The sequence below is a fragment of the Tursiops truncatus genome, chromosome 13, assembly GCF_011762595.2.
Source record: "Tursiops truncatus isolate mTurTru1 chromosome 13, mTurTru1.mat.Y, whole genome shotgun sequence".
NCBI lineage: Eukaryota > Metazoa > Chordata > Mammalia > Artiodactyla > Delphinidae > Tursiops > Tursiops truncatus.
In genome coordinates this window covers 41953303-42530018 of record NC_047046.1, presented here as the reverse complement: position 1 = coordinate 42530018, position 576716 = coordinate 41953303, and the positions used below count along the sequence as shown (strand labels likewise).

General features: G+C 40.4%; 5 protein-coding genes, 3 long non-coding RNA genes and 2 other non-coding genes across 20 annotated transcripts in view; 4 read left to right on the top strand and 6 right to left on the bottom strand.

The window, feature by feature from the left end:
• The first annotated feature begins 38130 nt into the window (after positions 1 to 38130).
• Positions 38131 to 38994, top strand: LOC109549187 (S-adenosylmethionine decarboxylase proenzyme 1-like). The gene has a single exon (XM_073790896.1). The coding sequence runs from the start codon at positions 38146 to 38148 to the stop codon at positions 38992 to 38994; it is 849 nt and encodes a 282-aa protein (XP_073646997.1). The 5' UTR covers positions 38131 to 38145.
• A 116285-nt stretch (positions 38995 to 155279) lies between these two features.
• Positions 155280 to 245050, top strand: KCTD1 (potassium channel tetramerization domain containing 1). 3 transcript variants are annotated; one of them, XM_019930471.3, is made up of 5 exons: positions 155280 to 155662; positions 200763 to 200941; positions 223629 to 223773; positions 239675 to 239980; positions 244136 to 245050. In XM_019930471.3, exons 2-5 carry the CDS (start codon positions 200778 to 200780, stop codon positions 244292 to 244294), a joined length of 774 nt encoding a protein of 257 aa, XP_019786030.1. In that variant the 5' UTR covers positions 155280 to 155662; positions 200763 to 200777; the 3' UTR covers positions 244295 to 245050. The 3 variants fall into 3 exon arrangements, with proteins under 3 accessions (XP_019786030.1, XP_019786029.1, XP_019786028.1); XM_019930469.2 differs by lacking the exon at positions 155280 to 155662 and adding an exon at positions 155670 to 157819; XM_019930470.3 differs by lacking the exons at positions 155280 to 155662; positions 223629 to 223773; positions 239675 to 239980; positions 244136 to 245050 and adding exons at positions 155669 to 157819; positions 211193 to 211793.
• Positions 245051 to 258336: 13286 nt separating this feature from the next.
• Positions 258337 to 413680, bottom strand: TAF4B (TATA-box binding protein associated factor 4b). 4 transcript variants are annotated; one of them, XR_004521555.2, is made up of 17 exons: positions 412843 to 413680; positions 401763 to 401908; positions 400163 to 400270; positions 394977 to 395138; positions 394747 to 394869; positions 392768 to 392857; positions 389336 to 389950; positions 381197 to 381329; positions 380431 to 380533; positions 360874 to 361043; positions 356777 to 356907; positions 351745 to 351870; positions 346206 to 346262; positions 320225 to 320335; positions 289129 to 289249; positions 278600 to 283475; positions 258337 to 259486 (listed from the first exon to the last, which is right to left on the bottom strand). XR_004521555.2 is itself a non-coding variant. In XM_019930473.3 (15 exons), exons 1-15 carry the CDS (start codon positions 413183 to 413185, stop codon positions 301708 to 301710), a joined length of 2586 nt encoding a protein of 861 aa, XP_019786032.1. In that variant the 5' UTR covers positions 413186 to 413679; the 3' UTR covers positions 300484 to 301707. The 4 variants fall into 4 exon arrangements, 3 of the variants coding, with proteins under 3 accessions (XP_019786032.1, XP_019786033.1, XP_073646733.1); XM_019930473.3 differs by lacking the exons at positions 258337 to 259486; positions 278600 to 283475; positions 289129 to 289249 and adding an exon at positions 300484 to 301875 and having other exon boundaries at positions 412843 to 413679; XM_073790632.1 differs by lacking the exons at positions 258337 to 259486; positions 278600 to 283475; positions 289129 to 289249 and adding an exon at positions 318984 to 319463.
• Positions 413681 to 413845: 165 nt separating this feature from the next.
• On the top strand, positions 413846 to 469176 carry LOC141276193 (uncharacterized). Its single transcript, XR_012325362.1, has 4 exons — positions 413846 to 414023; positions 436233 to 436366; positions 466478 to 466543; positions 467746 to 469176. It is a non-coding gene; the product is annotated as an uncharacterized lncRNA (long non-coding RNA).
• TRNAA-AGC (transfer RNA alanine (anticodon AGC)) lies at positions 422187 to 422258 on the bottom strand. Its single transcript has one exon. It is a non-coding gene; the product is annotated as a tRNA-Ala (tRNA).
• PSMA8 (proteasome 20S subunit alpha 8) lies at positions 433599 to 465615 on the bottom strand. Its single transcript, XM_019930480.3, has 7 exons — positions 465097 to 465615; positions 450926 to 451052; positions 446078 to 446202; positions 442594 to 442716; positions 437057 to 437176; positions 436879 to 436941; positions 433599 to 434631 (listed from the first exon to the last, which is right to left on the bottom strand). Exons 1-7 carry the CDS (start codon positions 465196 to 465198, stop codon positions 434539 to 434541), a joined length of 753 nt encoding a protein of 250 aa, XP_019786039.1. The 5' UTR covers positions 465199 to 465615; the 3' UTR covers positions 433599 to 434538.
• Positions 458126 to 458227, bottom strand: LOC117307770 (U6 spliceosomal RNA). Its single transcript, XR_004521648.1, has one exon. It is a non-coding gene; the product is annotated as a U6 spliceosomal RNA (small nuclear RNA).
• A 2460-nt stretch (positions 469177 to 471636) lies between the features above and the next one.
• LOC141276194 (uncharacterized) lies at positions 471637 to 477362 on the bottom strand. The gene is made up of 2 exons (XR_012325363.1): positions 477117 to 477362; positions 471637 to 471903 (listed from the first exon to the last, which is right to left on the bottom strand). It is a non-coding gene; the product is annotated as an uncharacterized lncRNA (long non-coding RNA).
• Positions 476206 to 552233, top strand: SS18 (SS18 subunit of BAF chromatin remodeling complex). Of its 6 annotated transcripts, XM_004311165.4 has the most exons (11): positions 476206 to 476493; positions 479365 to 479441; positions 488202 to 488286; positions 513402 to 513555; positions 517587 to 517808; positions 530176 to 530343; positions 531019 to 531123; positions 533974 to 534066; positions 534780 to 534902; positions 537237 to 537370; positions 550480 to 552233. In XM_004311165.4, exons 1-11 carry the CDS (start codon positions 476425 to 476427, stop codon positions 550504 to 550506), a joined length of 1257 nt encoding a protein of 418 aa, XP_004311213.1. In that variant the 5' UTR covers positions 476206 to 476424; the 3' UTR covers positions 550507 to 552233. The 6 variants fall into 6 exon arrangements, with proteins under 6 accessions (XP_004311213.1, XP_004311214.1, XP_019786036.1 ...); XM_004311166.4 differs by lacking the exon at positions 533974 to 534066 and having other exon boundaries at positions 476212 to 476493; XM_019930477.3 differs by lacking the exon at positions 537237 to 537370 and having other exon boundaries at positions 476309 to 476493.
• Positions 552234 to 568816: 16583 nt separating this feature from the next.
• LOC141276192 (uncharacterized) overlaps positions 568817 to 576716 on the bottom strand; it is a 12775-nt gene continuing 4875 nt past the window's right edge. The window contains exons 4-6 of the long non-coding RNA XR_012325361.1: positions 573360 to 573444; positions 569287 to 569421; positions 568817 to 568937 (exon numbers count right to left, since the gene is read on the bottom strand). This is a non-coding gene — a long non-coding RNA (uncharacterized lncRNA). The remainder of the gene's footprint in view (positions 568938 to 569286; positions 569422 to 573359; positions 573445 to 576716) is intronic.

The following is a 576716-nucleotide window of genomic DNA, read 5'->3' as shown; positions in this document are numbered from 1 at the left end:
CCCTGGGAGTAGAATTGCTGGGGGTTTTTTGTGTTTTAATTGGAGTATAATTGCTTTACAATGTTGGGTTAGTTTCTGCTATACAATGAAGTGAATCAGCTATAAGTATACCTATATCCCCTCCCTCTTAGACCTCCCCGCACCCATCCCTCCCATCTAGTCATCACAGAGCACCGAAATGAGCTCCCTATGCCATACAGCTATCTATGTTACACGTGATAGTGTATATGATAGCTCTATATTTTAACTTTTCGAGGAACTATTGATATAGCTATACCATGATCACAGCGGTGGTTACACACTGTATACATTTGTCAGAACTCATTCAATTGGATGCTTAAATTGGGTCAATTTTATTGCATGTAAATTATAATGCAATAAAGTTAGTTTTTAAAGCAAAAACAAAAAAAGTTGAGATCAAACAGAAAAAAAATCATAATTAATCCTGAATTACACACTTTACTGATGCACAGTGCTCAGATGAACAGGGTACTTCCAAATCTCTGTTCCCTGTGTGCTGTGTAGACAGAGCCAAGTCCAAAGACTCCTGTGCCTGTTTAAGAAGTGTGACAGGAACACAGGCGTTCGAGAGAAAAGGCCTAGGTTTCACTCCTGGAGCCATCACCTACCACCAGACGGGTATGTGGTATCGCTCCAAACCCCCTCTGCTTCAAGTACCTTCCACCTCCACTCTCTGTGAGCATTTCAGATTGGGGTTTCCTTTCTTCTGCTTTCCATCTTTCCAGGGTTCCTCAGAGTTTATGGTCACTGAGAAGATTTCTACTCTTGTCTTTGATGTGTGTGTATGTTTTCTAGGTCTGCAGCAGAACACTGTGTGCTTAGTCTACCTTCTTATATCTCTCAAAACTCAGTCTTCTGATCTATAATTATAATATAGCCTTCTCCTCTCAATTTTATTGGAAGGAACAAATACCATAATGATGTAAAAGAACTGTGTAAAAGGAAAGCCCACAAAAGGCTTATGATTAAAGCCAATGTGTTCTCTAGAGTGAGTTAAACACCAAACATGAGATTTCCCACTAAGAATTTAACTTTTTACTAATAAATTTTTCTTGTCTACATATGTTCTACTTAAGGTCTCCCACTTTTCCCAGGAAAATCCTACAGTGTATTGACCCAGAAAAAATTAAATTAGTGCTAGATTTTTAGAAAGATGGATAGCTAGGTAGATAGATGACAGATAGAAAGAAAGAAAGAAAGAAAGACAGATAGATAGATACATAGATGCATAGATAGAAAAAGTTGTTCATTTTCCAATGTGTTTAAAGGTATATGAAAAATACTCATACGTGTTTTTATTTTAAAATGATGAAACTGAAGTCCTTCCCCTTCCCCTGAGTGATCTTCTAAAACTCTGCTTTAAAATACAAATGGAAATGCATCTGTCATCTTTTCTCCACCATATAACACAGATTCAAAATTCCCAGAAGCTCATTTAGCCTCTCTTAGCAAATGGAAGTGGGTTCCCTGCTCCCAGTTACACAAAATGGCACCACAAACACTCACCTGATGGTGTCTGCTCAGTCAGGCTTAAAGTTGCCCAGCAGAGGTTTTCTCAGGACAAGAGCAGGTGCCAGAAGAGAAGGGACTGGCAGGGAGCCAACGTCAGACACCAAGACAAGAATGACCTTGTGGGCAGACCCAGGTCACCCTTGCACCACCCCAAAGTATGGGTTCCCAAGGAACACTAACCATTTCGAATGTTAACAAGTAAAACTTGTCATGCACAAAAGCATGCAAAGATCAGGTCTAAATGCCAAACATATTTAGCTGACAAAGGGAAGGTTGAACTTGGCCAGAATTATCAAACACGAAAAACCAATTTGAAATCATTTCAACATTCCAGCAGATGTTGGACAGAGCCCCCAACCAGGAGCCAAAACACGGTTAGTAACTCACACCTCTGCCCCACTTCCGAGCCCATCAATTTGAAGTGAGAGGGCAGCTGTGACCAAGACATTTGCTCACAGGGCTTCCAATGCAATAGAGACGCACGCGAAGATGAAGTAATAGAGAGTGACATTCCTTATGTTGTGTCAGCTTTAAAATCCAGCGAGACGGAGATATAGATGTCAGCTCTGAGGACAGGCCAGCTTCAATGCCCAGGGACAGCCAGCACCTGTCGACTCAGCAGGTTGTATGCCTTGAAGTGGAGGAATATGCATGATTCCACCCCAGCCTCTCCCCCACGGACTGCAGTGGCTGTAAAGGAGCGCCTCCCCTCACTCTGTGCCAGCACATGGAGAGCAGTCCGGGGAGACTGCACCTAGTTATTTGATGCAGATGGTCACTTCATTAGCATATACGCCACGCAGCCCATTACAGGGTGTCACTGTGCCTACCAACTCCTCCTCGTGCACAAGCTCCCAGGCAATATATATCTATTTTGTGTGTGTGTGTGTGGTACGCGGGCCTCTCACTGTTGTGGCCTCTCCCATTGCGGAGCACAGGCTCCGGTAGCGCAGGCTCAGTGGCCATGGCTCACGGGCCCAGCCGCTCCGCGGCCTGTGGGATCTTCCCGGACCGGGGCACGAACCCGTGTCCCCTGCATCGGCAGGTGGACTCTCAACCACTGCGCCACCAGGGAAGCCCAGGCAATATATTTTAAGCAAAGAAAAGCCTCTCTCACCACCATGGAGGCCCATTTTGTGAGACAGGCAGAGGTGTTTCAGGACACCCCAAGAGAATGACAAGTTCCTGGGTCTGTGTGACGTAAAAGACAGATGCAGATGTGAAGCTCGCCCATTCCTAAATGAGTGTGGAACTTGCATGAGAGCTGGTAGGTTTCTTAGCCCCAGTCCCACGGGTTTAGACCATGTGAACCGTAGCACGTTCTGAATTGTAGAAGCATGCCCTCATTACAACACGGAGCTAAGACTCATCTCCAAAACTCATCAGCACAAAAAAAGGAAACCAGGTGCCCCGGAACGGCTGGAGATTCAGGTCTCCATATTCTAAAGTGAGAAGGGGGAATCCCCTGGTGGTGCAGTGGTTAAGACTCTACCCTTACACTGCAAGGGACAGGGGTTCGATCCCTGGTCAGGGAACTAAGATCCCGCATGCTACGTGGCAAGGCCTAAATAAATAAATAAAGTGAGAAGGGAACTTGAGACGCACCAGGCCAGTGATTTTTCAAACGTGTTTGAGTAGCACAATTCATTTGCAGGTAACACCTCTGAGTGAGTACCCCGGTACAGAACAGGAAAAGCAAAATGGCTTTGAAGGAGGATTTGGGGCCCAGAGCCCAGGAAGCAACAGGAGAGCTCTCAGAGGAAACCTAGGTCTGCTCAGAGCACAATTTGGAAAACACTGATCAGAGATGATGCTCTTATTGTGGACAAGGAATGGGGTCCCGGGGAAAAACACCTCATGGCCTGTGATCTCATCTCCCTCTCCTACCTGGCAGGTGCTCCATACTGACCCATGGACTCGGAAGGGTTACTAGCAAAAATGCAGTGACCTTCTCGAACAGAGAGCAATCGGTTTACCCTCAGCCCTGAGTTTTCCCATACATACAGAATGGGGTCCCCACTGAGGGGTTACAACGTACAGACCACCCAGCACAGCCTGCAAAGCCCCTCAGAAAGACACCTTAACCTCACCACCTGCCCTGATTTCCAACTCCAAGCCACCAGGAGCGCACACACCCAGCCTAGGCTATGAATTTTGTGGCTAATTTATAAGCAGGTCCCACCTTCTCAGGGAAAAAGAATTGTGGAGGCAGGCATCTGAACCCGATCAATAAGGACAGACCATCTCTAAGAATCTATGGCCCCCACTCCTTCCCACCACGCCCCCCTCAGCAGGATTTTGCTCCCTGAGTTATCTAAATCATTGCACTTTGCCTGATCTTCCATAGACACAGCTGAAAAAATTCATTCCTGTTCAGAACAGAAATTTCCTCGGATTCTTATCTCTCTTCGTGCATTTTAAAATCTTTTAACAAAAACTTGCACCGTTCTTAAAAAGTGCCAGCTATCTGGAAAGCGTATCTTCATCTCAGAGTACAAGGTTGATTTATATTCCTGGGCGATCATGACTAAGATACCGTTGTCCCATTTATTTAATGGTTCACATAAGGCTTCTCGCTCAACACAGTCACCATGCATCTTTCCAACAGTCAAGTCAACATCAGTGTCTTTTTAAAAACACAGTCAATCTCTTTGATTGGGACTCGAGGCTGGAATCATTCAATTTGTGTTCAACTAAACTATCTTATCTCCTCATGTGCCAGGCTGTTCCTGGGATGTCTGGAACTGCATCCTGGCATGGCCTGGGATGCCAGTGCATAGAAGCCGCAAACAGGAGCATTCAAGCAAGACAGACAGGCTCTCTCTGGCTCTCCCACTACTGGGATCCCAGTGATGACAGACAGGAAAAGGTCATGTGATCATTACTCTAAAAATAAGAAGGCTGTTCCTCCCATATAGAGACAGACAGCAGCCTGAGCACAGATCTATTAATTTCAAAAAGGAAGAGACAGCTGCACATATGTTGCCTGGGAGTGATCTTAGGGAGAGCTTCCCAAATACCAGGAAAAATATTTCTGTTGGAAACTTTTTTTTTAAGAATAGCAATTTTCCTGCCCTTTTAAGTTTCTTTTTTTTTCTTTTTTATTCTTTCATCCTATCACCTGACATCTATGGAACACCTACGACATGCAGGTTGCACATGGATGCATTTACTCATTCCCTCATTCATTCATTTAACAACCAAGTACTGAACAAATTTTAGTGTCAGCAACCCTGCCAAGTGCTGGGTACAGAGAGCAGAGACACTACCCCTCTCCTGGACAAGGTCAAGGGCATTAGTGCTGAGTCAATGGCTGCTGAGTGCCAAGCTTTTGCCAAGAGCTCTATGGCCGTCATCTCATTTGTGGTTCACAGCAATCCTGGGCCAATTTTACAGATGAGAACTCTAAGGACTGAGAAAATTGAAGGCACCATCCCTGGACTTTCTGATTTCAAAGCTGAAATTCCTTCCAGCTCACTGATTAGAGCACAAGAGGAAAAGGAATGTACTATAAGAGAAATACATAAAGAAAAACATCATAGCACCACCCTTTCCATCCGAAGACAGCATGTGGTTATCATACGATATCACTCATATGTGGAATCTAATTTTTAAAAATGATACAAATGAACTTATTTGCAAAACAGAAACAGACTCACAGATATCGAAAACACACTTATGGTTACCAAAGGGGAAACGTGGTGGGGAGGGATGCATCAGGGGCTTGGTGTTAACATACACACACTACTATATATAAAATAGATAACCGGGCTTCCCTGGTGGCACAGTGGTTGAGAGTCCGCCTGCCGATGCAGGGGACACGGGTTTGTGCCCTGGTCTGGGAAAATCCTACATGCCGCGTAGCGGCTGGGCCCGTGAGCCATGGCCGCTGAGCCTGTCCGTCTGGAGCCTGTGCTCCGCAATGGGAGAGGCCACAACAATGAGAGGCCCGCGTACCACAAAAAAAAAAAAAAAAAAAAAAAGATAACCAACAAGGACCTACTATATAGCACAAGGAACTCAATATTCTGTAATAATCTATACGGAAAAATCTGAAAAAGAATGAATATATGTATAACTGAATCACTTTGTTTTGCACCTGAAACTAACACAACATTGTAAATCAACTGTACTCTAATAAAATTTAAAACATATATATATATATAAAGAAAGAAAGGACAACCCCTCCCCCCCAAAAAGATGGCCTGTGGTTAAAAAGAGATAAATGATGTGGGAAAAGGAGGTTTGGCAGCTTCTCAAAAAGTTAAACATAATTACCATACGACCCAGCAATCTCACTCCTAGGAATATACCCGGAGAAATGAAAACATTTCTTTATAAAGATGTGTCCATGAATGTCCATAGCAGCTCTGTTTATAATAGCCCCGAAGTGGAAACAACCCGAACGTTCATCAAATACTGAATAAATACAAAACGTGGTATGTCCATCCAATGGAATATTTTTCATCCATCAAAAAGAATGAAGTACTGATACGTCCTACAAGTGGGATGAACCTTGAAAACATTATGCTGAGTGAAAGAAGCCAGACACAAAGGGCCAGCTGATCTATGAGTCTATTTATATGAAATGTCCAGAGTAGGGCAAATTATCCATAGAGACAGAAAGCAGATGAGTGGTTGCCAGGGGCTGGGAGGAGGGGGTAAGGGAGAGTAACTGCTCATCGGTGCAGGGTTTCTTTGGGGGGGATGAAAACGTTCTACAATTAGTGGTTTGGGTTGCACAATCTCAGGAATATACTAAAAACCACTGAACTATACACTTTAAAATGGTGGCTTCTATGACATCTCAATTTAGAGAGAGAGAGACTAGGCTGTAAAGAGTCAAGATGCTGGTGAGGATTCTGCTTCCTCCTCTCCTCTGAGCCCAAGAAGAGCTTCGCTGAAGGGCCCCTCTGCCAGCTCCTGCTACAGGGGACGGAAGTCCCTTTGGGGAGAGCCTCCCCCATCCACAATGCAGAGTCACTGGGAGCGCAGCCCTTGGCAGGGTTAGGAAGCAGATGATGTTTATCTCCGGCTCTCAGCTGTCCTTTCCCTGAGCTGGCCCTGGACCAAGTGTCAGCAGATTTTGACCCTGATCTCAGCCCAGCCACTAACTTGCTTTTGACTTCAGACAAGCCTTAGTGCCCCTTTTAATGGGCTCATTCTTCCATTTTTTGCCTTAAATAAATGAATGGGAAGGTGGGGGAGATCATCCTTATCCATGTTTTTTCTCTTCTCATACAATGGCAGCTGCCTATTTGACCTTGGCTAAGACTGAAAATCAAGGAAGCAGCCACTGGATGTGAATGAAAGCCCACTGGCCCTCAGGGTGCCAGTGCTAAGGTGGACCCGCCGCAGACCTGGAAATTTCTTGCCAAGGAAATTCACCTCCATCAGGGGCACCCGGGAAGCTGAGAAACTCACAGCGGCCCAGAAGGGCCGGTTGGGTGCTTCCATTCATTAAGTCATAGATCTTCTGAGCTGGCATAGTCTTCCAGAACGTTGAGTTTAGGCCCCTCATTTTATAAATGAGAATGCTGCACCCTGAGTACTTGAAGTCCTCACCCCCAAGTCACAAGCAATAGAGGCACAATCCCATTCTCTCCTGCCTCCTGCCGGGGGCTCTTTTTACCCAGCACACTGCTTCTCTAGAGTCATCGCTTATCTGTGGAAGTCCTGAGCCCAAGATGGCCAAAATACATTTGTCCTAACACCTGCATCAAATCCAACCCTCTCTCAACCCGCAATAGCCCAGACATGAAATTTCACTCATTTAGAGCTTGTTTGCAGGTTCAAACAAAATAGTATTCCGATTATATGAAAGTCAGAAAAAAAAAAAAAGGTACATCATTTAAGAGAAAATAAATGCTACCCCTAAAATCCTCATCTTAATTGTGAGAGTCTTAATCCACGAAAATATTCTTCATCATCATAATATCTGTTTCATGGGTTAAGCCTATATTTTTTTTTTTTTTTTTTTTTTTTTTTTTTTGCGGTACGTGAGCCTCTCACTGTTGTGGCCTCTCCCGCTGCGGAGCACAGGCTCCAGATGTGCAGGCTCAGCGGCCATGGCTCACGGGCCCAGCCGCTCTGCGGCATGTGGGATCTTCCCGGACCGGGGCACGAACCCGTGTCCCCTGCATCGGCAGGTAGACTCTTAACCACTGCGCCACCAGGGAAGACCCAGGAATGGTTTTTTTATATACTCTGACTATTAGAAGTCTTGACTGAAAGTGAGAGAAAACGCACCTCAAGCTCACTTATTAAAAAAAAAAAGGAAATTTATTAGTGCACAGAGGTAGACTTTAGGCAAGCTTTGATCCAGGCTTCCAAAATGTTACCAAAGATTCGGGGTCCCTTTCTCTAGCTCCTGACTCTGCTCTCCTCTGTGTTGACTCCATACTCGTGGAGACTCACCCCATTCCAGAACTTACACACTCTACCTTCAAGACCAGTGGAGAAGAGTAAACATTCATTTCCCTGAGAACTCCAACAAATTGAGTTTCACTGTCTCCACCTGGCCCAGCAGAGATTACTTTTCTCCTTCCATAAAAATATTGTCTTATTTTCATTCTCTCTGTGATACTGCAGACTAATTAATAAAGGGCCATTAAACATGGAAAAGAATTCTGCTACCATTTGGCCCATATTTGTTAGTAATGATAACTCTTCAGACCCCAGCTTCTGAAGAGTGACTTTCTCACTCAACTTGGACACCAAAAACCCATTAAAGAAAAAAGAAGAAGAAGCAGCTTACAAGAATCCTCTACAAGGTCCACACGCTATTTTCTTTAGATTCAGAGATGATTCTCTGGAGGTTTGCATTGCTAATTATAATACACAGTTTGAGACCTTGCAATTGATCTAGTGTGAAAGCAGACTAAAGCCTCCTGCTATCTGGGATGATTCATCAAAGCCAGAAAGTGTGCCATGTCACCCCATCCCCCAACAAGAGGAAATTGCTGGAAAACACATTATTTTTATAGAGTCATTTGGCTCAGCAAATACATTTGTGTTAGTCAGGGTCAGCCCCAGGGAAAATGAAGTAGCATCCTCACTATTAGCAATACTTTTTACCCCAGTCTCCTTTTTGAACAAAAGTTTTCTCACCTTTCAGCAGCCTTGACCATTCCCACACCCCAACTAGTGCCCCCATGTTGCCCCTTGGATGCCCAGAATTTGGCTCTTTGGAGCCCAGGTATCCCCTCTCTTGGAAATACTTCATCATCATAATCAACAGACATTGGTAGAACATCTAGAACGTGAACACATTCATGCGGTGAGTTGGACATCTGTTACTTTTTTGGCTACCCTGCATCACTTTCTTTGGGGAGCAGGCCTTGGACTGGTTGAATAGCTAGACTTGCTGTCCACAAATCGGATCATTCTCCACTGACCTAATTCTGTCAGAGTCTCAGCCAGGCCAGAACCTGATACCTAGTGTCCTGACAGAACCAGAACCTGTCTTTTTATGGCCAAAGAGGGAGGCAGAGTCATAGTGATTTCCGCGGTGGTACCTTTATCCGTTGCACAGACCCGCCTACCAGAACAGAGGCACAATGGCCCCACCCGGCAGAATGGCCCGGCAATGATTCAGTGCTTGACGGGTAGCAACTTCTGTGGCCTCTGGATCGAGAGACTGAGGACTCTCTGGACAGTAAAAACCAAAACCAAAGCCAGGAAGTCATCAAGCTAAAGGGGAGAAGCAGAGGGCAGAATCCAGAGGATCCAGGAAAAGAGTCACAACAGAAGCCAGGATGCTGCGTGGAGAAGCAGCAGCCACTGCCTCTCCCCTCTACCCGAATTATCCCCTCTCTTCCTCCGCGTCACTGACCTGGTTTCTGCGCACCGCCGACACCAAAGTTGGTAACTTAGATGCGTATAAATGAAAAAATGACTACAACAAAGACAAGACTTGACAAATGAATGATACAGGTAATGAATGTCAGGAATTCAGTTAGGAAGGTCACTTCTTCCCAGGTAGCTCAGAAAATCGTGCGGGAGAAAGAAAAGAATTGAAGTGGGCAGTGAGATAGAGTTGAATTTCAATGACTGCAAGGGTACATTTAAAGCAACAGAATATACATTCACAAAGTCACACAGTCAAGACAGCAGAGGGCCTATGGAAAATACTTTTCCCCAGCCCTTTTTCCAATCAAACCAGACCTCCTATCTCCCATTCCTTGGGGCCCTAATCTCTTTCCTTCCATCTGATAAACTAATCCTTGCTAAGGTGCAAATGGATTGATGAGTTGCATATTTGCATTTTAATAAGAACCTTCTAGACATAGGGCCTTAAACCAAAGAAATGGCTACAACTACTTGTCATTTCTGGTACTGTGATGAATTAGTAGGGGAGAAATTATAGGGCAGGTAAGTCTTCATTTTCCTTCAAATCACTCTTTTTGCTCATCTCAGCATTCAGAGGTTAATAAAATTCACTCTGGTAAGTCACATTTCTCATGGGAATACCCGTATTCATGTACCACGCACCCAAAGCATAGCTATCTAAGTAAAGTTCACTCACAAACCGCTGGTATTTTCCGAAACGCTCCGTAGGACAAATGATAACTTTATGTTGGCCAGAGTTGTCCTTTGTGCCATGGACTTGTCATCCCTGTTCAGCAGGATGGGAAAGCCCCTTAACTACTTGAAACACTATAAATATAACATGTTGCTTTGGGATTTCTTGATTCTAAATGCTCTCAAGTTTGGGAAATCTTGTGTTGCAGCGATTAAGCAACGAACATAAATCACAAAGGAAGTTTTTCAATTATCAAAAACATTGTAAATAGCAACAAGCTACTTTAATTCTCTTTCTTGCTTTCTTTTTTTAAGTTGTAGCATTACTTTGGAAAGGTTGTTTTATCCGGAAGCATAACATGGGAGTTAACTATGATTGTATTTACAATTTTCTTACACTAGCTCACGTTTGTTTCTTTTAAACACGGGTACTTGTCATCAAACCAAAGTTAAATACTAAAATATCACTGATACGGAACTAAACACATTGGTGACCCACAAAACACACAGGACTCTCAGAGTCTATGGCAGAAGGACGCATGAATTGATTTTTGAGACAAGAGAAAACGGTTGGTTTGGACCCTATCTCAACTTCTTTTGTGACATGAGTAAGTTCATAATGTTTCTGGACTTTACTATCCCCCTTAGCAAAATGTAACATGTAGACAACTCCTGGTCAACCACAAAGTAGTATTATAATAGCTTCTTTTTTGAAAACCCAACTAAATACAATGTTTAAAGTACTAATTATTTTGTATTATTTCACTCATTACAATTCAGCTTTAAAATATAAGGGAATATATACAAGGTTACTTTTCTAGGCACTCTATAATGACTTCAAAACCAAAGGATATAATTAAGTATATAATTAACTTTTACCACATCCATATGATAGAAAAATTAGCCTCCACCAGTGGCCTTTATTGGAACATTGATTAAAGTCGAGCCCCAAATGGCTCTTGCTGGCTACAGAGCAGCACCTGATATTATATCAAGTGTCCCTGGTTCTCAACACGGTGATACTTTTAAAGCATTTTTTTTTTAGTTCCCAGAAGAGCCATTGTAGGTTTCTTACTTTCTCTGCAGTTTCACGTATGTGCGATTTCAGACCAAACACATTTCTTCTAAAAACCCACACATCAAAATTTTGCACTGCATCTCAATGCCGTCTGCGTCCCAATATGCAGTTTGTTTGGGGTTTGCTTTTTTGTTGTTGCCTTACTTTGAATAAAGAAATTAACCAATGGATGCCTGAGGACACACAGCACATGTTCAGGGTTTGTGACACAGGAGGGCAGAAAAGCAAGGATGGTAATATCTGCTAATAGAACTTCCCGTCCCATAGGGGGTTTTCATTTCTTTTGTTTGCACAATTTAAATCGGCAAAGCTACCCCTTTCAATGACACGAACCTTTTGTCCCGATGAGATTTCAGTTATCAGGCCACAGTCTGTCAGTTTGAAACCATTTCCTTCCCAATTAGCTTGCAGTGGGGTGTGTGTCCTGCTGTTTTGCGGTTCCTCTACCTTCATTTGACCTTCAGCATTGTCTGCAGTGCTCTCTGCTTTAGCACCAAAAATCACAGACACCTGGTGTGTTGGCTCAAGAACTTTGTGCTTGAAATCTTACAGCAAGAGAGGATTGGGAGACTGTGATTTGTACATAGTTGAAGTTTTCCTTGGTGACCAGGATGCTTTCTCTTCCTGGGCCTCCAGGGAATGAAAACCCAGGAAAATCTCCCAGCCATTTCAGGCATTAACAGCAATGCAAGGAAAAACACCTTTATCGGAAGATTCTATCTCTTCAACCCTTATCTTGTTTAAACTGAGATTTGGGCTGCCTATTTCCCCTGAAGTCAATCCTCTCTAGCTATTCCCCTGTCCCTTCCTTCCTGTTCCAGAGTGATTGCCTGCAGACAGAATACAACAACCTAAACATCCTTCTCACACTCTCCTCTCTCTTCACACCACCATCCAATTCTAAAATGCAACCGACAAAGTTGCTAAGAGAGTCGATCTTAAAAGTTCTCATCACGAGAAAAAAGTTTGTTCGTAAATTTGGTGACAGGTAGATGGTAGCTAGACTTCTTGTAGTGATCATTTTGCAGTGTATACAAATACTGACTCATTAAGTTGTATACCTGAAACTAACATAACGTTATATGTCAATTATACTTCAATAAAATAGAATAAAACTAGACAGAATAGAATAACAACATAAGTGGGGGGAAAAAAATCAATCCAGTGCAAACGCTCCATCTGTCCAAAAAGATCCCAGAGCCAATGCAAAACAGCCAGTTTACCCAGCACAGCTGCAGTTTGAGGTAGAATCCTTCTACCAGTATAGCTGCTACATCTGATAAGAGTCAAGGGCATAATTAAGGAAAGCTTTAAGTCAAAATAAAAAAGAGACCTGTTTCCATGAATATATAAGGGTATCATTAAGGTGCTAGAGGGGATGTAGGAAATATTATAGGATCACTTCTTTTTAAAAAAATTTTTAAGTAGATTCTTTACCTTAAAGCTTTGAAAAAATTCTTCTAAACAAAACAGAAATTTGTTTCGAAGAAATTTGTCTGTCTTTTGGAAACTTCGAAAAGAGCTAAGGCCTTAAATATCATTTGTTTCAGCCTTGCTGTTCTACGAGGGAGGAAGCTGAGGCCCCCAGAAGTCAAGGCAGCCACTCAAGATGAATGCAATGACCCGGCAGCCTGACCAGGCAGCTAAGTGCTAAGGGCAGCTCTCCTCACTCCTGGCTCATTGCTTTTTTGTTGTTGTTTGTTTGTTTTTGTTTTTCATATTGTTCTGTGGGATTCAGAAGAGCCTGGAGAAGTAACAGTGCCAGGAAAGAGAGGTCTAAGTCTTCAAAATTGTTTATTCTGCATTTTATTGGGAGTCTGCCTCTTTTGATCATCAACCTTTCTCTGGGTGAAAACTCTGAAAAGGAAGAGAAATTGCAATCTGGCCTGAGACACTTGACAAAGAAGTAAAGCTAAGAAATGTCACACGGGTTGAAGCTGAGCGTCCAGGCTACACCAAGTAGCCCTAAGAGAGCTTATTGTCCTGGGAGCATAAGCCTAAAAATCGGTACTGCCCCGAGCACTTCCATCTGTCAATCAGAAAACATTAGGGCGGGAACTTAGCCGAAATGATGAGCTTCCAAGTGAACTCTGCGGAGTATCTCCTGTAATTTGTGCTAGAGCGCGATATATCACGCCATCATAACCATCATCATTGCTCTCAACGACACTGTTCTCCCTGATACCCACCAGAATGAATGGCTCCATTTAAAAAGACAGATAACACCAAACACTGGCAAGGAAATGGACGGACCAGAATTATCATACATTGTTGATGAAACGAAAAATGGGGCAACCACTTTGAAAACAGTTCTGATGTACATCTACCCCGTGACCCAGCAATGCTTCTCCCGGGCATTTACCCGAGAGCAACAAAAACATATTCATAAAAAGACCTGTACACGAATATTCAGAGCAGCTGTACTTATGAAACCTGAAAACTGAGGAAAGCCCATCTGTAGGAAAATGGATATACAAAGTAGAACATAGTCATACAGGGAAACACCACTCAACTACAAAAAGGAACAAACTGCCGATATGCACCGCAGCATGGATGACCCTCAAAAACATTACACTGCGTGGAAGAAGCCTCACTCAGGAGTACGCTGGTGGGAAAATCTGAATAGTGGTGGTCTCCGCCCGTGGGGGAGGGGAGGCAGGAAGTGACTGGGAAGAGGTATGAGGGAAATTTCTGAGGCGGTGGTACTATGTTGTATCTTTTTTTATATATATAAATTTATTTATTTATTTTTGGCTGTGTTGGGTCTTCGTTGCTGCGCGCAGGCTTTCTCTAGTTGCGGTGAGCAGGGGCTGCTCTTCATTTCGTCGCACAGTCTTCTTATTGCAGTGGCTTCTCTTGTTGTGGAGCACGGGCTCTAGGCGCGCGGGCTTCGGTAGTTGTGGCACACGGGCTCAGTAGTTGTGGCTCGCGGACTCTAGAGCGCAGCCTCAGTAGTTGTGACACATAGGCTTAGCTGCTCCGCGGCATGTGGGATCTTCCAGGGCCAGGGCTCGAACCCATGTCCCCTGCATTGGCAGGTGGATTCGTAACCACCGCGCCACCAGGGAAGTCCACTATTTTATATCTTGAGTGGGGTTTGGGTTACACAGATATCTGTATTTATCAAAACACAGCAAATGTGCACTTAGGACCTAGGTATTTCATGGCATATAAATCTTGCATCAAAAGGAAAGAGATGTAAACAAATACTAAACTTTAATTAAATATGTGTGTTATGAAGTATTTAGGGAGGAGTATACTGATGTCTGCAGTTTACTTTGAAATGCGTCAAACTCATAGACGCATAGATAATAGATAGATAGATGATAAAACAAGTATAGTGAACTTTTTTTTAAATTGGGGTATAGTTGTTTTACAAGTATAGTAAAATATTAATGGCAGAATGTAGGTGGTAAATATACAAGTGATCACTATAAAATTCTTTCAACTTTGTTGTATTATAAAAACTTTTATAATAAAATGTGTGAGACATCTCAAATCCTTTGAGATTTAGGACTGTGCTCACTCTGTGTTAGCAAATCTCTCTCCCTTTCACTCACCCTACCTTGTGCTCTAGGCGTCTCCAATCCCAGGTGTAAAGTTCACTACTCTGAACTCTAAGGGTCCTGTGAGCACGCACAGGAGCAAATAGAATGGCCCTGCGGCCCTGTGGTGCCATCTGACCAGCTCGGGCTTGCGTCCTGGATCTACTACTTAGAAGAAGTCGTCTAAGCTCTCTTTCCATCTCTACAATGGCTCGTCATCACCCACTTGTGTGAGTTGGGATGAGGGTCAGAGAAGACGATGTAAAGCATCATCTGGTCCCTGACCCCTACGAAGTGCTCAGCATATGGACCTCTCATTGGGTTGGCCGCTCAACAAGCAATGTTCAATTTAGTTTGATGACAGGTTACCTTCAACACACTAGATAGTTCTTCACGTAGGGAGAACTATGCTTGAGAAATGCCCTCTTTGGAAACACACTGTTTTAACATCCGAACCTCCTTCGGAGCTTTTCAGGTACAGCAATCTGGCGGCGGCCTGAGGCTCGGATGAGAAGGAATGTCCGTGTGCTTTGTACATAGCACAGCACTATGTAAAGCAAAGCACAGAAAACAATACGGTCAAGCCGGGGGCGGTCTGGGTGCTAGCGTTCCTTGTTGGTTTCTGTCATTTTTCTAATTTTAAACACACACAAGGCCACATGCATACCATTCCCTTCACCCTGTCAGAAGGATGTCTTGAAGGGCAGGCTAAGCACCCTTATCCGTTTGCTCTCTTCTTTTCTCCTGAGGACCTGCCACCCCTCACCCTTCCACAGAGTAACTACTTCATCAGCATTTCCTTGGCCGGCACAGGGCCCTGACTTGCTAAACAATAAGTGCTCTGTTTCTCACAACTGCGCTCCTGCCAAGAAGAAAAAAGGAAGAAAGAAAAAAAAAGCCCTTTATACCATGCCAAGTTTAAAACCTTCCCCCCCATTTTACTCTAATGCCTGTGTTTCGACATTATGAGTTCTTGGAGGAAACCATAATCGAGATAGTCCAAGTTGTATATAGTCATCATATATATATTACACTTCATGAGGAACTGTACTGAAAAACTGTTGTCCCTGGAGATTCTGCTGCCATCCTCTCCTCTGCAAAGCCAGAGCACCCCTAAGCAATAAAGCCTGGTGTATGGGCAATCATAGGCAAAGCCGCAAGCGTGCTCTGATTAACCCCTCCTTGCCTGGTAAGAACATGCCCTTGGCAGTCTCACATCGCTTTAAGACCACTGCCTCTGATTGAAGGAGTTTGATTATGGTTTCAAAGGAGAGCCCGCAATAAGGAGGTCTGAGAACTGAGAACCGAGGTAGTTTGGGGTTGCCAACAAAGCAGGTGACTTGCGAGCTGAATATGGAGCTGCATGTTACACGAGGGTGTAGCTGGCTGTCTCTAGAGGAGACCCTGTACACTACTGTCCCAGTTCAACGGTGGGCCTGCGTGATCCTCTCTGCTGGGAAGCTGAACCATAAGCAGACATCATACTTTACTCCACCATACCCAGCCCACCTGCCGGCACAGAGAAAGTCCTTGATAAAAGAGGCCTAGACTAAATGATGAGGCTGCAGTTTGGAAGCAGGATGGTGCAGTGTTTGCATGTACAGAATCTAGAGATTTCTAAGTTCAAATCCTGGCTCAGCTACTTATTAGCTATGGAAACTTGACAAGCTACTTAACCTCTTGATTCCTACAAGTATACAGCCAGGGAGCAAGACCAGTGTCTGGACCGGTGTCCAGAACGCCCCCCATTGCTTGTTCCTCGCATATCTGTGGTGCTGACCTATCACCCCAGCTCTGGGCTTGTGGGTCTGTAGGCTGGATCTTGATGTCCTCTGCTCACCCTTCCTGCCTGGTGATTTGTGTGCGAGTGTGTGTGTGTTTCTGTGTGTCTCTGTGTGTCATCCTTGGATATCAGGCCTTGGATTTCTCTAGACTACACGCAAGCTAGCCCTTTGCCTCCCAGCTCCTCCCCTGCCCAGTAGAAACTCCCTGCTCGAGGCTGATTCTCTCAGAAGCAGCAACTAGCACAGGGGCTGCCACAGAGCAGGAGCTCAGTAACCCCGGGTGAATGAAGGAATGTCTTTGGGGTAAGGCTTGTACCTCTTTCCTCAGGAAAGAACAGCTAAAGCATCTCACTGGGAAATTCAGGGGAAATCATTTGATGACGGTGACTTAGCCCCTCACTCTCCGCCATCTGGTGAAAGGGTCTACCTGCCAGGGGGGAGGCCTGCTTTTTTCCAGAGATGCCTGTGCCGGATGGGTAGGTTTGGCAAACCCTGAGTTTCAGGATTTGCAAGCCCATTTGCCCACAGAATAAAGCCATGCTCTCCAAGGTCAGCTTCATCGGCAACCCAGCACCTACTCAGCAGTCAATGGAGGGAGGAGTTCTCCAGTTCCACTCTGAAAACTACAGTGGCCAGGAATGTACAGACATACAAGGAGAGCTCTTTTTTCTTTATAACCCCATGGCAAAGTGACCTACAATTATTCATTTTTAAGGGAAGGTTTCATCTGTCAATTACATAAATCATGCTCATTGTGAAACCAGTTGGAGGACCAAGACCAAGACATGAGTTTCTTGGCTTTCATTTCTTGAATAAACCTCTGGACCAAGCACACGTCCTCCCTGTCTACATGGCACAAAGGAGGGAAGCACTTCATGTAGACACCACGGGAGAAAGGGAGATGAGAAGGAGATGGCGCCATTGTGTTCAAGTGGATCACGCAGGGCTGCAAGATCCAGAAAGTAAACCACCTGGTACCCGTCCCTCCCGTACCTCCCCTGGGACATCTGTGCTTGAGAGTAAAATCAAGGTGTTGGTTTAGAGAGGAAGGACTGATCTTTCTAGAATTAACATGTCCCTGAAATGTATTTGTCTTCTTTGAGGATCACTGCTCCTGCCATAAATCCCAGAACACAATAAGCTCTTCCCTGGAGAAGCGGTTCTCGAACTCTTTGGTCTCGGGACCGCTTTACATTCTTCCCAGGATTGAGAACCCCAGAGAGCTTTGGTTTATGTGCGTAATATCCAGCTATACCAACCATATTCGAAATTAGGACAGAAAATTTGTAAATATTCATGTAGTAGTTTATTTAAAAAAAAAATAAACCCATGACATGTTAACATACATGACACTAAATAAGAGAAATGGCATTTTTTAAAATTTTATTTGAAAAAACTGTATTTTCTGAAACAAAAAAAAAAATTAGTGAGTGGAGTAATGCTGTTTTACATTCTTGTAAATCTCGTTAATGTCTGTCTTCATAAAAGATAACTAGATTCTCATATCTGCCTCTGCATTCAGTTTGTTGCAGTATGTTGTTTTAATTGATGGATTTGAAGAAAAGCCAGCCTCACACAAATAGGTCATTGGAAAAGGGAGGGCCTCATAGACCCCCAAGATTGTCTCGGGGATCTTCAGAGGCCCCAGACCACACGTGAGAACCACAGCATCAGTACACTCTTGCAGTCATAAAGGAGAGGACGGAGGCAGGGTTCTCTCTCCCACCATCTCTCCCTGAATGGTACTCTTTAAGCTCCATCCCTTTCTGCTTTTCCCTCTTCCTTCTCAAAAGTAGGTAGTGAGGAGAAGTCACATCTAAGGGTGTTTTCCACTTGGAGGCCTTCCCAACCCACCCACTGCTGGACTGCCAAGGAGAGCGTGGGTAAAACTAAACCAGCACTTTGCCTGGAATTTTCTCTGCCACGAACATCCCCTGGGAACCAAGGGCAACAGCAGGCAGCTTATTGCATATTCAACCATCCATACACAGGCTTTGTCTTTCCATCAGAAATGTCATTTCTTTTCCTCATCTGCTTTTCCTCTCTTAGTATCACCCAACAGTCTCCCCCGACGTGCCTGTGGGACATGTGGTTTTACAGCGTCTAAGAACCCCTGGAGGAGACTCATCTGAAGAGGTCAAGAAAGTTCCCCAGAAAGAGATACAGAAACCACCCTCAGAGATGTTAAGCAGAGCAAAAGTCAAGGATCCAGGAGGAGATAAAAAGCAAAGAAGCCCTTTGTGTGTGTGTGTGTGTGTGTGTGTGTGTGTGTGTGTGAATTTTTCATGTGTTCCATTATAATTTCAAAGGAATTATCTTGAAAATATTAATTTTCAATAGGTAATATTTTGGGCCCAGAGCAGGAATAAAATTCCAATTAAGAATTGTAGTATTCACGGCAGGGACCATTCCATCTTATAAATAAGCAATCTGTATTGATTTCACAGATAACCCTTGCCAAAAGTTAGCCAGTGGACAACCAAGTCATGTGGATTTTCCACCAGCTTCTCCTAACGCTAGAGTGGGTGTCTACGTCTGTTGGAAGTGATTACTGATTTCCAGAGACCTGAGGATGCCTGGCTTCCCCTTTTTATTGAATATTTAGCTGAATGACTAAAAGATACTCAAATATCTCAAACAAGGCGATCAGCCCCTGCCTCAGATTCTCAGATTCCCTATGTAGTACAGTACGATTGCTGCACTAGCAGAAGTACATGGACACCAGCTCGTAGCAGTGGTTTCGATTGCACGCACCTCACCCCATCACCATGATCAAACTCTAAATTGTGTGCGTTCACACAGACCTCCAGCCACACATCCTTGCTTTCTCAGAGAAGAGGAAGAAGTAGCTTTCCTCCTCCTGCACCCAGTTCATCCCAATCCTGTTAGAATGTCTCTTGTTTGTATCCTCTGCTTTAGAGCCCGGAAGGTTTAATCTTATAAAGAATTGCTTAGGGACACCCTCCCCAGTGTCTGTCCCAGAAAGAAGTTTTTAAACTCTCCGTAAATTGTGAAAAAGCCAGGCATAGGAGGTTGGAGCTGATTCTGTCACCTTTCACCACCGAGAGAATATTATCAGCACCAAAGAGGGACTCACTTCCTCTCTCTCTCTTTCTCTCTCTCTCTCTCTCTCACTCTCTCTCCCTCATCCCCTCCCACTTCTTCTCTAGCTGCAAGTCATCAGAATTAAACCCTTCTTCATCCTGGTTTGTGGGTGAGGATGTACATTACACATACTTGGATGCAGGCATAAATGTGCAAACATTCCAATTATTTTTCTATTACGTCCTACTCAGATGCGGAGGGCGGCCCCAGAGTCCCCGTGCCTCCCTTAGTAGCCAGCCCCACACCCTCCAGGAGAGGAGAAAAGCCCCTCCTGCAGCCCTGCTCTCCCCCCACGCATGATACCTCATTAGAAGGGCATTCAAAGAGGAACATTAGCTGACGGGCTCTCGGAAGAATTTTTTTCCATTCCCAGGAGAGTGTTTTCCCAAAGGGAGAGTCCGATCACCGCTTCGGTTTGTTTAGTGCTTTCACTTTAGTTTGCAGCTAACCCTTTGCAGGAAATCAATCAACAAATATTTAATCAGCACCTACTATGTATCTATCACTTGGAGAGGCTCCGAGTGAGAAACAAGGGGGACTAAAGCATAATCTTCGCCCTCAAGGAGACGGTGACCTATTTAGGAAGAAAAAGCTAACACAAAACAATTAAATGCTACACCGGGTAGATCTAAATAAGGGAGAGAGTAGTAGGAAACTATATCCTAGAAGAGATAAAATTTGTCTCAGGACTTGAAAGATGTATTGGATTTAAACAAGGAGAGAAGAGAGGTCGCTAAAAGCAAGAGGAGACTGTATAATTAGGGGTGCTAAGGAGACTGCACCAATTAGGGAGAAGATAACACTCAGAGAAGTCTTGGGAAATAGGGTGATTAGAGACCAGAGTGTGGAAAGTCAGAGACTTCAGTAAAATTGAACACAATCTTGGAGTTTTTCTGCACTTCATAATTTTTAATTTTCCCTTAGATTCTTTCCCTGGAAAACAGGGCATATTATCAGTAGGTTGTGGTGACTGAGATTTCTGGAATGATGTGATGTACACTTTACCTGAAATCTCATTTAGAGTTGTGAACATTGCCCTTAAAAAAAAAAAAAAGCATTATTAAAACAATCAAACCGCAAAGAGTAAAGACATTCATTTTAATGATTCTTTCCGGCGATTGTTTTCACCCTGGCTCCTCCAGCCGCTGGGATTCCACAGAGAGGCCTCCTCCAGGGCAGCCTTGGGAGATGAGACAGAGATAAAGCAATGAGGGCCTGGATGCCTGAGAGCAACCCGGCTTTGATCCCCTTGTTATCTGGTTTCCATTTAGGATTTTCAAACAAACACATAAATAAATCCCTGACGCAAAGAAATCTCTGGTGACCAGTCATTTGTGTGTCATCAAAAGTACTTATGGATGTATTGGGGTTGAATTCGCCTTTTAAGGAAATACCCCCACACACAAACACACACTTGTAAGTATGATGTTATTGATGGATTCATTCTCTTGTTTCTCAGGGACTCGTTAAGCTCCTGCTGCGTACTTTGCACCCACTCATCAACATCACATAAGGGGTGAAGCCAGATTGGTGGACTTCAGCCTTGAATGCCAGGATAAGGAAACGGATGTGAGGAGACTGATGGATGACGATGAGGTGATGCCAGTGATGATGATGATGATGATGACGACGCCACCGAGCACTTCCTGTGTGTCAAGCCCTGTGCACCACGTAATTGTCTAATTTAATTTTTGCTGCAATGTTCCAAGATACTATTAAACTGAATCTGACGGAGGTTTAAGATATCTGCCCACAGTCGTGCAGCTAGAAAAAGGCAGAAACTAACCTGACGGGTCAGGCTGCGAGTCACAAGGATTACCTGACAAGGCTTTACAACAAAGACAAGTGACCGGGAACATCCGTTTGTTCTTTCAATATTATTTTACGTATGTAGGCATTTTCTGAATATTTGCCCTACACACTCTCTCAGACTTCCAGGTTAAATAACCACGCTCTGGGCCCCTAACCAGGGAAGGACGCTCCCACCGTATTTCTCCTTGCCTTGCCTTACCCTCCTGCTCAAGTGGGAGACAACAAATTCAAACAAGAAACTGGGGACAAGATGGAAGACTACTTTTAGAGAAAATAAGAATTACCAGACCCGAACACTGTATAGTCTTCAAAACATGTGACTATTAACTTCATCTCATCGCTGGTGACACACAACCTGTAACACTGTTAGTCCAAAAGCCAAGCTCAGAAATCACATTATTTGCTAACAGGATTTGGGTACTTGCTGTGGTCACACCGCAATAAAAAAAAAAAAAAAGAAGCATCTGTAAATTGCTCCTGGAAGAGGGGGTTTCTCACAAAATTGCCCGGTTGCACCATAAGTAACCATTACTCTTACAATCACTAGGAACAAAATCAGGCCTACTTTGCAGAAGCCAGCAAAATTAACTGGGCCCTAAGCAGCTTCTTATTGGTTGGTTTTAGAAATACTTTATCAACAGAGGCAAGAGGAGGAAAGTGAGACGATTGGACTCCACCAAGATGTTTCACTGCTGGAGTTATTCCAGTACACTGTCAATTCCACCAGAGAGCTCTCAGAACATTTGCCTTTCTCCTGTGAATCAGGTTGTATAGCATTAAAACAAAACCAAACAGAAGTGCGTGATTAGCATAAAACAATATTAGCCTAAATAAACAAACAGGAGATTGGGATTTTGAGGGGTGGGAGAAAACAGCTCGTCTAAGGGGCCTACTCATTTCAGTTGACTTCCCTGTAGCTGATAAACGGTGAAATTTCCATAATAACGTAGAGTACAGAAAACAAACAGCAATTTTACTTGATAGGGAAATTGCATCCTGTTACTGGATATAAAATTCTACAGCATGTTCAATGGTATTTTCAAAGCATTGAGAGTGTAGACATATGTTTTCATTTTTAAATGCAGTTATAATGTCAATAATAAATCCACCACAATTTGGCTGGTCCAGAGACTGCTGGCATCATTAACTCAGAAACCCAGAGATGCAAACGCTCTACTTACCTTGCTAGGCCCTCAGCCAGAAGTCCCCTGTAACTCTGTGGATGTTAATATATGCCCTCTGTTTCATCTACATTTCTGCCTTGCTTAAGGGTCTTCTGGAGTTCCCTATTGTTATTTGTATCACATTTTAACCACTCATTGCTCTTTTATGCCCTTCTTTCTCCCTTGCCTGTGTCCTTTTACTTTCTTCCTACTTCTCTGCTCACTCATTCAACAACAAATCAAAGCCTATCTTCCCTCAGCTCCTCAGTAGAGTCCATTCTGGTCACTTTGCAGCCCCTGTCATCCGCCAGGCTAGTCTCGTCATTGGCTTGGGCCAGTAAGCATGCAGTGGATGTAACAGACGACTAGACCAAGACAGACCCTCAGGAGGCCTCATGTGTTTCCGCCTGGAAACTCTGCCATTGTTGTGGGAATCAGCTCATGATAGCCTTCGAGAGGATGAGAGACCGGGTGGAGGAGAGTCAGCCAACCTCCAGAAAACTCACCTGGTCGACCCAGGTGTTGCAATAGACACATGAGGAAGAGTAAACCAAGACAACCAAGACTGAGCCTGGCCTAAACTGCCAACACCAGAATCATATGCTAAATAGATGGTCGTTGTTTCAAGCCTCTAAGTTTTACAGTGGTTCATTATACAGCAATGGCAAATGGATACATCTGTATTGTCTTGTTCTCCTCTTATGTCTCTGCAGTACTCACACCTGAGGGTACACTTAACTCTTCCAGAAATTCCAGCACACCTTGGAAAATAATACTCACCAACCAAACAAATCATATCCACCACTAACACCCATTTATGAAGGTATAGTAGTCCCCAAGATGGTAGTCACCAAGCTAAAGGGATACAGATGCTATTCCCAACTTTTTCCACTACCAACCCCCATGGTCTTCTTCCGTTTTATTTTTCTGCCTCAGTATCTTTCAGCATGGAATAGATATTTTATTTATCTACTATGGACAAATTACTAAAGAAAACTATTTTAAAATCCTTCATAGATTACATGACATTCATTAAGCTTCCCAGTTTTAAAGTTGAAAAATATTTACTCTTGTTCAAATTCACGCAGCAATGTAAAGTACCTCTGTGGGGCAAATAGAATTGAATCCATTGATTTCCATGTAATTTATTAATTTCAGCCCTGACAAATACCTGCAGAATCTGAATCACAGCTATTGTGAGACAGGGGTTCTCAGGCAGTATTTATACCATTATACACAACATTTATCCAAACTGCAATATGCATAACACCTTGCTTCTCATTCCCTTCCTAAAATACTCCAAAATTTTATCTTCAAACACGTGATTTAATTGGTTTGTGACTCTAAATTAAATGTGTGTGTGTGTTACATTCACATCTTTATCATTGACCAACCCCACTGGCTTAGCACAGCACTGGGCACATAGGAAGAACTGAATCCTTTTGGCTTGCATTGAACTTAACTTGAATATGGTTACAATTATTTATATAATATATATTGAAAGACTGTATCAACATCTTATGGACTTTGCATACTTTTTTTTTTTTTGCGGTACGCAGACCTCTCACTGTTGTGGCCTCTCCCGTTGCGGAGCACAGGCTCTGGACGTGCAGGCTCAGCGGCCATGGCTCACAGGCCTAGCTGCTCCGCGGCATGTGGGATCTTCCCAGACCGGGGCACGAACCCATGTCCCCTACATCGGCAGGCGGACTCTCAACCTCTGCGCCACCAGGGAAGCCCTGAACTTTGCATACTTTAACTGTACTCATTTTCAGTTTCATGGATAATCAAAAAGAGATTGAAAATATAATTTAGTTTCTTATAAAACATATTCTTAGAACTACCATCAAGAAATAATAGGAGAGGGACTTCCCTGGTGGCGCAGTGGTTAAGAATCTGCCTGCCAATGCAGGGGACATGGGTTTGAGTCCTGGTCTGGGAAGATCCCACATGCTGTGGAGCAACTAAGCCCGTGTGCCACAACTACTGAGCCTGTGCTCTGGAGCCCACAAGCCACATCTACTGAGCCCGTGCGCCACAACTACTGAGCCCGTGTGCTGCAACTACTGAAACCAACACACCTAGAGCCTGTGCTCAGCAACAAGAGAAGCCACTGCAACGAGAAGCCCATGCACCACAACAAAGAGTAGCCCCCGCTCGCCGCAACTAGAGAAAGCCTGCGCACAGCAACGAAGACCCAACATAGACAAAAATAAATAATAAATAAATAAATTTTTTTAAAAAGGAAATAATAGGAGAAAGCTTGACACTAGCAGTGACTTAAAGAAGATAGAGCTTTATTTCTTTCTCAAGTAAAAATTCAGGTGTAGGCTAACGACGTCTGTTAGATGTCTTGCTCCCTGAAGTCCTTGGGGACCCAGGCTCCTTTCAGCTCATAGCTCTGCCATTTGAGCCCCGGCCTCACAGTACAAGATGGTAGTTAGGGTTCCAGCTATCACATCCACATTTCAGGCAGCAGGATGAAGAAAGAAAAAAAGGCAAAGGGTACATGCCAGCTATCTTTTAAGAAAATTACCTGGAGGAGCTGCCTAAATTAAATCCCATTGGCTAGAGTTTAGTCCCATGGCCACACTGAATCACAAAGGCATCTGCCAGTCTTTTTTAAAAGTTGGTCATATGACCAGTTACAATCAGGAGTTTAAGAGGGAAGAACAAATGTCAGAATAGGTAACTAGCAACTCTCCAGAATGTGCTCTATGTTGGGGAGATCGTCTTTAAATGTTCTCAAAGTATAAAATTGCCCATAATGTGCCAGTTTTCCATTTTTGTCCTTGTTTTGCATAATAACCTCTTAATGGACAAGCTCTATCTATAACTCCCCTGGCACAGAATGGTAGAAAGAGATCCTTCCCCAATTAGGATGCTCTTCTGTTGAACAGGAGAAAACAACCCACCAAAATTGGCTTAAGCCAGAAGAGAATTTACGGGCTCACTTAATTAAAAAGTCCAGAATGGGATTCTCTTCCAGAATGGTTTGATTTAGGCTCCAATGTTGTCATCGAGACCCATTTTTGCCCATCTCTCAACTGGGCTCTGCATTCTTCCACTCAACGGCCTAACTCTGGGTCTACATATGTTAGCAAGGTGGTAACAGTAGCACCACTCCACGTGTTTCCAGGTTCAGGTCCCTTGGGAAAGAACAGTAGTCTCATTGTACATAGCTCTGATTGGGTCACACAGCCCGTGGGTGAACCCATCTCTGTAACCAAGGAGAAAGTAGCATGCTGATCTCTTTAGGCCAATCAGCACCCAGCCCTGCTGCTAGGGTTGGATATGATACCTTTTAAACCATGTGGCCTGAGAATGCGTGGTTTCCCAAAGGGAGTTTGGATTATCATTTTACCTTAAAAATAGTAAGTGGAAATTGGGCAAAAAACAAATCTCTGTTATGGAGACATATTTCACACACAATGTGGGATTCAACGGGTGTTTTTCATAACTTAAGATATAAACACTTCCCAAGATATTCGCAGGATAATGAGACTGAAAATAAAACCAAATTCACAGGCTTGATATGATGATTAAATGATCTAACACACTTGAAAATATATAGTATAACATCTCTAAGCAGGAATGAAGATACCATTCTGTGACTGTGACTATTACTTTCTCCACCGGATTAGGCCACTAGAAAGTTGTCATTATCATTATTGTTACTGGTATTCAGTGGTGCTCAGTGAGGGAACTGTAGAAACCCTAAGCCAGGTCTTTTTTGCCTTTCCCTGTATTCTATTCTCATTTCATCATCTGAAGTCTATTTCACCTGCTGAGCCGTTTCTGTATCCTACTCTGTTATATCTCTTTTATGAAAAAATTTACACTAAATACTAGAGAATTATTAGCCCCTCTGTCTTCAGGGGCCCAACGTTCTCATTTCCTGTGCAAAGTTTTCATCACATGAATTTCTAGGTAAATTTGCTGTCTTGCAACACGGAGTCTCTGGGAGAATACTAGCTGTAGCAGTTATCTGGGATGGCTTCCCTCTGGAATTCCTACACATTCTTTCTTTCTCTGTCTCCTCCCAGAAGGAACTCTGGGAGAGGTCTCACAGGCCCCAGGTTTGGGCAGGAAGTAAGCAGTTTTCAGCAGTTTTCTGTGCACCTCGGGAATCCCCCAATATTTCCTCAGCAGCAGCGAGTGTCCCAGCTGTCCACTGCTTCTCCTTTTCATGTGCACCACTTGTGAATTTGACAGCTATTTGGAAATGGTAAATGATAATAATTATTATCTATCCCAAGCACTTCTTGCATATTGTTCATTTTTCTCTCCAACCCAGCCTATTTACAATGTATTATTCCCACATCACAGGCAAAGAAACTGAGCTCAGAGACGTTCGAGTTTTGCTAAACATCCCATAAAGGTGAAAATGAAACCAGGATTGTCTGATTCCAAAGTCTCTGCTTTCTCCACTCTGATATGCTGCTATTAAAAAGCTGTTTCTTAAGCAGACTTAACAGGTACAGAGAACAAGCTAGTGGTTACCGGAGGTGGCGGGTAACATAGGGGTGGGGGAGTGAGAGGTACAAACAATTGGGTGTAAGATAGGCAACAAGGATGTATTGCACATCATGGGGAATATAGCCAATATTTTGTAATAACGGTAAATGGAGTGTAACCTTTAAAAATTGTATTAAAAATTTTAAGCTAATTCTTAAAAATACTGATTAGGTGGAAAGCAATTTTAGCTTTACATCTGATAAATTATTTCAAATAGAATTGTAGTTATGTGTGGCGATTTTTCATAGGCTTACTGTCTCGATACAAATCAGGATCTACTACGGAGTGAATAAGTATGCTTCAAAGATGCCTTTGACCAAGCAAAGAAGGTCAGGGATTGGGAGGCCTTACAGTTGGGAGCCTGTTTTAGTTTGGGCTGAGCTCCGGGACACCATGAAGAGGAGAGCATGTAAACCGCATGAAATAAAGAGTAGACAGAGCGGTACTGTTGACTTCCATATTAGGTCCTGCAAAAGAAGTTCTCAAATGTTAGTTTCTGTGCATCCCAATCATAGGGGCATTTGTTACACAGCAGATTCTTGGGCTGCCTGGGTGATTCTGTGGACGATGGCCCACTGATCACTTTTGGAGAACCACCGTCCAAGATCTCAAAGCCCAATTTAGGATGCAAACAGAAAGAATCAGGAGTTGGCTGAATGGGAAATTGATTCTCCTCTTGAACACACCTTACGTTCGAATCATTTATGATGGAGCATCATTCTATACAAAAATCTTCTGACTTGCAGTGTTTCTATAAGTTTTGAGAAAGAAACACATACACACACATTGATGGAAAAGACTAGATTTAATCTTTCTATTGAATTCAATTTACAATTTTGTAAATTATTACTGTGGGAAGCCTACTGTGGATGATCTTATAGAAAGAAGAACCTTTTGGAAAGCAAATAATTGTCTCTGGTTTGTCTACTTTGAACCCTTGATATTCACTTAAATTGAATGTTCTCAAAGCAGAACACACCTGGTATCTAGTTTGTCTAAATACTTAGAAAGTCAAATTGTCTAATTATTAAGCTCCTTCCTTATTTCCCAAACATGTACGAGTGAGCTTTCAGGAAGCATTCACAATGATGTGCAGAGACAAAAAACAAAAACAAAAAGACCTGTTCTTAAATACATGTTCCAGAGGATCTATGTTTAACTTTGTCTTCTAATAGATAAAAGCAATAAAAATGTTTGAGTCCGGGCTTCCCTGGTGGCGCAGTGGTTGAGAGTCCGCCTGCCGATGCAGGGGACACAGGTTCGTGCCCCAGTCCAGAAAGATCCCACATGCCATGGAGTGGCTGGGCCCATGAGCCATGGCCGCTGAGCCTGCACGTCCGGAGCCTGTGCTCCGCAACCGGAGAGGCCACAACAGTGAGAGGCCCGCGTACCGCAAAAAAAAAAAAAAAGTTTGAGTCCAGCATTGCCATATAGTTTGAAATTCCTTGCCTACTGAAACCCTAGCCAAAAGGCTTTCTTAGTTTTATATTAAATTATCTCCATTTGGTTGGCTGTCTTAATCAACTTAACCGATTATTTACCATATCGCGGTTTCACTCTGTGCAGACACTCTCTCAGGGCTCTTGTGAACAATTTCTTGGGCTCCTTTCTTTCCTTTTTTCTAACCATTAAGATTGTCTCCCATCCCACTTTTAGCCGACAACCTCAGGTTCACAAGACTTTGCGGCTCTGTTATTGCGTTTGTCTAAAAAAATTCGTAATTTCAGATTTTTCTTTCCTATTTGGGGGAGGGCTGACTGGGGCGGGGGAGGGTTGGTGAGGTGAATGAACAAAACCGGTTGAACAGTTAATGCTTTAACCTTGCGTATAATTTATACAATAAACAAAGTCACATGCTCCCCTAATAATTTAGATGTAAGCAAATGTTGATTGATTCAGGAAGGCTAATGCCTGAAGCCAAGCCTGCAGCACTAAAATTTGAATTAAACTAGGACAGAAGCAAGCTAGCCTATAATAACATTTGTATAATTTTATTTTTGCCCTCGGCTCAGTTCATTTCCTCGTACAGTAGATGCATGAAATTGGTTCTTCAGCCACCTTTAGCTGATATTCATTGATATCTGGGCAGGCGGGGAAGCAAGAGAATGCACCTTCCCCAGCTTTTTGTTTTCAATCATAAGGCCTTGAATTCCTAGGTCATTTCTGACAATGATTATCTTTCTCTGAATTGTGTTTTTGGCAAATATCTCCGAATAGCTTCATTTCACCTCCAGATACGGTTTCCCCCTCTCACTGTGAGGGGGCTCTTAGAACGGAGATTGTTAAGTAGATGCAAATGTTGTGCTGTTTTTAGTCCTTTATTCAAGCCTGGGGGCATGAAATCTGAGTTCTCTTACTCTGCTTTCAGCAGCGAAATAAGGGCCTTAGGAAATTCTTTAAACGCTGGTAAAAAATAAACATTAACTTGAAACACTCAGGGACCAAACCCCCTTGTACTATTAACCTTTGACTTAAATAAAAATTAGGAACTACATCTTACCACTTACCACTTTTGTTAGGGACTGAGGCTCCTCTTGAGGGATCAGGTTTAAGCCTGTAAATAATTTGCGAGAGCTTCTGAAAAGTAGGCAAAGTTTTCCATCCAAACTGAGCGAAACTTGGTTTTTCATAGTATTTCCCTGCAATCCGACACACACCAACAGGCACAGTGCACAAAAGAAAGCAGTCTCAATACCCACAATTGCTTTAAATGTCTAACAATTTTTATTCAGCCTTTCAGGCAAAGTAACAGCTCTTTGGGGGTCAAAAGTTCTGAAATAAAGAATTTCTTCCCTTAGGTCAGGAAATCAAATATGCTAAAAATTCTCCCTAACCTTTTGTTTAGAGGGAGCTAAGGGGAAAAAAAAAATCCTGAAAATTAGAAATGAAAGAATTGGTATTTGCACTTTATATGAAATCTGCATTTATCTCTCCCTTCTTCCAGCTGAGAGGTAAATAGCAGCCCTAGTGTTTTGGAAGCAAATATTGTTCTGTCCTATTCTTGGTAACAAAATCTGCTCCCAGGCCCTCTCCAGCCCTGTCTGATTGTGCCCTAGGGCTGTCACAGGCCGCCAAAGGAGCCTTTCAGAAAATCCAGGCCATGTTTTGACTTCATTACAAATTCCAAATAGGACAAGTTTTCGCCTGGCTTAGGCTTGGTTATGAAAGTTTCCCACAGCTCCTGAAAATATACAGAATAATAAATGGCTGGGCAGAGAAAGAAAAGGCAATAGTAATTCCATCAAAGCTTTCGGGTCACATCATAGAGCGCAGTTGCAGAGCCGGGGGAGCTTATATCATTAGGACCCAGAGACAAAATGTTTTGCCTTCGGCCCCGAGGTCACACACTGGGGCAAGAACTTTGAGGTTCTGTCCTTTGTTCCCCCACGAGGGAGAGAAGGACACCTCTTCCCCTACCCTGGCCCCCTGGGCTTCCCTGGAGACACGTTGTGAAACCTTCTCACCCCAAGGGGTGGCTAGCAAGCTTCAAATGTTTTTTGGGGCGTTTCCAGCATAAAAGCAAAACCTGATGAGTTTCAGTGGTATAAGCCACGAGGCACAAAGGCAAAACGCCCAAGGTGGTGGGTGTGAGGGGGAAACTTTTTATTGTCTTGCTGCGGATTCTTTCTTTCATTTTTCTTTTCTTTTCCTTTTGCCTGTCTCTTTATTAAGTCAAGATGTTATAGGAAGGAACCAGTTAAATATGACATGCAAGCTTCTTAAGGGAAGCCTTTCCTCCCCAGTTACAGAGGAGAATCCAGTTTGGCCATATTCGTGATCCCCATCCTTCTTCCTCCCTTCTCCCTTGTTCCAGATTCTTCCTTCTCTCACCTGTTTTTCAGGGCAAAACATAATGAAACACTTTAAGGACAAATTCTAGCAGGCGGTACCTTACCTTCTGAGAACTCTAGTACTGACCCTACCAGCTTCCCAGGCACGCCCTTTTTTCCCCTGCATGTCTCTATTTTAGAAAACATGTATGAAATACTTCAAATAAGTCCAATACTGTGGGACACTTACATAAACTTTTTTTCCAATATAGTCCGTTAACATATATGTCCCTCCCTAGAAGCAGATTTCATTAGCTCCTTATTTTTTTATTTTTATTTTATTATTTATATTTATTTTTATAAATAATTATAAATAATATAATTATTATAAATTGTAAATAAATAATTATATTTATTTTTATTTTTTCCCATGTCATGAAGGATCTTAGTTCCCTGACGAGGGATCGAAGCCGCACTCCCTGCAGTGGAAGCGCGGAGTCTTAACCACTGGACCTCCAGAGAAGTCCCAGCTCCTTATTTTTGCAAAGCCAATAACGATAGACTGACAATTCCTAACCCGTCACTCTGACTTCGGATTGGTGGGCTGTGGCTTTTGGACATCAAAGCCATCTATTACGGCTTTTACATATGTGGTTTACAATGCAGTCATTGCCACCAGCCATACATTATCCACTGTCCTCTTGGAACCACTGAAGTGATGAGAGAGACAGGAGAGACAGGCAGTGGTTGGGGCTTAAAGGCTGGACCCCAAATTGCCCCCAGACTCATTTTTGAAGTCTTTGAACATGACCAAAATTTTATTAATGAGCTTTAGCTGGGAAGAGCACTTTCATGTCTCTGTTTCCCACATTTAGTTAAACCTGTAAACTCATCCTCCAGCTGGCTTCCACTGGTAGCTGGACCCAACGGAAGCATTAGATAGTATCCATAAGAAAATGTTAATACCATTTTTCTGTTCATACATCACCTGGAAGAGAATATACACCTTAAATATAAAAGGGAGATAAGTAGGTATTTCTAATTTGACTAGACTGGAATTATAATATGAAGAGAAACTATTTCACTGGAAAATCTACCATTGGCAGGGGGCAGTCGGCCAGCGTGCGTGTCTGGGTGAGTGTGTCTATATTAAGATAAAGGCAGAAAAGCAGCGAGGAACAAGGTGAAAAGAAGTTCATTCATTGTCTCAAGGAAATAAAGACCTCTGACTTTTAAAGTGAAAATATACCATTGGCATCAGATACTAATCGCAAGGTAATTATTTTTAAAGAGTTTCCTGAGTAACACACAGGCACCCATGACACCCTTAGGCTAATATATGTACCCAGAGACTAACTCTGCCCGCCCTTGGTTGTATGTGCGTTTGTTGTCCTTGGAGTGAATAAAAGCTGCTTTCCATGTTACTCTATCCTCCCGTTAAAAAAAAAAAAAAAATGCCACTTCAGAAGATAGGGATAAAAATGCATCAGATTAAAAAACACTCCTCAAGGGCAATTTGGATGAAAAGTTAAGCTGGGCAACATCAAACTAGGCCCCTTCCTGTAAAATACATCAAATTCAGAGAAGTACTTTTCTTTAAGTTACTAATCTTTCTAATGAATATCAGATTCCATCAGCCAAACTGCATTTTTGGCAAGAACAGTTTTTACCGATGTAAAAGGCGGCAAGGACTGGTTTAACTGAAATATTAATCGATTGCTAAAATACTTATCTATCCTTTGTCCAAGGAAAAAGGCTTTATTCAAGGAATTTCAAGCTTTGTTCAAGGAATTTCCACACTGGAGAGGATGGTCCCTGTCAATCCAGGTAAATTGTTATTGAGGGGGTCTTATCCTTGCGACCCGCCCCCCAGTCAGTGAGCACTCTAAGAGGAACCCCCTCCCTCCCAGCACATCCCCTATAACAGCCCTGGAATGAATGAAACACCAGGTCATCTCCCCAAGACCTCTGCATTAACCCACCTCCAACAGTATAAAATATCATATGCTGTGCCTGATGTCGTAGGGATTCTTTTCAAGTATAAAGAAAATTCCTAGGAATTCCCTGGCGGTCCAGTGGTTAGGACTCTGTTCTTTCACTATGGTGGCCCGGATTCAATCCCTGGTCGGGGAACTAAGATTCCACAAGCTGCAGGGCAAAAAAAAAAGAAAAAGAAGAAAATCCCTGACCTCATTAGACTACATTTTAGACATCATATACAGCCATATCTCATACCCAGCTTCTGAACCATCCAATGTTCTATAACTCTCTTTGGAACTATACTGTAGTCAGAATTCTGCTTTCATTCATTCATTCATTCATTCCTTACTTATTGAAGACCTGCAATGTACCAGGCACTGCTTCTAGGATCTGGGGAATCAGTGGTGAAGGAGACAGATAACAACATCCCGCTCTCAATGAGCGATTTTCTACCAGGCAGAGGCATCAACAAACCAGAAAACAAATGAAGACAATCATTTCAGACGATGATTGGTGAAATAAGAATAAAGGAAGATGATGACACAAAGTGGGCTAATGTGGATAAGAAGGTTCCGTGGGGGAGGGGAAGATATTGAGCTGAACTCTGAATCCCAAGAAAGACTCAGCAGTTGTGACTCTAGGAAGATGAATTCTGCCTGTTTCTTAGCCAGGACATTTACTCATATTATTGTATAGGTTGTATATACTTGGAACACCCACGTGATTCCAAGCAGAGCTCTTAAAACCCAGGTAAGAGAGAACACTTACCTTCTACTTACCTGCAGGACAACTCAGAGCATTATTTCTCAGCTGAGGGCATATTTAATTACCAAACGTTCTGCAAATGTCTTCCGAGTTGTAGAGATAAAGCCACCCAAATTGCTGACTTTCAAAACATATACTTCTTCCTTTATCCCAGAAATGCCACCTTCCTTGATGAATTTGCATCTGCAATGATTCATCATTCATTGTAATTTACAGTTATTTTCTTAAGTTCTTCTAAATGACCAGCTACCTGCAAAGCGTGCTTGCTTTTATTCCATTAGCTAACTAACTTCAGTGCTCCACAGGCAATATTGTGCTTGAGAAAAAAATGCAGCAGTGCTGCTATTTCACTGTGCAGGCAACACGCTCACCACAGCAGCCAGATTGAGAAATGATGACTTTAGCTTGTGGCTTACAAGAAAAGACTTCAGATCACGCATTAATTGTTTAAATGTTGTTCTTAAGCCCCTTTTAGCCTTATGGCAAACCCAGAGGCCAGGTAAAAATGAATTCTTAGAAGATGGTTTTGTTCAAAGGCATGAAAGTTTACCATTGCCTTTTCCCCCCATGTCACATCTGGACACCTCCATTCTGGTTACTTGGGTGTCTGACGGTTTGTCAGAAGGCTAGCCATAACTTAGGTGGAAAACTGGACTCCATTAAAAAAACATTAAAAGCTGAGAGGGAGGCAAGTTGATGTGGCATGGCTCCCAGCAATAAGGAAGCAGGAGTGCACACGGAAGCTTAGAAATAGAAAGTGATGTCCTCATAAAAACATGGCTTCAGGCTGGTGTGCCACTAGAAATTCTTCTGTCAGTTTAGAATATTTAGCTCTAAGGGATTTCGACTTTCAAATGTATCTCTGGATGCAAAATAGGCTGCACAGGAGGATATAGCATTGAAGAGGGGAAAGAAGAATTGCCCCCAATTACGATCAGTTTACGTGACGCTGAAGATTTTTTTTTTCAGGTAGCATATTTGATCAGAAAGCATGCAAGTGGGTCGGATGAGCTACCTCGCTGACATCAAGTGATCCGCTGGTCTTCATAACTAGAAAATGTTGCTGAGGACGGATAGACCAAAACAATATTAAAAGCTTCAGCACTACTGGTTATCAAGGGAAACTTTCAGCCTAATTGGAAAGCTCAGAGCTTCAGGCGTCTGCAAGTTTTGGTTTGGGGCTCTTCCGAGGCATTCCAATGCAGTATTTGCAATCAATAATGGGATGCTACTCACGGCACCATCACGAGGCTTATGAAGTCCCCTGAGATTTGTATTTGACTTGTTAAACTGTAAAAAGAGTTGGAGAAAAAAACAGAAAAGAAATATCTCAGTCCCTAGCTGCCCAAACATAAAACAATCAAACAAACTCTGGCAGTCAAAACTGGAAATGGCAAAATGGAAAATATATAGAGATGCATTTTCATGCACAGGACATGAGCATCTTGGGTGACCTTCCTTAGTGTGATCTATCCTTCTGGGTGTTAGGCAAAGAGATCACCTCTCCAGGCAGATTGAATTATGTGCTAAGATTGAGTTATGATGATGTAGATTATCCCCTGAAACCTACAGACATGAGGTTTCTTCTCCCCCAACAGATTATGTATTTTCGGCCCAACTTAGGTACAAGCAGTAGGTTATGAACACCAGTTAAAGCATCCCAAGAAGATTCAGAACAGTCCCTTCCTCAGAGCGACTGTCCTCTGCACCTGGAAAACATAACAATTTTCTTAAGCAACCTCTTTGCTCAGAACGGAGCAGCAGAATCTTCATATCCTGGAAATGTCGATGTTTATGGAATTGTGTGCTCCAGAGAACTTCCCCTGAAATCACCGGGGAGGGTTGAAAGGGAACAAGTCCAGAACAAGTTCTTTACTGGGTTTGGATTTTCCTTTTCCCCCAAAGGTTCACCCAGATGCCTTCCTCAGAGGTTTGAAAGGGAACATAGGAGATCTGAGCGATCTAGTGAGAGACAGGCAAGGAGCTGAAGAAGTTGAAGTGCACATCCAACCCAGCACCCGCTCCTGCCCTTTGGAGTAAAACATCAGCTTCTGGAACCAGAAGACAAAAGCCTCCTTCGTGTCCAGGATAAGAGAGAGACAGACCTCAGTATGAACCTAAAGATGCATCTTTACCCACATTTTAATATTTCTGAAATCAAAATACATCTGAGAATCGCTGCCGGCCAGCAGTCGTTGGCCATAGTAGTCATTGCCTGTAGACAGGCATAAAACTCGTGGAACGGCCCAGAAGGGAATTCTAGAGATAGTCGTGGAGGAACCTTTTAGGAGATGCTACACCACCCATGCTCTGGATGGCACAGAGGACGAGCTTGCACAGCAAAACATGAATATTGCAGACTTCAAGTTGGAAAATAATTCGTAAGAGTCACACTCTGAAAATGAAGTTTTGTACATTCCCTAGCCAATTTACTTCATTTTTAGTTTTCTTTCTACATATGCACAAGAGATACATAGGCGCGAAATCAATGCCAAAATAAGTATAAGAACATTTCCAATAAAAATTCTAAGGCATAAAATAATCACTGTGTTACAGCTGTAGGAGTACTTTTTGTTTTCTTAGTGGTACATAAAATCATAGTGGGTCTCACAACCGATGACATCTGAAATTCAATGAAATACAAGATGTGTGTCACCCAGAATAGTTTACTTAACAGCCCTGAACTTCAGATCTGTCTTCTGAAAAAGATCATAACCTCTACCTCCTTAGAGAGATGGGGGCTGACCCGGTAGCTAGCCCCAGCAGAATTCACAGAAATCTATGTGCCACAGTGTCTATTCCCAGTCAATGGAAGTAACTATTATTCTCTAGACATTTATCTGCTTCAACCACAATACAAATACCATAAACAAACTTATTTACTCACCACTGTGTGGTTTCCTTTGCTTCTTTAACTTGCCAACTCTGTACCAGGTGGACAAAACCCCACAGATACCTATAAGGCCTTGATGACAAGAGTATTTTTTGGTGATCATCTGTGAAGCAAATGAAATGAAAGGACTATTTGATCCAGTGTTTTAATGATAGAATGACTGTAACATCAAATCCGATTGTTTTTTGTTTTTAATAAATTCATTTATTTATTTATTTTGGGCTGCAGTGGGTCTTTGTTGCTGCGCGCGGGCTTTCTCTAGTTGCGGCGAGCGAGGGCTACTCTTCGTTGCAGTGAGCAGGCTTCTCACTGTGGTGGCTTCTCTTGTTGCATTGCAGAGCACGGGCTCTAGGTATGTGGGCTTCAGCAGTTGTGGCATGTGGGCTCAGTAGTTGTGGCTCGCGGGCTCTAGAGTGCAGGCTCAGTAGTTGTGGCGCACAGGCTTTGTTGCTCTGCGGCATGTGGGATCTTCTGGACCAGGGCCCGAACCTGTGTCCCCTGCACTGGCAGGTGGATTCTTAACCACTGCGCCACCAGGGAAGCCCTTTTTTTTTTTTTAACATCTTTATTGGAGTATAATTGCTTTACAATGTTGTGTTAGTTTCTGCTGTATAACAAAGCTATATGTATACATATATCCCCATATCCCCTCCCTCTTGTGCTTCCCTCCCACCCTCCCTATCCCACCCCTCTAGGTGGTCACAAAGCACCGAGCTGATCTCCCTGTGCTATGCAGCTGCTTCCCACTAGTTATCTATTCTACATTTGGTAGTGTACATATGACCATGCCACTCTCTCACTTTGTCCCTTCGTCCCAGCTTACCCTTCCCCCTCCCCGTGTCCTCAAGTTCATTCTCTAAGTCTGAGTCTTTATTCCTGTCCTGCCCCTAGGTTCATCAGAACCTTTTTTTTGATTCCATATATATGTGTTAGCATACAGTATTTGTTTTTCTCTTTCTGACTTACTTCACTCTGTATGACAGACTCTAGGTCCATGCACCTCAAATCCAATTGTTTTAAATACCACTCAAGGAGAATAGAAAAGAATATATCAATCTCAAGGTGGGTAGAGGAAATTGCTTTAAAATTCTTTTAACTAAAAAAAATGTTTTAAACTTTGACAATCAGATTATAAGCCAACTAAAACACTTAAATATCTTTAAGTTGAATGGCTGAGCAATAGTTATCTTTCTGATTCTAAAAGTCTTTCTTTAGCTCCCAAAGTATGGCTGGTGACATTAGCTAGCGCTCGCTCTACTCTCTCTTACGGGGAAACAGCAGACTACAACAGACTGAGCTGTATCTGCCCCTATTTCCAACAGACTCATGTTCAACTTTCGCTCACCAAAAAAAGAAAAGATAAAAAGCCGGGAAAATTTTATTAACCCTTTTAAAAAATAAGTTAATATAAGATTATAGCAAAAAAGGAACCTGAACTTTAGTAACACAGCTGGAACAATCCGCAGTGGCGGGAGAAGAGATTTAATTTAGTTGATTTTCTGTAGTTGTTGGTCGTTCGCTAGTCTCACGGTGATGGAAGATGCACGTTTTTCTGAAGGGACCGAGAAGCTGCTGGAGGTTTAGTTCTCCAGGCAGCAACCCAATGCAAACCAAGGATCTGGGGATCTTCGCACCATCCCAAGATCCGAGTGGGAAATACTCTTGAAGGATGTGCAATGTTCATAAGTGTGACAAAAACTGACAAGCAGGAAGCTTATGTACTCAGTGAGAGTAGCATGTTTGTCTCCAAGAAATGTTTCATTTTGAAGACATGTGGTACCACCCTCTTGCTGAAAGCACTGGTTCCCCTGTTGAAACTTGCTAGGGATTACAAGGGGTTTGACTCAGTTCAAAGCTTCTTTTACTCTGGTAAGAATTTCACGAAGCCTTTTCACCAAGGGTACCCACACCAGAATTTCCGGGAAGAAACAGAGTTTCTTAATGCAATTCTCCCAAATGGAGCAGCATATTGTATGGGACGCATCAATTCTGATTGTTGGTACTTGTATACTTTGGATTTCCCAGAGAGTCGGGTAATCAGTCCGCCAGATCAAACCCTGGAAATTCTGATGAGTGAGCTTGACCCAGCAGTTATAGACCGGTTCTACATGAAAGATGGTGTTACTGCAAAGGATGTCACTCGTGAGAGTGGAATTCGTGACCTGATACCAGGTTCTGTCATTGATGCCACACTGTTCAATCCTTGTGGGTATTCAATGAATGGAATGAAATCGGATGGAACTTATTGGACTATTCACATCACTCCAGAACCAGAATTTTCTTATGTTAGCTTTGAAACAAACTTAAGTCAGACCTCCTATGATGACCTGATCGGGAAACTTATGGAAGTCTTCAAGCCAGAAAAATTTGTGACCACCCTGTTTGTAAATCAGAGTTCTAAATATCTCACAGTGCTTTCTCCGCCCCAGAGTATTGAAGGTTTTAAACGTCTTGATTGCCAGAGCGCTATGTTCAGTTTTGTTTTTACCAGTTTTGCTAAGAAGCAGCAACAACAGCAGAGTTGATTAAGAAAAATGAAGAAAAAACGCAAAAAGAGAACACACACAGAAGGCGGCGGTGGCTGCTTTTTAGATTGATACCAAGGGCCATGCTTTCCATAACCACCACCTTGTAGTTGCAGAAAGCCCTAGATGTAATGATAGTGTAATCATTTTGATTTGTATACATTATTATATCAAGTAGCTAGATATCTTGCATGAATGCTCTCTTCTGCGTTTAGGTATCCTATGCCACTCTTGCTGTGAAATTGAAGTCATGTAGAGAAAACCTTTTACTATTTGAAACTTTACAACACTTGTGAAAACAATTCAATTTGCTTTATTCACAGTGTAATATTTCTCCAGGTATCATCCAAAATTCCGCACAGACAAGGCTTTCATCCTCATTAGGTGTTGGCCTCAGCCTAGCCATCTGGGACTGTTCTATTCAATTGCTACCAGGATTTTGCATCCAGTTACCTCCACTTTCTAGAACATATTCTCTACTAATGTTATTGAAACCAATTTCTACTTCATACAGATGTTTTTGTAGCACCAATCAAAGTTCTTCTTCCACGAGTCGCGTCCTCTACGAAAATGACTGCAGTTATCCATTTCGTGTATTACTATCTCACTGCTTCCTATACTTGTGTTACTTTAATTGATTCATTCCTCACCATGGTGTCTCCCTCCCAACCACAGCCCCTCCACAAAGCAATACACTGTTACACTGTGGGTTTACACTAACCTTACACCCCAGAGGGGGAATGGGGGGATGGACCCTGGACGTAATTTTCTTTTAAGGTCAAGGGAGTTTGGCATTTTTCATTACCATGAGCTCTTTTGGAATAAGCTGGTGTTGACTAGCAAAGAAGGTATAGATTGATACTAGGGAATATTGGCAGAACTGTATGGAAACTGTATGCCATTCTATGGCCCCCATTAAATGAGATTAGCTTCTCATGAGTACCATGCCTTTATTAACTTGCTAAGTAGTAGTATAAAAGAATTATCGCTACATTTGTTGGCAAGGAGATTTAAGATAAAGGTTGTATTGGATTCAACAAGTCAAGTTAGCTCAGATGATTCACCTTAACTTTTACGTTCGTAGCCATTTCCACTAATTTCTATTAATGATATGCCATAAACTTTGGTTCAAGGCAGAATCGATGTCTTTGCCATCTTGTGACTTAAGAAAGTTCTGTGACTTTGTGATGCATGTGATAGTGTTCTGACGGTTCCTCTTACTGGTATTTCTTCCACCATGGAGTCGCATCAAGTGATGAATGAGAACTGTTCAGGTCATCCAGACATACTACACAGTGAAGCAGAGTGCTATCCGTAAAACATAAGATACAAAATTCCAAAATGGTCAATGGGAAATGACTAGAAATACAGGCTTAAAAGAGTTGGCATCTTTTAGCTGTATTTGCTAATATGGACATTTAAGCAGCTGAGAAAAGAGCAAAGCTGACTCAGTTTTGTATTTCTTCTTGTCCTCAAACAATTTTTGATTCTTTCTGGATTGATGCTGTGATGTTTTTTTCCTTCCGTATTTATAAACGAAACACTTTTTTCTTAGTGTTTCTAAACATAAATTCTACTTGGTTTGAAATCAAGTGGTTGGAACACTTTTGACTTTTAAACATGTTGTTGATTCAAAGCTTCATTGAAGAAGATTTCAATCAATGGATCAGTCCGCTTGTGTAATTAGCGCACAGTACCTAACGTTTTGGGGCTATTATGAGGACCAATGCTCAAAGTGGATTTTGTTCTTGAACAGTGTCCCAGTAGATTTGATGAACAAACCTTCAATCGAGGTCTGATTTCTCCCACCCAATAGATTTAAGATTTCTATTTAATGTTGAAAAACTGCACAAATTTGTATGGAACAAAGCCTAGAAAAATGAAAGCTATAGATTGAATAGTAATCTAAATTAATCCTAGTGTGTATGATAGAGGAGGGAAACTTTTGGTGCCATAATTTCTCTCTTCATGGTGTTGGACTTAAATCAGTGGAAATGTATTTCTGTACCACAATTTAAGCTTCAGTAAAGGTTTGCTTAATTCATTGTCTAGTGACAAAAATAAATAAATAAATAAATAAAGTCTCTCTTGAACAAAAAAGTAATAAGCAAATCAGCAATTTTCAATCTAAACTAAAATTTCTAAAATTAACTTTTATTTTTACTTGATGTTTTTTCCTTCCTGAAAATCCTTTTTTTTGTTGCAAAGCAACAGGCTTTGGACACGCAGGCTCAGCGGCCATGGCTCACGGGCCCAGCCGCTCCGCGGCATGTGGGATCTTCCCGGACCGGGGCACGAACCCGTGTCCCCTGCATCGGCAGGCGGACTCTCAACCACTGCGCCACCAGGGAAGCCCTGAAAATCCATTTTTAAATAGCCACTTCTTTGTCAGTGAATAAACAGAACTTACTGGCTTCCAGGGCTATTTTCTTTCTTTTCTTATTAGTATTTTCCTGCACAAATCCTCACCATGATTCTGTGGCCATCTGCTTGCTGCTTGGGTGAGGTCTCCATTGGTGGAGTCAGAATACAGAGGTGAAAAAGCTAGCCAATTTAAGCCTTAACAAATGTGCAACACTGCACTTTAAAAGGGTAGATGGCTACTGAGAGAGAGATAGAAAGACATCAAAATAGAGCATATCAGGATAAATCAGCAAAAGTTAATGTAGTCTAAGATGCATGGCATTTACTACTGAATTATACAATCCCATACTTTTAGGTCCATGGACACTTCAAACAAAGAAAACTATCTGTTTCTAACACTCGGGGGAGGAAAGATAACATAAAATATAACACCAAGAGAAAATAATTATATGCGGTAGAAACCCGTGGAAGAGTGAAATGAATAAGGAAGCAAGTGGACATCAGTCTTTACCCTGGAGCCCCTTCCCTCAGTCAACTAGGCTGGGCCTCTTGGAACCGCTGGTGCAATTGCAGAATATTCATGAGACCCGTTATTTCAGGCTGTCTGCTGTTTTGTATCTTTACAAATAAATACGCTGCGTGTCCCAAAATAAGCTCTCGTGTTGGAGATGGTAGCACAACCAGGGCAAAGAGCAGGCCCACAAACTGCGAGCCCATGGCTCAGCGCCAATCACACAGCACGGCTGCTGCTGAAGTTAAAAGGGAGTGTTCCCTGCCTCTGCCCATCTCCACGCACCCGGCTCCACACTTCTAGACAAATGTAGCCGCCCGGAGTGTATGCAGAGGCCGTGGAGAAAGATGGTGGAGGCCCTATGCTCCCACGACCTCACCAAAACTGCTTTCATGACGCACACCGATGACGGAGAGCCCAATCCATGGGCAGTTTTCAGCATCTTTCTTTTCCTCTCTCGACCACATGTTCCTTAGAATCGTCTTCACCTGGGGGCTTCAGGACACCATCTTCACTCGGGACTCTTCTGACTTCTCTGAATCCATGGGCTGTGTCTCTGGGGTTCCTTCTCACACCACCCCTTGAATGTTGATGTTCCCCAGGGCATCCTACTCCATGTGGGTTCAAGAGCCAGTCCCATGGGCACTGTTAGAAAAGCAAATGCTCAGAATGAAGCTTTGAGAGTGAGTCTACCTTCCAACACCTCCAGTGGGATGCCACCTCTCTCTCCCTACTGTCTTAGTCCGTGACCTGATTATCTCTCATCTGAAATACTAATCAGTCTTTTAGCTGGCCTCCCTAACTCCCTTCTCTCCTCTTCCATCAATTGTTTAAATGCAAATTTTATCATATGTGGAGTAGGCTAAAGAATGCCACACTCCCCAAGATGTCTACATTCTATCTCTGGAAACTATGAACATATTACCTTTTTTTTTTAACATCTTTATTGGAGCATAATTGCTTTACAGTGTTGTGTTAGTTTCTGCTGTATAACAAAGTGAATCAGCTATATGTATACATATATTCCCATATCCCCGCCCTCTTGCATCTCCCTCCCACCCTCCCTATCCCACCCCTCTAGGTGGTCACAAAGCACTGAGCTGATCTCCCTGCATTATGCAGCTGCTTCCCACTAGCTATCTATTTTATATTTGGTAGTGTATGACTACTGTAGTGTATGGTACTGACTGTAAGAATGAATCAGTAGAAGAACGAATCAATGAGATGAGACGAACAGCAATATTCTCAGGAATCCAGGATGGGAGATGGTTTAGAGAAGACTGTTCAGAGTCAGGTGTTCTGAGATCATTGCTGGTCCCAGGAGCAGGGACATCTGGTTGACCTGAGGGTCTAGGAGCAGGGTCATGTTCACAACTGCAACAGATTATATACTAGACCCAAGTGGTAAGTTCAAGATCTCCAGAATGTTCTCAGGCCCTAAAAACTCCAGGAAAGTCCCGAATATTTTGTATACACTTGGAATAGACTGAAAGATGGGGGGAAAAAAAACTTCTTGCTGGTTTGAGGCTAAGCTGTTCTGCAGGACTGGGAAGTAGTGCCAGGCATTTCTGGAAAGAACGCCCTTTGTAAGAGCTCGGAGTCAAACGCAGAGGTTGACTTTTCAGCTTACCTGGATGACTTGAAGAATGAGCAGAGTCTTGATGCAGTGGTTGGGGCCGGCAGAGAGGAAGATAAGGGGAAAGAAAGCCTAAGAATGATAAAGACACTTTGATTTCCAGTTAAAAGGAAATGAGGGGCAACAGTCATGCTTCTAAGAAGGTAAATGGAAGGAAGGAAGGAAGGAAGGGAGGAAGGAAGGGAGGGAGGGAGAGAGGGAGAGATGGGAGGGGAGAGTTCCCCACAGAATGAAGAAGATTGTTCTAGAAGCCCAAGGTAGCAACTTACTATGACTTTTGCTACCCAGGAACAAGCACCCTTCACCCCTTCACCCCTTCCCCAGTCTCAACAGCCCAAGTTGCATATGTCTCATAGGGGAAGATGCTACAAAAATAAAAAAGCCATTAGGTCTCAAAGCTCAATCATCAGGAAGACTCCTTTAAACATTATCAAAATAGGCGCACACCGAGTCACTGAACGATAACTTGAGTTGTTAAAACTAATAATAATAATAACAACAAAGATTCTCTGGGGGTTTTCCCTAGGAAGCATTCTAGGTGCCACCGGGGAGGTGATATACTGATGCCTTATGAACGACTCCTTCTCAGTATGACTTGCTTGGGGATCATACAAGGAGGAGAGGATTCATCGTCTTACAGGCCGGGTACAGTGGGCAGCTGGATCCCCACCAGAGCCAGGTTTGATGTGGTAATTGAGGGTAACTCCCAAGAGAAAGTCTATAACAGTGAACTTGAGGGAAAACGGCAAAATCCAGGAATAAGAAGAAAATGGTTAATAGCAAGCTGAAAGGCAAAGAGAAACTCAACGTTCAGAATCAGCTGGGGGCGAGTTAAGGCGCCGCATAGAGGGGCTCAAGGTCTCCGTGCCTCTGGGCGCAAAACTGGAGTCTGCAAGAGACAGGGAAATGGGAGACTGCTAGACACAAAAGTGTAGATTTATGAAAGCAGCCTTGAGAAACCGCACACTTTATCGGAAACTAATGAAACAGAAGAATCCTCCCTCTTCTGCCCTATTACCATCGCTAATCAAAAGAACTGACGAATAAAATGAAAGATCGTGAAATTCTGAAGGAGGAAAAAAGAAAAGAAAGAAAAGACAGACAGGGAGGGTTTGGTAAGGGGAGGAACAGCATTCCACATTTGAAGACAGAATCCTACAGGTAAGACTGGGGGCGAGAGTTTCCAATAACAGGGAAGGGTGAAAATGGCAGAGAAGATATGAAATACCGTATTTGTGTTTGTTCTGTACTGAAAATGAGGATCTTCCTACCTCAGGGACAATTTTCACAGAAAGCAAGACGGACTGTGAGGGAGGACGGAGGCTCTTTCCGCGCGCACCCTGCAGCCCCCATCAGGCTGATCCGCTCCGGTCCACAGCGCCCACCAGGGGCCGCACCGCGCACTGCAGCCACGAAGAGGCCCGGCTCTGACCACCGTGGGTCCTTCACAGACTAAATAAAGCATTCACCTGGGACCCAACCACAGCTTGAACACACACACCCACGAAGGCGTCTCCTCTTTTGTCAGCAGCTAATACAGTTCTCTGCTTCTTTTCCCCCTGCTCACTCCAATCCATCCTACGTTCCGATAAATCTGGAAAATTCAATCTTCTCTGCCCTTCCTATCACCCCAAGGAGGCCTCAGACTGCATCGCAGGCTGACTCTGAGCTATTATACGTGATGTTAAACGACCCACCTTGGCGTCCCCGCCCCCCCCACCCCCCCGCCCAAATTCTCTCAAACCCACGGCTCAGCTGCTCCGATCACATGGTCTGTGTCTCCTCTGCTCTGCCAGCTTGCTTCTCTCTACTTGTCCAAATACCTCATGTCTTTTAAGATTCGCCTCTTTTTTTTTTCCCCACAGCTTTATTGAGATATAGTTCACTAGTTTAAAGTGTACAGGCATTTAGTATATTTGCAATGTTGGGCAACCACCACCAATATCTAATTCCAGAATATTTTTATCACCCCCAGAAGGAAACTAAAATCCATTCGCAGTTATTCTCTTCTCAGGACCATCCACACACCACCCCCTGGCAGCCATAAATCTGCTTTGATCTCTATGATGATTCACCTCTTCTGGACGTTGACATAAATGGAATCATATGATATGTGATATTTGTGCCTGGCTTCTTTCACTTAGATTTCAAGGTTCACCCATGTTTTAGCGTGTATCAGTACTTCATTCTTTTCTATTACTGAATAATATTTCACTGTGTGGCTACACGACATTACGTTCACCCATTCATCAGCGGATGGACATTTGGGTTGTCTCCACTTTGGGGCTATTAAGAATAATGATAGTCTGAATGTCTGTGTACAAGTTTGTGTGTATGTATGTTTTCACTTCTCTTGGAGTGGAATAGCTAGGTCATATGGTAACTCCATGTTTAATATTTTGAAAACCTGCCAGACTGTTTTCCAGCGCGGCTGCACTATTTTACATTCTCACAAGCAAAGCACGAGGGCTCCAATTTCTCCACATCCTTGACAACTCTTGTGATGTTTTAAGATTCACCTTGAACAAGAAACACACTTATTTAGCCAATTTGTTGATCTCACTATGTGCCAGAGTCTGTGCTTAGTGATCTATATGTTATCTTGTTTAATCTTTAAAACACCCTGAGAAACAAATATTTTCTTCTTTTCGCAAATGAGGTGATCAAGGATTAGAGTTTAGTGACCAGACAAAAACTACTGGTAGTGGTTCCAGGACTCATTCCTATCTGCTGCCTCCAAAGCCCACTTTCAAATACTACCCTAGGGAGCCCCCCAAGATGCCTTTCCAAGCCAAACCCAGCCCCTAGGACCATTTCTTCTGAAACGAGAGCTAGTTGGTAACGGCTTGCATACCACCTTGTATTGTTCTCTGGTTGTTTACTGTATAAAACATTATTTTTCCGGGCTTCCCTGGTGGCGCAGTGGTTGAGAGTCCGCCTGCCAATGCAGGGGACACGGGTTCGTGCCCCGGTCCGGGAAGATCCCACATGCCGCGGAGCGGCTGGGCCCGTGAGCCATGGCCGCTGGGCCTGCGCGTCCGGAGCCTGTGCTCCGCAATGGGAGAGGCCACAGCAGTGAGAGGCCCGCGTACCACACACAAAAAAAAAAACATTATTTTCCCAACTAGACAGTAAACACCGTTGGCTGGAACTTCTTTCCCTCCATTTTGTACTGGGGAAATAAAATGTTTAATTAACACTTAATGAGTTGACAAAAACTTTTGAGAATTTTTTGTTTGCTTTCTATATTCTGAAAGGTGAGGGATACGTTGAAGACATACGATTTCCCTTTCAGCTTGTTTCCATGATGTTTGAGTGAAGCAAGAACGAATAGACCATGACAATGCTCACACTCAAACTCACATACCCCTAGAAACTGTGGAAATTTGTGTTTCAGAGAGTGTCACCTGTTTTTAAAACAAAAAACAAAAAACAAGACTTTATAATAGAAAGGCTTGGCTTTTTCCCTTTGAAACCCAACACACACACACACACACACCACCCCATATATACACACACACTCCAGGCATACACATGTATATATATGTACATACACATGAGCACTTTTTGCACATGTATTACTTACCAGGGACTTTATATATGTTATCTCTTATCCATCTAACACAACTGCAAGGTAGGTATTAATGACTCCCATTTTATACATAAGCAAACTGCTGTACACAAGTTCATTTGACCAAGGCTACACAGCTAGTCAATGACAGAACCGACTTTGGCCACTAAGCTGGTGTTCTTTTTGCTGCAACATATGCCTCTCTCAGATGTCCAAGAAGGAGGCATGTAGCTTGGTCTTGGAGTTTCACTAATTCGTCTCCTTATCTTCTTTCAGCACTTACCCCATGGCTGCCACAACCCACCCCACAAAGTCCAGCTTGGTGTAATCTAGTTCTGCGTTCCCATCACTTCACCTTCCACAACCAAACATCCTGATCAAACCCCGGAGATTTACATAAAAACATTCTGGGAAAAAGAGCAAGTGCAGTTTGGATTTATGGGCCTGGGGCTTCTGGTTTTGAAATGATACACTAGGACTAGGCGTTGTTCAAGTAAACTCTTTTTATTTATTTACTTATTTATTTATTTATTTTGCCGCGCCGGGTGGCTTGCGGGATCTTAGTTCCCCGACCAGGGATCGAACCTGGGGCCCTGGCCATGAGAGCACCGAGTCCTAACCACTGGACCACCTGGGAATTCTCCAAGTAAACTCTTTTTTTTTTTTTTTTTTATTACTCAAGTAAACTCTTAAAAACATTCTCAGCCTCAATGGATTTCAAAGTGTTACCCAGTAAACACTGTGGGAAGGAAAAATAATAAATTCCACAAGTTAAAATGGGGTCAGCTTGACCACATTCTCATTAGTTACGTCTCCTAGACAAATGGGAATGAGGACCATCGAAAGAACCTTCAACTAAATCTAGATAGCTTGGTTTTCATCCAGTGTGACATTAGTCACTAATTTCCCTGGGCTTCTGTTTCTCCCACTATTTAAAAAAAAAGTTTGATTGAATTACATGATCCCGGAAGTCCCCTTTAAGTATGAAATTATATGATTCTTTAATAATGAGCAAGGACCTCTCTGGGGGGAAGAGGATCAAGAACAATATAATTTACCTGGAGTCTACAGATGTGCTGCAAGGGGACAAGCACCCCTGCAGAGGAAATGCAGAAAATTTTGTGAGTTCTTATTGGAAGAGAGAGGATTCCTGGTTTCCTTGGATTCTCAATAGAATCAGTAACCTGCCAAATCTGCCAACTACTGGCTGCAGACTGGGACTCAAAAGTGGTTGTGGAAAACTCTTTCCCCCAGAGGACTGAATTCATGTGGAGGGCAACTTCAAAGTCCTCTCCTTAACCTCTTACAAATACATAGTTCAAGACATTTAGACAATTCCCTGGCGGTCCAGTGGTTAGGACTCGGTGCTTTCACTGCTGTAGCCTAGGTTCAATCCCTGGTTGGGGAACTAAGATCCCGCAAGCCAAAGAACACGGACTTAGCTGAGCTCTCTAAATGTTCCTCCTCTAAGGCGATGAGTTAGATCAGCAATGCTTGTGTGTGATGAAGAGTACATAAGTCACAGGGTGGGGACTTCCCTGGTGGTCCTGTGGTTAAGACTTCGCCTTCCAATGCAGGGGATGTGGGTTTGATCTCTGGTCGGGGAGCCAAGATCCCACATGCCTCACGGCCAGAAAAGGAAAACATAAAACAGAAACAATTTTGTAGCAAAGTCAATAAAGACTTTAAAAAATAGTCCACGTCCAAAAAGTCTTAAAAATAAAAAAATAAGTCACGGGGTATAATTAGGAAATATAGTCAATAATATTGGAACAACTTTGTATGGTGATCAGTCTTATTGCCGTGATCATTTCATAATGCATAAAAATATTGAATAACTATGTTGTACACCTGAAACAAATATAATATTGTCTGTTAATTATAACTAATTTTTTAATGGCCTTACATGACAGTTTTGGACGCAGATTTTCACCATCACATGACAAATTTGCTGGGTGAGCCTTTTCAGGGCTGGGATCCTGGAAATCTACAGGGGATTTTTATCCATGTTGGAGAGGATCATTCTTCATTCGTTACAATGTTAGAGATTCATATACTAGCTATACTCCTTTGTGCATAATCCTAAGGGAAGTCTAGATTTCGCTTTAAACTCTGTCTTTTGGATTTTAGTTTATCTCTATAGATAAATAATAGATTGGATCTGAGAGGCAATTAAACTTACAAATTCGGAAGACGGAACGCTGAATCGGGTAAGAGTGGCACTTGACGTCAGCGGCTGGATGCAGGAATGGGCCAGTGTGTGAGAGCGAACAAATGCCTGAAGCAACAACATCAAGGGAGTTGTTGACAAGAAAATCCTAATAAAAGGAAGTGATAACATGAGGAAGAATAAATCCATTTTCTATTATTTCAGCCGTGTGGCTGACAGGGTCTTGGTGCTCTGGCCAGGTGTCAGGACAGAGCCTCTGAGGTGGGAGAGCTGAGTTCAGACACTGGATCACCAGAGACCTCCTGGCCCCACGTAATATCAATCGGCGAGAGCTCTCCCTGAGATCTCCATTTCAACGCTAAGACCTCCAATCAATGACCAGCAAGCTCCAGTGCTGGACATCCTATGCCAAACAACTAGTAAAACAGTACCACAACCCCACCCATTAGCAGAGAGGCTGCCTAAAATCATACTAAGTTCACAAACACCCCAAAACACCACAAGATGTGGTCCTGCCCACCAGAAAGATGAGATCCGGCCTCATCCACCAGAACATAGGCACCAGTTCCCTCCACCAGAAAGCCTACTCAACCCACTAAACCAGCATTACTCACTGGGGGCAGACACCAAAAACAACAGGAACTACAAGCCTGCAGTCTGTGAAAAGGAGACCCCAACACAGTAAGTTAAGCAAAATGAGAAGACAGAAAAATACGCAGCAGATGAAGGAGCAAGATAAAAACCCACCAGGCCAAACAAATGAAGAGGAAATAGGCAGTCTACCTGAAAAAGAATTCAGAGTAATGACAGTAAAGATGATCCAGAATCTTGGAAATAGAATGAAGAGAATACAAGAAACGTTTAACATGGACCTAGAAGAACTAAAGAGCAAAGAAACAATAATGAAAAACACAATAAATGAAATTAAAAGCTCTCTAGAAGGAATCAATACCAGAATAACTGAGGCAGAAGAACAGATAAGTGACCTGGAAGACAAAATAGTGGCAATAACTACCACAGACCAGGATAAAGAAAAAAGAATGAAAAGAATTGAGGACACTCTCAGAGAGCTCTGGGACAACATTAAGCGCACCAACATTCGAATTATAGGGGTCCCAGAAGAAGAAGAGAAAAAGAAAGGGACTGAGAAAATATTTGAAGAGACTATAGTTTAAAACTTCCCTAATATGCGAAAGGAAATAGTCAATCAAGTCCAGGAAGCGCAGAGAGTCCCATACAGGATAAATCCAAGGAGAAATACACCAAGACACATATTAATCAAATGATCAAAAATTAAAAACAAAAAATATATTAAAAGCAGAAAGGGAAAAGCAACAAATAAAATTCAAGGGAATCCCCAAAAGGTTAAGAGCTGATCTTTCAGCAGAAACTCTGAAAGCCAGAAAGGAGTGGCAGGACATATTTAAAGTGATGAAAGGGAAAAACCTACAACCAAAATTACTCTACCCAGCAAGGATCTCATTCAGATTCAACAGAGAAATTAAAACCTTTACAGACAAGCAAGAGCTAAGAGAATTCAGCACCACCAAACCAGCTTTACAACAAATGCTAAAGGAACTTCTCTAGGCAGGAAACACAAGAGAAGAAAAAGACCTACAAAAACAAACCCATAACAATTAAGAAAATGGTAATAGAAACATAAATATCAATAATTACCTTAAAAGTAAATGGATTAGATGCTCCAACCAAAAGACATAGACTGGCTGAATGGAAACAAAGACAAGACCCATATATGCTGTCTACAAGAGACCCACTTCAGACCTAGGGACACATAGACACCGAAGGTGAGGGAATGGAAAAAGATATTCCATGCAAGTGGAAATCAAAAGAAAGCTGGGGGCTTCCCTGGTGGCGCAGTGGTTGAGAGTCTGCCTGTCGATGCAGGGGACACGGGTTCATGCCCCGGTCCAGGAAGATCCCACATGCCACGGAGCAGCTAGGCCCGTGAGCCATAGCCACTAAGCCTGCATGTCTGGAGCCTGTGCTCCGCAACGGGAGAGGCCACAACAGTGAGAGGCCCACGTACCGCAAAAATATATATATATATTTATGCACCCAACATAGGAGCACCTCAATACATAAGGTAAATGCTAACAGCCATAAAAGGGGAAATCGACAGTAACACAACCATAGTAGGGGACTTTAACACCCCACTTTCACCAATGGACAGATCATCCAAAATGAAAACAAATAAGGAAATACAAGCTTTAAATGACACATTAAATAACATGGACTTAATTGATATTTATAGGACATTCCATCCAAAAACAACAGAATATACTTTCTTCTCAAGTGCTCATGGAACATTCTCCAGAATAGATCATATCTTGGGTCACAAATCAAGCCTTGGTAAATTTAAGAAAATTGAAATCGTATTAAGTATCTTTTCCGACCACAACACTATGAGACTAGATATCAGTTACAGGAAAAAAAACTATAAAAATTACAAACACGCGGAGGCTAAACAATACGCTACTAAATAACCAAGAGATCACTGAAGAAATCAAAGAGGAAATCAAAAAATACCTAGAAACAAATGACAATGACAACATGACGGCCCAAAAGCTATGGGATGCAGCAAAAGCAGTTCTAAGAGGGAAGTTTATAGAAATAAAATCCTACCTCAAGAAACAAGAAACATCTCAAATAAACAACCTAACCTTACACCTAAAGCAATTAGAGAAAGAAAAAAAAAACAAAACCCAAAGTTAGCAGAAGGAATAAAGATAAGATCAGAAATAAATGAAAAAGAGACGAAGGAAACATCAATAAAGATCAATAAAACTAAAAGCTGGTTCTTTGAGAAGATAAACAAAATTGATAAACCATTAGCCAGAGTCATCAAGAAAAAAAGGGAGAAGACTCAAATCAATAGAATTAGAAATGAAAAAGGAGAAGTAACAACTGACACTGCAGAAATACAAAGGATCATGAGAGGTTACTACAAGCAACTATATGCCAATGAAATGGACAACCTGGAAGAAATGGACAAATTCTTAGAAAAGTACAACCTTCTGAGACTGAACCAGGAAGAAATAGAAAATATAAACAGACAAATCACAAGTACTGAAATTGAAACTGTGATTAAAAAGCTTCCAACAAACAAAAGCCCAGGACCAGATGGCTTCACAGGCCAATTCTATCAAACATTTAGAGAAGAGCTAACACCTATCCTTCTCAAACTCTTCCAAAATATAGCAGAGGGAGGAACACTCCCAAACTCATTCTACAAGGCCACCATCACACTGATAACAAAACCAGACAAAGATGTTACAAAAAAAGAAAACTACAGGTCAATATCACTGATGAATACAGACGCAAAAATCCTCAACAAAATACTAGCAAACAGAATCCAGCAGCACATTAAAAGGATCATACAACATGATCAAATGGGGTTTATCCCAGGAATGCAAGGATTCTTCAATATACGCAAATCAATCAATGTGATACATCATATTAACAAATTGAAGGATAAAAACCATATGATCATCTCAATAGATGCAGAAAAAGCTTTCGACAAAATTCAACACCCATTTATGATAAAAACTCTCCAGAAAGTAGGCATAGAGGGAACTTACCTCAACATAATAAAGCCTATATATGACAAACCCACAGCAAACATCATTCTCAATGAAATGAGAATGAAACCATTTCCATTAAGATCATGAAGAAGACAAGATTGTCCATTCTCACCACTATTATTCAACGTAGTTTTGGAAGTTTTAGCCCCAGCAATCAGAGAAGAAAAAGAAATAAAAGGAATCCAAATTGGAAAAGAAGAAGTAAAATTGTCACTGTTTGCAGATGACATGATACTATACAGAGAGAATGCAAAAGATGCTACCAGAAAACTACTAGAGCTAATCAATGAATTTAGTAAAGTAGCAGGATACAAAATTAACGCACAGAAATCTCTTGCATTCCTATACACTAATGATGCAAAATCTGAAAGAGAAATTAAGGAAACACTCCCATTTACCATTGCAACAAAAAGAATAAAATACCTAGGAATAAACCTACCTAAGGAGACAAAAGACCTGTATGCAGAAAACTATAAGACACTGATGAAAGAAATTAAAGGTGATACCAACAGATGGAGAGATATACCATGTTCTTGGATTGGAAGAATCAATATTGTGAAAATGACTCTACTACCCAAAGCAATCTACAGATTCAATGCAATCCCTATCAAACTACCAGTGGCATTTTTCACAGAACTAGAGCAAAAAATTCCACAATTTGTATGGAAACACAAAAGACCCTGAATAGCCAAAGCAATCTTGAGAAAGAAAAATGGAACTGGAGGAATTAGGCTCCCTGACTTCAGACTATACTACAAAGCTACAGTAATCAAGACAGCATGGTACTGTCACAAAAACAGAGATATAGATCAACGGAACAAGATAGAAAGCCCAGAGATAAACCCACGCACATATGGTCACCTTATCTTTGATAAAGGAGGCAAGAATATACAGTGGAGAAAAGACAGTCTGTTCAATAAGTGGTGCTGGGGAAACTGGACAGCTACATGTAAAAGAATGAAATTAGAACATGTCCTAACACCATACACAAAAATAAACTCAGAATGGATTAATGACCTAAATGTAAGGCTAGACAGTGTAAAACTCTTAGAGGAAAAAAGAGGTAGAACACTCTATGACATAAATCACAGCAAGATCCTTTTTGACCCACCTCCTAGAGAAATGGAAATAAAAACAAAAATAAAGAAATGGGACCTAATGAAACTTAAAAGCTTTTGCACAGCAAAGAAAACCATAAACAAGACGAAAAGAAAATCCTCAGAATGAGAGAAAATATTTGCAAAATATTTGATTACCAGCCCACCAATGTATCAGAGCAGGTAAATTCCTCCCAGGAAGCAGCCTCTGTCCATAGAGAGATCATCACAGAATCTCAGGAGACCTTACAAGGGGGATGACAGCAGAGAAAGTACAAGAGTCAACGTCTTCATAGAAAAGAGACAGCGAAAAGAGGAGGGAGAGGAGGAAGAAGTCACTTTCCTGTTTCATCATTCAAACCAGGAGCTTAGCCTATGGATAAAGAAATTGGTTGACTTTTTTCTCTTGCTTTACTTGCTGAATATTGTGGCATAGAACGAATTATTTGAGAAGCTCATTCGCTATTTCAGTTTATATTTATTTCCTACAAGAGCCTGTTTTGAGTCTAAGAAACCAGAGATGAGTACAGAATAGACCAGATTGAGAGCAAAATGCCTGGTGATGAGTAAGACAAATGCGAGTTCTCATCTGGTGGAGAGAGCACTGGTCTTGGAGTCAGAAGAAGGCTCTTCCTCTTGCTACATGACTGTCTCTTTCTTCATCTTCAGTACAACTGGGTAAACACTCCCAGTTGAGAGGACCAAAGGACATAACGGAGGTGACAGTGTTTGGTTAATTGTACAAATATAACTTCTTATTGTCTCAGTCTGAATGAGGAAAGTTAGAAAGAAAGGAAAGTCTTAAAGGGAAACCAACAGTCTTAGGGTGGAATAATGGCAGAGTTAGTTAAGGCTAAATTTATTGTAGATTGAAATATAGACTCAAATCTGAGAGGTAGGTTTATTCATGCTCCATCACCCCACCCCAATCCTGCTCCCATAAACCTGCAGAGATGTGGGCTGCTTGAGTTGGGTCTGTCCCTTAATTTATTCATTATCAATTTAAAATTTTGTCTTACATCTCTTCCATAAGGCTTAATTCTTTCTGGCCCAAACATGAGGAAGAAACTTCTATTCTGTTCAAGGTTCTCCCTTTTGCTTCTGGGAGACTCATGATACAATTCTGGGAGGAAGAGTCAAATGTCTCAAAAAGGCACTTCCCTAAATGTGATTGTGATGGGCCCCTCTCCCATCAGCACCAACATTCCTTCCAGAGAAAACACAGGAAAGAGTAAAAGATGGAGATTGAAGACAAGTTTTTAGGTTGAATAGTTTAAAAACTTATGAGTGACACTGCTATATAAAGAAGGAAATGAAGAAAACAGGAAAAGGCTGTGTTCTTACTCTTTAAAATCTAAAGGTTTCTTCTGCAATTGCTTCCAGACACAAAAAATTCATTTCTGGGAAATAGAAGGGCACCAATAAAACTATAACAAATTACTACGAGGCTAAAGGAAGTGGGTGTTTAAGCTGAATGGACAGATCCAAGCATCTTCGGAGGCCACAAGGAAAGAAGCAAGAAAACTAAGGCTGTGGCATATGTGATTGACCCAACCCCAAGAGAAATTAAAAAATAAAGACACAGATTTTTAGTTTCATGAATTCTAAAAACAAAACAAGGCATCCAGTTCTGATTCCCTCAACTTCCATTCCATCCATAATGCAAGGCAAAGGATTCCGTTTACTTAATTATTTCATTAACCTGCAAACTGTTTTAGATTTTGCATTTTCAAGGTGCAAGGTACAAGGCCATGTCTACAGAATGACAAACATATAGGGCACATCTAAAATACTGTCAAACAGCAGGCTGTTTTGCCTACATAATTCCAAGGATTCAGACACAGATGCTTTCTCTTTGATATTTCTCTTTACTACATAAAGATAAATTTTAAATTATGTATTTCTTGCAGGCCAAAGATTGAGGCTTTCCCACCTCCCCCAAAAATTTCTTTAAGTAGGATTTACCAAAGGGAAAAAAAAACCTGGGAAAACTCAGCAATTTCCAGGGATTTGACCTGACTCAGAATATCCAAGTTTTCATAGCACAGTGGAGGAATCTTCAGTGAACGTGGGCATTTTCGCTGAGCTGGGTACAGAATGGTCAGGTGGTCTGAGCTCACACTTGAGTTGGTAAAGAGATACTTGTATAGTTTTTCTTTTTTGTTGAGGTAGTGGTGGTAAATATAGATAAGTTACCATTTTAATCATTTTTCAGTATACAGTTCAGTAGCATTAAGTGGATTCATGATATTGTGTAGCTCTCACCACTGTCCGTCTCTGGACCTTTTTCATGTTCCCAGGCTGAAGCTCTGTACCCATTAAACAATAGCCACATTCCGTCCTGTTCACCAGCTCCCAGTAACTACTGATCTACTTTCTGTCTATATGGATTTAACCACTCTAGGTACCCCATGTAAGTGAAATCAGATAATATTTGTCCTTTGATCCATCCCTATGGTATTTTGACATGACAGAGCATCAAAAAAATTAAAAATAGTAAACCCTAGGTGTAAGAAATAAAAAGAAAATGACAGATATACTAATACCGACCATGTTCCAGGTTCTGAGTTAGATGCCTCTTCTTTCTCGTTATTTCTCATTCCCACATAAAGATAAGTTTTAAATCGGGTATTTGTTGCAGACCAAAGATTTCGCCCCTCCCACTCCACCCCCAAAATTTCTCTCAGTAGGATTTTTACTGTAGGAGGAACACCTGGCAAATTCTTGCCCGCCCCCCAAGACTTTGGGAAATGAGGAGTTACAAGATGATCAGAATGCTTTACTGATCAAAAATCTTCAGAAACAAGAAAATAACAGAAAAGACTGATGAGTTACTATCATTATCTTCTAAGCCCTTTCACAGAGCCTTTGTTCTGTTAGGGGCAACAATTGGGGGAAAAAAAGAGACACGCAGGCTTTGTTTTCTCAGCAGGAGCTGCTGTACATTTGGTACAATGGATACGGGTTGTTTTTTTTTTTTTCCTTTTTAAAAAATTAAGATATCCATTATCTACAGAGCAACCTTAGAGGGACAGATTGAGGATTTTAGAATTTCATGTCTCTCGTAGCCAGATGGTCTTTACACAATTGAAGTTCCCTCCCATCATTCATAATTGCTTCTTATCACTACTATCATTAATGTTATTATTAAGAATAATGTTGAAATCATTTAAACCCCCATGTTGAATAGTCCTGTGGCTTTGCTCCCCACCTCCCGGTGCCCACTTTAATGGATCAGGCTTATGTTCAGTAGGACTCTAGAAACTGCTTTCTCTTTTGATAACTTTAAAGAAAGTACACAAATTCTTGCTTCCCGCAGCAATTTTGAAGAAGTCATGTTTGCTTCTTGTTTAATTATTATCTTTTGACCAGATACTTTTTGATACTATTTTTTGACCAGATACTATCTTTTGACCAGATACTTTTTGATACTATTTTTTGTTGTTGTTCTTGGGTTTGCTTGTTTTCAACTAAAGCATATTCACAATTCTTTTTCTTTTAAATAAATGTTGTTTTTAATCATAGGATGATTCCACTGGATAAGTTTTATAGGGTCATTTTCAGGGGCGGAGCAGGGAAAGGTTTCTTAAAAATTGAAATACGACATCCATATCATTAGAGTTTTAAAGTTAGTAATGTGCTTAAGGCAGAATTTTTATGGTTAGCAAAGTTGAGATGTTCTGACACCCAGAGGATGCACAAAAAGATAACTTTACATAAATGTATACGGTGCCCCCGAGGGGCCTCAGTTGTATTACGGGGTTTCTCATGAACAGTCTTGGTTCAGACAGAAGAACAGTGAAGCAAAGCTAAGTGGTTCTGTATGGGATGGGCTGTGCATGAGATGTACCACACTGCAAATAGAGGAAAATTTCAATTCCAGCTAGTTTACTATGAGGCGCAGAAATATGACATGGAACAAAATATCTAATGAAATGTTTACCTTCTTAAAAATGTTTCCTTAAAAGAACCATTGCATAGCTTTAAAATGGATGGACTATGGAACAGTCTGAAAATGATATGGTCTACAGCTTGGGAAAGAAGAATATACATAAACTGGAGAATGTAGAAAATTGGGTAATACGATGAGATTGACTGATTGGACCATTTCTTAAAGATGTGAATCAGCCCTGAAGTTCACCTCTTCTGATTTTCCAAACTGTACTTTTTTTTTTTTAATTTTGTTTATAAAGCACTTGCTTGTACTGATTCTGTAATTCCTGAAAGGCAAGAAGCAAATAATTATGAAGAAAGAGCTTCATGGCAGAATTCTAGCTGAGTCCCTTTTCCTATACAAGCAATTATACAAAATGCTTAATTAACTGTTGTCTATGCATGAGACAGTCTTGTCAAAATCAAGGATCCTCAAAGGAACGAAAAGAGTCTTCCCTCGTGAGCAGCACCATTGACATAGGATCTTTCCTAGCTAATTTCCCTTGGAGAAAATCTCATTTCCCCCATTATTTTACACGAAAAAGTGAGGTGCTTGTGTGGGTTCTAGATGAAATAATAAAATGAAATTTATTAATCTTTAGGAAAGATCAGCCACAACAATTTCAATAAATTAGGTGTTTCCCATTGTGAAAATATCCTTCTGTGCTACTAACTTAAACAGTAATACTTTGCTATGGAGTATGTTATTTATTCAACAACTTCTATAAATCACAAGGGTCATAATTGCTATCATTTACTGAGAACTCACGCTAGGCACAATTCTAAATACTTTCCACTATCCCATTTAACCTCAAAATAAGGCTTCAAGTGGGGCACGTTCTTTCCTATTTTATGCCTACAGAAACAAAGGATCAGGTCACACTGAAAGTTGCAGAGCTACGACTGTAACTCTGAATCATAGCACCTACTTGCAATTATTTTATTTGAAATATACAATGTGACTGTCCAGCAAAGAATTTTGAAGGTCAGTGATGAATACAGGTGCTTCCCAACTCTCTTCTTTACACATCGGCTTCCTTGCCAACGAATGTATTTTTCTATCAAATAAGACGAAGTGGCGGTCAGGGTATTCCATGACGCTTAAGTTTTATTTTTGCATTCACCTCTGCGTTGCTTCAGAATGTGAGATTCTAACCAGTGAATTTTGGTAAAAGACCAAACTGATTTAAGGGCCTCAGTACGACGATTTGTTATCTGTTTCTATTCGGAATCATGGGTGAGATGAAATTGATACCCGTCAGCAGATCCGCCATTGTGAGAAGATCTATCTTTTCGGAAACTGAGATATACAGACTCTTAATGTGGACAGTGATACAGAAAGCTAATCTGTTTCCAGAGGCTAATTATAAACAGGTGGTGGTTGGAGCCAAACCTCCAGGAATCACAAACCCATTCTGTTTGAGCTTGTTAATGCTTCTATTCAACTCCAGGAAAATGTGTGCATTCCACAGTGTTATGGGGAGTTTCAGGTTGGCTGATAAAAAACAGGTGATTTCCTCCAAAAAACTGACTCAAAGATAAAATAAAAGAACATAATTTGCTTCCTGTGTTAAAGGGCCTGTCGTTGTAGTTATAGGTGGATCCCTCTGGAGCAATGATGGAAATATCATCGTTTAGTGACATAAAGGGAGAAAAGTGCGGTGATATCCATGCCTGTCCAGGCTGAACCCAAGCGCTGAGGCTCCTTTCTTCTTCCTAATGGAAAGTGCAATGGAATTTTTAACTTTGATCTGGGTGTTCGGCTGCTTCAGTGGAGGGCTCTTCAATTTCACATTTCATCTCAGCAACTAATGTCCACATCTTGCCAAACGGCCACCAAGACTGTCCCGCAGGGTTACCCCTGGACAAAGCCATGATTTCTGTGCAAACTTGCGATATGAGGGTTTGGTGAACACGAGGCGACCAAACGAGCTGTCCCCACGTTAATACTAGAAGAGGCCGTCGCTCCCCTTACAGAACATCTCGTTTTCTCTTCCCCAGAGGTCCTAGTGCTAAACTTTTTTCTACCAAGCTCCTGGTTCCAATTCAAACTATCCTATCGTTGTTTTATGCCTTTAAAAACTGGTGGAACTCATTCTAAGAGTGAGACCCCGGAAGACGGAAACAGAGGCCTGTGTTTTCTTTTTGATTGTTTCCTTGCTGACAATTTCATTGCCACTGTCTTTCATATGGCTGATGGTTTTTAGGCTGCTGGTCTGGCTTCAACTATTTATTGAAAAAGAAGGTTGGAAGGATTTTTAATATACTCTTTTTCCCAGTTTCTTAATGACTGGCAAAAAAACCCAAAACAAACAAACAAAAAAAACCACACTGTAGAAATCACAGAATGCAGAAGTTCACTTGCACATGTTTTATTAATTAGATAAAAAGTACTTTGGGTAATGTTATGATTGCAGGATTGATTGAGATAAAATCAGTAAGTTCAGATCCTATACTTGGCAAGACATGGACCCTGCTGTTCACGTGCCATTTCATTAAAAATCTATTTTAAAATTTAAAATAAATTCTCATCATCTTTGATTTCAAGGTTGTGACATTCGTTCATCTGTTTATATTGCACAGGACAAAATAACTTTTCACTCTGAATCCGTATAGTCTCAACTTCGAGTCTCCCTCAAAATACAAGAACATGAAGGCCCTCACCACAATACAATAAGACCTTCCTCTGCAGGCTATCTGCCACTGGATTACCACAAATTCAGGGATCAGCTGAATAGGTTGGATCACTTTAAAATGTCACTGACCTGATGCCCAAAAAGTGCATCTTTTGGTGAGTGATGTCATGCTGAAGTAAGAAAACATCTTAAAAATGAACATTTCAGACCTCAATTTGCTCAAATAAATATTATTCCTTTCCAAGTAGCTATCCTGGAAAACAGCCCCAGGAATTCTACTGCTTAAAACGTTTTGAGAATCGTCTTTAATCCATTCAAGTGCTAATAAAAAAAACTGGCATCATTGTTTTTAGTCATATTTTCTTTTTTGACTCTAAAGAGCATAAACTGTCTTCATCATTCACTTATTATTCCCCAGACCTGGTACTAATTTTTTTTTTTTTTTGGTTGGGCAGGGGTGGGGGGAGAGGCATTGTTTCCCAAAGTTAAACATCAAAGGGCAAAGATTTGTTGACATCAGAGATATTAAAAAGAACAAGCTAATAGGCTTTTAGGACAATTCCAGGAAGGGAATTCCGAAAATATGGCTTAAGCCATGTCAGCAGAATTTGGAATGCTGTAAGGTTTCTCAAGGTGAGTGTGGTCGGGGGAGGGGGATAACCATTCACCTTTCTTTTGTCCTGCCTCTTGTGGCCTAGTCTTGGCCCTGTCAGTGGCTGGCTTATGACCTTGGGCAAGCTGCTTTCCTCTCCTCATCTGTAAAATGATGCAAAGGACCACATGCCCTCCCACAAAGGGTCTTCCCAGCTCTCACATTCCAGGATAATGACACACAGTTCTCCAGACTTGGGTTAAAAGTCACTCTAGGCTACACCTTTAATGCATTAAGTCATATCAATGAATTGAGAATGTTTCTTCCATGGTGTCTTTTCTTCTCATGTTCTCCTATATTAACATTTAGAGCCATCTGGGGGCAAGAACAAAGTTTTTACTCAATTGAATTTGGGGTTTTGTAGACATTAAAAAATTTTTATTGCAGATCAGAGACTTTATCTAACTTTGTGTGTGTGTGTGTGTGTGTGTGTGTGTGTGTGTGTGTGTATGTTAGGGGGAGATGGGGAGATTGAAAGAGAATGTGCAAAGAACAGCATAATTTTGTTCTGGGTTGTTTTGTAAGCCACCCTTTTTTTCTTTTTATAGGGTATTGATATTCTCAAACCAGATTCCTATGTCATGGGAACTTGTTATGTTTTTTCTTTTTTCAGTCTACCAATATCCCTGATTCTCCTGATGACATTAATCTCATGTCATGATAGAACTGATCTCATCAACTCTATTTTTTAAAAGCTTGGCCCTTCCCTTTCCTGATGGTATCTCAGGAGTTACTACCTTCAAGGTAAAATGATGGCTAAAAAATACTTCCTGTGAAATCCTGCCAATTGCAGGTATGTGCAGAACATGTCTAGTTCTATTTAGGGTCCCCCCTCCATTTCTTTCTTTTTTTAGTATCCTTGGCCTTGCAGCCTGGTCTTTTTCATAAGAAATGTCAGCAAAGTCTTTGAATTAATGAACTGTGAAGTGCTCAAAAAAAAATACCATTTCAAAAAGTATCCTGCGTGGATATAACACTAATGGGAGGTGATCCTTGAGTTAAAACCAAATATCCCACTCTAACTAAAAAGAATTAAGATAACGACTGGCTCGGGCACAATCTCTTTGAACAAAGAGCCAGAGAGGAAGGAGAAGTGATGGGGAGTGGGGGAGGTCAGAACCAGGGTAGCAATCTGGGGAAATGTGTTTATGTTAGAGTCTCTTTAGCTCTGTTGAACAAATAATGGAATTATACACCCCGCCGCCCATAAAAGATACCAGGTGGAAGGAAGCAAAGACAAGGGAGCAGGGGAGGTATGTTTACAAGGTTGATCAAATAAACCTAAATGTAAGGTCCTTGGCTACACCTAATGTAGGTTTTGTTTTCTTTTAATTTTGCTATTTAAAAAAATGCAGTGTAACTCCTTCAATCTTTTTGCAATTCTGCATGGTTGAACATTTGAAATGAGTTTGTGTATCACCCCCAGGCGCTGATTCAGACTTGATTGGGGCAAAGCAGACTGCATGTGCTTATTTTTATCCACGTCATTTGGGACGTTATGTCGCCAAAGGAACCAAAAATGTGCTGCTCTATTGCCAAATTATCACCTATCCTTTGATCAGAAAGGGCGGTGTTCCTCATCAACAAGTTGCGCGACCTTAGTGTAACAGCAATGTCAGGTCAACTTGAGAAAGTGAAGAGAGAGCCCTAAACACAAACAAAAAGAAACAACCAACAATCCTTATAATTATCATCATCTGCTGCTTTTCCCTCTTTTGGCAAAGAAACACTCCATCCATTTGCAGAAATCGCCTGCGGAAACGTTACATCAAAACTAATCACAACGATTAAAATCAGCTTTTCTGTGCAAGAGGAGGGTAAAAAGGAAGTTGGAGGCTGGAATAAGACTGTTTTTCCACCAAAAAAAAAAAATCTGGAAAAAAATTTCCTGTATGTATATTTATCTATACGTCTATGTAGAGCTTTATTTTTGAAGGAGATCAATTGTCTGCCCTGTGATCAGTTAATTTGATTTAAGTTTTATTTTGGAGATTGATTTAGACTGGAGGTAGAGGCATGAGCTAATTGTATCCTGATCCTTGCCTTGAGGGGTTTCAAAGCCCTGGAGCAACTCTTCTCTGTATTTTGTTCTGTCTACCTTAGCCAAGCTATTGCATTTCTCTCTGGTGTGGCGAGCCGAGCAGATCGCTGGGAGAGAAATCGGAAAAGGGGGGAGAGGAAAAGGAAAAGGGGACTTGGAGAGAGACTTTGTGCTTCAATGTTTCAGGTAAGATCTGACGGTTTGGGTTTGTTATTATTTGCTAAGGAGGGTATGGCTGGGACTTTGGGCGCAACTCGCTTTTACGCATGTGCCAGGCATGGGGCGAGAGCGCGGCACACTCGCACACACACAGCCCGCCGCGGCGGCTCGGGAGCCGCTCGGACCGGCGGCGGGGCAGCGGCAGCCGCCTCCTCCGGGGCTGCTCCCGCTGCTCCTCGGTGTTCCTCCCCGAGAGGGAGCGGGCGCGAGCGGGGCGGAGCAGGCGGCAGGAGCGGCGCGGCCACCGGGGCCGCGGCGGCCCGCGCGCCAGGGCCGGGCTTCCGGATTTGGGGGCCCGGTTCCGGCTCTCGGAGCGGAGTGGTCGCGGCTCTCGGAGCCTGTGCCAGTGCTGCCCGCCCGCCCGCCGCTCGCGCGCCAGCCTCCCCGGCGGCTGCTTTGCAGCCGCGCTCCCCCCCCCCCGCGCTCCCTCCCCCGCCCTCCTCGCCCGAACCGCGCGCGTCCCTTTCTTCCCCTGCGCCGAGCTCCGCTCCCGCAAACCGGCCCCGCCGAGAGCCTCCGAGCGCCGCGGGCCCCCACCCGCCGCCGCCGGCCGCAGCGCCCCCAGCCGAGCGCTGGGCCCTTCGGGGTACGCGGGGGCGGCGGCGCCCGCGGCTCCGCTCCTGCCAGGGGGCACCGCCGGCGCCTCCCCGCATCAGCCTCGGCGGCGCCCCCGGACACCCCGTGAAAGACGCCATTGTGGCTGCCGAGTGGATTGGGTCCCGGAGCGGTTTTTTCTTCCCCCGGTACCCGGGCGGGACCGTGCCGCTCCCCTTTGTGAGCCGCGCCGGGTGCCCAGCGCAGTCCGCCGTCCGTCTCCGGCCGGGCTGATCCGGATTCGCCGCCTCCGCCCACCCGGGTGCCTTTAAAGCCCCCTCCCACCACCCCTCCCTTTTCCAGCCCCCCCGCTTTGGGTTCAAACGTTTCATTTATTTTTTAAAAAGCTCTCATTCCTCTTCCTCCCCACCTCCTCCCCTGATAAAGGGCATGGCACGTGCTCCGGATTAGAACTCTCCTTGGGAGGCGGGGACCGGGGAGGGGGCGCCGGGGTGGAGGAAGAATGTGAGCGCTGCAGGTAATGGCTGTGGCTTTGCAGCGCTCGCCTCTGCTCCGCGGTGCCTGCAGCGCAGAGTCCGGAGCCCGCATCCTTCCCTCCCCTTCTGGCGGCCGAGGTTCCCTTAAAGGGACAGAGTTTCCTGGCCGCCTCCCTTCTCCGCCGTCTGAACCGGCGCTTGGGGCACGGAGGTGGGCGGGAGGGATGCAGTTTGGCTCCTTTCTGACCTCTTCCCCACCCACCCCCCGCCAGCCCACCCGCCCCGCCGCCCTTCTTTACAGAAATTGTGAAGTGTGCTTCCTCGCCCGCCCCCCAGAGGGACTTAACTGGAAAATAGAGTCCGCGCCTCCTGGAAAGTGAACCGGGTGGGGGGCGCGTTCTGGTGAATTTGCGTGAAAAGTGAGGTCGAGCCCCCAAAACATCCAGGAAGAGGAGACGGGAGCCGTGGTGCAGGAATCCCTTACCTGGACGAGTGCTCCGCGCCGCCGTCCCGAGTACCGCAACTTGCTAGCTAGCGCGGGTCGATGGTATCTGCCTTTGTGCTTTCGAACACTTGCACTTCCGTGGAAATGATTTTCTGGTATCAAAATGTTTTCACCGTGACTGTGCTTCGGGGGCCGGCTGGGCGGGAGCCAACTAAGTGAGCAAAGTTGGATGTCGGCTTTGTGCGTGGAGAAAGGCACGCAGGAACTGTCCAGTATCCCTATGCCATTGGCTTCCTCGCTCAGAGGTGCACCGCAGTGGGCAGAAGTAATTTGGTACAAACGCTGCATTACCTCTAAGATCATAGAATGCACTGCTTTCAAGCAAATCCTTGACACGTGTGTGTGTGTGTGTGTGTGTGTGTGTGTGTGTGTGTCCGTGGTGGAACTGGGAGAGACGTAACAGTTTAACATACTCATTCTTTAAGAAACGTTTGCCTTCTGTTTTCAATCAACTAAGCTGGCAGCTAGAGATACAAGTTTATTTGAGAATACCCTCTGGGTCCAAGCATGCTTGGATTGTTTAGCAAATTAAAAATGAGCAAAATGCTTTTACCTTCTCAGCAGTAGACTCCTTAAGAGACCTCCTGTTTTGTGTGTATGTGTGTGTTTTTTAGAGAAACATTTTCTATGTGTATCTCAAATGCGTTTTTGATGGGGAAAAGGAGAAAATAAGAGTTTTAAAGGCTGAGGCTGATGCCATCGAATAATTCATTAAATCTGATTTTACATCAAGGCATTTACCTGCATATATGGGAATCTGTGGAAACTAATCCCTAATCTACTTGGTGAATTTGAAATAGTGGTGGATCCATTTGTCTCCCGGATAATGGGCAATGTGCCGATCTATTCCTTGTGTTTATGTTTGTGTGGCAGTTGGAGTACCATGAGGGGCTGGTGTTCAGAAGACTGCACACTGACTACAACAGTTAGGCTCAGGAGTCCTGCTGCTGCTTGAATGGAAAGAATTGTTAGCAATTGTTCTGATGACAGTAGGTTTCGTGTTTAATAATTAGGTTGCAAAGGTGATCGTTGAATTTTAAAACTTTGCATCCCAGAGAAAACTTCATTGGTTTATGTTTATAAAAAAATCACTCATTAGGCAAAAATATCATACATTTGCTGGGAAGGAAGTTTGAAATGAATCGAGTGTGAATGATAGTTGGCAAAAAATCTCCCACCACAGTATTCAAAATGACTGCAGTGATTTTGCTGTGTTAATTTTGCCTGAAGCCCAATATAAAGTTCTCTGACACACACTAGAGGTCTCCCTTCTAGCTGTAAGATATTCATGTTTGTAATTCTTTGCCAGGGCATGCATCGTAGGGTGGGAAATGATAGCTTGGTTCAGACTTATTTAAGTAATAGTGATTTACTGGCCATTTACATTACTCTGATGTGAGGTATTTATTTTGGAGAATATTCAGTAATTATTGTACAGATTATACCACCTAAGTACTAGGAAAGTTACTGTAATGAGACTTCTACTACATGATGATGAAAACAGATTATTCAATTTGTTGAATAGCATTATGGACCTTTTGGCATACAATTATTTATCCAGAGCAATTTGGTTTTAAATGTAGAAGTAATTAGCAAAAGATGTATCATATTGGAGAACTTTCTGAGAATTAAACTTTCATTTACCTCTAGGTTTAGGAGTAAGTTGCTTGCACAAATACTTTTTTGTCTTGACATTTCTAAAATCAGAATGATTGTTTTCTAATCCTGAAATGTGTTGTTTTCTGCTAAGATATTTTCATTTACATTGCTTTGAGTCATTCAAAGGATGTTTATTTGTGAACCATCAGTTCCCCAAGGCTTTTATTGTTTTGTTTGTTTGGGGGTTTTTTTGCGTTTTTTTTTTGGCCACACCATGTGACTTGTGGGATCTTAGTTCCCCAACCAGGGATAGAACCCTGGCCCTCGGCAATGAACGCACAGAGCCCTAACCACTGGACCGCCAGGGAATTACCCTCACCAAGGCTTTTATTTAGTTGGATCTTAAACTGCATTTCTGAACCTTCTTTGGGACTGCAATTTATAATTTCCCAAGCAAGTGAAGCTTTTATTTTCTTTATCTTTAGGATGAACAATCTTGGGGCAAAAAATGAAATGTTTAGATGCAAGCATGTATGCTTATTTTAATAACTCATGCAGAAGTGAGGAAACGTTTTTAAAAATTAATGCAGAAGTGTGAAACAATTCAGTTTTCTTTGGCACTGTAATAGTGTTCTGGTTTGTCATTCATAAAAACGTACTAGATGTAAATCACAGTTATGCTTGTTTGAGATAATCGTGCAGAGAATGAAACAGAGAGATTATCCTTTAAGAGTAACAAGCCGGTATTCATCAAGTTCATTCATTCAACGAATATTTATTTGTGCCTTCTGTATGCAAGGCACTGTGCTAGATGCCAGAGAGACACGATGGTGAGGAAAAGTATGCAGAATCCCCAGTCTCCTGGAATTTGTGATTCAGCTAGAGAGACGGATGTTAATCAAACAGTTGAACAACGGACAGAGAATAGTGCTTCGAAGGAAAAGAAACTAACCAAAGAGGGGCAGAATTGCCAAGACTGGGGTCAGGGTTCTGAAGGAAGTGTTACAGACTGAGATCTAAGTAAGTGATGAAGAAGCAGGGCAGGAGAAGCAGAGAGAGAACAGGAAGTAAGTTCCAGGCAGAGGGAAGAGGGAATGGCATTTGCCAAGCAGGGAGAGGCGTGACAAAGGGAGAGGAACTCAAGGATTAACTAGCTTGAGCTGAGAGAGGGAAGAGGAAGTGATGAGAGCGCAGGTTGCAGGGAGAGACCTCTAGTCTTAACTCTAAGAGCAGAGTGAAGGGGCTTGGCCAGTATTGGCAGGAGGGCAACAGTAACATAATCAGACTTGTGTTTTGCAAGGATAATTCTGATGTCATCGTGGGCAGTGAATAGAGGAGCCCAGGGTGGATGAAGTATAGCCCTTGGAACGCTATTACAGTTGTCCAGGCAAGAGAACGTACAGCTGGGGTTAGGGCAGTGGCAGGGGAAACAGAGGGATGGGAGATCTATTTACAAAGTGAAATTGACAGAATGTAGTAAAGGATTGGTGATGCCTAAACAAGGGGAGAGAGAGAGAGAGATGTCAAGTGGACACCTAGGTTTCTGACACGTTAATAACTGAATGGCCACTGGGATTCTGCAGACTGCATAGATGTTGTGTTTTTCACTTTATTTCTGGTAGCCAGAATGAGGAGTAATGGCAAGCCTCATTCACATCCTGTGTAACTGAATTCAATGGGAATTTGTTCACCAGTCGTGTATGGGGCACCTAGTGTGTCAGGCACTGATCTCCCTGCTCTTGTCCTGTTGTCCAAGATGCCTTTTCAGTTATGAACTGCACCGCAAAGTTTCGTTTCTCCAGTTCCAGCTAAGTTGGAATTCATCATTTGAATAGGCCAGTGTTTAACCTTCTGAAACAAAAATCAGGTCTGTGCCTTATAGTGCAAATTAATTGTGCTTAAAAATATTATAAACATAAATTAAATGACTATAAAAATGAACTGCTCAGTCATGCTTTCTAAAAGCCCATTTACATACAAATAACTGGCACAATTATTCTGAATCACTCATTGGAAAAAAAAAACTTTTAAGGACCGTAACACAGTAAAGTTTGTTTGGTCCGACTTGAGTCTACTCAGCTCTGCTTGCTCCCAGTTAGTTCGATTTTAGTATGTTTGTCCTTCCCATGTCTCTAACTTTTTGTACTGATGCTTGGCTAATCTTGTCTCAATGCAACATTTTCTTACTTTTCTTAAGTGGACATTGTTTTTGGTATTTCTAATATCTTGTCCATTCTTTCCATTTGTTCTTATTTTTCTAAAACTTTTCCCCTCACATCTGGCTTCACAGACATGTATAACAATAGAGAGATAGTGTTTTGGTGATTACTCAACACCAAAAGAGCACTGGTTGATGGATAATTGATTAATTTTATTTGTGGTTTTTTTTTTTTTTTTTGGCTGTGTTGGGTCTTTGTTGCTGCACACGGGTTTTCTCTAGTTACAGCAAGCGGAGGCTACTCTTCGTTGCAGTGCGTGGGCTTCTCATTGCAGTGCCTTCTCTTTTGGGGGAGCACGGGCTCTAGGGGTGTGGGCTTCAGTAGTTGTGGCACGTGGGCTCTAGAGCACAGGCTCAGCAGTTGTGGCGCACGGGCCCAGCTGCTCTGCGGTATGTGGGATCTTCCTGGACCAGGGCTCGAACCCGTGTCCCCTGCATTGGCAGGCGGATTCTTAACCACTGCGCCACCAGGGAAACCCTGATTAATTTTAAAATAATCTAAAATGAGGCATTCAGGTTTTCTTTCAACATCAAAATTTATTAGAAAGAGGATTTTGGGGGAAAAAATCTTCCATGAATGCTTTATAATTGCTTTTCCCCTTTCTGGTTCTACTCCTTCTAGGAAATTTCCAAGAAATTTGGGTTTTAGTTGTTTCCAGGAAACAATTTGAATATCACTCTCTGTATTGGCGTTTGAGATACAATTGCAATTCCATAAGATACTTTTCTTGGCGGTTCTCCTATGGGTGGCCCTGAGGGCAGGCTCTGGTTGGAAAAACATCTTCACTTTAGCCAAGTCACCTGGGGATCTATTTCTTCTGTATATATGGGAATGATTAATATCTCTGCAACCTGCCTTATAGGATTTTTGAGAGGAAAAATAAGAGTACATATGGCAAACTGATGTGCAAATAAGTAGCATCAAGCAACCCTAAAGTGCAGTTTTTCTGAAGGCCCTCCCCCCCGCCAAATTCTGGCCCCTTGCTACAAGTAACAGAGGCCAGTCTGAACTACCTCACCGAACCCCCAAAACAACCCTGTGCGGCAACCCCATCTCACAGGTGAAAGAACTGAGGATTCGAAAGATCACATGACCTGCCTGAGGTCAAAGCCTAGGCTAGTAGCATAGAGCAGGGATTGTAGCCCAGCAGGCTGACAATAAGTCCGTAACCTGCCATTAGGCACTTTTTTGGTCCTCCACACTCCTGGTTCCTTCTGTCCAGTAGATAGCATCTTAGCACTTTCACAGGTGCTTTCTTCTCTGCCACCAGCTGCTATTCCTCCTCTCCTCTCTTCTTCCCTCCCTCACTCCGACACCCACCCTGGTGTCATCTCCCCACCAGCACCCTCCCTCTAACACCAAGAGTGAGAAAAAATAAAAAGCAGTTTGAGGTTGGTGCTGTCAGACATCTGACTTGCTCCCAAGTTCGTGCTGAGCAAATCCATCCCTCTCACATCTCTATCATGCTGACCAATATACCGATTTGTTTTTCGTCCAACGAGAACTGACAACGATGCAGGTCTTGCTATACCAATGCTGCTGTTAAGAAGGAGAGGTATGAACTGAAAAGAAAGTTAACTAGATAGATTTCAAATGCTTGCTAGAGGAAGGGATATTCTTCCTGATAAATCTTCCCAAAGCATCTACTCCTATCATCAGTTAGTTTTGTAGCACTTTCACTTTGCTGGAAATCTGCTTATAGAACAGAAAACGTGTGTGAAACAGAAGATCCATACTGTGTGGAGGGGGGCGGGAGGCTACATTGGTCCATGTTATCGACACTTCTCTCTTCTACCTACTACCACTACCCCGTGTTCAAATGCCACTCCCAACTCTTCCTAATTCTATTGTCTTGAATAAACTAATTAAATCTCTCTAAGCTTCAGTTTTCTGAGCTGTAATTGAGATAGTAATAGTCACTATAAATGAGGTAATAATATGAGACAGTTGTAAGTGAGATAATAATAGATTCTAGGGTTGTTCTGAGGTTTGAATTAGATTTTATGGGAAGTACATGCCTGGCACATAATAAGCACTCAGAAAATATTCCTATAATATTATTAAGAGCAGGAACTATGTTTATTCATCTTTGCTTCCTCAATTCCTGACACAGTTCCTGGCACACAGGATAAGTGCTTGATAAATAATTGTTGGGTAACGTGAACACAGAATTTCAGCGAAAGCAAGAATAAAACCAGCTGGTGATTTCACTTCCCTGTACGTACTTTTTGCCTTTGACAGGAGGGTCCAGGTTCTGCCAGATGCCCTTGCTGAAGAGTTATGGGCTTTTCCTAACCAATTAGGTCAACCCTTTGGGAGCAGACCAGATCTGATCCGGAGAAGTATTCATGCTAACTAGGACATTGCTTCAAAGATGTCGTCGGTTTACCTTCTGATGACTCACATGAAGGTCCTTCTATGCGCAGTTGTCATGAGCTTTCCAAAATATGCAGACATCTAGAACTGATGCTATGAAATGATGAAACCACTAAGTTCTGAACCCACAATGGGAATCAGGGAATCTGTTTATTACGCAGAAAGGAAAACATCGGAACTGGTGTGATACCCATTCCATCCAGCAGATGGCAGCGCCACACATTCACAAGCCAGTTCTCGGAATAGCCTCTGGTCTTTCTCTTAGCTTCTCGCTATTGCCCCACCTTCAGTGCAAAAGGAAGTCTGAGACAACTTTAAAAACCTCCCTCGGCTCCTCCGCAGGAATAACTGGGCAGCTGGAAGAATCTGCACCTCGGAGTTACCCATTTCCCCCTGTGCTGTGAGAAAGCAGGTACCGGGGTCTGTTAGAATCCACTCACTCCCACAGATAGGTACAGAGTCTGTTTTGTTTGCTTAAAGCAAATCAGTAGAAGGAATGGAAGTGTTATGTGCAACTGAAGACCCACGTGTAATCCTCTAGGTACGGTAGTGAAATGAGCTTTGGCTTTTGAGTCGCTTAGAACTGTGGACTCACCGTTAGCTGTGTGACCCTAAACCGTGGCTTTATTATCTGTACAAATAAGGATACCGACAACCACCTCAGAGGGTTGTTGTGAGAATTACATATGCAACACCAGTACAACGCTTCTACGTGCCAGGCTGTTTTCCAAGGACTTTACAATGTAGTATCTCATCGAATCCTCATCCATTATTCCAAGGACTTTAAAACGTAGTATCTCATCGAATCCTCATCCATCATTCTAGAGGGCAGTATTCTTGGTATCCCTGTTTTTGAAATGAGGAAATCAAGGCAGGGAGAGTTTAAGTATCTTGCCCAAGGTCACATACTGGTGAGTGGGACAACTAGCATCTGAAGGATGCACTCAGGCTTCAGAGTCTGCTCTTAGCTCCCAGGCATTACTGTCTCTTGTCAATAATGATTGTTACCAATAGCCAATAATTATTAAGTGCTTTCCCTGTGCTAGGAACTTCACGTATGTTGATGCCTCTCAGCCGCCCTAGAAGGTGGATGCCACTCTATTACTTGCCCCACCTTGTCAAATGAAGAAAAAAAGTGCCCCACTCTGTAAGAAACACAGGAAAACAAATTAATGGTGAGACTGTAATATGTTAAAGCACTAAGTGGTGAGTCCCACTGTAACTGTCACAGTGATTTAGAGATAAGAGAAATTAACAATGAAAGTGTATGGGGCTACGTTCCAATTGTATATGATAAGGCACGTGGAAAAATGTTAAATGTCTTCTCCTTTAAATTTTCCATCAGGGCCCTTAGGTATTTATAGCATCGGAATCCTTTTCAGAAATGGTGAGTGGCCAGCAAAGGTTGGGGTTGGTCCCACTCCTGTTTAGCACTGCTTTCCTCTGCTGAGAGTCATGGCTCATTATTTTATGAGGTAGGAAGATCCAGGTGCTTTGCTAAATGGCCATCGCCTTCCTCTCATACATGAGGGCCAGCTCTTAGCACAGTTCATTTGCCTGTGAGTTCCAGGAACTCACAATGGTGAAAGAAATTCACCTGCAACATGAACTCACCCAGCTTCTCCCTGATCAGAAACGCCATTCCAAGTCTGGGACGGAAGAGAGGTTTTAGAAACCAGAATATAGTGACTTTGGACTCTACTTTCTGTAAGATGCTCAAATGAAGTTTGGGAGAACAGACAGCTCCTTTAGAATGAGGGCCAAGTTTTTAGAATGAAGGCTTCCTCAGTGGCTGACAGTACTGTGTTTCAAAAATCCAAAATATCTGAGAAGTGGACCATTCTAAGGTTGCAAAAGTCAAACTAGCTATATAAGAACTGCAGGATCACCACTCCAGTGGTGATCATTTGTAGAAACAGCCACAGAGTTCACGATCAGTGGTGTCACGGGGACCCCACCAGTCATGTATATTGCTGGGCACTGAGCCAGGGCTGAGTAAGTGAAAGATAGGATAGAAGTTCTACAAACTTCCACCTTAAGAAATCAGGGACATTTCTTAATCATGTTTTTTCTTCCAAATAAGCCTTTGTGCTCATGCAGATCTTTGCATAATGTTATTCTTTCATTTCTGATTTGTCTTTATGTCTAAATGCATTAGAAACTAAGAATATTTCTAGCTAAAGCTCTGAAAATCTCAGTCATTCGGCTCTGCATAATTGTTCAAGGGGTCTTCTTTGTTTCTTTTTCTCTCTTAAAGAAAATTGAGTCAAATGCATTTTTAGATTTAGACTTAGATTCAAATTTTTCTTTTGAAAAGATGCACCCAAATCCTTTTATAGTCATAGTTTGTTTTTTCATTGTACAGTTGAAGCATTCATATATCCGAGTTATTTTTGACAGCCCTTCTGCAAACTTTAAGTGTATGGTAAACCTGTTTCCAAATTATTCTGCTAAGGAGTACGACAGATACACATTTTATCACTTGAAAATTACACCTTTTGATAAATTTCTACGTTAACGCAATAACCATTTATTATGGAAGTGCACTAAGTGCTTCTGAGCTGATCTATTTCTAAAGCTCTTTGCAAACAATTGCTTTTAAAATCAGTTTTAAATATGAGTTTATATAGCCACACATATAACACAGATACTTAGGCTCAGTTTTGGGGTGATTCAATAGCTGATGACCCAGTTTCCATATGATGTATCTTCTCTTCTCCTTTTTCATTGCTGTCTGCCTTTCGGCCTCGTAATTACTTTTTGGTACCCCTGTCAAAGGATGGAGAAGGGGGAAAAACAAGGAAATACATTTCAAATTCGTTTCTCTTTCTTTCCCGCTCCCTCACACAACTTGACAAAGTATGTTGGTGAGGAGTCAGCTCTTGATTCCTGCTAACGGAGAGACATAACAGAAAGAATAATCCAAAGGAGTCGGTGATCCAGAGTCATTTTTATTAATATTTTGATGTGACTTGTAACTAGGCTAGGATTAAATTTTGCAGTCTTCACGTGCACATTTTCTTCTCCATTTCAACTTCTGCCGTCTTGCTATATTATTTCAGCATTGATGTGGTGACCGAATGCAACCCTTAATGAGTAGTCTTTCCCAATTATGAACATGAATCAGTCTTTTCCAAAGTATTTTCTAGCTCAGTGGTTCTGGACTTCAGTTCGCAGCAGAAGCGCCTGGAGAACTTGTTAAAACACAGATTCCTGGCTCCACCCTGAGTTACTGATTAGACAGGTCAGGTGTGAGGCCTGTGTAGTTGCATTTCTAACAGGTTCCCAAAGGCCGCTGATGCTGCCGTTCTAGGGACCGCAGCTTGAGAATCTCTGTTCTTGGAAACAGTCGACCCTAGAGATACTCCCGGAGGGAAATAAAAAGGCTTCATCAGTCGCGTAAATTTAGGAACAACGTCCCTTCTCTTGAAGTCTTTTTAAGTATTGTAAAGATTTGTAGAAGTCTTGCAGTACGTGAATCCGTTTTTAACTCGTGTTTTCTAAACTTATTTGACCATAGAGCACTTCCTTCTCTTGGTACCCATCAGCTCAGAATGACTGTTCCTGCAGCACGGGGTGCCTCCCTGGTGCCTCGATGGCTACACTTCAGTACCTCCCACCTTCCACTTCCTGTTGGCAGCCACCTGCCGCGGACACAGCTAGGACAGTTTCATCACTCGGCCCCTCTCCAACTCGGCAGTCTCCCACTCAGCTTTCTCCTTTTGACCAGAGTATCTCATCCTCCTACTGACGCCCACTCAACCTGCTTTGGACGCTCCCCCACTTCCTCTTTTCCCACCTCTCTGATCTTCCCTGTCTTCCTCGTCATCTCTCCCTCCTTATCCAGCCCAGGCTCACTGGCACCCTTACTTTCTCCCTTGTCTTGCCCTCTCTGTCATCTCCACCTTGCCAACACTCAGTCCTGGGAAACCTTTCTTTTGCCACACTTTGGACCCTGGGAGCCCAGGTGACACTGGTAGAATGTCAAATAATTCTTCTCATTGGCGCCATTACACAATCATTCAGCCAGCCGAGGCTTCTTTGGGTTTTACTGGGCCAGGCACTACCCTAAGTTTTGGAAATACAGCCACAAGCAAGGCTGAAAAGTCTGAGGTCTCATGGAGTGTACATCCTATCGAGGGTGAGTAAGAACTGAACCAGATACGATTAAGTGCTATGCAGAAAATTAAAACAGGGTGGTCAAGCGAGACTTCCATCAAGAGGTGACACTGGAGCAATCGTGTTATCTCAGTGTGGCTGGCCCTTTGATAGTGCATGGCAGTCCCCAGTCCACTTTTTTTTTTTTTTTTAATTTATTATTTTTGGCTGCATTAGGTCTTCGTTGCTGCACGCGGGCTTTCTCTAGCTGCGGCGAGCGGGGGCTCCTCTTCGTTGTGGTGCGTGGGCTTCTCATTGCAGTGGCTTCTCTTGTCGTGGAGCACGGGCTCTACGCACGCAGGCTCAGTAGTTGTGACGCACGGGCTTAGTTGCTCTGTGGCAAGTGGGATCTTCCCGGACCAGGGCTCGAACCCATGTCCCCTGCATTGGCAGGCGGATCCTTAACCACTGCGCCACCAGGGAAGTCCCCCCAGTTCACTTCTTATCTCATTGCCCCATGGAGGCTCTTCTGGGTCTTTTTACTCTTCTTAAATTACAAACCCATCCCCGCTTATCAGGAAAACTGGCCTTATGATTTACTGAGAAGTCATCCACTCCCTGACGCCAAAACTCCCATCCGTGGCTCTCTGAGGCATCTCTTCCATTCCCACTGTCCCTTCCTCAGTGTCTGATTCTTCCTCTCTCCACTGGCCCCTTCCCCTTAGCTTTTAACCACTAAACAATCCATCTGTTTGTGTCCCCCCAAAATTCCCAGTTTCAAACCCTAACTCCCAATGAGACTGTATTTGGAGGTTGGGCCATTATGGAAGTAATTAAGGGTAAAGGAAGTCGGAAGGTAGGTCCTGATCTGATAAGATTAGTTCCCTTATAAGAAGAGACACCAGAGAGCTCGCTCTTTCCTCTGGAGCTCAAAGAAGTCATGTGAGCAACAGCTAGAAGGGAGCTGTCTACTATCCAGGAGGACAGCCCTTATCAGAAGCCAGATCAGTCAGCACCTTGACCTTGGGCTTCCAGCCTCTGGAACTGTGGGAAATAAATTTCTGCTGTTTAAGCTACCCTGTCTATATAGTATTTTGTTATAGCAGCCTGAGCTGACTAAGGCGCCATCCTTCATCGTGAAACAGAAAACTCCCTGCTTCATGCTTCTGCCTCCCTCGCCTCCCCTCGCCGCCAGCACACAGCCACTTCTGCACACACCCCACCTACCACAATCTGGCTACTCACACCTCCTTCCTGCCTCTCCTCCCTCGCAGGTTGTACTTTTCAAATCACCTTTTATTTTCGTGCGTGCTCCTGTGTCTTTTCAAAATGGAACAGTGTTGCAAAGCCTAGGATGTTCTAGAAGGCTTTATTTTTAACGTCTCTTGGGATCAGAACGTCTGTAGTCTTCCTGTTCTTCATGCCCCTTAATTGTCCTTAAACACCAGATTTAATCTCTGCTTGTCCCCCAGACGTAATCATATTTCTCAGTGAAGTTCCCTTTTTTCTTATTTCCTCACCTGAATGTTTTTGCAAACAATTTAAGGAAATAGGGAGTAGTGATTGCTCGATTTTGTATTTTTCTACATGAACACTATTGGTTTTCTGCCACTTTCCAACTGACATGGTAATAGCCCTAAGTAGGACTGGAAGTTTAAAAGTCAAGACTGGGAAGGTGGTTTCTTCTTCTTAAGGAAACTTTCCCTGAACTCTGTCTTCTCTTTTAAATTTAATTAGAATTCCATCACACATTGCTTATTTAGTGGACTATTGTCACAGTCACATGCCCCACAGGCACTGGATCTCTGGGGGAAAGTCAAATGTCATTACTTCCTCAAGTGGACCTGTGGCTTCCAGACCCCAGTCACTCTCTCTGAGGGAAAGGTGATAAGAGGTAGAGCTGAGGCAGGATCAGGTTATCTCACTTCACTGCTGCCATGGATTTCCTCCAAAGCCTCCGTGCTGCTCATGGAAAGTTCCTGGGTCTACTCCCATCACATCCGCAAAGGGAAAGCCAAAAATTCGTATCTAACATTGCAGTGATTTAAGAGTAACCCCAAGATTCCACAGGGCGTGGAAGAGCAGCAGTCAGGGAAGGGGGGATTAAGTGAAACAATGTCTGTAAAGCACTTTGCATAATGCCTGGCATGTGGTAAGTGCTCAGAAAATGGTAGTTATTACTATCAACACCATTGTCATCCTAAGTATCTCTGTGGCTCATCACACACACACGCACACCTATAGACACATATATACACCATATGAGTGAGGATCCTCTCTGGCTTTACACGGAACCTATGAGTCTTGAAGGAACTCAAGATGAAGTTGTGAAGCTCTCGGTGGAGATCTGTTGCCTGCCACCCATTATAGTTGCCTAGAGGGCTGGTGAAATATGGCTGAGTTCTGTGCCAAAAGAAGGGGCATAGAGCAGACTAGTCCCTTCTTAACCTCATCAGAGTTACTTGGTTACAAAGAGTCCAATGGTTAGGCAAACATGGCACATGGGAAGGAAGGCACCGTAGGTTCTAGGATGAGGGGATGACATAAATTGGGAGTGAGGAAGATCGAGGTGCGACTGTGACACACAGCAGCGGGGAAGTGGGAAAAGGAAAGTGAACAGAAGTTGTCTCAGCTCCCGGGCTGCCTCTGAGCCTTCAAGTAGCAAAATGCCAAGCCAACAGGGAAGAATCTGCCGTGGGAAGAATCCACGGAGTTGGGACTGAGCTGAAAAGGGCAAAGGAGCTTCTGGTGCAGAGAAAGTGTATTTTCAAAACTCCAAGCTATACAATTAAAATAATATTCTCTCTGCTGTGGGTTACGAACATCTAACTAATCAGCGCCTTGTTGTCAGGCACTGTGGGGCTCCAGGGAAGGCAGAGCCTTGGCCCCAGATGCTTGGAATCTTGGGGGAAACAAGATCTATGATGGGGGGTGCGCTTGTAGGGGGAGCATGTGAACAGAGAGCTGGAGGCTCAGGGGAGCCGGCTGGGAAGGCTTGCTGGAGGAGGTGACAGTGTAAATAGGCCTTAGAGACGCAGAGGCACAGCACGACAGGCTGGGACAGTAAAGTGAACCAGAGATGAGTATGCAAATATAATTTCGAAGGCTGCTGAGGGGTTAGCCCGAAACTGGGGTTTGGGGAGGAGAGCAGTGGCTCCGGTGGCCTTTTCCTGTTCTCATCCCATCCTGTTCTCATCCCATCCTGCTCTGTGGTCTCTGAGTGTTGACCACTCTGGAACCTAACCGTCTGACCCTGCTGTCCTCTCTGCCCGTGTCCCAAGCTTCCTCTGCAGATGCCTCCTTTTTATTCTGTCCTTTCTTCCCAGGGAACCTCACGTCCCTTGACTTCAGTACGAACGCGCAGCGACGCCCCTCTGTTTTGCCCCCTCTGCCCCTAACTGCCTGGCAAACACACCCATCCGGCAGCCAGCACCCTCTCACGGGGTCTCAAGGGGAGCTCATCCCCTTCCTGGTCTCCCAAACGCTTCTCCCTCCCACCCAGGTGCTCAGTAAAGAATCTTCATGATTTTCCTTCACGCCTTCCTTTCCCTCGACTCCCGCCTAGACACACGCAGACACACACGCTCTGAGTCATCAAGGTCTGTTATTTCTACCTCCTAAAGGTCTCCCTGTGCATCCTCGCCCCCGCGCCCACCCTTGCTGCGTCACCCCTGTTCGTCATCTTTCACGTGACCTTTGCAGCTCCGTCCAGCTGTCTCCCTGCCACCACACTTTCTGAACCGCTCCCCACCTACGCAGCTCCTTCAAGCTCTCACCAAAACTCTTTTTAAAACCCCAATCCAGAAAATTAGGGTGCCAAACTCTATTTTAAAGGAAACTTCACCTCTCTCTGTGCATGTGTGTGTGTCGACTGTGTAATCGCCGAGCAGCTTAGGGGTTCAGAACTCGGGGGCCGGAGCCCCATAGTCTGGTCCAAAGTCCAACTCTGCCAGGTACCGACCACGAGACCCAGAGAAGCTTCTTAACGCTTCCTCGCCTGTGAATAGCTCTGTCTACAGCAAGGAGTTGTGGTGAGATTACGTGAGGAAAGCTCTCCATGCAAGTCTCATCACGCCTGGTGCAGTTAGCCCGCGGTCACAGTAGCCACGATGAGAGAGAGAGAAGGAATAAAAAGTAAATACGATAATGTTATCCATGTTTATCTCTGGGCCATTAAATTTTTATTTTCTTATTTTTACTTTTCTGTATTTTTCCAACGCTCTGTGATAACCATGACATCCTTTTATGACCATTAATCTGATCTTGTCTTTGGAAATTACACGATGTTACACCCTTGCTTAAGATTGTTCAGTATCCTCCCACCGTCCACAGTCTACAACCCAAAGCCCCAGGCCGGCCTTGGGAGTCCTGCGCCGCCCACCTAAGCTCCACTCCCACCGCCCCCCATCACCCCAGGCTTCAGCCTCTCCAGCCTTCTTTGTGTCCAAATGCTGTGTCCTGCCATCATCTCCTCTTTTTATTGTGTCCTTTCTTCCCAGGGGACTCTCATCTCCTGTGACTCAGACACACCCAATAGCCCCCTGTTCACCGGCAGAGACACAGTTCAGACCTCAGCTCCCCTGGAGGCATCCGTTTCTAACTCTGGGCTACCCAACAGCATCACACCCCGCCCACTGGAGCGAGTGCTCCCCAAGTCTGAGGGCTGGGTCGCAGTCCTGTTGACATCTCCAGATGTCTGCAGGGTCCCCAGATGTTTGAAGACAGGTGGAAGGAGGGAATTGTGAGGCTATTCCAGGCGGAGCTCTCCACACAAGACTCGTCAGGAGGGCATTTTTGAAGATTTTTTGAGTCAAAGGACAAGATGCTAAATGTCCCATTTTAGAAAGAGAAGAAGGCAAAATAGTTTGCAAAGTGGAAAATGTGGGGAGGCCAGAAAGATGAGATGAGGCTTTGCTCTCAGGTGGACTGGCCCTGCCGCTCCCAGTCCTGGGCTCCTGCCGAGGGCCCCCCACTGCCGAGCCCTGCCCCGCTTGGGCCCAGGGACCCCCACCAGCCTTGGGCAGGTACCAATGTCAACCCACCTTACTGACAGGACTTGGTCACATGGCTGACTGCTAAGCAGGAGCGATATGATTCAAACTAGATACATCTGACCCCCAAACGAGGGCTGCTATCTAAGCCTTTCACACCCTAAATGGCCCCCAAAACACCTTCAGAACAGAAACACCAGGGGTGTTAAAGAAAACAGGAAGGTGTACTCAGCCCTGGAGTATTCTTGCAAGTGTACTTTAAGAAAGTCTTAAGGTTACCCGAAAAAATGAAGTGAGAGATAAATAAAATGTATAAAGAGGAAGAAGATGATGTTCAAGTGTCTAGGAAATGATGAAGGTTAGGAAGACAGTGAACTTGGACCCCTTCGCCATTGAGCTGTGAGAGTGGGAGCTTTTGGGGAAGTGAAAGAAGTTTCTGTTTTACATAGCAGGCTGCAGAGCTTTTGAACTTTATTACGTGCAGGGATGATACAGGCTGGAAATAGAAACTGGATGCAAAAGGTTTGGACATATAGATGGATGATTGATTTGAAACTGTTTTTTCAAAACTGGCTACACATACGTGGGAGGTGTTCCCCCAACTTTTTGAAGTGACACCAGGGAGAGCCAGCCCGTGATCTCAGACTGTCCTCCAGAAGACCACATAAGATAAAAAGAATAATAAGAGCTGCAGTGTCCCTTGTACCAGGCACTGTACAAGCATCATCTTATTCAATCCTCACAACAACTGTTTGAGGAAGGAATTATTATCCCCACTCTTCCGATGAGAAAACTGAGGCACAGACGGTTTGTGTAACTTTCACAGGGTCGCACAGCTACTATACTGGCAAAGCTGGGATTCCAGCCCAGGTCAGCAGACGCCAAAGACAATGCTGTTTCCATTACGGACACTGCTTCTAAGGTAAACTCAACACTGGACTCACACAGAGGAGCCTTCCTAATAGTTTTGTGCTCTAGATTCTTCCAACGGCAGAAAACAAGCCTCATCCCACTGAAGCGACAGGGCTCCCTCTCTGTCCTGAAAGAACACGGAGCCTCTTAGTCATGGGCCACCTCCCCGCTGTTTCTAGCTCTTGAAACCGGCAGTGGGGAGGGTGACCACCCTAGATGGACGGACCCCATAATAGAAGACTTAACACACCTCTCTTTCCTGCCCACACGCAGGCACCTCCTCCTCACAGCCAACCTCCGCACCACCCGCAGCAATCTGGAGAGTCCCCGTGCCATTCGAGAAAACATCCTGAGCTGTTCACAATCTCTGCTGTTCACAGGAACCCAGGTTAACTCTGTAGAGTTTCTATAGTCCTGTGACGAACCTGGACTGGGGCTCAGATGGCACAGATGGGGGTCCCTAACAGTATCAGTTCAAAGGACGTGCAGTCGGGAAGAGAAAGGAGCAAAGGAGCAAAACGTGGAAGATGCAGGGAGATTTCCGAGTACCACGCAGGGGAAAAAAAAAAATTTTAAACCATTTAAGGGATTTGAAAAGCAGAAGCAGTGTTCCATTTGTTTATTTTTGTGTTTATTTTCATTACTCTCAGAGGGGGATCAAAAAGAGATCTTGCTGCAATTTATGTCAGAGAGTGTTCTGCCTATGTTTTCCTGTAAGAGTTTCATAGTATCCGGTCTTACATTTAAGTCTTTAATCCATTTGGAGTTTATTTTTGTGTATGGTGTTAGAGAATGTTCTAATTTCATTCTTTTTACATGTAGCTGTCCCGTTTTCCCAGCACCACTTATTGAAGAGGCTGTCTTTTCTCCACTGTATATTCTTGTCTCCTTTGTCATAGATTAGGTGACCGTAGGTGCGTGGGAGTGTTCCAAACGTCAGCACAGTCACTGGGGCAGGACTCATCCGAGGCGCCCTCGCAGTTGGCGGGTGGGCAAGGGAGGGTGTGGTTTGGAGCACCAGCCCCAGGAGCAGATACACCGGAGTCCACGTCCCTGCTGCACCACCACCACCAGCCGGAGAATCGCTGGGGCGTTGCTTAACCTCTGTGAACCTCAGTTGCCTCTTCTTTGTAATGGGGGCAACAACAACTGAGACAGTGAAAAATGGCCCCAGGCAGCTGCTGGCTAGGCTGTGATGCGTGCAGCCCTTAGATATGTGGAGCCCCAGGCAAATATATTTTGTGGGACCCCGTCTATATAAGCAATTTGAGTGGAATCTAAAAAACAAAGTCAAACTCATAGAAACAGAGAAAAGTGGTTGCGGAGATGTGGCGGGCAGGGGATAGGGTGGGGGAAATGGGGAAAGTTTGGTAAAAGGGCACAAACTTTCAGCTATAAGATGAATAAGGTCTGAAGATCTAATGTATAACATGGTGACTGTCGTCGAGAACGCTTGTTTGTGTAATGAAATTTGCTGAGAGAGGAGAACTTAAATGTTCTCACAAAAAGAGAGAGAAATGTGAGGTGATACATGTGTCAATTAAGTAGATGGGGGAATGCCTTTACAATGTCTGCATATATCAAATCATCACGATGTACGTTTTAAATATCTTCCAAGTTCATTTGTCAATTACACCTCAATAGAGCTGAAAATTTTTTAATTAAAATAATTAAAATATGCATTAAAAATAAATAAAACACTACATGTAAAAAAAAAAAAGGTTACTCCAAATCTGGCAGCTAAGTTTCACACAGTTCTGCAGAAGGAATGCTGTATCAGCCCATGGGAACTATCTGCTCACTAGGCTGCCCTCATGGGACAGGCGTCCACACACAGGCCACGGATGACTACGTGGGCATGAGTCCTCGAGCATCTCAGGGCGTCAGGATGTTCCCTGAGCTGGGCAGAGTCACAGGGTGAATCTCTGAAGGGGAGAAACATGAGTACCAGGCCAGGCTTAGGGCGCCCCGGGGGTGATGGCGCTGCAGCCCTGGCCGGTCTCGGACACCAGCAGGGACTCAGAAAATCCCAAGGAAGTTACTCCCACGTGAAGGGGGCCCAACTTGGGCAGGTCTGGACAGCACTGGCTGCAGTGTTCCTAAAGGAACATAAACATCACTCGCAGAATAAAAACAATAATCAGACAAGGTCACTCCATGACTATGTTGGAACAAACCAGCAACATGGTCACTCGTGACACAAAACAGAGATAAGGACACTCTGCAGACACAAACAGAATTAATGCCCCCCTCTTCTGACCAACTACTCCTCTGTAATGGCGGTTCTATCCATGTTAACCCTCTGTCTTCCTGGGCCAAAAAGAAAGAAAAAAAAAAATTACAAGGTGCTCAATCATCAAGTTGCTCTTGTGCCTGGAGGGCACCCAGGCCAGAACTGGCGCCCCAGCCCTTAACCCTCCTGAGATTCCCCCAGTGGAAGACCAGATCCCATAATAAACCCCTCCAGCTCCCACACATGGTCCCTGGGTGTGCGTTCAGCTTGCAGCAAGCTGAATAAATCCTTGTGCAACTAGAGGTATGTTCGTGGTGGGTTTTGGCTGGTGGGTTGTTGGCATAACAGAATCCACCTTACAGGGCTATCGTAAGGATTAAAATGCTCACAGTGATGCTGGTGGGTAGTGCTCTTTCATTATTTTGGTGCATTTTAGTCTTTCTGACCGCTCACCACGTGCCCTGACCGACAGCTCCGTACCACACAAAGCAAGTAAGATCCACGTGCCAGTACCACGGGCATCAGCTGGGAGCTTGTTAGAAATGCAGCCTCTGATGCCCCATCCCAGACTGACCGAGGACCGAGTCCGAATGTAGTTTTGAACAAGTTTGAGAAGCACTGCTCTAGCTTAAGAGGTACCTCCTTGTGCCGCGTATTCAGACAGGGGTGGATGGGGGGGTGGGGGGGCAGCATGACTGACGATGACACTTACCTCATCGTCATTTAAGGGGGCACCAAAAACATTTACAGCACCTGAAACTAACACAACATTGTAAGTCAACTATACCTCAGTATAAAATAAAAACTAAATTAAAAAATAAAAGGGGCTTCTCTGGTGGCGCAGTGGTTGAGAGTCCGCCTGCCGATGCAGGGGACACGGGTTCGTGCCCCGGTCCGGGAAGCTCCCACATGCCGCGGAGCGGCTGGGCCCGTGAGCCATGGCCGCTGAGCCTGCGCGTCCGGAGCCTGTGCTCCGCAATGGGAGAGGCCACAACAGTGAGAGGCCCGCATAACGCAAAAAAAAAAAATCAAATTAAAAAAAAGTAAATAAATATCAAAACCCTCAATAATCAAGATAAATAATATTCCAATGCAATATTAATGTGATTAATCAAAATTAATGTAAACATATGTATCATGAACAAAGTATCAAATTTTTCAGTAAAGACAAGGTCCAGTGGGGCTGGGATTAGGGTGAGGCAAGTTCAGGGTGGGATCCTGTCTTTATTTAAAATTTTGATGTTTTTGTTCAATGTGGATTATTTTTCACGTTTTTTTCAAATATTATTTCTCCTGCTCTCTGAGTCTCTCAGCACCCCTTTAAATTGTTCCTTAAGATGAATGTCCCACTCACTTCTCCTAAACTGTCAGAAAGCATTTAACAAATACTGAGAGTTGTGCATGTGGCTTGTGGAGTTGGGCTGCCTGGGTTCAAATTCATGGTCTGCCACTTCCCAGCTGTGTTTGTTTGGGCAAGTCAATTAAGCTTTACAGCTTAGTTTCTTCTCTGTAAAATAGAGAGGGCTGAAGTTCAATTCAATGTACTTTACTTTCAAGTGACAATAAAGACTGATACGATGTAGTCCAAATACATAGCTCTAAAGTTCGAGTTTAATCCAGTGATCAAATTTAAAATATGTGCAAGATGGACAGCATTTTCTTTGAGTAGTCCTCTGTAAATATAAATTTTAAATACACAAATGAACAAATGTAATCATATATACTGTTGTTTTTAGCTCATTCTTTTGTCTTTTAGTTTGATGCCCTTTCCTCCCTCTTTTCCTTCCATTCCCCACCCCTTTTAATTCACGTTAACATACCTAATACGTATCTTCCGTATCTTCCTTTGTATTCCTGTAATGAGATACAGACACTACATCACAGGTATATACATGGATACACATTTAGATATGGGGGTGGAGTCATTGTTTTACGAACATGGGATTATATTGTTAATGCTTTTCTGCCCCTTGCTTATAAACAATACCTTGTAGAAACCCCTCCAAACCAACTGGTACACATACCTCTATTCTTTTTCATTGTCTGTGTACTAGTCCTTGATGTGGACTACCATGATTCAGTCAGTCATTCTGTATTAACGAGGATTCAGTTTCTTCCTAGTGTTTTTACCACTCTGCATAGTGCTATGATGAAGCATCTTGATACATATGTCCTAATACTGTAGATTAGTTTTTCCTGTTTTGGAAATTGGCATAAATGGAATCATACAGTCTGGACTCTTTTGTGTCTGGATTATTTTGTTAGAATAATGGTTTTAAGATTGAACCATGTTGTTGCATGTAGAGTAGTTCCTTCCTTTTTATCGCTGAGTGGTATTCCACTGTATGCATAAACCACAGTTTGTTTACCTATTCTTTTGAGTATGTATATTTTAAATGTTAATAGATAATGCTAGATTTCTTTCTCCAAATGCTGTAAAATTTACATTCCCACCAGTCACATATTTTGTAGTTGTTTTTAATTTTGACTGGCTGATCATGAAGTGATGTCTTATTATTACTTTCATTTGCATTTCCTCAACTATGGTAAATTCAAGCATCTTTTTGTATGTTTATTGCCTATCAGGATTTGTGCTTCTATAAATTGCCTTTTCATATTTTTTGATCATTTTTCTACTGGGTTGCCAATTTATAAAAGCTTTCCATATTATATAAGTTAAATTAATCCCTATATTAATTTCTATGTAATTAACTTCCACATAATTAGTTTCTATACTATATGAAGTAATATAAGTATTATATAAACTAAATACTTATTACAAGTATTTTTTTCACAAATCTATCATTTGAGTTGTGAACTTGTTTATGTCTTCTACCATATACATTTTTAATGTGACAGATATATCTTTTATAGTCTCTGGGTTTTCCAATCTTGTTATGGTTTCCTTGTCCCTAGATTGTACACAAAGTCTCCTAGATATTAAGGCAATATTTTGTTCTGTTTTGTTGTTTACTACTAAGATTAATCTCTGGGGAATGTATTTTGGTATATGGTGTAAAATAAGAATTTTGTTTTATTTCTGTTGGATAGCAGTTATACTGGTATCCTTTTAAAAATAATTTTTTATTTTCCCACTAAATTGAACTACTGCATTTGATGTATAATATATATTAAATTCTCATATACAAGATTATTTCTGGATTCTCTTTTCTTTTCCACTGACCTATTTCTCATTCTCATACGAATACCATGTTTATTTCATAATGGCTTAATAATATACTCTGATGTCTGGTAAGGCAATTTCCCCGTTACTGTTCTTTTTTATACACTTGAACATTTATTCTTTCATATAAGGTTTAAAATCATTTATCCAGTCTCCTCTCTGACTCAAAAAAAAAGAAAAGAAAACCTGAGCAACTGTAATTATAATGGTATTATATTTATATATCTGGGGGGAGAATTAATAATTTTATGATATTTCACATTCTCATCTAAGAAGGCAGTATTATCTTTCCATTTGTTCAGACTTTGTTTTGTGACCCTTAACAAGATTAGTGCCTTTATTACTAACTGTATTCCTTGATATTTTTGCTCACTATTTTATGAATAAAATATTTTCCCTTTTCCATTTCTACATGTTTATTATTAGAATAAATAAAAGCTAATATTTTATGTGTATTTATCTTATATTCTCTGATTCTTAAATTCCCTTATTAATCCTAGTGCTTTAAGAAAAGAGGATCCCTTGGAAATTCATATCATCAGCAAAACTACCTAGTATCCATTTCTTTTCAAGTATTTATTTCAGTTATTCATTTTTAAAAATTGCGTTCACTAGATCTCCCCAGACGAAGTCAAAGTGTCATAACAGGCTTTCCTGTCTAGATCTTGATTTTAAATGAAATGGTTTTAATGTTGCCATTAAGATATTTGGTGGAGGGCTTTTGTGGAAATATTTTTATTATATTTAAGCAGTTTCCTTGTAGTCATATTTTAGTGAGTTTGACTAGGAATATCTACTATGTTGAATCAAATGCCTTTTAAGTATCTATTGATAAAGTCATATTAAATTTTCCCTTAATTTGTTTAAGGAAAAATATGGTAACCGATTTTGTGATATTAAAATACTTTTTCCATTCTTGGAGCAAACGCTAACTGGTTTATTGACATGGTGTTTGCTTCTATTCCAATTAGAATTTTTGTATCTATATTTATAAATATAATACAGTTTTCCACAAAGGACATTTTAATAAATTTCCATGGAAGAATTAGAGATTATACTGTCTGACAGCTACCTGAAATATTATCACCATCAATCTTATCAGAAAGTATTTATAAGTATTGGGAAGATATCAAGATCACAGTAGCAGATAGGAAGGAGTCTTCCAAAATTCTAAAATTTTCACATGAAAGCTTGAATTTTATCATTGGCAACAAGTACATATGTCGGTTGCTTTCCTTAAAGTGATAGGCATCCTTCATTCAGTTTTAAGCAAATGGTTGCCAGTCCCCCACGTCTTAATAACCATGGTTTGCCTGCTAATTATTTTTTCAAGTGAAAACGGCGTTCCTTGAAAAAGTAGCGAGTGCATCTCAAAACTCAGTCGCACCGATGCTTTGTCGTGAGACAACCTTCATACGTCGGTGCTCAGCAGGAGTGCTCGCTACATACTTTCCAGTTCTGAACACAGAATATTAAAAAGATTTGTACTCAAGGGTCAAGATTTAATAAAACTAATAATTTGTATTGCCTCATCAAGGACGTTCTTAAGCAAACAGGCACTTTTTTAAAGCGAGTGTGCGGCAGTGAAAAACTAACTGCGGGGACTGTTCAGTGTTCTTCATTATTGTAAGGCACCAGCAATCTTACCCACCCTTGCTTTTGCACCATTCCTGTCAATGTCAACACACACAAAAAGCAAATAGCAAATATCTCAGTGTTATTATGAACACAGTTTTGACCTTGCCGACTTCCTGACAGGGTCTCTTTGGGGCCGCACTTCGGGAACCACAGCTCTAGACGTCTTGGGCTCCTTTTTGGTTCCTTGGAAGGGCCTAGCTCTTTCCCACCTCAGGGACTTTGCCCACAATATTCCCTCTGATTGGAATGCTGATCCCACAGCACTTTGCCTCGTCAATTTTCCTCCTCATCTTTGAGATGCCACTTTATTTTACTTATTTATTTATTTGGTTGCCCTGGGTCTTAGTTGCAGCAGGTGGGCTCCTTAGTTGTGGCATGTGAACTCTTAGTCGTGGCATGCATGTGGGATCTAGTTCCCTGACCAGCGATCGAACCCGGGCCCCCTGCACTGGGAGTGCGGAGTCTTAACCACTGCATCACCAGGGACGTCCCGAGATGCCAGTTTAAATGGCTCGTAAGCAGGACAATTTTTCCTGGGCCCACTGCTCAGCTAGACTCAGTCCACGCATTCTGTGCTGTGAGTAAACCTTGACATTTCTATCGTAGTTCTTATTAGTTCTTAGTTTTAATTAACATATTACCTGTATGTTTATCCATTAACGTCTGCTCCCCCAAGAATGTAAGCTTCTTGATCCTGTGCACATTTTCTGCCTCAGTATCCCCTTCACCCAGCGCCTTGCACTCAATCAAGATTGTTAAGTGAATAAGAACCTACTGTACAGCACAGGGAACGCTACTCAATACTCTGTAATGACCTATATGGGAACAGAATCTAAAAAAGAGTGGAGTGGATATAGGTGTATGTATCACTGACTCACTTTGCTGTACAGCAGAAACTAACACAACATTGTAAATCAACTATAAAAACATAGTATATTGAGATTTGTGAGTTGAGCTTAAATTCTTAAGGGAAACTGGGTCTTAAATATGTAATGTTAAGTAGATTTATTAAAAATATACAACTTAAAAAAAAGATGATTGAATGAATGAATGAATGATTTGTTTTGCCTGTGACTGGTTAGCTCAGTGGGTTCACTTGAAAGGCTGAGGCTAACGTTGTGGGTTGGACCTACCTTATCCTTTTCCCCTTTACTACTCCAGTCATCAGCTTTTATTTCCTAAGCCCACACTGCAGATGAACTGGGATGAAGGATGCAGGTAAATAAGGGCGAATGCATCACCATTAGTAGGAAAAGGACTCAAAACTTCCTCCTTAATAATGTGTCGTGGGTTTGTTGTCATCTGCAAAGTCAGAAAGACAAGTACAGCACTTCCTGATCATCTTCGTGATCTCATCTCATCTGAGACCTACTTAAACTTCCTGAGACTGTGAAATCTTCCTTATTTATTCATTTGCTGCAAGTCCCCTGGTCCCCCAGCAAATACACACGCGTCACAGAACCTTGGAATGTCATCGCAAACTCTCCAGCAGTTATGAACCATAGTTTAAAAACCTCTGAACTAACAAAATTATCATTCCGTCCCAGATTTAAACTGAATTGTGGTGATTATAGCGTATACGCTGCAGTTCTGGTTGAGAGGGCAATTTAATTAGAAGCCTCTATCTTGAGGCTCTTATAACTCCACCCCATTTCCCCCCCCCAAAAAAAATAATTCTTTAGGATGAAATTTCTAATGCTGTCTCTCAGCCTAAAGGTATGTTTTCTTGTAGAAATTTGAGTAACATTCCATTTAGGCTATTTTTAAAACTCAAGAAAAAGGGAGATTTCACCACTTAAGAAATCACTCAGATACTTTTTTGCTATTTTTTTCCCCCAAATGCAGACTGCTTCCTTTAGAACTTTTGAGTTGTCCTTCTTAGTGCCTTTGGCATGTTTGAAGAAATTTGGTTGAGCTGTAATGAAATTGTTCACAGAACGTGTGTTGCTCATACGAAGATTTATTTCTACTCTTTAAAAGAAATTTGCAAGGAGATGCTACATGGGGAATTATGATCCAAATCAGGTCTGTTAATAAAAGTGTGTGTGTGTGGTGTGTGTGTGTGCGCGTGTGTGGTGTGTGTGTGTGTGCGCACGCGCACGTGCGTGTATCTACAAGAGGTGCGTTCACACCCTACCAATAAAAAATTATTGGTCAGGGGCTGCCCTGGTGGCGCAGTGGTTGAGAGTCCACCTGCCGATGCAGGGGACGCGGGTTCGTGCCCCGGTCCGGGAAGATCCCACATGCCGCGGAGCGGCTGGGCCTGTGAGCCATGGCCACTGAGCCTGCGCGTCCAGAGCCTGGCTAGGCCCGTGAAAGTTATTGGTCAACCAAAAGGTATTTGCTAAAAACAAACTTCGAATCAATGTGTAATAAAGCTGTTCAAAATATATATATGAAGATTTATTTCCACTCTTTAAAAGAATCTTGCATAGAGATGTTACATAGGGAATTACAATCAAAATCAGGTCTAGAATTAAATATGAAAGGATGTAAGAGATAGGAAAGAAGTAAGAACAAAAGATTAACCAGATTTGATGACTGTTTAGATATAGATGATGAATAAGAGGATTAAATGAAAGATGACCTGCCATGTCCCTGAGAACAAAACTGTCCCTAGTTGGCCTGGAGGGCCCCGTGTGCCTCTTGCACCTACATCTGGTCCCTGTCTTGCTCACTCACTACCCCATGTCATCCAGGCCTTCTTTCACCTCCAGATGCTCCTCGGGCATCCCCTCTCCAGCCCCAGGGCCCCTGCAAACATTTCAGTCTCCCATTTCTGCAGCCCTCATCCTCCTGTTTCAGATGTCAGATTAAATGTCGCCTTCTCAGAGAAACCTTCTCTGACCACCCAAATTAGGTCCCTGTCTCTCACAGGTGCACGTGCTCGCAGGCGTGCGCGAGCATTGTTTTCAACTGAGTCTTTTTTTTTTTACCTTTATAGAACTTACGACCACTTTTTTTTTGCGGTACGCGGGCCTCTCACTGTTTCGGCCTCTCCCGTTGCGGAGCACAGGCTCCGGACGCGCAGGCTCAGCAGCCATGGCTCACGGGCCCAGCCGCTCCGCGGCATGTGGGGTCTTCCCGGACCAGGGCACGAACCTGTGTCCCCTGCATCGGCAGGCGGACTCTCAACCACTGAGCCACCAGGGAAACCCACTTACGACCATTTTTAATGGCCTGTGTGTTTACTAACCCCTTATTGTCCTCCCTCACCAGACTTTAGTTCTAGGGTCAGTGGATGGGAAGGATGCCTGGGTTTAGGTCTAGGTGAGGAGGAGGGAATTTAGTGAGCTGTCACCAGGCGAGGATGCTGGAAAAGACAGACGGTTTATGGGGAGAAGATGGCGGTTTTGATGTGGGGCAAGCAGAGGCTCTGGCAGACATCTAAGTGAAAATATAAAGTAGGAAGTACTAGAAGGTCAGAATGTAGAGCTTGAAGAGACCTTAGCCCAGGGTTTTCCCCAAACGAGGCACATCTTTCTCAGCCCAAGCCCACTCGCCTCCTCTGCTTTTCCCCCTATAGCTCATCAGGGCTTGATTCCTCTTTGCCTTCCCCACCTCTTTCTTTTTCTTACTCCTGTGGCCTTTGGTAGAGAATTTAGATAGCTTGCAATCCATAGTTTTATTGGATTGAGAAATGTTGGCCCTAGTAAGTCCTTTTATTTTGCAAATAAGAAAAATATGTCCCAGAGATGCTAAATGACTTACTCAAATCCACACAGCTAGTTAGAAAACCTGCACTAGAATCTTTTTTTTTTTTTTTTTAATTACAGTTCACTGACCTTTCATTACTCCATGCTCAGTACAAAAGTGTAGGTCAAGCCTTGGGAACTGACTGCCTGAAAAAAATCCATGGACTTCTTGGTTCCTTTCTGGAACCAATTTAATTCTCCTACAACGAGCCACAGAAAGCAAACGAGGACCCTCAAATGAGTATTTTGTTCCTATTTAAAATGGATTAAATGTGCTTTCTGGAATGCCCGATGACACTGTAAAAGAGAGATTTGGCTGTTCCAGTGCCTTTTAATAAAAGAAGGTGAATTTGCAACCAACTCTGGATTAACAGATATTATTAAAAAATAACATTACCAAGGATCAAAATATTCAACAAGGGGCTTCCCTGGTGGCACAGTGGTTAAGAGTGCACCTGCCAATGCAGGGGACACGGGTTCGATCCCTGGTCCCGGAAGATCCCACATGCCACAGAGCAACTAAGCCCGAGAGCCACAACTACTGAAGCCCGCGCACCTAGAGCCCGTGCTCCACAACAAGAGAAGCCACCGCAATGAAAAGCCCATGTACTGCGACAAGGAGTAACCCCCGCTCGTCGCAACTAGAGAAAGCCCGCACGCAGCAACAAACACCCAATGCAGCCAAAAATAAATAAATATATTTACTTTTTAAAAATTCAACAGGTTGGCCTTCACTGCCTATCCGAGCTGCCCCCTTGTGCCTATTTCATATTAGTGCATTTTGTTAGAACAGCTGACAGGGGATGGGGGTGAAATTGGGATTCTTCCTTTGCCTTCAGGTCCTCCTCTCCCCACACATCAACCCTCCTTCTCCCGTTTCTCCATCTACAGTCCAAATTACAGAATCAGTTCATGGACAGCTTGGATTTTTGTGTGAACCTGAATTCCCCCCTCAGTTTTTAGCCATCATTCAACAAATTGTGGAGGAACTAGAAAGTGCTGAATTCAGGGGTTGAGGGCAAATGTGGTCTCTGACTTCACAGAGCTTGCAGTCAGTCTAACAGGGAAAGCATGTACAGAACAAGTGGTCACTGGCAAGATTGCTGTTCTGAGAAGAAAAGGACAAAGGGTGAGGGGAGCAGTTATTAGGGGGCCCATCTACATTCATCCAAACTAGTAAACCTCATATATATATATATATTTTTTTTTTTTTTTTTTTTTTTTAACGGTACGTGGGCCTCTCACTGTTGTTGCCCCTCCCGTTACAGAGCACAGGCTCCGGACGCGCAGGCTCAGCGGCCATGGCTCACGGGCCCAGCCGCTCCGCGGCATGTGGGATCTTCCCGGACCGGGGCACGAACCCGTGTCCCCTGCATCGGCAGGCAGACTCTCAACCACTGCGCCACCAGGGAAGCCCATAAACCTTATATTTTTTAAAAATGAATTCTTAGACACAGCTTTGTGAAGAATTCTTTTTTCAGTGAGGCATGGGCATGAGGATGAGTGCTACCCAGCACACGAAGTCACACCACGACCTTTCTCTCTTCTTTTCATATTCAGGTTTCAGTTTTGACCCTGATCATCACACAGTTTCAGGTAAACATGTTGTAGTTTCTCCCTAAGATTTACCTTCAGCAAATGCAGGCCCGGTGTGACTTTGGTAAGCACAGCTTTCTGTAGAGCAGCTGAGGACTCTATGTCCATGCTCAATAATTGTCACCTACTGTCGGGTGGCTTTTTGGTCATCAATCTCCTCATTCCACAAAATCCTAGTGCCTGCGTTGTGCCAGATATTGTACTAGGGTCTGAGCCTGAGGGCAAAAACGAACGAAACAAAACAAAACTCACAAAACAAAAAAACCAACGAAACCCCTAATCTGTGCACTCAAAGAGCTCAAAGTCCTTTGCGAAAGAAGCAAACCAATCATTCCAATTTTGCAGGGTCTGCTTTTGAAGACTATTTTATGACAAGGGAAGTACACACAATATACTATTGAGAGAGTGAATGCATGGCGGGTAGGATGACTTTGGCTATAAGTAACAGAAACACAACTAAAAGTGACTTAAACAAGACAGCCACTTGTTATCTCACAAAACAGGAAGTCCAGAGATGTCATTCTGGAACCTGTGAATTTGGTGGCTCATCAAGAAGGGAGGTGCCCTTCCTTCCTCCATTCTGCCATTCGCAGTGCTGACATTGTCTCCCTGATGACCTGAAGATGCAGAGAGTGCCCCCGTCAGAGTGCCCCTCCCATGCTCCCATTTTACAAGCCTCCACCCATCTGCAGCTGTCTTCTCTGGTCCCATCACCCAGGCCTTAAGGCAATCGTTGGCCCAGCAACAGGAGACTTGAGAGTGGCTCCAGCCAGCCCCCTTCAAGCACATAGCTTTGAAAAAACGTGAACACAACCAAGTTCTAAAAGCAATGAAAATGGGGAGAAATGGCTGTCTTTAGAAAACCTGTAGTATCAACCACATCACATCTGTATCACCTCCACAAACAGGCAGACGGCATGCACCGAAGTGTTATCAGTCGTATTGCTGGGAAGTAATAGTATGGGAATTTTTCATTTTCTTCTCTTTACTTTTCTATTTCTAAATTTCCAAAAGTGAGCGTACAGTCTTTTTATAATCAGAAGTAAAATCTATTTTAAAAGTCAAGTAAAAAAAAAAAGTCAAGTAAAGAAATAAGCAATACTTCAGGACAACTGTTAAGGAAACAGTCTAACAGGAAGAATGGAGTAGGAACACAAGTAGCATCTGATATATTTCTTATCTAAAAGGAATTCAATTGTTTGTAACAACTAGAAGGTTCTGCACTCAACTCCAACGTGTGGGGCTTGGGGATTTCCCTACACCAACAAGCAACTCTCAGATACCAGCTGGGTGTCCTATAATTCAACTCAACTCTACTGGGAGATAGCACCATATCCCACAGATGAAGGGCTCAGTCCGACAAGATTGCCCCCAATCTCCCCCCATTTCAGACACTAGTCACAACCCAGGTTGTCGACCTTCTCTTTGGGTTAGATTAATTTGCTAGAATGGCTCACAGAACTCAGAGAAACATTTTACTTACCAGGTCACCAGTTTATTATAAAAGGATATAACTCAGAAACAAGCCAGATGGAAGAGACGCATAGGGCAAGGTATGTGGGAAAAGGGCACAGAGCATCCTCGTCTCTCCAGATGCACCACTCTGTCAGCATCTCCACATGGTCACCAACTCGGAAGCTCTCCGAATCCCATCCTTTTGGGTTTTTTGGAGGCTTCATTACATAAGCATAATCGATGAAGTCATTAGCCACCGGTGACATATTCAACCTCCAGACCCTCTCCCCTCCGAGAAAGTGTCACCCCTCTAATCGCATGGTTTGTTCTCGTGGCAACCAGCCCCCATCCTTAGGTGAGGCCCCAAAGTCACCTCATTGTCATAACAAAAGACACCCTTATTGTTCTCATCGCTTACGAAATTCCAAGTGTTTCAGGCTAAGTGCCAGAAACGGGGACGAAGACCAAATACATATTTCTCACAAATCACAACAACAAAGGCATATATTTATAACATATATAGGCTAAATTTTTTCTAGTACTGAAAATGAGTATCAATTGTGCTAATTATTTCAACTGGACAATAATTGTGCAGGAATCCAAAGAGAGCAGAGGATGTATAGGACGCCCGTCTATGGCAAGAAGAAACAGGCACTGGCTTTTCATGGAGGATTGTAAAATACTGACCTTCCTGTTCTTAAAAAAAAAATTGAAAAGTCAGCATCCAAACAGAAGTGCCCTTCTTCTATGTATAACTTCCCAACGTCAATAGAAACGCAACTATACTTTAATTCTAAATAATGACAATCCTGATTTGGAAAACAGTTGAAACACTAAATGGATCTGCAGCACACCGAGTCCTGTATAGGACCTAACAGAATGGGTACACAGGGTCATTCCTGAAACATTTCTTTAGGTCCTTTTCCATTCACATTTATCTTTGTCAGAGGATCTGAGTGTCTGAGAAAGATGAAGATAGAGGCATTGTTTATTTGATAATGTGTTTCCTTGAGTCCTTGATTTGTGGTCCTTTAAAGATGGGGTTAGAGGTGGTAGGTGGAATACACTCAGTTCCTGGGGCGTGAGCTCCAGTCCACTGGGCAGCGTTCTCTGAAATCACGTAGACACCGTAATTTATCATAAAGGAGTATTGACCAAACGAAGTAGGCTGCTTCATCTCCCTAATCCATTCAGTTAACTTCCATGAAGGTATTATCTTCTGAACCTGTGAGAATCCCTCACACTTGTATAACACTTGAAAATTTCCGAGGGCACTCACCTAGTCTGCACACCTAGTCTGCACGATCCCTTGTAAGATAGTTGTCCCACCTATTGTACCAATGAGAAAAAATACGTTTTAGAAAGAAAGAAACAATTTTCTCAAGATCGCATGGCTCTGAGTGGCAGAACCTATTTTTCTTAACTGAGGTTTTCTTGTTCATCCAAGTTCAGGGTTTGTCCCTTCATTAACACAGTCTTGATACACAGACTTAGGGAACCAGTCCACAGAGAAGCACTAGGTACTTGGACTGTGTGGAGGAGGGTTATATTTCAAAAGTTCACATAGACTTTCCTTCTTCCTTTCTTACTTTTTTTTTCCTTTCTCTTCTCTTTTTTCTTCTCTCCCTCCCTCCTTGTTTGTCCCTCATTGTTTAACACCAAACTCAGAGCTACAGTGTTTGGGGTAAAAACAAATACATTAAGCTAAGTTCTCTTTTCCACCCACACCCTATTATTGCCTCATCCAACTTTTGGTTCAATTACAACCAACATATGGGAGACTTGGACACCACATTCTAAAGGCCAAAACCATTCTCTGCCACACAGGAGACTGTGGCATCGTTTGAAAAATTAAATACATTAAAATTATATTGTTGGCTCCTTAAAATAGCGCTCATTATTTATAAAACGTTATCCCCTTTGGTTTCTCATATTTTTAGCTTTGTAAGTATCCAGTGGACCAAAAGACACTTACTTACTTATCCTGACGTTCCCATATCACATTTCAAAAGCTAAATTGTTAGTTACCCTATTGCAAGACTTTCCTCCCTGGACAAAGCATGGGAGAGAATTCTGTTGAGAATCTTCAGCTATGATAGGCATCTTTGTACAATGGTTGACAGCATACATTCCTCGTGGCTGATATAACTAGCTCTGTGGGTTATTGCAATGCCTGTTCCTTGACCCTGAATTAACAGTACTCCAGACATAATCTATTTCTTGAGCAGTGTTTTTGAATGGACTCAGTCTGGAGAAATGACCTTGAAAGATTATCTTGGGATGTCCAGTTGGTTTACAACGCATGGGTCCACCACTCAAAGGTGTTAAGTGAGCAGAGAAAGACAAACTCAGCAATTCCCACCTTCTTTCCCTTCCTTCCTGCACCAAGTCAAGGTCAGGCAGGGTATACATAACAGTCTAATAATAATAGGACAGGTTTTGCTTGTTCTCCACATTGGTGAAATACAAAGAATTGAATTTCTATAAAACCCTACTGGACTGGATTGAGTTCCCACCAGGCATTCTCTAGGTCACGACTGGGAGGATGGATAAGTAAGGCATGGTGGAGTTCTAGGTTGCTCTAGAAGTAATGGATTAGACATAGACATAATATAATGGATGGACCTTGAAGGAATAATACAGAGTGCAAGAAAGAAATAGGCATATAAAACAACAACCCATAATCCACGTCTGGCAAGAAGGCGTACAACAGAGAAGTACATCTTAAAACCCCTGAGGAAGGTGGTCTGTGGTGGGAGGAGTGATGGGGGAGGGGATGGAGAGAAAAAGTGCTCAATCAATGCACTGGTCACCCAATGGAGGGAGGGCCTGGCACAGACCCACGATGGTAAGCCAAGAACTGAAGAGTACGACTAACTTCAACTCAGCACCTGAGGTCCAACTAGGAAAAGAAGAGGACAAAAGAAAGAAAAAAATTTTTTACATTATGGTCTTCCATGACAATTAAAAACATTGATGATTTCAATTTCTACTGCTATAGGCTAGTGCTGCAATGTTCTCTTTTTTCTTTTTCTTGCCACGCCGTGTGGTTTGTGGGATCTTAGTTCCCCGACGACCAGGGATCGAACCCGGGCCCTCGGCAGGGAGAGCTTGGAGTCCTAACCACTGGACCGCCAGGGAGGTCCCCTGTAATGTTTTCTTTAGAGTCCAGGGCGTATCCCTGGAATTTCCTTTTGTTTCCATCCAACAAAAACACTCCCATTTAAAAATAGGAGGGTGAGTGTTCAGTTCCAGTCACAGTGGAGTAGGATACTCAATCTCAAACTTTTTAAGCGACCAGTACTTTAAAGGGACAGAGTAGTAAGCCTGGAAGAGCCTATCCAAAGCAGACACCTCCTGATCCAGATTTAAAACCCAAGTAGATTTTGCACTCCTAATCAAATAGGTCCTCATCTGAACATTAAAATGCTCAATACTACTAATTTCTTAAATTATTTAACTCTCTCTCCTGCTCCACTAACGGTCCCCTCCCCAAAACTCTGAGTAAAACTGACAGACTGGAAAAGTGATCGCATCCGTGCTGTGGTTTCCAGTAGCTCTGACGTAACCCACTGAGCCACAGAGATGAGGGGAGAAAGAGTTCTGACCTGACTCAGGTTTGGTTCAGCCTCTGAGCAGCCGGGCACCACTGGCCCCACCATTCCACCGGGCTGAAGCTTAGGTTGTCATCTATAAAGTGGTGGGGTTGGTTTGATCTGGATGGGGTTGGGAAGGGATAGGAAGTTATTGACAAAGCTCTGAGAGTCTATACATTTTCCATCGGCTCATGATCTTTCCCTGCTTAGGTGGGGAGAATACTATGATTTACGTCCCCCTTCACTGTTCAGTCCTTCTTACATCGATTGCATGGAATTCATTGGGCACATGTAACCAGATCCAGAGGCTTCCTTGAGAAAATGCCGGGTTCATTTTTATGCCAAAACATAAATGAAGATCCCATGTAAGGTAAGTTTATTATTTAAAAAAAAAGTAAATAAATCAATGAGCAAATTGCCAATGAAAGCCCTTAATTACGCTTACATGGTGCCACACTTTCATGGTGTATCCCTGCTGAGAGAAAATGTGTCAGTACATATGTGTAGGGTGTCATGATAAGCATAGTCACCACATTAATGAGCTCAGGTTCAGTGGTACGCTGATAAACACCCAGCTTTCCTGGATAGGAGATGGACTAGCTGAAGATGGTTTTAAAATCCTACCTTACGGGCTTCCCTGGTGGCGCAGTGGTTGAGAGTCCGCCTGCCGATGCAGGGGACACGGGTTCGTGCCCCGGTCCGGGAACATCCCACAGGCCGCGGGGCGGCTGGGCCCGTGAGCCATGGCCGCTGAGCCTGCGCGTCCGGAGCCTGTGCTCCGCAACGGGAGAGGCCACAACAGTGAGAGGCCTGGGTACCACAAAAAAAAAAAAAAAAAATCCTACCTTACTTAATGCCTTTAAGATAAAATTCAAAAGCCTTTGCTGGCTTTCCATGATCAGGCCCCCAAACCTGCATTCTTGCCTCATTTCCTGCTACCTCTTCACAAACCAAAGGAAAACAGGCCTGCCACTGCCAGGACTCCAAATGCCTAGGACTCACTCTGTGTCTTCAGGATGGACTCCCCAGCCCTCCCCTCTCTGCCCATCAAACTCCTATTGTTAAGGGTCATCTCAAAGCCATTCTGCCTCCTTCCTTTGTGCTTCCAAAATACATTATTTAATCCATCCTTCTGCTTTGTAGCATAGTCCTGGGTTTTGTGCTTGTCTTCCTCCTGGAAGATGAAGTCTTCAAAACTAGGGATTGGGGGGATTCATACCATAGTCCCTCCAGTGCTTTTGCACAGAGTAGGAAAGCAGCAAATATTTGTTCATTCACTTAACAAATATTTATTGAATGCATACTGTGGGCCGGACACTGTCCTAGATGCTGAGACTATAGCAGAAAAAGTTTCTGTTCTCATGGAGTCTACAGCCTAGCCAGGCAGGGGACAGACGATAAATAAATGCTTATGTGTTGGATCAACATGTATGCGTACTCATACATACTTTTTTCTGACTGTCGGATGGTGAGTGATCAATGTAAATGAAGAAAATAAAGCAGGGTAAGTGAAAAAACAAGTCACATGGAGTAGCAGTGAGGGGCTGAAATGCTCTTTTGATAGAGTCATCAGGGAAGGCCTTGCTGAGAAGGTGACCTTTGAAAATAGGCTTGAATGTCGTGGAGGAGTGAGCCTTGTAGATAGATAATCTGGGAGAAGAACAGTCCAGAGGGAACAGTAAGTGTAAAGGCCCTGAGGTAGAGACCTGCTTGGTGATTCTTGAATAAATGTACAAAATTTTGTTATTAACACATTCTGTCAGCAGTCTGGTCATATAAAAGTGCCTCTTTTCTCTTTGTTGAAAGTGGGACAGAAATTCCTGCCTGCCTTGTAAATGTTATGTTAAAGTCATGAATCTAAAGCTATGTAATTCAGTTTATACTTGGAAAATCTTAGACCAGTTTCTTGTGTATCTTTACCTCTCAGTGTACAGCTTCCTTTAGCATTACAATAAAAAAAACTGAGGTTTTTTAAAAATTTATTTAATTTATTTATTTTTGGCTGCGTTGGGTCTTCGTTGCTGTGTGCAGCCTTTCTCTAGTTGCCGCGAGCGGGGGCTACTCTTTGTTGCGGTGCGAGGGCTTCTCGTTGCGGGGGCCTCTCTTGTTGTAGAGCACAGGCTCTAGGTGCACGGGCTTCAGTAGTTGCAGCACGTGGGCTCAGTAGTTGTGGCTCACAGGCTCTAGAGCGCAGGCTCAGTAGTTGTGGCTCTCGGGCTTAGTTGCTCTGTGGCATGTGGGATCTTCCTGGACCAGGGCTCGAACCCGTGTCCCCTGCATTGGCAGGTGGATTCTTAACTGCTGCACCACCAGGGGAGCCCCCAAAAAAGTGAGTTATTTTTGAATCTCCAGAAAGAAACCAAAAAATCTGATTCCCTGTTGTTCCTTTCATGCCCTTGTCTGGGAAAGCCTGGGTACCAAATAGCATTCCATCCTTCTTTGAAAAGAGCTGAGAGACAAACAGAAATGATAGACTGGAAATCCAGATGAGCAGTGACAGGCTGTTCATTTTCCTTCACAGTCTGTGTGGCTTGGGCCCAAGAATTCCTTCCACAGCTCTGTGCTCTAATGTATGTGGCTGTTAATTTTGAAAGGAAATAGAGTGTCACTTCTTTGACAACAAGATAGGAACAAAAATATTTTCATTTTAGGCTATTTTTCACACACTAAAAGTAGCAAGTTGAGTAAGAAATTTCACATCTATTGATTTTCCATCATGAGTCAATCCTCAGTATGCTGAGTTCGAGGAACCAAAAATATGCCGGTCAACTCAGATGTGTGTTGCACTTTTGTTGTGTGCGGGGCACTAGCCCAGGCATTGTGGTTGGTACAAAGAAGTATTAGACGTGGCCTCTCATCTCAAGGGTTGTGATCCCATTGGCAAGGATATGATCACAAGAATATTAAAAAGTGATAGTGGGCACCACGCAGTCAAGAATCAAATGAGGAACTTTTCTGGTGGCTCAGTGGTTAAGGATCCGCCGGCCAATGCAGGGGACACGGGTTCGATCTGTGGTCCGGGAAGATCCCACATGCCGCAGAGCAACTAAGCCCGTGCGCCACAGCTACTGAGCCTGCACTGTAGAGCCCACGAGACACAACTACTGAGCCCACGTGCCACAACTACTGAAGCCCGCACACTTAGAGCCCGTGCTCCGCAACAAGAGAAGCCACCACAGTGAGAAGCGTGCACACCTCAACGAAGAGTAGCCCCTGTTGTACACAACTAGCGAAAGCCCACACGCAGCAATGAAGACACAACGCAGGCAAAAATAAAGAAATAAGATAAATAAATTTAAAAAAAAAGAATCAAATGAATGAGGACTTCTGCTTCCAGCTAAGAGGGGACCAGAGTTCCCCTTCCATTTGGAACAACAACAGCAAAAAATCAAAGACGCTGGTTTTTAAGACACTGGCTATCAGACAACAAAGGACTGTGATCCCTGAGAGATGGGAAACTTACCCTATGATTGTTGCAGTGTCCTGCTTTGAAAGAGTTTCTAGAGCACAGTGCAAGGAGGAGGTATTACTTTCCTAGCACTGCCTTAGCGAAGTATCACAAACAGGTGGCTTCGCTTACAGAAATGCATGGGTCACAGTTCTAAAGGCTAGAACTCTGAAGTCGTGTGGGCAGGGTTGGCTCCTCCTGAGGGTCATGAGGGGCATTCAAGTTGGCTCCCTCACATGGCGGGAGGCTCAGCTAGGGCTGGCTGCTGGGGTGCCTTCAGATGGTCTGGGCTTCTCACGGCATGGCAGCTGGGTTCTGAGACGGAGCATCTCAAGGACAAACAAGTCAAGAAACCCAGGTGGAAACAGCAAGCCTTCTTGATCTAGTTTCAGAAGTCCTGCAGTTTCTGCAGTAGCATACTTCTGTTCGAAGCAGGTCAGAGGCCCAGGCCAGATTCAAAGGGAGGGAAAACAGACCCCACCTCTTCCTGGGAGGAGTGCTAAGGAACGCTTCATCATCTTTGATTACTATACCCTCCGTTCCCTGACACTCTCCAATGTATATTTATATTTACTCATACATAGGGTTACAGGGTGAATAGGGACAGGAACCACACATATCTTATGTCATGCCTCATTCTCTTGGCTTCTCAGATTTTTAAATAAAGCACTTTTGAATGAGTTGTTCAATGTTTAGTAGATAAAATACTCACAAGGTGGGCATAGTGCAAATATCCCCATTTTGCAGCTTACAGACCAAAACAGCAAGTTGACTCCTTATATGTATTTTAGAGGAGAAATTTAGCTCACTCTTGGCGATACCATTTTAGAAGTTTATGTCATTGGAGCCTCTGGAATTTACATGAACGATCCCAAATGAAAGGCAATTAGTTTTATGCTTGTAGAAGTCACATTTAGAAGGCTTTTTCTAGAATTTCAACCACTGAGAGAGCAGAATATCCTGTTGGTGGTTAGATTGGCAGACATGTTAACAGTTTAAGCATTGGAGTCAATCCAAACTACCCCATTTAGAGCTCAAAAGCAAGGCTTCCATACCATTCTGAGAAATAATCTTAATGGGAAGAAAATCAGTCCATGATTTAAAAAGTAAATTGTATCCCAAATTTTAAAGAGCAAAGAACTCTATGTACAGGGAGGCATCCCTATCCTTCAACTCTTAGCGAGATCCCACTTTTAGATAAGGTGGTCCATCACCAGGAAATATGGCCCCATTAACCTCCTGAGGGCTGAACTTGGTACTTGAGCAAGAAGCCTTTTGCTTCAATGCAGTTGGCTTGATCCGCCCAGCATGGTGGTGTACGGTACCAGGGATGCAGAAGCTGAATTCACTTTAAAATCACAGCCCTTTAGAGAGAATTAGGCCATGATGCACTAGTGCCAGGCACTTAAGATGTTTCCTCTTTTCATTAAATTTTTTTCTTCTTAAATATTGAATGCTTAGAAATTTGTATTTAAACGTATCAGACAAAAATGCAACGGCTGATGTGGCAGGACTTTTTCACTGCATTATATGACGTCTTGGTACTATTTAAAAATTTATCCTATGAATCCAGAGAGGTCTAGTGGACAGGGCACAAGAGTCATCACCTCAATTTTGACATCATCTTCTCAGCCTTGGGCAAGTCACTCATCTCCTGTCTGTGTTTCAGTATCTATAAAACAAGCATCATAATTTACTGAGCCTCACCAGAATACAATGGAGTATAACTAATTAGTGTTTACAGTCTGGTTTGATGAAAGGCATTAAATGCTATTGTTGTATTTTTATGTAAATGATTGTTAACTTTGACATCAGAAACAATTGGCTTGTGACAGCAAAGGTTTCTGGTGAAATCAGATCTTACAAGAGGCACACAGAACACTTCTTGCCAGTAGAGTTCCTTCTTCAAAATAATTAAATATACTGTGATCAATGTAAAGTCAAAGAGGCATCCCTGGAGCTTCCCTGGTGGCGCAGTGGTTGAGAGTCCGCCTGCCAATGCAGGGGACACGGGTTCGTGCCCCGGTCCAGGAAGATCCCACATGCCGCGGAGTGGCTGGGCCCGTGAGCCATGGCCACTGGGCCTGCGCGTCCGGAGCCTGTGCTCCGCAACGGGAGAGGCCACAACAGTGAGAGGCCCGCGTACCGCAAAAAAAAAAAAAAAAAAAAAAGGCATCCCTGCATAATAAGACATAGGACGAGATTACTTATGTGTCCAGATGTTTGGGGTCTGACACGTAAAATACAGTCATGGGTAATGAATGGGGCAGTGGTTTGGGCCGGCAGCACAGAAGAAGAAGAACAGCCCACAAAAGTCCTTCTCGGATGTGGACTGGTATCTACTCCCAGACTCCTTCCAGGAATGCTACAGTTATCAGCAGGATCACTTTCATGCCTTTCTTCAGGCCCATTCTGTCACAACTTTATCATTTTGCACTAAGGACTGACAACCCATGTCCAACTGGCATATAACAAATGAAGGAATGGGGTGAAACGTAAAGAATTGGAAACCACAGGTCACAAAATCCTACCTAGTTGCCAATAAACCTGTGGTTAGAACAACTTACTCAACCATCACTACTCTCACTTAGAAAATCAGTGAGGCAAAACAGATGAGAAAGCAAACAGACAGGGTGACTTTTAATCACTTTTAAAGAAGCTCACAGTGGGACATTAAAAGCAAATGTGGGGACTTCCCTGGTGGTGCAGTGGTTAAGAATCCGCCTGCCAGGGGCTTCCCTGGTGGCGCAGTGGTTGAGAGTCCACCTGCTGATGCAGGGGGCACGGGTTCGTGCCCCAGTCCAGGAGGATCCCACATGCCACGGAGCTGCTGGGCCCGTGAGCCATGGCCGCTGAGCCTGCGCGTCCAGAGCCTGTGCGTCCAGAGCCTGTGCTCCGCAACGGGAGAGGCCAAAACAGTGAGAGGCCCGCATACCGCAAAAAAAAAAAAAAAAAAAAAAAAAAAAAGAATCCGCCTGCCAATGCAGGGGACACAGGTTCAATCCCTGGTCCACAAAGATCCCACATGCCGCAGAGCACCTAAGCCCGCGCATCACGACTACTGAGCCTGTGCTCTAGAGTCTGCAAGCCACAACAACTGAGCCTGCATGCTACAACTACTGAAGCCCATGCACCTAGAGCCTGTGCTCTGCAACAAGAGAAGCCATCGCAATGAGAAGCCTGCACACCGCAATGAAAACCAAATAAATTTATTAAAAAAGCAAATGTGTGGGCTTCCCTGGTGGCACAGGGGTTGAGAGTCCGCCTGCTGATTCAGGGGACACGGGTTCACGCCCCAGTCCGGGAAGATCCCACATGCCACAGAGCGGCTGGGCCCGTGAGCCATGGCCGCTGAGCCTGCGTGTCTGGAGCCTGTGCTCCGCAACGGGAGAGGCCACAACAGTGAGAGGCCTGGGTACCGCAAAAAAAAAAAAAAAAAAAGAAAGTGGCTAGATCTGTCCAGATGGGGACAGGAAGCATTCCCACTTAATATTATATTTGATCTGCATCTTGATAGATGAATTTAGATGATTACTGGACTCAAGAAATAGGCCTTTCAAGGAAATGAATAGCACAAGCAAAGCACTGTATATTTGAGCTATTGCCACATGAACATTACGGACAAGCCTTCCCAAAGCTCAGTGGCTTAAAACAGAACCATCTCATGAGTCTACATGTCAGTGAGGCCATTCTGCTGATCTGAGTGTGGCTTGGCTGATTTTGGCTGGGCTGGCTCACTGGTCTAAGGTCAACTGGCAGGTTGACTGAGGGCTGGATGGCAGAAGCAGCCTTGGCTGGGATGACTCAGCATCACGCCACTTGGGCTGTCATCACCCACCAGGCTAGTCCGGGCTTGTTCTAATGGCAGAGACAGAGCCAAGAGGCAGCAGAAGTGCACAGGCAGCTCTATAGGCCTGGGCTCAGAGCTGGCACACAGTGATTTCAGATATATTCCACTGGCCAAAGCAAGTCACAAGGCCAGCCGAGATTCAAAGAGTGGGGAAATAGCCCCCATCTCTTGATGAGAAGAACTACAAAGTCACGTTGTAAGCAGAAGGTGTTAAAAAGTGTTGTAATCAATCTACCACAGTTACTAAGATGTAAAAGGATGTGGTATACTCAGGAGAAAGCCACGGTTTAGGTATGGCTTGAGCATGAAGTTCAAGTAGAGAATGAGATGAACCAAAGCTGAAGTTGTAAGCTGGAGCTAGATCCTAAAAGGACTTCATTCAGAAGTAAACCACATTTAGAAGTTTGGATTTTTTATTTTTAAGGCAACTAGAAAGTTATCGTGCAATTGACATGATTACATCTGTATTTTAGAAGAAATATAATACACAATTTTCTAGAGGAAAGAAAGACAGGAGTTGGAAAGACCAGTTAAGAAGCTACTGTGGGGGATTTCCCTGGTGGCGCAGTGGTTAAGAGTCTGCCTTCCAATGCAGGGGACATGGGTTTGATCCATGGTCCGGGAAGATCCCACATGCCGCAGAGCAACAAAACCCGTGCACCACAACTACTGAGCCTGTAAACCACAACTACTGAGCCCACATGCTACAACTACTAAAGCCCACGCACCTAGAGCCTGTGCTCCGCAACAAGAGAAGCCACCACAATGAGAAGCCCATGCACCGCAATGAAGAGTAGCCCCCGCTCACTGCAGCTAGAGAAAGCCCACGCACCGCAATGGAGACCCAACACAACCAAAAATAAATAAATAAATTTTTTAAAAAGAAGAAGCAGCTACTGTGGGATCACCCTGTGACATCTGCAAGCCTCACAATTCAGAGGCAGGCAGAGTTTCCAGTTACAGGTGAATGGAGCGCAAATCCCACGCTCCTCACGTTCCCACGGGAGGGAAGAACTTCCCTCCACTCTATGACTGGTGCTTCCCAGTGGCAGAGAAACGTCCTTGAGTCTCCTCACAGACTGTTGCAAAGGGAAAAATAGTACTCATGTGGTGGAGAAATCAGACAACCCCTTGATGGAGTGGGGTGATCACAGTCAACACCACCAGGGAGGGGTAGACGAACTGGGTGCCTCCAGGAGGGACACCCTGAGCCAGTTACCATGTCACCTAGGTAATACTGAATTCCCTCCTGACCACGACGAAATGGCAGTGAGCACGAAATGAAGACAGCCTGTCTTAGTTTCTAAAGGTGGGTGAAATCTATTCTGCAAAACTGTCAATGTTACACCAGACAAAGGAAGGCTATGAAAGGTGTTCAGGTTAAGGAAGACAAGAGAGACCCAATAACTAGATGGAAAACGTGGCACTAGACTGCACCCCACCCTGGAGGAAAGAATCAAGGACATTATTGTTGGGTTAACTGTCGACATTGAAATACAGACAGTACCTTAAATAGAAGTACCTAATCCATGCTAACTTGACCAAAGTTGATCAATACTCTGGTTCTGTAAGAGAATATTCTCATTCCTAGCAAATATGCACTGGAGTATTCTAGGGTAAAGGGCCACAATGTAGGCATTGTGTTTCAGAAAAAGAATTTTAAACATCTTAATAGCAAGTGAATCTCAGTGAAATGTGCTGTCCTCATTTTTATAACTTTTCTGTAAATTTGGAATTATTTTCAAATAAAAAGTTTAAACAACAACACAAAAGAAGCTACTGTGGTAATATGGGTGAGAATTGACTAGGGTTTAATACAAGGGAAGGAGGAATGAAGAAGAAAATGGGGGGACAAATTTGGAAAAATGTTGGGGACAGATTAAATGTGTGGTAGGAACTACTTGTTATCTCTCCTCTTTTCCCACAATAATAAACCTCCTAATTTTCGTGAGCCCATATCAACTCAGAATAAAGACCACATTTCCCAGCTTCCCTTGCAGCTAAAGGAGACCATGTGAATATATTCTAGTCAGTGAGATGTAAACAGGTGTGTCATGGCAATCCCCTGGCAGTCCAGTGGTTAGGACTCCAAACTTTCACTGTTGAGGGCCAGGGTTCAATCCCTGGTCGGGCAACTAAGATCCTGCAAGCCGTTTGACATGTCCAAAAAAAATTAAAAGCAAACAAACAAACAAAAAAACACGTGTGTCATATAGCAGTTTCCTGGAACCTTTACTAAAAGACACTTGAGGCTTGCCCCTTACCTACTTTTTTTTCCTTCCCTTATGTTATTGCCTGGAATGCAAATATCCATTTTAGATAAGGGATGAGGGCTGCACCTGGGAATGGCAGAATAGTGAGCTAGAAGGAACCTAAGTATCTAAAGAGTTAATTGAATGAAGCCACCAAACTATCCCCTGGGCTGCCTGCCCGCTTTCTGACTTTTAAATGAAAAACAAATAAGCCACTGTCGCATTTAGGCTTCTATATATTATTTAGAGTCTCTGTTATTCACAGCTGAGCCTAATATGAACTGATACAGATGTGGAAAGGAGAATTTAAGGTTTGAATTGTGAGGTTATTAGGCCAGGAGGAGGGAAGTTCATGAGTTCTATCATGCAGATGATAAGTTTATAATGCCTAAGGAAGAAACGATAAAGGTCTTTATCTCTGGGAAGAGGAATTGTGTGATGAGAACCTGAAAAGATTTATCTGATGCTAAAAACATTTTGGTATCTTTGATATGTATTTTGTAGCATTTGCTTGTTTTACCTAAGCATAAATAAATATCAAGTGTCACAAACACTTCCAAAAAATAAAAGAGAACGCTTCCCAGCTCATTCTATGAAGCCAGTATTACTCTGATACCAAACCTAGATAAAGACATCAGAAGAAAACTACATCCATATTCCTAATAAATATAAATGCAAAACTCCACAACAAAATGGTAGCAAAACGAATCCAGAAACATATAGAACCACAATAAAGTGGGATTTAACCCAAGAACACAAGCTCGGTGTAACATATGCAAGTCAATTGTGTAATACACCATATTAATGGAATAAATGACAAAAGTCACATGATCATCTCAACCAACACAGACAAATCATTTGACAAAATTCAACACCATTTCATGATAAAAACACTAAACAACTTCTTCAACTTGATACATAAAATTTTTATGGCTACATCCATAAAAGGCCACAGTTTAACAATATACTTATTGGTGAAAGACCGGATGTTTTCTGCCTAAAATCAGTAACAAAACAAGAATGTCTGCCCTCACCACTTCTATTTAACATTATACTGGAGGTTCTAGCAAGGGCAGTTAGACAAGAAAATAAATTTAAAACATCTGGACTGGAAAGGAAGAAGTAAAATGCTCTCTATTCTCAGATGACATGATCGTTTATATAGAAAATACTAAGGAACTCACCAAGAACTATCAAAATAAATGAGTTCTGCAAGGTTGCAAGATACAAGATCAATATACAGAAATCAATTGTATGCACTAACGATGAACAATCTGAAAATGAAATTAGGAAAAAGAATCCATTTACAATAGCCTCAAAAAGAATAAAATATCTAGAAATAAATTTAACATATGAAGCATAGGACTTGTACACTGAAACAAGTCTGCACAACAAAATTGGAAATTTTCTTTCCAGTGGAAAGATCCCATGTTCATGGATTGGAGGACTTAATTTTGTTAAAATTGCAATTTTCCCCCAATTGACCTGCAGATTCAATGCAATCTCTGTCAAAATCACAGCTGGTTGTGTTGCAGAAATTGACAAGCTCATCCTGAAATTCACGTGAAAATGCAAAGGATCCAGAATAGGGAAAAAAGAGTAAAGTTGGAAGATTCACACTTCTTGATTTTAAAAGTTAGTACAAGGCTCCAGTAATCAAGATAGTTTGTTACTGGCATAAGGATAAGATATAGATCAATGAAATAAAATTAGGAGTCCACAAATAAGCCTTACGTTTATGGTCAATTAAATTTCATTGATTGCCAAGACAATTCAATGGGAAGGGATTGTCTTTTCAACAAATGTTGCTGGGACAACTGGATATCCACATGCAAAAGAATGTTACGAGAACATTAAACAAAAGGTATTCTTCCTCATACCATACACGAAATTATATACATGCCATATGCAGGATACCATATATACAAGTTAACTCTTACACCTAAATGTAAGAAATAAAACAGTAAAAGTTGTAGAAGAAAACACAGAACTAAATTTTTGTGACCTTGGATTTGGCTGTGGTTTCTTGTTATGACGCCAAAAGCATAAGAAACAAAGGAAAAAATAGGTAAATTGGCTTGGATCAAAATTAAACATGTTTTTGCTTCAAACGAGACTGTCAAGAAAGTAAAAAGACTGAACACACAAAATAGGAGAAAATATTTATAAATCATAATCTGATAAGTGACTTGTACCCAGAATATATAAAGAACACTTACAATTCAACAGTTAACAGATTAAGAAAACAATAAAAAGATAAATAAACCAATCAAAACATGGACAAAGGATTTGAATAGACATTTCTTCAAAGAAGAGACACAAATGGCCAATAAGCACATGAAAAGATGTTCAACATTAGTTATTAAGGAAATGCAATTCAAAGCTGTAATGAGACACCACTTCACACCTAATAGAATAGCTATAATCAAAAACACAGGCAATCACAAGTGTTGGTGAGGATGTGGAGATTTTGGAAGTCTCAGATGCTGCTGGTGGGAACATAAAATGGTGCAGCTGCTTTGGAAAGCGGTTTGGCATTTTCTCAAAAAGACATGACATTACCATATGACCTCACAACTTTATATGCCCGAGAGAATTGAAAACACATGTCCACACGAAAACCTGTACACAGATGTTCATACCAGCATTATTCATAATAGAAAACAGTGGACACAATCCAGATGTCTGTCCATCAGCTAATGAATGGATGAACAAAATGTGGATTATCCGTACAATGGAATATTATTCCACCATGAAAACAGATGAAATTCTGATACATGCTGTGACATGGAGGAAACTTGTAAACATTTTGTTAAGTGAAAGAAGCCACACACAAAAGGCCATATGTTGTTTAATTCCACTCATGTGAAAAGTCCAGAATAGGCAAATTCACAGAGACAGAAAGCAAGTTATTGATTGCCAGGAGCTGGAAGGATCAGAGAATGGGGAGTGACTATTAATGGGTACAGTGTCTTATAATCAGCCATTTCTCCAAGGAGTCCTGGTTTCTTGCACTTGCGAATAGTATTTAGAGGCCAAGATCTCAGTGCTAGGTATGCTAATTACTACTGGAATGGTGTTGCTCCCAGACAGTCTCAATAGAAAGAGGGAACTCATGTATGCACACACACACAAAATTTGCACCTATATTTATTTCTGTATCTACCTATGTTGAAAAACGTGAGATTATACAGGTACCTTCATTCCCAATCCCTCATCTCGGAACTTCCCTGGTGGTGCAGTGGTTAAGAATCCGCCTGCCAGTGCAGGGGACACAGGTTCGAGCCCTGGCCCTGGAAGATCCCACATGCCATGGAGCAACTAAGCCCATGTGCCACAGTTACTGAGCCTGCACTCTAGAGCCCACGAGCCACAACTACTGAAGCCTGCACGCCTAGAGTCCATGCTCCACAACAAGAGAAGCCACCACAATGAGAAGCCCATGCACAGCAATGAAAAGCAGCCCCCGCTCACCGCAACTAGAGAAAAGCCCGCATGCAGCAACGAAGACCCAACGCAGCCAAAAAAATTAATTAATTTTTTAAAAAGTGTGTAGCCAATCCCTCATCTCAGGGTAGTTTTCTCCCTTCCCGTATTTGTTACCTCCCTTCTCTGATGGTGAGAATCAACTCCCATTATCCTTAATGCATTTATGTGATCAGTCCCTTCTGTGCGATCAATATCCAATCACCACTACTGCCCAACCCTGCATAGATACGCTCCTCTCAGTTTTCAGCACTTCAAGGCAGTCTACCCTTCCCACATGGATATCCTTGTCACCTTGCTCAGGTTCTGACAACCTACACCAGGTCACTCCTTTGCAGAGCTGCCCTCCTGCCCCAACTCCAGGCTCTAGCTTCCATCTCAGGCTTCCTGTCTCTGGATGTGTCCTCCTCAACCCTGCTTGGGCTCCAACAACGTGCGCCAATCTGCCTCTCCCTCTAGACAACCACTTCTACTTCTTGAGAGTGAGGGTGCGAGAGATGGAGATCGAGGCTTGAAGAGAGAAGAATGTTTAAAACAAAAACCATTCCTATGTGCTGGGCACTTCGATTTAATTTAGTCTTCACAACAACCTTGTGAGTTGGATATTAATTATTATCTCCAATTTGCAGAAGAAGAACCTGATGCTTAAAAAGGTAAAGCAACTTGGTCAAGGTCACTCAACTCTCAGAGACAAAATGGAATCCAAACGTAGATCTACCTGAATTCAAAGCATGAGCTGTTTAATCGCTAAACTCTCTTGCTAGAAATCCCTTACCAGGTACAATAGTTAGGATTAGGTTACACTGCATCTTTAATATTAAAAGTGTCTCTTCTTAAACATAAACCTTGGGGAATTCCCTGGCAGTCCAGTGGTTAGGATTCCATGTTTGCACTGCAGGGGGCATGGGTTTGATCCCTGGTCGGGGAACTAAGGTCCCGCAAGCCCCGTGCCACAGCCAAAAAAACCTCCAAAAAACAAAAAACATAAACCTTGGAACTAAGAGGGTCTAATTAAAAGTAGACGGAAGCCCAAGGTGTCCAGTGGTGTTGAGCTCAAGGAAGGTGACGTTGCCGCAGTGCTGGACACCCAGGCTTCTTGTGTGTGATTGCTCCCCTGTGCATGGCTTGATTGTCCCAGTCACCCCACGGAAATTGAGCCATCACATCTGCATTATGCCAAAAAGAAGGAGGAAGGAAGACAGCACCCGCAAGCTGCACAGACCACTTCCTCTCACACCCCATTGGCTGGAACATAGTAACATGGCAACTCAGACCTGCAAGGGACACTTGGAAAAGCAGTCTTTATTCTAGATGGCCGTGTTCACCTAAAAAGTAAGGATTCTGTTTCTACTGAAGAATGGAGAAAGGTTATTGGCAGTGCACTAGCAGCTCCTGCCACAGCAGGGAATGAGGAATCCTAAAGAAACTGAGGGCTGAGCTGAAGCCGGAAATGAGAAATGTACAGATGCTCAGAGTCTATCACGGGAATAGGGAAGCGGGGAGGGGGAGGACCCTGTGCCAGGCCTGACATCATCATGAAGAGCCTCAAATTTAGACTTTACGTCTATAGTTATACACAGGGTCTGTATTAATCAGGGTTCTCCAGAGAAAGAGAGCCAATTTGATGGAGAAAGAGAGAAAGAGAGAGGGAGAAGGAGATTCTAAGAAATTGGCTCATGTGACTGTGAGGGGCTGGTGGGTAGGCTGGAAATTTCAACAGGAGTTGACATTGCAGTCTTGAGTCCAAAGGCAGTCTGGAGGCAGAATTCCTCCATCTAGTCTTTACATTTAAGGAACTAATTGAATAAGACCCACCCATATTATGGAGGATAATCTGCTTTACTGAAAGTTCACTGATTTAAACGTTAATCACATCTAAAAAATACCTTCCCAGCATCTTGACTAGTGTTTGACCAAACAGCTGAGTACCACAGCCCAGCCAAGTGGACACGACAATGAGCCATCCCAGTGAGGTTACACTGGCAGGATTGAAATACTCACTCAATAGTGTTTGTGCTGCAGTCTTCCAGATCTTGCTACCTAGAGAACCTAGAGTACACTGTGATTTTTTTAAAATTTTATTTACTTATTCATTTATTTATTTTGGCTGTGTTGGGTCTTCGTTGCTGCCCGCAGGCTTTCTCTAGTTGCGGTGAGCGGGGGCTATTCTTCATTGCTGTGCGCGGGCTTCTCATTGCAGTGGCTTCCCTTGTTGTAGAGCATGGGCTCTAGGCGCACAGGCTTCAGGAGTTGTGGCACGTGGGTTTGCTAGTTGTGGCTCACGGGCTCTAGAGTGCGGGCTCAGTAGTTGTGGCGCATGCGCTTAGTTGCTCCGCGGCATGTGGGATCTTCCCGGACCAGGGATCGAACCTGTGTCCCCTGCATTGGCAGGCAGATTCTTAACCACTGTGCCACCAGGGAAGTCCCACACTGCGATTTTTGTTTCAATTTATCTAGCCTGTGGATAGCACGATATGTGTATATATTTGGGGGGGGGGTGCCAGGGTTTTTTTCTCTTCCAGTTTTATTGAGATATAATTGACATACAGCACTGTATAAGTGACTTACGTACATCATGAAATGATTCCCACAGTAAGTTCAGCGAACATCCACCATCTCATATAGATACAAAATAAAAAGAAAAAAAATGTTTTCCTTGTGATGAGAACTCAGGATTTACTCTCTTAACGATATGTAACTTACAACGTACAGCAGTGTTCATTATATTAATCATGCTGTACATTACATCCCTAGTACTTGTTTATTGTGTAATTGGAAGGCTGTACGTTTTGACCACCTTCATCCGATTCCTGCATCCCCTTTGCTGTGAGTTTGTTTGTTTTGAAGTATAACTGACCTACAGCGCTGTTAGTTCCTAGTGCACAGCACAGTGATTCGATATGTCTCTACATTACAAAATGATCACCACATAATGCACTATGTTTTTAACATTAAAAATCTAATTTGTGAAAAAAAAAATCTAATTTGTGGGACTTCCCTGGTAGCACAGTGGTTAAGAATCCACCTGCCAATGCAGGCGACACAAGTTCGAGCCCTGGTCCGGGAAGATCCCACATGCCACGGAGCAACTAAGCCCGTGCGCCACAACTACTGAGCCTGCGTTCTAGAGCCCGCGAGCCACAACTACTGAGCCTACGTGCTGCAACTACGGAAGCCCGCACGCCTAGAGCCCGTACTCCGCAACAAGAGAAGCCACTGTAATGAGAAGCATGAGCACCGCAGCGAAGAGTAGCCCCTGCTCACCTCAACTAGAGAAAGCTCCCCACGCAGCAACGAAGACCCAATGCAGCCATAAATAAATAAATAAATACTTTAAAAACTCTAATTTGTTAAATACAAACTTTAGGATTTTTAAGGGAACTTAGAAGTCTTCACCTGACTACTAAGCATCAATTAAGAAACAAGAGTCAGGGGCTTCCCTGGTGGTGCAGTGGTTGAGAGTCCACCTGCCGAGGCAGGGGACACCGCTTCGTGCCGCAGTCCGGGAGGATCCCACATGCCGTGGAGCGGCTGGGCCCATGAGCCATGGCCGCTGAGCCTGTGCGTCTGGAGCCTGTGCTCCGCAACGGGAGAGGCCACAACAGTGAGAGGCCCGCGTACCACAAGAGTCAGCATATGGATGCTAAAATTATACCTTTACTGCTGAATACACTTCTGTCGGGGAATGCAGCATACAGCCACAGGTGAATAAGCTTCCTGATGTCTTTTAGGCAAATTTACCTAAGCTGTCACTGGCAGCACTTGACCTAGGCCTTCCCCAGTTGGAGTGGGTGGAAGCAACCCCTTTAAGGTGGTGGTTTGAAGGAGCACAGGGAAATGCCTGGAGGACAGAAAAGGAGGAACTGCTTCCGAATCCTCCTAGTTGATAAATGGCCACTTGTTATGTTAATGGGGTTTCTGGACCAGGGAGGAAGTATTTTCCCAAAATGTAAACATTTAAATAGTCCACAATCTTTGGACTTTTCTGTCTCCTATTGCTCTTCCTCTCCGTCCGCTTTACTCTCCTCCTCCCCTCCCGCCTCGTCCTCCCTTTACCCCTCCCTTTCTCCCTCTCTCTCCCCCCTCCGTTAATAAATATATGAGAAGCTTCAAAACACAGAAATGCCTAGGACCTCCTGGCCTAGCTAAATGCCCTCGGCAGCCAGGAAGCAAGAGTGAGCCATGGAAGTGTGGCATCTTCCCAGGGGTAAGTGCTAACCAGGACCAGGTGGTGAGACATCAGAGGAGAGAGTGAATAAAATGACTGACTTTGAAACCCAGGGAGGGATGAGAGACTGGAAGGGTCCCAGGACCTGCCTTCTCTTTGAGATCAAAGAAGAAAGTTGTAGGTGTGAGCACTGCAGAGAGTGAAGGGGAGGGGAGAAACCAACTTTACTGAGCACCAACTAAGTGTCTTGCTTGGTGCTTTCAGTCTCAGGATTGTAACCCACATCACCATGCTGCAAAATCGGAATTTTCTCTTTCGCACATAAAGAATGTGACGCTCAGAAATATAAAGTCATTCGCCTGAGGCTACACAGCCAGCAAGTGGTAGATCCAATATTTAAACCCTCTTCTCTCTGGTTCCCAAACCCGTGTTTTATTTTTTTGTTTGTTTTTGGGTTTTTTTGCGGTACGCGGGCCTCTTACTGTCGCGGCCTCTCCCGTCGCGGAGCACAGGCTCCGGATGCGCAGGCCCAGTGGCCACGGCTCACGGGCCCAGCCGTTCCGCGGCACGTGGGATCCTCGCGGACCGGGGCACGAACCCGCGCCTCCTGCATCGGCAGGTAGACTCGCGACCACTGCGCCACGAGGGAAGCCCTGTTTCATTGTTTTATTTGCCCGTTATATCAGCTCCCTCCAGGGACATGAGAAAACTAGAAAATAGGAAGTTGCAGAGGAAAGAAGATTATAATGTTTAAGCTTTCAGAGCTGGAGCAGTTTCCAGTGAAGACAAACTCAAGGGTGTGGCCTTGGGGTGGTTTGCTGAAGTGGAGTGGAGGTCAAGGTCAAGCTCTTTGGAGTAGAGAAGGTCACCATGATGGTTCATGTTGAATGGACTGTGGTGAATCCCCCTAGGAGGCTTGTCCAAGTAGAGACAGAGTAACATGTCAGGTAGAAACCCCAAACGTATGTTGAGGAGGGAATTAGAGTTTGGTAAGCACGGAATGATGGGCACAAAACCCTTACAGCTTGGTGATATGGTAGCCGTGGAAATATTGTAAATGAACACTCCCGAGGTAACCATGGAATTCGGAGATTTTATCCTTTTCATGTTTTTCTCTGAAAAGGACATGTTTCAGTCTCACAGGACCACAGGCATCTTCATTTACTTCATTGCAGGAGAACTAAACGTGTTCTGCAATGAAGAACTAAACCGTTTTGAAGAATTATTTAAATCATTTTTCCAGCCAAGGTAGCGGGTGCAAGGGGGGGGACCCTGTTTCTAAGTTTTTGTAATATAAGAGATTTTTTTAAAGGATGGGTTTTAAGAATGAAGATAATTCCACTCTTAATAGATAGAAACTGAGAGCTTAATCCTTTGTTACTGGAGTAACAAAGTAACCAGTAGTCATGGTTACTGTGTAAGTGTGTGATTTTTCGGCTCTAATGTTAAAAATAATTCATTGTCCCAGGATCTTTATTTAATTGCTTTCGATAGATAAGATGTAAGGGTAACTAGAGAATTAGTACCGCTGATTACTGGGCATGGAGATTATGGAGTTTCTTTCTTCCACCTTCTCCTTCTGTGTGCCTTTTGAACAGTTTGCTACTTATTACAATTTCTGTAGACAGGAGACCATGGTGAAGGCAAGGGGGTAATTCTAGCATGCTGGATGGAGTTTGGGGTGCATTGGGCTCTGCAGTCAGGTGAACCTGGAGTTCAGTCCCAGTTCAGGGCCTCTCCTTTCCCAGCTGGAAGGCCTTGGGCAATGTGCTTTAGTTTTCATCTTCAAGTACATTTGCTGAAAGAAGATAACATAAGCCTTTAAAGACATGTAAAGGAGGTTGCAAGATAATTTAGTTTTTCAAAATATTTTGATATACTTTAATCAGAACCATTGATCTTTATATTCCCCTTAGTGTGGATATCAACAGTTAGCTTTCCCGGTCTGTCAGATAAACCAGCAATGACTTGGAGTTTACCATCAGGACTGCTGGACGTGGAAAAAACATTTTTTTAATCATTAATTAGATTGTTTTCTTTTAAAATTGGTCCCTGTAAAAGGGAAAACATGGGATCTGGCCAAAATCTATTGCACACATGACAAAATGGATATAATAGATCCAGATTTCTGGAGTGAGAACTACCAAAAATGCATGAAGGCAATTTTCACTTGTTAAGGAACATAAATAGTAACTAAATAGCTGAATACCTGCAGCTGATCATGTAACCTTTTAACATTGCTCTGCAAATATCTATTCATTTTTCAGCAGGTACAAGGGTATCAGATAAGCAGAAAAGAAAGCCTGACTGAGTTTATATTTTCTAAGAGAAACCTTGCTAAAACAAAAGGAATGTATATTTTTAAGGTATTGCTTGATCAGCTACCTTTCTAAATAGGGCAATATATTATAAGCAATCATGTCATTTAGGATGCTTTGGGCTACAAATAATGAAAGACTCAAAAATGATCTAATACATTTCTAAGTAAGAAGAATGTATTGTCACTTAAGGACAGAGGTTGGGTGGTTCCAGGGTTTGCTAATTCAGCAACTCAACAACAAAAGCTTTGCCTGCTTTCAGTTCTGCCTTCTCAGATCAGCTTCCCTCATGGTCACAAGAAGGCTGCCACAGATCCGGGTATCACATGTAGAATGACTACATGAAGTGGGAAAAGAGGCTGTTTCTTCCCATGTAACTATTTATCAGCAGGAATGCATAACATTCCCCCAGGAAACATCTCGTCATATCTCACTGTCCAGAATTGCCTTGTGTGCCTGTATCTGAACTGTCAAGGGGATGGAATCACCCTGCTGGGCTTAAACCAGTCAAGATTGGTCCTTTAGGGTCAGGGAGGGGCCCAACCTCCCTTGATATCTGATGGTCACCAGATATCAGAATAAAATTGGGGTTCTGTTAGCAAGAAAAGGGGAATGGCCAAAAGGTAGACCATTAATAGTAACTCCTAGAATGACCAAGGTATTTTGAAAGCATTGTGGCCATGTCTTTGATAACTTTATTCAAGTTTATTTAAAGTCTGAAAGACTTTATATGACTTGTTTTCCTTGAAGATTTCAGAAACTTGGTGCTAATAATATATGAATATTGATTTTTTTTAAGAATATAATTTAAAATACCAGGACAACACTTAAATGGCTTTTCTAGGGCTTTCCCTAATCACTTATCACTTCAGAATTTTTTTTAATCACAATCTTTTTTTTCAGCTTTATTGAGGTATAAATGACAAATAAAATTGTTATATATTTAGTGTGATTTAATGTGACGAGTTGATATTTTGTTACACATATAAATTATGAAAGAATCCCCACCATCAAGCTAATTTACACACCTATCACCTCACATATTTACCGTTTGTTTGTTTTTTTGATGAGAACATTTTTCTCTCTTAGCAAATTTCAATTATACAATACAGTGCTATCAACTATATCATCATGTTCTATATTAGATGCTCAGACTTTATTCATCTTAGAGCTGAAAGTTTGTCCTCTTTTACCAACCTCTCCCTATTTTCCCAGTGCCCTGGCACCTGGCAACCACTTTTCTACTCTTTGTTTCTATGAATTTGACTTTTTTTTTTTTTTGAATTTGACTTTTTTTAAGATTCCACATATAAACCATGCAGTATTTGTCATACAATCATCTTCTGTTGTCTTGGCTGTGGCCTAACTACATTTCCAAAGCTGTGTCTCCAGCTCAGACTCTATCCTGCTCTCAGTTTTCTGACTCAGGCCACCTCCAATTAGATGTCCTATAAACACTAAAGATTATATGTTGAAAACTAAGCTCCCTGAGGGCAGGGACCATGCTCGCTGCTCTGTCTCCTGTGAGGTACTTAGTGAGCACTTCACAGGTATTTGTTGAATGGATGGTTGGAGGAATGGTAGAAACTGCAGGCTCATCACCATCCTTCCTAAACCAGGACAACTCAGTGCTTCAGAACAAGGGCTCTGGGATCCCATTACTGAGTTCAGAGCATGGCTCCATTGCTCACACCTGTGTGCCTTTGCTCCAGTTATTTAATTCCTTCAAGCTTCAGTTTCTGTAAAATGTAGATGTGATAAAACCACATAGAGGTTTTGTGAGGGTTAAACAAGATCATCCTTGAAAAGTGCTTAACAGGATGCCTGGCATATAGTGAAGTTCTCAGTCCTAACTGTTACTAATCCTTCACTCTTCACAGTGTCCTCACGTGGCCAATTGGCTGGCCCAGGGTGCAAGACTCAGACACTGAGCCCCGGGTCTGAGCCCCATCTCTCTGTGGCCATCCTATCCTCTCCCAGCTCCAGTCCCGCAGCCAGGAGTCTAGTCGGAGCCTTTAATTGTGATGTAGCCTCCCATAGATGTGCCTCCCTTCCAAGTCTTCCTGTCCCTATCTCCCCCCAACACGGGCTCAGCGGAGGGGAGCCTTGGACCAGACACTCAAGAGTATTTACCGATTCTGCTGATGGTTTGCAGTTAGATGAGAAGCCTCAGTTGTGATGAAAATATAACACACCTCCTCACCCCACCCCTTACATGCTTCAGAGGAAGGCAGTCCTAGCCCACATTTCAAATTTAAGTCCTGATTAATTTAAAACCATCAGAGTAGGGTTGTTCCCTTTTCAGTGATTGGCTTGGGGCTTGACATGTGACTCTCTTCTGGCTAATGAGATGAGAGGGCAGGTGGGCTGGGGTTAGAAGTTCTTTCTGTATTTTTTTAAAAATAAATTTATTTATTTACTTTTGGCTGCGGTGGGTCTTCGTTGCTGCGCGCGGGCTTTCTTTGGTTGCAGTGAGCGGGGGCTGCTCTTCGTTGCAGGCTTCTCACTGCAGTGGCTTCTCTTGCTGCGGAACACAGGCTCTAGGCAAGCGGGCTTCAGTAGTTGTGGTGTGCGGGCTCAGTAGTTGTGGCGCACGGACTTAGTTGCTTCGCGGCATGTGGGATCTTCCCGGACAAGGGCTCGATCCCATGTCCTCTGCCTTGGCAGGCGGATTCTTAATCACTGTGCCACCAGGGAAGTCCTGGGTTGGATGTTCTGAGAAAGCTTTCATTCAAACTCCTAAAGGGGCATTGGAAAAGACAGAATCCCTGGATTTGATGTTTCTTGGATGTGATGCCTGGAATAAGTGCATCGTCTTGTGACCTGAAATGACAAGGTGGAGGGACCGAAGAACCAGAGCCCATGATGACACGATTGAGCCACTGGCTTCACTAGCCTCGAAGTTACCCTACCTCCCTCCAGACTTAGCAGGTGGGAAAGCAGGTTCCTATATTGTCCTAAGCATTTTGAGTCAGGGTGGTATTTCCAGATGAAGACATCAAAACTGACCTCATCATGTAGCTGAGAAGTGGCAAACCCAGATCTCATCCCAGGTCTGGCTCTGAAGCCTGTGTTCTTTCCACTTCATTCTACTATTTTTCAGAATGTGAAATTGGTTAAAACAAGGGCTAGAAACTTCTGAGTCCTGTGGGAAACAAAACAATGGCCATTGTTCTAAACCGCTCAACTGTCTTCTCTAGCACGTTCTTCATACATTTGACAATAGATTTAGCCACTGCACAGGTAGCTGTGCAGTAAGTACAACATACTGCTTAAGTATATTTTGTACTTTCTTCTGTACTGTCCATTTCCATATGAATCATAAGTTCTCTGAGGGCAGCACCCATGTCTTGTTTTTCCATAAATCTATATTTGTCAGTTTCTTTTTATTGCAAGTGATAGAAACACATAGTGAATTAACTTGAAAGGTGAAAAGTGAAGCTCTGGCTCCTGTAACCAAACCACAAGAATGGTGAAGCTGACCTCATGCATGAATGGGCCCAGGACTGGCTTGTGACTCATACCCAGTCAGGCCTCTCTGCAACTCACAAGGCTTTCCATTGAACATTATGCCTTCACGTTTCCCTGCTCGGCTGGGAACACGACTGCTGGCCACTTCCAAGTCACAAACGGAGAGCTCCTCGCAAGTGAGAAGTGATAAGGGTTTCTTCAGCTTCTACAGAAACCTCCTGGAGAAGCCTTCTGATTGGTTGGACTTGGGTCACATGCCCATCCCCGGACCAGTCACTGTGGCGAGTGTACCATGATTGGCCCATCCTGGGCTCTGTGTCTGCTCCCTCGTTCACAGGGATGAGTATGTTAAAGAAAAGTATTCTGGGCAGATAAAGAAAGGGGATACCCTCCCCTCCTCCAGGGCTTCTTTTCAAACTACTAGCTGAGTGGTGGGTAAATAGTGGTCACTCTGCAAATACCGAGAGAGCTTATGAACACAAACTAGTCTCTCACTGGTCATTAATGAACACACACACACTCACGCACGCACCACACACACACAGTGCACCCTCACTAAGCTCTTTCCCAACTTCAGAACTCCACGCAGACACCATGGGAAGAGCCCTAGCTCTTCCCATATGGGAGCTGGGGCTCTTTTTTTGGCCTTAAGTCCTCACGTGTATTTTACACTTACAGCACGTCTCAATCTATGCTAGCCATATGTCAAGGCTAGTGGCTACTTTACTGGACAACGTAGGTAGATCCACTCCAAGAAATTTCTGTCCTAGGGTATTTCCAGGATACTGATGGCCCATTATAGCTCTCCCTCCAATCCCAATATTGCTTCAGAATCCTGGTCTTCCAGACCAGGAATGATCTCAACCTTCTGGGCTGGTACCAGACCCATCTGGCATCTGGAAAATACAGAGAGGCCACTGTATAGGACTTGCCCTTTGATCTTTGGACTCACGTCAACTCGAGGATGTAAAAAACAAGTTAAACTCAAAACTGAGGAAAGCCTGATGTTCCTTTGGAGGGAAACTGGGCGGCGTGCTGTCCTGTACGGTGAGAAAGTAGACACCATTAGGGAGATTATCATAAGCTTCCCCCAGGATCCTTATGAGCTGATTTTGTATTTTGTTAGACTGAGAAGTCCGACAACTTTTCTTAAACAGAAAGGATAGTTCTAAATTTCCTAAAACAACCGTTAAGAAAATGTCATGTAATCAAAATAATAGCTGACGTGACTGACAGGTGACCTCACTGTATCTTTGTTGTGCCAAAGATTGAGACATAACAGGATCAGATGAGAGAAATTTTATCCATTTTAATTCAATGTATCAACAGCCAAGTGCTTGTGAATTCCTATAAGATAAAGCAGCATGCGTTAGATAGTACCCACTTGCATAGAATAAAGTCACATGGAGCCAGATTACATATTTTAGATGATATGTAAATCGTATTCAGAGTATATGAATATACTCTGAATACGATTTACATATTTATGATTTAGTACTTGAATAAATAGAAGCCCATGCTCACTTTTGCTGTCTTATATCTTCATTATGACTTATTTTTTAAATTACTATCCACTATTACTATCTATCCACTATTAAACATTATAGAAATACATAATTCAAAAGTGAAAGTTCCCTATAATGTTAATTGTATACATTCTTTCAGATTTTCCTATGTATGTTTGCTATTTTTTTCAAAATTAAATTCATACAATTCATAGTTCAATGTTAATTACATTTATTAAATATGATATAAAAGGAGCAAAAGGTATGAAGTAAAAGTGAGGCTTCCTTCCTCCCTGTTCCCCAGCCAAACAGTTCCCCTTTCCAAAGGCAACCACTGTTACCACTTCTGTATTTTTCTAGAGATAGTCTATGCAAGGAACTCCATATAAATCCTTTTCTTTTTTTTCTTTTTTTAAACAACTGGTATCATTCTATACATGTTCTTTATATCTTTTCCCTTAATATAACTTAGAGATCCTTCCATATCTGTACATGAAAAGCTGCCTCATTCTTTTCTAGGGCTGCCTGGTATTTTTTAGCCTGAACATTCATTTATTTCTCCTATTGATGGGTTATTTCCACTATTTGGGGATTGCAAACAATGCTGCAATTTTTAAAACTGTGTGATTTTATCATTTCAAATGTGACTGTTTCTACAGGATGACTTTCTAGAATTAGAGTCAATAGGTCAAAGGGGATATGCACTTTAAATTTTGGTTAGATATGTCAAATTGAACTCCCTAGAAAGCTTTGCCAGTTTACAATTCCACTAGTACAATGTGTCTTAATTAGCTGAGAGATAAGATGGAAATTTTTAGTTAAATTTGTTTTTCTCTTATAAGTAGCTTGATCATCGATTTGCTGTTTCCTTTTCTGGGAATTGCCTGTTAATATTCTTCATCAACTTTTCTATTGGGTTGTTGATATTCTTATGGATTTGTAGGAGTTCAATAAGGAATAGATTCTTGGTGCTTTTTTTTTTTTTTGGTGCTTTTTTTGAGGTTTACCAGTAGTCTGTTGACTGCTCATGGTGGTCTCACCATGCAAAAAGTATATTTCTTATTTTTTAAGTTTTTATGTAGCCAAAGTTATAAATCTTTTCTTTTGTAGCTCCCTAGATGTTGCATTATATTCATTCAACAAATATTTACTGGGAGTGTTCCACGGATCACAAGGTTCTAGGTACTGAGGATACAACAGTGAACAAAACAGACCAAGGACTACTGGAGAACCCAAATGTATTGCACTCAAATTGTTTCGGTCTGTTTTACTTAACGTATCACAGACATCTTCCTGTGGCAATAGATAGAGATTTATCTCATTCCTTTTCATGGTTATAGTGTTCTTTTTTTTAGCATATACCATAAACATTATAGTCAGTTCCTTGCTGAGCCCATACTCTTAACCAGAGGTCAGCAGACTTTCTTATAGGGCCAAATCACAAAGACTTTAGGCTTGGTGATACAGTCTCATCACAATGTTCAGTTCTACTGTTGTAGCATAAAAGCAGACATGGACAATACTTAAAAAATGAGCATGGCTGTTCCCATAAACAATATGACTGCTGAAATTTGCATTTCACATCATTTGCATATATATATATATATATATATATATATATATATATATATATATTTTTTTTTTTTTGGCGGTACACGGGCCTCTCACTGTTGTGGCCTCTCCCATTGCGGAGCACAGGCTCCGGACGCACAGGCTCAGCAGCCATGGCTCACGGGCCCAGCTGCTCCATGGCATGTGGGATCTTCCCGGACCGGGGCACGAACCCATGTCCCCTGCATCGGCAGGTGGACTCTCAACCACTGCGCCACCAGGGAAGCCCACAAAATATATTTTTAAAATTTGTCCCAGGCATTTAAAAATAAAAAAACTTAGCCCATGGCCATATAAAACAGAAATAAAAAAAGGCAGTGGCCTGGATTTGGCACATGGGCTATAGTTAGTTGATCTCTGCTCTAAGCCAACAGTGGTAAGAACAATCGTTGTAGTGATAACCATAGTAATAAATCACATCCTCAACCGCAGAAAACAAAGGCCTGTCCCCAGCCGCTGTTTCTCCTGCAGTGTTGGTCAGCATAGTGTGCCTTGTCCCTACTAAAATGTAGATCTGATTAAATGATTAAGGTGCCAGGTTCATTCCGCAATCACTGCTCATTGAGACCTGTGGCCACGGGGCACCCCAGGGCCCTTCCTTTCCAGAAGCAAGCCCTGCCCACCCCTAGCTGTTTCCCCTCATCTCTATCCACCAACCTTGCTTTGTTTTTGCTTGTTGCAATGAATACAATTGACACCTGACAGTACATTATATATTCACGTGTTTCTTGTTCATCTCCCCCACCAGAAAGAGGGCAGAACTCTGCCTGCTCTACTCGCTGTTGATTCCCAGAACCTAGAACAGGCTTGGCATATGGTGGGTGCTCAGTACTAATTTGTTGACTGAATGAATCACCTCTCCTCGCAAGTCACTCACTTGGCATTGGCCAGGTGGAGCCGGAACTCTCATAAACACAGAAAGTCTTGCTATAAATGGAACTTATCTGCTTCAGAGAGAATCACTGAGGACCACATTACTGTTGGCGGGTATCTCCAGACAGCCGGATAGAGGAGGAGAGGGGAAAATGGTGGCAGCTCACACTTTCTTTATTGTCCTACACTTCCTCCGTGACTCAAAGGATAGACAACACTCCTCGCTTTGTCCAGAGACCTAAGCACCAATGATGAAATAGTTCAGAAATGGCCAAACTAGAGCCTGAGAACAAGAGGTAGGCAACTAAGTGCTTTGTTTTGACTCTTAAGCTTGAAGGAGAAAACCAAAGCAATTTCTCTGGTTGGGCCCCTGCTTAGCTTTCCTCCTTTCAGTTTAATAGTGAAAAACAAAGCACTTCGGTGCCTACCTATTGTTCTCAGGCTCTGGACTATTTCATCATTACTGAATGTTTTCGCATGATAATAAAGAACGGGAATATGAAGTTTCTTTTGTCTTGCTCACCTATTGTTTTAATTGAAGTATAGTTGATTTACAATGTTGTGTTAGTTTCAGGTGTACAGCAAAGTGATTCAGTATATATATACACACACACACATTATATTCAGTATATAATATATATATTCATTTTTCAGATTCTTTTCTATTACAGGTTATTACAAGATATTAGAGTTCCCTGTGCTATACAGTAGGTCCTTGTTGTTTATCTATTTAATATATAGTAGCGTGTATATGTTAATCCTAAACTCCTAATTTATCCTTCTCTCCCCTACTCTCCTTTGGTAACCATAAGTTTGTTTTCTATGTCCATGAGTCTGTTTCTGTTTTGTAAATAAGTTCATTTGTGTCATTGGGAATATGAAATTTTGATGACGGGAAATAACTTCTGGTTTTTGCATGTAATTTATGGGAAAATCTCTCTTCTAAAATATTTCTATATAATATTTATATCTTAAGTAGAACACAACTAAATTTGAAGAAGAAAATTAAGCTTCCTAGAGGAAGCAGTACAGAAAACCCTAAGTAAACTTTATGTAAATCAGGTTGGACACTCCAGACAACAGTTATTGAAGACAAATGTACAGTTTGGTTTTCTCTATAGTCATTTGCAAACAGTTGTCCAATTTAATTAGTTCCTAAGTTCATGCCAAAAAATAAAACAATTACCTATCACCAAATAGCTTGTGATTGCCAAGTGTGTAAGACATTTTTGGAGACTAACTGGGAGTAAATACAGGTGAGGTCCAGGGCAGATACAAGAGTAATGTTTGATGATGTCTTTGCCTACAGGGTGACTGTAGCCAAGTGGAGATTGTAGAGCATAAACCTAGGAAAGGGGCTTTTTGGCCTTGTAGTCACATTGTCACACTGAGCCTTATCCATACCCACTGTGAAATTTGGTGGCGGGGAGGGGAGGAGATTGTTAATCACTAAAGTAATTTCCAACTCTAGGGACTTCCCTGGTGGCGCAGTGGTTAAGAATCTGCCTGCCAATGCAGAGGACACGGGTTCGAGCCCTGGTCCAGGATCCCCGCATGCCGCAGAGGAACTAAGCCTGTGCCCCACAGCTACTGAGCCTGTGCTCTAGAGCCTGTGATCCACAACTACCAAGCCCGCATGCCTGGAGCCTATGCTCCACAACAAAGAGAAGCTACCGCAATGAGAAGCCTGCACGTCGCAACAAAGAGTAGCCCCCGCTCGCCGCAACTAGAGAAAGCCTGCACACAGCAACGAAGACGCAACGCAGCCAAAAAATAAAATAAAGAAATAAATTCACATTTTAAAAAAAGTAATTTCCAACTTTATAAATTTAAATGCCACCCTAGCATATTCAGGCCTTTGGATGCTTTTTTTTTTTTTTTTTTGTGATGGCATGAAAAATCATACTGTAAAAAAATTAACTTCCTTTCTACTCTATTTCTACTATAGGTATTTAAAAAATCCAATAGTACATTTAGAGCACCTACAGTGTGCACAGCTCGGTGCTGGAGGTACAATGGAATAAGACAAATAAGGAGTTTGTGGTCTAGTATGTTTCTTATTTCCTATTTCTTTGTCTTCCATATGTATTCAGTATTTGGTGGAGTAAAAAAAAAAACCAAGTAAGAACAGATCCTGTGGGAGCTATAGGGGACACATAAAATAAGCCTGGCTTTGTTGAAAGGCATTCTTATTTCCTATGCAATTGGCACGTGGTAATTATATTTGCTTTCTAATTCCTAATGAGCACTTCTTGAGTAATTGGCAACCTGTTCATGCTCCCCAGAACTAAGAATTACACTGGATAACCTCCACGGAAGTGGTGTGTGTGTAATTTGATGAACTGGAAGGGTAAGGCATCCACTGTAATTGAAATCAGTTTCCCTGTTGCATTTAATATTGGCATACTAAGAAGGGGAAGAGAAGTCATGTATAATTATGATTAAAAGGGAATCTGTCAGTCATTTCAAGGGCTCCTTCATACAGTGACCTAAGGAAGAAATGGGTGAAGTCTTGCTATTTGCATGGCATAGAGGCCAGAAGTCTGCAGTGGAGAATCTACTGAATCAGTTCAATTAAGTTCAACAAACGTAGTCGAACACCAAATACATGGCATGCACTTTGCTAGGTTCAAATTAAAACAAAAAATAAAAATTGGGAATTTCCCTGGCAGTCCAGTGGTTAGGACTTTCACTGCTGGGGCCCAGGTTCGATCTCTGGCCAAGGAACTAAGATCCCGCAAGCTGCAGGGTGCAGCCCCCTCCCCCAAAATTAATAAGATGCAGCTTCAGAAGTTCTTCGTGGGGGGGGGGGATAAATTAGGAAGTTGGGATTAACATATACACACTACTATATATAGAATAGATAACCAAAAAGGACCTACTGTATAGCACAGGGAACTATACTCAATATTTTGTAATAACTTATGAGGGAAAAGAATCTGAAAAGAAACACACACACACACACACACACACACACACGTATAACTGAATCACTGTGCTGTACACCTGAAGCTAACACAATAGTAAATCAACTATACTTCATTAAAAAAATAAAATAAAAATAAAGCAACAACCAACAAAAAAAGTTCTTTGTGATTCTTCAAAGAGTTTACTGTCTACCTGGGAAGACAGGACATAAGAAAAACTGGTGACAATAGTTCAGTTCCTTGGTAGAGTTTTTGTTTTGTTTTGTTTTTGTTTTCGTTTGTTTGTTTTGTTTTTTGGCTGCCAGATCTTAGTTTCCCAGCCAGGGATCTGATCTGTGCCCCATGCAGTGGAAGCCTGGAGCCCTAACCACAGGACCACCAGGGAATTCTCAATAGAGTTTTAACTTTAGTGTAACTATGCTGCATTAAAGCCAGTTCAGGTCTTTTATAAACAACATGATGCTACCAAAGTTTGTGCAAGTGATTTATGGAAGAGGAAAAATGCATCATTATTTATAGAAGAGCTTTGCTGTTATTGCTTATTAGGAAGCAAAGTAGACATAAATAGGAGAAGCTGTGGTGAGTACAGTGATGGCATGGAAATAATAATCTTGACTGACATCTTTCCAAATCCTTAAATTCTTTCCAACACAATTCAAGTCACATACACAATTGTACTTACGGGCAATTAGAGTTAAGAGATGCTGATGAATTTATCTGAAAGAAACAGAAAAGAGCCCAGTTCAAGATGGCAGGCCAAGTATTTATCTCTGCTACCTCCGCAAGCCCCACGAAACAATAAAAAAGATATCCTAAGGGCTTCCCTGGTGGCGCAGTGGTTGAGAGTCCGCCTGCCGATGCAGGGGACACGGGTTCGTGCCCCGGTCTGGGAAGATCCCACATGCCACGGAGCGGCTGGGCCCGTGAGCCATGGCCGCTGAGCCTGCGCGTCCGGAGCCTGTGCTCCGCAACGGGAGAGGCCACAACAGTGAGAGGCCCACGTACCGCAAAAAAAAAAAGATATCCCAAAAAGAATTGGTTTTTAACAACTCTAACAACAAGATAGGTGTTATTAACAGATTAAAAAGTCTCATTTAATTTCTGGATGCCAAAAGCAGAGTACAGGAGAAATGGAAACCATTAAAGTCCAGATATAAACATCATAGACCTTGACAGCAATGCTGTAGGTGAGAGACATTTGAAGGAGTGGAGGGGGAGGAAAGTACAGATGCTCTAACATCTGCCAAGCACCAGCAGAATACCAGTACTTGCTGTCTAAGGTTCAAGTAGCAAGACAGAATTTTAAGGAGTTTATATAAGGCAATCAATATAACTGCTAAAATAACTAAACACAAGGACAGAAAGAAAATCAGGAGGTGGAAGGGGGAATGAGATGGAGTGAAAGCACTAAATTCCTCAACTTTCTTATCAAGGAGTTGATAGATACTATCTAATGTTGAGAAATCAAGAAGTAATTTGGAGTTGTTGGGATAACCACCAAAAGTAGTAAAACTAAGCACAATTACAAGTGTTTGCCTCTGAGGTATGGAATGGCCAAAAGGATAAAGACAGTTTTACTTTACATTTTATGCCTTCTGAACTGTTTGACTTTTCAAGCAAGCATACTGAACATTTTTATAATGAACAAATAAGAAGATAAATACCTGAACAAAGAAATATTCTGAGTTTAAAAATAAACAAGAATGAGATATTTTATATATTAGGTAGAAAAAAAGCAAAACACAGAACAATACCTGAAATATAACCCTGTTGTGTTAAAATATTTTTGTTGTTATATTAAACATATGTTTATAAATGCAAAGAAAAATCCATAACAGTGGTTTTCACTGGAGGAATGGAGTGGGATCGATGAGAAGAGATGAAAGGAGAATCATATTTTCCTCTCAATATACTTCTGAATTATTTGAAATGGTGATCAGGGGCCTCTGTAACTCTTGAAAGCTCAAAAACAATTTATTAAAATGAATACATTAATCAAGAAAATGGCAAAAATACATTAAAATCTTAATATAGGTCTACACACGTATGTATCCATTCGTCCACTTAACAAATCATATACTGAATTCCTACCGTGGGCTATGCATTGTACTAACCACAGGTGAAAGGGCAATAAAAAATGCAATCTCTCGCCTTCAAGGAATTCATAGTCAAATGGCTCAAAGGACAACAAACACGCAATTACAATATGGCGATAAGTGCTTTGATGTGGGCAGAATGCTCAAGAAGGGTATAAAAGGGATATCTACCCTAAAGATGGATGGGGGGAGAGGGGGGAGGGGCAGTGTTAGTAAGGCTTCCTGAAAGTGAGGACGTCCAAAGGGAGGACAGGTGTATGAGAGTCGAGGCACACATGGAGGGTGCACTTCTGTAGGTATTTTATGCGTTAGTATTTTTATGAAGTAAAAGCAAGCAAGCCATGCCAACAGCAGGGTGATTCCATATATCGCCATGGCTGACATTAGAGCCTCAACACTTGGCTCTGTTTTAGGAGCTCCAATGACCCCAAAATAGGTGTGTTCAGTGAGGCTTTGGGGAGGGTCTAAGGGAGAGAAGATAAATTCTCAAATTTCCAAGTGCTCCAAACTCCCTGAGAAATTTGGGGCCCACGATGAGGTGTGACCAGCACAGCCTAAAACACGAACAAATGTTTTCTTAATGGTTGAGCCTTCCCTTTGAAGATCCTAAAGCACTTCTGCAAATAAAGACTCTCCTCTTACAGATGGTGAGCCTGAGGCTAAAAAATCCATTTCCCCAAGTCACAACAGACAGGCACTCGGAGAAACAAAACAGACCACACCGTTTCTGGCTTCCCTCTGGTGTTGAGATCAGGCCCCTCCCTCCGCCACTGAAGACACGGAGAGGAAAGTTACAAGTGGTCCTGCTCAGGGGGGTGGTCACAGAATTTGGTGTTAACAAGTGTTTCCTGAACGCTGATCGCAGGCACACCTAGTTCTTCAGGACACGGCGCGTGTGGTTTCCGAGGAAGGCAGGCCTTGGCACAGCACTTAGTGTTTCAAGTCTGCGTGCGCATCTAAGTCGCCACAATCGGCAAGGCTTTTCCGGCAGGTTAGTTATGCCCTGCAGTACTTTCGGTTGGCTTTTCTGATCTTTAAAGCCACCAAGAAAGTCATTGGGCCTGGAATTCAAAGTTCTGAAATATTTGACTCTGTTGCTGAGATTTCAGTGTTCACACCTGTTTCTTTTTGCAACAGGAGCCTCAGCGTTTGAGACAAGATAAACATGATAAGACAATGGCAGAGGAAATTGTGCGTTTATGTCTCCAGGTGGGCTAATTTCCAAATTACACTAGGGAAAATTGCTCAGGATAATTTCACAGGTTTCCTCCATGGCTCGCGGTGGCAGGATTGTTGCACCTGCAAAATTTAATTACAGGTGTATTTATTTTTTTCCGCAGCAAAGATATCACTATAATTGGGAGTTGCTTGCCTTAGCCGAACTTGGTTCTTGTAGGGCCCAGGAGAAATAGTTTTATCCTGGGAATGAAGAAGTGATAACGTGAGGCTATCTGGCATAATTAATCTGCAGATTTCAGGTTAGTTCATTTTATCTGCAATGAAATCACTGGCAGAATACCTGCATGAAGAGTTTTGATCTTCATCACAACCATGAAGCCATGTTTGTCTTCACTGACTGTAAGATGATGATGTACTTGAAAGTGAATCGTACATTAGAGTTCCCTCTGTCTGGAGGAATTGAAGCGAGGGTGTTTTGCTTAATTTCATATTGGTAGTGACTATAAATATCTTACGTGGGCAAATTCTAATCATTTTCATAAGTATTTATTGAGTGCTTTCTGGGTTCAAGGCTACATGGGAGGCACTGTGAGAAACAAGAAAATGGAGAAGGCCTGACTGCAGGGCATTTGCATTCTTGAGAATTATGATTTTTTTTTTTTTAAGTGAAGAGACAACAGTAAAAGTTTGTTTTAACTCAGACCCATTCTGAATTTGAGTTAATCTTCCTTAAATGACTGGAGGTACTTCAGGTCACTGCACTTGCCCAAAGGCCAGTGGTGAGGAGTCCCTTGGCAACGTGCACCAAGAATTAATTTTTAGAACCAATATCTGATATTGGCTTGTTGGTCATCTTTTATAAAAGTAGAAAGGAGAGTGTTTATTTAAGATTCTCTATTATTTGGTTTTCAGCTAATTGGGCAATGCTCTTAAAAGCCATTTTATTACTTATGATCGATAAGAGAAAAGAGAATTATGACTCCAAGAAGGAGGAAATCATAGTGGGAAGAGAAATCTTGAGACAACATCAGTGAGAGCATGACTGGGTCTGGGGCACAAAGGACGGTCAGCATTTGTCAGTGGCTGTCCAGAAGAGGCATGATGAAATTTGGGGGGACTTTCAGTTGTCACAATGACTATGGGGCACTACTGGTATTTGATGAACAGGGGCCAGGGATGGGAGATGTCCTGCAGTTTTAGGAACAGTCTCAAACCACAAAGACTTATCCTGTGTCCTTCACAACCCAATATGTAAGTGAAAAATCTGTTCATAATTATCCAAGGATCCAACTTGTTTTACATATAAACACAACGTATCTTTGCATGCTTCTAAATATGCTGAATTTACCCAAAATGCAATTCCCATATACATCGAGAGAAAATTGTGCTTTGTTTTGTAAACTTCCTGAGAGTCCTTCACCACTTGGTAAATGCCATCCTCAGCGTCACTGCTCTGGAAACGCACATATCAGACCGAATGTGTACCACTCACATCATGATGATTCCGTGGATAGCCAGCTGCTAACCAACTCCTTATGTTTTCTAACATAGCTGTGGCCAGGCATTAACTTTTTGTTATTTGTATAATTTCAAAATGAATTACTTTCCCTTTATTTCTCTTGTACATTACAAGGAGGTCAACATAGTGATATTTTTTTAAATTGTGGTAAAAGACATTTACCATCTTAGCTACGTTTAAGTATACAGTTCAGTGATATTAAATACACGCACATTATTGTGCAACCGTCGCCACCATCCATCCATGAAACTCCTTTCGTTTGCAAAACTGAAACTCTATACCCATTAAATAACTCTCCTTTCCCTCCTTCCCCTACCCCTCTGGCAACTACCATTCTACTTTCTGGCTCTATGAATTTGACTACTCTAGTACTCACAGTATAATTTTTCAGAGTCTGTGTGTAGATAGGTTATAGTATCTATGACTTGTGTTGCATCAGAACAGTAAGGAGGAGGTACAAGATATTTGTTACAGAAAGGAGGCATTGAGTCTGATAGGGTTAGAACTACCAGTATCTATGAATCAGCTAACAGTACATTTGCATGGTCCGTATCTTAGAAAATCAACCTTTAACTTAGTAACACGTTTAAGATAAAATAAAATCATTTCCTCCAAACCTAAGCTGTTTTGAGGAGGGCCTTTGTTTACTTGAGCTTTTCCAATATTGTTTCAATTCCTACACTGGCTTGATATGATCTAAAATGACAACCATCTTGAAATTGAATTTAATCAACAAAAATGGGAACTCCTTGCCTAGACTGTGGTCTACTTTATTTAGTACCTCGGGGTTCTCCAGCATACTGAACCATTCCTGAATAAACAATTGCAGTGTGGTTGACTGAAAGACTTTTTTTTTTTTTTTTTGCGTTACACGGGCCTCTTACTGTTGCGGCCTCTCCCGTTGCGGAGCACAGGCTCCGGACGCGCAGGCTCAGCGGCCATGGCTCACAGGCCCCGCCGCTCCGCGGCATGTGGGATCTTCCCGGACCGGGGCACGAACCCGTGTCCCCTGCCTCGGCAGACGGACTCTCAACTACTGCGCCACCAGGGAAGCCCTGAAAGACATTTTAAAGAGAAGAAAACTGGAGTGCTTGGCAGCCCTAACCCAAAAGGCTCATCAGTATCAATCCGTATCCCACTTCGCAGTTCCCGCCTTCCTTGCGCCTTCCTTGTGTTGTGACCCCGCACACTGATCAGTTTGTTTGTTGTTGTTGTTTTTTTTTTGGCCGCGCCTTGCAGCATGCGGTTCCCAGACCAGGGATCAAACCCACGCCCCTTGCAATGTGAGTGCTGAGTCTTAACCACTGGACCTCCAGGGAAGTCCCCTGACCAGTTTTAATAGGAGCACCGTACTGCCACAGTCATCCTGATGTGACATCCCTTAGGCCCTCTGATAACTCTGGCTCTAATAAATTACCACCCAGAACCAATAAAAAGAACTTGGTATAATCTGACTCACGCCCTGGTTTGTACCATGCCTGTGACTTCACTCTCTTTGAATTACCTGAGATAATTTTCTCACACAGAGAGAAATCTCATTTGTCATTCTTTAATGGCGCCAGCTAAGAATAAAAAACCTTACCACTAGCATGAGGTTCGCTTTTTTTAAATGGTTGCAGAATTAAGTACCATCTACTATTTTGCGTTCAGTGTAAACTCACTGAGTTTCTTTGTTCTTCTTGGCTACTACATCAAACATTTCATGCCCTTTAAAAAAAAAAAAAAACAATATGGAACATTATATATGTAGGTACGTTTTAGCAAAGCTTACATTTGCTATCCTGTGATTTTTTTTTTTTTTTTTTTTGGCGGTACGCGGGCCTCTCACTGTTGTGGCCTCTCCCGTTGCGGAGCACAGGCTCCGGACACACAGGCTCAGCGGCCATGGCCCACGGGCCCAGCCGCTCCACGGCATGTGGGATCTTCCCGGACCGGGGCACGAACCCGTGTCCCCTGCATCGGCAGGTGGACTCTCAACCACTACGCCACCAGGGAAGCCCCTATCCTGTGATTTTTTTCTGGGTTATATTATGACTGCCAGTTAATACGCATGATCACCATAAATGATTCCAGAATACCAATATATATAACATTAACTTTTTCATTCAGATGTGGGCATTTTTAAAAACTGCAACATGGAGTGTTCTTGATTGTGTCTCCTCTTTTTGTTAAGGTTATGCCAGTTTTCCCAAAGTTTGGAATATCAGATCTCTGTCACTCATTTATTTATTCTTCCCTTCAACAATATTCATTCCTGTTACTGCACAAATGAATGGGACTCAGTCCCTGCCCACCAACCAGTGAGAGAAAGAATTTTTGTTTTCATATTCAGTGGTTACTTGAAAATTTACTGTTGAGCCCTTACATTCTGTAAAGGAAAGCCAGGGAATTTTAGATGCAATGGATATTCAACAGTAAAAATAGTTTATGATTAGTAGCAATAGAAGCAAAGAATTTGGAAATTTCATCTGGCAAAAATATCCTTTGAACCATGGTAGTGCCTGGAGCCCACTCAGAGCGTAATGGACTTATACCCAGAGTATGACTGGACATCTTCGCAGGTAATGGAGTTACTCAGAGGATGATTAAGACATCCTGACAGAGGAAGGAGCTACCAATGACTGGGCCATCCCCACAGAGTAATGGAACGGTATGCTCAGAGCCTACAGGGTATCCTCAGAATGTAATTGAGAGTTATAATCTTAGTAAGACTAGAACATTCTTAGACAGACTGGAGTTATACAGTCCCCTTGATGAGAAGCTTTTTTTCGAATTTCCTCATTTCAGTCAAGTGAAGCACCATTTTCCGTGTCTGCAAGGTGTGAATCACCAGAATCAAAGAATTCTTTCTTGTTAGAGAAAGAAGGCAACTTAGTCATTTTCAGATGAAGTCCAGAAAGGCTTGATTATTTGCCCGAAGTCAGAGGTCACATCATAAATAGGGAGAAGCGCTCATGCTAGAGCCCAGCTCCCCTGACGAAGATGTCCTCACTGGATTCCTTCTAATCAATCGTCTGTTCTAGAAGCTGCTCCTTGCAATCTTCCTCAGATTTTGCCCTTCCTCATCTCTGCTTCTCCTAAGCATCTTTCTCCTCCAAATTTCTCTGCACATTCCTACAAAATTAGTACTCCCGGAACACAGCTTTCTTTGTGTCACTCCCTAGTATGAAATCTACAGTGACCTTAGCAAACACTTCCTGGAAGAGTAACACAAAGCCCTCCCCGCCTCCATGAAGCCCTCCCGGGTTATTCAAAAGTGTATTTAGTTCACCCTATTTGGAACTGAGTTGCTTTACTACCTAGCATGTGAGTACAGCCTGATTGGTATTGTGGGTCAGTGATTTTACTAATATGTCTTTTCTCAGTATTGTTGTCAAGGATCTTTGGTTTCAGAGAAGTTAAATTCTCACTACACAGGGACTTCCCTGGTGGTCCAGTGGTTAAGACTTCGCCTTCCAGTGCAGGGGGTGTGGGTTCAATCCCTGGCTGGGGAGCTACGATCCCACATGCCTTGCGGCCAAAAACCAAAACATGAAACAGAAGCAATATTGTAACAAATTCAATAAAGACTTTTAAAAAATGGTCCGCATCAAAAAAAATCTTGAAAAAAAAAATTCTCACTGCACATGGATTGTCTGTTCTGACTCATGGGCCCTTGGCTTCTCCCATAATTTTAACTCGCATGTGACTTTGGTTGACCTTGGTGTCAAATCTGCATGATCTTTTCCTTAATTGACTGCTAATATCTAATGAATTTAGTTTCTCAGTCAATATATTACTCAGTTATTTGTGAGTGAATAACTTTATAAGCTATGTGTCTTTCTGTCCAAAACTAAGTTCCAATCGGTGATTTCAGGTCTGAGCCAGGAGAGGGTTGAGATCCAGTTAGAGGAATTATTTCATAACCAGAGGTGAGTCGGGAATTTTCTGTTCTTTGTGAATAATCTGTGTCCTTACTTCCCCCTCAACAATGAATGCAAGTTTAGTTGCCATTGCCATGGGAATCAAGGCAAAGTGCCCTCTCCTCCCCGATTGGAGTCCCAAATGCTTTGCAAGAAGAATCTGACAGCCTAAATTGAAGAGAAGAGTGCTGTCGGGGGCGGGAGAAAGGCGAGAGGGGTAGGAAGTGTTCCTTTTCCCTGACATTTGAGCTGTGAATTGTCAAGAAGAAAGAGATCTTGAGTGGGTTTTATCACTGAGTGAAGCTCTGCTCAAAGCGCTAAGCTTATTTCTCAGAGCCCACGGGATGCTGTAATTTTTTTAGGTGGTAGCTGTAGTAGTGAAGGAATACAGGATTTGGGATCGAAGTACTGGGGCCACTGCACCTGGGTTAAATAATTTTGGGGGGCAAACTATTTAAATGCTCTCTGCCTCCGTTTTCTTCTATGTCAAGTGGGGAGTAACAACAGCACTCCTTGGGATTTCCCTGGCGGTCCAGTGGTTGGAACTCTGTGCTTCCACTGCAGGAGGCACGGGTTCGATCCCTGGTCAGGAAACTAAGATCCCACATGCCCCGGGGCATGGCCCCCCAAAAAACAAAAAAACTAAAAAAAAAAAAAAAGCACTCCATTCTTTTTTGTGAAGTTGAGATGAGAAAAAACATATGAAAGTGCTTTGTAAACTCTTAACACATCAGACAAAGATCAATGACACATTATTAAAGGTACCTCAGCTCTGTCTAGTCTGTATGATAAAATGCTGTTTATGCAATGGAGGTGGGATCAATGAACAGGCTAATTGCCTTTTTAAAATGTTAAACAGTAATTCCTCTCTCTTCCCCCCAACCCAAAGCAAATTTTTATGTCGAAAAGAAAAATAACACTTGTATTTTCACAAAGAAGATACATTTGGAACGCAACTTTTGGTTTTTCAACAGTACCGACAAAGGCCCCTTTAGCACAAGAAGATATCAGGGCCGTTTGCTGGGCTCCCAGGGTTCAGCGTCCATTCTATTGAGCTCAGTCTCAAAAGTATATCAGCGGCAGCAAATTAGTTACAAATTAATAGGGAGCAAACCCACTGTTGGCCTTGGTTAAACTCTCAATGGATCCTGTTAATTACTCTATTTTTTACTTGTATTAGTCTATGGTGTAATGGTTTTAGATGGAATGAGTATACAAATGGATTGCCTTTACACCCTACCTACCTACCTCCTTTTTTTTTTTTTTACTTTGAAGGAAAAAAATCATTTAAAAACGCATGAGCTGGTTCATTTATATTGTTAACTTCTCTACTCTTTCCCCCTTGATAATTCTACTTATATTACTTTTGCTGTATTTGGGGTTTCATTTAGCACCACCTTTTGGAATCTGTTAATCATGCCTTATTAAGTAGAGAGGAAACAGGTACAGAATGAATTTTCAGGTGGTCAGAGAAGAAAACGATCTAAAATATTCTAACTTAAAATCCTACAAATGTTTAAGAAAGTAAGGCCTTGGTTATCTCGATTTTGATTTCATAAACAATATGTTTCTGAAAAGATATCACTTCATTGTTGGTTTTCTTCTCATGGGGTCGTAACACACACACACACACACACACACACACAACTGCTCTTTTACATAGATTAGACGAAATCTTAATCATCATCTTCAACATGTGTATTCAATTCCTATTTGCTATGGATTTAAAAAAAATTATAATTGACACACAATATTATATTAGTTTCAGGTGTACAATATAGTGATTTGGTATTTTCATACATTACAGAATGATCACCATAAGAAGTCTAGTTACCATCTGTCACCATACAAAGTTATGACAACATTATTGACTCTACTCCTTATGCTATACATTACATCCCCGTGACTTATTTATTTTATAACCGTAAGTTTGTACCCCTTCCGCTGTGTTGCCCGATATGATGGGTATTTTCAACGGAGAAGTACTAGATCTGTGTCTCTAAAACAACAGCAGTTCCCTCTCATCACCCCTAAGACAAGTCTTCCTTTGGCATTATGACAATGCCTCTGCCCCCTTACTCTCAAGAGAGCACGCTGGAATTGCAAATAGATTCCAGGGTTGTAGTTATGTAACTTGCATGTAAACAAATTTCCAATGTTCACATTTTAGCATTAGTAACTCATTTCTTGAAACAATGAGAAATGCCTGGACATTTCTCATCCTTACACAGAGATGAGCAGAAACCATCCAATTCTAGAGACACTGATGTTTGGATACATCTCTTGTAAAAATAGTTTGTGGACTACTAGGCAACTGGTGTCAAGGGAAACCTCAACAGCATTTGAACTCCACTGGGAGACAGTGGGTTTGCAGGAGACCCTCTGAGTCATTCCCCTTCTTCCCTGGCTCCCAGAGGGCCTCCTGCAGCAGGGAAAATGTTCCCTTGATCTTTTGCCTCAGGAAGTGGCCCTTTGTGGCACCAACCTCTAAGCTGTTGCCTGACCAGCCCGAGGACACAGGGGCACAGATTCCTGGGCGGAAAGGAACAGATGGCTTCGTCACAACCCTACCATCTCCCCTTCAAGATCTTGCTTCCAAAACAGCACTTGGGGATTATTGTCTAAGATTCTGCAAGCCACCACGGGCAATGGCAGCTGTGCGGGCTGTGACTTTGGAAGCAGACCACAGAGCCTGCAAAGTCCAGGTGAACCCACCCCCCCCCACCCCCGGTGCCAGCCTTGTGGATCTCGGCACAGAGGCTGCTCCAGCAGAATGTTCCTGCAGACGCTCCACGAACAAGCTCCCTCCCCCAAATGCAAATTCAGACCTCCCCAGCAGATTCGTCGAGTTGGAAATCTCTACATATACCCACTGTCACCCTCTGTAGGCAGGAGCAATTTCAGAGCTGTCTTTCTCAGTGAATTGTTAACCAACTCAGAGTCCGGCAGTGCACCCGCAGTGGCAAGCTTTTGTTGGTTTGTTTTGGAACAGCCAGAAGGAGCTCGGTGGAACTGGTCTGGTGCCTCTGTAGTGCAGGTGTGGACCTGGATGGGCGGGGAGGGGATTGGAAGTGCAGCCAGGGAGAAAACTCAGATGCAGCTGTCCTAGTGGAATCTGGCTTCCTAGTTCCCTACCCAGGCCATAGATATAGCGCTGGGATCCTTGGACAGACTATGCAAGCTTGAAAATTGGAATTTCAGGAAGAAAAATAGTTTAAAATGCCAAACTTCTGAGTTGAGTTAATGGAAGAGGAAACAACATTTAATGACAGCTATTTGATCACATTTCAAAACGGCAAGTCATTCAGATTCAATTCAGTTCAACCAGTGGTTGTAGGTCCCTACTATGTGCTTGGTTTTATGTTAGGCGCTGGGTAGGAAATGAAGACACAGACTGTATCCCATAGGGTTCATACACTACTAAGATAAAAAGCTATTTTGGGTACAAAATGCAAAGAATACTTGTGAAAGAAACATATTTTTCCTAAATAGAACTTAAGATGTCAGAAATCAGGAGAGAAAATTATTCAGTAATAAAATACTCTTTAAATGGCAAATTCCCACAATAATAACAAAAACAGCAATGACATGTACACTTAGTGCAGATCTAATTTTGCCTTTCATCTAATGATTTCAAAGGGTTTAGCCACCACTGCTGAGTTAATCCTCAGTGCTAAACCTGACTCTTCCATTTTCTTTTGAAAAAAAAAAAAAAAATTGGCACTAACACTTAACATCCCACAGGGAAGAAGTTCTGGAAACAAAGAACGCTCACCCCCACAAAAGCATCAAACAGCGAATTAAAGATAGTCTAATTTATTCAAAAAAGTAAGCTGGGACTCAGAAGAATCAAACCAATGCCCACAAAATGAAAGTCACTGGAAAAAGGAGTGCAAATTGTTCTTGCAGATGGAAATGACCAACTTTAATGTACTTTTAGACATTCTTGTTGGGCTTTCTGTATTTCTCAGGGACCTAAGGTCCTGAGTATATTCTGAGAAGTCTTGCTCCATATTCAGAGAGGGAACTGCTTCCTCCTGTTTTAAAAACAGAATGGAAGATAAAGACTTCATTTCCATAACATAATATATAGAGGCAACCTGATTCAGCTGATGAACTCCAAGCGCTTTGATGGGTCCCCTTAGAACCATGTTCATATGAAGGGAAAGGTTATGAATGAAAGAGTTCAATTGTCTGCAGAAATAAAGTGAGAGTCTGCCAAAGATGGAGGTGATCTGGAACAGATCTGATGGCTAATTATATAGTAAACTGATACTTAGCACGCTCACCTGGCAGTCTTTATCTTCAAAGGATCGGACCAATATTAATGAATTCTTCACCTCCTTACCTCTTATCTACTCCCAAAATAGCTACTCTTTCAAGAAAATTGGTCTAACTTTTTTAGCAGACCTGACTCTCATTAGCATATCGTTCTAGGATACAGTTACAAGTATCTCTTTTTCCTTTTGATGTTCTGTGATGTTGCCTTTTGGCTTGTTTTGAATAGATATTATATAGTCTATGACGGTGTTCAGACTGTTCTTAAAAAGTACACACACATATGGGCACACTGGAGCCTCTCTGTGGAGATATTATTCTGACAATAAAATAATATGCAAGTATCAGCATAGAACAGAGATCAGAGATGGCTTCATAAAAGCCTCTAAGACATGAGTTGGGTCAGATAAGTACAGATCAGTGGGAACATGTCAAGTAGGAGGGAAAGGCATCCTAGGCAGCGCGGAGCTGCGCAAAGACCCAGAGCTAGGCACAATGCATGAGCTAGAGCCCAGGCTGTGGATGTGGGTAATGTTCATTGGAATGAGACTGGAAAAGTGAGTTGTTCAAGGTTACACAGCTCGGAAGTGATGCAGCCATGATTTAAAGTGGGCTGTCTAGCTCTGAGTCCACGCTCACTCTAACCTATGCCTCACCACCCCTCCTTATTCAAAGAGTAAAATGAGTGCAGGGAGCTCACAGACTAATGGGTGATGCAGCCAACTAAATTCATATTAAATTAAATTCATTATAATACATGCAACAGACACCCATTGAATATCTTCTATGTGCCATAACTATGCCAAGCAAAGTGAGTTAAAAATAAAAGAATCAAGCTCCTTTCTTTTAATGAAGGCAAGGAGTCTGATTAAGGAGAGAATAGCAATCATAGTACATGCAACTGCTAAACCACAGGTCTGTCCAAAATACCAGGAAGCGTAGGGAGTCAGAGAAGGTGCCTGGGAGGACTTGAGTTGGGACTGGAAGGCTCGCCATTCAGTAGACGGGGCCATAGGTCCTGCGCAGGGTCACCATCAACGCTCACATTTATTAAGCACTTACAGTGTACCAGCCACTGTTCTGAGCACTTTGCCCATATAAACTCATTTAAATGTCACAACAACCCTCCACTCTGCAAACAAAGACACAGGCATAGAACGGTGAAGAATTTTGCCCAAGATCCCATAACAGGTAAGCAGCAGAGCCAGAATCTGATCTGAGTCGTTTGGCACCAGAGCCCAAGCACTTCACACCCACACTACACTCTCTTGATACAGAGAAAGAAAACCCAAGCCTGCTGAGTCACGGCAGGCTTCCAAGAGGGGGCAACATGTGAAATCATTCCCAAAAGATCTCTGGGAGTTCAGCCACTGGGGGAGGGGATGAAAGACACGTGAGGCCAAGGGAGGAGGAGCTAAGGTATGCGGGAGAAGAGGCAAGCGTGTGTTCAAAAAATTACTTCCTGGGCTTCCCTGGTGGCGCAGTGGTTGAGAGTCCGCCTGCCGATGCAGGGGATGCGGGTTCGTGCCCCGGTCCGGGAAGATCCCACATGCCGCGGAGTGGCGGGGCCCGTGAGCCATGGCCGCTGAGCCTGCGCGTCCGGAGCCTGTGCTCCGCAACGGGAGAGGCCACAACAGTGAGAGGCCCGCGTACCGCAAAAAAAAAAAAAAAAAAAAAATTACTTCCTGGTAGGTGGAGGGTGGAGGCAGGTATTAGGGAATGGGGGGCCACTCACATTTCTTGGTTTTCAAGGAAGAGAAGCTTACACAAATAAGCCAAGTTAAAGGATATAAAGGTATCCCGTGGACATCTATGGACAAGGCACTAATCCCAGCCTGGACTCCAGTGGAGGCTGCTCCCTCTTCCGTGGTTGGCACTGCCTCAGTCTTGGCTTCTACTCTGTTCCCTGAATCACAGAACTGTGGAGGAGATGCCTGGATTAGGATGAAGGCATTGGAACTGCAGAGCACGGGCTGAATGAGACGGATAACACGAGGGAACAGTGATGGTGATCGCTGGGTTCCTAGCTTGGGTGCACTGCAGAGACAAGAAGTATAAGGAAGAGCAGGTTTGGAAGGTATTATGGACTGAATTGTGTGCCCCCAAAGCCATATGTTGAAGCCCTAATTCCCAGTGTGGCTGTATTTGGAGATACGGGCTTTAAGGAGGTAATTAAGTTACATGAGGTCATAAGGGTGGAGCCCTAATCCAATAGGACTGATGTCCCTATAAGAAGAGGGAGAGAGACGCCAGAGATTTCCATCTCTCTCTCTCTCCACACATGCACAGAGAAGCAGCCAGCTGAGGACGCAGCGAGAAGGCGGCAGTCTACAAGCCTGGAGGAAGAGGTCTCGCCAGAAACCAACTCTGATGGCACCTTGATCTTGGACTTCTAGCCTCCAGGACTGTGAGAAAATAAATTTCCACACTTGGTCTGTGGTATTTTGTTATGGCAGCCTGGACTGACTGATATAGAGGGAAAGACAATTAATCCACACTTGGATGAAGATGGATTTAAAGCAGATGGTGACTTAGAATTAGCAGGTCTTGGTGCTTCGCCGGAAGTGGAGAGTGAGACAGAGCACAAAGGAGGAAGAGGGGGAAGGGATGTGGTCTAGGTGGCAATCTTGGATAGAGGATGAATTGTGGTGACTTTCTGAGTCTGAGGTTTGGGAGCTGGACCTGGGCAGAGGGTGAAGGTGTAGAAAGGATTTCTTGGTTGTAAGCACGAGAAATTAAGTCAGGGGTGATGAACTGTAGGGATGTAGTGTGCTTGTAATGGAGATGGAAGTTCATTGAAACCCAAGGTCAGGATTCCAGTAGGGTCACCCTCCTGGAGTCTGGAGAAAGAGCAGCTCCAGGCTCTCAGCAGATGCTCACTCCACGAGCAGGACTGGGCTGCCTCAATGGTCTGTCTTCTCCCTGCTGGCTGACTTACTCTCATCATAATTCCTGGAGAGATAGTTTGGCTCAGGAGTTTCAATGCTGGGTTCTAGGTAGCTTAGGGATTGGTTGTATAGGGACCTATCCTTGATCCAATCTGTTAAGGCTGTTGGTCACGTGACAGAATGAATACTTGGCTTGACAAATCTGTCCCTTCATCAGTGGCTGTGAGCAAAGCAGCATCCTTTAGAAAGGTCTGGGGTATGCCAAGCAGTGTCACTGAAACATCTAGAATGGGGGGGGGGCGGTGGGTAGTAAGAAGATCATTATTTTGGTTTCAGGCTTGTTAGGTACACTCGTAAAATGTGCATATATCATTTTAGTTCAGTTTTTGCAACAAATGAACTCATACTTTACATTAATGTTCTTTACTTGTTTAAGAAAACGTCTTGGAGATCCTTCCACTCGGAACCTACAAATCTATGGAGACATAAATTTTTTTATTCACCATCCACCTCTAGAGTTAGATGGTATCTGATGAGTCTTTATCACAAACAATGCTTCAAGAACATCCTTGTACATTTCTCTTTGTGTGCAGCCTAGATTCCTAGAAATGAATTGCTAGGTTGAAAGGGATGTGCATTTTGCATGCTGATAACTACTGCCAAACTGTCCTCAAAAGACACTGTACCAGTTTATACTTCTAGCAACAGAGCATGCATGTGCTTATTTCTCCACATCCATATGAATGTTTCTTCAACTATTTTGAATCATAAACCCCTTTAGATTCTGCGGAAAGCTATGAATCCTTGTTGTAGGAAAATACACAGATGTCCCTATACAGAACATTTTGCATACAATTTCTATGAGTTCACAGACCACCTGAAGACCACCCAGGAATCCCAAGGCTTCATATTAAGGGCCTCCGAATGGACATGTATGAATGGGTCTCCCAGTCTAGGTCAGTGAGTCTCAATCTTAGCTGCACATCTGAATCACTTGGAAAGCTTTGAAAATTCCCCATGCCCAGGCCACTTCCCAGACCAAGTCAATCAGATTCTCTAGAAAAAGATCTAGGTATTAGTAAAATTTTTTGCCAGTTTTCTAGATGATTCTAACACACGCTCAGTGGCAAGAACCACCTCAGTTTAGGAGAGGCCTAAAGAAGGATGAAAAGAAGTCATTTGAAGACAGAAAACCAGAGTCTACAAGGGTCTCTAGGGACCTCAGACCTGACTGCAGGTGTTTTTATTTTCATGGGTCGGTGCGGGGGGCAGGAGGGACGAGGACATGGCATTGATGCACATGTTTTCACTGAGGAAATGTTCCACGTACACAGAAGTAGAGAACCTGAACACCCACATGACCTAAATTGAACACTTATTAGAATTTGCACATTTGCTCTGTTCTTGGGAGCGCGGCGGTGGGTGAGGGCTGACCCTTCTCCCTCAAATAATTCAGTGGTGTTGTTACTTTTTAAAAGCTGCCCCTGGTGACTCTAAGGTGTAGCCAACGTTGATAATCACTGTGCATTGGGAAGCCTCCCAAAGAGAAGAAACCCCAGGAAATGAGAGTAGAAGGAAGAAAAGCTAAATGCAACCCTGAGAACTTGCGACTCAGAGCCAACGAGCAGAGCAATACCCCCGTGGGTGGCACTGACGAAAGGGCTCAGCCAGGAGCGTCAAAAGCAGGGACAGTTGGCTTCAAGCTGCAAGGGTGAAAGAAGGCTTCATGGGGAAGGAGGATTTGGAGGTGGCGCTTAAAGAATCCAGACAAGTTAGATCAGCGGAGGGGATGAGAAGAGGAGGTTCCCAGTCGGAAAGGAAGCTGGTAATTAGGGCTGGTTCAAGCCTCCTAACTGTTTCTCCCATTATAGGCTCAATCATAGGAGTCATACGAGAGGTTCCCTCCCCCCTGATCCTGCCCAATCAGCTCAGGGATGCTCACCACGTTCCACGCCTTCAACCTCTAACCCCATCTTTCCTCCCTTCCTGCGCTGATTCTTCCCTTTAGAAATGTTGATCTACCTTCTCCTAGGACGGTGGTTCTCAAAGTGGGGTCTGGGAACCAGCGCATCTGCGCACCCGGGAGCGTGCACATTCCTGGGTCCCAGCCTTGACGTGCTCCATCAGACACATGGGAAGGATGGGGGGCGGGGTCCGACATCTATCTTGACGAGCCCTCCGGGGGATTCGGATGCACACTCAACTTCGAGGATCAATGTCTTGGGGACTCCCAGCCACATCTCCAGCACTGTTCTCTCTGGAGTCCTCCCCAACAGAGGGCTGGACTCACCGTAGGGAGATGCAAGGAAGAACATTGGGAAATTAGCCTGGGGCAAGACTATAGGGCATTTGGACTTGAAACTAACCTAAGGAAGGAGCCATGAAGACTTGACCAGGGGAGGAAAAGTACTCAGATGGTGCTGGAGACCACGCAACAGCGTTTTCAGAATGCAGGTGGCCCCCACCCTCCCGAAATGGTAGGCAGAATTCAGTGTGAATGTGCATCTTCTGAGGAAGAGGTTTCATAACTTCCATTCAATTTTCAAATGAATTATGGCCCCCAAATGATTTAGTAATCATTGCTATAGAGAGGAAATTATTTTATTGCTTGCTACATTATATTAGCTTTTGAGGCCATGTTTCTCAAAGCATGGTCAGATTAGTATTAGAATTATCTGAGCTGTGTGTTAAAAATATACCTTCTTGGGCTGTATCCTGGACCTAGTAGTAGATCAGAATCTCTGCAGTTGGCACCAAGAATCTGCATTTTAAAAAAGTTCCCTAGGTGATTCTGATGCATTCTGAGGTTCACGAACTGCTTCAGGCTTTCAATTCAAAAGCCAGATACTTCTAGGAAAGCTAAATTAATAATGAGTTTGGAAAGCATGTGAGCCATTAAAGCATGGTGCTAAGGCACAAAAAGTCTTACAATGCCCACAGTCCCACAGAACTGGGAACAGTAGCCAGAGCAAAGATTTTCCTGGGCTGTTCGGTGATCATTTAAAGCTAGGTTCTATTGGGAGTTTGGGAATGACATATACACACTACTATATTTAAAATACATAACCAACAAGGACCTACTGTATAGCAAAGGGAACTCTGCTCAATATTCTGTAATAACCTAAATGAAAAAAGAATTTGAAAAAGGATAGATACATGTATATCTATAACTGAATCACTTTGCTGTACACCTGAAACTAACACAACATGGTTAATCAACTATACCCCAATATAAAATAAAAATTTTTAAATAAATAAATTTGAAATAAAAAATACATAAAAATAAAATAAAATAAAGCTAGGCTCTATGTGTATTACTATATGGATGGCAAAAAAAGATCTGAAGCGAGAGTCTGAGTCCAACTCAACTTCCCACTGTTGGATAAAGAATAAGTTAACGTGTTTCAGGGACTTCCCTGGTGGCGCAGTGGTTAAGAATCCGCCTGCCAATGCGGGGGACAGGGGTTAGAGCCCTGGTCCGGGAAGATCCCACATGCCGCAGAGCAACTAAGCCCATGCTCCACAGCTACTGAGCCTGCGCTCTAGAACTCGCGAGCCACAACTACTGAAGCCCGCGTGCCTAGAGCCTAGAGCCTGTGCTCCGCCACAAGAGAAGCCACCACAATGAGAAGCCCACGCACCGCAATGAAGAGCAGCCCCCGCTCGCTGCAACTAGAGAAAGTCCACACGCAGCAACGAAGGCCCAACACAGCCAAAAATGAAAGGGAAGAAAGAAAGAAGTGTTTTTTCTGTGGCAGATAGAAATAAGGCAGAAGGAAAACTCTCGACCACCGGGACCTACTGAAGGTTCACCCCTCCCTGCAGTCAGGCCAGTCATGTTCCTGGAGAGAATCTTCTGCTTATCCTGCCTCGTAGCATGTACTTGGCAGTTTGCCAAAAATCCACTGATTACATATTTTGAATTATAGATTTTGAAATATGTAGTACTTAAACAGAAAACCACATAAGATCAAGTTCATGGAAATATACTCGAGTAAAAAGAGTGTTTTTTTCTGGGCAATGGAAAACAGAACTGAAGGATCTGTTCTGGTGGATTAAGAAAGTGTGTGTGCTCAAGTCTGACCCCCATTAGCTGTGTGATGTTGGGCAAGTTATTGAAACTCTCTGGGTTTCTACTCATCTGGAAATTGGGAACAATGCTCACACATATTCATGAGAATGACTTGACAGTGTTAATATAAAAAACCAGACCTGCAGCGAGCACTCTCTAAACCTCAACGGGAACGAAATAGGGTGCATATACATTTTTCCAGATTTCTAGACTTTCTGAACCTGAAGACCCACTGCTTTTACGATCAGGAAAGACTGATAAACCACAGTTTTGCCGTGTTGTTGTTGTTGTTTACTTGAAAGTAACAATGAGCCGTAAAGAGAGAAAGGATAGTGAAACAAACAGATGCTATCACAGTCAGAGGAGTCTGTTTTTATTTGGAGTAGTGACAACATGTAACCCCCGGGGTATCCTAATCTAAGCACAGATTGTAGGAAGAGTAAACACCAAGAATGATGAGTTCTGTACTGGTATCTCCCATGCCCTGGCTCTACAAATTTAGATCCCAAAATAGAGGGGTAAAGTCACAATGTTTCCTGTTTCCCCACCCCTCTCCAAGGCAGTCTTCTAACATCAGGTTCAAAGCCTGGATTTCCAGCATCAAATTAAAGAACTAGAACAAACCCATCCCAGGGCTTCTTTAAATATTCAGATAAACCCATGTGCCCCTATCGGTTAAATTAAGCTTTCCTAAGAAAAAGTAAGTCAATTAGTTCAAAATGTGGGTTAGTGCTTCTGGGTATTTAAAAGGGGATTTTTTTTTTTTTTCCTTTTTAGTTCATTTAGAAACAGCCACGGGGCAGGTACATACCTACTCCTCAGCACGTCCTGTGAATTGCCATGACATACCTAGATACTAATTTCTGATATCTAGAGCTTTAAAAATCTGGTCCTTAAACTTTCTCCAAGTCATGAAGATATTGAAATATGAGCTTTAAAAATGTATCTTGCTTTGCCCTTTTAGTTCATATGCTTTATCTTCACCTTCATTACTGTTATTTGTCAAAGGGTGCTTGGCATTGCTATAGAACATGAGAAGACAAGATTCTACCCTTATTGAACTTCTTCCTTCCTTCATTCAACAAATATTCTGTTGAATATTTGTTGTTCATTCAACAAATATTCTAAATGTCTATAAACAAAGGTCAGTGCCCAAGACACAATGAAATGTAGCTCTAGAGCACACTTTATGACGTATACTGCAAAACTCATTTGTCCGAGTGGTCCAGATGCAATAAACCAAACTTTACCAAAACACAATTACATATTTCTTAAGATGAATTTCCAGAAGCAATTTCTGGGTCATAGAATATGAACGTTTTTGTGGCTTTTGAGAGGTTGCCTACTTGCTTTCTTAAAAGGCTATCTTAACTGATATTGACAATAAAAATATATAAGAATAACATTTTCATATCAACATTTGGGGGTAGAGCGATGTTAGACATTTTTGTTGTTTGTTTTGTTTTGCTTCTACTAATTTAATAGGTTACTCTTTTGACATGTAGCTAATAGTTTCAGGAATATTTTATCTTCTGAGACAACTGTAAATAGCTGTTCCGTTATGTAAAATACATGTATTAGTTACATGACATTAACACATATCTTTATCTCCTTTTCCACCTTAATTAGTATTGTAATGGCATTGAAATAAATGTTATTTAATACTAGGACTAACATCCACTTCAGTCCTACATGCTCTTTAAATATATATGACTAGAAGATAAAGAAAGAAATGACTATCATTATTAATTTTATGTTTGACTTAACTTTGACAGCCTTTAGGTTTGACTTCTTTATTAGCCAAGAGGAGTTTCATTGTCAGAATATTATAACAAAGAGAAATAACAACACACTTTTAAGCTCTACAAAAACACGATTCTCTTATGCAAAACTGCATTCTTCTCATACATTATTCGTTTTACAAACAGCGTAGGAGACTGGTAGGTGATTATTAGGTGGAAAGATCAAGAATTATAGTTACCAGGTGGCAATTAGAAACTAAAAATTCTACTCCTGCCAATCTGTGTGGTAAGTTCACTCTGACCTGTTTTCTGACAAAACATCAAAGATAAAAATAGGTAAAGCCCTCCTTACCCCCAGGAGATTTATGCAGGACAGCCCAGGGTGTTTCAACAGAAAACACCTAATTCTAGTCTGATTGAGTTTGTGGGCGTTCCTTTTGCCTCTAAAATCTTCACCATCATTTCTTCTAAGACACAAATGGGTCTCTACCTCCAATAGCCCAGAAAAATAATCCCAGTTTTTTTGTTGCCAAGTGACAAAGGTGACAGCGTCTTAGGCTGTACTCACAGTCCAAGGACGTGGCTTGGTACTGTTCTAGCTTTCCAAGATTCCCAAATCAAATGACACACAGAAGTATTTTAATGGTAGGAAACTGTTCCCTTGAAGATTTTTATTTTTTGCATCCTTTGTTTCCTAGAAACTGAATGTGGTCCGCTAAGCTTGGGCTACAGAGCCAAACTTCCCTGCCCTAAGGAGGCCTGGGAGACCTTGGGGAAGTGGCTTAACTTTTGTGAGCCTTTCTGGCCTTGGTTTTCTTGTTTATAATCAAGCCTGGAAAATACTAGAGTCTTAATAACTAAGAGCTAACGATATTGAATATTTACGATGTTCCAGACACTGTATTACGTTTATTCATATTAACCCATTGAATTCTCACAACAACCCTGTGAGTTAGGGGTCATTATTATTATAATCCAAGATAATAAAATAATGAGGGCAGCTGGTAAGGCCAAATTAGGATTCAAACTCAAAGATGCAATTTTTAAGCACTCTGCTCCGTGACCTTTTGTGGTGGTTAGCTCTCTCCCCACACATAAATATTTGTATGTTTATTGAGTGTCTACTATGTACCTGCCACTCTGCTAAAATATGTGAAGGAACTGTACTGGAAATGAACCGGAGTTGAAGTGATAAATAAGACACAGTTTCTGCTCTTATTGAGTTTTCTTCCACCTCGTGGAGTTAGATTACATGGGTTCTATTTTCATCTGAGTTCAAAAAAAAACATTACTCAAGACGATCTTCGATTAAATTCAACAGAATTTAGTAGTAATACTCTGAAACAGACATGTCAAAACAGCCTCAATTTGAATTCATATTTAACCTCCAAAGTTCTTTATGAATCTTTTAGTAATCAAATCAAGAAAGCATGACTTAAAAGTGACAACTAAAAACAGTGATGAACTAAAACGTGACTTAGACGAGGAACTAAATGCTTTTTCTGGCCTCTGCCCTCAAGAGCCCACAAAATTTCTTGAATTTATCCATCTAAATCCTCCCCAACTCTCATCTCTTGATACATAGCTACCTCCCTTCCCTGGTCCCTTGCTCCTCCAATAACTGCCTATAATGTGGTCCTCTAGAGAGGGAACTAATGGCAGGAAAATATTAAACCAAAGCAGGCATTACATTCATTTTAACTTGTAAACATTATTGCAAACAGTAATGTTGCCTTATAGTTACTTTTCATCCTACGAAATTTTTTTGATATAGAAGTTCAGATGCTTGATATTTCTGATTTTTCCCCTACATGTTCCTTCCTTAAGATAGGGGTTAACTAAACACAGATCCTGTTCACGCATTCATTCATGAAAAACAACTGGAGTGTTCACCACGTCCCCGGCACCAGCCTAAACTACACAGGTATATCGGTTTAGGAGAGGAAACATCAAAAGCAACTACATCAATTATGTAACAGATGAGGTCAGAAGGCTGCAATCAAAGAGGAGGAAGAGCTGAATCTTCTTCTTTATGGCGTAACTTTTCATAAAGTGTGAACTGAATGGGAGTAAGTAGGGGGGGTTATAAAATGAGGAAAAAACATTTGGAGTTTTTCCTTCCAGAATAACCATGTCACTACTTTCAAGTAATCTTAGAAATGGAGAAGCACGGATGGTACTTTATAATGATAATGAAAGAGACAAAAAATGTGGAGCATATTGTTGAAGTTGTAAACCTCTTAGGGTCGCTTACAGTAAAGAGTTCTGACAGTTACATCATTGCAATCAGTGTGCCATACAGTACTGGGATCATTTTTATATAAAGAAGATACGTGTTTTATATGTGCAGAAGCTATGCTACACAACAAATAACTGTCCTTGCAAAGGAGTGAGGGACAGCTGTCAGTTTCAAGTGGTGAGCTAAAGGGACTTCATGATAGGCAAAATCAAAGTGGAGGAATCAGGCTGGGCTGATAGGCAGAAGATAACCAATATTCCCTGTCTACCACAATAATTAGAAGAAAGCTCTTTTGATTCTGTCAGTTTGGAATTGAGTGTGTGGAACGACAGGATGTTTTTAAGGAACCATTTATTAAAGCTGGAATTGAACTCCTGTATGAACTCAACTGTAATTCTGTGTTATTGGGTTTTAAAAATTAAGCAACATTTGGGTGGGGAGCGTTGGTGTGTGTGTGTGTGTTTGGGGGGGAGGTGAACAGATTTATAATTTCTTGGTTTCCCTGGGTGCTCTTCCTGGTAAATATTGTAGGTACTAACTTGAAGAGGCCTTTTCCAATATTTGATGAAGTATCATTACGGGGAAAGAATTCTGGTAGCGTTTCAGGAGCTGGTGCCACGAAGCAGATTCACAGTCGCCCGATAATCAGTCAGGGCGTACTTCCCAAGGTGCGTTTTTTCGTCTCTAACATTAGCGGGGGTCCTGCCCGTTGTTTGCAAAATATCCAGGCAGCATCTGAAGCTGCTGTTTTTCCAACTCCGTTAAAAAGTTATTTGTGCTTGGGGTTTTTTGGTTCTGCTTTTCCCCAACCCCGCCCCCTGGCTTTTGCCAGTAGAGACCTGCCCTGAGGGGGAAGGGGGGGAGGTTTGTCCTGGGAGCACAAAACCATTTTCTTTCCTGGAAATAAGTTGACGTCAACTGGGAGCTGTTTTTGGTTGCTTTGTTTCCCGGAGCGTCCAACCCAACACACTGCCTTCGGCAAATTGCAAGCAATTCAAAGCAGCTCGCCCAGCAGGGAGGGGAATCGGGGAGGAGGGAGCGGGGGACCCCCGCCGCCTGCAGAAGTGGGGAGACCTGGGAAGCGGCTTCGCTCCTGGACTGGAATGTGGGTCCGAGTCCCCAGGCCGAGCCGGGAGCGCAGCCCCGAGCCAACGAGGCCCCTAGGTTCACTGCGTCGGCGGTGAGGGCCGCCGGGGAGCAGCCCCTGGTAGGTAACTTGCTGGGCGCCCACCTGAATTCTCAGAACCGCTGAAATGCCCCGCCGGAGAGTTCCGGCGGCCCAAAAACCTGGGAACATCCCGGGACAAAGAGGCTTCCGGAAGTAGCCGGTGCTACTGGTGTGTGCCAACTCGTGTGCGCGGGCCCGCGTATGCGACTAACTTAGCTGCCTACTGCCTTGGGCTCCTTTCTACACATTTCCGGGGGACAATGTATTTTGAACAAAGCGGGCCGCACCTCAGGGACGATTCCCGAGGAATGCCACCTCCGGATTCCTCGCGTCCCGAGACTGTTCTCTGCGGAGAGGAGGACGGATGAGGGAGGGAGAGAGAGAGAGAGAGAGAGAGAGAGAGAGAGAGAGAGAGAGAGAGAGAGTGTGTGTGTGTCTTTCCCCGAAGAGCGGGAGAGGGCCCGCGAGGCAGGGACTTGCTCTAACTTGTTCACACCTGGCACGGTTTCCCCAAAGCTCGGCAACGTCCAGGGCCGAGGAGGAACACGGAGAGCGAGGACTCATCGCTGTGGAGACAGTCAACTCCCACTTAGACGCCCATGCGGCCCAGAGACCTAGTCTTCCTCCCTTCCATCCTCCCTTCCTTCCTCCCTTCCTTCCTTCCTTCTTACAAATGGACAGATGTGTTACTTTTTATGCGCAAAATTATAAACTGCCCTGAAAGCAAGACAGAGGGCCCCGGGGAGAGGGGGTCCTCGGGGGACCGGCAATTGACAAGACTCTCACAGCGGAACTGCTGAGAACTCAGACTCGGAAGGAAATCCGAGGACGCCCTCGAGGAGCTGGCGAGCAGCCGCACAGGCTGGCCGGCTTGGGCCGCGCGCTGCTGGTACCTGACTCCGTAGGTTCCCCTAGCCCCTGGCACTCGGAGTTGACTAGCGCGCCGGGGGGACACTCAGACTGCCCGAGGAGGAGAAAGTTAGAATACAGGGCGAAATCCGTAGGTGGCCGTGGCTGTACGTCCAAAGAAATCAGTCGAGGCCTCCGGAGGCTCTGGGGGCGCTGCCCCTGGGAGACCTGGAGGCGGTGACGAGGACGTGCCCGGAGCCTGGGCGCGCCGGGGGCGGGCCTTTGGCTGGAAGTGGGACAGTGTCTCCGATGGGAAAGCGGGACCCGGGCGAGCTCTTTGGCCGCCTTTCCAGTTTCGGAGGTGCCCGCCCCCGCGCGCCGAAGGCAGCGCAGCCCTGAGGGCAAACGAACGGCAGCTGGCAAACTTGGAACTAGAGCACGCTCGGGATCCCAATTGCCGGAATTGTGGCGGCGGCGGGGGCGGCCGAGACCCAAGTTCACTTTTTCCGCCCTCCTGCCCGACGGATCTTAGGGACCGGCATTGCTCGCTCCAACTAGGTGGAGCGCCTCGCCGGAGGGAGTTGTGTCAGTTTGCTCCGAGGCAGGAGGGCGGTGGCCTGGGCGAGTGGGGAGGGGTCCCTGGGGTCCCCAGCGCCTCTTCCCGCGTCTCCCCTCCCACCCGCCCCTCCCAGTCTTTCTTCCTCGCTCCTTCCCCAGGCTGACTGGACCGGCGCGGACTTGCCCCAGACCTACGGGGAGCGCCCCCGGTCTTTAATGACAGCTTAAAAGTGGCTGTTGGAAAAGTCGAAAGGGATGAGGCTGACGTGGGGCGTGTTTCGCTCCTTTGCAAGAGTCAGAAAGGGAGCTGGGAGCCTTGCGGCTGGCCGCAGGCCCCCGCGCCTCGCCCGCAGCAAGTAGGTGGGGGAGTCGCCGCTGCCGGCAGCCCCATCCCGCTCCCAAGCCTCGCCCGCTGCGCCCTGGCCGCGGGCGCAGAGAGGGTGCGGGGCCCCGCCGTGCCTCCTCCACCCTACTCATTAACCTGCCTGCTCCGCTCCGCTCCGGGCGGCCCCAGACACAGGCTTCTCGAAGTAGCATCCGCGGCCCACCGGGTGCTGCCGCCTCCCGGAACCCCCGGCTCCGGGGGGCAATGAGGGGGCGGTGGAAGGGGCACTGCTCCTCGGGCATTACTTAGAGAAGCGGCCGCCCCTCCCTCCCGCCGGCCCTCCCTCTCTCTCTCGCCCGGGCCCGCGCGCCACTCAGCCAGAGGGTAAGTTGGGAGTGTTTCACCCCCACCGACAGCTCTCCCTCCCCTTCCTTTTTTTCCCTTCAAAGTTTTCTTCGGAGTGGGGAGAGAGGTGGGGGAGGAAGAGGGTCCAGCCAGCCTCGGTCCTTACGCTCTCCCTGTCTAATTTACCCCCCGCCTCCCTACCCCTCCATCCCCTGCGCGCCGCTGCCCCTCCGGAGCAGCGCTCCGAACTGACAATTGGAGCGCGGCTCCTTTAAGAGCCCGGCTTTGCCTCCCGGTAGCTGAAGGTCATTAAACACAAAAGCTCTCAGCGCTGCGGTCCAATATAGCGCATGCGCCCTGCCCGAGGACTGGCAGAGAGACGGCAATATGGCGAGAATGCCTGGCAGCGGGGACTGTAACACCAGCGCGGGCGGCAGCGCCAGCGCCGCCGCCGCCGCCGCCGAGAACAATGGGGAGCGGGGCGAGGGCGAGCGCGGTGCGGGGGGCCGAGGCCGCCGCCACGGCCGCCCGCACTACTGCAGCGCGGGCGAGGAGGAGGAGGAAGAGGAGGAGGAGGACGAGATCCAGGAGGTGCAGATAACGGGGGACGAGGAGGAGGACGGAGGTGGGGGGCTGGAGGAGGAGGAGGAGGAGGAAGAGGAGGAGGAAGAGATGGGTCTGGACTGGGACGAGCCCCTGGAGCCCGAGGACTCGGCCGGGGAGGAGCTGGAGCCGGAGCCGGTCCATATGATCAATATGGACCAGAGCGCCGCGCTGGAGCCCGAGGCGCCGCCGCGGCTGCTGGCGCCCCGGGCCCGCGGCGGGCCGCCTGGGGACGGCGCCGAGCTGGACCCCGACGTGCTGCAGCGCCCCGAGCGGGCCCGGCTGAGCGAGAACACCCGGCTGGCCACCCGCTACGCCGTGCGCATCTTCCGGGAGTACCTGAGCGAGAAGGCGCAGAGCCCGGACTTCGAGACCATGGACAAGGGGGCGCTGTGCCGCGTGCTGCGCTCCTTCTACGCCGAGGCCCGCTCCAAGAGCGGCCAGCTCTACAGCAAGTCGTCGCTCATAAGCATCCGCAGCTCCCTCAACCGCTACCTCAACGAGCCCCCGTACTGCCGCACGCTCGACCTCACCAAGGACCCGGAGCTGCGCAGCGCTAACCTGACGCTGGCCGCGGTCATCCGCAAGCTTGAGGAGCAGGGCGCCGGGCCGGTGGTGCAGAAGCAAGCCATCACGCGCGCCGACCTGCGCAAGCTCTACACCTCCAGCGTCTTCAGCACCAACACGCCCTTCGGGCTGCTCAACAAGGTCTGGTTCGAGACGTGCATGTACTTCTGCACGCGCGGCCGCGAGAACCAGCGCGAGCTGGAGGAGGACTCCTTCGGGCTGGCCATGGACGAGGACGGCCGCAAGTTCGTCTACTTCAAGTCCCTCGGGCCCTACCACAAGTCGCGCTCGTCGTCGTGGAGCAAGAAGCGCGCCGAGAGCAGCGACGAGGAGAACTTGCCGCGCATGTACGAGACGGGCACCGAGTTCTGCCCCTACGCCAGCTTCGTCAAGTACCTGTCGAAGCGCAACCCCCTCTGCAAGGCGTTCTTCCAGCGGCCCCGGGACCACTGCAGCGAGGGCGATGTGACCTGGTACGAGAACAAAGCCATCGGCAAGAACTTGCTGGGCACCAGGATGCAGATGCTGTCCAAGGCGGCCAAGCTCTCCAAGACCTACACCAACCACTGCATCGGCGCCGTCTCCATCGCCACGCTCAACAGCATCGCGGGCATCGGCACCAAACTGGGCTCGCCCGCCCCGCAGGGCTGCTACGCCGAGGCTCTGAACGGGGCGGCTCGCCACCACTCCCCCCATCCCCCCACCCATCCCTCTCACCACCACCGCCCCCAGCCGCCCTCGCTGGGGAACACCTTTATCCTCCCCAGAGACAGCCAGGTCGGGCCCGACGTGAAATCGGAGGCTGCGCCCAAGCGCGCCCTGTACGAGTCCGTGTTCGGGTCGGGGGAAATCTGCGGCCCCTCTTCCCCTAAAAGACTTTGTATCCGCCCCTCCTCGGAGCCTGTGGATGCGGTGGTGGTGGTTTCCGTGAAACACGACCCCCTGCCTCTTCTTCCAGAAGCCAATGGGCACAGAAGCACCAATTCTCCCACAGTAGTTTCACCTGCTATTGTTTCCCCCACCCAGGTAACCAAACCAAACTCTATGCATGAAATGTTTCTCTGGTACCACTTCGAGACTAACTTGTGCTAACTCAGGTCTGGGTTGGGGGGAAGTTTTTCAAAGTAGCAAATATGCTGAGTCGGATTTGATTTCACCCTTAGAAGCTTAACTCTCTTGATGCTTTTCAGGACAGTTTACACCTAACCTTAAAGGCTGTGAGAGGGCAAGCTACCTAACAATCCCTGCTGCGCAGTAACGCTGAAAACGTCAAAGTTCTCAGAACAAAAGGGTCAGCTCAACCCTCGCAGCCTCTCTCCAATGAATGCCTGAGTTTATAAGGCAAAGAGTGCAGGAATACTGTGCATATAAATGGAGCAGTTACTTAAAATATCTTTGAATAAAGTAACCATTAAAATACGGTATTACATATTCGCCCTAACTTATGAAGGTAGAAAAAGTTACAAATTATTTAAAAAGAAAACATGCCAATCCTACTTACTGTAAAGGGGCGGGTTTTGGAGAGACTGGCGGTTGAGTGCCAGTTTATACCATAAGGTATAGTTGAATGTAAAGCAACATTTGGGATGTAGTTTTCATAAACGAAAGTCACTTGTTAAAGCTATGGAAAGGTAGTATGTCCACTGCCAGCCAGGCTCCCAACTGGAGTGTGCCCCATGGTGCCCAGCAGAGTGGGCACTGAAACATTGCTGTCTTTCCTAGCACCATGGAGCTCTCTGTCTAGGGGGCAGATAAGTGGTGGGAAGATAGACTACTGAGATAACAACACAGTAGAGTGGAAAGAACACCAAAGTAGGAGTGCTAGCCCAGAAGCTGAGCCACCTTGGGCAAGTCAGGTCACCTCTCTGGACTTCAGTATCCTCAACAAAGATAAGGAAACTGTTTTCACACAAAAATTATTTATTTCTAAGCACTTAGAAATCTGGGTGGAGATTGGGGATTCGATTGGATGCCTGTCTTATTATTTTTCCTGGAGGAATATATTCATATTATTAAAACTGTATTCATCTTTTGGGTACTGTGCTGTAGGAGCCAGAAAGCAGAGTCCTTGGGGACTCTGCTCTATCTTCCAGGCAGGAGTAGCCACGGGGGGTTTTACCGCTTTGCCCTCCCTGCCATCAAGCAGAAGTAGGAATTTCAGCTCTAAGTTTGGAGGTGTAGTGCAGGTCTTTCAAGGAACAGATGTCAGGTACCTCTGTGCTTTTTCCAAAGTGGAAATTCCAGTTCTGGACACACTGACCCTTTCAAACGTTTACTTGCTAATCAGCAAGCCTCAAGGCCAACCGAGAAAGGGGCTGTGAAAGGTACTATAAACACCAAAGTTCTCTAAAATACACGAGACCAGAGGCTTACGTGGCTTTCTGCACTTGTAGTGTGCACGGTAGTGCACAGACCAGGAGGTGGTTGTAGGGCGTTGTAAGGATGGACAGGAGAGTTCTTTCTCCTCTTTGGAGAATTTGGGTTTGCTTTTTCTTTGAAAGCAGAAATAAACGATCACATTCTTCTGATAAAGTAAAAACCCTTAAAATGCCCTGGTTTCAAGTAGCACCTGATTAATTAAGAGTTAAAAGCCTAAGAGAGTTTATTAAAGTATCTATCTGCTTGAATTTAACAATGAAGCAGTTTGTCCCCTGGCATTTGTCTACTGGTTTCTTGACACCAGTGTCACATAGAATAATGACATGAGATCCATGAAAGATTAGGGGGGTTTGTTTAGTTGGTTTGGTTTTGTTCTAAGAATTGCAGTCACTCTGTCACAGTCTTTCATTTTAACTGAGTGAGATCAATCATTTCTGTAAACCTGAACACTGATTCTTTTATTCTTGAGTGATTGTCAGGTAACTCCCAGGTTAAATGTAGATTTGAGGGTCCATATATTGGTTATGTTATCATTATGCCTCTCAAACAGTATCTTAGCTAAGTCTCTTGCAGTTAAAACACTACAAAAAGTTGCCCTCTTTGCTTTCACTAATGTTAGAGTGAACATTTTTTTTTATCAGCCTTAAGAAGTTTAAGGGAACTCTTTAGTAACTCCTGTAGAACTCACTTTATGAAGTCTGAGCATTCTAAGTATGAAACAGGTGTTTAATTTAAGTACAAAGCTGATATTAAACTTTTTCCTCCTGTATTTACTAAAATCACTGTTGAGGTTCAGGGCATTTCCTGGGGATTAAGGACTGGCTGGGGTTACTGGCCGGAGGCTTTGCTTTAGGTCGGCAACTCCTTTGGCTGGTCATTAATCCCCAGGAAATGCCCTGTGTACCTCGAACTTCGGTCATTATCACTTAATTATAAACATAGGCTGTCTAACTTTAATACAGGCTAGACCCTCATCAAGTGGAGTGGCGCTGAATTCCACTAAGGACCACTTGAGGCCACAGTCCCCCCCCCACCCCCGATGTTTGATTCTTTTGTAACATTGCAAGTTTCTCAAAAAAATGAAGAGCCTGTTACTATCGATGCATTTACTGTTTTTACTTCTTGAGGGTGTTCGTAAGTGTATCACTTATGGGACTGGTTGAAAAATGAATGCACTCAAGGATTAATGAAGATTATGGAATTGGTGATGTTTTCACTCATGTGGAGTGCCTGGTTTTAGTTGGTTTTGGAGTGGGTGGAGGGCTTGGTGGTTGTGTTGGTTACCTTAACTGGTTCATTCATGAATTCTCTTGAAGGTCTGTATTCAAAGTAAGGGATGGTTTTAGTTCCCGCCCCTCCCCACCCAAGGCTGTTGTGATTTAAGTGATCCAGTTGCTAGTACAACATCTAGCTCCCAGGTGGAGATAACGTGGTATTTAAAGGCTTATTAGCACGTCCCATATCCTACCTCTTCATAGCTGTTCTCTTTGCATGAAAATGCAGCATTTTTCCTGCCTCAGTCAACGGTACTTCAGCCTAGGTGGGATGATAGAGATCTGTAATTTTAGTCTTTATCATTTACAGAAAAAAGAATACTAGTAGGAGTTTAGATTCTAAATATCATAGTTTTGTTGCTAAAGCTTTTATGGACTGTACCTGTCTTGGTACCAAACGAAAATGTGAAAATTAGCTCCCTAACGTATACCTAAAGTATACTTGGCAGCGTTTGTAAGCTTGTGACAAAGGTGCCTTCAGTTGGAGCTACTCGACCCTAACCCAGATTACTTCCAGAAATACTTTTAAGGAATCCTGTAAGTAGGAAATCTATTAGTGGAGAGATTCTGGGGTTGGTGGTGCACGTCCAGTGTTTCTGTTTCATCGACTTCACTAGGGGCCAGAGTCTGTCCTTAGAGTCTCCAAGATGAAAATTAGAGCAGCTTCCCTGTGAGGCACGCCCAGTGGTTCATGACCTTGCCTTTGAGGAAGCCGGATACTAATAGCACTTGGGAAACCACTCTTCATTCAGGTGCTGTCATGTGGGAAGGGAGAAGGAATACTCATTCTATCTCCTTACCAGAAAAAACATGCATTTTCTGTATTATTGAAATTATCACCAAAATCTTATTTTGAATTTGGAGACTAGGCAGGAGGGATACACTTTTTTTTTTTCTTAAAGATGGAATCAAACTTCTGTAAACGTGACAGAAGACTGTGTTTAACAGCTATGGCAATTACAGGTTATCTGGAGCAATTAGGATTAACCACCTTGTTTAAAATGGGTATTTTCCTGATTTTTAATAATATTTTGTGGCTGTATTATTTTTTCTGATGCAGGAATGTTTGCTCTCCTTTACAGAAAGTTCAAATTGGTGAAGAAACTAAATGGCATTAACATAAGTGTGGAACTTTCTTCATTCACTCAGGAAACAATTACTGAGCACCTACTATTTTGGCTTGGGTACCAGGAATCTTTATAAACTAATCATTTTCCACTTGGCAAGTAGTCTCATTGGCAAGATTTTGGCCTCATTAAATATTAAAACGAGATTAAAATAAAGAAGGTTAAAAGGTGACGAAAGAAATCTGTAGTTTTACTCTTGCATATTCATATTGCAGTGAGTACTCAGGTGTATTATTTTAAATTGATATGAACCTACATATATGTCAGCTCACTATCTATCATATCTGATCCAGGAAATAGAAAACGAAGTGTTTGCCACCAAAGGAGAAAGTGGATGCCATTCATCTCGAACGTAAACTCTGACTTAAAATCTGGTTCCCCTAACAAATGTCACCTCTAAGGCCATCCTCTCGTCATTGTAGATGGATTTCAAGCAAGAAGAGCCCCTTCTTCAAATAGGACTGTGAGTTGTGCATGAGACCTCTTAGGTTTTCACCTTGATTTAGGCCAAAGCTCCACTTCAGTGATTTAATAAGTTGACTTTCAAGTTATCTTTTGGCATCTCCACTGCCACTTCAAAAGCAGAATCGATATAGGAGTTGCTTTGTGGTTACGTATGTTGAAAATCTTAGGACCAGACGTAAACTAGTATTCTAGAACTTTTATTTCTAGAACCTTTTTTACTTCTCTTGATTGATCATTCACTGCATTGTACCAATTAGTCAGGATGCTATTTGAAAGACTTCTTTGGAGAATTTAGATAGGGGATAGGTAGTGGGAATTAATTGGTCCAAAAAGGGAGATTGATTGACTTTGATAAATGAAAATGAAAGAAAATGGAGCTTTAGAATTTGAAACCTTGTGCTGATAAACATTTTTATTTAACACTAGTAATATTCTAAAGAAGCTGAATTCAGCTCAACCATTGTTTTTTGTTGTTGTTTTTCTTGGCCCCACTGCAGGGCATGCAGGATCTTAGTTCCCCGACCAGGGATCGAACCGTGCCCCCTGCAGTGGGAGCAAGGAGTCTTAACCACTGGACTGCCAGGGAAGTCCCTCAGCTCAACCATTGTTACCTGAACCTCTTGCTACCTGCTAAGTAGTGGCAAGAGGAACAGGATTCAGTTTTTGCCCTCGGTCAGGGTTTGCAGAGGACGGGCTTCCAAGCTGAAGTGATTCTCTGTTTGATGCCTGAACATCACAAGGGAAACAGATGAACTTGTCAAGTTTTAGGCCCTTTGGGTTTCCAGATCTGTGAAAGTTTCTCTTTGCCTTCTCTTTCAAGAGGGATGGTCTCTGAATGGTGTCGAGTCTTTATAACAGAGATTGAGCTTCTATATGGTCTAGAAATAAATGGGCATTTAAGCCATTCAGGATATCTCGCTAATATCCCCTACGGGCTGGGATTGAACCTGCATGTGAGGGGATATTACCTAGCGCCCATGGCTGTGAACTAGACACTGGACCCCAGCGCGTCCTGTCAGACTACAGGAGGCCCAACCTAATTAGACGTGTTTTAGGTTTTCAGTAATTCTGTTCAACAGTTTTTTTTTTTTTTTACCGTCAGACTTTCTTCCTTTCAGCTTTTGCTATAACAATCTGATGGAGTCTTTTTTTCCTTAAAAAAAAAAAGATCCATTTATATCTGACAGCAAACTTTCCTTTATGACTGAATTTTTTTTTTTTATTCATATCCTATCCTAAATTTTTCGCATCTTGGGTCACAGAATTTTCAAAACAAATGGAAGTGGGAACAAATGGAAGTTTGTTTTCAAACAAATTTTCAAAACAAATGGAAGTGGTCTTCCAGTATTGGAAGGCCAGAGTGAGCTTTAATTGTAGTTTTTGTCACAGCAGTTTGCTCTCGGGCAGCTTTGCAAACCCCAGTGGGAACTTCCTTTTTCTGGAAACCCACTACTTTCTGAGATTTGTGATTTGTGTTTAGCAACTGGAAACAGTTCAGCTCTTGTGGGCCCTCCAGGTAGTTAGTTCGGTTGTTTTTAATATGGGGGGGAGGGGAGCGAAGGGGGAGGGGAGCGGGGGGGGGGAGGGTGCGGTGGGGGGGAGTACAGGGAAGTCCCACAGGCGTGAAGGAGCGGGGATGGGGGGCGGTAAGGGTCTCCTGTGTCGAGTCCATTTCTGGAACCCTGGGAAACTGCGGGAACCTGGGGAGGCCTTGGAGGGAAGCCCCGGGCACCGTCCAGGGCCACTCTGTTCTTCCCCATCACCAGCCCCATCTCCACCTGAGTATAGACATTTGAAACTCATCTTTGTAATGCAAGCCTTTCCTGGGAGTGTCTAGACTCCTTCACACCCTGAATTACTGCTTTCCCCTGATCACCTGGCAGTGAACCCTGGCAGATGGGCGGTTTGATCCGGTCTGTAAGGAAGGAGGCAAAAATGTGCTACCTACGAAGGGCTGACAGATTTAAGAGAGGTTAGGCTGTAGGCTTCTGGGAAGAAAGAGGAATTTGGAAAGGAATGCTGGAGAATGACAGAGATAAGTGTTGCTTCCTTTGTGATAATTGGGTTACCGAATGTCAAGACTAGTTTGGAAGCTTGTAATTATCAATTTCTAGTTTTAACTACATGTGCCCAGTCCAGGGTAACTCACCCGGTTCAGTCCGCGGTCTCACCACTCAGTCCCCATCCTTCCTCTCTTAACAACAAGACAAAGGGAACTGTTATTTTTAGCACCGGATCCCATAAGGGCTCTTTCCACCACGTTTCTTCAGCTTGTGGATTCGTTTTGATACCTAAACGTGCTGTGGCTCTTGCCATGTAGTTTTTGGTTTGGGGGGTTTTTTGGCTGCGGCGCGTCAGGCAAGATCTTAGTTCCCCAACCAGGGATCGAACCCGCACCCCCTGCATTGGAAGCGTGGTCTTAACCACTGGACTGCCCGGGAAGGCCCTGCCATGTGGTTTTTAAGGAACTTACACAGGTGAACTGTTTCACCATCCTGGCTTCTTCACTCTTCTGGGTCAGGGAATGGACATTTGGACCAGATCCACGCAGGAGTGAAGGGAGGGAGTGTGTGGCCCCGAGGCTTCCACTTTACTGGGCTGCAGTCCAGAGACAAACGTGCTTCCCTCCTTGAAGAGTCTGATGTCAACTGTCTCAGCCTCTAACTGACTCTGTAGTTAGGAAGTGGAATGTCATCATGAATAACAGAGGGCTTTAAAGTGGTCCCCCGACCGGCAGCCTCTGCATCGCTCAGGAGCAGTGGGCTACTTGGTCTCCTTTAATCCTCACACAGTCCTTCAAGGAGTTATGGTTATTATTTCCATTTTACAAAGGAGGAGTCTGTTAATAGATGTTGACTTAATTTACTGAAGGTCCAACAACTGGTTAGTGACTATGCTGGGATTTGAGTCCAGAACTGTCAGATTTCAGAGTCTGCTTTTAAATCCATGGTCTGTTGATTCCAAAATTCTCAGCTGTTCAAATAAACGAATCCATTAAAGAGAAGATCATATAACATTAGATTCATATCACTGCCCGAGGTGCTTTCCTGGAGCAACTTAAGAAGAGCAAACCTGTTAAAATACAGCAAAAAAAAAAAAAAAAAAAAAAATTGGGAACACAGAAGAATATTCCAGTGCTTAACATGCTTCCATTTTGCTGTGTGTGGTCCCAGCCTCTGACGAGTCTGGGGACAGTATCAGCCTCTTTTGAGAAGCCCCATCACATAGAACATGTTAAGAGTAGACTCCAGGGCCTGACTGCCAGGGCCAAAGCTCAGCTCTGCCCGGAACCAACGTGGTCTTCAGTTTCCTCCTGGGTCAGATGGGGACAGTGGTCATACTCACCTCCTAGGGTCATCAGCGTTAAATGAATTACTGTTTAAGAAGTGCTTAAAACAGGAGTGGTCGATGAACATTTTCTGTCATTTTATTATCTTAGCACAGAATGTTTGACGTATGAAAAACGGCTGATCTTGCTGATAAAGTCCCAGTGTCCGTCTTCAGTGTTTCTCTTGTGAATAGGTCGTCCAGGTGCTGCGCGGGGGCCTTTCTGCCGTGTCTCCTTCTGGGGCGTCTGTTGCCTTGGGCCAGTAGCACCCCCTCTGGTCTCCTGGGAGATGGGCAGTCTCAGGAGGCCTCTGGCAGTGTGACTCACCCAGGCCCCTCCCTCTCACTGTCACCTCAGACAGCCCATCCAGGTGGATGCTTTATACCAAAGCTGGTTTTTCTCCGCTCTACTTTCCTTTGATACTCAGCTCCACAGCTTCTTCTAAGTTTGTTCTGCAGACCCTTCCCATTGCTAGAGGGGGTAGGAGGCACTCTCTGAGGGGCATAATTGCTGCCCAAACTCCAGGGGATTCACAAAAGTTGGCTTACAAGGAGATTGACAGCTTTTCACAGGAGTAAATTTTATTTGGAATGGTTTGGGATTAGGGGAGCAGTCATAATACTGGGGTTCTTAAAACATCATGAAGGTCGTCATGGCAATGACTTTAGTAAATTTTTTTGGAGGGGGTGTAATTCAGATTGTATTGCTTATTATGTCATTCCATACAACTTTAAGTAAACAGACGTTGAGAAAATATACTGGAAGTATTAAACAGATGATGGCAATATTGATGAGAATGTTCAAGTGTTTTACATAAGGTAGTAAGAGGCACCGCTGCCACTGTCACCCCCCCTCCGAAATTTGTACATTTCGTATAAAAAGAGTAAAAGTAGTTCAATGGCATTTAACTAGCATTATTCTTTGTAATGACTTTCGTAAATTTTAATTCCAGTATTCTAGAAGTAGGGCCTGTATTTGGCTAGATCTTCTGGTATATTGTTTGCATTTCCCTAATGCATAATTGGATTATAATTTTCTAATTCTTTTTTTTTTTAATTTTCTAATTCTTGACTTCTGTCTTGGAGACTATATAAAATCAGTAGAAGTTTTACTTGAAGTTGATGTGTACTAATATATGCTTTGAATAGGCTGCAGAATCAGGGTAACTGGTTGGTGTTCTGATGCGGCATTGCTGACCAGTTAATGACCTCTTCTGACTTGTTCTTAGTTTGACAAAGCGAGCACTCGTATAAAATAGAAACGATTGCTGTGATGATGCAGGGATCTGTCACCTCTAATTTAGTTTGCTTTTCAAATAATCACAGTATTCAGCCACCATATTCCCAGTAGTATAAGTTTGTGGGTTTGAGAATTATATTAAATAAACTAATAATAGCTTTAATTAATAATTCTATTAATTTCATTAAGCCAGCTCATCTGGAATGTTGGTTTCTATTTTGTGACATTTTTTTCTGACAAAGTTATATATAAATAGATTTTAGATATTTTCTTTCCATCTTGAACAAATATCTCATTGTTTTTTACTCCAGAAAAAAAGAGACTGGCAGAAAATTTATTTTACAGTGGAAAGCATGTTGCTGCAGAAACACACAGACCTAAATAAAAGTGTAACAAGAATATTAGAAAACGGATTATGCTAGCTTCATTCTCTTTTCTTCTCAACGTGGTGTTCATTCACACGTTGAATTTTTATAATTAACAGTAGGATATTCATAGTGCTGGTGATTTCACTATTTTCAGGATTATTTTACGGGTGGGGTGGTAAAGTTCAAGGTATGTTTCTCAGGTTTATGTTTTTAAACTTATGAAGAGGGCTTCCCTGGTGGTGCAGTGGTTGAGAGTCCGCCTGCCGATGCAGGGGACACGGGTTCGTGCCCGGGTCTGGGAAGATCCCACATGCACGGAGCGGCTGGGCCCGTGAGCCATGGCCGCTGAGCCTGCGCGTCCGGAGCCTGTGCTCCGCAACGGGAGAGGCCACAGCAGTGAGAGGCCCGTGTACCGCAAAAAAAAAAAGAAGAGGATCATGGAATCCTAGATCCTATTCATAGCATTTAACTACTATCTCAAGTGATGTATTTTAGAACCACCTCTTGGGATGTGAGTGGTGATCTGAGAAAAGTCAAGATGAAGGAGACTGCTGCTATACAGAAAAACTCTGAAAATAGGATTCATTTATTGAGCACTTACTGTGTGCAAGGGCAGGAATTTGGAGGTAAAGAATAACTTAGAAATAGTTAAGAGAAGATGCTGGAGAAACGACAGTGGCAATACCTGGGGCAAGTCAGAAGGAGGACCCAATGGAGAGGATGAGGGTCTTGTACCATCTGATGACTGTTCACAAGTAAAGCCTGGGTAGTAAACAGTGTGTATTACTTTCTAAGAAATGGGACCGAAGGTGGCCCGACCAAACTGAAAGACTAAACATTTAAGCCTTAAAAGTGTGTGAAGAGAAAATGTAAAAACTCAGAAGAAATAAAATCTTGCCTTATCAAAATGTAAGCCTTTTCCTTGCTGTGACATTGATCTCTCTTGGGAAGGCCTTAGTATACTATTTTAGATGTCCCAGCACGACGTAGGCTGCCACATCTCTCTCCATATCAGCCCCTCTAAATGTTCACCCTGTGTTAATCCTCGTGTTTTAAGACTGAGTATTTACGCAATAACCCAAAGAAATTCAGAACTGGTACTGTGTCCTAGTTTACATTTCAGTTCCAGCTCTTTGAATTACTAAAGCCTGGCTCCTTTGGTACCCAGCAGTATTTCTTTCACATCTCGAGTCCGGGACCATGCAATGAGTAATCAATTACTAAGGTCCATGAGAATAGTGCTTAACGATTTGCAAATGGCTTTCTTGTATGTGACTTCATTCTAAGGAAGCTTTGCAGGGCCCTTCGTAGTGTCAGGTACTGGCTTAGATAGATGGTGCTGACGTAGATAAATTCCTTGTCCTTGGAGGACCCAGTCTCGTGGAGGGGGCAGACAAGTAACCTGAAAGATAAACTCCGATGTGTGCTAACTCCTGTGATACTCTGTCCACACAGTATAAGCAAGCTGAAGGGGGAGGGGAGGCACTGGGATTATACCCATCCTAGGTGAGAAAAACGGACCCTCAGAGAGGGTAGGCAGTTTCTCAGGTTCACCTCACCATGGAGGAGTGAAGTTCCAAGTCCAGGGCCAGGCCTCTTATACAGGGCTGCTTTGGGGGCTGTCATTTATAGCTGAAGTTTTGTTTTGTTGGTTTTTTTGGCTACACTGTGTGGCTTGTGGGATCCTAGTTCCCCAACCAGGGATTGAACCCGCACCCTCGGCAGTGAGGGCACAGAGCCCTAACCACTGGACCGCCAGGGAATTCCCTAGCTGAAGTGATAAAAGCAGTGCAGTTAGGCATTAAAGAAAGAAAAAAAAAGGACCCTGAAGCGCAAGCATGTAGATGGATGTGTCTTTTAAAAACTAAAAGAGGCTTAATGTGATTTTCATGCTTTTGGTATTTTAGGAAAATCCAAGGGAACATTCTGGATTAGGGTGAAATAGAATGGCCCAGCACAGGCTCCAGACGTCAGTGGCTGACAGCTCTAGCCAGACTGTCAGGGGATCTTTCCTTACAGTGAAGCCCAAGCTCCTGGAACCCTTTCTGCAGTGGTTGAGGGCTGACCCCCACGGGGAGCTGCGCGGTTCCGTCTGATCCCTGACTGGTTGGCAGTTGAAGACCAGCTCCCCAAGGCCTTCGGTCTTTCCCACTTCAGCCAGAGCACTTAATTAAAACAAAAAGTGAACACAGCTCTGATGCAGGTATGGCTAGTACAAAGAACCAATAAAAATGACAGTGGAGTGCCCGGCAAATGGAAGATGTTAATGATACTAAGGCGCTTCATGGGGCAAGTCTGTACCTCTTGGCACAGGACGACAGGCTGCCCACGGAGGCTCTTCCTCACAGCGGCCCTTGGCCGCCAGCTCCCACCCAGACTGCACAGGCGAGCTGCCCGGGCTCTGCCGACCTGGGGCCACCGGACTTCTCCCTGCAAGAACATCGCTGGGAAGTGGCCACCACTGACATGTAGCCCTTTTCGCTGGTGACAGCAGATAACACAAGGTTTCAAGGATACTTTTGTGACACGGGAGCAAAAAGGAGACAGGGAAAAGACACAGGATCAGAAAAGTTAAAGGGGAGGGAAGTAGCCAGGGTACCTCCAAGCTTACTGGACATTTGGAGCAAACTCAGCATTCTCATCAGTTCTAATTAGACTTACCAAAGGGTAGACCAAGTTAAAGCTAAGAGAATAATAACTCTGAATTACCCTTGGGCAAGTTACTTAGTTTCCCATCGGTTAGTTGGGAAGAGTGGGAATCCATTTGTTCCTCGGTATCCTTGGAGAATTGGTTCCAGGACCCCTGCAGATGTTCAAGTCCCGTATGTAAAATGGTGTAGTATTTGCCTATAACCTGCACACACCCTTCCTTATACATTAAATCATCTCTGGGTTACTTATAATACATAATACCACATAAATGCCATGTAAGTAGTTGTAAATACAATGTATTGTTATAGTTATAAACACAAATACTATTATAAATACAGTGTAAATGTTATGTAAATAATTGCTGGTGCATGGCAAATTCAAGTTTTGCCTTGTGGAAGTTTCTGGAATGATTTTTTCAATATTTTCGATCTGCGGTTTGTTGAAAGTGTGGATGTAGAGCCCATGGATATGGAGGGCTGACTGCACTCCAGTTGTGAGTGGTAAAAGCCCATAGTAAGTGCTTAATAACTGACAGCTTTAAAAACTTTCAGTTGGTTAGAGATTGCTGACGGGCTAGAGGAAAAGCAGAGGGATTGCATACAATTTCCAGCTGATCCTCAATATTCTCTTTTAAAGCTAAGACAGTGGATCCAAAAAAAAAAAAACCCCACAAAATATTTATAAACGCAGGTGAAAGAATGGAAATATGCAAAGAAACCAGCTGGAGGACCCACATCTATGATAAGAACAAAATAACAATAACCAAAAGGCAAATAATAAAAGAGAAAAATGCGTATTAAATTCTAGGTATCCCTGTTTGAGCCAGTGTGTGACTCACTGAAGTATAAAAATAAAATTAAATCTGCAAGCTTTTATTCTCTCCTTTATACCATGAAGAGGTTAATTTAAATATATATAAAATGTTTCACAGATTAATTTTGGACTACCTTTTAAGTAGATCTTAGAAAAAAGTTGAAATGACTTACAAGTATTGACAATATGTCTTCAGTGTTCAATAAAATTATCCATCTCATTAAAAAGTACACAATTTGATTTCTTTTAATTATAAGCAGTAAATTTATAGAAATTGATCTTTTTATTTATAATTTTCATTAGAGTGTCGTGATTCCAGTAAAGTATATTCTAAATTGATTTGAATAAACAAAATATCTTTATCGTATAGAATATGCAACTGAGATCTTTTAAACTTTTATCATTAAAAACAATACATGTGACCAGATGATAAATTGCAGGTTTTGTTTTTTGGTTTTTTTTAATAATAGTTTAAAAAACATTCTCATGGCCACTTTACAACCAGAAAATATCTCATCCAGATACAATAAAGAATATGAAACTTTCTGGCAAGTATTAAATAGAACAGTGGCACTCTTTGTGTCAAAGTGCTAATTTGAGAGAGATTATGTCATGCTTTTAACTCTCTTTTCCGATGTGGCAATAAAGTACTTGCTCAACTGACATAAATCATCAAATATTTCACATTTTAGTCTTAATTTAGTTTATACCAACATGTTTAGAAATGAAGTCAGTAAATATTATTTGCATCATGAAGTACGAATTATAATTAGAAGATTAGCCTTCAATGCATTGCCTTTACTAAAGATACACATCTCATTCCTGAAGAATTTATCCCCATGATCCATTCAGGAGCTAACACATATGTGTGGAACTTGTTACCGTACATACTCAGCATACATGATTCGATCCAATCGCATAACAATCTTGTACCCTAGAAAGATGAAGTAGCCTGCCCCAGGAAGTTCAGTTAGTAAATGGCAAACTCAGGGCGTATCCCAGGGCTCTCACTTGACCATTTATTCAACAAATATTAATTTTTTTTTTTGACTGTACCATGCAGCTTGTGGGATCTTAGTTCCCTGACCAGGGATTGGACCCGGGCCCTCAGCAGCGAAAGCGCAGAATCCTAACCACTGGACCGGCAGGGGATTCCCATCAACAAATATTGAGTACCTACTATGTGCTAGTCGCAGACGACCCAGTAAAGAACAAGACAGGTCTCATTTCTCATAGACTTGACATCCAAGTGGGAGAGACAGACATTAAAACCAACAAAACTATCATCGAAATAGACTGAAGTGACTGCATCAGTTGGGTCCCACCCACAGAGGAGTGGGCCACACACACTGAGCACAGGGGCTCTCCTAATCCCAGAGGAGGCCCTGCATGAGCCCAGAGCAGATGGACCCGTGACTGGTCTTGTCCACTCTTCCAGGTACAGGTGGGCACTTTTAAATCAGACTTACAGTTTCCCGAACTAGAATATTGGGTTGGCCAACATGTGCGTTCGGGTTTTTCCCGAACGCACGTGTTGGCCAACCCAATGTTAGGGGAAGGACGGTGACCTGTATAGAACAGGTCTTAGTATCGTTTCTTAAGAGCTCAGGGTGGACAGCACATCTGAGCACCTCAGCTTGTTAGGCGGGGAGAGGATACGGACGGCCAGAGAGATGGGTAGCAGAATCTGATCCGGAGTCAGGAAGCGCTCCTTATTCATAGGCTCAGAGTCTCCTTGCTGGTCAACAAAGCCCCGGTTCTCACTTGCTAGGTTATGTGTAATCCTTACGATGTGACAGTTTCAGACTTTATTCAGTTGATTCCCATCCCGGGCAAGGTCCTCCCATGCCTTCAAAGGACCGGGGTCTTTCTCTCAGGGACACACTTCCCCACACTGCCTCACTGAGGATATCTGTCAGAAAATCTGTGCTTTTCTCCCCACTTCTATACTAGAAAGCAGCCAAGGTATTATTGATGGAATCAAAAGAAAATATCAACATGGGTGGGCACTTGTTAGTCCATATTTGTGATGCTGAAGGATCGTGGGATTAGCATTTGAGAGTGAGATCACCTGGCATGGCTGCTGGTTACTGCTGAGACGGGCATTACCGGAATACCTGGTCAGGTGATCTTGAGAATCCCTTCTGCCCTAAGAACCTAGGATTCCATCGTGGCAAAAATGTCTGCAAATCAAAATTTTACAAATCAAATGTTTGTAAATTAGATCGCAGTTGAAAGACACTGAGTGAATTCTTTTTTGGAGCCCTCATTTGTCCTCGATGTGAATTCCGTTATTGGGTCAGGCTGTTTAACCTTAACCATACCTTGGTATACTTTCTAGTGTCTGTTGCCATTTCTGGTTGGGATTTATGTTTCAAGGATGTATGTCTTTTTCTACAATATTCAACTTAATGTGATGTATAAAGTTGTGTATCTGATTTAATGTATCTCAACCTGCGGTTGAAATTTTCTTACTGATTTAGGGTTGTTTTCTCTTTTATTTGCTGTATGCAGAGTAGCCTCTCAAAAACTAATGGTTGGATATTTTTAAAAGTGAGAGTTAACATTTTCATGATTTTTATTCATTGGACCCTTTGCATAAGGACCATTCCTGGGACGTTGCTTCCTTTTCTCACTGCTCTATTCTCAGTGCCTGGCACAGTAGTTGGCACATTTTAGGTGCTCAAAAGTATTTGTAGAAATGAATAAAAATATTTTGTAATAACAGTAAAGGTGAGTTTATAACCTTTGCCCTCCTAGCCTTGAGCAGAACGGGTCTAGATATTTTACTCTCATTTGAAAAAATGAAAACTGATTCTTCAGCTGTGAAGGTTAGAAATAAAAAGCTCCTCCAATGGCACATAAGGAAAAAAAGTTTCCTTAAATATGTGTGGCCCACCTACTGTGTGCCTGGCACTGTGCTCTGCTCTGAAGGTCAGACGATTAAGACAGTGCCCTGAAGGTTAAGTCGAGTTCTGTCCTGCATATATTGCAGAAGCAGTTTGTTCCCTTCTGTTGATTTCTTAGCACACGACAGGGATCACATACAGCCAAAGAAATCAGCAGCTGGGTTAAATGCGGTAGTGGTAGCTGTGCTGTCCTAGTAGAGGTGCAGGTCCGGTTGGTGAGTTGTGCCCTCTGGGGATGACGGTGGGGCGAGACGAAGACGGACTTGCCCTTAGGTCACCACACCTGGACTTTAGCCCCTTCTGTGCCTTAGGTTTGGACCAGTGTTCACCTCTCCACCTCAGGCCTACTCAGGTTTTCTTTTCTTTCTTTTTTTTTTTCTCCCAGAGCCCTCATTTCTCCTCTGCCTTTCCCTGGCTCAACCTCCAACCCCATAACAACTGAGAGAAACCCTTTTACAAAGGAATCCATTTGATTCCGTAGAATCATCCAGTGTGTAGTATTTGCTCAAATTATAGAGTTGACAGTGCACAACTGCGAAATTCTTAGGGGACTCCAACTTTAGGGGGTCAATGTTGTAATTTGGATTTAGGGAAAAGAGTTCCTTTTGCTTGTCTGTCTGTCCAGTTGTCTACGTTGGGCTTTTGTGGTTATTCTGCCTCTTCTTGCTCTCCTATGTTAATTCTATCAATATTAGGATGTATCATGTACTGTATTAGGAAATATCAATGACCATTGTCACTAATACCATTTTCCTTTTTTTTTTAAATTTTATTTGTTTTTGGCTGCGTTGGGTCTTCATTGCCGCGTACGGGCTTCTCATTGCAGTGGTTTCTCTTGTTGCAGAGCATGGGCTTTAGAGTGCACAGACTTCAGTAGTTGCAGTGTGTGTGCTCAGTAGTTGCGGCACGTGGGCCCTAGAGCGCAGGGGCTTCAGTAGTTGCGGCACGTGGGCTTAGTAGTTGTGGTGTGTTGGCTCAGTAGTTGGGGCACATGGGCCCCAGTAGTTGCGGCATATGGGCTCAGTAGTTGTGGCACGTGGGCTCAGTAGTTGCGGCACATGGGCCCTAGAGCACAAGGATTTCAGTAGTTGCGGCACGTGGGCTCAGTAATTGCAGCATGCGGGCCCTAGGGCATGAGGGCTTCAGTAGTTGTGGCGCGTGGGCTCAATAGTTGTGGCTCGAGTGCTCTAGAGCACAGGCTCAGTAGTTGAGGCACACGGGCTTAGCTGCTCTGTGGTGTGTGGGATCTTCCTGGACCGGGGATCAAACCCGAGTCCCCTGGATTGGCAGGCGGATTCTTTTTTTTTTTTTTTTGTGGTACGCGGGCCTCTCACTGTGTGGCCTCTCCCGTTGCGGAGCACAGGCTCCGGACGCGCAGGCTCAGCAGCCATGGCTCAAGGGCCCAGCCGCTCTGCGGCATGTGGGATCTTCCCGGACCGGGGCACGAACCCGTGTCCCCTGCATCGGCAGGCGGACTCTCAACCACTGCACCACCAGGGAAGCCCTGGCAGGCGGATTCTTAACCACTGTGCCACCAGGGAAGTCCCATTTATCGTTTATGAGATTTGATCGTGGACTCCAGATGCCTTTGATTGATCACAGTTACAGAAAATAAAATCAGTGCCCTCACAGTTATTTAATTCCGTTTGAGAACTTATATCTGTTCTGGTTTAGGCACAACCTCCTTGGGTTACGTTTTCTTTTAAACTTAAAGAATACTGTCTGAGAGGGCAAAGTACAGTTAATAAAGGGATATAAACCAAACTGTCTGTTTTTCCTTCTTGGTGCTTTTTTTCAACTTACCTATTTCTCTTGGTTCTTATTCTCCCTTGGGCTTTACTCTTAGTTTTCACTTCAAGGGGGTGTAGAGAGAACAGAGAAGGGAAGAAGGAGTTTGATCTGAGCGACGTGGTAGACACAGGGAGGTGTGTGAGCAAACACCTGTGATGGGAAAGAGCATGGTTCATTCCAGAATATTCCAGAACAGAAAGGAAGTCTGTGGGCTTTGTGCATAGAGTGATGGGGAAGGGGTGAAAGAGAAAGCTGAAGGGTTCGGCTCCAGCGCTGTGACATCTAGACCGCGTTAAAGGTTTCAAACCTCATCTGTGGTCTGGGCAGTTGTGGAAGGGCTGTAAGCAGTTGTGGAAGGGCTATAAGCAGGACAGGATTCAACTTATTTGCCTTGTTTTGTTTTGTTTTGTTAACAAGTTCTCTTTGGTTGAGAGATGTGGACCTTGGATTGCAGAGGAACTAGAGCAAGGGAGAGGTGATGGTGTCCAGGGACTAAGGTAGCAGTAGCGGGAGGGGGAGAAGTAGTAGATTGTTCCCAGAAATATATGGGTGGTGTACTCCACAGGACATGGAAGTCGGTGTCGGGGGGACAGGAGTTCAGGTGATGGACAGGTGAATGGTGGTGCTACATATTGAAACAGGGGCCCCTGGCGGGGGGGAGCCCTGGGGGTAGATGGTAAGTTCTGCTTGGGAGGTGTTGGATTTGAGAGGCTCTGGGACACCCGAGGGGAATGTTGGCTAAGCAGGTAGATAAACAGGTCTGGCAAAAGTCGTCTGGAGGATAATATTTGGAAGTTCACCAGTTTGTGGATGATAATTGAAGCCACTTGGGGTGGATTATTTTGCTTTAAAAAGAAATCCTAGCTGGAGAATAAAAGAGAGCCCTAAGGAACTTGAATATTGGGTAGAAGGGGCTTGCTGGCATAAAGCCAGGGGGGCGGAGGGCACTGGTAGGTTGCAGTGTATTGGGACCAGAGGGAGTAGTGGGCTTTGTTAACGCGGCTGAGATTGCCGGTAAGACGAGACCACGGTGTACATCCTCTGGCTTCTCTGCAGAGCAGTTCTGTGAGGTGGTGGGCAGTGGGCAGAGGCCATATGGAGGGACCCGAGGGAGGGAAGAGAGGCGAGGAAAAGGGGAACAGCTGGGCTGTTTTCAGGTTTGACTGTCCAGGAGAGGGGTCAGGAGAGCGGGAGCTGGAGGGAGCTGGGGCTGGAGACGAGTTTGTGGGAGATTTTGTATATTTTTAACATGGGAGACACAGGAGCATGTTTACATGCTGATGGGGAGGAGTCGATAACAGGAACGGGGGGAGTCCCCGAGGACAGATGAGGTGGCTGGTTTGGGGTGGTCTTGTTAATATTTTATGTACTTTTCTAAAATCACAGAAGGAAAACACTGACCCAGGTTAGATGCAGATGACACTGCAACCTCAGCTCCCCTCCGGCCCTCAAAGCCCCTCCTCCTTCATCTGGCCCAGCGTGCTCCCCAGGGAGTCTGGGATCCTGATCCTAAAAGATCCTGGCTCCCACTTCCAGGGCGTCCCTCATTCAACCGGAGAACATCCTTTGTGTTTTAATTGAGTCAGTGACAAAGTGGAGGATCACATTCAAGGTAGGGGCCCATTTTATCGAAAGGAAAGCTAGATAGAATAGGAACACTCGGGCTTCCCCATTGGCGCAGTGGTTGAGAGTCCGCCTGCCGATGCAGGGGACGCGGGTTCGTGCCCCGGTCCGGGAAGATCCCACATGCCGCGGAGCGGCTGGGCCCGTGAGCCGTGGCTGCTGAGCCTGCGCGTCCGGAGCCTGCGCGTCCGGAGCCTGTGCTCCGCAACGGGAGAGGCCACAGCAGTGAGACGCCCCCATACTGAAAAGAAAAAAAAAAAAGGAACACTCTCCGGAAATGTTTCTCAGCCAGGGAGGGAACGAACAAGTTGCACGGGAATGAACGTGCTGGGTCTCAAGTTTCATAGCATGAAGATGGGCGCTTTTCGGCATCACTTGACCTGATGTCGAGTATTGTGCCTGTGCAGAGAGACTTTCTAGATTTCAGGCTTCCATTCGCTGGCTTTTTTCTGGGGGAAAAATTACTGTGACTTGCAGCAAGTGTAATTTTTTAAATTTGTTTTTTTAATTGATAAACTTTATTTTTTAGAGCAGTTTTAGTTGCCCAAGGAAACAGAGCAGAAAATTCAGAGAGTGCCCATGGATACCACGTCCCACACAGTACAGCCTGCCCCACTATTGATGGTACGTTGTTATAACTGGTAACCCTCCACTGACACCTCCCGAGCGCCCAAACTCCATAGTGTACATTAGGGCTCATTCCTGGTGTTGTACATTTTATGGGATTTGGCAAATGTCTAATGACATGCATCCACCAGGTAGTACCACACAGAGTAGTTTCACTGCCCTAAAAATCCTCTGTGCTCTGCCTGTTCATCCCACCCTCCCCTCTGTTTATTTCCATGTGTGTTTGTTGGCTTGTCTGCAGACTTCTTCTTCCGTGTAAGCACAGCAATTAGATTTTCAGTCTCTCCTTCTGAAGATCTTGATAGAACCTTAATAACAGCTTTGTTTGGGTTTTGAGTACTTTTGTACCTAAAAGAAAAATTCAGTCCTTGACCTGGAATTATGATTTTAAAGCAATGACATCTAATTCCGGCTTTATTCTCCTCTCTGCAAGTATTCCCTGCCCTACTTTTTAAGCTCTCTGTAGTTAACATTTCAAGGAAACTTTTTTTCCCTGTTTCTTTGCGGGGTGGCCAGGAGGGCAGAGAGATTCGCCCTTGACCCTCCCAAACCACCACAGGGCAGCCAGCTGAGGAAGTGTTGTGGGCCTCTCCTGAGTCTTTGCAGAGTAGATTTCTGTTCCTAAAGGGCCAGAGGAGAAGCAGAGAAGCAGCGCTTCTTAAAGGTACTGGCAACAATGTTGGCAGCAGGGGCCTTAAGAGATGGAGAAAGGTAGTTTGGGGATTAGGGAGTTAAAGCATTAGCATTCAGCGTTCTGCTTTCTACTCATTGCTACTTTGTGCAGAAAATATGTTGCTTTAAAGCCTAGGGAAACTGGTCATTGTAAATTAAGCGGTTTGAAAACTGTTGGGAAAAAAATCCCAAAATGTGCAGGGAGAATTGGACTGAAAATACCAATGCTTCAGAGAAGAGCCCCCTGGGCGCTAAGCTTCTTGATCCTTGCATTGTGTTTCCATTACCAAGGCTTTACCCAGGTCACCTCAGTTTCCAACATCCCTCTGGATGCCTTGGAGGAGACGGGGTGGGGCTGTAAAGTGGGGATGGCTTCTCCGACGTCGCAATGCAAGGACGTTGTGACTTTTGATGTTTCTCGTTTCGCCAGTGTTCATGTTTACCTGGCATTTTCTCTTGACTATTTCACGCTCATCCCAAGTGACAGTAGCCATGAAATCACAGGTTTGATGTGCTAGCTGTATATTCTAATACTCCCTAAAACACCCAGAACTATTTAGAAGCAAGAAGATGCACGGTGCCCTGTTTGGGAACACCGGTGTAGACCACAGCCTCATAGAGCTGGAAGGTCCCCCCCAGATCTCCTGAAGCCCATGAATCGAGGCCCCCCCGGAGGTTCATCGTGCACGTGAGGCACGGTCCCCCTTGTCCAGTCGCTCCCCGGTGCCCAGAAGTGTCCAGGAAGGGCTGCTTCCTTGCTGGTCTCTCCTCACGTTTGGCTAACTCGCAATTATGTGCATTCTTGGATTTTTTTTCTTCCCACCCAGAGGAAAATGCTCTCAAAGACTGGTCTCCAGCATCCAGGATTGTGTAAACAGAGGGCCCCGCCCTGCGGGGGGTGGAGCTTAGAGATACCTAAATTGTTTGCCTATTTCTCAACTACGCTTAAACACCTATAAACAGGTGCTGCGTGGGCCCTGGAAAGGGCAACTGTCCGTCAGACTGACAAGGACGCTGCCTCTCCTGAGCTTATATAGTCTAGGGGGTGAGACAGACAAAAAGGGGAAATAGGTAACAACAAGAAAATGGGATATAGTAGCATATAGTCGGATATGTTCTACAGAACATGAAACCCTGGGGACATGACAGGTGGTTATGGGCACGTGGGCCTACTTAGATGGGGCACAAAGAGACCCACCCTGGGAAGAGTGTTTCAGGCAGAGGGAACAGCGTGTGCAAACGTTTTGGAAAATCTTTGGGAAGTGCAGGTTAGTTTAGTTTAATTCTGGGTTGCCAAGAAGGGAATGAGGTGGACAGTAGGTTGGGCCTTACTGGAGACAGTGGGGAGATAGGGGCACCGGCTTATACAGGGTAATCATGTCCCAGAATTTAGCACGGGACGAAGCAGCTTGCAAAGCGGACCAGCGCACGTGCGTTGGTGCAGTGTCTGCGGCCTGAAGCAGGTTATTGACCTCTAAACTGCACGTGATCTGTCCGCGATGCTTACTAGCAGCGCTGCCTCATGCAGGGGTGTCTGTACCCCGCTTGGCACAAGGCCTGGCACACTGAAGTACCCAGCTGCAAAGGTTTTGCTAGCCCCATCTTCCTCTTCACCCCGGAGGCCTTGTGGAAGGTCCTTATGGGTAGAAAGAGATGCCTGGTGAGAAATAAGCCAAGATTTAAAAGTTGTTTGGGTAATTCTGCTCTTTGCCAGCCTCATCAAAGGACGGGTCTGGAGAAGAGTGGCTGGTATTGGCTGGGTTTTATAGGAGAGGGATGTTTTTTGGGGAAATGAACTCTTTTTGATATTCAGCATTCTTTCCAGAGGACCTTTCTGGGCAGAGTTGATCCAGGCAGTACGTACAAACAGTGAGATCAAGGCATTTTGTTTGGGGAAGAGTCAAAGCCGTGGCTCTAACAAATAAGTCTGGAAGGGCATATGTGGTTTGTGTCTTTAGATTCTTTTCTTAATTTAAAGAATGTTTTATAATCTAACACATGCGCATATTAAATGTTTTAAATATGCCATGAAAAATGGCCTTGCGTCCTACTCCTGACTTCCGGTTCCCCACTTTCCTCTCTAGAGACGGCCACTGTTACATTTTCTTACAAATTCTTACGATTCAGCCATTTAATATGCATATTCAAATATATTGCATGATCCCATACGTGTTTTGAAAGGTAGTGCTTTCTTAAACGTTTGGGGGCGTGGCAGCTACTGAAAGGTTTGGGGGAAAATCAGACGACATAGAAAGAAGATGGAATAATGTCATTGGGGTATTGATTCCTGAGCATGAGTGAATTGGGGGGTTCACATAAGTAATACAAATCATTGCTAAGGGAAAAAATGAAAATCATATGTACAGTACAATGGAGCTCATTCTATCTGTAGAGACAGATTGTTCTGGAAAGAAAACAGAGCCTTGAATATCCTGGTTATGTATACTCTTGGGGCATCTTTTGGAGTCTTCTCTTCTCTCTCTCACCAAAACCTGAAAGTGTTTGAGCTGCTTGTGAGTGCCTTCATGTTAGCGCCTATAGCAGGCAAATGTGGTCCACGAGAAAGTGGAGGTGTGGGCCTGGGAGCTGTCCTCAGGCCCCCTGCTGGAAAGCAGGCAGTCTATGTGGGTGAGGACCAGCGTCCTCATACAGGTGTTAGGGTGAGCGCCTCATCTCCTGGTAGCCCCTAGGGGCATTAGAAGCCGCCAGGGTAACAGCTGGGAAGCTCGTGAGTTAATGCCTCCCTGCCCCCCAGCGTTGTGTCCAGTGCAGCTCCTGAAGCCCTCGACTCCTGTTTGGCCGAGGTGTTCCAGGACTGCAGCTTCCATTCTGTTCCCAGCTTGGAACCACCCTGCTACAGCTGGGTTCCAGTGAGAGTGGGCAGACCCCGGAGCCCGGGAGTGGTTCTGAATGGGGCCAGCCACAGTTCCATCACCTAAACCTTTATCCTTCTTCCACAAATGGCCTTTGCCAGTCTGCCGGCAGCTTTTCTTAAATTAGCAAAGAAGAATCAGCAGTAGGTAAAGGAAGATCTCCCCGCCATGTTTTTTCCAAACTCAAAAACTGGGTTAAATGCAGGTAAGTAAGATTTTTCACGAAACCACTCAAGGCTTGCCTTAAGCTTATGATTGTTCAGATTTTAATGTCCTTTCATGTATATTATATAATTTGACCCCGACAACAACCCACTGTGACCGTAAAACATTATTATCCTCCTTTGATAGATGGAAAAATCGAGTCTTGTAATAGCCAAATCGCATAGCAAGTTCGAACAGAAAGTAAGACATTGTACACAGTGGACTTTCCGCAGAGGAAATGAAGGGAAACACTGGTTCTACAATAGGTTCCTAAAAAGTCAGGTTTCCAGGTCAGGTGCGTTTGGGGGAACATTGTCATCATCTTGGAACCCTATGTAAAGACACCTATTTAATTCAGTGTTTTCCAGATTTATTTGAATTAACTCGTCATCTTCCCCCACCTGGGATAACTAGCACTACTACTTTTTTTTTTTTTCGGTATGGGGGCGTCTCACTGCTGTGGCCTCTCCCGTTGCGGAGCACAGGCTCCGGACGCGCAGGCTCAGCGGCCATGGCTCACTGGCCCATGTGGGATCTTCCCAGACCGGGGCACGAACCCGTGTCCCCTGCATCGGCAGGCGGACTCTCAACCACTGCACCACCAGGGAAGCCCAGCACTACTACTTTTTATAACATTTTGGGAAACACAAGTCTACGTCACCAGGGAAAATGTAATTTTTTTGCAACTTTAAAAAAAATGCATCTCTGTAAATTTATTTGTACTATTTAAAATAATTTTAACTTTAACAATTTAGAAACTGCAAAAGATACCCACATGGCTATCAGCCACCACTAGTATTTTCTGATTCAAGGAGCAGTGGACAAGCTGTGGGAGATGCTTGAAATCTCCTTTAGTTCTCAGCCACTTACTGGCTTTGTGACTTGGCCAAATTACTGAACTTGTCTAAACCTCAGTTTCTCTGTCTGAAAATGGTGTTATATTAATTCTTACTTTAGGGTCATTGCAGAGGTTCAGTGAGTTGACTCACATAAAGCACGTGGCACATAGTAAGTGCTCAGAAAACACTAACCTTTATTATTCCTGAGATCCACACAGATTGCTGTTCAGCAGAGTCTGGTAGACTCTTGTCTGGGGGATAGATGCCATCAAGATTTGATTAAGCTTGAGAAAATTACAGTTGAGTTTCCTAGGGCTGCCATAGCAAAGTACCATAAACTAAATGACTTAAACAGCAGAAATATATTATCTCACAGTTCTGGAGGCCAGAAGTCCGAGATAAGGTGGGTATCGGCAGGTCTGGTTCCTTCTGAGGGCTACTGGCTTCTGGTGGTTTGCTGGCAATCTTTGGTGTTCCTTGGCTGTATAGTCACATCACCCCGATCTCTGCTTTCGTGTTCACATGGGGATCTCCCTGTGTGCTTGCCTGTGTCCAAGTTTCCCCTTTTTCTAAGGATACCAGTCATACTGGATTAGGGCCCACCCTACTGCAGTTTGACCTCATCTAAACTCATTACACCTTCAATGACCCTATTTCCAAATAAGGTCATCTTCTGAGGTACCATTCTGAAGTTAGGGCTTCAACATATGAATATTTGGGGGACACAATTCAACCCTCAACACCAAAATAGTAGGTCAGTCCCACTGAGAACGTGCAAGAGGAAAGAGATCTGGTTAAATATTTGGTTGTGAAATTTTGTACTTGCTTTCTTTTTTTCTTGGAACGACTTTTTTTCAATCACCTTCATTTTTTTTTGTCTTTATTGAATTTGTTACAATATTTCTTCTGTTTTTTGTTTTGGTTTTTTGGCCACTGAGGCATGTGGGATCTTAGCTCCCCAACCAGGGATCGAACCTGCACCCCCTGCATTGGAAGGCGAAGTCTTAACCACTGGACCACCAGGGAAGTCCCTCAATCACCTTTATTAAGGTGGGATTACATACAACAAAACGCATCCAGTTTAAGTGTAAGTTCAGTGAGTTTTGACAAGTGTATACACCTATGTAACCACCACCCAGGTCAAGATACAGATCATTTCCAACATCCTAGAAAGTTTCCTCTGGTTCCTCCCCAGTCAGCCCCCTGCCATAGCCCAGCCCCTAGGCAATTGATCCCTGGTCTGCTTCCTGCCACTGTGGATTAGTTATAGTTGTATCTTTTCTAGTCTTTCACATAAATGAAATTTTACAGTATATATATTCTTCTGTGCTGGCTTTTTTGCTTGTGTCTGCTTTTGAAGTGAACCATTAATCTGCAGGAATCTAGTGTAGAAGTGTTTATTAACTATAAATCCAGCCCTTAGAATTCTGTAGCTAGATGGAGCACAATGTTGATAGATCTTTTTAAAAAAACATTATTTCCTTACTATGCCTGTGGTTCTTTATTAGAGACCTTATACCCTCATTAAATCCTTAGATCAGTCTTGTGAGGTAAGTATTCCTTTCTTCATTTATAAAAGAGGCAGTTTCTTGGTGCTTTTTTTTTTTTGTCTTTGATTACTGCTACCTGGAAAATGTGTTTAGTTGAGGGAAGTCGAACGTCAGAATATTGGAATATGGCTGTCATGGCATTTTAATTAATTTATTTATTTTTTACAAGGAGAATTTTTTTAAAAATTTTATTTATTTATTTTTGGCTATGTTGGGTCTTCGTTTCTGTGCGAGGGCTTTCTCTAGTTGCGGCGAGGTGGGGGGCGCTCTTCATTGCGGTGCACAGGCCTCTCACTGTCGCGGCCTCTCTCGTTGTGGAGCACAAGCTCCAGATGCGCAGGCTCAGCAGTTGTGGCTCACGGGCCTACTTGCTCCGTGGCATGTGGGATCCTCCCAGACCAGGGCTCGAACCCGTGTCCCCTGCATTGGCAGGCAGACTGTCAACCACTGCGCCACCAGGGAAGCCCTGTCATGGCAATTTTAGTGAAATATCACAAGGTCATTATAAAGATTAAGTGAGATAGTACGTGTCACGTGTTGGGTATAGTGCTTGGCACACAGTGAGGGCCCCCAAGTGCTCCTTGTCGCTATGGTTATTAGTGGGCTCAGGGGCTGTCACAGCTGGAGCCCCTCTATGATAATCGAGGCCCAAGCTTTTTCCCCTTCAGGGCCCAGGGAGGGGTGGGCCTGGTGGACAGAAGGTGGTCCTGTGCCCCTCCCTCTCCCCCCTCCCCCAGCGGCACTGCCTTTTTCTGCTTTTCAACTGCAACTCAAGTGTAAGCTCTCTTCTGAAAAGTAAAGGTTCCACGTGAACAAATGTGGGCGCTCCCCTGAAGTTCAGCCTCCTCATTTTATGGCAGGAGCACTTGAACTGAGCTCTCCAAACTTCCAGCCTTTAGGAAATTAAAACAGGGGCAATGCCAACCCAACACTGAGATTGTAACATTGTGCCAGTTCAAAACGAGGACTGTTCTTACCCATCTCAGCATTTCCCGTGCCAGCCAGGCTGGAGTAAACGTTGATAGGCATACATATTGAAGTTACTCACCTTACAGTTTGTTTGGGACGTATTAAACATTTTAGAGCTAAAATATGGAACTGGCTGGGGCTTCCCTGGTGGTGCAGTGGTTGAGAGTCCGTCTGCCGATGCAGGGGACACAGGTTCGTGCCCCGGTCCGGGAAGATCCCACATGCCGCGGAGTGGCTGGGCCCGTGAGCCATGGTCGCTGAGCCTGCGCGTCCGGAGCCTGTGCTCCGCAACGGGAGAGGCCACAACAGTGAGAGGCCACAACAGTGAGAGGCCCGCGTACCACTAAAAAAAAAAAATATATATATATATATATATATATATATATGGAACTGGCTGACACCATCTTTTTAGCAGTCATTTTCATTTTGTTTTTTTAGTTCTAATTTGTCGTATTTTCCTCATTCCTTACCCTTCATATCACTTTTGAAATGCGTGTGAATTAAGGTCAATTAGCGTGTGTGTTGACACCCACCTCCAACTAAATCTCCGAATTATCTTCATATCCATCTTGAAGAGGTGGTAATTTCAGCTTAAGTGGCAATTAAAAAGCAAAGAATTACACTTAATAACCTCCGCGGGGGTACCTGAGGTCTTCTGTTGTGGCGTCTCAACAAATGCTATTGGTCATCAATAATTTAGGCGGGATAGCCTGTGACTTCCACGTAGTTTTACAAGGTTTCCAAGGGTGCCACGTCTCTCTGGGGAGATGGCAGAGAGAAAAGAGCCGTGCTGAAGCCCTGCTCACCAGATGCTTCTTAGCTGTGGGCCTGGAGCAAGTCTCCAAGTGTCCCTGAGCCTCAGTTTCCCTTTTTGGGGAAAACAATCGCATACCAGCTCTTTTCCAGCCCTGAGGTCATTTGCTATTTATTATCAAAGTAGTAATGTACTAATTCTGTTTTAGAGCTGCTACCTCAAATATGATCCCATGTTTAGGGATTAACAGTAATTTAGTTAAGCGTACTGTCAGAGTTGACAGTGAGGATATAGTCATGCTAATTAGAACAGGTACAGTGAATAGGATCTTGCTAGAGCTGTCTCATTAAGAGAGAGAATTGAATTGATTTTTATGCTTTTTTACAGATTTTTAAATTAACAGTAACAAATGACAGCTCCAAGTATATAGACTTTTATCTAGAACAGCCATAGTCCCTCTCCACGATGGTTATTTTTTTTACATTTCAAGGATGCTAATTTCTTACCTCCTATCTCCTTTTTTATCATCCAACTAAATTTATTATTATTTATCTAGAGAGAGACGTGGTAGTCACTGCTTAATTTAACGTTTTAATTTCCGTAGTCCAACTACATGCAACAGATCTATCAAGTACATTATAAGCAGATAAAATAATTCCACTGATGAAATTTATTTTGAGTATTATTTTATATAAATGGTTGAGTGAATATTAATACTGAGATCATCTTCCCCATTATTACTAACTTCCTTTGATTACCTTTTAGTTTGGGATTTCCATTAGAAGGCCAGCACGTCTTTAAATGTAAAGATTTAGAATATTTATTTGTTTCAACATAACACTTTCCCGTACAATACTGGACTGACTTACAAACAAGTAATTACTATTTTAGCATCACTCTCATACCAGACTCTCATCTTTCGCTTGTTTGTCATACATGCAAGCTGCAGAAGGAGGCATGTTATCTACGTGTGAGGGCACTTAATTCACGTGGGAATTCTTTAGGTCGTGGCTAACTAAGCCCCTCATCAGAGTGAGGAGTTTCTGAAGACATGTGAAAAGCAATCTTGGGGGATTTAAATAACGTAATTGTGAAAGTCGGGCAAGTTTTCATTAGCCAAGTGTCTTCGTTGAGCTAGAAGTTGTACTTAAACAGATTTGAGAATAAAGTAGTAAAAGTGATACAGTAATGAAAAATAAACTAAAAGCAGGAAAAAAATGAATTTTTACTGCTTACTATTCTTGTCAGTTAATAATATCAGAAGTTCATCAATATACACTATGTGTATCAGTTAGAGTATATTCACTTTGCTTAGCAGAAAAGATACTACTTGTAAAGTTTAAGTTTCTGGGTATTTGGATAGTACTGCATACTATACAGTATAATGTAAGCTGGGACCTCACAGCAAGTTCAGAACCACTAAACAGAGGGAATGAGAAAGGTTGTATGAGCGACGTATGTGTAGACAGGTATTTTGTAAGTATCTCTTAAAATAATCATTAAATCCTTTAGAAATAACATCATTTGTAAAGTCTTTAAAACCATCATAAAAAATAATAGCTTACTTGTGGACTTCCCTGGCCGTCCGGTGGTTAGGACTCCACGCTTCCACCGCAGGGGACACAGGTTTGAACCGTTGTCAGGGAACTAAGATCACACAAGCTGTGAGGTGCTGCCACAAAAATAAAAAAAAATAGCTTACTTTTGTTAAAGGTTATATTCCAGGCACTAGGTAAATGCTTTTCATAACTGTCTACTCTTATACATGAATTATTGATTTTTCACAATAATCACAAAAAGCATTATTATTGCCTTGTTAAAGATGGCGAAACTGAGGCAGAGAGTGGTTAAATCGCACAGCAGGCACGTGATGGGACTAGGAAGGAAGCCCAGCGCTCTGGCCCTGGAGCCCTCCATTCCATTCTGCCTCTGTGCACCATTGCTGATGTGTTAGTAATATTTTTCTAAATAGAATTTAGAAAGAATAGCTGTCAGTTCATAAGATTATACTGTAAAATATTTTACTTCATTTGAAAATGTTATTCTATTACCGAATAAACGTTCACCTAAGTTATTCGTAACATTTTTCATAGTGTCTGTGTTTAAATAACGTGCGGCTCTATGTTGCTCTATTATGTTGCTTGAAGCGTTCTGCCTGTTCCAGCCCCAGGTTCATTTTTTGTTTCCCCTTCTGCTTCTATTCTCTATACTAAAGCGGTTTCCAGTCCCTTCAATGGTTAGTGCAGCCATGGTGCTCCCACATTTCCCAGCCCCTCCTGGAATTCAGGATTAAATTATTCATCAAATGGTTATTAGTGCCTGGTAAATGCCGGGCTGTGTGCTGGAGACTGTCAACAAAACACTGTTCCGATCCCCACGGAACCCGTAGCCTGGTTGAGTTCCAGGGGTGACTTTGAGTACATCTCATTTGTGAAACGCTTCACCCTGGACTGGGAATTGGTGGCGTTTGACTCTCTACTCTTGTCCAGCCTTACCCCACCGACCCTGAGTCTGTACGTCGGAGCTGCAGGAACCCAGAATCACCCCCACAGGGCTGGCCACCTTGTCATTTTATGTTAACCTCAGCAAAACCAAGACTCCTCATGCCCTGCTTCTCCGAATGTGGACTGCTAACCCCCGAGGTTCCTCCCGGCGCCGGTGTTTTTATTGTGCAGTATGGCCGCATCGAGCTTCTGTCTTGGGAAGTATGCGTTTACTTTATTTCCACAAATTCCCTATCGCCTCATTAGTGTTTAATTTTTCCTTAATTGACATTTATGCCTGTTAACACCATGGGATGGTGGGTTTTGTCTTTTCTTTTTTATTTGATGAATGGGATGGGTAAATAACAAATCCAAAAGTGTTTGGGGCCCCGGCCCAAAGGGAGAAATCACTGAGGTCATTTACCGGAAGGCGAGCAGAGCCCTCAATTATGGAGCCTTATAGACTTGCTTTATCGTCATCAGTACTGTTTATTCATTTTCTACTGTGTGCAAAAATAAAAAAGTATTTCATTAAGTACTGTGGGGGGGTGGTAGGAAAAGTAACTGGGCAGTGCTTACCCCCCTCATTTCACTCTTATTGTGGCTGTAAGCTTTCGTTTGATGCCTGTGATCTTCCATCCTGCGGGCTGGAGCCGTTGATCTGCAAGCTCATATATGGGGCCAGCTTTCCATCAGGGTCAAGGATCTATCTGCTTGGTTCTCTAAAAATTAGGCTTCATCTCCACAATCTTCAGAAGGAAGCAGTACATAGTGGGATCATTCAGACTGGTTAGGAAGGAGACCAATGCAAACTGTAGGACGTAGAGAACGCTTCAAACCCTCCCCGCAAACCTCTCTCGCTGCTCCCCACTTAGAGGGATCAAGTAAGATCTACTGTGGAATAAATAAGAGGACCTGTGGGCCAGCAGCCGGGCGTTAGAAACTGACCTCCTGAATAGAAAAGTGGACAGGTGGTTGGGAAATGAGGAGATGAAACTAGTCCGATTCACCCCACTCTCCAAACACACACACTTTTCTTCCTGTCTCTATGGCATTTCCCTTTTCATCAATTTCTCTTCCCGCCTCCCTCCCACATCACTGGCCTTTTCTCCCTTCCTGCCCCTCCTCCATCCTTGTCTCCTCATTTCTTCTTGGCTTCTGCTCTTGGGCTATTTTCTGTTCTTTTCCTGCTGCCCTAAGGGCGACCGCTTTTCCCCTTCGACGACATTTCGTTACCCACCTCCTCACTCCGCCACCCCCTCCGTTGCGTGGCATTATATAGCATCTTGTGGTTAAATAACCATCTAATATACAAAATTAAACCGGGGCTTTTAAGACTACCAAAGGCACTCTGCTGCACGTTGCACTTCCTTAAGTGGAAATGCTCCAGTGCAGTGCTGTCTGCTGCTTGCAGGCAAACAAGAGGGCAAGAAAGGATGGAGGAGGGGCAGGAAGGGAGAAAAGGCCAGTGACGTGGGAGGGAGACGGGAAGAGAAATTGATGAAAAGGGAAATGCCATAGAGACAGGAAGAAAAGTGTGTGTGTTCGGAGAGTGGGGTGATTCGGACTAGTTTCATCTCCTCATTTCCCAACCACCTGAGTCTGATCCAAGTCCTAGTGGGTCAGGCGCTACCAGATTGCCCCAGACCGAGGCAGCACATTTGAGAGGGGAAAATGCAAGCTTAGATCCTGGAATATTTTGCTTCTGACTTCTTAATCAACTAACTCTTTATGACCTCGGGCAACTATTGGGCCATCTGAATATTCCTGCTTCAGTTTCTCTTCTTTGCAAAAGACAGTATCGGCCTTCCTTCCTCTCTGGACCTTTTGGAAGGCTTATGGGTTGTGATTGTTCATAAGGTCTTTGGAGTTCTGGGATCTCATAAGTTAACTGCTTCATGGGCATAAGGCATTATGTAAATTCCAGGTATGATTTTTTTTTCTAATGCATTTCCATTTTTGTACCATACTTTTCTTGCCAATCAGGTTGATCTTTAAAAAGTTAGTTTTTTTACTCTTGTTGGTATTTATTTTAAGATACTTCTCCAAGAACACAGACGTCTCCTCCTTTATCGTGCGAAAACTGTAAGGAATCGCTTGTTGCAATAAAATCCGGAGGAGGGTGACTGCCTTGCTGCTGCCTTTACTGCTCATTCACTTTCTTCTTAGTCTGTGCTTTCGGAGCTATCTCCTCACCCATCTGCTCCTAAGCAGGAGGTTTCATCAATGTCCTCTCTAAAATTTCCCGAGAAACAACTCTCATACCAGGACCAGCAGTTCAGCTGCAGGCACTGCTGTGCCTCCCAGGGTCACTGGCCACAGCTGGCGGCTGCCAGATCCGGCTTCAACCACGTCATCAGGGGCAGAGTTGGAGCATCCACAGAGTCACCTCCACTCTTACGTCATACCAGGGACTCATGGAACTAAGAATCGGGATGACCCAAACAGCCAGAATCCGTCTCCATCTTCTGAGGACAAATATTCCACCTGGCACGAGATGTCACCTGGGAGAAGCATTTTTGGCAAGCCACTCGCCCTCTGGCATGCCTGTCAATATGACACGCCACCCGTTGGTTCTAGTGTGGAAACCTCGAGACTGTTACTCTCAATTGCCCCGATTTTTTAAAATTATTCAATATGGCTTTTTGAAAAGATGACACTGATTCTGCTTATAAGAGATTCTTACTTTATTAAAAAGCATTTGTTTTCTATCACTCAGATAAATGTTTTCTATTCTATAAGGGAATCTCAGATAAGCTGCTTTCAGACCACTCTAGTATTTTACAACAGTATTGTTTATAAATATATAAACAACACTGCAGTAAAATATTGCACCAAGGAAAGAATATCTCTGAAGTAGGCGTTCTGCTCATTAAGCACCATATTTTATTGGCCATTTCCTCCTGTCAGTGAAGGCAAATAAAAAGCAGTAGTGATTCAAATTTAATCTTCCTAATCAGCTAGAGAAAATGCTATGATTGTTAAGAAATCTCTCTGTGTTGGCTGCTTCTTCTTCTTTTTTTTTTTTTTTTTGCCCTCATAGTTTTGGAATGCCTTTCATTTCATGACCAGTTCTTCTTTCTTTCAAAAGAATTTTGAATTCCAATTCTGACCTCCTAAAATGCTAACTTTCTTAAAACATTTGAATCTCTATGGTTTATATTTTTAAAAATCATAGAATTATTTTTAAAAAATCAGGATTGAAAAAAGCGCTATAGACCAGCTGGTTCAATGGCATCTATTACAAATGAGGAAACTGAAGTGAGAAATGAAATAATTTGCCAAGGCCACATAACTCATCAGTAACACAGCTCAGCCTAAAACTTGGGCCTCCACTCTGTCACGTCCTCAGGAAAACATCTCTGAGTTTAGAAACTTCAGGCGATGTCAACACTGTTAGAAACACTGTGACTGGTTTCCTTTTTAAAAGGTAATTGGGTCAAAAATTAGGAGTATGATCCTTGTAATGTGGAATTACTAAATAACAGGTATGTCTTATTTAAAAATAATGTACTCTGGGCTCATAAAACCAAGAGTGATTCATTCCTTACTGTACCAAAGTATTGTTTGCCCTCCAAATGATTCGCTTAAGTAGTTCTCGGGACATTTAAAATATAATTTGATTTTTTTTTTTTTTTTTTTTTACATGGGGCTCTCTTGTCATCAGGAATTCCTTGTGTATATGGTTTATTCCTAAATCAGACTCTCACTCCCTGAATTGTTCACTTCCACAGTACCCTAGCCCGGCACAAAACAGGATAGTGAGCCAACATTTTCTCAGCGAATGAACAAGTGAGCAAATGAACTTTTTGAACACACCTATTATGTAAATGAGAGTAAGTCAGCATACTTACAAATTTGTGTATCTTAATTTTTTTATTTTTTAATGCATAAACATCGAGCAGGGCTTCCCTGGTGGTCCAATGGTTAAGACTCTGCGCTTCTAATGCAGGGGACACGGGCTCCATCCCTGGTCAAGGAAGTTCTGCATGCTACAAGGCATGGCCAAAAACAAAAGAAAAAGTGTTTCTCATAAAGGTCAAGCAAATAGGCATCTTAAGAGATTTCTAAGGACTCAGTTAAGGTTAGAAGGCACCCATTTAGCTTTTGACACTCTACCGGACAAGGAATTTTTATGACCACATCGAAGAGAACAGTAAGTCAAGCTTATTGTTTATTTAGAGGCAGATGTGTCCTGTAGGTAACATCTAGGACTAGCAGTTAGAGCAATCAATGAAATGCCAATTTTCTGTGCCGGGGAAACAGAGTCAGGAGCTGGGGGGAAGGTGTCCACTTCCTAGACCAGCTGGCTTCTGCCTTGTGCCTGACCACTAACCATCCATCCTTCAAACTCTCCTGCCAGTTGTCTTCATCCCAAAACAGACCAAGTGGAAAAATGTGGGTGGAGCAACACAAATCTCTCCCTTCTCTTGTGAAAACCAGGGCATGGATCGTCTGGTAGTAGAGAGTGGTAACCTTATCCTGGTACACAATGGCTAGCGTGTAAAATATCACAGTAAATTCATTACTAGATAATTATAGGCTAAGCCACTTGACCTCAGAGTCAACTTCCTTCTCTGTGAAATGGTGATAATACTTAACATTGTGCAGAGGTTTCTGGTTTCAGACTAGGCCCTCTCTGAGTGTCAGGTACTGTTTCACTGTCAACCTTTGCTGCCATCTGCATCTTCCTTCCAAGAAAGCAGGTGCAGAAGCGACTTCTGGAAACGCAGGAGGTGTGCGTGTGTGGCTTTTATCATCTTGCTGGGTTTTAGATCTGGGAATGGAGGGGACCTAGGGGAGGGCACAGATGACCAGATAGCTCCCAAGAGTGTGGAAATCATAGGCCCCTGCCCCTTTCTTTCAGGATCAAACTAAATAGGCTTGTGTCAGCTAAATATGGGCTTACCGTGACCTGAGGCCCATTTAATTATCTGTTCCGCACATTTCCTCCCTGGCGAGAAAATAAAGGGAAGGGAAGCATTACCCCTAAGTTCTGTTCCATTTCTGTATTGCTTCATTCAGTCCTTCATTTAAAAACGTCCAAAAAAAGCTGATTATGAAAGTAAGATATAATAGTGTGCCAAGAGTATGTACTAATGGATCTGATTGAGCAAACTAGTGCTGTTTTTCTCCTTGTTTAAAATAATATTTTTTTAATTTCAAAAGTAATAAATGTTCAACACCATAACGCACCAGAGAAAAAACAAAAACAAAATTTTCTTGTAACATCATCTCCCACTCCTGCCCCCTACTAATATTTTGGTGCATTTAATTTCAAATTTTTTCATGGTACATACACATGTTTTTGCAAAAAGTGGCCTCTCCCTATAGAACTGTGACGGAGCCTGCTTTCGCTTTAATGCTATGTTTTAATTTTTAAAAAGCAGTAATATCCATAGTTGAGCTACAATGTCTATTTTAAAATACTCTGTGATGTTTTAAGTACATTTAAAAATATCTAAGAAATCTAATTTAAAAATTAATCCAGCTATAATAAACACAGCAAAATTCTATCAAAATGTTCCCTTTTTACAAATTCGCTTTGCTTTTGGGGAAAAAAAAAACAGAGAAATCTTGGCAAATGGTTGTTCTTTTCATGGTCCCAGCTTGATAATCTAATACAGGAACTTCTTGGATGTGTATTTCATTACTGGAGGGGAAAAAGGCACATTGAGGGCACTCACTCCATATCTGGCAAAGATTGTGCATTAAAATAGATAAACAATAGTAACCCCTACTCCTGGCCCAAGGCAAGAAGAGTAACATTTTGCTTTTTCAGATTAGGAAGTAATTGCGGATTAATTTAACACAGTTGCTAGTCATTTTGAAACAACTTTGAAGTCTCCTATTTTTTATTTCTGTTTTATTTTAATCTGTGAAATTAAGATTTGATCTGAAAAAAATATTAATACAGCTCAAGTGCCATTTCATTTATGAACCTACTGGGATGATCTCATTCTCTACTTCCTTTTATAGGCTTTGTCCAAAGCACGTAACTCACATGTTGTTATGCTCTGTCCTATTTTGTTTTTATTTATCTGTATCCCACTATGTAGTACTTTATTAGTGTAAAACGCTGCCTTTCTCACCCATGGGTCTTACCTCCTCAACTGCTTTAAAACTTCTCTATACTTCTCACTGGATCCATAGACATCTTCTCTGTACATCGGGTGTACTGGTGTATTAAATTTCATTTTTCACGTGCAGAAGGAAAGAAACTTCCTTTGTCTTTCTCTGTGCCATGCACTGTATCGTATGCCTTCACAAACATCTCACCCACTGCCAGCTTTATCTCTCTGTGGGGTGGGAAGATTCATCCTGTCTTACAGATGAGGAAACTAGAGTTCCACAGGTTTGGTAACTTCTCCAAGATGACACAAAGGCTGAACCTGAACTCAAACCAGGTCTTCAGAGTCCCAAAACCAGGGCTCTTTCTCCTGTACACTTGAGGTGTTCTGTGTAGGTGATTTTTTTCCCAGCTATATAAACTTTTGAAATTTGTCTCACCTTTAAAAAAAGTTTTTCTTTACCATATTTGGGCAGAAAATTTTCTTCAATATATTATATACTTTCCAATCTAAGTTAGTCTGGGGTTTGACCTGGGGATGACTTAATTTTGGATGATTCTTGTATAGGCTAGAAAACCAATGACCACACTTGTTATGCGTCTCTGAATGAAGCAGGATCTATGAGTTTGAAGGGAGTTCCTGTGAATAAAGTGAATGGAAGATTTGATACCAAGTTTGGATGTTCAGAAGACTTTTCAGCCTAATTCTCTGCTGACTTCAGAGATTGACAGAAACAATCTTCAATTCTGAAATAATGCTAGGGCTTGGTTGGTTTTTTTTTTTAAACCTATATGAAATTATAAGAAAAGATTTCTTTTTCTCTCTCTCTCCAGGGTCATTCTGCTATTTAAAGTCAGAAGAGACCATAAAGTTTGACACATAGTAGGACCCCAATCAATGCTACTTGAATGAAGGAACAGTGAGGGCCCTTACAAAATATGTTGGCATTATGGTTGAGAGTCTTACTACCCGATTGAGTAACTATGGTCAGTGAAGGGATGTTTCTCTCTAAAAAACCTTGACTGTGAGTCCAACAGGATTGTGTCAGCTCTAAACTAACCCTCCCAAGGTAATCACAGATTTCCTTCCTAGGAATCAGGATCCTGGTCTAAGACACTTTGATTGCAGGCTCATGGCCTAAATGGTTGGCCAACTATCAGAAAACAGAATCAATCAGAACACTCCATTCTCCATGCATTCCATATAATTTAGAAGCTACTTGAGTATGTGTGTGAGTGTGATATAAATACATGTATTTTAAACCCAGGCTGAAATATGTGGAACAGTTATGATTTGTGTTGAATTCCTTCGCTGCTCTATTGAATGTTATGAATTATAATATCAAATAATATAGGTAAATATTTTACTATAGACATGCTTTTCTGGAAGTATCCCTAAGAAACCTGCTTCTTTTCCCAGTGATAGAGGTAATATAGTCCTACTTGATAGTGAAACGTGACATGAGACAGGGGCATACATTCTTAACAAATAAAGTCATTAAAACTTTCAGTTTAAACTTTAGCTCATTTGTTCTAGGCGGTGCCCCTGGGGCTCCTGTTTGAACAGCACACAGCAAGGTTAGATTTAGGAGGCAAAGTTTTCATTAGCTTCTTTTGAAAGATGCCTGAAGTCAAATCCCTCCCCCAAAATCATTGCCGCTCTGCTGGATAGGTGAGATAGATGATGAAGCTACAAGGAAGCCGCAGACTGAAAGCAGCTGGGAAATGGAAATTTTAAAGATAAACTGATCAACATGCCTGGAAAATCTCTACAGGATAGAAATGAGGGAAAGAAGAATTAGAAATAGAATTTCAGGTACTGTTTCATGTCAGGGTATTAGAGTCAGATTTGGTGAATCCTACGAGAGGGAATAATAAACGTCTTTTTGGCTTTTAAAAGAAGACTGTATTTCACAGAAATTTAAATGAGTAACCATCTGAACAGGAAAGTGTTTTGATTGGAGGAGTTTCTTCCAAGACTATTTTTGGTTTATTTTCTTTTTAAGTATAATGTAAGAGTCAAGTGAATAGGGGACTTCCCTGGCGGTCCAGTGGTTAAGACTTCGCCTTCCAATGCAGGGGGTACGGGTTCGATCCCTGGTCAGGAAGCTAAGATCCCACATGCCTCCTGACCAAAAAACCAAAAGCATAAAAGAGAAGCAATATTGTAACAAACTCAATAAAGACTTTAAAAATGGTCCACAACGAAGAAAAAAAAAAAAAGAGTCAAGTGAATAAATCTTAGGCATACATACGTGTACAACGGTTTAACCTCCCAGAATAAGATTCAGGACTTTTCTAGCTCTCCAGAAGGCTTGTTCTTATCCCCTCCTAGCCAGCTACCCCCCACCCCCCAGAAAAGGTGGCCAGTGTTCTGAGCTTTGTCATCACAGATTCCTTTTGCTGTCTGTCACCTCAGGGGAAGGGAGTCATTCGGGATGTGCTTTTATGTCTCCGGACTGGCTCTCCGAGATCCAGAGATGTGTGTGCAGCATCCCCGCTGTGTGGTTACTAATCTCTTTTATTTTCATAAAATCAGTAAAATAGGGAGAAATACTGTTAGAAGGGGAGAGGGAAATGCATGTTTTGGGTGGGGGGGCAGTCATAGACCATTTGTACTCACTTTAAAATGTCCCTGCTTCTCCCTGAGTGATAAGTTCAAGTTTATCATGATTTGGGCGTCCATAGATTAAGAAAAATTCGAGTAGAGTTTACTCTGCTGTCCAATATGACAGCCACGAGCCACACTTGGCCTACCTACCTTAAAATTTAAATTGATTAAAATAACTTAAAATTACAAATTTAGTTCCTCAGTTGCCCTAGCCCCACTTCAGGGGCTCAAAAGCCACATGAGGTTGTGGCCACCCTACTAAATGGTGCAAATGCGGAACATTGTTTCCATTCCCGCAGAAAGTTCTGTTGGACAGCGCTGTTTAGAAAGCTGGCTATGAGCTTCCTTGCTCTTCCTCTTCCCCTTTTCCCTTCCTAAGGATGTTATGGTGGGTTTACTTATGTTTTCATTGTAAGTTACCATTTAATTCTGTGGTCCTCAGACCATTGTCTTACAAGCTTCTGTTTCCTGTACTTTCCCTCCATACTTGGGAAGAAAACAAGTGGAAGAATTCTCACAGTGTACTGAAATTTTAATTTCTAGAATATACCATGTGCTCTCCTTCCTGCATCCCACTGTGAGTTGACTTCTCATCCATCAGATCTCAGCTTAGACTGTCCCCAGGGAGCCTTCCACATCCCACCTCCCAGCCCCCCAAGACTGGGTTATGTATCCCTGCAGTTAAGCTGCCACAGTAAACTGCTGGCCTTCCCCTACCTGTTTCCTGGCTTCTCTCTCCCACTGAACAGGACCAGCCTGTCCTGTCCGCTCGTGTATGCCCATCCCTGGGGACACTGCCTGGTACTGTGGAGGGAAGGAACAGTGGGCTGCACAAGGAAGGGGCAATAACCCAGTAACTTAATGTTAGAGTGGGGTTCCTTCCCCCAGCCCACCACCCGGATGAGGAGTCTGTTCCAGAAGGGGGATTAGCAGAAACGCATTTCTGTCTGGCCGCGCTTCCGAATACACCTCAGTGCTCTGAGCTGTTTCTCCAGCAGTGATGTTGGCGCATCCAGACGCTTGCACTCTCTCTGGTTAAAGTTCATGGTTTTCGTCTCATCCAAAGTGAGATGCTAAAAGACATATACAAACTGAGATGGTGCTGGGCGAGCAATTAAAAATGGGCAAGTGTAGTTGAAGAGTGGCGATAACATGATAGAAAATGCTGCTGCGTCTGGCAGCAGGCAGCTGTTCTTGGCATCACAGGCCAAGTCTCACCAAGCCGAATGACCTCTTGGGGAGGCGGCTGTATCCAGGAAGGGTAGGAATCAGGATCAGTAGCAGAAATCCCAACTCAGACCAGCTTTAAAGATGAACTTATTTTCCCAAGTATCAGGAAATCAAGAGACTGGAGGCTGAGAGTTGGTTGATTTGGTGTCTCAGCAGTGCCAGGGAGGACCCAGATCAGCCTTCCTGGGCATTGGCTTCATCCTTAGGCTGGGAGGGAAGTGGCTTCTGTAGGCTCAGGCATCCCATCCGGGACCTCAGCATCTATAGATAAAAAAGAGAAAGTCTCAGTTCCGGTCACTGGTGAGGGGAGGAGGTGGCCAGAGTTGTGTCGCTGAAGCATCTGGAGTTGATGCAATAGATCCGAGGGTCTCCTACAAGTGCCAAGACCACCGGCCCAAATATGCTCCCCCAGCCCAGCCTATGCATTCTTTCAGCCTGCATCAGTGCAGAAAATACTGAGTGGAAACCCTTAACTCCATTAGCTAAGAGCAGTTAATGCTTTAGAAATGATCTAACCAACGGGACAAATACGGAACACAGAAAGCTCCCAGGATGGGAAGAGAGAGCCTCGGAGAAGAGGTAGGAAGGCTCAGCAAGGACCAATTATAACACGACAAGTCTTACTAGAACCAACAAGGACCTACTGTATAGCACAGGGAACTATACTTCATAGTTTGTAATAACCTATAAGGGAAAAGAATCTGAAAAAGTGTGTGTGTGTGTATACATATAAATAACCGAACCACTTTGCTGTACACCTGAAACTAGCACAACATTGTAAATCAACTATACTTCAATTAAAAAAAAAAGTCTTACTCGTCTGCCTGAGCCAAGCCATTAGGAAACTTCCTCCTTGCCCTTAAGGGTTAATCCCCCCACTACCCCTCACCCCCCAACTGAGGAAACACTGGTTTAATGTTAAATTTAGTAAGATCTATACATACACGATTTCCAGCGTACATGGTATATATTCTGAGAAATCAGGAATCCTTCAACCGATCAGTTATGCTTTCACTTTTTCCTCCTTCTCCGTAGACCTCACAGAGTTAGAGCTGTGCTGAGTGAGGTCACAGTCTAACTACAGTATTAACCCTGCAGAACTGTTCATTTTTGCCCGAGCACCCAGAGGCAGGATATAGAATGTGTCCAACTGAAAAACTATTACAGAAGATGCAGTGCTGTGATGGACTGAATTGTAACCGAGACGGGGATGGGTGTGTGTGTGTGTGTGTGTGTGTGTGTGTGTGTGTGTGTGTCTTTAGCCAAGAAATCATTTTCTAAAAGGAAGTCAGGTAGTACGTAGCTCTTAAAAGTTGAGGTTATATGATTGTATTTTTAAAGGAAAAATGCATTTTCTGACACCCAAATTTTAAAATGCTACTTTGAATATTTCCCAGCCTTAACTGTTTTATATTTCCTACCAACTGTGTCCTTGTTTTTTAGTTTTTTCCCCTATCCAGTACCTCTTTCACTTTTCTCTCTGTGTTACAAACATCCCTTGTGTTTTCTAATATCTATTTTGCATTGTTAAAAATATACAGGAATGTATAAGGGTAACACAGTGAACATCCACGAACCCACCACCCAATTTAAGAAATAAAACATTAGCTCTTTTTTCTATGACTGTTCCTGAGCTCTGTTTAATTCAGCCTGGAGAAAAGCACCACACAGGTGGTCAATATTTTGTGTAAAGGCCCCATCACCACCCCGTTCACAGTAGATGCGGAGTTTCAGGAAGCACGTGCGTTCCCAGTCTTGCCTGGACGTGTGGTTAATGCTAACTTGTCTAACAGTTGTGCCCCAGGTAACTCCTAAAGCTGTTTCGGATCATAAAATCTGGGATGTTTTGCAAATTTATATTTCATCATGCTGGGCTTTATGCACAAAAACTAGATGACTTCCCGTTTGTAATCTCCATCAAAGGCATTTCTCAAAACCCCTTTATTATGCCTTATCACTGGCGCTACCACACATTGTCTGCATGTTTGCAAACAATCTCTGGCTAAGTTATAAATCTGCGAGTATCCTTGTGGCGTTCGCCTAGCAGAGTTCAGACATAAGTGCTATTTTAGCTTATTCCTCAATCGTAGATTCTAAATACTTGACCCCCTTCATTGAGTGCCAGAGACCTGACTTGACTTGTCTGTGGTTCGGGCTCTAATTTAAAAGCAATCAACCATGTCTGAATAGTGTTTGAAATATTTATATTGTATCCATGGAAAGGATGTCATATTTTATTTTCTCAAGAGTACGGTTCCTTTAGCACGCTCTCGCTGCCGTCACGTGATGCTCCGTTTGCTCCTGTGGTACCGTTGCCTGTGGGGCAGCACATTGTACACGAACGTCTGCCTCACCCAACCTTGGGAACTTGATCTCTTCCAGGAGCCCAGCATGCAGAAGAGCGGCTTGCTCATGGCTCCCAAGCACATGCTTAATCACTGGAGGGGACATTCTTTTCAAAGTGTCCTCAGCTCCATAGTCTTATAGGGAGAGAAACAGGAACCAGATGGGTGGAGTGTGGGTTGATTTTTTTTTTTTTCATCTGTTGACGGATGAACTTCTGGTGCCTATTTGCAAGGTTGCTTTGAGTATGTGAGCTGGTGGCTAGACCAGTCATGTCCTCTTCTTCCTGATTTAGAACATAGAAATTGAAGAAAACATTCTGCAGAACCCAAGTGCCGAAGGTCTGAATTTGTCCCGAGCCCACAGCAGTAAGGACGTTTTCCAAGAGAAGGATAAAGCATATGTATTTTATTTAGAGTGGACTGTTTTAAGTGTTATCTTTTCATTTGGAACGAATAGTAGTTCTCCACGTGCCATTAACCAGTTGTTAAATGTGAGAATTCATTAGTTAAATAAGCCATCACAGTGTGTGGGATGATGTGGAATGAACATTAGCTCAGCTCCTTGATTCCGAGCATGGGAAGTTTTCCTTTTCTTTGTTACAGAGTTGGGGGGCTTTTTGATATTCATTACAACAAAAGCGAGAGCTTGCTGATCTTCCAGATTTTATTGCCAAACGAATATCAACACTAGTCACTGGCTTCTTCTGTAGGATGTATGGGTTTCCTTTCTCTCCACAAAAGAAGACATGTCTAAACTTGCTTATCTCTCTATAGGACAGTCGGCCCAATATGTCAAGACCTCTGATCACTAGATCTCCTGCATCTCCACTGAACAACCAAGGCATTCCTACTCCAGCACAACTCACAAAATCCAACGCACCCGTCCACATCGACGTGGGCGGCCACATGTACACCAGCAGCCTGGCCACCCTCACCAAATACCCCGAATCAAGGTAATCCGAAAAGCCGCAAAGTCACGCTCCAGAGTGCATGTATTTGATGATCTAACTGTTTTTCCTTTGACCAGCTTAGCAGTGCAGCCTCGCCAGGGCCAGGGGTAGGACATGAAAGCATCATGTGGGCCACCTGTTATGGAGGCAGCTCTGGGACATGACCGTAAATCTCCTACGAGTCAGGGTTTGATCCAGAGATTAGCCGAGTACGTGTGAAAGTGTCACTGAGAATGGGGTTCTGTGATATTTCACTCCTCTGAGAGCTTCACGTTTCTCAGCGTAGTAAACAAAGGATGATGATTTCTACCCCTGGCCTTTCTTCTGTCCTCTTCTTCTGAAACACACTTTCTTATCGAGTCTTAGAATTTTATAGTTGGCCCAACTTGTGAACTGGAGAAAAAAAAAAAAAAGAGAGACTCTTATCAGTAGGGCGGTATATTTAGAACAGTTGGCAGAAGTACAGAAAGATAGCCTTGTCTGAAAAAAAAATGAAGGGCAGTGGAAGTTATGAACGCTCGAGGCAGATAAGCAAATAGGAAAAGGGTATGAAGGGGGAGAGTGGTTTATAAATGGGCGTGTACACCACACTGATGAGAACTCCCCTCCCACGCCCCACTCACCCATTTCTTTTTCTTTTTTTAAAAGTTTATTTATTTATTTGGTTGGGCTGGGTCTTAGCTGCGGCAGGTGGGTCCTTAGTTGCAGCAAGTGGGCTCCTTAGTTGCGGCATATGAACTCTTAGTTGCAGCATATGAACTCTTAGTGGCGGCACGCGTGTGGGATCTAGTTCCCTGACCAGGGATCGAACCCGGGCCCCCTGCACTGGAAACGTGGAGTCTTAACCGCTGCACCACCAGGGAAGTCCTGCCACCCAGCCTTTTCTAAAGGAGTTTCCAAGGAAACAATTTACTTTGTGCCCCAGGACACCCCTCCTGGCTCCACCTAGATCTGGGGGCTGAGGCAGATCCTATTAGGGAATTTATCCTCGGGCCACTCGGCTGGTGGGTAGAGGAAGAGGCATGAGCTCACGTAGGCTGATGTCAGGAGAAAGGGTGTTTCTCTGCTTGTTTCTGCTCAAATGGAATGGAAACATAGCACTTGGGCTTCAGAAAAGCACTCTTTGCATTTCTGAGAACCTCCTACAATATGACAGGTATCAGGTAACTTACAGCCTAAGAAGAGAGCACTGACATACAAATCACTGTCATAACTGCACAAAGACTGCTTTTGTGGTTTTTGTTAGTCTCACTTCACTATCTGATATTTTATGAAGGAATGTGAAGGTTGAGAAAAGATGAAATATTTTCCCTCTCAATTTCCAGATTTCATTTCTACAATAGACATGAAATGATTTTTAAAAAGCAGATGTTATAAATTCAGTTACCCAAAACACCTGTATATTGGGAATTCCCTGGCGTTCCAATGGTTAGGGCTCCATGCTCCTACTGCAGGGGGCATGGGTTCTATCCCTGCTCAGGGAACTAAGATCCTGCAAGCTGTGCAGCATGGCCAAAAAAATAAAAAAAAAATTTTAAATGTATATTTTAAAATGAAATGATCATATCAGTCAGTTGTTAGTATTACTGAGTCTCCACCCTCCCTAAATGCATGGTTATTGGATGCTACAAAATTGTTACATGATGGTTGTATTTCTTAAGAGTATCGTTATATAAGGAGGTTCTTTTTTTAAAAAAAAAGTCTATTTCCATTCCTTCTAACCTTCTAACACCAACATCGACAATAGAAAATCACTGTGCCTCTTCAGATGAACACTTAATTCTAGGGGGCAAGTCACCAAACAAACATAAGTCAAAAAGCAAGTTTCGACGATAGCAGAATGCACTGGTCTGATGGCGGCCTTTTCCTTCAGTCTGATTATCAGACTGTGATACAGGAGGGAAGTTAGTCATTACACTATTTGCATGTGGTATAAATGGTAGGTTTTCTCGTGCTCATTGCAGCTGGGTGGGTCTCTTCCCACTGCCTAAGGCCCACCAGGGTTTTGGCTTTTGTGAAGCTCACCGGTGTCACTTGGCGTATTGGCAGTGATATAAGATAGACAGTGAGGGACTCTGTAAATTCAGTTCCTCTCTCGCAAGTCATTTGCCATTTCAATCGTGTCGATGCTTGGCAGTATTAAAGACCTCTGATAGTGTCTCATTTGGAGAGCTTTCCTCAGGCCAACTTTCCATGGGTATTTCTAAGAGTCCCCTTTTTGTCCCTTATTATTTTCCCCCTGAGACGTGCATCGCGTTTCATGGATCTCAGTACGGATTCAGCACTCTCGGTATCTGTACTGTCTCATATGGGAACCACTAGCCACGTGCAGCTTTGAGCACTTGACGTGTGGCTGGTCCAAACTGAAATGTCCTTTAAGTGTAAAATATACACTGGATTCTAAAGACTTAGTGCCCCCCAAATGTGAAATATCTCAAAAATTTTATATTGATTTCATGTTGGAGTGATACTATGATAATATATTGAGTCGTATAAATAATAATAGAGTTAAATAAAATACATTAAAATTAATTTCACCTGTTTCTTTTTAAGCTCTTTTTTTTTTTTTTTTTTTTTGTGGTACGCGGGCCTCTCACTGTTGTGGCCTCTCCCGTTGCGGAGCACAGGCTCTGGACGCGCAGGCTCAGCGGCCATGGCTCACGGGCCCAGCCGCTCCGCGGCATGTGGGATCTTCCCGGACCGGGGCACGAACCCGCGTCCCCTGCATCGGCAGGCGGACTCTCAACTACTGCGCCACCAGGGAAGCCCCTCTTTTTACTCTTTTAATGTGGCTACCAGAAAACACAAAATTACAGACGTGTCTCACTCTTTATTGCTGTTGCACAGCACTGAACTATATATATGCACAGATTTTTTTAAAAATCTCATTAAACCTCCCCCTCCCGAAACCTGATGCTTACACGCATCATAAATTGAATTTCTCTTTCATCAACTTAATTAGAAAAGATAAAATTGTTCATCTTTCTTTCTTGACCTTTCTCTATGCTTCGCTGTCACCTCTGTGCTCCCAGTGTCCTGGGAGCAACATCAAAAATAATATGTGGTTCATTAGTCCCAGGTTTGAATGCTGACGCTCCCATTTAATAGTTGTTTGGCCATGGATAGGTTCAATTTCTAAGTGCCTGTCTTCTGTCTTGTAAAATAGACACAAATACGTCTTCTTCCAAGGTTATTGGGAGGATTAAATGTGATTATGGAAAGCACGACATGGCCCTGTGCCCAACACGTTGTATTGCCTTTATACTTAATCTTCTGCCAAACCCAGCAATTGTTTCTTTTCCAACTGCCTTCCAAACTCCAAATATATCCCATTCCTTCATTTCCTAGACCACAGAAACAGCCTCACTTCTGGATACTTGCCTGGATTTATAAAGGCTCAAGGGCCTCCTTGCCTGCACCTTCTGGTCCTTTATCTTTTTTTTTCTTTTTTTTTGCGGTACGCGGGCCTCTCACTGCCGTGGCCTCTCCCATTGCGGAGCACAGGCTCCGGACGCGCAGGCTCAGCGGCCATGGCTCACGGGCCCAAACGCTCCGCGGCATGTGGGATCTTCCCGGACCGGGGCACGAACCCGTGTCGCCTGCATCGTCAGGCGGACTCACAACCACTGCGCCACCAGGGAAGCCCTGGTCCTTTATCTTTAATGTCCCCACCTGTCTTGGAACTGCCAAGCTATCCCAAGATCATCTTTTTTGTTAGGAGATATTTTTAAGCCTATGTCCAAACTTTTGGAAACAAGCCCTACAAGTAATTTATGTTTCTGTTGCTTACACCTAAAGCAGATGACACTGGCTGGAAAACAATGCTGTGGATGTTGAATGGACCACCGTGTGTTGCTTTGCTTCCTCTTGGATTTGGGAGGGGGCAGGGGGGTGCTTGGAAAGAAATTAAATGTTCATTTCAAAGCAGCAGTCAGTTTAATGGGACCCATCCACAACTTTCAGTAGTCAAAGATATAGGGAAGAAATAGTTCTTCATGCTTTTTCCGCAGATGTCAGATGCTCCTTCCAACTTCTGGGAAAATCTCTCATATATATCAACCTTTTGGGGATAAATTGTAGGACATTAGGTTGCCCCTGACCATAGAATTCCAAGTAATTCCAAGTTGAGCTCTCTAGATTCTGGTTGTCTTGAATACGTCTCATCCTACTGGACCACTCCCTGCCCCCTCTCCCTCTTGGAGCACCCTGGTTCCTCTCTCGCTCACACTTTCCTTGGTGTAGCCCAGTGGGGAAAAGGGTCTTTTCTTTGGTTTTCTTTTCTAGGATTTCAGGGGGAGATTCGTAGTGTAAAAGTACTAAGTTGTTTGTAACAAGTGATCCTAAAAGTGTCCTTCTATAATTTCAAAGGTCCTGCAAAGGGCCTTTACTCCATTTTGAAATATTGTGGGTGATTTTTTATTCTGTTTCTATTTCTTGTCCTCTGGGCTAAAGGCTACCTTTAGAACGTTGTCCCCAGAAAGTGGTACCTTGGACCACACAGCTAAACATTAGAAGCACCTGCAAAGCATCAAAAGGCCATGAAAGGCCATGCCCCAGACCAGTGAAACGGGAAACGCTGCGATTTTCCTAAGAGGTCCTGATTTTAACCATATGGCTTTGTATGGTCCCTCCAACTGAACATAGGCCTCTTACTTAATGAATCTCCCATGCTATATCATAATGGCCATTCCACCAAAGAAAATACATTTGGGTCTTCATTTCTTTAATTAGCAAGGTTACCCGGTTCCACTGTCTGTGCCCCCACATGCCCTATTTTTTTCTTTTCTTTGGCTTGTACACCCTGAGTACAGATTCAATATGCAAGTTGACTTTTATATTTTACAACAAGGTTAATTACTTATGTTGTTATTCATTTCCATTACTGGGTGGTTTTTTTTATTTTTTTATAAATTTATTTATTATTTCATTTATTTTTTTGGCTGCGTTGGGTCTTCATTGCTGCACGTGGGCTTTCTCCAGTTGCGGCGAGCGGGGGCTACTCTTCGTTGCAGTGCGCGGGCTTCTCATTGCGGTGGCTTCTCTTGCTGCGGAGCATGGACTGTAGGCGAGCGGGCTTCAGTAGTTGCAGCACGTGGGCTCAGTAGTTGTGGTGCATGGGCTTAGTTGCTCCACGGCATGTGGGATCTTCCCGGACCGGGGCTTGAATCCGTGTCCCCTGCCTTGGCAGGCAGATTCTTAACCACTGCGCCACCAGGGAAGCCTATTGAGTTGTTTTTAGCTAACAGGACTGGACATAAAGGCTTCAAATTAACTGAAGTACTGCATACATCCGTGGTGTGGTCTGTCTTTACCAACATTTCGTGTGAGATGCAAAACAGTTCTTTGGAAGTGTTTATGAGACAGAGGCTGAACCACACCACCTCAGTGAAAAACACTGTTCCCTTTCAGGGGAGCCTACAAGTCTCCAATTTTGGTTGCTATTTTGAATTGCCGTCACCAAACAAAACACCCAGTTCAGACCTGCAATAATTTTACATCAAATAAGTAAACCCAAAAATATATATATTTTTAAATAGATATACAAAGAAGATAGAAGATATTTAACAATTTGTTACCCTGATTTCTAAGTTGTAAATATCTAGACATATGGGAGGTGGACCTCACTTGTACTCTTGCCCTGAGCCCCCCAAATTTTAAGGACAGACCTGATCATATCTGACTCAGAAATCCAAGGTACCCACTAACATCATTGGTAACAAAAAATCTAGGTATCTAATTTGTCGTAAGTAAGTAATATTGGTACCAAAGTACATGGCCTCTTTAAAATCTCCTGCTGTTGACAGTGAAATATCTTCTTAGCCACATGTGTGTGTGATATTAAAGAAATGTTCTATGCTTTAAAAGAAGACGTAAGTCTGAGTTCAAAGTTAGGTCTGTGTCATCATTTACTGTCACCTCGAACGAAAACAATATTAACAGCAGTTATATTGATGGTTATTCAGATGTGGACTTTTTAAACCAAGAAGTGGGCAGATACTGCTGGTTAACCACACCTATGGGGTGGCAGTGAGGCAGGGATCTTAGCTAAAAGAGCTACTAACCTAGAGGTGAAAGACACAGTCTCCTGTTACAATCCCCTGAGCCATCCGATCTGCCTGTTTGACAGAGCTTTTGTATATTTTAAACCAAGTATATGAGTTAACTCCGACACACGGAGATTATGCTGAATTGGTCTCTCCTAAATAGCAGCGGTTACTAAGCACACTGGCATATGTAGGTAATTGCAAAACTCAAGAGACTCAGCTTTCAACGTTGCAGTCGACACCCATGGCCACCCAAGGGGTGTGTGTATCTGGAGCTTCAGCATGGCGATGCCAGGCATGTGTGCCTTGCCAGTAGAGATCTGGTTTTGGCAGGCTTCACCCCCGATGTGCTGGCCATTCCAGGGTGGTTCCGTGGAGCTGCACTGAAGGAAAAGTGGGGCACTTGCAACGTTAAGGGGTTGGTCCGCACGCTCAGGACAATTGAATTCTAATGTCTGGATTTCCGAGTAACTGCTGTGCACCAGCCCCGGGAGTTTTCTGTAATCCCGTGTCAGGGCTGGGGGTTCCGTGCTCTGGCTTTGACTTCACAGTTCCAGTTCACGCTACGGTCCCTAGATACACGTGGTGCGTCCCACGTTGTCATCACACAGGCTCACGCTTCAGGATCTCAACAAAAATGCCCCCAAATTAATGCATCCTGTTTGCTGGCCAAACAGTTCCCTTAACTTTCTTTCAGAATGATTGCATGGCACTGAATACAAAGCTTTTTATTATGACCTGCTCTTTAGATCAGCATGATTTATAATTCAGTATCTATCTCAAGTTTTAAAAAAAAATCACAGAATAGGTTATTGGGGGTTTTTAGATGAGTGGACATCAACCTGGCATATATAGTCTCAGCACAAATGGAAAAAGAGAACGTATCCCTGCTGCTGGGAAAACGCCTGTGGAAATGCATACAATGAGGACAGTCTAATGGTGAGCAGTTCTGACTGGTTGATCTTAAAACCAAAAAAAAAAAAAGAAAATTAGTTTACGGAGGGATTAAAAGGAGGAAAAGCACTTGGCCAATGAAAAATGGAAAGTTTCTCCAGGATTATAGGGACAAGTTTTCCTCTGCTCTGTTTCTTCTTTTCATCTTACAATAATGCTTTTCCAAACTGCTCCTCACTTATATAGGCAAAGAGTAAATGAAACCAGCTTCAAAAGATTTTTTTTTTTTTCAAAACGATGAAACTGGATTTTCTGTTTAGTGTTGAAAGTCCAGCTTCAGTAACTTAGGCTGCACTGCTGGCAGATTCAGCAAACTTTCTTTGCCACTTGGGCACAACATGGGCCTAGCTTTTAAAGTAATCTAGCTCATCAAGTCTTATCTTCGACAATCATTTAAAGAAAAATGCAGCCATGTTACAGGTACTGGCCTGTAGTTTTCCCTGTCATGTTCGTTTTTTTCATTCTACAGATTTATTCTGTGTTCCTTGTCAACCAGGGCGTACACTGGCCAACAAAAGTCCTTGCTCTCTTGTCGTTTACTTGGGGGCAGGAGAGGACAGATAATAAACAAGTAAACAATCAATTAACAATATTTGAGTTGGTAGTAAGTAAAGTAGGAAGAAAAATAAAACAGGATGAATAGCCTTGGGATGTAGTTTGCTTCCTATGTTAAGTCTAAAGATAATTTTATTCTATGGTTTGTTTCTTCAGGATACATCTTTATTAGTTCGTCTACATTTTCAAGACAGAATCTAGTTTACATTTTAGAGTCGATGTAGAAGCAGATTGTTGTTGCTTCAGTATCACAGGTCACACCTTATCAACGGCCTCTTCTGAGTTCTGTGATTCACCTCCTGTTATCTGATGTGTGGCAAATACATATGTTCACCCTTCATCTCAGCAGGAGGGAAGTACAGGGTGAAGTCTACTGTCTGGGCTATGGGTGTGGAACAGCTCCAGGCCAGACCATCATCTTCAGATCACCTTGCTAGTTATATTAACCATGATATTTTTTTGATATTAACTCAGTTCAAATGTCACTTCTTTTTATTTTATTTATTTCTTTATTTGGCTGCATTGGGTCTTGGTTGCTGCGAGCAGGGGCTACTCTTCGTTGCGGTGTGCAGGCTTCTCATTGCAGTGGTTTCTCTTGTTGTGGAGCACGGGCTCTAGGCCCGCGGGCTACAGTAGTTGCAGCATGCGGGCTCAGTAGTTGTGGCTCGCGGGCTTAGTTGCTCCGCGGCATGTGGGATCTTCCTGGACCAGGGATCGAGCCCGTGTCCCCTGCATTGACAGGTGGATTCTTAGCCATTGCGCCACCAGGGAAGTCCCAACCGTGATATTGTTTCTGGTACATTTTCTGTAATTTTGCAGTCGGTGGTAACTGAAGTTAGATTTGGTGTTGACCAAAGTAGGGAGTTAACAGATGCTAAAATAAATGTGGGCAGAAGGCCCTTGGAGGTAAACAGTAACAAGGCCGGCGGCTCCCTTAGCCTGATCCTTAGACCAGGAAGGTGAGGGCCCCCTTGCGCCCCCACATGGTGCTGGTGCCTTTGATGGCAGAGCAGTAACACTGGGTATTCAGCGTGAAACAACTCGGGACAGGACTGTAGGTCACGTTCTCGATTCTTATTAACTTCTCACTTGCCGAGAACTCAGCCTCAGCTTAGCTAGAAACCCTCTTCCTGAAAAACTCTTTCTTACTTAGTTCTCATCCTTGTGTTCTTGGTACCTAGTATCGGGCCTGGCACAGGGGACGTTCACAAGTTTGCTTGATATATGGATTAATTACTGGGTAAGATTCTGTACCCAGAGGCCAGATCCTCAAAACAATGAAGGTCAAGTAATTGAATAAAGCTATTCAAAATAGAAAGTTACGTTTAAAGCTGGACTGGGCTCGTTCCCTATATCATTCGTGCGCCGCCATAAGCTATTTATAGGAGGCGCTGTTGCAGATAAGAACACGCAGCTCTACGAGGCTCAGCAACGTGTTCAGTCTTATTCGGCAAATGGGGAAGAGCCAGGATTCCAACTCCCACTCTGACTCCAGGGCCTTGGTTTTTTGATTCTTCTATAGCCATGCTTCTCAATCCTGGGGGCATGTTAGAATCAACGGGGATTCAAAAAACAACCTGGTCCTTCCCACAAAGTTTCTGATTTCATTGGTCTGGACCTGGGCATGGGATTTGCTAACGCTTCCCGTGTTCAGCTATGCAGTCCATCTTCCCACCTTCTGGAACTGTGTTCTAAAGGTGAGCTTTAGCCAAGGGGACAGCTCTTCTACAATATCTCAAGCTATTTTATTCTCCAGGTGGCCTTCACCTAACTCTGGGTCAGTGCTGGGGCATGTGTGAGCCCTGCCACCCCCGTGGTGCCGGAGCTCCCGGCCTGGTCTCCTGCCGTCCAGTGTCATACAAATACAGTGCTATCATTTTCTATGTGTGTCATGACTTTAAAAAGTCTGCAAAGCACCGCCTTAGACTGGGCAATGGGATAAATGAATCTTGTTCTTATTTGCCTGTGGGTTTCAGGAAGCTCTTTTTTTCATGCCCCCATGTCCAGTGCACACAGTCATCCCGCAGCAAGGGACAAAGTTGGCCTTGGACCAGTGATCTTGCCACCTGCTGATGGCCACTGGGTTGACCTGTGAAGAGAAAATCATTAGCACAACATTCAGTGACCAGCTTCGGCCCCAGCACGCTGTGCCCACGGGAAGGAGTGGTCTACCGGGTGCCAGGATACGTAGGGCTGCTAATCAGGTTAGGGGCATCTAGGTCCACTGATGTGTTAGTCACCGCCTCTCTGCTGGCCTCCTCCCTTTCCCGTTGCTACTGGAGCAGCGGACCCGAGTGCCCCGCGATATAGCAAACTATCGCAGGTTCACACCACTGCACAAAACACACGTGCCTGCACCAATCAGAAAAATTGTTTTCAAAAAGTTTTAAATTTATTTCTAAAACATGCCCTCTAAGCTTACGCTTTAAGTTTTAAAACAAATAATACATCTACCAGTAGTCTTCAGTGCTTTGAACTGTGCCTGGCAATGCTTGATAAATATTGGTCGAATGTTGAATGAGTTTTGCTTAGTTGACTTGAGTGAGTTTTGTTCTGACCTGGAGCAGCTCAGCCATCACAGGGCTGCTGCAGTGTGAAGGTCAAACATTTTGAATCATCAGGTGCTAACAGTGATGTCAGATCGTAACGGCAAGCCTAGTCCAATCTGGGCAGCAAAGATTAACATCCTTTTTCCTTCAAGGCAGAGAGAGACCAGAAAGGAATTTTCTAGGCTAATTACGCTGAAGGGAAAAGGTAAGGAGAAGGGAATACATCAATCCAGTCACAACCCAGAGACCAATGAGCCAGATTAACAGAAGGGTGACACCTGCCTTCAGAATGTTTTCCTCCAACTGAGCCCCTCCTCCCTGAGCCCCTCGGATCATCTCCAGATGCTTGAAAGAATGCAGATTCCTTGTCTCCGGCCGCCATCTGTATCCCAGGATGTGAGGGAAATGAGCAGTTTTCATTGGCATCCAGGTAATCCGCCTGCATCTCCGAGTTTGGGCCACAGATCTGCAGAGGAGGGCAGTGAAGCAGCAATGCATCCCCCTGCAGCATGGCGGGGACAGCGGTGGTGTGGCTAGAGACACAGTGTTGGAGCGAGGCTTTTCTTAGTGCTTCTGGCTGGATTCTCAGCACTTGGGACAATAATACGGACTGTGCTCATTTTGATCTGTCGTGATAAATGGTGTCACTGGGCAACGCCAGCGTTGTTTTTGCCCTGTGTTCGTTATTGTACTTTCATGTTTCCTGCCTCATCATACAAGAAGTACTTTGATAATAAACTATATGTCTATTTACTTGTTCGAAAAAGTTAATTCATAGGTATTTCGTAGAAGATTCTGGTAATTTCCTACAAGGTTAATATGTGAAAAATATGTTCCACTTTACTGTGTTCTTGAGAACAGGTCCAGTAGAAGGGCTTAAAATGGACAGTGTTATTTTCCACAACCCAGCTCACATATCTCCTATGACTTTGGTTCCTTAAATCCTGTAGTTTCTGTTGGTCACATAACTCTGATTCTGGCTGAGGGCTTCGTTTGAGAGCTTTTTTATGGCAAATGAGAACCAACGTTAATTTTAGGTGAATTTCCAAAAGACAAACCACACTTTGGCTATGTAGAGAGCTTTGTGGGCCGAATATCACACCCCAGAGCTTGTGTCTACCATATAGCTCTTAATTCCGTCTTCCCAGACCGCTATGGTCTACTTTGCAGAGAGATGAAATCTCTCCGTATCTCTCTGTGCAGGATACAGCGAGGTGTCTATGCTGTGTGTATTCTTGCCTGGAATAAAACAATGCACAAGTTATTCTCAAGTTGGGGGAGTCTTTTTTATTAAGCCAATGCAGAAAATAAACTTCCCCTCCCTTAATTTCTGAAGAGAAGCATTTATTCAAAACAAAATCACATGATGTTATAATTTGCATGTGAACTCTGAGGACTTAAAACTCTGAAAGTCACACTGAAGGATCCCTTATGGGTCCACCGAACACCCAGATGCCCTCTGCTGAAACTTGAGCTGTGGTCTTAGAAGAGTCCGTTTCACTGCGTCTGCCATGTCTGCCAGTTTGTTCTATTATCAGTATATAAATAATCCATTAAAATGCCATTTCTTTTCATTAGAAATGCAGGATTTATTGACTCAAGTTGATGAATTATCAATATTATGCTTCTGAAGGGTTACTCTCAAGGTGCCTGGAGATAGAAAGTAGCAACGATTTGTCTCCAAAATGGCAAGCTGAAGTGGGTGCCTAATGCTTGACGTGTGGCTTCTGAATATGCCCAGGGTGGTCCTGGTGGGAGGATGAGGGATGTGAGAGGTGGTGAGGGATGAGAAGTCAGTTGTGCTCTTACAAGGCGTATGCATTTCATGTGGTCACACTCCAAAGGCAGACACCCAGAAGTTCCAACTGGGTGGCAATTCCATTTGCAAAAAAAAACCCCAAAACTTTCTTCGGTCCCACCATTATAACAGTTTTTTGCTGGACTGTCTGAATCTAATCAAGATCCAGTGTCAGTAGAAATGACACAGTCACTTGGATAATGGCTTCCTGCTGCCACATACATGCCATGTGTCGATTTGCTTAGTAATGACCTCGCTGTTTATCTTTTTTGGTGGTAATGATTATTTTTACCCCTGTGCACCTTTTCTTATTGTGTTCCCCATATTCAGAAGGTAAATTACAACTGTGCGTAACAGCTAACCACCACTTTCAAACAGTGGCGGAACTCACCAGGTTCAGAGGGCTTCATAACCGAGAGGTGAATCTGAACTCACCCAGACCTGTTTCCATGATTTGAGCTGAACGTGCTCCGTAACTCCCACCCAGCCTCATTAGGGCTTGGCTAGGTGCCTGCCACCCCTCCAAAAATTGATTTTTTTTTTTTTTAAAAAAAAAACAGCTTAGAAGATCCTGAGGGCTTCAGAGCTTACCTGAAAAATGAAAACCCTTCTAGTCTCAAAGCGGTGCAAGAGAGCTAATGTCAAAGAAAAAAAGAAGGATCTTTTGAGTGTATCCTGCTGATCCATAATCTTAGTGGTACTTGAGGTTCTTCATCACAACATCACCATCTTGATGCTACGTTACAGAAGGAACAAGGTGGCATGAAGGGTGGAATTCAGAGAAAATTGTTGGACACGTTAAAATGGGCCGGAATAAAGGTTATAACAGCGAAGCAAACCTGGGGAGCCACGATCAGTGTGAATGAAGCTCTGGTCTCCACTCTGGCAGACATCTGTGACGATCACAAAAACCCAACAGTGACGACACAGTCTGTATTTCCAAACACACGTCCTGACAGGCTCTTGAAGAACCCATCTGTAATCCTTTATGTAGATGCAAAAGCTTCGAGAAAGTAGTTATTTGTAAAAGAAGTTTGGCTTTAGTGTACTTTCACTCAGGACTTGCAAATGAAAAGTTATGTGAACAAAAGACAGGGGAAGCAAATGGTTATCAAATGACTCCTGCAGTCTGTCCCGTTCTCTATATGATCATAGAAAGGAAGAAGAAACATGAGAAATTCTTGTCATTAGCTGGGATACTTTTGTTTCTTCAAATGCTTTACAGCTCAGGGCTTGGTTCTGGCTTTTGTTGGAAGGGACGGGAAGAAACATCGATAGATACACCCACCGCCCAGCGAGTGTGTGGACTGGCTTGATGCCTTTGGGTAAATTCTTAAACTGTGGTAAACCAAGCCTGAGCCCCAGAAGGGCGTGGACGGTTGCACAAGACACACACCTGTGACAGCACATCGTTGACCGTGGTACAGCCAAAGGCAGGTGCTGTGAACAGCCACTTTCCTTATTTCCCAACCCCACACACCCGAGAATGTTGTCTTTGAATCACGAGCTGATACAAACTTCATATTTTTCACATGTCACTTTTGATTTGGTGACTATGTAAATGATCTTGCGACATCAATTCGAAATCTTACGCTTCTCAGAGTACAAAGCCAACCAGGTACAACGTGCATTGTGGTTTGAAGAGGCAATTAGACGGTGTTTCCAACAAAAGGGTAGGGTGGACATTTTTTATATTCTTTCAAATGTGTAGATCCTTCTGAAGCTCTGTAAACATGACTCTTGTCCAATTAGCAACTTTCTTTCCTTCTTCTAAGGAGGTATAACTCACAGTCCTGGGGCTAAATCTCCTCCCTTTGCCTTTGTCATCTCAAACTCAAAAGCCTAGTTTCTGAAAGTGTTTTTAAGCCTCCTAGTCACTCTGAAGTCATACAGTGACAGAATAATTCATTTTCATTCATCCAACCACCTTTCAATACTCCTGAGTATTTGAATGATATTCATAAGACTCTTGAAGGGTGTCGGTAATGACGTGTGTGTGTGTGTGTGTGTGTGTGTGTGTAGCAGGATAGGGGTACAAAGGAGACAGTATAGATTCACTTACTTTCTTCCATACATCTTCTGTTAGGTTTTCAAAAAGCATTTACCTCGCCTTTAAGTAAATTATATTTTTCTTGTTCTTTCTTTTTATATTAAGCGCTGTGTGAAGCCTCTGGTTTTTTCACTTCTAGGTACTAAGCAAAATATGTAAATACTTCCCTGTAAACTTCTGTTTTGCTGGCTCCATTACAAGTAGGAAAAAATTGTTACATTGAAAATAGAAACAGCTGGCTTCGCCCTAGCCCTCTCCGAGTGTCATATAATTAATAGGATGATTTTATTTGAAAGGACTGCTGTGACGTCCTGTAAGCCAGTCCCAACAGCCTGGGATAGTAAGATACCAGAGGAAATAGGGACAGGCTCCGTTCCACATCCTGTTTTTACTGATAGCCTCAAAGTATGGTGGAGAGAGTGGGGCCACTGGGAGAGCACAGCCACACGGGGATGGGCTGCGTTCATGCCATTTATGAGGGAGATTGAGGGCACAAATGGAAGAGTCAGGAATGTTTCATCATATAGGAAGGCACTCCTTCAGCAGCTGGGGCTGCTAACACTCAGAATCCCAGGAATAAGAACAGTCACTCAAAAATAAGTTAAATTCAACGGGAACACATGTAAAAGAGTTGGCTTATGTAACAAGAAACTGGAAACAAGAAAACTGGAGTGCAGCTGCAGGATGCAGAAAGGTTGGCAGGAGGTGTCTGAGTGGGAAAGGAGCAAGTGTTCTGGGGCAGATGGACACTGAGAGTCGGAGACAGTGTCGAGGCTGGGCTGGCCCTCCCTTTTCCAGGACGGGAGGCTGCATAGTTCAGCAGTGACCTGGTGGCTCTGCGCCTCAGTTTCTCCATCACTCACATCGAAGTATCACCTGTAAATACTCTACCATTGCTGTGAGGATTAAAGCAGATAATTCATAGAGTTTTTAGCAGAGTGCCTAACACAAACTCAAAAAAGGTTTTATAACATGTTTTCTCTGAATAGTAATTATTACTGTAAAATGGAAAACATATTCTAGAGTTTTAAGTCAAGAGAAAAAAGGAGTGTGTCACAAATACCTCCAAATATAGAACAGCCCGTTGGGAGCAGTGGGGGTGACCTGGGGGGCTGACTGGTGCACACGTGCAGGCTTGCCTGCCCACAGAGAAGGCAAGGGGAAGCCTAAACAGAAACCGCTGGAGCCAAAAATACCACAGTGGGCTCCCATGGGACACCATGATGCTCTGATCCAGGACTGACCTTAAAAAGTAGCTCTTTGCCCTAGAAATCATCTTAAAACAAACACTTGCTCAAACCAAAGAGCAGGACCAGGTGATGTAAAAAGTTGTCTTCTGGGACTTCCCTGGTGGTCCAGTGGTTAAGACTCCGTGCTTCCACCACAGGGGGTGCAAGTTGGATCCCTGGTCTGGGAACTAAGATCCCAAATGCCCGGGGGCACAGCCAAAGAAATAAAAAGTCTTCCGATTTAAGATGCACAACAGGATTTTATATACCATCGGCTTGTGTTTGGGCATTGCATGTCATCTCCAAAGGATGAAAATCTGTCAACATTTACGGAGCCCAGGCTTAACCGAGAGGCAGAGCGACCACTGGGCAGTAAGGGAGTGGCCCTGAGCTGGGCTCTGCAGTCCCACTGCCTCAGCGCTGGTGGACTGGCTGCAGTGTCTTCACCTGTAAAACGAGGGTGATGGTGTCTAGCTAGCAGAGTTGTTGTGAAGGCTCAGTACTGTGCCCTGCATGTGGAGCGCTCGGTAAATGCAGCTCGTATTAGACATCCATTTATTCCTCGTAAGAATTCTTTGGACAGGGTATTATCCCATTCCTCAGATGAAGAAATCAAAACTCAAACCAATTTGGTCCTGAAGATGGTAAAGCCAGGATTCCAACCCAGGCCTGTGAGTCAGAGCTGAACATCCAGGGGCTTCTGAGATATTACTGAAGGCACCACGGCCAAGCTCTTGTGCCCTCACATGCTCTGCTCAGGTTGACCCTTTGAGAGAGATGCTTCTCACTTGTTGGTGTTGCCCACCTCACCCAACAGGCTCTTTCTTGCCTGAAATCCCTTCTCCAAGGCCCCCCCTTCCCCTTACACCTGGTGATCCTGAAGACCCAGCACAGGGTTGCCTCCTGCAGGAAGCCCCAATCTCCCCCTTTTTTTAAGAAAAACTTTTTATTATGGACATTTAAAAATATATGCTTGGACTTCCCTGGTGGCACAGTGGTTAGGAATCCGCCTGCCAATGCAGCAGACACGGGCTCGATCCCTGGTCCGGGAAGATCCCACATGCCACGGAGCAACTAAGCCCGTGCGCCACAACTACTGAGCCTGCGTGCTGCAACTACGCGGCATGCGCCTAGAGCGTGCGCGCCTAGAGCCCATGCTCTGCAACAAGAGAAGACCCTGCTTGCCGCAACTAGAGAAAGGTCCGCGCTCAGCAACGAAGACCCAACGCAGCCAAAAATATAAATAAATTTAAATATATATATATATGCAAAAACAGAATACAACATTGAACCCTCACATTTCAAAAAGTTTGAGATATCAACCTAGCACTTCTCTTCCCTTCCACCCATTTTGTATCCTTCCTCTCCCATCTCAGCAGAAAGGAGGGAAGGGGACCCACTGGTTGCAATGCTGACTTTTCTGTCCCCATCTCCTTCCTTCCCTGCTGTTCCGAGTCCAGGTTCCACTACAGTGACAGCTCTCCACATACCTCTCGTTTGTGTACCCACACCTACAAACACAGACACACACACACACACACGCACACGCAACTGCACAACACAAACACACACACCTTCACCCAGCCCTCTACCTCATTCACCATCTTCCTTAGGTATATATATTAGGACAGAAAATTGGTTGGCAATCTACTAACTTGAGTTAGTAGACATGAAAAAGTATGAAGCCACAAGTGCTTCTGAAAACAAAATTATTCAATAGAAAAGTACTCTGTAAATCAGATTTTTAAGAAAAGTAACATGCTACTGATTGGGAGGGTGTCCTCCATGGGCTTCAATGTGACCGTCTTCTGCCCATCCCCCCAGGGGCAGCATGGAGGGTTTACAGCCAGCTGTCTGTCTGGCCAGCTGTGCATCCTAGAGCATTACATTTCTCCATTTGTAAAACGGGACGTTGATCTAGGCCATCCTGGAGATTGTCACCTCTAAAAGTGTGGTTGGCTATTTAAGAAAAAGTGCTCTGACAGTTCAGAGTGACAGAATGACTAACTGAGAGCATCTCCAGTCAACGACGTCGACTTGCTCCTCTCTAGTGTCTCTGCTCATCCGCCTTTGCACTGGTTCTCAACTCAGCTGTTCATTAGACTTCCTTGGGGAGCTTTTTAAGAGATGCAGATGCTTGGGTCCCAAGCCCGACCAATAATTACATCAGAATATGTGGCACTGGGCATCTGTATTTTTTAAAAGGTCCCCAGGTGATTCCATTGTGCAGCCAGGGTTAAGAAGCACTGCTCTATACAAATGACACAGTCGAAAGCAAAGCAAAGGAGGCAGGACTTGGATAAGTTACAAGCTGCATCTGTGAGGAGCTGTGATTTCAGTGTTTTGATTGTCTCACTTCTAAAGGAGCTCTTCTCCTTAACATCGCTGAGAGCGTAGCCTGACATCAGTCCCCATCGCCCTCAGAACCAAATCCAAACTCCTTGACCTGGCTTACACAGCTCTTTGTGATCTGACTTAAGCTGATTTCTGCTGCCCCAGCCTCATTTTTCAGTTGGCCCCAGTGGAGAGTAATCACATGTCTGTTTTTTTCCAGCTTCAAGCCTTTGTATCTTCCCTACCCCTCTCCTTTCTTATCTAACCTTACCTCCCACCCCTGTACTTGGCCAACTTCTGCATATCATTCAGGTTCTCCAGTGGACTTTCTTTTTCTTCCCTGTGTACTGCCATAGCCCACTCTGCATACCCACTGGCGCACTCAATCACACTGCACTTGACCTGCAATTCCCAGCCCCACAGACTGTTAAATTCCACAAAAGTCAAGAGTGTGGCTTATTCTCCACTGCGTCCCCTGTATTTCACATGGCCAGGTTGAGTGAATATTGGTGGAAAGAATGGATGAATAACTGAATGACTACACAATAAAAAAGGAAAGAGAAATTCTTAAGGAACTGAGTCACGGTAAATTAGAGAAACCAGGTCCTCTAAATGAATGACTACACAAGAAAAAATTCTCAGTGATTGATTCACACTAAGTCAGGTAAGTCAGGTCCTATCCCTATATTCTCTTTTATTTAAGACCATTCTTTAATGCCAGGGAGAGGGGGAGCCACAGTGAGGAAGCAGACTAACTTTCCACCAAAAGGAGCTTAATTTCCTTGGAGATTTGGGCTGCATTATTTCCACCATAAACAAAAGTAGTCAACAGAGTTAATACTAAAAAGCAAAAAAGAGGAATGTATTTTAATATCTGTTAATGCATTTTTTTAGTGAACCTTTATAATTCTTTTAATTAATGAAATATTTGCAGATAAAAATGATAGTATGGGGGCTTCCCTGGTGGCGCAGTGGTTGAGAGTCCGCCTGCCGATTCAGGGGACACGGGTTCGTGCCCTGGTCCGGGAAGATCCCACATGCTGTGGAGCAGCTGGGCCCGTGAGCCATGGCCGCTGAGCCTGCGCGTCCGGAGCCTGTGCTCCGCAACGGGAGAGGCCACAACAGTGAGAGGCCCGCGTACCGCAAAAAAAAAAAAAAAAAAAAGTGTGTTTGCAATTTACTTAGAAACTCCAGAGGGGGAGAGGGAGGCATAGAGGTACAGGTGAAACAAGACTGGACAAGAATTGATAGCTTTAGAAGCTGGGTGGACACATGGGGGTTCATTATATTATTTTCTCTGCTTTGGCATAAAGTTTGAAACTGTCCAAAGTAGAATGTTAAAAAATACATGTCAAAAAAATAAACTTGTGGAAGGAAGTTTTTCCCTGCATTGCCACTTGGTTCAATGAGTGTTAAAAAAAAAAAAGCAGCTGTACATCATCCGTAGCAAGCTTGGTCTTGGTCAGTTGAAAAACAGGAATGTTCTCCAAGGTTAGCAAATAATCAGTTCCACATAGTTTTCAGGCACCAGAGTTTACAAGTCACTGCAGTTGATTTGTAACTCCATTCATATGTCCACAAGAAATACAGCCTGTGTCGATGTTCCCCTCTATTTGCTTAGCCAAACAATGCTTTTCCACAGCACATTCAATCTCGAAACAGACCCAGGACCCCATTTTACGATCACTGGCACCACCCTGTCTTTCCGCATTGTTTTCACAAATTCAAAACCTCCTCTTTTTAAAGTTAGCAAAAATCTGCAGCAGTGTCTCTTTTTATTACTTCAAACCTTTGTTGACCCAAACGCAGGGACTCTTTCTTCTCCCAGGGGCCTTTCACCGCAGCCAGGAATGTGCATTCATGTGGCCACGGGTTCTTCCTTCCCGATCCCGCCGTCCTCCTCCTCTCCAGCTCCTTCCGCCCCGCGCAGAAGGCGGGAGGGTTTTCCCACCAATTTCAGGCCACGCCCTTCCCACCTTCTGGTCCGCAGAGCGCGCCCTCCCCAGCCTGGCGCAAGCTCGAAGCGAAGGTTCCGGACCAACGCAGGTTCCGGGGCTTCGGTGGGTTTCTCATCTAACGCGGGGAGTCCAGTCCTTCCAGCTTCTCACCCCCTTTCGGCTTGAATGATTCCACCTACAGGCTCCATTTTTCCCACTGCCTCGCCCAGAGGTCGCAGTCACCTCCCTGCCCCCCCCCCCCCGCCCCCACCCCACCCGCGCTGGGTCTCCTTTCAGATTTCCCTCCTCTTTCCTTTGCCTCTTTTCCTACGTCATCCAAGTCAGATCTGAAGGCGCTTCTGATTGCAACTATGCGCAGTTTCCCGTGTCTGCTGGAGGTGGGTTTTGTTTGTTTTGTTTTGATGGTATCCTAAAAGCCGCTTACACAACACGTTTCTCCTGTCTTGGAAAGCTCTGTATCAGTACACTTAAGCCAAGATTCTTCCTTTTACTCCTTCAGTCCTGTTCCCTACAGTGCCCGCAGGCTTCTAAGAACTGTTTTCGTAGACATTGTAGTTTTCGTTTGCTCCTTTGGGGTACTTGCTTTTGCTGTGTTCTTTTTGAGCGTGCCATGACTCTTTCTGTATTTTTCATCAACCCTGAGAAAAAGGGTACCTTTATAAAAGAAATGGAGACGCAGAGAAGTTGATTTACCCAGATTACAGCTAGTAACCGGCGGAGCCTCATTCGCCTCCTCACTCAGTCACTGCTTTACCCATTCACTCCGTGAAGATTTATTTTATTTATTTATTTATTTGTTTGTTTGTTTGTTTGTTTGTTTGTTTATTGCGGTACGCGAGCCTCTCACTGTTGTGGCCTCTCCCGTTGCGGAGCACAGGCTCCGGACGCGCAGGCCCAGCGGCCATGGCTCACGGGCCCAGCCATGTGGGATCTTCCCGGACCGGGGCACAAGCCCGTGTCCCCCTGCATCGGCAGGCAGACTTACAACCACTGCGCCACCAGGAAAGCCCGTGAAGATTTATTTAATCACTCATTCTGTGCTGGCGACCTTCCAAGTCTAGATTTTGAAATTGAGTATTTAAAAATTAAAAGCCTGGGGTTTATTTAAGAATAAAATATTTACTTTTCATCTCATTAGTGAAGTGACTTGTAATCTTTGATATTAATTTACTTCAGGCCACAAAAATAATCAGTGTACACGCTTGGATTTCATTATAAAACTCTTGCTGAACAAATGTGAGGTAGAAATGAAAACTCTAGACCGAAAGCTTTCATTCAGCAGTGGTAATTCTTTTCATTCCAATCATTGTAGGGAGGCCCCTTTAAGATCAAACAGACTGTGCCCAAATCCCCCAATGCTACTTAACTAGTTGGGCAAGTTACTCATCATTTTGAGCCTATTTCTTCATCTTAAAGGAGGATAATGGATTTGTTGCATACATAAAGTGCTTAGGTGAGTGTAAGTTATCTGGAAAACACTTAATAAATATAGTTCCCTTTTCTTCCCCTGTCAACTGTAAATTTATCATTAACAGTGAAGAGTAGAATGTTTTCATCATAGGCAAAGAAGTCTTATTCTTTCCCATCCTGCACCAAACTGTCCTGGAAACCGTATAAATGCGTGACAAAATGTGTTTTAGTTTCGCTGCCTCTTCTTTCTATAGTCTACCATTTGATTGATGTGTTTATGAGAAATGAATGACAAGGTAGCATGTGGTGCAAGAATCCCAGGATGGTTGTAACCTACACCCTGGATGATCACCCTCAGTTCGTGGAAAGTTGGATGAAAATAGTAGTTGAGAGAAACACATTGAGTTTTAAAAATACGATCTGACTAATTAGTTGCTTTCTTCTTTGCGCTTACTACCTTCAGGTAGGACATGAGTTTTCTAATTATCTTTCAAAGATTGTTATTGAAACAGATTCACAAGTCTTTCTTTTTGGGGAGGGAAGGGAGCAGCTTTCCTATTTGTTGGTTGGTTTGTTGTATTTTAAGAGGGATGGAATTGTCGATTTACCATTACATCTGTCCCATTTCAACAATAAGATTAGAAAATTTCAAAATCATCTTCAAATCAAAATCATCATCAAAGCAATCAAGTGGTGTTCCAAATCAGAGAGAGACTTGTCATGAGTTCTACAAAATCTTTTCTTAAAAAATGGAACCATTTTCCTGCCTACACTGTTCATGAAAATCAAATGCACCTCTTGGCAAAGGAAGAGATTTCAAGTGTGTAAATTCTATTTTCTGATACAGGATATTTATTTGTCATTAGCCAACACTCTACCTGTTCATACTATAGATGTGACTGCTTTCTATTAACTGAGTGTATACTGAAGTGTATAGTTTCAGCCTTCCTTAAAGAGATAAATGATAATGGATACAAAATACTTTAACTGTAGCACACTTTTCAAATGTTTACTGTAAAGAGGAAAAACATATTATAGATTCCTGTTTTTAAAAATTACCCATAGCCACTTATGTTTCAGCACTAGGTCATACTTTTTGGGTGGTCAAATGTTTATATTTTATAACGATTCCTGGCTGTTACAGATGATTTTTGCTGAGACCTAGGAAACTAGACTGCATATTGTTAATGGAAAACATATTCTCTTAGATGAGTGATATTCTCAATTATTGTTTTTTATAATTAAATGTAGATGTTAGCATATAGGCATTGCTTTATTTTTAGAAAATTTGGGAGTCGTGGGTAGGGAAAGCTCAGAAAACAGACTTCTTAAAAACAAAATTGCTTTTTTTGTAGAATCTGTTTAAAAGACGCTTTGGAGCAATTATATATATACATTTATATGTGTATATATGTATATATATATATATATATATATATATATATATATATTATAATGGCAGAGAGGGTTGTTTTAAGTAACACAGAGGGAAAGACATGATCTTCCATTACAATGAAAGCACTTAGCCATAATCACCATGTCAGGACATCTTCTTTACAGGTAAAAGACATTGAATAATAGAATTTACTTGAGAAAGGCTGAGACTATTTTGAATTGTCTGGTCTTGAGATATTTATCAAGCAGGGGCCGGTATTTCTCAGAGAGCCATAACTACTTAGTGGGTGATTTTCCCGGACTGCCATCTTCAAAAGTGCTACCTTTGACAGTGACACAAAACAGTAGCTCTCAGTCTTAGCGGCCGAACAATTGATTCTAATTGTCTTCACTGTTCCCTCTTTCCTATCACAGAATCGGAAGACTTTTTGATGGTACAGAGCCCATTGTTTTGGACAGTCTCAAACAGCACTATTTCATTGACAGAGATGGACAGATGTTCAGATATATCTTGAATTTTCTACGAACATCAAAACTCCTCATTCCTGATGATTTCAAGGTGAGGGATTCATATTAAATTACCAACAGCATAAATACGTGCTTTGTTTTGATATGCTCCAAAAAATATTTCGAGTTCTACGTCTTTAACATACACCAACTCTAATGGCATCAGAGGTTTCTGACATGGTTATATTGTCTTAATGAAATAGAGTATATGGTCATTAAAGTTTTACATGGCCGAAAGAGGACAGCTTTTATGTGAAGAATAGAATTACAACTCATTTTAATAGATTGAAAATAAGTTGGTTAAATTCAAAGCTTATTTCTGACAAGTCTTAGGTAGAGAATAAAAGGAAACCTCCTTAGCTTAATAAAGACTTTTTCTCCCAGAAACTTAAAGGAAGAATTATACTTACCAGTAAAATTTTAGAAGCGTTCCCTTTTAAAGTTACTAACAAGTGTTAAAGTTAGTCCTACATGGTGCTGGCAACTCTAGCCAATGAAATTAGACAAGAACGAATAGAAAATGTTAATATTAGAAGGGTGTATACAAAAATGTTATCTTTGCAACTGTTAATACTTCTCTAAATAGAAGATTCTAAAGGATCAATTAAATACTATTACAACTAATAAAGAACTCATTAAAGCATCCACATTCAGGGTCAATATAGTAAAATCAATAGCTTACCAATAGAAGAGCAAAAGCCAATTATAAAATGTAATGGGAAAATGTACCACTAACAGTAACAACAAAAATTATAACACCCAGGAATAAACTTAAGAAATATGCAAAGCCTGATTAAGAAAACTGCAAATCTCTACATACAAGTTTAAAACAAGAATTGAATACATGAAGAGACATTCTCTGTTCCTGGTTGGGAAGCTTCAATATTGTAAAGATGTCAGCTATGCCCAAATTAACTTATACATTCAGTGCAAACCCATTTAAGTCACAATTTTTTTAAAGGAAACATGACCCATTTATAAAGTTTGTGTAGAAGAAAAGAATGCTTAAGAAGAGCTAAAAAATATTTGGTGGTGATAGTAATGGTGGGCAATAGTGGATGTGTCCTACCAGACATCACAACATACTATAGCGCTACAGTGATTAGAAAGTGTGATCCTGATAGGGCTAAATTATACACATAGATCAATGGAGAAAAACAGGGTTTGGAGACAGATGTGTGTGTATGTAGGAATTTGATATATTATAAAGGTGGTATTTCAAATCGGTGGGAAAAGAAAGGAATAGTCTGTAATTGGCAGTGAGACAATTGGCACTAAGACCTTTGGAAAAAATGTAAAGCCAGAGCCCTATCTCTGTCATAAGGTCACCAAAATTCCAGGAATAAACATAAAAATTAAAGCTATAAAAAGTATTGGAAGAAAATAAAAAGGAATTTCCAAAAGTATAATTTTCAGGCAATGAGGCAGTCTACTTAAGCAAGACTTACTACCCAGAAGCCATCCTTAAAAAAAGAAAAAAATTGTTGAACTAAAGACACCATATACAAATAAAAGACAAGTGTCAGACTAGTTGAAATATTTGCAACAAAAAATTAATATCCATCATAAAAGAGCTCCTAAAAATCTGTAGGAAACATTCAAACAACCCAATGGAAAACATTTTAAAATGTAAACAAAAGTTTCTCAAAGAAAAGAATAGAAATTGCCAATAAACATTTGAAAAGATATTCAATCTCTCTAGTATCAAAGAAACAAAACTTAAATGAGATACCCCCTTTTATCCATCAGATTGGCAAAGATGAAAAAATTGGTAATATATAGATAGTATTGGGGAACATACAGTGTGGTTGGGAGTGAAAACTAGTAAACATTTTTGGAGGACAATTTAGTGGTAGTTTTAATTTAGTTTTCATTTAGCAATTCCATGTCTATTAATTTATCTTCTAGAAGTAACACATAAATATGCAAAAATATATGTACACAGAATGTTTATTATAATTACATTTGTAATAGTAAAAATTGGACACAAAAAATGTTCAACAATGGCAGATGGTTACGAATATTATACATTATTCATACTATGGATTAGTTGATGTATGGGGGAAAAAATCACCAAGATTTTTTTCAGTGAAAGCATTAAGTTGCAGAATATGTATAGTAGGTTTCTATTTATGTAAAAACTTATGGGTATGTATGTGTAAATAGATAGAAAAAGATCTAGAAGAATAGATCCCAAATTAATAGGGGTTCGGGGGGGCTCTCATCCATCCTCTCCTTCAGGGCTTTGACCTGTAGGGTATGGGCCAAGGATGACTAGCCATATGGAAAAGAGAGTGTAGAAGGGTCATATCATGTACGCATTTCACTTACATGAAAACAATATACATTTGGCAGAAAAATAAGAGAATAATAACTGTAACGAGTGTGTGCAGTTCCCCGCAGCCCTGGAATGAATCGGAGGAACTCTTGTGACTCTGTTGCTCCCCAGCCAGTTGGGGGTTCCCGGGGGCCTCTCAGAGCGGGCCTCTCACGGTGCTGAGCAGGATTCCAGGGTTTACAGACATTGGAAGTTGGTTTGTGCAACGTGGCTCCTAAATGCAAAAGTCGGCAACTTTGCCAAGGATGGTCTCTTCCAACTCAGGAAGGAAAACGTATTGCGAGTCTCTAATACGGCGCCTTCCTAGACGGTGTTCAAGGATGCTCTTCAACGTATACACTCTTCTCTCTACTTACCCCTTCCTGCCTTCCCCTCGTGCCATGCCATTCATCTGCGAGCATCATCCGCAGAAGCCACAGGGGACTCTCCGGGCTCCAGCCCTCAGTGTAGGGCTGGGGACCCACCTGCTTAGACACGAGGGCAGAGCGAGCCGACGGGTTTAGACAGCGGGGCCCTCGCTGCAGGGAGCCCCCAGCTGCAGAGTTGACAGCCGGCCGCTTCGCACACCAGCTGCAGCGGACGGGAGCTCGGAGGGAAGTCTTCTAGAAAGCAGGCAGAGGCCCTACGTGGACATGCGAAGCGGGGCTGAGTCCTGCACTGGGCACAGAAGGGAAGGAAGGAGTGGGGGAGGGGGAGAGGCCTGCTGCGCGTGGGCGGGGCTTCGGCAGGGACCCCAGCCTCTCATCAGACCCGGCGCCTCGGGTGGCAGGCGTTGGCTCCCGGGTTAGGGCTGGGAGAGCAATCGGCGAGTAGAGAAAGGGCTGAAAGAATGAGAGCCAAGGTTTCCTTCCTCTCTGGTGTTTTCCTAGAAGGAAGGCACTAGGAGTGGGAAAGTGGGTGGAGGAGAGAAATTTCACCTTTAGTCCTATTTGAAGGTGATTGCATTTCCAGACGCCCACCCAGAACAGTGATCTGGATAGTTCACTGGCTCCTTAAACGAGCTGCCCACCCAGGAGCTGGGGGGGGGGGGGGGGCACCGCCTCCTCCCCGCCGCCAGCACCGTGAAACCCGCTCCTCTCCGCTTGTGTCCTATCCATCTCAGTGAAAATGCCAGAATCCACCGTCCTGCTCCAGGCCCTACCCTCCCACATCCATCTATCGGTGGCTCTGCCTAGAGTACCCTCCGGATACTTCTCGAATCAATTCACCCCTCTCATCCCCCCTCCCTAGTCCAAGGCCCGGCAACTCTCTGGATGACTCAGGGTCCCTTCATAACTGGTGTCCCGTCTCCCACCCTTACCCCTTCTCATCCACTCTCCATGTTGAAACCAGGAGACACTTTTTTCCATTAAACTTTTTTTTCTTTTTTTTTTTGCGGTACGCGGGCCTCTCACTGTTGTGGCCTCTCCCGTTGTGGAGCACAGGCTCTGGACGCGCAGGCTCAGCGGCCATGGCTCACGGGCCCAGCCGCTTCGTGGCATGTGGGATCTTCCCGGACCGGGGCACGAACCTGTGTCCCCTGCACCAGCAGGCGGACTCTCAACCACTGGGCCACCAGGGAAGCCCTCCATTAAACTTTTTATTTTGAGATCATGGTCGATTCTCATGCAGCTGTAAGAAATAATGGAGAGATCCTGTGTTACCCAGTTCCCCCCCAGTGTAACATCTTGCAAAATTATACTACAACCTCACAACTGGGATGTCAGCATTGTCACAGTCAAGGTACAGAACATTTCCATCATGGCCAGGATCCCTCCTGTTGCCCTTTTATAGTTATGCCCTCCTCTCTCTCCCACTCCTCCATCTCCCACCCCATCCCTCACCAAGGGACACTTTTAAAAACACATCGTGTATAGTGACTTGCTCCTGCTTCAGACTCTGCAGGAGTTTCCCATTCCTTGTTCATGGAGCAAAGCAGCACATCCCCGTCAGAGCGCACAAGGCCCCTGCCTACCTCACCCGGCTCTTAACCTACACATGTGCCACACCATCTTCTTGTTCCCCTTCAGAGCAGCCCACTCTGTCTGCTGCTCTTTCCCTGGCCTTAATTTGTCACTTAGGGCTCATCATATTCATCACTAAGCCATCGTGTGCCTACTCTAGCTTAGATTTGCCTGTATCCCCGCTTCTCCGTGGTCACACACAGTGTATTTGTAATTATTTGTCTCTGTTGTTTAGCGCTATGTACCCAGCTGTATGTTAGCAAATGCTTTCAGCTACAAGTGTTGAAATAGCCAATCAACAGCACCTTAAACTAATGGAGATTTATTTTTCTCACATAAGAAATCAGAGGTCCATGGCTGTTGGCAGTGGTATCTGCTCAGTGATGGTATCAAGGACAGGACTCTCTCTTTTTGTTTTGTCATCCTCAGTGTTGACATTCTGGCCTCATGCTTGTCACCTCAGGGTCTTAAGGTGACTGCCACAGCTCCAGGCATCACATCCTCATTCAAGGCAGGAAAAGGGGACAGAAGGCTTATAACTCACAAGACTTTGTCCTTGTCAGAAGGTTCCCAGGTTCTCTTTATATCTCATTGGCTAGAACTGAGCCTCCTCTAGCTGCAAAAGAGGCTGAAAAAGTGAATTTTTTTCTTTTTCAACCTCTACAGTGAGAGAAATGGGCAAAGGCTAAGGGGTTGGGCATAGCTATTGGGGAAGCTAGCCAGCAGCGTCTGTCACACTAGCTCAGCCCTGCACATAGTAACATGTAAATATCTGTGTCATAAGTGAATGAATACACGGATGGATGAGTAAATGAATGAAGTGAGTCTCACATTCAAACCAGATTCTCATTCATACCTGGTCATATACTTCCTTATATTTGAACTTTGGATATTTTGTATGTATATCCTGACCCTTTAACTACTTTGTAAGAGTCTCACAAACAGGATCATTTTTAGATTTTTCTAGAGGACATTGTGTGCTGGACACGTAATAATTACTTAGTATTAATTAATTTAAACACAGCCGAAAAAGGTCAAAAGAATCATAGGAGACCAGAAGCTAACTATAAGTAGGCACTACACTTCCATTTAAAATCATATAGGACTAAATGGAAATTGTAAAACATGTATGTATGTAATATCATCATCCTAAGCTACTTGTCAGGGTAATATATTAACTTATAATTTCCATGATTAAAAGAGATGCAGGGCTTCCCTGGTGGCGCAGTGGTTGAGAGTCCGCCTGCTGATGCAGGGGACACGGGTTCGTGACCCGGTCCGGGAAGATCCCACATGCCGCGGAGCGGCTGGGCCCGTGAGCCATGGCCGCTGAGCCTGCGCGTCCGGATCCTGTGCTCCGCAACGGGAGAGGCCACAACAGTGAGAGGCCCGCGTACCACAAAAAAAAAAAAAAAAAAAGAGATGCAGACTCCAGGGAATATAAAACAATTTATGGGGAATTACAGTCAGAAAATGATAATAGCCATTTGTTTTTAGTTGCAGTATGTTCCAGAAACAGAGCTAGGTGTTTTAAAGACATTTAAATGTGGCAGGCATTATTTTTCCTCCAAGAATATTCAGGTTAGATGCTGGGGAGAGAAAAACTGCATGGGAGATAAGCTGTGGCCCATTCCAGAGGACAATCCCTTGAGGACTCACCCAGTCACCACCCCCAGCCCCCTACCCCTGGCTAGGATTGGGATGGGTGCTTCTCTGTACCTTTGGTGCTCCCTTGGGATTCCAGAGCTCTGAAAGACCTGCTGTTCATCAACTCTAAGCACAGAACACACCCTTTAACTGCCTAAGGTTTTAACTGTAGCCCACACTTGGGGAAAAAGAGAAAAAGCATGTCACATGAAACTCACGTATCCCAGGGCCCTGCAATGTTTCCCACAGAACCTCTGGGTGACAGACAGGCTGTAAATTACAGGGAGTCTGGAACCTGGCAGAGCAGCCAAAGAACAGGTGATGATGGAGGTGCATCCACCGCAGTCCGTGCGAATCACAAACGTGGGCGCACACAGATGGGCTCTGTCTGCCCGTCCCTGAGCAGCACTATAGTGCTTTCTTCCTTGGCAGAGTTTATCTCCTGACCTTGGAAAAGGGACACGGCATTTGGCTTGTGGAGAGAATCTTTCTTACTGGGTTTGCAGGGAGAGCATTCCTTGATGACCTGCTCCCTTCTCCAGCTATTTAATGCTGGGTTGAGCAAATGCATGAAATCTTGAAATCACAGCATCCTACGACCCTGAAAATCTCGTTCTGCAAATGTGCTGTCTGAGCTAGATACCCATTTAACAATTTAGATAATTTCATACTTCAGAACACCACTTAAGTGGCAGCTGCTTGTGCGCTGCTCCCACTGAAAGGCGTTGGAATCTGTTCTCTAGATAAGTGATTGTAGAACTTCTCTGCCGTGTTTTATTATGGATAATAATAAAACTTCCCTTCATTTCCCCTCACCCCTAATTATACTGATTTGTTCACTGTTGCTCTATTTTCTGCTCACTCCCAGGCATGCATGGGCGTGTGTGGGTGCACACACCCATATACACACGCATGCACACAGTTGGAGTTCCCAGCACATCAGGAGTCCAGAGCTTTGGTTCCTTTTTTGATGGGGAACCACAAAATTACCCCTCTCTAGGCTTCTATTCTGAACCCCTTTGGTAAGTGCCTGCATGTTGCTAACATCTTTTGTGGTCTCTGGATAGATGTCTCCCCTTCTTAGATAAAGAAAAATTTGCTAGCAGACAGCCTCCAGCTTACCTCTCCCTGGCTTAAGTTCAAAAGTCTATTAGTTATTTCTAATAACCTTTTAATATTTCAGAAGAAGTATATGTACGTTGTAGGAAACCTGGAAAAATAGACAAGCAAAAAGAAAAGTTTCAACAGTATATTCCCACCACTCAGAGATTGCCGATGTTAAAACTTTAGTGCATAGGCTTCTGGGTCTTTTTGCTATGCTTATTTCAGACAATATCTCTACCTTTCCATTTTAATAAAATTTTATTTCCTCTAATACTGCAACCATATTCAGATTTCCCTGGTTGACCCCCAGAATGTCCTTTCTGTGTGTGTTTTTTTTTTTGATCCAGGGATTCTTTATTTTTTATTTTATTTTTGGCTGCATTGGGTGTTTGTTGCTGCGCGCAGGCTTTCTCTAGTGGTGAGTGGGGGCTACTCTTCATTGCAGTGCGCAGGCTTCTCATTGTGGTGGCTTCTCTTGTTGAGCACAGGCTCTAGGCGTGCGGACTGCAGTAGTTGTGACATGCAGGCTCAGTAGTTGCGGCTCACAGGCTGTAGAGCACAGGCTCAGTAGTTGCGGTGCACGGGCTTAGTTGCTCTGCGGCATGGGGGTTCTTCCCGGACCAGGGATTGAACCCCTGTGCCCTGCATTGGCAGGCAGATTCTTATCCACTGAGCCACCAGGAAAGTCCCTTCTGTGTGGTTTTTCCAAGCTGGTATCTGATCTGAGACCTCGATGAACCTAGTTATTTTATGTCCCTTCCTTTTATTATCTAGCATAGTCCCTTTTTATATGATGCTGACTTGCTGAAGAGAGCAGGCCACTTGCCCTACACAATGTCCCCCCATCTGGATTTGTCTGGTTGCTTTGTCATGTGAGCTCATTACGCTAACCTCTCATTTCCTGTAAACTGCAACTTGTATCTAAAGACTTGATAGGGTTAAGTTAACTATTTTGGTGAGAATACATCCCCAGTGATGTTGGGTACTTCATATTACGTCACATTAGCAAACACATGTGTTTGAGTCACCACTAATGATACTAGGAGTGACCATTCAATCAGGGTACGTTCTGTGTTCCTGTAGTTGCAACAAAAATGATTCCTGTCTCGCTCAGAGTTTCTCGGCTCACAGTATTAACGTTTTGAGCCACATGATTGTTGTGGTAGGGCTGTCCCATGCATTGTCGGATGTTGAGTAGCATCCCTGGCCTCTACCCACTACCTGCCAGTAGCACCCAACCCCTCCCAGTTATAGAACCAACAATGTCTCCAGACATTGCAAAATGTCCTAGCTTAAGGAAAAGAGGAAGGAAGGATTTATGGGAAGGATTCTCGTTTATCTCACAGAATTAGTGGGAACATTCTCTCAGGGGTGGAAACACCAGGGCAGCTCTGAGGACCTTGGTTATGGGAGTCTGTGGGCTTCTAGACTGCTGCCCTTAACCTGGCTCTGCCCCAGCAATGCCAGGGTCTCTCTCCCCTTTTTTGGTTCCACAGAGAGACCATCTGATTGGCTCCACTTGGCTCCGATGCTGGTGCTTTAGCCAATCAGCTGCGGCAACACAGACATGTCTTCTAGGTACTCATTCCTGAGGAACGAACTTTCTCAGAGGAGGCAGAGTGCTGAGCTGGGGAGACCTTCCCCCCCCCCCCCTCGCCGGAAGTTTCTTCTTCCCTAGCACCTGAGCGAGTGCCCACTCAGGATGTCGGCCCCCGCCCACGGTCTCAGCTCTGCCGCCTAGAGTTTGCGTCCCTGCTGAGGGACTGTTGCTCCTGGTACGCCTGCCGAGGCCCACTTCTCTCCCTCTCCCCAGGACACTCCCTCCGAGGCAGGACAAGCTGCAAACCAGAGGTAGCAGCCAGCGCCGTGTCAGATAGCATCCCAGCCCTGGCCACACGCCAGGGTGTGGCTTCCAGATGCTCATGGATCTGCCTTGGGCTCTGCCCTCGGCACCCTGTCAGATAGCATCCCAGCCCTGGCCCTCGCCACGCCTGCACAGCAGCCCTAACTCCTGCAGCCTCGTGACCCGGTGACTTGCGGCGCCAGGGTGTGGCTTCCAGATGCACATGGATCTGCCATCGGCACCCTGTCATTGTCACCTGTGGACACTTTAGCTTTTCTCTGGGAGAGTCAGAGAGGTGGGGGGTGGAGACAGTGGCCGGGTAGAGAAGGGACCTTGCCACCTCTCACGTTACCTTCAGTAGCCATCAGGGCTGGGCATCCTTGGCCCAGGAAAAGGAGTGGTCGGGAGGGGCTGGAAGATGGTGTTCAGATGGTGCTGAACAGGGAAGAAGACTCCTGGCCGGAAGTACCAAGTGGTAGCAGGGCAAAAGGAGTGAGTGGGCCAGTCCTCCTGGGCTTTGAAGAAAAGGAAGGGGTTTGGGGACGGGGAGAGCAGACCAGGCGGAGCACAGAGGAGTTTTAGGGCAGTGAAACTACCTTGTATGATATTATAATGCTGGATACATGTCATCAGACAGTTGTCCAAACCCACACAGCGTTCAACAGCGAGAGTGAACCCTAACGTGAGGACTTCGGTTATGATGTGTCAGTGTAAGTTCATAGTTTGTAACAAATGGACCGGTCTGGTGGAGGCTATGGGTAGCCAGGGAGGCTGTGCATGGGTGGGGGGAGGGGGCATATGGGAAACCTCTCTACCTTCTGCTCAGTTTTGCTGTGAACAAAACTGCTCTAAAAAAAGAAAATTGAAAGGAAGGAAAAAAGGAAGGAAAGGAGGGAGGAAAGGAGGGTTACAGAGCCAGGGAAATTAAGAACCTTAGAGGTCCCAAACCTCAAACACTGAAAAAACTGTGATGGCCCACCTCCCCCTAAAAAACACGTTTTTAAAGCCAAGTTTTCTAAGGATCTGTTTCTGTTTATGATTACTACATGGATGCTACTGTTGGAATGTAAAATATAAAATCCTTTCATTTCCCCTCGTTTTCTTGGTGCCTCCTCTTTGCAGGTGCCCAGATACATACATACCCTGCCTTCTGGGGAACCAAGCATGGCCAGAGAGACCCGGGAGCAGGACCCCCTGTCCCGAGCGCGGGTGGGAGAAGAGCTTCTAGAGCTCCAGGGAGGAGTTGGATGCATTCCTCGTAGAAAAACCCTCTTTGTGCCCACGGTACCTAGCATGGCCGCTGCACATAAACAGGTCTTAAAATGAATGAGTGAGTGGCTGAGTTGCCTTTTGAGTGGAAGGACCTGTGAAACTTCAAGTACATTAGGCGTGAAATAAGCCTTTCAAGGGTTTTGTGGAACTAGAAGCCGTGTGTGGTAGGCTGAGTAATGGCCCGCAAAGGTGTCCACATCCCAATCCCCAGAACCTGTGAATGTCACCTTACGTGGCAAAAGGGACCTTGCAGATGTGATGAAGTTTAAGGGTTTGGAAATGGGGAGGTTATCCAGGATAACCCAGGTGGACCCAATAGAACCACGGGAGTCCTTAGAAGTGAAAGAGGAAGGCTGGAGGGTCAGAGTCAGAGAAGATATCAGGAAGGAAGTGGTGTGATGGTTAGCCACAAGCCAAGGAATGTGTGGGCAGCCCCGGAAGCTGGAAAACACGAGGAACCTGATTCTCCCCATGAACCTCCAGAAAAAGAGGCAGCTCTGCCAATACCCCGTCTTTGTTCTGTGAGACCCGTTTCAGACTTCTGACCTCCAGAACTGCAAGAGAATAAATTTGTGCTGTTTTACACCACCAAATTTGTGGTAATTTCTGACAGCAGCAGTAGGAAACCAACACTGTGTTTATCACTTTCCTCCCTGTATGGAAAATGTCTTCTGAATTCAAATATTTAATCAAGAAATAAGCTTTGGAAAAACGGCCCATCTGCCTTTTGGAGTCCACGCACATTTACCTTCCTGTTCCGTGTACTTCTCTCCAGGGTCTCAGGGAAGCCCAATGTATTCACCTGTAAAATGAGATCTTGATCTTTCTGCCTCTCAGAATTATTGCAAATCTCAAAAAAAAAAAATCTTTTTTATTTTAAAAATATGTATTCTAGGATGTTAAATTGTTTAAACAGGATAATACGTCTGTGAATAACCTATCTTTTACTGAATATGAGGCTAAGCAAGAGATGGGGTGGATGCTGTCTTAACGAGAGAAGGTAAAGTCAGCGTGGGAGCAGAGAAGAGTAATGGCTACTAGAACATTCTGGACTTGCTTTGCTGAAAGCAGACACGGATGCTTTGGATTCACTTCCTTCAAAAGAAGAACTGGGGCCAAACCTGCTTCAGCCCCGTAAACGCCTGCCCATTTCCACCTCGTCCCTTGGGAACAAGAGGCTGGGTCGTCTAGAGTTTGTAAAAAGCCAATGAAAGGAAGGCGGGCGTCTTCAGATAGGAACTGAGTCTTCAGGGAAAAAGACTTCAAAAGATTGAGATACCAGAAGAGATGAGCACAAGGCCAGAAAACCTAAAAGGAAACAGGATAAACCCTAAACAACGTGAAATGTAGACAGTAAAATTATATGATCCTGACTGAGGAAGGAAAGGAGGATGAGGCTTCTGGAGAGAGTGGCCGTGGAGACTGAGTCTGTTCTGTAGGGAGTTCTCGGATGAGACGGGAGGCGGGCGTTAGGAAGCAGAGAAGGACGGATGTAAAGGAGCCTACCATGAAAAGAACAGCCAGCGTGAGCTTAGCTGTGCAGAAAATGGTTACAGGGTGACCCTTCTGGTGCTCGGGCCGGTGGAGGACGATGCTGGGAGGCGAGTCAGAGTGGGGAGCCAATGGCCACGCCAAGCGCACGCGCTCAGCTGTTCTCCAGCCCTCCCTCCCTAGCGCAGACGGCGGCCCCGTCCTGCAGACCAGATGGTGCGGCGGTAAAGGAAGAAGTGGAGCCAGGAGAGTCAAGAGACAGTAAAAGAACACCTGGCAGCGTGAGGTAGTTCAAGGCTAGGCCTGTGAGATGACGTCCCAGGTGCAGGATGACCTTCGGGAGAGCCCTTTTAATCCTTCACTTTACTGACCCCTAACTAGCAGGGTCCTTGAGCCGCCCTGAGCAGGGCCAAAGGGCTGATAAGGCCAGTGTTCCCCTCTTCTTCCAAGAGCGGCTAATGATAGCTGTGAACAACATTATGTAGGGAGGGGCTCAGTCCATGGCGGACTTCACAGTGGATTATTACACACTTGCTTTGTGAACTCAGAGGAAAGAAGGAGAAGGTCAGAGTCAGCGTAGGGGGGACTTGTAACCCAGGCCCTGTTAGTCTCATTACTTCGGGGTTATGGTAGACAAACTGGTAGATCAGGGTGTTTGCACGGACACAGGCTCATACAGTAGCGGGGCTGGAAGCAACTTGAATGCGATTGATTCCACTCGCTTGACAGGTAAGTACACTGGAGCCCTAAACAGTTAAGGGGACTAGCTGGCAGTATGGTGACTTGGAGCCCCTCCCAGACCTCCAGCCTTTCCCCTGGAGTCCCACCCAAACACACAGTATTTCAACAAGACTCTAACAAATGCCACAGTTATGGGCTGGATTACAGATTGTATAACCAGGTGGCAGCCAGAATCCAGAGACTTAATTTATTAGCTGACTGTCAGCCTGAACAAAGCCCTGTATGTAGCCCTGTCCTCTCAGTACTTTTAGAAATGATTCACACATAGAAACAGGACACCCAGTTCAAAATGACACAAAAACGAGAGGGAGACCGAGAACATGGGTGAAAGAATTTGAATTTTCTCAGTACCTTGGAACGAACTCAGAACCTACAGTATGTAATTTAAAGAGGGATAAATAATGGAGGACTTAAAATTTTTCACAAAAGCTGAATGAGGCAGACCTAGCTCCATAGCAGCTTTGTGGAAAAGGTGTAGGGATTTCACTGTAAGCGGAACAAGCAGAATGTGAATAGAGCAATGGGACTGTGGGGATGCCAGCTTTCGCTAATATGACCTTATGCCAGGTAGTGGGCAGAGTAATGCCCCCCAAAGACGTCCATGTCCTAACTCCTGAAAGCTATAACTGTGTCACCTCACACAGCAAAAGGGACTTTGCAGATGTGACTAGATGAAGGATCTTGAGATGGGGGGATTATCCTGGATAATCCAGGTGGACCCAACATACTCAAAGGATCCTTACAAGTGAAAGAAGGAGGGGAAAGGGTCAGAGTAAGAGGAGGAGATGTGACAACGGTAGCAGAGCGGGGAGTGATGCAGGACCAGACGCCAAGTGGTGCAAGCAGCCTCTGGAAGCTGGAAAAGGCAAGGAAATGGATTCTCCCCTAGAGCTTCCAGAATAAACAGCCTTAGTGATTCATCTTGGACTTCTGATTCCCAGAACTACAGGAGAATAAGTTCATATTGTTTTAAGCTACTAAACCTGTGCTAATTATTACAGCAGCAACAGAGAACTAATACAGACTGCATTCATAGCAGTTACAGTGTCCAGCCAAGCAAAGGTGGTGCAGTGCACTCACGAGATCACATCTGAAATGTTAGGTTCCATTCTGGATTGGGTTTTAGGCAGCATGTTGACAAATTCAAGTACAGTTGACCCATGAACAATGCAAGGATTGGGGGGGCAACCCTCCTCGCAGTTGAAAATCTGCATATGATTTAATCGACCCTCTGTGTCTGCAGTTACACATCTGCGGATTCAACCAACTGCAGATCATGTCGCACTGTGGTACCTATTTAGTGAAAGAAGTCCACATGTAAGTGGACCCGTGTAGTTCAAACCCGTGTTGTTCAAGGGTCAGCTGTACATACTAGATGTTGAAGAACTTCGAAGTCATAACAAATAAAAGGGAGCTGAAACGATTGGGTATTTTCAGCCTGAATAATATTTAGACATAACAGTTGTCTTCAAATGTTTGAAGGGTTAACACGTCAAAGATTAAGATCACTGAAACCCCAGAGTGCAGAATTAAGAACAAATAAGTTGAAGTTACAGGAAATTCAGGTCATTCTAACAAAGACATTTACAACAATCACAGCTTCAAACAAAGTAAATACTGTGCCTTGTTAAATAGTAAGCTTCCCACCTCTGGAAGCATTCAGTCAGAGGCTGAATGATCACTACTCAGTGACATTAGAAAGTATTCCTCCATGACTCCAAGGGTCAAGGTTGGTCAAGAAGACTGCTGTGAGCAGTTTTAAGATCTGAAGACTTGATGGCATGTTTTTCACTGGAGTCCAGATTCTTTTTCATGCTAAAATTTGTAATTAAATCTCACAGGAGAATAAAAAGCAGTAGTATTGTGTAACTCTCAATACTGTTTAAATCTCCTTGAGAGCTGTCATCTTGATGAGTAAGATATTAAGGTCAGTATGTCACAGTTGGTGGACTTCAAAGATGACCAGGACACGGTAGTGGGGTCCCCAGGTTGACCAGGAGGAACCTGCAGTTCCCTCACTCCTACCCTCAGGCTGGGCTGGTCTGGGGGCTCGGTTCTGCCCTCAGAGCGACCACACTGCAGCTTGGTTCTCAACACCTCAAACCGAGCAGTATCTCCTGTGAGACAGGAGGCGAAGCAGGTGAAATGAGATGATGGGAGCAGTGGGCTGCTCTCCTGCAGGGAGCCAGGCTCCTGTAGTGATGGGGGTGCTAGGAGACGACAGAGTAAAGCAGCAGCCCCTTCTGCTGACCAGCGTCCAGGTCATGTCTTACACCTGGCCCGAGTTTCTCAGCATGGAAGGTAGACGATCCAGCGAGGGACCCACTCATACTTTCTTGCCCCTCCAACTCTGTTTTCTGTGGAAGCCTTGAATAATGCTCCAGCTGTTGATCTGCAAGAGAAAGCAAAGTGCCAAATAAAGCAGCTCTCCTGAAGTCGTGCCCTCCTATGCTCCGTCCCGAGGCCTCTGGCGGCCCTCGAGCCCTGGGCTCAGGCATTGGCTCTCCTGCAGGCACGGGGCACCGCCTGCCAGCTCCAGCCCGTGGAAGGAAGGCAAAATGCGTGTCGGTTGATTAAAATGTTCTCAACCAGCGTGTCTGGACAAGTGTCCACGTACCTCACAGCCAGAGATGATTGTGGCCATAGCTACATTTAGACATAATATTGACCTGCTTGATAACATTCTTCCTAAGCTGCTGCCTCCCCGTCATCCTCTTTTGTCCTCCCATTCAGTGGCTTGTGTGTGTTTTAATAGATTTCTTTTAAGACAAGAGAAAAAGAAACCACGCCCGAAGACTGGGTGACTGCGTTTTCAGAAGTGGACTAGTTTCTTTTCCTGCACATCTGTCTTTCAGGAGCCCAGGCCTGAGGCTCTCTCACTTTGTTTGCCTCTCTCACTTTGTGATGGGGGCACTGAGGGCTGGTGGAGGGCAGTGCGTCCTCCATCAGCCTCCCCCAAACCATCACCCATCCCGCAAGTTTAGGTAAAAACAGCATGTGTGCCCTCCAGGTGCCCATCCACCCGCTTTCCAGCCCCACCTCCACCATGGCCCTGCCCCTCCCCCTCCTGTGAGACGTTCTGGAGCTGCCACTGAAGGTGACAAGGAGCACAGGCTCCTGGTGAATGGTGCACAGCTATGCCTCCCCCGCCTCGACCCATGTAGGCGTTCCATCCAGCGGCCATAAAGCGGATTCTCACGGACACAAACTGTAAACACCCAAAGGCATTTTTCTACAAAAAGAGAAAAGTCTTGGTGAATCCTTTCACATCCTAGTTTTCTCATCTGCAAAATGGGAATAAAACATGGTTCCTAAGTCACTAGGCAATTATGGGGATTTCATGAAAGCACTTAGAAGGGTCCCACCTGCTCCTTAATACCCTTAGCTCCTATTATAATCACTGAATGAATGAATGCAAATTGAGTCTGTACAAAAGTGTTATATAAGTGAAAAATTTACACCCAGATTTGATTATTGAAGTAACGGGTGAAAAATTCACCTCTCATATGTGGACATTTTTGGCACCTTAAGTTTGCATTTTACACTGTGAAATACCTTTTTTTTTTTTTTTCAGGACTACACTTTGTTATATGAAGAGGCAAAATATTTTCAGCTTCAGCCCATGTTGTTGGAGATGGAAAGATGGAAACAGGACAGAGAAACCGGTCGCTTTTCTAGGCCCTGTGAGTGCCTCGTGGTACGTGTTGCCCCAGACCTCGGAGAAAGGATCACGCTCAGCGGTGACAAATCCTTGATAGAAGAAGTGTTTCCAGAGATCGGCGACGTGATGTGTAACTCCGTCAATGCAGGCTGGAATCACGACTCAACACACGTCATCAGATTTCCACTGAATGGCTACTGTCACCTCAACTCAGTCCAGGTATAGTGTCGTCACACACTGTGTGGCATCGAATGTTGCTCTTAATGCTGTTATCTTGCCTTCATGTGGTACCTTTCCTCCAGAGAGCTGGAGAACCCTCACATGGTTGGGGGACGTAAACTGTTCACCCCTCTACAGCAGTCATTCAGTCATTCCACAAACATTTATTGAACATCTACTGTGTGCCAGGTGCTGGTATGAACACCGGAGATACAGAAGGGAAGAAAACAGACAAGAGCCCTCTTTTCATGGAAAAGAGGGAATTATATTATGGGAATGGGGGTGGGAGGGTGCAAACAATAACCAACCTAAATGATGGGCAGGTAGTGAGAAGAGGATGCCTAGGGCAGGGTATCCTGGCAGGGGGAGCAGCGAGTTCTGAAGCCCCCAGGGTAGGAGCACGTGCTTGACATACTGAGGAGTATCAGGAAAGCCAGCGTGGCTTTAAGCGAGTAAAGGTGGGGTGGGTAGTGCAGGGTCCCCCCAGGGACAGATGGTGGAGTGCCCCACAGAGGGTGGGAAGAGCTCTGGGATTCTTTGTTTTGGTTTCTTTGGGGTTTGGTTTCCTTGCTTGTATGAGTCAAATGGAAAGCCATTTGAGCAAGAGACTGACACGTTGTAACTCGTATTTGAAAGTGAATATTCCAGCAACAGGTGGAAACCAGGGGGAGCAAGGGGACCAGTTAGAAAGCTGGTCTAAGCAATAATTGAGAAGTTTCCGACTCTGAATATCTTTTTTTTTTTTTTTTTGGCTGCACTACGCGGCATGCGGGATTTTAGTTCCCCGACCAGGGATTGAACCCGTGCCCCCTGCAGTGGCAGCATGGAGTCTTAGCCACTGGACTGGCAGGGAAGTTCCAAAGTAATTTTGTTTGTTTGTTTTTTGTTTTGGAGGCACCACACAGCTTGGGGGACCTTAGTTCCCTGTCCAGGGATTGAACCCCAGGCCCTTGGCAGTGAGAGCGCAGAGTCCTAACCACTGGACTGCCCTGAATAGCTTGAATGTAGAGCTGACAAGGTTTTCTGACAATGGCTCTGGGTTGTGGGACAGAAGCAAAGATGACTAAGATTTTTGATGGAGGAACTGGGTGAATGGAATTAGTATTTTCTGAGATAGAGAAGTTTACGGGAGAAGAAGACTTAAGGGCAGAATTCAGAAGTTTGGTTGACAAGGTGTGAGGGGCCACGTGCCTTAGATGATGGTGATTGTGGTCACCGTCGTAACTGACGCGTGCCAGCCCTGGGCCAAGCGTTGTCCGTGCTTGTCTTCTTACACCAACCCTAACAGGTAAGCACTGTAAATTCCCTGTCTTGCTGATGAGAAAAAGGAAGCACACCTGGGTCTTGACTCCAGGTCTGTGTGATTCAAAACGATTTGAAGTCAATGGAGTCAGGGTTTGGGGGCTTTTCTCTGTCTTTTTAGTTGGAACGGGTCCATGGCTTTATTCAGTATTGAGCCAACAAAACCTCTCCCCAAACTCCAAGACTAGAAGCACCCACTCTACCATTCTGCCTCTTGAGGATGGTTTCACAGCTATTTATCATTTTAAAGTTTTGTGATCAGGTGTCTGAGAGCAGAGTAGCAGGAAACTGGCAGACACTGAGCCCTGGGCATGCCAGAGGAAGGCACACACCCCAGCAGGCAGCGGGTGGCACCTGGGCTGTGCAGGCCCGGAGTCGCACCCTGAACCGCCCTGTGCAGTTCCTGAGCAGGGCCTCAGCGATTTAGAAAAGCCTCTAGAGCCCTGAAAGCCTTTGCCCTCCTCCCCCAGCTCTCTCTAGACAGCATTTCATTGCTTCTCTAGGGCCCCATCCCTAGGGCCACTGAATAACTATCAGAAATTCACAAGCCTGACACGCACGTTTCCCAGTCATTCGAGTCTGATCAGATGTGGATTTCCATCTGGATTAACTTCGTCATGTGACATGGCCATGCGAGCTCCTGCCCCATCTAGAGGGCAGGCACCATCCTCTAGGCGTTCAGAGGCTTTGGGATAAGGCACAGGAGCCCTGAGAGCTACCCAAGTGATTTTAATATTCCCAAATGATCACTAACTTTAAGGAACTTTGCTATTAACGAGTTGTGGCTTAAAAAGGAACAGTCAAGAAGCATAAGCTATCTGCATTACACTGCAATAAGCTTTACCATCTTCAAGGTAACATTGGATCATATTGAATAATTATCATATGCATATTAGACCCTCTGGGGAGGAAGCTTAGGGACTTCCTTATATTAGCAATTTAGCGACCTAACAACACTGAAAGACAAACGGTATGAGTTAAGTTCTTTATTCTTCAGCTTCCTCTACCTTTGTAATTTCTCTCCTGATCAAGGTAAAAAAAATCCTTTCCAAGGCAGTGGTTTGGCCAAGCAGGCTGGGGTGCTTCTTGCTGACAAGCTACATTCCTGGGGAAATCTCCTGAGAGCGAGCTGTTCACCTTTTTGTTTTTGTTTTTGTTTCTTGAGGTACGCGGGCCTCTCACTGTTGCGGCCTCTCACTGTCGTGGCCTCTCCAGTTGTGGAGCACAGGCTCCGGACGCGCAGGCTCAGCGGCCATGGCTCACGGGCCCAGCCGCTCCGCGGCATGTGGGATCTTCCCGGACCGGGGCACGAACCCGCGTCCCCTGCATCGGCAGGCGGACTCTCAACCGCTGCGCCACCAGGGAAGCCCTGTTTACCTTTTTACTCACCTGCCACCAAAGCACATCTTAATGTGCTTGATTCTGAACTTAGAGATTGTTTTCTTCATAGCGTCCTTCTGCTGCCTGGTGTGCATATGCATTGTGAATTTATGTATAGAAGTAGACACTGCAGGGAAGAGTGTTCATTTTGTTCCCATAAGGACTTTTTTTTTAAAAATTTGCCACCATTTGAGGTTTTAATTTTTAGAATGCATACTCTTGCTTTCCCATCTCATCTAGTTAGCTTTTTTGCAAAATAGATTATATTACATGCAAAAGTAGCCAACCAAAAAATAATAATTCAAAAAAAGACATAGTAAGGATTCACTGTAATTACATTTTGAGAGTTATTTGGTAACATTTCACTTTGTTCCAAAAATTTTAAAAATTTGAGCCAGGCATTTTTTCTAAAGTTATGATTGAGTCATCTTGCCTTTAGAGTGGTGTAGATATAATTTAATTACATCCAGAATCCTGGCAGGGAACATTTGCAAGTCTAATATTTGTTGGATTCCTAAATAAACAGAATGCTCTAGATCAGTTTCCTGTATTTCTGCGTATCTAAGAGTTGCAGGAAATGTTTCCTGCATTCAAGAGTGTCAGACAAGTAGTGACAAACCCAGGGATCTTTCTGGCATTAGGTATTTGATTTCAAAATCAGAGATTATATGGGTTATGTTTGTATGAGAAGTTTAGAACATCTTTATTTTTGGATATGTTTTCTAATACAGATCATATACAACCATTGCATTTATTCTTGCCTCCCTGGATACACTCAAGGCAACAGAACTATTTCAAAAGCCACAAACTTGAAAAGCTGTAGATAAACCTCGACTGTCTTTAATAGTCCATTTCTTCTGCTGTTGAAATTGCATCAGTCTTTCAAGCTGAAATATATTAACTCAGTTTCAGGAAATTTGAACAATGGCCCAGTCAAGAGTGAATGAGTTGAGGCTGATTCACCGATGGAGTAAATTCAGATAATATCACTGTCTCTCCATAGTCTTTATCATCTCATCGAATATATGTTAGTGGTCAATGAGCTTTGAAATGTGAACCCTCTCTTTCGGCAGAGAAGGTGGAGTTGCACATTGCAAAAAACATGGGATTTGAGGCCAAAGAGACCTAAGTTGGAAACCCAATTCCATCACTTACTAGGAGTGAGCCTCAGTTTTCTCATCTGTCAAATGGACTAACTCCACCCATTATGCAAGGTGGTTGTAATGAGTAAATGAACTTGGCATGTGTAAAGCTAGCGTGTGAAGGAACATTTTAGGTATTAAAAACGTTTGCTCGCTCCCTCCTGCCCTGTAATCCAGAGTTTTGTTTGAAAGCAGAGAAACAGATTTAAGGGCTGGATAAGATGAACCAGAGCTGCACATGATCTCAAACTTGGGGACAGTCTTTGAGCTGTTTATGTGGCCAAAGGACCTAGCTCACCCCTAACTGCCTGCTTGTATCGGTCCCTCACAGGTCCTTGAGAGGTTGCAGCAAAGAGGATTTGAAATCGTGGGCTCCTGTGGGGGAGGAGTGGACTCATCTCAGTTCAGCGAATACGTCCTGCGGCGGGAACTGAGGCGGACGCCCCGTGGACCCTCTGTCATCCGGATAAAGCAAGAGCCTCTGGACTAAGTGGACATATTTCTTATGCAAAAAGGAGAAAACATACACAACAAATAATGCAAACAAGAAAGGGACATTTATGTGCAGTTGGGACAGCAAACCAAGTCCTGGACCTAAAATTGAATAAAAGACACATTTATATCCAATAGAGACCACACCTGTATTCATATGGGAACAATTGGAATAGTGATATCCTCAAGGTGTAAAAAATATATAAATATATATATATATGTCAAAAGGTAGGAAATGCAAAAAAAGAAAAAAAGGTGGTAGCTACAGTTGGTGCTGTGATGGCCGTGAAGTGTCCTGGGCCTCCCAAGGCCTCTGACCAATAAACAAGCCACGAGTGAGGACGCATCTCCTTACAGTTTCCATTGCCAACAGCCATCCATTCTTTCTTTTTCCTTTGTCCTTCTTTTTCCTTTTTAAAAAAAACAAGAACACTTAGAATCGCATTTCTTTGCATATGGAAGTTTCATGTCTCTCTTTAGACGGGGGACTGGGCAGGACTTCAAAAACAACTCTCACGAGCACACTGCATTCGAAAGACGTTAGACATGAAATTTTAAATGTAGTTTGTACAGAAGTCACACTTTTTTGTCCGCCTCACAGATGTGAACATGACTTTGTTTTTAAACCGATCAGTTTTGCAAAGGGGCCAGAATTATTACTTGTTAGAGTTGCTCCAGTTTGAGTCTGCTGCTTTCCTACAATTTTTCAAATTTTATAATGTATTAAATACAATAAACTCTGTTTAAAAAATAAGGTCTGTGTGAAACACACGTGTTGGGGCGAGGCGGTATTAAAATGAAATTTTTCTATTTTAAAATTTTCTGTGTCAAACATTAAAAAGAGGCCTAAAAGCTGAGGCCATTGTTGAGACCCAAACCCACTAAAGGATAAGGATGTCGACCCTCCTTCTGAACAGTTCTGTTACTGCTCAGTGTTAGGTCGGGTGCTTTGTTATTCTGCATTGGTTAGCAAGACAAACCTTCCTTCCTGTGAGTTTACAAATTTCAGTTCTCTCTTGCTGCAGAGCGAACCACACCCAAACTTAGCAGCTTACAACATTTTCTTCTCTCTCTTGATTCTGTGATCCTCTTGTGTGGATTGGCCTGCGTGTGATGTCATCTGGGGCGTGGCCGGGGCACCAGTCCCCACTGGCCATGGGCCTCTTCATGTGGTTTGGGCATCTCCCAGCGTGGGAGCTAGGTTCCAAGAGGAAGGAAGGAAGACACGGTCCCCCGGAAGGCCAGGCCTGGAGCTACTCAATGCACTTCTGCAGGAATCTGTTAGTTCAGCAGATACAGAGCCAGCCCAGATTCAAGGAGGGGCAGGGGATAAAAACACACCTCCTGTAGGGGAGAGTGCCAAAGAAGTTGTAGCCAAATTGAATCTACCATAACACCTGTCCAAAAAAATCCAAAAAGTAAGGCATTAATGGTTTTGGAAGAAGTAGGGGAAAATCTCAGGGCCAGAATGATGACTTTCTTATTAGCCAAAGAGGCGAGAAACCAGAGATGTCAGTACCACTTTGGAATCAGGCCCTCAGCTTTTCCAGGGTATTAGTGACTCTGAAGACTCCTCTGTCAGTGCTGCCACCACCTTTCTTCCTTACTTCCTCTTCCTCATTCCAGACACTCAAAATAAACCTGGCATGATGACAAGATTGACAGGTAAACTATAATGTGTTTCTGAGGCAGAGATGTTCCTGTGGTGATGCACTATTTCCATCCTGAACTTTCTTTTTTTAAATTAAAAAGTCTATGCCTGAGGACACGAGTAATAAAAATATTTGGGGCTTCTGAAACTACAGGTAAGGTGTTAATGGCTCCAATCACCCCCCTGAAACACAGAGGCAGCCTAAACACTGAATTACTCTAATGACTGCCAGCCAGGCTTTCACGTGGTTGTGTAATTTCCCCTTATTGGCGACTAATACACACCACTGTATCAGATGGAGACAGCCAGGGCTGCTCCCACCAGCTGCCTGGTCATCCGCGTCTGCTGAAAGGAAAACAAAATTGCTCTATGATTTTACTGGTAATCCATTCTCAGTGGGTAAAATTTCCTGAAAGCAATAAAGCAAGGGCCCCACTTTGGGACTTTCTGTTGGTTATTGTCATCAGTGAACATTTACCCAGCACTCTCTCTGGGCAGTTAGTATTGTCCCAATCAAACACTCCACAGAATTATGTGTACTTTGTTCTCTTCTGAGCTCTTATGCCCATTTATACAACTACAACCCAGTTGTGCATTCTTTCTACAGAAACTCCAATCCATTTCAACAGAGCAAACACGTCAGATGTTATGTTCTTTTTTTTTTTTTTTTTTCTTTTTGCTGTACACGGGCCTCTCACTGTTGTGGCCTCTCCTGTGGCAGAGCACAGGCTCTGGATGCGCAGGCTCAGCGGCCGTGGCTCACGGGCCCAGCCGCTCCGCGGCATGTGGGATCTTCCCGGACCGGGGCACGAACCCGTGTCCCCTGCATCGGCAGGCGGACTCTCAACCACTGCGCCACCAGGGAAGCCCTATGTTCATGTTTTTAGGTCTTACAACGAATAGATTCCCAGACACCAAAGTACTTCAGGAAAGAGCTGGTCAATCAAAATATAATTGAGTTACAATCTTATTTTTTTCCCCTACGTTTATCCAGTATATAGGGTTATCCATACTTCACCAGTTGTCCAAATAAGGATATTTATAGCTGTGCTTATTTTCCCCACAGAGGATGGATGGGATCAAGGCTCAGCGCTGCATTGATTATTAATGTCTTTAGACCCTAATTTAGAAAGATTTTCCCTTTTTTTTTTTCTTTTTCTTTCTTTCCTTCTTTTCCTGTGTTCCATGACATTGGTCTATTTGAAAAGTAAGAGTCAGTTGTTCTGGAGTTTGTTGCACAATCTAGATTTATCTGCTTGGTAGAGTCAAGTTAACTTTTTTTGCAAGAATACTGCATAGGGATGTTATTTCCTCATTGTATCACATCACAAGGGTCTGTTTGGCCCGTAATAGTGATGATAATTTTATTTGTATTTTTTGTTTTTATTTTTTGTTATTGTAGATCTTATTGCATGTTAGTTGTGGTTTTTCTTTGGTGGCGGTAATTCTGACCACTCAATTGAGGTGACAGTCACCAAATTTCTCCAATGTAAAAGCAGTTCGTCCCTTTGTAATTAATAACTAATCTATGGGATGAAATTTGAGATTGTAAATACCCTGTACCTCAACACACTTTCACCTGATGGTTTTAACATTCATTGGTAATCTTTTCCTGAATCAGTCATTACCTTGGTGGTTATAAAAGTGTACTCTTAAAAAAGCTACTGTTGCCTGAACCTTTGGTATTTGAAATAACCATTTTTTTTTGAGCGAAATACATTTCTTTAGTCTAAGTCACACAAACTATAATCTTTGACCTGCTCTTTACTAAGAAGTATTTTTAGAAAAAGTAGAATGAAGCAAAGCCAGTTCTTAACTGGTTTCTAAATATTAGGTGAGTTTTCACATAGTAATAATAATCGCCATGCACTTGATGTTTGCTCTGCCCAAGGCACTGTGCTAAGTACTTCACCTGCACATAACTCACTGAATCCTTATGACCACACTAGAGGTTGTACTATCCCCGTTTCTCAGTTAAAGAAACTATTAAGCCATCAAGTAAATGATATGATAAAGGCTAATGTTCAGTTAAGCTTTCTAAGGAGGGCCCAAAACAGAATATTTGAGAAAAAGTAAGTTTTCATGTTGTAGTAGGATGATGAGGAAAGTAGATTATTAGTTAACAGCATTTTCTCCTTAGAATGGAGATGTATTCCTATATTTAAATATTTTGATCATCCCTCACAGTATATTGGGCTCTTGGTTTTGGTGATACTCTGAGGATTGTGACGTGGTTTCTGCCATGGGGTACTGGGGGAGGGGGGTGTTCCCACACATCAAGCAGCAGAATTAGGGCCTGTACCCAGCTAACCACAGTACAAAGCACTATGGGTGGGCGTCACCTTTACAAACCAACGATTGTAGAAATGCCAGATGATAAGGTTCACATCTGGTTGGGGAAATTAGAAAAGCATCACAGGGGAGGTGGCACCTGAAAGAGGGGTAGGCTCTCCCAAGGAAGGGGTGCAGAGGGAGGGTGGAGGCTCCAAGCTGGGAAAGCAGGAAGCAGGCTCAGAGAATGCTGTGGATGCAGCTGGTTTAACTGGGATGTGAAACATGGCGGCAAACGACAGTGGACTGGGGGCTATCTTGAGTGCCAGGCTTGGGGGTGGACCTGATTCAGCCGCTTTTGGAGGATCACGGGAGGTAGGTACTGTGGATATTCACCTACGGGGTCTGCGGACTGGAGTGGCTGGAACAGTGTCGGTGTGAGGGGCAGTTAAGTGGCTGTTTCTCCAGTTTATCCATTTATGACTACTAACCAGGTTAAGAGCTGAGAATTCAAAGATGTATGAGAAAATAAGACATCACCTTGGGTGTCAGGGTGACAAACTCAGATGCCTACAAGGGTCAGGTGAGTCGCAGAAATTAGGAAGCAGACAAGCAGGAACACGTGCGCCCCATTCAGAGGGGCAGCCCCTCCTCCACTCCAGCAGGTACTCCAGCAGGAGAACAAGGAGCCTGTATCCTTCAACTTCTCACTTTTCTAGAAAACCTGGAAACCTAGATTTTTGTGTGAAATCTCTAGCTGTGAATGTTAGAATAAACTCATTTTTTTCCCAAGTGTACAGACCAAGCAAGACATCTGCAGAGTCTGTAGCTCTGAAAGTTATGAAAATAATAAAAACAGTTTTAGACATTCTAGAAGAATTCCATTTGGGTAGACTCATGAGCGATGGCACCAGAACTAAATTGTGTGAGAACATGACTTTTATGAAATACGGAAATTTAAGGCAAGCTTTCAGTCATATATCATTTGATCATAAAGATTTAAATCCTGGTGTATAAATAACAATAGCGATTATAAGCTACCTTCATTCCATGCTTTCTACATGCCAGGCACTGTGCTCAGGGTTTTACAGATGTTCTTCAGTCCTCATACAAACTCAAGGAAGTCGGCATTATTATCCCAAATTTACAGAGGAGAACACTGATATGTTAAAAAAAAAAATGTGCCAAACTCCGCAAGACACTTGGAGCAACACGTTCACACACACACACACACACACACACACACACACACACACACACACGTTTGATGAATACCTTGGACTCAACTCTTTCTGGTTTTCTAATTCATGCAAAAATGATTTTTCTCTGTCATTGGCAACTTCAGTAAGTTCGTCATAAAGGCACTAGACAAAAGTGTCGCTGGCTTACTGGCTCTAGGGTAGGAGTTACTAAGCCCTGAGGAGAAGTGTTTTCTCTGACTTTGTAACCATCAAGCAACTCTTCTCAATAAAAGTTTACATTGGTTATGTCCCAGCTCCCCCAACTTGCCCGCTCTTAAGACACACAAAAGGCACTTGTTAAAGTTACAGTTTCCAGTCCCTCTCCCCAGCCCCCCCACCATCTCCCCACCAATGTCTTGAATCTCCGTCTCCAAGTGAAGAGCCCGGGAAGCTGTGTTTTAACAATGCCCATCACAGGTGACATTTCGATCAGGCAAGGTTGGAAATTACTGGGTGATATCACTGTGTCCCTCAACCTAGACTAAGAATAGTAGATGAGAACCTTCTGCGGGTGCTTTTGTGACTTGCCTTTTTATGACTTCGTTGATGTTGGTTAAACAATAGTTGGCCCCTTCCATTGATTTGAAGGCCAGATTGAATACTTCCAATGGAGTTAGTGAGGGTGGAGAAGTACTTAACTGAAATTTAACCTGAGGGCCCTCACCCTTTCCTAATTAGGGAGAGAACTACCTGATCCTGCCGAAATAGTCTATCAGCTACAGAATCCCTTCACCTCCTCTTAACAAGCTACCAGAGGTTTGAATGAACAGAAACCTTACAGGAGAGAATTACCGCAGCATCTGCCACGTGTAAAAATAGCTGACTACAGGTGTGCAGGAATCCGACGTTTCCCGTATATTTTAATTTGTGTGAGTTTCTTTGAAATTTAAATGATGATTTTTCAACCTTCAGAGTTTGAAGAGGTATGTGAATCTATAACCCTAACCAGTTTAACACAAAAGTCCTTTGCATATGCTTTAAAAATGCTAGATTCAGAGAGCTCAGTCTGACTGTACTTCCCATGACTCCAAGTTCATTCTCTCTCTCCCCACCCCCTCAGCTTCCTCTTTCTGCCTCAGTCTCAGGGTGAAACCCAGTGTTTCATCACTCCTCACAATCTATCAGATCGTGCTTGTCAGAATTCAGAACAGACAGTACAGGTATGAAATTATACTGTTGACTAACATGACTACAAAAGCCAGAGCAACGCTTGCTATGCATTCCACTCAAGCTCTGGAACTTGACTCAGAAAGCCTGTGCTGGAAGGTGAAAACCAAATCTTTGTCACAGAAGCCTCACCTTAGTTGGAAAAGAAGCAAGATCAGTAGGGACACGGAGGAGGCCCAAAAGGGTCACTTAAAGATCGGCAGCTTGAGCCATCTATTTGATGCCACTGGTTTTTGTGGCCACACCAAGTGGCTTGCGGGATCTTGGTTCCCTGACCAGTGACTGAACCCCCTGCCCTTGGCAGTGAAAGCGCAGAGTCCTAACCATGGGACCGCCAGGGAATTCCCTCCGCTGGTTTTCCTATTAGTCAGCAATAATGGGCAACTGGATTGGCAAGAGAAAATGATGGGAGATGGATTGCTGGTGGGCCTTAATGTTTCAGTTTTGCATCCGTTATTGCTCTGTATTTGAAATGGTATTGTGTTATTTAAAATACTGTTGTCCTATAGTCTTATTCTCATATATGTGGTCTCTTAATTTATATAAATACCAGAAGATTCAGAGTTCTGTTAAGTAGGTTGCGTATTCATGAAAATAATTCAGTTATAGCTCTTACTTTAAGCAGAGTAGATGTATTTCTATAACAGAACATTGACCTATATAATCTTTTCCCTACTGGCGTCATAATTGCAAAATCAGAGTTATTTCTCATAGCTCCAGAGTCAGGGGAACTACATACACATCCCCACATCCTTCCTTCCTGTAGCTTTTTGCCTCTGTCCAGTCTGCATTAACCATCCTTCAACCCCCTGCCCACTCCTTAGATATTTTCTTCCAAGCAGAGATAGTCAAGTGATGGATCAAAATATGTCCGTACAATCACTAAAAGCTTTTGTGTTAATATTTAAAATATACAAAGGAAATGACTTACCTAAACCCAAAACACTGACAAAGCAGGTGGTATTTCATGGGGTCCATGGGAAAGCCCTATGGCAATGTGAAGCCAGGTCACTCATTTCTCAAATTCTCACCCCAAGGTGTGAACATCTTCTTCTGTGTGTCACTGCTCTTCTTGGGCTCCTGTCTCTCCCTGGGTGATCTCATCCATTGATGGCTTCCCCATCACCTATGCTTCAGGCCCAACTTATTCCAGAGCTTCAGGCAGGGTAGGCAGCTGCAAGGACACAGCGACAAGTAAGCTATGGTCCTGCCATTCGACTTTAGTTAGGCAAGTGAGTAAGATGTAATCAGATCACTCCAATATATTCTGTCATAGCAATGACAGATGTAGGGTCTGTACAATGTTTCCCTTTGACTATCCAGAACTGAACTTATTTTAGCCCCAGCCCTGTCCTTTCTCCTTTTAAATTTCTTATCTCAGTTCAAGATGCTCTGTTCCATCCAAACCAGGCATCCATTTCCTGCCCTCTCCATTCTAGTTGATCACCAAGTTCTACAGAAAGTATCTCCTAAACATTTCTCAAATCAGTCTCTTCCTCTCCATCCCTACTACCACTTCTCAATGTCATATTATCAACTCCTCTTCCATGGACTATTTCCATAAGATCTTAATTGGTTTTTCTGCCAGGAATTGGGTGTGTCATCCCCCAAATGCTTCTTCTACTTTGCAGCCTCTCACTCCCCTGTTAAAAGCCTAGCAATGTTTCCTCATTGCTTTCAGAATCATCTTGTTTCCTTAGTATGGCATACAAGGCTCTCCTCGACCTAACTCTCAGCCTCATCTCCTGCATAAATACAGGAGCTTTTAGCTCCCCCATGTGTCTTATTGTTTTAAGTCTTCCTGCTTTGAAATATATTTATCATCTTACTTGCTTAATCACCTTCCCCTCATTCTTGAAGAGTCCCTTTACCTATTGCCACATTCCCATGGGCCCTTCAGCTGGGCGACCCTTCTTTATGGTCCTAAAGCATCCTATTTGTACTTTTATTATGGCGCTGATCACATAATACTGAAATATTTATTTACATGTCTACATCGAATGGCCAAACTTAAGATCGTCAATGGGAGAAATCTGACTTATTTCTGTCACACCTAGTGGGTGCTAAAGAAATTATTTGTTGTGACAGATGAAATAAACAAATGAAGTCTATTATTCCTAGAAAAGGCAGAGTCTGTGTTTTCATGTTACGAACCCCATCACTTGGAGAGATTGTTTATCCGCATAAGCACTAGATTAAATGTAAATTATTTTTAAAGGAACAGGCATACAAGAGGGAATCCATTACTAGTAATATTAAATCCCTCAAGCACTGTAGGTTTTTAAATGTGTACTTTGGATTTTGCCCAATTAAAAGTTATGGTGGACTTCCACATTTGACCAGTATGGAATAACAGGTTTACTCTACCACATGAAACAACTAAAAAACTGGACCAAATATATGAAACAGTGGTTTTCAAGACACTGGATATCAGGCAACAGAGAACAGTGATGTCTGAGAGGTGGATAACACACAGGGTGATCAGACTTCCCTGGTGGTGCAGTGGTTAAGAATCTGCCTGCCAGTGCAGAGGATGCAGGTTCAAGCCCTGGTCTGGGAAGGTCCCACATGCTGCAGAGCAACTAAGCCCGTGGGCCACGCTACTGAGCCTGCGCTCTAGAGCCTGTGAGCCACAACTAGCCTGCGTGCCACAACTACTGAAGCCCGCGTGCCTAGACCCCGTGCTCCACAACAAGAGAAGCCACCACAATGAGAAGCCGGCTTACCACAATGAAGAGTAGCCCCTGCTTGCTGCAACTAGAGAAAGCCCACACGCAGACCCAATGCAGCCAAATGCAAATGCAACGAAGACCCAATGCAGCCAAAAATGTAAACAAATTTAAAAAAAAACAAACAAAAAACCCCAGGGTGATCCCTACATTTGCCCAGGCATGGTACGGGGAAAAGTAACTCAGGCAGAAGCCAGTGGTCTCCTTGAGTTGGAGAGACAGAGCTGGCAGTCCAGGGAAGCCAAGACATCTAGAGTTTATAGAACAGAGTAATGGGGAGGCGAGACCTGCACACAGAGAGAGAAGGCCAAAGAACTGAAGAGGGTCTTCCTGGAGTCTTCAGCTGAGTACTGATCAGGGCATGTGGCTGAGGAAACTGCCCAAGGTTAGACAAAGAACTATGTAGAAGGATTAGAAAAACTATTGCTCACACAGGGCCAGCAATAGTTCCTATTTCCACCAGACTGGAAAACCTCATAATTAACGGGGCATTGTCTAGAATACTCAGAATGCCTTAGTGGTAGGAAAAGAATAGCCATAAACTAAACATAGCTCTGATCTCACCTAACAAAGCTTAAAAGCAAATCCCAAAGGGATCAAACTATTTCCAAGTAACTCAACCTCATGCTAAAATGAAGTTCAAGAATATTTATAGGAATACAAATATATCCAGCAGCCAACAAGGTAAAATTCACAATATCTGGCATCTAATAAAAAAATTACCAGGCATGCAAAAGAGCAGGAAAATTCAACCCATAGTAAGAAGAAATATCAATCTATATAAATCAACCTAGAAATGACAAAGATGATAGAATCAGTGGACAAAGACATTAAAACAGCTATTACACTATATTCCATATGTCCAAGGAGCTAAAGTGAAGAATGACATGTTAACTGGTGACACGGGAAATATAAAAAAGAACAGAGTCAAATTTCTAGAAATAAAAATTCCAGTGCCTGGAAAATACACCTGATAGAATTAATAGCAGATTATACATTAGAGAAGAAAAAATTAGTGAACTTGAAGATATAGTAATAGAAACTATGTAAAATGAAACACAGATTTCCAAAGCAAAATGAACAGATCATTGCTGAGCTGTGGGGCAACTTCAGTCAGCCTAATATACATGTGATTGGAGTCTCTCTCAAGGAGTTTGGGGAAAGAAACTGAAAAGTATTTGAAGAAACAATGGCTGAATATTTTCCAAATTTGAAGATGACTATCAACCCACAGATCCAAGGAGCTCAATGAACTCTGAGGAAAAGAAATATGAGGAAAAACACACCAAGGTACATCATAAACAAATTGCTTAAAAACAGTGATAAAGAAAAACATCTAAAAAGCAGCCATGAGGGGAGAATGAAGATACATTATAAACAGAAGAAGAAAGATAGGATGATAGCAAATTTCTTGTCAGAAACAATGCAAGCCAGAAGATATTGGAGTAACATCCTTAAAGTACTGAAAGACATAATCTGTCATCCTAGATTTCTATACCTAGTAAAACTATCTTTCAAAAACAATGGCAAACTAAAGACTTTTCCAGACATACAAAGGCTAAAAGAATTCATCACCAGCACACCTCTCTACAAAAAATGTTGAAGGAAGTCCTTCAGGCAGAAGGGAAATGATACCAGAGGGAAACCTGCATTTATACAAAAAATGAAGAGCACTGGCAATGACAACTACCTGGGTAAACACAAAAGGCTTTATTTTTTATTGTTTAAATATTTTAAAAAGATAATCGACCATGTAAAGGAAAAATAACAACACTGTATTGTAAATTTATAGCATATGTAGAAGTAAAATGTATGACAATAGCACAAGGAAGAGAGAAATACAAGGTTCTCATGTCACTTCACTACTTGTCAAGTGATATCATATCACATGAAGGCAGATTGTGATATCTGAAAAATGATACTATATATAAACACTAAAACAGCCACGAATCAATGCAACAAAGAGTTACAGCTGATAAGACAACAGGGATGAAATAAAATTATTAAAAACACTCACTTTATCCAAAATAAGTCAGAAAAAAGATGAAAAGCAAACAAAGTGCAATGGAATAAGTAAAAAGGAACACCCAACTAGAATTAAGCCATATCAAGAACCACATTAAATATAAATGGCCTAACACCTCAGTTAAGAGACAAATGTCAGATTGGATGAAAATACATCACCCACCTATATGATGCCTACAGGAAACCCCACTTTCAATAAGAAATAGGTTAAAAGTAAAAGGATGGGAAAAAAATATACCACACTAACACCAATCAAAAGAAAGCTAGAGTTACTGTATTAATATCAGGCAAACAAGATTTCAGAGCAGAGAATATTACCAGGGATAAAAAGGTCATTTCATAATTATAAAGAGGTCAAGAGGACATACTTCTAGCCTTTTTTTTTTTTTTTTTGGCACATAACAGAGCATTAGAGTAGAATAGAATAGGAACTAAAAAATGATAGAATTGCTGAGAGATACAGGCAAATTATACTTACTACAAAAGATTTCAACACAAATCTTTTAAGAACTGATAGAGAAAATAGACCGAATATTAGTAACAATGGAGACAACTTGAACAACCCTAACAACATAAATCAGAAATGAGTTAAGTCATACTAAGGATGTTCTCTAACCATAATGGAATTAAATTAGAAATCAATAACGGAAAGATCTCTAGAAAATTCCCAAATATTTGAAAACTAAATAATACATTTCTAAACCACCCATGAGTCAAAGAAGAAACCAAAAAGGCAATTAGAAAGTATTTGAACTGAATGAAAATGAAAATACAACATATCAAAAAGTGTGGGATTCTGCTAATGCAGAATACTCAGGGGGAAAATTATATCACTAAACATCTATATGAGAAAAGAAGAAAGGTTTCCAGTGAATGACCCAAGCTTCTACCTTAAGAAACTAGAAAATGAAGAGCAAATGAAATCCAAAGTAAGCAGAAGAGCAAAAATAATAAAGATCAGAATAAAAATCAACAAAAAAAAGAAAGAAAAAACAATAGAGAAAAACAATGAAATCAAAAGTTTTCTTTGAGAAAATCAATAACATTGATAAACCTAGCCAGATCGATCAGGGACAAAAAGTAAGAGGACACTTATAGTAAATAACAGGGATAAGGCAAAGAGTAAAGCAATGAAGGAGCCCAGATTCCAGCCAGGTCTGACCACCTGTCACGCCCAGGTTCCATGGACTCTTCAGAGTTCCGAGAGGCACACCAGATTGACAAACAGGTTGGGCGAGGCTTGTGTAAAATTTTTTCTGGGCCCATAAAAGTATCTCTAACAAGTTTAATAACCCTCCAAATTACACATTTGCAACCCAAACACTTCACAGCAATACTTTTATGTTAAAAAATTTATATTTTGTAAAAAAAATTTTTTAAACATTATTTTTTTTGGCAATTCATCTGACTTTCAAAATTAATTTTTTAAAATAGATTCTTAAATTCTGTACATCTTTCAAACGAAAAGTGTTTTCCAGAAAAACAAAAATAATTATGGCTTGTATTTCAAAGACGCTTTACGTACGGCAACATGCTGGAACCCTGGCTATACTGGTTTGAGGTAGGGCTGTCTCCTCTTCTTATAAGCATCAGGAAGTAACTATAGGGTTAATCAGAGTGATGGAATAGCAGTAGAGAAAAGAGACTTAAAGAGCCTGATCTCGGGTTTCCCTGGTGGCGCAGTGGTTGAGAGTCCGCCTGCCGATGTGGGGGCGCGGGTTCGTGCCCCGGTCCGGGGGGGTCCCGCGTGCCGCGGAGCGGCTGGGCCCGTGGGCCATGGCCGCTGGGCTTGCGCGTCCGGAGCCTGTGGTCCGCAGCGGGAGAGGCCACGGCAGTGAGAGGCCTGCCTACCGCCAGAAAAAAAAAAAAAAAAAAAGAGCCTGATCTTTCCCTCCGCCTCTCAAGTCTGAATGAGCTGATAAATGAGTTCATCTACCACACAAAACAGTCTTTGTTTTATTCTGTAGTTTACTGGCTTTACACTGCTAAGAAAAGAAAAGAGGTAACATGGTTTGCCCCAACTTGCCTACTTACCACCGGAGCTTTTCGTTTTTAGGCTTACAACACAGTAAAAGTATTTCTTGAAATTTGCCTTAATTTCAATATTAATCCACCCTTGCCTCAGCTTTCATTTGAAAATATTCAAACCTACAGAAAAGTTGAAACAATAGTACAAATAATACCCTCCTCTTAGATTCATCCGTTGTTAACATTTTACCAAGTCTGCTCTTGCCGCTGGTCTCATTGTGTGTATGGTTTTTGATGAACCATTTGAAGATAAATTGCAACCATCACGACAATCTAACCCTAAGTCCTTCAGCATGTAATCGCCTAAGAAAAAGAACATACTCCTACATAACTCTCAATAAATTTAACATTGATGGGATAATATCTCATATGCACACACCCACGCGTGCAGGGTCAATATTCAAATTCCCCCAATTGTCCCAATAATTTATTTTAGAACTGTTTTGTTTGGTTTGCGATTCTGGAACCAATCAAGGCTCACACGTTACATGTAGCTGTCATATTGCCAAGCACTTTCTAACCCACGCTAAGTGTGTCTGTCTGATTTGCCACTCCCACCAATTAGGAAGTCACAGATAATGAAAGCTTGATTTTGCAGTTAATTTGGAAGTAATAACACTTGAAGTAAAGACCTAATACCAGACCCACGATTCCAAAAGGCAGAAGGAGCTATTTCATTACATCATACTTTTGAATAAGTGACATAACTCATTGGAAAATGGTGCTGCAAAGGCAGCGAACATCGAACATTCTGCTCACAGCCATGCTGGTGTTTGCCGGGTGGCTGGTGGGGGACATAAGGGCGTCAGTTGCTTGCATCCTGTCATCATCTGCACAGTGACGAACACAGTTTGCAGAAGAGTCTGATGTCCAGCACAGGGCATCCTGGCGGTCACAGACACTCAGAGCCAGGGCTCAGAAGGACTCACCTCCGTGGCACCCCTGCCATGATCTTCCAGCCTCTCCTTCAACACCTTATCATGGGAAACTCAGGGAGTCCATCAGACTGGGAACCAGAACACCTGGCTTCCAGTCTTAGCTCTGCCACTTGTGAGCTGTGTGACCTCGGGCCGGTCGCTTAAATGCTCTTTCTTTAGCCGTGCCGTTTCTTTGGCTCTAACAAGAGCACATCATCCTCTGTCTCAACTCTACCCAAAGGCTGTGTGGGGAACAAATAAGAAAGAGAATGTGGAACAGCGAAGCCCCGCACGAGTGTAAGTGGCCGCAGTTACGGGGAGCTCGCCACGGTCAGGTGCAACATGCTCTTGTCACCTGGATCACCTTTACCTTGGTCCACTGGCCTCCGCTGTTTGAAGAAAGTCATTGAATCCACCCTTCATACTGTCTTCACCAGATCCAGCAGCGCTATTTTCATGTGAACACTAACCCCAGCTTAGTGCAGCCCAAGAAAGAGACACCACCCTGAGCTTGACTTCCATCAGGCCAGGTATCCCACATCCCTTGAGCAGTTGATCGTTTGTAACCAAATGAAGAACTTGGCATTAGTCCCAGTGAACTTTCGTGGAATTGGTGTCTGTCCTTCATCCCCGCCTCTCAGGTACCGTGGGAGTCTTGCATCTGTCCTCCAGGAAGCTCTTCACTCTCTGTCCAGTCTGAGGTCTGAGAATCCTGTGACCCTGGCCTGTTTCCCCCCAAGCCACGGATGTACTTGTCCAACTGAAGCACCATCCAAGTTCTCTCTCCAGCATGAGGTCAGTCCATTAATCAGTATTCTTTGGGTCAGCTGTCTTTCCTGACTGCTTTTCTTTTTCCAGATGTCACCCTCAGTAGGACTCGGACCCCACTGCTGTTGCTGCCTTCTCCAGGCTGGGAGACCACACCCCCCGGTCCCCACCGCCTCCCCGGCCACAGAAGGCAGTGCCCTGCTGGCTAAAGAAATAAATGTTACCGCCCAGCAACGAGGGAAACCACCTCAGTGGGGCTTTTCAGGCTGGAAGTTCTTTACAGTGACATGGGCAGGGGAGGGGTGTTCTCTCATGATACCCAAATCAAACAGCCTTGGTAGGTGGCAGAGTTGAGAAGCTGCCCCTCCTCAATCTCTCCTTAATTTTCTGCTACTGAAAGAAAAGAGAGAAGAGAAATAAAATTTACCAAAATGGACTTGGAGAAACTGGAGGTCCTAACCAAAGCAACACTTACAAACTCACATTGGGTTTTTCCTAACTATTAGCACTGCCATCTCACAAGCAGTGCTTGAAGTAGGAAAGGGGAAGGAGGAAGGGACGTTCATTCTTTCACTCATTGGCCAAGCCGGAAGGGGGGCTGATGTGCCAGGCACTGTGCTAGGCACCAAGGACACAGGCAGAAGGAGACGGCGTCCTGCCTTTGAGGAAGATGCATCCAGCAAGAGAGGCAGGTGGCCTGCTCATATAGCAGCAGGGTTGATAGATGCCCTGACGGGGGTGTGCATGCTGCCCTGGGGACACGGAGGAGGGGACAACTCATTCATCCCAGGGAAGTCAGAGAAGGCTTCACGGAATCCTGTAGGTTGAGCCCACCAGGAAAACAAGGGAGGGGAATGGCAAGCAGAGGGTGTTCTAGGCAGAGACAACAGCCCGAGCAGAGCAGAGAGGCTGCAAAGCACAGAGGCTTGAACAAGCAAGACGCCAGTGTACTAAGAATAGCACATTCCCCGTGGGGCAGGAGCAGGTGCGGGGAAGACAGCTTCCAGACCCGCCTAGGGAAGTTAGGAAAGGAGCTCCTTTTTACTGCAGGTATCCAGGCCTCACCTAATGACTCAGAATTCCTGGGCTGGGCCCCCAGGAATCTATCTCCAGGTGACCCTGGGGCCAGGCACCCTGTGTGGGAACCAGCCATAGGCAACAAGGAATCAGTGACGTTTTAAAGCCCAAGAGTGATGCAACTAGATTTATTTTTAAGAAATAAAATTCTGGTGGCAGAATGGAGAAGGAAGTGAAACAGACAGGGACTGAGAAATCAACTGGGAGATTATTCCAGCTGTCTCGTGGAGCTATGATAAATGAAAGCAACTGGAAGGTAGAAGAGGGGGTGAATTCATGAGCTATTTCCAAGGTAGAAACAACAGAACTTGATGAGCAATTAGATGTGGGTGGTGAAGGAGAGAAAAGAATCAAGAATGATTCCAAAGTTTCTACCTCAGGCTCTTAAGGGTTGGGGAGCCCTTAAGAGAAAGAGGCAACGGAGGCCAGGCAGAAGCTTGCATTTGCAGGGCAGGTAAAGAGGACACTCAGTCGGGTTTGGTTTCGAGCATGTGGCAGGGAGGTGTCTGTGGGCAACCAGATGTCCAGACTCGGGGCAGGAGGGGTAGGCTCTAGGGGGAGGAGCTGCACTTAAACACGTGGCTTTGGCGTGGTGACTGCCAAGAAAGCGCCCGCAATGCCCAGGGAGAGCGTAGAGAGGGGGCGTGGTCCCCACATGGAGAGGACCCAGAAGGAACAGTCAAGAGGAAAAATGAAAACCAGTGTACGATGGGGTGGGAAATTGGGGTGGAGGAAGAATTTCAAAGAAAGAATGAGCATGTCCAGTGCCGGAGCGAGGTCCAGCAGCTATGGCAACTGCAAGGCCATTGCTGACCCTAGAGAAAGCCATTGCGGAGCGCTGGGATCCAGAACCAGACCATGGCAGGCTGAGAAGGGAATCAGAGGTGAGGAAGTAAAGACAGTGATTGTCCATTCTTCTTCTTTTTTTTTTTTTTTTTTTTTTTGCGGTACACGGGCCTCTCACTGTTGTGGCCTCTCCCGTCGCGGAGCACAGGCTCTGGACGCGCAGGCTCAGCAGCCATGGCTCACGGACCCAGCCGCTCCGCGGCATGTGGGATCTTCCCGGACTGGGGCACGAACCCACGTCCCCTGCATTGGCAGGCAGACTCTCAACCACTGCACCACCAGGGAAGCCCTGTCCATTATTCTTTTTAAGAACTTGTGAAAGAAAAGAGAGCCAGGGCAGCAGCCAGAAGGAAAAGGCAGAGTGAAATACGCAGATCCTCTTCTTTTTTGAACTTTTTACTTTATTAAAACGGCGTGCCTTAACACGAGCCAGTTGATATAATTATTGTTTTCTACATTCTGTAGACCAAGAATTATGAGAAATATTTTCTACACCAGCAATTCCTAATGATGTATTTGCAAAGGGTACAGGCTCAGCGGGTTGGGGTGTTACTATTTTTTCAGCTGGAATATTTGAGAACCATATCTATGCATGTCATCTCGTATTCCTGCAGTGAAAAAAAATTAATACCAGGGTTACAAGTGAGCTTACATCTTACATGATATTTATGAGAAGGGATGTAAGTGATAAGAATGAGGCTCAAAATCCATGCTCCTTGCGTAACTCTTGCATCACAGATGTGTTTCTATGAAGAGAGTATGACCCACTTAATCCTCACAACAGTTCACTAATAATATAATAATAGCAAACACGTATACAGTGCTTATTATATTCCAGGCAGTATCCTAAGTGCTTCAGTATATAAACCTAATAATTATAACTTGGGTATATATTCATAAGAATATATGAAATATATTTTTCCTGGTTTTTACTGTTTTGGTAATATGAATTGAAAGAAGAAATATTATTACCACAAAGGAAGAACCCCAACCAAAGAAATCTGAAATATATAGTAAATGCTTTTTTCCCCTTTTTTCTTCATTTTAGATTCTGTACTAATCTTCCAAGTATCATGATTTTAAAATAAATTTTATACCCTTCTTATTTATTTCTAGGGTGAGGGGAGGATAACATTTTTTCCTTTCTTATGTGACTTTCTTTGAAAATGTACAGTATGAAGTTCCTCAAAAATAAAATTTTTACCCTTGAAAGGAAAAAAAAATACCCAAAACAATTTTATGAAAAAGATACTATTGCCCGAAACAATACCTGAAAAAAAATCTTATAAAAAAGATACTATTATTATCCCATTTTACAGATAAGGAAGGAAACTGTAGCTCAGAGAACCTAAGTAACCTGCTCAAGGTCACAAGTAAGTGGGAGTGAATTTTTTAAAATGATTGTATTACATTTAGGAATTAAGGGAAAACAGCTAAATGTAAAAGAAGTTAAAAACAGAAGAAGTCCAAAACCAGAAACAATCCAAATGTCTTCTAATGAGAGAGTTGGTAAACAAATTGTGATTTATTCCAACAACAAAATATAGTAGTCAAAAAGAATGAACTACGGGTACATGCAACAACACAAATGAATCTCAAAAAAAGTTATGTTGAATGAAAAATCGAGCAACCAAAGGAATACATACTGTATGGTTCCATGTATGTGAAGTTCCAGAACTGGCAAAACTAGTTTCCAGTGATAGAAGTTAGAATAGTGGTCACCTCTAGGGTGGAGGCAAAGGGGTGAGGGCTAGTGGCTAGAAAGGGGCTCGAAGGAACTCTCTGGGGTAATGAAAATGTTTCTTGCGAGGGTGGTCATCCCAAATCTAGTCATATTGAAATACATTTTAGAAAATAGGAAAAGGTCCAGAGCTAATTGATGAAGCAAAGCTGGGGAGCAGGCTGCGGAGCTGGGTTCACAACCAGAGATGCAGGCTTAGCTCCAGACAAGCCACTAAGGGCTGAGAAGGAGAACGAGCCAGCCCAGGGCCTGGGCAGGGGCCAGCTGGGGGATTGGCAACCGAGGCTTATGTGTCGTTCAGCTGCACGAGTGAGCACAGGGAGAATCCTTTTCCAAGGGCAGAGGTTCTTGGGGTTAAGGATGTTAGGGCTGGAAGAGAATCCTCTCTTTATAGATAAGGACCCAGTGTTAGTGACTTATTCATGGTTCCACAGCTAATTAGCCAGAGCTGGGATTAGCATTTAGTTCTTTAAGCATCAATAGGATAAGTCAATTGGGGGAGTGTAGGGCTTACCTCACCTCCACTGCTAATGAGGGCTCTGACCCTGGCTTACACACAGCAAGGAAGGACTTCCCGTCATTTCTTTCATTTAATAAACATTCATTAATCACCTCCCATTGGCCAGGTGCTCTTAGGTGCTGAAAATCCAAAAATAAAAAGCCACTGCCCCTGTCCTCGGGTAACGCAAGGCTGGTTAGGGGAGGCCCACGGGAATAGACAACGCACTGTAGTGTGAAAAGCATTAAGAGGAGAGGGGATAAGATTTACTGGTCAAGCAATTCTGCTAAGGTGCTGGGTTGCAAAGGCTTCATAGAGAAGATATTTAAGTTTCTGAGAGGATGGGGCGGGCTGAGGTTAGGGGAAATGAGGGAGGAGTTGAAGAATAAAATAACTGCATTGAAAGCCCGGGGAAGCCCATGTGCAAAGACACAGGACCCTGCCCTCCCCCCTCCCCACCCAAGACCCCAGGCCCCAAAGGCAGCCCTTAGCCAAGTGCACCAGCCAAATGGACCCATCACATCAATCAATGCCAAAAGTGCCCACGAACAGACTGACAAATACACCCCTGAAAATAAATGCAACAGAGGCTGAACCTTATTCTATAGACAGAATGTCCACGATAGAGTTAGGACTGAGTTTTGCTGAGTGGAAACCTGGTATTTTTAAGCACATTTTAACCAACATAATGGTCTTAGAATAGTCACGTAAACCGGTTCCACAGGCAGTAATCCTGGCAGGAACCTGCTCCCTTTATCAACCACTATCTCCTGAATCCAAGAAACATGCACACTGGCTGAAATGCAGGCTAGGGCTCCACCAGTGATGGATAGCAAAACAAAGGCAGCACTAATGAAAAATTAATGAAAACGGTTACTTCCGTAAGAAAAATGATCTGTTCTCTCCCAACTTTGTATTGATTTTTGACCAGCCCTGTAATTGGAAATGTATGATTTTATCCTAAGGTAAAGGCAGGCAGAGGGGCAGAGTATGGGAGGCTTTCAGCCACCCAGCCAAGCTTCACCCTGGGAGGATAGCCCGCATCCCTCTCCGGTCTCTCTCCTGGAAACCTGATCCTCCCAAGCCCTGAAGCCTGAGTCATTTGAAGGTTACTGATAGTAAATGACACCTGAATGTTCTCATGTCCACCAGCCTTTTGGGATTACCTTTCCTGTGTTATTCAATTAAGATAAATACAAACCTCAACCTACACAGCACAGGAAGCCCCACCTCTCCCCCAATTTTTTAGGAATTCCTTGGGAAGGTATTTCTCTTTTATCAGGTGGTCAACTGTCACATCTCACTCAATTCCAGCCTCACCACTCCCACCCCTTCTTAGCTCACCTGCCCTGTCTACCACAGTGGGCCACATGCTTAGATACAGCCCACCTTCTGGCCTTGCCAAAGACACCGATCTAAAGCAGTACTAGGTTAGGTTAGTTAAAGCAGACTTTATTGGAGGTTGGAGGGCGGACACCTCATTTGCTTTGCTCACCACTGAATCCCACGTGCCAAACTACCTCTTGAGTCATCATAGGAGCTTAAAAATAATTATTGACCTAGGGTCATCAAATTTACGGAGGCAGAAAGTAGAATGGTGAGTACCAGGGCCCCCGGGGGATGGAGAGTTATACTTAATGGGTGTGGAGTTTCAATTTGGGGAGATGAAAAGGTTCTAGAGATGGATGGTGGTGATGGTCGCACAACAGTGTGAATGTGCTTAATGCCACTGAACTATACACGTAAAAATGGTTAAGATGGTACATTTTGTGTTATGTACATTTTGCCACAATTTTTTTAAAAAGTTGAATGAAGTACTGATATTGTAAGAGAGGGCTGCAACTCAGAATAAATAGAACCTAAAAATTGAGCTCAGAATTTCTAACTTTCCCAGCTTATAGGGCGGCTGGTCCAGAATTCTCCAAAGTGAATGCTCCAAATCTATTCTATTACAATTCAACTGGGGAGAGGGAAAAAAATACTAGAACTTCTATGTATCTATTCAAATTCATTCTTTAAATTTTTCTATTTGGGGATAGATTTAAATGCACATAATATAGAATAGTATAAATGCACATGTATATAATTTATAAGTATATAAACTTACAGAGGAGGAACAGTATCAAACACTTTGTACTCCTGGGTTGCATGGTCAACACACTCTGAAGGCCACCATTGCGATGACTTTACAGCGTCTGGCTTACCCACTGGGCTGGGAGCTCCACGAGGGCAGGGGTCTCTATGTTTCTTCAGACATGTATCCCATACCCTGGAACAGTGCCTGGCACGTGATAGGTTCTCATTCAGTAATTGTTGGATGGAAGAGCCACGGCTGCTGTTACTGGCGCTCTCCCCGTATGCAGGTGCTCTTAGCCCATGACAGCCATATTGCTGGGGGCTCTGGCTTCCCTGGACCATCTCCTTTTCCTCTTCCTCCTCCTCTTCCTTTTTTGCCACTCCATCTCCCAGTTTTTAAATCTGTAAAATGAGGACATTGGACCAGATGCTTCCAAAGTTCTTAGCCTTCTGCAATGCCAAGTTCCTTGTGCAAATGCCAACTGCCAGGTAGGAGTCATTCCAAGTGACAACATGATTCTGTGTCAGGGATGGAGGCAGCTCACCCCTACTGCCCCAGCTTCAAGGTGACTTTTGGAACTTGGTCTGACTTTCAGTCACTGACAAACTGCCAATACTTCCTTTAGGACACCAAAAGCCACGTACCCCATCTAAGATCACTAATCAGGGCCCTTCCACTGTTGAAAGTAGGTATCACGAAAGCTGGCGCTTTGGGGGGTAGAAAAACAAATCTACGTCAAGTCTCCATTAAGGTCTTGTTCCTATAGAGTCTGGGTCTAGTGGGAAATCTGTGTTTTTGAGGACTTGGCCCAGTGCTGGCTTTGCAGCCAGGCAGTCCTGGACATAAGTCTCCTGTCCCCCATGCATTCTCTGGGTGACTCCAAGCAACTTGCCTAACTGTCCTGAGCCTCAAGTTCCTTTTCTGATAATTTCAGAAAATAACACCTGTCTTGTGGGGCCATTGGGAGAATAAAAAGATGAGTACACAGTAAGACTCAATAAAATATAACCATGATGACTACTATTATATTTACTGATAGTCTCCCCATATGTGAAACAAGAGATTAAATCAGTAGTTTTCAGAGGAATTCTAGAATTCTGAAGGGCGACCAGAACTATTAGAGGATGGGGCTAGAGGTAGCTCACCCTCCAAGATGCTTCTGTTTTTCAGCTCTGCTTTTCTCAGATTTATGAATTTTTATTTATTTTGGGAAAAAAGAATTCTAAGGCTTTTTTAAAGTGCTTGAAAAATTCTGGACTGGATAATCAGATAATTTTCAACCTTATGAATCTAATTAAAAGATAGTAAAACATTGGAACTCCAATTGGGGGGAGGGGGTATCCCACCTGGCAGGGAGAGTGTGACAGCCTGGCCCCAGAATTCCAGACCCCAAACTTCCTAAGTTTCCTTCACTGGGCTCTGTAAGGACTAGTTCCCTGTTAGAGTCATCTCCAGCGTCAGTCTCTCCTCTGCTGAACAAATGGTGGTTAAACCCCTCCTCGGTGAAATATCTCACACTGTCATCTCTGCCTACGACTGCTTATTCCCCCAAACTGTCGCATTCATGAAACGGAGGAGGGGAGAGGTAGTTATTAGGAAATACTTCTGGGTACTTCTGTCTCTCACGTCTTTTCTATCTAATTTCAACCCTGGGCATGGATTTAAAACGAAGCTGTTCTGGAGGTGGTCTTCAAATGCTTGATGATTAAGGCTCACGCTGTCCTTTGAGGCCATGGGCTGTCTTGTGCACTATTCCCCATGGCTGCTGCTAATCTGGGTTCAGGGTATGGTGGAATAGCCTGGCCTAGAAGTCCGGAGCAGACCCAGCTCCTCCATTTGTTGGCTTAAAAACCTTGGGCAAATAATGTGCATTCTTGAGCCTTGGTTTCCACATCTGAAAAATTAAGGCAAATAATATCTGCCTTGCCCACCCCACAAGACCTTTGTAAAGATCTCATGAAAGAATGGATACAAGAAACACACAGAAGGGAAGCCCCAAGGTTACAGAGACCCTCTGAGCTGCCCCTCCCCGAAAAGGTCCAGCTTGACAGAGGGGGGCCTTGCTCTGGACACGCACGTGGGTCCCTGGGCGTGGGGTGATCTGGAGAGGGCTGGGCCACGGGGGCTGCAGGTTACCACACGGTCCCTCCTCACATCTGATCAGAGCAGCTCACATTCACAGCTTGCCCAATGCCAGGCAGGTTAGGATGAAAGTGTCCTGGCTGAGATTCCATCCAGGTACCATTGGTTCTTCCATGGTTACACAGATAGTGGATCTTACTCCCCTCAGCTTCTCCAAGGCAAGAATGGCTGGGGCCCCTCCTCCACCCGACGCTCCCATCCAGCCCCTGAGGAAGGTGGGTGTGAGTGATCCACAGGCATAGCCACTTATTTGGGGAACATCAGGACGTGGAAAGCCAGAGAAAGCCAAGAGAAGAGGGCTAATGACATGGACCGGGAAACACGTGTGGCTGAACTGACGTGGAAGTAAATGATGTAGGGAAGTGAAACAAGATGAATGCGAAGTTCAGTGCAAAGTACATTTGGAGGCTTACCCCGTGGTCCCAGACTTGGACTCCGGAAACCTGGCTCTGCTCCCTACTCTGGGGGCCTTGGGCAAGTCATGTCTCCTCCTCAGGCTTCTATAAATCTGTAAACTGATGCTGTTGGACCAGAATCTCACTTCTCAAATGGGTGCACTTAACCCCAGCTTGCCCACTGGTGAAAAGCTACAAGTTTCTTGTCTTCCCGGAATGCCAACTTTACATGAAGATGGTGAGGGACAATTTTTTATTTTTTTAAGAGCTTTATGTGATATAATTCATATCACATACAATCCAGCCATTTAAAGCACACAATTCAATGGTTTTTAGTATATTGATGGATTGTACAACCATCACACAATCAATTTTAGAGCATTTCCATCACCCCAAAAAGAAGTCCTGTACCCTTCAGCCATTTCCTCCCATCTCCCCCAGCCCTGGCAGCCCTAGGCAACCCCTAACCCACTTTCTGTCGCCACAGATTTGCCTATTCTGGGCATTTCATGTAAGTGGAATCATATAATATGTGGTCTTGGGAGGGTAATTTTTATATGAAACCAAACAGCTATGTTATGAAAAGCAAGCAAAAAAATTACATTCATTTTTAAGTCACAAAAGATATTTCAGAAAAATTTCTCGTAAATCTGGCAGCTTCACGGTAAGTTTGTCTCCTTCAGGGACAGTGATTCACGGTGCTCTGCCCCTAGGGCCACTTGGTGGAAATTCTGGGGAGCACTGGACTTAATGATCTTTTATCCTCATCCTAAGTCCAATCTTTAGGAGACACCAAGGCCCAGCCTGATAAACCTACAGAGAGATTTTTCCAGGAGAAACTGCTAGTGACCTTCTGTTACCAGTTCTTCCTTCATCTCCTTATCTGTCCATCTCATCTCTACCCACAGGTCTGCATTTAGAATAACTGAAAAAATAATCAGATTACAGCAATACTGCAGCTTTCTCTATAAAAGAATGACAGGTTGGGTTGTCCTCCCTGCCCACTCACCCTATACATTCCCCCAGATGTTGAGAGGAGCTTCTTGATCTGTTTTATTCACTGAAGTCTCTCCAGTGCCCGGTGCAGTGACTTGCAACATCATAGGGACTCAATAACTATTTGCTGGAAGAAAGAAATGAAAGAAAAGATGAAGGAATTAAAGGAGGGAAGGATAGAGGGAAGGAAGGAGGAAAAGAGGGAAGCAAGGCAGGAGGCAGGGCGGGCCTTGGCTAGTGTCATCATACAGGAAGTTAGTCTGTGAGAGGCACTCAGCATCAGTGCCAGAAAAGTTTGTCTGTCTTCCAGGTTTGACACTCTGAAGGAACTGGCTCTGTCCCTTCAGTTCCATCCAATGGGAAAGAAAAAAAGTAACCATGAGCAAACAAAAGAAACAGGAAGATGAAACAGAGAAGGGACTCAGGTGCTCTCTGAGAGGGGGCCCAGGAAAGTAAACAGGCAGTTCCATCTTCTGCACCCAGTTCAGGACTGTCTAATAGGGAGTTTCTTTCCAAAGTAAAGTCCTGACCCAACACGAATGCCAAATAACCCCAGGATCCCGCCTTACACTCATGGGCAGGGAAGCAGCTCAGGGCAATTTTGACACAAAGACCAACCACTCACCAGAAACAGTGGCAAAGAAACATTGAAGCCTGGGACCCAAGGGCCACCAAGGCCATAGAGAAGTGGGTAGTGAAGTTCTGTGGATTTGGCCTGTCCCGATTGCCTGGACCCCTGGCTGCCTGGACTCCAAGGCTCTAAAGACAAGAAATGGATGAAATAAGTTTTTGAGATACATAAAATCTATTAATTTAGTGAACAAGAATTACTGTTCTTATCACCAAACTGATGAAACAAAGAAACAGAAGAGTAAAGGCCACTTCTTTCCTTTTGTATCACTCAGCTTTTTCTAGGTTACGCTGCATAACAAATGTCCCCCCAAATCTGTGTCATACAACAACATGTTTCTTGCTCACATTTCACACCTTCTACAAGTCAATTGCAGGTTTTCTTCCATTCTAGCACCAAGGCTGAGGGTGCAGCCCTCTCTGGAACAAGTTGGTCTCGTGGCAGAGAAAAAAGATCCAGAGGACTGGTGGAGACAGGCAATGACTCACAAGTGGCAAATGCCACTTTCACTCACATCTCATTGGCCAGTGGAAGCCATCCGCCCAAGCCAATGTCAATGATGTAGAGAGAAAAAAAACTCTCAGAAGAAGGGCAGCAAATAATTGCAAACAACTGTATGGTCTACCACAGTCCAAATGTTGCCAGAAAGGCTATGCTGAACCTCTTGAAGGGCAGAATTGAAACTTCTTTCCTTTGCCCCAGTGTCTGGCAGAGCCTGGTTATAGTAGAGTGTTCAAGAATGAAAGGATGGTGCCCACCTTTAAAGGTGGAAAATAAGGACAATGACATTGCCAAGATTAGAAATCAGACATCCTGATATCAGCCTTCTCTCTTCCCATCACCACACCAACCTGAAATGCAGCCACCTAAAGAGCTTTGACCTTGCACATGGCAGTAACTTTGCTTTTCAGAAATTGTTCCTGCCCCAGATCAAGACAACAAAACCAACTGTTGACTAAAGAATTTGAGGATGAAGAGGGGTGAGTGAGTTGGGGGTGGTGGTATTAAACCAGGAAGCATAGCACTTTTAACTTATAAAGTGCTTTTGCATATATTAACTCATTTGACCTTCCCAGAAACCTGGTGAAAAAGCAAAGTTTATTTAGGCTGTTTTTGATGAAGAAACAGTGCTTACGTAGAAAACAGTGGTTTAGCACACAGGTTCTAGAATCACTCAGCCTGGCTTAAGTCCCGTCTCAGCCCCTTGCTGGCTGTGTGACCTTGGGAACACTGCTTTACCTTGGTCATGCTAATGGACACAGGGAATAGCACTGGTCATTGGGGCAGAGGCTGGAACACACAGGGAGAAGGGGCAGCCAGTGCTTGGGTGCTGTATTCTCCCGGCATGGTGCCCCATGCCTGTGCTCCAGGAGAGGAGACATCTATCTTTCTACTGGCCATGAAAGGAGCCTTGGAGGGTGAGGGACAAGTCAGGTGGGGGTACTAGGAGGTCTGAACATAGACTTGGGCTGTTCGAGGAGGTGATGGGAGTGCTGGTGCCCAGGATCTGGAGACAGGGAGCAAGTCGAGACTGTGCACAGCCCTCCACCTTGGTCCCAGAGACCCTGTTGCCAGGCAACTTGAGGGTCATCCATTGAACAATTCATCCGACATTACATCTGACATTTGGAGTGGGAAGGGCTGGGCCCAGTGCCCTCCTGGAGGGGCTCACGGGGTGGAAGGGGCAGACACGCAGGATGTGAGTGTAACGCAGTGGGTGTAGTGGATGATGGCACAGAGATGTGAGCACTCGAGCTGGACCAGTGGCAGGCAGGGGGGATGCTTGACGAGGGACGAGGCAGGAGCGGACACCTGAGGAGGTGAGGGAGGCCTCCCAGGTCAGGGTCAGCCCAGCAAAGCGAGAGCCTGTGCGGGGAGCGCTGAGGGGCCTGAGGCTGGGAAGAGCCACCCTGACCTCCGAGCAGAGAACAGATGGAGGCCTGGGAGGGGTGCGGGGCCGGGCCTGAGAGCTTATAGGCGCACACCTCATTCTGCGTGGATGAGGAACCAGTGAGGCAGGCCCGGCCACATAATTAGGGGCGCAGTGCAAAATGAAGATGTGGGGCCCTCTTGGTTAAAGAGTGTTCGCAATTTCAAGACAGCAGCAAAAGAGCATTGTACCAAGTCCAGGGTCCTGAGCGCAGGCCCCACGTGACCGCCCAGGCTGCAGCCCTGGGAAGCTGGCTGTGGGTACGGCTTAGGGAATGAATCCAGACCCAACAGCTGGCAGTTCCCAGTCTCGGCCAGGAAAACCTTGCACTCGTCTGTCTTTGCAATATGCTGTTTTACAGGCACACCTTCATTTTATTAGGTTTCACTTTATTGTGCTTCACAGGTATTTTTGTTTTACAAATTGAAGGTTTGTGGCAACCCTGTGCTGTCAGATGATAGTCCCCATTTTTTAGCAATAAAGTATTTTAAAATTAAGATATGTACATTTTTTTAGACAATGCTATTGCACACTTAATAGACTACAGTGTAGTGTAATCATAACTTTTTGCACACTGGGAAACCAAAAAAATTGTGTGACTTGCTTTATTGCAATAGTTGCATTATTGTGGTGGTGTGGAACCAAGCCTGTAATATCTCCAAGGTGTGCCTGTAGTTTTTCTTCAAATAGAAAATTTTAAAATATAATTTTTAATCTTTTATGAGATTTTTAAAATGTTATATGCCGTTAAATACACAAATTATTCAACTAATAGAAACATTTCGGAGACAAGTTTTTGAGAATCTCTCTTCTCCAGAGAGGGACAGCTGGAGTAAATCATCAGGGCTGCCCCTGTGGCTGGCATGCAACTTGCTGCTGGGGTCAGGAGCCAGCAATGCCTCGAAAACAGGGCAGCGACACCTAAGGTTTAAGTTCTGGCAACAGTGGTCTGTCTCCTTCCACATATTTTACATCAAAGCCAGCCAAATTTCTCTGAGATTCCCTAAGAATTTCTCTCACTATATCTCTAGGAGAAGGTAGAGTTGGAGAGAAGAAATCGTGTTTTTAAAGGGCCAGGGAGGACCCTCCTTTGGGGAGCCTCACAGCCCTTTTCCCCCAAGCCCTGGGCTCATGCTTCAAGGCGAGGCCCCAAAGGATCTTGAATCCTGTCCAGGTTCACAGTCAGACTCCATGTCCCACAGGAGGGAGCCCTGTGGAGAGAAGGCTCTACCTGTGCACTCCCTGCTGAGAAGAGACCCAGACCCTCTCCAAGTGGACGGCACATGAAGCAACAAACTTTCAAATATAGATGTGATTTTTTTTTAGGTTCTTATTTCTCTGGTCCTTGAATTTCTGCCTGGAATGTGAGGAGGTTTCCAAGAAGACTCCAAGCTGTACCCTGAAGTGGAACACACGGAGTGGGAGCCTGGGCTTCCTACCCAGCTTCACGGAGGATGTGACCCGGCCCTGCTAAGCCTCACTTTCCTCATCTGTAAAATGAGCATAAAAATACTCTGCTGCCACAAGTCCCAGTGGTGCCACGAGTATGAAGTGGGGAGATGGACACATCCGCACACAGTGAGAGTCTAATAAATGTTGACTGCTGTGACTTCTGCCCAACAGAAGTTTGCTTTAGTTACCTAAAGCAAATATCCTCAATCTGGAGGGTTGAGAATGGTCAAGCTGTTAGAAACGGTCTGGACGGAAGGCTGATTTTTCATAAAATTACTGTCTTCACTGCCCTTGTAATAACACCTGTGGGATGCCCACCCAGAGGCACAAGTTTCCCCCTGTGAACCCACTGCCCTGGATTTTATCTGTGGCCTTTGACCTCTGGTAATGGCCATGGGTGGGACTCCCCGTGATGCTCCTGAGCTTAGCCCCACCCCTGCTCCCCATGCCCAGTGCACGCCAGCTGATGGCTTTAGTTGCCATAACAACGCAAGCTGCTCCCCAGTACACAGCTTCAAGTTTTTCCATCCCTAAACCGTACTTTACGTTTTAAACTAACAACAGAGTATCCATCAGCGCAGAAAAGTGGATTTCCTCCTTCTGTCAGAGAGAGGAGTGAATGGGGAAGCAAATCACTTAAGGGGGTTTCAGAAATGAACAACCAGGAGCTCTTGGTTGTGAGCAGGTTGGAAGGAGACTCTGCCCTCTCTTCCACAGTGTGCCTGCCAGCTCGCCAGGGAGCAACCACCAAAAAGCACGGACAAGGTGGAAATCTGCAGAGAGGTGAGAGTTTCTGTAACTCCTACAGAGCATGACTTGGGCCCTGGGAACACCCCAAGAACTGTCACCTGGCCCTGAAGGCTATTCGCTAAAGAAGAGTTAATTCCAACTGCTGGTGGTCACTGAACCTCCAGAAGGAGAGAATAACATGCATCCTTTCCAAAACAGAACTCACCACAAAACGCTTTTATTCGCGGAGTTCTGAGGGAATGGCTCCCTCAAGCCATTGCTCTAGGGACGTGAGCAAAGGGAGAAGACACAGCTCCCGGACACAGGAGGGGAGAAGCAAGTTGAGGCCACGCTGCCGCCATGTTGAAGAAACCAGACACACGACCCCAGGCAGCCAAGCCAGGGGAGGTTGTCGTGGACTGAAGGGCCTTCCCCTTCCTTTGCTCCCCCTTCTTTCTGAGTACACGCTCCTGGGTGTTTTCCTGGCTCGGGGGGTGGGGGGAGTAGCCGGGGGCGGGGGAGGTCCAGCCCCTCACATGGCCCGGACAGCTGACCCAAGTCCCAGCCAGGCCTGAGACAGAGGTGGGGATCCTGAGTTTTGTCTTGTGTTTTCTATGACTGTACTTTCCACCATCAAATGGACTTTTTCAAAGCAGTCATTCTCATTGTTTTAAAGGATGAAATTTATGGTTTGAAAGTAATGGCTGCCAACCTCATAAAATGAGCTTTAATATCTCCAGACATTCTCACAATTGGCCAAATCCCTAGGACCCCTATAAAGAGTGAATCGCCCTAGGCAGAAAAGGATTAAATTTACTGAACATCATAAAAATATACAATGAGCTCCATATCCTTTCTCATTTTCCAGTGACAGTTGTGCTGGGCAGGGGTCCTTTGGTCATGATCTCCTCTCCCCTCACCGTGCCCTCCTCCCAGTGTCCACGTGCTGGCCTCCACACTAACCCCACACAGCCTGGTCTTCTACCCCCAGTCTCGGCCCCTGACATCAGTGTTGACCTGCTCCAGCCCTGTCACAGTCAGTGTCTTCTCTTGGATACTGAAGAACCAGATGAGTCCAGAATTTGCTTCTAGATGTTGGGAATATGGACTCATTAATATAAGGCAATTAAAGGCTAATATTCTCTTTGACCTGTGAGATGTGTGAAAATCTCTTTATAGGTAGGCTATGCTCTGCTTTATAAACTGTGACCTTGAGAAAGTTACTTAACTGCTCTGAAACTGCTTATTCATCTGTTAAAAAAATTTTTTTTAGTATGGAAGGTAACTTTATTAATATCGTTTCCCTTAATACTAAATTCCAACTTTCACAGCAGTTGAGGAAACTGACATTCCCCAGTCAGTATGAGTGGAGTTGGGGTTCAGATTCTGGTTTGTCTGATTCCAAAATTCACACTCTTTTTCGAGAGCCCTCCATCATATCCCGGGACGGGGGCGGGAACTTCTGGAATAGTAGGCAAGATGGCTGAGAAATGAAAGAGGCCAATAGCAGAGCCTGGCACACTGGTCCAGAGTGAGAGATCCTAAACCAGAGTAACAGCAACTGGAGGGGGCAGAGATGTTGTGAAGGCTGAACCAACTTGATAGGAGCCAAGGGGGAGAAGAGTAAGAAAGTGGGAGGGACCATTACTAAATTGAGATTTTTGAACCTAAATGACCCAGGAGGTGATGGAAGAGATGAATGTAAAAAATTTAGAAAAGAGAGGCATCTTGAGCATCAGGACAGTAAATGAAATGTCTGGAAGGAATTTAGGGATACAAGATTTTATACTTAGAAGAGATTAGATGCAGAATCAAGATGTGAAAAGCAGCCGCATTAATTAAGGCTAAAGTCACGAAGGCAGGGGACCTCCCAGTACAGAGAGGAAGGCTGCGGGCTGAGAGAGGCTTGGGTGGAGAAGTCACAGGTCACGGGGCAGGGGGAGCACAAGGCATTGCAGGGCCACCCTAGGGAAGGGACACTTTCCCAGCAGGAGTGCTCAGAATCGGTACACAAAGCTGAGGGAAGGATGTGGTGATAGAAGGAAAGCTTTCCTTTTTAAAAGCGTAATCTCAGTAGATAGGTAAGGGTGGAGGTCAGATTATAGATGGTTAAAAAAAGACTCAGGGCAAAGAAAGAAGACAGAAGTCATAGACCACATGTTTAAGATACTTGGAAGGGAAAAGATAAAAAAGGGAACACAGGATCAAGGGAGGAGATTTTTCTTTCCCCTCCAAGTCAGATACTTGAGTGTGTCTGACTAGAGAAGGGAGGAATCTAGTGAAGATGGAGAGTGAGTAAGGAAAAGAGATCATTGGAAAAGCTGATTTCTAGAGAAGGCAAGAAGGGATTCATTTGTTAAATGACAATGAGCCATTATATGCAAAGTATTGTGTTCAGGACAGTAAGAAATAATAAGGATAAAATGAAAAACAGTGCTTTCTCTAAGGAGCCCACAGTTTAGTAGGAGAGATGACAGTTAAACAAATAGAATTATTGCATGGCAGTGTGAGCCCTGTGTTCATTTAGCAATATAGTGTTATTTGAGGTTCAGAGAGGAAATTTGGGATAAAAAGGAAAGGGACAGCTCAACAGGTATCACAGAATAGAAAGTACCATATTCAGCCTCAGAAGATGAGCAATAATATGACTGACAAAGATGCAGAGGAAGTGTGTGAGAAAGGAGGAATTCCAGATGCAAAGACGGTGTTCAGAACAAGGACAGAGGAGGTAGCCCTGGAAAGAGGAAAAATTCTCTAAATGGGACTTAAGGAAAGAATAAGTAGGGAGGAAAAATAGGATAAAGAGGTATTGGAAAGCAGAAAGGAGGGAGTACAAGAGTACTCATACCTGATGGTCTCACTGTACTTTGTAAGGTTGGCAAGCAGAGGAGCCTCTGAAAGCAGAGGATCAGGGGTCAAGGTCAAGAAGAAACGGGTGCATCTGAAAGAGATGGAGACACAGACTGCAAAGCAGCCAGGTGGGCTTGTTCTACTGAAGTTAGAAACTCCCAAAACTTTGTCTAACAAAAGTCAGCTCTCTGGGAATAGGAACTGGAATAGTAACTGTTGGGAGGACTTTTACTTCTGGAAGCATGGAAGAGATACGCTGGCCTACCCTCTTACGGAAAGCGATTAACAATGCTGATCTATAAAAAGCATTGTTGAGTTTGGCCAGAAAAATGGCAAGAGACTGAAAATTAAGTGAAAGTGAAAAACCAGAGAGATGTGTAGACTTCTAAAGCCAGCTTTTACCTTGATGACATTTGCTGCAACAGTGAACTTGAATTTTGTTTTTCACAGCCTTGCTGGGTGAAGGAAATAGGGCCCAATCAAGGTGAGGAGTCTAATAGAACACCCCCTACATAAAGTTAGAGATTCACTGGGCTATATCTTTCCTGTAAGAGTGAACTGAGAAATAAACTCATCTATGCCCTCCTCCAAGGGGGTGCAAAGAATTTGCCTCTGTGAACCTAGAACTGAGGAAGAAGGAAAAACTTCAAGTTGAATATTTAGTTTAAAGATATTTATGACAGGAGATGCATCAGATGCCTGAAAGAGGCAAACACAAATCTTCCCAAGAGAAACTCATCAACCGAACCTCAAATAATTCCCACAGGTATCAGCTCACAGTCAAGAATCACAAAATATATAAGGAAACAAAGCATGAGTGGGTACAAGCAGGATTTAAAAAAAATAAGAAGAAGAAGAAGAATCAGACCCATGGAATTATCAGATAAAGAATATATGATTTAAAAGATAAAATAAGGAATTTTAAATATGAGTAAAGACAAGAGACTATATGAAAAAGAACCAAAAAACCCAAGAAATGAAAATGATAATTATAACATGAAACTCAGTAGTTGAGTTTAACAGCAGATTGGATACAATTGAAGAGAGAATTAGTGGATCAAAATACAAAACCTTATAGCATATAGTCTGAGATTAGAGGAGGGGTTTTTTGATAGGAGTTAAACTATCCCTCAAATCATGTATTGTTCAGAAAGAGGGAGAAAATACTGATTAACTTTGATGTTAGAATTTCTAGAATAGTAAGAAAAAATGGGAAAAGATTATATAATTTTTAAGCTAGTAAGGGGGAAAAGGAGATAAGAAAAATAATTTTTACTCTAAAAAAAGAAAGAAATGGGTGGGCCTTAGTTGATCCAATTCAAGCAAACCAATACAACAGTAAAAAAAAAAAAATTGTGTATGTGAGACAATTAGGAAAATTTGAACACTAACTGGATATTTAATGATATTAAAGAGTTACTATTTTTTAAGATGTAATAATGGTAATGTGGTTTTGTTTTATAAAAGACCTCTTAAATATTATAGATACACACTGAAGAATGTATGAATGAAATTATATGATGGCTTTGTTTTGCTTAAAAACAATCCAATGCTGGGTTGTGGGGAAAATATAGAGGAGAGAAAAAATTCATTTGGTGAAGCTGAGAGATGGTTTTTCCATTTTTGTATGTGTTTAAAACTTTCTGTAATAAAACGTTAAAATAAGAAAATAAATATTAAAAAGATAAAAGAAGGCAAGTAAGGAGAGAAAAAGAAACAAAGAAGGCAAGACAAATAGAAAGCTTTTGATAAAATGGCAAATATATCAGTAATCACAATCAATACAAATTGACAAAGTTTCAGTTAAATAAATCTGTCTATATGCTATTTACAGGTAACACATAGAAACATAAAAGGTGAAAGTAAAAAGAACTGAAAATGATATTCCAGGCAAATGCTAATCAAAAAAGCTGGTGTACCTAAATTTAGAGTAGACAAAATAGACATGAAGGTAAGAAGCGCCACTAGGAATAAATAGAATCATTATACAGTGATACAAGTTTCAGTTTACTGGGAAAATAGAGCAACTTTAAACATGTGTAACCTAAAAATATAGCTTCTAAATACATAAAAGAAAAAATATACACAATTACAAGGGGAAATAAGTAAATCCACTCTTATGGTAGGAAAATTTATCATACCTGTCCCAGTAATTGAAACATCAAGAATACAAAGCAGGGCTTCCCTCGTGGCGCAGTGGTTGAGAGTCCGCCTGCCGATGCAGGGGACACGGGTTCGTGCCCCGGTCTGGGAAGATCCCACATGCCGCGGAGCGGCTGGGCCCGTGAGCCATGGCCGCTAAGCCTGCGTGTCCGGAGCCTGTGCTCTGCAACAGGAGAGGCCACAACAGTGAGAGGCCCGCGTACCACAAAAAAAAAAAAAAAAAAAAATCTATCAGAAAGAGTATAAGTATTGATGAAATTTTATCAAAGGTGCTGGATGGGTATAAAATCAACATACAAAGATCAATTTCATTTTCATCTATCAACAAAAAAATGCTAGAAAGTTTGTTTTAAAAACACAGTTTAGAGTAGTATCAAAATCTTTTAATCAACAAAGATACCAATTTTTCACAAACTCATCTACAGATTTAGTTCATATCCAGTCAAATACCAATAGAGTTTTTGTGGACCTTGATGAGCTGAGTCTAAAAGTTACATGGACAAGACAGCATAGCAGCCAAGACACTGTTGAAGAAGAATGGGGGAGGAGGAGTGTGGATCTAACATCACAAGGTATCAATATTTATTCAAAGCCATAGTGCATAAAACAGTGTGGTACTGGAGAGAAACAAACTGATCAACAGAATTGAGAGCCTCAAATAGACCAATACTGATATGAATTTGGTGCATTATAGATCAATGGAAAGGATGGACTATTCAATAAATTGGTGGAGTAATGCTGTATCCATATGAAGGGAAAATTTTAACTGGACCCTGAACTCACACCATTAAAAAAAAAAAAAAGCATTTCAGGTGGACTAAAGTGCTAAATGCAAAAGATAAAACTATTAAACTTTTAAAAGACAATTTAGGAGACTATCCTTATGAACTTGAATGTAGTTGAAAAGGAGTCCTAAAACCAGACACAGTTATGCAAATTCTAAAGGGAAAGATTGAAGAACTTAACTATGTTAAAATTAATAACTTCTGTTCATCAAAAGGCACCACAAAGACAGTGAAATGCTAAGCCAAAATTGGGAGTGTATATTTGCACAACACATAACTGACTGAGGATGGACATCCAAAACATATAAAGAACACCTGTAAATCCATTAAGAAAAACAGGCAAAATAGTTCAATAGGTGCTTCACAATGGCTAATTGGCATAATTAAAAGACACCCATCCTCATTAACCAACAGGGGAATTCAAATTGAAACAACGGTGAGCCGTCATTTTCTGCTCACTGAACTGGCAAAGATAAAAAACAACATCAAGTGTTGGTAAGGAAACAAATGGTACACTTACTACACTGGAGCAGAATGGAAACTGACCTAGCCACTTTTGGAAAACTGAAGATGTACACATTCTAGAACCAGTCATTTTACTTCCAGAGCAAGTCTCGAACAAGGAGACATATCTAGAATGTACATAGCACAGCAGGAAAGTCTGAAATAGTGAAAACAACCTAAACGTCCTTTGGAATCAATATCACCATACGATGGGACTCAGTGAGCGGCGACACTGAACAATTTCACAGCCGCAGCCAAAAGGATGCTTCTTGGGAGTCTGATGTTGCCGGAAAGAAGCTGCAGAAGAATATTATTCTATCATGTAAAGTCCGGAAACATGCAAACTGAATATTCTAGTTAGAGATACTCAATATACATGAAAACGTAAAGAAAAGCAAGGGAATGGTGAACACACACCTCAGGATGATTGATCACTTCTGGGGGAGAGAAAAGGAGATGGATCAAAGAGAGCCCACAGGACACACCACAGGCAAGAGCAATGGCCTTTTATTTAGGGTGAGGGTTGGGCACATGGGTGTTCCCTAAATCGAGTCTTTTTATTCTATTCCGTCTCATTAAAAACAGCGAAGGTCCCCCAGGATTGGCGATTGGTGGCCAGAGGCGCCACTACAGGACAGAGATCCCTGTTTGGCCCCAGCTTCCAGACAGTTGGGCTTAAGAGGAATGTGTTGTAATTCTCTTCGGTCACCCCTCAAAAATAAGCAAATGCCTTTTTAAAAAAGCAAAAGCCCAGGTTTTCCACCTGAGCTAGCTTCAGGGAAACCTCTGACTCTGAGGGATTAAGAATTATGCATGTGTGAATGCGTAGGTGGCCAGGGAGGGGTTGAAGAAGGATGAGGGAAAGTGAGAAAAGAGAAGAGTGTGATGGTGGTGGTTCGGGCCCCAAAGACAGGCACCCAATGGGAGAGGTTATGGGAAAGCTTTTTGTAGTCCCCAAAGAAAGTGAGGATTAACGCTGAACGCACCAATTAACGCACGTAGCATCTACACTCAGAGTCTGATGAAACCAGTTTGATTCTGGCCAAGAGCCAAGGGGAGAAAACCCCACTGGATCTGATTTCATAGTGCCCTTGAGGATGTACCCAGTAAATGGACACCTTGGAAAGAGGAAGAAAGGGTTGTGTCAGTTCCTGCCAACTTCTTATCCTTGCAAGGTCCTACCATCAGTTAAAAATGCCTCTGTCCTATTGGGCCTGTCTGCCAGGGCACAGGGGAGGTACAACGGCCTTGCTGAATACCAGGGATTGCTCTGCCTTAGTTTTTCCTGAAGCAAAACTTGGCACTGGCCTTCAGCGTGGCAGAAAGACAAGCCCGTCCCTCCCAGGCCCAGGCCATTCATTCCTCGCCTGGACTTGGGGCGGGAAGGTTGGTGATGCATGAAGCGCCTCTGGGAAGGGGCCACCGTGCTGGCCTGGCTTCCCAGGCACAGGGTTTGAATCAAAGGCGGAGGGGGAGCCGCTGGCTCCAGTTGGGCTGTGCTCAGAGCTCCAGCTGTTGGGTCTTTGGTTTTTATTACATTAGTCTTAAAAAAAAAGTTTTTAATCAGCAAGAATCAGTGAAGCAGGCTTTATGGTGCAATAATTCTGCATGTTTTGTTATAAATATCCCCAGGCAAAGTTAAGGTTATTTCATACGACTATCAAAGTAACACGCCCGCTTCGGTTGCAACAAGGAATCTGCGAGGACTAGCAAACAGGAAGCATACCATCTGCATTTAAGAGGCTTTTGTTTTAATAAAATGGGTACATATTTATCTATAAAAGAGATTGACCGGCTTGGTAAAGCCAGAGCCCGTAATAAGTAAAGATACAGAGAGAAGCCATGTTATTTGCTGAATTAAAAAAAAAAAAAAAATCATCCTTCCACTCACTTTCCAGAAACAGCACTCAACTGTGGGTTTTGGCCACACTGATGTTTACAATGAACTCTCGGAGCTCAAAGGCTCCAGGTCCAGTACCCGAGGCCTTGGCTCTACAGGAGATGCTGACGTCTGATTTTTTATTAAGAGTTAAGACCCTTCCCCACCCCTCCCCTGAAAAAACATCAAGATGAAAGTTTGAAATTGTTCAGTCCAGGATGAAAAGACACTCCCATGGTTCTGCTTCATATATCGCGCTCGATCTCGCTTATTTCGACCCTGAAGAGGTTTGGCAGTAGACACGGGAAGCTTGCAGAGGGGCAGCGCAGAGTCGACACCCACCCCCCCACTGCCCCTCCCCGTGCAGTTCTTTCTGAACCGCACACACTTTCTGATCTCGGTGCAAAGACACATTTCCAAACTCCATGCTTCCTGCCAGGGAGGGTGTCACAAATTCTTTTCCATCAAACTTCCCGAAAGCTGCAATTATCGATGCTGAGGCTGTCCTGGGTCAGAAGGAAATATCTACAGGGTGTCAGATTTTAGTAGGAAGTCTGTTTGTTCGCTTACCTTTTCATTTACTAGGCGTCTCACACATCCCAGGCTGGCCCTGGGCATCTGCATATTGAGACATCCAATGATCCTGCAAGGTAGGCATCTCCCCTGGCACAGACGGACCCACAGAGGCCGGAGAGGGCAGGAAGGTGTCCAGGAGCACAGGCTGCTTGGTCACTGAGGGCTTGGGAGGCAGATCTGCCTGCCCCCCTGTTCTTCCTCTTTCCCACCATAAATAACCCATTTGGCTCTCCTCCCTCTGACCCCTCCGCCATCCAGGTGGGTGAGTTGTGAGAAACATGGGCAGCCAGGAAATGCAGCATGAACTTGACCTGGAGGCAGACCCTGTGGGGACGCTCAGGTTCTCACACTGTGGAGAGAGCAGCTGCAGGAACTCCGTGTCAAACCACCCATCCCAATTTTGAGTGGGAGACATGGCACTGATTGTCGCAGTGACCCTCCTTCTGCCCTTTGACTGGATGCTCTACTTGGAGACCCTCCCAGGAGTGTGTCCCAGGGACACTGCCAGCCTCCTGTCCCACACTGAGGTGCAGAACAAGCATCTTTACCCTCCTGACCTCCGTGCTTCTGAGCCGTGTGGAGCCGCGGCCTCTGACATGGGGTCTGTGAGCCCATCCGCCTGGCATCCACCCCCAAGGTAACATCCCCTGGCCCATCCTCCAGCCTGGATGGTGACGGCCACACCAGCGGGGCTGCCCGAGTCTCAGGATAATCATCTCCCTCGCCCCTCATACCCATAAATGCACACCTGACGCCACGTAACCCCCTTGGGGCTCAGTCAGCCGCCTACGTGGTATTTGGAAGGGATTTCTTCTCTGAGAGCCCTTCCTACAATGGACAGACTAGGCTTCTAGGCAGTAATCTAGTCTTCCCACCCCACAAAAAATAAAATGACCAGGGAGCCCATGGTTGGTTAACAGGCCTTTAGTTGGTGCCCGAGTGGGAAACCTGGGGCTCTGGCTAGGGACAGAAGGGTCTGGAAGTAAGACAGGTCGACCCATCTTGATTGTGCAGCCAGAGGCTTCGCTCCCAGGACAACAGAGGGATGATAAGGGAAGAAACACTGACCTTCTCTTCTCGGTTTTCCAGCCGGAGAGACGGCGTCCAACCCTGTGGGGGAGAAATGGCTGGGACACCACACGACCACCGACCAGAGGAGGACAAGGGGCGACAGCAGGAGAGGAGCCGCAGCCGGGGTCTCTATTACAGAACACGTTTGAAAGTGCTTAACCAGAGTCCATGATCTACATGGCACAAGCTACCTGCCGGCTGTGGCTTCCAATGACTTACGAGGGTTCTGCGCCCAGAGGACCCACCTAAGCCCTCTCACCGTGCCTGTGACTCAGAGGTGGCCTGTGCTGCCATCAACAGTCAGGGGAACCACTGCCCGGCCCTGCCCAGCCAGTTTGGCTCCTGCTGACTTCCAGAATTTCCATTCCAGAGGAGCTAAAAACAGACAGTAAAATCCCTAATTATGGCTTCTATAGGCACCCCCTCCCCCAGGCTCAGACTACCTGGCAGGCAGCTAAGAAGCTCCCAGGTGCCAGTGCCTGGGGAGGGGACCCCTGCTGGTGCTGGGCCCACCCAGTGCTGCCAGGGCCCACAAGTCTTCCCTCAACCTTCCAACCTCTAACCAGACCTGGGGTTTTCCAGAACCGAGGCTGCAGTGAAGGGGCACCTCTTCTGCTTGTTACCACAACACAAGTCACATGGCGCCTCAGTGGACCAGTCCCACATGAGGCCGTCTGCAGACAGCCTGGACCTGTGTCCTAACCCACTCCCACCAATCCCACCACGGAGAAGGAGAGGGTGGGAGTGGGCCGAGGACCCCCCAGAAAGACGCTCCAGGGTCCGACCAGGCAGGGGCTCAGGCAGCTGGGCAGCAAGCCAGCCAGCCCTTGGCTGTTCTCTCCGTAATGGTGCCTGCCGCCACGAGATGCTTCATCACCAGTCCGGCCACGTGTGAAAGACCAAAGCCCAAGGACGGAGGCGCTGGCGTGTGGGTGTGAATGGTGAGCAAAAGGGAGACTATGCGAAAGCTGAGGGCCTCGCATGCTTAAATTCAAGCAGGCCTTACCTCTCAGGAAGCCTGTGTGGGTACCGTCAATGTGTTATCATTTAAAGGGCTCCAGAGTCAGGGGAGTCTGGGATGTGTGTCCTGTGCCACTATTGGAGGGTGGACTCCTGTCCTCCTGAGCTGGCTTGTAGAAGCTGTCATTCTGTACATGCTCCAGCCTCAGTAAACAAACGAGTCCCCAGATATAGACACGTCATGGACCTCTGCCTTTTGCCTGGACAATCTTCTTCCTAGGAGTCTAGGCAACTCCTATTTCTTCTTCAAGTTTCAGTGTAAACTTTCCCAACTCCCTCCCAGAGAAGGCCCTCCTCCTGTACCCGGAGGGGCCTTGCACGCCCCCCGTCCCAGCACTTAGCACACCCCATGCAGCTATTTGGTGACAAGTGTTTCACCTGTCACCGACATAGTTCACCTCTGTGTACCCATCACAGTGCTTGGGTACAATGGACGTGTGATAAAATAAAACCAGGTATTACTATCCTTAAGCTATTTGATATTTAGTCATTTTCAAGAAGGAAGAGAAACTGAAAGAAAAGGCAGAAAGTGAAAGAAATAGAGTTGATGCAAACAAGAATGAAAACGCTCCCACTGCACTTGGTTCATCTTTCACCCTCACCACACCGTGTTCCATCCACCTGCCTCCCAGATATCTTGTTTACTCTATGCAGGGAGCTCCCAGGGCAGGGAGTGTGTCTTCTTCATCCTGGAATCCCACTGCATGAGATGCAGTGCCTGGTACACAGTAGGCACCAAATATATGTCTGTTGGATGCATGGCAAAACCGATGATTGCAAGAAATCCATAGACAAGAGCAGCAGTCCTACACATTGAGGGAAAATGGTTGAGTGCATTGGAGTATATCCAACTCACAACCAAGACACCTATATACCTGGAAGCAAGAACCACAGCTAAGACCTGTCGCTGGGGAACAGGGGTAAGTATTTTACCAGGCGGCCCAAGCAAATGCCCAAATATCAGGCTCTCAGGCTCCCAAGACCAAGCTCACAGCCACACGGGACACCCTACCGATCTGTTGGATGATTCAAACCTCTGTCCCCCTGGGCGCCCGTTTCTGCTTTGCCACTGACCATTTATGGACATTATTCTCCTCACCTGTAAAACGAGATGCCAGTTCCACGCTCTCTAACATTCCTCTGAGTGTTCATGTATATAATTCCACCCCCTCAAAAGCTCTGCAAAGGGGATATTCTGTAGCTAAATATTGAATGAGCAGTGACCACTACAAAACCTAAGAAGAGTATTTTAAACTATAAGATCAATTTATGGATCAAATGGAAAATTCATCAGGGAAAACCTTCAAGATTTGCAATGGCACATTTTGTTAGATACCCGTGTGACATACATAGCTCATTCCTACAGATCTAAAATGCTGTACTAATTATTATTTCTACCAGTGCCACTACTGCAAGTGCTTTTATTATCATGGTGTCTGTTTAGATGAAAAATGTGTGTGGGCCAAAGGCATTCTGATGCGAATCAAAATGGAAATTTAAAATATAAAAGATGTGGGAGAATTTGCTTAGAAATGGGATAGACTTTAATAATCTCTCCTAAGAGGGTAAGACCAGATAGAGTAATTCTCCAAGCCAAGTGCTGGCCCCTGTAACTGGAAGCACGGTGGTGTATCTCTTTGGCAGACAATCCTTCCAACTTCTCTTCAACCCTCCACGGCACTAACCCCTCTGAATGCAGCTCATGTATGCAGCCAGCTAATTCGTCCATTGCTTTAATAAGTTTAGGCCCAGTTCTTACGTTTATCTGGCTCAGAAACTGACTCAGTATTGCTGGGTTGCATAAGAAAATAGTTTTTTTTATGTTACCAGTGTTCCCACACAATTGTGCATAATTAAATGCATTCTAGTGCTGTGTTCTTAGGCAAACTAATCTCTCTGGTCTTCAACTTCTCGTCCTGAAATCTGACTGCATGGCTAAGGCTCAGCACAGCTTTAAAACTCCTAGGATCTGATCTGACCCGCACGGGTATGCAGTTTTAAGCAAGCCTAATATTCAGAAAAGTTCAAATTTACCAAAAATCAGTGGGGGCAGGGCTTGGTAGAGCAGTTCTCAAACTTATAACACACATCCAAATCCCCTGGGCATCTTGTTAAAATGCAGATTCTGGTTGAGCAGCGCTGGGGTGGAGTCAAGGTTCCTCATCTACCAAGCTCCTGGTGATGCCCACGCTGCTGGTCCATGGACCACACTTTGAGTAGCAAGGGCGTGCCCGCTATGCTAACGTCTTCCAGTAAACAACACTGCCAAGGGCGCTTCCTCGCATGGGATCTTGTCTTGCTTTACACCTGTGACATTACACCCAGGGACTAGCCCCTGACCCCAGAGCAACTATCTACAGGCCAGCCAGTCAGTCACCTGTGAGATAGTTTAGCACAAAATCATTATCCAAAATGTATGGATATCCAAAAGGAAGAACAGTTAATCTATCTAAGCACTTCTTCTCTCTTGGGAGGTTTGAATGTGACACACAGAGATTTGTGCCCAGATGTAAAAATGTGCAGGGAGAAAGCACTCAACAGAGAACAAAAGCAGTAGCAGAAAAGTTAGCAGGAGAAGCAGGGATTGAGCAGCTGAGGCACTAACGTCAGAAGCACCACAGTCAAGAGAAAGGGATTCTGACGTCGAGGGGACAAGATGACAGGGCTGCTGGAGTTCATGCTGTATGGTGATGACTTTTTCATTCTCCCAGAAGCTTCACCTCAGGGGTGTTGTATTCTGGCATTCCCAGTAAGCTTTGATTAAAGCCCATGAATGCAGACACCTTGAACATTCCTCTGTACCTTGTAACCCTAGAAGTGATTTTGCCCTTTGAGTCAATCCTTTACTTCACCCAGGACGTTACTGGAGCAAACAGCCCTGAGGCATTTTAAAGGTAGCATCCTTTATGCCCACGTTTCTCACACACACAGAAAGGTACCACCTCAGATCATCTTACCAGAGCCAATGATCAATTCTACCAAAACGCAGTGGCAGAAGAGGGGAGGGGATGGGGTGGTAGATTGCTCAAGGCTGCCGTAACAAAGAACCACAAACTGGGGGGCTTAGACAACAGAATATCTTCTCATGATTCTGGAGCCCAGAGATCAAGGTGTTGGCAGGGTTGGGGTCTTCTGAGGCCTCTCTCCTTGGCTTGCAGGTGACTGCCTACCTGCTGCGTCCTCACACGATCTTCCCTCTGCACCTGTGCCTGTGTCCCAATCTTCCCTTCTTATAAGGACACCAGTCACATTGGATTAGGGCCACCCGAATGAGCTCATTGTAACTACCTCTTCCAAGACCCTATCTCGAAATACAGCCACATTCTGAAGTGCTGGGGGTTAGGAATCTGCTAGCAGGTGAAGACCTTCCAAACCATCATCATGTTCTTTGAGGTGCCTGCCAGGCTGGTCCAGCACGCGCTGGGTGGTGCATACGAGGGAGCGAGTCTGCCGGAGCTGCTCGTGAAGACTCTGGGGGCCCTGCAGCGGCACCGTCAGTCAGATACGACCCCGGGCGGCCAGAGCAGTGTCAGTGCTGATTAACAGACTGATGGTGGAGACAGAAACGTGCTTCATTATTTCCTAGCAGCCCTGTCTTGTTCAACACATTCATGCACAAACTGAATGAACACAGAAGGCATGCTGATGAAACGTGGGTGATGCAAGGCTGAGCAGGATAATGGCTTGCAGAGTTGACTGAGTCACTTGAACTCAGATGTGCTCACTGAGTGACAGAATCAAATTTAAATGATCATAACAGGCCAAAACTAACAAAATGAAGCAAGCAGAACATAGCAATGTTTTCTCTTTAGGCTGATAGAGGCAATTGAGAGACAAGTGCTTCTCAAACTGCAGGGAGCACAGGAGTCACCTGGGGATCTTGCTAAAATGCAGGTTCTGATTCAGTAGGTCTGGAGTGCGGGCTTCAGCTCCTGCTTTCCTAACAAGTTCCTAGGTGAAGACGATGTTGTGGTCCACTGGCTACTCTCTGAGTAGCGAGGGTGAAAAAGCCCTGGGGTGATTAGTCAGCCACAAGTTCACACGACCACCATCTGACTTCCAGCGTACGAATGGGCCCGCTCTCCTCCGATGCCCCCAGCCCCTTCTGCTGTGTTGCATTTAGCACAGGAAACCAAGTTTTAATGTGGCCTTTAGCAGAGTAGAATGTGACCAAGAGAACAATGAAAATTCTGAGACATCTGGAATCTATGTGGGCAGAATGGAAAGGACTAGGACGCTTCAGCTGACAGAAGGGAATACCAAGTGTAGGAAAGGACACCGGTAGCTATCCCTAGATATTTAAAGTGCTGTCACATGGGACAGAGATGAGCTCTGAAGCATTAAAAAACAAACAAAAACAAAACAAGACACAACAACCCCCCAGCTCAGTGTAAGGATCAACAGTGTAGGCTCTGGAGTTAGACCTCCAACTCTACGACTTTCTCTGTGACTTCCACTAAATTGTCTACTCTCTTAAGGCACCGGTGTGTTATCTGTAAGATAGAAATAATAGTAGCAGTAGCTATCTGGGTTAGTTGATTTAGCTGCTATAGTTATATTACACATCATAATATGTATAGCATAGTTATATTACATATATAGCTATTAGCAATTAGCTACTACGGTAGTTACGTCATATTAGTGATTTACACATTAGATGTTTATTTCTCACTTGTGCATATTCCAAAATGGGTGTCCTTGATTAGCAGGCAGTTTTGCTCCAAGCCATCATTCAGTGACCACAGCTCCTTCCATCTGGTGGCTCGGCCATCTTCACGAGCCTTTCAGGGCCTCTGTGGAAAGGGAAAGAGCACGCAAGTCATACATGGCAGGCTGTCATGAGCCAGCTCTGACATGTCACACATCACTTCTGCCTACATGTCATTGGCCACACCTCAGGCACAAGGCCACTTTCAACAACAGGGAGACTCAGAAACATGGTCTAGCCGCGTGCCCAGGAGGAAACGGGTTTAGTGCACAGCCAGCCACTTTCTGACTGTGAGAGTGATGATTTAGACAGCGCCGGTAGAATGCTTAGCTTGGTCCAGTCTCCGTTACAGAGTCAGTGCTCAACAAACCTGTGTTACTATGTAACTTCGGAGAACAAATGTAGGCCCCAAATGTTAAATTATAGGAAAGCAGATTTCAAATCAAACCAAGACCAAACAAAGAAATAATAGTTCAAATATGAATTCCATGATAAGATAGTAAGGTCCCCATCAATGAAGCTATTCAAGTAGAGGACCTAGGCCTCAGGGATGCTGAAGGGAATTCCTCTATTAGTGGAATGTTGGACTAGCTAACCTTCCGATAGCCTTAGAAATATCGAGAACCTTGGGCTGCAAGTAAGTGGCTTGATTCTAAGTGGATTTGTACTCAATTGTGGTAGACTAGACCACATTACCTCTTGTTCTGCAGACACTCATCTTTGTGACCTAGCCTGCATCTCAGCAATTGACATCTCTCAGTAACACTGAAACAGATGTAACCAGAGAGAAGATGCAACGTCCTATCATTTTGCTTGATTTGATGTCTTTCTCTCCTTATCCCCATGCCTGCCTCTGCATCTGCCTCTGTATCTATCAAACAGATGGTTTAAAACTTAATCTGGGGAACCTGAGATCTGAGTCCTCCCTTGAGATAACTACAGACTATGTCATGAAAACAAGTTTGAGAATCTGGTAGATGATTGAGCCTATGTTAGCATTTTAGGCACAGCCTTCTGTTTTTTGACCTTTACAGACTGCACTCGATAAGACTTTTCTGTGGGATTCTGCTTAGAATATATGCAGACGTCATCTAAGGGCCTTTTCCCCAAACCCCTGCCAACTGTTTGCCTAGTTATTCAGTAAATCCATAAGAAGGAGACAGAGGATGGCCTTTGAAAGCTGCAGTAGGCAAAATACACATTCTTTAAAAAGTTAGTTAGGATCTTTTTAATATTCTATTGCAAAAGAAATCTGATAAAAACCTGAACTGCCTGTTAGGCACTCTAGATTTAGAACTTGCTATCAACTCCCAGGTCCAGGGGCTAATGCCTGATGGTGGCATCTGTGATGAAATCAATAAAACTATTCTTGATGTTTCTCTAATTTCTAAGTCTCCTCAGTGATGCATCTCTCCCCAGTAATTCTGGGCTTTGCTTCTTCCTTTCCTTTTCCAATAATACAGATTCCCACCTCAAAAGTGAGACTGCCAGTGTCAAATCAACTGACTTGATTGATTTAATGGGACTGGGTCCACAGTTGGCACTTGGGAAGCAGATTGTGAAAGGAACAGTTACTGACATTTTCCATATATTGGCACATTCTCATTTCAGGACTAGACAGGCATACCCTGGAGATATTGTGGGTTTGGTTCCAGACCACTGCAATAAAGCAAATATCACAATAAAGTAAGTCACACAAATTGTTTGGTTTCCCAGTCCATATAAAACTTATGTTTACACTATACTGTAGTCTATTAAGTATACAATAGCATTATGTCTAAAAAAACAATGTAGGGGCCTCCCTGGTGGCGCAGTGGTTGGGAGTCCGCCTGCCGATGCAGGGGACGCGGGTTTGTGCCCCGCTCTGGGAGGATCCCACGTGCTGCGGAGCAGCGGGGCCCATGAGCCATGGCCGCTGGGCCTGTGCGTCCGGAGCCTGTGCTCCGCAATGGGAGGGGTCACAACAGTGAGAGGCCCGCGTACCGCAAAAAAACAAAAAAAACCCCAATGTACATACCTTTATTTAAAAATACTTAATTGCTAAAAAATGCTGTCATCTGAGCCTTCAGCGAGTCATAATCTTTTTGCTGGTGGAGGGTTTGAAATATTGCGAGATATTGAACAAACTGTGACACACAGACATGAAGTGAGGAAATGCTGCTGGAAAAATGGTGCCAATAGACTTGTTCGACACAGGGTTGTCACAAACCTTCAATTTGTAAAGCAAAGCACAATTAAATGAGGTACGCCTATACTCTCTTGACGTTCTTGCAGAGAGGACCTGGGTTCACTTCTATTAAAAAAATTCTAATACTTGACACTTGTTAGAAATAAACTTATGATTTGCTCATAGTGTGGAGAATTTCCTTAAGAACAGTCAACATGTACATAGCATTCAGAATCTCAAAAGGCTTCTGAAGACAGAGTCACTTGAATATACTTCTGTAAACACCAGGATGGCACAGTCTAAACCACATCAAAGACACATTTCTCAGAACAGAGCCACCTACTAGGAACTTCTGAGCTGAAAGAGGAGAGAAGCGGGGAGAAGTGGAGGACAGGTATCTTGACAGACCACAAGATTCTAAGATACCCATTTAGGGACATATAAAATCAACCCCTTTACATTTTAACAACCATTAAGTTTTTGACTACTTTTGAAGTCAGAGGTAAAAAATAAAGTATCAGGAATATATAATCATATACAGTATGCTCCTATAGTGGGGTGGACAGTGTCCCCCTACCTAATACATGTTCACCTGGAATCTCAGAATGGGACCCTATTTGGAAATAGGGTCTTTGTAGATGTTAGTTGAGGGTCAAGATGAGGTCATACTGGATTAGAGTGGGCTCTGAATTCAATGCCTGGTGTTCTTATAAGAAGAGGAGAGGACACAGAAGATGCAGAGAAGACCATGTGGAGATGGAAGCAGACACTGGAGTTCTGCTGTCACAGTCAAGGCCATTAAAAGCTACCAGAAGCTGGAAAGGCAAAGAAGGTTCTCCCCAGAGCCTCTGGAAGCAGCTTGGCCCTGCTGACACCTTGATTTCAGACTTCTGGCCTCCAGAACCGTGAGAGAATTTAACTGTGTTTTAAGCAGCCCAGTTGCGGCAATTTGTTTTGGAAGCCGTGGGAAATTCATCTAGCTCGATATACCTCAAGAAGGATGCTTGGATTGTTCTTTGATTGGGGTCTGGCCCAGCACCAGGCACAACTTACACTTTTTGATAATGGCAGAAGACACGGAAAGGGCATGAGGCACCATTTATTCAATTGCTCTCCTCAGCCGCAGAGGCACCCACTGTCTACTTTGATAGCAATTAAAACTCCCAGGAAGCACCCAGTGAGATACTCATACCATCTGAAAGTTTAAAGGTTTCTTGACGACCAGCTGGCACAACTTCACACTTCTTTTTAGGGACATGAAAACCGAAGGCATGAGATTTCGTCAAGAAGCCAACCAGCAAATCCTTACCTTCCCCTCATCTTCAGGCAGAGCTTCCATTAAGATTACAAATAGGAAACTTATCAGTCCTATAGCCTAAACTTCATGGATAACATTCCTACACTAGCTTTGAATCTGCTCAATAGTTTACAGAGAATTATGGCAATTCTTCCTCCACATTACCTTCTCATGTAGAGGCCCAATGCAAGTAATGATGAGACATAAAAGGTACTCTCAGTTCACCCCGAAGTGCAACAGACTGAAATTGTTTTAAACAAATCCACATGCTATATGAGGGCACCAGAAACGTGGCCTCAACATCACTTTGAAAAGACAGAACTCAAAAAAGTGATGTTTTATTCTCCTAGCTGTGTTTCTTCTCATTTTCCCTAGTGTCTCCAATGGTGTGTAGGTAAGGATACAAAGCTGGATCAACTTCATGATCTAAAACATCTATCTACAGATTTAGCACAGAAAAAACAGGATAGAAAGAAATGCACCGAATATTATTATATTTTTCATTTTCCTTATAGTCTTTTATTTTCCAAATTTTATACAGTGTGAATATATCATTGTTATAATCAAGGGAAAATCTTTTGGGTGGGTAGGGGGTTGGTTTCAGGGAACTCTTACCACTCTCCTTTTCTATAATCACTTTGAAATAAAAATTATAAATAACTTATCTAGAAGACAAAGGTAGGGAACTTATATTCTTTTGTATCTATGAATTCTGGACACTGTAAATATTAGTTGCCGCTATCTTAATTTCCAAAATTATTTTCCATTTCTCCCTTACATGACTTTCATAATCAGCCAAACTAGATCTAGGTATTTACTTCCCTAAAAGTACTCTATCCTTTTTTTTTTTTTTTGCTTCCCAACCTTTTGCCTTAGAAGGCCTTAAAACATACGACTTGAAAAAATCTTATCCATTCCTTTCATTGCACAGGTCAAATTCTATCTCTTCTGTGAGAAATTGAATACGATTGGTCCATTTGGAAGTGACATCTTTTTTTCTAAAGGCACCTACAAGAAACTGCTATTTACACCTCTCTTTAGGAGGAGTATATGCTACTTTGTGTTTATGTGTCTAGAGTCCATCTCTCTGACTAGAAAACCCCTCCAGGCCATGGACTGTGTCTTATGCATCTTTGTTCCCCATAGTGCAGAAAATTTTTACAAATTTGCCAAATGAATATTTTGGTATCAGGCATTCCTTCATGGATCATTCTCAGGAACCCCAAATTTAGATCATCCCTATTATGATCTACTTATTACATTTAAATGAAGAATATCAATCTTACAAAAAAGAGGTTGGAGTGATCCTCAATTCAGGTTGGCTTCCAATGCTAGTGTTCACGGTGGGAGGGTTCTGTCAGTGAAACTTTATAATTACAACTAGAATACTCAGTTCTTACTTTAAATGATTTTTCCTCTTTCCCTCTCTCCACTTCCTCCCAGAGGAAACCTCTACTCCCCTTGTTGCTTTCCATGATGCCTGTTTGGTAGAGGAACATTGTTGACACACACTCAGGTATGACTGAATTCTTCTAGTGAAATAAGAAAATTTACAAAACAGTAAGAAAATCTGAGACTAAATCTCTCAAGGAAAAATTCAGTGTTGTTTTCCCAAAGATTTACAGGAAGATTCTACTAGGACCCCTGGCCTGGGACACAGTATAAATTGAATTAAGAATAATGAAACAGTGAGAATGGCAAGGGATAGATCAGTATGCTCCCATATGCAAATAAAGGGGGAACCTACAACTATGTGCTTATATGTATACAAACTATGTCTGTTAAGAGATATATGAAACTGGTAAAAGTGGGTGAATCTAGGGAGGGGAGCACAGGACCTCAGGAGGTCTGTGAGTAGAATTACTTTGGTATGCCCTGTTACGTGATTTGATTGTTCACAATATCTGTAATAGTTTCAATTAAAAATTTTAAAATAACGGCACAGCTTCATTACTGCTTCCAACCCTACAAGAAACTTAATAGGCAAAGCCAGGGACATAAGAATTACTCTGCTTAATGGCTCCACTATAGTATCATACTTTTCTCCTTCTAGCCTCCCATCCTCCAATCCTCAATGCAATACATTAGACTTTTGCATGAGCTTAGATTATTCTATTTAAAATAAGATACTAGGTTCATGCATTCAACTAGTGACTTTTATCAATACAATCTAGTACTGGAGGTGGGTGGGAGGTAGAACTATACCTTTCATAATTGATACAGCCGTGACAACCACCGTTACTAACAAATATAGTGTTTACTACATGTGACACATTGTTCTAAGAATTCATTAAATTCTCACAACTACCTCACCGGTAGGTACTCTTATTTGCCAATGAGGAAACAAAGGCAGAGAGATTAAATAGTTTACCCTAGGTCACACAACTGGTAAGAGGCAAGACTGAGATGTTGACAAAATGTCAGCCAGGGCGACATTGCCTCAGTACCGCCTATAAGAGAACTTAGAAAGATATCAAACTGACCTTATTATTTGAAAGGAGAAGAGCTGCCATTAAAATTGCTCTCATCATGTTTTACCAACAAAGTCAAAAGTCTTCAAGTGAGTTCCTTGTAAGTATTTTCTTCCCACAAATATTCAATGTGCAAAGTCTACACAAATTCTAAACATGTAACTGTTAACATTATCTGTTCCTCTCACCCAACCAGTCAGTGTCCAAGTACACAGTGCCCAACACTTCAGGTTTCTTGCATGCACAGCAGTCTCTCAAAGTTTCCCAAAGAAAATTATGGCAAATATATTCTACTTGGAACAATTTCTAACTGATGGAATAACTTCGGTAAAAACGTAATTGCACCAATGCCATACAGCTAAAATGCATGTGAAAATACCAAGAGGTTGTCAAAAAGTCAGAGAAAAAGAAGTTGATATCAGATGTAAACTGTGCCTAAATGTTAAAAAAAAATTGTTTCAGGGCAGCAAGGCATATGAAAGTATCTGAAAATAACGCTAAAAACAACAAGGTAAAAACTGCTACTAGGTCATATATAAACATAGGATATATTATACTTTTATTTCCTGTAGAATCACTGAGGCTTGCTGAGGTTAAAGTGTCATAAACATTTAGTTGGTTCATTGTACAACTAGGTATAAAGTCCAACTTAATCCCCCTGAGATCTTGGTTTCTTATTTTTCTGAAGAATATGTCCTAATATTGCTTGTGGTTTTTTTGCTGCAACTATGACATAACTAATATAAATGGTTTTAATTCTAAATAAACTTTTGCCAACATTTTAATGAGACAAAATTTACCTCAAATCAGATTTCAAGAAATATAGGCTTTAACTCTTATTCAACAAAATTTTGGAAGTCCTAGCCACAGAATCAGAATAGAAAAAGAAATAAAAGGAATCCAAACTGGAAAGGAAGAAGTAAAAGTATCACTTTTCTCAGATGACATGAAAATCCTAAAGATGCTACCAGAAAATTAGAGCTCATCAATGAATTCAATAAAGTTGCAGGATACACAATTAATATACAGAAATCTGTTGCATTTCTATACACTAACAATGAACTATCAGAAACAGAAATTAAGGAAACAATCCCATTTACCACTGCATCAAAAAGAATAAAATACCTAGGAATAAACCTATCTGAGGAGGTAAAAGACCTGTACTCGGAAATCTTTAAGACACTGATGAAAGAAACTGAAGACAACACCAACAGATGGAAAGATATACCATGTTCTTGGATTGGAAGAATTAATATTGTTAAAATGACCATACTACCCAAGGCATTGAATCTGCAGATTCAATGCAATCCCTATCAAAATACCAATGGCATTTTTCACAGAACTAGAGCAGGTAATTTTAAAATTTGTACGGAAACACAAAAAACCCCAAGTAGCCAAAACAATCTTGAGAAAGAATAACAGAGCTGGAGGAATCATGCTCCCTGACTTCAGACTATACTAAAAACCTGCAGTAATTAAAACAGTATGGTACTGGCACAAAAACGGACACTTAGATCAATGGAACAGGATAGAAATCCCAGAAATAAACCCAATGCTATGGTTAATTAATTCATGAAAAAGGAAGCAAGAATATACAATGGAGAAAAGATAGTCTCTTCAATAAATGGTGCTGGGAAAACTGGAGAGTTACTTGTAAAAGAATGAAATTAGAAATTCTCTAGCATCATATACAAAAATAAATTCAAAATGGATTAAAGACCTAAATGTAAGGCTGAATACATAGAGGAAACTCCTAGATGAAAACAGAGGCAGAACACCCTTTGACATAAATTGCAGCAATATTTTTTGGATCTGTTTCCTAAAGCAAAGGAAACAAAAGTAAAAATAAACAAATAGGACCTAATTAAACTTAAAACCTTTTACACAGCAAAGGAAACCACTGACAAAATGAAAAGACAACCTATTGAATGGGAGAAGATACTTGCAAATGATATGGCCAGTAAGGGGTTAATATCCAACATATATAAACAACTCATACAACTCAACATCAAAAAAAAAAAACTGATTAAAAAAAATGGGCAGAAGAACTGAACAGACATTTTTCTAAAGAGGAAATGCAGATGGCCAACAGGCATATGAAAAGATGCTCAACATCACTAGTTATCACGGAAATGCAAATCAAAACCACAATGAGATATCATTTTACACCTGTCAGAACGGCCATCATCCAAAAAACAAAACAAAGAAACAAAAAACCCACAAGTAACAAATGTTGGCGAGGATGTGGAGAAAAGGGACCCCTCGTACACTGTTGGTGGGAATGTATTGGGTTGGCCAAAAGGTTCATTTGGTTTTTCATAAGATGGCTCTAGTAGCACTTAGTTGTCTTTAACTTCATTCAAAACAATTTTGTTAGACTGTATGTGACAGCTGTCATATCAGTGCATTTAAAAAATGACATCAAAATTAGCGAATTTTTGTGTAGGCATTTTAATATTGAAGATGGAAGAAAAAAAGCAACATTTTCGGCATATTATTCTTTATTATTTCAAGAAAGGTAAAAATGCAACCGAAATGCAAAAAAATGATTTGTGCAGTATATGGAGAAGGTGCTGTGACTGATCAAACATGTCAAAAGTGGTTTGCGAAGTTTTGTGCTGGAGATTTCTCGCTGGATGATGCTCCATGGTTGGGCAGACCAGTTGACAGCGATCAAATCGAGATATTAACTGAGAACAATCAACATTACACCACGCGGGAGATAGTCGACAGACTCAAAATATCCAAATCAAGCACTGAAAATCATTTGCACCAGCTTGGTTATGTTAATCGCTTTGATGTTTGGGTTCTATGTAAGTTAAGTGAAAAAAACCTCAACCGTATTTCTGCATGCAATTCTCTACTTAAACGTAGTGAAGACGTTCCATTTTTAAAACAAATTGCGACAGGTGATGAAAAGTGGATACTGTACAATAATGTGGAATGGAAGAGATTGAGGGGCAAGCGAAATGAACCACCAAACACACCAAAGGCCGGTCTTCATCCAAAGAAGGTGATGTCGTGAATATGGTGGAATTGGAAGGGAGTCCTCTATTATGAGCTCCTTCCGGAAAACCAAACGATTAATTCCGACAAGTACTGCTCCCAATTAGACCAACTGAAAGCAGCATTTGATGAAAAGCATCCAGAATTAGTCAAAAGAAAATGCATAATCTTCCATCAGGATAACGCAAGACCGCGTTTCTTTGATGACCAGGCAAGAAGTGTTACAGCTTATCTGGGAAGTTCTGATTCATCCGCCGTATTCACCAGACGTTGCACCTTCGGATTTCCATTTATTTAGGTCGTTACAGAATTCTCTTAATGGAAAAAATTTTAATTCCCTGGAAGACTGTAAAAAGCACCTGGAACAGTTCTTTGCTCAAAAAGATAAAAGGTTTGGGGAAGATGGAATTTTGAACTTGCCTGAAAAATGGCAGAAGGTAGTGGAGCAAAAGGGTGAATATGTTGTTCAATAAAGTTCTTGGTGAAAATGAAAAATGTGTCTTTTATTTTTACTTAGAAACCGAAAGTACTCTTTGGCCAACCCAATAAATTGGTGCAGCCACTGTAGAAAAAAGTATAGAGGCTTCTCCAAACACTATAACTAGAACTACCATTTGACCCAGCAATTCCACTCCTGGGTATATATCCAAAAAAACCAAAAACACAAATTTTAAAAGATACATGCACCCCAACGTTCATAGCAGCATTATTTACAATTGTCAAGTATGGAAAAAACCTAAATTTCCATCAACAAATGAATGGATAAAGAAGATGTGGTACACACACACACACACACACACACACACAACGGAATACCACTCAGCCATAAAAAAGAATGAAATTTTGCCATTTGCAGTAACATGGATGGACTTGGAGGGCATTGCGCTAAGTGAAATAAGTCAGACAAATACTTGTATTATATTACTTATATGTGGAATCTAAAAAATACAACAAACTAGTGAATAAAACAAAAAAGAAGCAGACTCATAGATATAGAGAACAAACTAGTGGTTACCAGTGGGGAGAGGGAAGGAGGGAGGGGCATTACAGGAGTAGGGAAAAAAGGGTTAGTATGGGATTATATGAAATCATGTGTGTGAAACTTTTGAAAATTGTAAAGCACTAAAGCGCTAGAGAATTTAAAGAATCTTTCATTCAATAAAAAAAAAAGAAAAAGAAATATAGGCTTTACAAGAATGTTAAACTTTGCTTCTTTTAAGAGGAGAAGAATCTTACAGATATTCAGGAGGAAACAATTTAAAAGTTCCATCGGTCATATTAAAATTAAATGGATAAAATTGTGAATTTTATATGTAAAACATGCCTCAATAAAATTGCTTAAAAAACAGTAAATAGATGGAGAATTTCTGGCACTTTCCCCTTTTAGTGTTCATCACTTAAGATCAACATTGAAGGCAGAGTCTCACACTTCAGTGCTTAAAGGGATCAGGCAAGGGAAGGTGAACTTACGCTCCCACATCTGAAGTGGACAGCCACTGGTCGGCTCCAGCAGACTGTCACACAAACGGTACACCTAGTGACTCCAGATCTTCTAATTTTTCAAAAGAAGTGGAAATACATATTTTTGTGAATTAAACTATTGGCAGCACCATGTGAGTTACAGAGATCACATTTAGAGATCAAATCGGCCCCAAGGCCATCATTTTGCAAACTGAGTGGAAGAATACCTTGGGTCCACTGTGTTTGTTCTTTTGTGTGTAAGATATACTTTAGGATTTTTAAACAAAGTTTAAAAATGTATATTAAGGATAAATTTTGATAAAGAATACCTTTGTAAGAAAACCTTGATGGGCAAGAGAAGCTTTTGTAATGAATATGTGTAGCTTTCATTGTGAGTCAAATACCATGCAAGTTTACAACTATTTCAAAGAAAGTGATACAGGAACTTGGATCTGAAGTGAGCTTCTGGAACCCAAATGCTCACACTCCAAAGTAACAAACCCAGCCAAGAAAGATCTACTGCCCTGCCCCCAGCTTCAGGGGCCGACTTCCAGAGATATTTCCAAAGTCAGTGACTGAGCAAAGTTATTCTTATAATAAAATAATTATTTTAATGAAGTATTTGAAATAATTTTAAACATCTGATCAATAAGATTACACACAAATATGGGAGTGTGCTGCACTTTACCAAAAAATAAAGCTAAGCATTTAAATATACAAAAACAACTTTAGGTATAGATCTCTTCTTAAAGGACTCTTTTAACATACACATAATTTATAGCATTTTTACATAATAACTCGCTGAAACAGAAAATGTGGCCAATTTGAAACTTACTACAGTATAGAATATGGCCATAACAGTCCCGATGGGAAGAACAGGATGAAGAATAACATACTTGAGGTTTTATTCCCCTGAATTCTTTTTCTAAGAAGCACAGCTTTCCCTTTTTTTCTTTTCTTTAGCCTTCTTTGGAGGATTTACGCATTCTTTCTGTATGTGATTCTAACTACAGCTATTATTTTTCACCAGCTACATACCACAAAAGTGGAATTAAAAAAAAAAAAAGAGGGTTTGCGTTGCAAAATGTCAGCTTCCTCCTCGGACGAGTATATATAACATGCTTCTCATAATATATGTAGAGCCAAGATCTCAAAGAGTAAGATGCTGACCTTACCTTTTGAGTACAGAGTCCAAAATGGAATCCCATTGTTAAAAATTTCTAATCATCAATCACGATTTTTTTTAATGCAACAAGATGCTTAAAACTTAGGGTAACTAAAAGAGTTTATAAAACTATCCTTCTTGAGATTTAAAGCAGTACACAAAACAAAGAATAACTTCTTCCTTTTGAAATACTGTAATTTGAAAATGTTTGATACATTTTCCTTTTTGGTTGGGCTGTGATTTTTATCCTGTCAACAAAACATGTACTGGTTGGTTCGGAGTTCCAATTCGACCACTGACCCCTCTTAGGTGTATACAGCATATTTCCTGTTTTATGATTCCGTTTTCATTTCCCTCCATCGCTGGTGGTGAGGTGAACCAGGGAACAGCAACCTCAGGCACAAACTATCCCCATTTGTCAATGTTTTAACAACAATGGGACTCAGCCGACAAAAGCCACCACTGGCCTTACCCTGTGGCTTGTCACCTTCAACCACAGAAGGCAACTGTCATCACTTGCTAAGCAACTTCTGATTCCAGCCCAGAAAACCTAATGCTTTGAGTCAGGTTCCATGTAGGATGAAATACATAGTTTCCTGGTAAGTGGTGACCCTTCTTTTCTTCCCCCTGCATCTCAATGCAGGCTGTACTAGGGAAAGACGCCTTACCTATTAATAGTTTGGCAAATGAAGGAGGGAGTAACAAACAGAGCCTTGCTGTAATTAAACACGTAGGTAGGCATATGCCTACTTCTGTGTAAATAAACCGTACTTCACAACCTATTTTTAGAAGCTGATTCCTAGTCATTAAGAACCTAATGGAATACATAAGAGTTAATAAAAGTATATAACTGTAAACAATGGTCTTCCCTATCGGTGATTATTTTCCAGAAACCGAAAGCTCAGGACCATGTGACACCGCTCTTTATGTCTTCTTTGGCAGTAAGTAGCAAGGATCTGGATGGAGAGGGCCATGGTCACTTCAGAAGGGCCAGGTACAGAGCTCGGGAATACTTCATCTCCCTCTCCTGCTCCATACAGAAGATCAGGTCCCTGAGGCAGATTCTTGTGATTCTTGGACGAAGCAACTGTTTGGTGGCTGTCAGGCTGGATGTCCCAGAAGCAAAAAGGTTGTCTTTTAAACCCTATACAAAGTAAAGGGAGAAGCAAGTTTAAAATAAGCAGTCTTTCATAAAGAGAGAACCTGTCAATTCAGCAAGAGCCTGCTAGCCTCTGGCCCCTGAGGTAGGTGCTGGAGGTAATAGCATGATGCAGCTTGTCCTCCAGCAGCCCAGGCTCTTGGGGGAGGCCCATGGCCAGCACACCTAGTTCATGGCCTCAGTCACTCTCTCTCACCTGGACCATGGCCACAGCCTTTTAACTGACTTCTCCACTTCAATCCGTTCTTTGCTGCACATCACAGGGCAGACTGTCCTCTTTAAAGGTCTTAGACAAAAGTTTCGGGAGTGATGACTGTGGTCATAATTCTGATTGTGGCGATGATTTCACAGGTGTGTATATATGTAAGAACCTGGCAGATTACACACTTTAAATGTGTGCGGTCTTTTGTTTGTCAATTATAAAAGTAAAAGTGAAAGCCTCACATGGTTCAGATCCCACCACTCCATGGTTCAAAAACCTTCAATGGTTCCCCTCTGTCCAGAGTAGCTACCTGAGCACTTATTATACTTTGAGAGCTACGTTAAGCACCTTCCACACATGATCTTTCTTTCATACAACACTGCAGCACGTTACATGGGTGCTGTCCTCATTTATCAAGTGAGGAAACTGAGCTTAGACAGGTTAAAGCAATCTGTTTAAGGTCACACAGCAACACTGAGCTGGGACTCAACTTTTAATTTGATCTAAAGAGAATGCTCGCCGCGTAGCACAGGGAGATCAGCTCGGTGCTTTGTGTCCACATAGAGGGGTGGGATAGGGAGGGTGGGAGGGAGACACAAGAGGGAGGAGATATGGGGATGTATGTATATGTATAGCTGATTCACTCTGTTATCCAGCAGAAACTAACACACCATTGTAAAGCAATTATACTCCAATAAAGATGTTAAAAAAAATAATAAAGTGAATGCTCTTAGCCTGTTCTATATTATACATCATATCAGGTACAAACTCATTACCTGGCTTCTCTTCAGCCTTACTTCCCATTGCAGAGATCAGTGAAAGGCCATTCCAGGCTAACCTACTCATCCTTTAAGACCCATTTCAAATGGGTCTACTTACCCTCCCCTTCCCCGTAAGAATTCTTACTGTGGTAATTATCTTACATCGTATTATAGTAATTTGTATACGCTACCACCACCAGCACATACCCACTAGATTGTAAGCTTTCTGAGGACAGGGACTATCATTTCTATACCTTCTATGGCTTAGCAAAGTATACAGAACAACACGGATTATCAGCAATATTTTCTCAATTGAATACACCAGTTTAAAACATAACAACTAACACGAGTTCTAAATGTCTTTCAAAACTGAATGAAACCCAATACTTCTGTATTAAGATATTAAGTTTCCTAAGTATCAATATGTCTATACACCACTATTTAAAAAAAAGATTTGGAAGAAGAAATAAAAATACAGAAAATTCAGATATAGAATAATTTGGCAAAAATGAATCCTTTATTCTTTTCTTTTTTTTTTTAACTATACTTTGTTTCAAAAACATCTCAATTGAGTTGGCAACCCTCCTTTCCCTACCCAAAAGACTTCCTCTAACACAGGAAGCGAATCTTCTGGTTCCATTACTATCTTTTTATAACCTTCAAATTTTAATTACTCCCTCTACATTTCTGGTTTTCTCTTTTTTTTTTTTTTGCTTTGTTTTAGTTTGATGGAGGGTAAGGAAATCCCCTTTAAGGTCTCCAAAACCCTATGGTCAAAACAAGTGAACTTAATTCCATACATGTACACAGAATGACTGGGAGTTCTTACATTCGACTTTACCTCACAATCGAATAAAATGTCCTTCAAAGATACTACTCACTTTTGAAGGGATATGATATCACAATCCCACTTCTATACTCATTAGGTCAGACTCATTCAAAAGCATCCATGAAGCAAATTTTGGAAAGTCCATGTTTAAAAAAAAAGGACAAAAAGACTAACTTAGAGGTGGTGTAACACAGATATAATCTTAACTCTTGTAAATTATCACCATCAAAATATTCTCATAAGATTTTTACAGAATGGGCCCACCAACTCAGCTTTGGAACACTGGATAAAAGGACAAATTAGGAAGAAAGTTAATGTCCCAGGCACTGAGCAGCAATTTTGCTGTATACAGGAGTTATCTATTTAAAACTACAGTATATTTAACTAGAGGCATTTTTCTTAGCCAAAAATTAGATATATTATGCTAAAGCTGAATCTATATATGTTTATAGATCTTTCCTACCAAGTTTGCCAAAAATCCCGTTTAGTGTTTTACATGAATATTTAAATTAAATGGCTAGTTGGACATACTATATCTTGGCAATTTAATTTCTACGTAAATATCCAGAAATATGTCATGTCTTTTGATAAAAAGACATGTATGAGAATGTTTAGCACTACTATTCATAATGGCCCTAAGCTAGAAACGATCCAAACGCCCATTAAGAGCAGAATAAACTGTGGACTATTCATACAAATGGAATACTACACAGCAGTAACAAACTGAGTAACATGGACAAATGTCACAAAATATTAAATGAAAGGATCCAGATGCAAAGGAATACATATGGTTTGATTCCATTTCTATAACGTTTAAAACAGGCAAAGCTATAGAAGTCAGGATAATGATTCCCCTTAAGGGAGAAGAGTGGTAACCAGAAGGGGATAGTAGAGGTTTTCTGGGATTCTGGCGATGTTCTCTTTCTCGACCTAAGTACTGTCTGCATAGGTGTGCTCTGCTGTGAAAATTCAGTGAGCTTACTCATGATTTGGGTACTTTTCTGCATTGATGTCCTACTTCAATAAAAAAAATTAAACTGCTACCAAAAAAGTCTTGTGTAGGTAGGAAATACAAAGGGAAATGAAGAGGGAAAAGAGGAAAGAAGATAAGGCAAAATTGTTAAATAGAAAAAAATTATGGAGAACGAACCATCTGGGTAAGGAACAAAGGGGTCACAGTTCATGTCTGTCATGTGACAAGCCTGAAGGATCCCAGGGAAAGAGCCACATCACAGCTGCCAGCACAGGGTTGAAAAGGAGGTCATTCCAACAGGATGCAGCAGAAGGCCTGAGGCAATGTTATAAATGAAACAACCCCCAAGGGACATTCAGTAATCCCACAGAAATGTCTTTTATAATTCACAACTTCATGAAGGTGACAGCATTCTCTTCCCCCAAATAGTGACTGGCTTGGGAAGTTAATCTTTGTTGAACTTAGATACAAATATATAGCATTTTTATTCCTATGCTTATGATTTGAAAAAATCCACAATCTGAATTTTCAGCTTCATACTGACCTGACCAGAATAATCAGCTATATCTCAATTATCCATGGTAAAGCGGGTGGTCGAACCTGCCTTCACCATCAGTTTTTATTTTCTTCCTCACCAAGTCCTTTGCCCAAAGTCACCTAGGGCTGATTTCTGGTTAAACTATACTGTCAGTGCCAAAGAACACAAATGTAGTTAGGAGACCATTTGTAAGAAGAAAAAAAAAACCTGTTGGGACAATGTACTATTTGTTTCTGAAATAGAGGATTTTCCCAATCGACTTTCTACGTGAAGATATTCCTTAATCTGAATTCTTCACTTAGATGAATAGAGGGTAAAATAGAAGATGGAATTCAGTGAAGATGAAAGAAATAATTCACTTACTAAGTGTACAACAGATGTTTTTGGAAGCGTAACCGAACCTAAATGTAAACATTCTTCAACACTGCCAGGTCAATTAAGTTAGCCCTCAATTTGTTCAATTATATCACTAAACAAAGTTTCATATTTTTATAATGAAACTTCTGAGAAATGTTTTTGCTCTAATAAGGAAAACTTGAACACTGTCAGTTACCAATTTCAGAGCAATGACACCATTTTAAGAATGACACTAAGTAATTAAAAATAACCAATTATTCACATTTCCCACCAACTTAATAGAGCAGGTGCTGTGAGGTAAAACTTTTAGAAGTGTCTCTACTTCTTTTTCCATGTTTCCTTAAATTATGTTACTGCTATACTAACTAGTTCATGCTAGCCCATGTACTGATTCAATTCAAAAGTTACCTGGGTTACTAGGCGCCTACTATGGGCAAAGGAACTGTTCTGGCAGCATAAGATATACCGGGGGACTGAATGGTGGTGAATACACATTGTCTCCTCCATAAGGAAACTCAGACAAATTACTTAACTTCTCTGTGCCTCAGTTTCCTAATCTGCAAAATAGGGACAGTAACTGTAATTATCTCACAGGGTTGGCCTGAGGATTAAATGAGAACAATGCCTGGCATACAGTATACAGTCTATAAATGTCATTTGTCAGTTGGGAGGCATTGAAGGTTTATAAACAGGAAACAGTATAATCCTAGTTCCAGATCTTTTTTTCCATCCCCTAGTTTAAATGCCCTATTCTCATAAGTCATAGCTAATTTAAATAATTTGTCCTGCCACACTAACCTTGTCCTTCCTAGAGAAATTTTTAAATTTTAGTTGAGCTTTGAATGTTTAAAGCTAAAAAGTAAACTAATGGGCATTACAGACACATGGCAAATGGATGAGGGATGTATCCTGGGACAGGAAGGTTTTCACAAGCTCCTCAGATCAAACAGTGGAGGACCAACCACACTTATCAGTACTGTCTGCAGGAGCTGATGTCCATTCCTTCCATTCTAGTCCCTGAATCATAAGACCAAGAAAACACAAACGTGTCCCTGAATCTTAACAGTCGACCAGGAACAAGAGTTGGGCATTTTAACCTCTAAAAGGCAAAGATCCTTTATATTTCTCAGACTCTCTACTTGATTTATTCTAACCCCATGTCACCATGGCAGCTCTTAAGGGATGACTCAAGTCTCAAACTTTAAGCAAAAATAAGAACTAGACATAGGGCACAGGGGGTGGAAAGAAAATCTGGCTCCAGAACAAAAATCAAACATCTTCTAAGTCTTGGTAGCAAAGATAAATAAAAGTGTCCTGGATGCCTGGCCTTAGTGTAATAATGTAATAAGATCACTGAAAATCTATGTTTGAAAGACCTGAGCTTCTAGGCCTCAAGGGCAGCACAGAGCAGAAAATACTGAGCTGTGAGACTGCCTGCCCTCTGCTGGTCAACAAGCAGAATTTATGAAGTAACACATCCCTCACCTCTATCACCTTCTTTTCATTCCTTTGAGTTATTTCAGAATACAGACAACCTTGCATATTAACTTCCACCCTAGAATTTTGTCACCTCTAAGTATCCGTTTTTCAACAGTCTTTATAGAAGTAATATGTCTAAATAGACTGATATGATGTATAATCGTGGGCTTTGAGTTCTAATTCTAGTTGTGTGATTATGAGAGTTGTGAAGACAATACTGGTTGTCCTATGCTAATGACCACTCGTGTCTTTATCTCCAAAAGAACACTTTCTTAAATTCTAGGACTCATTGTTCAATTTCCTAATAAAGTATGTATCCTAAATTCAACATGTTTCAAATCATTACTCCTGCCTTTCTCCTCTTCTCTTTCTCATTTAAAGGAATGGTAATACCATTCACCTCCAATGCCTAATCCAGAAAACTGGGTGTCATCCTCAACCCTTTCTTCTTCTAATCCCATCTATCACTTCTTATCAGTTCTAACCTCTTTAATAGTTTCCAAATCATCTACATCCTTCTATATTTTCACTTCCATTATCTTCTGCCTAAGATGACTTCATCAACCTTCTAAGAAACTATTTCCAGTATTAATATTCTTCACACTGCTGTGAGTATGATCTTTCTAAAATAAGTAATCTGATAATACCGTTTTCCTGTTTAAAATGCTCCAGTGGCTAAAAACCACCTCTAGGACCAAGTCCAAGTATTTAAGCATGACAAATACAGTCAACCATGAGCATACCAAAGCTTCTCCCCACATTCTCATCTCTCATTCCTTTCTTCCTATCTCAAACTATTGATCATGCCACAGAATGTTTTTTCCTCTTTGTTCCAGACAGTTAATTCTCTCCTCCTGGAACTCCTTCTCCAATCTCTCTGTCCTATCCTTACATCACATCACTCGACTAAGTCCTTTAAGACTCAACTCAGGTAACCTGTTTCCCCAATGCTACAAACACAGACTCACCCCAGGTCTAGATTAGGTCCAACTCCTGTGTATTTTAGCTGTACTCTCTACTTTACCATCACATGTATTCAGTGCAACGCAACAACCTCTTTCTCACTCACTGGAAAGGAAGGATTTTGTACCTGTGAATATTTTATATATATGGCACTTAGCTGGTATCCAATCAACGTTTGTAGTACAATTATGCATCAAGTGTCACCCAATATCATCAGTTATATGAATGACCAAATAGTGAAAATGAGCCATATTATGGGCTTTGGACATTTTAAATCAAGATCCTGCTGTCATTCTTAGCTTTAAGCCAAATAAATTTGGGAGAAAAGCTGAAAGGTAATATCCTTTGATGACTTGTTCCTCAGCATTACTCATCCCCACCAAGCTGCCACCAGATGGGATTTGCTCAAAAGGCTATTTTCTGCCACTTTCTCCAAACAGTGGGTAAGTGCTTCAACCCACCAAGTAACACAACACACAAGAACAGCAAATAACCAAATAAATGTCAATTCTGAAAAGCAGTAACTTACTGCAAGTTGAAAAGCCTGTGTCAGCAGGACTTTCCTCTTTATACTCTCGTAATTTTCTTTACCTTTAATTAAGACACAAAGTCCTTTGAAAACTCAAGTAACCTATGTTCAGAACTAAGTTTTATCTATTATTTTATGCTAACTTCTTTAAAGGACTGCCAGTTAAAGATTTTTCTTTCAGAGCCAACTTTAATTTTATCCTTGAAGGATTGTAAATGTTAAAAAAAACTACAACATCAGTAAGGATTGCTGTGCCTCACAACTAAAGGTAGATTTACCAATATATTTAAATGTATTAATAGTAGCTTTAGGTTTATTTAATTAAAACTCTGGTAATTCTGGAGTTGATGAATTGCATATAGACAGATGGAAAATGATACTAGAAAGAAATATGAATTTACAGGAAAAATGAAAGAGCACTAGAAATGGTAAACATTAAAAAGCTGTTTTTATTTTCATAAGTTCTTTAAGAGATATATGACCAAGTGATATAGTACAGTGTACTATGGAGGTTAAAACATATGCATAAGTAAAATAGGTGACAACAATAGCACAAAGGATGGGAGGAATTTGTATAATGGAATTATATAGTTAAAAGGTTTTTACATGATATATGAAGTGGCATTAATTCAAGATTGAGTATAATTAGTTAAGGATACATATTGTACCTTTAAACAGATCCGTAAAGCAACCATTAAAAAAAAAAGAGGTATAGTTAAAAAGCCAAAAGAGGATATAGAATGGTATACTAAAACACTACTTGGTTAACTCAAAAGATGACAACAAAGGAGAAACAAAAAAACAGAGGGACAAACAGAAAATAGCAAGATGGTAAACTCAAATCTAATCATAGTAATAATTGCATCAAATGTAAATGGACTAAACAGTCCAAATAAATTTTCAGACTGGATACAAATCCAAAGCTCAATTACATGCTACTCATAAGAAACCAGCTTTAAATAAAGACACAGATAGGCTGGAAGTAAAAGAATGGAGAAATGATAAATCATGCTAATACTAAGCATAAGAAGTGCTGGTGTAGTTATAATAATATCAAAGTAAACTTTAAGACAAGGAATATTAGAAATGAGAACAATTTCACAATGACAAAAGGGAGCAATTCATCAAAAAGACATAATGTGTTTGCACTTAGTAAGACCATCAAATAAAAGAAGCAAAAATCGACAGGTAAACATAGACAAATGTACAATTATAGTTAAAAGAAAAGAAAACAACTTATGGAATATTATTCAACCATATATAGGAATGAAGTACTGATACATGCTACAATATGGATGGATCTTGAAAACATTATGCTAAGTCAAAGAAATTAGATACAAAAGGCCAAATATTGTATAATTCCTTTTATATGAATGCCTAGAACAAGTAAATCCATAGAGACAGATGGTTGCACAGCTATGTGAATATACAGTTGTCCCTAGGTATATTGGTTCCAGGACCTCCCATGGATACCAGAACCTGTGGATGCTTAAGTCCCTTATATACAGTGGCATAGCATTTGCATATAACCTCCACACAACCTCCTGCATACTTTAAATCACCACTAGATTACTTATAATACCTAATACAATGTAAATGCTATGTAAATAGTTGCCAGCACTTAGCAAATTCAAGTTTTGTTTTTTGGAACTTTCTGGAATTTTTTACCCCAAATATTTTCAATCCATGGTTGGTTGAATCCATGGATGTGGAATCCAGCAGATATGGAGGGCCAACTGTACTGACTTGCACGCTTTAAAATGATGAGGTGTGGTATGTGAATTTTATCTCAACAAAAATCCAAATAATGGCACAGTCTGGTAAGTCAAACAAACAAGTTCAAATAAACATTTCAAAAACAACTTATATTTATTCTTTTCAATACTCTCCACAATTCTTAGGAAAAAATGCATAAATAGGAATTCAACAACATACTCTAAATAGGTACTGTTGCAATGCTAAAGGCAGATACATTGTTTTCCATGTAAACCTGATTTTCACTGGTAACATTAGTTGAAAATCTGAACATTTTATTTCAGAATATTTCAGAGAGAAATTTACTGTCATTTAAACTACCAAATAATTTTATTGCTGATTTCTCCTCTCTTCTTTATTCTTGTGTATTTATGTCATTTTCACTCCTTTACTAACATTTAAGGGGGATTTGGGAAGGAGGGAAGATAAACCCATAATGTGCAATTCAACTTATTTCACAGGGGGTCCCTGAAGATAGTTGACAAGGTGTCAGACTTTAAATCTCTGGAAAATTTTAAAGATCCATCTAAAATTCAGATTTATGTTTAAGTCATTTACAAAAAAGAGGCATATTTGTTTATGGAAGTGTGAGCAAAATAAAATGTGAAAAATATATCTCAAAACATAAAAAAGCTGCTTCTTTATCTAAAGTAATAATGCTCTAAATTCTAATGAATCTATATGATATTTATAGAAGGTGTTAGATGACAACAAATCTGTAATCTGAAATCTCTAATTCTGTTTGTCCCCTAGTAGATTTTAAGCTGCTGTGTTTCCTCAAATCATTTCAGGCTTAATATTTCAATTATAATCTACTCAGATCCTCAAATAATGAAAACTAGTAAATACGGTAAACAAAATGACATCTATGTAAGATCAATCATTCAAATACCCATAAGAATTCAACTCAGTTCTCTATTTCAAAATACACACATTTCTAAGTTATGAAAGAAAATGTCCATAAATAATTTTAATGCTTAAATAAAAATTAAAAAACCCAAGTATCTCCCTCATAAGGTATTTTAGAGGTTTTTCACACTTCGACACCATGTTTCCATACAGAAATAGAACCTCAACCTTTGAAGAGGACACATAGAAATGGTAGAGATACAATAAAGGAAAAATTGTAGTGACTAGAATATTTTGAAATGACTGATCACATCTGTTGCTAGAAGGGAATGGGAAAATAGGCATTCACACAGTGGTGGAAACTGGCACAAAGTTTTTGGAAAGTATTATGGAAATATCTATTAAAATTTAAGATGTGCATACCCTTTGACCCAGAAGTTCCATTTCTAGAAATCAATTTGGCAAAATAAATGGGTGCATGAAGATAGAGGATGTTAACTGTTTATAACAAACCAATGAAAATATTCTAAATGTCTATCAGTGGATCATAGAATTACGGCACAAAAGTATGTACCAGTATGGAAAAATGTCCAAGATGCAGTGCTTCACAAATTGTAAAACAGTACTTTTAGGATGATCCCATTATAGTAATTAAGAGCACAGACAAACATCAAATTCTCTGGATGTGTATCTGGGCTTCTCCACTTACTAACTGTGGAACTCTGGAAAAGTAATCTTCCCTATACCTCAACTTTTTCATTTAGGGAAAATAATAGTATGATTTTACAAAGGAGTTACAAGGACTAACCAAGATAATACATTCTAAGTGCTTGCTAAAAGTAAACTATTATTATATATGCAATTGTAAATATATATATATATTTGATTATATTAGGTAGAACTATATAAAATTGCCAATACTTGATAGTTTTTCACCTATGAAAACGGCAAGTTCATATGGTTTAACCTAATACATGCATGGATAATTTTGGAAAGGGTAACCCAAGAAACTTAAGAGCTGTTTGTAATACTCTTTTATACTATTTTGACATTTTCAACATGATCAGTTAACAAACACTCTTCTCTCCCAAATAAAAAGCTATCTACTCTATTCCCCTTGCTTTAAGCAGTACTATCTTAAAAGTATAACAGACATTTTTCTTCCCCCCAAAATCAATAATCATTTGTTGAATGTATAATCTACCTTCTGATAGTACTCTTCTAGAAACTGAGTCTTCTTCATTTCAGAGAAATTTAGACTTCATAAGAAACTTGCAAGCATTGGAAAGGATCTTACCATACCTAGGTAAATTCATACTAGTTTAAACAATGGAAGAAAGTTATCACTGAAATCTATTCTAAATATTATATTCCAAAGAGCTTTGATTTTAATAATTCTATACAACTATCCTTATATAAAGGTGGGTGGGAAGAGAGAAGAAAAGTCAAGAAATAAGAACAAAATAATATTTTCTGGCAGGTACAAAGAAACGTGTGGGGGAGTCTGTGTTTGAGACCACCACACGTCTAGTGCTTTGGAAGCCCTAGCCTGCTCCATGTTGAAGATTCTTGGAAAGGTAATAATGGGGGAAATAATTAAGTCCAGAAATTCCCTAATCATCTTCCTCTGAAGAAGACAAAGCAATGGAATCCATCTTAACTGTGCCTCCTGATATTTCCTCTTATCTGATACAGACGCACACAAACCAGCAAAGTTCCATCCGTTCTTGGACAGAACACTCTCTGGTACCATCACTGCCTTTCCAGGACATCCCATCTTCCCCAGACTTCATTTTTGTCTATGAGCAGGAAGCTAATGCTGAGTGCTTGTTTTAAAAAACAGGTACATCATTACCTGGCACTTAACTCGCTAACTTCCACTTCCTTGAAGGGGCGCACCACCAAAGAACAGAAGTAATGAGAGAGGGACAGAGAATACTGTTGTTAGGTTTAGCATGGAGGGAAAAAAATGGCTACCCACCACACAGACTTCTTCAGCATCTCAGAGATAGTTCTTGGACTCCAGTAAGCAATTCTTTTCCTGAATGCTCAAAGACATCCTAAGACACTGAGGATATAGTATTAAATCATGAGGACAGGCAAATGTTTGCGCTACTATGACTCTGATAAATTTTTTCTCAGATATATTCAAATTAGTAGAATGCTCAGGTGATTTCTGGCTGTCTATGAAGTAACTACAATTATTTTTCTTTTTCTTAAGAAGAAAATTATAACAGCTCAAGAAAAAATTTTTTTCAAAACACAATGCGTTTTATTACTTTTTACACTGCTTCATAGTAACTTGTGATTTTTCTTCAAACAATTTCAGTTTAGTTTCTAAAAAAAACCTTTATTTCCCACCTGATTTTCAAAGTTGTATACTAGGTACCAAAAAATTCACATAAATGAATTTTCAAACCCTGAGATATCTTTAACCTAAAACAGGTTAGGCCCTAATGGTGTACTTTGCCCTTCAGAGGACTAGGCATCTAGCAGAGTAGAGACGTTCTGTTTTAGGGCACCTACACACAGGTTAAAATAACAAAGAAAACATATGGAAAGATTCTTAAAGCTCTATTGTTTCCTTTATAGCAACATCATTTATTTCTTTATCCTGATTTTTTTATTGCAGTTTGCCCACAGTCTTCTGAAAACTGCCTTCCCTCTCCCTACCTTGTCCCCCCAAAATCAAAGTACTCTAATACTTTAAACATCAAATTGGAGCTAAAGGGAAAGGTAAGTTGCTACAATAGATATATCACAAGACCCTCAAGTTCTATACAGAGAAGTTCTAATAATATCTATAGCAAACTGCTGTGGAATACTATTTGAGATACAGGATTTTTTCAAAAGTTCATCTCTAAATACATGTAAAAATTAATGAAACTTTCTCAGAAATCACTCATCTGTAAGCTGTAGCATGAAATATTCTTGCCAATGGAATTCAACACATTATTCTAAAATGGTCCTTTCTCACCTTCTTAAGCCTACTCATAAAATACTGCAATGTGATAATTTCTATTATTAATGTTATAGTGAGACCACTAAACATAAATGGTTAAGAATATAGACTTAGGGCTCTGCAGTAGAATCATTTTATAGGTTCTAACCAAATAATATTTGCTTGGCTAATAATATTTAAAGAATGCTTGTTTTAAAAATATTTACAAGTATGCCTAACTGAAATGCCTTGTTTTCAAGGTATACAAATTTAAAAAGTACAATAAAGAAGAAATGAATTTTAGGAATGCACCTTTAATTGTAGGGAGATATAGCAAAACTGTTACCAATATCTAACATTTATCTCTGAATTAGAATTCAGCTGTGGAAAAAAAATATGTTTGTCTGAAAGCAATTCTGATTCAACCAAATTTTCTATTTATTGCTAAGAAACGTTTCAAAAAAGCCCCTTCTCCTCATTATCTTCCTCTAAAATTCTTACAGTTTTACAGGGTAGTACTTTAACCTGCTTCTAGATAGAAAGGACATACACTTACCTATATAGTAATAATTTCTTTGTTTCGGTTAGCAAATGAACACTATTTTAAGCAACACATACCAGGTATATCAATACTATAAGCATCATGTAGTTGATCTGGCACTGTAACCACTTACTTTTAAAAGAAATATCAGCATTTTCAAGCCAATATGTTATAAGGTTAAAATAAAACCTATCTTTATTTTCAATAAAATAAAGAAATATTGTTATGATGGTTGGCTCATTAAGTTAGGTGAACTATTTGAAAGTATTGCTAATAGAGAAAAGATAGAGCCTTTATAATACAAGGACCTAAAATCAATGCAGGAAGTAAAGTTATTAATGACTTAACATTCCAAAGAACCCCAAACACATCACCTCAGCATATACATACATGACATACACATGGAAACACTCTAAATCTTTAAGTAGGTTCTAGATTACTGCATAGGTATCTGTACAGCCTATGTTAATTTAAGAACTAATTTCATATGCATATATTCTTATATATAACTTCAACACACAGCAGTAAATTAAGGACAAATTAAATACTCCAAAGTAGTAAATTTAAGTCCCCCCCCCCCCCGCCCAGAGCCAACAGGCTTATGAAACAAATAATTTGGTTCTAAATGATAATTGGTACTTGTTGCTTTTTGCCAGGTTAACACGAGGAGACAGGAGCTGATGCTATTCAACTCTACCAAGACTTCTGAGAATATCAATGTAAATCTACACAGAGAATAGTTTAATGTATAAATTGTACAACTAGAAAGATTTTTTAAAGGATAAGAGCCAGTTTTGCTTTGTTTTACATAATAGAAAAATATACTAAAGGAAGAAGGTCTAAAACGAATTTCTCCAAATTTATTATTGTTGATTTATTATCAACAAAAATTATAATCTATGAATGCTGAACATTCTAAGTTTAATTCTCTGAATTTTACATTTTTTAAAATCACCGTTTTATGCAATCTTCCAAACTGAAACCTCTTCCCTTCAGTACTAAAAACCTGCATTTGAACTAAGGATTTTACTCTTCAAAGAGCAAGACTCTACCTCACTCCCCTCTGGGATTATATGCTTATTCTAGTAAATTCAAATCAAACAGGTAAGATTTCAGGTTTCCATCTATAAAGAAAGAGGCAGACAAAAAGTAGACCCTCAGTCTTCAAGGTATAGAATGTTAAAAATCTAAATGGTTTCATACATCAATTTTGTGTTATTTGTGAGAGAACAAAAAACCTGAATCGTTAAAGGGTTTTTAACAATCCTGATTCATGCAATTTAAGTGATTGGAGGGGCAAATCAATCAGCAGTATATGTAGACACTGAAAGAGCATACAGCAGGGTTCTCTCTAGTTTCCCATTTTTCAAAGAAAATTACCTTTGAAGTTAAAACACCATGAATAAAAATCAACAAAAAAATAGTTTTCAGCTAATTTCAAAATAAGGATTGTACTAAAATGTCACCAACTCATTAAAGAAATGGATATTTTCAATTCAGGTTGGCATTACTTAAAAGTACTCGCTGTTATAATTCAGTAAAAGTCTGACAACGATCGAAGTTTAAAGTCCAGGAATAAAGGGGAAAACATACAGGCCTAAGTCCTCAAAACTGAAGAAGCACCAAGCAAACACACACTTCAGTATATTTATAGCCAAGTTAGAACACATCTGTTTTGAAATTTAAAAATTAAATAAGCTTATATTTTAAAGCTAATAGATAAATCATATAAACTGATATTTTTTTAATCACTGTTTTGAACATCAACAGTACATTTCATTTTCCCCCCTCTAACCTATGGACTTCCTCAGATTCAAACATACAATCGATGAAAAATTCTTTAAAATCTCTGATTATTAGAAACCAGGGAACATTTAATGTTTCTGAGATTTGTGACGAACTCAAATGAGACATAAAAATGAAGCTTTGAAGAGATTAATGATTAACAGTTCAAATTCACTATGGATCATTAATACTACTTATAAAATTCTATTAAAAGCTAAAATAATGGTACTATTACTATGATGACAAAGATGACAATTTATTAGGCCTGTACTTGAGGCCAGGAACTAATTAAGCACTTTACATAATCCAATCCTTAAAACATTGTAAGGCGGGTATTACACCCATATTCCAGATGGGGATAATTGAGGTAAGAGGTTTAAAGAACTTGTCAAAGGTTACAAAACTTAATGGTCAAGACCCAAACCCAGATTTGACTGAGTCCAAACTATTATGTACTTATGATGCTATGATGCTTCCCCACGAAGCAAACATTTAACAGAATTTGTTGTATAAAGCTACCATTATCAAAAAGTAGGGCAGGAACTCAGACATCCCTGTAGCTCTTTCTCAAAGGAATTATAATATTATAAAGAATAACTTTATGTGGATGAAAAAAGATTACAAGTAACTGTTCTTGCCAAAAAGAAAAAACTATGCTAACTAGGCCATATTTATAGGAATACGCTTAATGATGAAATAGCATGCCCACTTTTAATAAAATATTTACACATTTACATACAAATAGACCAAAAATAAAGGGCAGTGGGTTGTCCTGTGCTAGAGAAGTAGGAACATAAAAAACTCTACTGGACTAGTGTTACCATATTTTAAAATATACTAAGATTTGGAAACTTGCGGTCACAAAAAGACAAATACTAAATGATTCCATTTACATGACCTATCTAAGTAGTCAAATTCATAGAATCAAAGTAGAATGGTGGTTACCAGGGGCTGGGAAAAGGGAAGATGGGGAGTTGTTTAATGGGTATAGAGTTTCAATTTTGCAAGATGAAAAAGTTCTGGAGATGTGGTGCATAACAATGTGAATATGCTCAACACTACTGAACTGTACACTTAAAAATGGTTAAGATGGTTAAAAAGAAAGATTTGGTACTAATACATAAATAGCCATAAACAGATATACATCACTAGACTGGTCCTGCTGCACTTATATGGTAGTTGCTAGTCACATGTGACTATTAAAATTTACATTAATTAAAAAAATTAAAACTATTTCCTCAATCACACTAGCCACAGCTCAACTGCTCAACAGCCATATGTAGTTGCTGAGGACAGCACAGACAGCACATTCTCATCACAGAAAGTTCTATTAGCTAGCACTGGGTCAGAGTATACAGAAACAGTCTCAAATACATATGGAAATTTGTATTTGACACAAAATTGTTTGTGATAAAGGTGGCATTTCAAATCAGTGGGGAAAGAATCATTGAGTAAACAGTGTTGGGACAATCTGCTAGCCTGGGGGAGAATGAGGGGGACGTGAGGGAGTAAAGGTAAATCCAGATCTCAACTCTTATTCAAAACAAATTCTGAGTGAACCAAAGATTTATACTTAAAAGCTGAAATGATAAAATACTAACACATAAGTCTAATTATTAAGAAAGGGCTTTCCAAACACAATAGAATCCCAGGAGGACAAAAGCAGAAGACTGATTTTTTTTTTTTTTTAATTTAAGAAAATACAAACTTTTAGGTGAATAAAGCCCAGACAAATTGAAAGGAAAGTGGAGGGAGGTGTGGAGTGTTCCATTTTCTTAATCTACTAAAAAATATAACTCAGTGGGGAAAAGGTAAATTGAAATGCCAATATACACATGAAAAAATTGCTCAATTTCATTCATAATTTAAACACTCTATTAAAAATTGCATTTTCAACCATCAGATGGCAAAGAGAATCCCCAGTGTTAAATGAGAGTGTGAGAAAACAGGCACTAATGGATATAAAGCCTGATACAACTCATTCAGGAGGTAATTTTAAAATATTTATCAAAAATGAAAAGCAACAAATAATATTTATGGGTAAAATGATATTAAGTCTAGGACTGACTTTAAAATAACCTGAGGAGTGAAAAACTTACCTGAGAAGGTTGGTGTAGATATAAATAAAACAAAATTAGGCATAAACTGATAGTAGTTGCAGCAGGATGGTAGGTGTGTAGGGGATTCATACTACTCTAGCTTTGAGTATGTTTGAATTTTTCCAAAAAGGTTTTCCTATTAATGCACACCCTTTAACCCAGGTATTCCATTTCTAGGTATTTAGTCTATAGTTACGTTGGACAAGCACACAACAAGGTAAGTACAAGGATGTTCTCTGAGGCAATAAAAGCAAAGACCCGGAAACAACCTACATTTCCATTAGAGAACTGGTTGAATACATTATTTATCTAAACACAGTAATGCCATATACCTTTAAAAAGTAAGGAGATAAATTATATGAGAGATATTACGGAAAAGGGGAAAAGTATCAAGAGCAGAACAATAGACACAGTTTGACTGCATTTAGTAAAAACAAAATCAAATGTGGATTTGTGAAGGCACATGAGATACATGCCCATATTCACAACGAATTCTAGAAGGATATGTGAGAATCTTAATGGTGGTTACATCTGGCTGGGCAGGAGATGGGGGACTAGAAATCTGTGAGGAGGAAACATTTATTTTTTTCAAACATTTTTATACTATGAATTTTTTTTGCATGTGAACATATTGCATTCATTACACTTTTATTAATAAAAAGAACTAGACTTTTAAAATCCTTCTTCTATTGAGATGATTGTCATTCATTTAGGAAACATCAGTGTTTAGGGTCAGCACTGGGAGGAGCTTGTCTCAAAGCACATTTAAGTTTTACAGAGCAGAACAGACGAGCCGTGGTTCCTTTACTGCTGACCTAGCTCAGGGCTCTTATCGAACCTGTATCTCAGCCCTGATAACCGATCTGAAAATCTATCACTACAGCAAATAATTGCTCTAAAGATGTAAGTAAGATCCTTCCTTGGTGTTAATCAAACATTAATGATATTTATTGAATATGTATGTGCCCGGTCCTGTGGGAGATACAAAGGAAAAGGATTATAGTCTTGCTCAAGAAATTCATAATCTCACAGAAGAGAAAACACGCACGCGAGGAGCAGAGAATGATTAATGCCGTGCAAACACATTATGTGCTGAGAAAAGGAGAAGTCAGTGTGGGTATGCAGAGTCAAGGTTCATGATAGAAATGAGAGGGCAGACTTGATTTTAACAGATGAGCTGGATTTAGATACACAGCGGGGAGAAAATTACATAAAACTGCCTGAAAGAGTGTACAGAAGAAACTGCGATAGTGAGATTCAGTATAACTAGAGATGGGGGATAGGAAAAAGTATAAAATAAGTAATTAGTAGGAGTAAAGTTCAATGTGATATATATTTTTAAAAACAAGCAAAAATTGGGCTTCCCTGGTGGCGCAGTGGTTGAGAGTCCACCTGCCGATACAGGGCACATGGGTTTGTGCCCCGGTCCGGGAAGATCCCACATGCCGCGGAGCGGCTGGACCCGTGAGCCATGGCCGCTGAACCTGCGCGTCCGGAGCCTGTGCTCCGCAACTGCAGAGGCCACAACAGTGAGAGACCCACGTACCGCAAAAAAAAAAAAACCAAAAAAAAAAACAAGCAAAAATTAAGATTTTTATAAAAGAGGCAAAGGAGAGTTTTAACAAGTATTTGACAGCAACAGTGTGCAAGGCAGAGTAAATTTGCATTCTTTGCTTCCTTTAGGCTTGCTTTTTTGACATGAAAAATAAAATAAACAAACGTTATTTCAATACCTCACTTCCAGACCCGGATTCTAGTGGTCTCTTCTTCCTTGGTCCAATAGCTGCAAGAGCTGTGAGATTAGCATCTCTATGCTGTATCTGCGCGAGCTCCAACTGTTGTAACTAGAAGATGGAATTAAAAAAAAGAAAAAAATCAACGTTTACACACAGTGATGCTCAAAGGGGGAAAGAAACTGATCACTAAGCCCACTTCTCTGTTCTTTACTAAATACGTGACAGTGTAAAATAAATATCAGATTTCCCTAACAGCCAACAGTACATCATTTCTTGATCCCTTTCCTCTAACAAACTCTTTATTCCTGAATCTCTAAATAGAAGAGGCAGAATTTAGGTAAGGAAGAAGTATGGAATAGATGAAAAAGAAGAAAAGAAGCACCCCTAGAGCTTAAGCTCTCCTTAGTTTAAGCACAGGTTAAGAAATGCCTGAAGAATAAGTTGAATGGTAAATTGGAGGGAAAGTGGCCAAAATATAGTCAAACTTTTTGGAATAAGAGAGAATTACAGTTGGCCTTTGAACAACAGATGTGGGGGGTAGAGGTGCAGACCCTCTATGCAGTAGAAAGTTCACATGTAACTTATCGTTGGCTCTCCACATCCAAGGTTCCTCCATATCCACGTATCTGCATCCATTAATTCAACTAACTGAGAATCGTGTAGCACTGTAGTAGGTACTTAGTGAACAAAACATGCATAAAAGGGAACCCACGCAATTCAAACCTTTGTTGTTCAAAGGTCAATGGTACTTAAAAATAGTTTCTGTATATTATAGGAAACAGTTCTATGCTGTATGATTTACAAAGCACTTCCTTAAAATTAACTCAGTTAACTCTTACAACGACACTGAAAGTTATATATTAATTGCTATAATAACATGAAAATTATACATATACTTTTTTTTTAATAACTAAGGGAGAAAGTGAGGTTTTAAGAAATTGGGAAAACTTCATAAAGGTCACACAAATAATAAGTGGTAGAAATAGAACGCAGAGCCAAGTGTTCTCATTATAAACCTTTTCAATATATCACACTTTCTTATGGATTTACTCTGTATCTATCCTCATGTCAACAATTGAAAGTGAGTTAGTATTGTTTTGTTGTACAGCTTTCATTATGCCTAACCCAAATGACCAAATCTACAAGGTATAATTTTTTAGTATTTGGGCACTAAACTATTCAGGGGCACCCATCAAAGATGCCTCATTAAGGTAGATAAATTTAAGATATTAAAACTGGGAAATAAATGCATGAAACATAGCATCATTTCACGAAGGCAAGTAAGTGTCAAATGGTATTCTTTAAAAAAACAAGGTGAAGAAGTCAAAATAAAATATCACTACACAGGTTGCTAAGTTTTTCTGGAAAAGGAAGCAGGCTTAATTCCCACCGAAATCTTATTAGTGTGGAGAAGAAGGAAGAAAGAACCTGGCACTGGTTGCTAGATAAATATTCAAACAAGATCAGACTCCAAGATAGTCAACTGAAAGTAACCTATTGGGGAACCATAAAGTTATCCTGAGAATATTTTTCTAAAAGAACACTAACTAAATTTTTAACATTAAAAAAAAAAGCCTAGATGAAAGAAGCAAACAATTTATGATGAAATAGGCAGTCTCAGAGGGACACAAAGTAAAGATCACTTCAAATTATTTTATAATATCAGAGGAAAGACAAAGAATAAGCCATAGGTAACTGAATCCAGCAAAGCAGAAAACACTTAACTAAAGAAAATGAACTAGGAACCATTTTCCATTTGTTCCCCAAATAACAGAGCAGAAATCCTTCATTTAAATTGTATATTTACTTATATATAAATTGCTAGAAAACTATTTTCAGGAGTTATAAACCATCTTTTGTTAATGCTGGCCTTTTAAATAAAATATATAGTTTTAGAGTCTGATGCTGTCACAACATAGAACTTGTAGGTGACAAAATATAATTTTAATTAATCTACCCTGCAGCACAAATCAAACAACAAGCTATATTTTAGTCTTTCCCTGTAGAGAAATGGCATCTGCACGATAGTCACACCAAATAAATAGTTTTAAAATTGACCTCTGTCATCAAATTCCACTACCTATATAGGAAAACATTTTCTCTCACTCTGCAAATTACACTTTGGTTTTCAGAAATCTCACAGACGTTTAAGAAAATTTTGCAAAACTATTAACAAAAATGGAAACTGACAATAGGTTGGTTGTATTTACAACGAACTACCTTAAAACCAATGTATTTTGGGGCTTCCCTGGTGGCGCAGTGGTTGAGACTCCACCTGCCGATGCAGGGGACATGGCTTCGTGCCCCGGTCTGGGAAGATCGCACATGCCGTGGAGCGGCTGGGCCCGTGAGCCATGGCCGCTGAGCCTGCGCGTCTGGAGCCTGTGCTCCACAACAGGAGAGGCCACAAAAGTGAGAGGCCCGCGTACCACAAAAAAACCCTATGTATTTTGGCCAGCACAATATAGAAAAACTATTGACTTTTTTTTTAAACATCTTCATTGGAGTATAATTGCTTTACAATGGTGTGTCAGTTTCTGCTTTATAACAAAGTGAATCAGCTATACATATTCACATATCACCATATCTCCTCCCTCTTGCGTCTCCCTCCTACCCTCCTTATCCCATCCCTCTAGGTGGTCACAAAGCACCGAGGTGATCTCCCTATGCCATGCGGCTGCTTCCCACTAGCTATCTACTTTATATTTGGTAGTATATGTAAATCCATGCCACTTTCTCACTTCGTCCCAGCTTACCCTTCCCCCTCCCCGTGTGCTCCAGTCCATTCTGTATGTCTGCATCTTTATTCCTGTCCTGCCCTTAGGTTCTTCAGAACCTTTTTTTCTTAGATGCCATATAAATGTGTTAGCATATGGTATTTTTCTTTCTGACTTACTTCACTGTGTATGACAGACTCTAGGTCCATCTACCTCACTACAAATAACTCAATTTCGTTTCTTTTTATGGCTAATATTCCATTGTATATATGTGCCACTTCTTCTTTATCCATTCATCTGTCGATGGACACTTAGGTTGCTTCCATCTCCTGGCTAATGTAAACAGAGATGCAATGAACATTGTGCTATATGACTCTTTTTGAATTATGGTTTTCTCTGCATATATGCCCAGTAGTGGGATTGCTGGGTCATACGGTAGTTCTGTTTTTAGTTGTTTTTTTTTTTTTTAACATCTTTATTGGGGTATAATTGCTTTACAATGGTGTGTTAGTTTCTGCTTTATAACAAAGTGAATCAGTTATACATATACATATGTTCCCATATCTCTTCCCTCTTGCGAGTCTCCCTCCCTCCCACCCTCCCTATCCCACCCCTCCAGGTGGTCACAAAGCACCGAGTCGATATCCCTGTGCCATGCGGCTGCTTCCCACTAGCTATCTACCTTACGTTTGTTAGTGTATATATGTCCATGCCTCTCTCTCGCCCTGTCACAGCTCACCCTTCCCCCTCCCCATATCCTCAAGTCCGTTCTCCAGTAGGTCTGTGTCTTTATTCCTGTCTTACCCCTAGGTTCTTCATGACATTTTTTGTTCTTAAATTCCATATATATGTGTTAGCATACGGTATTTGTCTTTTTCTTTCTGACTTACTTCACTCTGTATGACAGACTCTAGGTCCATCCACCTCATTACAAATAGCTCAATTTTGTTTCTTTTTATGGCTGAGTAATATTCCATTGTATATATGTGCCACATCTTCTTTATCCATTCATCCGATGATGGGCACTTAGGTTGTTTCCATCTCTGGGCTATTGTAAATAGAGCTGCAATGAACATTTTGGTACATGAGTCTTTTTGAATTTTGGTTTTCTCAGGGTATATGCCCAGTAGTGGGATTGCTGGGTCATATGGTAGTTCTATTTTTAGTTTTTTAAGGAACCTCCATACTGTTCTCCATAGTGGATGTATCAATTTACATTCCCAACAACAGTGCAAGAGGGTCCCCTTTTCTCCACACCCTCTTCAGCATTGTTTGTAGATTTTTTGATGATGGCCATTCTGACTGGTGTGAGGTGATACTTCACTGTAGTTTTGATTTGCATTTCTCTAATGATTAGTGATGTAGAGCACTCTTTCATGTGTTCGTTGGGAATCTGTATATCTTCTTTAGAGAAATGTCTATTTAGGTCTTCTGCCCATTTTTGAATTGGGTTGTTTGTTTTTTTGATATTGAGCTGCATGACCTGCTTGTAAATTTTGGAGATTAATCCTTTGTCAGTTGCTTCGTTTGCAAATATTTTATCCCATTCTGAGGGTTGCTTTTCGTCTTGTTTATGGTTTCCTTTGCTGAGCAAAAGCTTTTAAGTTTCATTAGGTCCCATTTGTTTATTTTTGTTTTTATTTCCATTTCTCTAGGAGGTGGGTCAAAAAGGATTTTGCTGTGATTTATGTCATAGAGTGTTCTGCCTATGTTTTCCTCTAGGAGTTTTATAGTGTCCGCCCTTACATTAGGTCTTTAATCCATTTTGAGTTTATTTTTGTGTATGGTGTTAGGGAGTGTTCTAATTTCATTCTTTTACATGTAGCTGTCCAGTTTTCCCAGCACCACTTATTGAAGGGGCTGTCTTTTCTCCATTGTATATTCTTGATCCTTCATCAAAAATAAGGTGACCATGAGATTGGTTCAAGATGGCAGAGTAGAAAGACGTGCTCTTACTTCCTCTTGTGAGAGCACTGGAATCACAACTAACTTCTGAGCAATCATCGACAGGAAGACACTGGAACTCACCAAGAAAGATACCCCACATCCAAAGACAAAGGAGAAGCCACAATGAGACGGTAGGAAGGGCGCAATCACAATAAAATCAAATCCCATAACTGCTGCATGGGTGACTCACAAACTGGAGAACACTTATACCACAGAAGTCCACCCACTGCAGTGAAGGTTCTGAGCCCCACGTCAGGCTTCCCAACCTGGGGGTCTGGCAATGGGAGGAGGACTTCCTAGAGAATCAGACTTTGAAGGCTAGCGAGATTTGACAGCAGGACTTCGACAGGACTGGGAGAAACAGAGACTAGACTCTAGGAGGGCACACACAAAGTACTGTGGGAATCAGGACACAGGGGAAGGATCAGTGACCCCATAGGAGACTGAACCAGAACTACCTACTAGTGTTGGAGGATCTCCTTCAGAAGCGGGGGGTGGCTGTGTCTCACCACGAGGACAAGGACACTGGCAGCAGAAGCTCTGGGAAGTACTCCTTGGTGTGAGCCTTCCCAGAGTCCGCCATTAGTCCCACCAAAGAACCCTGGTAGGCTCCAGTGTTGGGTCGCAGCAGGCCAAACAACCAACAGGGAGGGAACCCAGCCCCACCTATGAGCAGTCAACAGGATTAAAGTTTTACTGAGCTTTGCCCACCAGAGCAACAGTCAGCTCTACCCACCACCAGTCCCTCCCATCAGGAAACTTGCACAAGCCTCTTACATAGCCTCATCCACCAGAGGGAAGACAGCAGAAGCAGGATGAACTACAATCCAGCCTGTGGAACAAAAACCACATTCAAAGAAAGACAAGATGAAAAGGCAGAGGGCTATGTACCAGATGAAGGAACAAGATAAAGCCCCAGAAAAACAACTAAATGAAGTGGAGATAGGCAACCTTCCAGAAAAACAATTCAGAATAATGACACTTAAGATGATCCAGGACCTCGGAAAAAGAATGGAGGCAAAGATCGAGAAGATGCAAGAAATGTTTAACAAAGACCTAGAAGAATTAAAGAACAAACAGAGATGAACAGTACAATAAGTGAAATGAAAAATACACTAGAAGGAATCAATATCAGAATAACTGAGGCAGAAGAACGGATAAGTGACCTGGAAGACAGAATGGTAGAATTCACTGCTGCGGAAAAGAATAAAGAAAAAAGAATGAAAAGAAATGATGACAGCCTAAGACACCTCTGGGACAACGTTAAACACAACAACATTCACATTACAGGGGTCCAGAAGGAGAAGAAAGAGAGAAAGGACGCGAGAAAATATTTGAAGATATTATAGTCGAAAACTTCCCTAACATGAGAAAGGAAAGAGCCACCCAAGTCCAGAAAGCGCACAGTCCCATACAGGATAAACCCAAGGAGAAACACGCCGAGACGCATAGTAATCAAATTGGCAAAACTTAAAGACAAAGAAAAATTATTGAAAGCAGCAAGGGAAAAATGAAATATAATATACAAGGGAACTCCCATGAGGTTAACAGATGATTTCCCAGCAGAAACTCTACCAGCCAGAAGGGAGTGGCAAGATATACTTAAGTGATGAAAGAGAAGAACCTACAACCAAGATTACTCTACCCAGCAAGGATCTCATTCAGATTCGATGGAGAAATGAAAAGCTTTACAGACAAGCAAAGGCTAAGAGAATTCAGCACCACCAAACCAGCTCTAGAGCAAAAGCTGAAAGAACTTCTCTAAGTGGGAAACACAAGACAAGAAAAGGAGCTACAAAAACTAACCCAAAACAATTAAGAAAATGGTAATAGGAACATACATATCGATAATTACCTTAAAATGAATGGATTAAATGTTCCAACCAAAAGACACAGGCTTGTTGAATGGATACAAAAACAAGACCTGGGCTTCCCTGGTGGCGCAGTGGTTGGGAGTCCGCCTGCCGACGCAGGGGACGCGAGTTCGTGCCCCGGTCCGGGAGGATCCCACGTGCCGCGGAGCGGCTGGGCCCATGAGCCATGGCCGCTGGGCCTGCGCGTCCGGAGCCTGTGCTCCGTGATGGGAGAGGCCATGGTGGTGAGAGGCCCACATACAGCAAAAGAAAAAAAAAACCCTCAAAAAACAAGACCCATCTATATGCTGTCTACAAGAGACCCACTTCAGACCTAGGGACACATACAGACTGAAAGTGAGGGGATGGAAAAAGATATTCCATGCAAATGAAAATCAAAAGACAGCTGGAGTTGCAATACTTGTATCAGATAAAATAGACTTTAAAATAAAGAATGTTACAAGAGACAAGGAAAGACACTACATAACGGTCAAGGGATCAATCCAAGAAAAAGATATAACAATTATAAATATATAGGCACCCAACAAAGGAGCACCTCAATACATAAGGCAACTGCTAACAGCTATAAAAGAGGAAATTGACAGTAACACAATAATAGTGGGGGACTTTTTTAACGCCTCACTTACACCAATGGACAGATCATCCAAACAGAAAATTAATAAGGAAACACAAGCTTTAAATGACACAACAGACCAGATAGATTTAGTTGATACTTATAGGAGATTCCATCCGAAAACAACAGATTACACTTTCTTCTCAAGTGTGCATGGAACATTCTCCAGAATAGATCACCTCTTGGGTCACAAATCAAGCCTCAGTAAATTTAGGAAAATTGAAATCATATCAAGCATCTTTTCTGACCACAATGCTATGAGATAACAAATCAATTACAGGGGAAAAAAACGTAAAAAACACAAACACATGGAGGCTAAACAATACGTTACTAAATAACCAAGAGATCACGAAAGAAATCAAAGAGGAAATCAAAAAATACCTAGAGACAAATGACAATGAAAACACGATGATCCAAAACCTACGGGATGCAGCAAAAGTAGTTCTAAGAGGGAAGTTTATAGCAATATAAGCCTACGTCAAGAAACAAGAAATATCTCAAATGAACGATCTAAACTTACACCTAAAGTAACTAGAGAAAGAAGAACAAAGAAAACCCAAAGTTAGCAGACAGAAAGAAATCATAAAGATCAGAGCAGAAACAAATGAAAAAGAAATGAAGGAAAGAATAGCAAAGATCAGTAAAACTAAAAGCTGGTTCTTTGAAAAGATAAACAAAATTGATAAACCATTAGCCACACTCATCAAGAAAAAGAGGGAGAGGACTCAAATCAATATAATTAGAAATGAAAAAGAAGTTACAACAGACACCGTAGAAATACAAAGCATCCTAAGAGGCTACTACAAGCAACTCTATGCCAATAAAATGGACAACTTGGAAGAAATGGACAAATTCTTAGAAAGGTATAACCTTCCAAGATTGAACCAAGAAGGAATAGAAAATATGAACAGACCAATCACAAGTAATGAAATTGAAACTGTGATTAAAAATCTTCCAACAAACAAAAGTTCAGGACCAGATGGCTTCACAGCTGAATTCTACCAAACATTTAGAGAAGAGCTAACATCCACCCTTCTAAAACTCTTCCAAAAAACTGCAGAGGAAGGAAACCCTAAACCCATTCTATGAGGCCACCATCACTCTGATAGCAAAATCAGACAAAGATGTCACAAAGAAAGAAAATTACAGACCAATATCACTGATGAATATAGATGCAAAAATCCTCAACAAAATACTAGCAAACAGAATTCAACAACACATTAAAAGGATCATACCCCATGATCAAGTGGGATTTATCCCAGGGATGCAAGGATTCTTCAATATACACAAATCAATCAATGTGATACACCATATTAACAAACTGAAGAAGTAAAACCGTATGATCATCTCAATAGATGCAGAAAAAGCTTTTGACAAAATTCAACATTCATTTATGATAAAACTCTCCAGAAAGTGGGCATAGAGGGAACCTACCTCAACATAATAAAGGCCATATATGACAAACTCACAGCAAACATCATTCTCAATGGTGAAAAACTGAAAGCATTTCTTTCAAGATCAGGAACAAGACAAGGATGTCCACTGTCACCACTATTATTAGGCATAGCTTTGGAAGTCCTAGCCACGGCAATCAGAGAAGAAAAAGAAAGAAAAGGAATACAAATCAGAAAAGAAGTAAAACTGTCACTGTCTGCGGATGACATGATACTATACATAGAGAATCCTAAAGATGCCAGCAGAACACTACTAGAGCTAATCAATGAATTTGGTAAAGTTGCAGGATACAAAATTAATGCACAGAAATCTCTTGCATTCCTAAACACTAATGATGAAAAATGTGACAGAGAAATTAAGGAAACACTCCCATTTACCACAGCAACAAAAATAATAAAATACCTAGGAATAAACCTACCGAGGAAGACAAAAGACCTGTATGCAGAAAATTATAAGACACTGATGAAAGAAATTAAAGATGATACAAACAAATGGAGAGATATACCATGTTCTTGGATTGGAAGAATCAATACTGTGAAAATGACTACACTACCCAAAACAATCTACAGATGCAATGCAATCCCTATCAAATTACCAGTGGCATTGCTTACAGAACTAGAAAAAAAAATCTTAAAATTTTTATGGAGACAGAAAAGACCCCGAATAGCCAAAGCAGTCTTCAGGGGAAAAAACAGAGCTGGAAGAATCAGACTCCCTGACTTCAGACTATACTACAAAGCTACAGTAATCAAGACAATATTGTACTGGCAACAAAAACAGAAATATAGATCAATGGAACAGGATAGAAAGCCCAGAGATAAACTCATGCACCTATGGTCAACTAATCTATGACAAAGGAGGTAAGGATATACAATGGAGAAAAGAGAGTCTCTTCAATAATTGGTGCTGGGAAAACTGGACAGCTACATGTAAAAGAATAAAATTAGAACACTCCCTAACACCATACACAAAAATAAACTCAAAATGGATTAGAGATCTAAATGTAACACCGGACACTATAAAACTCTTAGAGGAAAACAGAGGAAGAACACTCTTTGACATAAATCACAGCAAGATCTTTTTTGATCCACCTCCTAGAGTAATGGAAATAAAAACAAAAGTAAACAAATAGGACCTAATGAACCTTAAAAGCTTTTGCAAAGCAAAGGAAACTACAAACAAGACGATAAGACAACCCTCAGAATGGGAGAAAATATTTGCAAACAAATAAATGGGCAAAGAATTAATCTCCAAAATATATAAACAGCTCATGCAGCTCAATATTAAAAAAAACAACAACACCCAATCCAAAAATGGGCAGACATTTCTCCAAAGAAGACATACAGATGGCCAAGAAGCACATGAAAAGCTGTTCAACATCACTAATTACTAGAGAAATGCAAATCAAAACTACAATGAGGTATCACCTCACACCAGTTAGAATGGCCATCATCAGAAAATCTACAAACAGCAAATGCTGCAGAGGTTGTGGAGAAAAGGGAACGCTCTTGTACTGTTGTTGGGAAAGTAAATTGACACAGCCGCTATGGAGAACAGTATGGAGGTTCCTTAAAGAACTAAAAATAGAATTATCATATGACCCAGCAATCCCACTACTGGGCATATACCCAGAGAAAACCATAATTCAAAAAGACACATGCACACCAATGTTCATTGCAGCACTATTTACAATAGCCAGGTCATGGAAGCAACCTAAATGCCCATTGACAGATGAATGGATAAAGATGATGTGGTACATATATACCATGGATTATTACTCAGCCATAAAAAGGAATGAAATTGGGTCATTTGTAGAGACGTGGATGCATCTAGAGACTGTCATAAAGAGTGAAGTCAGAAAGAGAAAAACAAATATCGTATATTAACGCATATATGTGGAACCTAAAAAATGGTACAGATGAACCAGTTTCTAGAGCAGAAATTGAGACAGAGAAGTAGAGAAAAAACGTATGGACACCAAGTGGGGAAAGAGGCGGGGGCTGGGGGTTGTGGTGTGATGAATTGGGAGATTGGGACTGACATATATACACTACTATGTATAATATGGATAACTAATAAGAACCTGCTGTATAAAAAGATAAATAAAATTAAAATATTAAAAAAAAAGAAGGTGGCCATATGTGCATGGGTTTATCTTTGGGCTTTCTATCCTGTTCCATTGATTCATATTTCTGTTTTTGTGCCAGTACAATACTGTCTTGGTTACTGTAGCTTTGTAGTATAGTCTGAAGTCAGGGAGCCTGATTCCTCCAGCTATGTTTTTCGTTCTCCAGATTGCTTTGGCTATTCGGGATCTTTTGTGTTTCCATACAAACTGTGAAATTTTTTGTTCTAGTTCTGTGAAAAATGCCACTGGTAGTTTGATAGGGATTGCGTTGAATGTGTAGATTGCTTTGAGTAGTATTGTCATTTTCACAATATTGATTCTTCCAATCCAAGAACACGGTATATCTCTCCATCTATTTGCATATTTAATTCCTTTCATCCATGTCTTACAGTTTCCTGAGTACAGGGCTTTTGTCTCCTTAGGTAGGTTTATTTCTAGGTATTTTATTCTTTTTGTTGCAATGGTAAATGGGAGTGTTTCCTTAATTTCTCTTTTAGACTTTTCATCATGAGTGTATAGGAATGCAAGAGTTTTCTGTGCCTTAAGTTTGTATCCTGCTACTCTACCAAATTCATTGATTTGGTCTAGCAGTTTTCTGGTAGAATCTTAAGGATTCTTTACCTATAGTATCATGTTATCTGCAGAAAGTGACAGCTTTACTTTTTCTTTTCTGATTTGGATTCCTTTTATTTCTTTTTCTTCTCTGAGGGCTGTGGCTAAAGCTTCCAAAACTATGCTGAATAATAGTGGTGAGTGTGGGCAACCTTGTCTTGTTCCTGATCTTAGTGGAAATGGTTTCAGTTTTTCACCATTGAGAACGATGTTGGCTGTGGGTTTGTCATATATAGCCTTAATAATGTTGAGGTAAGTTCCCTGTATGCCTACTTTCTGGAGGGTTTTATCATAAATGGGTGTTGAATTTTGTCGAAAGCTTTTTCAGCATCTACTGAGGTGATCATATGGTTTTTATCCTTCAGTTTGTTAATATGGTGTATCACATTGATTGATTTGTGTATATTGAAGAATCCTTGCATCCCTGGGATAAACCACACTTGATCATGGTGTATGATCCTTTTAATATGCTGTTGGATGCTGTTTGCTAGTATTTTGTTCAGGATGTTTTTGCATCTATGTTCGTCAGTGATATTGGCCTGAAGTTTTCTTTCTTTGTGACATCTTTGCCTGGTTTTGGTATCAGGGTGATGGTGGCCTCGTAGAATGAGTTTGGGAGTGTTCCTCCCTCTGCCATATTTTGGAAGAGTTTGAGAAGGACAGGTGTTAGCTCTTCTCTAAATGTCTGATAGAATTTGCCTGTGAAGCCATTTGGTCCTGGGCTTTCGTTTGTTGGAAGATTTTTAATCACAGTTTCAATTTCAGTGCTTGTGATTGGTCTGTTTACATTTTCTATTTCTTCCTCGTTCAGTCTTGGAAGGTTGTGGTTTTCTAAGAATTTGTCCATTTCTTCCAGGTTGTCCATTTTATTGGCATATAGTTGCTTGTAGTAGCCTCTTAGGATGCTTTGTATTTCTGTAGCGTAAGCTGTTATTTCTCCTTTTTCATTTCTAATTCTATTGATTTGGGTCTTCTCCCTGTTTTTCTTGATCAGCCTGGCTAATGGTTTATCAATTTTGTTTATCTTCTCAAAGAATCAGCTTTTAGTTTTACTGATCTTTGCTACTGTTTCCTTCATTTCTTTTTCATTTGTTTCTGCTCTGATATTTATGATTTCTTTCCTTCTGCTAACTTTGGGGGTTTTTTGTTTTACTTTCTCTAATTGCTTTAGGTGTAAGGCTAGGTTGTTTATTTGAGATGTTTCTTGTTTCTTGAGGCAGGATTGTATTGCTATAAACTTCCCTCTTAGATCTACTTTTGCTGCATCCTATAGGTTTCGGGTCATCGTGTTTTCATTGTCATTTGTCTCTAGGTATTTTTTGATTTCCTCTTTGATTTCTTCAGTGATCTCTTAGTTATTAAGTAGTGTATTGTTTAGCCTCCATGTGTTTGTATTTTTTACAGATTTTTTTCCTGTAATTGATATCTAGTCTCATAGTGTTGTGGTCAGAAAAGATACTTGATACGATTTCAATTTTCTTAAATTTACCAAGGCTTGATTTGTAACACGAGATATGATCTATCCTGGAGAATGTTCCATAAGCACTTGAGAAGAAAGTGTATTCTGTTGTTTTTGGATGGAACGTCCTATAAATATCAATTAAGTCCATCTTGTTTAATGTATCCTTTAAATCTTGTGTTTCCATATTTATTTTCATTTTAGATGATCTGTTCATTGGTGAAAGTGGGGTGTTAATGTTCCCTACTATGATTGTGTTACTGTTGATTTCCTCTTTCATGGCTGTTAGCATTTGCATTATGTATTGAGGTGCTCCTATGTTGGGTGCATAAATATTTACAACTGTTATATCTTCTTCTTGGATGGATCCGTTGATCATTATATAGTGTCCTTCTTTGTCTCTTCTAATAGTCTTTATTTTAAAGTCCATTTTGTCTGATATGAGAATTGCTACTTCAGCTTTCTTTTGATTTCCATTTGCATGGAGTGTCTTTTTTTCATCCCCTCACTTTCAGTCTGTATGTGTCCCTAGGTCCGAAGTGGGTCTCTTGAAGACAGCATGTACACATACGGGTCTTGTTTTTGTATCCATTCAGTCAGTCTATGTCTTTTGGTTGGAGCATTTAATCCATTTACATTTAAGGTAATTATCGATATGTATGTTCCTATTACAATTTTCATACTCGTTTTTGGTTTGTTATTGTAGGTCTTTTCCTTCTCTTGTGTTTCCTGCCTAGAGAAGTTCCTTTAGCATTTGTTGTAAAGCTGACTTGGTGGTGCTGAATTCTCTTAGCTTTTGCTTGTCTGTAAAGGTTTTAATTTCTCCGTCGAATTTGAATGAGATCCTTGCTGGGTAGAGTAATGTTGGTTGTAGGTTTTTCCCTTTCATCACTTTAAATATGCCCTGCCACTCCCTTCTGGCTTGCAGAGTTTCTGCTGAAAGATCAGCTATTAACTTTATGGGAATTCCCTTGTATATTGTTTGTTCTTTTTCCGTTGCTGCTTTTAATATTTTTTCTTTGTATTTAATTTTTGATAGTTTCATTAATATGTGTCTTGGCATGTTTCTCCTTGGATTTATCCTGTATGGGACTCTCTGCCCTTTCTGGACTTGGGTGGCTATTTCCTTTCCCATATTAGGGAAGTTTTCAAGTATAAACTCTTCCAATATTTTCTTAGTCCCTTTCTTTTTCTCTTCTTCTTCTGGGACTCGAATAATTTGAATGTTGGTACATTTAATATTGTTCCAGAGGTTTCTGAGACTGTCCTCAATTCTTTTCATTCTTTTTTCTTTATTCTGCTCTGCAGTAATTTTTTCCACTATTTTATCTTCCAGGTCACTTTTCCGTTCTTCTGCCTCAGTTATTCTGCTATTGATTCCTTCTAGAGAATTTTAAATTTCATTTATTGTGTTGTTCATCATTGTTTGTTTGCTCTTTAGTTCTTCTAGGTCCTTGTTAAACATTTCTTGTATTTTCTCCATTCTATTTCCAAGATTTTGGATCATCTTTACTATCATCACTCTGAATTCTTTTTCAGGTAGACTGCCTACTTCCTCTTCATTTGTTTGGTCTGGTGGGGTTTTACCTTGCTCCTTCATCTGTCGTGTGTTTCTCTGTCATCTCATTTTGCTTAACTTACTGTGTTGGGGTCTCCTTTTCACAGGCTGCAGGTTGGTAGTTCCTGTTGTTTTTGGTGTCTGCCCCCAGTGGGTAATGTTGGTTCAGTGGGTTGTGTAGGGTCCCTGGTGGAGGGGACTGGTGCCTGTGTTCTGGTGGATGAGGCTGGATCTTGTCTTTCTGGTGGGCAGGTCTGCGTCCGGTGGTGTGTTTTGGGCTGTCTGTGACCTTATTATGATTTTAGGCAGCCTCTCTGCTAATGGGAGGGGTGAGTCCCCGTCTTGCTAGTTGTTTGGCATAGGGTGTCCAGCACTCGAGTGGAGCTGGGTCTTAGCATTGAGATGGAGATCTCTCGGAGAGCTTTCGCCATTTGATATTATGTGGAGCTGGGAGGCCTCTGGTGGACCAATGTCCTGAACTTGGCTCTCTCACCTCAGAGGCACAGGCCTGACACCCGGCTGGAGCACAAAGACCCTGTCAGCCACACAGCTCAGAAGAAAAGGGAGAAAAAAAGAAAGAAAGAAAGAAAAAATGAAATAAAATAAAGTTGTTAAAATAAAAAATTATTAAAATGTAATTTAAAAAAAGGAAAGAAGAAAAAACGGACAGACAGAACCCTAGGACAAATGGTAAAAGCAAAGCTATACAGACAAAATCATACAAAGAAGCATACACATACACACTCACAAAAAGAGAAAAAGGAAAAAAATATATATTTTGTTGCTCTCACAGTCCACCGCCTCAATTCTGGGATGATTCGTTGTCTGTTCAGGTATCCCACAGATGCAGGGTACATAAGTTGATTGTGGAGATTTAATCCGCTGCTCCTGAGGCTACTGGGAGAGATTTCCCTTTCTCTTCTTTTTTTGCACAGCTCCTGGGGTTCAGCTTTGGATTTGGCCCCGCCTCTGCGTGCAGATTGCCTGAAGGCATCTGTTTCTGTTCAGACAGGACGGGGTTAAAGGAGTGGCTGATTAGGGGGCTCTGGCTCACTCAGGCCGCGGGGATGGAGGGGTATGGAATGCGGGGTGAGACTAGACGTTGCAACAGCCTGAGGTGCGCCTGGGTGTTCTCCCGGAGAAGTTGTCTCTGGATCACGGGACCCTGGCAGTGGCCGGCTGCACAGCCTCCTGGGAGGGGAGGTGTGGATAGTGACCTGTGCTTGCACACAGGCTTCTTGGTGGCTGCAACAGCAGCCTTAGCCTTTCATGCCCATCTCTGGTGTCTGCGCTGATAGCGGTGGCTTGCGCCCGTCTCTGGAGCTCGTTTAGGCTGTGCTCTGAATCTCCTCTCGTTGCACACCCCAAAACAATGGTCTCTTGCCTCTTAGGCAGGTCCAGAGTTTTTCCCGGACTCCCTCCTGGCTAGCTGTGGCACACTAGCCCCTTTCAGGCTGTCTTCACGCAGCCAACCCCAGTCCTCTCCCTGGGATCTGACCTCCGAAGCCATAGCCTCAGCTCCCAGCCCCCGTGTGCCCCAGCGGGTGAGCGCACAAGCCTCTCAGGCTGGTGAGTGCCGGCCGGCACCGATCCTCTGTGTGGGAATCTCTCCGCTTTGCTCTCTGCACCCCTGTTGATGTGCTCTCCTCCGAAGCCTCCCAGCTGCCCACCCTCCGTCTCCACCAGTGAAGGTGCTTCCTAGTGTGTGGAAGCTTGTCCTCCTTCACAGCTTCCTCCCAGAGGTGCAGGTCCTGTCCCTATTCTTTTGTCTCTGTTTTTTCTTTTCTCTTTTGCCCTACACAGGTACATGGGGAGTTTCTTGCCATTTGTGAGGTCTGAGGTCTTCTGCCAGCGTTCAGTAGGTGTTCTGTAGGAGTTGTTCCACATGTAGATGTATTTCTGATGTATTTGTGGGGAGGAAAGTGATCTCCACATCTTACTCTTCTGCCATCTTGAAGGTCTCTGAAAAACTATGCACTTTTAACTGGAACAGGAGGATGTTCTGGGCATTAATGTGGACTTGGCATACACAGTGGGTGAAAATGACATGCAAGCTCAGTTCAGTAAAAACAGCCATTGAATTAGAGGTTTGCTGGTGGAAACGGGATTGCAAGTGACATGCTTATCTACACAGAAAACCTCAAGGTAGATAAAAAAAAACAAAACCAAAAAGCCTCCTAGGACCAATGAATGAGTTTAGTAAGGCAACAAGACTCAAGGTCAATACATAGAATAATCGTATTTCTAAATATCATTAAGGTAAAGTCTGAAACTTAAATTTTTAAAAAGCCCGCTTATAATAGCTTTCCCCAAAATGAAATACTTAGGTATCAATCTAACATGTACAGGTATCTGTATGCTGTAAACCACAAGACACAGATGAAAGAAATAAAGGAAAATACAGATAAATAGAGAGACATGCTGCATTCATGGATTGTAAGATTCAACATAGTAAAGATCTCAATTCTCTCCAAATTCATCTACAGATTTAACACAGTTCCAAAAAAAATTTTTTGTGGATATGGATAAGTTGATTGTAAAACTTACATGGAAACCGAAGAAACTAGAAAAGCTAAATCAATTTTTGGGAGAAAAAGGGAACAAAATGGAAAGAATTACACCATGCAGTTTTAAGAATTACTTATATAAGGCTACAGTAATCAAAATTATGTGTTATTGATGAAGGAATCGACACATAGGTTAATGAAACAGAATAGAGAATCGAGAAATAGATCCACATAAATATGGCCGATTTATTTTTGACCAGGGTGGAAAACAATTCAATTGAGAAAGCAGTCATTTCAACAAATGGGGCAATTGAACATTCACATGCAAAAAAATGAATCTTGAACCTCACACCTTATAAAAAATTAACTCAAAATGTCAACTATAAACTTCTAGCAAAAAGCTTAAGGAAAAATCTTTGTAACTTGGGACCCAGAAAAGAATTCTTAGACATGACAGCCAAAGGCAGGTCTATTTTTTTTTAATTGACAAATTTGACTTCACAAAAATTAAACTTTTGCTCTGTAAAGGACACAGTTAAGAGAATGAAAGAACAAACTAATTTTTCTCTACAAGCTATATGCCTTTCTTTTTCTTGCCTTATTGTATCAACAATATAATGTTGAATAGTAGTGAAGAAAGCAGACATCCTTGCCTTTTTCCTAATCTTTGGAAGAAAGCATTCAGACTTTTCACCATTAAGAATGATTTTTAGTGGTAGGGTTTTAACAGCTGCCCTTTATCAGACTGAGAAAGTCCCTTCTATTCCAAGATTGCTGAGAGTTTTATTATTAATGGATGTTGAAATCTGCCAAATGTATTTCTACATCAATTGATATAGTCACATGGTTTTTCCTTCTTAGACTATTAATATGTTAGATTTTACTGACTAATTTTTGAATACTGAACCAGCTTTGCATCCCTGGGGTAAACTCTACTTGGTCAAGATATATTATTATTTTTATGTATCACTGGATTTGATTTGCTAATATTTTGGTGAAGATGTTTACATCTATGTTCATGAAGCATATTGGCCTGTAGTGTTCGTTGGTATGCTGACTAGATCAGAGTCACATATAACAAATGTGTAGCTCAAGAGTGGTAATAAGAATTAAACATAGTAATATGGGGGTGGCTTCCTGAGCTCCTCCCTTTGGCCCTCTGGCCAGAAAGCTGGGGCTTTAGTTACCCCTCTTTGCCACATAGTTCTGTGACTACATCCATGCCTAGGGTCAAGCAGCAAGAAAAAATGGGGGTGGGGAGTGGGGTAAAAGTGAGATGGCAACCTCATGGCTGGTTCAGAAGTCAGTTTGAATTCTCATCTTCTTCCCCAATTTGCCTACTATTTACTTTTCAAAGCCTTCGAATAGCTGCTCCATGCATTCTGTCCATGTTTTATAGCTGGCAGAAACAGTATGGAATGTTTTTACTCCATCTTAACTGAAACTATTAAAAGCTAGTTTAATCAGAATTCTGACAGGAGGCTTCTGTTATATTATATTCCTACTAGCTTTTACTTCATAAAACTTAAGCCTGCTTGCTCACCTATACCAGTAAACTCTCTCAACTTCGTCCAAAAGGACCTAACAGGCTTGGCAGGTTTTCTTTTAAGGGCATCCTCATTCCTTCCTTAATGGCTAATGAAAAAGGCAGAAGTCTTCATCTCCCTTATCATAGTCTCTCTGATATCAAGTAGAAGTCCCCTAAAATTCAAGTCAGTGCCCTAGAAAGCAACAGAGCAATCATGGTTGAAAATTATTTTATCTCTGGTGTTTAGTACTTGTCTCTGTTCCTTAAAAGTATAACTATGGTAGTACTGACTTTAATCAAGAGCCAAACCACATTAACAGATTACCTTAAAAAATCACACAAGCTCTCAGAGGTAAAACTCAGTAGAGGTACTTCTTGATGTTAAGGACATAATTTTTTAAAAAAACAAAAGATATAGAAAAAATGAAAATGAAAACAGAAACCAAAAGCTTATTAGGCAGAATCAGAGGAGTTACATGAAGAATGAATAAGCTAGTGTCCTACAGCTAACTCCCTCAACAAATATAGGGACATATTTAACAAAAAGGGCTAAATTATCTAGATAATTATGACACTGACATAATGGGAAATCCAAAAATGAGTTTCTTTTTCATGCTCAAGGAAGGCAAGATATAGGGGGAAAATGTAGGCACAGAGAGTACAAAAGATGACAGCAGAGCTGTCCTTCATAACAAATGATCCAAAAATATGAAGTAGTGTCACCTTCAGTCTGATTTTGCTACATACTTTCGGAAAGTATAAAGGTATAAAGCAAAGGAAGGAATTGAGAGGTAAATTAATGAGCCTGTGCTCTAGAGCCCTCATGCCACAACTACTGAAGCCCGTGCGCCTAGAGCCCGTGCTCCACAACAAGAGAAGCCACCACAATGAGAAGCATGTGCACCACAACAAAGAGTAGCCCCTGCTCGCTGCAACTAGAAAAAGCCTGCGCGCAGCAATGAAGACTCAACACAGCCAAAAATAAATAAATAAATATTTTAAAAAAAGAATGTCCTGCTTAGATTTCATAATTACAGTTAACATAATCTTAAACCAAAGGAAAAAAGTTTTGGAACAAGTTCCAAAAAAAATCATCTCCCTACCTTACATAAATTCAAGGATACCACAATTCAAACACAGAATCCTTTTTAACCCCTTAAAGACAATTATTAAGCAGGCATTCTACCAAATCAAACAGTCACAGGGTCTGATTAATTTTTCTCCCAACCATTAAGGCTAATGATATCAGGACACTGTCCAGAACACCTGAGATACTTGGCTTGAAGTTTTTTCCTCCACTGATAATTATTTTAATTGTAGTATAGTTGATTTAAAATACTGTGTTACAGTGGTCATTGCAGCTCTATTTATAATAGCCAGGACATGGAAACAACCTAAGTGTCCACTGACAGATGAATGGACAAAGAAGATGTGGCACATATATACAATGGAATATTACTCAGCCGTAAAAAGAAACGAAACTGAGTTATTTGTAGTGAGGTGAATGGACCAAGAGACTGTCATACAGAGTGAAGTAAGTCAGAAGGAGAAAAACAAATACTGTATGCTAACACATATATATGGAATCTAAAAAAAAAAAAAGGTTCTGACGAACCTACGGGAAGGACAGGAATAAAGATGCAGACATAGAAAATGGACTTGAGGACAAGGGGAGGGGGAAGGGTAAGCTGGGACGAAGTGAGAGAGTGACATGGACATATATACACTACCAAATGTAAAAGAGATAGCTAGTGGGAAGCAGCCGTATAGCACAGGGAGATCAGCTTGGTGCTTTGTGACTACCTAGAGGGGTGGGATAGGGAGGGTGGGAGGGAGATGCAAGAGGGAGGAGATACAGGGATATATGTATACATATAGCTGATTCACTTCGTTATACAGCAGAAACTAACACACCATTGTACAGCAATTATACTCCAATAAAGATGTTTAAAAAATAAATAAATAAAATACTGTGTTAGTTTCAGGTGTATAGCAAAGTGGTTCATATATATATATATTTTTTCAGATTATGTTCCATCATAGGTTATTACAAGATACTGAATATTGTTCCCTGTGTTATACAGTAAACCCTTGTTGCCACCTGAGATACTTGGAATCTGAAATGTATACCTGCTGGTCAGCCCTTCTAATCCATCTCTACCTTTCAGGAAAATAGTATATTCCACATAATCTCACTTGAACACTTTTCCCCTTACATGCAAACATAATACCAGGATTTATGTATTATTAAAAAGAAATATAATGTGCTGTATTCATATTAGATTATATAATTTTTTTTCTAGTTCTTACTCTTATATCCTTTTTTTTATTCCCAAACTTCTTTTCATTCCTCTGGAAGGAAAAAAAGAAACCAAAAAAACTGACATATTAGTTTTTGGAAACTGACATACCCATGGGCAATCTCAAGATTATTATATTTAAGAGCTTGATGGCATCTTTCTTAAATGTATCTTAGCTAATGGTTTTAAGCTACTGGTTTTCCCTGTAATACCTCACCTTTCCCTAAATTATGACAGCTCTGTAATACAAGCAGAGATTGTATTGTTACATTCATTTTAAATACAAGGAAACAGGTAAGTTCAAAGAGGTCAAGTAACTTTCCCAAAGTGAAATCTTTCCCAAAGTGAAATCTAGATAATCCACGACTCCTGACTTCTACTTCAATGCTATTTCCTCTATAATACACACCTTTTCTATCAAAAGGATAATACATATCTCAAGACACACAGATCCTATACATCAAAATTAAAGAATGAGTACAACCTTCTGAAGCAGCTCTAAATGAAATGTTATATTTTCTATGTAAGGTTCACCAATCAAGAGATACAACCAATAAAGGTCTCTTGAGAAAATATCCATTAAAAAACCTAGTGTAGCTTTCCTGCTTCCAAAGAGAGAACCTAGTGAATGGTAATTGGATGGTATCTGAACTATGCCAGTTCAAGATGCCAATTCTCAGATTCCCAAATCACAGTATTTTATTGAACTTTCTATGACCATTTAGTCAATGGGAAAACAAAAGTGATAGATTTTAAAGGCCCCCTTCTTTCCCCTCCTAGATTCTAAGTGTGATCTCCAGAACAGTGACAGCAATAGAAAAATCACCGAAAATTTTGTTGGAAATGCAAATTCTCAGACTTCACCCAGGCCTACTGTGTCATAGATTCCTGGGGTGGTACCCAGCAACCTGTGTTTTAACAAGCCCTCCAGATAATTCTTATGCATATCGAAGTTTGAGAACTACTATCTTATTAGACTATCAATGCTTTGAAAACATTGCATTTCTGTTTCTCTGCTATGTATACAAGCTCTTTATAACTTGCCATTTTAAGAACATCTTCTCCATACTACATTAATTTGATTGCACTTTTAATGACAAACTTCAATTTTCCCTGTTCAGTGTTCCATGAGTTTTGGCTCATGCAGAACTAGTATAAAGTTTAAATACAAGTTGCTATAAATTTAATAGTTAGCCTTAACTATCATATTTCACTGACTCCATATCTTTTAAAATTTCATTAAAAAAAATCCCTTGCCCTTTTTGTACCTAAATGATATATCTTCTAATCAGTAATGAGCCTTATGAGTCAGTATTTTATTTATTGTACAATAATGCTTCATGGAGAATTGTATTACTTATAGTTTTTATATCCTATATTTTCTATAAACAAAAATCCAAAGTCCTTCAGGGTACAAGTTTTCTAATCTGTTATGCATTTTAATTATTTAATACTTATTTTTGCCCAGTTTCTACAGGATGCACTGTGGAACTAATGTGCCAGCAGGTACATGTCATGCATTCCTTTTTCTTTCTTCTAATGTCTGATAAAAAATGAAAGTGGGGATGCTAGGAATTGTTAAAAAGAAAGTAAGTGAATTCTTTGTCTCACTCTGCACAGATGGACTAAACTCACATTTCCCAAAGGAGAAAGAAGATATTCAAAGGAAATAAGGGTCACGATATATATAACAAATGTTTAAGGAATCAGGATGTCTGAACTCCAAGGTCAGATGGTTTGCTCTGCAGAACTCTGGATGATGTGGTAAGAAAGGAAAACACTGAAGGCTAGATGGTAATCTAGGACACACAGCACACATTTCAGACAAGTCTGCAGATGCATTAAACAAAAACGTGCCTGCTTGTTTGAAGTCAGAATTTGGCAATTAGTAATCTATTTAAAACCTTTCACACATTGATGGTGAAATGGAAGAATGTCAGTACTTACATTTCAGTAAAAGTATCTAGGGGAAAAAAGCCATCACAATTTAAAAGTGTCCATATTTAAAATATAAACTTACAATACAGAGAGCGAGAACACTTATGACTTTTTTTAAAGGCAAAGATAGAAAACAGGAAAAAGATGGCCCCAAAGTTGGAACTAAAATGTTTGATATCCACAGACATTTTAGCCAGACAACAATGTTTTCAAATAGATGGATAACCTGTCAGATCAATAAGAATAGTATGCAGCAGGAGCTGCTTCAACGGATTCAGACTAGGCTGGAGGCAAACCCAAAGGCAGCCTACTTTCTTAAGTGCCAAGTGAGAATGACAAAATTGGAAGAAGTCAATAGGAAGGATGAAAAGAAATTAGACATCTTTATAAAAACCTGCTCAATTTAACAGTTTGGCTTTACACCAGAATGCAAAGAAGAAATGCATAGACTCTAAATCTGTATTCGAGAGAAGAAAACCCATGGGAGAAATGACCAAGATCAAAACTCTAGTCCTGGGCTTCCCTGGTGGCGCAGTGGTTCAGAGTCCGCCTGCTGACTCAGGGGACACGGGTTCGTGCCGCGGTCCAGGAAGATCCTACATGCCACAGAGTGGCTGGGCCCGTGAGCCATGGCCGCTAAGCCTGCGCGTCCGGAGCCTGTGCTCCGCAAAGGGAGAGGCCACAACAGTGAGAGGCCCGCGTACTGCAAAAAAAAAAAAAACCCCAAAACCCCCCAAAACTCTAGTTCTTAACAGTTGAAAGCAACCATGGATTATAAGACTACGTATGAAGGGGATTCAAGTTGTGATTTAATATTTATACGACAAACATCACTGCTGAAACATTCCTCAGGATCAATAAAGCCTACAACTTCTCTAAACAGTTCTTTGGAGTTCTATATTTGTAAGATACTGTCATTAATCTGTTTCCTACACCCAGCTTGGTAGGTAGGTAGTTACCAGAAAAAGGAAAGCAAAGCAGTTTTATATTGAGCAACAGTAAGGAATCTGTACTAATTTTCACAATCGGACAAAGAAAATTTCCTAAACAGCCAAATACCAAAAAATCACAAACCAAAGCTTTATAGTTTATAGCAGTGTGATAACAATTAGTATATCCCAAATGATAACCTTACAAATTACCATATAAGACAACAATTCAACTCTATATAAAGATAGGGTCAATGATTTTGCAACCAAACAAAATATGGTGTGTTTGATTCTAAATTAGAGCCCCTTAGAATATTAAAGTTATTAAGAACTCTAGGGGGCATGGGGATGGCAAAAATGACAATATTTTACTTTCATCCAACATTTGCAACTAATACAGAGTGGCTCTGTTCTTGGAACTGGGCCAATGTATTTGATTCTTTTTTAAATCAAAGATGATTTAGAATAGGAAGCAACCAGAAAACTTTTGAAATATTTTGGAAGGAAAATATACAGTTTTTTTAATCTTGCTAGGAAAAATAAATAAATGGAGGTGCAAAAACAGCGGGGAAAAAAAAAACAGGTTTGCTACAGCACACCTGCTCTCATTGAGAGGTTTTTTTTTTTTTCTTTTCACATTTGCTCTTAGAATTTTCTTCAAAAAATGCTGTCCACCTATTCATCCTTCAGGGAATAAAAAACACAATTAAAAGAAAAACAAACAAAAGCATTCCATACAAACCTGAAGGAAAAATTAATCTATGATCCAGATGTTTGTGAAGGTATATGAAAGAAAAACAGACAGGATAAGACCTTTAAGGATAAAGCGGTAAGTTTTCTGATATTTATTTTCCAAAAAGTAGGTGGGATTAGAAGTAAGATAAGCATCTATCAGTCCTAAATGAAAACAAAGAGGGACACTCATGATTCAAAGCAACCAATCAATCTATCATCAAGCCAGGCTTGCTGTAAGATTATAGGTACAGTTCTCATGTTAAATTTTTTAGATAATATTTTTAGATAAATTTTCTGGAAATGAGTAACAGAAATTTTTTGTTGTTGAAAAAAATTGGTTCGGTTTCAAATCCTTTTTAATATTCTCCTTTCCCAGTTCTCTTCACCTCAATCCAGAAACCCCTCCATCCAGAGTTCATGTTTTCTTCCTTTTCTATTTTAGTGAAAACACACCACATTGATTGTAAGAATCTTACTAGATTTCCATTTGCTTTGCCTCAGCTCCTACATTAATCCAAACAATAAGGGCCTTTAAAACATTCATAAATAACCTGCTGCTGCTGGCACCTAGAAGCCGAGTGCAGCAATGTTAAGCAACAACAAATTTCATAGTTCAAGAGGCACAGTTAAGGAAAAAGGTTGCTCAGGAAATCACTCTTATTTAGCACAAAGATCCTTAAAAATTGCATGAAATCAGTCAAGTAACTATAGAAACCAATTTCTTCAGCTCCATATCACACGTCTCACACCTCAATTGTCTTTATTATCGTCTGCTGTCAGATCCTTAATCAGAAATGTGAACAGGCTTGATGATTTATTCAGCAGGGAAAAGAATCTGTAGGTCAAGTGAAAAATTTCACACACACACCCATACATACACCATGTCTTCAACCTTAGGTACTTTCATTTCCTTCTGTTCTCAGCAGCTCTGGGGGCAACTCCAGTGAGATCCAATATTAAGGCTCAATTAAAATAAGCTCCAATTAGTGGAGCTTTTTTCTCTGGGGCTAGAAAAGTCAGGAAATGGATATTGGGAAATGTAAAAAGTCAGCTACTGAGAGGAGGCTGCAGACATAAATGAACTTATTTGTTGATTTCTACAGTTGCTATGCAGAGGCCTCTGGGAGTAAAAGCTTAACCAGTCTAAGCTATAAACTAAAACCCCCGCAGCTAAACATGAACTGTGTGAAACAAGGGCTCCATTCCAGAACAGAAAACTGCTGGGCCCAGAAAATTAAAAGCCAGAGGCGTTTTCCATTTAAAACTAAATCCCAGTACCACCTCCCAGCCAAAGAATTATAAGCAGTATCAGATTTACAAAACGAACAATTACCCTGGAAAAATGTAGCCTATTGTACAGTCCCAGATGCTAAATCTCAGAAGTTTCTTTTCTTTCTTTTTTTTTAATCCCACATTATATTCCTCCAAGTGTGCTGCTGTAGTTTACAAAGAGCCATTTCTAGACAGGCCTAAGCCTTGAAAATAAATTTTAAAAAGAGAGCACATAACTCATTGACCTCATTTGAAGTACTGCCCTTGCCTTCAGCAGTTCCTGTCCTTCCCCAAGGCTTCGGCAAATGGTATGCAACAGCAAAATAAACCCTGACCTAATTGCCAGGAGAGAGCTGCCAACCTTCCCTCAAACACAAAGACAAGCATGGTAACTTGAAAGTCCTACCTCTTTGGCTTTCTGCTTTAATCTCAGCTGTTCTGGATCTTCTTTATTGGAACGACTCTATCAAAGGAAAAGAAAATTTTAATAGAAATTACTAGCATCTAAACACCATAGTTGCCGTTAAATATTTAATAAATGACAATTTTCTCTTGTGATTGAAAACCTTAGCTCCAGGGGAAAATGCCTCAATCCAGTCTCGTGCTCTCCCTCCCACCCCCGCCTCCCTCTCATCATCTGGGCTGGCTGCTGCAGTTCTAGCCCGGAGGAAGCTTATAGAGAAAATGATGCTAACAATGTCAGTCAGGTCCAGTTGAGGCATGACGTTGGTCTTGTTGGAACACTAAAAACTGAAAACTGGATGGTAGAGATGAAGGAAAAGAAAAGGATAACTGTTGGCTCAAATGAATGAAAACAATCAACATTGGCTAATCCTTAGGTGAAGCCATTTTGGTAAAAAATATGGTATTTCAAGGACTATTAGAAACAAGAACGTGATGAACTTTGAACCAAATTTCTCTCTCTTCAAAAGTGTAATTTTTTAAAATTAAGAAATACATCCCAATGTTTTCATTAGAGTATCTTATCATCTTTGGGTCCTCTATAGCACTTAACAGAATGCTGTGCCCAAGAAAATGTTCAATAAATGTTTATTGAATGTCACTTTCCATACTGATTCAGTTTAACATTCAAAAGATGAATAATCTTACAGGACTGCTATAAGAAAAGAGCTACATTCTACATGTAATGCTCTGATGGAACCAAAGGTAAGGAAAGAACTATATTTCTGACACTACAGACATTTGTCCACTGAAAAATATGCTGCGGATAGGTGTATTCTTCTTCTTATTCTAATAAAGTTACCTAACTCCTTATAAATCTGAATATTCCATAACATTCAATAGCAGCTAACTAAAGATAGCTAACAAAATAAAAGCAAAAAGTATTTTCCTATTTACCTAGTTTAACTGATAACGTTTTTACTGATTTATCAGTACTTCTGTTAAAGGAAAACACAAGGAAGAAACTGTTTATATCTGAGTGCCTTCTAATTTTAAACACCTTAATTAAATACCTACATAAGATTCTACCGAAAGCTAATACATTTTTTCTTAATTTTGTCTCCAATCTAATAAAACAACTTCACTCTAGCCCAAACTAAGAAAACTCCCTTGTTATTCTACTTATGTTAGGAGAGAATGAGTATATGTGTATTCACATAAAAATACGGGTGTATATGTATGTGTGTATGTATATGTGTGTGTATATAATTTTTGCCACAGTACAAAATGGGCACATTTGGGTATCAAGTCTTTGTCAGTCAACCAATATTTATTGACTATCCATAGTATATATTCTACTCTGTGTGCCTTTGTTCTAGGCCTTGGAGATATAGAAATGAGGTAACAAGACAAAGTCTCTGCCTTCGAGTAACTTACATTTTAAGAAGAGAAAAATAAAATAATTTTATAGAAATTAAACACAGTTGTGAAATGTAAAACATTTATGATGGGGAAAAATAAAAAACAATGACTGATAGTGATAAGTACTATAAATAAAATAAAATAGGATAATGTGATAGAAAGAGGGGTGTACTTCTGTAGCCAGAACGGGATGGAAGACATCTCTGAGGAGTGACAACTGAGTAGAGATCTGAATGACAAGAAAGAGGCAGCCATATAAAGATCTGGGGGAAGAACACTCTTAAGCAGAAGGTGCAGTCACTGCAGAAGCCAAAAAATGGGAATATGGTTGGCATACTTGAGGAAAGAAAGAAGGCTGGTGTGGTTGGAGCATAAAGAAAAGTTGAGAGATAAGGCTGGAGACAATGTGCTGCCTTGTAGGTCATGATGAGGAGTTGGGCTTTGATTCTAGTTGTAAGAAAAAGCCACTGGAGGGTTTGGAGCAAGGTGTGAGATGCCACTGGCAGGACACTTTCGAAAGGTCACTCTGGCTGCCGTACAGACGATGCACTGTATGGGTCCAAGACTGGAGGCACAGGCACACAGAGCAATTAGGAAGCTGTTCTAAAACAACTGCTGTAAATACAAGACTGAGAAAAAGATGAGGGCAACTTGAACCAGCATCATAGAATACGATGATAAATAATTAGATTGAAATACATGTTGGGGGTAGAGCCAACCAGATTTATTGATGGATTGGATATAGGGTGTGAAGTAAAGAGAGGAATCAAGAATGATGCCTAGGATTGTGGCCTAAGTAACTGGAAGGATAGAAAATTCCAACTTCCCGAGAAGGTAAAGACCAGCGCAGATTTGGGGAAAGGGAACTCAGTGTTCAGTTTTAGATGCTTCATTAGTAGCCTAGGATACAAACTTGGAGCACAAAGAAAGGTCACTGTGACTGGAGCAGAATGAGTGAAGAAGGGAGGGACATGAGGAAAGTTCAGAGAGAGAGGTGGGTGCGTTTAAAAATTTGGTAGTAAGTTTGGATTTTATTTTAAGGCAAGAGGAAGTCACTGAAGGATTTTAAGCAACAGAGACACATATGATTTGTTACGAAAACACTATCCTGACAACAGTATGAAAAATGGATTGTAGAAGGAAAAGGACATTAGTTAGAAGACATTATAAAGGTCCAAGGGAAACATGACTCAGATCATCTGAGTGATGACAACAGTGATGAAGAGAAGGTGGATACATTTTGGGAACTGAATAGGAAAGTGAACTGGATGTAGGGAGAGAAAAGAGGAAAAGGAGTTAAAGATGACTCCTAGGTGTTTTTGGCTTGAACATCTGGGTGAATAATGATGTCATTTACTGAGTTAGAAAATCTGTAAGAGTAGAAGGTAAAACTACGAGAAAGTGAGAGCAACTATAATATACTACACCGGATAATAACTAAACAAGTATTTAAAGGTTTATAACCTTGTTTACAGCAGAGTAATTGGGAATAAAATACCAATAAACCACCTCGTTACATTGACTGTGTGCTTGCTTATAATACTCAAGGGCTCGAGAAAGAGCATCTTCCTGTCCCAGCAGCCTTTCCCAGTGCAAGAGGGGTCAGAATGGGGACTGAGACCGTGGGACAGTGAGAAGCTGCACAGTGACAAGGTTGTGGTGCACAAGGTTGTGGAGGTCAAGAATGCAGGGTGATGAAGGGCTGGGGAAGACCCACCAAGGCATGGGCCAGTGGGCATGGCGGCCAGTTACATGGGCAATGAAATGAGGGCAGGGGTAACAGTGGCAGCAGACAGAAGAGTCAGTCAGCATGGTTGCTTGGGAGATTAGTTACATTGATCAAATAAATTGAGAACATAAGTAAATATATCGAGGATAATGAGAGTCAGGTTTCTGACTTCAGAGTAAGTACTTATAAACATGGAAAGGTTAAAGCTAGGAAGAACCCTAAGATATCATGGAGATATTCATATAAATTTATAGTTTTATAATGTATACACACAGTAAAATAGTTATAGATCTATGTTTGTGTGTTTATATAGATATGTGTACATATCACATACCATACATGTTTCCTAGATCTGTCCATTTGACAGGCTCTACATGTAATGACACTCTCTTAGCAATGAGCACACTGTAGGCTCTAATCTTGATTTCTGGATATCATCCTCAACTAAAAAGTATATGGTTCCTTGATGAACTGACTGATTCCAGGGCTGGGAAAGGATGAGTAAAAGCTGGGCCTGGAGTATCTTGTGCCTGAAAGTAAGGACATGCTCAGTGAATGATGGAAACATGATTAAAGGACAGAAGTGCCAGCTGGAAGGGTCTCCCACTCAGGAGCAATTTGAGCAACAAAATAAATAATGATAGTAATGGGTTACAACCTGTTGCATCAAACAGAAATCCACGAGCACATGTTGATATAAATGAATGCATGAATGTATGAATGAATGAATGAGAGAGAGGAAAGCTCTTCCACAAAGCAGAGTACTAATAAACATAGAAGAGATGATGAGAATAAAGAATCGCCATTTGGCAGCCATCACAGAGGTATCTGATTCACAGGTATCATCTATGGATGCTAAAGTTGCTCTGTGGAGTTTGATGAGGTATGGGATATTAGTATAATGCTATAATATCTTCCTACAGAAAACTAATTGATTACAAAGGCGGAAAGGGAAACTTTAAAATGGAGAGAACTGATCAAGGTTGCCTTTTGATAGAATCAGCTGAGAAGAATGAAGCATCATTTCTATGCATTCCCACCAAGAATGCATGACCCAAGTCAAGTTGTAAGGAAACATAAGATGAACCCAGGTTGAGAGTCACCCTACAGAAGGTAAGGCTTGTACTCTTGTACTCCTGAAACTTGTCAAAGACATGAAAGAAAAAGAGTGAGAAAATCTGACTGAAGGAATCTGATGACAACTGAATAGAGACACATTCCTGAATGGGAAAATGGACCATGAAGGAAAAAGAGGCTTGAGATAGCTGGTTAAATCTGAATAGGGTCTGTGGATTAGATGGTAGTGTCATGTTATTCACGTCCTGACTTGGAAGCTTATACAGGAGAATGGCCTTGCTTTCGCAAATACATGCCAGAATGTTTAGGAGTGATGAGACATCATGTCTGAAGCTTGCTTTCAAAAGGTTCAGAGAAAGACTAATTAGAGACAACAGTTCCACAACTTTGTGAATGTACGAGAAACCTCTGAATTCAAAGAAGAAAGAACAAAAGAAAGAGAATAATGATAACGGGAGTGTGCACCTGTGTACCGAAATGATGGAGATGGAGGAAATGCAGTAAAATGTTAAAAATGGGGAACCCCAACTGAAAAGGAGATGTATAGTTCTGGCAACTTTTCTGTAAGTATGAAATCATTTCAAAATAAATGAATTTTTTAAAAAGTGATTAGTATGTGACTAGGAACAAATATTCTAAAAGGGGAGGATTCCAGTAACATTGGAAATCAAAACTGAAGCGTTTAAAACAAAAAATAACACTAGTATCCAACCCTTAAGACTGCTCCCCAAGGCCTACAAAGAAATGTGCAGCAACAAAACGCAAACTATAATGGAACTAGCTCTCACTCCATCTGGCACTAATGGTCCAGGAAAATGCTTAAAGGAGGAAGAAAGAAAATCAATAATAGCCTTACCTGTTCTCTCTTTTAGTATCTCTCTAACCCATTCCTGCTCATCTTCTATTTTGTTTCATATAATCCTAATTATTCCTAATTTTTACCTATAACATTCATGTCCACTTTCCAAATTTTCCTCTCTCAACTTCAACTTGGCACATATTAAATCATATCCCTGAAAAGACCTTGAAAAATTTTAAAACATTTTTACTTGGGGAGGGGGAAGTGGTATGATGCTAGGCACACAGGAATTGAGAATGAGGAGACAAAAGATTATGTCTCATTAAAGTAAATTAACTGAAAGCCACTGTACGACACCATCCTGTGGCTGTGAGAGAATTTATTAGTAATTTCATTTTAAGAAATCCTTCAGAGAAATCTAAAGGCCTAACAAAACCAAGATAGTCAACAAATGATAAAGCCAATTCTGACCTCCTTGCCTGGCCATGTTCACTCATAAATCACATAGGACCTTACCTTGGCTGCTTTAAGTAACATTTCTCTTTCTTCTACATCCTTTCTATGCTTCTCCAGTTGATCTAGCTTTTCAAGAAATTTGAGCTGTGATCTGGTGTCATTAGACAGGATGTAATTTTCACTTGCCTGGGGGAAAAAAAAAGTTTTATGATGATCCTAGGCAACACATTCTACATTAAGTCTTGTTATAAATCAGCTAAAGACAGTAACACAAACATAGGGAACTAAATTTACAGGAGGTAATATGTTTATTTCTGTTAAGCAAACAACAACAAAATAAGAACTTTAATCATCCTTAAAATTTGAGAGGTGATTAAGCATTGAAATTTCAAAGAGCTTTCCTAGTAAGGTTCATCCAGAGGGGAGGAAAAAGGAATTAAGCCAAGCAGATCCTAATAACTGGAAGTAGAAAGCAAGACAGTGCACCCTTTACCTATAATCTAAATCTTTTTATTTAAACTATCGTCCATCTCAGCAGACCTTAATGATTAATTAAATCGTAGGACTGTGAAAGACAAAAAATAAGAAACAATCATCTCACTGAAAAATATACCTAAGATGAAAGTTATCACCCTTGTTTCTATTGTTGAATTGGTCTAACCATGCCAAGTGAAGGCAACTTCTACCAAAATACGACACAAGACAAAATGGCAAACATTAAAATCCTAAACCCTGTTGTAAGAATTTCCTTAAGCTATGGACTTGGGCAGAAACTATAGTCAAAGAAATTAAGTATACAATGTATAAATGAGAGTCATAACAGAGAAATATAATTATTCATCTTCAATGTTCCATAAAATGATAAAATTTACACTGTTTCATTTATTCTGATATTCTACAGTGTAAAACAGTGCTTTACAATCTAAATATTTTGTAATTTTATCTGATATGACCACCTATCTCTCCTCCTTTAATACATGTATGCTTGTTGGGGGTGGGGTGACTTCCTGCCATCTACTCATTTCAGTAATTCAGACATCCAAGCTATAGGAGGGAGACTATAAAATAGGAAAACTGAATGTTTTTAAACGTTTAGTCCAACGGTCAGTGCGTGGCTTGGAAATCTGGGTACAGCACCATTCCCATCTTTGTTTTATCCCATGCTTATGGTTGATTCAATTAACTGGGACTGAGAGATTTCATATGCCCAAGATTCTTTTTAAATTAAATTTTTATTGTTGGTATTTAACTAGATCCAAAGAGTATTACATAGAATAATGAACAAGGATGTATTAGTGCTACTTATTTTACTTTGTGTTTAATACAAAAAGAATTCTCAAATGTTTTTAAAGTTAAATAATACAAGATAGAATATGGAATACATTATAAGCCAACCATACAGGCATAAACATAATAACCAGTGGTTTCTTAAATACTTCATTTTTACCATTTTTGTGTTCATATACCCTGGAGATAATTTACTGACAGGATTTAATTTAAAAGGACAGCAAATGCTAAATTAAAAAGACGCACAGACTTTCTAAATTTGAACCCAATCTCATTTCCATGCTAAGATTCCTTCTCTCTCTTCCAACTCAGTACAACTGCCTCTTGCTTAATGCATCCTTCCTTTACTCTTCCAGTCCTAAACAACTGAGTGTCTTCCCGACTTCTACTGAGTCTCCAACTTTATTTAAATAACAGTACCCCAATCTTATCATGATGCTTCCTGTCTACCCAGCTGGTCTAACTGAAGTCTTCTTGCACCACAGAGTCAGGTGGTTTAGCAGTGAAAATATAAGGACTCAGACCAAACAATAACATCATCAAGTGAATCCCATCTAAAGAAAAGTACTACAGTCCCTTTCAACTGGAAAACATGAAGTTTCTCCACAGCCACTGGCACGTAGAAGACTCTAACATATCTTCAGTGGGAAAAAACCTGGCAGCAAGATCAAAAGCTTTGTATCACATGTGTCACTTTCTACTTGTTTAGTTAAATCTCAGTTTATGGACTATGATTAATTAGAGAATTATGTCTAACCAGGTGAAAGATTATCAAAAGTAGAGGGATTTCAAATGGAAAGAGATGGTGGGATTTTGCTTTTAATAAAAGTAGCTCACTTTTGTGAAATTCATGGAGTAAAATTTCCCATACCGTACAGATAAAAATAAATCCTATCAGGGATGAACTGAAATGTAAGGACAGGGCTCAATCTGTGACACAAAGATTATTACAATCAAAGTCTACAAAATAAGTATATAATTTTGAACTAGATCCAAATATAATTAAATGATTATTATTTCTGTTTAAAGAAGGATGATCGTGTAGCTGCTTTTCTATATGTGCAAATTCACACAGTGGCATTAGCTGTATTAAGGAATAAGTGTGGGGAAAGGCGGACAGGGGAAAATCAATCAGGATAGGCAGTGTCAAGACGGAAGGTTAAGAAGGTGTTAGCTTTAAGCTAAGTTACTGAGTTTCTAAGTGGGGTAGATACTATCCATTTTGCCTGGGGCAACTAAATCCTTGGAATATGTGTTATTGATATACACTAGAAGAACTACTCCACCTGAAGGCTATACATAATAGAGCTTTGGATGGCATTCTGGATAGTAAACATTACTTGGAAAAATTCTATTCCATACTAAATGCACATGCTACATTTTGTATAGAAACTGCCTACTGTAAATGAAAGTGCACTCATGTATATCTGATACAACAGGGTGTTTGAGGCAGGAAAAGGGGAGAATCCAGATGTGAAAAATTATAAGGCTCTTTAAAACGCTACAGTAAAAAGACAAAAAGGAAGACTAATCCCCCCACATCCCAAAAGTGAAGGTAAATTGTAATCAATTTAAATTAGGTTACTGCAAATTCAGGATGCTAATTGTAATCCCCAAGGTAACCACTAAGAAAATATCTAAAAAATACACACACACACACACACACACACACACACACACGTGCAAAGGGAATCAAAACAATATACAACAATGAAAAAAATCAAACAAAAAAGAAGGCAGTAGTAAAGGAATGCCAAAAAAAGCCGTAAAACACACACAAAAACAGAAATAGCAGAAGTTAAGTTTTTCCTTAATCAGTAATTACTTTAAATGTGAATGGATTAAACTCCTCAATCAAAAGGTAGAGACTGACAGAATGGATAAAAAGCAAAATCCAACTATATGCTGTCTACAAGATATTGGCTTTAGATAAAAGCACAAATAGGCTGCAAGTCAAAGGATGGAAAAAAAATATTCCATGCAAATAATAACCAAAAGAAAGCAGGGGTGGTTATACTAATATCAGCCAAGACAGACTTTGTGTCAAAAACTGTTAAAAGAGACAGGACATTATATACTGACAAGAGTGAATTCACCAAGAAGATATAACAAGAAGATATACACACTAGACAACAGAGCCTCCAAATATATGAAGCAAACACTGACAGAACTAAAGAGAAATAGTTTTACAATAGTAGTTGAAGTCTTCAATACCCTACTTTCAATACTGGATTGAATACCTATACAGAATATCAATATAGAAATAGAAGACCTAACACTATAAACCAACTAGATCTAACAGACATATATGAACACTCCTCCCCAACAACAGAATACACATTCTTCTCAAGTGCACATGGAACATTCTCCAAGACAGACCATATGTTAGGCCACAAAACAAGCCTCAATAAATTTAAAATGATTGAATTGTGCTAAGAATATTCTCTGACAACAATGGAATGAAGCTAGAAATCAACAACAGAATGAAAGCTGGAAATTTCACGAATATGTGGAAATTAAACAACATACTCTCAAATAACCAATGAAATAAAGAGATCTCAAGGGAAATTAGAAAATACCTAAGAGATGAATGAAAACAAAAACACAATGTACCAAAACGTATAGAATGCAGCAAAAGCAGTGCTCAGAGAGAATTTTATAGCAATAAATAAATGCCTACATTAAAAGGGTAGATCTTAAATCAGTAACCAACCTTACATCTTCAGGAAACAAAATGAGAAATGAAAGTAGAATCATTACCACTGACCTTACAGAAATAAAAAGGATTATTACAGAATACTATGAACAACTGTATGCCAACAAATTAAATAACCTAGAAGAAATGGACAAATTCCAGAAGCACACAAAAATAAATACTGATAGTAGGGGTTTTTTCAAAGCTTTTTCTGATGATCATATATTTTTAAGTCAGTCCAGTAAATTCTCACAAAGATTTATACAAGTGAGGACCTCAGCAACTATAAATAGTTCTTCCAAAGTTCTAAATGAAGCAGAAAGGAGAGAAAACAGAATGATTTCCTCCAGGAAATTTACCGGTGGTAGAGTGGCTGATCTTCCCTAGATTGCTTTTAACCTATGTGTAGGACATCATGACAATGACCATTCTTGCAAACTGAAAACCTTATAAGGTTACCCATATACCACATTGTACAAAATCTACCTATGAACATTTCTTGATATAGGGGGAAAAGGTTATCTTTTTCAACCCTCATTACCCAATACATTTGTTCTCCATCCAAACCATAATGCAAATAAATCTAATGCTTTCATCTTGATGATGGCAAGTGATTTGGTTCACACTACTAGGGATAAGATAGGCTATTCTTGCATTTAATTTTTTATAAAAGTGGTCAATATAAATAATGAGTGGCACCAATATTAGCACTCAATGCAATCATTTAACTTATTAAAAGGAACAGGAGTGCTAGCAGAGAACGGATCACTGAAGAGAACACAGCTATCCAATACATTATCCCTTCTAACATATCCTCCCTCCCAGTCAAGAGCTTTAGGAGGAGAAGCCTCAGGCAGAACAGATGCAAATTTCAATGTACAGTGACATAGAAGCTTTGGATATCATTTGAAACCCTATTTTATTTGTCATGTAAGCGTATCTAAATAAGGCAAATTAGGAATGAGACTTTTATTTTCTACCAATATGAAATATGTCTCGACCATTTCCTTGAAAAAATATACTTAGAATATGAATCCATATCAAAAAACTACCTTTAACACAACAAAGAAGAGACAGAAGAGTTTGTTCTTCTTTAAGGATTTCCTTTACCTTGTAAGTTGTCATTCGATGCTGAGCGATTGTAGTCAGTTTTTCTAGAAGGCCTCGTAATCGCTCCTGTGTTGCATGGGAGATCAAGTTCACAGCATCAGAGTTAAGTTCTGTAATGTCATGCTTTTTACCTGTGGAAGCAGAGAAAATCCATTACGTGTTTTAGTAGTGGCTGATAATTGAAATAATTAGCACAGCAGGTATTCTGTTCCCCCTGGAAGTCATACCCATTATGAATAAAGGTTTGGAGATTATGATTTTCCTGGTAAAGTCACAACTTCAAAGATCTTAGACATTACATTAATAAAACCTAGCCTGAAGCCTCAGAAAATATAGACATTGTTTCACTTAGCCTCTAGACTCATTCTCCTTGCAAGGTCATTTATAGGACAAAGTTAATAAGAACACAAATCAAGTCTAGTGTTCAGGGAGGAAAATGGTAACTGCAGAAATCAGTGCTATATTCTGTTAATTTTAGTCATTAAAAAAATAGAAAATTACATTTTGCCGTTTGACACTGTTAACAATTTATGACATTTATTTCAGTTAATTCAGATTGTGAGTCTCTGTTAATAACTTGTCTGCATGACACACCTATACACCTTTTGTCCATTACCAATCATGCTTATTTTGCACTAACTCATGTTCCATAAGCTGACCTGGTAATTAATTTACAAGTTGAAATGGGTTCAAAGCCTCATCATTTTACCCATCAATTTGAAAAATTTCTCTTTCACTATATCTCTTTCCATAAATAAACCAAACTTCTATTCTTCCTTCTGCTAACTAGGAGGAAAGTTTCAAGAAAACAAAGCAGAAGCTCATTTATAAATCAACCTTATCAGTTTTTAAATACTAATTCTCCAGCTCAGTGAAACTACCTGTATCATCAGAGACCTAACTCTAAAGATACAGGTAATTAGGTAATCTCATTTAAATGAGCTTTTAAATAGTGCTATTGTGTTTGTTTTTAACATATGCATTTATAGAAATTTAAAATATATTATTGTTTGATTTTGCACTCTATCTGAAACATACTCATATACTCAAAGTGCGAATGAGTATTGCAAAAAACAAGCTTTAATTAAAAGCTAACAATTCTTAAACACATTCTTTGACATTATTCTATAACAAATGTTCAACTTAATTCAAAATGTGGGCTATAGTAAATCACACAGGAAAACGATATAAAATGATTCAGCTTCTCCTATAACAAACCTTCAAAACAAAGCAGTTCATTACTTTGTAGCAAAAATGAATTAATCACCAAGTTATGATTCAAGGGGGGGGAAAAACACTAAAAAGTCAAATCTACTTTACTAAAACATCAGCATAAACAAATAGTGGGGGCCTTCTATAGAAGGAATAATGCAATTTCAAAACAATCCAGTGATTAAAATTATAATTAAACATAGAGTATATAGAGGATCACATGCCAGTTAATGCCTAAAGAAAGTGAACATTTAAGAATATATAGTGTTGGGCTTCCCTAGTGGCGCAGTGGTTCAGAATCTGCCTGCTAATGCAGGGGATACGGGTTTGAGCCCTGGTCTGGGAGGATCCCACATGCCGCGGAGCAACTGGGCCCGTGAGCCACAATTACTGAGCCTGCGCATCTGGAGCCTGTGCTCTGCAGCAAGAGAGGCCGCGACAGTGAGAGGCCTGCGCACCGTGATGAAGAGTGGTTCCCGCTTGCCACAACTACAGAAAGCCCTCGCACAGAAACAAAGACACAACACAGCCATAAATAAATAAATTAAAAAAAAAAAAAAAAGAATATATAGTGTTTGGGAAGAAACTTTGAAAATAATTTCATATGTATTTATAAAACAGAAACCTACGCTAAAGAAATATCCATATTTTTAAAATACTAAAAATAAACAAGTACTGGGAGTTGCAATCAATTCCAGGGCTTAGTGAACAATCAAACATTCTAATATCTTCACTAAACTGATGATAAAACATAAGAGAGTTACAAGTTAAAGTCTCACTTTAAAATAAAACACTCCCTTTAGTAAAGTCACCATTGACTGTTTAAGGCAATCTAGTAGGTGTTTGCAAGCTTACTACGTGATTTTTACAGAATGTCTGTGCAATTTAATTTAGGTAATTAGCAAAAAAGGAAGAACATTGGCATGTTTACTCCCCTAACATATTCAAGTAAGAAAATCTTCCTCCCCAAATTCTTTGGGTTACTTTATAATTCCTGTTATTAAGAAATGGTCTTGGTTCTGATCTGTTCTGTAAACATGGAACATTTTATTGTACATGAAAAAATTTTATTGTATTAAATAAAAAACATTTTATTGTAAATGAAAAAATTCCTAGAAATATATAACTCCATTCACTCTATGGTTTTTGTTTTTGTTTTAAAAGCTTAAGTAATTCAGAGGGAAGAAGTTTTGCAATTTTCCATCATATTAAATGACAAGTTGGTGTTTTATCATCAAGAACTGAAAATACAAAGAGTTCTCCCCAGAATTTTCCTTGAAAGCAGAGGTTAGCGAACTAAATCTGGTCTCTCTTTATAGATAAAGTTTGATGGCAATACAGTCTTTTCTATTTGTTCATATGCTGTCTACAGTTGCTTCTGTAACTTAACAGCAGAGGTAAGCAGTTGCAACACAGACTATATGGCCCACAAAGTGGCGAATATTTACGATCTGGTCCTTTGCAGGAAAAAATATTGTAATTCCTGTCCTAAATGATGGAAAATGCTCTGTCAAACTAAAAGTTTTCCTATCATATAATCAAGGTTTAATCAAGCTTTAATCATATAATCAAGGTTTAAATCAAGCTAGAAATAAAATTTAGAAGGGGGGCAGGGAATTGCTAAAACTAAGTATGAATCTACTTCTACTCCACCAGTTCTAAATAATTATATGGCTAAAAGGAGTTAAAACACCAGTAAATTTCCCAAGCCATCACAGAAAGATATTTGCTTAGGCTTATTCCAAAATTAAGGAACCGTCTCCTATACAATACAAAATACAATGCAAGAAGAAAACGAAAGAGAAAGAAAGAGAGGGAGGGAGGGAGGAGGAGGAGGGAGAAATCAAACAAAACACAAGCAAACAGCAAACAAACATTTTACCATTAGCTCTTCTGAATTTCTATCCCTTTGAACTACTGTAAATTCTAGTTTTTCAAGATAAAAGAAGGATAACATATAACCAACTTAAATTAGAGATGAAAAAAGTGATAATTTGAATAACATACAGTAGGAGCTCACATATTTCTTTATTGAGTAATTGTGAAGTAATAGTAATGCATTTTGAACTCCTTAAATATATCATGGATGTATCAAAAATCTGAAACCTTCACATTTTTGTGTTAGGCCTTCAACACAGAATGTAAAGGTTCTTAGTCAAGCATACTAAAAGGTCACTGATACTGGCCCCTCAAATTGGACATGGGTGAAGGAAGAGAGCTAGAGGAGACTCCAATAAGTCCCTGTGTTGGAAGTGAGATAACTCACGTCCAACAATCTCTCTCCAATCTGTCTCTTTTTTCAGTTATCACTGCAAGTTTGGTATTAAACAACAACAAAAAAGCTGTTTGGCTCCAGAATAAAACTGGTATGTTCTCTTCCATTTCCTTTCACATACTTCAGGCCACCCAGCAACTACTCCTGGCCAGAGAGAACTCTGATATTCTAGTTCAGTTCTTTTACGGTAAGGATGGGTTTGAATTTCAGTGTTGAGATGAGGAAAAAGGGACTAACTCTCATTGGCTGTTTATTTCATAAAAACAAACTTGTAATAAGTTACATGCCTAAAGCCCAACCAAGGAAGAACAGCACAGAAAAAAATAGTATATCATAAGCATATATTCATTTTTTACACATCTATTCTCCCATTAAGATGAATAAAATATTAACGTCTATTATCTACACCAGAAACCATAGGTTACATGATTTAAGTTACATTAATAACTTTTAAAATAAAATACTTTTTTCTATAACACCCATGAAATCTTGATTACTTCCAGAGCCTTTTTTAAGCCTCAGAATTCCCAGAAAAAGCAACCCAGGCTATCTCTTTTGATAACATTTTCCTTGTAAGAGACAGTCCTATCAGGTCAATAATCATACTTACCAATGTCTAAAATTCTCTTTTGTAGAGGTCCAATGAAAAGAAACGGTTCATCTTTACATGACTGAACAAGTGTGCCAACCAATTCAGAGTTTGTTGCTAAGATGCAGGCATTTTCTTCACTGAGGTTGACCCCTGCCATGGAAGTCACATCATTGATATCATCTTCATCTCTAATAGAAAAAAAAAGAAAGCTTTCAGTGGTTGTGGTATGTGAATGAGTGATTTAAGACAGCAAAGAATTATAGATCTCTCCTTATAACTAAAGACATTATTTTACTCAATTTATCCAAGCAAGAGAAGTAAAGCATGGCTATCTTTCCCTGTCAGCCTTTAAAATTCACTGGTGTTTCTAACCACTAGTGTACATTTAATATCAGAAAGATGAATCAGAAGCAACTTTTGTCTCCTAGTGCCCATCTCTCCCACTCTCAGTTTAGTAAATAAGATAGTCTAAGAGGGATTTGGAAGTTATACTAAGTTACCCACAAATTGCGGGTAATGAAAGAATGAAATAAAAACAGACTTCTCTGTTTTCATCCAAGATGATTTTAAAACCCCTCAGATATCCCCAGTGCAGTCCACTGTTCCACTGAGGAGGAGAAATCCCCCAATCCCGAAAGGTCCATACCCATGTAAAAGCCCTTGAGAAGAAGCTTTCTAGACTAGCTATTCTGAAACCATATGGTTAAAAGTAGTTTTGTTTTTCCGCTTCAGACTTTTGGTGTGCTCCACCTGTACCAATTGAATTCATTAAACCACCTCCTCAAGCAAGTGGCTGCAAAGGGCTTATATTTAAAATATAAAATTATTTTATACACACATACGCAAAAGACATACATATAAAAACACAAAATATGTTTGAGCTCCTTGCATTGTTCCAGCAAAATTAAATAGTTGCTTTTATCTAACAGAATTGCTACATGGCTACAGTACTAAGATGAGTATATATGTTTCAGGATAGAGAAGTGAAAGACAAAAACCTAAAATTCCCTTACGGCATTCTTAACACCCTGTAATAACAAGCATGTTACTGATCATAACTCATGTACCAATGCATAACATAATTTACACAAACATGATTTTATAAAAAACATATTGTTTCTATTTATTGCATGGGCCGAAAGATATATCATGTGGTTTCATGTCAACAGATTTAAATTATGAACCTCCTTGTGGTAATGCATTTATGCACAAAAAAGGGAAATAAAGTATAACTGTCAAGCGCTCAAGATACGAAGGCCTCTGGTGTTCAGCTTTAAAAAGCAGCATGTTAGGAGTGAGAGGGAAAGAGCCCCTACTCACACAGGTATGAGAGATTCAAACTAAATGAAAGAAAGTTAAGTGCTGGACATAGCAGTTGCAAGTGGAGAGAAAGAACAAAGGTCTCACAATCTGAACACTATATTTAAAGACCTAACATTAAAAGGTGTGTCTGTGTAATGGAGAAAAGAAAAAAATTTTAATTAGTATCTCAAATCAACCAAATGAAACACGCAATATAAATAAACTGTATGGGGACTTCCCTGGTGGTCCAGTGGATAAGACTCCATGCTCCCAATGCAGGGGGCCTAGGTTTGAACCCTGGTCAGGGAACTAGAGCCCACATGCCACAACTTAAAGAGCCCACATGCCGCAACTAAAGATCCTGCATGCCGCAATGAAGATCCCACATGTTGCAACTAAGACCTGGCACAGTCAAATACATAAATATTAAAAATAATAATAATAATCTATATGAAAATGGTTGGACTCCACCTCATCAAATGTCACAGAGGTTCTGTCAGAGGGATGGTATGAGAATGGTTCTAAGAATCAATTTACCAACTATGAAAACAAAGAAGTATTCCAGAAACATCTAAACATTTAAAGTCTAAAGTGTAAGACGTAGAGAATGGACATGAGGACATAGGGAGGGGGAAGGGTAAGCTGGGATGAAGTGAGAGAGTGGCATGGACATATATACACTACCAAATGTAAAATAGATAGCTAGTGGGAAGCAGCCGCATAGCACAGGGAGATCAGCTCAGTGCTTTGTGACCACCTAGAGGGGTGGGATAGGGAGGGTGGGAGGGAGATGCAAGACGGAGGAGATATGGGGATATATGTAGATGTATAGCTGATTCACTTTGTTATACAGCAGAAACTAACACACCATTGTAAAGCAATTATACTCCAATAAAGATGTCAAAAAAAATAAATAAAATCTAAAGCATAAGAATAGTAGAAACCATAAACCTAAAGATGGACCAAGGTCTGAGTAAAAGAAGTATTTTAAAAGGTCTGAGTAAAAAATATTAAAAAAAACCCCAAGTATCAAGAATATGAAAAGACAAGCCACACAATGGGAGAAAATATTTGTAAAAGACATATCTGATAAAGGACTGTTATTCAAAACATATAAAGAACTCTTAAAACTCAACAATATGAAAACAAACAGATTAAAAAATGGGGCAAAGACCTAACAGACACCTCACCAAAAAGATGTGCAGATGGCAAACAAGCACATGAAAAGATTTTCCACATCCTATGTCATCAGGGAAATGCAGATTAAAACAATGAGATACCATTACACGCCTATCAGAATGGCCAAAATCCTGAACACCGACAGCACCAAATGCTGATGAGGGTGTGGAGCAACAGGAACTCTCATTCATTGCTGGTAGGAATGTAAAATGGTACAGCTACTATGAAAGACAGTTTGGCAGTTTATTACAAAACTGAACATACTCTTACCATATGATCCAGCAGTTAAACTTCTTAGTACCAACCCAAAGGAGCTGAAAATTTATGTCCACACAAAAACCTGTACATGGATGTTTATAGCACATATACTCTTAATTGTCAAAACTTGGAAACAACCAAGATGTCATTCAGCAGGTGATTGGATAAATAAACTGTGGTAAATCTAAACAATGGAATATTATTGAGTCCTAAAAAGAAATGGTATCATACCATGAAAAGACTAGAGGAACCTTAAATGTACATTATTAAGTGAAGTAAGCCAATCTGAAAAGGCTACATACTGATGATTCCAGCTATATGACATTCTGGAAAATGCAAATTATGGAGACAATAAAATGACCAGCGGTTGCCAGGGGTTAGCAGAGAGGGATGAATATGCAGAAAACAGAGGACTTCTAGGACCGTGAAATATATAGTATCTGTATGATACTATAATGGTCAATACATGTCATTACACATTTGTCAAAACCCACAGAATGTACCACACACCGAGTGAACTGTAAGGTAAACTATGAACTTTGGGTGATAATGATGTCTCGATGCAGGTTCATCAATTGTAACAAACAGACCACTCTGGTGGGGGATGCGGATAATGGGTGAGGCTGTGCATGTGCTGCCATTTTCTACAACGTCCAAATCAATTTTTTGCTATGAACCGAAAACTACTCTAAGAAACAGTCTATTTAAAACAAAAAGGCCAAGTACAAATCGATGAAAAGTCAGGTCACTCCAAAAGAGAATACCAACCAGTTACTTAACACCTTTAGGACTCAAATTTTTCTTCCTTTAAAAAATGAATAAATTAGATTAGGTATTTTCTAAGGTCACTCTCAGCCACTTAAAAGAATGAGGCAGCTCTCTTTGGCCAGGCACAGAACAAATGCCAAGGTGTATTGTGAAGTGGGAAAAAAACTAAACAAAACATAACAAGGTATAGAACAGACTGCACCTTGAAAAAAATACACACACACACACACACACACACACACACACACACACACGGGCATAACATATCTCTGGATGCACAAGAAATTCTCCTCTGGAGAGGGAAACAGGGAAGCATGGATAGGAAGATTTCATTTACACCACACCATACTCCTTTCTACCCTTTGAATGTTGTAGTATACACACAGATTACCCAATCAAATGGTTAGTGATATTTAAAAAAATAATATATAAACAAACAGAGAAAGAAAACTGGAGACAGAAAAATATTATGAAGTTTAGACATATGGCCTCATCTTTCCTTTAAAAAAAAATCAGAATTGTACAAGGTACACAGCACATGGCCTTTACACACATGCACACAACACTGATTGTTCACAATCTCAGCTGTTTGCCAGGTACACAGGCCCTGTAAACTGCACCCTGCTTCCATAGGTGAGGTCCCACATAGCCCCTGCTGAAATCTCACATACAGACTGGAGAGACCAGTACCAAGCCTCCTTACTACCAGTACCATGCACAGTACTAGAACTGAACAGAACTCAATGTTCAATGAGGGGACTGTCCCATGTCGTTTAGAATCTTCTTGCAGCCTTTCTCTGAACTAAGAAGGGAGCTAAACACCCAATAAGATTTGTTCTTGCCTACCCACCCACCCAATTTGGCCCCAAGCTGAACACAGCTCCCTCTACTTCAGCTGCCAGTTGCTATGGTTACAGAGGGCAGCAGGAATAGAGGAAGACCCCTACTGAGGGAAGAGGAAAAGGTACCACAATAAACAGTACCCGAACCACTTAAAACTTCCTCTAAGAAAGGAGACAGACTAAAGGAAAGCAAAGACAACACAATGTTGTAGCAGCATTATTGATAAGGCTAAATATTGTAAGATAGGCCAAGAGTAATAAAGGCTTTGATGCTGAGGCGTATTTGTGATTCTGGGTTGGCTCAATTTTAAAGGAAAAGAAAGTGAGAACCTCCAAATCGCATCTTCAAGTCTTCTGGTCTAATGCAGTATGTCTTTTAATGAAGGTGCTGTGAAAGATAACCTGTTTCATTTTAAAAGACATACAAAAAGGAAATTTAATAGTGCCTCAGTAGAAAAAGGCTTCCAACTCAAGATTCTGTGGAGAGTAATAGGTTAATATGCAAAAATTAAAGTAGCATTACCCAATTATCATTAATACCTTGCATTTTGGTTTCTGAAACTGATCTAATTCTTCAGCTTTTTATAAAGTTAACCATTGCTTGTACCTACTTTCTTAAATCTCTTCTACCCTCTTAAGATCTATAATAGCACCAGACTAATTTTTCTACAGTAGAGAAAATCACATTAGTTTCCTATTCAAAAACATTTCATGGGGCTTCCCTGGTGGCGCAGTGGTTGAGAGTCTGCCTGCTGATGCAGGGGACACGGGTTCATGCCCTGGTCTGGGAAGATCCCACATGCCGCGGAGCGGCTGGGCCCGTGACCCATGGCTGCTGAGCCTGCGCGTCCAGAGCCTGTGCTCCGCAATGGGACAAGCCACAACAGTGAGAGGCCCACGTACCGCAAAAAAAACCAAAAACCAAAACACAAACATTTCATGATCCTATGAGCTCAACCTGATATGCAAGGCCTTCCAAGTAATGACTTTAACTTAGCACTCTTACCTCCCATTCCTCACCATAAAATAGCTCCTACTGATTCTGGCTTTCCTGTTCTAGTCTTTAGCTCCTCTTGCTTATTATCTTTCAGCTGTCAGTGCCTTATCTATATTCCAGACCTACTTCAAATGCCTACTTTGGAAATGTTGGTTTAACTTATCTTTATACTTTTAAAGCATCTGTCCAATTGCTACATCTTTTGAACTTCCAAGGGTACATTTTGTCTCTGTTATGGTAGGTCTTACTCTGTCTTCCAATAGTCAACTATTTGCCTTATACTTCAACCAGACTAATTTTATTGATCATATTAATCACTCTCATCACCTATCGTTTCTAGCAGAGTAGTCATAAATGGTACTTAAATATTTGAGGAATTTGTATGTGCTCAGAACAGCATGCTGTTTATCTGTGACAATGTATTGGGAAGTAGAAGAATGGTGGGTAAAAAAGATGAGTCAAACTGCCTACCGTGAAATCCTGACTCTGCCACTTACTGTCTATATGAAATAAAGCAAATTAATTAACCTCTCTAGGCCTGCATCATCAGTAAAATGGAGACAATAACAATCCCCACATCTGAGACTGAGGATTGAAGGAAGCAATCATATCATGAAAAAAGGAGTCCCTTTAATATATAAAGAGCTCCTACCAATAACTAAGGAAAAGACCTAAAATCCAATGGAAAAATGTACGAAACACAGAAATCTTCAGTTAATGAAAAATTTTAAATGACTCAAATATAAGATGTTTTACCCTACTCATATAAGAAAAATTTAAGATACAATTTTTCCCTGTTAGATTGGTAAAGTTCACGAGAACATGTGGAAATATGATACCTTAAGCTTTGTTGCTCAGAGTATAATTTGTTAAGCCAACTCCACTGAGGGTTGACATTATCTAATTTAAAATGAATAAACTGCTCTTTCTAGGAATTATGTGAAATGATAGTCATTGCAACTCTGTTTTCTGAGTACAAAACACTGGAAACAACCTAAATATCTATCATTATGTAACTTTGTTTAGAACATCAAATCACAATGATTATATACTGATATAGAATAATCTGCAAGATTTATTACTACTAAGTTGTAAATATCAAAATGGGTTGGCCAAAAAGTTCATTTGGGTTTTTCCATTACATCTTACGGAAAAACCCGAACAAACTTTGTGGCCAACCCAATAAAACATCATATATTGTATACTGCCATCTATGTTGAAAAGATTCTATCTAGAGAGATATGCAAGAAATTGATAACAGTGGTTGGCTCTAGGCTGAGAACCTGGGTAGCAGAGGGAAAATGATGCAAGAGAGAACCTTATTTTTTTCCCACTGTATATCCTTTTGTTCCTTTCGAATGCTATACAAAATGTATGTATTATCTAGTCAAATAAATAAATAATTCACTTAAAAGGTATAAACAAAAAATTTTTATTTTAAGAAGATCAAGTTCTTCCTTTAGGTTACTAATCCCTGGTTAAATAAGGTTCCTTCAATATTCTTTTTTCACCACCCTTGGGCATAACCTCGCTACGTTACCACAGCCAGCTTACAAACGCTGCTTTCTTCCTTCTATGACTTTTTTTAAAGGTATCTTTCCTCATGGGAAATTCCCTTTCCTCTTTTTAACTCAAACACAGCATAGGATATTGCAGTATTTCTCAAACTTCAGTGATTGTAGGAACTACTTACGAGTATATTCCTTTGCAGTTCATTCAGCATGTAAGCACAAAGATAATTTTTCCTAAATCGCATTTTACTACGAAAAAATCTGCCTAAAAACTATGAAAGACTTCACAATCTCATCTCTAAGTCTTCATTCATGTAATTTCGCTGTGAGGAATGTTTAAGAACCTAATTTCTAACAAGATTTAGCATAAAGCAACTCCTTCAAGAAGATTTTTTTGTTGTTGAATTTTAACCCTAGATTTAGAGTTTATCTGGGCACAGCTCAGAAGGATGTTTCTTCCGTCTCCTGACTTTCCAAGATTTCGTCACCAGAGACTGTTTTCTCTCTCTTTAAGTCCTTACTTGAATGATTAATCATCTATATTATGTCATACTCTATATAACAAGTATATATCACTGATACACTTGTATATATAAGGACAGACTCTTAATAAATACATAATGAAACAATTAATTACATATGAAGCAAGGTAGAGCACATGTTTAATCTACAGTAGAGAATCTGATTCCTGCAATATGAAAAAATGGGACATTAAAGTTGGTGGAATAATATTATCTGTGCAAACGGCATGTAACCTTGTCCTATATTATTTTCTAAGTGTCTTTTAAAGCAAATTTTAAAAAAACCTCTTAATTCCTAGCTGGTAAAATACCTTCTAAGTTATGTAAGTATATATTAATATACATATATATATTATTCATCCATAAATATTTTATAATTTCTCTCTAAAATATAAGAACTCTAAACAAAGACCTTAACCATAAGGCATTATCACCTCTTCAAAAAATCAACAATAATTCCTTATTATCATCAAATAGCCAGTCTGTTTAAATAGAGTTAACTCTACAAACATGCACAGGTACTGTAATATTTATCACTTCTGATTCTGAAGTACGAAGAATAAAACACAAATCTCTGGCACCCTCTGGTGTTTAAACACTATATAGCTTCCCTTATTCATCCCAGATGTACTGACAAGCACAACAGAAAATATGATTTACACTGGGAAAAAGTCACAAAAATGTTCTTTTCAGTTAAACAGGTAGTTATGAAAATACAGGCAGATATCACTCTATGTTATTAAACCTCATCCAGTTAAGACAGGATCTAATGCCATACACTATTACCTCCTCTTATTTATTAACAAGAGTCAATATTAAGGGTCTATTTTAAACTTCATTTTAACAATAACTAAAGTGATCTTAAGTATCCGAGAAAGAAAACTGAAAGACATTACTATAAAAAGATATGCATAAAACCACATATAACCCAAATAACTAGAACATATTATACAAAAATGAAAAGTGTATCTTTGTGCAAAAATAAAATATATCTTAAAAATAGATTATATCTAAGATTATAGATAATCCTATTCTCTTTTTCAAAATTCATTATTTCAACAAATTTCTGAATGCTTATTATGAACAAGGCCTTGTTCTAAATGTTAGGTATACAATGGTAAAGTTATTGTAAACTCTCAGAGATTTAAAAAGGAGTGGGGCACATAAAGAAGGGTAAATAAATGAATAGGGTAACTTTAGATAGTGCCTCAAGACAGCAGATATGACTGAAAAAGGAATAAAGAGAGAGGATTTATCTAAACAGATATAAAAACATATAATGAAAGATAACTGAAAATGCAAAAATATTAACACAGAAATAAAACAAAAACAGCACTAAAATGAAAATCTAGAAATGTACCCTTGTATAACTGAGAATTTACTAAAAGGTAAAGTAGCATTTCAAATCAGAAAAGTAAGGATGATGAAATCTTCAGTAACTGTTGTTAAGATGAGCAACCGAACTGGGAAAAGGTAATTTCTGTTTAAGCTATTTACAAAGATAGAATCAAGAATTACTGAAGATTTTGTAAAGGTCTATTGCATATATGAGGTGTGTATAGATAACTTGGAAGAAAATATAGGAGCACATCATTATGAGCTAAGGATAGGGAAAGATTTTTTAAAATAATGCAAAAGTCAAAAGCTATAAAGGAAGAGACTAATAAAGTTAATACTGTGATTTAAAATCTTCAAATAACAAGACACTAAAAACAAAATTACAAGTTAAACAAAAGATTGGGAGAAAAATATTTATAACATACACAATGAAGATCTACTCTCAGGAATTCCCTCGCGGTCCAGTGGTTAGGACTTTGTGTTTTCACTTCTGAGGGCCCGGGTTCAATCCCTGGTTGGGGAAATAAGATCCCACAGGCCACACAGCGCGGCCAGGAAAAAAAACCAAAAACTATTTTCCAATATACAAGTTTAGAAAGCAATAAGCACTCAATAGCTAAATGAGCAAAAGTAGTAAGCTAGAAACTACCTAAAGAAAATACTAATGGTGACACTTTTGCTTCAGGCATTAACTGGACTAGATTTACCCATGAGAAATTACATGACATTCTTCTAATTTAGACCAGCTTATTTTCATTCCAGTGTTGGATGCACAGAAGTTGTCAAAAAGGTGTCAGTAAAAATAAACACTGAGCACCTTCTAAAAGTAGAACTGCCTCAGGGGCAAATGCCTGTGGCTAGCACTAGTTTTCAGGCCTCTGTTAAAGTGGAGAAACTCTTAAGTCAGGTTCTCTAGAACAGGTACTAACATGGTCCCAAGTCAATAGTCATCCCTGGTTCCTATGGGACACAGTCACAAATCTTCTTTGGAGTAAAGCAAACTCAATTTGGGTCACCAGATTTAATCTGATTTACCCATCCACTGAGGTTTTAAATTCAGCAATTACATTTTTCACTTCTAAATGTCCTATTTGGTTCTTTATCAAATCTTTGTATTCATTTTTTAATAGATAATTGTTACTTGCTCATTTTTTTGTGATTCCACATTTTATTTTTAACGGTACGCGGGCCTCTCACTGCTGTGGCCTCTCCTGTTGCGGAGCACAGGCTCCGTATGTGCAGGCTCAGTGGCCATGGCTCATGGGCCCAGCCGCTCCACGGCATGTGGGATCTTCCCGGGTCGGCATGAACCCACGTCCCCTGCATCAGCAGGCGGGCTCTCAACCACTGCGCCACCAGGGAAGCCCTACGAGAGTTTTTAGTACTGAATATTTGATCACCCAATGTTTGAAGTCAGTGGCATTCCAATTGTGTTGATGTTTCCTTTGCTTGGGGTGACCTTTCCTTGTAGGCTTTATCTTTGAAAGTGAACACATGCATACATACCAGAAAAGAATGAAATGACATTATTAAAGTGCTGGAAGCAAAAAAAGAAAAGCCAACCTATAATTCTAATCTCACTCCTGACATCACTGTCTACATAAACAACCTAATTTAAAAATTATCAGAAATAAGAACTTAACAAGGGGGTTGGCATATAATTTTTTTTAAAAAAGCAACCTAGGGAATTCCCTGGTGGTCCAGTGGTTAAGACGTGGGCTTTCACTGCTGTGGGCCCAGGTTCAATCCCTGGTTGGGGAACTAAGATCCCACAAGCTGCGCGGCGTGGCCAAAAATAAATATAAATAAATAAAAAGCAACCTACATTTCTATATACTAGGAACAGAAAAGGCAATTACCAAAAATTTTACCTATAATAGCAACAAAAAGGTGCCTAGGAATAAACCTAACAGATAAACAAAACAAATGGTGTACAACCTGTATAGATAAAATTATATCACTTTACTGAAAGATGTTAAAGCATGCATAAATGGAGACATAAATCATGTTCATAGATAGAAGGTTCAAAATTATAAAGAAATCAGCTGAAGGACAATGGACCTATAGGCTCAAGGCCATGTTGGTCAAATTCTAACAGGTTTTTTGTGGAATTTAAACTGATGCCTAAATTTATATGAACAGCAAAATCCCAAGAATGGCAAAAAAAATCAAGAAGAGCAGGGGAAGCGGGTATGAAAGTGGAGGAAGGAGGGTGTAAAAGTAGAGGAAGGAGAGGAAATAAAAAAATAAAGAGGGATAGGTAGGAGACATGCCTTAACAGAGGTAAAATTTATTTTGAAGTTATAGTAAATTGAGCAGTATGCTATTGGAAATAAATTAAACAGTAAGATAAAATAGATATTTAAAAAAAAGATTAACAGAATAGATAAGCCCAGAAAAGACCGTGCCTATACAGGCACACCTCCTTTTATTGCACTTCACTTTATTGTGCTTCGAGATAATGTGTTTTTTACAAATTGAAGGTCTGTGGCAACCCGGTGGTCAAGCAAGTCTACCAGCGCCAGTTTTCCAATAGCATTTGCTCATTTCGTGACTCTTCGTCACATTTTGTCAGTTCCTGCAATATTTCAAACTTTTTCATTATTATTTTATTTGTTATGGTGATCTGTGATCAGTGATCTTTGATGTTACTATTGTAATCGTTTTGGGTCACCACAAACCATGCCCATACAAGATTGCCGACTTAATAGGTAAATGTTGTGTGTGTTCTGACTGCTCTACCAACCAGCCATTCCACAGTCTCTCTCCCTCTCCTCAGGCCTCCCTATTCCCTGAGACATGACAATATTGAAATTAGGCCAGGTAATAACCCAACAATGCCTCCTAAGTGTTCAAGTGAAAGGAAGAGTTACTCATCTCTCACTTTAAATCAAAAGCTAGAAATGACGAAGATTAATGAGGAAGGCCTGCAGAAAGCCAAGATAGGCCGAAAGCTAGGGCCTCTTGTGCCAGTTAGTCAAGTTGTGAATGCAAAGGAAAAGTTCTTGAAGGAAATTAAAAGTGTTACTCCAGTGAACACACAAATGATAAGAAAGTGAAACAGCCTTACTGCTGATATGAAGAAAGTTTTAGTGGTTCTGGACAGAAGATCAAACCAGCCACAACATTTCCTTCAGCCAAAGCCCAAATCAGAGTCAGGTCCTACCTTTCTTCAATTCTATTGATACAAAAGCTGATACAAAAGAAAGTTTTAGTGGTTCTGGACGGAAGATCAAACCAGCCACAACATTTCCTTCAGCCAAAGCCCAATTCAAAGTCAGGTCCTACCTTTCTTCAATTCTATGGATACAAAAGCTGAAGAAGAAAAGTTTGAAGCTAGCAGAGGTTGGTTCATGAGGTTTAAGGAAAAAAGCTGCCTCCGTAACATAAAAGTACAAGGTGAAGCAGCAAGTGCTGATGTAGAAACTACTGCAAGTTATCCAGAAGATCTACCTAAGATAATTAATAGAAGTGGCTACACTAAACAACATACTTCTAATGTAGACAAAACAGCTTATACTGGAAGAAGATACCATCAGGACTTTCATAGGTAGAGAGGAGAAGTCAACCCCTGGCTTCAAAGCTTCAAAGGTCAGGCTGACTCTCTTGTTAGGGATTAATGCAGCTTATGACCTTAAGTTGAAGCCAATGCTCATTTACCATTCTGAAAATCCTAAAATTAGGGTTCAGAATCCAGCAAAGAAAAGTACCCTAAGTCTTAGTTGAAATACCTGAGGTACTACATCCTATAGTCAGGGAGAACCAAAGGAACATGGAGTCTTGGAAAGATTACAGCCTAGATTTGAATTCAGTTACTGACTAGATGAAGGCAATCTGCTCCTCTCCTGCCAACCAGCAAACTGGATAAGTTCTCTTTCTGGAGGTAATTAATCCAAAACTCCTATAATTATTTTTTACACATATTTGACACTGACTCAAAAATTACTAAGTTCATACCAAGAAATAGGACTAAAAAGCCAAATAACAGAAACAGACTTACAGACAACCTGGATGTTGGGAATATTAGGTATGAACTTTAATATAACTGACTAATTTTTCAAGAATGCAGAGGATAATTCCAATAGAGAACAAAAATCTATTAAAAAAGAAATGGAGGTGTGGTTTCTGGTAATGACAGAGTAGCTTAATTAATCATTACAAAATCAACATACAACTTTTTAAAAAGGCAACCACTTTAAAAAATGGGAAAAAGGCAACCAGAAACTAGAGAGAAGTCAACCCTTGAAATATGGTAACAACGATGGGTAAAATTTGTGAGTTTATGTCTTTTGGCCTGAAAGCACTCTCCAGCCTGTGCAGCCGTATTCTTGGTGTCAGAGGACAGATTTCAGTGTTGAAAGAGCACTTGGACAATTAGGGAAGATACACCAGAATGTAAGGCTCCACAGAGCAGTAATCCCTCAAATCTGCATATAAATCTGACCTAATCATTGACTGATGGAAGAACTACATATGCCCCAGGGGACACCCCAGCAGCCTAACAAAAACAGCAATAGGAAGGGGAAAGAACTGAGTGAATATTTCAGCTGCTACTCAACCTAAGAAAGACTAAGTTTGGAATTTAAGAACAGTCAAGTTAAACTAAAATGAAGTCTACTAAATTAAAAATCAGTCTTCAGGAACATAACTGAATCCAGAGTCAATAATTACTAGATATGTGAAAAAGCAGAAAGTCATGAATGTTCTGAACACAATGAAAACTTATAAGACGTATGAAAAACTGGAAAATGGGACCTAGAGTTAAAAAAAAAAAAGTTGGCAGAAATGAGCCAAATGTTGCAATTAGCAGACAAAGATTTTTAAGGAAGCATACAAATATGCTGACAGATTTAAAGGAGCATAAAGATCAAAGAAAATAACAGAGCCTTGGTATATGCAGGAAAATATCAAAGTCTAATGCATACATAATTGGATTCATAAAAGGACAGGAGAGATAATGGTATGAATATATATAATGATATGAATGAAAACTGACTTTTCATCAGAAACAATGGAGACCAGAAAACAATGGAATAACATCTTTAAGTCTTCACAGTAAAGAAGACTGGGTCAGCCTACAATTTCTAATTGGGAAAAAAAAAAACCTTCCCTTCTAAAGGGAAGGTAAACAAAAATAGTTCTCAGGAAAAGGAAAACAGAAGAGTTGTCACCAGAATTACAGACCAAGAAATGCTATAGGAAGCTCTTTAGCTGAAGGGAAAAAATACCACTGAAAACTGAACTCTACAGAAAAAAAAGAAGAGCACTGGGAATGTTTTAAAGAAAAGAAAGAATATTTTAAGGAAAAAAAAAAAGGACTTTAAAGCTAAAATCATAACACTGTGGATACACACATACATTTATAATGCATGCTGATGTAACACATATGAAAATAAAAATATATAGCACAGAAGAAGAGAGTGAGGTAAATGGACTTATATTGTTGCAAAGTTCACATATTTTATGTGTGGTACTATATTAACTCCAAATAGAGTGTATACTAAAAATACATGTTATAGCATATTGTAATCCCTGTTGATCAAAAACAAAAAAATGCAGATATAGATAAGAAGCCAACAGAGGAATTAAAATGAAATATAAAATAATAATCACTTACCCTAAAAGACAAAAAACAAATGAATAAAATAGCAAAATATTAACCTAAAGAAACAACTGTTGAATTTCATAAGAAAAGCTCAACCTAGCTATATGTAATGTATAAAGGACACTCTTTAAATACAAAGACACATGTAGGTTGAAAAAAAGGAAGGAAAAAGATAGAATATGCAAACAGTAACAAAGCTGAAGTGTTTATATTCAGCAGATAAAATACACAGCAATACAAGAAATATTTTCAAATAAAGAAGGACATGTGGGGACTTCCCTGGTGGTCCAGTGGTTAAGACTCTGTGCTTCCACTACAGGGGGCCCGGGTTTCATCCCTGGTCCGGGAGCTAAGATCCTACATGCCACGCAGCATGGTCAAAAATTTTTTTTAAATAATAATAAAATAAATAAATAAAATTTTAAAAAATAATAAAAAAGGACATTTAATTATGATAAAAGGGCCAATTTATTAGAAAAACATAACAATTATAAATATGTGTATACCTAATAACAGAGCTTCAAATAATTAATGTAAAAACTGGCAGAACTAAAGGAAAAAATAAATCTATAAGCACAGTTGGAGATTTAATACCCACTCTCAGTAACTGATGGAACTAGTCCAAAAAAAGAAAGCCAGGAAATAGATATAAACACTACTAGCTACCTTCACCAGAATGGCACATACAAAAAACTACTCCCCCAAACTGAGTAATACATTTTTTCCAAGGGCATATGAGATATTCATCAAGTTTGACCACAATAAAGAGTCTCAAATTTAGTAAGATTGATATTTTACAGTGTATATTCTCTGATCAGGACAAAATTACGTTAGAAAAAAATGAATAAAATCTCTAGAGAAGCCCCAAGTATTTGTACTATTAAATAAAAGGAAAAGGAGAAAATATTTTGACATGAATAAAAATGAAAATGAAACACTATAATTGGCTGGATGCTAACTCAGTACTTAGGGGGTTTATAGTTTTAAATGAGAAGCAACTAAAACCCAACACAAGGAAAAGAAAGGAATATTTTTTATAAGTCAATAAAATAGACAAAAGATGAAAAGATAAAAACAATAAAATCGGGCTTCCCTGGTGGCACAGTGGTTAAGAATCCGCCTGCCAATGCAGGGGATACGGGTTCAAGCCCTGGTCAGGGAAGATCCCACATGCCGGTGAGCAACTAAGCCTGTGCACCACAACTACTGAGCCTGCGCTCTAGAGCCTGGGTGCCACAACTACTGAGCCCACGTGCCACAACTACTGAAGCCCATGTGCTTAGAGCCTGTGCTCCACAACAAGAGAAGCCACCGCAATGAGAAGCCTGTGCACCCCAACAAAGAGTAGTCCCTGCGTGCCGCAACTAGAGAAAGCCTGTGTGCAGCAACAAAGACCCAGTGCAGCCAAAATAAATTAATTAAAAAAAAAAGTAAAATCAAAAGTTAACTTTCTAAAAACACTAAACAAAACTGAAAGAAACATATCAATGAAAAGAGAGAGTATTACTACAAATCTTACAGATATTAAAAGGATAAGGGAATAAAATGAACAGCTATATGCCCGAAAAAGTCAACAACTAAGATAAAATACACAAAATCCTTTAAAAAAAAAAAAAAAAAAAAAAAAGCATGATACTATGTTACCCTAAAGAATCTACAAATATTAAAAGGAAAAGAAAGTAGTAGCACAGTTTCATTTCAACAAATTTAAAAGTAAGATGAAATGTACAAAAACCTTAAAAAATGCAACTTTCTGAAATTGACATTAAGATGACAGAGAAAATCATTTATAGATGAAACTGACTTTCTTATCAAAACCTTCCCCCGGGGGACTTCCCTGGTGGTGCAGTGGATAACACTCCATGCTCCCAATGCACAGGGCCTGGGTTAGATCCCTGGTCAGGGAACTAGATCCCACATGCATGCCGCAACTAAGAGTTTGCATGACTCAACTAAGGAGCCCACAAGCCACAACTAAGGAGCCCACCTGCCGCAACTAAGGAGCCCACCTGCCGCAACTAAGACCCAGAGCAAACAAATAAATAAAAAACAAAAAAACCCAAAACCTTCCCCCCAAAGAAAACAAAAGACCTATTTAGTTTCAAGGGTAAATTCATTCGTATATTTAAGGAAGAAATAATTTCTACTCAAAGGTTTAAAATAAAGGAGAGGGAAAAACATCATACAACACATTTTTGAGACCAGCATAACCACATACCAAAATCTGGCAAAGACACCATAAGAACAGAAAACTATACACCAGTATCCCTAAAGAACATACATATAAAACCCTTAAAATATTAATCAAATCAAATGCAGCAATATATAAAAAGGATAATAATACTTCAGGAATACTAACATTCAAACTATTTTTTTAAAAATCAGTGTAATTCAGAATACATTGTATTATTTAAAAAATGAATGACCATCTTAAATAGATGAAGAAAAAGTGCATGACAAAATCACTCAATTTAAAAATGGGCAAAATATTTGAACAGACATTTCACAAAAGGAGCTACACAAATGGCCAATAAGGACATGAAAATACACTCAGCATCTTGATCAACATGGGTTTGAACTGCACGGGTCCACTCATACACAGATTTTTTTCAGTAAATACACACAGTAGTAGATGATCTGGAGCTGGTTGAATCCGAGGATGCAGAACCACAGATATGCTGGGCAGACTATAGAGCTTGAGCATCTGCAATGGGTCCTAAAACCAATCCCACCGCAGATACTGAAGAATGAGGGTACAGATAAATACCAACTACAATGGTTAAAACTTTTAAACTGCAGTTTATCAATTGTTAGCAAGGATATGGAACAAATTCTCATACTTTGCAGGTAGGACTGTAAATGGTACAACCACAAAGGAAAACAGTTTGGCAGTTTCTTATAAAGTTAAACATATACCTACTAAATGATTCAGCATTTTCATTCATATCTTTATGTAAGTAAAGGGAAAACTTATGTCCATACAAAGACTTGGATACAGGTGTTCCTAGCAGCTTTATTCATAATAGCTCAAAACTGGAAACAACCCGCATGTCCACCAATGGATAAAGAGACAATTCAGTACAAACAAATGCAGTAGACCCATACAGTGGAATACTACTCAGCAATGAAAAGCAACAAATTACTAATACATGCAACAACACTGCAAGTATATCAAACACATTATGCTGAGCAAAGGAAACCAAACATAAGAATACAAATTATATGATTCTATTGATTTGAAACCCCAGGAAAGACAAATCTACAATGATAAGAAGCCAATCAGTGGCTGCCTAAGGTATAATAGGGGGACTGGCTGGGAAGTCTCACAAAGGAGGCTTCTGAGGTATTGAAAGTATTCTATGTATCTTGACTGAGGTACTGGGTACATGAATTAGGCCTTTTGTCAAAACTCACTGCACTGGAAGACAATGATGACTTCCTAGGTCACCATCTTCCAACATTTACTCCCCAAAACAATACAGAACAACAAAAACCACAGCCTCAGCATAACTTGAAGACAAAAAATACCCAAACTTCAAAACAAGAATAAGTGAAAAAGGAAAACAATTCCCAGTACATACTTTCTTGTCCTATTGCGACCAATTTCCCAACCCATTCACCCCCACCTCAAAGGCTTTGGGTAAAAGAAGACTGAATAAAAACTGCAGAAGAGAGACCAGAGAACTAGTGGCAGGCATAAGGATGAAATAATGGTTGTCCTGGTAGATTAAAGTATGGACTACATTCAATTAATTTCATCCAAACAAGAGATGACTAGGAAAACTTCAGAGAACAGACTGAAGGTGAGCATTTTAATATAAAAGTAGAACTACAACTAAAATATAGGTGGGGATGAGGAAGGAGGACTAATGTACAAATATTTATATATTGTGACAAATAATGCAACTAAAAATGGGAGAAGATACAGAAAAAAGAAAATAGAATATCCACACACTGATTTTTAAGTAATCAACTGGTAGAAATGAAAGAATATCAATCCAAGGACAAACATAAGACTGTAAAACTTCTAGAACAAAGCACAGAAGAAAATCTTTGAAACCTTGGGTTACACAAACATTTCTTAGACAAAACATGAAAAGCATAACCTATAAGAGAAAAAAACTAATGAACTAGACTTCAGCAAAATTAAAAACTTTTGCTCTGTGAAAGACACTGGTAAAAGAACGATTAAACACACCACAAAGAAAATACTTCCTAATCACTATGTGACAAAGGACTTGGATCTTGAATATATAATGAACTCTAAAAACTCAATCATAAGAAAAAAAACAACTCAAAGGAAAAATGTGCAAAAGATCTGAATACACACTTCACCAAAGAAGATAGTATAAGGATAGCAAACAAGCATAAGAACAGATGCTCAACATCTTAAGTCATTAGGAAAGTGCAAATTAAAATGACAATAATAACAACCACTACACACTTATTGGAATAGTAAAAATCAAAAGCATTGGCAATAACAAGTACTGACAGAGTTGGAGTGCAACTGGAACTCTCATCACTGCTGGTGGGAATGCAAAGTAAACAAAGTAAACAACTTTGGTAGTTTCTTAAATAGTAAAACACATACTTACCTAATGACCCAGCAATAATACTCTTAAATATTTACTACAGAGAAATCAAACCTATGGTCACATAAAAATCTGTATGTAAATGTTTATAGCAACTTTATATAGAATCATTAAAAAACTGGGAACATCCTAATGTCCATCAACAGGAAAATGGATAAACAAATTTACATTCAGACAATGAATGCTGCTCACCAGTACAAAAGAACAATCTTCTAATAATCAAAACGATGTAGATAAATCTCAAAAAAATGCTGAGTGAAAAAAGTCAAATGCAAAAGAGTAGATAATGTAATTTTCCATTTATGTAAAGTTCAAGAATGGACAAAAATGATCTATGGTGATGGACATAAGAAAAGTGGCTGCCAAAGGCAAGGGTTGGAAGTCATTGATATGAAAGGAGCATAGAGATGATGGATATGTTCAGCATCTTGGTCTGAATTATGATTACACAGGCATATGTTCGTCAGAATTCATTGAGCTCTATATTTAAGATTTGTGCACTTTACTGCTTATAAATTATACTCAATAAAGTACTGTTAGCTTTTTAAAAAGGCATCATTAAATTTATTTTATATAAGTATTATTCTGTCATCCCTTTCCTGTTTTTTAAAAAATATTAATTTCTTAAACCAGACCAAGTTTTAACTATTTAATTTCTTTACCTGAAGGATGCTGTTCCATTCTCTTTTATTTTGCTTTTCTGAATAGATGACTGAAGTGACAGAACTTTATTTCCTGGCAGGGTAATTTGCTTTAGAATGGAAGCTATAAAATCAAAAGAAGAAAGAAAAGGTAAAATTTTAAAAAAGCAATCACACTACATTAGGAAAAATTCAGGACAAGTTATTTTTAATGCATACAGAATAATCAAAGAAAATTTCAAGCTGCCCTAGAACTATGTTTAAATTCAAACATGACAATGAATTTATTCCCTGCACAAGAAATCATAAAATTAAGACCTCTCCCATTTCTTTTTATATGGTCCTCAAATTGGCTAGAGAATTACCAGCATTATAAAAATATTATGCAGAAAAGGTGACAGAAACATGTTAATAATATATCCTTTATATTGGTAGATTTAAAAAATACATAAAACCTCTTTTATTTGTAAGACTGACTTCCAAACGTAGGGAAAGAAGCACACTTTAAAAAGAAATAAGACAATAGCAAATTTTATAAGTTAAAAAAAGTACTTTATTTACTAGTAGATTGTTTTATCTAGTTACAAAACACCATGAGTGGTGCTTCTTTAATCTAAAACAACATACACCCTTAAAAAGTGGCTATGTACAAAGAATATAATAAAGTTATCTTTCAGTCTTCTCTCACAGGTCTCAACTTAAAAGAAATCTCTCTTCTCTTAACAGTGCAAAAGAAAAGTACGGAAACCCATCATGTTCCAAACCCAAGGGATGAGCCAGAGTCTACCTTGAGGAAACTGACTGGTAGGTACTGCAGTGCCCACTGTCACCTTCTGTCCAGATTTCTGGATGGTCAATGCTGAGGAATGGGAAAGTGTGGTCACTTGTTTTGCAAGGCCTCCTGAAGGCTGCTGGACTACCTGAAACAATGAGAATTATTAATACAGTCATTCAACTAGACCTGCTTTAGGAAAGAACAAGCTTTCAATTGTAACAATAGAACAAATGATTAGGCTCACCTAACTAAATATACCTTTATCGTAGCATCACAAGAAAGCCTACTTAAAATTTAAATTTGTATGTAGCAAAATTATCTTACTCAAAAGTGAAAAACATGACTATCTCACACTATAATTTTCAGAGTGTAATTCAAATTTATATTCTGCTAAATTTAAATCTCCAAATAGACCCTATTTTCATCTTTTAACTTAACACAGAAAATTTCAAACACATACAAAAGCAGAGGGAACAATAAAATGAAACCACCTATACCATTATTACCCAGCTTCAACTATGATTAATTCTTGACCAATTTTATTTCATCTATATCCTTACCCACTTCTCCCCACTCTCAATTATTTTAAAGCAAATCCCAGATATATCTTTTTATCCATAAATATTTCAAAATATACCTCTAGAAGATGATGACTTTCAATTGGTTGTTTTTTTAAAAGTATCTGAAAGATAACAATGCTACAGGCATTCTCCAAGATAACAGTTCAAGAAATCCAGAGGGTGAGGGTTGGGGATAAAGGAAGAGAAATTAAAGTAATAGCAGGGCCTTGTTTTTAGCTTCAAAGAAGAAAAAACAGAATAGCAGAGTTTCATTTTTTCACTTCAAAGAAAAAAAACAGTCACCATGTATCTGAGCCAGCTATTGAGAGCGAAATATTTGTAAGTCCTCAAACTCATATATGGCTAATATAAATGATCTAGGAGGTAGACTTCATAATGGAATTCTGGAGGTATAATTTATTCTATACTCCAATTTTTTGTAAATAAAATTGTCTAGTGCATATTACTAAACAAAAGTAACTTACAAGAAATCCAAAATGTCCCAATAAATAATCTTATAGGAACCAACGTTCCTAGAGAAAAAATACAAGTTGGAATAATTCAATTGCCATGATTCTATGAGAATAGACTCTTGAAAGAGAGAAACAACTCTTGAAAACAATGATATATTTCAGTTGAGATCATACTTATGTATTGTAAAGTCCTAGGAAACATATTTAAATTCCATAAAGTAATACACATTCAGAGTCCCATTTATGCATTCAGATTGAAACTCAAAAGAAAACAGAAACACTCCTAACAATTCTGGCATACCTCCCTATTGTTCATATTTTCTTCCTTGATATCTTTTATTTGGTATTCTTTTCAGTATTTTAATTACAAAAGATAGTAATAAAATGTTATTAGAAATTTGCTTATGAGTTAAGTCTTCATACCATTTTTGATGGGTACTCAAAAATATTAAAAAAAAAGTAACAGCCTAGAGACCAGCCCCTGAAGTGGAAGGAGGCTCTATGCCTCCTGGGGTCCTGCCAGGAGGGGTGGGGGCATGGAGGCCAGAAGACCCCAGCGTCAGAGTGTGGCCCTAGCACAGAACAAGCTGGGGAAGGCAAGCCTTGGTGTCTGCAGGAGGGCTCCCAGGCCAGGGATGTGTGTGGCTCAGTCTACAGCCCACTCCAGGGCAAGTTCATGCAGGGAGCAGGAGGCAAATGTGGCAACTGATTTAATAATCCTGGATACCCATCATTCCTCATCCTAATGAGGATGTACCAATGAGGATGTATGCTACCAAGTGCACCTAACACACTTGGGATCACATGTGCAGTATATTCCTGCACACTTGCTGAGCAAAATAAAATACAATGAGAAAGTATAAAACAGTTCAGTAGTCTTCTTTCAAAGAAAGTACCATTTTTAGACCACAATATTAGGTATCTTATGGACACTGAAATTAGACAGATGGAAATTGGCCCGAAGATGATACATCTGCTCCTACTTGGCAAGCAAAACAAAGAGCTATTATATTTTTAAAAACATGTCCTTTATTTACTTTCCCTGCAAGAAAACCACTAGAAAAGAAGAAGAGTAAATAGTACATACCTTAGCTTTTTCTCTTGACAAGTCAAGTTCTGATGTTTTACTAGGATGTTAATTTAATGTTCTATAGTTTATAGAAACTGCAGGTCTAGAGCTACACAATCTTCTTCAGGTGACAGCTATTTTTTTTACATTATGATTTTTACACTAACTATGATCTGGAATATCTGACATGGAACTGTTCTTAAATTCCATAAGGAAAGGAAGCAAACAAACAAAAGTACAGATTAAACTAGTAGATGAAAACACCCTTCACACTCTGCTTTCTCTATATTTCGACCCCACCAACTCCTCTGTTCATAAATACACAGCAATCAAATACTTAGCTCTAAATAACTCAAGCAGTACATGCACACAAAGTTACTAAAGGGTAATACCTCCTCTAATTTTTATACAGTATTTAATATGTGATTACTGGCACATACTCACTGAGGTTGAGTTCTAGAAAACATAGGGCCCCAAATGAACAAAAACTGTAGTATAAAAAGTCAGGAAATAGGGAATCCCTGGTGGTCCAGTGGTTAGGACTCTGTGCTTTCACTGCCGAGGGCCTGGGTTCAATCCCTGGTCGGGGAACTAAGACCTCGCAAGCTGCGCAGCATGGCCCCCCCACCCCGCAAAAAAAAAGTCAGGAAATACATGTTAGTTGCCACTATTTCTTAGGAACAGCCAATGTGTGGTTCTTGTGCCACTACTCAAATTCTGGGACAAGCATACATCACTAAATACCACCATTTCTATATACCCACATGCAGCCTTAGAATCTTTCTTAACACAGAGGTCCAGTAAAATCCTATAATGAGAGTTGAAATGTATTTGCCATGCCCAATCTAGATTAAAATTCAACCTTGGCAACCTCAGAATATGCTGTTTTTTCAAAGGGCCTTCTAACCACTTTTTAAAATTTGCCCAAATGAATTCTTAATTATATTACCAGCTTTTATAGAAATCAGTAAATGCTGCTTCAAATCGAGAACCTATAAATTTCTGTTAAAAATTTAAATGTGCTTATTCGTATGATGATTTATATGAACTTTAACAACAAGCAAAACTAATCTGTGGGAGTCATTGCTTCTGGAGGTACACAGGTGGGGACTGACTGGGAAGGGACAAAAGGGAACTAACTGCAAGGTGATGGTAACACTCCATATCTTGAAAGGGTTTGAGTTACACAGAGGTAAGCATTGTCAAAACTTATCCAATGTTACATTTAAAATTTGTGCACATCACTGAATATAAATTTTAGTTAAAAGGAAGAAAAGAGTAAACAAATATTGATTGGTAGTTAATGATATGCATGCATTAAAATTAATGTTTAATTTTTTTAGGAAGAAACCTTTGAAATGTATCAAAAATTAAGATTGATGGGTGGATAAATCAAGTATAGTAACTGTAAATAGTGGAATCTAGGTGGTTGGTATATGGGTGTTCACTATAAACTTCAACTTTGCTATGTTTGGAAATTTTCATAATAAAACATTTTCTTGAATAAGGCAAAAATAAGACAACATACACACTGTAAATATTGTCTCTAAATAGTCTATTTTCCATAAATTCTAATGTATCCTCACCAAACTAAAACCTAAAAAAAATATATTCTTCAATTAAATTTAAATGAACTGGCATTAATCAACCTATATATTAAGACTACTATATGAACCCTGACTAAATTATAGTCCATGAAGATTTTTCGACGCAACTCCTGATTATATATGGAAAATAAAGGGTAGTAGGCCTTACTTGGATTCAGCCTCTTTACCAAATCTTTCATTAGTCCTATTTGACAATCAACAACTGAATTCTACCTCTCCTGTCACTCTTAACAGCATGCTAAGAAGAAAGAAAAAAAAGACAAACTGATTACTTAAGTCTGGATCGCAGTAGATCAGTCCAATATGAAAGTGACAGTGAACTACTTGACCCAATAAAACAAAAATCCTTGTTTTGTTTCCCACTCAATTTTAATTTCAATTTCTTTAACAAAAATAGTGGCCACCAGCACACTCAGAGACTGAAATTTATACCTTGAAAATGTTTCTCCTTCTTCAGTGAGAAGTGAAGTCAGAGACAATCAGCAGAGTTAAGCCTCACAGAGCATTTCATATAAAAATGTGTATTCTGAAATCCTTTAATGATTCCCTACTTCAAAATAATTAGGTACGAGACAAAAATATGATGCAACAACAACAAATTTTTTCTAATATTCTGGGTCAATTTATTTTAGGAGATCAGTTTTACTTCGATGAAACTGAAAATTACATTAATAATATACTGATAATTAGTTGTTCTTCTCTTATATCCACAAAACAGTAATAGTTGGAGAATGATTGTTGAACGTACTTGGCCACTTACTTATCAAATGTCTACAATTCTGTTAAGAAAGAAATGCAAGTAATAGTCACCTGGGGAAATATATATCTGAAATAAGGAAAATATATCTATGATAATACTACAACTTCCTGCCTATCTCCAAATAAAAAATTTTTTAAAAGATTTTACACACACACACACACACACACACACACACACACACACACGATTACTAAGAGTAACAGTATTCAGTTTACTCTCTAAAACTATACACCTTTTTTCTAAAAACAGAAACCCAGAATTTTGAATTTCCTTTCTCATTCATGAGTTTTGTTCACACATGTGGATTTGAGAAGCTTATTAATTTTTTGTGTTAAAATTAGTTATTAAAATTTATCAAAATTTAATTTAAAAAATGATGAGACATTAAAATTTAGCTCTTTTAAATTAAATTAACTTTTCTAATTACATTTAAACTGAATTACTATGACAACGTTTAATTTAAATTAAATTTAGCTTTTGCTCAATTATGTGTAAAATAATTTTTTCACCAATATCGTAAGGAAAATTTTAAGCATCAAAACTCCTGAAAGCTTCTACTTATTATCTATCCACCACTGGTAGATTCTAATCCAATTCATCCACTCTCTTTCATTAACTTTTTAAAAAAGGTAAAAATGTCAAGCTCTGCTTAGTTGTAGTATATAACATCCTATAATAGCTGCTATGCCAGAATTGGTAGACAACCAATAAGATTAATCATTTAAAAGAATTAGATTCTTACATGAAATCCGGGAACTACTGGTTAGGTCCATATTTCAACAATTCAAGCATTTGAGGACCAAGATATACAAAGCACTATGTTGAACTACTGGTACAAAATGAAAAATTTACACCTAAAGAAAGTGTGAACAATCCTAGCTAATTTACTTGATGAGAACTTTAGCAGATCCCCAGAGGGTAACACATAAAAAAATCCATGAGATAGAAAAGATAACATGTGGTCATAAATCTAAATTATTTTTTAAAAATTGGGAGGAGGGTCTCTTTAACCTGGAATGAAAACATATACTTCATAAAATAATAACTGTACAAAATCTAAACCCTGCAATGGCAGATTAAGAGGATTCTCATACCTTGAAAGTGTGATATTTAAAACATCTTATCAAGAAGGCAGGAAACCTATACCACTCTTTAGGAAAACTGGACAAGCTAGAAAAAGATAAAGTATTAACAGGGATTTTTAAATTCATGATTATTAAAGGAAATAAATCACACAAATTTTATACCTAACATTGAAAAACACAGCCATACTTCTACTGTTCAGACCACTTTTGGAGATTGCATCCTGAGTTACATGGACCACAGATTTGAACTAGCGTGGCAATTCTCGTATTTTAAATAATTATTTACCATATTTCTTACAAGCTGCATTGAATACTTTCTTATGTTTCTAGCACCCGGAGTGTTTTCCTCCTCACTTAGACAGACCTAGGATTAAACTGGACTATGGTTTATAATGAACTCACTGATGATATTCTTAAATTACTTGAGTAACACTAATTCAAACTTAAGTAACATTAATTTTCTAAATTAGCTGATTTGAAAGAATGTCCTAGTTCAATCCTCTCTGTGGCATTGCCATACAGAAAGAACAGCTTATGTTGTTTTGTGCCCCAGGTAAAAATTTGTTATAAAACAGATTACAATGCATCTTCAGTGTCTAGCTGCTCTGTTTCTGCCATTTTAAACAGGAAGATATGAATACTGACATCAAATTTGTTGACTAAAATTGAAACAAAGGCCAAACAAGAAAACAGAATTCACAAGGAAAATATATATTCCCCATTCTTTTAAGAATGAAAGCAGGAAATTTAAAAATCCCTAAAATTTACCAGTGGATTTTGTTACATGTTTTTCTTGATTGAAACTGTTTCTAATGTATAACAAGGTAAGCCTATAAAATGTAAATGCTGTCAAGATGTTATTACCTGACAGTTTTCCATTTCAGGACCCTCTAGAAACCTAGAAGTTCTTGCCATAAGTGCCAGAATCTAATGGGAAAGACACTGGGTTCTAGGCTGAGATCTATTACTTGTTGAGTGCCAGTGGATAGGTCCCTTACAATTTCTGGGATTCTTAGTTTTCTCCCTGCCTTGTCTTCACCAAAATTATTTCAAAATCCATATTGCATACAAGACATGTTTTAAGACTCTATGTAGCTATAAAGTATTATTTCACGTAGGGGTGGATATGCTATAGATTTTCAATAAAGATTAGCATTTATTCAAGAATCAGCTATGACCCATAAAGAGGATTTCAATACCCTTAAGTGCTACCAAAAGAGACCTTTCACCAAGGCAATTACAGTTACAATGGTTCCCAAATCTGGCCACTCAGATCGATGTTTAAGAATCACTGCTTCTAAAGAAGGTTCGTCTCTGAGATTAAATGCAGACACCCAAGAGAAACGCCACAAGGCAGGTACATTTCTCCACTTGAAAATCAGACTGCAGAGTAGGAAGGGATGAAAAAAGATCAACGCCCAGGAAACGATTATTACTTCCCACCTACCCAAGAGTTTTGACTGTTGTCCAAACTGATCTTTCCTCTTTCATTCTACACCTAAAGCTTGCCCTCTGCCTCAAAGACAATCATTCACAGATACTAATGTCTTCTCCTGATCACGTACACAAGGCTGGGAAGTTTACTTAGATTTTACTGTTCCAAAAAGCAGAAAAAACTAAAACAAAGAGATTCAAAACACAGCCTTTAACATGAAGGTTTTCAAAGAAGAACAAGGGCAATCACCAAAAATCAAAAGAACAGTTAGTTCTGTTACAGTATAAGGTAGGGGAGAACTTTACTTAAAAAACACGATTTTTAATTAATTCACCATGTACTATCTTCCACAGGTTAACAATACTTTCAGTCTTCCGATAAAACATGTCTTGAGTGAAGTAAATCTAAACACCAACAGATAAACAGCTAAAATTTCAGGTTTCTTCCACCCAAGAACTTCCCAATCTATAGGGTTTAGGAAGAAACACAACTTCTTACTCATCTACTCCCCTCACTTCTCTCTTCCTTCAGCACATTTTTAAAAGAAATGTTACCATAATATCACCTATGTAATAACCTTACCAAAAATATTTAATCTGAATCTAGTCTTGAGGAAATGATTAGACAAAACAAAATAAAGGACACTCTGCAAAACAACTGGCCCAGGCACTTAAAATAGTACACCACAATGAACAACTACAAAAGGCTGAGAACTGTTCTAGATTAACGAAGCCTGAAAAAAAAAAAAAAAAAAGACAAGTGTAATATGCAATTCTTTACTAGAAACATCAGGAAAAAAATTAGCTATTAAGGACATTGTCGGGACAACTGTAAATATTGTGCCAATATTAACTACCCATGTGTGATAATAAGTACGTTTGCAGTTATGCTAAAAAAAATCCTTTTCCTTAAGAGATACACAGTACTTAATGGCACAAAGTCAATTTCTGTAACCAACTCTTAAATGGTTCAGGAAAAAATTACGTGTGTGTTTGTGTATGTGAATAGAGGGGGGAGAGACAAAGCAAACATGGTACAACGTTAACAACTGGTCAACCCTGGTCAAGGGTACACAGGGGTTCATTTTACTAGTCTTGCCAGTTTTCTGAATGTCTGAAATTTTCAAAAGAAGAAATGGAGGAAGAAATGAAATGTTACTCACTAGTTGTTTGACTTTAACTGCCTGTGGAATGCTGGCTGGTTGTGTAAGCACGGGGCCCGGCTGTGCAAGTTTGATTTGGACTGGAGTGCCAATGACAGGCTTGTCAGATGTGGTCCCAGCAGAAGTAACAACAGGTTTCACAGACGGAAGACATACAGCTGCTGCTGAGGTTTCTCCAAAAGTTACTGAGGGGAGGGCCAGTGTCACTGCTGTCCCAGAGACAACTGGCTTTTCAGGCTGAAGTGAGACTGCTGTCACTGTGTTCTGCAGAGATGTCACTAGCGGTTTTGGAGTCTGAAGCACAACAGTTCCAGCTGTTGTTCCTCCTGGCACAGCAGCTGGACCCACAGAATGAAGTGTCACAACTCCAGTTTTTGCTCCCCCTGGAGCAAGTGGATTCAGAGTTTGCACTGACACAGTTCCAGATGTTGCTGCTTCAGAACCAATGATGGGCTTTTCAGGCTGGACTGAGGAAACTACTGTTGTCACCACAGGAGAAGGCGTTACTGTTGTGGTACAGGTAGCAATGACCACCTCGCTAGAAGTCTGCTGAACACACTGCTGAATAAAGCTCTGGGAGTTAGGCATCAGTTGTCTTAAGGCAATCACACTTTTCTAGAAACAGAGGACAAAAAAAACACTGATAACTAACTAAATGAGCTCTAGTAAAACAGAACTACTTTGTATGTCATATCTTTACAACATAAAATTAAAAGTATACCAACGTTTCAGTTGAGGAAATCTGTTATCAATCATTTACATTCTGTCAATATCCAGGATATAACTTAAAGCCCCGAAGTGCTTCATTTTTCAATTCATAATTATTACGTCTCAGTATTAAACTTATTTTATATACTTCAGTATCAAATTGGTATCAAATATTAATTTGGTAAAATAAAACACTGTATCCTACTTATTTGTATTTATCTAAACCCCATAATAGATCACCCATAACTTCAGTATTTACAAGTTTGTTTACAGGACAGCAGAATCTAAAATAAAAAGTTTTTGTTAAAGAACTTCCGAACTTTGAGTAGAAACAGCCTTTACATCAAAATAAAATTAATAGAAAGAAGGTCAATTTCCTTAATTGAGCTAGAATATTTTCTGACTGGGTTTTAAGTTGGAGTCTACCTTTGTATCTTGCTAAAAAAATAAAAACAGCTTAACCTATAAAGAAGGTTCTGCCTTTTCATCCCTGGGGTTTTTATCTACTTCTGTTTTTGAGTAAGAAAACAAGATGAAAAAGGAGGTGGTTAGTAGGTTATCTTTCAGTGAATTCATGAGCTGTTTTGGAAGATTTCCTTGTTTTGATACTTAAATTCAGTCAGATTGCCTTTACTTAAGAAGCAAATGAGAACTATTGCTTCTCTTCCCTTTCCTTCTAGTTACTTCTTTTACTTAAATAGATTGAGAATATTTTAATCTGAAAGTTTTCAATTATATATATCTATAAATAGTATCAAAAGAAAGAAACAAAAAGTCTTTCACGCTCTTTTCCCAAACTTTAAAAATGGTAGAAAACAGGGGCTTCCCTGGTGGTGCAGTGGTTGAGAGTTCGCCTGCCGATGCAGGGGACGCGGGTTCGTGCCCCGGTCTGGGAGGATCCCACATGCCGCGGAGAGCCTGGGCCCCGTGAGCCATGGCTGCTGAGCCTCCGCGTCCGGAGCCTGTGCTCCACAACGGGAGAGGCCACAACAGTGAGAGGCCCACGTACAGCAAAAAAAAAAAAAAAAAAAAAAAAAGGTAGAAAACAAGCTGCTTTGGAAATATATGAACAAATGAAGTGATTTGATTAATTAAATTTAAGCAAGAAGTCTAAGATGGGGGAGACCTGAGAAAAACACAACTGGAAAGAAATGTTAAAGTAATAAGACTTAAAGAGACAACAATAAAAACATGTATGCTAAATTATCTCTTGATCACCTGGCCAGAGTTAAGTCTAAATGCCGAATCCCTTATCCCTATGCAAAGTCCAACCTCCAGAGCTCTCAAGGATATGAAAAAAATATTCTCAAGAAAAAAACATAAGGCTTAATAATAGTCCTTAGAAAACTGATACAAAATGCAAGTACTTAATGGTAATATTTAGTAACTTCAAGGGAGTGTTACATAGCCAGTAGAGTCAGGCTAAATTCTAGACCTGTGTGTTTGATCAAAAGTTAAGTCAATTTAAACAATTTTCTCATCTCCAAAATGGAAAATACTATACCATCTAGCACCTATTGTCGAAAGACTGATATGAAAATTAAGTCCAAACAATGCAAATTATAAGTGAAGTAGCTAGCAAAGCACAGAACACATAGTAGGTACTTTCTTATTTCCCTCCTTCTCCCCCCCAGTGTCTCCAGTGAGTATGAAACATAGATACACTAAACAGAGTTGTCAGTGTCACGTAGAGCACCTACAGCTCACAGAACTTTTACATTGAAAGGGACCCAAGAAGAACTGCAGCTAACTTCTCAATCAAGAGGGTCACCCGAAAACAGGCCTCTAGTCATTTGATGTTCGGTACTGCACTGACCCTTCAACCTTCCCTTCCCAGATTAAGTCTTCCCTGGCTAAAACATTCTCAGTTTTTTAGCCACATTTTATGTCACATGATTGGCATCTTCCTAATCAACATGGTCAGCCTCCTAGGGACAATTTCCAGTTATTTTAATAGCCTTCTGAAAATGTGGTGCCCCATCTCCTTTCCCACTCTTCTTTCATGAGGCATCAAAAAGAGTCTTCCTCTATGAAGTCTCTTTCATCTCCCCTAGATAATTAAGCCAAATTTTTCTAAAGGCAACTCTTCGTTCCATTATTTCAAAATATATGGGATGAGTGTTTGGTTCACTAAAATCTCAGGTTTTTAATAACTTTATAAATTTCAATTCAATTCCTTTTCAGCTTCAAAATATCCAAAAGGAATATATTTTTTCAGCCTGCCAAACAAAGCTCTTGTTATCAAAGTTATTGTTCTCCATCAAAATCTATTTAATTCAATAAATCTTAGAGAAGAGTGTGTCTACTAACAATATAAATTAATTTTTAAAAATAATAGCTTCCTCCCTCCAAGAAAAATAATAATAATAGCTTTCCCACTAAATTTGGTACCATGTGGTTTACTACTTCTAAGAGAATAAGAGTCATCAGGACAAAGCAGAGACACTTTTTTTTAAAGTTAAGAATCTTTGAGAATACAAGCATCAAATACTATAATCATTAAGTTATGTTCATGAATGAGATGTTACTTCTGTTTTCTCAATGTGTTCCAATGCAAAGAATATGAATTATGAATGTGCTTTACAGATTACAACAGCCCTGAGAGATTTCTTCTACTGTTACTATCTTCACATTAAATTGCTGTCATATTGAAATATTCAGATTTTAAATTACCTTAAAGTAATCTAATTCAAACTATTTCTTCAAAGTAACACATAACTCTACCTTAAGGAAAGGAACTAGGTGAGGCTGAGGTGAAGACTTGAGTTCAACATACAGTTGTCTAGTAAATTCTTCTGCTTCAATTTTTGCATCCTGAGGAATGGAAGAAAGAAAACACTTTTAGGTCTACAAATATTTTACAAGAGGAAAAGTGTGTGGTTCATGATTGTAGATATAGCAAACTTTGAACAGTAATAAAGTCAAAGTCTATCATTAAATAGGGGCAGTTTTTTCATGTCCCCTACAAAATAAACATAGAGATGTTTTTTCATACAGAATACAATGAAGAGATTATTACTTTTTAAGATCCCAGTAAGCAAAGTGAGAGAAGAGCTGGCTGACTGGATAAGGTGATAGTACTACAGTCTGTTAAGAACAATTAAGAAGTAAAGACACAGGAGTCCTACACTTCTTAGGGTAGGAAATTGGAAGTTATTTGGTGTGGGGGCCTTGGATTTTTTTTGTTTTCTTTTCTCAATTTTTAAATTACTTTAACTGAGGTTAGACTGTATTTTATTATAAGGCCACAATAATAGATATGCTGTTGTTCCAAAGAACTTAGGAACCCTTCCGTACTGGTTTGGACTCTAAACACTGCAGGGGTCTATGAGGTCTAAATTATTTTCACATTAATACTAATCATTTTTTGCCTTTTTCACTGTGCTGAGATTTGCACTGATGGTACGAAAGCAACTGCTGGCAAGAAAGGCAATGATAAAAAATTTAAATAGTTGTCGTCATACTCTGCATTGCTACGCATGTGTGGTAAAAAAAAAAAAAATAGAGCCAGTTCCACTTTAAAATGTCCTTCACAGAACAGTAAAATTTAATTTTACTAAATCTTAACCCTTCAGCAGACATCTTTTAAAAATACTGTGTGCAAAATAATGGGAACCATACATACGGTAGACCAAAGTAAGATACTCAAGGAAAAGCACTTTGTGACTGAGTTGCTAGCTGAGCTAGCTGCTTTTTTTTCATTTACTGGAAAGAATATCAAACCAGCTGTGGTTATTCACATTGGGGTATTTTGAGAGACACTCTCTCAAAAAACAAACAAACGAACGAAGCCTGTCACTGTAAGGAAAACAACTGATGGTTTTTGTTGCTAATGATAAAAATCAGAGCTCTCAAGTCAAAATTAGAATTTTGGAAAATCTGTAACCACAATCCTGAGCTTGATCCTTGGAAAATTTGTAACCACAATCCTGAAGCTTCGGTACAGCTTCCCTGTACTGAAAAAATTTTCTGATGCGATTGTTAGATTACAAGTATGATTTTTTGATATCTTAATGAACAAATCTGTCAACATTTGGAAGATCTATACAACTCAGCGAACCAATTATTTTCCAGACAACCAAATGTGAGCTGTTACATTTGGGTGAAAGATCCATTCAGGGTACAAGACAAACCAGTGGACTCTAAAGAATATCCATAATGATCTGGAGAAAAGCTCTTAAAATACTTTTCCAACCACCTCTTTTCATGAGGCCAAATATTCTCCAAATACTAATAAGTTTTTATTTGACCAAGTAGTCAACCTTCTCTCCAAAGCTCTTTTTTAGGCTAAGTGAAGCAAGACTAGCAAACATAAAGTAATACAGTCGGCCCTTCATATCCCCATGTTTTGCATGAGCAGATTCAACCAACTAAGGACCGGTGTAGTACTATATTTACAATTCACAGTTGGTTGAATCCACAGATGCGGAACCCACAGATAGGGAGGGCCAACTATGGGACTTGACCATCCGTGGATTTTGGTATCCTCGGCCGGTCCTGGAACCAACCCCCATGGATACTGAGGGACGACTGTATAGACTAGATTTACTAGTCTAAGATTTATAATCATTACAAAGCTTTCAATAAGCAAAAGCAAAGGTTATCCAAAAATGCACTTAAGATAAACCTCATTTAAAAATATTTATTTCTCATTTAAAACATGTTCTACGGCTGCTTACAGAGCTTTTATAGTCCCAACTTACCAAAAGTTGTTCCACCAACTTCTTCACATTCTGCCCCATCTCCGGGGACTGTGACCCGCTACACGCTAGTTTTATTAACATTGCGAGGAAGTTCTTACATTTCTTCACATTTTCTAGCATCGTCTAAATATAGAAGTATAAACAAACACTCACAAATGTTAGCTAGAAAATATACTTGAAGAAAATTTGTAAAGAGTTCTGTTTATGTAAGGTACAAGGGAGAGCTTTACCGGAGAAAGACTAGTCTGAGCAGTGGCTGAGTTCTCTGCTGTGAGACTGGGCTCACTTGAGGGGGTGGGTGGCGCTCCCAAACTTGAAGGCTTCAGGGTAGCCACAGTATTCAACGGCTTTGCAGGGGTCACTGTGACAACACTGGTTGGCACAGCCACAGACTGAAAGTAAAAGCGGTAGATATCGAGAGATGTATTACTATGATATGCATCATGGCGAGTGCCTCATTTCACACTTAGACTACAAATGGATCTTGACATCCTTGCTTTTATATTATGCTCTACTAGTCTAAGGCAATGTAACACCATTTACCAGCTCTGGACTCTGGCAGCTCTGGGTTTCATTCTCACCTATCTACCTATTTATCACTGACACCCAAGTGTTGACCTCAGGCAAGTTACTTTATCCTGCTAACCCTCTGATTCCTGTTTGTAAAAAACAAGGACAGCAATGGTACCTACTATCCTGGGATTGTTTTTAAAAAACACTGCCAAGCACGTAGTCCTCAAATATTATTAATACTTCTCCAAAAAAATTTGAAATAGTAAGTTTTTGTAAGAAAATATAGAATTTATTTTATAATATTCTGCTTTTTATTAAGTATAAATCTGAGAGATCTATTGATCGTCTCATATTCAGATAAGCTGCTTTTATGTAGACTATTAGAAAAACAGTAATAGCTTTGTAATTTGTAATAACAAATATTACAAAATGTGATTATCTTATTTTCACACTGAAAAGAATTCCGGTTGTTTCTTCTATCCTCTATTAAGTGAGGTGTGATTATAGCACCACCTGCAGGATAAAAAGTTTAATATAAGAAATCGCAAATTGGGTAATAATTTAGACAAGCAGACTGAGATAAAGCAACAATCTTATTTTAAAGACAAACACTAAAAGTTACAGAACATGAGTAAAGTTTGAGGGTAGGGGAGAGAATAGTATTTACAATTCACACAGAAAACTGAACAATGCACCATCATTTTAATTTAAATACTTGTGTTCTACAGGCATAAAACACAAAAAGGTCAGGTTGTTATTACCCTCAAGAAACTTTCTTTCTGCAACAATTAATATAAGTGAATTCAAATATACATCAAAAATTTCCACTTTAGGGCTTCCCTGGTGGCGCAGTGGTTGAGAGTCCGCCTGCCAATGCAGGGGACACGGGTTCGTGTCCCGGTCCGGGAAGATCCCACATGCTGCGGAGCGGCTGGGCCCGTGAGCCATGGCCGCTGAGCCTGCACGTCCGGAGCCTGTGCTCCGCAATGGGAGAGGCCGCAACAGTGAGAGGCCCGCGTACCGCAAAAAAAAAAAAAAAAAAAAAAAAATTTCCACTTTAGAAAGACTGAAGCATACATTAGACAAGAATGTTTTGGAGGTAAAAAAATGGGAAAGAAATTTAAAACACTGATTAATGATGAAGATGAAAACTTATGAAATGTTAAGCAAAAAAGGTAAAATTAAAAATCATACCTAAATTAGTAATTTTATTAAATATTAACAGATCTCAAAGACAACAATGAAAATGAAGTCTCGTTCTTAGTCTATCCCTAGTCCTGCTCTTCAAGGACAAGTACTGTACAGTTCCCTCTGAATCCTTTTGAAGATCTTCTAATAAACATTCTTAGGTTTATGTACAGTAAACACATACTCTTTTTTCAGTGAGTATGTTTTATACTCTACCACTAATTCTCTGTACTACTATATTTAAGAAAGTAATGTCGAACTTTAGCTGTTGACTATGATTACCTCGCAGGACTGATGGGAGGGGTTCCTCAGGCGAGTACTGTCCCTCTTCCTTATGAAGCAAAATAAGGCCCAACGAAATGTGAGCTCAGGAAAAAAGTCCTATTTTTTGTGAGTAGAAGAAGCATTTGTGGCACTCCTACTTTCCTTGTCAATATTTTATTCTGTCTCCAGCACAAAATTTGTCCTTCATAACTCTTTTTAATATAGCTACTACCCGTACCTTACCAGATACCTGCAACTCTTAAGAGGCATGGAGAAATACACAATCCTGGTCTTACTCTATGTATATAATCACACTGCCGTAATGAACGGACTGTTTTAAACTCAATCATAAATCTCAATATTCTAGACCAGGTAACGCTATTTCCATGCTTTGCAAGACTGCACTGGCACTGATTAGGCATGTCTAGGGGACCGGAGAGAAAAGACCTGGGGTATATGTGAAGTAAATTGTGAAAATCAGTTATATTAATACACAAGAGTCAGTGAAATTAATTGTATACAAACAGACTAAATTGCCTTTTAAGGAGAGTCATCCAAGTTCTAGCTCCTTATTTCCAAGAAATGCCTAAAATTGAGATGCTTTACCTCTCAAAGTGGACACAGAAATTATTCACTAACTTCACTGATAATTTCTACTGCCTTAGCCTACCACTAAGGAGCAACTCAGCTTAAAAAAGGCATCAATCTAAATTAAGAAAAGTTATACACACCCTGCATGGAAATAGCAACTGTAGACATATATATGGAAAAATAACCCAAGGAAAAGAATTAAACAACACCTATATACCATTTTAGTACAACTATATGTACTAAATCTTTAATAAATAGATACAATAAAAAAGCTGATTTACTCAAAATACTGTGGAAGTTGAAACCCCTTTCATAAAATAACTGTATTGTAAATTCTTCAAACTTCGTATTTTTCTGTTGCCTCAACATCCCTACAAACAGGCTGTGAACGCCTTGCCCAGGTGACCAGGTGCACCAGTGTGATAAGGCTGCTCCCTGCCACAAGTTCCCTTTCTGCTCTCCCAACTGTGACATAATGACATTCAAACACACCAATGAAATCCCCTCACGTCTTTTGCTTGTGTACTCCATACCAACCCTCAACAAAGGCACTTGCCCCCAGGTCCTCATTCCCTCTCAGATCCCCACTTGTTTGGTTGAGTCTGCCCCGGTGCTCCTCCCATATGGCCCCCTGCATGTCGTTCCATGCCACCCTCTTCTAGGACCTGTCAGTATAGGACGTCTCTTTCACTTTCATATACCTTCCTGTGGTGTTATTTGGTGTCCACATCTGACTGATCAAAAACAAAAAAAAAAATCCCATTTTAAGAAACATAATTATTTCTTACAACACATAGCAGCTATCAGTAGGCCTAAATTCATACCCTTTGGCCCAGTGATCTCCCCAGAATAACCTAAGGGCAGGGGGGCAGTGGAACCTAGAGTTTGAGACAATCAGCACAGAGGTCATTAAGAATAGAGTTTCCAGAGTCAGATAGAGACCTTGGTTCAAATGCCCCCTTTGCTACATATTAGCAGAAATCATGCAAATTTCTTAACTTCTCTAAACTGATTTCCACCTACATAAAATAGAGATAACACTTCCTTACAGAATAGTCACAGGATGAAATGAAATGAGATGAGGGATGTAAAGCACTTAAAAAGTGTCCAACACATTAAGTGCTCAATAAATGGTAGCCATTATTAGCAAAAAAAAAAAACAACAAAAACAAAACAACAACAACAAAAACTATGTTTAAAATCACAGTTTAATTAACTGATCACCATCTCTGTTAGAGGAAGTAATACGGTTAAGTAATTCTGAAAAACCAAACACCATGTTTGATCCACAGCATGGGATTTCACATAACATGCTTCAAGAAGATGTACCTTCTATACAGCAAAGGAAGTACAACAGTGATCCCATGACCATGGGATCCACTGATTATATCAAATATGGCATGATCCAGAAGCTGCCTGCCTAGTAAAGTATTAGGACAGCGTGCAGAAAACACAGGTGAAGTGCAAACTCAGAAACAATACTCTATGAAGATGGAATTCTATCCTCCATCTTCTAAGACTTAGTGCATACTCACTGAATCAAAAAATTCTATATGGTACTACGTCCCCAACAGGACAAATATATGAAGAACCAAGGAATCAAAGAATAGAAGGATGAACGGCTCCATTTATCATTACTCCCAAAGTTCCACTGGGGCATCCTGTGCTTCCCATTCCTGCCAATAGTGGACACACTTTCACCAAAGAACATAGCAAGAGTCCCTATAAACTAGACACCATGGCTGCCTCTTGGACACTTCAGGGTCCCTGTGTCCAGTGATCAACTGGAAAGAGAAGAGTCATTATCATGACAGGGGTAACTGACCTGACAACTGGAATAGGTAGGGTAGCTTTTACACAATGAAGGCCAAGAGGACTTTATGCAGTGAATCCAGGTGATCCACTTAAGTGCCTCTTGGTATTTCCTTGCCCAATTGTGATGATAAATGGACAAGTGACACAACTCTTGCCTCAAAGGACTGTGGCAATTTGGACCTTGGATCCCTCAGGGATAAAAGTCTGATCACACTACCACTTAAGATCCAGAAGAGTTGGTAGTTGAGTGTGGGAGGAATCTAGAATGGATGGTGGAGGAGGAAATGATGGTATCAGCTGCAGCACTGGGGACTGTAGTTTATCTTACTAACCTCTTCTTTGCTTCTCCAAGGAAGAAACCTATAGAAATCCAAGGAGAGCTGGTTTCCAACACATATGAGGAAGTAAATCCCAGCAATTCAAGGAGTAGACTGTGATACACCATCACAAAGAGAGATTTGTGTTATCCTAGCTGTTGGGAATGCTATTTAGACAGACGACAATTGTCAGCTTCTTCAGAGTCTGCTTCAGCTACAGAGAATTACCTGCCCATGAGCACAACTCTCCCTGGAGAGTCCACATCCTATGACTGATCACAGAGGGGAAATTATGGCTCATCCAACCATGTTGGCACACAGTGGGACAACTCTGACGTGCTACACTTGCTCCAAAGCTCTCCATCAGGTTGGCTGAGGCTTTATTGGACCTGCATCTAGTTCAAACTCTTACTCTCCTTCCCTTCCACAGGTATGAATCCCTAATAAATATCCCATACACCAAAATTCTGTCCCAGCACCTGCCTTCTAGACACTGTGACACATGAACATTAGATGCATTTGTATTAATTTAATACATTCAAATAAATCTGATATTCCAAGAATATACACCATGTTCATCTTGTGTTTCCCATACCTCTAACAGTTCCCAGTTTAATAAGTGTCCTCATATATCATTGAATTGCTCTCTTCAGGAAATAGCTAACAATAAATAATAACAAAAGATGAGAAAATAACCAGTGCGCACATGGCCACAAGTCACAACTTACTTGCACTGGGGAAGGCTGCGGAACAGTGGTTACCACAGTAGTTCCTATTTGTGCCAGTTGTTTAACAGGTGCCACTGCCACCTTCTTGATTAACTGTGAACTAGAATTCTTGGGGGGGAGGGGGAGATAGTACAGAGTCATCAGCGTTAGTAATTTAAAATTAATCGGTACTATGGCAAACATCAAAACACTTTACCACAGCAAACTTCTTTGTTATAACTGGTTTTATAACCTCATGAATTTTATGCATATTTTCTACTATTAACCTAACTGGTCAATTGGCCAGTTGACACTCATTTCTTATTCCTAAAGAGGCAACTGATTAAACAGATAAATATCACAGTATTTCTGCATTAAAATATTGAATTTTACTCTTTGGCTCACACAGAAAACATATAGATACTTTTTTTTTTTTTGGTCATTTCTATTGTTGGTATCCTTTTAGTCTTTTTTTAAAAATAACTTTAATTAAGCTTTATTTTTTGTGATATAATTGACATATAACATTGCATAAATTTAAGGTGTACAATGTGATTTGATATATTTATATATTGCAGTGTGATTCCCACCATAACAACTATATCACATCACATAATTATCATTTTTATTTATTGAAGTATAGTTGATGTACAGCATTATATAAGTTTCAGGTTTACAACATGTCAATTCACAATTCTTAAAGGTTATACTCCATTTATAGTTATTTTAAAAGATTGTCTATATTCCGTGTTGTACAATATATCCTTGTAGCTGATTTATTTTATATACAGTAGTTTGTATCTCTTAATCTTCTACCTCTATCTTGCCCCTCCCCCTTAGATTCTTATTTAATATATTATTATAAACAAAAGTCTGCTAACCTATCTCCTCAACCCATAGCAAACAAGAAAGGGAAGGAGCAGCTATCATTGACAGATACAGAAATAGAGAAAATGACTGGCTGAGAACCTAGAATCAAATTATGAGAGAGTGGGTTGGGGGAAACTGGCAAAGAATGATATTACCACAGAATACAATGAAACTTTTTATTAGGATGAGCCTGCTTCATCAAGAAAATACTATACTACATTCCACATTTTCTGTTTAACCAAAGAAAGATGCTCATAAAAATATACTTTTTAACTCTTGCACGCACAGGATAAGCTTTAGTTACCTAGAAAGATGATCACGTATGTAAAATAAATCATCTTCTAACAATGCCAAGTTAATGAAATATTACAGCAGATTTCTAATTTTTTTAAAGGTAATTCCTATATGATATGGATAAAAAAGAATATTATAAATTGTAGTGTTAATGTTTTACCACAAATTAAAATTGAAGCAGAATGGCTATTTTCTTCCCGTTTAGAGATGCACATAGCCCTTTGAACATCCCCTTGAGGATGACAAAATCTTTGAGTATGAAGATTAACTTACTAGTTTTGCCAAACGACAAAACCAAACACCTAGATTAAATTAACATATTCAAAGAAAGTAGCTTACTTCAAAAAGTCGAGCAGAATCATCTCTTCTATATTTTTACTGGCAAATACATACAAATTTATATGAAGATAACTGCTGGAAAACTGAGGAGGATGAAAAAAACTTTAATGTACATTACCTGCATTGTACAGATTTTGACTGTTTGAGTATTCGTTGGTACAGCTGGCCTTGAAGTTATGTTACTTGTGGTCTCGGTTCTTGTTACAGCTTGCTGAGGAGATACCAACATCAACTGACCACTGTTACTTTTGATCAAAACTGTTCCTATAGTTAAAAGAAAACAAAATGTGAGCTAATGAAGTATAATCATCACATATTCTTCTTCCCCTTCTTTCAGTGCTATAAAGTGTTCTGAATAAGTGGTTAGTTAGTACATACTGAATTCCATGTCTACTAATTAAGATACATAATATGGAAAAAATGTTGTCACTCAAAGCTATTTAAAATATTAAAAGTCTAAACATATGAACAAGATACTCCTGAAGAAGGCAAAACACTTTTCCTCATGACATCAAACTATTTATAATGCTACAGTAAGACGGTATGGTAACAGCACAAGACTACACAAACTGACCAATGGAGTAGAATAGAAAACCCCCAAATAGACCCCAAATAGCCCGCAGATACGTCATATCAAATTTTTCTAAAAGCACTGCAGATCAGTGAGAAAAAGAGCTACTATTCAATAAATAGGGCTTGCTCAATTAACTAATGGAAAAGATGAAAAGTTTCACACCATACACAAAAACCCAAGGGCATTAAGGATACAAGGATAAAAAGTAAAAACTTTTAAACTTTTAGACAATGTAGAAAACTGTCATTCTGAACTTGGGATAGGGAAAAATTTCTTAAATAAGTAAAGTTTGATATATACAACTATATTTTAAAAACTTTTGTTCAGCAAAAGACATCTTCAGGTAAAAAGACAAACCACAAAATTGGAGAAAATTTGGGGACTTCCCTGGTGGCGCAGTGGTTAAAAATCCACCTGCCAAGGCAGGGGACACGGGTTCAATCCCCAGTCCAGGAAGATCCCACATGCCGTGGAGCAACTAAGCCTGTGCGCCACACTACTGAGCCCACGTGCCTAGAGCCTGTGCTCTGCAAACAGAAGCCACCACAATGAGAAGCCCACGCACTGCGACAAAGGGTAGCCCCTGCTCACAGCGACTACAGAAAGCCCCTGCGCAGCAACAAACACACAACACAGCCAAAAATAAATAAATTTTTAAAAATAAATAAACTAAAAAAAAAAAGGAGAAAATTTTAGTTCACATATATTCAAAGAACAAATATCCAAAATGCAAAAAAGAAACACAGATACCAGTGACAGGGAAAGGTAAATTAAGACCACAGTGAGATATCACTTTATATCTACCTAGAGAGAAAAAAATTAAGAAGTCCAGTGACAATATTAAGTGTTAGAGAGACGTGTGGCAACAAAAACTCTCAACATCTTTAGGCTGGTAGTGTAATTTGGTACAACTGCTTTGTTCAACTCTACATTGTGCCAAACTGGTTCCAATTTGCATACCCTCTAACCCAGTATTTCTAACGTAAAGAGATTGTTGTCCATGTACGTAGGAGGTACAAACAAGAATATTCATAGCTGGAGTTCCATTTCTGGAATGGCAGCATGAAGAGCTCAATAAAGTCACTCCCCAGCAAAACAAGCATAACGTGAAAATTATTTTTAAAAACAACCATTTAAAGTCTTTGGAAATGCCCTAAGGCATACAGAAAATGACTAGACAATTATTAAAGAGAATCTACTAAAACTCAGAACAGCAAGAATCTGTGGCATCTGAACCATGACCCACTCCCTCTCCCTTCTCAGTTCAGGCATTGTGGACAACATAAGGCCTCCGTCTTTCCCAAACTCCCAGTTGAGGGCTATGGTATCTCCCTGGGAGAAGCAGGCCACTAGCATTTCCCATCTCTGCCACCCCAACTTGCATACAGAAGAGAACAAATTTGAAATAAGTGCATCCAAGAGTTTCCAGGCTTCTTGTTTCACCCATCCCTACTCAGAAAGGGAAGGCTCTACCCCAGGGATGGCTCAGAGAATACTTGGGGCCCAATCACCCTCACCCCAGTTCTTTCATAGGGTGGAGGTCCCACACTGGAAGAGGTAAGCAGAGAAGACCAGAGGCTACCACCATGCCCACTATCCCACTTCTAAAACATGGATATCACTCAGAAAGAAACATGCCACAGTCCTGGGTACTTGCTCCAAACATCTCCCAAAAGAAACTGACTTTATTTCCAACAGAGTGTGGGAAAGGTCAAGGTTAAGGTCACTCTCAAGTACAACAGAACAATTAAAAGGTTTCTGGTATCTTCATGACAGATATAAGCTAAGTCACAGGCATATCTCCAGTTTATCAGAGAGAACAAGATAAAGAAACAACTAAGAAGGGCCCTTCAGGGGTAAGAACCTCAAGCAATGACCTCAAAAACTACCCCTTGTAAAGGAGTCCACATTTAATTGAATCAGACTGTAGAGGAAGTTAGGCTCTAGGGCACTGTTGAAAACAAGAGGGTAACTGGCTGGCAGTGAGTGGAGCCTAACAGCTATGCATGACACCAGCTGAAGCAGAAATCTTAACAGAGAGATCAGAGAAAGAAACAGTCAAAAAGAGCCCTGCTAAAACCACTGTCATCCCAGGGTGGCTGTGCTTATGCCCAAAGCTGTACCCTGTGAGGAAAATAGACTTCACTAAAATAACACAGCCATTTAAAAAAATAAACAAACAAACAACAATAACCCACTCAGGGGAATAAAGACCAGTATCTAGACTTGCTATATTAGTTTTGGGGCTTCCCTGGTGGCGCAGTGGTTGAGAATCTGCCTGCCAATGCAGGGGACACGGGTTCGAGCCCTGGTCTGGGAGGATCCCACATACCGCAGAGCAACTAGGTCTGTGAGCCACAACTACTGAGCCTGCGCGTCTGGAGCCTGTGCTCTGGAACAAGAGAGGCTGCGATAGTGAGAGGCCTGTGCACCATGACAAAGAGTGGACCCTGCTTGCCACAACTAGAAAAAGCCCTCACACAGAAATGAAGACCCAACACAGCAAAAATAAATAAATTAATTAATAAACTCCTAACCCCAACATCTTCTTTAAAAAAAAAAAAATATATATATATATATATATATATTAGTTTTGCTTAACAAATTACAAGACATACAAAGAAAAAGAAAAGTGTGACACAGAAAAAGGCAGGCAACAGAAACCACCTATGAGGGACTAGATGTTAGATTTAACAAAGACATCAAAGTAACTGTTATAAATATGTCAAGAAGCTAAAGGAAATCATGCTTAAAGAAGGAAGATATGATGATGATTATCTCAACAAATAGAGAATAACATTAGAGAAATAAATATCATAAAAAAAGGAATTCTGTAGTTAAAAAGTACAATAACTGAGGGCTTCCCTGGTGGCACAGTGGTTGAGAGTCTGCCTGCCGATGCAGGGGACACGGGTTCATGCCCCGGTCTGGGAGGATCCCACATGCCACAGAACAGCTAGGCCCGTGAGCCATGGCTGCTGAGCCTGCGCGTCTGGAGCCTGTGCTCCGCAACGGGAGAGGCCACAACAGTGAGAGGCCCGCGTACCGCAAAAAAAAAAAAAAAGTACAATAATTGAAATAAAAATTTCACTAGAGAGGCTTAACAGCAGACTTGAATGAACAGAAGATAAGTCAGTGAACTTGAAGATAGTTCAATAGAGATTATGCAATCCAAAGAACTGAGAGAAAAAAGAATGAAGAAAAATGAACAGAGCTTCATAGAAACGCGGGACAATGGTAGGCGCACCAACGTAGGCATAATGTGAGTACCAGAAAAAGCGGGGGAGGGAGGGGAAGGAGGGCGGGGGAGAGAAAGAGAGAGAGAGAGAGATAGGAACAGAAAAAATATTCAAAGAAATAATGGCTGACAATTTCCCAAATTTGATGAAAAATAATCTAAACATCCAAGTAGCTCAACAAACTCTAAGTAAGATAAATGCAAAGAGATCCACACCAAGACACAATATGATAAAAATGTACAAAGAGAAAATCTTGAGAACACCAGGAGAAAAATGTACAAGAGTCCTGCATTAATAGGATTAACAGTTAACTTCTCATTAGAAACAATGGAGGCCAGACAGCAGGGGTATGACACATTCCACTTGCTGGGGAAAAAACAAAAAAAAACAACTATCAACCAACAATCAGACATTCCCTGAAAATATCTGTCAAAAAAGGAGATAAAATAAAGACATCCTAGACTGGGATTGACATATACACACTACTATATATAAAATAGATAACTAATAAGAACCTTCTGTATAGCACAGGGAACTCTAGTCGATACTCTGTAATGGCCTATATGGGAAAAGAATCTAAAAACAGAGTAGATATATGTATATGTAAAACAGATTCACTTTGCTGTACACCTGAAACTAACACAGCATTGTAAATCAAATATACCCCAATAAAAACGTAAAAAAAAAAAAAAAAGACATCCTCCTTAGAGGACTGAGTGCTAGCAGACAAACCAGACAGGAAATACTAAATGAAGTTCTTCAGGCTGAAAACAAGAGACTCCAGAAAGTAACTCAAATTCACATGAAAAGGGCACTGGTAAAGTTAATTATATAATTTGTATGCATATTACTGCTTTATCTTAATGGGTTTAAAAAACAACTATATAGAACAATATATATAATTGTATTCTTGAACCTATAACATATTAGAAATGTAACATATTTGTGAACAATAACACAAAGAAAGTGGTCAGGAGCAAAGTTGTACTGCACTAGGGAAATGACTTCAGATGGTAACTGGAATCTATAGGAACAAATGAAGAAAACTAGGAATGGTAAATAAGAAGGTAATAAAACAAATGCTACAAATATATCCTTGTGCTCCTTTCTTCTGTCAGCATCTTTAAAAGACATATAATTACATAAGGAATTATAACAAGGTATTGCTGGGTTTGTAACATATCTAGATGCAATATGTAGAGCAATAATAGCACAAAAATAAAAAAGAGGGAAATGAGCTAAATAGGAAAAATGTTTCTACATCTGACTGAAACAAGTTAATATAAATGTGAAGTAAATTCTAATAAGATGTATATTGTAAACCCAAGAGCAATCACTAAAAAATATATATATTCTTTTATTTATTTATTTTTTTTGCGGTACGCGGGCTTCTCACTGTTATGGCCTCTCCTGCTGTGGAGCACAGGCTCCGGATGCGCAGGCTCAGCGGCCATGGCTCACGGGCCCAGCTGCTCCACAGCATGTGGGATCTTCCCAGACCGGGGCACGAACTCGTGTCCCCTGCATCGGCAGGCAGACTCTGAACCACTGCGCCACCAGGGAAGCCCAAAATATATATATTCTTAAAAAATATTATAAAGGAATTAAAATGTTACACTAGAAAATATTCACTTAATGCAAAGGAAAGAGGGAACAGAGGAAGAACAACAACAAAAAAATATATAGAAACAAAAGTAAATGGCAGGCTTAAACCCAACTATATCAGTAACATTAAATGTGAATGGATTAAATAATCCAATCAAAAGGCAAAAAGTGTCACACCCAATTATAAAATAGGATTCAACTATATGCTGCCTACAGAAGACACACTTTAGACTCAAAGACACTAAAAAGGTCAAAGTAAAAGGACAGAAAAGACATATCATCCAACAGCAACCATAAGAAAACTGGAGTGGCCATACTAATATGACAATAGAGTAAAACATAATGTGTTACTGGAGATAAAAAGGGGTACTTTATAATTGATAAAACAGCCAATGGATCAGGAAGATTTAACAATTACAAACATATATGCACCAAACAACAAAGCCCAAAATATATGAAGAAAAGTTGACATAAACGAAGGAAAAAAATAGAGAATTCAACAATAATACTTGCGAGACCTCAACACTCTACTTTCAATGAAAGATAGATGTCTAGGATAAGATAGATAGATGTAGAAGATCAACTAGGAAATCAAATACTTGAACAACACTATAAACCAACCATACCTAAAACACATCAATAGTATACTCTACCCAGCAACAGCATTCTTCTTAAGTGTATGTGGAACAGTCTCAGGACAGACTACACGCTAGGATATAAAACAAGTTTAAATAAATTTAAAAGGACTGAAATCACACAATGTGTGGTCTCCAACTACAATGGAGTGAAATTAGAAATCAGTAACAAAAAGAAATTAGGGGAACTCACAAATATGTAGAAATTAATTACTGCTAAGTAGCCAGTTGGTCAGTTAAGAAATCACAAGGGAAACTGGACTATACTTTGAGATGAATGCAAATGAAGACACAACATACCCAAATTTATGTGATGCAGCTAAAGTAGTGTTTAAGGAAAATTTATACAGCTGACCCTGGACAACATGGGGGTTGGAGGTACTGACGCCCCACACCCCTGTTCCGTTGAAAATCTGCATGTATCTTTACAGTTGGCCCTCCATATCTGAAGTTCTGCATCCACATATTCAACTGATTGCAGCTCATGTAGTAGCATAGTATGCACTTATTGAAAACAATCTGAGTATAAGTGGACCTGTGCAGTTCAAACCTGTGTTGTACACAGGTGAACTGTTGTTGTAAATCCCTCTATTTTAAAAGAAGGATTAGGGCTTCCCTGGTGGCGCAGTGGTTAAGAATCCGCCTGCCAATGCAGGGAACGCGGGTTCAAGCCCTGGTCCAGGAAGATCCCACATGCCACGGAGCAACTAAGCCCGTGCACCACAACTACTGAGCCTGCGCTCTAGAGCCTGCGAGCCACAACTACTGAAGCCCGCGCACCTAGAGCTCGTGCTCTGCAACAAAAGAAGCCACCACAATGAGAAGCCCGTGCACCACAATGAAGAGTAGCCCCTGCTCGCCGCAACTAGAGAAAGCCCGCGTGCAGCAATGAAGACCCAACACAGCCAAAAATAGATAAATAAATAAATAAATTTATATATTAAAAAAAAAAGATCTGAGGAGATGTGGGAAGCCCTGAAGGATTTCAAGTAGGAGAGACATTATTATATTTGCATTTCAAAAAAAAATAAAAGAACGATTATTTGAATTAATAACTTAACCTATCTTAAGACATTGGGGAAAAAAGCAAAATAAAAACTATAGCAAGCAGACGAAAGAAAATTAATAAAGATTAGAGCAGGGATCAATAGAATAGAGAATAGAAAAACAACTGAGAAAAATCAAAGCAAAAGTTGGTTCTCTGAACAGACCAACAAAATTGACAAATCTTTACCTAGATTAACTAAGAGAAAAGGAGAGAAGGCTCAATCTGCTAAAATTAGGAATGAAAGAGGGGATATGACCACTAATCTTACAGAAAGAAGGATTATAACAGAATACTATGACCTATTATAAACCAATAAATTGGATAAATAATATGAAATGGACAAATTCCTAGAAACACATAAACTACTGAAACTAACTTAAGAAAATGGGCAACCTGAATAGATCTCTAACAAACACAGATTGAATTAATAATCAAAAATAGAATCCACAAGATAAGCTCAGTTCCAGATGGCTTCACTGATGCATTCTACCAAACATCTAAGGAAAAATAAATCCTTCACAGATTCTTCTAAAAAACAGAAGAGGAAACGTGTCAATTCATTCTGTAAGGTCGGTATTACCCTGATATTAAAACCAAACAAAGACATCACAAGAAAACTAGAGACCAAAATGTCTTATGTATACCAATGCAAAAATTCTCAACAAAGTACTACCAACTGAATCCAGCAACATTTAAAAAGTGTTATACCCTATGACCAAGTGATATTTATCTCAGTATGCAAGGTTGGTTTAAGACCCACAGCGAACACCATACTTAGTGGTGAAAGACTAAATGCTTTTCCCCTAAGATCAGGAACATTTGAGATGAGGAATGAGACAAAGATGCCTACAATCACTATCACTTTTATTTAACATTATACTGAGAGTTCTAACCAGGAAAATTAAGCAAGAAAATAAAATAAAAGGCATCCAGAATAGAAATTAAAACTATCCACATATATTATGATCTTCTATATAAAAATCCAAACAATTCCACGAAAAAAGCCATTAAAATTAATAAACAAGTTCAGCTAGGAAGAGGATACAAGATCAATTTAAAAAAATCAACTGTATTTCTATACATTTCCAATGACTATCTATAAATGGAATTAAGAAAAAAATTCTATTTACAATAACATCAAAAATAATATACTTTAGGAATAAATTTAAGAAAATAAGTGCAAAAGCAATACTGTGGAAACTACAAACTGTTGCTGAAAGAAATTAAACATCTAAATAAATGGAAAGGTATCCCATGTTTGTGGACTGAGAGACTTATACTTACTTTGCAGGACTGTTAAAGGGATCAAATGAGACAATATGAGCAAATTTATGAATTTTAAAGTTATTGGTGGTAGTTGTTATTAATGCCTTAAGGTCCACAACCTTTGAGTCTTTCTAACTCAAATATGAGTTAAAGCGACTTCACAGCCTTTGAAATCCAAACTGTGGAGGGCGCATATGGTGAGCACTGAAGACAATTGCCTCTCATTTCATGACGTCCAGGAGCACTGTTACAACTGTGGGAGCAGATGATCATGTAATATTCCTTTGATAAAGCTAGGGTGGAAACAAGAACCACGAAGATTATCCAGGAACTAATTCAGGAATTTGAGAAATGCAAAACCTATACCATGTCTCAGCATGAAGGAGTTGATGAAAAAGGACCAGAACCATTTCACAAGCAACTTTTCACAAACTTCTGTATAGTAAGACTGAGAAGCAGAATTTATGAAGCACAGTCTATGACATAAAAGAAGCAATCAAGTCCTTACTCATCACTCTGAAATACATTATAGAAGAGACACAGAATACCAAAAACGGAAAGAGCCACAGTCTGGTCTAAATCCCACAAATTCATAAAAAAGAAGACTGAAGAGATTACCAAAAGTATTCAACAGAATAATCTTCAGGGCTTTGCTACAGTTTCTTTCATTTCCTCACAATGCCCCCCTTTTTGTTTCCAGCTCCTGCTCCCTAGAAAAACCTGTGATGCATATGCATATTTTTAAAAAACTAGTTCTGTTCACAGAGGAAATTCTGAAGTAAAGAGAAATCAAATACTTAAAGTATTCATTACCTTGGGAAAATCAGAGCTGACTCCTATGTAATTTAAGCATCCTTGAGCAATCCTCTGCTAATCCTCAGTATATAAAAGAAGTAGAACAAGATCTTTTTAAAATGTTATTTTAATCAGTGTTTCTGTGTCATTCCTCAAGTATTGGTTATCTTATTGTGCATCTGTGAGAGCACAAATATGAGTATGTTCTTCTGCCACACCTCAGCAGAAATTCCAAAAGCTGCTCTTCAAGGTAACTTCTCACCTCCTCTCTAAATAACAACTAAAGGCAATTTATCTCCTCTCTTTTGTGGGAGTTTATCCATGGTCGACAGCATAACAAGTTATAGTGTAGTGCATACTTAGGCTGTGGTCCCGGTTTGCTGCTGTTTTGCTCTAGCAAGTTTCAGTTTTTGTTTCTCTGTGTAATAAAAAGATCAGGCTCTAAAATGCTATAAATCGCCTTTTAACATTGCTACGCAAGGAGCCATATTGTACACACACCAAGTGGTAAGCACAGTGTTGCGGAAAGAGTAGAGTTAAACAGACCTGAATTCAAATTCCCTCTGACATCTATGACTTGTCTGGCATTGGGCAAATTCTTTACCCTCAGAGACTTTTTCCTTATTTGCTATCTATCTATTATGACCAGCAAACAAAAGAATATAAATAATGTATAAAAATAATAATGGATGAAAAGTGCCCAGCAATATAATGTTGTATGTCAATTGTAGCTCAATTTTTTAAAAAAGTGCTTAGCACAGTACGCCCTCCATAAGTGATCCATTCCCACTTACCAGCAAGTTTCCACTCCTGAAAGTTCTTCTCTCTGAATACTTTTTTGATTGTTTCTAAACCAACCTCACTGACTAGATAGGAATTTTGTTTTTAACAAATTAGGAGTAATTTCATTGAAACACATTCATAGCTACTTTATAAGAGTGCATGTAGGAGGACAATTTAGAACCAGCAGAAAATGTATCCAGTGGTGCACACAGCCTTAAGTGTAGGTACCTCGTGTACAATACAAAACTAAAACACAGCTACAACAGAACATTAGGTACAAAAGAGGCACCCTCATTTTGCTAGGGGAAACTGACATCACGTGAACCAAATGCTTCCACTTCTTTACCACCTTTGGGGGTCAGAGTTCCCATTGCTGCTCAGCAAAATACATAGAAAATAATCAAATTATGAGTAGAGTTTTTTTCCAAAGAAGATAACACGTGCTTTTTTTCCCCACTGAAATTCCAAGTGACTTTCATTTGAGGAAAGAAAACAAGGTAGAATACTCCAACACCATTCTGCATATTTACAATATGCAAATGATCACAAAGCAAAACCTTTGCCTCAGTCATGAAAAACAGCCCCACAGAGTACACTCTAGTATAAAAAGTAGTCACAGGCTCATTAACGGTAGCATTCACACAATGCTTCACAAATAACCACCTCATGGCTCTGACCTGTCAACTCTGGCATTTGCTCCCTGTGAGAGGGCTCCTTCTAACTCAAAGTTACTTACAATCATCACACATCTGAAAATTGTGCGGGAAGCAACATTATTCATTTCTAAGCAGTAAACTTACTTAGGCTTGTTTAAATTTAAAATTCACTTTCGGTCTTAACACACAAGAGCCTTTTAAAAACATTTTTTTAAACATAGTAATCTAAGCGTGTGGATATAAAAATTGATCCTTTCTCCATATGAAAATAAACTTTAGCGATACTCTTTATCTTCCCGCACCTAAGAGCCAGTGCCTCAAAGGCCCTCCTGAATAGGCTGCTCCAGCTTTTCCTGTGTCACTTAAGGGAAAAGATGCTCTCTTTAAATAGGAAAAGAAAAACTATGCAGTAAGGACTCAAAGATGCTATCTTGATTGTAACGCCAAATCACTGCCCCGCAAAGTCAAGATTATGAAAGGTTCTCTTGGCTGAGTTTTTTAGAACTCCCAGCGAGAAGGCGCAATCCCGGGCTGCGACGTTTCCCGTGTCACCACTGGCCGGCCCGAGGGATAAGCCGGAAAAGGTGAGCGACATACCTGGAGGAAGCTGAAAATTAGCAGGCAACTGGATTGTTGTGGTGTTGGGTGCTTTCACAGCGACAATCTGAGGAGCTGGCAGACGAGGGCCGCTGCTGAGTTTAGGAAGAGCACTGACAGGAGCCACTTTAGTCACCAGGGTCCCCACGGGGGACCGCAGCGGCTGGGGCGCCGTGGACTCCACGCAGACACTGACAGGAGCCTTAGTCACGGCGCCCAAGGCCACCGGAGTGCTCTCTACCCGGACTGGCAGAGCCGCGGCGGGGGCCATGGTCACGGTCCCGGAGGCGCCCACACCAGCTGGGGGAGCGGCGCCGGCCGGTTCTGTGAGGCCCGCGGGCATCCCCAGGTGGATCAGCGGCAGCTGAGGCGCCGCCGTTCCGGGAGCACAGGCGAGGGGACGCTTGACAAGCGGCAGCCGACTCCAGTGCAGTTCCGGCTCCACAGCATCGCTAGGGAGAGGCGCCGGGGCCGCCACACGAGTCAGTGACGGGCGCCGGCTGGACAGCGGGACCCCGGCGCTCCGGACCTTCCTCCAGTCCGCGCGGCCCCGCCGGCAGCCACACCTGCTCGGCCGCTCGCCGCTTCCTCAGCGGCGCTCACACGTGCGCCGGCTCAACCCGGCCCCTCAGTCTCGCGACCAGATGCAGCGGAGCCCGGCTGCGCGGCTCCCGGAAGGGCGTCACTTCGGCTCCCACCTTCCACCAAAACTCTGCGCGGCGGATTCCCCCGCCAGAAATTTCAAAACTACAAACCCAGAGCGGCCCAAAGCCCCCTACGCGCGCTCTGCACGGCCCCTCTGCGCGACCACGCCAGCCATGTTTATATAGCCACGCGGAGACCTCGCGCACGCGCACCAGCTGCCGCCGCTGCCCCGGGCTTCCCCCAGAATCCGGCCGCGTGATTGGCCACAGACTGGAATCGCGCTCGTGACGTCAGTAGGGACGGCTCCAGAGGGCGTTAGAATCCGCCTCTGAATCCTGAGGAAAGAGGGGCGAGTTGCCAGAAATCTACCACGTGGCGAGGCCAGACAGCACTTGGAAAACTGCGGTATCCGCGTTCTGCTCTCTCCTTGGTATCCCCAGTTGCGTGTTCCTTGAAGAGCCCGGACTATACTTTCCACAGGCTTCTACTTTTTAAGGAAACAGTGTGGAAGACCGATTTCAGAGAACGATAACAAAGTAAGAACTCAGTCACGCTTCCTCACTGTTTTTCTGCGGGCTTGGCTGTATAGCGTCGTTAGAATGAGCATTGCATTTGACACTGTGAAAAAAAACCTTCCATTTCTTTCTTTTAAATGTTTAAGCATGGCGTATAATTTTACAGTCTGTAAAATGTGCCTATTTTCGTATAATTAATTTAGGGTTGAGTTGCCCCAAGGGAAAATCTCTTACTTGGCGTTGCTGTAGATGTCTCCGTCACCTCTGAGCTTATTTAAGTTGTTTACATGTCTGTCTGCTAGAAAACTGGGACAGTGTCTTTTGATTCCTACATCCTCAGATTCTAGCGCTTAGATTTTAAGTGCAATGCTAGATATTCTTTGAATAAGTGAAAAGAGTGTGGCAAATGAATCAATAATACAAGTAAAATATGGGAAAACTTGCCCCTTAGAGATCTAATCAGAGAAGATGCCTTGATTTCAGGCTGGTGTCCTAATATTATATATTTTAGGAACTGACACTATACTGAATGAGATAGATTATGCAGGTAGGCAGGCAACGTGACCTTTACGGCTTCTAGTTCTGTCCCACCCTGTATGTTCCAACAGACAGGATCTACTCACAGTCCTCACACGTCACTGCATTTGCCATCTCCCACATCTCAGCCAGTCCAAATCAAGAACCCATCTCATGACCCAAATCAATCGCAACATTCCCCATTTTATGAAGACTTACTTGATCACTTACCTTACAGAAAACCCCTCCAAGTGGAGTTGAAGAGAGGAAAACTAAATTTATTGAGCACCTTTTGCGTGCTGGTCTTAGGAGATACCTTTCTTTCTCCTTTCTTTTTTTATTTCTTTCTTTCTCTTTCTCTCTTTCTCTCCCTCCCTCTTTCTTTCTTTACCACCTCATTTTACTGACTTAAAAACTGTAAGAGTAGTTTATCTATGAAGCTGGGAATCTAACCAGTCTGTATGAAGCCAAAGTACATCTCTTTCCACTACTCCACAAATGTCTGATTCATCTTATATCCTCCACTGCCACTGGCAAAATGCCTTGCACAGAAAAGGTATTTAATAAATAATTTGCTAAGTGAATGAATTAAATGGAGCCATGCAACATTTTCAGTGAAGCAAAACCATCTAGTGGATTTGAATCTTAGACCTGCTTTTTACTAGATAGGCAAATTGTTTAGCCTTGGTTTTTCTCTCTCCGTGTAGTATAGTTCAGTGAATGCTAGAGGAAGGAAGGCTCAGAAGTTTGCTCTGAGAACTACCCTTTTCTAAACTTCCATTAAACCCCACCTCCAACTCACATACTTTATTTAGGTATGTAAATAACCTCTATCAAGTTACTAAGAGGCTTGACTTGAGGAAGTATACTTTCTTTTTAAGGTGGCCTTGAACATTTTTCTTTTATGTTTGCTTTATAATTTGCCTTGCTAATGGAAACTTTAATTTTCTAGTTGAAAAAAATATACTCCTCCTTACCCAGCACTTGTCCTGATATTTGGAGTTTAGCAATAATTATGTTTAGTACATTTCCTTCCTATAGAAACTTATAATAATAAAATAGGATACATAGGAAGGCAAAATGCATTTTGTCTCTATGTAAGAAAAGAAAAAATGTAGGGGGAAGATTATATCTTGATTTTATTAGATTTATCTGTTAAAATATTTGTAAAATTAAAGATGTTGAAAAATATTTATTCATTTACCTTCTTAGTCCAGAGTACTAATCCCATTCATGAGGGTTCCACTGTCATAATTTTACACCTCCCAAAAGCCCCACCTACTAATACCATCACCTTTGGGAATTAGGGTTTCAAAATACGAATTTTGGGGAGACACAAACATTCAGATTATAGCGACTTCTAAATGATGGACTCAGTCATTAATTGTCCAAATATTCTGCTTATCAACTCAGGTAATAAAACAAAATTGAACAAATATAAAATTTATGTTCTGAATATTTTACTATTTTACATACAAACACACAAACATAATTTAACTAGGGTACAGTTATCGAGTGGACAATGTAAGTTTTTCTTATTGTCCACTTGATTTTACAAGTACATACAGTCTCTTCACAAAATGAATAAAAGTTTACTACTCTAGAATTTAAGTAGGAAGCCTTCTTTATCAGTGAAATGAGACCAGCTGAAAAATCTGCCGGAGAAAACATAACTGTTTGACTAAGATGGCTATGGCCTCAGCTTCAAAACGAGCCAGGAACAACTGTGTGCCTTCAAGTTCTATACCTTGAACCTAGTCCCAGTATCTATGTTTTGCATCAGAGCATTTAAATACTTTCTGCAACAGAACACCACTCTGTCATTCCCTTCCTCTTAAAGGAATGTGACTCGAACTTTTTTTTGGCTGCGCCACGTGGCTTGCAGGATCCCAGTCAAGGATCGAACCTGGGCTCCCGGCACAGAGTCTTAACCACTAGACCACCAGGGAATTCCTGTGGTCCAGACTCTTAAAGAGTTTTGACTTTATGAATGATTTCCAGTTTTGGTGGCTTCATTAAAGATTCAGTGAAGTTTGAGACACTTTTTAACATTTTTAGTGTTTGAAATCTTGCTCTTAGAAAAAGTGAATGCAGCTGAATGATCCTAACATAAGAGATCCATTCACACTATGGAATATTAATTAGCGTTAAGATTTACACATTTAGGGACTTCCCTAGTGACTCAGTGGTTAAGAAACCGTCTGCCAATGCAGAGGACACTGGTTCAAGCCCTGGTCCAGGAAGATCCCACATGCTGCAGAGCAACTAGGCCCATGTGCCATAACTACTGAGCCTGCGCTCTAGAGCCCGCGGGCCACAATTACTGAGCCCATGTACCACAACTACAGATGCCTAGAGCCCTGCTCCGCAACGAGAGGCCACTGCAATGAGAAGCCCACGCACCGCAACGAAGCGTTGCCCCTGCTCGCCACAACTGGAGAAGGCCCGCGCGCAGCAGCAAAGATGCAACTCAACCAAAAATAAATAAATAAATAAAATTTATTTTTTTGAAAAAAGAGATTTACACATTTAGAGGTACATTTATGGAAAAATGATCATGGTATATTGTTAAATTTTTTAAAAGGTTATAAAGTAGTATGCAAAGTATGACTCCATTTTTTTGTAAATTAAAACAAATTTTTAATCAATAAGCAGATCAGATATATACTCAGAAGAAAATCTAGATTATACACCAAACTCTTAACAGAGGACATCTCTATTTGGAGATACTCTAAGCGATCCTTTTTTTTTTTTTTTAATTTTTATTGAAGTATAGTTGCTTTACAATATTGTGTTAGTTTCTACTGTACAGCAAAGTGAATCAGCTATAAGTATACATATATCCCCTCGTTTTTGGATTTCCTTACCATTTAGGTCACCATGGAGCATTGAGTAGAGTTCCCTGTACTATGCAGTAGGTTCTCATTAGTTAACTAAGTGATCCTTTTTAAAAGAAATTCTGTGTATTTTCTAATTCTTTTAACAATGAATGAATAGTATTTACATAACATAGTCAAAAATTAACACAAGCTTTTTCTTAAAATATGTATTCTTAGTAACAATTGAAATCTGTAAACACAGCTAAGTACTCCCTAGTCTCCTTCGCATAGCATCCAAGAAACTTCACTGAACTTCACCAAGCTGGGAACCTTCCACTGGCCCATATGTAACTACGGGAATTTCCCAAATACCCCCAAACTTTCTCTCAACTTTATGCCTTTTCATACATTGGTTCACATCCCTTCAAAGACCTTCCGCATCTGAAACATGTTCTACCTGGCCAATTCCTATTTGGCCTTCAACAGGCTACAGCCTACACTGGATGAATTCAGTGCCTCTTTCGTCTCTCATAGCACACTGTAGTATCTGAGTTGTTTTTCTTGTCTATCCTCTCTCACTAAATTGTGAACTTCCTGATAGCTGAGACTGTGTCATGTTCATCTCAGAACCAGAAGAGAGAATCTAATACATAGTAGAAAGACAAAGAGTACTTCTCCGACTCCTATTCCAATCCCAACCTCTAGACTGGCTGCCAGGGGCAGGAATTCTATCTTGTCTGTGTATTCCTGGTGTCTAATAGGAGGGTAATATTTCAGCTTTCTGTTCTCAGTCTATACTTTCCTTGGGTGATAACATTCACTTCCATGGCTTAATTTCTATCTATATGTTTATGACTTCCAGATCTATCTATCTTTGACCCAGTTTCTCTCCTGGTTTCCAGACTTATGTAGACAGCTGCCTACTGTCTTCACCTGGATGGCCCACAGGTTCAAACTAAACTTATTCTGCCATCTTCAAACCTGCTTTTTCTTCTATGATCCTATTTCAGTGAACCAATGAACCCCTTTCCAGTTGCCTAAGATGTAAAATTAGGAACTGACCTTGAGTTTTCCCTCTTTTTCACCCCTGTTTCAATCAGTCTTAGATCCTGTCAATCCCAGCATCATATCTAATATCTCTGTGATCCATCAACTTCTCTCATTCCTACCATCACTCTTCTAGTTCAACCCAAGTGCACTCATTTAAATTATACTAACTGTGCTGTGTCCATGCTTCTAGCCTTGCCCCTCCATTCTATTCTGCAGTCTGCAATTACAGACTTTTTTTTTCCCAAAATGTTCCTTTAAGCACTAACATGGGAGTTATTATTATCATTCTTTGATTTAGGATTATTTTTCTTTCTTACTGAAAGGAACCTAAAAAGAAAACAATTTCTATATTTAACCATTTGTAATTCTATCATTCTGGCTGAATTCTAATTTTTGCATATTACTTTCTAATCCTTGTCCATTGTTTGCTTGTGAAGTATGATTTTGTATATAACTTATAGAACTTACCTTTGCCGAAATAATTTTCCATGCTTAAACATTTAAAGCAAGTCACTTGCATAGTTCCATACTTCTAAAATGTCTTCATAATGATCATTTTACACGTTTATGAAATACAAACACATAGTTGTTTGCATGTATAATTACAAATTATGATAAATGCTATGAAAGAAAAGAACAAGGTGCTTCAAATGAGGGTAATGGATAGGATCTAATTTCGCTATGGAGATAGGGAAGTGTTCCAGGAATTAAAAAAATGCCTGTGAGACAACTAGGGGAAGGGTGGCCTAAATGACCTTTGGAGAGGCCAAAAGGGGCTTGACCACCTTCAGGGCTTAAAGGTCATGTGATGTGCAAATGAAAGCAATTGAAATATTTTAAGCAGAGGAGTAAAAATGAATCAATTTACGTTTGAAAACTTTTTATTTGGAAATAATTTCAAATTTAGAGAAGAGCTGCAAGAAATAGTACTTAAAATTCCCATATTCTCTCCATCCAGATTCACCAATTTTAACATTTTGATTTGTTCATCACTTGCTCTGTCTCTTTGTGTATAAGTGTGTGTGTGTATGCATATATAGTAAACATACTCACTAGATCCTCATTACTCACACATTCTGTATTTGCAAATTCAAATTCAAACCCCCTACCAAACCCCCTACCTAAAATTTATTTGTTCCTCCCCTCGTGCCCTGTGGTACTTGCAAGGTCTTTTGCAGACATTTGCAGAGGAGAGAAAATTTTAGTTGCCAAATGTGCACATTCCCAGGTGAGCTCAAACAAGGCTCTGCCTTCTTGTTTTAGCTCTCATACTGTAAACAAGTATCCTTTTTGCAGCCTATTTAGTGCCATGTTTTTCATATTTTTGTACTTTTTGTTGATGATGTCACTGTTTAAGATGGTGCTCAGGCACAGTGCTGAAGTGCTGTCTAGTGTTTCTAGGTTACATGCCTTACAGAGAATATATGTGTTAGATACGCTTCTTTCAGGCATGAGTTATAGTGCTATTGGTTGTGAGTTCAATGTTAATGAATCAACAATATATATTAAATAAGGTATCTTTAAACAGAAACACATAAGACATGTTGATACATTGAAGGGTGGAAAAAAAAAACATGTTATGACCAGAGGCTTAGAGAAACCTAACTCTGTATTTCCCCTAGTCACGATTTTTTAGTATTTGCTAATTCAGTGTTCTGTGACTTCATAGAACACAATCACCACAAATAATGAGAATCAATTCTATATACACTTTTCCCCTAAACTACTTGAAAGCAAGGTGCAGACTTACCCCATTACCCCCAAATAATTCAGTTTATATTTCCTAAAAACAAGGACTTATATAACCACAGTACAATTAACAAAAGTAGGAAATTTAACATTGATACAACTATTTAGTCAGCAGATCCTTAATCAACAGATCTTTTTCCATTTTGTCCCAATAATGTTTTTTATAGCAAATTTTTTTCTAATCCAGGATCCAATCCAGAATCTTTCATTGCATACAGTTTTATATCTCTTCAGTCTCCTTCAGTGTAGAACAGTTCTCTGCCTTTCTTTTTCATGATATTGCCATTTTTGAAAACGACAGGCCCTTTATTTTGTAGAATGTCCTCAACTGGGTTTGTTTGTTGTTTCCTCATGATCAGATTCAGGTTATGCATTTTGACAGGAATACTGCATGAGTGATGTTATGTCCTCTGTGTCACATTAGGAGATACATTATGTAAGTTTACGTTATTACTGTTTACCTTAAATTTGATCACTTGTCTGTGTTGGTATACGCCAAGTTTCTCACCATAAAGTTAACTGTTTTTCCTCTTTGTATTTAATAAGCAATGTGGTGGGACATATTTTGAGACTATATAAATATGCTGTTCTTCATCAAGCTTTGCCTTATTAATTTTAGCATCCATTAATGACTTGGCTGAATCAGTTATTACTATGATGGCCGCAAAATAGTGATTTTTTAAAACTCATTTCTTCTACATTATTGTTTGACATTCTACTGAAAGAAATAGTTTTCCCATTTCTCTTACGTATGTATCAGCATGGATTCATGCATTCTTTTTGAGTCAATGGGCTATGATCGGTAATTGCCATGACTTATTTTGATTCTCATATTGTCCGAGATTTGGACAGTGAGAACTCCTTTTTAAGTTGTTTCCTGTATCCTTTTGATGTACCCCCATCATTTTCTGAGTAATGTACATTCTTAAAAGACCATTCTAGTTACTATATGGAGAATGGACTTGGGGAAGGCAGAAGAAGCAACGAAGAAACTAGTTGGATGGCTCTTGCAGGTGAGAGATGATGGCAGCTTGAAATAAGTTGGTAGCAGTGGACAGATTTGAAGTATATCTTGGAGGTAAAAATCTGTGGGTGTTAGTGGTAAATTGAGTAAAGTAGCTTAGGGAGTGGAAGGTGTTAAGAATGACTAACATTTCTAGCTTGAGAAATTGGGTGGATGGTGATTGCATTCACAGCCATGGGGAAGATTGGAGATGGAGCAGCTCTGATGGAAAAGATCAAGAGTTCAAGAAAGATCAAATGGAACTTGAAAGTGAAACAAAAACTAGGCTTTATATTACCTTTGTACCTGCTCTTCTTGACAGTGTAGATTATACTTGAAGTAATGGGAGTAAATGTTATGATGGAAGGAGAGCAGGTGCAGTAAAGAGAGAAGAACCCATATCAAACCTCAGCATTTCAAGGTAGCATAGAAAAAGAAGCCAATAAAAGGAACTAGAGAAGGAGGAGAGGCTGGAGAGATAGGGGGAAAAACCAAAAAGGGTGAAGTCAGGAAGCCAAGGCAAAAAAAATCAAAACAGGTGAAGTCAGGAAGCCAAGATAAAAGTGTTGAACTAGGTGAAATGCTGTGAGGTCACATTTCAATTTGCCTCTTCTAGAATGATGCTTGATGAAGACAGGGATCTTTTGTTGTTGTTCACTGCTATACCCATATATATGGGCCAATGCCTGGCCCATAGTAGGTGTTTCATAAATATTTTTGACTGAATGAATGAATTTGTAGTTCATGTGTTTCTGTAGTGTTATCACATTGATTAGATATAATGTCCAGGAGAATGTTGAATAATAACAATGATATGCTTCCCAGTCTTGTTCTTTTTTTTTTGGCCATGCAGCATGCCAGATCTGTAGGATTCTAGTTTCCCAATCAGGGATCGAACTGCAGGGTTCGATCGAACTGCAGGATTCCCCTGCAGTGGAAGCAAGGAGTCCTATCCACTGGACTGCCAGGAAAGTCCCAAGATGAAGGCTTTGACATCACATCAGCTCAGGGCCATGTTTGCTTTTTGTTTTTTGCTGCCATCAAACATGGAGGTGCTGGGAGTTGAACCCATGGCCTTGTGCATGCTAAGCACGCATTCTACCACTGAGCTACACCTCCCCTTGAGTTCCTAGTCTTGTTCTTGATGTAATACTTCCTCAAGTGGTTTAATTGTTTGATGTTTGCCTCTCCAAAACAAAAATTTGTGGTTTCTTGCATCATTAATAAGTTTCCATGCCCCCCACCCCGTCACCATATGCCTCTCCTCTCCCCCAGTGTCTCCGGAGTAACCCAAATGTAGAATAGAGGTCCCATCGTGATGTGACCGCTGGTTGGCATCACTTCTGGCTACCACCTCCCTTTTCCCACATCTTCTTGTGGTGCCATGCTCCTCTTGCCAGGCAAAGAGGCGGGGGAAGAACTTTCCCAAGGAAGTCTTCTTTGACCCCTTCCCCAGCAAAACCCCCCATTATGTTTGTTTTCCTCTTGGGTGATCCTCCTAGTAGATTCTCCTAGTATATTCCTTACTTCCCTGTTTCTCTTGAGACTCCACATGTTTCTTTCAGAAAGGTCTGTTATTTTACTGTTTAACCTGCAGTTTCTGACACAGTATCGTGAGGTTTTGTGGTAGGAAGGAAGGAAGGAAGGAAGTCAAGGTCCCAGGCAAAACAGCTAAAACCTTTTACCCACCATCACCTCTCTGTTTCCAGGTATTCTTCCCACAGACTCTGTCTTCTAAGTCTCAACAAATTCTTCATTATATCTTTCCTATATTGTCAAGTAATCCCAGCTAATGTATTTCATTTTAATTACATTGTTAACTGATAAGGTGTGATTCTTTTCTTTTTTTCTTTTTTTAAGAAACTTCTGAATGAGAAAAAAGTTTCAAGTTTTCAGGACTTAAAAGTTGTCGACCTCACCATCTCCTAAAGCTTTATGTACGTTAGATCTGGGTTTAAATTCAGATTTGCAAGTGCATTTGTATATCAAAACTCTTAGAAGACTTGCAATAAAGCAACTGTTTTCAAACTTTTTCATCTCAGGAAACTTCAATACTATTAAAACTTACTGAGGACCCCTAAAATCTTTTGTCTGTGTGGATTGTATCTGTCAATATTTACCATGTTAGAAATGAAAACTGAGAAAAGTATAAATTATTTATTTATGGGTCCATTTAAAAATACCAATAAAAGCCTCACTACATGTTATATTAGCCAGGGTCCATTCAGGGGACAGATACCACATCAATTTTTTGAAGAGCGAAAATTTAATATAAAAGTTTGTTAGCTACTGGAAGGTGGTTAGATACTGAAAGGAGTAGAAGAGGATTGACTCTAAGGCATCCTTAGAGTAGCAGATGCAAAAAAGCATGTATACCCTCCAGCTAGAGGGAGAGTGGGCATTAAAAGAACCAGGGATTAGGAGAGGAACAGTCCCCATGGCTGAGATTCAGACCTCCTCCAAGGGGGCATGGAGCACACAGCCTGGCAGTGATGAAGAAACTTGCCAGGTGAAATGGGCCATTGCTGGTCTATAAAGCCACTGAAGGTGGGGAAAGCATGGCCTGCGGGTGTAACTGGAGTTATCTGTACTTCATAACAGCGGAGTACCAGAATCCATAAGCCAAATAGTTACCTGTTGCTGTGGCTGTGCAGTGTGACGTCAGTGCCCTCTATTGGCGAAGTGTAACATTTCATTAGCTGACAAAGGAGAAATGTTACCAGGGTCCAGCTCTGCTATCACAAAAGAGGGCAAAGAAAGGCAGATTTGTAGCTGAGAGTCAAGAAATTGATAATTAGCACACATAATACCATAAATATTTTATAATATTTCATAAATATTTTAAATGAAAAATAACTATAGTTTTCTCAGCCAGAGATGCCCACATTCTAGTAGGAGATACAAGTGTGAAACAATTATAGGCAGTATGAGACAGGTTGCAACAAAGAACTTTGGAGACACAGAGGTTGGGCCTCTAATCAAGCCCGAGGAAAGGCTTCTTGGAGAGGGCTACCTGTGGTGAGTCATAAGAAGTTTCCAGAGTCAGCTCAATCGATGAAAAGGAGGAGGAGAAAAGTCTTTTCTGTGAGAGGAAGCATGTGTGTTCTCCCCAGGTCAGTCACATACGCAGCCCCTTGCAATAGAGCTGCTTTACTGACAAAAAGGGCATCATGGGGTGGAGCCACTTGACCCCAAGCTGCTGGCCACCACAGACTGGACAAGCAACAGGAAGCTGGCCCAAGGGCAGCCACTCCTTTGGCCACAATGACCCTACCCAGGCCTGATGCAAAAATATCAGCTGGTCCAAACATATTTACTCGTGCAAAATTGCAGTTGGGAACCTTGGAAAGAGAAGGGAAGTTAACTGTGGAAGCTGAAGCTACATGATTGTAATGGAAAGAGAAGCTAGAGAGGCCATAATGCACATGTATGAGCTAGAAGGTTATAAGGGAAAAGAAACCATGAGTTAGCATAAACCGTGAGTTAAAGAAAGAAAATGAGACTGAGAAAGTCAGACAGTAAAGAGAGAAGAACAGATGTGCTGAAAGGAACTGATCCTGTTACTGCTTCAACATTAGAGTTAAGATCCAAAAGTTCCTGATGCTGACATTTCTAACGCGGCCATTCCTAGGAGGCAAAATGATGTTGTTGTTCCCAGTTTTGTAATTCCCCATGAGGGCCCTTGTTTCTTTGAATCCTTTCTGGAGTGAACCTTTGTTTCTTTTAACCAAAAGATCTCAACTGAAGTGGGCATAGAGAAAACATGACACAATCAGCAAAATGCAAATATCATGTCTGAAAAAAGGTGGCCTTGAATTGTCCCTGAATTCCTAGTGCAGGTGGGCCAGCCTTATATACGTGAGCTACTCACATGTTATATGTATTTCAAAGACAGAATTATAATTCACCAAACACATCATTTGGAGAACTTTTCAAAACCTCTTTCCTATTACTTTATCCATTATCAACAAATATGATATTATGCTAGAATAAGATAAGCAAAGAAAAATCTCATCTTAGCCAGTAATTTTAAGTAAGAAACATGGAAACAACTGGTATCTGATTTTGGATTTTTAAGTTGTAATATAAATTAATGGCTCTCTAATATTCATTCAGTAAGTATTTATTAACTACCTGCTGTAAGCTCAGACTGTTCTAGGCACTGGCCGTACACCAACGAATAAAATAGATGTGGAACTTACAATTCTAATGGGGCGGAGCAGTCAGTAAACACATACAAACACATATTTCAGGTGTTAGGTGTTTGGGGCGTGGGAGTCCTATTTTATAAATGATGGTCAGAGAAAACCTCTCTGATAGGGTGACATTTATGCAGCAAATGGAAGGAAGTACAGGAGCAAGCCATGTCCACATAGAGTATGGGTAGAGCGCTGCAGGCAGAGGACAGTTAGTTTCAAAGCTCTGAGACAGGAGCCTGCTTAGTGTTTATGAGGAACAGCAGGGAGGCCAGTGTGGCTTGAGGTGAATGAAGGATGGCAGAAATGGCAGGAATGGCAAGAGATGAAGCAAAGAGGTATGGGGAAGGTGGGGGAAGGGAGATCACACAGACCATAGTAGGGGCTAAGTGTAGATGTCTCCTAAATACTTAGCTAATGAGATCTAACAAGTACTTAGGTGATGCCAGTGCATCTAAGCATCCGTCATCTGGGAACTTGACAGAAAAGACTCATGGGCTCTACCTCAGACTGACTGAATCAGAACCTGCATTTTAAAAAGATCCTCAGAGATTCATATATACATTAAAGTATGAGAAACACTAGTTTAGCTTATGTTAGTCAGCAAAGACATAGGAAACCACAATCAGCACTTTTTCTTTAATTTTCAGTTTAGGATGGATTTTTCTACTTCTGCAAAAAAAAATCCCTGGGATTTGCATAGGGATTGCATTGCATCTGTAGATGGCTTTGGGTAGTACTGACATCTTAACAATATTAAGTCTTCCAATCTATGAAAACAGGGTGTCTCTCCATTTATTTATGTCTTCTTTTATTTCTTCCAGCAATGTTTTGCAGTTTTCAGTGCACAAGTCTTTTGCCTCCTTGGTTAAGTTTATTCCTAAGAATTTTATTCTTTTTGATGCTGTTGTAAATGGAATTTCTTAATTTTCTTTTTGGATTGTTCATCGTTAGTATATAAAATGCGTCTAATTTTTGTTTGTTGATTTTTTTATCCTGCAACTTTGTTTTCTACTCCAAAGATTCCATTTAAAAAATGTCAGAACTAATAAACATCAGTGAACAAAGATGATTTTACTTCTTCCTTTCCAAATTGGATGCCTTTTATTTCTTTTTCTTGCTCAGTTCTGGCTAGAATGTCCAATACACTGATGAATAGAAGTGGTGAGAGTAGGTGTCCTTGTCTTGTTCCTGATTTTAGAGGAAAAGCTTTCTGTCTTTCACCATTGAATATGATGTTAGCTTTGGGTTCTTATCATGTTGAGGAAGTTCCCTTCTGTTTCTAGTATACTGAGTATTTTGTTTTTAAATCACAATTGATACTTCAGATTCTTTCCCATTTGGTAGCTTAAATGGACACAGAAGTCTTGGGAGTGTTTGAAAATGGCATGCTGAAGATGGCAGAGACACAAAATGGGAGGAGTCTTGGCTCCTAGACTTTTTTTTTTTTTTTAGTTCCTAGATTTTTGCTTGGAGGATTGCAATCAACAATGGGATTTGTTATTGGGAAACAAACTGGGGAGTTCCCTGGTGGTCCGGTGGCTAAGGCTCTGCGCTTCTAATGCTGGGGGCTCGGGTTCAATCCCTGGTCAGGGAACTAGATCCCACATGCCTCAACTAAAAATCCCCCACGTGGCAACAAAGATCCCACTTGCTGCAACTAAGACCCAGCACAGCCAAATAAATTAAATTTAATTTAATTAAATTTAAAAAGAGAAGCAAACTGTGTGGGCTCATCTACTATAGTAGCTAGCATTGCTTTAACATGTAAGCAAAAAGTAATTTCCCAAATATAGTAAATGCTCTTACAAATTGATGTGGGAAAAAACCAAAACCTATTGGAAGAATTAGGCAAAGGATATGAACAATCAATGGGAGGAAAATTCAAAAGGCTTTTAAACAAACATAAAGATGTTCTACATCATTCATAAAAGAAATGCAAATCAAAATTATTTGGGTAAATTTTTAAAAATACAAAGTAAATAGTTATGAAATTATATATTGAGATTTCACCTATTTATTGGCAAAAAAGTTTGAAGCACTGTTTTTATTAGTTTGAGTTCAATTAGAGAAGCAAAACCACTGTGGTATCAAATAAGCAATTTTCTTCCTCTAGGAATTAGACCTCACACAATTGTGGGAGTTGATGGAGAAGTCTGTGCAAGGTTGTTGTCACTGGTGTCAGCTCATTCTGGTAGTCAGGAAGGAAAGTTGGATGTGAAGTGGGGAGGGTGAGAATAAACTGTAACCCATGGGGACAAACAGTGCCCTCATGTATCTTTCACCATCTGCAACCTTGGCAATGCTGGTGACCTGCAGGAAAAGCTGGTGTCCTTTGCCATGAAGCTGCATGCAAAGAATCTGTTAGCAAAGAATATGGAGGAGGAGATCCGGTAGGATCTGGAGGAACTAGAGTAGCTATGGGCCTGGATGCCTCCCCACACCAATAAAGTGAGCCAGCAAACCAACATCCTTTGCGAGCTGCTACAGTGCTGGTGCCCTACATGGAGCTACTTCTCTTCTGCCTTTCAAATACTGTGCAAATTTCTCTTGTGGCCAACTCAAACTTACAGCCATATAGGAAAGAAAATTCTGGGAAACAGTTCCAAGGTTAGCTGAGTTGATACCATACAAAGCCAATGCAACTACAATGGGAAAGGTATAGCAGAGGGACCCTCACTCACTGTTAGGAGAAACATAAATTTGTATAATTGTATAACATATTTTTCACCCTGAAATTCTAATTCTAGTGATTTATCCTGTAAATATAATTCTAACTATGGGAAATGACAAACAAAAGTTTATTCATTGCAACATTATTTGCAGTAGCAACACCATGAACAGTAATGATCATCAATAGAAGACTGGTTAAGAATTTAACCTTATATCTGTACGTTGGAAAGAATGATCCTCTCATGGGAAGATCCTCAAAGATATGTTAAGTGAAAAAATCAAGATACAGAACAGCGTACAGTATGCTACCACTTGCATTGAAAGATATATTCATGTTTGTATATGTATGGAATATCAATAGAAGTATACTGAAAATATCAGTAGAAACATACTGGTAACATCCGTTACCTTCAAGAAGAGAAACTTAGTTACTGGGGGACCAAAATGAGATGGAGTATTTATACAATTTTTTTAAAATTTGTGTACCACGTGAATGTATCAGTTATTAAAAATGAGAGTCTCCTTTAAATGAGACTGTTACATGCATTTCTTCTGTTTATTTCTGATATATGCTTCTTGAAATCAAGATCTTACAGAAAATATTCTTGTGACCTGTTTTCTCTATGATAGGTAAAGCACAGTATACCTTTATAACTCTATTAAAAATACAGTGAAGGGCTTCCCTGGTGGCGCAGTGGTTGAGAGTCCGCCTGCCAACGCAGGGGACATGGGTTTGTGCCCCGGTCCAGGAAGATCCCACATGCCGTGGAGCTGCTGGGCCCGTGAGCCATGGCCATTGAGCCTGTGCGTCTGGAGCCTGTGCTCCGCAACGGGAGAGGCCACAACAGTGAGAGGCCCGCGTACCGCAAAAAAAAAAAAAAAAAAAAAAAAAAAAAAATACAGTGAAAAACCTTCTTATAATTTTTAATTAGATGAGGCATTTTTATGACCCCTCAATAACCAATGAAAATTTATATGGAGTTATGATAAAGTAACTGCTTAATTTCTTTCTAAAGGAATGTCAATGTATGAAATATATATATATACATGTATAGATATATTTATATATGTATAAATATATGTATATATGTATTCAATTAAACAAGACAAAGCATGGGAATACTTGGAATGAAGAGCCCTAAGGAAATATGAAATATGAAATTAAGTGGGTTTTTTTGCAAACTTGGAGAGTATTTATTTCAATCACATCCTTTTCCAAAGATCAATTCGAAATTTACTTGCTTCCAAGTGTCTTTTAAAACTTACTGTGCAAACTGCAGATCTGCTTCCTAAGAGAATTAGTCATGACTTCACTTCAGATGATGGTGAGACTGTCATGTCTTTCATTACTTCACTCACTTGGTCATCATCCTCAAGATGACCAGGAATGAGGGAAAAAACTTTTAGAAAGGAATAAGTGCTAACCTTAGTAATGAAGCAAAGCTGTCTCTGGCTCTGTCAGACAAGGGAATATTGTAATGACCACTCTTATACCATCCACTATTCAAGAAATAAAGAAATATGATGTGTCAAGTGCAGTCGAAGCCCCGTGTGTTCCCTTCTCTTCCAACCATCCTGATTTTGCTTTTTATTTTCACTACATATGGATACATACATAGACAACACAATACATTATAGTTATGCATGCTTTTAAGTTTTCTTAAGCAGTGTGCTTCTTGAGGGCAAGGTATGCATGTTTAAACTTTGTTAAACTTTTTCTGCATTGAATGTTTTTTGGATTTATAATTGTAAGATACATAATAAAGTATAGATAATTGACAGGTACAGTTTAGAGAATAATGAAGTGAACATGCACATGCTCACCACCCAGCTTTATAAAAGCCTTACCTTTCTTGTGCATTTCTCTCCCCGGCTCCCAACAGAAGTACTCATGTCCTGACTTTTGCAACAACTAATTCCCTTGCTTTTCTTCAGTTTTACCTCACTGTATCTGTTAAACACTATATTTAGCTTTGTAGGTCTTTAAGCTTGCTATAAACATTCCTTTGTGTATACTCTCTCACAATTGGCTTTAGTTTTTGCTCAGTGTTTTGGAGACATATACCTGTTGTGTACATGTAACTGTAGTGCCTTCTTTTTCCCTGCTATATGGTATGCTACTGTATGAATAAATCATAATTTATTCAGTCATTTTCCTGTTGATGAATATTAGGTTACTTCCAATTTTTTTTTTTTTTTGCTATCACAAGCAATGCCTTTATAGGTGATTGTTTTTATGCACATATACTAGAGTTTCTGTAGGCTGTATACCTCAGAGTGGAATTACTGGCTGAAGGACACTTGCCTCTTTGACTTTCTAGATCTCACTACCTTGTTGCCCACAGCAGGTGTCCTAAAGTCCAATAGCAGTATAGGAGTTTCTTGGGCACCAGATGCTCACCAACATTTTATATAGTCTAAAAAAAATTTTTACACAGTCATTTTAAATTTTTTCCAACTTGATGGCTGTGAAGTAGTGTCTTATCATAGTTTAATATGTGTTTCCTGGATTAGTGTGGTAGAGCATTACTTAATAAGCTCCTCATAAAGAGAAAATCATTCAGGTGTTCTCTTCTGTGAACTGCCTGTTTAAATGGTCCATCCATTTTTCTGTTGCATTGTTTTTTTTTATTCCTTTGAACCAACAGTCCTACATAAGCTCCAGACACACACCTTTTATCAGTTATATGTTACACGTCTTCTCCCATTTATGGCCCGTCTTTTCACTTTCATTATGGTATCTTTTGATGTAGAGAAGCTTACATTTTCAGAGTTGAATTATCAATCTCTTCCTTAAGTGTTAGCACTTTTTGTAGCTTGTTTAGGTACAAGGTCTTAAAGATATTTTCCTGTATTGTCTTCTAAACATTTTACCTTTTATGTTTAGGTCTTTAATTCATCTGACACTGACTTTTTAAAAAAATGGTGTGAAGTAGAGGTTCCATTTTCTTTCTTTCCAAATGGATAACCAGTTGTCCTATTTTCTTTCTTTCCAAATGCATAACCAGTTGTCCTATCACCATTTATTGAAGCACTTATTCTTTACCCACAGATATGCAATGCTAGCTGCCATAACCCAAGTATCCCAATGAGGGTAGCTGTGTTTCTAGGCTTTTTATCGTCTCATTCTTATTTTGGTTATTGTGCCAGTACAGCTTTCTCCTGGGCAGCACCGGCATCTGCTCTAATGCCTTCTCTGATTCTCAACCCCTTTCTGTGTTTGGCCTCTGGGGATTTCCCTTACGTCTTGTGAGTTCAGTTATGCAATTAAAGGGCATATGTTATGTTTATTAGATCTTATCCAGCATTTCTTTGCCTGTAGTGAGAGATTTTTTGCAGACTATATAGTTAATGATAACCTAATGATGGAAAGAGAAGTTGTTTAGCTGATTCCCAAAAACAAATGTTTGTGATCATCTCACCTTGAGGATACAAGGGAGGAAAAGCACAAAGTGCTTGCATATTGCATTCTTCCAGTAAAGCACAAAGTGCTTGCATATTGCATTTTTCCAGTAAAAGAGGTAAAACTGACATTTTAAATAGCAATAATGTTTGAATATATTTTGGCTAAAATTTCACATTAAATAAAAAATCACTTTGTATAGATCAGCAAAACGTGACCAAAACAATACTTAGATTTCCAAAGTAAAACAAAGCAATTGAGTCAAAAATAATCTGACTCTCATGCCAGTTACAGGAAGAATAAAACCAATGAGATAGAAAAGCTTCTGCCTCCTATGATACAGCCTTGTGAGGAAGATTTAGGCAGAAATGTGTCCATTTCGATGGATAGCTGTGGTGTAAACACTATAAGCATCAGCACTTTGGGCATAAACTATACAATGTGTCTCATAAGAATTAAGTGAGTTAATGTTTATAAAGAATTCAAAACAGTGTCTGGCATGTAGTAAGCACTATGTGAGTGGTTGTTTAATAAAAATAAGGGGTGGAATTACAACCATATCATTTGGATGGTGTGTCCCTATTTCGCCCCATATAGGAAACATGTCTTCAAGACAAGGACCATATCGTTTGTTTCTGGTACTTAGCACGAAAAGAACGTTCTATGAGGATGAGGAGTAGGTGAATGCACCTTCGTGAGAAGGCTTCCCAGGGCCATGTGTGGTATCGCAACACATCCCTCTCTTCCTGGAGGTCCCCCCATTTTTACTTAACCAGTGTCTGAATCCACTTTCAGGGACCCTGCATGCAGTGTATATTCAACAATTATGTGGCGCCTTCCCATCACTATAATGTTCAACAACGGCCAAAGACATTGGGGAAGACATAGAGATTGAAAACAGGCACATGACAAGATGCTCAACATCACTAATCACCAGGGAAATGCAAATCAAAACCACAATGAGATACCACCTCACACCTGTTAGAATGGCTATTATCCAAAAGACAACAAATAACAAGTGTTGGCGAGAATGTGGAGAAAAGAGAACCCTGTGTACTGATGGTGGGAATGTAAATTGGTTCAGCCACTATGGAAAACAGTATGGAAATTCCTCAACAAAATTAAAAATTGAAGTACCATATATTCAGCAATTCCACTCCTGGGTATTTTTTTTTTCTTTTTAGGCCACACTGCACAGCCTGTGGGATCTTAGTTCTCCGACCAGGGATTGAACCCAGACCCTCTGGAGTGAAAGTCCTAACCACTGGACTGCCAGGGAATTCCCCACTCCTGGGTATTTATCCTAAGAAAACAAAAATGCTAATTAGAAAAGATATACGTACCCCTATGCTCACTTCAGCATTATTTACTGATATGGTAGCTAAGATACGGAAGCAGCCAAAGTATCCATCAGTAGATGAATGGATAAGGAAAATATATACACGTGTGTGTGCGCGCGCATGCACGCGCGTGTGTAATGGAATATTACTCAGCCATAAAAAAGAATTAAATCCTGCCGTTTGTAACAACATGGATGGACATAGAGGGTATTACGCTAAGTGAAAGAAGTCAGACAGAAGAGACAAACAGTGCATTTTACTTATATATGTAATCTATAAAACAAAACGAACAAAAAATAAGGAAACAGAGAGTTATAAATACAGAGAACAAACAGGTGATTGTCAGAGGGGAGGGCGTGTACAAGGAGGAAAGAAATAGATGAGAGAGATTAAGAAGTACAAACTTCCAGGGGCTTCCCTGCTGGCACAGTGGTTGAGAATCCGCCTGCCAATGCAGGGGACACGGGCTTGATCCCTGGTCCAGGAAGATACCACATGCCGTGGAGCAGCTAAGCCCGTGTGCCACAACTACTGAGCCTGCGCTCTAGAACCCGCAAGCCACAACTACTGAGCCCATGCACCTAGAGCCCATGCTCTGCAACAAGAGAAGCCACTGCAATGAGAAGCCTGTGCACCGTGACGAAGCGTAGCCCCCGCTCGCTGCAACTAGAGAAAGCCCGTGCACAGCAACAGAGACCCAACGCAGCTAAAAATAAACTAAACAAATTAAGAAAAAACAAACAAACTCACTCAAGAGATCAGATTTGTAGTTCCCAGAGGCAGAGGTTGGAGGAAGGGGCAATTGGATGAAGGCAGTCAAAAGGCAAAAACTTCCAGGCATAAGATAAATAAGTACTAGGGATGTAATGTACAACATGGTAAATGTAATTCATGCTGTTGTACGTTATATATGAAAGTTGTTAAGAGAGTAAATCCTAAGAGTTCTCCACAAGAAATAGAATTATTTTCTGTTTATTTCATTTTGCATCTATATGAGATGATGTCCACTAAACTTATTGTGATAATCACTTCATGATGTTTCTAAATCAAATCATTATGCTGTACTCCTTAAACTTATACAGTGCTGTATGTCAATTATATCTCAATAAAAGTGGAAGAAAATATAAAGTATACAAGAGGATGTGTATAGGTTAATGCAAATACTGTGCCATTTTGTATAAGGGACTTGAGCATCTGCGTATTTCGGTATCCACAAGGGGTCCCGGAACCAATCCCCCTTGGATACCAAGGGATGACTGTACTGCAACTTATAAAATAACAAAGGTAAAATAAATATAACAAAATATTTAAAAATTTTTTTAAAAGGCTCTGACAAAATTTTGGCAATTCACCAACACAAGGATGTTTTTATCATTCATCTAGAAATGCAAGTCAATAGTATATTCAGTTTATTTTGGAATAGCTATCTTTAACTGACAGTCTATGCTCAAATGGCACCAAATTATTAATTTTTAATTAAACATTTTTATTAATTAAATTTGCATGTATGAAAAAAGTAACATACAAGGCAAGTTATATAGTCTCGGGCTTATGTAAAATCTTGACTGCTTTCAACAATTACTGAACTCTCTTTTCAAAGAAAATCTTCATACTAATGTATGTTTGTCCATGTAATAGACTGAAGACAGCCACAAATATGGCATTCTCAAAACAACACGTAACTACTAAATGTAATGTTGCAAATTAACTTATTTCCTTAAAATTTCACTAAATAATTCTAAGGAGCACAACAAAATATTAAAAGCTCCCAGGGTTTATCCTAAGAATTAGGCAGTCTTCTTTGATTTTTTCTTCTTTGCTTCTTCCTTTTTCTTTCCTGTTTCATTTACTTGTAATTCAATTTCTTTGGCACTAAACATCTGAAAAGAGAAAAAAAATTAAAAAGCAAACTTCAATTATAGCAATAATTTCTAAATATTTATAATGTGAAGGAACCCAATTATATTTTATAAATTTTTATGTTCTATTTATAACATTATATTTTATAACTTCAAATATATAATGAAATATTTCACAAGGTTCAAAAGCAACATACTTGTAACAATTACGGACAAAACCAGAACTCTATGACATTTCCACTCTTGTGTGCTAATATAGAAAGCTGGGCAAATGCAACATTGCATTACATCGCCTATATATGATAACTCTGAAAACATTTTTATGCGAGGCTTATTCTATTCATGAGCAAATAACTCATTACTGAACTCCTATCCCTACCCCACTGTGATTCTTGAAAAGGTTTGTCTATCTTGTCAGCTCATGGACTAGCCAAAGGCAGGAAAATGATGATTTACACTGTGCTTTGTTTACAGCTACTGAGTAGAGAGCAAAACAGTTTTTATTTTATTTAAATCAATTTTATTTTATTTAAAATCAAAGTTGGGAGCAACTTGCTCCAGATCATATGGTTAAACAAATGTATCTGCTGGAAATTAAACCCAGATCTATCCAATTCCAAAGCACAGGCTCTATTCACTACACAGCCTATTGTGAAATATCATGTGGAAAGATAGTGTAACTTTGGTGCCAGTACACATACCATTCTACCACTCATAAATAAAACTATATGTATATCTGTGTGTGTGTGTCTGTCCAGGTGTGTACATATGTATGTGATGGGGCTGGAGAGGTGACTCTGGACTCAGTGGTTCTGTGTCCCTGTGGTGTTGGCACATCTGTCCCTAAGTCCTTGGCAGCAGGGGTGACAACCTGACCCAGTTCCTATCTCCATACTCTGTGCTCAGCACCCTGGTTATTATGTCCTTGCAGAGGCAGACCCAACTACCCTGTCCCCATTTCTCTAATTCATTGAAACTTGCTCCTGCACTCTCCTTGCATCCCCATCCATTGGTGTCAAAACAACAATAACAACAACAAAAAAACTGTCAAGAAAACAAAAACAAAAGCAAAAACCACTACTCCACACAGCACTGATTTTAACATTATTTCCCCTTGAAATATTTTCTTTAAAACAAAAGTTATATGTAAAATAATCCTTTTTAGCGCACTTTTCATATAGTTTCCCATGCAAGTGCTTTTGTATACTCTCAGCTAAAGGACAGCTAGTTAGCAAAGAGTGTGAAGCTCTACCTAATGAACAATAGTGAACCACATTTCAAATGTTCTTTAGCCAATGAGTCCTCTATCACAATATTTGGAACAATTTATCACAGCGTTCTGAATACTTTATTTTGCAGTCTACCAGTTTTAACACATAGTGGCTGACAAAAGGTGTACAAATAATAATGCTAGACTTGCCATAAAGAAATATGGAAAGATTATCACACTAGATATTAAAATGCAAGTCTTACATAAGCTCAAGGCACTCATAAATGAAAAGTAGAGAAAATAGATAAAAACCAGTAGGCAATCAAGAAAGGGTGGGGGTTTTTTTTGTTGTGTTTTTTTTTGCGGTACGCGGGCCTCTCACTGCTGTGGCCTCTCCCGTTGCGGAGCACAGGTTCCGGACGCGCAGGCTCAGCAGCCATGGCTCACGGGCCCAGCCGCTCCGCGGCACGCGGGATCCTCCCAGACCGGGACACGAACCCGCGTCCCCTGCATCGGCAGGCGGACTCTCAACCACTGCGCCACCAGGTAAGCCCAAGGGTGGTTTTTTGACATAATGAAGGATAACATTGTGTTAGAAGCCTAGAGGGCCAACAATTATATAAATGGCAGCAGAATGACACTGGCTAGAAGCTAATCTTGATTTCAGAAGATGTAAAGACAGGAAGAGTAACTGTTCTCTATATGGTGCCAGGAATGAATCTTTGTAAGGAATATGCTACACTGACCCTATATAGGACTGACTCAGTAGGGGTTCCTACTTATAAGAACATATACTAAATGGGGTAGGCCTATATATAGATCTCAGCACATCTAGGTCTTCCCAGAGGGCTAGGAATAGATAACTGCTTGTGTAATAAGCATGTACAAATTAGTGACTATTAGGCTACAGAAACAAAACAGAAGTCATCATAGTGTCAGTGGATGCTAATGGATGTTTCAGGCTTATAATAAAAGATTCACAGGTGTCAACAACATATTAAATTTTGTCAAAATACTTTATACTACAGATATTTTTTCCGCTTTGGTTAATGACTTACCTTCAAAGGTTGCTTTCTTCCTATTATAGCAAGTTCAATGTTTTTTCCACCAGATTGGACAACCTAATGTAAAACAAGTGCAATTTTAGAATTACTTCAGGAAAGTCTCTGTTTTAAAAGGCGACTGAATGAGGGGAAAAAACATGCTTTTCTGTATATGCTTTATTAGATCACTTACTTCCAGCAAAGCTCTTATTGCTAATTTGATAGCTTCACTGTCGTTTGCTATAGCATCTTCTGTGTAATTCTTTTCTAGAAATTCTCGGACAGTTTTAGCACTTCGACCTATTGCATTTGCCTTGAAAGATAGAAGATAATTATTAATAGCACTGCAATATGAATGAACTTATGGTTACTAAGTGAGGTTTAGAGCTTACTCCAATATTTCTTAGCATAATTACTAAATGAAGATTGTAGGTTCAAAGATTTAGCAAACATTTCAACAGCTCATCTGATTACTATATGAATAATCTGTGGTGATGGCATGCCTGACTTTCAAATATACCAATGCTTTCCTGGCCAGTGCTTTCTATTTCCTTAATGGCTCCCAAGTCCTTAGTAGTCAGAAAAGATTAAAAGAGTTGAAACTCGAAAAGATGTGAAGAGGAAAGGAGACATAACTTTGCAATATGATGAAAAAAGAAGAAAAGAAAAAAAAGGACATCACTGTGAAGAAGAAAGTTGTTTCTGTGGATAGGACTGTGCATCATTTTCTTAGAACTTAGCTAAGTATACTAATTACTGATTCATTATCCTTTGACTATAAGCAAGAAAGGCTGCTTCTGTTCCATGCCCCATTTTTCTTTGTTCTTTAGAAATTTTCATCAAATGAAGGGAAGAGGTAAATGCATTTTCCTGGCTGCATGACTACAAGTAGTATATGGCATGTTCTTTCCATTTAGTCTCAATATCCAGTAATAGTAATGATAATGATGATGATAACAGTAATTTATATTAACAGAGCACTTAATGTGCCAGGCACTATGTTAAGCATTTTACATGGATTATCTCATCTTAACCATCACAAAAACAATTAAATAGGAACTGTTACTACTCTAATTCATACAGGGTTAAAAGAGCCTTCTCAACCTCAGCGCTGTTGGCATCCTGGGCTGCATAGCTCTGCCCTTGTGAGGGCTGTCCTGTGCACTGTAGGATGTTTAGCAGCCTTTATCCACTAGATGCCAGCAGCACCCCGGCCTCAGCTGTGACAACCAAATGTGTCTCTAGATATTGCCAAATGTCCCTTAGATGGGACAAAATCACCCCCATTGTGAACCACTGGCTTAAGTCATCTTGCCCAAGATCATATAGCGGGTAAGCAGAAGATCTGAGCTTTGAAACCAAGTAGACGGAATCACCAATCCAAGCTTTGAACTCTATACCCCATGCTGCCACATGCCCCTTGCTGTGATGTCTCTAGAGAGAGAAAAGAACCAGCAGAAAGGCCCATCCTTTCACTGAAGGATTCTGGCACGAAATGGGGGATGTCTCAGTTCCAACTGGTAGGTATTATGATTACTGGAAAGAGATCTCAAAGGAGTCTTTTAGGAAGTGAGAATGAAAACACACCTTTTGTACTACATGAGTATATAATTCTGCTACTTGACAGAACTTTTTTGATACCTTTATATTTCAGAAGATTAAACTAAATAGCTGTGAAATTTTAAATCAGATTTTGTGGCCTTGAAATTTCATTAAGATCAAAGGTAAAGCCTTCAGCCTGGTATGACTTTGGAGTTTATCAGCTTCTAGTTTATTTTGGTTAACTAATTGGTTGCTGCCCAGAGAGGAAGTACATAAGGTAGTGGTTTGTCCAAAAATCTCACTGAGCCTTTAAAAGTCACCTTGTAAATTCCTGGTGACGTTCCTGTCCACCTCTTCCGATTGCTGATGTCAAAATTCTTTAACTCTTAACCTATTTGACTGGTTTCCTAAAATCTAGCTGCTTCTTGCCACACTCATGCCCCTACCCTCCCTGCAACCCGATCACCCACTCCAGCTCACTTCAACAGACTCTGATGGGTTTGCAGTGTTTTCCCTGCCTGCCTATCCAGATTAATGATGATTTTCTGTGGCAAACAATATGAGCTGCCAACCCCAATGTCCATTCTTCCTTTGTAACTGAACTCTAGGCAATGTGCCTGCTGAAAAATGTCATGTCCTACCCTCTGTTACCAAAAGGTATATACAAGTGGAAGTAACTGGGTGAAACTTCTAGTAATCCTTGCTGCCTGTAATGCAGACATGTTGGCTCGAGGTCTAGTAACTACCTTGAGAGCATGAGAAAAGACTAAGGTAATAAAAGAGACAAACACCAGCAACTGCCTATTTCAACCTTCTCATTATGTGGGAAATAAATCCTTCTGTGTGAAGAATCATCGCATCTCTGTTGTTAGGAGCCAAGAACAATAACTCACGAATACACCTTTGAGTAGATCCTGTGACATACTGCCCCACCTCCCTTCAGAAATGAAAGCCTTATTCCTACAGTTGCTGGAAGTGCCAATGGCACACAGCCCTCAGCTCTTAACTTTCCTTGAGAGGTGCCTTTGTTAACAAGAGCTGCCTCATCTAAGGTCTTGTACTATCTAGGGTTGGCCCAAGTCCAATGACTGATTGATGAAGAGCTATTAATGTCCAGTCCCCTCACCCCAACTTGGAACAACTTTGAAGAGCTACCCCAGATCCAGGGCTTCCCATGGGATTGATGAGGCCTTTATTGAGATTGCACTGCAGTCCAACTTTTCCCTTGGCCTAATCTGGTTCCCTTCCCTTCAACAAATGCTGATCCCCAAAGCACTTCCTAATATACTTCCTAAAAATGATGGTTAAATGGCCTTTAAAATATTTTCCAAAGAATACCAGAGTGGAGAGAGGATTTATGATAAAAGGGTTCCAAATTCAAGTAATCTTGGAGACTACTACTTTAGCTGCTTCTAGAATATTTATAATGCCTTTTAGAAGATGCAGAACGTAATAAAATTTATTAAATTTCTTTAGAAAAACATCTCTCAAAGTTAATTAACTTTAAAGAGCTTGTTTACATTACACCTATTAACATCAAAAGAAATACACTTTGAGAAACACTGCTCTGAAATATACAACATATTAACTTTGTTCCTGTTTTAAAGTGTTACCTACAACAGCAAAACACTTGGCCTTATAAGCTCTTCACCATCGCTCCATCCAAGCTGTCCTTGCCAAAGTCACCAATGACTTGCCTGTTACCAAATTCAATCATTTCATGTCCTCTTCTTACTTGATCCATCAGTGGCACTGACTCAGCTGATCAACTCTTCTTAGAATACTGTTTTCACTTAGGATCCAGGATATTGCTTTCTGGGTTCTCCTCCTTTACAGAATAGACTGGATCTATCCCCACCTTTCACCGGCCACTGCCCCTGATCTAAATCTGGTCTTGCCTGAATTATTATTAAGAGTCCCCTAACTTATTTGCCTGCTTCTACCCTACAATCTGTTCTCAATAAAAGAGATACTTTTAGGGTTTCCCTGGTGGCGCAGCGGTTGAGAGTCTGCTTGCGGATGCAGGGGACACGGGTTCGTGCCCCGGTCTGGGAGGATCCCACATGCTGTGGAGCAGCTGGGCCCGTGAGCCATGGCCGCTGAGCCTGCGCGTCGGGAGCCTGTGCTCCGCAACGGGAGAGGCCACAACAGCGAGAGGCCCGCGTACCGCAAAAAAAAAAAAAAAAAGAGAGATACTTTAAAAATATAAATCAGATCATGTTACTCTAATAAGCAAAAATCTCTAGTATCTATTTCACATGTCCTCTATGTGTACGCTGTAAGACTACAGCCTAGTACTGCAGTGTTGTCATCTCATGGTACCAGAGCTGTGTTCTCAAGTCCTCTATACCATCCTGTCAGGCTACGTGGTATAGTAGGTCAGAGTAAAAAAACAAAACATAGAATCAAACAAACAAAAAAACTTGATCGTGTGTTTAAAGTGCCATAGCGCGCCCCCCCCCCCAACAAATAAAAATAAAACCGAAGATTTTACTCCACCTTTAAAGACTGAATATCAGAATTTATATAAAATGTATAGAGAATCCTTTGGCCTAGGGAAGTAGCATGAAGTAGTGGACAGAATACTGGACTAACAAGCAGAAGACCCTGAGTTCTAATTCCAGTTTTGCTATTAACTAGTGAACTTTAAAAAAAAAAAAAAAAATCACTTAACTCCTGAGTCTTACTTACCAAATACGTAAAATTAAAGTTTCCACGACTTTTTTGTTATTGATGATTTTTTTAAGCTGCATAATGCTTCCTTCAACCAAAATCTTATAAGAAAGTACAACATGTAAAATCAGTAAAATGATGATAACGGGGTGTAGGTGTGTGTGTGCACATGCTCACGCTGTTCACACCCTCCCCACCTCCACCACGTGGCCTTGCAGTACAGCAGCAGTTTCAGACCTGAGTGATAAATGAAATCCCCAACAATTAAAAAAATTTCCATAATTTTCCTGACTGACCTTGAAATGAAATAAAAATGCTTCTCTATATAACCCCCAGGGAGCAACCAAATTAAAATAGAAAATTATGTAAACTTGGAAATTGTTATGATATTGAAATTAAAGGTCAGGATGTAATGATAAATGTAAACAGAAGATGGCAGACTTCAAAATATTTAGAGAAAGATTGAGTGTAATAAAATGTTTAGGGCATAGATTTGAGAGGCACATGAAATCTAGTACCTGTAAAAGATTTCTAACCGGCAGAAAAAAAGTCTGGCATTTGCATCAGGTAAATTCATAGTTTCTGGTTACCAATTAGATTGTCCAGATAGCTTTTTAAGATGTGCAGTTAATAACACAAGTATTCAGATCTTTGTGGCAAGAATATAATCCACTGTTTTATTGGCCTGGTTAACTCATAACCGTCTTATGAGTATGGTAAGCTAAAATCAAATCCTTTAGTTAATACAGGTTTAAAGACCAAGGCAGTATTTCCCATGAATTTATTTGGCCCTTAATAACAGTAAAATAAGCTCTCTATAAAATTATTTAAAGCCTGAGTGTTTAAACTTTTAATAAAGTCAAAATCACTTAGACTCTATAGTATATAGTCTTATTCTTATATATGAGAATATACAAAAATTCACTTCTGCAAGCTGTCACTAGTTTCCCTAAGCCCTAGACTTTTGTATTAGATTTGAGTTTACCATTAAACAAAGTTAGCAGTTGGGTACTAAAACAAGAGTAACAACTTATCTGGAAAACAAACTATGTTCCAGGAATTATGTGGATACAACTGCCAGGTACTGACACATAGGTATAGATTCATAGTTTGGGGTGCTTTGACTCTCCTAGAATAGAGGATATATTAAAGATTTCACCATGAGATTTAAAAGCTCATTTAATTCTTTACTGAAAACAAAAAGACTATTTCTACTCAAAGCAAGCATCCTACTAATACGGAGGAATGAATGATGAAAAGAAACTGGGTATTTATCTTAATTTGTCATTTATATACATTTGGTTTGTCACATTTTTCAAAAGTAAAGATCCTGTGATTAATAAACCAAAGTGTTTCTTTATCCATCAAAAACCATCATAGTTTCTGACTAGCTAAATTGTTACATAAAGTTTATACTACCATCAATATTTTAGTACAACATAATTTGTTGTCATGCCTGAAAGCGATAAAGCACCTACTCAAATTCTAAAATACATTAACAAATTCATGACTCACCTTCCAAGCATGATAAGTACCAGAGGGATCAGTCTGATATAATCTTGGGATACCATCATTGTCAAAACCTACAATTAAGGCAGAAATACCAAAAGGTCTTCGTCCATTGCTTTGAGTATATTTCTGAAAAATAAAATGTTTTCATGACTACTTTCTATATGAGGCCTTTTAAAGAAAGGACAACACTATTACTTATCAAATAACAAATTCCAATAGTAAAGTATTCCTGATAATATGATCTTCATTAATTCCTATTGTGTATAATTTCAAGATCCTCTTCCTTTTTTTGTACTAACCACAATCCATGATGAAATTTTAAGAAATAAATGTACACGATATGTAAAATAAAATCGTAAGTTTCTTATGTATGGTCTTAAATTTGTTTTCTCGTTGCCTTATGTAAGTTTGGTAACATAACTAGACTTTAAGCTTTTTTCTTACTTCAGAGAACTGTGCATGTCATACCATTTTGGTTCCCAATAAAGCTGATTTCAATGAGCTGTGCTTTGGAAGCATGTCCTTGGTTTACTTTGAGGGACACTTTGTTATTATCAAGTATTCTTACTTGATACTATTAGTATCAAGTATATTCTGTTCACTATACCAAGTTATCTCTATATAAAAACCCAACTAAGACACTTCTTTCAGTACCAAGACAAGGAACCTCTGTTTCTCTTGAAGAAAAAATATGTTTTTTCCTGACTGACAGTGGGGGAGCACTGGAAACCAATGGTATTTCTTTTTACTTTAGTGCCAGGAACTTTCTGAATTTGTGCTCTAGGGAGTGGAATTCACACTAATTCTGAGACTGGCATCCACAGAAGTTGTGCAGAGAGGCAGCCCTGGCAGAAAACTCAGGACTACATTTGTAGGCAACTGTAGGAACTGTATATAACTCTATGGCTTGAGATAGCTTTATACTAGCTTTCTTCTTGGACTTGTCTACATATCTGTTTTTAAATTTTAATTGTATTATATCTATATTTATAGGCCACTTTAAGTTTCGGGGTTTTTTGGGGTTTTTTTTTGGCTTCATGGCTTGTGGGATCTTAGTTCCCAGACCAGGGATTGAACCCGGGCCCCCTGCAGTGGAAGCATGGAGTCCTAACCACTGGACAGCCAGGGAATTCCAAACCACTTTAAATTTTGAATGCAAATAGTGAGTTAAAACATAAACTCTTTTTTTTAATAACATACTTTTATTTTTTATAAATTTATTTATTTTTATTTTTGGCTGCGTTGGGTTTTCGTTGAGGCACGGTCTTTCTCTAGCTGTGGTGAGCAGTGGCTACTCTTCGTTGCGGTGCATGGGCTTCTCATTACGGTGGCCTTTCTTGTTGCGGAGTACAGGCTCTAGGCACGTGGGCTTTAGTAGTTGTGGCACGCAGGCTCAGTAGTTGTGGCGCACGGGCTTAGTTGCTCGGCAGCATGTGGGATCTTCCTGGATGAGGGATCGAACCCATGTCCCCTGCACTGGCAGGCAGATTCTTAACCACTGCACCACCAGGGAAGTCCACAATATAAACTCTTAAAGAATAGGGTTTGTCTTTTTTCTCTGTATTTCCTAATGTTCCTAGTTCACACCTAGGTATGAAGTAGATGTTTTGTAAATATACTTTAGAGGAGAGAAACTTTTACCTTATTTGCTTAATTAACCACTTTTTTTGTTTTGTTTTGTATTGGCTGCACCGTGCTGCATGTGGGAACTTAGTTCCCCCACGAAGGATGAAACCCACGCCCCCCGCACTGGAAGCGTGGAGTTGTAACCACTGGACCTCAAGGGAAGTCCTAATCAACCACTTTTTAATGAAAAAGTAACATATGCACAACTTAAAATAATATAAAAGAACAAAAGGTGTACATGGGGATAACTCTTTTGTCCCAGAGCCTCAGCCTCCTCCTCAGTAGCAACCCCACTGTTACAGATTCACAATGTATATTTCTATAAATGTTCCACGCATAATAGCTTTTGTATTTCCAAAAGAAAACCTAAAATCCACATTTGGGAGCCATGTATATACAATGTTCCGCACCTTGTTTTTTGGTGAGTACCTTTTAACTACTGGGAAATCAAAGCAAAGAAAAAAGAAAAACAGAACAATATAAAAATGTTGAACTTTCTTGAAACATGAATTAAATTAAAAAAAAATTTATGTAATCTAAAACTTTATTATCTAGAATATATAGAACCTATTAAAAAATCTGTGTAGACAAATGGTAAAATCCATGCCAGGAAGTATTCTAAATGCATTAAAATGTACTAAATCATTTAATCCATACTGTAATTCAACAAACATTATTGTAACATTCATTTTATAAATAAGAAAATTGAGGCAAAACAGGCTAAATAGTTTTCCCAAGGCATTAACTAGGAAGTAGCAAAGCCAGGATTTAAATCCCAAAATTCTGGCTCCTGGGAGTACATTCTTAACTACTAGAGTGCCTGTCAAAAGGAAAGATAGTTTACACTGGGAGAAATGAAAATAGCATACCAACATGTGGAAAAAAATTGACCTTACTACTAATTATAAAATACAAATTAAAACAACTATTACAGTACTATGTTATACTTATTTGCAAAATAAAAGAAAAATGAAAAACCCAATGCTGATGATTCTTCAGGGATGTATTTATGCATTGCTAGTTGTACAATAAAAATTTGTTCAATCTTTTTAGAAAGCAATTTAGCTACGTATAACAAGAGTCTTAAAACTAATTACGATCTCTAATCTAGTAATTCCATACTGAAAATTAATTTAACAATATAATTCAAAAAAGAAAAACAAAAGCTGTGACAAAGATAGAGTAATGTTATTAAAGCAGCAAATTGAGAGAGAGACAGAGAGAAAGGCAGAGAGAGAGAGAGAGAGAGAGAGAGAGAGAGAGAGAAAAGGAGAAAAGGAAAGAAACTGGAAACAACCTAAATAATTACCAGATAGTAACTAGAAACAGTACTATATAGTTCATAAGGATGGTAAGTATAAGGAGATGTTGCCATATTTAAAGAACAAAGAAAATGATAATAAATGAAACAATACTTGTATACATCATGATTATACTAAATGTAAAATCATGTTTCTACACATGGACTCAGAAGAAGTCATATCTAAACCTGATCAGTTGTGTTTAGCTTTGTAGGTGAAACAATCATGGGTATTTCTTTGGAAAACTTTAAAACATGTGTTTTACTGCTACATCTCTGATGTAGAAATCTGTACAACTGTAGAAATCTCCTTAAAAGGTTACTCGTTTTTTAAAATTTAATATAATTCTCAGAATTGACATTGATTGAGATTTCTGATATCAAATCAATCCACTCCACTGGAATAAGAATGTGAGTTTGAAGTTAAGTGTGAGAAATAATAAGGAATTTAGCATGTTTTAATAGACTAAATGGTTGGAGTGACTGTAGTATTCCCATGACAGGACCCATAATGATGGAAAAGAAGAAAACTTGAAGAAATCTGTTGGAATACTGGCTTACCTGCTTTAAGGTTGCTATGAAGCGAGTTATATATTCTACAGTGACTGGGTCCTCAACTGTAAGCTTATGACTCTGGCACTCCACACGAGCTCTGTTTATTACTACTCTTGCATCAGCAGTCAGTCCTATAAAAGTAGTCGATACATTACAAAAAAAAGGATAGCATTTTTTCTTGTCAAAAGGGTTTTGGCCACCATGATATTTTTCTTGTAACATCCTTTGTTTTTTCCAATATATGGTTTTTTTTTTTTTTTTTTTTTTTGTGGTACGCGGGCCTCTCACTGTTGTGGCCTCTCCCGTTGCGGAGCACAGGCTCCGGACGCGCAGGCTCAGCGGCCATGGCTCACGGGCCCAGCCGTTCCGCGGCATGTGGGATCTTCCCGGACCGGGGCACGAACCCGCGTCCCCTGCATCGGCAGGCGGACTCTCAACCACTGCGCCACCAGGGAAGCCCTGATCCATTCTTATTTACTTTTTAAAGAAAATTGTTTTAAGGAATAATGTTTAAACACTAATGTTAAGTCACCTATTTCCCAAAGATCAAAACGGTTTAATTCACAGGACAGTAAGTCCCCTACATACGAACGAGTTCTGTTCCGAAAGTGCATTCATAAGTCCAATTTGTTCCTAAGTCCAACAAAGTTAGCCTAGGTACCCAACGAACACAATTGGCTACATAGTACTGTACTGTAATAGGTTTATAATACTTTTCACACAAATAATACATAAGAAACAAACACTAAAAATAAAGAAAACATTTTTAATCTTCCAGTACAGTACCTTGAAAAGTACAGTAGTACAGTACAACAGCTGGCATACAGGGGCTGCCATCAAGTGAACAGGCAAGAAGAGTTACTGACTGGAGGAGGGAGAGGAGGTGGGGGATGGTAGAGCTGAAGGATCGTCAGCAATAGGAGACGGAGGGCAAGCTGCAATTTCACTCACGCCTGACGTTGATGGCACAGGTTCTGGTTCCTTGCTGGGTTCAATTGTATCTACATGCTTGAAAAAACGATCCAGTGATGTCTGGGTAGTAGCTCTTTTTTTCTCGTCATAGATGACACGGTAGCACTGGACTGCATTCTGAATGGCTGCTGCAACTTTCATGTACTATTCTATGTTCAGGTCCTGTCCTCAAAAACTAACAGCGCCTTGTCAAATAAAGAAAATCCCCTTGTTATTTCCTGCATTGAGAATCTCTTCAGTTCTTCAGCAGTACCAGCTACATCACTGCTGCTTTTACCCTTGCTTCCAGATATCCTGGGCTTGAAATAAAGACACTGTACTACTGTACTCTATACAGTACTGTAAAGTATATAAAAGCACAACCACTTGTAGAGGATGCATGCACATGACAATGTACGCCAGACACGTGAACTAACTTATGTGATTGGACATGTGAAGACCCGTTTGCATCTTTGAAAGTTCTCAACTCGAAGGTTCATATGTAGGGGACTTAACTGTAGCTGGTTTGATTATTAGGTTTTAAAACTTTTTTGAGAAGGTATCAGTGGCAGATTGTTCAAAGGTTGATGGTCTATCCTAATTCCAGAACCAAGATACTTATTACCTAAACCATGAAGTAAGCTGGATTTCTTCTTATGAAAACCATGAGTATTACTTCATTATCAAACAGAATTCAATCTGCATTCAGTATAACTGTGACATGTCACTTCTCAGCTTTTTGTCTAAGATTAGGGGTTTGAAAATCAGGAATGTTAAAACAAAAAGAAGGGAATTCCCTGGTGGTCCAGTGGTTAGGACTCTGTGCTTCCACTGCCGATGGCCCGGGTTCAATCCCTGGTCGGGGAACTAAGATCCCACAAAACATGTGGCCAAAAAAGAGAAAGAGAGAAAGAAAGAAAAAAAAAAACTGCATCTTGCTTTTGTCATACCAAAACATCATGTGATGAATTCTCAACACTTCTAATAAGGAGATAGAAGGTGTTCCTATCAAAAGAAAAACAAACTGACCAAAAACTTAAAATGTATTCTAATAATTACAAACATTTCTACTACAGACTTTTTTGGCATTTGACCTTTCCATCACCATTTTCTTTCTTTCTCCACTCTCTTAATATCATATTGCCCAAAAAATTCTTTCACAAAATCTCTGAAACAGCCTTTTCCCACATAACCATCAGTCTTCTGCAGTCGCAGGCTCTTGTTTCCCTTCCACACCACTTCAAAATGTGTTTCTACAAACCTGGAAGAACTGTCAGCTCCTGAAGATACTTAACAGTAACCAACAATGAAGACGTTGTCAGAATATGCCGCTGTTAACACTCTAACATTCATGAGTAGGGTGTGAATTATAATCAGATACTCAGTTAAAGAAGAGAAACTGATTCTCTTCTCTTTGCAAAGGTTATCTGAGAGAAAGAAATGGGAACAGATTGACTTATCCTACCCTATAGACTAAAAGCTTCACTCAGCTTAAAAATATGATCAGAAAGGAGATTTTGAAGTACCGTTTTCCCCTTTACATTGTAAACATGGTCCAAAACTACAGAAAAATAAAAGTATCATACTTAGAAAGTAGTAATGTAACTACTTCAAGGAAAAAAATAAGTGATAAATTTGTCAAACCATACAAGTAACATAGTTGTGTATATGTGTCTGATTTTAACATAAGAACTAGCAATTATACAAATCAATACTAAATGGCTAGGAAAAAGAGAACCACTTCTATTTAAAGATACATTGAAAATTGCAATTTCGCTTTCTTTATAAATAGGCAACCTATAGAAGAAATGAGTCCTCAGTCCGTTGCTTTTAAATTTATACAACTTTAACTTGAAAATACTATCATAATGTTGATCTTTTCAAAGAACCAAATCTCGGGTCCATTGCTTTTTCTCTATTGTTTTTCTATTCTCTATTTTACATATCTCTGCTCTAATCTTTATTATTTCCTTCCTTCTGCTGGCTTTGGGTTTATAGTTTGTTCTTCTTTGACTAGTTCTTAATGTAAAAGATTGCTAAATTGAAATTTTTTTTTTTTTTTTGCGGTACGTGGGCCTCTCACTGTTGTGGCCTCTCCCGTTGCAGAGCACAGGCTCCAGACGCGCAGGCTCAGTGGCCGTGGCTCACGGGCCCAGCCGCTCCGCGACATGTGGGATCCTCCCAGACCAGGGCACAAACCCGTGTCCCCTGCATTGGCAGGCGGACTCTCAACCACTGCGCCACCAGGGAAGCCCTCTTTTTTTTAATGTAAGCATTTATAGCTATAAATTTTCCTCTTAGCAATCCTTTGGCTGCATCCCGTAAGTTTTGTATGTTGTGTTTTCATTTTCATTTGTCTCAAGATATCCTCTAATTTCTCTTGTGATTTCTTCTTTGATTCATGGGGTTTTTTAGGTGTACTCTTTAATTTCCACATATTGTGGATTTTTCCATTTTTCTTCTGCTCTTGATTTCTAGTTTTATTCAATTTTGGTCAGAAAAAATACTTTGTATGATTTCAACCTTTTAAAATGTATTCAGACTTGTTCTGTGGCAAAATGATTCCTTTTATAAGATAGTAAGGTAAAGGCTATTTTTTGCTCAATAAAGTTTTTAAACTTCAATACAAAAGTTTGGTTTTGAAAAAAAAACAATTAGAAAAGGAGCAAAAAGAAAAAAAAGACAAGAAACATGTCTTGTTTGCTATACAGTGGCAAATAAACACAAGAAAATATGTTCAACATCATTAGCTATGAGGCAAATGCAAATTAAATCCAACAAGAGATTTCACGACACACCTATACAAATGTCTAAAATAAAAAATAGTAACAACACAAATGCTAATGAGGATGCAGAGAAAATGAATCATTCATACATTGTGAGCAAGAATGCAAAATAGTACAGCCTCTCTGGAAAACAATTTGGCAGTCTTTTATTAAACTAAACATGCATTATTATATGACCCAGCAACTGTGCTCAAGCATTTATCCCAGAAAAATGAAAACGCAAAAACCTGTACATGAATGTTCACACCAGCTTTATTTGTAATAGGCAAAAATTGGAAATAATCCAAATGTCCTTTAATTGGTGAGTTGTTAGCAAAGTGTGGTATATCTCGTACCATGGAATACTATTTGGCAATAAAAAGCAATGGAGTAATGATATATGCAATAACTTGGATGAACTGCAAGGGAATTATGCTGAACAAGAAAAGCCAATATGAAAAGGTTATATACCGCGTGATTTTATTCATACAACATTCTCATGCAAAATTACACAGATAGAGAATAGATTAGTAGTTGCCAGATGTCAGACACAAGAAGGAGGAATAGCATGATGTAGCCCTGTGATGACCAAAGAGTTGTATATCTTGATTTTGGTGATGGCTACATGAATGTACGCATGTTAAATCTATTAAACCTACACACACACACACACACACACACACGCACACGCACACACACACACACAAATGCACGCAAATGAATGCACACAGAGCTGGTGAAATCTGGATAAGCTCTGTGGCTTGTACCAATGTCAATTTACTGGTTTTTAAAGATGTTACCTTTGGAGGAAACTGGGTAAAGGAGACTTCCCTGTGTTGTTTTGTAACTTCCTAAGTATAATTATTTCAAAGTAAAAAGTTTAAAAAGAAAACAGCTACCTAAAGTTATAATTAAGGTAATATATTTCTTTTAACATTTATGTTTTATTAAAGCTCATTATCAGAAATACTGGTTTAGAGTTGTGATTTCCCAAAAAATATAAGGCATACTGTTATGTTTAATAAGAAATGGAGTTTAGCTCTATATGTTGTATAAATATTGCATAACAGCTACAGAGGGGCCAACTGTTACCCTACTACACCAAGATACTCTATCATTATTGTAGGTCCCTAAGTACCTGCAAAAGCCATGCAGACATGGTCATCAAGGGCACAAATTTTCCTCACAATTCTTTCATCTTGAAGCTTGGCAACAGATTTTTTTTCGACCCCAAGCACAACTATATCAGCACCTCGAATTCCAACCTGTTGAGTCATTAAAAAAACATAACGAGTTGTCAGTTTTAACACTAAGATCAAATTATTCTAACATATGACTTATGGAGAAAGGCTTTTCCTTAACCTTCAATAAAAATGAGAAAAGGAGACTTCTAAGAAAATAGATGCATAGGTATAGGCTTACGGGAAGTTCATTTCCCAAACTCAAAGCAAAGACAAATAGGTATAAACTAGAAGAATACACCACCAATGCTGAAACTACGTGAGTGTCCTAATCTCATACAGTACACCTAAAGAAGTACTATCTCAATAAAGAAAAAATTTAACCCAAATGAAAGAAGATGCTGGAAATACATGTGAATTCCTTATAGAATGGGTAGTACCAGTGCTGGTGGTAGGAGAAGTAGTATAGAAAGTCAAGTAGAAAAAATCCTGAAAGCTCTCCCATGAATCTCACAATTTGGAGGGATAAGGAATAGGGGCCATAAGTAGCCAAGAGAAAGACCAAATGCCCTCACGCTACATCAGTGATAAGGAAAACCTCAATGCAAGCATGAATATAACAAGAAGAATCACTATTGCTCCACTCTCCACTCCTTCACTTGGGAAGGAAGTGGGAAAAAAGAATAATATAAAATAAAGATAAAGATAAAAAAATAATAAATAATATAAAATAAAGATAAAGATAAAAAATAATAAAGAATAATGTATAAGAGTAGTAGCTCTCAGATAGGGACTTCTGGGAAACATGACCCTTTTCTCAGGGGTTCAAGAGCAATCTATGAGAATTTTAATTCTGTATTACAATGGTAATGTAAATATTTTGAGAGGCATTTGTGTTTTATGATTGCCTTGTGACCAAATGTGGTATTAGTACTGTTTTATACAATATAATTATGCAAAAAGGTGTGCTTGAATTAGTATTATTGAAGTAAAAATATAGAACAAGTTAAATATATAGAACTAGATCTGAGACTACATCTTCCAGTTAAGTAAAACACAATTTATCAAGGTTTTTGCTCTTATTGTTCCCTTACTTCAAGTCTGTCCGTTTATCCAACAGTCCTTCTCTTACCATTCTATCCAACATCAGCAACCCTCCCCCCCCACATCCCACCCTCACCTAATACACACATGTCGAACTTTATACCCTACAGGGAATATGCCTTTCTACCAAGCCATGGGACATTATAACACTTTAACATATATTAGGACTCAAAAAAAAATCTCAATATTTTCCCAAAATTGAAATAAATCCAATTCAATTCATTGGTCACAAGAGAATACAATATGTAGCTCTCACCTAAATAATTTTTGACTTGATAAAGTGATTAAAACTGTCAGAACAGACTATTTAGAAAATGTTTATAATGAAAATCCTACTATTAAAGTCTTCTGTGGATGAAATTAAGCTCAGAAGAAAATTCATAATCTCACTTTATAAAATCAAGTAAAAATTAAGAATTCATTCAAGAAGATCAAAAAGGAATAAAAATACTTAAGCTAAACTTAAGAGGTGAAGTAAGGCAAAAGCAGAAATTAATGGTTAGGGAGAAAACAATACAATAGATAAATAATACTAAGATTTAAAAAAAAAATTTTTTTTATTTTTGGCAGCACTGAGCAGCTTGCGGGATCTCAGTTCCCTGACCAGGGATTGAACCTGGACCACAGCAGTGAAAGCCCAGAATCCTAACCAATAGGCCACCAGCAGACTCCCCAAGATACGTTTTTTAAAAAAAATAATTGAAAGCAATATTTCAGTTAATATAGCCAAGAGGAGGAAAGGATTAAATAAATATATGCACATGTGAAAAAGTAGGAATTTAAAAATTCTAAGTTAATAAATTTGAAAACCTGACTGAAAAAAGATGACAGATTAGAAAAATTAAAAATTGCTCATACTTACTCAAGAAAAGATAGAAGTCTCACTCTCACTAACCAACATGGGATAATTTCAGGAAAGAACTATTCCTCAAAAGCAAGTGTCAGACCTAGAAGGTTCATGGATAAATTCTTTCTAATCTTCTGTTATAGGTACTTCCTATGCTATTTAAATTATTCTATGGTGCAGATCAAAATTGAAATATTCTTAATGCTTTTTAAAAATTATTTTGATTGATTTTTGGCTGCGTTGGGTCTTCGTTGCTGTGCGCGGGCTTTCTCTAGTTGCGGCGAGCGGGGGCTACACTTCATTGTGGTGTGTGGGCTTCTTATTGCTGTGGCTTCTTTTGTTCCGGAGCACGGGCTCCAGGCGCCCGGGCTGCAGCAGCTGGAGCACATGGGCTCATTATTCGTGGCGCACGGGCTTAGTTGCTCCGCAGCATGTGGGATCTTCCTGGACCAGGGATCGAACCCGTGTTCCCTGCATTGTCAGGTGGATTCTTAACCACTGTGCCACCAGGGAAGTCCCCCTAATGCTTTTAGGGAAAGCTACGTAACAATGTTAAAATCTGGCAAAAAGTACTAATGATGTTCACTTAGGAAACCTGATGCCCATTCAAAATGATATTCATAAATAGAATCTAGAAGTACAGAAAAATAACAATATACCATAAATAGTATGGTTCATTCCAGGAGTTTTAGGAACATCAATAAAAGTAAATCTTTTAATATAAATGTTACACTGGGTAAGTGGAGATCTGTTATTTTTGGCCTTCTGATAAGAACAGAACTTCAATTGTTCTTGAAAAAATACTGAGTCTTTAGGTGGGGCTATAATGTAACCCAGCCTAGCCAAATGATAAATCCTTAAAGTTTTACTGGAAGTGTTTGGAAGATAAGATAATTCCTTCTGCTGTACCTAGAGCTGGCAGCCTGAAGCCTAGGGCTCTCTGGGAGCCACCACGTAGAGATGTTATGTCTGAGGGTGAAAGTAACAGGGAGAGGAAGCGAGAGACAGAAGGGGAGAGAGAAGGAGAGAAAGGGAGGAAGAGACACACCAGTTCTGCTGACATCGTTTGATACCCTAGCAGCCATATAGTTGAACCTGAAAGCAAGGTCTACCTCTGCTCCCTTTGGATACTTGACTCAATAGATTTATTTTTTTTGCTTAAATTAGTTTGATTTGAATTTCTGATACCGGCAACTGAAATAGTACAAACTAAAACAATCAAATAGTAAAAATAAAAAGTAAACGATAAAACTACAAAGACGTGATAAAATTCAACATCCATACCTAAATTAAAAATAACACTAGAAAAGCAGGAAGAAGATTATTTGTGAAAACTATTTCAAAGCTTGTTAAAAGTATCACAAATCAGCAGCCAGGTTCGTCTCAGAATATGAATCACCGTCCATTCAACTGTTCAAGCCAAAAATCTGGTTGACATCCTTTATCATTCCTTCTTCCACACTATCCATTTCCAATCAATCACCAAGTTTCTGTCCATTTTACCTGCAAAAGCTATCCACTTCTTCCTATCACCACTCTAGTAAAAGCAACCATCATTTCTTGCCTGGACTACATACTACTGCATATCCTAATAGGTTTTCCAGTTTCTTCTCTTGTTCCCCACCTTCCTCCTTCCAGCCTCACCCTTCACTGTACCCCCATCTAGTCTCCACAAAGCAGCCAGCATGAGCATTTAAAAACATCAACAAGGTCAGATTACTCTCCAGTTGAATATCCTTCCGCTGCCCTTAGAAACTTTTTTCAAACTCCTTAGTCTTGCCAATAGAGCTGGGCATGATCTGACCCCTGCCTACTTCTACAATAGTATGTAACGGTTGTTAACCAAGCACCAGCTACACTACCTTCTTTCAAGACTTCTCAAACACAATTCTGTTTCCCTCCTCTGAGCCTTCACATGTGGTATTCCCACTGTCTGGAATGCTTCTCCTCTTATTTCAGGTCTCAATTTAAATCTCACCTCAAGGAGTCCTTCTGTATTATTCTCTAAACAACCTATCTTTTCATGCAATCAACACATTTATAATTATTTATTCATTATACTTACCTCTCCAAATCGTTAAATCTATGAGGGCCAAAAAAATAATCAGGCAAATCTAGATGGTGGATACTACTGAACAATTAATCCAGTCTCTTCAAAAAGTCCAAGGCGGGCTTCCCTGGTGGTGCAGTGGTTGAGAGTCCGCCTGCCAATGCAGGGGACACGGGTTCGTGCCCCGGTCCAGGAAGATCCCACATGCCGCGGAGCAGCTAGCCCTGTGAGCCATGGCTGCTGAGCCTGCATGTCTGGAGCCTGTGCTCCGCAACGGGAGAGGCCACAACAGTGAGAGACCCGTGTACCACACACACAAAAAAAGTCCAAGGCATGAAAATAAAGGGGGATGCTGTTCAAGAATAAAAGAGATATCTAACAGCTTACTGCAATGCATGGATTTTAGATTCAGACTCAAACAAAAGAGCTATAAAAAGATATTTTGTAAGCAATAAGGAAAATTAGAATGTAGACTATTACAAAATATTAAGGAATTTTTGTTAATTTCATTGGGAGTGATCATGGTTTTAAAAAAACATCTTTTTTGGGACTTCCCTGGTGGTCCAGTGGGTAGGACTCCATGCTCCCAATGCAGGGGCCCCAGGTTCGATCCCTGGCTGGGGGACTAGATCGTGCATGTGTGCCACAACAAAGAGTTCGCATGCCACAATGAAGAGTTTGCATGCCACAACTAAGAAGTCCGCGTGCCGCTACTAAGGAGTCCACATGCCGCAACAAAAGATCCTGCATGCTGCAACAAAGATCCCCTGTGCTGCAACTAAGACCCGGTACAGCCAAAGTAAATAAATAAATATTAAAATAAATAAATAAAAATAAAAAACATCCTTTTTAATCGAGATAAATACTGAAATATTTACAGGGGAAATGTAATATCTGGGATTTATTTTAAAATACTTCATTGAAAAATGAATTTCAACTTCAGCCTCACACCATATAAAAAAATTAACTCAATATGGATCATAGAATTTGTCTGGGGACTTCCCTGGTGGTGCAGTGGTTAAGAATCTGCCTGCCAATGCAGGGTACATGGGTTCGAGCTCTGGTCCGGGAAGATCCCACATGCTGTGGAACAACTAAGCCCATACACCACAACTACTAAGTCTGCACTCTAGAGCTCAAGAGCCCACAACTACTGAGCCCACGCATCACAAAAACTGAAGCCCTTGCACCTAAAGCCCATGCTCCGCAACAAGAGAAGCCACTGCAATGAGAAGTCCACGCACCATAACAAAGAGTAGCCCCTACTCACCACAACTAGAGAAAAGCCCACACGCAGCAACAAAGACCCAACACAGCCAAATAAACACAGCCCAACAAAACTAAATAAATAAATTTATTAAAAAAAAAATTCGCCTGTGAAGCCATCACGTCCTGAACTTTTGTTTGTTGGAAGATTTTTAATCATAGTTTCAATTTCAGTACTTGTAATTTGTCTGTTCATATTTTCTATTTCTTCCCGGTTCATTCTTGGAAGGTTGTACCTTCTAAGAATTTCTTCTAGATTGTCCATTTTAATGGTGTGTAGTTGCTTGTAGCAGTCTCTTATGAGCCTTTGTATTTCTGTGGTATCCATTTTAACTTCTCCTTTTTCATTGCTAATTTTATTAATTTGGGTCCTCTCCCTTTTTTTCTTGTTAAGTCTGGCTAAAGGTTTATCAATTTTGTTTATCTTCTCAAAGAACCAGCTTTTAGTTTCACTGATCTTTGCTATAGTTTCCTTCATTTCTATTTCATTTATTTCTGCTCTGATCTTTATGATTTCTTTCCTTCTACTAATTTGGGTTTTGTTTTTTCTTCTCTAGTTGCTTTAGGTGTAAGGTTAGGTTGTTTATTTGATATTTTTCTTGTTTCTTGAGGTAGGATTGTATTGCTATAAACTTCCCTCTTAGAACTGCTTTTGCTGCATCCCATAGGTTTTCATTGTCATTTATCTCTAGGGATTTTTGGATTTCCTCTTTGATTTCTTCAGTGATCCATTGGTTCTCTAGTAACATTGTTTAGCCTCCATGTGTGTGTGGTTTTTACAGTTTTTTTTTCTGTAATTGATTTCTAATCTCAGAGCATTGTGGTTGGAAAAGATGCTTGACATGATTTCAATTTTCTTAAATTTATCAAGGCTTGATTTGTGACCCAAGATGTGATCTATCCTGGAGAATGTTCCATGTGCACTTGAGAAGAAAGTGTATTCTGCAGTTTTTGGATGGAATGTCCTATAAATATCAATTAAGTCTATCTGGTCTAATGTGCCATTTAATGCTTGTGTTTCCTTATTAGTTTTCTGTCTGGATGATCTACACATTGGCATAAGTGGGGTGTTAAAGTCTCCCACTGTTATTGTGTTTCCCCTTTTATGGCTGTTAGCATTTGCCTTATATATTGAGGTGCTCCTATGTTGGGTGCACATATACATTTACAATTGTTATAACTTCTTCTTAGATTGATCCCTTGATCATTATGTAGTGTCCTTCCTTGTCTCTTGTAACAGTCTTTATTTTAAAGTTTATTTTGTCTGATATGAGTATTGCTACTACAGCTTTGTTTTGAATTGCATTTGCATGGAAATGCAAATCATTTTTCCATCCCCTCACTTTCAGTCTGTATGTGTCCCTAGGTCTGAAATGGGTCTCTTGTAGACAGCATATATACGGGTCTTGTTTTTGTATCCATTCAGCCAGTCTATGTCTTTTGGTTGGAGCATTTAATCCATTTACATTTAAGGTAATCATTGATATGTATGTTCCTACTGCCATTTTCTTAATTGTTTTGGGCTTGTTTTTGTAGGTCTTTTTTCTTCCCTTCCTCTTTTGTTCTCTTCTCTTGTGTTTCCCTCCTAGAGAAGTTCCTTTAGCATTTGTTGTAAAGCTGGTCTGGTGGTGCTGAATTCTCTTAGCTTTTGCTTGTCTGTAACGCTTTTGACTTCTCCGTCGAATCTGAATGACAGCCTTGCTGGGCAGAATATTATTCATTGCAGGTTTTTCCTGTTCATCACTTTAAATATATCATGCCACTCCCTTCTGGCCTGCAGAGTTTCTGCTGAAAAATCAGCTGATAACCTTATGGGGATTCCCTTGTATATTATTTGTTGCTTTTCCCTTGTTGCTTTTAATATTTTTCTTTGTATTTAATTTTTGTTAGAAAAATATGGAATGCTATGAATTTGCATGTCATCCTTGAGCAGGGGCCACACTAATCTCTGTATCGTTCCAATTTTAGTATATGTGCTGCCAAAGTGAGCACTTAATATGGATCATAGAATCAAATGTAAAACTATAAACTCTTAAAAAAAAAAGGAGAAAATTTTGGGGATCTAGGCAAAGAGTTCTTCTACGTGACACCAAAAGCATGAACCATAAAAAGGAAAAAAATTATAAATTTGGCCTCATTAAAATTACAAACTTTTGCTCTGTGGATGTCCATGTGAAGAGGATGAAAAGACAAGGTACAGAGTGAGAGAAAATATTTGCAAACCACTTAACTGACAAAGTACCAGAATCTAGAATATATAAAGAACTGTCAAAACTCAACAGTAAAAAAACTAAACAGTCTAGTTAGAAAATGGACAAAAGACATGAAAGACATTTCACTGAAGAAGGTATACAGATGGCAAATAAGCACATGAAAATATGTTCAACATTATTAGCCATTAATGGCTAATTTAATTAAAACCACACTTAGGTATCACTACACACTTATCAGAATGGCTAAAATGAAAAACAGTAACACCAAATGCTGGCAAGGATGTGTAGAAACTGGATCACTAGCATATTGCTGGTAGGAATGTAAAATGGTACAGCCACTCGGGGAAACAATTTGACAGCTTCTTATAAAACATGCAATTACCATACAATCTAGTAATTGTACACTTGGGAGATTTATATCAGAGAAATAAAAACTTACGTTCATACAAAAGCCTGCTATGAATGCAGCTTTATTCATAACAGCTCCAAACTGGAAACAACTCAAATGTTCTCCAACACATGAATAGTTAAACACTGTGGTACATCCATACCATGGAACACTACTTGCAATAATATGCAACAACTTGGATGAATCTCAAGGGAAGAAACCAAATTCCAAAAGGTTTCATATTGTACGATGCCATTTAAATAACCTTTTGAAGTTAAAACAAATCAACCTCAACATTCTCTCCAGGCTTTTTCTCACCAACATTTAAATGTATGTTGAAGTCTCTCTTATCTTAAACAAAATCTTAAAGACCACTGCATTTCAATTCTGCCTCTCTCTCTCAACTTCAAGGCCAAATACTGTCATCAACTCTTAGCTTATAGTAACCTGCTTTCTACCCTACTCCTCCCAGTGTTTTGCCAAGGTAGACTACACATAGGGTCATTAAGGTCCCTTAAGGTTGCAGTCTACCCCAGTCTACATAGTCTATAGTCTAAATTTTGTCTTCTCTAGTTTAGAAGAGTTCTCAAGAATACTCATTTACTTGACCTTCAACATAGGTTTTTTTTTGTTTTTGTTTTTGTTTTTGCGGTACGCGGGACTCTTACTGTTGTGGCCTCTCCCGTTGCGGAGCACAGGCTCCGGAAGCGCAGGCTCAGCGGCCATGGCTCACGGGCCCAGCCGCTCTGCGCCATGTGGGATCTTTCCGGACCGGGGCACGAACCCGCGTCCCCTGCATTGGCAGGCAGACTCTCAACCACTGCACCACCAGGGAAGTCCCAACATAGGTTTTAAGTAAGGGAGAGAAAGGATACACTTCAAAATACCAATAACTATCTCCAGCCCAGATCAATATCCTGAGTTCCAAATGTGTATATTCAGCTGCCTCACTGTCTCTGTGGATCAGGAATCTGGAAACAGTTTAGCCAAGTTCTCTGGCTCAGGGCCTCTCACAAAGCTGCAACCAAGTTGTCCCTCAGGACTGCACTCATCTCAAGGTTCATGGAGGAGAATCCATTTACAAGTTCACTCGTATGGTTGTTAACAAGATTCAGTTCCTTGTGGATTGTTGGACTAAGGACCTCAGTTCCATACTGGGTTTTGCTCCATACTGGGCTTTTAACAGAAGCTTCCCTCAGTTCCTTGCTACATAGGACCCTCCAAATGACAAATCACAACATGCCAACTGTGTTCCACCAGAGTAAACAAATGAGAGAGTGAGTGAGGATGAACAAGACGCAAGTCACCATCTGTAACGTAATATCTGAAGTGATGTTCCATCACTTTTGCCTATCCCATTCCTTAGAAGCAAGTCACTAGGTTCAGCCAACATCCAGGGGAGAGGGTTACTTAAGGGCATGAACACCAGAAGGTGGGGATCATTAGAGGCCATTTTAGAGGCTGCCTACTACAGATTCTATAAGCATCTCAATCTCAAAAAGTCCAAACCTCAGTTATCTTCTCCTCATACTTAGTGCTTCATAGTCCCTGAAAAAATGGCAGTGCCATATGCTAAGAGGCTAAATCCAGAAATGGAGGCACCTCTCTAACTCCGCCCTCTTCAGTACCTCCTCTTCTCCTTCCCCCACCCCCAGCACCAGCCAAATAATCATCAAATGTATCAACTATGCTGCTTAAGTTTCTCCGGAATCTGCCTTATTTCCATTTTGGGCCCAACCTTAGTGAGAACTATTATCATCTTTCATCTAGACTACTTCCATAGACTCCCATGTGGTCTCCCTGCTTCCAGTCTTGATTTCACTAATCCACTGACCACGATGCAGTCTGAGAAGTCTTTGAAAAATAAAAATATGAAGAAAAAAGAAAAGAAAATCTGAATGTGGCATTCCTCTACTTAAAACCTGTATTAGGAGGGAACATTTCTCACTAGGCGAACCAAGACAACACAGAGATGGATTAGGGGCAAAAGGATCTAGGGACTATAATATTTCCTTCTGCATATCAGCCTTCCTGCTCTCTTGATGCAGAGAGGCTTTATCTGTACAGAAAAAAAGATGGCCACCAGCAACCTTGGACTCATATCCCAACAGTTCTCCCAGAGGAAAAAAGCTGCCACTATCTCTAGCTAGAAAAGCCCCGAGGATGGACTTATTTGCCAGATTTCTGTCACTTGCTCATCACAGGAGGACAGAAACTATGAATGATTCTGCTCGGGTCATGTTAGTACCTCTTTGGTGGGACAAATGCAGTCTGTTATTAGAAAGACAGAACAGCAATAGTCACATCAAAAGCCTTCAAGGCTTCTTATTCCTTTAAAAGTATTCCGTGATCTGGCTCCTGTATCTAGCTTCATCTCTTCCCATTTTTCCACTGCTTCAGCAATCCTGAATGCCTTCCAGTTTGTGAACCATAGTCATATTTTCCTTCTTGGTCTTCCCATACGCTATTTCTTTTGTCTAAAATACTCTTCTCTTTCCCCTTCCACTTTTTCACCTGGCTAACTTTCATCTTTCAGGTGTCTACTTAAATATTACATACATCTTCATGGGGACCTAACACCTAGAATTCCCACAATACCTCATATTCTCTCATTATAATACTCAGATAGGCCTTGTTAGGACTATCTACTCATAGTCATCTAACGTTCCTGCTAGAGAGTAAGCTCTCTGAGGCCACTGACTGAGTCTATTTTGTCCACTGTGAAATCCTAGGACCTAGCACCACATTTGGCAGATGTAAGTGTTCAACAAAAATGTCTTGAAATAATAAATGAAAGTGCTGGAAGAAATACAGACCCAATTGAAGGAAAAGGAGAAAACAAAGGGATAGTAAAGAATAATACCTACCATTTATGAAGTATTTGCTGTGAACCAGACACTGCGCAAGATGCTGAACATGTATAATTGCTTCATTCATTTATCACATCAACACTATGAAGCAGGCACTATTTCGAGGCCTATTTTACTATTTAAAAAACCCCTGGGCTTCCCTGGTGGCGCAGTGGTTGAGAATCTGCCTGCTAATGCAGGGGACATGGGTTCGAGCCCTGGTCTGGGAAGATCCCACATGCCGCGGAGCAACTAGGCCTGTGAGCCACAACTACTGAGCCTGCGCATCTGGAGCCTGTGCTCTGCAACAAGAGAGGCCACGACAGTGAAAGGCCTGCACACCGCGATGAAGAGTGGCCCCCGCTTGCCACAACTAGAGAAAGGCCTTGCACAGAAATGAAGACCCAACACAGCCAAAAATAAAAATAAATAAAAGAAGGCTTAACATTAAAAAAAACAAAACAAACAAACAAAAACCCCTGAAGCTTAGAGAATTGCTTTACATGATATATATCTATCTTCCACACTCATGATGTCGACAGATAAGTAATATACAAAATTTATGAAATAAATTGCATGGTGCAATGCAAAGAGCAGAGGCTTTGGAACTAGAAAAACTTAAATGAGAATACGGACTCTATCACTTTCTAGTTGGGTACCTTCACCAAGCTATGGAAGCATCCGAATCATGGTTTCCACATACATTAAAAAGAGGATTAAATACTGTTCTTAATGTTAGATAATGTACATGAAATACATGGTATAAAATAGGTATTACTTAAATGGTAGGTTACTTCGTCAGTTCATCCACTATATATCTTGCAGTAGAAGCACAAAAGGAATTACACCATCTAGATTCTCAAAGATCTTACTATCCAGTTGGTGTGAGAAGACTATTAAGAATACCTGAAGTTAAAGAGAATATGAGGCTAAATAGTAAATACTCTACACTGCTCTGTGGTACAGATGATAAATTCAGAAGAAGAAAGAGATCCATGATAACTAGACTGGATCAGAGACAGGGCCACAAAGGAAAGAAATGTGCAGAGACTCTTAGAGGATAAGTAAGATGGAGAGTGACAGAGAGGTGTTTTTCACTCTCCCCACCTACAAGGCAGAAGCATATATTGGTAAAACCATGAAACTGCTTCCTTAATTAAAGAGCGTGGATGTGGATCATGTGAGATTTTCATGGCCAGACTGTGGAGCTGAGATTTGATAAAGTAGGAAATATGGAGCTAATAACAGTTTGGGGTCAGGGAAAGGACAGAATGAGGAAGGATAATAAACCTTAACCTTTTCATGGGAATATTGTGAAGGATTCATCTTTTTCTTCCCTAAAAAGGAAGTATTACCTCTTCTAAATGTTATTCAAACATATTTTTCATTTATATAAAAGGGAACTTGGGCTTCCCTGGTGGCGCAGTGGTTGGGGGTCCGCCTGCCGATGCACGGGGCGTGGGTTCGTGCCCCGGTCCGGGAGGATCCCACGTGCCGCGGAGCGGCTGGGCCCGTGAGCCCTGGCTGCTGAGCTTGCGCGTCTGGAGCCTATGCTCCGCAGCGGGAGGGGCCACAGCGGTGAGAGGCCCGCGTACCGCAAAAAAAAAAAAAAAAAAAGAAAGAAGCAGAACCCAAGGACTCTAATTGTGGCCCATATAACTTTTTGTATTACCAAATAATATCATATCTACATACTGGTCACAACTGGCCAACCTCAGCTTATTTATAACTCATCATATCAACTGTCATTTATAGACAGAATATTTTGTGCCATATTTTAATAAACAAGTGCCATTGTAAACTTTACCCCACGTGAAAGGTCATAGTGCCCTCAAGGAAACACAATGAATAACTCCATACAAAGATGCAAATTATAATTTCAGAATCCTGAGATAAAACTGTCTCATCCTTCCAATGTGTCTTTAAAAATGCCCACTATAGGTATTTTTATATCCTTACCCTCTTACAGTTCATTACAAAGGAACCATCAATCAGTTCTAGAGCATTCTTAAAACATTTTAAATAGCCAATGCGGTTTCTTATTACACCTCAGTCTTCTCCCATTACTCCCTTTATTTTAGGTTCTTAAACTCGGGCATTATTTTCTAACCATATGCTTCATGGCATGCTGGGGATTATATAATTTTTGTTTTTATCAAAATGGTACCCTTTTGGTTTGAGCTACATCAGGCTTTTCTTAAATTTACAATTCCAAAAGAATTACTTACAAAACAGAAGTAAAACTAGAGGGCCCAATTAAATAGAAAAATACTTCAAAAAATGGTAAGATTCTTTATAGTGTTTTTTTTTTACCACTTTACATTTGATAGATTTATGATAAAAGTGAATTACTTCCTTTCATAACTAAGTTGGTATGGAAAGTGAGAGAAAATACAGATACTACTAGACTTAGAAATGCACTGCGTATTGTCATAGCTAGTGTCTCAATTTCCAAGATACACAACAAACATGCTCATGAAATTTGAAAGATTTAAAAAAATTGGATCCTCCTGAATTCAAAGGCTAGGATCTGGACGATTTGGGGTAATATATCTTTGGTCACCAGGGCACTTTTGTCCTTTTAAATTTTTATAAACCACCAAGATTATTAAATATAATGAAAACTTGGCAGGAGCATTACTGCTGCCCTGAATGTTTTAAAGTTTTTCAGAAATGTGGATATATCAATTTAAAGGAGGGTATAATCTCTCAAGGAATTCCAGTATTATTTAAAAACCAAACCAAAAGAAGTGGAAATGGCAAAAGAGCAGAGATTCTTGGGCTTAAAACCTCTAGAAGGCTGCTAAATATTCAGGAGTAAATTTTTGGACAATTATTTTTAAAAGGTGAAAGTGTTGGAGTAGATTAGCATTTTCAACCATTCCCTCAACAAAGATTTAATTTTACATCGATTTAAGCCACATTTCAGGGATGGCCATGTTTGATTTTTACTGTAATTATTACTTTTCTATGTGTCTGCCAAATCCTGAGTTAGTGGACAGTGTGCATTCAGGCAGGCTGTTACAGGCTGAAAGAAGTCTTTTCTTTCTTTACAAGTCAGACACAGCATTAATATCTCTTCTACAGTCAAGGCTACAACACACACACACACACACACACACACACACACACACACACACACACACACACACACACACACACCCTAGTTAAACGTTTACAGCGACTGTTAAAGGCAGTTGCACAACGGAAACCTATGAAATCTACCAACTTTTAACTCCACGGCTTCCATCCCACATTTCAGAACAGCATCTCCCTTAATAAAGGAAGGAGGCAATTTTCACATGTGGGAGATTCTTTTCTTGTCCCCCTACAATGAGTGATGCGCTGGGGCAGCGGGGTAAGGAAGGCCTGAGGGCAGAGAAGGGTAGTGAAGAAGAGTTGCTCGCTCACCACGGTGGATCCTTTCTTTACCGCTTCCTGGGCATATTCCACTTGGAGTAGGTGTCCGTCCGGGGAGAAGACAGTAATTGCCCGGTCATACTGAGACGCCATTGGCGCCGGGCTACCGCAATATCCGCTGTGAGTCCCACACTGCCTCAGTCGAGGGGTCAGAGGAGTCGCACCTGCGGCCACATGCTACCCGGAAGTGCTTGCGCATGCTCAAGACGCCATCGGAAGTGATCACGGGGACAGCTCAGGGGTCCTCGTGGCCTTCCGCTGGTTCGAGGCTGTGCGTGCGAGTCGACTGTGTTCCTCCGCTGTCCTTAGTGCCTGGCGCGTGTGTCCCAATTTTCCCACGCTGGTGTTGCTCCAGGAGTGGGGTTATTAAAATGACCCTCAAAGATTAGGGCTTAATAGTGAGAACTTCAAAGATCAGGTATTTTTGTTTTCACAAACCTATTAGAGAACCAGTGGTAAGTTAATTTTCAACCTCTTATTTTTGGATTCAAATTCTGAAATGTCCTTCTCTCTCTTTCTCTTCCCCTCCATCCTTGGTTATCTTACATTATTTTAACCCAAAGAAGTTATAATTTTCGAATTTCCATTTGTCCTTGCACTTGCTCGCGCTCTTTCTCTCTTTTCATTTCTTTCGTCCATTTCTGCCTTGTGATCAAAATAGAGCAAATGAGCAAATAGTCCATCAAAGTAATGTTAATGATAGGAATTAAGGTAATACTATTTTAACCAAAGAAATTTTCTAAAAGCCCAAATTATGCTAACTTGAAAGATATCTGCAAATTTAACTGTTCTATAAAGTCTGTATAATCTGGTACAACATTACTACCTGTGAAACAACTCTTGGCTCTTTGTCCTCATCAATAAAATGGGAATATTTAAAAACTGGTAGAAAAGTGTTCGTCTGAGGTTTAATGTATTTATAGGTATAAATAACTTAAAATGGTGCCTAGTGGATAGTAATAGCCAGGTAAGTTTAAGTATTGTTATTACTTTCCATGTTTGTTGTTTTCCATCGGGGAGGATCTTAAGCTTGGTGAAACCAACCTTAACTAAAAAAAGAAAAAAGGGTACCCACAAAAGAGGAGAACTCCATACCCTCAATTCCAAATACTTAATTCAGAGTTTTGGTTGACTACTAAAAGCAATTTGTATGCCCATCTTTTTCTTTAATATTAGAAACTCTTGAAAAGTCTGGTTTTACTAAAAAAGAAAAAAATTCCTAACCAAACCAATTCACTCTAATGTTTCAAGAGTTTCTGAAATTTACAATGTTATGGTAAACCAACATTTGCAAGAAGCTGTTATTTAAAAAGTGTCTTGGTGTCCTTGTTGAATAATATGATTTTTTCTTTTTCTTTTTACATGATTATAGATCACAAGAAATTTCAAAAATCGTGCAGAGAGGTCCCCTGTACCTTTCACCCAGCTTCCCCCAATGGTAATATTTTAACATAACTATAGTACAATATCAAAACCAGGAAAATGACATTGGTACAAACTTATTCAGCTTTTACCAGTTTTACATGTACTCATTTGTGTATGTGTGCATAGTTCTATGTAATTTATCATGTGTAGATTGGTATACGCACTACCACAATCAAATACAGAACTGTTCCATGACCACAAAGGTCCCTTGTGCTGTTCACTTACAGTCATACCCATCCTACTTCCCTCCCCCAACCCTGGAAACCACGAATCTGTTCTTCATCTCTGTAATTTTGTCATTTCAAAAATTTTATATAAATAAAATCATACAGTATGTAACTTTTTATTTTAAGATAATTGTAGATTCACAGGAAGTTACAATGATAATACAGAATGGTCTCCTGTACCCTTCACTTAGTTTACCCAATATGTTACATTTTATTGACTATAGTACAATATGAGAATGAGGAAATTGACGTTGGTAGAAAATATGTATATAGCTTTGATTGAAAGACATTTTGAAAGTGTTATGATGTATTTTAGCATTTATTTCACAAATATGATAGCAGTAAAATGTTGACAAGGATTAATTGACACATTTGTGATTCACATTGACACTGCAGCTTAACACTGTGGCTTTAGGCAGGTATATTTCACTTCACAAAAAACTAGTTTCCTGGGCTTCCCTGGTGGCTCAGTGGTTGAGAGTCCGCCTGCCGATGCAGGGGACACGGGTTCGTGCCCCGTTCCGGGAAGATCCCACATGCCGCGGAGCGGCTGGGCCTGTGAGCCAATGGCCGCTGAGGCTGCGCGTCTGGAGCCTGTGCTCCGCAACAGGAGAGGCCACAACAGTGAGAGGCCCGCGTACCGCAAAAAACACAAAACAAAACAAAACTAGTTTCCTGATCTGTAAAACAAGGGTAATAATACTTACTTCATAATCTTGTTGTGAAGAGCAAATAATGTGTTAGTGCACATAGGGCAGTGCCTGACACAGATAAGCACTTGAAAAATGTTAACTGTTACTAATCATTGAGTTAACTAAAAAGTTAAGATTATTCTGTAAGAGAGAAATTAGGAAAGTAAAAAAATGTAGCATGAACCCATTTATATATTTTTAATATGTATATATGTATAAATATACATTTGTAAGTATACAGACAAAAAAGAGTGAAAGAACATACACCAATTTGACAAAAGTGGTTTTCTTTGCAGGAGGCCAGGGATTGGAAGGAGAATGGGGAGACATGGTAAGGAAAGAGAAGTTACTGTTCCAAACTTCATATGTATAACTGTATTATTTAAAAAATTTTACAGCAAGCATAGTTTATACTTAAACAATAAAAACAACATTGAGAAAGTTTAATGCTTAGAGGCTTCCAGCAATGACAGCCTTGATGGTTTGAGCCAAATATCCTACTGAGAACAATTAGAAATATTGAACAAAGTATTTTTTTTAAATTATGTATGCTGACTCCAACTAGGGTTTGTGGTGCCAAGATTCAGAAGAGAAGGAAAACTCGTAGAGAGTAAGCCTAGCATCTTCCCTTGGAGGTATTTGCCTATTTCCAAAGCACTCACTAGGTGAGAAGGAGACCTTTGATAAACAAAAACTGGAGTTCAAAGTCTGTCAGGGTATAGAGGTCATGAAAAACACCTAGGCTTTTGTTTGGGACTCAGGGGGCCACAGCCCCGAAGTAAGAGTGAAACAAAAATAGACCTGTTCTCACAGGGACCTACGTTGAGCTTTGAATCATCTCAATCCATGATTGGAATAAAGCAGTGTTTCTCAGACTGTGGTTCAGAGATCTTGGAGGTACCCAGAAAACTTTCAAGGGATTCACAATGTCAAGCCTATAGTGAAAACACTGAAACAGTATTTGCCCTTTCACGGTGTGGATATTTACATTCACAGTGCAAAAGAAATGGGTAAAACTGCTAGAGCCTTAGAATAAATCAAGGCAGTAGTACCAAACTGTGCTAGTAAACATTGTATTTTTTACCACTAAGCACCTATGGAAAAAAATGCCAATTTCATTTTAGAGTATCATTGAATAAGCAGTAAATTATTAATTTTATTAAATCTTGTCTCTTGAGTACCTGTCTTTTTAATATTCAGAATGACATAATGGGCAGTACTCATAAAGCACCTCTGCTGCCTCCAAAGTAAGATAGTTAGCTTGAGAAAAAGCACTTTTTAAAATATTTGAGTTGCTAACCGAACCAGCCCCCTTTCTTGTTGGACACCATTTATACTTGAAAGAATGACTGACACACTGTGGTTATTCAGAGTTATAGTTTGGGCAGGCATTTCTTGAAAATGAACAAAATTAGCCTGTCATTTCAAAAAAACAACAGTATGTGTTTCAAAAGATAAATTTCAAGCTTTTAAGCAAAAATTAGAATTTTGGCAGACTTGTATACATCACCATGAACTTGACAACCTTCCCATAATTAAAAACTTTACTGGGACTTCCCTGGTGGCGCAGTGGTTAAGAATCCGCCTGCCAATGCAGGGGATACAGGCTTGAACCCTGGTCCAGGAGGATCCCACATGCCATGGAGTAACTAAGCCCCAGCACCACAACTACTGAGCCTGTGCTCTAGAGCCCGTGAGCCACAACTACTGAGCCCATGTACCGCAACTACTGAAGCCCACGTGCCTAGAGCCCACGCTCCTCAACAAGAGAAGCCACTGAAAGGAGAAGCCCGCGCACCGCAATGACGAGTAGCCCGCGCTTGCCGCAACTAGAGAAAGCCTGCGCACACCAACAAAGACCCAACACAGCCATAAATAAATAAATAAATAAAATTTATTTTAAAAAAAAAAAGACATTCAAATTGCTGTAGACCAATGGATTTTAATGTAATAATCAAAGTTCACTCACAGGATTCTAAATTGTGTTTCAACCAACTTTAAAAAACTATCACCTTTTGAGCACTGGTCTAGTATCAAAGGAGACCCAATGATTGAAATTCACTGAATGATTGATGTGCAGTGATTTAAAAAGGCTATAAAAAATACTCCTCTATTTTCTAATACATATCTTTGTGAGTTTTTTCCCTGTATTTCAACCAAAATAACATATTGCAACAGTTTGCATGTAGAAAGAGATATAAGAATACAACTATATTTTATTAAGCCAGACATGAATGAGATTTACAATCTCATTCTTCTCACTAATTTTCCCAATTTGGGAAAATATAGTTTTTTTAATAGAAATATATAAAACATACATATCAATATGTAATGAGTTTACTATTTTAAATGAATTAATAAGTAAAATGTTTTAATTTCTTATACGATCAGTATTCATAGATATAACCCACATAAACAAAAGCTCTTTGAGATCTTCAGTAATTTTTAAGAGGGTAAAGTGTTCCTAAGGCCAAAAAGTTGGGAAGCACTGGGATAAAGCATTGCTAGTGCCCCTAGATGATTAGCTACCTGCCAGAAGCAAAAGTAAATCCTTTGTAGAGGAAGATAAGATCATGTAGAAGCTCAAATAATTACTACACTTTCTCATTTGCAATACCATGTACTCAATCAAAAATAACCGGGCACACACAAAAAATGGTGTGACCAAAGAACAAGAGAAACAGCAGACAATATAGCATCTAGATAATGGAGTTATCAGATGCAGATTTTTAAAACAAATAAGATAATTATATTCAAGGGGTTAAAGACAAGATCAAGATTTTCAGCAGGAACTAGAACTATCAATAAAGCACATATTGGAAACTGTAGAAATGAAAACTAACTACATACATTAATTGAGATTAAGAGTTCAATAAATGGATTTAAAATCAGCGTAGATATAGTTGAAGAGAGAAGTGGAGAACTAGAAGATAGTTTTATATGTATATAAAATCTCCATATCTTGGAAATTCAAAGTTTTCTCTGTGAATTACTAGTAAGAATGATTAAAAATAAAAACTAATGAATAAAGATGTAAAAAAAAAGTAATATAAAATAAAAACTAATGGATGCACCGAAAAAAGAAAAAAAACCCTCCATATCAAAGCAGAGAGAGGTAAAAGGATAGAGAACACTGAAAAGGAATTTAAAACGTTTTGGATATGCTGAAAAGCCTAATGTTTGGATATGCTGAAAAGCCTATTTCAGTACCAGAACAATAGCAGATAGAAAAATAGGGCAGAAACACGTAAAGATAGTTTGTTTAGAAATTTTCAAAACTGACAAAAGAATCAAGCAACAGATTCAGGAAAAACTATTAACAACAAGCAGGATAAATGAAAGAAATTCAGCTTAGAAAACCCATAATAAACCTGCATGTATGTATTGGCCACTTCGTTACTGTGAAGTCTTTAAATCTTTTGTCCATTTTTGTTAATAGGGTTGTTTGTCTTCTTACTGAGTTGTAAGGGTTCTTTAAATATTCTAGATACAGGTTCTTGTTTTCATACATTTTCTCATGGAGTATAACTTGCCTTTACATTTTCTTATAATCCTTTGAAGAGCAGATTTTTTAATTTTATTGAAATCCAATTTATCAATCTTTCTCTTATGCTTCTTGCTTTTGGTTATGTCTAAGAAATATTTAACCTAAGGTCATGAAGATTTTCTCCAATTTTTTGTTTCAGAAGTTTTATAGTTTTATTTTTTACGTTTAGGTCCACAATCTCTTTCAAGTTAACTTTTGTGTCTATGTGAGGAAAAGGTCAAAGTTCATTTTTAAAAACATGGATGAAACATGGATTGTTGTTTCAAAACAATCTTTTCTCTATTGAATTACCTTGGCATCTGTATTAGTTTCCTATAGCTGCCATCATAAATTCCCACAAACCTGGTGGCTTAAAACAGAAATTTATTCTGTCACAATTCTGGAGGCCAGAAGGCTGAAATCATGGTGTCTACGGGACTGCTCTATAATATTATGCTATTATTTTTCTTTTATAGAAAATATACAATAAATGTGATTGATAAGTTAGCTTAGTATATAATTAGGACAGTAGTTTGTAACGTATTGAATAACATCAATATTTTAGTGCACATTGCATAATTCAACCATCAATGTTAGATGGGGAATAAACATTGTATTAGTTTCCTATTGCTACTTGAACAAATTATCACAAACGTAAAGCTTAAAACAACACAAATTTATTACTTTACAGTTTTAGAGGTCAGATGTCCAAAAGGGTCTCACTGGGCTATAATTAAGGTGTCGGCAGGGTTTTGTTACTTCTGGAGGCTCTAGGGGAGAATCTGTTTCCTTGCCTTTTCCAGCATCTCGAGGTCACCCACATTCCTTGGCTTATAACCCCCTTCTATCTTCAAAGCCAGCAATGTCCAGTCAATTCTTTCTCAAGGTGCCATCTCTCTGATTACGACTCTTCAGCCTCACTGTTCTCCTTTTAGAGATATCTGTGATTACACTGGGCTCACTCAAATAATTCAGGTTAATCTTTGTATTTTAAGGTCAGCTGGTAAACCACTTTAATTCCATCTGGAAACTTAATTCCATGTTGCCATGTAACCTATCATATTCACAGGTTCTGAAGACTGGGAAGTAGTCATCTTTGTGAGGATGAAATTATTGTGCCTATCATACCCATTCATAGGGAAAGTAGCTATGAATTCGTAGGGAAATTATAAATCCTATAAATTGTGAAGTAGTTCAACAGTTATATTCTTTTACTAAAGGTAAAGTAACTGCACATCATGCACAAGGTCAGGAAACATGTTAAACAGGAAAAAAAAAATCATATGATCTCTAAATTATTGCCAGAAACTCTCTCAAGGATAGACTACCAAGTATTTTGGACCATTTCTAGCCTTGAAGTATGTATTTCTCTTCTTATTAGATTATTAAGTACAAATCTTATCCTTGTTTAGTAATTTACAATATCACGTGTTTCTGCATATTTTACCTGTTAAAATTGACACAGTCTTAAAGAACCTAAGGTAAGACTATCACTTAGCACAGTGACTGTGCATAATAAATGCTAACTAAATGATTAAACAATTTATTATTTCTAATAGCCTTTTAAATAGGGCGGCTGTTTTTTAGAAAGGTGAATGAGATACAGAAATGCCCTGTCCAGTATCATACCACAGGTGGACGAACTGGGAACTCCAAACTTGGGCATCCATCACAGTGAGTTACGACTGCATAGAGCTTCCCATAGAAACTAATTTTTTTGAAGCAATACTTTCTTATAACATTAAATCCCCAAATATAATTGATTCAGCTCCTTCTTAATTCATTAAATATTTGATACTATAAGAAGAAATGGAAATGCACCAGAGAGGCCTAAGTTATAGTCTACTTTGAATGAAATCTTCTGGAGTATTGAAAATAAAGTCTTTTATGAAGAATTGGGAAAGGTGATGTGTTCTTGCCTGGAATAGTGATTATATATATAGATGTATGCTCTTCACCTTATAGTCTTGAAATCTGTGGAAGCCACAACTGAAAATGACTCATCAAATGCCATGGTGACAGTAAGCAGAGAAATATTTTGAAAGATATGACCTGAGGGGTTTTGCTCTGAGCCCAATTACAAGCAGACAGGCTTGGTCTGTGCCTTCCCAATGTATTATAAGAATTTATGGCAGCACTGGGGCTTAAACTATCAGCTAATTTGATAGTACAGAGATTCTACTAATTATAAAACAATAAGTATTAAAGAAATGTTTGTACGAAAGTAATCTCAATTATCTGCAAATTCACGATTTCTTTTGTGGATTGAGGTAATTTTAATGCCATGATTATATAGTTTCACTAAATATTGAGCATATTCCTACAGCACTTCAAGCTATCACTTCAGTGAAATACATTTAAGGAATACAGATTCATGTAAAACAAATAAAAAATTAAAGCATATTTGAAAATCAAGCATGGATAATTTCCTTATTACCTTTTTTTGGTTTGTACTACATTCATTAGTGTGAATAATCAACACTTAATTGTTCATCCAGATTATTTTATTTACTCTGAGCTATTGTATATTCTAAAAAACCTTTCACATCTTCATTATGTGATCTCAATTCCTTTTTCAGATGTCTCAATCCAAGAACAATTTAAATAATGGGACTGATTTTTCTGGTTGGGGAGATGGTTGCCTGGGTAGCTCATTTTTAAGTTCCCAGAGTCATTTCTCAAACTTGGGCCAACTGCTCGTATTCATTCTCTGTTTTCTCCTTAACTAAATGCTGGGGACTCTATTCTTTTCTTTCCAGCTCTGATACCACTCAATCTGTACCTCGGGATTCCTCTCTCTTAATGGTGAAGTGAGACAGGATTTACTAGATGCTTCTATCTTTTTTCTAACTCAGGGCGTTTTACAGGTACAAAGACTCCAAAATTCTAAGAAAGTTCCTCCAGGCTACAACGTTCCATAAGGAATGTTCCATTCACTTTCTGAATTTTCCACTTTTCCAGGTCAAGCTGATTGATTGGTTTACAGTGGACGCTTAAGAGTAAGATAAAGTCCCTTTTAAAAAGTGTCTTCTCAAAAAAAAAAAAGTGTCTTCTCTTGGGGAGATCATATGTATTTTTGGATGGATCTTTACACCAGTGCTACCCCTCTGATTTCATGTGATGGACACATAGAAAATACTGGTATTTTTATGGCACACATGGTATCAGAGAAAACTGTGGTCCATGCCTAGAGGCTCGGGGGTGCCCTAGGCTCTAGCATGCTACTCTGAAGGAATAAACACCTTAAGCAGATCTCTTACCCATTCTGTTGATTTCCTTTCCTGCTGTTGGGAAACTGTAATTTAGACAAAAAATGTACCCATCTCTGGGTACCTCCTTGGAATAGGAGTCCCCTTGGCACATTTTTTTTTTTTTTCTGGGATATAGTAGTTCAGACAGTGTTCCTACTGGTTCATGTCATTCTTCTAAAATTTCTGTGCTATCTGCCTAGCAGACAGAACTGAAGCAGTAAGAGTCTTTTTCATTTCTCCTACTGAAATATTGTTTTTAACTACTAAGGCACGTTTGTGTAAACATCAAGACAAGATGATGGCAGCCAGGCTTTCATCTTGAAAGACTTAGTGATGGATTTCGTTTCTGTTCTGAATTCAATAGGTATAGGTTTTCTAAATTGATGTGTTACATTATGTCCAAATATACCAGAGTATTTTTGTCAAGGCTTAGGGTAGTGAAAGACAATTAAATTCCTAAGAGTAACTCCTATTTGTAGGAGTACAAATCATCTTACTTTTATTCTTAGGATGGCTTGAGCCTTTTCATCCTTTAGGCCTCAGTTTAAATATAACCGAGGGGACTTCCCACCCTAACCCACACGAGTGCCTCTGTCACTCTCTCTCAGTTCCCTGTTTGCTAGTCTTTCTTAGTACTTTAATTTTTTTTTTAGCTGTGCCATGTGGCATGTGGGATCTTATTTCCCCAACCAGGAATAGAACCCGTGCCCCTTGCAGTGGAAGGGCAGAATCCTCACTACTGGACCACCAAGGAAGTCCCTGTTAGTGCTTTACATACGTACATATTTGTTTACTTGTTTCTGGTCTCTCAACTCTATCACAGCTGTATCCTAGGTGCCTAGCATAAAGCCTAGCACATAAAATGCACCCAAATTTGCTGAATGAATGAAACTCATGACCTTTTTGTGAAGAGCATTTATTTGAAACATAAATTTTAAAATATGAAAATTTCCTTTATTTTTTCCGATATAGTTTATACATAAACTAAGGGATTGATTTTTGAGCCTCATTAAAGTTGGGTAGGATTGATTTTTGAGCCTCATTAATGTTGGGTAACACTTTTAAACTTTTCCTTTGTGTTACATGAAAGTCTAAATTTACACCATAGTAGTAAACCCCACACCAACACATTACACACATTTGCCCATGTCCCTTACAAAATTTGAAAGCTATGGCTTTTTGCCTCACACTGATTGGAAGCCTGGTAGCTTGGGCCTAATTTACAAGCCACTAAATATTGCAAAAGAAAAGAGCAAGGGTGCCCTATTTCAAAAGTTAATTCCGAAGATGCAAGTCAGATGAAATCGACCCACATTTCTAACAAGGGTTTATCCTAAGAGGTGAACTCTTCAACTGTGGCCTTTTCAGCCAACTTGGCCGACTGACCCGAGTGCAGGACACAGCCTTCGTTTCCCGATTTTGCGTCGCGCTTACTTTCCAATTGTTAAGAACGACTGTGTGTGCGCGCGAGACCGTGGACTCGGAGGTGCGCACTGGGGGCGTAGCTGAGCCATTCAAACCAGCGAATCCGCGTTCCCCCCGTCCTCCCAACTCTGCCTCATCTTGGCAGATGCCCCACGGGTTGGCACGAACTCCCGGGTCCTGACTTCCCTCCTCCCATCTCCGGGGTACCCGAACAGCTCGGGGAGGCCACTTCTTCCCCGGAGGGGGTAAGGATGAAGTTGGAAAAACTAAACGCGGTCTACAGCAGAGCGCCGAAACGGAGGCTGAGGGACGCTCCAGCACGCGGAGCGGGAGGAAAGCGGCCCCGCGCGAAAGGGGCGGGCCGGCTCGGGCGCTCGCATTTCCTGTGACAGGGGCTGCCCTAGCCGCTCCCTCTCCCGCGGCGGCGGGACCATTTCCTGAATCGCTGAAACGGAGGGAGGGCTGGGGCGCGGCCCTACCACAAGCGCAGGGGGCCGGGGGGTGGCGTGGAAGGAAAGGTGGAGGAACGGGAGGGCGACCAAGAGCAGGGAAGTTCTGCTGGGGCTGTGGTTCCAAAGTACCGCGCAGAAACTGGACTAGTACGGGCCAGAGTTCCCCGTCCAGGCTGGGCCGGCCGGCTGCCCGTCGGGCGCTGGAGCATCCCCCCTCCCCGCGCTCTCAACGTGGTTCGGCCCGAGAGACCGGCGTCTTTCCCCCAGTTTGCCGTTCACCCGGAGCGCTTGGGACTTGCCGATAGTGGTGACGGCGGCAACATGTCCGTGGCGTTCGCGGCCCCGAGGCAGCGCGGCAAGGGGGAGATCACTCCCGCTGCGATTCAGAAGGTGAAACCGCGTGGGGTCGGAGATGCCAGGCCCTGCCCGCGTTTGGGAGGGACCCGGGGGCCGGGCCGGGAGTCGGCCGGGCTGGGGGCGGAGGCGGGCCTGCTGGGAGGCGGGTGGGTGTGGGAACCCGAGCCGCGGGCTGCGCCCGAGTGGGTGGCGGAAGGGGGCGAACCAGTTCTCTCGAGGAGTCCCGCGCGCGTTTGGGCTCCTTCCTACAGGCACAAAAGCCCAAGCAACTGGCGCCTGATTTCTCTAGGGATGGGGCGGTGTTCGCGCGGCGGGGCGCGTGCACCCGGCGGTGGCGGCCGCGCGAGGAAGGGCTGTTTTCCGCGGCCCGCGCCCCCCGCGCGTCGCTCCGGAGTTACTTTGGCGTCGCCCCGCCCCGCGCGCCGAGGCGGCTCTGTGCAGACCTCACCTAGGGTCGCCGGGGGCCCGAGGGGAAGCCGGAGCGTTGCTGTCTCTCCGCGCAGAGCTGCAAACTCCGGCCGAGTTGGGGAGCTCTCACCAGAACTTGGGGGACGCGGCAGGGAACCTTAGTCGAGGCTCAGGGGCGGGCGAGGGAGAACCCTCTGGATTTCGGGGTTCTCTCGGAGTCCCTCCTCCCTTCCGGATGCACCCCTTACCTCTACAGCTGTAGCGAATACTCATTGATCGCCTACAGCAGGCGCTGAGGCTGCAGTGGTGAGCATGGTCCTTGCCTTCACGGAGCTTACAGTCGAGTAGTGGAGACAGTCTGATTCTCGTGACCAATTGCAGAAGTAGTGATAAATACACAGGGAGCTGTGCTGTCGTTGCTGTTACTTGCCAGTTGGGGACACAAAGATTCTTTATTCTCTACCCCTTGTTGCCTATGAGCAAGGCAGCGTTCTGAGTTTTAGTTAACCGACTTTGAAAAGTTACTTAGAAAATTTTGCAGTTTACCTTAAATATTTCGGTTTTGTTTTATGCACCGGAACAAAGGTGAAAATTGAAGAGAAGTCAACTTCTGGTACCACTCAGGATACAATCCTACGCCCGGTAGATTATGTTAATTGGCTTCTGTTGACTCTCAGGTTCTTTGTAGTGTGGCATTTGACATTTGCCCAACTGTTGCTTTATTTTTATGAACAAACCGGCTTGGCAGTGCCTGAAAATGCAGTGCTTTTCGTGTAGCGTACTGGGCTAAGTCTGCGGCCTGGCAAACAGCTTCAAGTACACATAGGCAAAACGTGTCTCTGGAAGGCTTCGCTTTTTATTTTTGGCCTGTAGAAAAGTTCTGAGTTTTTCTTTTTCTTTTTCTGTAAAGAGTTTTTCTTACATATATCTAAAGATATTTATCATGGGTGATTAATTCAGGAGATGCTGATCAGTTAAAGTTTTCATCCTCAGCTGAGGAGAGAAAAAGGATTCCAAATTAAGTGCCTCATTCTATAGTGTGAGGGATTGATGTTAGGTATGAGACAAATATTCTAATGGTGAAGTTTATTAGGTTGAAGAATCCGAGAAGATAGGTTGTGAAATCGTTAGAGTGGAGATTGTATTAACACATTTTAAAGACAAATTTTTTGGCATCTGATGATTAAGAAGAAAACTGCATTTTTTAGAAGGGCATGTTAATATTTTTTTCCAGCGATATGAATCATATGCACAGTATTTTTTTCTGCATATGATTCATATGCAGAAAAGTCATACTGTTCAATGGGTTTTCGTGTTTAGTTAAAAGAATTACATTAACTCAATTAGTGAGAAAGAGTGGTTATGCTATTATACTTCATGCTTTCGTTGAATCCTGGAAGGGTGGGGCAGTTTTAGGAGGAACATCTACTCCTGTCACTTGATAAATCTGAGACCCTGAAATCTTAAGTTGTTTTCACAGGGTAGCAAAGCTGGCACTAAAACTAACTGGCCTTTTAATTGCTACATCAGTGCTTTTTCCTCAGTGCCACTTTGCTTAGATGAATTATTTAACCCTTAAAGCTAGTTTTGCTTTGAATTGTTATAAGATGATAGTATGATAAATTGATATGCTTCTTACTTTTAAACTTTTGGTACAACTAAATTATAAGGTAGGCTCATAGAGTCTGCGATAAATATTACAGTACTTACCTAGAAATTATTGTAATTATTGCATATTTGGAGAATCACAAAACCATGCTGTATAAAACTTGGAAACTAGCCAGCTGTCTCCTTAAGCCTCCTGAGTTGAAGTTTTCATGAGCTTATTCTGGATAAAGACAGATTTTTTTTTCACTAAGACAAAGCATTACAATGATGCAAAGCCAACTTGGACTCTTAACTTTCAGTCTTTATTGTTTGTTTTTTTTGGCTGTACCCCACGGCTTGGGGGCTCTTAGCTCCCCTGCCAGGAATTGAACCTGTGCTCTCTGCAGTGGAAGCTCAGAGTCCTAACCACTGGACCATCAGGGAATTCCCTCTTAACTTTTAGTCTTAATAAGGCTAAAACTTCTATTCAGATAGTAGAGGTAATTAAATGTTTGAACAGAAAAGAAACTCCAAATTTTCTGTGCTGAGCTTCAGGTAATAATTCAGAGGGAGAATAATTGAAATAGAAATATTAGGGAATTCCCTGGTGGTCCAATGGTTAAGACTCCATGCTTCCACTGCAGGGGATGCGGGTTCGATCCCTGGTCAGGGAATAAAATCCTGCAAGCCGGGCGGCACTGCCAAAAAAAGAAAAAAAAAAAATTAAAAAATGTTGATTAAACATGATAACATTTCAGAGGTATAAAATAAGATCTTTTGTGCTGAGCTATATACTATGTATAAAAAAAGTCCTGTGAATTCAGTTCCTGTAGAGATAAATGTTTCTAGAAATCTGAATTTTTTATTAATTGTTGCACTAGATTTACAATAAACTTTTTCTCATTTCAGATGTTGGATGAAAATAACCATCTTATTCAGTGTATAATGGATTATCAGAATAAAGGAAAGACCTCAGAGTGTTCTCAGTAAGATTGATATGAATTTTTTTGTATTTGTTTTTCTGTGTTGGTTAATTTTTTACTTTTCTTTTTAAGAACAGCTTTATTGAGATGTAATTCACATACCATATAATTCACCTATTTTAAAGTGTACAATTCAGTGGTTTTTAGTATATTCATAGAGTTGTACTATTACTTTAATCAATTTTAGAACATTTTCATCATTCCCAAAAGAAACCGTATCCCATTAGCAGTCACTCCCTGTTCTCACTTCCCAATCCCACACCCCTTGTTAATCACTAATTTGTTTTCTGTTTGTGTAGATTTGCTTATTGTGGACACTTCATATTAATGGATTCATTCAATACATGGTTTTTTTTGACCGACTTCTTTCCCTTAGCATAGTGTTTTCAAGATTCATCCATGTTGAAGCTTGTATCAGTATTTCCTTCCTTTTTATTGCTGAATAATCTTCCATGGTATACCACGTTTTATTTATTCATCAGTGATGTTGTTTGGGTTGGTTCCAATTCTTGACTATGATGAATAATGCTGTTGTGAACATTCGTGTGCAATTTTTTGGGTGACTTTTCTTGATTTTTTATAAAAAAAATTTGTTCTTTGGGATGGAGTGGATATCAGTGTTTTTCTAATACTTCTTATCCTGCATTATAAAATAATGACTTCAAATTTGCATAGTCTGATTTGTGGAAAAGTTAGATCTTCACATTTATAAGGTATTTAGTTACATCCATGTACAGTTGGCTCTTGAACAACATGGGTTTAAGCTACACAGGTGCACTTCCATGTGGATTTTTTTCAGTAAAGATGTACTGCAGTGCTACATGATCTGCGGTTGGTTGAATATGTGGATGCGGAACCATGGATACTGGGGGCAGACTGTAGAGTTATACTCAGATTTTCAACTGCGCCGGGCTCAGTCCCTCCTACCACTGTGTACAAAGGTCAGCTGTATGTGGTTGAGAACGCAAAGTTTATGTCTAGTACAGAATTGATTACCACTCATAAGAACCGAACTTCTTACTCTGAAGTGATGATGCATCTGAAGTAAACGGTATCCCCTAATAGAATCTGGTATAGTGGAACAAATTGAATATTTTATCAAAAGTCTCTAGAACAACACTATCAGTAGGAATATATTGGGAGCCACATAAGTAATTCTACATTTGCTAGTAGGCACATTAAACCAGTAAAAAGAAACATGAAATTAATTTTTATAATATATTTTATTTAACTTACTATTTCTAAAATAATATCTCTTCAATATGTAATCAGTATAAAAATACTAATGAGTTATTTTGTTCTTTTGTTTCATAATAAGTCTTTGGAATCCATGGTGCATCTTACCCTACTAACATGTCATTTTGTACTAGCCACAAGTTCAGTGTGTCTAGTGGCTACTGTATTGGACAACTCAGCTCTGAATATTTTACTCTCGCCATTGTTTTGGGACACATCTATCTTTCCTAGAGATCTCATTGGTCTGCTCTCAGGAAGATTTTTTTCAGCAACCCTGGCTCTTTCTCTGTGTGGCTTTCATGCTGTGCTGGTCGCCTGCTGTCATCCGATTAACTCTTTACCTAGTTTTGAGTCCCTCTCCATGACTTTGTCTCTTTCCCCTTTGTTTAAAATTGTTTTTGAATTAAGAAACTTATAAACCATAAAAGTTTGTAGGGATAAAAGTCGCTTTTTTACTTCTCACTCTTATATCTCTCTTCTCTCCACAGAGGTAATTACTTACAATGGTTTAGTACCTATCTTTCAAAACATTTTTCTGTGCATTTACAAATATGTGCTCACATTTATCTAAACACATTTAGACAGGTATTTTAGTTTTCACAGATTAAGGTTTTCTAAATGGAATGGCTGGGTCAAAGACCGTTCTAAATCTCCAAATTACCCTGCAAAGAGATTGTATTGGTTTGCTTTCCTCCCACTAGGTTTCAGAGTCCTGGTTTTCAACCATATCTTCCAGCAACGGATACTGGCCATCTTTTAAAATTTTTTTACACATCTGATTGGTGAAAAGCGGTATCTCTTTCTAAAACCTTTTATTTTTAAATAATTTCACTCTTATAAAAAAGTTTCAAAGATAGTAGAAGAAATTGCTGTATGCCCTTCACTGAAATGCCTCAAATGTTAACATATTAGTCCACTATGTCATTCACTTCTTCCCCATGTCGTTTTTCTGAAATATTTGAGAAAAAAGTTGCAGGCATGATTCTCTCTTATCTTTGTAACATCCATGTGTATTTCATAAAAACAAGCACAAATTCTTAGAGTCTAATTGTTAAAATCAAGAATTCAGGGACTTCCCTGGTGCTTCAGTGATTAAATACTGTTATCATATTTTCAGACCTTTCAAAAATTTTGCCAATTGTCCCGTTAGTGTATTTTTTCAGTTCCGTGATCCAGTGCAGGATCAGATGTTATATTTAGGTCTGTGTCTTCAGAATACTTTAATCTGTAACTGTCCTTCAGTTTTTCTGTTATCTTTCGTGATGTTGACATTGTTGAAGAGTACAGACCAGTTGTTGTGTTATATGTCCCTCATTTTGGGTTGACTGGTGTTTCTCCTTGATTAGACTCATGTTATACACTTTTGGCAGGAGTACCACAGACAAGATGTTGCGTCCTTCTCAGTGCATCCTCAGTAACCGTGTGATAGCAGTTTGTCCCAATATTCAGGGTAACTTTGGCTACTTCGTTAAGGTGGTGCCTGCCAGGATCTCTACTGTAAAGTTACTATTTCTTCCTTTGTTATTTCTGTGTATGTGTTGGGGAGATACCTTGAGACACACATAACCCTGTTTCTTAGCCTATTTCCACACATTCGTTTTAACATCCACCAGTGATTCTGGACTAAAACAGTTATTACTGTGGCAGTTGCCAAAAGGTGACTGAACCCATCTTTCCTTCTACAGTTATTTGGAATCCTCCTGTAAGGAACAAATTTCCCAGCCCCTGTCCCATTCATTCATTCATTGATTTATATCTGAATGAACTTATGGATTCTTACTGTATTCTCTGGGTTTTAATTTGTTAGTCTATTATTTATTTATTTTCTTTTTCAAATTGTCCCAGATGTTGGCCACTGGGAGCCCCTCATGCTGGTTTCTTGACTTGTCTCTATTATTTTTTGAGCATTTAAAAAATTTCTTGTATGACAGAATGTTCCAGGCTCCTCTTGTACTTTTTTCTGCCCCAGTCTGGAATCATTTCTCCAAGCCCTAGTTCTTTTTTTGGAGAATAATATTTAGAAATTAAGATCTGGATGCTAGGATATCTTAATTTCTAATCACTTGTACATTTTGCATTTTATGTGACCATTGCCACTTCTTTTATGTATATTTTCTTTGATGAATCTTGTCTGTTTATATGTGAAAATTTCTTTTAAGAAATTACAACTGTGGATAATCATCAGTGGTTAGGAGATCACTACCTCATGTCAGCCATGGAATGATAACAACTGAGCGGCACTGATTAGAATAATTATTTTCACTTACGGCTTTTTTTCTTCTTTTTACTACGTTTATCCAGCTCCTCCTCTTCCCCGCCCCCCACCACTGGTAACCACACATCTGATCTCTTTTTCTGTGAGTTTGTCTGTTTTTGTTATTCTGTTATTCTTTTTGGGGGGCTGCACTGTGCAGCATGTGGGATCTTAGTTTCCTGACCAGGGATCGAACCCATGGCCCCTGCGGTGGAAGCGCTGAGTCTTAACTGCAGGACGGCCAGGGAAGTCCCTGTCCGTTTGTTTTTGAAGTATAACTGACCTACATCACTATGCTAGTTCCTGGTGCACAACATAGTGATTTGACATATCTATATGTTACAAAATGGTCATCACACCTGTGGTCTTTTAAAATGCCAGGTAAAGCCACGGGCATAGGACTGGTTCAATTTCCTATAGGCCCTAGCAGTACGTGACAGGGATAAGACATGTTCAGATGTAGAACCCGCTTTTCCAACTTGTCGGCAAAAGTTTATACTGTCTTATTCTTCATAGTCTTAGCTTTTTTGTGTATGTGATCATTTTCCCCTTCTCTGCCTATTGGCATAGACCTCATTTGATCACATATATGTATAAATGGGGCTTAAATTGATTTAGGTAGAATCTTAAATTTTGCCCTTTCTGTTGTATTTAATTTCATTCTTAGAGTTCTTCATATACTCTTTCTTTCTCAAGTTGTCAGAATTGGTTTGTGAGTGAAGAAAAAAAAATTCTCCTCTCAACATTAATAAATGTTCTTGTTTCTCACAGGAGAAGTGAAAGGAGAATAAAGAGAAACATCAATGACAGCCATCTGGGAATTGATAGTTCAATTTTATTTATTTATTTATTTATATTTTTGGCTGTGTTGGGTCTTCGTTTCTGTGCGAGGGCTTTCTCTAGTTGCGGCGAGTGGGGGCTACTCTTCATTGCGGTGCGCGGGCCTCTCACTGTCGTGGCCTCTCTTGTTGCGGAGCACAGGCTCCAGACACGCAGGCTCAGTAGTCGTGGCTCACGGGCCCAGTTGCTCCGTGGCATGTGGGATCTTCCCAGAACAGGGCTCGAACCCAGGTCGTCTGCATTGGCAGGCAGATTCTCAACCACTGCGCCACCAGGGAAGCCCAAGTTCAACTTTAATTAAACAGTTCCTTAAGATGTGATAACTGCCTGAAGCAGTGTTTTTTGTTTTTTTTTTTCTTTTGCGGTACGCGGGCCTCTCACTGTTGTGGCCTCTCCCGTTGCGGAGCACAGGCTCCGGACGCGCAGGCTCAGTGGCCATGGCTCACGGGCCCAGCTGCTCCGCGGCATGTGGCATCTTCCCGGACCGGGGCACGAAACCGTGTCCCCTGCATTGGCAGACGGCCTCTCAACCACTGTGCCACCAGGGAAGCCCTGAAGCAATGTTTTTTAAAATCAAAAGTAACTTTATTTTTATGAAAGCAGTATAGGCATTGTAGAAAATTAGAAAACACAGATATTTAAAATTTAGAGAACGAACAACATATTCTCACCACCCAAAGATTTTTCACTGGTAACATCTTTGGATATATTACTCTACCCTTATCTACACACACACACACACACGCTCACACTCACACTCACTCTCATATAAGTCAGTGAATCACCTGTAGAGCTCATATGCCCAGATCCTCTTCCCTTTAAATTCTGACAACTTATATGTAAGAATATATTATTGCTCTCTTGTGGTGTTTGGTTTGAGCATTTTCTAAATCATCCCATGTATTTGCTTAAATCAGCCCTTATTTTTTGTATTTCAGGGTGAGTGCACCTATTTCAGAGTGTGTTATAAACAGTTCTCAAGTGAAAAATTTTTGTTCATCATAGTGTAAATGAATTTAGTTTTAAATCTCTAGTTAGGAAGTTAACTTTTATTCTATAAATTTTATTTGTGTTGACCTAAAAATACACTGTTCATAGCTTCTAGGTAAAAGTTTCTTTTTCAAAATGAAATCTGACTTTTTTGGATTCATTTTGTAATTATATCAATAAATTTAATGGTGGTTATTTTACTTTATTCGAGGTAATTCATGTAGTGGCTCTTAGTGGAATCTTTGGGAAGTGAACTGCCTCTCATTTAATAGGTTAATAATTAAGGGTATCTGGAAGTATCTGCCAGTATTTATGAGGAAGTTACCATCATGAAATATAAAATGTCGAATATATTTTATATCTTCCCTTTGCTTACATACTGTTTTCTTTTATTAACGTATACGTTTTTAGAAATAATAAGCATATAAAAACTGCTTCAGTGACAAATTAATAGTATTTATAGAATTTAAAAAAAGTTTCTCAGGAAAATGTTTAATATTTGTAGAAGAATCTTAGAATAAGCTTATTTGATGAGTGCTGTAAAAAGAATGCAGTTTTTACAAGAAGAAACCCTACTGAAGTTACAAAAGACCATTAAAAACGATCATTTTTACTTACCCCCTTACATTAGGTAAAAAGATTTGGAGCTTTTGGGACAATTGTAGAAATTTGACGGGTTTCTGTGGATTCGATGGTAATATTGTATCAGTATTCATTTCCTTGTTATGATGGTTGTATTGTAGTTATATAGGGGAATGTCCTTGTTTTTGGGAAATTGACACTGAAGTGTTAGAAGTAATGGGGTATTATGCCGGTAACTGACTCTCGATGGTTTTGGAAAAAAGTGTGTCGTTGCATGCACGTGTATGTTGGTGTAGGTGTTTAGAGATAGTATAAGACAGATGTAAGATGCTGACAGTTGGGGAGCGTGGGAGAAAAATATTTGGGAGTTCTTCATACTATTCTTGAAACTGTAAGTTTGAGAGTATTTCAAGATTAAAAATTAAGATTTGATAGTTGGGGAAATGTCTTTAAAGTATTTCATAAAAGTTGCTATATTTATAGATATTTAGAACCACAAGGACTTTAGAGATCTACCCTCACTGCCATATTTTTTTAAATAAATTTATTTATTTTTGTCTGCGTTGGGTCTTCGTTGCTGGGCGCGGGCTTTCTTTAGTTGGGGCGAGCAGGGGCTACTCTGTTGCAGTGCACGTGCTTCTCATTGCAGTGGCTTCTCTTGTTGTGGAGCACGGGCTCTAGGTGCGCAGGCTTCGGTAGTTGTAGTACGCGGACTCAGTAGTTGTGGCTCGCGGACTCTAGAGTGCAGCCTCAGTAGTTGTGGCGCAGGGGCTTAGTTGCTCCACGGCATGTGGGATCTTCCCGGACCAGGGCTCGAACCCGTGTTCCCTGCATTGGCAGCAGATTCTTAGCCACTGTGCCACCAGGGAAGTTCCTGCCATTATTTTATAAATGAGGCCTCAAGCGTGTGGCAGATTAAACAGTATTTTAACACTGGCTTACCGAGGACCAATAAGCATGACTAGAATTTTCTTAAAGGGTCATGAGTAAGCCATAGTCTCTGAGTAAAGTTGGTATTTTTATTTTTGATAGGGCAGTCAGCAAATCTCATATCTGAGTACATGTGATAGAGCCATACTAATATTCAGAAGAAAAGAAAAACTTGAAAGAGCAGCCTTTGAAATGGGTTACATGTTCTAATGGCTGGTTGGTTTTTTAAAGATGGCAAGATTGTAGAATCCTGTATCTTAAATTCCATTCAAGATGTCTATGGAATAATGAAGTAGTTCCAGCTAGTGGTGCCTGTTTAGTGCTGTTTGAAGAATTTCAATGACATAATTAACCATTATGAATAATTCAGTGCAAAATAATAATTCTTGGTCCTTGTTTGTTTAAGGATCCCTATAACAATATATCATGTCTGATTGAGCAACATAGTGTATATGTGAGGAGGAGCATTAAGAACTTAGACTTGTTTTTAAACAACAACAAAAAAACAAAAACAAAGAAACAAGGATACCTTGGGAAGTGTTGGATATATCTGTTACCTCCATGGTGGTGATGTTTTCACTGGTGTTCGTGTATGTCCAAGCTCATCAAATTGTACACATTAAATATGTGAAGTTCTTTATATATATCAGTTATATCTCAATAAATTTATAAAAAAACAAACAAGCAAACTATAAAAGTATGATCTTGTTGGTGAAGAAACTTTAAGTTCAGTGAGAAATAAGTTTTTTCCTCCCTAATAAGAAAACAGTAGTGAAACCAGTTTTTCCAGCAGGATATAAATAATGCAGCGAAGAATTTACTAGGATTCCTCTTAAGGGTGTCTGTCTTAGAAAATTACTTCATTTGGGATCCATATTAGAAGACTCTATTTAGCTGAATAAAGTTCTTTTGACTTATTTTCATTATTTTAATTTGTATAGTATTTATTAGTAAATGAAATTCTAAAAGCTTAATTTGATGCACGTTTTACGTTTGTATTATTTTGTGGGTTTACCAGCACTAGTAATTGGATCACTACTAATTTCAATCTGGTTTCATCTGAGTTAATTTTTTAAATTATGAAGAGTGGCTTAGCAAAACTAATTCATAGGTAAGTAAGATCACAATAAACATGTTTAACCACTTAACTCTGATAATGAGAATTTGCTTTATTTTTTAAAGTTAATTTGCAGTGTTGTTGGTGTTGGTGTCCTATTATTTCCTCCATCCCGGTGCTTTAGCATATAACTTTTTTCTTTTGTTTGTAATTGGAGATGCCTCTTTATTGTCCTCTCTATGCGTCCTGATAGATGGGCAGCATAACCACGGCAGGCATAGATTGTTGGTCACTGCTGCAGGAATGAGAAGGGAAAAAATGTGTGGTTTCCACCTCCTTTCTGACATTTTAGCAGAGCGTGTTGACTGTACTTGGCTTTGAGGTTTTTGGCAACACGAAAATGGCAGAGGGAAGGGAATAAGCATATCAGTTTTGTTGATTCCTTCATTCTAGATCTCTTTGCATATGTTATATGTGTGGAGCCAGTACCTGTCTCAGTTATTCCATTTACTATGCTGTACAATCTTGTACAAGTTACTAACCTTTCTAAACCTCAATTTCTTTATCTGTGAAATGGAGAAAATAAGAATCTTCACTTCATAGTGTTGGTTTGAGGATTAAATCGGATGTTTAAGTATGTAAAACAACTATAGCAATATCTAGCACATGGTAAGAGCTCCGTGTTTATTATTGTCTTTGAACATACTTATTTGGAATTATTTTGCAGAGGAACTAGGAAAAATTGAAGTGCTGTTGATGTTCAGGTAACAGAAATCACTCATTAAACTTGAGGAATAAAATGCTGTTTGTATAATATGTAAGCAGATAGGAAGAAAATTATTTTTTAATATTGATATTTGTTTTGTTTTAATAGGTATCAACAGATGCTGCATACAAACTTGGTCTACCTTGCTACAATAGCAGATTCTAATCAAAACATGCAGTCTCTTTTACCAGCAGTAAGTACCTTTAAAGTAGTGTGAAGTAGATAATTTTTATAGAGTTCTTTACAGAATAACACATTTTTGTTTGGTGATTCTGAGTTTTGTTTAGCAAATCCTGCCCTCTTCTGAGAACATGAAGATATTCTCCTATATGATCTACAAGCTTTATTATTTTGCCTTCATATTTAATTTGAATTAATTCACCTGGAATTGATTCCCTGACTGAAGAAGTTATATCCATCCATCTATTCACTAACCCACCTATTTATTTATTTATTTAAATGTGTAATTGCACAAATTATTTAGGAACAAATCTGTAATATTTTAAAGCAGATCCCCAGCCAATCATATATGTAATTTAATATGCATCTCTGGCAGATAAGGACTATTATCCCACACCACAAAACTAACCAGAATCTCTTAATGTCTTATAATACTCAGGATGTTTTCAATTTTCACCAATTATCTAAAAAACTCGAATGTTTTAATGATTGTTTGCCACAGAATCCAAACAAGGTCCACCTGTTGCATTCGTTGATCTGTGTCTTAAGTTTTTTTTAATCTGTATCAGTTTATATTTTTTATTCTCCATTTATTTGTTGAAGAAACTGGGTCATATATTTTGCAGAACTTCTCACATTTTGGATTTGGCTGATTGTATCCTCGTGGTTCTTTAACGTGTTCCTCCATCTCATCTCTGTTTCCTCTAAACTGATAATTTATAGATTGAGAGGCTCCATTAGAATTAGGTTTAGTTTTATGTTATTTCATTGGTGGCCCCGTGTTTGTGTTGCCTATTGTATCTCGTTAGCAGGGACATATTTTGTTGTCCCGTTTTTAGTGATGTCAGGATTGATCAGTGCACACAGTTGGTACTGGTCTGATCAGTCCATTATAAAGTTCCCCATCTACCTTTCAGTTAGTGGTTTTAGCAGTCATTGGTGCTTGTTGACCAGGTTCGTTGTTTCATTTTAGGATCTAAGAACAATGAGTTTCTAACTTTACAGTTCCTCCTACAATGTACTTCTTTTAAAAAGGAAAATTTCCTTTAATCAAATATTTGGTTATCCTGAAATAGAGAGTTCTATAGGAAAGTCATGATAAAGGCTTGATTCTATTCCTTTATCAATTTTCGGAATAACCAGTTGGTCTCTAGCAACCTGCAAAAGATGACCAAGGATTTTGTCTTTTTTTTATTATCTGAACTTATACATTTTTATATTTTTAATGTGTTTAAATCCATTGAGTCATTTTTTGTGATACTCAAGTTTTCTCACCTGTGGTCAGTGGGTACCCCTTCATTTGGCTCCTGTGTCCTTCTGACATGATTTCGTTATTGTATAGCTTCTTCGCTTCAGAATTTGTGAGAGAGATCAGACTGATTATGTTTTCTGCCCCAGAACTATTCTGCCCCAACTATTTTTCCAACCAGCCTTTTTCCTATGGGAATTGGTATTTAGAAACCACAATTTGGATGTTTGGGGCATTCATTATTACTGAGTTTCCATTTTTTCTTGGCATTTTCAGCAGACAGAGGTAGTAAACACGCTTTTTTAAAAGAAAGAAAATATTAAATTAGTGATATTGCCACTTCAGGAAAAGTTTTTTTACCCAGATTTGATTTTATGTATTAGTATCTCTTCTGTCTTACTCTAAAAATCTTGATACCTCAATGACGTTATTATAGTCACTTGTTTGCTTTATACTACTATATATGTAACATAATTTCAATATAACAATACCAAGATTGCCGCTAACAATAATATGGTTGTCCTTAGATATATCTCACTAGGGATATATAATGAATAAATTTAGTTTTGAATCTGAAAGAATGTTAATGTGATTTTTTGCCATGGATTTCATTATCAGCTAGTATGAGCAATAGATTTGATTTCATTTGTTTCCAGGTAGATAATTCTCTCCCAGCATTATCTGTTAGAAAAATAAAACAAAATGTCTTTTCTCTATTTTGTCATGCCACTTGATATTATATATCAAGTGTCCATATATGTGCGGGTCTGTGTCTAATCTCTCTATTCTGTTCCATTGGCCAGTTTTTATAAATTCCACTATCTTGTCACAGTTGTCATAGTCCAATAAGTCTTGATGTATGTTAGAGAAGTTCTTTACTTATTCCTTATATTCCTTATTTTTTTCAAGAATATCTTGTGTACTGATCCTTTGCATTTCCATATACACTTAAACATCAGCATGTCCAACATAATCCGCTTGTGATTTTCATTGAGGTGAACTTGACTATAAATCAATTTGGGGAGAATTGATGTCTCTACAATACTGAGTCTTTCAAATCATGATCATTGCATGTATTTTGATTTATTTAGTCCTTTACTATCTGTCAATAAAGTTTTGTGATTTTCCTGCAAAGGAAATTTACACATCTCTCTCCTGCAGAGACATTTACACATCTCTCTGGATTTATTGCTAAGTACCTCGTATTTTTGAGGCAATTTGAAATGGAATCGTTGTTTTTTAAGTTTTATTTTGTAACTGTGATTACAGTTTACATAGAAACTCAATTGATTTTGAATCTCACAGCCTTGTTCAACTCTTACTTCTAACAATTTTTCTGTAGATACTTCCAGTTTTCTGTATTCACGAACATATTTGTGAATAATGAGTTTTGTTTTTTCTTGCCAATCCTTACACCTTTTATTTCTTTCTCTTGCCTTACTTCTCTGGCTAGGACCTCCAGTACATTCCTGAATAGAAGTGGTGATAGAGGACATCTTAATCTTGTTCCTGATCACAAAGGGAAAGCTTTCACTGTTTGACCATTATGTATGATGCTTGCTGTAGTTTTTTTTGTGGATACCTTTTATCAGATTAAGGAAGTTCCCTTTCGTTTCTGTTGTGCTAATAGTTTATATATTGAATGGATGTTAAATTTTATTAAATACTTCTATTACATCTAATGAGGTGATCATAGTTTTTTCTTTAATCTGTTAATGTGGTGAATTACATTGATTTACTTCTCAATGCTCAGTCAGTCTTGGATTTTTGTAATTAACCTACTTTTTCATGACCCACTTGGTCATGGTCTTTTTAAAAAAATTGCTGTATTCAGTTTGTTAAATTTTTGATCAAGATTTTTATGGCTGTTCATGAGTGTCATTGATTTTTAATTTTCTTTTCTTATAATGCCTTTGTCTGTTTTTTATTTTGAGGTTATGCTGGCTTCATAAAATGACCTGCAGAATTTTCCCACTTTTTCTTATCTGGAAGAATTTGCAGAGTATAACCGTTTCCTAAATGATTGGTGTAATTCTTTAGAAAAGCCATTTGGATCTGAAATTTTCTTTGTGAGGCTTTTATTTACTGACTCAATTTCTTTATGGTTATAGGACAGTTTATACATTTCTATATCTTATGAGGTAGCTATTTTGGTAAATTGTGCTTTTTAACATTTTATCCAGATTTTCAAATTTATTGACATAAAGTTTGTGAAATAATCTCTTTTTTCTAATGTCTGTGGGATCTGTAGTGATAGTTTATTTTCTTCTTAATGTGGTTTATTTGTGTCTCCTCGTTAAAAAATTTTTTTGATCACTGTTGCCACGTATTTATTGTATTTTCTTCTTTTAGTCTTTAAAGCGTCAGTTTTTGACTTTCTCTGTTGCAGCATTTCTCAAACTTTTTGTTCACAGAACCCCATTATGTTATACTTAAACATTACTGAGCACTCTGAGGAGTTTCATGTCAGTTATATACACTGATATTATTGATTATATTTTACTTATTACACTAATATTCATTTAAAATGAACAACAGTAAACCCATTGCGTGTTAATATAAATAACATTCTTTAAAGGAAAAATAACTGTATCTTTGAAAAAAAATTTAGTGAGTTAAATGACACTTTAATAATTTTGCAAATTTCTTTTAACTGGCTTAATAGGAAACATCTGTATTCTCATATCTACTTCTGGATTCAATCTAGCATATGTTTTGGTTGAAGTAGAAGAAAATCCAGTCCCACACAGATGTGAAATTTGAAAAGGGAAGAATATTTTTAGCCTTTTTAGGTTGTGGATAATCTGTGATAGTATAGCAGATCTCAGCAAGTGTTTTTTAAAGGTTAGTTGCAGTATGGAATCTGAAATTATATCAGTACATTTTTCTTATTCTGGTACATTAAAGTTCATTGGTCTGTTTTGCATTCTGTATGGATCTTTTACTCATGTGTGATTTCATAACATCATGCTTTGGTCATTTGGAAAATAATAAGTTCACTTAGTTATGCACCTTTTCCAAATACTGATATATTTCATTATATGATACCAAAAAATTGGTGATTTTTTGAAATCACCACCAATCTAATCAGAAAGGTCTCTTAAGTACTGGGATGTTGTCAAGCTCAAGACAGTAAATCTTAGTTTGCCAAATTCCCAGTTCTTCCTTGAAAAGTCAAATTTGATCATTCGCAGAAAATGCCATCAGTTGTTTTCCAGGCTCACGGTGTTCAGTTTTGAGGAAATGTCTGCCAAATACCCAAGCCTGGATAAGTATAATTTGGCTAGATATTGTTCTTTTGTTTGTTTTTTTTTTGCGGTACGCGGGCCTCTCACTGCTGTGGCCTCTCCCGTTGCGGAGCACAGGCTCCGGACGCGCAGGCTCAGCGGCCATGGCTCACGGGCCCAGCCGCTCCGCGGCATGTGGGATCTTCCCGGACTGGGGCACGAACCCGTGTCCCCTGTATCGGCAGGTGGACTCTCAACCACTGCTCCACCAGGGAAGCCCTAGATATTGTTCTTTTAAGTAAAATTGGTGTTCCATGAAAACAGTGCCTAAATCAGCAAGCAGCACAATCACAAAGTGTTTTCATTTTACTTTGATTTGCAGCAGATATGTTTATTATTTTCACATTTTGTCACACAGAATATTTAACTGACACGGAGAATTTAATAAATGAATAATTTTTACTGCTTCGTCAAGGACATTCTTAAGTGAAAATGACTTTTTCTTTCTTTAACTGCTAGTCTGGGGCAGTCAATAGTACGATGATTTACAGTAGAGTTTGATACCTTGATATATGCCAAGGCTCCATCAGTGACATCCACTTTTGCTTTTGCACCATGATGTTGTAAATATCAACATAGCCTAAAAGACAAACATCATCTTAGTATTATTATGGAAATAGTTTTGACCTTTTAGATTCCCTAAAAGAATCTTGAGAAGCAGACTTTGTGACCATTACTCTTTTGTACGTTTTTGGATATGATTAATTTCTGATCTCATCTTTATTATTTCATTTTATTTTCCTTCAGTGTATTTTGCTGTCCTTTTTCTGAGTTTTAAGATGAATGCCTTCTTCATCAGTTTTAATCCTTCCATACTAATACATGCATTTGAAGGGTGTAAATTTCTGTCTAATTAGTTCTGTTATGTAGTATATTCATATTTATTCAGTTCCAAATATTTTATAATTTCCGTTGTTATTTCTTCTTTTTACATGGGTTGATAAATATATTAGTTTGCAAACATAGGGAGATTTTATTGTTTTCTTTTTCTTAATGATTTCTGACTTCTTTGCATTGTGGGTAGGTAACACTTTGTATGATTTCAGTTCTTGGGAATTCTTTGAGATTTGTTTCACAATCCAGCATATGGTCAGTTTTTACAAATGTTCTATGTATTCTTTAGCCCCTGAGTGCAGAGTCCTGTATATGTTCACTAGTTCAGGTGTGTTAATCTTGTTTGAATCTTCTGCATAGCCTTACTGAATTTTTTTTTTTAACTTTGTGATGTTTCATTTGTGTGTTTGTTCTATCAGTTACTGAGAGGTGTATGTTTAAAATGTCCAAGTATAGTTGTGGATTGACTGTTTTTCCTTGTAAATCTTTCGAGTTTATTACATTTTGAGGCACTGTAGTGGATGCATGTATGTTTAGAAATGTTATAGCTTTCTGGTTCTTTGTAACATGTCATTATGAAGTATCCTTCCTTATCTCTAATTATGCTTTTTGTATTAATGTATGCTTGTCTGGTTTTTGTGTAGCTGAGTCATCTTTCTTTAGCATTTGCATGGTATATCCACCTTTCCATTTCTTTGTGTTAGAGATGTGTGTCTTATGAACAGCATGTTGTTTTTTTAAAAAAAATCCAATCCAGCAATCTTTGTTATTTACTTGAAACATCAAATCCATTTACAGTGAATGTAATTGCTTATATATCTTAATTTAAACCTGCCATCATAGAATGCACTTTATTTTTGTCTCATCTGTTTATATTCCTTTTTTTCTGTTCTTTTTGTCTTGATAATTATTTAAAAAAATTTTTTCCCCCACTAGTTTGGAAATTATATACTTACATACTTATTATTATTTTAGAGGTTACTATATAGTTAACAATTCAAGGACCCTCAGATACTTTATTTCAATTCATTCCCTCAATGACTTATCCATTGTGTTACACATTTTAAATCTGTGGATGTTTACTCACAAGTGATTTTTACTTTTTTTTAAAGTTAGTCTTCATTAGGTGATTATCATTGTTACCATTTTTGATGCTTTTCATTCCTCCCTTCATTTACAACCTTTTCTCTCAGATCATTTCTTTTTTCCTCCCTAGAGAACATATTTCAGTATTTCCTTTTAGCATTGGTTTGGTGGTGACAGATACCTTCAGGTCTTTTTTTGTTTGTTTTTGTTTTTTTGGTGATCTAAAAATGCCTTTTCACTATCATTCTTAAAAGATGTTTTTGCCAGGGACAGGTTTTAGGTTGGCATGTGAGCACATTAAATTAATCATTCTGCTGTTTTCTGGCTTTTATCTATTGACAGTTGAATGTCAGTGTAAACGTTACTATTTTGAAGGCAGTTTGACTGTTTTCTTTGACTGTGTTGAAGATTTTTTGCTTTGTCTAGAGTTTTTTGCAGTTTTACTATGATCTCTCTAGGTGTGCGTTTCTTTTTATTTATCCTGCTTGGTGTTTGTTGAGATTTCTGAAATCTGTGGATTGATATCAGTTTTGGAAAATTCTCAACTGGCTTTCTATATTGGCTAACATGCCCACAGCAAATGTAGCCCCCAAGTTTGGGCCCATGTCTCTAGAATTTTTTTCTTCTGGATCTTGGCCTGTTCATTTCTAACTACTTTGTCTGCTCTTCCATATCTTTAAACATATTTTAAAAGTATTTTCTCCAGCTTTTTTTGATGTCCGCAGTGGAGGGTTTGAATGACCTAATTTGCTGTTAACCTGTGATTCCTTAGTATTGGAATAGAATTCTGTTTTGCTATCCATAGAATATTAGTTATTTTTAAGGCTTCTTAGATACGACTGTTTCACTGGAGAGAGAACAAACACTTGCAGAAGGACTACTAAGTATTGGGTCCTTTCAGTACTTTATTTCATCCTTAGAATTTTTTAAGATATTAGTCCCATTCTATGGTTGAGGAAACTGAGTCTCAGGGTGATTAATGCATCTAGGGACTTGTAGTTGCTAAGTGGTAGCATGGCATTTGAACCCAGGCCTTACTGAAAGCAGTTCATGCATTATGATACCAAGTCATGTTGCTATTAGGATGGAATAGAAATTAAAGTCTGACCCATTTGCTCTTAAGTTTGTGTATCAGGGTAGGACGTGGCTAGATTTTTCAAGAGCTTGAATCTAAATTTTACAACCTGCAGTGTCTTGATTGTTCTACTGTGTTGTTATGGAAATGAATGCCTTGATCATTTTTGTTTCTTTCTTGTCTAGCATTATTCCTGTACTCAGGTGTTAAGTTTAAAAAATAAAGTTAAATGAATGAGTCTGCTTATAGTTTGGGGACTATACTATAGATTTAAGAGGCAGGTTAAGAATTTAGCTTATTAGTGGGAAGCAGCCACATAGCACGGGGAGATCAGCTTGGTGCTTTGTGACCACCTAGAGGGGTGGGATAGGGAGGGTGGGAGGGAGAAGCAAGAGGGAGGGGATGTGGGGATATATGTATACTTATAGCTGATTCACTTTGTTATACAGCAGAAACTAACACACCATTGTAAAGCAATTATACTCCAATAAAGATGTTAAAAAAAAAAGAATTTAGCTTATTATCACCATGGTGACCTATAACTCAGTGATTCTTTTTTTTTTTTTGCGGTACGTGGGCCTCTCACCACCGCGGCCCCTCCCGTTGTGGAGCGGACCAGGGCACGAACCCGTGTCCCCTGCATTGGCAGGCGGACTCTCAACCACTGCGCCACCAGGGAAACCCTCTTTTTTTTTTTTTTTCTCCTGTTCTAGTACATCTGAAAGATGTGACACATTGTGAACATGTTCTCATCAAAACAGTAACGCATTGCACAGGGGTTCTCAAGTCAGGGCACTGAGTGTGAAGAGGGGACGTTCTCCTCCAGATAGTCTTAGAGCCTCGTGGGTGGTTGGGGAATGAGGGTAGTTTGCAGAGTGTTCTCAGGTGATTCTGTTGACCCTTCCGTATCCCTTCTACCCAACCAATTGAGAGTCTCTACGTGACTTATAGTACTGTGCAATTCTGGATTTTGTCAGTTTGTCTTGATTTGAAATATTGTCTTCATAATATATGGAAATGTCTTAAAGTCTTAAACATTACAGTTTCTCAGATATGTCCCATATTCTCTCCAGCTTCTATGCAGAACACAAAAATGTTGGGTCATACCACACATCTTGAGATTTAGTTACTCATTTCTCTTGCCCTTCCTCAAGGAGGTGGTAATTATTGAGAAGCCAGTGTGGTAAAATTTAGCTCCCATAGATATTCATTAAGGTGCTGCAAAATCTCTAACTCAGAATTTACTATTCCATTCTCATCTGTTGCTAAGTTATACATTGTTATTGAATTTTTTTTCATTTGTTTTTTATAGAGTTTACATTTTTCCCTACAAATCAAATAGAACAGTAAAAATTATTATTTATATTCAGGGAAAGTATTATTTTACCGTCACCTGGTTAAGAACCATTACAAAGGAAAGACACACATTTCATTACAAACCTACCATTGTTTCAGATTCATTTAACACAGTTACTATTTTACATCATATTTTACTAAAGAATACAGTTATTGCCATTTGTGTATTTTGAAATAAAATTTTTCCTTCTTAATATTGGTCAAAGTTTTATTTAAAATGTGTAATCAGGGCTTCCCTGGTGGCGCAGTGGTTGGGAGTCCGCCTGCCGATGCAGCGGACACGGGTTCGTGCCCTGGTCCGGGAGGATCCCACATGCCACGGAGCGGCTGGGCCCATGAGCCATGGCCGCTGAGCCTGCACGTCCGGAGCCTGTGCTCCGCAACGGGAGAGGCCACAACAGTGAGAGGCCCGCGTACCGCAAAAATAAATAAATAAAATATGTGATCACATTTTCATTTTAAAAAATGGGTATTTTGAAGGTTAGGTTGCTTGGGAAGCTAAGTTAACAAAGGAAGAGGGGTTTTAGAAAGCCTAGAGATAAATAGATCCTCATAGTAGGGGTAACAACAGAGTTGGACCAATAATAAAAGCGGGGCTAAAGAGGGGGAAAATCAGCAAGAAGGAAACAGTTGGATTAGAAATGAAATAGGAAGAAAGCTGAATTTGAGAAAACTAGAATAGTAGAATACATACAACCAATCTGCCAAAAGGGATAAAATATACTACTTACTAACTGTAGTTTGAGAAATTTTGACCCTGAAAAAGGACTGTATGTTTTAGGGTGATTTTACTGAAGTTTTCCAGAACGGCATTTTTCACTTTATTTAACTGGTTAGTAATGTGCTCATGATTATACGTATGCTCAACTTTTAGGTTTTTTAGTGTCCTCCCAAAAGAGGAATTATATATTTATAGTAATATTTCATGTATCTGGAACAAGACCAGATCTAGCAAACTTCTCCTATTTGAAAGAAAGTCAAGCATTAGAAAACCAGGAATAAATGGAAAAAGACCTAAAAGGAGAAAAACAATTTATAAAGCCAGTGTACTAACACTTAGGTATTTTGCTTCTTAGTTTGGGCCCTGGGTATTCTTTTCTTATTTCAAAGGCATTGTAAGTTTGTAACAGAAACTATTCTTAGTCTTACACATATTTGAACAAGTTTGCTTTTTCAATTTTAAGCCCATAGCCAAAAGCAGCAAATCACACATCAGAACTTGGAGAGTGTATTCCATAGGCAGGCATACTTACAAGCAGTGTACCTGACAGCTGAGGTGGCATTGAAAGAGACCAAATATTTGTACAAAACTGACATAATTCAAAATTTACACTATTCTGACTCCATTTAGTAGAGGTATATAGGGTCCTATCTACCTTGGTAACTGTTGGAGGCATCATTAGAATGTTGGTTTTCAGAGCTGGTATACTTTCTGAAACAACATAAACTATTGACATAATTATTTTCATTATATGAACTAGGAACAATTTTGCCAGTAGAAAATATGACTATATTATGTGTATGTAAGTCCTTCCTACAAATGTACTTTGAAGAAATTGCATTTCTAAGTTTTAGGCTAATATTAGTTATTGTTAGTTTATTTTTGTCATCTGCTAGTATTATGAAGTAGTAAGCACCATTGATTTAAGAAAGAATTATGAGAGAACAATTTAAATTAAAAAAAAGCTTTTATCCATTGATTTAATTTTTCTTTGGGAAAAACTTGGGGAGAAAATAGTCTTTTTATTGTGGTAGTTCATTTTGAAGGCATACAGTCTAGAAATATTTCTACAGAATTAAAAGTTTTAGAACTGGAAGGAGCTTGGATAATCACGTAGTCTAGTGTTTCTTTACCTTGGCTGCACATTTTAAAAGCTTTTCAGGTGATTCTATTGTGTAACTAGGAATTGAGGATTTTATATTGCTACGCATTTTAAATGGAATATCCAGTGATGTTTGAGGATATGCAAAACTTTGGAAAAATATGATTCCTATTTCTGTAGTATCACCTTCATTTGATGTGTACCATGGCCATTTTTACAGTATGAGAAAGATAATACTTATTCTGTAATGCTGTTAAATGAAGGATTAATTCAGACAATTCATGATGTCCAGTATATAGGAGGTACTCAGTAAATATTGATGGTAATGAAGATGAAGGTAGTACGCAATTGGAATGTGTAAATGGAAAGAGAAGTCAGATTAAGGAGAATTTGAAAGAAGATTAGCAGGTTTCAGTTACTGAATACATATGCAGGATAAGGAAGGAGTTTGGGGACTCGAGTGACATTAATGCCATTCCCTAAGATCGAGTATGTATGCATTTAATTTTCTTTTGTCAGTATGGAAGAAGGCAAAGCATATATTTGTAGAATCAAGTTTTTTTTTAACATCTTTATTGGAGTATAATTGCTTTACAATGGTTTGTTAGTTTCTGCTGTATAACAAAGTGAATCAGCTATATGTATACATATATCCTCATATCCCCTCCCTCTTGCGTCTCCCTCCCACCCTCCCTATCCCACCCCTCTAGGTGGACACAAAGCACGAAGCTGATCTCCCTGTGCTATGCAGCTGCTTCCCACAAGCTATCTATTTAACATTTGGTAGTGTATATATGTCCATGCCACTCTCTTACTTTGTCCCATCTTACCCTTCCCCCTCCCCGTGTCCTCAAGTCCATTCTCTACATCTATGTCTTTGTTCCTGTTCTGCCTGAATGTTCTTCAGACCGTTTTTTTGGTAAGATTCCATATATATGTGTTAGCATACGGTATTTGTTTTTCTCTTTCTGACTTACTTGACTCTGTATGACAGTCTCTAAGTCCATCCACCTCACTACAAATAAACTCAATTTCATTTCTTTTTATGGTATGCATTTAATTTTAAAAGAAGGCTGAAAGTTGATTGGAATTACTTGTCTTGCTTTTCACTTAATTCATTATGAGCATTGTTTAAAGAAATCTCTAATTTAATCAGATACACTTGAATTTTAAAAGTATTAAAGATCATTTTTGTTTAATAGGTGTTCTGTCCAAAAAATAAAAGTCTTAACTATTAATGAAAATTGGTTAGAGGGAGTAGCCTTACATTTTATATATTTTTTATTTCCTAAATTTCATTTTTTGGTGATACCACACTTGATGTTTTGAGTTAGCATTGGGCACTTGATCAGCCTTTCCTTACACAAGTGTCAGTAAAAACGATAATATATTTGTCTTCAGGTTCAGTGACTGCTGGCAGAGCATCCATCTGTTAAGGTATTTCACTGACTAAAATTTGATATTATAGGATTTACTGTTTACAGGTGTGATCCAAGTGAAGTGAAGGAACACGTGGGAACACGTGGTTAGAGTTGTGGAACATTTTAAAGATTAGCAGAGTTTATCTCATTTATAAATTTTAACTTAATTTTTAGCACAGGTAGTACTTTGATGTGGTTAGAACATTAAAAACTACAAAAAGTCATACAGAAGCCTACTTGCACCTCTGTCTTATACCTGCTTTTTATGCAAATAAAAGCCAATGTAAATACATACTTTCCCCTTCTTTTCTAGGCAGGTAGAACCTTGATTGCCATACACACTGTTCTGTACCTTGTCTTTTTATTACAGTTTTCTTAATGAAAGCGTTTAAGTTCTTATTTAGAATTATGGAAAGAACTTTTCTTCAATATTGTCATCATTTTCAGCATGTCTTAAGTGTTTGATGAACATGATCATATTTATTTGGTCAGTGTGATAATGTTGAAACTTGTATTCTTTAACTTCTGTGATAGTTTTCTTTTTTACCTTTCTAGCTGCTCGGCTCCCTGTGTTTTACCTGCCTATCAAATGTTGATGATCTGTACTTGAACAACTTTTTATTATACACACCCGTCCTGGGAGATTTCACCCACACTCCTGATTTTTTATATTCTTGACTTGATGTTCCCCTCCATATTCTTGGCTCCCAAATATGTATCTTCTTGCCCAAGTGTGCCCCATGAATCTAGCTTCTACTTGACATAACCAGTTTGGATATGCCTCCACACAGTGTAGGCAAAAGTCATCCGTCTCAGTTCCCCCTCTGTTCCCTGCTGTTAAAGGAAAAAAAAGTGCACAGCCATTTTGCTATTTCCTATCTCAAGTGAGTAGTGTGAACACTGAGTTCTTTTAGTCAGAAACATAGTGATCATCTCAGACTACTCCCCTTTCTTTCACCAGCCACAGCTGTCTTCTTTCTCTTCTACCTAATAAAGTGCTGCAAAATAAAAGGTGTCTAATTAAGACATTTTGGTATTAAAAACAGAAGCAAGACTACAGGTGAAATGGTCTTTTGAAATGTGTATTTTATATGCCAAAAAGTTCTATAAATGATATTAAAGACAGCAGATAGTAATTCTATAGTACACTTATATGCTATTTTAGAATTATGTATATTTAAAGTACATTTGAAACATAGAAGTAATTAGTTCTGTTGAGGATTAGGGAAGGTTTCCTAAAGGAGATAACCCTGTATTTCATAGAGAATTGATTTATGGGGGCACATTTCTCTACATTAATGTATGATAGGGAGCATTTTGCCAACATTGTTGCCTATCTTGTCTTTTTAGAATCCTAGGAAAAATCATGTTAACTATTTGCTGGATAGCATATATAAAATTCAGAAGACTGTCTGAGTCCAAATATGTAAAGAAATTGGATATATCTTACTGCGAGAAATACAAATGTGTGTGTAATTTTCTTGCAGAACTATATTAGTGAATGAAGCTTATAAATGTACTAGAGAACCTAAGGGTTGTCCCTTTGTTATTAATTGAAAATAATGTATCTAGCTCACCTCTATAAAGAGCAGAATTTGCCATATAGCTAAGAAAGTAAAGAACCTAAATGTTGGAAATTAAGTAATTTATTCTTATTTGCACAGAATAAGTACAGAAAAGTATTTGTACAGGGTTGTTTAAGCATTATTTTTATTGGCAAAATAATGAAACAATATAAGGAAAAACTGTCAGTAGTGAGGATGGGTTAAAAACTGTTATATCTTATTCAATTGAGTTCTGTACTTTTGCATGAGATTGAATTATATGCTGATATAGAATAATACCTACAGTAGAGTTAATAACAGGATAGTGTGACCCTACTTTTAAAAACTAAATATATGTTTATATATATGAATTTTGAAAAAGATTCTGGAGATGTGCATACCAAGCTTTTAGCAATGGTTCCCGTGTGTATTGTTTCTATTTTTATAATGATTACACATTATTTTTGTAATTAAGCCAGACTGGTATAGATACAAAAACAATATTTAAAAAATCCAAGATCAAGCATATATATATTTCTTCATTTTTTTAAAGAAATGTATTTATTTATTTATTAGTTTTGGTTGTGCTGGGTCTTCATTGCTGCACACAGGCATTCTCTAGTTGCAGTGAGCAGGGGTTACTCTTTGTTGCGGTGTGCGGGTTTCTCATTGCAGTGGCTTCTCTCGTTGCGGAGCACGGGCTCTAGGTGCGCAGGCTTCAGTAGTTGTGGCTCGCGGGCTCTAGAACACAGGCTCAGTAGTTGTGGTGCATGGGCTTAGTTGCTCCGCAGCATGTGGGATCTTCCCGGTCTAGGGCTTGAACCTGTGTCCCCTGCATTGGCACTGCGCCACCAGGGAAGTCCCAAGCCAAATATATGTTTCTTAATGGGCGGTATTATTACAACTTTAAGAAAGGCTTAGGGCTTCCCTGGTGGCGCAGTGGTTGAGAGTCCGCCTGCTGATGCAGGGGACACGGGTTCGAGCCCCGGTCCGGGAAGATCTCACATGCCGTGGAGCGACTAGGCCCGTGAGCCATGGCCGCTGAGCCTGCGCGTCCGGAGCCTGTGCTCCGCAATGGGGGAGACCACAACAGTGAGAGGCCCGCGTACCGAAAAAAAAGAAAGGCGTAGAGTCCTATCTCCCAGTGTTTCCGGAGTAGATTAGTTTATTTATTTTTTTCTTTTCTTTTGAAAGAATACTCTAGAGAAATCTTCTGGTCTGTGAAGAAAAAGACATTTACTTTTTGTTCTTTAGATTATATGGTTCTGGAGTGATTGTTTAGTGGTTAACATCATCAGGGTCTGGAAGACTTGGTTTTTCAGAGCTGAGACAGTGTAATGTTGGATTTGTTATGGTAAAAATGTTTGCTGTTTCATAAAGTTGAATTTAGTGGGGAACCTAGTACTAAAACTGGGGAGAGTATTTTTAGTAGGTCAGTCATTCTGGGGCCTAAGCCTTTAGGACAGTTGAAGAATCAAAATGCTGTGAAAATAACTGGGAGATATTATTAGTTATGAAAGTTAAACTGATCACATTTTACGATAGGACTGAATATTAGCCATCTTTTTTGGAACAAGGTGCCATATGACAATTTATGAGATTGCTAAATTGAAGAAATCAATTGGTGAGGTCAAAAGCCAGCATAAATTCAAGGCTACCCATGGTGGCATCCTGAAATTTCTTGTAGGCATGAATGAGGAATCGAGGAGACCTTCCTAAACTGTTTCAGATATGTGCAAAATTCATTTTGGGGAGACTGATTTTAGGACTAGGAAGTAAGGTAAATATGATACAGATGGGGCTTTTGGATCCAGTCTTGGTTGACTAATCAAGAGTCTTGTGTGTGTATAGGGATCATCTCTTTATCAACTTTTGGAAGTATTTTATCTGTGTATATGTATCTATATATGTAAAATATGTATAGCCTGTTTTGAATAATTTATTTTTAAATCTCCTATTTCTACATGTCACTTTAGTGCCTCCTTTGGGGAACTATTTTGATGACAGCTATACTAATGATAGTTATACAGATGAAGAATTGTTAAACTAAAATTTGTATTTTTCAGTTTTTTTATATTCTAAAGAAATATTGAATAATTTTATAGTCAAAATTATTTTTAGTTTTATAGTAAATCATTTATATTTGATGGTTTCTTCATTTATTTACTAAATATTAAGTGCCTACTGTGTGTCAGGCAATAGTTTTTGAAACATCAGTGAGCAAAACATTCCTGCTCTCTTGGGTTTTATATTCTAGCAAACGAGGCAAGCATAACAAATAATTAAATCACGTAGTCTGTTGGACAATGGAAAGAGCTAAGGAAAAGGAAAACAAGTAGGAGAGGGAGAGGTGTATTGGAAATACTGGAGGCAGGGGATGGAATTTGTAATATGAAGTAGACTGGTCAGGGTATACCTCTTTGAGAAGGTGACATCTAAGCTAAGACTTGAGGAAGAATGTTTTAGGCAGAGGAAAGAAGCAGTGGAAAGCTCCTGAAGTGAAACTGTGCCTGGCTTGTTGAAGGAACAACATGAAGGCTGTTGTGGCTGGGACAGAATAAGGAGTTTATATGAACAGAACCTATTGTGTAGACTATTGTAAGGACTTTTTCACTCTGAAATCGGAAGCCCTTGGAGGATTTTGAGCCGAAGAGTGAATTGGTATATTTTAATAAGCTCATTCTGCTTACTGTGTGGAGAATTTACTATGGAGAAGTGTGGGTCGGAACAGGAAATCCAGTAAGGAGGCCCTTGCAGTAATCAACATGAGAGAGGTGATGGTGGCTGGTAGCAGGGTGGTAGCAGAAGAGGTAGTGGTAGAAGTGGTCAAACTGTTGAGTATATGTTAAAGGTAGAGATCAAAGGATATGTTGAAAATTGGATGTAGGGGGCAGAGTGTAAGAAGAAAAGTGTCAAAGATGACCCCATGGTTTTCAGAGCAACTGGACGGATGAAATTGCCATCAGCTGATACTGTTGGGTAAAGGGATTTGAGGCTGAGGCAGAGATATCAGGGAGTCAGTGTTGTAGATTTTAAGTTGAGATGTCTGATAGACTTCCAGATGGAGATGAGGTAGAATAGGGAATTTTGACAATTAAAAAACATGAAAATTACCACAAAGATCTGGCCCCTGATTTAATTTTGAAATGCTATATTTTAAAATCATTTTTTCATTTAACAAATCTTTATTGAGTACCGTATTTTACACTAGATGATTGGGGGCTACAGATAGGCAAGTATAATTATGGACTCAGTCCTAACAGAAGTTAACATACAGTGTGGTCGGCAGACATTTATTAAGTAATTACACAAACATTTTAAGTGCCAATTGTAAATGCTACGAAGGAAGGGCATCTAGGACTAAGGGAGCAGATAATGGGGGCTGATGATTCTGGTGGTCTTCCTTGAGGAAATGACATTTGAGGTATAATTTACAGAGAATAAAATTCATTCATTTAAATTGTATAGATGGATTAATTTTGACAAATCCATGTAACCACCACTACAATCAGGATATAGAACAATGCTGCCATTCCAGAAAAGTTTTCCAATGCCTGTTTTTTGCCCATTTTCCATTGGGTTTTCCTTTTTAAAATTTATTTGTAGGGGTTCTTTATTCTAGATACAAATCTTTTATTGGCTATATATATTGCAGATACCTTCTTCCAGTTCGAAAGTTGCTTTTTTATTCTCTTTATGATGTCTTTGGATGAACAGAGTTTCTAATTTAAATGAAATCCAGTTTATCAATCTTTTTTATTTCTTTTCTGTATCTTGTTTAAGAAATATTTTCTTGTATCAGGGTCATGAAGATATGCCTATGCAGTCTTCTAAAAGTTTGTCTATCCATGATTCATTGCAAATTAAATTTGTTTATGATCTGAGCTAGGAGTCAGGGTTCATTTTTGTTCATATGATATTCAACTTATCCGGTACCATTTATTGGAAAGATCAGTTTTTACCCATTGAATATAAGTCGTTTTGTTGTAACGTGACTGTATGTGTTACACTGTTCCTCAACTCTATTCTGTTGGTCTTTTTATTCTTTTGGTTTGTTTATCTGTCCTTGCACCAACCAATATCTTAATTATAGCAGAAGATAGTGTTGTTCTTTGAGTGTCCTGGCTATTTTGTCTTTTGTATTTCCATATAAATTTTACAGTCAGCTTGTTAATTTCTACAGAAAGCCTGTTGGGATTTTGATTGAGATTACATGGAATCTCTAAGTCAATACTGGAGAAACTGATATCTCCACAATATTTAGTCTTCCAGTCAATGAAGATGGCATATCCCTCTGTTTAGTAAACTCCTTAATTTCTCTCAACATTGTCGCAGTATAGAAGTAGCACATATCTTGCTAGATTTGTTCCTAGCTATTCAGTTTTTTTGGATGCTATTATACATGGTATCATCTTTTAAATTTAAATTTTCTAGTTTATTGGCAACATATAGAAATACAGTTGATTTTTATATATTGACCTTGTCTCTAGTTACCTTAGTGATTCTCATAGTTTGTTACAGATTTTCTTGGGGTTTTCTATGCATTCAATCATGTCATCTTTGAATAATAATTATGTCTTTTCCAATCTTTTATTCCTTCTTATTTTTTTCCTACTTTTTTTTATACTACTGATTTGTTTAGTGGTTTATTTATTTTGTTGAATAGTCTTGGTGTTAATGGATATTCTTGTCTTGTTCCTGAATTCTTGTTTTCTTTCCTGAAAGTCCAGTATTTCATCAGTAAGATGATATTGAGTATACATTTTTTTTGTAAACTAGATTTGTTAGATTAAGGATGCTCCTATTAATTTTTTAAAGTCTTTAGTGGTTGTTGAATTTTATCACATAATTTTGCTTTATTGAGATGATTATATGAATTTTATTTTGGTAATTTGGTGAGTTACAATGATCAATTTCAAAAAGTTAAATCAGCCTGCACTCCTGGAATAAATTCCATTGGTTATATAATGTATTGTCTTTTTAATACAGTCTATATTTGATTTGCAAAATTTTGTTTAGGATTTTTGTGTCTGTTCATGAGAAATATTGGCCTGTAAATTTCTTTCTTGTAATGTCATATTGAGGTTTTGGTGTCAGAGTTTTGGTGACCTCATTAAGGATTGGGAATTGTTCTGCATTTTTGTGTTCTCTGGAAGATTGTATATGGTTCATTGAGTACTTGTCTATTTTATTTCCTTCATTATACTACTTTGGGTTTGACTGATGTCTTTTCCTAGCTACTGCACATAGAAGCTTATATCATTAATTTTTCAACTTTTCTTAAAAATGAATTTTAAATATGCATTTTAAAGCTATAAATTTTCCTTTTAGCATAGCTGTAGCTGCGTCTCACAAATTTTGATGTTGCATTTTCATTACCATTCAGTTAAACGTATTTTCTAATTTCCATTGTTGTTTCTTCATTAACAGGTTATTGGTTTTCTGTTATTGATTTCTAGTTTAATTTCACTGTGCTCAAAACATACAGCATAAGATTTCAATCATTTGTTATTTGTTGACTTGCCCTGTGGCCCTGTATATGACCTAGTTTGGTCTATATTCCTTGAGTATTTGAGAAGAATGTGTATTATGCAATTGTTGCATATAGTAGTCTGTGCATGTTAATTACATTGAGTTGTTAATAATGATGTCAAATCTTTCATATTCTCAGGGTTTTTTTTTTCATTTGTTTGTTGTTTTTTTGGTCTCCTTGTTCTGTCAGTTACTAGAAGAAGTATATTAAAATCTCCAACCATTATTATGGATTATTCTGTTTTTCCTTTTACGTTATAGATTTTGAAACTGCAATTATGAGATGTATGCAAATTTATGATTGTTACATTTTTGTTGAATTGATCCTTTTATTATAATAAACTATCCCTTTAGTATTTCTAGTAGTATTCCTTTTTATTTTATTTATTTGTTTATTTGGTCACACTACGTGGCTTGTGGGATCTTAGTTCCCTAACCAGGGACCAGGGATTGAACCCGTGCCCCCTGCAATGGAAGCACAGAGTCCTAACTGGACTGCCAGGGAATTCCCCCAGTAATACGTCTTGATTTAAGTCAACTATCTAATGTATGGTTACATCACCATACTTTTGATTAGAGTTTACATAGTATTCTTTTTTTTTTTTTTTTTTTTTGCAGTACGCGGGCCTCTCACTGCTGTGGCCTTTCCCGCTGCGGAGCACAGGCTCCGGACGCGCAGGCCCAGCGGCCATGGCTCACGGGCCCAGCCGCTCCGCGGCATGTGGGATCTTCCCAAACCGGGGCACGAACCCGCGTCCCCTGCATCGCCAGGCGGACTCCCAACCACTGTGTCACCAGGGAAGCCCCCATAGTATTCTTTTTCTTTTAACACATATGTGTCCTTAAGTTTAAAGTGGATCTCTTGTGAACAGAATATAGTTGAGCGTTTTAAAAAATAATTTTGTTTTTTTATTGAAATGAGGGGTCTATATACATTTAATGTTGAACATTATATAGTAGGCTTTCCGTCTATCACCCTGATACTAGTTTCCTGTTTGTCTCTTTCTGGTCCTTCTTTGAATTAGTCAAGCATTATTTGTTCCTCTCTTCTAGTTTTTTAGTTATACATTTTTTATATGTGCATATGCATTTTTAAGTAGTTGCCTAACAGATTACAATATGCATCCTTGGTTTATTAGATTCCGCTCAAATTTGTACTTTTAACAGTTGCTGAAAAATACAGGAAACTTGCAACAATATAACTTCCTGAATTCTGCTGTCCTTTATGTTAGTCTTGTCATATTTTATACTTCTACATATGTTTAAACTATACTATTCATTGTTACTATTATTTAATTAAATTAATTAATTAATTTATTTTTGGCTGCGTTGGGTCTTTGTTGCTGCACGTGGGCTTTCTCTAGTTGTGGCGAGCGGGGGCTACTCTTTGTTGCCGTGCGCATGCTTCTCTTGTTGCGGAGCACAGGCTCTCGGCGCACGGGCTTCAGTAGTTGTGGCACATGGGCTCAGTAGTTGTGGCTCGCGGGCTCTAGAGCACAGGCTCAGTAGTTGTGGTGCACGGGCTCAGTTGCTCCGCGGCATGTGGGATCTTCCCAGACTAGGGGCTCGAACCCATGTCCCCTGCACTGGAAGGCAGATTCTTAACCACTGTGCCACCAGGAAAGTCCCACTGTTATTTTAAATGTTAATATTTTTATTTATCTACATATTTACCTTTCCATTCCTATTAATCCCTCTAGTTCTGTGCCGTTTTCATTTAGCTGGATGAATTCTCTTCATTTGTTACAGGTTATCTTAGCTTTTGTTCATCTGAAACTATTATTGTTTCATTTTTGTGTTTGGAGGTTATTTTCTCTTAGTATAGAATTCTAGGTTGGTTGTTGATTATTTTCTTTTTCTGTCTTAGCACTTTATAGATGTCATTTTTTCAATATTCTATTTCCATTATTTCTGATAAAAAAATAGGTTTTTAGTCTAATTGCCATTCACCTGAAGGTAATGTGTTTTATTCTCCCTGGCTACTTTTAAGATTTTCACTTTGACTTTGTTTTTTAGGACTTTGAAGTATCTAGCCATGGTTTTCTTCATATCCTGCTGAGGTTTGTAGTGCTTCATACGTTTGCTAGAGACTCATGTCTTTTGTTAGCTTTGGAAAATTCTTGAGCAGTATTCTTATTGCTTATGTGTTATTTTCTCTTCTCTACATTTTTTCTCTTTTTTTGGCTGCACTGCATGGCTTGTGGGATTTTAGTTCCCCAACCAGGTATCAAGCCCATGTCCTTGGCAATGAGAGTACGGAGTCCTAACCTCTGGACCTCCAGGGAATTCTCTCTCTTCTACTTTTGTAACTCCAGTTAGATGTGTTTTAGGCCTTTTCACCATGACGTACATGTCTTTCTTTACATTTTCTGCTCATATTTTCTCTCCTTTATATCTTTTTGATGTGTTGTATTTTCTATATGTTTGTTGCTCCCTTTGACTTAAGAATTCTAGGCTTTGCTGAAATTCTCCATTTGTCCTGTTTGTTTTTTTCCTTGAATATATCAGTCATTTTTAAAGTCTCTCAGATAACTCTAAAATGTGAATGACCTATGTGTCTTCTCCTGTTTTCTATTATTTCTATTTGTTGTCCATCTACTCTTTTTTTTTTAATGGAGATGAAATTCACATAACATGAGGTTCATCATTTTAACCTTTAAAAATACAGGCACCCCTCAGAGATATTGTGGATTCAGTTCCAGACCACCACAGTACAATGAATATTGCAATAAAGCTAGTTACAGAAATTTTTTAGTTTCCCAGAGCATATAAAAGTTACGTTTAGACTGTACTGTAGCCTATGAAGTATGCAGTAGCACTGTGTCTAAAAATCAATGTACATACCTTAATTAAAAAATATTTTATTGCTAAAAAATGCTAACCATAATCTGAACCTTCAGTGAGTGATAATCTTTTTGCAATAGTAACATTAAAGGGCACTGCTCACAGACCACCATAACATATATAATAATCATGAAAAAGTTTGAAGTATTGTGAAAATTATCAAAATGTGACACAAAGACACGAAATGAGCAGATGCTGTTGGAAAAATGGTGCCGATCCACTTGTTCCACACAGGGTTGCCCCAGACCTCTGATTTGTAGAAAAACATGGTATCTGTGAAGCACAATAAAATGAGGAATCCCTGTATACAATTCAGTGGGTGTTAGTATATTCATAGTGCTGTGCAGCCATCACCGTTATCTTATTCTAGGACACCATCACCCCAAAGAAGAAAACTCATGACCAGTGACAGTCAACCTCAATTCTCCCCTCTGCCCGTCCCCTGGCAAAGACTGATCAGTCTACTTTCTGTCTCCGGCTTTGTCTATTCTGGACAGTTGATAGAAATGGAATCATACAATGTATGGCCTTTTGAGTCTGACTTCTTCACTTAGCGTAGTGTTTTCAAGATTTATCCATGTTGTAGCGTGTATCACTACTTCAGTCCATTTTGTGGCTGAATAATATTCCATTGTGTGGATATTTACCACATTTTGTTTATCAATTCATCAGCTGAAGGACATTTAGGTTTTTTTCTACCGTCTGGCTATTATGAATAGCGCTGCTGTGAACATTCACGTATAAGTTTTGTGTGAATGTACGTCTTCAGTTCTCTTGGGTCTATACCAGGAGTGGAATTGCTAGGTCATATGGTACCTCTGTTTAACTCTTTGAGAAACTGCTAAAGTGTTCTCCACAATAGTTGCACCCTTTTACAATCCCATCAGCATGTACAAGAGATTTTCTCTGCATTCTTGCCAACACATGTTACTTTCTGTAGTTTTTTTTTTTAATTATTATAGCCATCCTAATGGGTGTTGGCCATTTATTCTTATTTTTTTTAGAATGCCTTGTAACTTTTAATTGAGGACTTATTGACTTGTTAGGGCTGATCTGTTTCAATTTTTACCTTAGTCCAAGGAGAGGCTTTTTTGAAGTCTCAACAGAGAGACTGAATTGGTTTTGAAGGCCCTTCTGATTTGGTGGGGCCTACACTCCAATCTTTGTCTCCCTCGAACTGGGCAGAAGCTGAAATCTCTTTTCAGCTCTTTTGCTTCCGAACTGCTGTTTTCTGCTAGTTTTCTTGAATTTACCCCTCTTTGTGTTTCTTCCTCTCTGGAACTTGGTTCTTTAATTTCCAGCTCTCTGTTAGCCAAAAATTCTCTCTTCTCTCAGTCTAGTAGGACTGCCACTTTCTACTTGGACTCTATTTTCCTGTTATACAGCAAAGTAAAGGAAAAGCCAAGTTGATTATGGGGCTGATTTTCTATTTTTCCCTTCTTTAAAGAGTTGTAGCCCCCTCTTGTTCCTCTCTGTGTACATTACTCTTCAGTGCCTTCAGATGGTTTCTACATTTGTCTAGATTTTATAACTTTTATTAGCAAGAGGGTTGGTTTGGTACAAGCTAGTCTGTTATGATGGGAACCACGCATATTGATGTTTCATGAATTGAATCACAAGAAAATGAAAAACTGATACCTATTGAGAGTGAGAGCATGAATTTTCAAGAGAAAATCTGGACAAGGATATAGGAGAAAGGAATTTTATTTTCAAGCAAGAGGGCCAAGTCAGCCATACTGAAGGATGGTAAAGGATGATTTAAAGTGAGATATGTGACACTAAGTTGATATTTAGTAAGTTTTTTGAAAATGGAACAAAGTGTTTAAAGAATACGAATTGGATGAAGAATTTAAGATAAGAATTGAAGAGAAAATATTTAATGAGCAATTATTGGATTGGATTTAGTAGTGAAGAAATTAAGATTATGAATTTGGAACGAGTGCTATTAGAGTAGTACTTGGTTAATTTTGTAAATGTTAGTGGTTATTAGGTAGTTGGAGATTTGAGTGTTTACTGTGATGTCTAAAGAACAATGTATATCTGGTAAGTATGCCAGGGAGGATTGTGTTCGCAAAATCTGGGTGGTACAGACACAGTAAACATATGGGCGGAAGAGAATGACTGAAGTTCTAGGAATGGACATTACGTTTAAAACATAAGTAGAGAAAGAAGGCAGAAATAGATTTGTAAAGAACAATACTTCCCTATCCTCTTGTAGGATTAAAAAACTGGGGTTTGGAAAGAAACTATGTGCTTTCTCTACCCAAATATTCCCAAGAAGGGAGCCAGGTGTTATAGAGCACCTTGTATCTGTGTTTTTCCTTTCGCCCTTTTGTGAACTCTCAAGGTTAGTCAGTGATTTTTTTCACACTTTCATTAGGAAATTTGCCAAAGGCATCCTTTTGAGGCAGCTGTCTCTGTACCCTTGGAGGCCATCAGTAATGTTTCCAATCCATAGGAGTAGTCGGCACAAAAATGTTGGGCTGAGCTGAGTCTTTGTGGTTTAAAACATTTCCCCTCCAAAACCAGTCCCCCTCCTCAAACAGTATAAAATATATCACATTTTGAAGCTTCTGGTCCTTAGTCTTTTGTTACTATATCTTTTCAGGTAAAATTCATCATTAATAGTAAATATATCCAAATATATTAATAATGAAAGGAGACTTAATTTTTAAAACATAATTTAAATAACAACAATAGTGGGCACATTAGAAATCCTTATACATAAATAAATAAGAATTCTTTTTATAGAATGTTATAATCTATCTTTTTATAGAATGTTATAATTTTTAACTTTCACTGTAAAGTAGAATATACTTGAATCATGGTGTTCTTTTGGTCTAAGGTGGTCGGATGATATATTCATGCTAACAATCTTGTGAAGTCTTTTGAATCTTGTGAAGCATATTAAATATGATGTTGTTAAGTCCATGATTAAAATGCATTAGAATAAGTTGAAATGCATTTGTGTTTTTGTCCCTATTCAACTGAATAGTATAGGCAACTGTTATACCATATGCATCTTTAGTATATTAGTCTGACTGTTTTTCTTATTTTACTAAACTGTCTTCTTTCAGCCACCCACACAGAATATGCCTATGGGTCCTGGAGGGATGAATCAGAGCGGCCCTCCCCCACCTCCACGCTCACACAACATGCCTTCAGATGGAATGGTAGCTGGGGGTCCTCCTGCACCACACATGCAGAACCAGATGAACGGCCAGATGCCTGGTAAGTTTTTCTCCTCTAAGACATTAACACCGGAGTTGCTTAGCAACTGAAACGACGTGGGGGCTCAAGGGATACTAGATTGTTGATGACAAAACTGCTTTGAATGCCCCCGAGTCCAAGCTCTCTTAGAGTTTGTTAGCTACAGAGCTACGTGACCTGTATTCAGTGTTTATCAGGCTGCCCTTGGGCTTTGATGTAGCTGACACACAGCATTCCTCTGATGAACAGAACTGGCTAAATTTAGTCTGTCTGAAACTATGCAATACAGCTGGCTTTAGAAGCTTTTGGGGGAAAAAAGGCATTGTGCCATGGCTTAAGAATTAAGATCTGTTTATAAAAATGTGTAACATTTCTCTGAGTTTTGTATTTACTTAAAAATTTATTGGTCTCAGAAACAGTATTGCTGGAAAAGACACATGGGGAGAAAAAACAAAACAGGCTCTAAAGTGCTCATGTATTTAGTATTTCCTCATTGGTCTTTTGAAACTGAGTATGCATTTTTATGAATACATATGTTTATAGTATAGTAGAAATATGGAAATTGATATTGAAGCAAAATTAAAAGCTGAAAAGTGTCAGGTTTCTTATATAATGAACCATTTACTATTTATCCATTTTAAGTTTAGAGCCGCTTAAAATATCCTTGAGACCATTGGATGCTTATTTAGTTACCTTTTGCTGGTTTGAATTTTTAATCTGAAAAGTATCAGTATCTTTAAACTATTTTGTTTTTGTAACATCAGTCACACCCATACCTATAATTCATATTTTTACTTTCTAAAGACAAAGGTTGTTTTCATTAACAAAAAGAAAGTATTAAACAAATAGCAATAAAGAGAGTAAATTAAAATAACAGAGCAATTTATTTTTTAAATTAGTAATATTAGCATCCTTAGGATAGTGTTGTCTTAACTGATTATGTTGGTTGGTAGCATTGGTGTCCAGGGACTATGGGTGTAAAAAATGAAGCAAAAGAGAGCACAGAGCAAAAGAGGCCAGATAGCCTGGCTTATAGGAGATTGATGTGTGATGGGTCATGTAGGAGGGCTGTGGTGTCTTGGTGGCAACCTTCTCTTTCCTGCCAAGGCTTCCACGGTCATGGCCCAGTGGCCCTCTACCATGTGGAGGTAGGAATAAAGAGGTAACTACTTGTCTGGTTGTGGTCAGAAGCAAGCTTCTTGCTTAATCCACATCTAGCTCATTAGGACACATTGTTTTTAAAACTGGTGGGGTAGTGCTAATGCAGGTTAGCATGTTAGAGGAGTTTTGTGACTTTTTATGGTGGTACATTTTTTTTTTTTTTTTTGCGGTACATGGGCCTCTCACTGTTGTGGCCTCTCCCGTTGCGGAGCACAGGCTCTGGACGTGCAAGCTCAGCGGCCATGGCTCATGGGCCCAGCCGCTCCGCGGCATGTGGGATCTTCCCAGACCAGGGCACGAACCCATGTCCCCTGCATTGGCAGGCGGACTGCCAACCACTGCGCCACCAGGGAAGCCCGGTGGTATCTTTAATTAGGATTTTGACTCAAGTTCTCCAGATAACATTCAAGCCTAAGGCTGAGGAAGCAAGCAGCAGCAATATAATTATTGTTAACGTGACATTTTCGTTTTTGTGTAAGGCTGTCTGGAGTAAGATATACTCTTTATGAGCCAGAGATTTTCAACCACTTATGACCTAGATTGTCCAGAATACCATAGAGCTTCTAAAACAATTTATAGTTAGAGAGTTTACAGTTAGGTGTAGGAGAAATTGGAAGTCCAGTTACTTATATTGTCTTTATTTAATAAGTTTTGTATAGTATTTAGCCAACCTTTTTATGCACACAAATTTGTAGCTAGGCTTTTAATGTCCGATTTTAGTTTTGTTTTTAATATTTTATTTTATAATGTAAGTTGTAGTGCTTCTTATATGCTGTTTGATTTGTTCGTATATCCTCTTAGTCTTAGGTTCCTTTTAAAAAAAATTAATTGATTAGAAAAAATAGATAATATGTATCTATGGCACCAAAATAAAAAAGGTACAAAAAGGCGCATACAGCCCCTACCTACCTACCCAGACTCTTTGTTCCAGACAGGCATTGGTACCCAGTTATCCTTGAAAAACATATGCATGTGCATGTATACATTCTATTTTCTTTCTTCTTATTCTTTTTTTAAAAACACAAATGGTAGCATATAGTAGATATTACTAGATATCATTTTTTTACCTCTTAAAGGTTTCTCTTGGAGACCATGAGTATATAAACATATATTTTGGAGACCACTCGGTATATAAAGAGCTGCCTCATTCCTTTTGATGACTGCATTACATTCTTTTTGATGGATGCCTCTTAATTTACTTGGACAGTTCCCTTCTGATAGAAATATAGGTTATTTCTAGTCTTTTGGTGTTAAAAATTATGCTCTTGTGACTATGCCTGTAAAATATAAATAAATAAGTAAACAGATAAACTAAAAATTTTGCATCCATATACGTACACACACAAAAACTTGTATATTTATAGGATAAGTTCCTAGAACTGAAATTGCTAGGTTAAAGGTACATGCATTTTATTTTTATTCATTCATTCATTCATTCATTCATTCATTTATGGCTGCGCTGGGTCCTTGTTGCTGCATGCAGGCTTTCTTTAGTTTCAGGGGGCTACTCTTCGTTTCGGTGTGTGAGGGCTTCTCATTGTGGTGGCTTCTCTTGTTGCGGAGCATGGGCTTTAGGCGCGCGGGCTTCAGTAGTTGTGACACGCGGGCTCAGTAGTTGTGGCATGCAGGCTCAGTAGTTATGGTGCATGGGCTTAGTTGCTCCGAGGCATGTGGGATCTTCCTGGACCAGGGCTCAAACCCGTGTCCCCTGCATTAGCACCACTTCCCCTGCACTGCGCCACCAGGGAAGCCCTAAAGGTATATGTATTTTAAAAATATGGTAGTTATTACCATATTGGTCTACATAAAAATAGTAGACCAATTTATAGTAGATTTATTTATACATTTATATTCTCTCAACAAAGTATGAAAGTGCTTCTTCATAATATAATTGGAACAAAACTTTTGATCTTTGTAAATCTAATAGGTGAAAAATGGATCTCATAGTTTTAATTTGCCTTTTTATTATATTAAATAAAGCAAGCAATTTTCTCATGTTTTATGACCCCTTTTGTAGTTTTCTTGTGAAGTGATCATTCATATACTTGGCCCTTTACTGCTGGTGGTCTTTTACTTGCTTTATATGTTAAGTAAGTAGTTTGGTCTGTGATATTTCTTGTAAATAATTTTTTCCCAGTTTATCTTTTTATTACTTAATTTTGTTTTGTTGGTCATATGCAAATGTTTTATTTTTATGTACTCTACTTTATAAATCTTTCATGGTTCTGGGTTTTTTGGCATACTTAAAAAGGCCCTTACAGTCCAAGATTATTTTTAAAATTCTCTGTTTTGCAATACTCTGTTATGATTTCTTTGCTTTTTCTTCTTTTTTAATGTTTAATTTTTTTATTCATCTGGACTTAGTTTTGGTAGAAGGAATGTGGTAGGGACCCAACCTGTATTTTTCCAGATTATCTACTCAGTTGTTAAACATCATTTATTGAATTATCTTTTCTTTTGCTCATTGATACTTAACGTCAGCGCCATTGTTATTTACCAAATTATGCATTTTGGTCACTTTCAGACTGTGCTCTAGGTTTATTGATCTGCATTTATGTGTTAATACTACATATTTTTAATTCAGCTTTATATGTTTTGGTCTCTTACAAAGCAAGTCCTCCTTCATTACTCTTTTTTTTTTTTTCCAGGATGTTCCTGGCTTTTCAAAAGCAACAGTTTCTTAATCTGTAAAACGATAATAATGTCTACCTCACAGTATTTGCTATCATTCATGTAAAGCATTTACTTTGTTTGCTATTGATTAAATACTCAAGTTATTGTTTGTGTTCTTGTTACATTAATGCAAAAAAATAAATAAGCTTTTTAAGGTACTTTTGTATAGGTCATCTGTTTAACTTTCATATTTTGGTTCTGATCACTTTTCTTCAAAGGGCCTAACCATATGCCTATGCAGGGACCTGGGCCCAATCAACTCAATATGACAAACAGTTCCATGAATATGCCTTCAAGTAGCCACGGGTCCATGGGAGGTTACAGCCATTCCGTGCCATCGTCCCAGAGCATGCCGGTACAGAACCAGATGACCATGAGTCAAGGGCAGCCAATGGGAAACTATGGCCCCAGACCAAATATGAATATTCAACCAAACCAAGGTAAGTAAGCTTTATAAAATTTTTGACTAGGATGCTCCATTAGCCTTCGAAAATCGAACAGTTTTTTCAAAATGTTAGCTGATTTGCAAAATTACAAGTTTGAAGTGAGGAACAATAATACCCATAGAAAAGGAACATCAAGTTCGAAACCAACTTAAAATAATTTTTTCCTTTTACATTTAGAAATTAAAATGCTCAATTTAGCTTTTTAAGCTTATTTTTATGTCTTTGGACAGTTTGAGATTTTATATTTTTGGATTTTTAAGCTAATCAATGAATAACCAAACATTTGGTTAGAGCTAGAAAACTGAGAAAATACAATTTTATCTTTGTAAGTACACTCCTTAAAAAACATCTGTGGTTCATTTTACTTGTGAAGAATATATTAATTTCTATGAATTTCCCTTGATTTAATATTTTCTGATGCTGTGTTTCAGCATTAAAGGTAATTTTAACATAATTTGTTATTAGAATGTTCAGTGGAGGTGCTGCTGTATTCTTATATTCTTAGAGTGGTGTGAAGTCTATTAAAGTTTATTACCAGCCTCAGAGAATGAAATTGTTATCATGTTTCTCTTTTAAGTATTCTTGTGAATAATAACTAAAAACCAGTAAGTGGCGCTCTGTTCTGCTAATTGCCTGGGAAAACATTTGGCCTGTTGCCAGCCTAAAGCTATTTCAGTTACTAAATGCAGTGAGGTTAAGAGTCTAAGATAGAATTAAATGTATTTGGAATAAAATTTTCTAGATTTTGCTTATGAAAAACACATCACCAGAGTACACCCAGAAAAAGGAAGTTAATCTGTTGATCATGATTTTTGATGAAATAATATATTGTAATTTTAAAATATTAATAAAGATATTTTCTGTAATTTAGATAAAATACACCGGAAACAAAGGGAGGTAATAGAACAAATTGTCAATGGATGCAGCTTCACAAAACTGGCACTTGCTCCATTTTTCCCCGCAAAAGTTGTTCAGTGCCCATGGTGGAGTATTTTTTTTTTTTTATTCTATCAATTAAAGGTTCAAAACAACAGCAAGATCCAGTCAGTGCTAGATCAGAAGGGGGTTCAGATGTTTCTCTGTACAGTTTGGTTACCAGGAAAAAGCAGAAAAATTGATAGTGATTCTTTACAGCAACCACCGTAGTTATGGTACACTTCTTAGAAACTATAGTTAAGGAAAGGTAGGATGTGCGCAAAAATGATGTTGCTGCAGCATGGTTTGATATGACATTATAAGATCTGAAGAAGAAAAAATAATGCATGCAGCAGTGTGTATGTAGAAAATAGTTAACTGTTTTTGGAGAAAGGACTTGAAGTGTTTATAGGAATTTTTTGTTCAAAACATAGGGACCAAATAGTCTTTCTATTTTTTTTAACTAAAATTATTTTTCTTTTATTGAGTTATAATTAACATACAATATTAGTTTCAGGTGTACAACATCATGATTCGATATTTTCACACATTATGAAATGATCACCACGATAAGTCTAGTTACCAACTGTCATTGAACAAAATTGTTAAATATTATTGACTGTATTCCCTATGTGAAAAATTAAAAAAAACATTAATACAAAGGCTAATATAATAAAAACATGTAGACCTACCACACAAAACATATCATTTCAAAAAGCTGCTCAAAAAGTTGGCCCTATTAAATTTACTGATTATATATTACTATGTTCATGGTCATTATACAAATTTCAAGTTACTATTTTTTTAGCTTTAAAAGAAAAATGAGTTTAGATGACAGTGGCATTGTAATAGGTGCCTACTTTTAGTTGTAGTTTTATTTATTTTTTTTAGTTGTGGTTTTATACATATCTGTGAATTGAGAAAACTGAAATATTTTTTAATTCAGCATTTAGGTTTATTATTTTAGCAGAATATTTCCCTCTAAGTTTTCTTATGAGGACTACTGCTTTTAGGTGAAAGGTTTAACAAGTTTTTAATGTTAATTTCTTTCTTAAATTGCTAGGAAAATATTGTAAATAGTCAATCCAACAAACTTTCCATGTTATTCTCACTGTTATCCAGATAAAGTTCAGTGACCATCACTTTGAACTTTAGGAGTAAGACCTGTGTTCAGAGTGAATCACTGTCTTCTTACGTATTGGATCTACTCACTCATGGAGAGAGAGCGTAAGCTCCACTGGAATTCAGAAAGCTCCAGAAAGGGAGAAGTTTGCCTCTTTTGTTCACACTGTTTTGTTCTGGTGCCTAGAACAAAACCTGAGGGTAGGCATACAAATCTGTCTCTTCAGTGAATAGGAACTGAAACCAGATGTTATATGATAACCCGGAAAGACAGAGTTAGTGCCTTAAAGATGTTTCTTTAAAAGTCAAATTGGAATAGTAAGGCTTTCTGGACCAACAGATAGCATTTGGTAGAATCAGCAGTTTTCATTCCCAGGCATTAGTGATTATCGCTTTCCACATTTAACATCATTTTACTTACTTATTCCATATTCAAATATAAGGATTTTCACAAAGTGTTATATTTGTGTTAAAGCATGTATTTCACAAGTTCCGGGTATGGTATATAATTCTTCAGACTTGGATCCAAGTCTTGGCCCCATAGATTACCGTGTGTGGGATCTTTGACTCACTCACTCAATTTCTTTAAGTAAGATTAAGTGAGATGATAGCATTTAAAAATCCTAATTCGGTAATTGTATTGTTTACATAAAATCAGTTAGAATAAACAAGGTAGTTTTTTTTTTTGTAATAAAAACTCAAGATCAGTTTATTGGCTATTGTCTTTTTTAACCATAAGATCTAATTTATTTCTGGCTTTAATTTTGTTTGAGTAGTATTAAGAAAGTTTTGATTCATTTAGCTAATAAGTTGCAAGTGATAATGATCGGATCTAGAGGCTTGGCATTAGAGTAGTGGGAAAGTTTTCTTTCAGTACCTTTATTATTGTAAATATGAAGGGCAAAAAGTATGTATTACCATAGCCAGGATTGTTATATTTACTCTTATTATACAGTGGTTTATTATCTGATCAGAGCTGTACACATCTTTGGGTTAGTAGCTACTGTTATTATCCTCATTCCGTGCATGAGGAAACACATCCTTTGGAAATACAGGCAGGCCTGCTGTTGCAAAGTTCTGATATGCATGAACTTCTGTTACCACAATTTAGTTAAATAACACCTGTTGTCGAACAACATGGTTCAGAGTTCACTTACCATGGTGTATTAACTGTGAGGAGTTGCATAAAGCACAAACTTGGCTGCTGTCTCCTCAGTCCACAAATCACTGTATTTATGATTGTCATGATCGATGACCATTCACGTCACTTTCAGATTCTGTCAGTGATTGATCACTGTGCATCCATTAGTTATGCACATAACAGCAAAGCATGGAGTTGTGTTGCTTCCTTGGCTCCCAGAGATACATGTTATTTTATAAAAATAGATAATTCAAAGAGGGCCTTGGCCAGCAAAGGTAAAAGTCTAACAAAGAAATGAAAAGTAATACTGCGGGAAATAAATCCAAGTCCTTTGTAAGTAGAATTAGAGAAGGAATTGCTGACCTTGGGAATGTTGACACTGCTGCCATTTGAGAGACTCTAGATCTGCATTGCAGGTCCTCAGTGAAGGTGAACTTGCTGATGTAAATGAGGAAACTGGCTGTGATGAAAGAACGAAGATGTCCCAGAGAAAGCGAGACTAGCAAAATATTTTGTATTAAGGAAAGTCTTGGAGACATTTCATAACATTGAAAGCGCAAAGGATAAAACGTTGGAAGTTGAGCTGCACTCTTTTTTAAAAATTTATTTATTTTTGGCTGCATTGGGTCTTCGTTGCTGCACGCGGGCTTTTTCTAGTTGCAGCGGGCAGGGACTACTCTTCGTTGTGGTGCACAGGCTTCTCATTGTGGTGGCTTCTCTGGTTATGGAGCACAGGCTCTAGGCACGTGGCCTTCAGTAGTTGCAGCACGTGGGCTCAGTAGTTGTGACTCACAGGCTCTAGTCGCAGGCTCAGTAGTTGTGGTGCATGGGCTTAGATGTTCTGCAGCATGTGGGATCTTCCGGGACCAGGGATCGAACCCTTGTCCCTTGCATTGGCAGGTGGGTTCTGAACTACTGCGCCACCAGGGAAGCCCTGGAAGTTGGTCTATACTTAAAAAGGAATATGCCAATTTGCCAAGCTATAGAAAAGATGCTAGCTCCGAATCAGCAGTTACATCATGACAGTTTGGAGCTAGCATCTTTTTGAACTAAAGATGGGAAGATACTAAATCATGTTTGTATACTGATAGGAATGATCCATTGGAGAGAGGGGAATTGATGCTGCAAGAGAGTGAGGAAAGGAACAATTGCAGGAGCAATGTATTTGAGCTGCTGGGAGGAGTTTGAGGTCAAAGTCCCCAAGACTTCTGTCACCTCAGAGCCTAGCCCACTGCAGAGTTACCGGGAACAGTCCCCAAGGTTGGCTTCATATCTGACACCAGTTACAAGTCTAGGGTTCCCAAAACTACTCTCAAGTTCAGTGATTTGTTGGAAAGGCTCACAGAACTCACTAAAAGTTGTTATACTTAGAGTTATGATTTATTACAGTGAAAGGATACAGATTAACGTCAGCCAGGGGAAGAATCCAGAAGACGTATGAATGCAGAATTTCTTTCCTCATGCAGTCAGGATGCTTTGCTCTCCTGGTCCAGCGTGTGACACACAGAGTATTGGTAACCAGGGGAATTCACCCGAACCTCCATCAATGTTCAGAGTTTATATTGGGGCTCCATTATGTAGATCTGATTGATTGATTGATTGATTGATTGCTCATGGTGTCTATCTCAGTCTCCAGTCTCTGGTCCCTCTGGGCATGATTCAAAGCTCCCGCCAACCAGGTTCAGGAGCTTTAGGAATCCTCAGTTTAATAAATTTAGTAAATCTTCAACATAAAAAAGCACTGTGATGATATACTGAATTTCAAGTACAACATAGAATATCTACAAATGAAAGAATTATTTCAAACATTTTATTCCATAGAAATATCATGTGTACCTCCATAGTGGATTTGAGTGAGTGAGAACTGTGCATACGCTCATCTTTCTTCACTGTAAAAATTGGTAAATTGGGCTTCCCTGGTGGCGCAGTGGTTGAGAGTCCGCCTGCCGATGCAGGGGATGTGGGTTCGTGCCCCGGTCCGGGAAGATCCCACATGCCCTGGAGCGGCTGGACCCGTGAGCCATGGCCACTGAGCCTGCGCGTCCGGAGCCTGTGCTCCACAACTAGAGAGGCCACAACAGTGAGAGGCCCGTGTACGGAGGAAAAAAAAAAAAATTGGTAAATCAACATTGGTAATATTGCAAGTTTCTTTTTGTTACAGTTCAGGTATATACAACCATTACATTGTAGTTCAGACTAGATGCTTTGTTTAAACATTTGATCATTATTCCTATATTGGATGGGTTTTTCAAGATTGTAATCTTTCCCCCACTGATGACATTTTTCTGGTTATAAAATATTTAATATGAAAAATTTGGAAAAGAAGGAAAAGCATAGAGCATAAAATAAAATCACCTATATAATCTTGCACTATAAGTTTTAAATTACTCCACAGACAGGGTACAGTCCACTTATGGATAGTAAGTAACCTGTACTTAGGCTCTTTGTAGCAACAGTTTGAGTACCTGTAATTACATAATTATTTGTAAATATCTGTTTAATTATTTTTCCCTAGACTCTTTAAGTTCTATGAATTCAGGAACTGTGTCATGTTTTTGTTCACTATTTTATCCTATTTGTTAACTGATAGATTAGCTAGATTTCCTGCTGCTGTAACAAATTAGAAAACTAGCATCCTTGTCTGTTGTATTGTCATCCATTGGCTGTCATTCCATGAATGAACCAAAGAAGGAACCTGTCAGGTACTGTCAGAGAAAACAGATGATTGTCAGTTATACCAAAACCTTTCAGGTTTGGGAGGCAGAATCCAGATGAATTTCTATTCAACAGATTATAAACTTAGTTTCATTATGACTCATTTTTTATTTTGAAATAATTGTAGGTTTACAGGAAGTTGCAGAGGTAATATAGAGAGATCCTGTGTATCCTCCTTTCAATCATCTTTAAGCCCTGGCAACCACTGTTGCTCTTCTCTCCATTTCTATTATTTTGTCATTTTCAGAATGCTACATAAATGGTATCATGCAGTGTGCAGCCTTTTGAGATTGGCTTTTTTTACTCAGCATGATTAATATTTATTCAACTTGTTGCATGTATCAGTTGTTCATTCCTTTTTGTTGCGGAGTAGTATTCCATGTTATGGCTGTACCACAGTTTGTTTAACCATTCATCTGTTGAGGGACATTTCAGTTTCTAGTTTTTGGCTTTTACAAATAAAGATGCTCTGAACAGTCGTGTACATGATAATGTTTTTGTTTGGACATTAGTTTTCATTTTTCTGGGATAAATAACCAGGAGTGCTATTGCTGGGTCATATGATAAGTTATATATTCAGTTTCTTTAGAAACTGCCGAAGTGATCACCAAAGTAACTACCATTTTACCATCCCACCAGCAATGTGTGAGAGATCTGCTTTTTCCAAGTCCTTGCCAGCATTTGGTATTGTCAGTTTTTTTCTTTTTTATCTTAGCTGTTCTAAAAATGTGTAGTAGACTACATCTCATTGTGGTCCTAATTTGCATCTCCCCAATGGCTACTGTTACTGGACATCTTTTCATGTGCTTATTTGCCATCTCTATATCCTCTTCAGTGAAATGTCTCTTCATGTCTTTTGCCCGTTTTCTAGTTGAATTATTTTTTAACTATCTGTCCATCCATCTACTCATCCATTAATAGCATCAGGAGCTTTAGGTAAAGCTTTAATAAAGCTTTAGCTTTATTCTTTAATAATTTAATAATTCTTTAATAAAGCTTTAGCTTTATTCTTTTTCAGAATGCATTTCAGGGTAACTTGCAGATGTTAGTACACTTTACCCATGAATACTTTAGTCTGCATATCATTAGAGCTCAACGTTTAAAATTTTTTCTTTTTTCTTTTAATAGTTTTTTCTTTAGGTAATATTTACATGCAATGAAGTGCACCAATCTTAAGTGTATCATTCACTGGGTTTTGATGTATTTGTAACATTTACTCCTTGGGATTCATTTTATAGCTAACATCCTAGGTGCCCTTATGGGATGCAGTTCTAATCCAGTTTAACCATTTTGCATGAACTATAATCTGGTTGCTTTTATGGTAAAAGGGGACAATTGGTTACTTTTTTTCCATTACACCTCTGTCTCAACGTGTGATCCTAAGACTACCGGGATCAGAATCGTCTAGGGTAGTTGTTAAAACAAGATTTGTCTGCTCCACCCCATACCTGCTAAATCAGAGTCTCTGGGGGTAAATTTTAGAAATTACGTTTTACAAACATTCCAAGTTCATACTTACTTACAGTCCATTCCCTCAGAAGTTTTTTCTAGGCAGGATCATTTCTTCTGTACCTGATGGTTCATAACTTTTCAGCTTTCATGCTAAGTGACACAAAGCTATATGTTCTAATATAGCCCATCTCCATGGCTTTCTACTTGGACAAGATAGGACCTTACTTTCACAACAGATTGTCACTTGTGTCCCATAAATCTAGAGCTTCTGGAATGCCTTTCATTCTACAATAGATGTTTAACAGTGACTTTGTTTTCGAATTAATATTGTATAGTATAGTTGAACCTATTAAGAGAAGTTGGCTAAGAGATTGCCTAGCTTTTTACTTTGCTGGATTTATTAAGCCACAACACATCCCTTTTCCAATTTTCAATCACCAGAAAACTGAATACATAATCTAATTCTCAGACTAGTTTGTAGAGATGCCTGTGATTTAGAATTATGCCCTTGAGAATCCAGGACTTCTTAACTCAGCACTATTGACATTTTGAGCTGCATAATTCTTTGTTGTTGGGGCCTGTCCTGTGCATTGTGAGATATTTAGCAGTATTTCTGTCCTGTACCCACTAGGTGACAGTAGCAACCCCCCACACCAGTTGCGACGACCAAAAATGGCTCCAAACTTTACTGAATGTACCCTGGAGACAAAATCACCCACAATTGAAAACCACAGCCTTAAGAAATAATTACTGTAAGGAAGTACATGTAAGGATTGTCTGTGCTACTGAAGAAACTAACAATAACAGAAGTTATTGATTGATACTATTATGTTTCAGTACTTTTTAATACTTTCATGAGATTTCGCTAAAAACTTCATGTTATAAAAAGTTTGTATCTCTTAATGAACTGTTCTTTTTACTAGATAAAATCTATCATGGTTCTATTTCTTCATTGGTTTCTAGGAAATTCAGCTAAGTTTGTACTAGGTAACAGTGACTTTACTAAGCTGCTGGGATTTTCTTAGTTACTTGGCTCATGTTCTTTTATCCTTGGTGTTATATCTAAATGTCTTATTATGAACTGCTTGAAACTCTTGATGAGGACAGATGTACGTTTTTGGTAAGTAAAGAATCCTGTTCGCTTTAAGTGGCTATTTAATAGGTGGGTGAGCTAATTGAATTTACTGGAATACAGGGATTTTTTTTCTTGCAAATAAACCATTAGTAATACATTCAAATGAAAGCTGTAAGTGGTTTAGTTTGAGACTGAATGGTTAAGGAACAAGTAGTAAAATGTGAGCAGTAGATGATGAAACATGAACAAGAAAATAGGCTTGGAGTAGGTATTATCTACGCGGTTTCGTGGTCACTATAACAGAGATAATAGATGAAGTGAAGAAACTTCTTGTATTCTAGGATTTTATTATTAGAGTGATGATGTTACATAGAACTGTTTTCCTGGGAGATATTACATGGGAGAAGTATGATTTGACTTCGAAGAAGAGGTACACATAATGGTTAAGAGCATGGCTTTAGAGTTCTCACCACCATTTCCTAGCTATGCAACTTTAGGTAAGGTTCTTAATGCTTGTATGCCTTAAGTTTTCTTACTTGTAAAATGAAGTTGATAACAATACTACATGTTTCATAGGGTTCGAGGAGGATAAATAATAGACTTAAAGCTCTTAGCTTGGGCTTCCCTGGTGGCACAGTGGTTAAGAATCCGCCTGCCAACGCAGGGGACATGGGTTCGAGCCCTGGTCCGGGAAAATCCCACATGCTGCGTAGCAACTAAGCCCGTGCGCCACAACTACTGAGCCCATGTGCCATAACTACTGAAGCCTGCAACAAGAAAAAAAAAGCTCTTAGCTTAATGCCTGGCCCATAATAAGTGCTCATTAACTGTTAGCTGTCATTTTTAACCTTTACTTAAAATAATTCATAGATTAATGGTATGATTTACAGAGTTTTAGTGTATTGGTTTGCATCTCAAGATATGAATATATATGCATGTATGTATATATTATATGTATATAGAATTTTAAAAATTATATAGTTCTAAATTCTTCACAGATTATTTGAAGCTTATTTTTTTAATTAATTTATTTTAGTTCAGTTTTGGCTGCTTTGGGTCTCTGTTGCTGTGCAAAGCTTATTGTTATCTTTTTGAACAAGTAACTTGAGACAAAACTAAGTATTAACTGTCTCATTGGAGCAAAGAATTCCAATAATGTAAAATACGGTGATTTGGGAATATTTTACATCTGTTTAAGATATAGGACATTGTTTCCATAGAATATCTGTTAGGGTGTGAAACTCAAAATGGAAAGAAATAATGTGGTGATGTACATTTGTTACATGTCCTTTTAAAACACTTTTACAAAAGCATATTATAATTAAGACATTAGTAGGATCTTTGTATCACACTTTCTAGTTCATCTTAGCATCAGAATGATTTATGTAAAAGATAAAGAGTAACCTTTAAGCATACAGTAATGTGTGAGGTCACTATTTGTAGAAAATGATTTTAATAGACTTATTATCTTCACTTTGTAGCACAAATTTTTAGAACTTATTTTGGGGGTAACCTTTTGAGATTTAGCTCTCTCATTTCCATTAGTATCTCAAGAGATAACATACATTTATTTGCCAGTGTAGCATATTTCATTATCATAAGAAAAATAATATGCTTCCTAAACAATCAGAATTGAAGTCTAAATTTTTTTTAATGGATAAGGCTTCAAGGGAAAAGATGAAAAGTACCATGTTTTAGCAGTGCTCTCCTCCTCCATTCTCTGCCGTTTTAGGCTTGATCTTGAATGATGTCAGGGATCCTTAGAGGGAGAGAAGTGACAGAGAATAAAAGAAGGGTGGTAATTGAGCTCTTTGGGATTGGAAGTGCTGACAGTCCCCAAAGATAAAGCACAAGTGGCATGGTCTTTTCTATCTAGGGCTTAAACTAGAATTACTTTTCTCCTTTACAGCAGAGCTTGGAATTTTGTTGTTATTGTATCCTTTGGGATTTTCCCCCAGCTATTGTGTTTTTGCTTTCTTTCTCCTTTATTTTTAATTTTGCTTCCAGTGCATATTATATGCTTTAATTTTATAGTTATCTTCTGTTAAGACAAGAGGTCTTTAATCAGTGATGGAGAAGAAAGACAAGGCAAAACCTTCATTTACTAAAAATGAATTCTATAAATGGCCAGTCATGCTGCCTACTATATTATGAATGCTAGTATTCAGTACTTTATTATATACAAAATACATTTTAAAAATTGTAACCTCAGTTAAAGTAGTTAGTGTTTTGGAACTTTTTAAATTGCATAATTTGTTTCTGAACTACTAAGTTTGCTATAGCTTCAGTAGAGGCAGTGAAGAACAGTAGAATAAATGTGCTTTTGAAGTCAAACTTGAGTTATGCCTGATTCCCAGTTGATATCTATTAGCTTATATGATCTTGATCTTTGGATTCTTTGGCTAAAAACTTGACAATTAGTATCCTTACCTTTGGTAGTTGTTAGTGATTTACATTAAATAAATGTGAAAGCATGTCTGGTAGTGTTAAGTGCATTCTGTATCAAGTTCTCTTCCCCTCCACTCTCCACTGAGCCACCTTATCCCTACTATTAGGAGTTTATTGTTGAAAAACAAAGTCCCAGAGTAAACTTTGAAAGGTTTATATTTATGACAAAATTAGAAGGAAAAAGGAATTTGAAAAGAAGTAGAAGAACAGAAGAAGGCAAGTAGGAGAAAAAGAGTTAGCTCTGATAAAATACTTCTTTAGATAACCAGTTCTTCAAACTGGAAGAGTGAGTTCTTTCTGCTTACATTGTTGCTGCTATTGTAGGTCAGCAACATATTTAAAGAGGTGGGCATGTTTTGTTTTGAATTTTTATATAAATAATGAGCTTTTGGCTCATCTGGGCAGTTTTGCCTGTAAAAGTTTTCTAGTTCTTTGCCTTTTGTACTTTCTTCTTAAATTTTCCCCAAGTCAGTAAAGGCGGGGAGTATGTAGCTCTTTAGGCAGTAAACTGGGGGATGACTCATACATACTTCTCAGATAGTAATGGTTATAATGGTAGAATGATGAGCTCCCCATACCATAACTTAGCCTGGGGAACCTCTGAAGAGCTGCTTACATGTTTACATGACAACACAGAACTTTATGGCCATTGTTCATTATATCATGTGATATATTTTTACTGTTGCCAATGTGACACTATAGCAGTGGTCGTTGGGCTACCTCGATATTACTCACTTTGGAAACCGCATAGTTCTGATTTCTAAGTCTATGGCTTATTGTAGTTCTCTGCCTAGGTGTTTTTGATTGTGTATGTGTGTGTTAGAGCTTATTAAGAAGCATTGTATAGTCTTGATTTCAGGAAGACCTTTTTAGTTTATATATCTTAAAGTTGGAAAAAGGAAAGAAGACCCTTAGATTTTTGTTTTAAAATTGTTTATGAAATTCCACCAATATAAGGAGTATATTCATAAATGTGTTTGTAGTTTCCCTGTCTATCATTATATAATGACTGGGCATTGAAAAAGGAAAAAAAAAATGGATACACTGAAATTAGATTTCTTTCCGTTAGTTCGACTACTGATTTGCTGTGTGATTTTGTGGTTTACTTTGTTTTGGCATATGTTCTTATGTAGCATAAGGATTCTATCTTTCCTAGAAAGATTGCATAGATAAATACTATATAGTACATAATAAAAAAATATATACATTCAGGATGTTTATATATTGTATCCACTCTTTTTTTAGAAATTGTTACAGTTTTCCTCCAGTGGAATTCAAATCAGCTACCATGGATTACTTGTTTTCCCTTGTTTGCAGATTATTTTAGGCGTGTGAACTGTAGTTCAAAGATTTGTTTTTATTACTTGAAGTCAGTTTATCTTGCAATAAATTATATAGTTTAGGGATTATATGATAAAAGATTTTTGTATTTCTCTTAAGATGTTAAAATTATATGCAAAAAATTACGTGCATAATGTTTTGTCTGTTTTCAGGTCCAATGATGCACCAGCAGCCTCCTTCTCAACAGTACAATATGCCGCAGGGAGGTGGGCAGCATTACCAAGGCCAGCAGCCACCTATGGGAATGATGGGTCAAGTTAACCAGGGCAATCATATGATGGCACAGAGACAGATTCCTCCCTATAGACCACCACAACAGGGTACGATTCCATTTGGAAAATTTTTAACAGTAGTCGAAAGGCTTTAAATTTTAATGAACTTTTCATACAGGCAAAGTCAGAGCTTTTTGTTTCTTGATTTTTAAAAATCATATTTTATTATTTTTCTTACAAGGTAGTGGGTATAGTAGGTACAGAGGGTCACAGAAAGTGGATATGAACTTCCTGGTTTATAGCTTTCTTTTATTTATTCTTTTCTGGGAAAAGTTTACGTCAAAATTTTATATCGAAAGCTTACTAATTTACAGCAGAAAATACTGTTTTATTTTTGAGAAGTTACTAAATTTGAGAAGTTACTAAATATATGATCAGAAACAAACCCTAATTTATTTCAAACTGCTCTAATATCAAAATAAAAAGGAAATTAATTTTCTTCCAGTTTGAATCTCTTAGGAAGTTAATGTTTGTTTTTTTGAGTTGGTATTGTTTGATATTGCATGTATGGTCTTAACATTAATTTTTGTGAAATGTGGTGTGTGGTGTTGCTGTGTGTTTATGTATGTGTGTGTATACGAATAGTCAAAAGTATCTGAAATGCCCCAAAGCATGGGAGGGGAATCTACAGAAATCATCTCTCATAACAACAGATTAGACGGAAAGCCTTTGAATGACCTGGAGAACAAATTATTTACATCTTGACTGGTTGTGGTTTTTCAGGCCCACCACAGCAGTACTCAGGCCAGGAAGACTATTATGGGGACCAGTACAGTCATGGTGGACAAGGTCCTCCAGAAGGCATGAACCAGCAATATTACCCTGATGGTAATCTCTCCTAATGTTAACTTTCCCATTTTCTATCCCTGCCCAGTATTAATGTGGGTAGCTACTCAAAACATTCTAATCAGAATGAAGAAACTAACAATGTGTTTCTTCCAAATTTAGAAACACTGCAGTAATCTAAAGCATCAGTGGTAGCATTCGTTTATAATCTATTTTAAAGTATATTTTGTTTGGTTATTCCATATTAGTACCATCAGGAATCATGTTCTGTCATTGGAATCCTTTCTTATATAAAAGAGGATCCTTTTATATTTGGAATTGTTCATTTGAACCAAAGCAAGTGTTACTGATTTACTTTTTTAAATAAAAGCTTTTTTGAGGTAATTCATATACCGTAAAGTTCACCCACTGGTTTACTTTTATGCATTGTATAAATACGAAGAGAATATAGTTTTGAGTATTCTTCCAAATTTCATCATGTTCGTTAATGTTGCATATGTCTCAAAGAACAGAACTATGTTTATATACATTAGCATTTGCACTTGAGAAAGATTTTAGAGACTGAATCATATCCATAATATAGCTGTTTATATATATATATAGTTAGTAGAATAGAAAGGCATTTGGAAACCAGATTTTAACTTTAGTTACTTAGTTTAATGGTATGTTTATTTTTTAGTGGGAAAGTGGCTTGTGAAAAAGTGGTCAGTAAAAGATGTACTGTGCTTAGTAGTAACACAAGCACACAAGCAGGCTTTCATCATACAGTTCTTTGTTTTCCTGTATGTTTGAAAACTTTATGATACAATGTTGAAGAAAAAATAATACAAACAAATAAAATTGATCATATAGAGGTGGTTAGATTTTTCTTGTTTGGAAGGACTTGCCAAAATCTTCATTTATATTAAGCTCCCTTGATGTATTTAAGGTAAACTGCTTAACAGAAAACTTGGGCAAACTAAGAACTTCAAGCTAAAGTGTTGGGACCATTTGACTAGAAGCTAATGTAAGCTAGCACGAAGATATAATTTGATGTATTTAAAAAATAATTTTGTCCACCACTTTTTATCAGTGTATAAAGCATAAGTGGTATGTATAGGGATGTTGGTTTTTTCCTGCAAAGATTCTGCTTACACAAGCAGAACAAACACCTGTAGAATTTTGCACACAAAATCTCTGTTAGTGGCAGTGATATGTATGGATAATTCTGGTTAGAAGACAACATTGTTTTTTAATGTTTTACTTGCCCTGAATTATTTAGAATGTTGGGGTTTTTTTTCTTTTTCCTTTCACATGTAGACATTATATTAAGTTTTTTTTTAATGAAAAACTTCAGTTACATTTATAGACTATAGATATTTTAAAGAAATGAACTCTAGGTTGTTAAATATTATACATTAGGAAGTCTGCTGAAAATAAATGATTGTTTTGTTTTATTTTAAAAATACATTTTAAGTAATTGAGTTGAATTTAACACTGTTATTTTGGTCCTGAATATTTCCTGAAATGTGAAATTTGTATTATTATAAATATGAACTTTCTATTCAAAATAGAGATGTTATTTTTGTAAATAGCAGAACTTTAAGGTTGCTATAAATAATTCATTTTATTACATAATGGAATTTTAAAATTTCAGTGGTATCATTTTTGCATAGCTGTGTATTAGTATATTTGTCTGACATTTATATAGAGTATTCCATTTATAACAACAATTAATTTTCTTAAACAGCATTGGATATTTTGTTATTATGTTTAGATACTATGTCAATAAATATGTAGATTAGGGGTTGGCAAACTTTTTTCTGTAAAGGGCCAGGAAATAAATATTTTCGTCTTTGCAAATCATGTGGTCGCAGTCTAAACTACTGAACTCTTGTGGTAGCATGAAAACAGCTATAGAATATATGAATGGATATGACTGTTCCAGTGAAACTTTCTTTACAAAAACAGGCCACTGGCTGTGTTTAGACTGCAGACCATAGTTTGCCAATCCATAATGTAGATATTTATGAGGTGGTTTGGGAACATTGGAATACTAGAGCAATGAGTATTACATTTATTCATAACTATATTCCTCCTTACTTAATTAGGTATTTTTCTAAAATTTAGTGTAGATTTTACCTAACTGAAAAGTTACTTCCTGCGATTTCTTTGAGCAGCTTAGTTAAAAGGACTAGAGTATTGATTTCATTAAAAGTCTGGTCATCTTGCAGGTGTAAATTTATCGTGCCTTAAAATTAAAGGTGTACTCTAGCACTTAACACAGTATTAATTTTATGAAGGTGTATGTTTATGATACTCTAGAAATATTTTCTAAAGGCTCCTAGAATGGCAGGATTAAGCAATATATTTTTGCATCTGAAAATACTTTGAGATACATATACTTTAAGCAAGTTAATAGAAAATGTGAAAAATTTGTTTCAGTTTCTTTTAGGGGAAAAAAACTTATGGAGCTCTTTTATATTTTGCATTGTTTTAGCATATGCCGTGGAATTGGCGACCAGCAGAACAGGTGTTTGACAAAATATAATTGCTTCCTTTGTTCGTTCTAATTTAATTCAAGTTATTTACATGTGAAAGTCCTAAATGCTTTCATTCTTTTTTTTTAATTGAAGATAAAGTTTTTTTTTCCCTCCTTGATGAGGATTGTCAGAGTTAAGACTAAGTGTAATGTTTCTAAAACTGTTTTTTGCTTAAAAAAAAATTTGCACGTTATCTCAATATGAAAACAATCACATTTGGTAAATATTTGGCTAATGCAATTGAAATTATTTTTTATGTATTTCCATTTCTTTTTCTTTTTTTCAATTTTATCTGAAAGTTTAAATATATTTAGGGTTTTCACTCAGTGGCCATTAACGTTTCTTCCTGTCTCTTGTCGAATTGATGTAGGTCATAATGATTACGGTTATCAGCAACCGTCGTATCCTGAACAAGGCTACGATAGGCCTTATGAGGATTCCTCACAACATTACTACGAAGGAGGTATCTATATACCTTCACACACATACACATATATATCCCCTTCTACAGGAACGAAAATTCTTGCATAAGGCAACTTCTACCCACGCAAAGCTCTCGTAGAATACTAGTTGCTGGCTGTCTTGAAAGTTGCAGGGAGCCTAGAACAATCAAAATAATTTCCTTACAAATATTTAAAATGTATAACCATGACTTGCCATTTCTAACAACAATAAAAAGACTAAAACATTTTAAAATAATTTTTTCCTCAGTGGAAATTTTCTATTTGAACATAAATCCATCAATCCAATTTTTTTTTCTTGTGTGTGTTTACATATGTATAATTTTACATATAAGTTTAGTGCCTTTAGGAAACAGCTTGCTGATCTTGTGTAGCTAGTGTGTGCTCTTGTAGCTGTCTTTAATTTTGTCTTTTTTATTTTATTTAGCATAGTCATGATCTTATGACTGTGATGTTCCAGTAAATGTAATGCTCGTATGGCAGAGACGCTGAAAATGCTGCAGTTCAACCTTGCACAATTGGCTTTAACTGCAGTTTGTTTGGCCGAAATCCTTCTGTTTGGTTTGAGTTTTTTCTTTGTTTTGTTAACTTTTAAAAATCAATATGGCATTTTATTTTGTTCTTGTGTTGTTGGCTATGCATCTTAGAGGAAAAAAGTTAATTAAGCAAACTTCTCAGTTTTTTTTTTTTTTCCTCTTCTCCAATTATCCTGTAGGGAATTCACAGTATGGCCAACAGCAAGATGCTTACCAAGGACCACCTCCCCAACAGGGATATCCAGCCCAGCAGCAGCAGTACCCAGGGCAGCAGGGCTACCCAGGACAGCAGCAGGGCTACGGTAATGGCTTACTGCAGTTTATTCTTGTCACCAAAAAATGTGATGGTTACTCTTTCATAATACAGAAGTGGATATTTAATGTTTATTTTTCTAAGAATTATTTTTGAAAATTCACAGTTTTAGCTTAGCTTGTTACTGGAGTGTTTATATTTAAAGTGTTGTTCTTAAACTAGTAATCCATTTAAAAAGAAACATAAACTAGAGATGGTTCATTGACCAAAGGTAAGGTATGTAGTCACTCAAAATGAAATCCTTAATGAATTCTTAAACCTAAACCTTAAACCTAACCTTAAACCTAACCATAAACCTAAACCTTAAACCACAACCAGCCAATAGCTTTGTATGTGCTTGCAAAACTGATGAGTTGGGTGATGATTAACAACATCTACATAATCTGCTTGGCAAATTTGTTTCTAAAACTAATGACTGTTACCATGAAAAGTAACATTGATCTTTTAGTGTACAAGTGAGATCTATTTGGAACGCGTAAAGAAAATGTCTTTGTCATTCTCTGTTAAAATAGCAGTTTACACATTCATAGGAGTATATTTATTGCAGGTATGTATCTTACACTTTGGGAGAAGTATAGCCATCTTTTCTTATTATATACTCACTATGATGTCTACTAGTTGGCTATCTGACTGTTCGATAGGGAGGAGGGGAGTAATACAGACCTGATATCTCAGTCTTAAATTTTCGGCTTCTATAATAACTATTTTAGATATAGGAAAATATGATTCCTACGATAGGAGAAGTAGCTGCTTAATCTGACATCATCTCTTGCTAACATGGCCTCTTTTTTAACATTAGTAATGTCTTATTATTTTTATTTATTGGTTTAAACTCTGCTGTTATTATGGGCACCTCTTTCCACCTGTGATAGCAAATCTAAGAACCAGGATCAGGCTGAAATTCTCTTGCATCTTCAACAGAAGCACTGGAATTCAGCCAGGTATTGGGTGTCAGGAATTTTCCCCATAATGATCAGTTCTGGTTCCCAAATTCCAGCTATGACTTTAGAAATACTCCATGTATTTCTTGTCTTTACAAAGGGACTTTCTTGCTCCTCTCAAATGGCATTTCCATTTCATGCCCATTAAATATTTGTACGTTGAATAAATAGAGTATTCTGGTTTTATTGTGTTTGCATGAAAACATATATTATGTGGATCAGTCAGGTAAGTTTATTGATTTAAGAGCAATATTATTTTCAGTGGAAAGAGAGAGTAAAAGAAATTTAGTGATTTTGGCTTAAGTAGTTAAATGCTGTTTTGTCAGACATCGTTGGGCACCCTAAAGGAGACGTTCCCATTTTGCTTATCTATAGGTTTCAGCTGTCAGACTTGCTTCTAATAAAAAATACAGAGTTTTAATAATTGGATGCATAATAACTAAATAAAATAATAGACTGGTGGAATTTAAGCTTGAAAATTTCTTGTTCTCTTTGACATCTTTCTCTGCAGTGTTTTTTATGACAGGATTTGAATGGCTGTGATAGAAAACATTTAAGTATCAAAGCTTTTCAGCTTATGCTTTATATTCTTTACAATAGACAGGAGTAGAGTTTATGAAATAGACGTATTTGTTTGGCAAGCCAAATTAGTCCCTTGTCATCTCTGGAAGTTGAAATCATTCATTTATATGGGTTAAGTATTAAAGGTGATGGGTACACAGAGTGTAACTTCTGAATCATGTTTTTTCCACATACAGCCTGTGGCTTTTCAAGTCTTCTTTAGTTTCTGTTTGAAAATATTGTGATAGTGAGTTTGTCAGTGCAGAACGTAAAGCTTTCTTTTGGTGATTGCAAATGCAAATCTAGAAATTACGTGTAAAATCATTCTTTGTGATTCTTTTAGTGATTGCAAGTATAAATCTTAGAGTTATACAGCTGTAACTATCACTGACTTCCAAACTTTATTCAGAAATTACTTCAGTATTTCAGTTTGAGTCTGCTTCTTGCCTTTTCTTTCCACCGCTTGCTTATTATACTGGTTAACTTCCTACTAGAGGTATAGATAAATTTCCTTAACATCATGGAGTTAACTTGCTTTACAACTCCTGAGTCTCTTTTACTCATTTTGACATATAAAATCTTAATGGCTAACACATAGCACAATAGTTACACTGAATCAGAGCATATTGGTACATGGTAGTGTCCTTAACAGTATTTTTACTTCTTAGAACTTTTGGAATGTATTTCAAAACGCATTTGAGAAAAATCGAGATACCAGACTGCAAGGGAATATGGTAACATCTAATCTTAAACCGCTTCTGGAATTCTAGGGACTTACTGTATTTTCTCCTGGGCTCTTGTGTGTGCTGATTATTTTACAGGTCCTTCGCAGGGTGGTCCAGGTCCTCAGTACCCTAACTACCCGCAGGGGCAAGGGCAGCAGTATGGAGGTTACAGACCAGCCCAGCCTGGGCCACCCCAACCCCCGCAGCAGAGGCCTTACGGGTATGACCAGGTGAGTTACCCGGGTGGCCGGGACTGCCCTGTTGTTTGCTCACTCTCGACTAGGTTGCACGTTTCTCAGCTGAAGATTCATTTTTCCCGCCTCTTGTTTATAGTGTTAACCGAAAAAAAGTGGTTACTTACTCTTGAGTCTTCTTCATAGAACGCTAACACAGTTAATCATCGTTGCTGTAGCCTACAAAACATGGCGTATCTCTAAGCGCCAGCATTCGTTCATGTTTGTTCATTCATAGTCTCTCCCTGGGCTTTACCCCCTAGGCATACTTCCCTTCGCTATCCCAAACATTATTCCGTGTTCTGAAGCCCTTAATTTCTCTGATGTCCCTCACGTTTATTGTTCCAAGACTCTGCTTTGACTGATTGAAATGTGGAGTCCATCTGAGGAGGTGCTCTTCCTGGCTCTCGTCTTCACTCCAGCATATTCACCCTACTCCCCTCACATGCACGATATCCCTTCTCTTTAAACTCATACTCACCACCTGTCTCTGTTGCCTCCTTCCATACACATATCCATTATCTCAGATATTAATCATCTTTCTTTCTCCCCTGTTATCTTTCCTTCTACTACCTTCAGAGATCTATAAGTGTATCTTGTCCTAAGATGACTGTATTCTCTTGAACCTCGTGTTACCCTTCTTTTCATCAGTAAATTTCTCAGACTTAATAATCTGTGCCACAGTCATTGTTCTGTGAATCTTATCATACATACTCTAAATTATTATTAAAATGATTTATTATGTTGGCAGGTTTTTTTAATTGATTTCAGGTTTGTCTGATGACTTTCTAGTGAGGAGAATCTGATCTCTTCACCGCTTAAGCTACCTAAAATAGGTTACTTTTTAATGTTAGGGTTCCAGGACCAGTGGGGATGATCTGGTTTGAGAAACAACGCGTATGCAGTGCTGATTAGACTCTAAGGCATAAGCAGCTCTCTCATCGATGCTCTCTCAAGCTTACAACCCCCTGTACTGACACGTTCTAGTTAAGTGGAAAATATAAAAGAGATATAAGAGGCTTAAAAGTATGGACAGGACTTCTCTGGTGGCGCAGTGGTTAAGAATCTGCCTGCCAGTGCAGGGGACACGGGTTTGAGCCCTGGTCTGGGAAGATCCCACATGCCGCAGAGCAGCTAAGCCCGTAGTTGCTGAGCCTGTGTGCTGCAACTACTGAAGCCCGCACGCTTAGAGCCTGTGCTCCGCAACAAGAGAAGCCACTGCAGTGAGAAGCCCACCCATCGTAACGAAGAGTAGCCCCCGCTCGCCGCAACTAGAGAAAGCCCGCGCACAGCAACGGAGACCCAACGCAGCCAAACATAAATTAATTAATTAATTAAAAAAAAAAGTATGGACAGATAAGTAATACTAAAAAAGATACACTAGAACTAAATCAAAGGAGTAGGCAGAAGTTTTATCTAAATTTTTAAAGTAAAATGAGTGTTGACTAGTGAGTATCTAAGGACAAGATCCCTGAGCAGATAAAATGTAGGCTCCTTCACATCCACAGGTTAACTGCTGAAAAGTGGTCCTTTACTCCCTAATTCAACAAATATTTATTAATTTTCTGTGTGTGCTGGATACTATATTATGTCCTAGATGAGTAAAACAGACCTGGTCCTTATGGCTTATGGAGCAACTATCTGGATCTTCCTTGACTTCACTTTAGCATTTGACACCTGTTCCTGTCTTCATTCTTAAGTGGTCTTCTTTAGCTTCTGTATTACTGTACTATTTTGTTCCTCTTACATTTTCAGTGATTCCTTCTTTATACTTGTTTCTCATCTTTCTTTTCCCCAGATATCAATCCTTGGCTTAGTGTTTTTCCCAGTCTCTGTATTCACCCTGTCTTAGATTTTCAGTATCCTTAGCCTACTCTTCTCAGCCCAACTTCAGCTCCATTTTTCCAGCTGTGAGCAGAACATCTCTCTTTGGATGTCTTGTCATTTTCCTCAGCTTCATCATTTTCTCTCTAAATCAGCATATTTCTAAGTCTCCTAAACTTAACATCATTCCTTAAGCAAATGTTTCTCAAGCAACATTTATATGCCAAGTACCTAAGATGGGGCTATATTGGGAAATAAGATCGACATGGACTCTGCCTTTGTGAACTTAAGTCTAGGTGGGAACAGACAAGTAAGCAGATGATACGATGTAGTGTGAGAAGTACTTGGATGAGGAAAGGCAAGATTTTTGTGGAAGGGAGCTCCTAACCCAGGCATGTGTTCCTTGGGAAGTATTATATAAGTGCGAGAGCCCAAGGATGAGTAGGTATTAGCCAGCTGGTTGTGGAGGAGAGAAGGATATTCTGGTCAGAAAGAAGTGCACTCACAAAGGACTTGTGTTAAGATGTGTGGCTCAGTAAAGCAGGAGTGTGGGGAAGAAGAGGCAAGAGTGGAGATGAATTGGGGCCAGATTAGGAGGGCTCTTGTAAGCCATGTTGGGGAACCTGGGCTTTATCCTGATAACAGTGTGGAGCCTGTAAAGTGTTTTAGATGATGTATCTAAAGTATATAGCAGTGGCTGGCATATATAATAGATACATACTATGTTTCTTCTTTTATCATGATAATTATTCCACCCTTTAAGGTCCTCAGGAATTTGGGGACTATACAGTAGAAAAAGACCCGTGATGTTGGGGTAGTTGCCAGCCACATCTTCTTCCCCATTAGAAAAGGCTATGAGGAGGGGACCATTCTAGCTACTCTAGTGTTAGTAGCCTCCCCACATCTATCTCATGGATTCCCTCAACCCAAACACCTGTTGGTTTCTTCGTTTTAGGGAAAGTTGTTCAACTCTTCAAGATAGTTAAGGCAATGGAAAAGAAATCTAATTATAGTGGTGTTTAGGCAGGTGACTCTTGTGGCAGTATGCAGGATGAATTAAAAGAGGGGCATTGAGAGAGAATCCTGTAAGGGGCTGCGCCCTCCGACCCCACCCGGGTCAGTCTTTCCATCTCCGTGAACAGCAGCTCAGTTTTCCACTTCCTCAGGCGGAAAACCCGGAGTCATCCTTGACTCCCTTCTTTTTGCAAATCAAACATCTAGTCAGCCAGCAAATCTCATCACCTCTTCCTTCAAAATACATGCCGTATCTATAGTCATTTTTCACAATTTCCTGCCCTTACCCAAGTCACAGTCATAACTCTCACTCATCTGGACTGTTGCACTGTCCTCCTTCCTGGTCTTCCTGCTTTCCTCCTGGCTCCTCTACAGGATGTGCTCCTCACAGGACCTAGAGTGATCTTTCAAAAACGTCAGTCTGATTAGGCCACCCCTCCGCACATAACCGTGTGGCAACTTCATTCCCGCCCAGAGTAATATAATGGCCTAGAAGGCCATACTCAGCTCATGTCCCCAGCCCCTACCCCACCATCTCACCTCTGTATTTATAGCCGCCTTCATTCATTCTGCTTCAGTCACACTGGCCTGTTTCCAGCATGTTTCTCCCTCAGAACCTTTGTATTTACCGCTCTCTCTTCTGTTGTGTCTTTATTTGCAGTCAGTTCAAAGTATTTTCTGATTTCACTTTTGATTTCATCTTTGACCCAAGAGTTATTTAGAAGTGTATATAGTTTTTGAATATTTGGGGATATTCCAGATAGTTTTCAGTTACTGATTTCCCATTTAATATCATCATCTTGATAGAACATACTTGGTATGACTTCAATTCTTCTGCATTTATTGAGACTTCTTTTATGGCTCAGAGTATGGTCTGTGGGGATGTTCTGTAAATGTCAATTAGATCAAGCTGCTTGATAGTGGTGTTCAAGTCTCCTATGACTTAGCTGATTTTCTGTTCTATTAGTTATTGAGAAAGGGATATTAAATATTAAATCTCTGGCTATATCTGTGTGTTTGTCTATATTTTCTTGCAGTTCTGTTCATTTTTGCTTCATGTATTTTAATGTGACTTTTAAAAAAATTTTATTTATTTATTTGGTTGCGTTGGGTCTTCATTGCTGCGCACAGGCTCTCTCCAGTTGCAGTGAGCAGGGGCTACTCTTCGCTGCGGTACACGGGCTTCTCATTGCAGTGACCTCTCTTGTTGCAGAGCGCGGGCTCTAGGTGTGCGGGCTTCAGCAGTTGTGGCGCATGGGCTCAGTAGGTATGGCTCGCGGGCTGTAGAGCACAGGCTCAGTAGTTGTGGTGCACGGGCTTAGTTGCTCCGTGGCATGTGGGATCTTCCCAGACCAGGGCTCCAACCCGTGTCTCCTGCATTGGCAGGCGGATTCTTAACCACTGCACCACCAGGGAAGTCCCAATGCTACATTTTTAAGGTGCATATGTTTTAGGGATTTCTATGTCTTGATTAATTTTCTCCTGTATCATTATGTAATAACTTTCTTTATCCCTGGTCATATTCTTTGCTCTGAAATATGTTTGTCTAATATTAATATCGTTTTCTTTGGATTAGTACTAGAATGATAATATATTTTTAATCTTTTTTATTAACACATTTGTATTTTTATGTTTAAGTTGTTTCATGAAGTCAGCGTATACTTAGGACTTGCGTTTTTTTGTTTTTTTTTTTTTTACCCAATCTATCTCTGCCTTTTTTTTTTTTTGCGGTACGCCGGCCTCTCACTGTCACGGCCCCTCCTGCTGCAGAGCACAGGCTCTGGACGCGCAGGCCCAGCGGCCATGGCTCACGGGCCCAGCCGCTCCGCGGCATGTGGGATCCTCCTGGACCGGGGCACGAACCCGTGTACCCTGCATCGGCAGGCGGACTTGCAACCAGTGCGCCACCAGGGAAGCCCCATATCTCTGCCTTTTAATGGAGGGGGTTTGAACATTATGTTTAATGTGAATATGGATAATGGTTAAGTCTGTCATCTTGATATTTTTTCCTATTTGTCCCTTCTGTTCTTTGTCCTTTTTCCTCATTTTCTTATTTTGAATTTTTTTCTGTTTTTAAAAAATGGTTTTTATTAAGATATAATTCACATACCATTCGTCATTTTAAGATGTACCATTCTTTTTTTTTTTTAAGTATGTTTATTTCCCTCCAAACACCCAGCCCTAGGAAATAGCTGCTTTACTTTTTGTCTGTATGGATTTTCCTCTTCTGAGCATTTAGGCTAAGTGGAGTCATGCATATGTGGTGTTTGTGATTGGCTGCTCTCACTTAGTATAATGTTTTCAGGGTTCATCCATATTGTATCATGTATCAGTACCTTTAAGTGATATTATACCACTTCATATAAAGTATAATTTACTTTCATTTCTTCTCAACCTTTGTGTTATTGTTATAATTTCCACTTCTACATATGTTACAAACCCCATAGTATGTGGAATTAGTTTTGTTTAAAATATCAATTATCCTTTAAAGATACTTAAATGATAAGAAAAGAGTCACATATTTACTAATGTACTTACTGTTTCTTGTACTTTCCATTCTATGATAAATCCATATTTCCATCTGGTATCATTTTCTTTTGCCAGAAGGATTTCCTTTTAACAGTTCTTGTAATGCAGGTCTTCTGGTGGTAAACTGTTAGTGTATTTTGTTTTTTCTGACTATTCTTAAGATTTTTCCCCTTATCAAATTATTTGAGTGTTTTCTTATGCTTGGGGTTTGTATAGTTTCTTGAATTTGTGACTTTATGGTTTTCATCAAATTTGGAAAAATTCTGACCAAATATTTTTCCTTTCTCTACACCTGTACCCCTATCTCTCTTCCTCAGACTCCAATTACATGTGTATTTGACCGCTTAGAGTTGTGCCATAATTCAGTGATCCTCTGTTTGTTTATTTAATTTTTAAGTCTTTTTTTTCTCTCTGTTTCATTTTGGCTAGTTTCTGTAGCTGTGTTTTGAAGTTCAGTAATCTTTTCTTGCTCATTATCTTACCAGCTTTTAATCCACTCCCTGATGTGTCTCATTGCAGACATTGTATTTTTCATCTCCAGGTGTTTGATATGGGTCTTTTTCATATCTTCCATGTCTCTGCCTAAAGTTTTGAACATGAGGAATACAAGTATGTTAACTGCTTTCATATCCTTTTCTGGTAATTCTAACATCTGGGCCAGTTTTGATCTACTGTTTTTTTCCCCTCCTCACTTTGGGTCATATTTTCCTCATCCTTTCCATGTGCAATGATCTTTGATAAAATGCCAGAAATTGCAAATATTACTTTTATGTTGTTGAGTGATGGATATATTTGTATTCCTAGAAACATTCTTGAGTTTTGTTTTGGGATGCAGTTTAGTAATTTGAAAACAACTTGATCTTTTGGGGATTGCTTTGAAGATTTGTTAGGCAGGACCAGACAGTGTTTAGTCCTGGGCTAAATATCCCCACTAGTAAGATAAGACCCTTTTGGGTACTCAACCCAGTGCCCTGGAATTATGAGGTTTTCCACTCTGGCTGGTGGGAATAAACACTATTTCCATTCCTCTGTGAGTGCAGGAATTGTTTCCTCTAATCCGTTGGGGTGTTTTTTTCCTTGGACTTGGGTATTTTTGTTGCATGCATTTGCATATCAGTGCTATGCTGAATACTCAAGAGGTTTCCTCTGCAGATCTCCACAGTGCATTTCTTTTCTCTGTGCATTTTTTTCCTCTTTGGTACTATGGCCTGTGAACTCTAGCTCCTTTTTTTCTCTTCAGACTCTAAGCTTTATCTTCTTACCTCAGACCCAGCCTTACTTCCTCTCCATATGCTGCAGTGTGGAAACTCTCAGTGCAGTAAGATGCAGTAATCAGAGTGCTCGCCTCATTTGTTTCCCATTTCTCACAGATTGCTGTTGTTTATTACCTTCTGTCCTGTGTCCTGAATACAAGTATTTCATATATTTTTTGTAGTTTTGGGGGTTTTTTTTTTTTGGCCACGTTGGGTCTTCATTGCTGCGCATGTGCTTTCTTGTAGTTGCAGCAAGCAGGAGCTACTCTTCGTTGCGGTGCGCGGGCTTCTCATTGTGGTGGCTTCTCTTGTCGCAGAGCATGAGCTCTAGGCGCATGGGCTTCTATAGTTGTAGCATGCGGGTTCAGTAGTTGTGGCTCGCGGGCTCTAGAGCGCAGGCTCAGTAGTTGTGGCGCACAGGCACAAGGTGGCATGTGGGATCTTCCCGGACCAGGGCTCAAACCCGTGTCCCCTTCATTGGCAGGAGGATTCTTAACCACTGTGCCACCAGGGAAGCCCTGGGTTTTTTTTCAGGCTGGAGTATAAATCTGTCTTGACCAGAAACCTACTTAATTTTTAAAAAATAGACTTTTTCCAGCAGTTTTACGTTCACAGCAAAATTGAGAAGAAAGTACAGAGAGTTTCCATTTACTCCCTACCCCTACACATACATAGCCTACTCCATTATCAACATCCCACACCCTAGTGGTACATCTGTTATAATCAATAAACCTACCACCCCAGGTCCATAATTTACATTAGATTCACTCTTGGTGTTGTACAGTCTGTGCATTTTGACAAATATATAATGACCTGTATCCACCATTATAATATCATACAGAAGAGTTTCATTTCCTTAAAAATCCTCTGTGCTCCTCTTATTCATCCCTCTATCCTTCCTACTGATCTGCATAGTTTGCCTTTTCCAGAATGTCATGCACTTGGAATCATGTGCATGACAAAATTGGCTTTTCACTTAATAATATGCATTTAAAGTCTTCTCATGACTTGATAAAGTGTTTCTTTTTAGCCCTGGATAGTAGCCCGTTGTCTGGATATACCATTCATTTACTGAAAGACATCTTGGTTGCTTTCAAGTTTTGGCAATTATGAATGAAACTGCTATAAACTTCCATGAGCAGGTTTTTGTGTGAACATAAAATTTCAACTCATTTGGATAAATGCCAAGGAGTGAGCATGATTTTTGGATTATATGGTAATAGTATATTTAGTTTTGTAAGAAACTGCCATACTATCTTGCGTAGTGGCTGTACCACATTGTATTCTCACCGGCAATGGGCAATGAATGAGAGTTCCTGTTAACTCCACATCCTCATCAGCATTTGCTGTTATCAGTGTTCAGAATTTTGGCCATTCCAGTAAGTTTATGGCGTATCTCGTTGTTGTTTTACTTTGCATTTCCCCAGTGACATGTGATGTAGACACCTTTTCAGTATGCTCACTTGACATCTTTATATCTTCTTCAGTGAGGCGTCTGTTCAGGTCTTTAGCCCATTTTTTGATAGGGTTGTTCATTTTCTTATTGTTGAGTTGTAAGAGTTCTTTGCATAGTTTAGATAACAGTCCTTATCAGTCGTGTCTTTTGCAAATACTGCCTTGTCTTCTTGGCTTGTCTTCTCATTTTTTTGACATTGTCTTTCTCAGAGTAGAAGATTTTAATTTTAATGAAGTCCAGTTTATCAGTTATTTCTTTCATGGATCACGCCTTTGGTGATGTGTCTATAAAGTCACTCCAAAACCAAAGGTCATCTACATTTTTTTTCATGTTATCTTCTAGGAGTTTTATAGTTTTCTACTTTACATTTAGGTAAATGTCCTATTTGAGTTTATGTTCTGAATGAAGAAAATCTTGTTAAGATTTGTGTCTAAATTTCATTTTTTTGTACGCGGATATCCAGTTCTAGCACCATTTGTTGACAAGACTATCTCTGCACTATTGTATTATCTTTGCTCCTTTGCCAAAGATCAGTTGACTGTATTTATGTGGGTCTATTTCTGGGCTCTCTATTCGGTTCCATTGATCTGTTTTTCTGTTCTTTCACCAATATCACATTGTCTTGATTGCTGTAGCTTTATAGTAAGTCTTGCAGTTGAATATTGTCATTCCTTTGACTTTGTTCTCCTCCTCCAATATTGTATGGGTATTCTGGGTCTTCTGCCTCTCCATATAATTTTAGAATTACTTTTTCAATATCCAGAAATAACTTGCTTGCTGGGATTTTGATTGGGATTGTGTTGAATCTTTAGATCAAGTTGGGAAGAACTGACGTTGCAACAATATTGATTTTTCTATCCATGAACATGGAACATCTCTGCATTTATTTAGTTCTTTGATTTCTTTCATTACTTTTTTAGTTTTTCTCATACAGTTCTCTCTATATATTTTGTTAGATTTATACCTAAGTATTCAATTTTGGGGGGTGCTTATGTAGATGGTATTGTTTTTAATTTCAAATTGGACTTATTCATTGCTAGCGTATAGGGGAATTTTCTGTGTTAACCTCGTATCCTGCAACCTTGCTCATTAGTTTCAGGAGTTTCTTTGGTTGATTCTTTGGGATTTTCTACCTAAACAATCATGTCATCTGTGAACAAAGACAGTTTTATTTCTTCTTTTCCAATCTGTTTACCTTTGTTTCTTTTTCTTATTGCATAAACTAGGAATTTCAGTACAGTGTAGAAAAAGAGTGGTGAGAAGGGGACATCCCTGCTTTGTTCCTGATCTTAGAAGGAAAATTTCATGAAATATGGTGTTAGATGCTTTTATTTTTCAGCATAGCATTTATTTCCATGTGACAGATTATGTAGTTATTGTTTATTATCATACCCTCTTCCCCTAGGATGTCAGTTCTTTAAAGACATCACCACATCTGTTTTTTTATCACCGTTGAGTCTCCATCACCTAGTAGAACACATTGAGTAGTCAGTAAATACTGGTGAGTGAATACGTAGCGCCTTCACTTACTAAATTTGAATGGTGATTGTAAGAATAGAGAAAGAAACCCCTAAAAAGTACTGGGACAGAATATTTTTAAGAAAGAAAGAAATTTATTGCTCAGTCTAGGGACTCTTCACTCCATACAGTCCCGAAAATCTCATTTATGCACATGATTTTAATTTACCATGCTGTTGACTCTCAAATCTCTATTTCTAGTCTCACTTTCTCTTCTGAAAGTCAGGTGCCTAGTAGTCATCTGCACTTGGAAATATCATGTCAATTTCACATAACCAAAATGAATTCATAGTTTTTGTACCCACACATTCCTCCTTTCTATGCTCTCTCTTAGAGAGAGGGGCACTATCGCCAAGCTAGAATGCCATGTGCCACATTTGATGCTTAAGTCTTCCTCCCTCTCCCCATCTAATAAATGACAAAATCTTGTTAGCCTGACTTCCTTCAACATTCTTGAATCCATCCACTTCTCTCTGACCACTGCCTTATCTTTGTTTAGACCATTAACATCTCCTAAGTTCATGATGGCATGAAGGATCCTCCCATGCTGTCTTGCCTCCTTTCCCATTTATTCTTTACTCTAGTCAGAGGAATTTTGTAATTTACAAACAAAGAAGCTGAAGAAGCAGAGAGAGAGAGAGAAGCGAGGCTTAGAGAGTTGGAGTGATCCACCCAAGATGATGGGTAAGCAGGGCCGAGCTGAGTGGCTAAGACCCAGGGACTAGGCCCTTCACGACGCCCCTGCCTCCAGCCACACCAGCACTTTGCAGAGTGCTGTCGTGCTTTTCTTACTGAGCAACTGTTTGAAGCAGAAATCATGATTATCCTCACTTGTTGGATGAGACAGTCAAGAAAGGGAAGGTAGATAGCTTGCCTCAAGGACAAGAAACTGGTAAGTGGGAGAATTAAAATTAGGCATTGATTTCTGCTTCCCAAACCCATACTTTTAACCCTGGAATTTGCTAATGGTCGCAGATATACAGTATTTTTTTAGGCTTGCTTGTGATTTGATTTTGTCCTAGCAAAGTGATCCGGTGTGGGTCAAGTTACTTAAATTCTCAGTGCTTCAATTTCTTCATCCATAAAATGGATATCATATTTACTGCACAGGTAACAGATGGACACAAAACACTTGTTACAGTGTTTGACACATGGTACGAGTTATTGAGATATATTAAGAGTTATTGAGATATATTGTTATTGACATATATTAAGTTATTGAGATATATTAAGAGTCGGCTATTGTTGATATTAGCCAGACTTCTCATATCCATCACTTCAAGCTCTGTGTTAACAAATAATCAATAGCTTCTGGTCCTGATTGTTGTATATTCTTTTTTACTCTCCAATTCCCTGAGCATTTTTTACCTATTTTTTCTCCATTCTTTTGCTTTAGCTGTTTCTTCTATTTGAAGTGCCCCTTTTCTTTTCTCTGCCATTCAAATTTTACTATTTTCTTAAGGCTCTCACAGTCTCTGAAATATTTTTCAAATTATTTTAGCCGCGATAGCCTTTTCCTTTCTGAACTCTTGTAGACCTTGTTCTGCAATTATACTTTATTTGTAAGTCTTACCTTCCCTGTTTTTCAAATTTATTATGGTGATGAGCATATAGTATTTGCTCAATAAATGTTTCTAATTGCTTGAATATCATATTTGGTGTACATTATTGAAGAAGTCTTATGTGTCAGGCACTCTTCAATACTTGGGGCATAAGAATGGATAAGACCTAGTCCCTATCGTCAAGTAATTCATGCTATAGTAGATACATTGTAGCTTTTATTTATATAGCACACCAGTTCTTAACCTCTCTTCTGCTTTCACATCATTCATAATATGTGCAACTCGCTTTCATCGTTAATATCTCATCACACATACTCACTGCGGGAGCGTTTCCTTCCAGCATTGAGGCTTGCTTATTTATACTTTTTTATAATTTTTGAAAGCTCTTTCTCATGTCCTCTCTTATTTAAGTGTCCTAACAAATAAATGAGGTAGAACTAGTGTAACCTTAAACAGAAAGAAAATTGAGAGCCAGGGATGGGTATGTTACAGTCCCACCTTATAGGTAAAGAAATCTCAAAGAGCTTTCCTTGGGCTCAAATGAAAAGGCAACAGTAGAGTTGGGACTTAAACTCAGTATTTAGATAATGTAACAATTGAACAGTAAGTTCCTGTATGCTAAGCATTTCTTATTTTAAACTTGGTATTATAGGAATTTTTCAACAAAGACAGCAAAAAGAGGAGCATCATGAATCCCTGTGTACCCCACCAACCAAATTCAACAATTATTGGCATTTTACCAATGTTGTTTTATATACCCGCACCCTATTTTATTGAGTATGTTAAAGCAAATCTTACCTACAGATATTTCAGGATGAGCATTGACTTTAAATTTTTCTGAATATAATTATGTAAAGTACATCAATATTTTTTAAATACCTTAATTCTACTTATAGTGCATTATTCCATTAGATACAGTGGTATTCAACATACTTTGAAGTATATCTTACTTCTTTGGAAGTGTAAACTTGTAGGGTACTATTTCTTATTGTACAGAAGGCTTTCAACTATAGAATACTTACTTGATATAAAATAGTTAATTTGACTTAGAGGGGGATATTTAGCCAAAGGAAACAGTTAACTGATTATGTGCCCAAGTGCTTTTATGAGCATCTATTTTAAACACATTTAAGACATTTTTGTTATTAAAATAAATTTTTTCTAGTACATTCCTCTTTTCTTCTACCTTTCTTCTCTGTTGAAGGAAAAGATGTTCCTTCTCTTCTCCAGAAGCTAGCCTTAACAGCTGTATACTGGACACTGTTTACCTCCCTTGTAGAATTTTGTTACTTCATTCATTACCTCTTTTATACCTGTGCTTCATTTTCTTTCCCTTCCTGTCAGCCTACAGGCCCTTCAAGTCTACCTTACTAAAAGCAACAAAATCAAAAACAATCTTTCTTTGATTTTATGTACCAGCTGCCTGTCTGAATACCTCTGCGAATACCTCATTGGCCTCGGGAAGAGGCCCAAATTCCATAGTGTGGCTAGAAGGTTCTTTTTCCTTTATCTCCCAGATATCTGTCCATCCTTGCTACTTATCTCAGATACCCTTGTTGTTAATTCATAAGTCACTATAATAATCTAAACAGTCACAAACTTGTTGTACTAGAATATAATTGACACACTAGTATATGCTATGCCAGCATTTAGAACCAGAACTTCACTCATTCTTGATTCAGTTCAATAAAATTCACCAAACATCTAAGTTCTCACTCTGATAGGTGCTGTTCTAGGCTCATAGACTTTGAAATCCATTTGCAGTTGACTGTAATATCAGAAGAAATTACAGAGATACTCTGTACCTAAATATTATATGTAACGGTTTTTGTTTGTTGTGATTGTAGTGGCTTTTGTAGGATGACAGTGTTAAGATTGATTTGTAATTTTCTGTGCCAAACTGTTATGGTCAAACTATGATCTAATTATATTTTAAAATTTATCTTTTAGGGACAGTATGGAAATTACCAGCAGTGAAAAGTACTTACATTCCAATAGCCAGAATCTGTTAGCAGCCATATTGTCGCCTCAGCACTGTGGACACCTCCCTGTGAAGAGACCCTTCCATTCCATCTAGTTTTTGGAAAAACCTTGTGGATAAGTGGCTGTTTCATCAGTAAACAGCCTTTGTGGCTTAGTTATAAAAGGCTTTAGTAGCGCAAAAATACTCTTGATTTCACATGTCTACTCTAGATGGCAACATTGGACAGAAAATAGAATGACATAACCAATTTGCAATGATTTCGGAACAGTATTTCAAATGGACTGTTACAGACTGAAAGGTGTGAACAGCTTTGTATGTTTATGAAGGTTAAGGGAATTTAATACTTTTCCACAGATTCTTTTGTAAGGGGAAGAGGGAAATGTACACTTTTTACAGCAGCAATATTTTGTATATTATGTTTATTTCATGTGGTGAATATGCAAGGAGGTACACTACGCACTGGACAGAATCAGAAGTCCTCTGTTAATGGGGATTGGAGCATGGTGGATGCTTGATTGTGTTGGTCTCAAAGTGGTGTTCTGTGAAGCTGAAGGTGAGGGAGAAGACAAAGCACACCATATGTCCACTGTTATGTTCTTTAGAGAAAATTCAGCTCCCTTTTATGTGTTAGATAATCAAGGGCACTGTGATACAGTTTTAAGTAAAAAGACATTTTTTAAAAGCTTTCCAGTTTTGTGGGTTAAAACCTTTTTATAAAAGATCATTTATAATACAGTTTTAAAATGTGAGGCAATAAGAATTACTTCATATTGGATCTGAAGAATCTTGCTAAGTTTCATGTAAATGAAGTGGTAATCCTCTCCTAAAAGAGCAATAACTGAAAATGAAAAGTGTTAATTTTACCTTGTTTGAGTAATCAGGGAACTTAGTAAGTAATATCAAAACATTTTATAAATGATGTCAAAGAAGAGTCAACGTTGATTCAGTAATTTTATTTTTTAACATTAGAAGGATAATTGGTTTATATGATAAGAATAGTTCAGGAGACTTTACAAACCTTTATTGACTGGAAATAATGCCATTTATAAAGGAAGGAACACTTCTAAGTTTTTCCCTTTTTTATGTTGGTTAATATAACATAGAGATGTTTAGGAAAATGCTTATTGATGATGTTTATTCTGATCTGTATTAAAAGCATAGAGGTTGCATTTCAGATCATTTTATTAGCATGGTATACTTAATCATATTTGAGACTGTCCTGTGCCTGACTGTTTTAGGTGATTTCAGGGATATTGCATTGGGCAGGAAATCATGCATTGAGAAGTTTATAACCACAGTTACCTAGCCCAAAGGTAAGTTGCTGTTTTCATCACAGTTGCCTGTGCCCAGGGAATAAGGTATATTCTTTATAATTGAATTGTTTTTCCCCCACTTCTAACTGGAAACAAAACAGAAGGGGTGCGATAAATCTGAATAAGCAAAATGTACTGTTCTCAACATACTGTAATCAAAAGGAGAAATTTTAATGTGTCTCTGTGTGTGTATGAAAGAGTGTGTGTGTGTTTTAAGGTCAGAATAGGGTTTTTTTTCAACATGGTCAGTAGAAAATGGACATCAAGTTTGAACACATAAAGCATGGACAGCCTTATTGTGATGGAAACGCTTTTAGGTTCTGTGCCAATTTTCCACCACTGTGTACTTTGTTGCTATTTAAAACTGTATCAACTCTAACGGAAGAATAAATTATTTGTGATTTTAATTTTCTCATTTGTTTTTTTAAATTAGATCTCTTTGACTCTCTTGTTTTGTCTGGAGACTATGCTGTGGGTTTTTTATGTAAGTTAGCCGAGTATAAGCAGACTATATTTGTATTCTAGGACTTTATCAAAATTCTCCTGTCATGCCCAAGTTAATTAGAATTAACTGTTCAGTAATCAGCATGTGTGTGGGCTGTTTGTTACAGAATTCTTTCTCTGAAAATGAAGTCCATGAGGCCATAATCAAGATGACTGAATTAGATAAATGAGTTGAAGAGACAAAATTGTACTGAACCCAACCTGGTGTAGATATGCTATCTCATTTGAAATAAGCTAAACTGACATTAAGAAATAATTTGTCTTGCCAGCCCATCTTCTGTTGTCTTATTCTCTTTTAATGGAAACTAAAATTGCAATTTTAATAAGCAGAATTTCCTCCAGGACTTTCTTCCTGGAGACTAGTGCATTTGTAAGGTTTAATTGTTCTATAACAGTCCTGTTTCGTAAAAGTTTTTAATTGGTGGTGACAAAAATTACCTTACTCCTTTGACACCTCGTAACAAGAATAACTTTACCAATAGCTTTCTACCAAGTGTGACACTGCCATATAGACTAGATATATTCCAAAGCTGGAAGTTTCATTTTAGCAAAATGTATTATTACGAAGAAATATCATACCATCCCATGAAATTTCAGAAGCAAAATATTACTAAGAAGAGAGCAGGGTGATTATTGATCAACATTTAAAAGTATTTAACTGTGCTAGTTTAGTGGTTTGAGAAGATGCTAGCATTATTCTGTAGAGTTGTGGTGACAGATTGTTTTCGGTTTTGTTTTTAATTTTTTAATGGAATTTTCAGACATACATCGAAGTGGAGAGAATGGTATAAAGATCCACATGTACCAGAAACCTAATTTATGCACTTAGCAACTCATGGCCAATCTTGTGTTGCCTGTACATTCTTTTTTATCTTTATCCTGATAGAGATGTTTAGTTTCAGAACTTAAATATGATCAGTGCATTTATGTTTAGACTATAATCTTTAACTGTGATAACCTACTGAGAGGTTTTTCATGAGATGGTACGTTATAAATAATTATTTGATGTTAAAATACCTGAATGAAAAACCTTGAAATATTCTGAGAGGTATCAAATATATTTGGTCTCTGTTAGGGAATACTGATTATCCCCCAATATTCTCCTCTCCTTTTAAGAATAATCCCCAGGTTTTGGGTGGGCACATGGCTGCCTACCCAGTGACTACATTTTACAGCCTCCTTTGCAGCTAGGTGTGGTCATATGACTTTAAGCTCAGCCAGTGGGATGTGAGCTGGAGTGATATGTGTAGCTTCTAGATTACATTTTTAAAAGTGTGCTCCATATTCTTTTTTTCATTTCCCAAGGGCTGGCATATAACATATTAGTGGGGAGGTCTGGCCTTCTAGATTAGAAAAATACTCCAGAGAATGGCAGTGCAGCTAGATAGAATGAAAAGTCTCCTGAATGGCCATCCTCATGAATCTCCCTACTGCCTGTCTGCTTGGATGTTGACAGGAGAGAAGTAACACTTCTGTCACATTAGGCTCTTTGTTACAGCCGCAAACCCCATACTCTAACGTAGGGTCACGTAGTGGAGGGCCAGTTCATACTACCCTACGACATTGTCTGGGGTCACAGTTTTTAGGAATGACAGATTAGTGTATTGTGTGTGGAGTGTACTTCATGGTCATTCAGTTCATATTCTTGACTAATGAAATAGGACAGAATCCATTATATTTCCTTTAGGATCATCCTCTGCTTTCCATCACGTGAATTAATTGAATGCTATATTTATTAACAATAGATTTAGTTAATTTTAAAATACTGGGAAAAATATACATACTATTATTTTTTTGGCATCTTTATGGTTTCTAAGTACTTATTTTGAGAATTACGTTAGGTAGGGCTTTATAAAATCTCTTGGGTTTTTAACTTTATTTTGGCTTCTTCTGCTTTAACTTGTTCTTTGGACTTTTTTCTCTAATGTTTTCTTGATATTTCCTTAGTTTTCTGATTTTCACTATATGAAGTGTGTACATTGATTCTAATTTCCATGCCAACTTTTCTTTTGGGGGGAAAAAAGATGTATAATAGTAAAAGCATTCTGATTTTACACCTATAGTAGCCCTTATTATTCAGCTTCAGGTCGAATATATTTACTATCTACAGGAGGTGTAACTGTATTAGCTATGGAAGGATATTTTGGAATAGTGATCGTTTTTCATATACTTTTCATACACATCAAATTTTTTCACTTTTAAGACTCCTGATATCATGGATCAAAATACTGTTCATGGCTATCAAGGATTTTATCTTCTATTGATATGACTATACTAGGGAATTATTTCTGTTAATGCTTAGTAAATTAAGAACAAGGAAGTGTGGCTGTGGCTTTCTTTTTGGTCCTAATATTATTCTATCCATAGAAATCCTATTTCCTGTTCATTAATTTCAGTATTCCATTCTTTTCCAAGATTTTGCTTAACAGCAAGCTTTCATACTTCAAGCTCAACATGTTAGTGCTCAGTCCTCATTCCCACATAAACACAACTATTTTGAGAACATGAACTGATATTAATTACCCCCTTGGCACCAAAAAAAGTCAGGATTTCCTGATGTGGCACGCTAATGTAAAATGCATTACTGCAAACGCTGGCTCCAAGGGGTAATACTCTCTAAATAAACACAGCAATGTTTTTCTTTATTCATGACTCTCAGGCTATTCTGAAAGTCATTCATCCTCCATGCCCCCCCAAAAGCATTTTGAGTTTTAGTAACTTATAACTGGATTTTCATAAGAAGAAATTGAATTCCAAGCTGCAAATCAGTGGCACTTAACTCTTTGACATAAAATATACCTAAACGTTCCCATGATTAAATGGCTTTGAACCATAATTTACAGCAGTCTTTGGAAGGTAACAGTTTATGTTTAGTCATTAGTATCACTAAATATGTCATTTGACTTAAAAGTTTCTTCGGAAATAGAAAATGAACAAGATCAGTCACTCAAGGCCAGAAAGAATGTGTGTGGGGTTTTTTATGGTTTGTTTTGGGGTGTGTGAGTATATGTGGGTTTGTGTTTGAACATTCCATGTAGACTTCTGATCAAGAAGGCATAGTTCATGCTTTGATGTACTATCTCCTAACACACACTATACTACTACTACTCTTAGATAAAACAAAAAAGTGAACCAAAGCAGAGACAGCCAGCCTCAAACAAACTAAGCATCTTGTGGAACCAAAAATAGAATAGAAATGAAAATCGGTGAGTGAGGCTGAAACCATGGACAACCTGGGTTCTGAGTCTAGAAGCAGATAGCGGTACTTAAGAAATTGGTTCCTATGAAGTAGTAGAAACTAGAAATATTACACAGGATTGGATACTGGAGCCAAGTTTAACTGCTTGACATCAGAGGCAGATAGAATGTGACTCTTCCCAACTATTCACACATAAAGGCTTGCTGCTGCTGACCACTACCTAGGGCCTCCTTTTGAGGAAGCTAAGTATAATGATGCTAGAAAATACATATTTAGCATCTTAATATGGAGCAGAACCAAGGTATTCCAGAGCTTGGTAATTAGGTCTAAAATAGTCCTAAAACAATCACTGAAGGGAAAGAAGTTCTCAAAGATTTGGTTCTGGACTCCCCGTAGGGGTCCAGGTGTACAAATGGAAGTACAGAAATAAGGAAGAAGGGTGGGGAAGAGAGAAAATAAAAATACAACTAAAACCTACTTTAAGCCCATGAACTAAAATTTCAAAATATGTCAGGATCTCTTGGCAGAACATGTATTCCCAGCACATAAAATTAAATTTTGTACACCGGTCTGACATTTTAAAATATGAATGTTTAAGATGCTAAAGGAAATATATCCAGTCACATCATGAAATGGATATGAAATTACAAAACAAAAACATGGAGAAATGAAACATATGTAAAATCTATTGAGGAATCTTACAAGTAAAAAATATAATCATTGAAACAAGCTCAATTGGCGTAAACTGCAGGCTGGACACAATTGAAGAGGAAATTTGTGAATTAGATGACAGTGTGAGAAATTGTCTCATACCCAAAACACAAAGAAAGAAAAACATTAAAATATACATGAATGAAGGAACATTGGCGAGATATGAAAGTGAATGCAGAGTTTTAATAAGGTAGCTCCAAAAGAAGACAATGGAGGGATTGCTGGAAAAGCTATACACAAATAAAAGCTGACAGTTTTCCACAATTCAGTCTGTTAATACTCAGATTGTTAATTTTCCCTAAATCCAATCAGGACAAAGGAAAATGAATCCATATTCAGATACATTATCATCCTGTTCAAAAAGCAAAACATGTAAAAACTACCTGAGAGAAAAGACACATTACTACCTATAAGGAAATAAAATTTAGACAAGAGAATTATCTGCAACAATCAAAAGATAACAGAGTCAGATACTGAGGGAAAATAAGTCAGCCTAAATGTTACTCCCAGCTAAAACTAGCATTCTTTAGTGAAGGCAAAATAGAAACACTTTCAGACTTACGAAGACCAAGAGAGTTTATCATCCATGGAAGATGTACTTCAGCAAAAAAATAATAATTCAGAAGAAGGTGTGGGATGAAAAAAAAGATTACATAAAATTTGTCAAATATTTATTCATAGGAAACACATCACTTCTTTTTGGGATGGAAAGGAAAGGTAAAGTTCAATGTGATAGGTTGGTTGCAGTCATGATCTCAATTCTTTACCCCTCTCTGAGTTCATGCACCTTTGCCATGTGATTTTGCACTTCCTCACTGAAGAGGCAGAGTTAATTTTCTTCCTCCTTGATTCTGAGTTTGGCTATGTTACTTGATTTTGTCAGTGGGATGTTAGCAGATGTAACTTGCAGAGTCCTGTAAAAGCACTGGTGCAGTTCTGCTTCCACTCTATACCTCTACCTTTGCCATGGAAATCTGCCCAGGATAACCTGCCCAGGAATGTAAGAGACATAAGAGGTAAAGCCAAATCAACATAGACAACACCAGCCAACAACCCCCAACCCCCAGCCAACCAGCCAGCTGACCACAGATGCAAGTCTAGTCCAGACCAGCTAGACCCCACAGGCTCTTAAGCTACGTAAATATTTTTTTGTTGTATGCCCCTGACTGTGTGTGTGTGTGTGTGTGTTTCTTTGTTTGGCAGCATTGTTGTAACAATAGGTAGCTGATACAAAAACAAGATACAAGATAGGAAGCAAGTGGGTTTTCATGTTCAGGGGAATAGAAAGACTGAAAAACTTTAGACTTTGTTGTAAAATTTTAAGGTGAAATTGTAAGAGTAATGTTAAAAGTGTTAGTATAAAAAATATGAGTCATCATGTTAAAAAGAAATATATTTTATAAGTTTAAGAGCCTGGAAAGAAGGAGGAAGAGGAAAAAGTGAGGAGAAATAGAGAAAATGTATGAATTCAGTGGAAGGAAGGAATGAAGGAAGAAAAGAGGGCGGGGGGGGAGTGGCAAAAAGTCACAAAAGCATATCATAGAATTAGATCTAAATACATCAATCACGATAAGTAAAAAAAAAAAAATAAATAAATAAATACATCAATCACGATAAGTATAAACAGATTAAGCTTATTTATTAAAAGACATTGGGGACTTTCCTCGCTGTCCAACGGTTAAGACTTCGCCTTCCAATGCAGGGGGTGCGTATCTGATCCCTGGCCAGGGAGCTAAGATCCCACATGCCTTGTGGCCAAAAAACCAAAACATAAAACAGAAGCAATACTGTAACAAATTCAATAAAGACCTTAAAAAAAAAAAAAAAGACATTAAATTGGGAAACCCTGCTAAACTCTTATTGAGATATTACTAAAATATAACAAAAAGGTAGAAAATAAACAGGTATATTGGTATCAAAGTGGAATTTATAAGCAAAAGCAATAATAGGAATAAAAAAGGATCTGAAGTTAATTAAATAGGAAAACCACTTAAGATTTAATAACTTTGGAATATATAAAGCAAAAACCGAGAATTACAAGCAAAAATGTAAAACTCCAAAACCATAGTGAAAGGATTTTAATCTCGGCTCAAACAGACAACAATAAGTATAGAGAACGATTGTGTCTAATAGAAATGTAATGTCAGCTCCATATGTAATTAAAATTTTTTCTAGTAGCCACATTTAAAATTATGGAAACAGGAAAACTTAATAATATATTTTATGTAACCCAAACTGCCCCAAATGCTATTTCAAGAGATTCATGAGATGTTTTACATTCTCTTCATAGTGAGTCTTAGAAATCTAGTTTGTATTTCATACTTACAGTACATCATCTGCCACATTTAAAGTGGTCAGTAGCCCCAGCTGGTTAGTGGCTACCATGCTGGATAGTCTTGATGCAGAAAATCTAATAGGTAAATATAAAATCCTATACCTGACAGAGTATACATTTTTTTCAAGTACATGTAATATTTACAAAAATTGACCTTATGCTAATTTACAAAAGAAGTCTGATCAAATTTTAAAGAATCAATATTATAGAAGTCACTATCTGACAACAGTACATGTGCCAGGAGCCTTCAAAATTTATTAATAAACATCTGTAGTTAAAGAGAATATTGCAGTGGAAATTTAAAACATTTAGAACTGAGCTATAATAAAAGCTGTCAATATCAAAAACTCGTGAGGTGTTGATACAACAGTTCTTAGAAGTAAACTGATAGCCTTAAGTGCCTTCATGTAAAAAACACAAAAAAATGGAAAATAAATTCAACTCAGGAATATGGATGAGGAAGCCAAAACTAAATGCAGATAAAACAATATAAGGAAGAATTTTGAAGGGAATAATAAAGATAAGATCATGAACTAATAAGGCAAAAAACAGAGGATCATCTAAAAGAACCAAATCTGCATTCTTGAAAATAACATAAAGCTATAATCTGACAAAAAATACTAAGGCACAAGAAGCAGTTTTAGAAAGAGAGGAGTATGATTACAAATGTGGTGTATATTCCAAATAGTTTGCTAAAACTATACTATAAAAAAGCTGTATAGCAAGCCTAATCATAAAATTCTTACATTTGGCATTAATACCACAAAATATGATGGGTGTGATGTGGGATGTGGTCTCTGGCCCCTTTAGGAGCCATGACAAGATTTAACAATCAAACTGAATTCTTTAATCACTTATAGCTCATCTATGAATTTTCCTGTTGCCCAAAGGGAGTCATTGTCAGCTCCCCAAAGTGAGAGACTTTGGTTTTATCTAGTGCTGGTCACACGGTACGTGGAATAATGCTTAATATGTAATGGGAGTTCCATAAATATTAGTTGAATTATCAGGAATTTTGGTTATGAATTAGGATGTATGCAGAAATTAAGGAAACATAAATGAAGTGATAAAACAGATGGGTTAAAATAAAAGTCAGGTTTTTAACAGACCCACAGTGCCTTCTCCACAATTCCCCCATCCTGACCTATCCTGAGGTCATCTGGCTGCAAAACCTGGCCTGACTTATGGTGAGGTTATTTATAGTCTGTCTTTATCTGACTCAGATTCTGCTTGAGGTGCCAATGTAAGATACTGTATATGCCCACATGTTGTCCTAGGAGTTTCAGATAAGGGATTGTGAACCTGTTTCAATGTCTATACTTAAGATGTGTAGCAGAAGGATACATTTCATTTTTAAGTACGCTAGGGGTAGTTGCCTGGTTATGCTGGTGATTTATTAATGAATTAGAGTACTGCAATAATTTTGTAGTTATAAAATGGTAAGCAAAGCTAACTTTGTCTTATTTCCCCTTGTTAATAAAAAAATGTCTCCTTAGGAGAGTCTATTTTTGTGGGAAGAATGATGACACTGATGACAACATTCCTCACTGGTCTCTGTTATCCTCTATTCTGTGCCCAGAGCTAAACCATTAGGATTCTACAACTTGCTAGGAAAATACGTGCTATTTTGCTCCTTCACCCATACAGCCAACTATATGATACATATAATGATCTTACCATCATGTGTTCCTTCGGCCTCTCCACTTCACATCTCTCTCGTAGCCTTGGCTGCATGGCAATTCTACCTTAACAATGCTCCTTTTATTTCCTCGTGCTTCTCCCCCGCTCTGTATCACCCTCCACAAACATACTGTTACATTCCAAATGGCTTTCCTTACTGCGTAATATTCACTCAACCATGTTCAATCCAGTTGCCTGTTAAACCTGTTTCCTTTATTAACATTTTCTGGCTTCTAAGCATTTCCTCTAGTAGACAGTTCCCTTACATGAGGGGTGATGGGCTTCTGACATGGCTTTATTATTATTAATAATTTGTCTTCTGTGAAAAATAGATAGCAAGAGCTCCTTGGAGCACCTCGGTTAGCATGGGTGGGATCTGTACACTCACATTTGGGCTGACGCATCAATAAGTTTGCCACAGCGGAGAAAGGAAGATGTATGCAAATTCAGGCTGAAAAGGATAAGCCGTATTACATCACTTCAGTTTGGACACTCAGATCTAAGATGAGTCTTAGATTAGATGAAATATAGTGTATTCCACTCAAACTAGGAAGTAGTATTTCTTTCTGAAGATAATTTTATGGAGGAGTCTCGGTGACATAAGGAGGACTGAACTCCTAAAGAGGTAAGCAGAGGGGGGAGTGGGTGGATACGGAGCATTAGTGAGACAATGTGAGAAATGTCACAAAAACTAAGGAAAGAACATTTCATACAGTAAATGGGTAGCTGTAATCTCTGCATCCAAACATACACCTCCAGCCTTTCTGCGGAGACCGCCTAGCCCTCTGGCAGAACCTTCTTAGGATGCATTCAATGGTTCTGAGGTTCTACTTCTCAAACATAGCCTCCTGCTCTGGCTGTAGACCACTTGAGCCCACCTCTCACGTGTACCCTTTTTCCTGGCGTGAGTCAGCCACCAGGCTGCTACATCCCCCAACCTTGTCTAAGGGGGCTAGCACCTTATTTGGAGTGTGTTTTGGTCCTCAGCCTCAAGTAAGGCTAACAGATCCCACTTTAATATATTAGATTTCCAAGCACTCCAGAGTGCTCAGCAAAAATGAATTCTCAGTGTTGCATGAGTGAACAAATGATCCCGTGAATGAATGGGTACTTTTCATTCCTTGTGATCACCTGTTGGCATCATTTCGTACCGCTGACCACCCCGTTTCTTATGTCACTCTTCGCCCTTGCCCTGCCCCTACCGCCCTCTGCTTCCTACCCTTTTTACTCCTTCATAGTTTCTCATCTCCTCCCCATGCTCACTTTTTACTACCTGCCTTTAAAGGCTGGTTTCCTCCAGGGTTTCATCCTCACTACTTTGTCTTACCTTCTTATTAAATATATTCGTCCTGGGGGAATTTCATCCATATCCCTGGTCTGACGAGTATCTATACACTTAACGTCTCAGCCCGGACCTCTCAACTTCACTTTAAACCAGTGGTGTGCGGCAGCCAGCTTGTACTACCTCAGGAGAGCCGACTGTTAAATTTTCAGGATTTTATTTTATTTTTATTTTTTAATTTTTTTTGCCGACCCATGTGGCTTGTGGGATCTCAGTTCCCCGACCAGGGACTGAACCTGGGCCATGGCAGTGAAAGTGCCAAATCCTAACCACGGGACTGCCAGGGAACTACCAATTTTCAGGAATTTTGTGAGCCAGCTGCTAAACCCAGCCTTTATTATAAATTTATGATAAAATAAATTATAGTAAAAACAGAGGTAGTAAATACTTAAAACTCATTACTTCCTAACAATTTCTCTACATTTTAAAACTATTAATGCTCTTGAGATTTGGGATGTCTGTTGTATTTGTATATTGAAAGGACTTGATAGTGGTGTATCGCTGCACATCTCTTCCAACTCGCATTCAGTAATATCATCTCGGTAACTTGAAAACTGCCACAGTGAGAATATTTATGCCATGGAAATTGGGAAATACTTCAAGTCAGGGCTTAATTTATTGTTTTGTTGACTGTCTAGACTTAAGAAGGTGATTGAGAAAATGTTAATGCAGATTAAGCTTAATAGTGTGTCATGTCTATAGCTGTAACACTGTAACACCAAAAAATTGAGGAAATACTCAAAAATTATTATCCAGTTCAGCAAAGAAATTACTCCTATCATTGATGAACAAGAGAAATTCTGACCAACATCTTCATTGTTTCACTTTCTCTTAAAATAAACGTAAATATAGGGCTTCCCTGGTGGCGCAGTGGTTGAGAGTCCGCCTGCCGATGCAGGGGACACGCGTTCGTGTCCCGGTCCGGGAAGATCCCACATGCCGCGAAGCGTCTGGGCCCGTGAGCCATGGCCGCTGAGCCTGCATGTCTGGAGCCTGTGCTCCGCAACAGGAGAGGCCACAACAGTGAGAGGCCCGTGTACCGCAAAAAAAATAAAATAAACATAAATATAGACCATAACTGCAGTCATTTGTCAATTGCACTTATAGGTTGTCTATGATACAACAAGCACTTGGTAAAAGTCAACAAAAACATTTTGTGAGTATTGATTGGTGGTATGGAATTTACAATAGAGTGTTACATACTTCATTATTATTTGTAAATTAGGCACCACACATCTTTCATATCAGGAAAATGTATAAAAACTTATGTACGTATGTGTGCATGTATTCCCCCTACCCCACCAAGAGCCAGTTATATGTTTACCAGCACATCATCACTTCTTGAAACCTTCAATATCATTGCCTACTAAACATTTGAAGTTTAATATCATAGGCATTTCAGACTTAACATGTCAAAAACAGAGCTCATTTTTCTCCTAAAATCTTTTCCTCTTCTGATACTACTCTGCATCTTCTCTATGGGGTAGGGAAGAAAGCTAAGCAAAAGTGTGATCTTGACTGGAAACTAATGTCAGTCTGATCATGGAAGGAGGGGCTGCAGCACAAGGTTACCCACCTTGAGGCAGGAGACTGGCCTTTCCCCCTGTGTCAGTTACTCATCGGTTAAGGTCTGCCCACCAGGGGAGTCAGCCATAGCCTTCGAGACTAGGTGTGTCTTGGTCCGAGGGCAGTTCTCCAGGGAAGGCAATAGCTGTGAATTTTAAACAACCAGCTCTCAGAGCAGCTGAGGGACAAAAGCACCTGCCAGTAAGGGGATCTGGGCACCGCAGCCTCCACTGTAGTGTGGATCCATGCGTAGGTGTAAGGTGGGGAGAGATGGCAGGGAGAAGAGATTGAGACAGGTCCTGGTGAGTGGGCTGTCTCTCTAAGAGCAATCCAAGTTAACTGCTGAGGGTAGGCAGGATCCTGGTGGGGGCAGAGAACTTGACTAGGGTGGGAAGCTTTGGAGCAGCTACTACATGTAGGCAGTATGAGAGAGGCTGCCCTGGGCAGTGTCAGGGTCCAGTTACTGTTGGAGACAGCACTGGACCCTGACAGCACTCTGCATTGCTATTTAACCATTCCTCAGCAGTCTCAGTGTAGGAGTGCAAGGGCAGGTGGCTGGCTTGACCCAGTGTTGGGATTTTGCTGCATAAGTGTAATGCAAGCAGAAGAGGGTGAGGCATGAGGATGATGGTGAGAGTGACTGAAGGCTCTTACTACCTTTTGTGAAGGCACAAATGTACACAGTACATTACAGGACGAGACAGTGTGTTCTCACGCAATGACGGAAGTAGAAAGTATGGGCAAGATCAGAAGAGAGTGAAGCGTTTTCTTAGAGTTAAGGATGTAAATTTTTACAACTTCAGTAAAGACTTTCACGTGAATGAGACTGCATTTGAACTGCCTCTTGAAGGGCCAGTGGGGAGAAAAACCTCCCTGAGGGAAAATGAAAGGAGATAGTGTAGGAAAAGCATGGAGAAAAAAATGCATGAACACAATCTGGTTAGAGACCTGTGATTTAGAAGTATGGTAAAGCCTGCAACAAGGTACCCACAGTAAGTAAAATCAGGTAGAGTGGTTGGAATTGGCTTTTGTCCTCACTCAGCCCCATTTTCAACGAGGGGCAGGCCAAGTCTCTTGTACTGGGGCAAGAGGGTGGCAATGGTTTGGGATGGAGACCTGGCCAGGGAAGTGGCAGATAACCTCATCTTTGGAAGCAGGGAGGTAAAAAGAGTGTGTTGCCACATCCCAGTAGTGTCTTAGACTTATTTCCGTGGCTGTGAAATGGATACCAATTAAGTAGGAGATAACTGGGGTTATTGGCACTGCCTTTGAAATCCTAGCCAGATATGAACCCAGAATTGTAGCTATTGATATTTAAACCAAAAGTAGACACTGTCTAGACTAGTAGACAAACCAGACCTCAACCAAAGCACATTTGGGTTCAGCACCTGACCCAGAACTACTGGTGGCTAGTTAGTTGTGCAGGCTCCACTGACCTTTCATTAACTTTACAGTAACACATTTTGCTCAACTGAATATTTTGGTTCCTGCAAATGGGGGATTTTGGTGGACTGTATATAGGTGGTATGGAGGCCAGAAAAAGTGAAAACCACTAGAAAAGGCATTTTTGAGGCCAGAGAAAGTGAAAATAGTTGAAAAGGGGGACTTCCCTGGTGGCACAGTGGTTAGGAATCCACCTGCTAATGCAGGGGACACGGGTTCGAGCCCTGGTCCAGGAAGATCCCACATGCCACGGACCAACTAAGACCGTGCGCCACAACTACTGAGCCTGCATGCCACAACTACTGAAGTCTGTGCGCCTAGAGCCCGTGCTCCACAAGAGAAGCCACCATAACGAGAAGCCCGCGCACTGCAACGAAGAGTAGCCCCCGCTCGCAGCAACGAGAAAAAACCCGTGCACACCACACAGCAACGAAGACCCAACACAGCCAAAAATAAATAAATAATTTAAAAAAAAAGTTGAAAAGGTTTTTCTGTTGTTGAATACGGCTATGAAAGTAATACATATTCTTCATACTAATTCAAATAACGTAGGAGTGTGTGAAGAAAAACAAAAGGTAACCATTTTCCTATTGCACCAAAGCAACTCTTTCCTCCCAGTGACGATCACTGGTAAATGTTTGGTATATAAGTTTTCATGCATACGTAAGCACATATGGAATTTACATGTATATATGAATATGTGCAAAATATTATATGTAATATTCTGGTCTTTAACCTACTACTTTTCAGTCAATACTACATCTTGGATATTTTAACATGATTAGTTTTACCCTAATAGCTACCTAATATTCCATGATATTGAACAAATTCCCCATTGATAAGAATTTAAGTAGATTCTTTTTTATTACTATAAACAATATGATAAGGAACATCCAATATATACTCCTTTTTCTACTTAGTTAATTACTTTAGGTAAGTTCCTAGAAGTTATCAAAGTTATCTGTAAGTTCCTAGAATTATTGTGTCAAAGGGTCTGATAATTTTACATACCAGTTAATTAACTAATACACACTGCCAGACTGCCTTCCAAAAATCTGCATAAGTTTATTTCCCAGTCAACTGTGTACAAGAGTGCTTGTTTCTTTACCCACACAGAACGTTATCACTATTTCTATATGATGGGTTAAAGTTATATTTTAAGGTTAAAAAACCAATTCTGGTGATAAAAGATGAAAACTGACATTATGACAGTTGATATTGCAAGTGGAAAATATTCTCTCAGTAGTTGAGTTTAAAAATGTGTTTAGTAGTTAACTTTTCTAAGAGCCTGTTGGACATTTTATTGAGTTGAAGATGGTTTAGAAATTCTGGGGCTGCTACCTCCACTCCTCATTAGTTTGAAACTCTCCCAAAATTCGTGGAGATGGAATTCACCTCTACGGTTGAAGACAGTATCTTGGTAGAACACTTTTTGAGAGTTTACTTGTGATATACAGAAATGACACTATCAAAGCCTTTCAGTACGTGGCGAATGCTTCTCAAAGAAGCTAAGCTCTCCATATTATAGAGCCATTATGAAGTTCTTTAAGTTTAAAAAGAAAAATGCCTTAGACTTTTTATCAGTAAGAAGAGAACTGATTGATGTCAGCCATTAGAATTATATGCCCAAGTGAACATATACACATAGATGGAAAAGAAATTGAACACGTCATCATTTCATAAATATTTTGTTAAAAGTTGTATTTCTGTATCTCAGGTCCACCTTGATCTCTGTCTCTGGACTTCTTTTTTTTTTTTCCAGAGCTTTTTGATATATAACTTTGGAACAAAATTCTACTTGAATTCTTGGGCTCAGTTCTTCATCCTTCCTTGCATTCACATTCTGGATCCTCATAACACAAAGAGTGTGCTTCCCTGCTCCTTGACTTTGGGCTTGGCAATATTCCTCACTTTGGCTGGCAGAATAGAGTGGAAGTTTCAGTTTTGAAGTCTGGAACCATGAGGAGAACATGCCCTGGCTAGCTCCCTGGTTTAAGGAGAATGAGAGACATGTGGAACAGTCCAGCCTCATATGTGAAATAGAACCAGCCCAAGAACCATGAGAGCAAGTGCTTGTTATATGCTACTAGTTTTTGTGGTTGTCTGTCATGCAGCATTATTTTGGCAATAGCTAACTGATAAATAATGTCTTTTTAAAGTTTTTAGTGTTCCTGTAATGTCTCCACTGACTTTTTAATTTGGCATACTTACCTCATTTTGTATTTGATGCTTATAGTCTTTATTTCCTACAGGGCTTTCTTAGTCAAATCACAGGCCAAGAGAAAATTCACCCAACTTTGTTCCCTCATATACTGGTAAATATAAAAAAAGCAACCTGAATTTTATTTTCCTTAAATCCCTATTTAATTGTAAATAAACTTTGTCCTTTTAAAATCTTTGCTCAGATCATGACAGTGAGAAATGGATACAGAAGTTCTTAAAATGTTTCCTTTTTGCATTCAGTTTTAAGAATTCTCTTCATGTCATGCAGGTCTGAAAGGTTAAAAATAACTGTACCTCCAGAGACTACTTCTTGGGCTGTATTCTTCCTTGGGAACCTCTAAGCTTTTCCCACCCAAACTGGGTCATCATCCTTACCTAATTTAAAAATCTCTCAGATCCAATGCTCTACAAAAATCAATGAGATCTTTCCCACCAGATAATCCCAGCAGCCACACATGATATTCTCTGGTCTGATTCTGCATGAGTTTGATTTTATATACTCTATTGTAATAATTTATTAACTTGATAAAATCTGCTGACTCCTCATGGAAAATATTCTGTTTATATTTCCTGCAGCTTTCCTTCCATAGCCTTTATTATTGCGTATTTACATGAGAATAGGGCCTTTGTTTTTTAAATGTTCATCTGTGCCTGCTGACTGTCTCCCCTCCCCTGAAGTTACAGCCCTCTGTTTGTGACATACACCGTGCTTTTCATATTGAAAGCACTCAAGGAACCCTGAATAATTAATCTTCCTTTCATGTCTGTGAGTTATCTAGGTGAGCTGAGTTAGCCCCATTTTATAGGCAGGGCAACACAGAGAGATATAGAAGGTGGTCACTTGAGGATCTCAGAGTTCAAGCGTTAAGCCCTTGCATCTCTCGTACTAGATGAAGCCCCTCTCCTTGGTTATAGTTAGTTCTTCTGGGTTACGATCTTGTATATTATGTTATGCTTGCTTTTACTCTGCACATTACTGATGGAAAGATATATTGGTGGGAAAGGAAAGATGAACATCAGGTGACAGAACTTCACAAATAGTCACTCCAAATATTTCTTAAGGGAGTGGTTGCTGCATCATCCGTTGGTCAAGCTGAGGCAGAGGCCTTATGTAACAGTACCTTTGCATGGCCTGAGAGCCAGGTTCTGACTTTGAGATATCCTTACCTGTTGTCTATTCCTGGACCACACCTTTGGAGTCAACTGGCAAATAACAAAGTGAATCATGAATAGAAGATCCAGTATATTTACATTAGTCATTAAATTAGCTTGATTTATTCTGGTTCTTTTGATTGTTATGCCCAAATTAAGAATTTGCTTACTGATTGGTGATCAAAGGCAGTGATGATTAAAACAAAGTAAAATTTTAAAAGTCTGTGGAGCAGTTTTAACACTCAGTTTGGTTTTTCAGAGAAGAATAAGTCATGCAGTTCTTATAGATCAATGTTCAGGACCATGGGCAATGGGACGGGAGTATCCATGCTTTCCTGCTCCCTGAGATATCCTCCACAACTCTGTATTCCTCTCCCTCACCTCAATATATTCCTCATAAAATCCTTCAAGAACCTTCTCAAATGCAACAACCTCTAGCTCTCAACCCATATTTTTCTTTTGAATCTACATTATATTTTGTTTGAAGCTCTCTTATGTAAGCCCGCTGTCTTATCCTCCTGTTGGATTATAAACATCTTGGGGGCAGGGACTATAATTAATTCATCTTCATATTCTCTGAAGGCCTAAATTCCAGTGATATTCTGCTATTCTTACAATCTGAATAGTGTTCAATTCAATGCTAAACTAACAAAATGAAATACTTAAAAAAAATATATATATATCCCCTTCCCCTAGTTGGGTTGGACTTGGATAGAGAATCTAGTCTCAGAGTAAACTCCATGAGGAAAACCAAACTTTAACAGAGCTAATAACTTTAGCTCTGTTATTGGGAGCTTATCTAAATCAAATCCAGGATCACAGTTTTGGTGAATTCCACAATTTTTATAGCAATCATATAATAGAAACTCCAAAACTTTTTAGTTCAAGTTTTCAAAAGGATCAGGTTTTCTTAGTAAGAAATCAAGGACTGTGAAAGCAGCTCTGCTGTGTGCCATCTATAAGAGAAAAACACGATGGGATTTAAGTAGGGGGACAGCATGTTCTCATGTGTAATCAAGAATTAATTCCACTGCTGTTCACCAAATTTTAGGAATCTGGAAATAATATGCCTGTTGGCTATTTGTGTTAGAACAGATGTAAAATTAACCGGTCTAGCTAACAGTACCAGGTCTGCCTTGGCCAGTGAAAGATTTTAAAACAGTTTCCCCAAAACAGGAATCATATAAAAGTCCTCCAAGTCACATTATTAGTGGGCCCAAATATTGTTGTGTCGTATTTACTCATGTTTCCCCTCATTTTTACCTTCTCCCAGGAAACATAGGGTCATTTCTCTCTGTAACTCACCGTTCCTGGAAGGCAGTCTTCTTGCCCACTGCATCAGTGCCTTCTTGGAAAGCCTGGTAAGAATAATGCACCTGACGTTAGCAGCTAGCTCTTCAGCTGCTCTTCCAGAAATAGACTAGACAGCAAAGGATGGCCCTGTTGAATTCCAGAAAACACAGGGTGCCCCCGTTAGCCATGGTATTTGAAGCCATACACATCCTAATTCTCTTCTTCCTCCCCTGCCCTTTTGCTACTAGCATGAACATGGAGATGAATTACTTCAGTAAATATTCCTGATTCCTAATCATCTTTCCAGATTGAGCTACACAAGGAAGTTATTAATTAAGCTGTTAGATGAGAATGACATCTACAATCCATAAAATGGATTAAGGAAACCAAAAGCTTTATAACATAAAAAAACAATGTTAACGGCATTTGACTTTGAGGAAGAGGACCTCCACTTGAGTCCTTTCCTCAACATTTTCATACCAACCCCACACAACAGCCAGTAAATATAAATCTTGGAGATAATGTGAACAGCTCTGTTGTTGTGTGGCAATTACCCAGACCCCTTCTTGCTAGGTTTATGTCCATGTGCTTCCAAGTATCCTAATTTTCTATCTTTTTCCCCTCTTAACTCCCAGCATTCTTTAGAACCTAGATTCAAACTCACTTTAATCTTAGCCTTTTTGAACTAAGTTATCTAGCCCTAGCACCAACGCTTGGTGACTTAGTTCCCATTCTGGCTCACCCAAGACCCTGTGAGGATGCGAGTTACACATAACTTGTCAGAGCCTCCAGTTTCCTCCTATAGAATGGAGCTGATAACCTATCTCATTTGGTTTTGTGACATTTAAAGTACCCTGATAGCTCAATTTTATTCAACAAACTTAGCACTTCTCCAAGCACTGGGTTCTACAGATGAATAAATTACAGATTTCTGGTGAAGACAAATAAGAAGTCAAGGCTTAAGGAGAACAGAGAGGAAATTATGGGAGGAGGGGGATTGCTCAGTGGAGTTTCAGTTTATCAGCTTGGGTAGGAGAGAAGGTGCATCTCTAAAGGCTTCCAAGAGAGTCACACTTGAGCTGAGTTTCAAAGCACATCTTGGAGTTAGGCATGTGAAGAAATAGGGTAAGAACCTTCTAGGCGAAGGGAGAAGAGAGATGTTAGGAAGCATTGGTCATACTAGAGAGACCTGGCCTTTGTGATCCTGGCCAAGTGGCTTGACCTTTATTGCCAAAACTGTAAAAAAAAGAGGAAAGCATTATTTATGATCATGGGGTTGTATACTGGGTGTTAGTTATTTTTGTTACTTATTATTTACCTCCTTTTCTTGTTATAACTGTATGCTAATTTTGCTTTGGAGAAACCACCTGTCTCTTATCTTTGGGTGAGACTCATGAGGCAGGGTTCACTCCCAGCTTCAAGTGGAGACATGTGTGTCTTCAGCCTGGGCCACTCAATGCCTTGTGTCCTCCCGATGGCAATGGCTGGTCCAGGAATGGGCACTTGAGGGCCAGCAAGATTCAATTTTGAGTCTTTTTTTGATTCACTACTTTTTCTGGGGAGGCTTGAACCTAGAATTATACTGGGCTAGACCTTCTACAGCCATCTGAATCCCACAGAAATGCCAATATAAGGAAAGCAGATCTCAGAAGTGAGAACAGGGAAACTGAGTGCCAAGGTCCTCCCTGTCACCCCAGTGAGGTCAGGCCTGACCCCCGTTTTGCTCCTGCACTCTACTATTATGAATCAAATCTCCCTATGCATGAGTCAATTTCTGTGAGGGTTTCTGTCCACTGCCATTAAAACAAAAGTTCTCAGATTGTTTTAAGTCCTGAATGAGATAATATATTAAAAGCACCTGTTACCATGTTTGATTCATAACAGGCCTCAAGAAACGCCAGTTCCTGTTGTGAGCAAAGGCCCAGAGAGCTGAGAGCATGCAGTGCACTGGGTGGGAGAGGGGGGTTTGATAAGTTGCCACGATGGGGATGAATTGTGAGCACGTGGCAGAAGTGAGCAGTAAAAGCCACATATTATACTTTGGTTTAACTTCATCCTTAAGCAGTTTTAAGAGTGGTAAGGACCATAATGAAGAAAGGCAGGACACCAGGAAGACATCTGACCTGGGCATACAACCCAGTCTGTAGGATAAGGAAAATCTCTCCTGAGCACGTGGCATTTCAGCTCAGACCTGAAGGACGAGTAAAGAGTTGGGAACGTCCTTCTGACATCATTGTGGAGAATGAATTAAAGTGAGGTAAGACCCACCAGCATGTAACCTCCATGAGGGAGACCACTTAGTCTCCATGAGAGAGAGACACACACAAAAGTGAAAACTCATCCACTTGGATTTAGTGATTGAGTGAGAAGAATTTCAGGGTTGTTATGTGGTGTGGTGGGGACTGAATTCAGCACTCGGGAGTTGAAGAGGGAGCCTGTTGAAGAAATAAAGGCACAGACTAGTCATTTAAGGAGCTCAACTAATTACTTCCAGTAAAGTGTAGAGTTTAGGAAATGCATTTTCTCTCACTTCAAACCTTTCTATAGAGAGGAAAACAGGTTAAAAGGTACAGGCTCAGTCCTAATGAGGCAAAGTCTAGGGGAAAAGTGAATATTACAGTGTGAACTTTACACAGATAATGTGGCTGAGATTGTGTTTATATGTATGTTGTTTATGGATTTGTATTCCTTTTTTATTCGACAAATATTTACAGAGCGTTTCTCCTGCGCTAGGCACTATTCGGGGAACTGGGGATAGAGGAGTGACCAAAAAACCAAAAATCCCTTTCCTCATGGCGCCTGCATCCTAGTGGGGTGTGTGTGTGTGTGTGTGTGTGTGTGTGTGTGTGTGCCTGTGTGTGTGTGTGTCTGTGTCTGATGGTCTGTGTGCATGCACAGTGGTTCTGGAGAAAAAGCAGAGAGGGATAAGGGTTTGGGGGTGGAGGGGCTGCAATGTAAAAACAGGCGGTCAGGGAGGTCCTACCTGAGAAGGTGGCAATTGAGTGACCTGAAAGAGGTGAGGCGGTGAGCCATTGTGTCCTGTAATCTGCTTGAAGAGTATTATAGGCAGAGGGAACATAATTATATGAATAGCTCAAAAAGTTATTTTTACATTAGCCATTTCCTTTCTCCTTGAGTCACTCTATAGAACCAATGCACAGTGGTGAATCTGAAGCATTCGAAAAAGAAATAGTTCTAATGAGAGGAACTTGTCTCCGGGGCCACTTAGTCACTGCTTCCTCTAGTCAGTAGATGGGGCCTGTGGGGTTCTGGGCATAAGACTGACCGAAAGAGGGGGGCCTCATCACCCTAAAGCGGTTAGGAGAGCAACTGTAGAGACCAGTGAAATTCAAATATCAATTTTCCCTTCAACTTTTATGTGTAAATTTACAATTATGTTCCACTAAGTATAAATGAGTTCATTTTGCCTTTGCTCAGAACCAGTTTATGAGAGAAATGTTACAAATCATCCTTTTGTATTTGCTAAATCTGGACCTAATTCCATTTCTCAAGAAATTGTGTTTGCAGGAATAAGGCCACATGGAAATGAACAAATAATGAAAAATGGAATATAACAAACCCCCCAAGTCCTAAAGAACTAAAACTCTGCCACAATTATTTATAAAATGTACACCAGTAGCCAAGAGCACTGACAATTTTCTCTGTGGCTTATAAAGTCTGGTGCCATCTAAACATACTCGGTAGTTCCACGAGACCCAAGACATGTTTCTGCAATCCAGTGCCCAAGTCCAGTGCAAAGCCAAGAGCCCCACATGGTGGGATCATCATTTTGACATGCAAAATTCTTTGTAACTAGAGACCTTTAGGATCATTCAGAAAAGAAGTTTAATTCTATATGTGACTCTGGGTTACTCTCTAGCATAAATGTAGATGAATATCCAATTTCCTATGACTCAGTGAAGTTGGTGCAGAATGCAGAGAGTCAGGAATCCTAAATCTGGGGTTGGTGGCGGAGGCGGGGGTCAAGAGGTTTGGACTGCACAAAAATCAACACGGAGGGGACTTTCCTGGTGGCGCAGTGGTTAAGAATCCACCTGCCAATGCAGGGGACACGGGTTCGATACCTGGTCCAGGAAGATCCCACACGCCGCGGAGCAACTAAGCCTGTGCGCCACAACTACTGAAGTCCGCGTGCCTAGAGCCCGTGCTCTGCAACAAAAGAAGGCACTGAAATGAGAAGCCCGCACGCAGCAACAAAGACCCAACGCAGCCAAAAATAAATAAATAAAATAAAATAAATTTATTAAAAAAAATATGGAGAAAACATAAAGATCAGAAGGCCCTCTGAAATACAAACAGGTGTCTCAAGACTAAACAGTCAAGTGATTTATTAATGTCTGAGCATTGTAGAATCAGATCAAGCTTTCAAAGTTCCCCAGAATATAGCCATGTTGGGAGGGACACTGCACAGAGGGATTTTGGTGTACGTCCTCCACCACACATCCCTCGCTCCCATGACCCATTCAGGTGGTAGAAACACAATGCCATCCATCTGTACCTCTTTGAAACAAGAATCTCACATTCAAGCATCCCTTTTAAATGGTGGATACAAGAGCCAACTCTTGCTGCTACCACAAGGTCTCACAAGGCTGTTAATCATCAAGTACTGATAGCTACTGTTCCGTGTTGGATGAATACCAATTAGAGAGATGGGGCAACCTGAGGACTGTAGAGGAGAGAGCAGTGGGGGACTGGCTTTGTTGTTTTGGGGAGGGGTTGCCAAAAAAATATTACCTGGGGCGCCAGTGCTCTTCTCGCCAACCCTGAGGGGAGACTGATGAGAATGGCAGACTAATTTACAAAGTATAAAGTAGGGGATGTATCAGAAGCATATTATTATTAATAGGGTCTGTTTTTCTAGATAGTGATGGCTGAATCTTGTTTTTAGTTTTAGAATCAGGCAGCATTTGTCTCAACTTTATAATTCTGTTTGCCTTTTCTCTTATGGTATCTCCTAAAAGAGGCTGTGTGAAGCTCCAGGGAAGCTTAGAAGGAAAAGCCTTGGAGACAAAAAACTTACCATATGCAAAAGAGAAGAATTTATCAGGGAATGTTTAGGAAAATAGAAGGAAGAGTTCTTCCAAGTTAAAGGACATCTCAATTGGAAAACAGCCCAAATTGGAGCAGGTAGCTGAAACAAATAGGGCTTTTCAACAAAATGAGATTTTATTTGCTCATGTACATCTCTCTGCTCAGCCAATGACATACAGATCCAGCATCCAGCATGGAGACTTGCTCTCTGGTGTGCCCCCTCCTTGGTCTTGTGCAAGCCCCCATCTGGTATCAGAAGTCTCTCAGCACCTTTTGATGCATCTTGGGGGCAGTGGTTCTCAATATGATCACAGGGTTTTATGCCTGGCTACTATATCAGAAGCAAACTTATTGAGAACCAACTGCATACTTGGGAATAGGGAAAGAAAAACATTTCCCCCAGTTTATTTCAGTTGTCTTCCATTGTCCCAGAGTGTTGAGAGCACAGCATGGAGCTGCTTAGAAAACCTGATTAGGTCCCACAGTGCTAAGCACATAGTTTCAAGAGGCTGGGAAATTGTTACCATTGGAAGTAGTATGAAAAATGGTTCATGTGGGGGGGAGGACAAAAATTAAACTGAGATGACTAAGAAACATATTAACTAAAATTATGTTTGATTTGCCATCAAGAGCTCTCTCTTCTAGATGCTTGCGAGAGTGCCTCCATGGGGAGTTGAAAAGTGTTCAAGGCCTCTTCTGAATTGATAGTGCTCCCAGGGCTGATGTGAGCTGTTTAGGAGTACGGAAAGCCATGGAGACCTTTCAATTAGCTAGGAGGCCCTTTTGATGGATTTGAGAAGAACAGGCTTGAAGAAATAAGAAAAAAAATCATTTAACTGTATGAGTTTTTCCTTTGTTCTTTTGTTCTTGCATCTAGTAGGCACTGAATAGATACTGACTGCATAAAGAAATGTTTATTCTAACATATTAAAATAGTATGCAATTTGAAACGAAGTTGTGGATCTGGCCAGATGTTGTTTCTCAGATTATTATCCCATGACAAGAAACATTTCACTCTGTGTGAAAATAGAGTCAAAGACAGCTTTGTAGAAATTTCCCTTGGATTTGTGTTTATTGGCTCGTTATTTGCTCAAGTGATTCATAATGTTGAGTTTCTGGAAGTCAAAGCAAAACTAAAATTGCCAAGTAGAAATAAAAGCAAACCTTATGTAGCAAAATGTTGGATTAAACGTAATCATGGAGGCAACTGACAAGCAAGTATATGTGGGTGAGGAGAAGAAACTACAGAGGCTACCTGGAGCACAAAGCGGACCTTGGCCTTTTGGTTGATATACTAGTTACCATAGTGATTGATTGGTCTTTGCCATAGTTAAATCTTTTTGTATCTGTATGAACATGATGCAATGGACCTCATGTAGCTAGGTTTGTATTTCCTTTTTCTTAAAGTTCCTGTTTTTCTTTTTTCTTAAAGTTCATTAGAGGGTATATGTCCTCAGGTCGTATGCAAGATCCTTTGCAATCTTCCAACAAAATCACACACAATGGGAACACTGTTCCACCTCTGCTGATGGGTAGAGTGAAAAAGTGGGAGCCTGAGAAGGCCATGGAAGCAGGTCTTTGGAGTCATCGTAGGGAGGACACATTCCTGATAGGCCATATCTATAAAGGACAATGTCATTTTACAAAGAGTTTCCTTTTGCATCAATTCTATCAGAGCAAAACCAAATTGAACCCAGACAAATGAAGAAGAAAAGCAGAGTAGTATCTATAGAAGAAAAACTGGAAGAAGAATAGAAAACTTGATAAACTTAGGCTGCCAAGTTGCAACAGATTGTTAGATCAGGGGAGGCATATGTCAGGTATGGGCAGAAAAGCAATCCATCCTGACAACAGTTCAGGTGCAGAAAGATCAGTCTGAGGACTAAATTGAAAATGTATAGCATCAATATCTTGTTAATGTTTCTGTGAGGAGCTCAGTAAAAGCAGCTCTACTGAAAAGAGGGGGGATCCAATCCTCTAGATGGGTGGTATTTGTAAAGCATTCTTGGAAACTGCCAAAATGCAGTGTGACTTTAGGGAGATCAGCCACATCATTAAAGTCAAGGAAATGACTGACCAGTGGGGAAGTAGAAAAAGGTGGTACCTGTCCTGTGACTAAAAGGCTTTGTGAATTTGGGCGGACCTGGGTCCCTGAAAACAGGTAGGAAGCCAAGGATCTAGATCAGTGCTTCTCCTACTTAAATATGTGAATGAATCATCTGGAGATCTTGTTAAAATATAGATTCAGGGGGCTTCCTGGTGGTCCAGTGGTTAAGACTCCACGCTCCCAAAGCAGGGGGCCCGGGTTCGATCCCTGGTCAGGGAACTAGATCCCACATGCTGCAACTAAAGATCCTGCATGCTGCAACTAAGACCCTGCACAGACAAAT

Excerpts from the sequence above, each read along its gene's own strand:
- TAF4B (XM_019930473.3), bottom strand. The coding sequence starts at position 413,185 with ATGCCCGCGGGCCTCACAGAACCGGCCGGCGCCGCTCCCCCAGCTGGT. Across the intron at positions 400,271-401,762 it reads TCAAAATCTGTACAATGCAG|AATTCTAGTTCACAGTTAAT; the intron begins GTAATGTACATT and ends CTCCCCCCCAAG. Across the intron at positions 320,336-346,205 it reads TAAAGCAGAAAGCCAAAGAG|TTACAACAGTTGGAGCTCGC; the intron begins GTAGGACTTTCA and ends TCCATCTTCTAG.
- LOC109549187 (XM_073790896.1), top strand. The coding sequence starts at position 38,146 with ATGTTCATAAGTGTGACAAAAACTGACAAGCAGGAAGCTTATGTACTC.
- SS18 (XM_004311165.4), top strand. The coding sequence starts at position 476,425 with ATGTCCGTGGCGTTCGCGGCCCCGAGGCAGCGCGGCAAGGGGGAGATC. Across the intron at positions 530,344-531,018 it reads CTATAGACCACCACAACAGG|GCCCACCACAGCAGTACTCA; the intron begins GTACGATTCCAT and ends GTGGTTTTTCAG. Across the intron at positions 537,371-550,479 it reads GGCCTTACGGGTATGACCAG|GGACAGTATGGAAATTACCA; the intron begins GTGAGTTACCCG and ends TTTATCTTTTAG.
- PSMA8 (XM_019930480.3), bottom strand. The coding sequence starts at position 465,198 with ATGGCGTCTCAGTATGACCGGGCAATTACTGTCTTCTCCCCGGACGGA. Across the intron at positions 451,053-465,096 it reads TAAAGAAAGGATCCACCGTG|GTTGGAATTCGAGGTGCTGA; the intron begins GTGAGCGAGCAA and ends ATGACTCAACAG. Across the intron at positions 437,177-442,593 it reads GTACTTATCATGCTTGGAAG|GCAAATGCAATAGGTCGAAG; the intron begins GTGAGTCATGAA and ends CTATCTTTCAAG.
- KCTD1 (XM_019930469.2), top strand. The coding sequence starts at position 156,011 with ATGGCGAGAATGCCTGGCAGCGGGGACTGTAACACCAGCGCGGGCGGC. Across the intron at positions 157,820-200,762 it reads CTATTGTTTCCCCCACCCAG|GACAGTCGGCCCAATATGTC; the intron begins GTAACCAAACCA and ends ATCTCTCTATAG. Across the intron at positions 239,981-244,135 it reads GTCACCTCAACTCAGTCCAG|GTCCTTGAGAGGTTGCAGCA; the intron begins GTATAGTGTCGT and ends GGTCCCTCACAG.